Source organism: Bos grunniens, chromosome 17 (assembly GCF_055505025.1).
Source record: "Bos grunniens cultivar Pamir isolate PY7600 chromosome 17, Bosgru_T2T1.0, whole genome shotgun sequence".
Taxonomy (NCBI): Eukaryota; Metazoa; Chordata; class Mammalia; order Artiodactyla; family Bovidae; genus Bos; species Bos grunniens.
This window is the reverse complement of record NC_141181.1, coordinates 61,496,997-62,066,336: the sequence shown is the minus strand read 5'-3', so window position 1 is coordinate 62,066,336 and position 569,340 is coordinate 61,496,997. Positions and strand designations below refer to the sequence as shown.

The 569,340-nt window shown below is 47.9% G+C and overlaps 14 protein-coding genes and 1 long non-coding RNA gene across 82 annotated transcripts; 10 read left to right on the top strand and 5 right to left on the bottom strand.

The window, feature by feature from the left end:
• Nucleotides 1-124,031: 124,031 nt before the first annotated feature.
• LOC147355551 (uncharacterized) lies at nucleotides 124,032-126,430 on the bottom strand. The gene is made up of 2 exons (XR_015144610.1): nucleotides 125,727-126,430; nucleotides 124,032-125,126 (listed from the first exon to the last, which is right to left on the bottom strand). It is a non-coding gene; the product is annotated as an uncharacterized LOC147355551 (long non-coding RNA).
• Nucleotides 126,431-142,299: 15,869 nt separating this feature from the next.
• Nucleotides 142,300-244,094, top strand: RPH3A (rabphilin 3A). 3 transcript variants are annotated; one of them, XM_086348138.1, is made up of 21 exons: nucleotides 142,300-142,519; nucleotides 143,037-143,157; nucleotides 177,649-177,737; nucleotides 195,073-195,219; nucleotides 212,747-212,876; nucleotides 214,380-214,466; nucleotides 214,613-214,784; nucleotides 216,760-216,798; nucleotides 216,897-217,049; nucleotides 218,929-219,015; nucleotides 221,536-221,598; nucleotides 223,807-224,046; nucleotides 226,336-226,415; nucleotides 229,546-229,620; nucleotides 231,071-231,180; nucleotides 235,777-235,903; nucleotides 237,916-237,972; nucleotides 238,702-238,856; nucleotides 239,417-239,498; nucleotides 240,820-240,916; nucleotides 241,901-244,094. In XM_086348138.1, exons 3-21 carry the CDS (start codon nucleotides 177,667-177,669, stop codon nucleotides 242,029-242,031), a joined length of 2,103 nt encoding a protein of 700 aa, XP_086204264.1. In that variant the 5' UTR covers nucleotides 142,300-142,519; nucleotides 143,037-143,157; nucleotides 177,649-177,666; the 3' UTR covers nucleotides 242,032-244,094. The 3 variants fall into 3 exon arrangements, with proteins under 3 accessions (XP_086204264.1, XP_086204266.1, XP_086204267.1); XM_086348140.1 differs by having other exon boundaries at nucleotides 142,324-142,866; XM_086348141.1 differs by lacking the exons at nucleotides 142,300-142,519; nucleotides 143,037-143,157 and adding an exon at nucleotides 176,657-176,820.
• Nucleotides 244,095-248,472: 4,378 nt separating this feature from the next.
• LOC147355549 (2'-5'-oligoadenylate synthase 1-like) lies at nucleotides 248,473-259,617 on the top strand. 3 transcript variants are annotated; one of them, XR_015144609.1, is made up of 5 exons: nucleotides 248,473-248,927; nucleotides 249,720-250,029; nucleotides 252,608-252,745; nucleotides 254,837-255,069; nucleotides 255,886-259,617. XR_015144609.1 is itself a non-coding variant. In XM_086348122.1 (5 exons), exons 1-5 carry the CDS (start codon nucleotides 248,748-248,750, stop codon nucleotides 256,085-256,087), a joined length of 1,110 nt encoding a protein of 369 aa, XP_086204248.1. In that variant the 5' UTR covers nucleotides 248,473-248,747; the 3' UTR covers nucleotides 256,088-259,617. The 3 variants fall into 3 exon arrangements, 2 of the variants coding, with proteins under 2 accessions (XP_086204248.1, XP_086204249.1); XM_086348122.1 differs by having other exon boundaries at nucleotides 252,561-252,745; XM_086348123.1 differs by lacking the exons at nucleotides 248,473-248,927; nucleotides 249,720-250,029 and adding an exon at nucleotides 250,434-250,579.
• A 6,481-nt stretch (nucleotides 259,618-266,098) lies between these two features.
• On the top strand, nucleotides 266,099-278,980 carry LOC147355548 (2'-5'-oligoadenylate synthase 1-like). Of its 2 annotated transcripts, XM_086348125.1 has the most exons (6): nucleotides 266,099-266,402; nucleotides 267,214-267,502; nucleotides 268,888-269,072; nucleotides 271,466-271,698; nucleotides 272,499-272,652; nucleotides 278,476-278,980. In XM_086348125.1, exons 1-6 carry the CDS (start codon nucleotides 266,232-266,234, stop codon nucleotides 278,485-278,487), a joined length of 1,044 nt encoding a protein of 347 aa, XP_086204251.1. In that variant the 5' UTR covers nucleotides 266,099-266,231; the 3' UTR covers nucleotides 278,488-278,980. The 2 variants fall into 2 exon arrangements, with proteins under 2 accessions (XP_086204251.1, XP_086204250.1); XM_086348124.1 differs by lacking the exon at nucleotides 278,476-278,980 and having other exon boundaries at nucleotides 266,114-266,402; nucleotides 272,499-276,446.
• A 1,339-nt stretch (nucleotides 278,981-280,319) lies between these two features.
• On the top strand, nucleotides 280,320-288,179 carry LOC147355547 (2'-5'-oligoadenylate synthase 1-like). Of its 2 annotated transcripts, XM_086348120.1 has the most exons (6): nucleotides 280,320-280,570; nucleotides 281,382-281,670; nucleotides 283,337-283,521; nucleotides 285,133-285,365; nucleotides 286,229-286,382; nucleotides 287,714-288,179. In XM_086348120.1, the coding sequence occupies exons 1-6, from the start codon at nucleotides 280,394-280,396 to the stop codon at nucleotides 287,843-287,845; spliced, it is 1,170 nt and encodes a 389-aa protein (XP_086204246.1). In that variant the 5' UTR covers nucleotides 280,320-280,393; the 3' UTR covers nucleotides 287,846-288,179. The 2 variants fall into 2 exon arrangements, 1 of the variants encoding a protein (XP_086204246.1); XR_015144608.1 differs by lacking the exon at nucleotides 285,133-285,365.
• Nucleotides 288,180-293,365: 5,186 nt separating this feature from the next.
• On the top strand, nucleotides 293,366-314,323 carry OAS2 (2'-5'-oligoadenylate synthetase 2). Of its 4 annotated transcripts, XM_086348117.1 has the most exons (11): nucleotides 293,437-293,703; nucleotides 295,478-295,754; nucleotides 299,518-299,696; nucleotides 301,458-301,693; nucleotides 302,186-302,327; nucleotides 304,771-304,941; nucleotides 306,445-306,727; nucleotides 308,420-308,610; nucleotides 310,435-310,673; nucleotides 311,716-311,875; nucleotides 312,991-313,226. In XM_086348117.1, exons 1-11 carry the CDS (start codon nucleotides 293,527-293,529, stop codon nucleotides 313,078-313,080), a joined length of 2,145 nt encoding a protein of 714 aa, XP_086204243.1. In that variant the 5' UTR covers nucleotides 293,437-293,526; the 3' UTR covers nucleotides 313,081-313,226. The 4 variants fall into 4 exon arrangements, with proteins under 4 accessions (XP_086204241.1, XP_086204240.1, XP_086204243.1 ...); XM_086348115.1 differs by having other exon boundaries at nucleotides 293,366-293,703; nucleotides 311,716-314,323; XM_086348116.1 differs by lacking the exon at nucleotides 295,478-295,754 and having other exon boundaries at nucleotides 293,565-293,703; nucleotides 311,716-314,323.
• A 2,205-nt stretch (nucleotides 314,324-316,528) lies between these two features.
• SLC8B1 (solute carrier family 8 member B1) lies at nucleotides 316,529-364,485 on the top strand. Of its 12 annotated transcripts, none has more exons than XR_015144605.1 (17): nucleotides 334,474-334,669; nucleotides 334,854-335,224; nucleotides 335,853-336,094; nucleotides 346,342-346,494; nucleotides 346,599-346,651; nucleotides 346,813-346,871; nucleotides 347,004-347,108; nucleotides 347,203-347,370; nucleotides 348,369-348,476; nucleotides 350,619-350,678; nucleotides 350,976-351,106; nucleotides 352,829-352,970; nucleotides 355,697-355,818; nucleotides 356,074-357,805; nucleotides 358,878-358,958; nucleotides 360,349-360,413; nucleotides 363,313-364,485. XR_015144605.1 is itself a non-coding variant. In XM_086348106.1 (17 exons), exons 3-17 carry the CDS (start codon nucleotides 335,939-335,941, stop codon nucleotides 363,508-363,510), a joined length of 1,755 nt encoding a protein of 584 aa, XP_086204232.1. In that variant the 5' UTR covers nucleotides 334,474-334,669; nucleotides 334,854-335,224; nucleotides 335,853-335,938; the 3' UTR covers nucleotides 363,511-364,485. The 12 variants fall into 12 exon arrangements, 9 of the variants coding, with proteins under 9 accessions (XP_086204236.1, XP_086204232.1, XP_086204230.1 ...); XM_086348106.1 differs by having other exon boundaries at nucleotides 357,652-357,805; XM_086348104.1 differs by having other exon boundaries at nucleotides 355,628-355,818; nucleotides 357,652-357,805.
• Nucleotides 364,486-364,708: 223 nt separating this feature from the next.
• TPCN1 (two pore segment channel 1) lies at nucleotides 364,709-425,267 on the bottom strand. Of its 26 annotated transcripts, none has more exons than XM_086348090.1 (29): nucleotides 425,069-425,267; nucleotides 422,319-422,555; nucleotides 421,261-421,467; nucleotides 396,890-397,017; nucleotides 390,982-391,158; nucleotides 390,450-390,563; nucleotides 389,521-389,651; nucleotides 388,067-388,155; nucleotides 386,006-386,040; nucleotides 385,403-385,461; nucleotides 385,056-385,155; nucleotides 382,654-382,770; nucleotides 382,250-382,374; nucleotides 381,399-381,447; nucleotides 380,854-380,917; nucleotides 379,584-379,628; nucleotides 376,584-376,640; nucleotides 376,125-376,178; nucleotides 374,963-375,035; nucleotides 373,558-373,665; nucleotides 373,180-373,251; nucleotides 372,606-372,695; nucleotides 371,229-371,344; nucleotides 370,477-370,523; nucleotides 369,847-369,915; nucleotides 369,592-369,676; nucleotides 368,692-368,831; nucleotides 368,077-368,157; nucleotides 364,709-367,230 (listed from the first exon to the last, which is right to left on the bottom strand). In XM_086348090.1, exons 4-29 carry the CDS (start codon nucleotides 396,920-396,922, stop codon nucleotides 367,117-367,119), a joined length of 2,244 nt encoding a protein of 747 aa, XP_086204216.1. In that variant the 5' UTR covers nucleotides 396,923-397,017; nucleotides 421,261-421,467; nucleotides 422,319-422,555; nucleotides 425,069-425,267; the 3' UTR covers nucleotides 364,709-367,116. The 26 variants fall into 26 exon arrangements, 18 of the variants coding, with proteins under 18 accessions (XP_086204216.1, XP_086204208.1, XP_086204211.1 ...); XM_086348082.1 differs by lacking the exon at nucleotides 421,261-421,467 and adding an exon at nucleotides 419,307-419,453; XM_086348085.1 differs by lacking the exon at nucleotides 421,261-421,467 and adding an exon at nucleotides 419,307-419,453 and having other exon boundaries at nucleotides 422,319-422,552.
• A 436-nt stretch (nucleotides 425,268-425,703) lies between these two features.
• Nucleotides 425,704-448,503, top strand: DRC10 (dynein regulatory complex subunit 10). Of its 2 annotated transcripts, XM_086348118.1 has the most exons (5): nucleotides 425,704-425,735; nucleotides 438,968-439,782; nucleotides 442,597-442,830; nucleotides 446,433-446,504; nucleotides 448,075-448,503. In XM_086348118.1, the coding sequence occupies exons 2-5, from the start codon at nucleotides 439,054-439,056 to the stop codon at nucleotides 448,372-448,374; spliced, it is 1,335 nt and encodes a 444-aa protein (XP_086204244.1). In that variant the 5' UTR covers nucleotides 425,704-425,735; nucleotides 438,968-439,053; the 3' UTR covers nucleotides 448,375-448,503. The 2 variants fall into 2 exon arrangements, with proteins under 2 accessions (XP_086204244.1, XP_086204245.1); XM_086348119.1 differs by lacking the exon at nucleotides 442,597-442,830.
• A 2,820-nt stretch (nucleotides 448,504-451,323) lies between these two features.
• Nucleotides 451,324-456,869, bottom strand: RITA1 (RBPJ interacting and tubulin associated 1). Of its 3 annotated transcripts, none has more exons than XM_086348136.1 (4): nucleotides 456,584-456,869; nucleotides 456,266-456,404; nucleotides 455,254-455,619; nucleotides 451,324-452,400 (listed from the first exon to the last, which is right to left on the bottom strand). In XM_086348136.1, exons 3-4 carry the CDS (start codon nucleotides 455,607-455,609, stop codon nucleotides 451,893-451,895), a joined length of 864 nt encoding a protein of 287 aa, XP_086204262.1. In that variant the 5' UTR covers nucleotides 455,610-455,619; nucleotides 456,266-456,404; nucleotides 456,584-456,869; the 3' UTR covers nucleotides 451,324-451,892. The 3 variants fall into 3 exon arrangements, with proteins under 3 accessions (XP_086204262.1, XP_086204263.1, XP_086204261.1); XM_086348137.1 differs by having other exon boundaries at nucleotides 456,266-456,341; XM_086348135.1 differs by lacking the exon at nucleotides 456,266-456,404.
• Nucleotides 456,870-457,150: 281 nt separating this feature from the next.
• On the top strand, nucleotides 457,151-475,045 carry DDX54 (DEAD-box helicase 54). 2 transcript variants are annotated; one of them, XM_086348081.1, is made up of 20 exons: nucleotides 457,151-457,343; nucleotides 459,654-459,783; nucleotides 460,776-460,846; nucleotides 461,433-461,621; nucleotides 461,963-462,012; nucleotides 463,114-463,155; nucleotides 463,282-463,377; nucleotides 464,114-464,235; nucleotides 464,359-464,420; nucleotides 464,521-464,652; nucleotides 465,920-466,130; nucleotides 468,679-468,813; nucleotides 469,729-469,959; nucleotides 470,042-470,115; nucleotides 470,720-470,923; nucleotides 471,995-472,137; nucleotides 472,232-472,345; nucleotides 472,980-473,084; nucleotides 473,358-473,470; nucleotides 474,434-475,045. In XM_086348081.1, exons 1-20 carry the CDS (start codon nucleotides 457,170-457,172, stop codon nucleotides 474,664-474,666), a joined length of 2,631 nt encoding a protein of 876 aa, XP_086204207.1. In that variant the 5' UTR covers nucleotides 457,151-457,169; the 3' UTR covers nucleotides 474,667-475,045. The 2 variants fall into 2 exon arrangements, with proteins under 2 accessions (XP_086204207.1, XP_086204206.1); XM_086348080.1 differs by having other exon boundaries at nucleotides 474,431-475,045.
• Nucleotides 475,009-483,782, bottom strand: CFAP73 (cilia and flagella associated protein 73). Of its 8 annotated transcripts, none has more exons than XM_086348131.1 (8): nucleotides 483,589-483,782; nucleotides 480,904-481,009; nucleotides 480,020-480,124; nucleotides 478,982-479,182; nucleotides 477,993-478,214; nucleotides 477,615-477,773; nucleotides 475,920-476,007; nucleotides 475,009-475,177 (listed from the first exon to the last, which is right to left on the bottom strand). In XM_086348131.1, exons 1-7 carry the CDS (start codon nucleotides 483,642-483,644, stop codon nucleotides 475,930-475,932), a joined length of 927 nt encoding a protein of 308 aa, XP_086204257.1. In that variant the 5' UTR covers nucleotides 483,645-483,782; the 3' UTR covers nucleotides 475,009-475,177; nucleotides 475,920-475,929. The 8 variants fall into 8 exon arrangements, with proteins under 8 accessions (XP_086204257.1, XP_086204254.1, XP_086204253.1 ...); XM_086348128.1 differs by having other exon boundaries at nucleotides 475,009-475,348; nucleotides 477,975-478,214; nucleotides 483,589-483,771; XM_086348127.1 differs by having other exon boundaries at nucleotides 477,975-478,214; nucleotides 483,589-483,771.
• Nucleotides 483,783-493,676: 9,894 nt separating this feature from the next.
• On the top strand, nucleotides 493,677-526,430 carry RASAL1 (RAS protein activator like 1). 11 transcript variants are annotated; one of them, XM_086348066.1, is made up of 21 exons: nucleotides 493,677-494,045; nucleotides 498,983-499,039; nucleotides 501,916-502,029; nucleotides 502,187-502,248; nucleotides 507,869-507,998; nucleotides 509,970-510,051; nucleotides 510,200-510,331; nucleotides 512,950-513,038; nucleotides 513,595-513,712; nucleotides 513,820-513,973; nucleotides 514,361-514,425; nucleotides 514,721-514,833; nucleotides 516,616-516,808; nucleotides 519,067-519,204; nucleotides 519,956-520,100; nucleotides 521,547-521,719; nucleotides 523,144-523,281; nucleotides 523,367-523,502; nucleotides 524,222-524,342; nucleotides 525,286-525,362; nucleotides 525,643-526,430. In XM_086348066.1, exons 1-21 carry the CDS (start codon nucleotides 493,909-493,911, stop codon nucleotides 525,780-525,782), a joined length of 2,514 nt encoding a protein of 837 aa, XP_086204192.1. In that variant the 5' UTR covers nucleotides 493,677-493,908; the 3' UTR covers nucleotides 525,783-526,430. The 11 variants fall into 11 exon arrangements, 10 of the variants coding, with proteins under 10 accessions (XP_086204192.1, XP_086204194.1, XP_086204193.1 ...); XM_086348068.1 differs by lacking the exon at nucleotides 502,187-502,248; XM_086348067.1 differs by lacking the exons at nucleotides 512,950-513,038; nucleotides 513,595-513,712.
• A 942-nt stretch (nucleotides 526,431-527,372) lies between these two features.
• Nucleotides 527,373-566,278, bottom strand: DTX1 (deltex E3 ubiquitin ligase 1). 2 transcript variants are annotated; one of them, XM_086348077.1, is made up of 10 exons: nucleotides 566,140-566,278; nucleotides 564,624-565,632; nucleotides 546,693-547,371; nucleotides 531,223-531,284; nucleotides 530,698-530,859; nucleotides 530,401-530,462; nucleotides 529,730-529,888; nucleotides 529,476-529,637; nucleotides 529,299-529,388; nucleotides 527,373-528,653 (listed from the first exon to the last, which is right to left on the bottom strand). In XM_086348077.1, the coding sequence occupies exons 2-10, from the start codon at nucleotides 564,880-564,882 to the stop codon at nucleotides 528,429-528,431; spliced, it is 1,860 nt and encodes a 619-aa protein (XP_086204203.1). In that variant the 5' UTR covers nucleotides 564,883-565,632; nucleotides 566,140-566,278; the 3' UTR covers nucleotides 527,373-528,428. The 2 variants fall into 2 exon arrangements, with proteins under 2 accessions (XP_086204203.1, XP_086204204.1); XM_086348078.1 differs by lacking the exon at nucleotides 529,730-529,888.
• Nucleotides 565,641-568,937, top strand: LOC147355537 (uncharacterized). Its single transcript, XM_086348079.1, has 2 exons — nucleotides 565,641-566,063; nucleotides 566,176-568,937. The coding sequence occupies exons 1-2, from the start codon at nucleotides 565,739-565,741 to the stop codon at nucleotides 566,436-566,438; spliced, it is 588 nt and encodes a 195-aa protein (XP_086204205.1). The 5' UTR covers nucleotides 565,641-565,738; the 3' UTR covers nucleotides 566,439-568,937.
• The last annotated feature ends 403 nt before the right edge of the window (nucleotides 568,938-569,340 follow it).

Below are 569,340 nucleotides of genomic sequence, written 5' to 3'. Positions count from 1 at the left end.
CTGCAAGTTAAGATCCTGCATGCCACAACTAAGACCCAGCACAGCCAAATGTGTGTGTGTGTGTGTGTGTGTGTGTGTGTGTGTGTTTAAAGAGGGTATTCTCAGTGATGATGCCTGCAATGCAGGAGATCTGGGTTTGATTCTTGGGTCAGGAAGATCCACTGGAGAAGGGAATGACAACCCACTCCAATATCTTTCCTGGAGAATTCCATGGACAGAGGAGCCTGGCAGGGTACAGTCCATTGGGTTGCAAAGAGTTGGACACGGCTGAGCGACTAACACACAGTGATGATAATGCTTTAATTTGAAGGCAAAATCTTGAGAGGGTAAAAGTTGCCCGGCATCAGGCAGTGAGAGGTTTTAAAAATAAGAGAGAGATGATATCACTGAAGCTCAGAGAAGTCAATCAACTCGCTCCGGGCCACACAGCTGCTCAGTGGTGAAGCTGGGATTTGAACCTCTGTCTGCTTTTCAGTTGAGCTCATGCAGCACCCTCCTGTTTTTCCTCAGTTGGTTTCTTACTTGTTCACCCATAGAGATGCACAGAAGAGATGATCTGTCAGATGCTCTGAAACCAGAGGTAGAATGCTGATCCAGTAGCTGAAATTTGGAAGGTTGGCAGAGACAAACGTGGTAGCTTCCTTGCCTCTCAGCTCAGCTGGGAGAACAGATCTTATCAACAACTTCCCGGCTTCCCTGAGGGGGATTTGAGAGGCATTTGTAATGCAGATCTGACTCTGGGCAAGGACCCAGCTTCCCACCATCACCTCTGGCTGAGCCATTTCCTTAAATTACAGGAAGCTGTTTTTCCCCCTCTCAGGCCCTGAGGTCTGAAGCTGAAGTTGAGCTCCCGCAGCACGAGCCCTCTCTTCTCCCTCCCCGTTTGAAGAGCACCATCTCTTTTCCATCTTTGCCTCCCCTGCTCCCTACTTTCTCTAAGGAGCTGGAGGTGTCAGAAAAACGAGAGAGAAGGGACAAAGAAAAGCACTGAGTCTCTGGGCTCGAGTTATCAAATGAGCTGTTCCTGCTGGTCCCTGCATGCAATTAAGACTTGCAAATCCGTGTTGCTCAGGTGTTGGCAACATTAATCCCAGGCACCCAGCATCCCCAAATGGCTACTCTTGTCATTTAGCCAGTCTCCGTAGGGTGTGCCTAGGCATGGGCAGGTGGGATTCAGAGACGCTTGTGGCCATAGTGAACTCATTCATTTACTCACTCACTCTCTGTCCATTCATTCCCCAGACAGTTATTACTAAGTTCCCTTTATAGATCAGTATCAGACAGACAAAATGAACAACCTCTGCCCTCTAGAGCAAACTGCCCTTTTTCGAATGGGACTTGAACCCACAATCTTCTGACTGAAACTGTATAGCTCGTCTCAGGATTCAGTGAAACTCAGGTTCTTCATATCTCGGTGCAGAAGGAACTCAGTGAGAGGCAAAATAGGCAAGAAATAGATTTATTAACATCCTTTGGAAAGAGGTTGCAGGAAAATGAGGTGTGAGAAGGTCGCGTAGTAATGTCACAGGTCTTACGCAAGTTCTTGGGATGGGCAGCCTAGTGAAGTTTCTTGGCTTTGTGCAGGGAAGAATTCAAGAGCAAGCCACAGTAAAGTGAGAGCATGTTTGCTGGAACAGACACACCTTCCATAGACAGAATTTGGTCCCTCTCAAAAGGCGAGAGCACCCTGAAAAATGGGGTGGTTAGTTTTTCTGGGCTGGATAATTTCATTGACTAACCAATGATAGGAATATTTCAACTATTTTGGGGAAGGACAGAGATTTCCTGGAATTTGGGCTACTGCCCACTTTTTTACTTTTATGGTCAGTCTCAGTATTGTTGGGCTTCCCATGTGGCGCAGTGGGTAAAGAATCTGCCTGCCAATGCATGAGAAGCAAGGGATGCAGATTCCATCCCCGGGTGGGGAAGGTCCCCTAGAGTAGAAAATGGCAACCCACTCCAGTATTCTTGCCTGGAAAATTCCATGGACAGAGGAGTCTGGTGGGGTACAGTCCACTGGGTCACTAAGAGTCAGACAGACTGAGCACACACCGTCTCAGAACTGTCACGGTGCCTGTGGGAAGCAGCAGCAATGTATTACAATGAACAAATGATGAGGCTGGAAGTCCACTGGAAGTCGAATCATCTGCTGTCTTGGGTCTGGTAGGTTCTAGCCAGTTTTTGTCATATCCTCAATGGCTATGTCATTCTTTTGAAGGCTGTGCCTTGCCCACTTCCCTCCTATCTCACCAGAACGGTTAATTCTCCTCAAGTGGCAAGTGCTGAAGTAGCAGAAGGAACAACATTTACATGCAGTGTTAGGGAGAGGATCCTTCCTTACATCAGCCCCTGAGGCTTCCTGGAGGAGATAGCACTTGAGTTGGCTTTTTTTCCCTCACTTTTTCAGAATGACAAGATCGTTCATGCTTGTCAAGACAAATTCAAACAAACCAGAACTACGTAAAAGAAGCATACGGAAGTTTTCTTGTTCGTGGATCTCAATCCCATCTCCAGGGAACCACCGTTACTGGTGTGGCATTTATCCTTTTCAAGGTCTTCCTGTACTTGCATATGTGAATGTGAAAATCACTCAGTCATGTCCAACTCTTTGCGACCCCTGGGCTGTAGCCCACCAGGTTCCTCTGTCCAGGGAATTCTCCAGGCAAGAATACTGGAGTGGGTTGCCATTCTCTTCTTCAGGGGGTCTTCTCAACCCAAGGATCAAACTTGGGTCTCCTGCATTGCAGGCAGATTCTTCACCGTGTGAGCCACCAAGGAAGCCTGTATTGTGTACATATATCAATATTGATATCAGGTGTCACGGTTACTGAACCGAACTGGGGTCTGCTTGCTGGATGCACAGCAAAGCCACCCAGCTGACCACAGCTTGTGGTGATGGGAAGTACAGCGTTTATTGCAGGTGCCAAGGACGAGAATGGGAGACAAGTCTCAGCTCCACTGCCAAAGTGGTCTTTGAGGTAGGATTTTCTTTTTTTAAGGGGAAGAACACAGAGACTGGGGTTAATCATCATCTTCTGATGTTTCTGTTTCCTAGTTACAGCTTCAGGAGTCAGCTTGTCTCTGGTGTACGATTCTCTGGCCTTGACCTGGGATATGTTAGCCCATTTTATCCTGGGGAAACAACCTGAGTTGTTTGCTTTTTAAAAACAGCTTTATTGAGATATGTCACATACCACACATTTTACCCATTTAAAGTGTACAGTTCAATGTTTCTTGTGTATTCACAGAGTTGTACAATCTTAATCTAGATTATCACAGTTTAAATTTAGGATATTTTCATCCCTTAACCCCTAGCAGTAACTCCCCATTTCCCTCACCCTTCCTCAGCCCCTGGTAACCCCTAATTTATTTTCTGTTTTTATGGGTTTGCCCATCTCAGTTCATATAAATGGAATCATATATGGGGGAGGAAAAAGAATTTTCACTCTACACTTCTAGGTTCTTGACTGAGATACCTCCTGTAATAAAAAACAGATTAACAGGAGAAAAGCAAACAAAAGTTTAATAACATGAATACCTCCTGTATATGTGGGAGTTGTTGTTCAGTCATTAAGTCATTTCTGACTTTTTGTGACCCCATGGACTGCAGCATGCCAGGCTCCACTGGAGTTTGCTGAAAACTCCACCTAGGAGTTTGCTGAAACTCATGTCCACTGAGTTAGTGATGCTGTCCAACATCTCATCCTCTGTCACCCCCTTCTCCTGCCTTCAGTCTTTCCTAGTATCAGGATCTTTTCCATTGACTCAGCTTTTTGCATTGGGTGGCCAAAGTCTTGAAGCTTCAGCTTCAGCATCAGTCCTTCCAATGAATATTCAGGGTTAATTTCCCTTAGGACTGACTGGTTTGGTCTCCTTGCAGTCCAAGGGACTCTCAAAGGTCTTCTCCAGCATCACAGTTTGAAAGCATGGGTTCTTCGGCTCTCAGCCTTCTTTATGGTCCAACTCTCACATCTGTACATGACTCCTGGAAAAATCATAGCTTTGACTATATGTGGGAGAGACCCAGAAAAATTAAGAAATTTAAATTTCTCCACCTAACAACCAAAGAAGATGTTGGTGAGGAAAGCGGTGAGTCAGGGACATTACTAGGAAAAGCATGGTAAAGAAGAGTAAGGTTGTTATATGGCTGTAAGTCATTCCCTTCTCCAGCGATAAAGCTTTCTAGGGATTTAGAGCCATCCCCCTCAAATGCAGATTTCTCTTAAACAAGATAAATGTCTCTTAACGAAAGGGTAACTTCTACTCAGTTTTCAGAGCTTTCCGTATATCTGCTGGTTTTTTTTTTTTTTTTTTTTAATAATCAGCCTGAAATAATCCTTATGCCAAAGAGGCGGATTTTGAGATTTTATATTCTGCTCCCCTTCACAGACAAAATCTGTCCTTCTGTGTCTGGCTTCACTTACCGTAACATTTTTAGGGTTCATTTGTGTTGAAGCATGAATCAGTACTTATTCTTTTCTTTATGGTTGAATAATATTGTATTATATTGATAGACCACAATTTACTTATCCATTTGTCAGTTGGTGGCCATTCGGGGTTTTTATATCTTTAGGATATTATGAATAATACTGCTAGGAACATTTGTGTCCAAATTTTTGTGTGGGCATATATTTTCAACTCTCCTGGGAATAAACACACACACACACACACACACACACACACACACACACACACACACAGACACACACACTTGTGGTGGTGTTAGTGGTTTAGTCACTAAGTCGTGTCTGACCCTTTGTGACTCCATGGACTATATAGCCCGCCAGGCTCCTCTGTCCATAGGATTTCCCAGGCAAGAATACTGGCGTAGGTTGCCATTTCCTTCTCCAGGGGATCTTCCTGACACAGGGATCACACCATCTCCTGCTTGGCAGGAGGATTCTTTACCACTGAGCCGCCTAGGAAAGCCCCAAATATATATACATAAATAAATGTATACACATACCTAGGAGTGGAATAATTTTTTAATTGCTTGGTCTTATGGTAATCCTGTGTTTAACATTTTGAGGAACTGCTGAATTGTTTTTCAAAGTGGCTATACCATTTTACAATCCCACCCACCAGAAATGTATGATAGTTTCAGTTTCTCCACATCCTTGTCAATACTTACTGTCTTTTGGATTAAGCCATCTTAGTGGATATGAAGTACCGTATGCTTTTTTCCATTTATTAATGATTATGGACATGTTTCCAGGTCAACAGGTAGAGTTCTAACTTGCTTTTATCAATATAATGATATTCTACAGTATGGATACCCCCTAATGATTTTATCCATTTCCCATGATTTTTTCCAAGTTACAAAACAATCCAACCCAAAGTGGCATGCACAAAGACTCACATAACTGAAAAGGTGAGCACTTAAGACTTCAGGTGTGGCTTAATCCAGGTGACAAATGAAGTCACTAGGATCCACTTTCTCCACCACCATACTTTGTGGGCTTCTTTCACAGATAAACTGCCCTCAGGGTGGCTGCTTTCCTGCAAAGTTAAAAATCCTGCTGAAAATCATTTCCCAGTAGCTTTCTGCAGGAGTCCTGATATTCACTCTAATTGGCTTGGCTGAAGCCACATGTTCACCCCTAAGCTAACTGCCAGCCAGTGTTGTGAAGCACGGTTTTATTGATTAGCTCTGGGTCATGGTGCTCTATCATCCCCTTCTCCTCATGCCTTCAATCTCTCCCAGCATCAGGGTCTTTTTCAATGAGTTGACTCTTTGCATCAGGTAGGTGGTCAAAGTATTGGAGCTTCAGCTTCATCATCAGTCCTTCCTGTGAATATTCAGGGTTCATTTCCTTTAGGATTGACTGGTTTTGTCTCCTTGCTGTCTGTGGGACTCTCTAGAGTCTTCTCCAGCACCACAGAGGATGAGATGGTTGAATGGCAGTGCCAACTCAATGAACATGAGTTTAAACAAACTCTGAGAGATGGTGAAGGATAAGGAAGCCTGGCATGCTACAGTCCAATGGGTTCCAAAGGGTTGGATACAACTTAGCAACTGAACGACAGCAAGGTCATGATGCTCTATGCTTGGAGCTGGGAGTAAAGACCCACCCAGGTCATATGGTCTTAGAACAGAAGTATATTTCTCAGTGAAAATTGAGGGCAACCGCTAGAAGGGGGATGGATGGTGAGGAAGCAGATTACAAATCCCATTACATTTACTGAGTTGTCATTTCCAGGACCACATTCTCCTTGTTTTCCTTCTTCCTCCCTGGCTGCTTCTTATCAGTCTTCTTTGCTGGTTCCTCCACCTTTCAACAATACTAGTATTCCAGGGTTGGTCTTTATTTGGACATCTTCTATTCTCCATCTAAATTTGATTTTAAGTACCATCTCAGCGTGTATGACTTCTAAATTTATTGTCTTCAGCTCGGTGGTTCCCCTGATTATTAGACTTGCATGGCCAAATGCCTATGCAATGCTTCCTCTAGGATGTCTTAGGATGTCTCATAAGAACATCAAACTTAACATGTTCAAAATCAAACTCAGTCTCCAAACAAAACCGTACTCCTTCCATAATCTCCCCAGTGCCACTAATCGGCAACTCCACCCTTCCTCTGGCACAGGTCCCTAACCTGGCTTCTTCTTGGATTCCTCTCCTCCTCTCACTAGTCCTACAGCTGGTGCATCAACCAATCCTGTCTGCTCCACCTTCAAGCCATTTCCAGAATTGAGCACTTCTTATTCTTATACTTATTCTTGTACTTCACGGCTATCTCCTGGGGCCAGCCCACTGCCAGTCCTCTCTTGCCCTCCACCAGCCTGTTCTGATGGAGAAATTGAGTAGGGGAAGGGGGTGGGAGTCTCTTCCACTTGAGATAGGGAAGTCAGGGGACCTTCACTGACAAAGTGACATTTGAGAAGAGACCTGAAGGAAGTGGGAGGGTGAGGCCTGTTAATAACTGAGAAAGAGTATCCCAGGCAGAGAGGACAGCAAGTGCAGAAGTTCTGGGGTTGAAGCGTGCCTGGAATGTGTAGGCAAAACAAGGAGGCTGGTCTTGCTGGAGGTGGAACAATCAAGGGGGAGAGTCATAAGAAGCAAATCCAGTGAGGTAATGGAGGGGGGTGCGGATTTGGCAGAGCCTTGGGACCGCTGCAGGATGTTGACTATCATTCTGATTAACATGTGGCTTCCCTGGTGGCTTAGACAGTAAAGAATCTGCCTGCAATGCAGGAGACCTGGGTTCCATCCCTGGGTCGGGAAGATCTCCTAGAGAAGGGAATGGCAACCCACTCCAATATTCTTGCCTGGAAAACTCCATGGACAGAGGAGCCTGGTGGGCTACAGTCCATGGGGTCACACAACTGAGCAACTAACACTGATTAACATGGGGAACCCAAGAAGGCTTTAGAGCAGGCCTGACTTACATTTTAACAGGATTTCTGGAGATGCTGTGGGGGGAATCGACAGAAGTGGGGTGAGGAAGGAGACAGGGAGACCCAGGAGGATACTCCTGATGGTGCCTTGAACCAGGAATGTGTCAGTGCTGGGGTGGTGGCGGGGTGTTGAGGTCAAAGAGATAAACAGTATATTATTTATTCCTCCTTGACCCATCAGGCTTGGCCCAATGCCTCATACTTTCAGAACTTCCTATACTATTAATTCCTGGTGTTTAGGGATAATGTGAAAACATTTTCCCATCTGCATGTAGCCAAATATAAATAATGAAAACAACTAATCAAAAACTGGAGAGGGACCTGGAGATACTTACTGATTGGCTCTAGATGAGAAGGCCAGGCTGTTAAAATACTTATTGATAAATGCTTCTCTGGAGGACTCAGACTCACAGAACTCATGTAGGGCAGCTTCCTGTGTGAGGTCATTACTTTCTTTCCCTAAGAAATTAACCTGTTTTCTGTGTTGGGTTTAAAGTTTTATCGCAACAAGGAAAAGCTCACTTCCCTGAACCTAATCTCTCCCTTTTGAAAAATTAGCTCCTGGCAATTGCTTAAAAAAATGTTTTTAAACTAGCTTTACTTGTTTATCTATATTGTGACACAATAGGGGAATGCCCTTTGTACTTGCCTTTTAATTGGGTCAATAGTAATCATAAAAATCTTGATAATAATAATAGGTGTTGTTTATAAGCACTTATATGTCAGGCACTTTGCTAAGAGCTCTCTCTCTCTGAAATCCTGGGCACACATTTCAACAGCCCTGTGAAGTGGTTACCATGACTATCTGCCATGCTACAGATGAGCAAACTAAGGCTCAGAGATGTACTGTAGTTTGCCCAAGGTCACACAGCTAGCAAGAGGTAGAGAAAGATTCAGACTCAGGTCCATCTGGTGATCTTTTACCATTTCCTTGAGGTGTGATGTCAGTATGTTTTATTTTTTGCTCTTATAGGTTAATGGACCCTTCTGTCTGTCTATTCATCCATCCAATCATTTCATGAATATTTATTGAGTTCTATATATGCTAGAGTGTTAGTGATACCATGCTGCTTTGCCCAGATTTCATCTCCTCCCTAATGCTTTCAATGATTTAGTCCTATTTTATGATTCTCTGAGATGGGGATTCTTATTCAGGTGATTATTAAAGGAGAGTTCTCTGAAGAAGGGGTGTGAGAAAAACCAGAGAGGGCAGGGGAAAAGCTCAGCAGGGACATGGTCTTAAGGTGGAGACAACTTCAGCCTGATCCTGCAGGGAACTCTGGAACCTACATCACACCATGGAGTTGGTGCCATATTGAGACGAGGGTACTGGCTTTCTGTACTACAATGCTAGCCAGTTATTGGCTGTGGGCTGCCCAGGGGTGGGCTGGGGTGTAGCCTCCTGGGCAAGGTGGTCCCCATCTGGAGGACATTCTTTGGAGAAGGATACAGCTGTGAGCCCTAAGCAACCAACACCTGCAGGAGATGGGGAATGTGTGCCCCCACCTGGTAAAGAGCTTCTGGGCAAGGCACCAATAGCATTTTGTTTGTTGTTTAGTCATCAAGTTACGTCTGACTCTTCTTGACCCCGTGAACTGCAGCACACCAGGCTTCCCTGTCTCTCACCATCTCCCGGAGTTTGCCCAAGTTCGTGTTCAGTGCATCGGTGGTGTCATTCAACCATCTCATCCTTTGTTGCCCTCTTTTCCTTCTGCCTTCAATCTTTCCCAGCATCAGGGTCTTTTCCAGTGAGTTGGCTCTTCACATCAAGTGGCCAACAGCATCCACTGCCCTTTATCTCCTGCTGTGCAGGTCCGTTTTGCATGCATCTACTCTATAAACAATTGTTGGTGACTCCTTCTGGGCAGCCAGGCACTATTCCAGGCACCGGCTATGTTGGGGTAGGACAGATACAGTCCCTGCCATCATTAGTTCTCAGTTTGGGAGGTGGGTGGAAGAGACAGACATTCAGTAGGTGATTATAATATAGTGGGTTCAGTCCCTCCCTTGTGGCTCAGCTGGTAAAGAATCCGCCTGCAGTGCAGGAGACCAGGGTTTGATTCCTGGGTTGGGAAGATCTCCTGGAGAAGGGAAAGTATTCTTTCCCTTCAGAATATCCAGTATTCTGGCCTAGAGAAGTCCATAGACTGTATAGTCCATGGGGTCACAGAGAGTCGAACATGACTGAGCGACTTTCACTTTTCAGTCCCTGGGTGAGAGGTGATGGCTGAGCTGACACCAGACTAGCCTGATGAAGTGGCAGGTGAGCAGGTGTGAAGTAGGGGGAGGGTGGAGGAGATGGGGTGATGTGGGGGCTGCCGCATCCCCAGCCTGCCTCTGTTCAGTGTTTACAGGTGTTTTTAAAATCCCATGGATGGAGGAACCTGGTGGGCTGCAGTCCATGGGATCGCTAAGAGTCAGCCAGGACTGAGCGACTTCACTTTCACTTTTCACTTTCATGCATTGGAGAAGAAAATGGCAACCCACTCCAGTGTTCTTGCCTGGAGAGTCCCAGGGACGGGGGAGCCTGGTGGGCTGCCGTCTCTGGGGTTGCACAGAGTCGGACACGACTGAAGTGACTTAGCAGTAGCAGTGGGTAACTCAGATGACTGAGGCCCCTTGTAGTCTAACTTCTGCTTCCGCTCATGTTGTTAGTCTAACTTCTGCCTCCGCTCATGTTGTTTCTGTTTTAACCTTGTGGCAACCTGGATACAAAACTCCACACCTCTTCAGGGTCCCCCAGGGAAGCTCCAAAGTCACACGAAAGCATTGAGCACTGTGGGCTTTGCTGGAGATTTCATAGTGAAATGCAGATGGAGCTTGTATCATGCAACTCGAAAGATTGCCGCTGGATATTTCTGTTCTCCTCCTCAGAATGAGGAATGATGCCCTCCTTGGGACTAGCTGCGTTGATTTTCTTTTTTTTCAATGGGTTTAGGGATTCAGGCTTTTGACTCCTCCAGCTCTTTCTCAAAATCTCCTTATCCTTTTTTATGGCAAGCTCTTTCACTCTGCCTCAGCCCAGGCTCAAGCTTGCATGCCCAGAATCCATCACAGTGAATAAACCACATGGAATCCTCCAAGTGGTAGAGCCCACCCTCCTTGGACGGTAGGATGTGTTTAGAATTCCACTCCCAGTGTGGCTTAGAAACTTACGTGTATGTGCTAAGTTGCTTTAGTCATGACTGACTCTTTGCGACCCCATGGACTGTAGCCTGCCAGGGTGGAGTTCTCCAGGCAAGAATACTCCAGGGGATCTTCCCAACCCAGGGATCAAACCTCTTGTGTCTCCTGCGCTGGCGTGTGGGTTCTTTACTGCTAGTGCCGCTTACATATCCAAACCAAAAAACTATACAATGCTGGGTCTACTGGTGCTCCCTCTGCTCTGGGGGACATTTGGCAATATCTGGAGATTTTTTTAAGTTTTTTTCGTGTGGACCATTTTTAAAGTCTTTGTTGAATTTGGTATAGTATTGCTTCTGTTTTATGTTTTGGTTTTTTGGCTGCAGGACTTGTGGGATCTAAGTTCCCTGACCAGGTATCAAACCTGCATCCCTGGCATCGGAAGGTGAAGTCCTAACCACTGGACCACCAGGGAAGTCCCTGGGGACGTTTTTGAGTGTCATAACTGAGGAGGCTGGTGCTATTGGCATCTAGTAGGTAGAAGCTAGAGATGCTGCTAGGGACCCTACAATACACAGGACAGCCCCCTATAACTGTCAGCCAGTGTGGCTAGAACATTTGGACGAGGGGAGAGGGGAGAGCTGAAGTCTGAGAGGGAGGCAGGGCCAGATCATGTGGGGCCTTGTAGGCCATAGTAAGGAGCTGATGTTTAAAAAAATGTGATTTAGGGACTTCCTGGTGGTCCAGTGGTTAAGACTCCGCCCTTCCACGGCAGGTGGGGGCACAGGTTCCATCCCTGGCTGGGGATCTAGCTCCCACATGCCATGCAGAGCAGCCAAGCAAGTAAATAAATTAAAAAAAAAAGAAACAATCTATATGAATTACCTTCAAAATAGTGATTGTTAGTTGTGTTTACTGTTTCATAAGGAGTCATGTTTTTGTTGAAAGCACATCTTTCCTTATGATTTTGAGCTTGGAGACAGTATTTCTCAACGTTCAGAATTTATGAATATCTCAAATCCGGGGTGGGCACCTCGGGTCCACATCTTGGTTCAGCCAGGTGGCCCTCGGCAAGTTGTTTGAGATCTAATTGTCCTCTTCCTCAAGGCTCACGCTGCAGGTGTTCCTGTGCTCTCTGATTTTCTGTCTGTGAGATGGTGTTCAAGTCAAAACAGGAAGTAAGCGTGATTTGCCCAAAGCACATGCTTCTCAGAGTAGCAGTGATGTACATACTTGAGGCCAATTAAAAAAATAAACGGGTCACCAGTTTGAGTGGATGGCATCCATGTCAGTCACTGTTTGCTTTGGGATTCACATGATGAATTGGTTGAGTATCTCCCCATGTGTCATATATGCTCCCTGGTATATGAGATGATTTCTGATGGGGTGTGAGATGATCTGGGCCATCATGTTGCATAACTTCTTGATTCACATAGAGAAATGTATGCTCTCTTTCCAAATCACTTTTAGTACTCTGGTCATGGAGAAAATCTCAGTTGGGTGCCGTCGGCTCCCAACACTGTCTCTAATCCCTGTCTTTAGCAAACAGGCAGCGGGGCTCGGACTCGGAGCCTGGGCAATAACAGAGCTTGGCTAGAGCTTAATATCATGTTGCTTCCATTGTTTTTACATTTTTTTCTTCCTTGCCTTTTGGTGAGTGTTGATTTTCCACTTACGGTCATGATATACCATCTTTCTTTGTGGTGGAGGGGGTGATAGTGGAAATCCTTGCTTATGATAACTTTACTTGAGTGCAATGAGTTGGAGAAAAAATATATGACAGAGTAGATCAGGGATCAGCAGACATTTTCTATTAAGGGCCGTAGTTAATCTAGCCAGACCTCTTTCATTTTACATTAGTTTTTGCGTTTTCCTTTCTTTTTTAAAAATTAATTTTTTATTTAAGGATAATTGCTTTACAGAATTTTGCTGTTTTCTGTCAAACCTCAACATGAATCAGCCATAGGTATGCATATATCCCCTCCCTTTTGAAGCTCCCTCCTATTTCCCTGCCCATCCAACCCCTCTAGGTTGATCCAGAGCCCCTGTTTGAGTTTCCTGAGCCATACAGCAAATTCCCGTTGGCTATCTATTTTACATATGGTAATGTAAGTTTCCATGTTACTCTTTCCATACATCTCACCCTCTCCTCTCCTCTCCCCGTGTCCATAAGTCTGTTCTCTATGTTTCTCCATTATTGCCCTGTAAATAAATTCCATTTTCCTTTCTATTCAACCACCTCACCATTATCACACAACCATGATCAATAGCAAGGGTGGTGATGAAATGGGCCTGAAGATAGTTGTTGATGATCCTTTCCAGGGGTTTACTTGGTTCTCTTACAGCCTTTCAAATTCTTGGCATCTTATGATATAGACAGTAAGTACCTGCTAACTGGCACAGTGATAATCCTTGATGGATCTAGTTGGCATTGGCTGATTGGCACCATAAACCTATTCACATCTTATCCCAGTGGCCAGATCTACATATGCTGATTAATAGCCATCCACGTAATTGGAGAGACCGGGTTTCGATCCCTGGGTTGGGAAGATCCCTGGAGAAAGGAAAGGCTACACGCTCCAGTATTCTGGCCTGGAGAATTCCATGGACTGTATAGTCCATTGGGTCGCAAAGAGTTGGACACACTGAGTGACTTTCACTTTCACTTTTCACGCTAATTAGATCCTGCTTAACAAGCAAGATGAAGGCTTCTATATATCTATGATCAATCCCTAATCTACTATTTGCCAAAATATGTTCTGTGGAACACTAGTTTCTATAGGAATCTTTTAAAATTTTTGTTTTTATGTATTTATTTTTTCCTCTTATCTTTTTAAATTGAGGTATAGCTGGTAAACAATTTTGCATGTTATAAGTGTATATATAGTGATTCATAATTTTTAAAAGTTACACTCCATTTGCAATTATTATAAAATACTGAGTGTACAACCCCATGTTATACAGTATATCCTTGTAGCTTGTTTTATACCTAATAGCACTTCTTGCTCCCGTACCCTTATATTGCCCTTCCCCTCCTCCTCTCCCTACTGGAAACTACTTGTTTGTTCTCTGTAGCTGTGAATCTGCTTTTTTCTTCTTATATTCACTAGTTCGTTGTATTTTTCAGATTCCACATGTAAGTGATATCATACAATATTTGTCTTTCTCTATCTGACATATTTCACTGAGTATAATGCCTTCCAAGTCCATTCATGTTGCTGTGAATGGCAAAGTTCCCCTCTTTTTAATGGCTGAGTAGTACTCCAATATATGTTAATAGGCACTTAGGTTGCTTCCACATCTGGTAATTGCAAATAATGATGCTATGAACATTGGGGTGCATGTATCTTTTCAAATTAGTATTTTTTAAAATATACACCCAGGAGTGGAATTGCTGGGTCCTATGGTAGTTCTGTTTTCAGTCTTTTTTAGAAACCTCTGTACTGTTTTCCACAGTGGCTGCATCAATTTACGCTCACACCAGCAGTGTATGAGGGTTCTCTTCTCCACACCCTCACTAATATTTGCTACTTGTGTTCTTTTTGATGGTAGCCATTCTGATAGGTATGAGGTGATATCCCATTGTGGTTTTGATTTGCATTTCCCGGTGAATAGCAGGGTTGAGTATCTACACTTCCTCTTTGGAAAAATGTCTATTCAGTTCTTTCACCCATTTTTTAGTTGGGTTGTTTGGCTTTTGATGTTGAGTTGCATGAACAGTTTTTATATGTTGGATATTAATCCCTTATGGGTCATATTATTTGTAAATATCTTCTCCATTCAGTAGGTTGTTTTTTCATTTTGTCAATGGTTTCCTTTGCTGTGCAAAAGTTTTTAAGTTTAATTAGGTCCCATTTGTTTATTTTTGCTTTTATGTTCTTTGCTTCAGGAGATATATCAAAAAAATATTTCTATGAATTGTGTCAAAGAAAGTTCTGCCTATGTTTTCTTCTGGGAGTTTTATGGTATATGGTCTTATATTTAGCTCTTTAATCCATTTTCAATTTATTTTTGTATATGGTATTATAGAATGTTCTAAATTCATTGATTTATATGTTGCTGTCCAGTTTTCCGAGCACCACTTGTTGAAGAGACTCTACTGAGATCTTGATAATTGATAACCCAAAAGATTTCATAGTCAAAATAAGCCTGGAAAACAATGGGTTAAGCAAGGTGGTTTACTGCAGAATTTCTCATAGTGTTTAATACATTAATGGTGTTGTGAAGCTCCAGGAGGAGGTTAGCAAATCCAGAATTGCCCCACTGAATTTTATCCCCAGGACTCTTCTTTTAAACACCACATCTCAGTGTTTTGGGAATTGGGTGTCTGGAAATGCTCCCTGAATCCTCTATTCAAATATCCCAGAGAGAGAATGCCACACATTGCCATACTGCCTATGAAGCTGAAATGAGGAGACTTGCGATGTTAGAGAAAGTGCCATGTGTCATCAGTGGATCAAGGAGAATATGGGTGGGGCTGGCAGCCTTTTCTGTTCATTGCAGGAAAACTCCTCTTAATGGGTGCCACCATCCCTAAGCACTGGCATATTGTTAGTTTTAAGAAGACCAGATGGTAAATGATCACAGCCTTTAGGGAATGAGACTCTTCTAGTTTAACCACCCTCCCCTCCTCCCACCCCCACCCGTATTAATAGCTATGTGTCCTCAGGCAATTGCCCTAACCTCTCTGAGCCTCTGTTAAGAAACTGATCCCAAGGCAAGAATTTCTGTGCAAGTGGTGCCAGAAGAGTACAGGAGTGATACTGGGAAGGGAAGTTAGCCAATACGGGGGCAGCATTAAGCTGGTCTCCAGAAGGCTACCTTCTAGGTGGGGGTGGGACTGACACCCGGGTACATCCACTCTGCTTGCTGGCCAGAGAGGCTTCAGTGGTTCTGTCAAAAGCCCCCAAAGATGCAGACGTTGGCAGCTGGAAATGGCTGGAGCACACAGAAGAGCTAAGTCCTGAGGATCAGCTCCATAACCAGATCCACAACCAGATCCACACACATTGTGTTGACCCTGTGCTGCAGGGTTAGGTGAAGACAGAACCCAGAAGCACTCAGCATGACACCTGCTGACAGTGATAACATCTGCCGCTGGTTGGGTACTGACTTGTGAGTCCTCACAGTGGCTCAAACAACTCTGGGCAATTTCCTCCATTTTACATTTGAGGAAATGGAAGCTCAGAGAGGTTTGGTAATACATCAGGGGTCACACAGCTGGAGAACAGTGGAACAGGGGCTCAAAGTCAGACTCTGGCTGAAGGCTGTGACTTTAACCACTGCACCACACAGCCTCATCACACATGACACAGGACACAGATGCTCATTAACTGTCTCTCTTTCTTTCCCTTTTCTCTTTTTTCACCTTCTTCCCTCCTATCTCACCTCCCCTCCCTTTCACTCTTCCCTCTCTCTTCTCATGATAGTTATCATGGGACACTCAATGCCCAATACATATTATTTGAATTGAATAGCATCCTAGTTTGGAGTTATAGATGCTTAGTTCACTAAATTTTGATTGAATCAACTGTCACAGAAATCTGAATGCGTGCAAGTTTTGCGGAGATAGGGGATTGTGGCCATGGAATTTAATACCCTTTGCAAATCTCAATACCCTCCTAAAATATTCTAACAGGCATGGAGTGCGGGAGCATGAAGAATGATGAATAGGACAAGTGGGACCCCTTTAGTCGCTGATGTCTCCTTCTGAGTGCTCCAGATTTTCTCTGCTTTTCTTTGCCGGTTTCTCCTCTTTAGCATCCTCCCTCCCCCTAGCTTTCCAGCCGAGGTGGTGGAAAAAAGTAACTATGGCATAAATGCAGTCATTCTTAATGGGGTATTTGTGTGTCTGGGGCATGGAAAGTGGCTGACTCATATCGAACAGTCAAACGTTGAGAAGCTTGGTTAAGAAAGAGATCTGAGTACAGTTAAATTAGAGCACGTTTCTGTTTTCTGTACATTTAGAACTGTCTGATTATAAATCTACTAACCAGACATGATAAATGTCTGGTTGCAGCCATGGGCTAGCATTTGCATCAGAGAAAGCAAATTTTGAAAAGGTCACCATTTAATTTTTGCCTCTTGCAGCCAGCCTGCATCTCAGCTCTATTAAATTCAAAGCTACAAGTAAATTTACTGCTTGCTTGTTTACTCTGGTGAACCTCTTTCAGGATTCTAGCTGCTGCTTGAAACAGCAGGCTTTAAGTGACCTGGATCACAGAGGGGTGTGTTAGATGCATTAAGAATATGGAGTTTAGAACCTTAACGCCAGAGAAAGGCTAGAGATTGTGGAGCTCTGTGATTATATTGTTGAGACAGATAAGTGGATTTTTGTGTGGACTGAGATGTGATAAAGTACAGCTGCCTTCATTAATTCACTCATTCTTTCAACCAGGATTAGGTGAGCACATAACACAGCCAGGCACTAAGCAGTCTACTTTTATTATTAAGTCAGTTAACCTTTGCAATAACCCTACACATCAGTTCAGTTCACTCATTCAGTCGTATCTGACTCTTTGTGACCCCATGAACTGCAGCACACCAGGCTTCCCTGTCCATCACCAACCCCTGGAGTTTGCTCAAACTCATGACCATCGAGTCGGTGATGCTATCCAACCATCTCATTCTCTGGCGTCCCCTTCTCCTCCTGCCTTCAATCTTTCCCAGCATCAGGGTCTTTTCCAAAGAGTCAGTTCTTCGCATCGGGTGGCTAAAGTATTGGAGCTTCAGCTTCAGCACCAGTCCTTCCAATGAATATTAAGGGCTGATTTCCTTTAGGATTGACTGGTTGGATCTCCTTACAGACCAAGGGACTCTCAAGAGTCTTCTCCAGCACCACAGTTCAAAAGCATCAAGTTCTTTGACACTCAGCTTTCTTTATCGTCCAACTCTCACTTCATACATGATTACAGAACCTACACATAGGTTTGATATTATTACTATTTTCCAGGTGAGGAAATGGAGGCAAAGAGAGATTAAGTGCCTTGCTCAAGGTTGCACAGCCAGTAGATGATGGAGCTGAGTCTCAAACCCAGGGTATTTGGCTTGCATGCACACGCTCTTCCCTGCTGGTTGCTTAATGTAGGAGAGGAAGTAATGAATGAGACAGACAGCATTTGCTCTCAAGGATCTCACTTTCTTTTCATAAATCACAAACACAGCATTTAAATCCCTGAATATATAATTCCAGTAAATATTTATAATATATTTACATTTAGGCATATATTTATAATATATAGCTATCTATATAATATCATTTGTTTTGTGCCTACTGTATGATAGGTACTACATATTTACTGGGCTTCCCTGGTAGCTCAGCTGGTAAAGAATCCACCTGCAATGCAGGAGACCCTGGTTCGATCCCTGGGTTGAGAAGATCCCCTGGAGAAAGGGTATGGCAACCCACTACAGTATTCTTGCCTGGACAATCCCCATGGACAGAGGAGTCTCGTGGGCTACAGTCCATGGGATCACAAAGAGTCTGACATGACTGAGCGACTAAGCACAGCACAGCATACATTTAGTATGTTTTTCTATTTCTTATAATAACCTGATAAGGTCGGAATTTTTATCTCTATCCAGCAGATGAGGAAACTGAAGCTCAGAGAGGTTAAATTGTCCCAAGTCATACATTTAGAGATGTGCCAGCTTTAGCAAATAAAAACACAGGCTACTGGGTTCAACTTGAATTTCTTTTTTTAAAAGATATATTTATTAATTTATTGGCTGCACCAGGGTCTCAGTTGTGGCATGTGGGATCTAGTTCCCTGACCAGGGATTGAACCCAGGCCCCTGCACTGGGAGCCCAGAGTCTTAGCCACTGGACCACCAGGAAAGTCCCAAGACTTGAATTTCTAACAATAGATCATTTTTAAGTACTAGGTATTAGGTATATTGGTATTAGGTATTAGGTATTGGTATTGGTATTAGGTATAAGTATTAGGTATATTCCATGAAATATTTTGGGGTATATTTATACTAAGGAATTATTTGTTGTTTATCTAAAATCTAATTTAACTGGTGTCCTGTATTTTGTTTGACAGTCCTACTCATTCAGTATTAAACCTGATACCACTGTAGGTGATTTGAGCTTAGAGCTCAGTTCGGCTGGGAACTCTGGGAAACAGCGTGGAAAGCAAGCCTCAGAGTTGTTCCATCTGAGGGGACAAGGCAGTTGCGGTATTTACCCTCCAGCACAAGCTCTTGTTGACTGAGTGGGCTACTCTTGACACATTTAACTCCCTTTCACTTCTGACTTGTCCTGTAAGTGGGCCAGGAGAAAGCCTCTGGTGCAAAGTCACAAGGGCACACCATCTGATGAGTCTCTAGGGGATATGGATGAGCACTGCAGTCTCTGCTACAGTGGGCAACAGACACTGATTGAGCACTTACTGTTTGCAGTGGGGCAATAGACATTGATTGAGCACCTACTGTATGCAGTGGGCAACAGACATTGATTGAGCATCTCCTACATACCAGGGACTTTCCAACATTAGCTCAGTCTTCTAAAGTCCATCAAAGATCCTCAAACCACCATCTCCAACAGCTTTTTCTCAATCCTTACTCATCCTCAGCTTTAGTTGCTGTGTAGGTGAAGTGAATATCCACAAAAAACTTGCATGAGTGGGGAAGAGACTCACTCTTTAGAATAGATAGGTAAAAGTCTGATGCTACTCTAAGTAACTGGGGGGACTTACCTCAAAGAGGGACCCTGGTTGAAAAGAAAGTCAACACAGAGAAAAGCAGAATCATGATCTGGGGAGAGAGCAAGTCTTGACCATCTCATTTGAGTGCCTGAATCCAGCTTTACCTGAAGCAAAAGACTCCTGGTCATTTTATTTTCCAGAAACAATAAATTTCCATTGTTTTAGGCGGGGAGGGTGAGAGGTTTGTTCAGATTTAACCTAAAGTGTTCTGACCCGTAAGTCAAACATGGAGATATTGTGAGAGTTACAGAAGTGAGGCTTACAAGGCTCAGAGTTTGAAATGACTGTTACTGAATTAAACCACTAGGCATCACTAATTTTAATGTCACCCTTGATGGTGGCTCAGTGGTAAAAAAAATCCACCTGCAATGCAGGAGACCCAGATTTGATCCCTGGGTTGGGAAGATCCCCTGGAGAAGGAAGTGGCAACCCACTCAGTATTCTTGCTTGGGAAATCAGATGGACAGAGGAGCCTGGTGAGCTACAGTTCATGGGGGTGCAAAGAGTCAGACATGACTGGGCACACACACACAATTTGATTGTTTTGGTTCCATAACAAAGGGTCATATTGTCTAGTATTATTATGTATGTTTCTGCCTCGTTTGAAGTTAGTTCACTTGATTTCATTAAATGTCTGCAACTTTCTTTGGTTTTGCCAAATGACGTTCTTATCTATGCAGCTTTTCCTGATTCTCTGGATATAGATCATCCGAGCACATCATGGGTCTACTTGGTTTATTGCCAGAGAGCCTTATTGTTCTCTGAAAGGTGTGCTTTTAAACGCTTGAGCAAAGCACTTGAACTATGTTTTAAGACTGTTATCACAACTGAAAACAAATTCTGCAAGCAGTGCTGGAACTAAATTGGGATCTCACTTTTGACGAGGCAGGTGTAGGATGTTTCAAAGCAGAGAGAGCTCTGCTCCGCAAATTTCATCTTTCCCCTCCAGCTGGAGCTTGAATTGACATCCTTGGGGGTAAATCACATCTGGTTTAGATTTCGTAGTATGGCTCTTCAGTATCTTTGTGGAATTGTTCGAAGATTGCAATTGCTTCCAGTAGATCTGATTCATAAGTTTGTGGCTGCAACAGCTGCTCTCTCAATCAGTTTGTAAATAGGAGTGGGGTTTTGAATGGAAGAAGCAGACAGCCTGTGGACAGTTAAGGGAGGCAGTTTTATAGAAGACTGGTAAAATACAAGAGTACCCACCCTAAGTTTGAATTCTAGCTCTGCCGCTAGCTGGGAGACACTGGACAGTTTTCATATTGTCTCTGAGCTTCAGCTTCCTTTGTAAAATGAGGTTGATAACAGTGCCTGCCTCATGGGTTGCTGTGAAAATTAAATTTGATAACAAATGTACAATAGTTAGCCCAGTGGAAGAGATTATGGTTCTGTGTGCTGTGGGTTCATAGTAAATGCTCAATGAAAAGGTAGCTATTTTTATCATTCAGGATGCTTTTATTGGGACAAAAAAAAGTCCTGATTCAACTGACTTAAACAATAAGAAAAATTTTATTGTCTCAAGTAACAGTAACTCCAGGATTAATTCAGTACCTTGTTAACTTCACCGAGGACCGATGTTCTTTTCATATGTCTCCTCTGACATCTTAATGTCCTTATGGCAGCAGCTCTAATGGTCACCAGATGGCTCTTCCAGTTCTAGATGTCATTTTCAGATGCAGTTTAATATCCAGTCATGGAAGAAATTCCATTTTTCATTTGTGTGTCTCTTTTTAAAAGTAAAAAAACATACCCTTCTCTGAAGACCCCAGCAGGCTTCTCCCCACAACTCCCTGGCTAGAACCACATCACATGCCTAAGCCAGGCAAAGGGCATGGAACCAGAATGATGACCATGGGAGAGGGTCATCTTTACCCGAGAATCTTGTGGCAGATTGCGTTTTCCAAGTGTCACAACAGTATCTTCCATCTCACATCTTCTTTTTGGCTGCACTGAGTGTCATGTGGGATCTAGTTCCTTGACCAGGAATTGAACCCAGGCCCCCTGCACTGAGAGCCGGGAGTCTTAACTACTGGATTGCCAGGAAAGCCCACATATTCTTCTTATAGTGAGGCTTTGATGCCTTTTCCCTTGAGTGCCAATGTCTATGTTCTTTTCCTTTGAACCTGGGCAAGCTTGTGACTATGATAGAGTGAAACCATATGACTTTTGAGATGACTTGCCCAGGTTCCCACAGTTAATAAACAGGGGCAGAACTGAAATTTGATGCCAGGACTGTCTCATGACCTTGACATTGGAAGTATCAACAGATACATTCATTCTCTGGGGGCTGAACTGCTTCAAAGAACCCGAGGCAAAATAAATCATGAACGGTGTCATCCATCCTGCGGAGAGTATTTGTTAATCTGTCAGAAACAGATCGAATGCTTTAATCACAATATCATGTGTTTTGGTCAACAGCAAGACCATTGAAATATGGCCTCGTTAAAGATGCCTTAAGGATGCCAAAGCCTCGTGTGATCAAAAAGCTTGGGTTTAACATTTTGTTAATCCAGCTACTCCCTTGTACTTCATCACTGTATGACTTTCCTATGGCTGCAGTAACAAATGACCATGAGTTTAGTCACTTAAAACAACCCAAATTTGTTCTCCTAAATTCTGGAGGTCAGAAGGATGAAATCAAAGACTTCATGCTGAAGACTGAAATCAAGGTGTCAGCAGGGCCAGTTCTTTCTGTCGGATTCAGGGAAGAATCCTTTCCTTGCCTCTGCCTGCTGCTAGAGGCTGCTCCTGCCTCCTTCCCCCATCTTCAAAGCCAGCAATACAGCATCTTCTCTTCTGTGTGACTTCCTGCCTCCCTCTTTTTTAATTTGAGTTTTTATTTATTTACTTGTTTTTGGTTGTGCTGGGTCTTCACTGCTGCACGTGGGCTGTCTCTAGGTACAGTGAGCGGGGGCTACTCTATTGCAGTGCGCTGGCTTCTCATTGCAGTGACTTCTCTTGTTTCAGAACACAGGCCGTAGAGTGCCCAGGCTCCATTAGTTGCAGCGTGTGGGCTCAGTATTTGTGGTTTGCAGGCTCTAGAGCACAGGCTCGGTACTTGTGGTGCATGGGCTTATTTGCTCCATGGCATGTGGGATCTTCTGGGGCCAGGGATCAAACCTGCATCCTCTGCATTGGCAAGTCCCAACCACTGGGCCCCCAGGGGAGTCCTCCACCTCCCTCCTCCCTCTTATAAGGGCCTTCGTAATTACATTGTATTCACCTGAAAAGTCCAGATACTAATAGATTTTCTTTCCATCTCAAGATCCTTAACTTAATCATCTCTGCAAAGTCCTTTTGCCAAATAAGGTACCATATCCATGCTGCTGCTAAGTCACTTCAGTCATGTCCGACTCTATGTGACCCCATAGACGGCAGCCCACCAGGCTCCCCCGTCCCTGGAATTCTCCAGGCAAGAACACTAGAGTGGATTGCCATTTCCTTCTCCAATGCATGAAAGTGAAGTCGCTCAGTCGTGTCCGACTCCTAGCGACCCCATAGACTGCAGCCCACCAGGCTCTTCCGTCCATGGGATTTTCCAGGCAAGAGTACTGGAGTGGGGTGCCATTGCCTTCTCCAGGACCATAGGTTCCACAGATTAGGATGTGGACATCTTGGGGGGAGCAGTGTCATTATCTACCCCACTTCAATTACCCAGAATCCTTCAAAAGCCTGTTGGATGGATCAGGTTTCCATCTGTGCCTGTACAGGTCCTGCAGGAAGCAGATGTTAGGAGAGTTATGGGGGTGAGGGCCTGTGAAGGATGAAGAGGAGAGGGAGCAGGAATAGAGTGTGAGGTGGGTCTGCCACCTGTGAAAAGGGAGGGGCAGGAAGGAGGGTTGCCTTGGAAGAGCCTGAGACCCCAGTGCGGCCCTGAGAAGATCTCAGCCAGGCTTCTGGAGAGCCCCAGAATAGAGATGCACCCCCAAGAGCCCTGTGTCTATCCTGAGTGGCCCAGCTGTCCTGCCTTTGCCATTCTCAGTCAGAGGTTGGGAGCAACCCTGGGAAGATGGGTCTTCGGGTTCTCTGGAGGCAGTCAGCCAATCACACTCTGCAGCTTTGCTCTCTGAGATCTGAGCTCTGCTCTCTTGTGGCCACCACACGCTACCTCAGGTCTACCAAGAGATCTGGTTCACTCTGTATCAAAGACCCCTCCAGATAAACACTGTAGGTTTTAAACTTCTGTAAGTGAAGACACGTTAGGGGAGCTTCCCTCTTTTCTGCTTTAAAACTAGCAAGTGCACAGTGAGGTCTGACAGTTTCAATTATCCTTGTCCTGGTAGAAGAAATGATATTCCCTGGAGAACTGAAGAGTCAAATGAAACACCTGGCTACCAGTTGAGTGACTTTGAAAAGGTGGCGTCTCCTCTCTGAGCCTCCGTTTTCTCATTCCTAATATTCATTCCACTTTCGATATTCATTGTTTACTGATTGTCTGCCAGATGTCACTTGAGGGGCCTGGGACTTGGCAGAAACAAGACAGGCAAGGTCTCTGTCTTCACGTTGCTGATGGCTGGGGAGAGTCCCGACTTGCAGGGTTGTCCTGATGAGGGATGTGGAGATCATTTTGTAAATGGGCACGTCTTCACTGCATGATCCCTTTTGCTAACACTGGAGGGTTCACATCTTATCATTTGGGAAACTCCTACTTCTTTTGGGCCACAGGCCACTCTGAAGTATGCATTTAGCCACAGATTAGCTTTGGTTCTTTCAGAGCCCAGAATACACCAAAAATCAAGGAGTCTGAGTGTGTTACACTTGCACAAACTAATTTTTCTCCTCCTTCCCTGGCTCAAAGACCCACATTTCATCCTTAGTGAATGGAAGTTATGCTGTCCTTGACTTGTCTTTCCTGAAAATCTGTTCCATTTCACCAGTACCCTGTTATTACACCACTTCAGATCATTTTTTGGTCAAGAAAGTGAGTTCTGGTGCAAGACTGTTTATTTTGAACCCTTCCTCTGACACTTAATGACCATACAGCCTTGGGAACAAGTAGCTTAGTTCCTCTGTCCTTCAGTTTGTCATCTGTAAAATGTGGATATTGAAGGTAACTACTTCATAGGATTGTTGCATTTACTCACTTTGTATTGAACACCTACTATGTGATAGGTATGTCTTATTCTTGTCTTACTATGTCTTATTCTCTGTGCTGGAGACAGCAGTGGATAAAACAGGCAGATGCTCTAATGGGGGTAATAGGCAACAAACATAGTCAATGGCAAGAGACTTCTCTGGTGGTCCAGGGGCTAAGAATCAGTGCTCCCAATGCGGGGAGCCTGGGTTCTATCCCTGGTCAGGGAACTAGATCACACATGCTGCAACTGGTTCACATGCCACGGTTAAACGACTCCATGTGCTACAACGAAGATCAAAGATCCCACATGTTGCAACTAAGACCTGACATGGCGAAAAACAAAAAAAAAAAGCCATTAAAAAAAAAAGTAAACAACACAATATGTCAGGTGGGTAAGTACCACGAAGAAAAATAAGCAGAGTAATGGGACTAGGGAGGAAGGGTGTACACTGTCCTAGGTCATGCAGTCAGGGAAGGCCTCTCCAAGGAGGTGACTTTGGGTAGAGACCTGGACAAAATGACCCATGTGGATGTGCAGGAAGAGCAGGGGAAGAGCAGGTTTCAGGCAGAGGGAATGGCGAGTGCAAAGGCCCTGAGGCAGCACAGAGTTTGAGGAACAGCAAGGAGGGTAGTGCTCGGGGGATCAAGAATCTGCCTGCAATGTAGGAGAGCCGGGTTTGATCCCTGGGTGGGGAAGATCCCCTGGAGGGGGAATGGCAACCCACTCCAGTATTCTTGCCTGGGAAATCGCATGCACAGAGGAGCCTGGCGGGCTAGCGTCCATGGGGCCACCAAGGTCGGGCACCACTGAGTGCAGCACAAGGCAGCAAAAGGAGGGCAGTGCAGGCAGAACGGAGTGAGTGAGCAAACGCTCAGGTGAGTTAGCACAAGTCAGGTGCTTGGAGCAGCGCCTGGCATAATAGCAAATGCATTAATGTTCATTATTGTCACTATTATTATTATTCGGAGAAGGCATTGTCATTGAGTCTTCAGAAGAGAAAACTCATTTTCTGGGGGGAAAATCTAGGCTATATATTTTCCTGATGTTACAAAATATATTAAAAATGAATTTAGTTTTCTTCTGTGTTGAAAGGGATATATGTTCCTTTATGTGTTTTATATATTGTGTATATATATATATATATAAAATCATTGTAAGTAATTTGCAAAATACAGATGAGAGAACATATGGAAGCAATCACTGTTAATGTTTTAGTGTATTTTCCACTGGTATTTTTATATGCTTAGGTTTTCATCTATCACAATTACAAATCACTACATATACTGTATACTTTCTATATTTTAACTTGACTTGATGATGTAAATATTTTCCATGATGCAAATGTGCCACAAACATGAATTGTTAGGGCTGAACAATGTTCTGCTGACTAGCATGTTAACCCAAGTCACCAGTTAAAAGACATTTAGGCTGATTTTCATTTTTCTCTACATGCATAATGTGCATTACATTTTCCTCCTTTATATTTAGGGTTATTTCCTTAGTTGACATTTTCAAATATGAAATTGCTGATTCAAAATTCAAGATGGTTGATTCTTTACTTACAGAAATGGAAAACCTACAGGGTTTATTTGTGGGGGGAGGTTCGTTGATGTGAAGTGAAGCAGACCTCTTGGTAGACTTCAGATAGTGCTACATTGCATTTTATTCCCTTTTCAAGTTGGAAAAGTTCATGTCCATTCATCTCTGAGAGTAGTGAGATTTGCTGTTTAGTGCCCCTAGCACTTTTCATTTTAAATTACTTAAAAAAAGATCTCTATCCAGTGCCTTGTGGAGACTTTATGACTCTTGGTTATCCCAGAACTCAGTCAGTTAAAGCAGTCAGTTAAAGCAATGGGGTAAACGATGAAACTGCTAACCAAGATCTGTGACCCAAGGCAAGTCCTACCTTCTCTTTGGGTCACAGTGTACCCCCCTTTAGAAAAGACTGCGGGACTCCTGTGTTCTGAGCACTTGTGCTGTTTACATTAATTGACCCCATGTTCTCGGAGCAATTGGGTGCCTGCCTTTCAAGAATACTGCGTTAGACTATAATAAGCTCCTTAAGATCAGATGGGCTTCCCTTGTGGCTCAGCTGGTAAAGAATCCGCCTGCAATGTGGGAGACCTGGGTTTGATCCCTGGGTTGGGAAGATCCCCTGGAGAAGGGAAAGGCTACCCATTCCAGTATTCTGGCCTGGAGAACTCCATGGACTGCATAGTCCATGGGGTCGCAAAGAGTCAGACACAACTGAGTGGCTTTCACTTCACTAAGGTCAGATATCCTGTCTGCTTTATTTACAACTATATTAGTCTGCTCAGGCTATCATAACAAAGTACTGGAGACTGCGGTAACAAAAGGAATTAATTTTCTCACAGCTCCGGAGGCTGCAAGTTCAAGATCAGAGTGTCAGTAGATTGCTTTCTCAAGATCTCTGTCTCTTTGGCATGAATGGTCGTCTTCTCACTGTGTCCTCATGTGGCCCTTCCTCTGTGCTGGTGCATACCTGTCTCTCTTTGCTCATAAGGACACCTTCATATTGGGTTAGGGTCCCACATGTTGTCTTCATTTTAACTTGATCATCTCTTTAAAGGACTTCTCTCCAAATACAGTTACATTCTGACTGGGTGATGGGGCTTCAGCATAAGAATTTGACAGGGTCAGGGGAGGAGATACAAAATTCAGCCGTTGTATATGCAGCTTTTAGAATCAACATTGTCATCATATATTTAGCACTGAAAATAGATCCACACTGGGGCTTCCCTGGTGGATCAGATGGTAAAGAATCTGCCTGCAATGCAGGAGACCCGGGTTCGATCCCTGGGTTGGGAAGGTCCCCTGGAGAAGGGAATGGCTAATCCACTCCAATATTCTTGCTTGGAGAACTCCATGGAGAGAAGAGCCTGGTAGGCTACAGTCCATGGGATCACAAGGAGTCAGACATGACTAAGCAACCGACACACACACACACACACACAGAGATCCACATTACTTTAGTTCCTGGCACATACACTCTCAAGAAACTTCTGTTGAATGAATGAAGGGAGCATCTTAGAAGTTTGGGAAAGCTGACATCTCCAGTTTGGTCCAGGCAGCCAAGGCAGTCCCATTTGGTATAACCTCATCTCTAATATTACCCCTGTTCTAGAGTTGAGGATGTTGAACTAAAGCAGCTGAGACTCAAGTCCAGGTCTCCCTGATGTCAGAATCAGAACTTCTAACCTTCCTGCCACATTAACAAGCTTGGCTTGATCATTGCCAAGCTCCCTTACTTTATTTAAATATCTTTTGATATGGACCATTTTTAAAGGCTTTATTGAATTTGTTGCAACATTGCTTCTGTTTTATATTTTGGATTTCTGGCTGCGAGGCATGTGGGGTCTTAGCTCCCTGACCAGGGATCGAATCCGTGCCCCTTGTTTTGGAAGCGGAAGTCTTAACCACTGGACCGCCAGGGAAGTCCCTCCCTCACTTTTTCTAGAAATCTTCCCTTCTTCATTCAGTGAAGGCTTCCTTGTCAGACTGGCTCCTTGGAAGGAAAGCTATGACAAACCTAGACAGTGTATTAAAAAGCAGAGACATCAATTTGCTGACAACGTATAGTTAAAGCTATAAGTTTTCCAGTAGTCATGTACAGATATGAGAAGTCTGAGTGTTGATTGCTTTCGAACTGTGGTGCTGGAGAAGACTCTTGAGAGTCCCTGGGACTGCAAGGAGATCAAATCAGTCAATCCTAAAGGAAATCAATTCTGAACATTCATTGAAAGGACTGATGCTGAAGCTGAAGCTCCAATACTTTGGCCACCTGATGTGAAGAACTGACTCATTGGAAAAGACCCTGATGCTGGGAAAGATTGAAGGCAGGAGGAAAAGGGGACAGTAGAGGATGAGATGGTTAGATAGCATCCATGGACATGATTCAAGCAAACTCTGGGAGATAGTGAAGAACAGGAAAGTCTGGCATGCTGCAGTCCATGGGGTGACAAAGAGTTGGACAGATTTAGTGACTGAACAGCATCAAAGAGGAAGCCAGGAAGAGATTCTTGTATGATAAAGGAGTCCAAAAGTGGAATCTTTCTCATCCCCTTATATATATATATTTAATAAAAAGTAGCTTTTAGTAACACACACATGGTAAAATAATTCAAACAGTACAGAGAGGCAAAAAAGAAAAAAACCCCTCTCCCTGCTTATCTCCAGGCCCACTCTCAGAGGTACTATGGACAAGAACGCCAGCACTGTGACGGCTAGGAGCTTTGTTTTGGTTTCCCAGTTCTATATCCTAATGCCAGTAGCAAGATCAGGTACACATGAGGGCCCAATAATTATCTGGGTATTTTTTACAGTGGGTATTAGCTTCAGGTCTACAGCAAAATGATGCAGTTATATATATATGTATGTATGTATGTATGTATGTATGTATATACGTATTCTTTTTCAGATTCTTTTCCATTGTAGGTTATTACAAGATATTGAGTATAGTTCCCTGTGCTATACAGTAGGCCCTTGTCAATTATTTGTTTTATATATAGCAGTGTGTATATGTTAATCCCAAACTCCTAATTTTTAAAAATACAAATGAGTTCATGTTATCAATACCATCTGACTTTTTTTTAAACTTAATTATATCTTGGTGTTTTCTCATATCAGTACTATAGATCCATGTCACTCTAGATACCAGAGACATCCAGTGTAATGGAATCGTGAACTTTCATTTTTTATTATGGTAAGATATACATAAAATGAAATTTCCCATGCCAAACATTTTTCAGTGTATAATTGAGTTGTGTTATGTACATTCACAGCATTGTGCAGCCACCATCCCAGATAGAAAACTATGCCCTTATACGATAGCTCCCATTTCCTCCCCCACCCAACCTCTAGTAACCACTCTTCTGCTTTCTGCCTCTACGAACCTGCCTTTTCTAGGGACCTCATGGAAGCTGAGTCGCACAATATTTGTCCCTTTGTTTCTGGCTTGTTCTGTGTATTTCATTATTTATTCATTCTATTTCTGGCTGTGCTGGCCCCTCGTTGCTGTCCTCGGGCTTTCTCTAGGTGTGATGAGTTGGGGCTACTCTTTGCCATGGTGCTCGGGCTTCTCGGTGCGGAGGCTTTTCTTGTTTCAGAGCTCAGGCTCTACACAAGTGGGCTTAGTAGTTGTGGCACATGGGCTCAGTTGCTCCGGGGCATGGGGGATATTCCCCGAGGAGGGATAGAGAGATAGTCTGCCTGCATTGGACTTCCCTGGTGGTCTGCCTGCCAATGACTCTTAACCACTGGACCACCAGGGAAGTCCCTGGCTTATTTTATGTAAACAAACGTTTTTGAGGTTCATCCATGTTGTAGCATATATCAGAATTTATTCCTCTTTAAAAGCTGAATAGTATTTCATTGCATGGTTAGAACTTATTTTGTTTATCTGTTAACCTGTTGGTGAACATCTGGGTTGTTTCCACCATTTGGCTATTATGATTAATGATGCCATGAGCACGAGTGTACGAATATCTGTTTGAGTTCCTGCTTTCAATTTTCAGGATACGTACTGAGAAGTGGAATTAGTGGATCATATAGTGGCTTGTTTTGGGCAACCACCAATCTGGAATCTTCATTTGAAAAACCAGTCACTTCCTGTATTTGTGTATGTAACCACAGGGCCAGAGAGGGTGGGTAGCTGGTGAATGACCCAAGAGAAAACAAAACTCTGTCCTTGGAGAGCCCCTATCATCAGGTGTGGCTCCTGTGCACATTTGTTCTCCTTTCTTTCCTCTGCCCCATGAAAACACCCTTTCCTTCTTTCATTCATTCATATTTCAATACATGTATATTGATTGATTTGCCATGTTTCAGGCATAGGTTTAGGTGCTGGAATATTCTGGTGAAAATACTACTTCTGCCCTCAAGGAGCTAATATGATGATAATTATAAATAGTCCAATAAGCAGCATAAATAGATAACACCGGAAAATGTAGAGAGGTGAAGATACTTATGGAGGAAAAAAATATAGGGGAATGGGACAGGGAGTGCTGGGAAGAGGGATGTTGCTATTTTAAATAGGGGGTCAGAGAAAGACTCACTGAGAAGGTGGCCTTTGAGCAAAGACCTGAAGTGGGGAGGTGGGAGGTGGAGGTGTGGACAAAGGGAAGAGCATTTCAGACAGAGGGGACAGCTAGTGCAGAGGCCCTGAGGTGGGAGCCGCCACGCTCTGGAAGAGCGTGCCTGGGGACAGTGAGCAAGAGGGAGAACAGGAGGAGATGAGGGCAGAATGACCTCCTGGAGACTCCTGTAAGGCCACTGGCTTCCTTTCTGAGTGAAGGAGGGCATCTCTGGAAAATTTTGACTGGAGGAATAGTGAGATCTGGTTTCTTTCCTTTTTTTTTTTTTAAAGTATTTCCCATTTTATTATTATTATTATTTAGTGCTTATTTGTGTATTCATTTGGCTGCATTGAGTTGTAGCTGTCACACTCGGTATCTTTGTGGTGGCAGTGGGCGTCTCTAGTTTTGACACACCAACTCTAGAGCGCATGGACTCAGTAGTTGTAAAGCATGGGCTTAGTTGCCCTGTGGCATGTGGGATCTTAGTTCCCCACCAGGGGTCAAACCCGTGTCCCCTGCATTGGAAGGCGGATTCTTAACCACTGGACCACCAGGGAAGTCCCTCCTTTCCTTTCCTTTTTAAAGTGGGTTTATGCCACCTACTATGTTGAGAGTAGTCTGCAAGGGAAGATACTCTGGAGGAGGGCAAGGCACCTCAATCCAGTGTTCTTGCCTGCAGAATCCCATGGACAGAGGAGCCTGGTGGGCCACAGTTTATGGGTCGCAGAGTTGGACATGACTGAAGCAACTTAACACACACATATACACAGTTTGCAAGGGGGACCAGGGCAAAGGCTGGGAGACCGCTTAGAAAGCAGTTACGATGATCCAGCAGAGAGAAGATGAGGACATGTTCCAGACTGTTAGCTGTGGAGGTGATACGAAATGTTTGGATTCAGGAGATGTGTTGCAGGCTGAGCCAAAAGAACTTGTGGGTGGATTGTGTGACTTATTTGTCAATAAAATGCTCTAAAGAAACCAAATGTTTTGCTGCATCTGTGGGAATGGCTGCTAAGGGTTTGATATATTGGGGCAAGATCCATTTATTGATAGAAGATGGTTGCTTTTGGGGCTGGTGCCCAGATGTCAGATTAACTGACCTTCGCCGGCTGGTACCTTATGGTCTATCTTCTCAGGTTCAGAGGAGGAAGGAGAAGATGCTGATAATGATAATTGCTAATATTGATTGAAAACTTTCTTTATACCTGGGACTCTTTTTAACACTCAAATCTCATACAGTAGATAGATATTCTTTGATATATATTTAGAAAACTAATTTGAGATAATCACAAAGTTATAGAAAACTTGGGAGTACAGTACCAATTTTTTTTTCCTGCTGAATCATTTGACAGTAAGTTGCCTTTTGAAGCTTCCATTTCCTCTAGTGTAAAAAGCCTGAAGTGTGGGATTTTAAATCAGACAGGCCCCAGTTGAGATCTTGGATCTACCACCGAGTTTATGGGTGGCCTTGGGCAGGGCAGGGCAGCTCTCTAAGCCTCAATTTCTTTATCTGAAAGAGGAGATAATTCCAACACCTGCTTTCTCAGATGGGGGTGTGTGGATTCCATGGGACAATATATGTAAATTACCTAGGAGAGAGTCTGGCTTAATGGTAAGTGGTTGGTAAATGAGCTTCTGGGATTCTTGTTTAGGTCCCTGAAAATAGTGTTTCATTCAAAACAGGGCAAGAGTAATTAGAGGCACAGTTTGGTCTAGGCCCCTGGAAGATCTTCATGGAAGTGAAGTGCTGTCTTCCCATTTTACAGATGAGGCAACTGAGTCCAACAAAGAGTAAGAAGCTCTTGAAAGGAAGCAGATGTAGCACTGTAGCACTTACAGTTTTGTCTGTAAGTGCTGTTCAGTCTTTAATGTTCCATTAAAAAATGAGTGTGCTACCTTGTGTGAGCAATTAAGGAAGAGTTATTCTTGGAGCATTTCTTCTGATTAGAATGAAAACAGTTGTTTCCACAGCAGCTTTACACAAACACCCCTCTGCCTCCCCACCCTTCCCCATCAAAACAAGCAATCCAGTGCATTCTAGGTCAGCATCCACTTGCAGCTGTACCTCAACATTATGAGGTGTTCAAACATCAAGATAGGGACCATCCTCTCATCTCCAAACAATAGGGACAAAATTGATTTTCTCTTGATTGAGGCATAATGGTGTCATGATCTCAGCAGGGAGGAGGTAGGATGAAATGCCCTAAGCCATTCTGTGCTTTACAAAGTTATTAATGCCGCTTCACTTTCCTTGGGTTTCCACTAGCTTTTCTTTTTTTTGGTCTACCATATCTTGACTGCTTACTATGTGCATGACTCTACACTAAGCTCTTTACTTTTTGTACAGGAGCATTTCCCTGGCATGTCTCCCATTCAACTCATTCCAGATTAGCCATTTCCATAATGAAATCTAACTCTAAAGGATTGAAGTGTTAGACAAAGAAGTTTTAGTATGAGCTCCTCTGTGCATGCGTGGGTGCATCCATCCATCCATCCATCCATTCGCCCATCTACTCATTCATCCTGTGAAGAAAGTATTGTTTGGACTTTCCTGGTGGCCCAGCACCTAAGACTCCATGCTCCCAATGCAGGGGACCTGGGTTCCATCTCCAGTCAAGGAGCTCGATCCCGCGTGCTGCAATGAAGACTCAGAGAAGCCAAATTAAAAAAAAGAACAAAGCAAGAAAAGAAAAAAGAAAGTACTGTTATTTTTATCTTACAGATAAGAACCTAAAGGTCAGAGAGGTTGTGATATGCCTAAAGTTATACATCTAATAAGAAGAAGTACTGGGTTTTGCTGTAAGCATGAAGTGGGGCTCACTCCTGTCTTATTGTCTGTGGCAGGTCCTGATAGTAATTATTTTAGGCTTTGCAGCCCATACAGTTTCTCTCACAGCTACTGAACTCTGCCATGGCATGAAAGCAACCAAAGACAGTAAGCAAATGAATGCGTTGACTGTTCCAGTAAATGTTTGCTTAGAAAAACAGGAGACAGGCCACATTTGTCCCATGGGCTGTAGTTGACCAACTTCTGCTCTGTGGTCCTGAGGGTTGTGAATTATGGTGACCCATACTACCTGGACCCCCAGCTACAAGGATGGACATGTGACCAACCCGAACCCATCAAAGTCTTCTCTGGGACTGACAAATTGATGATGAGAGTTTCATCATCTGTAAAATGGGGACATTAATTTTTTCTATCTCAAAGGTAAAACTTTGCAAAGGTTAAAGTAAGTGAAAGTGAAGTTGCTCAGTCGTGTCCGACTCTTTACGACCGTAGCCTGTAGGTCTGTAGGACTGTAGCCTACCAGGTTCCTCTGTCCATGGGATTCTCCAGGCAAGAATACTGGAGTGGGTTGCCATTTCAAGGTTAAGTGAGTAAATATAGATAAAGGGCTTAGTGCCTGACACAAGGTTAGATATGCTATAAAGTTTTAGTTATTTTTATTTGAATTTGAATGTTTGCTTGATTTTGGCTATTAGCGGTCTTCAAAATTCTTTTATCCTCAGAGTTTATGGTCTATAAACAAAGCTTACTTGCACAAGGGGATTATAGTTATTTATTGGAACACAGTTGTGAATCCATTTGAAAAAGAAGAAACATTTTCTTGCAATGCAAATAATCACCCTTCGCTGTTTTTGTAAACTCAGATTTAAAAAATCTATTTCCTGAAAGCTTCTTCACTACTGCAAAGGCTTCCTGAGCCAAGTGTGGCTTTTCACTTGTAGGGGGCACAGTGACTGCAAAAGCACAGAAGCCACTGCCTGGTCAGGCGAATCTACGTGAATTGAGAGTCAGAAGCATGAGGTTCAAGACTGGCAGTGCAGCCCCCTTGCTACTCACTTGCAACAAGCACTGATGTAGCAGATGACTCCAATTTCTTGCATTTACCTGAGCTGGGAGTCAGGTTCTGCCGATTCAGCCGTGGCTGCCGTCACTCAGTGTAGGTCACTGATGGGAAATTATCTTGCTGCTGTTCAGATGGAAACAGAACTTAATAGCTTATGTCTTTTTTCTCTGCTGTGTGGTGCCAGGGGCATTTTAATGGCTTGGGGAAACGTGGAGTGTTGGGATTATGTCTGAAAGCCTTGCCTTTTAGGATCCTGTCCTGGCCGCTAGATCAGTGACCGTATTCTGAGTTTTCCTCCCTGGCCAGTCTTTAACCCTCACTGCCATCAATTCTCTCTCTGCCTTTGGAATAGCCTGAGCCTCCCAGTTCTGACATCTACAGTTGGTATGGGCCTCCTCTGAAACCTCTCCAGTTTTACTGCTACAGTCCAACTGGGCAGTCGAAAGTGTGAACATTGGGCTGCTCTAGTTCCCCGCCTTGGGACTTGGGAGAATAAGAGACAGGGGGGCTTTTTTTTACCCTCCAATGTAAAATCCTGTCTGGTCTAAGTGAACTGAGTGAGAGAACAGCGGGTAGAGTGGCAAAGAGATGTCTGAATCAAGGAGTTTTATGGGGCAAGAGATGATGCCGGCACCCACGTGGCAGGCTCCAGAAGGTACATTGGGAAGGGGAGGGGTCTCTGCTCCTAAATTTTCTAGTGCTGACCCCTCACGCATGTATTTTGATGCAAAGGTCCTGAGAAACTGTGTAAACCGCATTTCTGGAGCCCAAATCTTAGTGTCATTGTCATAGTATGTTTAGCTGAGTTTTATCTTTGTTTAGGGGCTTCCCTTGGACTGCAAGGAGATCAAACCAGTCAGTCCTAAAGGAAATCAGTCCTGAATGTTCTTTGGAAGGGCTGATGCTGAAGCTGAAGCTCCAATACTTTGGCCACCTGATGTGAAGAACTGACTCATTGGAAAAAGACCCTGATGCTGGGAAAGATTGAAGGCAGGAGGAGAAGGGGATGACAGAGGATGAGATGGTTGGATGGCATCACTGACTCAATGGACATGAGTTTGAGCAAGCTCCAGGGGTTGGTGATGGACAGGGAAGCCTGGCGTGCTGCTCTCCATGGGGTTGCAGAGTCGGACACGACTGAGCAACTGAACTGACTGAGGGGCTTCCCAGATGGTTCAGTGGTAAAGAATCCACCTGCTAAGCAGAAGATGTAGGTGCAATCCCTGGGTTGGGAAGATCCCCTAGAGAAGGAAATGGCAACCCACTCCAGTATTCTTGCCCGGGAAATCCCATGAGCAGAAGAGCCTGGTGGGTTGCAGTCCATGGGCTTGCAAAGAGTTGGACACAATTTAGCGACTAAACCATCACCAGAGACCATCAGCAGAGACTTAAGTTGAATCCATCCTCCACACCTTAATTGGCATCATCATTAAGAAATGCTGATTTGGGACTTCCCTGGCAGTCTAGTGGTCAAGACTTTGCCTTACAATGCAGGGTGTGCAGATTCGATTCCTGGTTGCTGAGTGAAGATCCCACATGCCTTGTGGCCAAAAAATCAAAACATAAAACAGAAGCAGGGACTTCCCTGGTGGTCCGGTGGCTAAGACTTCACGATTCTAACGCAGGGGGCCCAAGTCTGATCCCTGGTCATCAAACTAGATACCATATGCCACAACTAAGAGTTCACACGCTGCAACTAAAGATCCTGCATGATACAAGAAGATCAAAGGTCCTGCGTGCAGCAACTAAGGCCTGGTACAACCAGACAAATAAATAATATTTTAAAAACAGATGAAATATTGTAATGAATTTAATACAGACTTTAAAAATGGTCCACATCAAAAAAATCTTAAAAAAAAAAAAGAAATGCTGACCTGCTTCTGTCTACCTAAAACATTTTGATGACTTTCAAAGCTCTTAAGATGAAGACCTGAAACCTCTCCATGGACCCTTGCAGCCTCATCCCAAAGCCACTCTCTGGTTCTCTACTCCAGTCACATGAGCCATTTCCAAGTTCTTTGAAAGTAGAGTGCCTCACTCTCTTCTGCCTCAGGGCATTTGCACATGCTGTTTCAGCTCGCTTTATTGCTCTTCCCTTCTTGATTATCTCATTCAGTCTTAAGTTTTTAAATGCTGTTGATGTGTGCGACATTTTCCAGGTATGACTCTCTAGTCCCAACCTCTACCTTGCAATACAGACTTGTGTGTGTATATATATATACACACACACACACACATACCAAAGAACTGTATATAAGCCTAAATCTTCACTTGCATGTCTATTAGGAAGCTCATATAATATGTCAAAGATAGCTTTGGATTCCTTCTCCCACCTTGCACTCTCTCTTCTCCAAATCTTCGTCTCTGAAAAAGGATTTGCTCAGGCAGCAAATTCAAGTGTCATTTGTGATTTCTTTCCATGTCAGTCAAGGCTCCAGCAGAAAACATGGCATATTCAAATCAGGATAATTTAAGGAGGAGTTATTTATAAAGGGACCAGTTAGAAAGATGTGAATAAAAGAGCTTCTAGGCATAGTGCTGGAACCCAGGACTTGAAGCAGAAGATCTGTTAGTCTCTTAGCCTGAGGTGAATGAAAAGAAAGAAAGGCTATTCAAACTCAGAAGGAGGAACTGTGTGGAACAGGTCACCTTGGGTGACCACTGAGATCAGGGGACATAACTATCCTAAGGAAACTTTGCAAGGAAAAGGTGAGGAATAAATACTCCCTTGTTTCATCTGATCCCTTGCTCCCTATTGGGGCAGTGCTTGGCCTGAGTAGGAACTAAAACAATGTTGTTGAATGAATGGATGGCAAGTCCTCCCCTGCTCCTTTTGCCTAGTTAAGTCCTATACTTTCTTCAGACCTCAGCTCAAATGTCCCTTCCTCCAGGAAGCCTTCCCTGACTCCCCCAGAGTAGATCATTCACCTCAAATACTTCCTTGGTTTCCTTCATAGCCCCACCACATGTTATAATTATGTATCTGTGTGATTATGTTGTTAGTATCTCAATTCATAGACCAAGCTGTAAGATCTGGAATGGCAGTGGTGCTGTTTGTCTTACTCATAATCTATCCCCTGCACTCAGCACAATGCCTGGCACACAGGTGCTCCCCACCACCACAGACACAAAATCTTTGTGAAATGAATAAATAATAAATGAGCTTTCTCTAAGACTGGCCCTCTCTAACAGGTAGGTAATTTTCTATAAATATATCTTAGGGTGACCAATGATGCTTTTGGAAAAAGCACTTCCAAATTTGATTGCTCTGTAAACTTGAATTTCCCACTGGTTCCTTTTTTATTGTAGGTACACTTGGGTAGAGAATGAATTAGTAGAGCAACACTCTCAGTGCTGCCCTGATTTCACCCTCTCAGAACTCCTTATGGATTTTATTCTTTTGGGTTCAGAGCAGAATAACAATGTGGATATATGTGCAGACATTTGTCTTCCAAGTAGCTTCATGAACAATGAAAAATGAAGATTCTTTTTCCCTTTCTATTTCAAATCCAGACTCCATCTAAATCCACTAAAGACAGTGATATCTATCATTGATAACCAGAGTTGCTGGGTGTGGTTGTGCAAGTTGCTCACTGCTCAAGGGTGAGAAGTGAGTGGGAGTTGATGTCCAGCCCATAATCTGTTTATCACCTGAATGGACTTAGAAAGAGGGGCCCTTTTCTTAATTTGCCTCAAAGGCTATATGAACTAGCAGTTGCCCTGAAAAATAACAGTTAAGAACAAAGCAAGCTTGTGGTAAAAAAAAAAAAAAGTTGGCAAAAAATACTGTTAAATGCATTGCCACCACCTCATTGTAGACGTTGCTGCTTAAAAGTTTTCTCTGCGATTTTTTTTTTTTTGGTTGTGCTGTGTTGCATGTGGTATCTTAGTTCCCTGACTAGGGATCAAACTCATGCCCTTGGCATTGGGAGCAGAGTCTTAACCATTGGATCACCATGGTAGTTCCTCCCTGAGATTTTTTAAATTACAGAAATAAGACCCATTTTTATAAACAAATCCAAATCACAAAGTAGAGGAAAAAGTGAAGCTCCCAACTCCCCTTAAACTCTATAAAAGCAATTACTATTGTGTTAGTTTGTTCTACTTCCAGATTTTTAAAATGTTTCTGAACACATATTTTTCTAGAATGTACACACATAAATTTGACACCAATAATGTAAGTGAGATAATACTAAGCATATTCTTATTTTCTTTTAATATATCTTGTACACTTTTCTATGTCAGCACATACACACCTATCTCATCCTTTTCATGGCTGTATAGTATTCCATTGCATTCTATATCATAATTTATTTAATTTATCCAATTGACAGATGGTTGGATTGTTTCTAAAGTCTAGTTATTATAAATAATTCTGTTATGTTCATCTTTGACACAGTTGGCCTTCTGTATCTGCAAGTTATGATTCTACAGATTCAAGCATCTTTGGATCAAAAATATTCAGAAAAAAATTCCAGAAACTTGCAAAAAGCAACACTTGAATTTGCTGCATGCCAGCAACAATTTCCATAGCATTTACATTGTATTTACAACTATTTCCATAGCATTTACATTGTATTAGGTATTACAAGTAATTTAGAGATGATTTAAAGTATATGAGAGAATGTGTGTAGGTAATATGCAAATATTATGCCATTTTATATAAGCTACTTGAGCATCTGTGGATTTTGGTATCCTCAGGGTTCCTGGAACTCATCCCCTGTGAAAACGGAGGGATGACTGTATTTAGATTTCAGAATATGCACAACTATTTCCATAGATCTGTTTCCAGGAATGGGATTACTGGATCAGACGGTTCATGCTTTTAAAATGTTAGATATTGCCAAAAACCTTCTCAAGAGCCGCTATCTGTTTACTTATCCACCTGCAGGTAACCAAAAGCTTCCAGCTCTTTTAAAAACATTTAGTTATTATTTTTGGCTGTGCTGGGTCTTAGTTGCGGCACACGGGCTCTTCACTGTGGTGTGTGGGCTTCTCTTTAGTTGTGGTGTGCAGGCTCAGTTTTCCCGTCAGCACGTGGGATTTCAGTTCTCTCACCAAGGATGGAGGCCGAGTCCCCTTCATCGGAAGGCAGATTCTTAATCACTGGACCACCAGGGAAGTCTCTGTTTCTGAGCTCTTGAATGGCACGTGGAATAAGAAGGTATTGTTTGTTGTTGTTTAGTTATTAAGTCATGTCTAACTCTTTTGCGACTCCATGGACTATAGCCCACCAGGGTCCTCTGTCTATGGGATTTCCCAGGCAAGGATACTGGAGTGGGTTGCCATTTCCTTCTCCAATAAGAGGGTATACTGGTTAGCTATTACACTGTAGCAAGCCACCCCAAAATTTAGTGGCTTAAAACAACAGCTGTTTTTTTAGTAAGTGATTTTGTGTTGACAATTTAAAATAGACTGGATGGGTGGTTCTTCTGGTCTGGGCTCTGCTCAGCTGATCTAGGCTGGGTTCTCATCTGTCTGTGGTCACATAGGTGGTAGGTAATTTGGGACGGACTTGGCTGGGATGAATTATATCTGCTTTATCTAGTGTCTAACTCTACCTTGTTCTCAGGAAGACATGTCTCAAGGAAGAACAGAAGAATACAAAGCCTCTAGAGGCAAAGACTTGGAATTGGCATACCATCACTTCAGTTACATTTTATTGGCCAAAACAAATCATAAGGCCGGCCTCAATTTAAGAGCTGGGGAGGCAGATCCAACCTCTTGATGGGAGGATCTGAAAAGTCATGTGGCAAATACATGGATATTGGGAGGGTATTAACTGAGATCATGAAGCAATTAATCAACTATAGGGGAGATGTCCAAGTTTGACTGTTAAAAAAAGTTCTGGCATTAAGACACTGCTCTGATTTCTGAGCCACCAGCCATGAGTCATTTATTTTTATGATTAGTAGATTTAAAAGGAAGTGGGTGGCTGTGTCTGACTTTGAAAAGTAGACGTGGAAGCAATCGGCTGGAGTCAATTCCTACTCTGAGTCTTTATATCGATTAGAATGTAGATTTTGCTACTGTAACAAGGAGACCTGAAATGAGATAATAAATGTTCATTTCTTTCAAAGTCTGAGAATACAGTCTGAGATTGATGTGGTTGTTTCCCAGTCATAGAGTCCTCAGCAGGCACTTTCTGCTTTGTTGCTTTGCTATCCTCAAACTCATGGTTATCATTTCATATCCTCAAATGGCTGTTCCAGGTCCAGCCATTATGTCTACATTCCATCAATAAGCAAAGAACAGGAGCATGCCTCTTCTCTTTGAAGGAACTGCTCAGAAGTTGCACGAATCACTTCTGCTCATGTCTCATTGGCCAGGATTTATTCTCATGGCCACAGCTAGTTGCAAGGGTAGGATAGTCTTTGGTTTGGGTAACTATGTGCCCAGTTAAAATTCAAGGAATTTAGGGAATTCCAAGGCTATCCAGTGGTTAGAACTCTGCACTATAGTGATCAGGGTCCAACTGGATCCTTCAAGCCATGCAGTGCATCTCCCCCCTACCCCATTCAAGGAATCTATTACTAAAAGAAGAAGGGATGAATGGATATTAAGGGACATGGTTTGTGTTCTCTTTTGCATTTTCAAGAGGCAGAGCAGAGCTTTGTGAAGAACTATCAGTTGATGAACTAAAGACCAGAACCGGAGCATGGGAGTTAGAGGCACTTTACACTTCACAAATGATAGAGTGGCAAAGAGTATAAGAGCAGTCTTTGGAGGCTGACAGACATGAGTTTGAGCAAGCTCTGGAAGTTGGTGATGGATAGGGAAGCCTGGCATGCTGCAGTCCATGGGGTCGCAAAGGGTCAGACATAACTGAGCAACTGAACTGCACTAAACTTAGACTAGGCTTTGTCCTAGTCAAGGTTTTCCAAAAAAGCAGACCCAATATGAATCAATCTCTCTCTTTCTGTTTCTCTGTCTCTAGAGATTTTTTTTTATGTTAGGTTTTTAATATGAAAAATTAAAATATATTTAAGATTAAGTAAAACTCGGCACAAGTGTCTGAGACTATTAGGAACTGATATGGGGGATCAACCAAATGAATTAAGGTAGTCTTACTCATGGTTATGTAACATTTTCTTTTTAAAATTTCACATGGCAATAAGAAAAACCAAAGGTAGATAGGGTAGGAGGTTAATGGGAGCTGCCCATTGGGAAGGATTGGGGGAAAGAAATCACTCATTGAAAGACCCAGAATGGGAAATAGAGAGGCTGAGGGAGAGAAAACGAATCACAGTCTTGTTTTAACATCTTGTTAAAAGACTTTCAAGAAACAATTCAAACCAGGGATAGTACATAGCCTCATTCCAGGAATAAAGTCTGTTAGAAGCATGAATGCTTGAACACATATAGGATGGGAGGGATGAGCAACAGAAAGACTAAAGGGATGTCAGACCAGGTTAGAGATGAGAGAGACAGAGATTGAGGCAGGGACAGACTGAGACAAAGGGAGAGAGGGAGACTGGATGAGGTTCACCCACTATGGAGGGTAACTTGCTTTACCCAGAAATCTACTGATTTAAATGTTAACCACATTTAGGAACTTCCCTGGTCGTCCAGTGATTAAGACTCCATGCTTCCTCTACATGGGGTGTAGGTTCGATCCCTGGCTGGGAAATTAGAATCCCTTGTGCCCTGCGGTGTGGCCAAAATAAATAAAATTAAATTAAAAAATGTTAGTCACATCCAAAGAATACCTTCACAGCGATGTCCAGCCTGGAGTTTGATGACACAGATGGGGACAACAGCCTAGCCAAATGCACACAGAGATGAACCATCCCAGGTTTTGAGACCAGCTCTGCCGTTGCCTTACCGTGTGGTTCTCTGCACCTTGGCTCCTCCTATGCAAGCTCACAGGGCTGTGGTGAGATGCAGTGAGATGCCACGGGAGCTCAGTGCTGGGCTCAGCCCACGGGTCGTGGCTGGTGCTATTGCTCCCCTTGACATCCTGAAGTGGGCTTACTGCAAACATCCGGGACTCACCCTCTGGACTTTCATCTGACGCTGGGCTGTGCACGCCCATCCTCAGGGCAGGCTGGAAGTGCTAGAGAGTTAATATCCCTGGAGGTAGTTCTCAGGTGGATTAGCTCCAGGGTGACCAGCCCTCTCCAAGTTCAGGACTGTCCCTGTTTTAGGACTGAAAGTCCTGCATCCTAAGAAACCTTTCTGTCCCAAACATCCTCACTTGGGGGCACATTCTCCACAGGCCACCCAGATTTCCCCAAGTGGACTTTGCAGCTGGCCAGCCAGAAGTGTGATGAAACCAACATCCCCCAAATCAGCCTGCAGCAACGATGGGGAGTTAGTGAGGAAATACCCAGCTGATGTATCCCTCAGTTGGGATTTCTTTGAGGTGTATCCTATCCCATGTCCCAGATTTACCCAGCAGGAGTGCCCACAGCTCTTGACCTGCACCATTTCCTAGCTCCCTTCCTTCTCTGTTTCACTTCACCCCCTCTCCAGATAAAACTTCAGTCATGTCAGCTTCTGGGGAAAACAGTCTCAGACAATACATTTGAATGATTATTGTTATCGAACACTTTCCTCTTCATTCTCTCCTTAGATCCTCCCAGCAATGCCGTGAGGGCCACAGCTTATTATTGTTAGAAGTATTATCATTTTTGTATGGCAACTGAGAAAACAAAAGCTCAGAGACAGAGAGGCAGGTCGCTCGCTGATGACTGAAGCGTGAGGAAGAGGAGCAGCTGAGATGTCAGTCAAGGTCTCCCAGCATCCTGTGTCACTACCCCCTCCTCTCACTTCTTGCTTCTTGCACAGTTGCATGAGTTTTGTTCATGTGGGCCTTACTTGGCATACATAGGCAAGTGCCATATAGGCATGTGACACATATGTGACATAGGAAGTCTCTTCTGTTGGATTTGCAACAGACACCACTGAATGGCAGTGGTTTGGGCTCTGCCATCTATGATTTTATTTCTACCCAACAGGATCCCTGATACAGCTGAGCGAGGGAATGTTTCAAATCTCTTTGAGCTATGCCAACCCTCCTAGGCTACCTCCCCAGGAGCATCTGGAGGTAGAGAGTGTAGAGATTTGCTATTTCTGACCCCGTCCAGGAATCCATCAGGATACCAGAATTGGAGTTTTCATCTCACATTCCTGAGGATCAGCTATCTGAGCTTTTAGTTCAGATGCCCCTGCAAAAGAGATACAGAAACAGCAGGACAGCCCCTCATCTGATGGGCAATAGAAAGTTATAAGCTGGGGTTTATTTGAAACAAAAAAGCAAAAAAGACCCAATCGACATCCTTCCTCAGGGGCTTTCCTTCCTTGGTTTATTTTAAACATCACAAGTGAAAGTCAGAGCTGGCTTTTCAATTTTGTCACAGCAACCACAGACTAAAGAATTCTGAGCAGTAAGGTCCCACGGGGCAGCTTCCAAACCTGTAAAACAGTAGCAATCTCTCTCTGGCTCCAAAGAGATGGCATTTGCAGAAGTGTCTTAGCTGAATCTCTCTTTCTTTCATCTCTGTCAGAGCTAAAACTACATAAAACAAGTTTCATGTGTCAAAAGTTTTATTATTCCTCACCAGAACTTGCTACTTGCCTGTTAAAGGAAGTAACTTTTTTATTCCCTCTCCTGATGATTTATCTGTGGAATTTTCTCAAGAGACACTAGGGATTTTCCTGAAAGGCTGAGGGCATTTTTTCATGTTTCTTTAAGGTTCATAACAGACCAAAATGTTAGAGCAAGTGTCATAGGTAGATCTGTCACCTCCAGAGTATGTTTGTGGTGACTATAAATTTTTTTAGGTCCAGAGAACCAGTATTTACATAAGAGTTAACTCCATGCCAGGACCTATGCCCTCTTTATGTTCAAGACAACCATATAAAGTACAGGTACGGTTCTCCCCTTATTACAGATGAAAAATCTGAGGCTCAAGAAGCTTAAGTGACCTGTTCAGAGTCCTTCAGCTGGTAAAGGCAGAGCTAGGGTTCAAGCCCAGGTTGGCTTGATATGAAAACCCACTCATATTTGATTGGAAAGGTGTTTTTCTGTTTCTGTTTTCATATTCTAGTTTTTTAAAAAATCCTTGACCTCTGGGAGGCCTTGATTATCACCTCTGCCTATACCTGTAGGGTTGAACTCTTGTCTCAGGTATTCATTGCTTTCTGTGAAGAATTGCATTCCTATAAATCTTATATTTTCAGGGTTGTGTTAATCAGTATTGGTGGCTGTATCAGCCAGTGTCCTCTTAGGAGAACAGAAATGACTCTGAGTGTTTAAGTAAAAGAGAGAGAGCTCAGGAGTTGGCTAAACAGGTGGTGGTGAGGAAATCAGAGACCAGCAGTAGCTGGAGGACACTGCTACCCCAGGATGGGAAGGAAGAGAAAGAAGAGGGTGTGAGTAGAGTCAAGGAGCTGAGGTCTTCCTGGTGGAAGCCGCAGTCAGGGAGGTGTGCCCAGCTGGTGCTGGACTCACAGAGGAGATGCAGCTCCTTCCAGCGAAGCTGCTTGAGGCGAAGAGGGAAGCGGAGTCACCCCTGCTTTCCCGTTCCTCCTGCCCTTAGATTTCTACACGGGCTTCCCTTTGGCAGAACCTCCCTGACGCCCGTGAGCAGTGCTCGTGCTCACGCTCAGTCGCTCAGTCGTGTCCGACTCTTTGCGACCCCATGGACTGTAGCCCGCCAGGCTCCTCTGTCCATAGGATTTCCCAGGTAAGAATACTGGAGTGGGTTGCCATTTCCTCCTCCAGGGGATCTTCCTGACCCAGGGATCAAAGCTGCGTCTCCTGGTTCCTCTCATAGAAGCATTTAAATACATTTTAAAAAAATCCAGTTTCTAAAGCTACTGCCTTCCCTCTGACCAATTCTTCTCTTGTCTTTGAAATTCTCTCCTTCCTTGACTCTTAAAACTCCAAGACCTATTTCTCCTCCAACTTCTTTGTCAGTCTTTTTCTCATTTACTTCACCGGCTTCTAAATACCCGTGTTCCTCTAAGCACAATTCCTCAGGACTCTTCTCACTTGCTCATGGGCTCAATCTGCGATTCAACTATCATCTATATGCTCTTCCATATACCCACCCCATATGCCTGAGCTCTAGCCCGTGTAACCAACTACCTATTAAATATCTCCACTTGAATGTTTCAGGCGTTCCTCAAGTGAGCAATGGACCCTGGGAAATGTAGTGTGTGACACAGGGCAGAGATGGGGAGGATGGGTCTGAGGGCAGAGGGGCCCAAGGCTGGCACTGAATGTTCATAAACCAAACTCATTTTCCCTGACTTGCTTCATCCAGGTTGTGCATTGTTTCTGGTTTTTCCTTAATACCCACCAACACTGTAGCACAAGGGCTCTCGGCCACTGTCCACCCATCAAAACTGCTTTGAAACTCTCTCACCAAGCTGCTTCCTGGCTTCTCTCCCCAGCAGGGCTAAACTCACAAACTAAACCATAATTTTGGTGTGACTTCATTTGATTTCAAAATTGGATTCTGGGGCCCATAGTAACTTCAGATGCCAGTAAGAATGAGACTGGGTCTTCTTTTCAAACACCACTGTGTTCCCTCCTGTGGACTGACAGAAGCTCCTGGGGGAAATCTGAAGTTGTGGGAGGAAATTGTGCAGGGGAAGGGCCCCTTTCCTGGGAGCAGTGTTGAGGGGCTTGAATGGCTTGGAGAAGGTCAGGCATGGCTTCTTAGAACGCACCATCAAAGTATTAGTGATGGCTCGGATAAATGAACTTCTCTGTGTGAGAGTTGGGAGACACATTCTGATGTTGTCATGAGCTTTTCTCAGAGGCTGGGGTGGACAGAAAAGGGGCAGCTGGAAATAAGATGACAATATTACGGAAAGCTATGGTTTTTTCCAGTAGTCATGTACGGATGTGGGAGTTGGACCATAAAGAAGGCTGAGCACTGAAGAATTGATGCCTTGGAATTGTAGTGCTGGAGAAGACTCTTGAGAGTCCCTTGGACTGCAAGGAGATCCAACGAGTCAATCCTAAAGGAAATCAACCCTGCATATTCATTGGGAGGACTGATGCTGAAGTTGAAGCTCCAATACTTTGGCCACTTGATGCAAAGAGCCTACTCATTGGAAAAGACCCTGATGCTGGGAAAGATGGAGGGCAGGAGGAGAAGGAAATGACAGAAGATGAGATGGTTGGATGGCATCACTGACTCAATGGACATGGATTTGAGCAAACCTGGGAGATAGTGAAGGTCAGGGAAGCCTGGCGTGCTGCAGTCCACGGGGTCACAAAGAGTCAGACACAACTTAGCGACTGAACAACAGCAACAGTTAGGGAAAGAGTAAGAGAAGGAATGGGTGGGGAGGTGGCAGGAACCTCTCTGCCCCACTGAAAGTGGAGTGCATTCCAACCAGTCTGGGATTTGGGGATGCCCCCTGCGTATGCTGTGCTGCATCAGTCATGTCCAACTCTTTGTTACACCATGGACTATAGCCCGCCAGGTTCCTCTGCCCATGGAATTTCCCAGGCAAGAATACTGGAGTGGGTTGCCATTTCCTTCTTCAGGGGATCTTCCTTATCCAGGGACCAAACTCCTGAGTCTCCTGCATTGCATGTGGATTCTTTGTGGGGCTCTTCAATTCAGTAATTACAGCTGGCTGCAGTGAGATCTGGTTTTCTGTGATAGAACCTCTTCATGAGCTCATAAAAAGGCAGTTCCACTCTGATGAAGAGCTCATGAAGTCAGGCAACTGGAAAAAGAAGAATCACACCCAGGAAAGTAACTCTATGGTTTCTGGAGGTCTGACCTATCAGAGCCTCCTTGCTGGGATGAGCCTGGCTTACAAGAGAAGGGGGATAGGACCTGGCTCATGTCAAAGGAGAACAATGAAAACCAAAGCAAACCAAGAGCATGGGCTTCATCATTACACAGGCTGCGGGGCCTGCTGTTTTTCTCCCTGTGTGATCTTGCACAGGCTCTATACCTGCTACAAGACTCAGTTTTCTCTCCTGTAAAATGGGAGCAGGAATAGTCCCCACTTCAGGGAGTCCTGGCATCAATGGTATGTGATGCTTGCAAGGCACATATTACAATGCCTGGCACACAGCAAATGAGCCATACGTGGCAACCATTGATGCTGTTATTAATTAAAGAAATCCAAGGATGGGTTTTTCTCTCCAAGTGAAAAAGTCTATTCTTATTTTTTTTCCCTAAAATTCGGAAGCCAGAACCAGAAATTGGAAATACAAGTGCAGCTATGAAGGCAAGAGGAAAGGATATTTGAAACTTGATCTGCTTTGGCTATCTAAGATCTTTGCTCACTCAGCCTATAATGCAGAGATAACAAAATAAATGCAGTCATCATCAACACCAACAAAAATCAATGCCGTGGCGGATTTTCTATCAAGAAAAACACTTTTATGCCTTCCTGTTTGGATTCATCTCCTCTTCAAATCTATAAGGGTCTGGACATAGTTATTTTCACCTGTTTTGCAGAACAGGCTGCAAGAAGGGAAGAAACAAGATGAGGGACTTAACAGCTTTTCAAGAGAAAATAATTGGGTGCTGACTCTAAGTCAGGCATGTGTTCAGATGGAAGAGATGTGATGGGACTCAGTATCGCTATAACATCTTTGTGTCTCCATTTTGATAGCTGACAGTCTACTCGGAAGCAGACCAGAAAACACAGAATCTCTGTTCTGTGTGATAGATTAGATAGGACCCTGCAGCCCATGGGAATTGGTTTCCATTGGGGAGCCGCATGTGGGGTTGCCATGGACTCCAACATTCTTCTGTTGTTGCTTTTTGTGTTTTCTATATTCTTAGACTACAGGCTACTTCATGCCATTTCTTCTCTTCTTTCAAGCATCAGAATGCCAATTTAACTTCCACCAAGGAGCGTGGCTCTCCTTCAGGCTGTAACACTCTTGTCCTGGTGTGACAGGGCCCATTGTCTCTTGGAAGATAGAGCTTCATGGGGAAGCCACGAGGGGGTTAAGGCGAGAGGGTCCTTTAATGAGCCTGGCATCCCTTCGCTCATTAAATGGTTAATGAGGTCTTGCTGTGCCAGGTGCTTGGAATTCAAGGGCAGGGGCAAAGCGGGCATGATTGTGCCCTTGTGAAGCTCCACAGTCCAATGAGGGCAGAGGATGGAAAAAAACCCACGCAATAAACATATACATAGTGCTGAGTGTGCCAAGTGTTGGGAGGGAAACGAAAAGGGTGCTTGATAGAGACTGATGTTGGGTGGCTGGCTTTGGAGTGGGCCGTCAGGAAAGCCTGGGATGCCACATTTCAGTCAAGCTGTGCAGGGCAGGGGAAACCTGGTGCGAGGACAGCAGTGGGAAGTATGTTCCACGTGGAGGGCACAGCATGTGCAAAGACCTGAGGTGGGAAATCACAGAATGGGAAATAAGTGCCTCTGGGGCTCAGTGACATGAACTGGGGAGAGTTTTACAAGGTGAGGCTGGAGCGGTGGGCAGGGCCTCAAAGGCTGAGGTGGCAATTTTTGACATTATTATTTTTCTTTCGCCACACTGTGGCTTGTGGGATCTTAGTTACCAACCAAAGGTTGAACCCAGGCCCACGGCAGTGGAAGTGCTGAGTCCTAACCACGGGACCACAGGGGGATTTCCTGGACTTAATTGTTATTGGAGAGTTTTAGGTGGTTGAATAATATGGCTGGCTTTGATTCGCAAAATATCACTGCAGCTGTAGGGTGGAAATTTTCTTCCTGTAGTGTTTAGGTGATTGGAAAAAAGTGTTAATCTGTTATTAACAGCAGTGGCAGCCCCAGTTCATTCATTCACTCCTCCTTGAACACGTACTGTGTCCTGACTCCCTTGGAAGTAGGCACATTATCTCCCTTTCTTTCTTCCCTCTTTCCCTCGCCCTTTCATCCCTCCCTTCCTTCCTTCTAAATTTAACTGCTTTATTGAGGTATGATTGACATGCAAAAAGCTGTGGATATTTAATCTATACAACTTGATGTTAAAATTTTGATAAACATTCCAAACTGCTCTCTCAAAACATTGTTCTATTTTAAACTCCCACCAACAATATGAATGTCCATTTCTAATTACTCTCATCATTTATGCAAAAGATCAATCTTGTGCTAATCTGATAAAGAAACTGATTTTGATTCTTATTTATTTGGTTATTAAGGAGGCTGAGCATCTGTTCCTGAGTTTGTCAGTTCTATCTGTTGTGTTGCTCCTTTTTTCTTGCTGATTTTCACTTTATATTACAGATATGAACCTGTTTCCTATCATATACATTGCAAATATTTTCTCCTGATATGTCTCTAGTCTTCCACTTTTGTTTTCAGTGTCTAAGCTATACAGAAAAAAAAAGTGTTCAAGTCTGAAAATACTTTTCTTTCTAATTTCTGGTCTTAGTATCCTACTCCAGCACTCTTCTCATTGGCAAAAATACTCAGAAGAGCCCTCATTGGAACCTCATTTATCTATTCTCACAAAGCCACATTGCTCAGACAAATGAGAGCAATGACAGTGCTTTGGATGAGGAAGCAAGAAAGGACTTCTGGTTGGAAATAAAAGGGAAGAGATCTTCCCTATAAATGCAAAACTTATAAGAGGACCCTTTAGATGTCCTAGTGCAGACAAAGCTTCTAACCATGAGAAGGGCTATGAGAACCACCTGCCTCCACTGGGACAGGAGGATGCCCTCGCTGGGAGGGGAAGGATGGCAGGTTCCAATTGGCCTCAGGGCCAAGAGACTGGGCTTGCATCTGAGGATCTAAGGGATTTATCAGGTAGCCCTAAGGCCCAACTTTTTCATACTGTCCTCTCTCTCAGCAAGAATACTGGAGTGGGTTGACATTTCCTCCTCCAGTGGGCCATGTTTTGTCAGAACTCTTCACTATGACCCCTCTGTCTTGGGTGGCCCTGCACAGCATGGCTCATAGCTTTACTGAGTTATGCAAGCCCCTTCACCATGACAAGACTATGATCTATGAAGGGCAAGCAATGACAGATTTTATTTTCTTGAGCTCAAAAATTATTGCGGACAGTGACTGCAGCCATGAAACTAAAAGACACTTGCTTCTTGGAAGGAGAGTTATGACAAACCTAGAAAACATATTAAAAAGCAGAGATATCACTTTACTGACAAAGATCTGTATAGTCAAAGCTATGGTTTTTCCAGTGGTCATGTATGGATGTGAGAGTTGGACAAGAAGTCTGAATACTGAAGAATTGATGCTTTCAAGCTGTGGTGCTGGAGAAGACTCTTGAGAGTCCCTTGGACTGCAAAGAGCTCAAACCTGCCAGTCCTAAAGAAGATTAACCCTGAATATTCATTAGAAAGTCTCATGCTGAAGTTGAAGCTCTAATACTTCGGTCACCTGATTCGAAGAGATGACTTATTGGAAAAGACTCTGTTGCTGGGAAAGATTAAAGGCAAAAGGAGAAGAGAGTGGCAGAAGATGAAATGGTTAGATAACAACATCAATTCAGTGGACATGAATTTGAGCAAACTCTGGGAGATAATGGAGGACAGAGGAGCTCTGCGTGCTGCAGTCCATGGTGTCAAAAAGAGTTAGACACAACTTAGCAACTGAATAACAACAACGTGAGGCCCCAAGGTTAGGTCACGTCAGTCAACATGTGTTCAGTTTTTCACTCTGTCTCTAACTAACTGTGTGCCCTTGTGCCTGTGAGCCTCTGGGAGCAGACGTGGGCGTGAGAGTCTTACTTAGTAAACCCCAGTCCCTGCTGCTCTTGTCCTATTTTTCCACGGCTGGGAAGAAAGGAAGGTGGCATGTGGGAGTTCCCATCTCCTGCTTCTCTCAGGGGAAACGCTGTGAGGCTCACTGGCCCTTATGGTGATAAAACTTCTCTGGATAACCAGGTCCCCAATCAGTTCAGTTCAGTTCAGTTGCTCAGTTGTGTCTGACTCTTTGGGACCCCATGGACTGCAGCACACCAGGCTTTCTTGTCCATCACCAACTCCCGGAGCCTACTCAAACTCATGTCCATCGAGTCGATGATGCCATCCGACCATCTCATCCTCCATCGAGTCGGTGATGTCATCTAACCATCTCATCCTCTGTCATCCCCTTCTCCTCCCACCTTCAATCTTTCCCAGCATCAGAGTCTTTTCCAATGAGTCAGTTCTTCGCATCACATGGCCAAAGTATTGGAGCTTCAGCTTCAGCATCAATCCTTCCAATGAATATTCATGGCTGATTTCCTTTAGGATTAACTGGTTGGATCTCCTTGCAGTCCAAGGGACTCTCAAGAGTCTTCTCCAACACCACAGTTCAAAAGCGTCAGTTCTTTGGCACTCCGCTTTCTTTATAGTCCAACTCTCACATCCATACATGACTACTGGAAGAACCATAGCTTTGACTAGACGGACCTTTGTTGGCAAAGTAATGTCTCTGATTTTTAATATGCTGTCTAGGTTGGTCATAGCTTTTCTTCCAAGGAGCAAGTGTCTTTTAATTTCATGTTCGCAGTCACCATCTGCACTGATTTTTGAGCCCCCCAAAATAATGTCTTTCACTATTTCCATTGTTTCCCCATCTATTTGCCATGAAGTGATGGGACTGGATGCCATGAGCTTAGTTTTCTGAGTGTTGAATTTTAAGCCAACTTTTTCACTCTTGTCTTTCACTTTCATCAAGAGGCTCTTTAGTTCTTCTTTGCTTTCTGCCATAAGGGTGGTGTCATCTGAGGTTATTGATATTTCTCCCAGCAATCTTGATTCCAGCTTGTGCTTCATCCAGCCTGGCATTTCACATGATGTACTCTGCATATAAGTTAAATAAGCAGAGTGACAGTACACAACCTTAACGTACTCCTTTCCCAATTTGGAACCAGTCTGTTGTTCCATGTCTGGCTCCAACTGTTGTTTCCTGACCTGCATACAGATTTCTCAGGAGGCAGGTCAGGTGGTCTGGTATTCCCATCTCTTGAAGAATTTCCCACAGTTTGTTGTGATCCACACAGTCAAAGGCTTTGGCATAGTCAATAAAGCAGAAGTAGATGTTTTTCTGGAACTCTCTTGCTTTTTCTATGATCCAGCAGAGGTTGGCAATTTGATCTCTGGTTCCTCTGCCTTTTCTAAAACCAGCTTGAACATCTGGAAGTTCGCTGTTCACATACTGTTGAAGCCTGGCTTGGAGAATTTTGAGCATTCCTTTGCTAGCATGTGAGATAAGAGCAATTGTGTGGTAGTTTGAACTTTCTTTGGCATTGCCTTTCTTTGGGATTGGAATGAAAACTGACCTTTTCCAGTCCTGTGGCCATTGCTGAGTTTTCCAAATTTGCTGGCATATTGAGTGCAGCACTTTCACAGCATCATCTTTTAGGATTTGAAATAGCTCAGCTGGAATTCCATCACTCCCACCAGCTTTGTTTGTAGTGATGCTTCCTAAGGCCCACTTGACTTCACATTCCAGGATGTCTGGCTCTAGGTGAGTGATCACAGCATCGTGGTTATCTGGGTCATGAAGATCTTTTTTGTGTAGTTCTTCTGTGTATTCTTGTCACCTCTTCTTTTTTTTTTAATTTTATTTTATTTTTAAATTTTACAATATTGTATTGGTTCTGCCATATATCAAAATGAATCCACCACAGGCATACATGTGTTCCCCATCCTGAACCCTCCTCCCTCCTCCCTCCCCATACCATCCCTCTGGGTCGTCCCAGTGCACCAGCCCCAAGCATCCAGTATCGTGCATCGAACCTGGACTGGCGACTCGTTTCATATATGATATTATACATATTTCAATGCCATTCTCCCAAATCATCCCACCCTCTCCCTCTCCCACAGAGTCCAAAAGACTGTTCTATACATCAGTGTCTCTTTTGCTGTCTTGTATACAGGGTTGTCGTTACTATCTTTCTAAATTCCATATATATGCATTAGTATACTGTATTGGTGTTTTTCTTTCTGGCTTACTTCACTCTGTATAATAGGCTCCAGTTTCATCCACCTCATTAGAACTGATTCAAATGTATTTTTTTTAATGGCTGAGTAATACTCCATTGTGTATATGTACCACAGCTTTCTAATCCATTCATCTGCTGATGGGCATCTAGGTTGCTTCCATGTCCTGGCTATTATAAACAATGCTGCGATGAATATTGGGGTACACATGTCTCTTTCAATTCTGGTTTCCTCAGTGTGTATGCCTAGCAGTGGGATTGCTGGATCATAAGGCAGTTCTATTTCCAGTTTTTTAAGGAATCTCCACACTGTTCTCCATAGTGGCTGTACTAGTTTGCATTCCCACCAACAGTGTAAGAGGGTTCCCTTTTCTCCACATCCTCTCCAGCATTTATTACTTGTAGACTTTTGGATCACAGCCATTCTGACTGGCGTGAAATGATACCTCATAGTGGTTTTGATTTGCATTTCTCTGATAATGAGTGATGTTGAGCTTCTTTTCATGTGTTTGTTAGCCATCTGTATGTCTTCTTTGGAGAAATGTCTAGTTCTTTGGCCCATTTTTTGATTGGGTCATTTTTTTTTTCTGGAATTGAGCTGTAGGAGCTGCTTGTATATTTTTGAGATTAGTTATTTGTCAGTTGCTTCATTTGCTATTATTTTCTCCCATTCTGAAGGCTGTCTTTTCACCTTGCTTATAGTTTCCTTTGTTGTGCAGAAGCTTTTAAGTTTAATTAGGTCCCATTTGTTTATTTTTGCTTTTATTTCCAATATTCTGGGAGGTGGGTCATAGAGGATCCTGCTGTGATGTATGTCAGAGAGTGTTTTGCCTATGTTCTCCTCTAGGAGTTTTATAGTTTCTGGTCTTACATTTAGATCTTTAATCCATTTTGAGTTTATTTTTGTGTATGGTGTTAGAAAGTGTTCTAGTTTCATTCTTTTACAAGTGGTTGACCAGTTTTCCCAGCACCACTTGTTAAAGAGATTGTCTTTAATCCATTGTATATTCTTGCCTCCTTTGTCAAAGATAAGGTGTCCATATGTGCGTGGATTTATCTCTGGGCTTTCTGTTTTGTTCCATTGATCTATATTTCTGTCTTTGTGCCAGTACCATACTGTCTTGATGACTGTGGCTTTGTAGTAGAGCCTGAAGTCAGGTAGGTTGATTCCTCCAGTTCCATTCTTCTTTCTCAAGATAGCTTTGGCTATTTGAGGTCTTTTGTATTTCCATACAAATTGTGAAATTATTTGTTCTAGCTCTGTGAAGAATACTGTTGGTAGCTTGATAGGGATTGCATTGAATCTATATATTGCTTTGGGTAGTATACTCATTTTCACTATATTGATTCTTCCAATCCATGAACATGGTATATTTCTCCATCTATTAGTGTCCTCTTTGATTTCTTTCACCAGTGTTTTATAGTTTTCTATATATAGGTCTTTAGTTTCTTTATGTAGATATAGTCCTAAGTATTCTATTCTTTTTGTTGCAATGGTGAATGGAATTGTTTTCTTAATTTCTCTTTCTGTTTTCTCATTATTAGTGTATAGGAATGCAAGGGATTTCTGTGTGTTGATTTTATATCCTGTAACTTTACTATAATCATTGATTAGTTCTAGTAATTTTCTGGTGGAGTCTTTAGGGTTTTCTGTGTAGAGGATCATGTCATCTGCAAACAGTGAGAGTTTTACTTCTTCTTTTCCAATTTGGATTCCTTTTATTTCTTTTTCTGCTCTGATTGCTATGTCACCTCTTCTTAATATCTTCTGTTTCTGTTATGTCCATACCATTTCTATCCTTTATCGTGCTCAACTTTGCATGAAATGTTCCCTTGGTATCTCTCATTTTCTTGAAGAGATCTCTAGTCCTTCCCATTCTATGTTTTCCCTCTATTTCTTTGCATTGATCGCTGAGGAAGGCTTTCTTATCTCTCCTTGCTATTCTTTGGAACTTTGCAATCAAATGGGTATATCTTTCCTTTTCTCCTTTGCCTTTCACTTCTTTTCTTTTCTCAGCTATTTGTAAGGCCTCCTCAGACAACCATTTTGCCTTTTTGCATTTCTTTTTCTTGGGGATGGTCTTGATCACTGCCTCCTGTACAATGTCACAAACCTCCATCCATAGTTCTTCAGGCACTCTGTCTATCAGATCTAATCCTTTGAATCTATTTGTCACTTCCACTGTATAATGGTAAGGGATTTGTTTTAGGTCATACCTGAATGGTCTAGTGGTTTCCCCTACTTTCTTCAATTTAAGTCTGAATTTGGCAATAAGGAGTTCATGATCTGAGCCACAGTCAGCTCCCAGTCTAGTTTTTGCTGACTTTATAGTGCTTCTCCACCTTTGGCTGCAAAGAATATTATCAATGTGATTTCAGTATTGACCACCTGGTGATTTCTATGTGTAGAGTCTTCTCTTGTGTTGTCAGAAGAGGGTGTTTGCTATGACCAGTACATTCTCTTGGCAAAACTCTGTTAGCCTTTGACCTGCTTTGTTTTGTACTCCAAGGCCAAATTTTCCTGTCATTCCGGGTAGCTTTTGACTTCCTACTTCTGCATTCTAGTCCCCTATAATGAAGAGGACATCTTTTTTTTGGTGTTAGTTCTAGAAGGTCTTGTAGGTTTTCATAGAACTGTTCAACTTCAGCTTCTTTAGCAGTACTGGTTTGGGGCATGGACTGTCCCCAATACCAGTTGGAATCAAGGTTAGCTGCATGTACTAGAAAACCTTGCCCATCAGCAGCAAACATGGGCTCATCAGTGTCCTGGAATCAAACACAAGGAGATCAGCATCCTTCTTGGGTTCCTCACCTCTCACCTCTCAAGTCCTGGCTTCTCCAGGTTTGAAGTGACTTTCAGAAGTGTTCCTCTCTGCTGCCATCATTTATCATGTTAGCCAAAAACTCGTCCTTGCACTTGGGGCAAGTTCCCATTTCTTAACTTGGTCTGCAAGGCCCTGTGTCATTTGGCCTTTCCCCACCAATCCAACCTCAACCCCTTCCCCCTCTCTCTTCACTCACTCTGCTCCAGCCACATGGCTATCTGTTCTTGCTTCAATTTCTTTTGCTCGCTCTTTCCTCTGTCTGGAATGTTCTCTTCTCCAGATCTATGCACGGCTGCCTCCTTCTGATCTTTTAAGTCTCTACTGAAGCCAGAGATGCCTTCCCTTCCCCAACTCTCTTTTCCAATGATGCCCCCCTGCTCCCCACTATCCCATCAACTAGTTTTTTCAAAACACTTCCTGCCAGCTGAAAAATTGTGCTTATTTATTCCCTAGCTTACTTGTTAATTGTCTCCCCATCAGAATGTAAGTTCCAGGAGAGTAGGAACCAGCTCTTTATTGTTGGATGTTATTTCCGCAGCATCTAGAATAGATGCAGTGCTTGTCTTGCTTCTCTAGTTAGAAGATGCCTGATGCATATTTGCTGACTGAAGGTCAGGTGTCCTTCATGGCCTTCCTAACTGGTATCCAGTCTGCCCTGCACACTCTTAGTGGAAAATTCCTCTTGAGACTGAAGGTGTTTCATTAGCTGGTCAACAAGCTGTTGTTCGCACCTCGGCCCCTCTTAGCACGGCAGCTGCCTTGTTCAGACACCTCAAGTGGCTCTTCTTTGCCTGCAGTGCTCTTCCATGGCTCCTTGTCATTTTCCTTCCAAACTCCCCAACTCTCATCTCTGCGTAGACCAGACTTACTATTGCTGGGCCTTGAGCATTTGCTGGAATTTGGTGGGAGGACCCAGGGAGCGCTTGAATCCTGCTTGGCCCAGCCACTCCATCTCCTAGCTGCAGTTTTACACATACAAGGCACAGCGACAAATGGGAAGTAGAAGCTTCATTTGGTTATTAGCTGGCAAGTGCCCCACACCCATGTAGGTTTTTCAGGCCAGTGACTTAAGGTGAGGACTGAGTAGGACCTCTTCTTTCCTCCAAGTGACAGTGTTATTGTGGGGTGACCAGCAAGCTGAGATGGCCAGGCAGAAGAAGCAAGGGAAAGGAAGAGATGGGAGAGAGAGAGAGAGAGTATACCACACCATAAGTCAGTGATCTAGGGAAGCTCAGTGACGCAATTACTAGTAAAAGTGACCCAGGTGGTATCCTGGGCTGTGATGAGCTCTCAGGTTCATAGTCATTCCTGTGTGAGGTTCAGGGGAATGTCCTTTGTCCGACATTCAGTATCCCCATGACAAGCTGTTCTTATTCCTGAATCCTCTCCTTCTAAGCATTTTTTGCTTGAAATGGTCTCATCTGCCATGAAACTCTCCTAGATAATTACTTTAGATTTAAGATAAACCACTCAAACTTTCTCAGCCTCAATCCCCTCATTCATAAAACGGGAGAGACTGCCAACCCATATGCCTTTTGTTGAATGTGTGAGTGAAGATTAAATGAGGAAAAGTATCTAAAATACCTAGCACCGTCTTTGAAATTCCCTTTCGTTACTCCATGTCTGCTGTTTCCTTCTGAATTCTCACACCCTAACTTGTTGAAAGTTTGAGATGCAGTTTGGGGATGAAATCCATAATGGAGTTGTTTGATAAAACACAGGACTCCTTGTTACATTTGAATTTCAGATAAACAATGAATAATTTTTTAGTGTAAATTTTATATGGGTTATCCTTATAAAAAAAAAGAATCCCACCCTATTCACTGTTTATCTGAAGTCCACTTTTAACTAGGCATCTTGTGTTTTTATTCACTAAATTTAGCAATTCTAATCCATAGACAAGGATTGAGGATATGTGTTCTTAAGATAATTGGTGTTGTTTCTGATATATATTCTATCCAAACCTATAGGACTGGGAGGCTTGCCAGACACTCTTCTATTTTTGGCACTTCATTAGAAAGGGTAATAGTTCGGGAAGGAAAAAAAATGAAGTGTGCTCATTTCAGAGTAAACAAATTCATTCTTATTTAAAAATAGAGGCTACTGCCTACCCAGTATAATATTGGTCATCTAAGAAGTTGGTCAATAAAGGAGCAAGTGCTGGAGCTTTGCAAGGAAATCAATTTTGAGTGAAAAACATTAACACAGATCTTAAATCAAGTTTTGATTTTTACCTCCAGGCATTGATCAGACTTGGTTGTGTGGCTCTGTCTTTGATGTTCATCCTCTCATTTCATTTCCATGTAATCTTGGGAAGCAGATGGGCAGAGCCTCATTTGATGGAATCCTAGGGGTTAATAAATGGGCCCAAAGACACCCAGTGACTGCTCACATCCAGGGTGGATTTGTTATGTGCAGGCAAAGTGCTGAGCATATTACATCCATGTATTACATCTCACATTTTATATCACAACTCTGTAAGACCTGTGCTAATACCGTGGCTCTTTTTTTTTTTTAAACAGATGTGCAAAGAGAGGGTTAGGCTTACACATGAGTAAGAACTGCAATGAGGATAAAACCTTGGATCGGTCTGACTCGGAAGTTCAGGCTCTTAATTGCTAAGCTGTGCTTCTTCTCATCCCCACTCTTCTGATTCCAAGGAGCATGTTCCCTGTCCTCTGTATACAGAGAAGACAGTTGAATCAGAATGATCTGGGCTCAGGTAAAACTTAAGGGAAAGAGGAGAGTTCCCTCATGGAAAAGATTTGGTGCGCTCTAGATAACTGAAATTATTTTTCTTTTGTTAAAATTGATGTATTTTTGATTGGAGGATAATTGCTTTATAAGGTTCTGTTGGTTTCTGCCATACATCAACATGAATCAGCCATAGATATACACATGTCCTCTCCCTCTTGAATCTCCCTCCAACCTCCCACCCCAAGCCACACCTTCAGGTCATCACAGACCACCAGGCTGAGTTCCCTGTGCTATAGAGCAACTTACTCTTTTTCTTTTTAAATAAACATGTATCTCTTTTTGCCCCTTCCCCCTCCCAGTCTTCCTGTCTCTATCTCTTTCAGTATCCAAATAATTTTGATATTTACCTTTGGGGGAGATTGGTGGAACTGGGTCACAACATTTTATGTCATACCCTTCAGTTCTGTTTGCCTGTTTTAAATACACTTATCCTTTATAATATTAATAGTAACAGTGATATTATTTGATTTAAAAAAATGTTACATCTATGAAAAATCTATCATTAGCATCATAATTAATGAATGACTGAAAACTTTCCCCTTAATATAGGGAGGATGTAAGGATATCCCTTTTTACCACTTCTATTCAGCATCATATGAGGGCTTAGCCATGGCAGCAAGGCAAAGAAAAAGGCATATAGTTTGGAAAGGAAGATATAAAACTGTCTTTATTCTCAGGCAACATGCTCATGTATGTAGAAAATCCTAAGGAATCTATTTTAAAACTATTAGAATACATAAGAGAATTTAGCAAGGTTGCAGGATACAAGGTTAATATAAAAATGTAATTGTACTATTATATACTAACAATACATAATTATAAGATAAAAAATTTAAAACAACACTATGTATAATAACATCAAAACCATGAAATGCTTAAGGATAGACCTAATGAAATATGTATAAAACCTATACTGATGAGAAATCATTGCTGAGAGAAATGAAGGAAAACCTAAATAAATGCAGAATATTCGGTATCATGGATTTGAAGACTCAATATTGCTAAGATGTTAAATCTCCTCAAACTGATCTGTAGACTTAAAGTAATCTTGTTCAAAATCCAAGTAGGCTTCTATTTTTAGGAATTGACAACCTAATTCTAAAAATTATATGGAGTGTAAAGAATCCAGAACAACTAGAAGAATTTTGAAGAGAACAGATTCAGGGGACTCATACTACCTGATTTAAGACTTACTAAAATGCTAAAGTAATCGATACAATGTGATATTGGCAGAAGAATAGAAAGATACAAATGGAATAGAACAGAGAGCTGATTAATAGACCCATACATGTGCGGTCAATTTTTAATGAAGGTGCCAAGACAATTTGATACAGAAAGAATAATCTTTGCAACAAATTGTGCGAGGACAATTGGATATCCATATGAAAATAAATGAACCTCCACCTTTGCATCATACCATATACAAATATTGACTTGAAATGGATCACAGATCTAAATTTAAAATACTAAACTATAAAACATCTTACAAAACATGTAGGAGAAAAATCTTTGTGACCTTCAGTTGGGTAAAGATTTCTTAGGAAGGACAAAAAAAGCATGAACCATGAAACTTTGATAAATTTGTCTTCATAAAAATGCAGAACTTCTATACTTTGCAAGACACACACACACATAAATATGTATATACATTTATATAACCCCATTACACAATAATAGGTAACAAACCAATTAAAAGTGAACAAAATATTTCAGTGGATGCTTCTTCAAAGAAGGGATGTCACATAAACATATGAAAAGATGTTCAGCATCACTAATAATTAGAGAAATGCAAATCAAAACCACAATAAGATACTACTACACACTAATTAGAATGGCTTTTGTAAAACAAATGATTAATACTAAGTTGGTGATGATATGAAACTACTGGAGCACTCATATGTTACTGATAGGAATGGTACAACCCCTCAGAAAATGGCGTAGCAGTGTCTTATGAAGTAAATATAGTTTCCATGTTGTTGTTCAGTCATCCACTTGTGTCCAACTCTTTGCGACCCCATGGACTGCAGCACTCCAGGCCTCCCTGTCCCTCAGCATCTCCCGGAGTTTGCCCAAGTTGATGTTAATTGCATTGGAGATGCCATTCAGCTGTCTCTTCCTCTGATGCCCTCTTCTCCTTCTGCCCTTGATCTTTCCCAGCATCAGGGACTTTTCCAATGAGTCGTCTGTTCACATCAGATGACCAAAATACTGAAACTTCAGCTTCAGCTTCAGTCCTTCCAGTGAACATTCAGGGTTGATCTCCCTTAAGATTGTCTGGTTTGATCTCCTTGATCTCCACGGGATTTTCAGGAGTCTTCTCCAACACCATGGTTCGAAGGCATCAGTTCTTTGGCATTCTGCCTTCTTTACGGTCGAGCTCTCACAACTGTACATGACCACTGGGAAGACCACAGCCTTGACTATACGGACCTTTGTCAAAAGAGTAATGTCTCTGCTTTTCAACACACTGTCTAGGTTTGTCTTCGCTTTCTGGTCAAGAAGCAATTGTCTTCTGATTTCAAGGCTGCAAGTCACTGTCTGCAGTGATTTTGGAGTTACCACATGACCACAGACATCTAGGTTATTTATCCAAGAGAAACCCATCTAGTCAAAGCTATGGTTTTTCCAGTAGTCATGTACAGAGGAGAAGGCAATGGCAACCCACTCCAGTATTCTTGCCTGGAGAATCCCAAGGACGGAGGAGCCTGGTAGGCTGCCATCTATGGGGTCCCACAGAGTCGGACACGACTGAAACAACTTGGCAGCAGCAGCATGTATGGATGTGAGAATTGGACTATAAAGAAAGCTGAGTGCCAAAGAATTGATGCTTTTAAACTGTGGTGTTGGAGAAGACTCTTGAGAGTCTCTTGGACAGCAAGGAGATCAAACTAGTCAATCTTAAAGGAAATCAGTCCTGAATATTCATTGGAAGGACTGATGCTGAAACTCCAGTACTTTGGCCACCTGATGCGAAGAACTGACCCATTGGAAGAGACCCTGATGCTGGGAAAGATTGAAGGCAGGAGGAGAGGGGATGACAGAGGATGAGATGGTTGGATGGCATCACTGACTAAATGGGCATGAGTTTGAGCAAGCTCCAGGAGTTGGTGATGGACAGGGAATCCTGGCATGCTGCAGTCCATGGGGTCGCAAAGAGTCGGACATGACTGAGTGATTGAACTGAACTGAGTGATATGTGTGTGTGTGTGTGTGTGTATATATATATATTTAAATAACTAGCCCTATATAGGGCTTCCCTGGTGGCTCAGATGGTAAAGAATCCACCTGCAGTATAGAAGATCTGAGTTTGATCCCTAGGTTGGGAAGATCCCCTGGAGAAAGGGAATAGCCACTCACTCCAGTATTCTTGTCTGGAGAATTACACAGACAGAGGAGCCTGGTGGAATACAGTCGATGGGGTCACAAAGAGTAAGACGCCATAGAGTGACTAACACTTTTGCTTTCACTTTTTCACACATCAGCTTTATTCATAATTATCCCAAACTAGAAAGGAACTGAATGTCTGTCAGTAGGTAGATGGATAAACAAATTGGGGTACATTTATACAATGGAATACTACTGAGAGATAAAAAAGAATAAGCTACTTAGGCACACGACACCATGATAAATTTCAAAAACATTGTGTTCTGTAAAAGAAGCCATATAGAAAATAATACAATTCCATTTTTATGAAAAGGCAATGCTAATCTATAGTAACAGAAAGCAGACTAGTGACTGCCCAATGGATTTGACTATAAAGAGACACAAGAGTACTTATAGGGGGTAATGAAAATGTTCTCTATTTGATTGGGGGTGTGGTTGTAAGTGAAAGTGAAGTCGCCCAGTCGTGTCCGAGTCTTTGTGACCCTATGGACTGTAGCCTACCAGGCTTCTCAGTCCATAGGATTTTCCAGACAAGAGTACTGGAGTGGGCTGCCATTGCCTTCTCCAGGGGATCTTCCCGACCCAGGGATCTAACCGAGGTCTCCAGCATTGTAGGCAGATGCTTTACCCTCTGAGCCACCAGGGAAGCCCAGGGGTGTGGTTACACTTGTCAAAACTCATCAAACTGCTACAGGTAGAGTCTGTTCATTTTACTGTATGCAAATTATGTCTCAATAAAGTTGATAAAAAATAAAAATCATGTATCCATTAAAGAAAATCTATATACACTTTCCGGAGTTGATGGGTTTTCTGGCTTTTTGTTACAAAAATTCCAGAAATTAATTTAACAATGAGTTTTTACTTTTCTATCTGGTCTGCTTCATTATCCCCAGTGCCTAGCAATATGCTTTGGCACAAAAGAGTTCAATAAATCTTTGTTGAATGAATATTACCATTGCTTTTAAAATTTCCATTTACCTAAATGAATTCATCTTTATGAGATATTAATAAGATGATTTACTTTTTAGACATCATAGATTGGCGAGGGAGGAGAGAGTTTTTGTCAAAGCTTGTTTTCTATCTATACTTGGACCTTTGTGGTAGATTGAATATAATGTCTCCAAAAGATGTGTTCAAGCCCTGACTCCTCGTATCTGTGAATGTTAATTTATTTGTAAATAAGGTCTTTGCAGATGTGATTAAATTAAGGATCTTGAGATGAGATCACTCTGAATTTGATTGTTGAGTAACTAAGTCGTGTCCGACTCTCTGCAACCCCATGGACTGCAGCACACCAGGCTTCCCTGTCCTTTATTGTTTGCTGAAACTCATATCTATTGAGTCAGTGACGCCATCCAACCATCTCATTCTCTGCCACTCCCTTCTCCTTTTGCCTTAAATCTTTCCCAGCATCAGGGTCTTTTCCAGTGAGTCAGCTCTTCCTGTTAGGTAGCCAGAGTATTGGAGCTTAAGCTTCAGCACCAGTCCCTCCAGTAAATACTCAGGGTTGATTTCCTTTAGAACTGACTGATCCGATTTCCTTGCTGTCCAAGGGACAGTAAAGAGTCTTCTCCAGCACCACAGCTCAAAAGCATCATTTCTTAAGCAGTCAGCCTTCTCTCTCACATCTGTACATGACTATTGGAAAAACGATAGCTTTGACTAGACAGACATTTGTTGGCAAAGTAATGTCTCTATTTTGAATATGCTGTCTAGGTTTGTCATAGCTTTTCTTCCAAGGAGCAAGCATCTTTTAATTTCATGGCTACAGTCACCATCTGCATTGATTTTGGAGCCCAGAAAATGAAATCTGACACTGTTTCCACTTTTTCCCCATGTGTTTGCCATGAAGTGATAGGACTGGATGCCTTGATCTTTGTTTTTTGAATGTTAAGTTTTAAGCCAATTTTTTCACCTCTACTCTTTCACCTTCATCAAGAGGCTCTTTTGTTCCTCTTCACTTTCTGCCATTAAGGTGGTATCATCTGCATATCTGAGGTTGTTATTTCTCCCAGCAATCTTGATTCCAGTTTGTGAGTCATCCAACCTAGGATTTTGTATGATCTGGATTTGGGGTGGGTCCTTAATCCAAAAGGCTGGAATCACAAATCACAAACACAGAGACACAGAGGGGGATGACCATGGAAAGACAGAGGCTGGGGTTGGAGTGATGTGTCTACAAGCCAAGGAACATCAAGGATTACCTACAGTGAACAAAGCTAGGAGGGAGGCATGAGATGGATTCTTCCTCAGAGCCTCCAGAAGAAATCATTCTTGCCAACAGCTTGGTTTCAGAAGTCTGGCCTCCACAACTGTGAGGAATAAATTTCTGTTGATTAAGGTCTAGTCAAGGCTGTGATTTTTCCTGTGGTCATGTATGGATGTGAGAGTTGGACTGTGAAGAAGGCTGAGCACCAAAGAATTGATGCTTTTGAACTGTGGTGTTGGAGAAGACTCTTGAGAGTCCCTTGGACTGCAAGGACATCCAACCAGTCCATTCTAAAGGAGATCAGTCCTGGGTGTTCTTTGGAAGGAATGATGCTAAAGCTGAAACTCCAGTACTTTGGCCACCTCATGCAAAGAGTTGACTCATTGGAAAAGACTCTGATGCTGGGAGGGATTGGGGACAGGAGGAGAAGGGGACGACAGAGGATGAGATGGCTGGATGGCATCACCGATTTGATGGACGTGAGTTTGAGTGAACTCCGGGAGTTGGTGATGGACAGGGAGGCCTGGCATGCTGCAATTCATGGGGTCGCAAAGAGTCGGACACGACTGAGTGATTGAACTGAACTGAACTGAAGGCCACCAAGTTTGTGCTAATTCATACAGCAGTGCTAGGAAACTAATACAACTCTGAAATCAGAAACTCCTCTTATTCTCATGTAATTGTCTCAAAAGGCACATCTATGTTGGGATTCCTTTCAACATTTTCTCACCCACTGCAGTTTGGTTTCTGCCTCCATCTGTCTATAAGAATTGCATTCTCTGAGTTCACTCCTGATCTTTTAACACTCAAATTTGCTGGATATTTTCCATTAATTCCTTACCTGGACTGCATGACTCTTTTGACATGGCTGATCACCCCTCCTTCCCTTCTCTCTACTCCTTTGGCTCTCCTTTCACTAAATTCTCTTGATTTTCCCTGTGTCTTTTCCATCTCTGCATTATCCTCCTTCTCACCTCCTAAAAGTTGAAGTGAAAATAAAAGTGAAAGTTGTTCAGTTGTGTCCAACTCTTTGCGACCCCATGGGGGTCCATGGAATTCCATGGAATTCTCCAGGCCAGAATACTGAAGTGAGTAGCCTTTCCCTTCTCTAGGGGATCTTCCCAACCCAGGGATTGAACCCAGGTCTCCTGCATTGCAGGCGGATTATTTACCAACTGAGCCAGCAGGGAAGGCCCTTAAAAGTTGAGGTCCCCCCCAAATAGTGTACTTGTCTCCCTGGTATCCTCTTTGGGTAATCTTATCATTTCTCTTGTTCAACCACCTTCTTTATGCTGATGATTCCCTGATCTTTATCCCCATTCCAAGCCTCTTTCCCAAACTTCATTTTGTTTTTTAAATTAATTTTTATTTTAGTTATAGTAGCTTTTCAATGTTGTGTTTCTACTGTACCACAAAATGAATCAGGCAAACATATACATGTATCTCCTCTCTTTTGGACTTCCTTCACATTCAGGTCACCACTGTGCATTGAGCAGAGTTCCCTGTGTTATCCTGTGTATTCTCATTAGTTGTCTGTTTTATACACAGTATCAATAGTGTATATGTGTCAGTCCCAATCTCTCAATCCCTCCCACCTACCAAGCTTTAGAAACTTATGTCCAGCCACTTGCTAGACATTTCCACTTGGATGTCCCCAGACACCTCAAACTCGACCTGCCTCCGACCCCCAACCTTGTTATCTTCCTTCCACACCTGCTTCTCTCTTTTCCCTCTTGTAATTGATGGCTTCCCCATTCATTTAGCCATGCAAGCTATAAACTTGGGTATGGACCTTCCTTTTTGTTTTTTATTGATTCCCAAGTCCAGTTCAATCACCAAGGTGATGGAGAGGGCAGGAGGAGATGGAGCCAAGAATATAGGTGGAAAGGTTAGACTGAAAACAGAAAAAGAGGCAATCATACTCTTCAGGTGTTAAGGAATGGCATGATGATGGATGGGGATGAGGATGGGGACCAGGTACAGGGTAAGAAGCTGAAAAAGATTGAACCTAAAATTTCTTAGTGAGGAGATGTGACAGTTGCTTTCATATACCAAAGAACAACTATAGGAGAGAGAAGCCTCAGTGAATAGAATCAGGGCTGAAGGAGCTGTGAAAAGGTGAATTGTGGTTTAACCTAACTGTTAGTCACTCAGTCATGTCCAACTCTTTGCAACCCCATGGACATATCCCACCAGGCTCCTCTGACCATGGAATTCTCCAGGCAAGAATACTGGATTAGGTTGCCATTCCCTTCTTCAGAATATCTTTCTGACCCAGAGATTGAATTTGGGTCTCCTGCATTGCAGGCAGACTCTTTACCATCTGAGTCACCAGAGAGGCATAACTAAGCCTAACCTAATTAAGTCTAACCTAACTAAGGTACCCTCTGAGGGTCTCCTATAATGGATGCTGCTGCTTTAAGATTTAGTGAGCTCTCTGTTGTTGTTCATTTGCTCAGTCCTGTCCGACTCTTTGTGACCCCCATGGACTGCAGCATGCCAGGCTTCCTTGTCCTTCACCACGTCCCAGAGACTGCTCAAACTCTTGTCCATTGAGTCAATGATGCCATCCAACCATCTCATCCTCTGTCATGCCCTTCTCCTCCTGTCTTCAGTCTTTCCCAGCATCAGGGTCTTTTCCAGTGAGTTAGCTCTTTGCATCAGGTGGCCAAAGTGTTGGTGCTTCAACGTCAGCATCAGTCCTTCCAATGAATATTCAGGGTTGATTTCCTTTAAGACTGACTGATTTGATATCCTTGCTGTCCATGGGACTCTCAAGAGTCTTCTCCAACACCACAGTTGAAAAGCATCAATCCTTCAGTGCTCAACCTTTATGGTCCAACTCTCACTCTGTACATGACTACTGGAAAAACCATAGCTTTGACTAGATGGACCTTTGTCAGCAAAGTCTCTGCTTTTCAATATGTTGTCTAGGTTGGTCACAGCTTTTCTTCCAAGAAGCAAGTGAGTGTCTTTTAATTTCATGGCTTCAGTCACCATCTGCAGTGATTTTGGAGCCCAAGAAAATAAAATCTGACACTGTTTGCATTTTTTCCCCCATCTATTTGCCATGAAGTGATGGGACTGAATGCCTTGGTCTTTGTTTTTTAATGTTGAGTTTTAAGCCAGCTTCTTCACTCTCCTCTTTCACCTTCATCAAGAGGATATTTAGTTCCCCTTTGCTTTCTGCCATAAGGGTGGTATCATCTGCATATCTGAGGTTATTGATATTTCTCCCGGCCATCTTGATTCCAGCTGGTACTTCATCCAGCCCGGAATTTCCCATGATGTATTCTGCATATAAGTTAAATAAGCAGGGTGACAATGTATAGATTTAATGTACTCCTTTCCCAATAACCAGCCCATTGTTCCATGTCCGGTTCTAACTGTTGCTTCTTGACCTGCATACAAATTTCTCAGGAGGCAGGAGCTCTCTTTTACCAGAGGTATTTCAGCAGAGCTTGGGGAAAATCTAGTGGATTGTTTTCAACTTTGGACTGAGGAGTGAAAGAGAGGTTAATATGCTGTGGTTGAGCTGAGTGAGTTCTAATAAGGGTTCCAGTCCAAGGACTGACTGACCTGTGGCTTAAAGGCACAGGGCAAAGAGACAACAATGAAATACAGCAAAGAAGAGACAGAAGACAAGACAACCAGGATGCAAGAACCTGTCTTTACACTTATTTTGAGAGTGTCCACCCAGAAACTTAGGTCAGGTGCCTCATTCTTGCATTTGTGATGTCAACTAATCTGGGCTCTGAGTATTAATATGTTACCTGTAAAGAGTATATATGCTGTTCCTCAGAAGTGAGCTAACCCTCCCCTGCTATCCCCCAGTTTCAGGATTAAGAACAAAGCAGAAGGGAGTTAGGGGACTCCACTTGGGATAAATGCTGGATGGCTTGAACAAGCACAGCCATGACCTGAATATCAACTAAGCTGCCTGTGCGTCTGGAAAAGTTTGAAGGACAAAAGTTGCCATTGGATGCAGATGAATTGGCTCAGTTTCAGCATTTCTTGGGTTTGTTTCCCTTTTTACTTTATAGGCAGAAGCCACACCAAGGCTCAAATGGCAATCCACTCCAGTATTCTTGCCTAGGAAATCCTATGGGCAGAGGAGCCTAGTGGGCTACAGTCTATGGGGTTGGACACAACTTAGAGACTCAACAACAACACTAAGGCTCTCTTAGGTTTCAGAATATTCTAGGAAACCTCTCCCATTTTCCCACTTCCCACTTGCCTTTGGGCAAACAATGAGATAAACGGCTTCCCTTCCCGTCCTGTGTCAAGGTTAAAGGAATTGGCCAGATGCTTATACTTGCAGCAACTTCTCTTTGAGTTAGGTATGGGCAGAACCCAGTATTAGGAGCTGGGCTGAGAGAAACACCTCAAAAGATTTGCTCAGGAGTTTAGGAATCATTCCAGCATTCAGGAAACATTTTTTGCCTAGATAGTTTTTAATCATCCCCAAAGAGATGAAGGTCTCTGTTTCATAATGAAGATAATGAGGCTCAGGGAGGCTAAGTGTCTTGCCCAGGATCACACAGTTGGTAGGGAACAGGTCTCCAGGCTTTGAGCTATTTCCCTGGTGCTAGGGTTTATTAAAGAGCTAGCAATAACTGTTGAACAAAGAGGGTGACTGCAGAGAGGGGAGAAGACGTTAGCTAAGGAGGCTGTGTACTGCTCATGGGGGTCTTTGCCAAACTCTGCGAGGAGCTTCAACAACATTCTGGCATGTGTCATCCACTGGAGATTTGAATATGAAATGACTCAATGAGTTCCAAGGTACCACTCCCTCTCCATCTAATTGTGCAATATTTTTTTACTCTGACTCTGGACTTGGCTGTGTGACTCACTTAAGCAATAGAGCAAGGTACCAGTTCTGAGCCTGTGCTTCAAGAGACCTGTGTGTTTCCACATGTTCTCTTGTAAAGGCAAGAAAAATGGTAGATGGACTTGAGCCCGAACTTGACCAGCCAAATCACAGCTGACTGCAGGTGTGTGAGCAATAAACATTCATTATTTGTGGTGTTTTGTTACACCTGGCATTATTGCAGCAGTAGATAACAGATACATAGGAAGTGATATTGCATAAAATTAATTATTAATTAATTATTAAAAGCAGTATTTTTCCATTTTCAAATGGTGCTCCTCAGCACCCTAAGTGATCTTTTTAGCTTCCTTCAGAGGGTCGCTGGGAGTCGGATATGACTGAGCGATTGCACTTTCACTTTTCACTTTCGTGCATTGGAGAAGGAAATGGCAACCCACTCCAGAGTTCTTGCCTGGAGAATCCCAGGGACGGGGGAGCCTGGTGGGCTGCCATCTAGGGGGTTGCACAGGGTCGGACACGACTGAAGCGACATAGCAGCAGCAGCAGCAGAGTAGTGCTGAATAGAGGGTGGGACACAAATGCTCAGAGTTATAAGATTTTTAAAAAAGTTTATTGGGCTGTGTCGGGTCTTAGTTGCAGCGCGTGGGATCTTCACTGTGATATACAGGATCTTTTGTCATGGAACACAGACCCTAGTTGTGGCACACTGATTCAGTGGCTCTGCAGCATGTGGGATTTTAGTTCCCTGGCCAGGGATTGAACCTGCGTCCCCTGCATGGACAAAGCGGATTCTTAACCACTGGACCACCAGGAAAGTCCCAGTAAGGTGTTGGAAGAGTGTCTTCTGATGCTACAAGTCATTTGAAAATGAGCTAAACCTGGCTTTGAATTCCATATTTGTCACAGATTAGCTGTGAGACCTTAAGTAAGGTAACTAGCCTCTCTGAATTGGTTTATCTTCCTCTTCTTCTTTCTTCTTGATCATTATCAGCACTATTTACCTAAACATGGACTGTGAGAATTTATTTAGACACATTCCACCCTTGACTCCAACACCAGTCCTTTCAGGCAGTTATCTGTGCCTCCACTTTACAAGTATATTGGAATTGGGGCCTAGGAGGTTTGTGTCACTTGTCCAGTGCCACCCAATAAGGCCACAGAACTGGAAGTTAAACCAAGATCTGACGTCAGAGCTTGTGGTTTTAACCACTAATAGAGCGGTTGTCAGGATAAATGAGAATATATGTGTATTGCTTAGCTCTGTGCCAGGCATTTAATAAATTGTAGCAAGTATCATATTCATCTTGGTTACATGATTGGGTATGTGCAGTTTCAGAATGTGACTGAGTCTTTGGGGATCCTCACATAGCAGAGAGAGGTTTTATATACCCGAGCAGTAGAGCTCATCTTAATTTCATTTACTTTTTTCTCTCAGGGAGCAGTCAAGGTGTTAATCGTGAAGTTCTTCCAGGTCTACAAGGAGAAATGGGGCATATAACCTCATCAGGTTGTCCAGGTGGATGACTGCATCTGTAAGGCTGTTGAGAAAAGAAAAGGGGCCAGTACCGGAATTGAAGTCAAAGATGGCAGACGGTCATCAGTGAGATGCCAAAGCGGGGGTGAAAGGGACCTATCCCATCAGCAGATGTTTGCGGCGTGCGTGGTGTGCCCAGTGTTGTGTTAGGCCCAGTGGGCCGTGGGGAGGTGGAGGGAAGAAGAGCACTGGTAGTGATGAGTAAGGTCATTGCTTTGGAGCTTGGGGGCAACTGTGCATGAGTTCCACGTGTCTAGTCTTCAACTTCAAGGAGTTATCAAGCAGCACAGGGACCAAGATTGTGAAAACAGAACTACCTGAAAGTGAGCAGTGCCAGGAATAGTGAGGAAATCTCAGAAATAAGCTGGTTTCCCTTTGTTTCTTATTTTCTTTCCCTCCCAGACCTGGATCCTATGAAGAATCATACAGATATGAAAATAAACAAAAAGTCTACTACAGTGTTGATTTTCACTATCCTTTACATCCTTTGAAGGAATACCTGATACAGAGAATTAAAATGAAGAGTAGTTATATGAAGTTTCTGTGAAACAATTCCCTTTAATTTTATGGCTGCTGCTGTTATTGCTAAGTCGCTTCAGTCGTGTCTGACTCTGTGCGACCCCATAGACGGCAGCCCACCAGACTCCCCCGTCCCTGGGATTCCCCAGGCAAGAACACTGGAGTGGGTTGCCATTTCCTTCTCCAATGCATGAAGGTGAAAAGTGAAAGTGAATTCGCTCAGTCATGTCCGACCCTCAGTGACCCCATGGACTGCAGCCTACTAGGCTCCTCCATCCATGGGATTTTCCAGGCAAGAGTACTGGAGTGGAGTGCCATCGCCCTCTCCGAATTTTATGGCAACTGCCTTAAAAAAAGCCAAACCAAACAACAAAATAACCAAACCCTTAACTCTTTAAACTGCAACCCACCTGGATGGGTATGTATGGCAAAGGTGACATCAGAGATTTTATTTTGAGTTTTAAAAATGGACCCTGCAAGATGTCTGCTACATGGGGTGTTTAAGAAGTGTGTTGTGTAGGTCCTTAATCATTATTTTTTATTATTTAAGTTTTTTTTTTTAATGTGGACCATTTTAAAGTCTTTATTGAACTTGTTACAATACCGCTTCTATTGTTTACATTCTGATTTTTTGGCCATGAGACATGTGGGATCTTAACTCCCTGACCAGGGATTGAAATTTGCACCCCCTGCATTGGAAGGCAAAGTCCTAACCACTGGACTTCCAGGGAAGTCCCATATGCTTAATCATTGTTAGTTCTAATAATAAGAGTAAAAGTTGGTAGCTTTACTCTGTGTTGGGTCCCAGGATGTGTACCGTTCATTCGTTCCACAAACATTGATCGAGCACCTACTACGTCCCAGGCCCTGTGTTCATGGTTGGTTTTCTTTCTTGTTCTTTAGTTGATGCTTTGGGGGAAAGGAATAGGCAGGGTGGCCAACCTGTTTTGGTTTTCCTGGGACTCCCTTGGTTTTAGCTCTTTAAGTTTCAAGTCCCAGGAACCCTGTCATTCTTGGACAAACAGGGATGGTGGGTCATTCAGGGATGGAAGATTGGCTGAGAAAGCAAAGAGGACAGAAAGGGGGTGGTTCTACATTCATAGGAGAAGAGGAATGACGATTCTGCTTCTGTGCCCTGTGAGGTCCCCAGGCAGTCACGACACACTCCAAGACACCAGCCCTGGCCTCTGCTTTTCCCTTTCAGGCCCAGTCATGTTTGTGATGCTGTGACATATCCTTAAGGTCCCCAAAGCTAGAAGCAAGAATTCCCTAGTGTGCATGGTCTCTGGTGGTAGATAACAAAAGAGATGGTTTTGCCTAGAGCCTGTTGTCCAGAAGAGAAAATAAAAAGGACTTAGGTACATTCAGCAGCAAGATATGTGAAGTAGTTATGATAAATTATGTGCCATGTCTCCACAGTAAGCTGCCTGATGATTTTTTTCTTTAATTTCTTAAAGATTCTTCCTTTCCTTTTCTTTTCGCTGATCTGTATTTTTGTGTTTTTAAAATCTTATTTATTTTGACTGCACTGGGTCTTGGTTGCTGCTGCACGGGCATTCTCTAGTTGGGGAGAGCAGGGGCTACTCTTCGTTGCGTTGCACTGGCTTCGCACTGCGGCGGCTCCTCTTATTGTAGAGCACAGGCTCTAGGCGTGTGGGCTCCAGTAGTTGCAGCACTCAGGCTCAGCAGTTACGGCTCGAGGTTCAGTAGTTGCGACACACAGGCTCAGCTGCTCCATGGCACATGGGATCTTCCTGGACCTGGGACTGAACCCATTGCCCTCTGCATTGGCAGGCAGATTCTTATCCACTGCACCACCAAGGCGGTTCTGTATTTTTATTTTTAATGCATCCTTTTACCTACCTTCCTCCCTCCTTCTCTACCTCCTTCCTTTTATGAAGAGCATGAATCTCTTACTGTAACACAGGCACCTAGCATAATAAATATTTGTTGAACAAATTAAGTGAATGAACAATTCTGTAGGCCGGCAGCTAGAGTCAGTTATCTTAGAATGCTTTCTTTCGTTCAGAATGAACCCCAAACAGGGAGCAGCATTACCCTTTCTTTGATCAAGAACAGTGTTTGGCAGAATTCAGACCAGTTTTAGGGTGGCCAGATCCTCCCACCATGTTTATTTCCTGTTGTAAATGTCCTCCATCTGAATTGCCCTAGATGTTTGTTTAAACTGTATAATTCTTGGGTTCGTGGTTGGACCCAGTTGAATCAGAACCTGGGCAGGGGCAGGAATTTGCATTTCTAATAAGCTCCCTGTAATGTTTCTTGTGTGCACTCAAGCTTTAAAGCCCCAACTGCCCTATATAAGTATAGTTTGTTTGCTTTGATCATTAGTGCTATAATCTTGAGCCTCCCTCTTACTCTTTATTTTAAAAAATTATTATTATTTTTCCTTTAAAGCCTTGAGAGAAATAAAGGAGCACATCTCTTTGGGGACAACTCTCAGTTGAAAAGAATTGAGAAGTGAGTGAAACGATGACAGTGCAGTAGTTTTCTCATTATTCCTCTGTCTTGGAATGAGTTCCATTACTTGACATAAATAGATTTCTTTCTTTCTTTTTTTTTGGTTATAAGATAATGAAAATATACTCAACACCTTAGAAATGAGTGGCTTGTTTTATATATCTAATAAAGCTTTCCTCATGGTTTTAGTGGTCAAAAATTTGCCTCACTGGACTTCAGGTTGTTGAGAAAGGGCAGTTATTCCAGGCACTTCATTGGGTGGGCCCTATGGACCAATACAAACAAGAGGAGTGATAATCCACACTGATAGATGAGGCAAATGCTACATTTTCCCACTTTCTGCTGTAAGATCTCTTTTCCCATTCTCTGCACATCTTAGCTTTTAGATTAATTTTGGTTCTGTCCTCTGGAAACTGTAGTTAATTGCAGTTCAAGAACACACACACATAAATCACCCCAGATCACCATTTTCTATTCTTAATTATTCTTAACTGAGTTTTATTATAGAAAGGTTTATTTTAGGTGAATTGATACATTGCAGACCTGTATTCTATACTGAAATATGAAATTACCCTTTGTATGTCAAAAACAGTTGAATGGTGGTGATTTCTTGTAGTTTAATCTAATAGAAACCATGATAAACTAGTCTGGATGTCTAAAGTTATTTTAAGTGTATAAAACATTCAGACATTCAAAGAGGTATAAGGAATAATGCAATGGACACCCATGTACTCACTCTCCAGTTTAAGAAATAATACACTAACCAAAACAATTGGAGTCTCCTCCCCAATGTCCTTTCTCCATCAAAGGTAACCTACATACTGAATTTGGTCCCTATAATTCCCATACATGTGTTTTACATTTTTATCTCTTAAGTGCGTATCCAAAGCAAAACATGTTGTATTGTTTTACACCTTACTTTATTTAAATGATAACTAGGGACACAGGTCCTTTTTGTAACTTGCTTTCCTCACTCAAGTCATGGTTGAAATTCATTCATGTCTATCTGTGTAGCTCTAGCTTAATGTTATTTTCAAAAATCAAGTAGCTGAAAGGATTTGCAGTAAAATCAACAGTGCATGGAAAAAGAAACACATTTCATTTTTACAGTCTTTTCCCCAGCCTTCATCCCAAGCTTGTTTTAGTCTGTATTTTCTGAAAATATTTGTATTGAGAAAGATTCCATGAGATTTGCTGAAGAAAAAAACACAATTTAATACTAAACAACAGAAGTATGTCACCATCTTGGGAATCATGCTTTTGCAAGAGCAAAAGAATATTCCAGTACAAAGTCAGAAAAGAGTCTCACCAGCTGGCAGTGCCTAGCATATGGTAGATGTCCAATCAATATTTGTTGCAAGAACAAATTAAAGGAAAGAGGCACCCCAATTGAGAGAACTCAAGTGATGGCAGAAGGTAGCTCTGAGTTAAAATCAGTTTTGTCCTTTGCTTTGAATTAAACTGTATTACATGATGGAGTAGGAGGTGTGGGTGAGAAATAAGAGAGAAATTGAATTAGTGAAGCAGGGAAGCTGGGTTCAGTGCTGAGATCTGGATTCAGTTCCTGGCATTTATTAGTGACCTTGGGCAAGTTGCCTAGCTTCTCTGTGTGCCTCAGTTTCTTTATCTGCAAAATGGGGATAATAAGAGGGTCTTATGGGGTTAATAAGAGGATTAAGGGAGGTTGCTATGTGAAGTGTTTGACACAGGTTCTGGCCCCTATTAAATGTCATCAACATTATGATTCTGTCCCATTCTGCCCGCCCCTGAGGAGCCCAGATGGCTGGACAGGTCACAAGCTACCTCAGTGGAACCTCAGACTCCTGAGAGCAGTCATTCAGGAAGGCCTCTTCACCTGGAACGGGATCATGTAGTCACTGCAGTGCATCTTGATGCAGTGCCTTAAATGCCAAAGAAAGCTATTTAGAACATAATCTATGAGGCAAGGAGCTGATGCTTATAGGGAGATGTGAGAAGCCACTCCTGTTATGGGGAAGGATTTGGGAAGCAGAGCTGAAGTTCGCTGGAATTAGACAAATTCAGCTTGCACAGTCATCACCATCCGAGTGCCAACGCAAGAACAGGAGTGGCAAAACCTTGTCTTTGGGGTCCAGGTCTCTGTGTGGTGCAGGACTTAAGGGAGAGCTGTATTTGTGTATTGCTGAGTAAGAGGCTCTTGCCTCAGCAGTTGACAAGAAACTATAGAAATCTGTAATGTCATTTTCAACTATGGGGCTTTCTCCTTCTAACTTTCTTGAACTTTAAAGGGACCCTTTAAATTCATTCAGTGCTGGCTCAGAGATACTACTTGACTGGTTGGGATTGATGGCATGTGGGTGAAGATTTATGACCGTGCTCAGGCACTGTAGGAAAAGTGTTGTGGTTGATTAGCAATATCTGTCATGGGTGAAGAAATGGCAAATAAAGGAGTTTGTGCTGCATATCTTTCATCCATATATCCATTTAGAGTAAAGCAGGTCCATTTTACCTCTATAATTTGCCCACTTTTCTTTTTCTTTTTTCTAAAATGACTTCCCTTGCCTTTTCTGCTGATCCAAATCTCCTTCTTTCCTCTCTATCCAGCTTGAGTTTCATCTCCTCCAGGAAGCCTTCTCTGAGAAATCTAATTCACAGCGTTTCCTCCATACTCATATTCTTAGTGTTTGTATTTTTAATAAATACTTATTATTTTAATGCTGTCTCTCTCCCTTCTCAATATGTTTTTGGTTTTTGTTTGTTTGTTTTACCACGCTGATCTTTCTTCTGAATTTCAAAAGCATATCTGAATTGCTCTTCCTTAGGGCCTTTGAATTTTGTGTTCTTTTTACCTGGAACATCCTTTCCCAATCTTTACATGACTAGCTCCTTCTCATCAAGGTCTCAACTTAAAGGTCTTACTTCCTTGGGCAACCTTCCCTGACCTTGGGCAACCTTCCCTTCCCTTCATATAGATTAACCCCCAAGTTCCTCTCTATCACACTACATTGTTTTTATTTTCATCTAGGCACTTATTCTGAAGCGACTTAGCAGGCACTAATTGCTATTGTTGATTTATTTGCTTTTTTGTCTATTATTTTCTCTCCTGCCCCCTCCTCACTTGAATGTAAGCCCCCAGAGAGTAGGAATTCTGACTCTTCCTCCTTATTTTATTCCTGGTATTTAAAACAGTGACAGACATGTAGAAGGTAGTCAAAGGGATTTCCCTGGTGGTCCAGTGGTTAAGGCTCTGCGATCCCACTGCAGGGAGCATGGGTTTGATCCCTGGTCAGGGAACCAGGCAATGGCAACCCACTCCAGTACTCTTGCCTGAAAAATCCCAGGGACGGAGGAGCCTGATGGGCTGCCATCTATGGGGTCACACAGAGTCGGACACAACTGAAGTGACTTAGCAGTAGCAGTAGCAGCAGGGAACTAAGATCTCCCATGTTGCAGGGGATGGTCAAAAAAATGTGCTTAAACGACTGAATGAAGGAACAGTATTGTACAGTGGCATCCAGTTGTGTGGGTTAAAGTCTCATCAGCCTGCTTTAACAGAGGCTTTAGGCTTTAACAGAGGCTATAAGTTTATTTGTTGCTCACATAATAGTCTCTCGATGTAGGAAGTTGGATACCTCTGCCATCTTCATATGTCCCTTTGCCTCTGGGATCAAAGCAATGCCTCTAGTCTTGGCTCTCCAGCCAGCACCACAAATTGGAAGGATACACCTTACTTTTGCTGATATCCCATTGGCCATATCAAGTCACATGCCCCCTCCTTGCTGCAATGGAGTCTGGGAAATGTAGTCTCTAGCTAGGCAGTCACTTTCCAGCTAAAACTCATGAGTATTATTAAATAGAGAATGGATGTTGAGGGGCAATTAGCAGTTTCTGCCCACAACATTACAATTTGACAAAAATTTACTGTTTCCCCTGTGTGAAACTTGGGAATAGGCACTGTGGTTTGTGCAGATAAACACTATGTGTGTTCCCTGCCCAATAGAAGCCTACAACTTAATGTACAAGACAGGCAAGTAAATCTAATACTTGGAGCCTTGCCCAGGGTAAGGGTTGTTAAACGAATGATGAAAAAATCAATTATTGAAGATTTATTATGTGCAGGGCACTTTGCATTCTTGGTCCCATTTAATCCTTATAACAGCCTATGAAGTTGCCCTGTTTTCCAGATGAGGCTCAGAGAAGTGTTCTAAGATAGTCTGGGTTGGTGGATAATGTAATCAATTGAGAGGCTACTTTCAAATTGTTTTGTTTTTATTTTTAAATTTATACACAGTAACATTCACTCTTCTTAAAATAATTTTATTTATTTATTTTTGGCTCTGCTTGGTCTTGGTTCCTGCGAGGACTTTCTCTAGCTGCAGTGAGTGAGGGCTACTCTTCAGTTGTAGCATGCAGGTTTCCCATTGCGGTGGCTTCTCTTGCTGTGGAGCTCAGGCTCTAGGGTGTGTGGGCTTCAGTGGTTGTGACACACAGGCTCAGTAGTGCGACTCCCTGTCTCTAGAGTGTAGGCTCAGCAGTTGTGGTGCACAGGCTTAGTTGCTCCGTGGCACGTGGGATCTTCCCAGATCAGGGATGGAACCCATGTCTTCTGCATTGGCAGGTGGACTCTTTACCACTGAGCCACTAGGGAAGCCCTAAAATTCACTCTTTGTGGTACACAAGTCTATGAGTTTTGACAAACATACAGTAATGCAACCGCTATCTCAGTCAAAGTAGAGAACCACCACTCCGTCCCCAAATTCCCTCCTCCTGCCCCTGTGGAGTCAAACATTTCCCCCCACTCGTAACCCCTGACAGCCATATATCTGCTTTTTATCCCTGCTCTTTATACCTTTTCCTGAAAGTCATATAAATGGAATAATTATATATATATAATGAAATGTGCCAGATTCAAAAGCATATATCTCTCCCACAAGCAGAGACATTACTTTGCCAACAAAGGTTCATCTAGTCAGGGCTATGGTTTTTCCTGTGGTCATGTATGGATGTGAGAGTTGGACTGTGAAGAAGGCTGAGCGCTGAAGAATTGATGTTTTTGAACTGTGGTGTTGGAGAAGACTCTTGAGAGTCCCTTGGACTGCAAGGACATCCAACCAGTCCATTCTGAAGGAGATCAGCCCTGGGATTTCTTTGGAAGGAATGATGTTAAAGCTGAAACTCCAGTACTTTGGCCACCTCATGCGAAGAGTTGACTCATTGGAAAAGACTCTGATGCTGGGAGGCATTGGGGGCAAGAGGAGAAGGGGACGACAGAGGATGAGATGGCTGGATGGCATCATTGACTCGATGGACGTGAGTCTCAGTGAACTCTGGGAGTTGGTGATGGACAGGGAGGCCTGGCGTGCTGCGATTCATGGGGTCGCGAAGAGTCGGACACGACTGAGCGACTGATCTGATCTGATCTGATGTATATATGTATATATGTTTCCAGTCGGCACCTTTCATTGTAACAGTGCATTTCTGCTTCATCCACGGTATTGCATGTGCCAATAGCTCATTCCTTTCTATTGTTCAGTGGTACTCCTTTGTGTGGGTGTATCACGATTTCTTGATCCATTCTCCAGCTGACTGACATTTGGTTGCCTCCAGTTTTTGACAAATTGTGATTAAACTCTTTAAACATTTTTGTATGGCATTTTGGTGCAAATGTACAAAAACATTCATTTCATTTGGGTAGCTATCTAAAGGTGGGATCACTAGTTTGAATGGTAAATATTTGCTTAACTTTACAAGAAATTGCCAAACTGTTCTCTAGGATGACTGTAGCATTTTGCATCTTCCCCAGCCATGTACAAAGGTTCCAGTCCCTCTGTGTTTTTGCTGGCTCTTGACATTGAGTTCTTCTTGCTTTAAGTTACCTTAATAGGTAGATAGTATTGCTATCAGATTAAAACATATTTTGGTCTCACTTTTTGGAAAAAAAATTGTATTCGACTATAGTTGATTTATGGCTTCCCTGGTGGCTCAGAGGTGAAAGCATTGGCCTGCAAGACGGGAGACCCGGGTTCAATCCCTGGGTCGGGAAGATCCCCTGGAGAAGGAAATGGCAGTTGATTTATAGTTGATTTACAATATTGTGTCATTTTTTGTTGTACAGTGACGTTACTCAGTTTATACATATACATACATCCACTCTATTTCAGGGAGAAGGAAACGGCAACCCACTCCTGTATTCTTGCCTGGAGAATCCCATGGACAGAGGAGCCTGGCGGGCCACGGTCCATGGGGTTGCAGAGAGTTGGACACGACTGAAGCGACTAAGCACGCACGCACGCACTCTTTTTTAGATCCTTTTTCCGTATAGGTCGTTGCAGAGTTTTGAGTAGAGTTCCCTGTGCTATATAGTAGGCCTTTATTGGTTATCTGTTTTATGCTGTGTATATGTCAGTCCAGGTCTCCCAACTTATTCCTCTCTTCCTTTCCCCCAGTAACTATAAGATTGTTTCTACATCTGTAACGCTATTTCTGTTTTGTAAATAAGTTCATTTGTACCATTTTTTTTTAGATTCCACATAAAAGCGATATCATATTTGTCCTTCTCTGTATGACTTTTTTCTTTTTTTTCTAATTTTATTTTATTTTTAATCTTTACATAATTGTATTAGTTTTGCCAAATATCAAAATGAATCCGTATGACTTTTTCACTCAGTATAACAATCTCTAGATTCAACCATGTTACTGCAAATGGTATTATTTCATTCTTTTGGTTCTGCTTTTAAACATAAATTTCTCCTTCTGGCAAATTCATTCTGTTTAATTTTGTGCCAGCTTAGATTCTCAATATCAAATTGAGCCTGTCCTCTTCTGGTATCCACGCAGGTAACAGGGCGGTTGGGCGGGGGAGGGGGAATTTTTTTTCCCTTGTGCTTGGCTAATGCAGCTCTTAACTTTCCCAAGGAAGGAGTGCCATGAAAATTTATTCTAGCCCAGAGCTTGAGAAAGATTTACCTTCAATTAGCCAGCAGTGTACGTTGACCTATTCAAATTAAACAATCATAGTTCAGGTTACATTAAGTTAAAAATATACTTAAATACAAATTTGGATTTCAGTTTCAATTTCCGTGCTTGTGATGAGTCTGTTAAGATTTTCTGTTTCTTCCCGGTCCAGTTTTGGAATTATTAAAGAAGATCGAATATATCCAGGACTCCATGCATAAGTAACATTCTCATATTTTCTTAAAGGGCAAATGCTTCTGCATTTTCTCAGAAAGAACATTTTTTTCTTACTGAGGAAATACGTCTACAGTCTATAGAAATAATTCCCAACTGGGGGACAAAGTGGAGGGTGTCCAGGCTGTCAAGATTCCTGGCAGGTGGTTCATTACATATGCGCACATACTCTCCCCCAGGATTTGGATCTTTTTACAGGCGAATGTGTGTTCCCTCCTTCAGCTGAGAATTATTGCCATTGTGTATTCCTGAGGGGAGTACAGTGCACTGGCCATAATGGGGCAGAAAGAAATTGTCCAATAGAGTGATTCAGTACAGGGATGGCAAAGAGAGCACTAGGACACAGTGACTATTGTGTAGGATGTTATCACAGGAAAGATGGCATCAGCTGGCCAATCTAAGCTTTTTATTGTTTTATTAAGGAATTGTCCAGCTTGTACTAATAGGAGCCAAGTCAGATGCTGCTCCAGAACTTCAAGGAAACAGCAGACTCAACCTCTGTGTGACTTGAATTGGGTACTTTCCCCATGCCAGTGGAACTGGGAATGTATTGTCATCCTTTTTACTGAATCAGACCACTACCTTATTTTCCTTTCTTTATTCATTATTTTTCCCCTCATGTATCAGCTGCATTCTGCCCTGAAGCAGCTTCTCTTTGAACCTGTTGCTTTTCCCCTTTCCCCTTTCTCCTCATTGCACCAAAAGACCCTGAAGGAAAGAAATGTCAGAATGACTGTCCCCACAACAGAACGGCTTGTTCGGTACTTAGGTTGTTTCTTGAATCTCTTTGCAATAGCAGAGAGACAGATTGAAGTTTAATATTGACAACCATCTTCCTGAATGGTAGAGAGATGTGTGTGTATATGTTTAGAGATTTCTTTTAAAAAAATTTTGCCTTGTATTTATTTATTTTTACAGTGAAAATAGCAATGTCATTTTTTAAAAAACTGTTTTTGGAGTATAGTTAATTTACAGTGTTGTGCTAGTTCCTGCTATACAGCAAAGTGAATTCATTTTACATAAACATGTGTCAGCTTCACAGGTAACTCAGGGGTAAAGAACCCTCTTGCCAATGCAGGAGACGTGGGTTTGATTCCTGGGTCGGGAAGATCCCCTGGAGAAGGAAATGGCAACCCAATCCAGTATTCTTGCCTGGGAAATCCCAGGGACAGAGGAGCCTGGTGGGCTACAGTTTATGGGCACACACAGAGTCAGACTAGACTTACTGACTAAACAGCAACAACAACAACAAACACATATCACTCTTTCTTTAGGTTCATTCCCCATATAGGTCATTACAGATTGAGTAGAGTTCCTTGTGCTATACAGGAGGTCCTTATTACTTACCTATTTTATGTATAGTGTTGTGGATATGCCAGTCCCAATTTCCCAATTTATCCCTGCCCCCTTACCTCCTGATAACCATAAATTTATTTTCTACATCTGTACCTCTTCCTCTATTTCTATTTTGTAGATAAGTTCATTTGTACCCCATTTTTAGATTCCACATATGAACAATATCATATGATATTTGTCTTTCTCTGTATCTGACCTACTTCACTCAGTATAATAATTTCTAGGTCCATCCAGGTTGCTGCAAATGGCATTATTTCTTTTTTTTTTTTTTTTATAGCTGAGCAATATTCCATTATATATGTAATTTACCAACTCAGCTACAAGGAAAGCCCTCATATATAAGGGCTCATATATAAGGGCTTTCCTTGTAGCTCAGTTGGTAAAGAATCTGCCTGCAGTGCAGGGGACCTGAGTTTGCTTCCTGGGTTGGGAAGATCCCCTGGAGAAGGAAATGGCAACCCATTCCAGTATTCTTGCCTGGAGAATCCCATGAACAGAGGAGCCTGGCAGGCTATAGTCCATGGGGTTACAAGAGTCAGACCTGACTTAGCAACTAAACCACACACACACACACACACACACACACACATACACACATATATGGGCTTCCCTTGTGGCTCAGCTGGTAAAGAATCCACCTGCAATGCAGGATACCTGGGTTCAATCCCTGGGTTGGGAAGATCCCCTGAAGGAAAAGGCTACCCACTCCAGTATTCTGGCCTGGGGAATTCCATGGACTGTATAGTCCAAGGGGTGGCAAAGAGTTGGACATGACTGAATGACTTTCACTTTCATAAGTAATATTCCATTTTATACACACACACAACCCCCCCCCCCGCCGCCATCTTCTTTATTTATTCCTCTGTTGATAGACTATTTGAAGATTTTTGGAGGAAGTGCACAGTTAAACTTCAGACTCATAGGTTTCATATGACTTAATCAAGTCATTTATTTGAATATAATGATGAATGACATGGGGCCAATAGCTCTGAAGATATCGATTGTGGCAGGCAGGTGATATCTCCCACTTGTTGGTGGCTATATAATTTCTTTTTTCCATAACCGTTAGTGACTAACACTGAATTAAAAGAACATGATTTTCCTCCCAGCTGTGATAAAGTTCTATAATACACAAGACTGTAAACTATAGTTTTTGTATCAGTTAGCTAGTGCTGTGTAACAAACGGTCTCAAAAATCTCAGTGGGAGATGACAAACATTTAGTTTTTGCTCACAAATTTGCAGGTAGATTGGAATAGCTCCTCCCCCCAGGCCCAGCAAGCCAGCCAAGGCATGGTCTTTTCTTAGTAATGGTAGAATTTCAAGAGGGCAAGCCCAACTGTATGACATGTTCCAAGTATGTGATTCTGTCATATCTGCATGAATCAGGTTGACCAAATCAATTCACTTGGACAAGCCCAGAGTCAAGGGGCAGGGAAATACATTCTGTTTTTTGTAGGGGGACCTTTGCAGTGCATGGCAAAGGGCATGGATCCAGGAAATGGTGAAGAGTTTATTCAATCTCAGTGTGTAGAGCCAGTGTTACAGAATTAGACAGACAGACTTGGATTAAAGTCGATCTGTATTCCACCACTGACTGATTACAGTTTGAGCAAATGACTTAACCTCTTTAAATGTAGGTTTCTCATCCATCTGACAGACAATTATAATAAGATATCCACAACTTGATGTTTCAAGGATTAAATGAGATGATACACATAAGCCACTTATCAGAGTTTCTGGCATGTGACAAATGCTCAATAAGTTGTAGCTGGAAACAAAAGCTCTAAAAGATAGAATAAACTCCTCTAGGGGTGTGAATATGAACTAGACATCTACTTTTGTTATCTGCCAACATGAAAATGAATACTTCATTGCCCTTCCTGGAATTTCAGTGGCCTGGAGGAGTCTGTGAATCTCCAGCGATGCCTGGCTTGGGTCACAATGGATGATCTTAACAGATCTGACCCTTGGAAACAGGAAGAGTGTTAAGCTTTCAATTGATCAGCAGGAAAACAAACAACAGCAGTCACTTAGGATAGCAATATTTCAGGGAAGCAAACAGATGGAAGGCCAGATTGTGACTATACCACACTCCAGGAATATATTAGAAAACATTAATGTATTTGTTCAAGTTAAATATATTAAACTTGTTGGGCTAACAATTGTAAGCAAAATAATATCCTTTTAAAAAAATGCTAAAGTAGACTGCTGTGCTTTGATAGCTTTTGCAGTGAATAATAAGATTAGATAATGATTTTTTTTCTTGTGGTAGGCTACCTTATTTAGATTTTCCAGCTCATGGGCAAGAGCTGCCAATCTCAGTAATGCATACTTATGGAACCCACTATTGCCACAGTAATTGCATTTGCGATATGGCCGTTTTAGATGTTGTAATCCCAAGTTACACATGAACCAATGAAATGAAGATGATAAGGCAGCTGGGAAGTGGAGCTTTTAATACTTTTTATTCAAGTTTATGTCTCCAATTTTTATGCATTTCCCAGTTCCATTAACAAAAGAAAAAAAAAAAACCAAGAAACCTCTTTTTTCAATAAAGTTGAAATGGATTTTTAAAAATAGTGAAACTTCCTTCCTCCAAACTCTTCCAAGATAAAATCTATCAGCACCTGTGATGATTTGATGAATGGACTCTATAAAAGTGCTATAAAATGTCAGGGCTGGAAGAGCCCAGAGAAATTGTACATTCCCCAACTCCCTCATTTATAGGTGGGAAGACTCCTTGCCTTGGAAATGGATTAGAAGCTGATTTTGCCTATTAGACTTGGATTTTTCTGGAAAGCTCTTCTCCTTTCTCTTGTGTCTCACCCAGAAAACTTGAAAAGAGGTCACTGGAATCATCTCCTTTGGAAAGGAATGTGGAGTTCTTCAGAGATAGTGTCCTAACTGTTCTGTAGGTAGATATACAGAGTGGGCCAAAAATAAATTCTCATTCAGGAAAAAAAAAAGTTCAGCTTCACTTCTTAGGAAAGTGATGGAGAAGATGGGAGAAAGCTTTTATGATGCTGAGTGGAAAAAAGAGGCCTGCATCAGCTTTCTTCTGGCCATGACCATTGTTGATTGAGGCAGTGTGAGATGGAGACTCACATCTCCATGAGTTGAGTTGAGTTGGTTGTGCATCCTTCTACCCTTCCTTTAGTAATGACCCCTTGGTTTCCTCCCAGGGATGCTGCAGGTGACATTGGCTTCATCCACAGCTCAGGGGTGGGAAATTGCTTTCAGTGTGACCAGTTAGAGGTTTGCGTTCTTCTGGCCACAGCAATTGGCTTAGGAAGAGATGTGGGATAAAACCAGAGCCACTGAGATGTGATGACACTTGAAATACATCTTTATTATGAAAATTTGTAGACCAACCCACAGTAGAAATAGTAGCATGGAGGATCCTCACATGCCCGTAATTCAGAGTCAACAATTATACAAGTGTGGCCACACTGGCTTCACCTATCCCTTAATCCTCTATCTTTGCTGAGGTTTCTTAAAGCAAACTCACATATTTGCCATTTGCCCCTACATATTTTAGATCATATTTCTAAAATATAAAGGCATTTTCTTAGATGGCTACTTGATGTTGTTCAGTCTTTCAAGTTTTTTGACCCCATGGGCTGCAGCACACCAGGCTTCCCTGTCCTTCACTATCTCCCAGAGTTTGCTCAAACTCATGTCCATTGAGTCAAAGATGGTATCCAACCATCTCATCCTCTGTCATCTCCTTCTCCTCCTGTCCTCAATCTTTTCCAGCATCAGGGTCTTTTCCAGTGAGTTGGCTCTTTGCATCAGGTGGCCAAAGTATTGGAGCTTCAGCTTCATCATCAGATGACTACTGCAATTAGTTAAAACCAGTGACCGAGCCATAGGTGTTTCTTTCCCATGGACTTTGAACCTAGAGGGAGTGGAATCTTGATAATGTTGGAAATGATGCATGGAGTCAAGGAATAAAGCCAAGTAGCAAAGACAGATTCTAAAGATTAGAAAGAAATGTAAGAGTCCTGATTACTTGGTTTTGGTTCCTGGATCAAACCTTACCTGAACATGATACCAGTACATTAAATGAAAAAACAAAATTCTATTATTTTTCTTAAGCCAGTTTGAGTAGGGTTTTCTGTTGTTTACAAACCAAAGAAGGCTTCATTGATTCAGAAAGATAACTTCTCTCCTGGGATGATGGTTTCTTTCCCTACAATAGTTTGTTATGAAGCCAGACCGTAGCCCAATAATTCAATAAATGAAAACACATAGATACATAAAGCAGACCTGTTATGGAAGAGGAAAACCAAAGTACTCCCCTTTTCCTTTCAGTTCATCTTCAAAGGGGGGAGTCTTGATGTGACTTTACTTTCAACTGCAGGCAAGATCCTCTTGAAGGTTGGGTGCTGGGATCTTCCTTCTATTCCAAAAGCAGAATTTTCCTTCTCTGCTGGTAACATAAAATTGGAAGTGGCAAATTATGGGAGCAGGGAAATTTAGCACCAGCTTCCATCTGTTCCCAAGTCAACAGACTTGTGGAAGACCCTGCCCCCACGTCTGTGGGGCAAAATTGGCAGATCCCAACTTTTAACTTCATGTTTTCATAACTTTTTGAACTCCTTTTTAAGCTATTTTTTTCCCAATTTGTCCTTATGGCAGGAGTAATATATACTGATCGTCATGGATGAGCATTATGAATGCCCTGAACTTGTGTTCAAAATTTTGGGAGTGCAAAGTTCCATATAAGAATTTTTTCTAGGATTTCCCTGGCAGTCCCAGTGGTTAACACTCTGCCCTGTCTCTGCAGGGAGCACAGGTTCAATCCCTGGTCGGGGAACTAAGATCCTATATGCCACAAAAAATAATTTTTTTTCTAGCAGTCATAACTTTGATTAGGAAACCAAAGTGTTCTGAGACCCATAAAAGCTTAAGACCCAGTGCCTTCTAGGTGGTTATTAACTGTTAGACTGTTCCCAGGATTTAACCTTAAAAGAATTCCCCACCCACTTTCGGTGGAGCAGAGGAGCACACTGCGATCCCAAGTGTTGACTAGCTGCATTAACAGAGTCGGGGGTGGGGGCCAGTGAACTGCTCAGTTTATGATAACTTGTAATTCAGTTGGCTGTGGTCTCTTAAAAGTTGAAAGAATTCCCTTTCAACTGCAATTCTGCTGCTCACATCCTGTGTGAATGTGGGCGTGTTTTTTAGCCTTTCTGTGCATCATGGGTTGAATTGTGTCTCCCCTTGCCTCCCATACTCATATATTGAAGTCCTAACCCCTAATACCTCAGAATGGGACCTTATCTGGAAATAGGGTCATTGAAGACGTCATTAGTTAAGATTAGGTCACACTAGAGTAGGATGGGTCCCTTATTTAATTTGGTTAATGTCCTTATAGAAAGGTAAAATTTAGATCCACACACACACACATGTGAACACAAAGACAGACTGGAGTGATACAGCAGAAACTGAGAAACACCAAAGATAGCTGGCAAACCACTAGAAGTTAGGGGGAGGACACAGGACAGATTCTCCCTTCTGGCCCTTAGAAGGAACCAATCTTGCTGACCTTGATCTTGGATGTCTAGCCTCCAGGACTGTGAGACAATAAATCCCTGTTGTTGTAAGGCCCCCACCTGTGGTGCCTTAGTATGGCAGCCCTAGGAAGCTGATGCACAGGGTGAAGCAAACACGAAGATACATGATTGGATTTGCTGTCCAGCTGCAGAGAATGTGGCCGTAGATGGTCAGTCCTTCAGGGTTCACCTCAGCTGCAGAGCCGCCTTGCCTGAGGGCATGTCTTTCCTTGGGAAGTCAACATTCAGTGTCTGAGCCAGGTGTGGGCATAATGACCCAGCCATTTCAGCCCTATACAGGGTGACTCCCACGGATAGTATTTATCCCAGAACACCCCAGGGGGCTGGCCAAGGCTTTGTCCAGGCAGCATGGAAGCTGACAATTCTCTCTGTCCAGTCTTTCTTCCCTACTCCTTTGACAAGTTTGATCCCTAGTAAACATCTTGAACTCCAAACTCTACTTCAATGTGTGCTTTTGGGGACCTCGACTTGTGACATGGGGATTCAGTTTTCCCATCTGCAAGCCCTGAAAACCCCTGGCATGGCCCTTTGCCGATGTTGAGGAAGCTGAATCTCTGTGCATTCCCTTCCCTGTGTGCGTGCATGAGGTCAGTCACTCAGTTGTGTCCGACTCTTTGAGACCCCACTATAAGCCATCAGGCTCCTCTATCCATGGGATTTTCCAGACAAGAATACTGGAGTGGTTTGCCATTTCCTTCTCCAGGGAATCTTCCTGACCCAGGGATCAAACCCGTGTCTCCTGCATTGGCAGGTGAATTCTTTACCTCTGAGCCACCTGGGAAGCCCCATTTCCTTCCCTGTGCCACCTGAGAAGGAAGTGAGAACCATGAAAAGGTCCTCCAACCCCAGCTGAAGAATTTAGCAGAGAATGAAGCTGGCTGTTTGTTCTGGGGCTGGTTTAGTGGGCATCTGGGGTCTCCAATCAGTGCGTTTACCATGTCCTGTAGGCTGGTACCCCCACCCTATGCCCTCTGGTGATAGGCTGAACGAGGACGGCTTGGACTGCATTTCTATGAAATCCTCTGCGATTTCCTACAAGAAAATAGATGAGAGCTTTCCTGGTGGTCTCGTGGTTAAGAATCCACCTACCAATGCAGGGGACATGGGTTCAGTCCCTGGTCAGGGAAGATCTCACATGCCGAGGAGCAACTAAACCCATGTGCCACATCTATTGAGCCAGTGCTCTAGAGCCCCTGAGACACAACTACTGAAGCCCACATGCTTGCTTAGAGTCCATGCTTGGCAACAAGAGAAGTCAGCGCAATGAGAAGCCCATGCACTGTAGCAAAGCGTAGCCCCCAGTCACTGCAACTAGAGAAAGGCTACACATAGCGGTGAAGATGCTGCACAGCCAAAAATAAATAGATCAATCTTTAAAAAAAGAAAATAGATGGGCAGGGTTTGAGAGTGATCCTGGGCTGTCATTAATCATTTGTAAGAATTCTGTTGAAGCTGGCTGTATTTTGAGATGTTTAAATATTGAGGATGGGGAAGAGTGAGGTGTTCTTCACTTAGGGGGAAGGGAAGTCCTGAGTTCTCCAGGTTCATTTCATTTCATGGTGTACATGTATAGGAGACAGAGAGGGAGAGAAGAGGTGGTGGGGAGAGAATGACAGAGGAAGCGAGAGAGAGGGAGAAATTTCAAAGAGAGAGGAATATGTTAATACATACATGTGCATGTTTCCATCACTATCTTTTTGAAGATTCAAGGGAGAGACTTTCAGTTGTCAGAGTCAGGCACTTTATCCATCCCCCAATGCATGATGAAAACTGCCAGTCAAGTACAAAATACATGACCTATTATTTAGCATTTTAGCTTCAATAAATGTCCAGCTCTCTATTTCTATTAAATTTAAAGGAAATGCCTGTCTTCTAAAAGCTTAATTATCTGTGGATGCGTTTCAGAGACTTCACAGCAAACAGTGAATCAGGACAAGATTTCTTAATTTCCCCTCTTCACATCTCTGCTCTGTTGACAGCCTCCTGGCTTCTGCCTGTTGGTGTGGTTTGTGTGACCTCTCCCTCCTCATGTGTGCGTGAACATGCTCCCTCGCTCAGTTGTGTCTAACTCTTTGCGACCCCTTGGACTGTAGCCCACCAGGCTCCTCTGTCCATGGAATTTTCCAGGCAAGAATACTGGAGTGGGTTGCCATTTCCTACTCAAGGGGATCTTCCCAACCCAGCAATCGAACCCGCGTCTCCTGCATCTCCTGCATTGGCAGGTGGATTTTTTACAACTCCTCTTCCTCTTAATTTAACAGTTTCAGACAGAGGTATCATGTCATACCCTTTTGGGAGTTTTCTCCCTTGAAGGTTTTCTAATTAAGTCTTCTAGAAAAAAAAATGACATTTCGTTATGGAGAAAGGTTTTCTTTTGGTTCCAAAGACAGTAAATATTTCAGTCAAATTGGTGCATCCCTTGTACTTTTTTCTCTCTCATTCTCTTGCCCAGTGAGACAGTGGAAGAAAAAAAATCCATAAAGAAGGTACGTATTTTGTGTGTTTACTTGATTGCTTTGACAGGTTTCCAGTGGGCTGTGAAAAGTCTCAAGTTCATTTCTTGGGTTCAGGCTTGAATCAGATAAATAGGTTTGATTAAATATCCTTTAAAACTTGTTATCAGCTTGGCAGGGACTCCTTTAAAAATGACCTTTTGTGTTACCTGATTGGCATTCTTGGGTCAAGGTGGGTCCCTCTGAGCCTCCTCCGGGGACACTCAAGGGAAAACAGGGGTCTGGGGAGTCAGGCACTTGCCTGTGGTGCTTGCCTTGGCTTATTTGTGAGATTGGGGCTTGCCTTTGAGACTCAGCTTGGAGGTGGAGGATGGCAACCTTCATTTCCAAAAATGTAACACCTTGGGCTTTGAAGTCCCACACTCTGAGGCTTGCACCTCAGCTCTCTTTTTGCTGGAGGTGTGACCCTTGTGAGCCTTGGATTTCTTGTCTGCAGCATGGAGGGGGATGCATAATTCTTGCCCCTAGGGTGGCAGTGAGAATGCAGTGAGTTCATGCAGGTGCATGCTCTTAGCACCGTTAAGTGGAGTTGAGCTGGCAGGATGTTTATTAAGGAGACCTCTCAGGATCAACACCAGTGAAAACGAGGGGATGGGAGCAGGAAAGAGCAGAGGGAGAGGTTGGAGCTGCGAGGAGGGCCCAATGATTGCTCCAACTGAGCCCACAGTGTGCTCCAGAGCTAGAATGGCCGGTGGGTCTGTGTCCTGAACACCCATCAGTCACTGGTGTGGGCCAACCTGGGGTGCTGGTGACCTCAGGCGAGGTGGCTCTGCAGCTAGGGTGGCACATCCTTCCTTGTAGGGGAGCCAGGGGGTGCATCCCTTGTCCACCATAGCTCTCAGTACAGACTGGCTCCTCTTGTTATTACTGGGTCCGGACTAAAAACAATTCCTTTTGAATGTTTTTCACTTTTGTAAGATGCAGAGCACTGTCCTACAGTGTTCAGAGGAGTGTCCTGAACACCATGTTACAGTCAATTAGTCATTTATGGAACGAATAGGTATTGAGTGACTCCTGCCACGTGCCAGGCACCGTGCTGGGTGCTGGTCCCATCCACTGGCTTGCACAAGCATCTTACATTCGAAATGAAGGTCTTATGTTTTGCAGAGTTAATTCACATGATGGGTAGACCAGGATGACTCCATGCTACAAGGAAGGAAACATATACACTCTATATTTTAAAAAAATAATCATTTAGTTTGGCTGCTCCAGGTCTTAGTTGCAGCATTCAGGATCGCTGATCTTTACTGTGGCATGTGGGATCCAGTTCCCTGACCAGAGATCGAACCTGCATCCCCTGCATTGCAAGGTAGATTTTTAACCTCTGGACCACCAGGGAAGTCCTAAGGAAACACACTCTTAACACTTGCACACACACACACAGAGGCACACACACAGATACAGCATCTAGAGTTGTTTTGAGGTATTTCAGTAGGTCCTCCAAGAAGTAGACACTGAGACAGAGCTACGGGTGCAAGAGGTTTATTGGGAGGTTGATGCCAGTGAAAGACAAAGGGGGAAGGAAGCAGAATGGGCAAGGAGAGCCTTCAGGCCAACATGCAGATCTGCTCAAGTCTTGGCCAATCCAATGGGGGCCCCTGGAGTAAAGATCGCCTATTAGAAGAACCCTATGTTGGACAGAAATGGCTAGGCTGTGGCACCCCTGCCATGCTTGTTGTCTGGGGCTGCCTGAGAAGGCAGCCTCGCCTTGAATGCTGTAGTTGATCCTGAAGGTTCTCAGAGCTAAAGGAAATTCTTTCTTGGAGGAAAATCTCCAAGGCTGCCATGGGAAGTTTGCATGTGTGTGTACTCAGTCGCTTAGTCGTGTCTGACTCTTTGCAACCCCATGGACTGCAGCCCACCAGGCTCCTCTGTCCGTGGGATTTCCCTGGCAAGAATACTGGAGTGGGTTGCCATTTCCTCCTCCAGGGCATCTTCCTGATGCAGGGATTGAACCCATGTCTCAATGGGTTGAGACCCATGTCTCAATGCATTGGCAGGTAGATTCTTTTTACCACTGAGCCACCTGAGAAGCCCCATATGAGGCTTAGAGGAGGGCATGCATGCACATAGCAGGTATGGCAAACATGTAAATGGACATTGAGAATTTTTCCTCCCCTTCCGCCTTTTTCTTTTGTGGTTTTGGATCTTGTAGCAAGAAATAGGGGAGTATGAAAGGTCATGCAGCATTAGGTGACTCGGTAACCATGATGAACTCCGGGAGTTGGTGATGGACAGGGAGGCCTGGCGTGCTGTGGTTCATGGGGTCACAAAGAGTCGGACACGACTGAGCAACTGATCTGATCTGATCTGAACCATGATATTATTACTATACAATCTGTTAGGTGTTTCTTACATGCCAACCACTGTACTAAGCAATTTACGTGCATGATTTCCATGAATCCCTGCACAATCCTTTGATTAGAGAACTTACTATTCCCACTCTATAGATGAGGAACATGAGACCCACAGGAGAGGTCACTTGTCCAAGTCAAATGATGAATGAGTCCACCACACTCCTGAAATGGAGACTCTAGTGTTTGTGACCCTGACTGCCACAGAGCAGAGATAAAGTCCTTGGGAAGATCACTGAAGGAAAAAACAAGATCTGAGAGCATGGTATTGATTCTGCAGGCTCATGGCAAAGATGGGAAGATCACTGAAGGAAAAAACAAGATCTGAGAGCATGATATTGATTCTGCAGGCTCATGGCAAAGATGGCAAGTGGCTGATTTGCTGGGAGGTTAGGGGGTGTCTCTGTGTCCCCTGGCAGGAGGTAAGGCTTGGCCTTTCCACTGTGACCTTAAAACCATTTTGCAGACAAGGTCGATAGAAAGGAAGGGAGAAGACATGGAGAGCGTTGAGGACAGAGCCTTAGGAACTTCTTTGTGTCTCTGTGTGGGCCTCTAAGGAGAGCTCAAATTAGACTGCCTTCCCCCTCATTAAGGGAGCAGGAAACAAAGTCTCTTCCAAGTGAAAATGGCTGGAAATGCCAGAGGGCAGGGGTTGGAAAGCTGTTGTACTCTTTCCTGTTTGAGTCAGGATTTCCCAGGCAGGGCCAGCAGTGTCACTAAGGCCCATGGCTGTTTGAATGTGTGCCTGGCAGAGTCTGGGATGGAGAACACCACTTTCCAGTCAGGTCTGCCAGAGATTAGATGCCTAGATGTAGGATTAACTGGAGGCTGGGCAGAGAAGGTGTGGGGAACCAGACTGACTTCATGGCCTCTTACCCCTGGCTTTGCTCATCTTCCCTTAATTTTTCATATGAGATTATCATTCAGTAATGATATTGTCCACCCTGTTCAAGTACTGTAAATGGCTCCCCATTGCTAATAGGATGAAATTCAGACTACTTAGTTGGGTCCATTGGGATCCAGCCCTACTCTGCTTTATTGCTCATACTGAGCTGTCCCCTTTCTCTGAACAGGCCTTGCCCTTTAGTTTCCTTCTTGCTTTTGAATAGGCTGTTTTCTCTGCCTAGAAGGCCTTTTCCCCTCCTCTTCACTTCATAAACTTCTACACATCCTTCAAAACTCATCTTAAATTCACCTTGACTTTGACTCATTTAGCCTATTTAGCCTGGTTTTCCAACCTTAGCACATTTTAGGATGGACATTTCTTTGTTATGAGGGCTATCCTGGGCATTGTAGGGTGTTGAGCAGCTTCCCTGGCCTCTACCAAGATTCCCTGGCTTGTAGATGCATCACTTCCATCTCTGCCTCCATCATCACATGACTTTCCTCCTTGTGAGCATCACTGTGTGTGTTCTCTTCTTCCTGTAAGGACACCAGTCATTGGGCTTAGGGCCACTCTAAACCAATATGATGTCATCCTAACCCATTACATCTACCAAGACTCTGTTTCTAAATAAGGTTACATTCAGAAGCTCTAGGAGGACATTCATTTGGCAGAGGGGAGTGCTATTCAATATGGTATAGAGAGTAAGCATTTTTGAGATTGTGTTTTGAGTAGCCCTGTTTTACATGATTCCCCTCTTTTGCCTCCAGGGTGCAGGTGTGGAGGAAGTGAGGAGGGTCCCCCTGGAAGGTGAGTGGTGTTGACATTTGGGGAGCCACCATATCTCCAGCCCAAACAGAAACAGCAAGTGACTCACTGGATGGCCAGATGCAGAACAAATGAAGCCCATCCAGTCATTGCAGAGCAGCTCAGGCAACTTCATGCTAAATGTCCCCACCTTATACATTTCATTGTCTTAATGGTGACTTGCATTTCCCTGATCCCTTCTAAGGCAAAGGCTCACAACAGATCTACGGGGGTCTGGGAGTTGGGTTTGTTTGCTTTAGGTATTTGGCTTTCTCTTTACTTTCTAGCGGATAATTTTCTAAGGAAAGTAAAGGAAGGTCACAGCGTGAGGTAAATGCACTCATTAAGGAGAAGCCAGAATAAACAGTTTACAGCATCCCTAGATATTGTTTCCTGGAAGCAGGTCGTATAACTGTTATTCAGCTTGAGTAAGTTTACTTGATAGCAGAAGGGTCTCTGAGAGAATGCCCAGGACAGCTCTGTAGACATGACTGAGAAACTCATTTTTCTTCTCTCCTGATCTTGTCTCCTCATGAGAGCCCACCGCCTATAAATAAAATGATAATCCTGTGAATAGGTTACATACTACTGATGGTAGCAGTGGTGTAGTTTGGTCCATTTTTGGAATACCTGGTGCTTTGTAAATCAGTTTTGCGAGGGGTGTATTTCTATTACCCGTGTACCGGAGGAGGAGACTGAGGCTCCGAGAGGGTAAAAATATTTGTCTAAAGTCACACAAGGAGCTGTTCCCTGAGCCAGGCTTGGGACTCAGTCCTCTGGGCAACCCCCCTTTTGCCTACAGGGAGCATTGCCTAGAATCCAGAAGGGTTACCCGAGCCTCTTCAGGGTCTGTGGGCAACCGCAGGTGCTATCCGGAAGAAGTTGACATTTGGCCTCTGTGTTCTCCCGTGAAAGGACCTGTGATTTACTGGGATGGTGCAGACCTGTGTCATATTCTGGCTAAGGCCCTTCCTAGCTCTCCTGGGACTGGGAGCATATCCTGTTACCAAAAGGCATGTGGTGGGTCTGGCTGCTTGCTGCTCGAAAGTCAGTAAACAGGCCAGGTTGGTGGAAAGGAAAGTTTGCTTTATTTCACATGCTGGCAACTGCAGAGGAGAGGGTGGTGGATGTCTGTTCAAAGGCAGACTGCCTCACCACCACCCGCTGCCCCTAACCCAGCCCAAACAGGGAGGTGAGAGCTTTTATAGATAGAAGTGGGAGAGGGGCTACATGCAGAAACAGCACGGTTATCTCTAACAGTCGTCTTCAAATTGGTCATCAGTAGTCTGACCTGCATCATCTTGGTGGTTTTAGGCACAGTTGATCTTCAGTTCCAGGGTCCATTTGCTCCCATTTCTTCATGGCCAGTTCTCAGAGTCATGGCAGCTCATGTCTGGTCATCTGTAGTAAACTTCTTCACCCTGGTGTTTTAGTATCTATAAGACAGCTCACAGGATATGGCTCAGATTATTATCTACAGCCCTTGAGAAAGAACCAAAGGTCTTTGACTATGCTTTGTTGTGGTTCAGTTGCTCAGTTGCATCCCACTCTGCGACCCCATGGAGTGCAGCACGCCAAGCTTCCCTGTCCTTCACCATCTCCTGGAGCTTGCTCAAACTCATGTCCATTGAGTCGGTGATGCCATCCAGCCATCTCATCCTCTGTCGTCCCCTTCTCCTTCTGCCTTCAATCTTCCCCAACATCAGGGTCTTTTCCAATGAGTTGGCTCATTGCATCAGATGGCCAGAGTATTGGAGCTTCAGCTTGAGCATCAGTCCTTCCAATGAATTTTCAGGGTTGACTATGCTTGATAATATATTATTATTTAGTCTCTTGACTGTTTTCCTTTGCTTCTGCATTTCTTACTTCTCTGATTAAACTTATTCTTTGACTAAAGTTTTGCACAGACAGAAGGCAGGTAGAGGACATGGTGAGGCAAGGACCATAGAGTCCTGCTCTGTTTCAATCCCTGTGGGCTGCATAACTCAGACTTCTTTGTTGGCTGGCTTCTTGCCAGGTCTGGCCAGTGAGAGGCATTGGCCTTATACTAGAAAGTGGGAAGAGGGAGGGAACCAGGGTATTTCTGCTCTTTCTTCTCTGCTCCCTTCAAGGCTCCAGCTTCCACCAGGTGAACCTCTTCCTAGGGGCCCAGGTATATGACTCTTCCTCCATCCTGCAGCCTGAGTGCAGGTCTTCTTTCTGCTATTTCTAATCTCTGGGTGGCTTCACCATCTTTGGTCCCTCCTTGCCCATGTGATCAATTCCCTGCATTAAATTCTCTCTGTTGTAACTACTTCAATCCTTGGAAAATCCTGCCTTAGCTGCCTAAGTTACTTCACTTCTCTGAGCCTTGGTTTCCTGATCTGTAATAGGGAATAATAATAGTACCCATCACCTGATGTGTTTGTGAGGATTAAATGAGATAATTTTAGTTAAACCTTTGGTTCAGTTTCTGGCATATAATAATGGTTTTCCCAGGTTGGAGACTCTAGGCATGAGTTCCAGCAATTGAAGCACAATTAATTCTATAGTTAGCCACAAAGACTTACTCTGCTTTACTTTTCTGAAAAGCATTGATTCTGGGTATGCACGTTAATGAATGTCACCAGAGAAACACATTCCAGTGACAAAGACTTGGCGTTTAATCTGATGTCTTTGCCCCTCTCATTTTCTTCCCTTTTCAACGTCAAGGAGGGGGCAAGCCAGCAGCTTTTCTCACCATTATAGCCAGGTGCATGGAGAGAAAATGCTGAACTTTTAGAATTTCTTGGGGCTTCTGAAAGCCTGCATGTCATCATGAAACATAAGCTCATCTCATAAATATGTCTTTCATAGAAGCTTCAGTTACTGATGCCAAGTGTCAACGTATCAGATTGTTGGCTAATTTTAGCCTTCTCACCGACTGTCTCTGTCTCGCAGACATGTAATTAACACCCCGGTTCAGCAGAGATTCAGACACATCTCTACTCTGCATTATGATTGGGAGGCCTTGACCATTAGTGCTCAAGTTCAAAGTCTGAAAGTGCCACCTGCATATACCATTTGGATGTCACCTGTTCCTCCACACTTTCGGGATCGCTTGTCCCTTCAAAATCAGAATACAAATGGTCCAAACACTCATCCTATGTATTGTGAGGAGTCCAATGCCTTCTTGGATATATCTGAGGATTCTCAGAGGGCTTTTGTATTCTTTATCATTTCTTATTTGGAATTCTAGATGGGGGTTATTATCAGTGTGGTGGATAGGGAGGGGGTCATTATCCCTCCAGGTCTGAAGGAGAAAGTCTGGTTCTTTGTTGGGTAAATATTGCTCCTGATGTCACAGTGCTATGAGGAACAAGGGAGTTGTGAGATGACATGGTGCACAGGTATTAGTTTCTAATGGCTGCTGTAACAAATTATCATAAATTCAATGGCTTGAAACAATACGTATTTATTATCTTAGAGTCATGCAGGCTAGGAGTCCAAAATGGGTTTCCTGGGGCTAAAATCAAGGTGTTGGCAGTAAGCTCTAGGGAAGAATTCATTTCCTTGTCTTTTTCAGCTTCTACCCATATTCCTTGCATCATAGCCCGTGCCAGCAGTCATCTCTCTCCAGCCTCTTGCTTCTGTCATCTCCTCTCTGCCTTCTACTGGAGTCAAATCTCTCTCTGCCTCCCACTTGTAATTATGTTCAGAGCTCACCCAGACAATCCAGGAAGATGCAGGTTTGAGGACTGGTAAGATTTCATGGGGAGATGTGGGTGAGACTTTCTTCTGGTTTGCCTTCATCTCCACTTTCTAGTAATGGCACATACGTGCTTTCATGCTCAGTCTTTGATCCTGACTATCTTTGAAGCCTTGAACTATCAAGGTCAAGTGGCTTCACCAGGTTCAGTCAGACTCACCAAAATTTTAATGAACACCTATTATGGGCAAGACCAAAAATGTTAGCCGCTGTGGGAGATTCAAAGATTTTCCTCATTTGTAAAGCAAAAGGATTAGACTACGGCACTAACATCTCTGTCTTTTCCTCAGTATTTAGAATCATGCTTCTTTCCTTAGACAGCATTTCCTAATAGGCCCTCACTTGGGAGGAAAGCGAGACTGAAAGACTGAGGACCTCCTCCAACCCAGAGACGTGTAGCTTGAGAGCTGCCTGTAATGTCCTTATGCACCAGAGACTGTGCTCAGGACTTGCAGTTGGTTACCTCATCAAATCTTTGCAAAAATCCTGTGAAGACAGGCACCATCAGCAGCCTCATTTTGTTTCTGTTTTTGGCTGAGCCACTAGGCATGTGGGATCTTAGCTCCCCAACCAGGGATCGAACCTGTGACACGTACATTGGAAGTGTGGAGTCTTAACCATTTAGTCTCATTTTAGAGATGGGGAAACTGAAGCTCAGAGAGGCAGGTGGCTTGCCCAAGGTCACACAGTGAGGGTATAATAGACCTGGGATTTGAAAACAGTTCCTCCAACCCCTAAAACCAGCCCTTACCCTCTGCTTTGATATTCAGATTCTTCTAGTTGTTTTTTTTTTTTTTTTTAAACCACTAAATAACTCAGTGTGTATTCCAGGAAAAAGAATGCTTTTTATGTAACCACAATTCAGTTTTCAAAATCAGAAGTTTAACATCTCTGTAACATGGTGATCGAATCCACATCCACTTTCAAATTTTGTTAACTCTCTCAGTAATATATTTTCATTCTCTGTCCAGAATCCAATCTAAGTTTCTGCATTGAATTGAGTTCTCATGTCTTTTTAGCCTTCCCTGTCCTGGAACAACTGTTCAGCCCTTCTCCATTTCTTGACCTTGCCACCTTCGAACCATTCAAGCCTGTTCTTTTGTAGACTGTTTCTTAATTTGGGCTTCCCTGGTGCTTCACTGTGGTCAGAGTCAGGCTGTGTACTTTCAGCAGGGATAATGCAGATGTGATGCTGAATTCTCAGTACATCATATCAGGAAGTGCATGCTGTCGACTTGTCCTACTCCTGGTGAGGGTCACCTTGATCACTTGATTTATGTGGCCAACAGGTTTCTCCACTGAAGGCTGCTATCATCCTCTTTGTGATTAATAAGGAAGTTGTGGGGAGTTACTTTGGATTTTGTATATAAATCTCTCTTGCTACTCATCAGTGTTGGGCTTCCCTAGTAACTCAGCTGGTAAAGAATCTGCCTGCAATGTCAGAGACCTTGGTTCAATTCCTGGGTTGGAAAGACCCCCTGGAGGAGGGAACAGCTACCCACTCCAGTATTCTGGCCTGGAGAATTCCATAAACCATATAGTCCGTGGGGTCGCAAAGAGTCGGACACAGCTAAGCGACTTTCACTTCACTTCACCCATCAATGTTTAGCTTTTAGTTTTAGCATCCATTGAAGGTTTTCTGAAGGGTTTCCCTGCTGGCTCTGATGGTAAAGATTCTGCCTGCAAGGAGACCTCGGTTCAATCCCTGGGTTGGGAAGATCCCCTGAAGGAGGAAATGACAATCCACTCCAGTATTCTTGCCTGGAGAATTCCATGGACAGAAGAGCCTGGTGGGCTATAGTCCACGGGATCATTCAGAGTCAGACATGACTGAGTATTTCACTTTTCACTTCTAACTCCATCATTCCCTTTACATTTCTTTGCTGCATTCTCTGATCAGGAGGAGCTTCCTTTATCCACATTTATTCATTTGTTCACATTTGCTTTATTGTCAGGGGCTCATGGAGTCACCCGTCTTTATGTATTTGATCTCCTGAGCAGTTGTTTCCACAAACGTGCTGTCACTTCCTCATTTGTTCCTATTACCAACTCACTTCCTGTTTCATCCTTGGAAAATCCCAAGTCCTCCCACTGTCTAGAAATAGTCAGCTTTAGCTAGAAAGGAGCAAATTCACAGACTTCCACCCTAAGAAGGAGGAGGGAGAGGAACAAGCACCTGGGGATTTTATGGAACCACCATCAAGCCCCAGGGGAAGCCTGGGCTGGTTCCACAATGTCTAGGAGCCAGGCTGCTCACACAGGTTCTCCCCCAGCATGCCACTGTCACTCAACCTGCACTGTGGGGGCGAGGGCTGGTGAGGGGCTTGGCCACCCAACTTGCTGGTTTCCTGGTGGTGGCCACCTGTATATGCCAGTTTCTCCTTCCTCTGTGGTTGTGGAACGTGTGGGTGCCTCTACAAGAGGTATAAAAATGTATGAGCTTCCCTGGGGAAATTCAGCAAAGCCACTTTAGATCTGTCCTGCTGGGTTTCTCTTCCTAAAGATTTAATCCAGGTGAGGTTAAGTCCCCTTGTATCCTGTTCTTCCTTGCTTTCTTGCCATAGCACTCATTATGTCTTCAACATCATTCCCTTCCTTCCTCCTCCCTCCATTCTTCTTTGCTTCCTTCTATCCTTCTTCCTCCCACTCCTTTCCTTTTTTCTTTTTTTAAACAAGTCAGTGCTCTTGAACATGTATTACGTGCTCATCTGTGAATAAGACAGACACACACATCTCTCTCAAGCTTTCAAAGCATCCATTAAACAATTTCACAATTAAATATAGGATCACAAACCTCGGTAAGTGCTACCATGGAATGTCAGAGTAGGAAACTACTCATTTTACAGATGAAGAAACTGAGGCACAGGCCCCACTGCTGCGTGGAGTCAAGGAGGGTCTAGAACTCAAGTCTCGTGACGGGTCCTCAACCCAAGCCCCAGTGTGTGAATTACAAACCTCACCCCAGCTCTGTCCCAGCCCGTCATGGGCTTGCTCTCCGGCTAATTAACAATGCTTTTTTCACCTAGGAGAAATCTCTGGGAGTTGTAGGAGATCAAATATTTACCTACTCAGCAAAGCAAGGTAAACCTAAGTCAATGTGGACATCGTCTCCCTTGTCAAAGGAAGGCCTGAGAGGTGTGGGATCAGGAGGAGGTGGCTCTGTGGTGCCTGTCACATTGTCCCTGTCAGATGTCTCTCTGGTTCTGTCTTTCTGTCTCTGACAGTTTCTCTGCCTTGCTCTGTCTCCCTCTCTGTGTTTCTGCCAGTTTCTTTTTCTATCTGGACGTCTCTCGGTCTCAGTCTCTGTCTCTTGTCTTACCACTCATCACCCCCAGCTTCTTGCTCTGTGCTTTAGTCATGCCCAGTTACTGGCGTGCATGCGTGCTAAGTCACATCAGTTGTATCCGACTCTGTGCTACCTCATGGACTATAGCTCGCCAGGCTCGTCTGTCCGTGGAGTTCTCCAGGCAAGAATACTGGAGTGGGTTGCCATTCCTTTCTCCAGGGGATCTTCCCGACCCAGGGATTGAACCTGTGTCTCTCACGTCTCCTGCATTGGCAGGTGGGTTCTTTACCACTAGCGCCACCTGGGAAGCCCTGAAGCTCCTGCAAAGTGCCACATTCTCCCACTCTCATGGCTGTTGCATGACGTGTCTTTCTTCTTCCCAGGAGCACTGATATCTGTGTTCCCTTCCCAGATTTCTGCCTGCCTTTTTATCCTTCAGGTCTCAGTTTAAATGCCACCTTATACTTTGAAGAGCCTAAACTCCATGAGGACAGGGATTTTTGAATCTTTCCTTCATTGCTGTATCCCTCTTAAACAGGATTTTTATATAATAACTTATTAACTGATTTCATTAATTGCATCCAGAACAACGCCTGGTGCATAGCAAGCGCTCAGGAAATATTTGTTGGATGAACGAGCATGTGAATAAATGGGAGGCCCTCCCTGATTGCCTCCTCACATCTCCATCTGTGCTCCCCCAGCATCTGATGCTGTTGCTGTCATAGTCTTTATTATAATTGTTTAGTGCATTGGTTGGGCTGCTGTAACAAGATCTCAACAGCTGTTCAGAGGGGACATGTCTAGGTCAATAAATGGTCCTCACCATTGGTCACAGACCCATTGACCTGGGTGGACAGTGGCTCTGCCATCCTGAATAACCTGGCGGCAGGAATCAAATAGCAAAGAAACGCACACCTGCTATGTGTCATGAGTTACCCCTGGCAGTGGCACAAATGGCTTCTGCTCACGTGCTTATTGGTCAGCATTCCCATGTGTGGCTCCATCTATCTGCAGAAGACACCAGGAAAACTTCAGTCCGGCGTGTGCCCTGGAAGATGGTGGGGAGGAGAACAGGTTTGGTGGATAGCTGACAGCCATGGCTACATCTGGTTACCTGTTTGAATGCCTCACTGGGCTCTAAGCCCTGTGAAGACGGGGAATATGTTTGTCCTGGTCATCCTTGTGTCCCTAGTAGCTAACCCATAGCCTGGCTCATTGTAGACCAGCTGTTCCAAACTTTCCTGCACACTGGATGATTATCCAGGTGTATTTGAAACATCCTGATGCCCATCGCCCACTCCTGAATATGCTGGTGTGATTGGTATGATGTAAGACCTGGGATTTTTAAGCTTCCATGGTGATTCTAAAGTGTAGAAAGATTTAAGAATCACTCTTATCAACCCTGAACAAATGAACGCATGTTTGAATGAATGAATGACCAGCTCTGTCACCAGGTGTTATTACCCTGTGCCAGTAGTTACAAACTGATATTTTGGGAGATGATATATTTTGTTTGACTTGTATGGAGATTAAATCTTTTATTTAAGAAATTATGCCAATTACCAAGATTTAAAAGCTGGAAGATATCATGAAATACTTTTTCATATCACACTTTGGACTTTCGGTCTCTCTTTAAAAATGTAGATGATCTGTCAGTGCTGGGATGGTTGAGATGCTCAGGGGCTCTCATACTTGCCTCAGTCCCCACCACTTCCTGAGGTTCACCTCCCACCTTCTCTGCCCATGTTTTGCCTACATGGAGATTAAAGACATTTGCATTTGATACTGTTGGTCTAAGTAACTGTCTGTATGTTATCGCAAGAATTCTAGTTCATCCCAGAATTAGTCTCCTCTGAGGAGTGAGAGAGAGAGTGATGTGTTTTCAAGGTCATTCTAGGCCAGGCATTCTTTCTGCCTCTGCTTTCAATCCATTTGATGGAACAGCCTGCAGCCCTGCCTTCTGGGAACAGAAATATGTTTTGTCTGTTTCATCAGTGCTTGGAGGTGTGGGCAGAGGGCTTAATGGGACAAGCACTGAGCTGGGCGTTGGGATGTTTTAACCCTGCACTAACTCACTTAGTAATTTTAGAGATTTCTTTTTCCTGGCCTTCAGTTCTCTCGTCTGTAAAAGGAGGCAGTTGAATTCAGTCATCTTTTAATTCCTTTCCTACTCTCAGGCTGAGAAATTGGGCCCCATTTAAAAGAGTCTAGAGGTTTTTCCTCTTTGAAAAGCACCATTTCTGAGCTAGAAATCTGCTTAGTTTATGGCTCATTCCCTAAAAGGAAGCTGCGCACATATCTTTTTCTGATAGATATCAGCCATTTGCCAATGCTGCATGCAGCCATGCAAAGCTATATGGCAATTAATTATAGACAAATGATTGTTGTGCAAATCCCATTAACAGGTGCAAAAGAGGGGATTACATCTTTTGGGAGTGAACTTAAAAATTAATCTGTGGCATCTTTTGAAGAAGGGCTTCCTTTTTATCACTCAACCAGATTGATAGCTTGTTTATAGCAAGCACTCCCGGAAAGAGATATATTAAAAACTCCAATTTACCGTGGGAGAGAGTTCTCACTCTTTTTCCTAAAGGAATCTCGCCAAGGAGCCCAGATGTCTCTATCTGCAGGACAGTCTCCCAATGGGGGGCTTAGTAATACATTCTTGTCTGGTCACTGTTGAGGTAGCTGTGCATGCAAAGTGGTTTCTGATGGAAGGGGGCCTCTTTTCTCCTTCACACTGAAGGTGAAGGAGGTAGCTTAGGGCTAGGTACTGTTCTTTCATCAGCGTGGAGAGCTACCGCGTAAATGTCTGTCTTCCATCATAAGGCTGCAATTTTATCTTTGCAGAATGTGCTTAAATTAGACACAGACCAAAAGGAACAATGTAGTGGACTTTGCCGCTGCATTAACAGTCATTATTTGGATTCTCCATACACAGACCCCAAGTCAGGGAGTCCGGCGTTAAGTTGATTTGTAAGAAACCAAGAAACCCTGGGAGGTGAGTGGGGATATGAGAATGGAAGAGAAGGGACCGGAAAAGACCGAATCACCAGTCAGTTATTACTGTGGGCAGCTGGAGCTTAGTCCCATTGGAGAACTCTAGGGATTACTGTAGAACACGATGGCCCACCTAAAAGGGTGAGGGAGCTGGGCTATTTATACGCCTCCTCTACTGCTATTGGGTGCACGTTGCTCCCTGGGGATATTAATTCCCTGATACATCTCGCTGCCATGAGCAAGGAGAGACTAACATGTAGGGCGCACTACAGTGGAGAGCCCAGGAGGAGATGGTGGGGCGCAAAAGTGCATTCTACCACCCCCAAATCAGCCTTTCTCCTCTCGGTAGTGCCCTGATTGTCATTCCACGCATTTTCTCTATAGCCTTTTGTCTTTTTGTCTTTGTGTGTTAGTTGCTCAGTCGTGTCCAACTCTTTGCAACCCTGTGGACTGTAGCTCACCAGGCTACTCCACCCTTGGGATTTTCCAGGCAAGAATACTGGAGTGGGTTGCCATTTCCTTCTCCAGGGGATCTTCCCAACTTAGGGATTGAACCCAGGTCTCCTGCACCACAGGTAGACTCTTTACCATCTGAGCCACCAGGGAAGAAATCAGCCCCTACTCTGGGATCTAGGAATGCAAATATATAGCTCAGGCATAAACTCATCATCACAATCCTACTCCCTGGCCACAGTTACTGGTTCAAGATGAGCTTCTGGGGCAATTCAAGCCACGGAGAAGCTAAGCTGCTTCTGCATCACTTCAGTCATGTCTGACTCTGTGCAACCCCATAGATAGCAGCCCACCAGGCTCCCCCGTCCCTGGGATTCTCCAGGCAAGAACACTGAAGTGGGTTGCCATTTCCTTCTCCAGTGCATGCAAGTGAAAAGTGAAAGTGAAGTCACTCAGTCGTGTCCAACTCTCAGTGACCCCATGGACTGCAGCCCATCAGGCTCCTCCGTCCATGGGACTCTCCAGGCAAGAGTACTGGAGTGGGGTGCCATTGCCTTCTCCAGGAGAAGCTAAGGGATCTGGAAAATCTTTCCTACTCTTCTGAGAGGACTTCCAAAGTCAGCCTTCTCTTTCCTGTCGGGACTTGGGGAATTAAACACACAGCCTTGGGAGTTGTCTCAAGACCATGAAGGAGAGTCAAGTGGAAGATGAAGCCACCCTGGACACAGAGGGAAGGAAAAAGACCTGAACCTCTGTCTTATAATTGTGCTGCACAGTCAGGCTGTTCTTGACATTAGCTTTCCGTAGGACTTGTTGTTTTGAGCCAATGAATCACTTAATTATTTAAGGCAGTTTGAGTTGAGCTTTCTGTTGCTTGCGACTGCATTCTCCTTACATGATTCAAATGAAAATACTCAGTTTGGACGAAGCGGGAGAAAGCGAGGACATGGGCTTTCTCATGCGCTGTTGGCTGGATGATGAAATGATAGGACTATTCTGGGAGGCAAATTGATTAGTTCAGTCGCTCAATCGTGTCTGACGCTTTGTGACCCCAGGACTGCAGCACGCCAGGCTTCCCTATCCATCACCAACTCCTGGAGCTTGCTCAAATGCAGGCAGCAAAGCCTGCCCTTTGGAGACAGTTCTGTCTCTTATTTCTGGCTCTGCTAGTTTTCAGTTGTGTGATGTCAAGAGGTTATATACCTCTCGAACCTCAGTTTCCTATGAGAGATAATAAAAACACCAGTCTCATGGGATTGTTCAGAGGACCGAAAGACTTGGCAAGAAGTCCATGTTCAACATTTTATAATGCTAATGACGACTCCTGTTATGGAGAAGAAATATGGTCACAAGGATCAGAAGCCCTTAGAGTGTGCAACATTCTTTACTCAGCAAGTTAAACTTCTAGGAATTACTGAGGAGTAAATAATCAGATAAATGCTTAAAGATAAATGTATGAGATTTTTCTCTTTACCTTTATTTACATTGACAAAAAATTTGGAACAATGTAGATGTTCAACAACAGGGTCTCTTTTATACCAATTACAGTATAAAAATGTGATGGAATATATTTGGGATCATTGAAATGATACCGTGTATGTATGTATTATATAGTATTATGACATGCAAAGATGTTCTTTACATATTAAGAGGGATGGAATTGGTTTTAAAACAGTATGTATAGATTGGTGCTGCCTTTGAAAGTGGGGGTATGCACCCCAATGTTCAGGTTCGCTCTCTCTGAGGGGGTAGAGTGTGGGACGGTGGGTAACTTTCAGTGTCAATTTTCTGTGTTGTTTGGGTGTTTAATCATGCAATGAATACATATTACTTTTATAAGCAGAAAACAACAAAGTTCTTTCTATTTTAACAGCACAAATGAAGTTCAGTTCCCTTGGTTGTTAAATTGTCAAATGCCCCTTTGATGCCGCTGTGTGCTTAGTCGCTTAGTCGCTTAGTCGTGTCCGACTCTGTGACCCCATGGACTGTAGCCCGTCAGGCTCCTCTGTCCGTGGGATTTCCCAGGCAAAAATGCTGGAGTGGGTTGCCATTTCCTTCCCCAGGATTTGATGCCCCAGAGTTTCCTAAATACGAAGTGGGTTTTCACTCTTCCCCACAAAAGGTATAGGTCACAGAAAGGGTTTTTCCTTAACCTTAATTTATTTCTCATTACCAAAGGAATGTGTGTCCCTAGTGAAAAATTCAATTATAGAAAAATATTACTTAGTTCCCACACCTTCTACTCTCTGTTATTTCACTCCTAAATTCAAAATGTTTATATTTTTAGCTTTTCTACGTATATACTTATCTCTTGTTTACTGTCTATGTATATTCTAATGTATTTCCTTTGTATTTCTTCTTCTAAACCATCATCATCGGTAAGTTGCTCTTTTGACTTAACAGCCTTTCAACAAAACATAAAATGCTGCATCACATGAAAAGGCAAGTCTTCATTTCAAAGACAATGTGAAAAATTGCTTCTTAAAATCAAAGAACTAGAAGGCATCGAGTTATAATTTATGTACAGTAAAATGCACAGATCTTAAAGTACACAGTTCGATGAGTTTTGATATATATTGTTTTTTTAAACATAGGGCCATACTTTATACACTTTCCTGCAACTTACTGTTTTTATTTAGCAATATATCTTGGGCATTTTCCCCCATCTGTCTCATTCTTTTAATAGCTGCATAGCATTCCATCATTGTGACTGTATGGTCATTTATTTCCCCAAGTCCGTATTGATAGACATTTGGGTTGTGTCCAGTATTTTTGCTGCTACAAACAGTACAGTGAATATCCTTGTACATCTATCTTTGTGCCCTTGTGGGAGAATTTTTCATAGGTGGATTGTTATTGATGTCTAAGCACGATCGATTCAGAATGCTTCATGTAGAATGTTCAAGAGATGTAATCTCTGTTCTCAGAAGGGTACAGCTAAGCAAACATTATCTTGCTCACATTTCCCCATCATTATGATCCTGACCAGGGACCTCAGCTTTCACATCGACCCTTCCCAAAGGTAGGGGATTCTGGGCAGAGCCCACCTGATCCCCTCCCCCATCTTCAAATTTCATACCCAAGTGAAATTCTATCCATTGGGTCAGGGCAACTTTGGGGTTTGCATTTATCAATGAAATGACAACTCTGTTCTGGGCTCTTTGGGGCTCTAGGGCACTATGATGGGTATGATGGATATGTCCTCACTCTCCTGAGGCTGCCATTCAAGTGAAAGAGATAACAAACAAGGAAACAAATGAGTAGTGCAGAAAAGTCACATTGGCCACTTCTTGGAGCCTCACCTGGCAAACGGCAAGGGGTGGTGAGGATCACCTTTTGTTGCCCTACCTTATGAATTACGCTGCCCACTGCAGTTGGAAATGGGGGGACATTTCTCTTTGGTAGAATGTGTATTATTATTGTGTCTTGTCCAATCTGCAGAGAAATATGCTTCTTTCTCCTCATAGACCCACAAAAACCCTGGGATTAATGATTTCCCAGAAATAAACACCGGATTTCTTAGAGGCAGCAAGGAACAGTGAAAAGAGCACATGATTAGGGGACAGAGAGGCCTGGGTTTGAATCTCAGCTCTGGTTGGCTGAATAATGGCCCTCTAAAAATGTCCATGTCCTAATTCCCAGAACCTGTGAATATGTTATCTTGTGTGGCAAAAGGGACTTTTGCAGATACAATTAAGTTAAGGATTTTGAGGCGGGAAGATGATCCTGGATTTTCTAGAATTTGGCAGATCAGTGTAATCAGAGGATTTTCATACAAGGGAGGCAGGAATGTCAGACATCTTTACACAAAGATAAGTAAAATTAAATGTTATACGTGTGTGTTGATACAGTGTTAGATTCGGTTGTTGGTCGCATTCTTCACTCCCCTCTGGTGGTCCCACACATCCACACTCTAGCTGTTATCTCATGGTGGGTTTTCTTCATCCTTTGATTTTGGACTTGACCATGTGACTTGTTTTGGCCAATGGGGTGTGAGCTGACAAGATGTGAGAATCTTGAAATGTTTTTATGTGACTGGTCTTGCTCTCTTGTGTTCGATGATACACCAAGAGAGGAGCATGCCATGGTTAACTATTGCCCCTTCCCCCTGGCCCTTGAGTAAGGAATGTGGAATAGGTTCAGTCAGGACCTGAAGGGCAGCTCCAGGCAGAGCTACCCGGCTGAACCCAGTCAAGATGGACAGAACTTCAGCCAGCTCTTGGGTCCATGCGCATGAGAATGAATGATTACTCTTAAAGTCTTGGGGTGGTTTGTTAGGCAGTGTTATTGCGGAAATGCCATATCCATATGCCTCTATGTCTTGTTATTTGTCAGTGTATCATGGAAATCTTTCTCTAATCAGCGAATACAGAGATCTCATTCTTTAAAAAAATTATATAGAATGCATTGTTTGGATATATTCTTGTTTATTCAACTAGTCTGTTCAAAGGCATCTAGATTGTTCCCAGTATTTTGCTTTTACAATTCTGCAGTGAATAACCTTGTACATACATTATTTCGTACAAATCCAAATATTGCTGCAGGATAAATTCCCAGAAGGGAAACTGCTGTGTCAAAGAATATCTGCATTCATAATTTTGATAGATATTGCCCAATTATGCACCATAGGAACACTTCTACCAACAGTGCTTGAGAATACCTATATCCTCACACCCTTGCCAACAAAGTGTGTTATTAACCTTTTGAATTTTTGCCAATCTGATGGGGAAAATGGTATCGCAGTGTAGCTTTAATTTGCAATTCTCTCCCCTCCCCTCCTTTTTTTTTTAGTATGATTGAGCATCTTTTCAAACGCTCTAGAGTCATTTGTGTTTTCTATGAACTGCCTATTCATTACCTTTTAACAATTTTTCTATTAGACTGTCTTTTTCTTATTGATTCCCTCACTACATAATTGCTGAATAAACAAATGAATGGATTAAGATGAATTTAAATAGGGGGCACAAAATATCAGGGTTCAATGTCCCAATTAAAACTCTGCAGAAGCGAGAATAGATCTGCCATGGTTGTGGTTATATATCATGTCCTTTGATAAAAAGCCTAGGATTTCATGTTTAAGTGCCACTCCTGGTGGCATTTCAGTTCTACAAGAGGCTGAAGTAACAAGATCCGAGTAGGTAGCCTTCTGGAGAAAAGGGCTGAGAATATCCAGAGAGCTCTCTGTCCTTAGTGGTAGTTTCGGTGGGAGTGGAATAGAGTGGGATTGTATGCTTCCCAAGCCCAGAAGACCTAATTCATTCTCCGAGATGGGTGGTTGGGAGTGGATCTATGTGCTTTATACACTAGATGAACAGATGGCAGACTGGCATCACAGTGTGGATATTAAGGTGGCAAGTCTGGTCTCTCACCTGGATGGAAGGTGTATTAGGCCTAGTTTATGTACCTTTCATGAACCATGCATCAATCTTGCTTTCTGGCCAGAGTGAGCTTGGCTCATGCTATTCTCATGGGGTTAGAGATGATGGTTGTTGCCACCGTCCTTGCTATTGTCATTCTTCCTGTGGCAGCTGCTCTTGTCCCTTTTATCCGCTGAGGCATGAGGCATTGTGAAGTTCAGTTGATTACCCACCTACATGATCAGCTGGGCTTTTAACCTAGTTCTGCTCATGTGATTCACCAGAATGTGTGTGCACGTATCCTTTGAGATGTTGTACGAATATTCTGCAGTACCTGTCTATATAGGAAACCACTTAAAAACACTCAGATGGCAGCTCAGTGTTCTACACCCTACTTGGAGATGGTTTCATTTCAGCCCATGTCAATTACCACTCTCATCTGAGTAGCATTTGTTGCATGATATGGACAGACCATAAGTCATTTGGTCGATCCTCCATTGAGAACGATCAGGCTGTCATCTGCCTCCTGTTGTGCTTTTATAATTAGCATGTCACTTGATGGATGAGAGGATAGGAAAGTGAAGGACTTGCCCAAGGTCGTGTAGCTCTTTGGTGGCAAAGTTGGAATTGGAATGTAGGTCTCCTGATCCTGGCCCAACTTGTTTCTGGTTCCTCTCCAAAGCTGCAGGGGCTCTGGGGAGAAAAGGAGAGTGGCACTAAACCCCAAGAGGCCAGTCTGGGGGAGGGGTGTAGACAAACCCCCTGCTTCTGGGCGGTATCTCACTCGGCCATTGTCTTCATTCTCTGGCAGGGTCACAGCCACCAAACAACCTTGCTCCAGTGCCCTGTATGTCCCTCTGTTCCACAGCAGCTCAGCAAGCCCCAGGACACGTCCCTGCGATGACAGATAAGTCATTGATCACCACTGAGACCCAGCTGAGAGCAGGATCTATTTAAAGAAGCACATGTTTCCAGGTGCTGAGTCACATTGAGCTGGACCAGGCAGCCCGAGTCCAGGCAGTGTGGATGTTCACGGCACAGTGGCCACTGCAGCCTGCTTCAGACTCTGGCAACCACCCCAAAGAGGCTCTGAGCTGAAACACCACATTTAATAAGATGAAACATGGTGTCTCAAGTCCCACATCAGTCTCTAGATTTTAAATGTAGGTGTTCTCATTGCCTCCTCACTGACCATTGTTATTGTTGTTTAGTTGCTAAGTCATGTCTGACTCTTTGCAACCTCGTGGATTGTAGCCCTCCAGACTCTTTGTCTATCGGATTCCCCAAGCAAGAGTACTGCCGTGGGTTGCCATTTCCTTCTCCAGGGGATCTTCCTGACCCAGGGCTTGAACCTGCATCTTCTGGATTGGCAGGCAGATTCTTTCTGCTGAGCCACCAGGGAAGCCCATTAGTGACCGTTACTCTTTATTATAATGGTGATCAATCAGCCAAAACTGGTGTCACAGAACCTGGAGCCTTTCTTTTCTACCTCCCTTTCTTTTCTACCTTGGGAGGCTTCTTTGGCAATGCCTGTATCTCCTCTACAGCTCCAGCTTTTGTTTTGCGACCCTGACCCATGGGCTCTGGTAAATACCGTTTCTTCCCTCTGGCTATCCAGACCTAGGGACGAGTGGTGGCATTTTGCTGTGGCTAATCTCTGGTCATCTCACCATCCCATCGTGGCTTCTGATCTTTTCTGTCCCCCATACAATCATTTTCCAGCCTTAAGTTTCATTTGTTTGAAATACTTACAGAGGCACCCGTTTTCCTGGCTGGGATCTAATTGGTACCGACCCATTAGAGGGTTTCGTTTGGAACCCTCAAACCGTGGGGAATGCACCTGCTCTACACAGTCGTCTGATCCATGAGGGACTTTGGTTTGTTCTGAGAAGAATGTTTCACCTGCTGGTTTGAAAGAGACAAGTCATCCTTTTCTGAAGACCCTGTATTCATTTAAAGTTCTCCATTCATCAGACACCTTGCTGCTTGTCTGCATGGTCCCAGCTGGTCAGGGAGGAGCTCATCAGTGGGAGACCCAAAAGATGTTTATCACAGACACAGTAGAGAGGAGGGTGTGATGTTTCTACTGTATGTGTGTTATTACTGTTAGGTCCAAATTCCAGTTTTTTGGAAGGAAGGCCAGTTTCCCTAAATTGGACTCAGATGTTAGGGGTGGCTTGTGAGATTATTTCTGAGCAGCAAGCGCAGACGCAGTTAAGTGAAGATTCCACAGCTCCCTGATGTGCCTCACAGAAAAGAGAATGGACAAGCAATGCTTGTTTCCCAGAGGCAGACACTGAGATGAGGATTCATATGAAAAGGATTTTTGAAAAAGTGTTCCCAGGGGAAACTGTGAAGGGGGTAGGGAAATAGGGATCTCAAGGGAAGGAAAAGAGGCCATGCAGGAACGGGTTACCAAGGACAGTTCCAAGGGAGTTATTGTTCAGTCGCTGAGTCGTGTCCGACTCTTTGTGACCCCATGGACTGCAGCATTGTTTGTGTTCTGACTTTCACATGACTCCTGGGAAAAACTGTAGCTTTGACTATATGGACCTTTGTTGGCAAAGCAATGGCTCTGCTTTTTAATACACTGTCTAGGTTTGTCATAGCCTTTCTTCTAAGGAGCAAGCATCTTTTAATTTCATGGCTGCAGTCACCATCTACAGTGATTTTGGAGCCCAAGAAAATAAAATCTGTCACTATTTCAACTTTTCCCCCATCTACTTGTCATGAAGTGATGGGAGCGATCTTCACTTAATCCTGCAGGGGCAGCTCTGGAGACAGTGTGGTCAGACCTTGGGACTGTCCCTGTAAGTAGGTGAGGGAGCTGGAGTATTTACATCCCCACACCTCCACTCTAGTATTCTTGCCTGGGAAATCCCATGGACAGAGGACACTCGAGGGCTACAGTCCGTGGGGTCGAGAGAGAGTCAGACACAACTCAGCGACTAAACAAAAACAACCTGTTAGTCACTAGTTAAGGGAATTAATTCCCAGACTCTTGGGGTTCTCTGTGTCAGCTAAGAGGCAGTCAGTGTGCACGAAAATGGTAACGGGAGCTAAGGCAATCTGGACAGAGCCCTGACAGCAATGACCACTCCTTCCAAGAGCAAAATAGCTCACTCTTTATAGCCCCAATTGAAATCCTCAGCAACAGAGCTCTGATTGGTACTGTGGGAGTGAGGTGACCAGCCGTTTCCCAAACAGGTGTGGCTGGGGGATTGCATAGGGCATTAAACGGCCCATTTGAAGGAAGGCTGAAGGTGGAGCAGGGCAATAAGACAGAGCTAATGGGGACGGGTGACATCCCTAGTGCAGAGACATTCCCTAGCAGATGTCTCCTGGACAAACGCTGTGCACCCAGCATAGCAAAGACAAGACAAAGATACGAGTGCCACAACCTCTTCTTTGAGATAGTACCGAGATGGCCATTTTCCAAATTCCCATGTGAATTTTTCAAGGGCAGGGACCACATCTCATTGAGACTTTTATTCACAGGTATCTAGCACATAGTCAGTGCTTAGCAAATGTTGGTTGAGCTGAACTGATGTTTAGTTCAGCCATGGGAGAAGTAATGCTGTTGACACTTTGCTCCCACCTCCACTGCCCGTCTCCTTGATCTCACCCTGTATATTTCCCTTTCAGTCATCTCATCTGACTCCACCAGAATGAGAAGGACCCACCAGTGCCTAAAGGAGATGCTAGAGTGGAACCCAGATGGATAGAATGTCATGATGTTTGAGTTTCAGTCATAGCCTTGCTCGGCTCTGTATGAAATCAGGGTCCCCACTTCCCCAGCCCAACGAGGGGCCTTGCTAAGGCCCTTATTCATGCCACCATTAGGCAAGACAGTTAATGACATGGTCAAATGGTCAACACTGGAGTAAGACTGCCAAGGTCAATGCCAGCTCTTCCAATCTCTTGTTTGTCTTTGGGCTAGTTATCTGACCTTTCAATGCTGCAGTTTCTCACCAAAAAATTGGGCATGGTAATGATAGCTCTTCCTCATGGCCTTTTGTGGGGATTTGATAAGATATTAACAATATTCCTCAGCCATAAAAAAGAGCAAAATACTGATGCAGGCTGCAACATGGAGGAACTTTGAAAACAGGATGCTGAGTGAAAGAAATCTGAGTTGAAAGGTCACATAATGTGTGATCCCATTTATGTTCAGAATAGGCAAATCTGTAGAGACAGAAAGTAACTAGTGGTTGCCAGAGGCTGGGGGCAGGGAGAATGGGAAGTGACTGGGTATCTTTTGGAAATGATGAAAATGTGCAGAAATTAGATAATGTCAATCACTGCACAGCGTTGTGAACATTTACAAAAACAACTGAACTGTAAAATTTTATATTTTATTGTAGTATGATTGATTTACATGTTCTGTTAGTTTCGGGTATATTGCAAAGTGATTCAGATCTATCTATCTGTATCGTCATATATCCTTTTCAGATTATTTTCACTTATAGGTTATTTCAAAATATTGAGTATCCCTGGGCCTCGCTGGTGGCTCAGTGAGTAAAGAATCTGCCTGCAATGCAAGAGGCCTGGGGTCGATCCCTGGGTTGGGAAGATCCCCTAGAGAAGGGGATCATCGTTGACCATTTGACCATGTCATTAACTGGATTGCCTAATTGTGGCATGAACAAGGGCCTTAGTAAGGCCCCTCATTGGAGAAGGGAATGGCTCTCCACTCCAGTATTCTTGCCTAGAGAATTCCATGGACAGAGGAGCCTCGCAGGCTAGTCCATGGGTTGAAAGATTCGGACACAACTGAGCAACTATTACTTTCACTCTCCCTATACTATACAGCAGCTCCTTGTTTATCTGTTTTATATATAGTAATGTGTATATGTCAATCCCAAATTCCTGATTCATCCCTCCTCACCCCTGCTATTCCTGTTTGGTATGCATAAGTTTGTTTTCTATGTCTGTGTCTATGTCACTATTTACATTTTTAAATAGTGAATTTTATGGTGTGGGGATTACATCTCAATTCAAACAAGCAGACAGGAATATATGGCTTGTGAAGTCCCTAGCTCACAAGCCAGTACTCGATGAACCATCCTTCCCCTGGGTTATTGCAATTAGTAAGATGCCTGACTAGTCTTCCTACCCCTCCCATTGCTCCCCATCAGAGTACTCAGTGGTATGTGAGTTCATGTCACTCCTGCTCTCTAAATTATTTTATGGCTCCTATGGCTCTGAGTGAAAACCCATATCTTTACAGTGACCTACAGGAACCTACACCATTGGGTTCCTGGCTTCCTCTCTTATAGTATCTCCTGGGATTCTTCCTGTGGTCTCTCTGCTCTGATCATGTTAGCGTCTCACTGCTCCACAACACATCCTAGGTATGTCCCTACCTCGGGACCTTTGCACTTGCCATCCCTTTGCCTGGAAAAAAAAGTCCCTTAGATATCTGCAGGCTTGCTCTTTTGCCTCCTTCAGGTGATCACTCAAACATCACCTTCTCAATGGGACCTTCCCTGACCAGTCACTGTATTTAAAATAGAAACCCCTTAACTGAGTGCTCCCTGTTCACCTGCTCAGATTATTGTAGTACTTACATTTTTTGCCGGAATGTCAAGAGGGCAGGATTTTTGTGTCTTGTTCGCTGCTCTTTCCCCACACCTGGCACTGTCAGTACTCATCATTTTCTTGGCTGAATAAATGAATGTCAGTGCCTACTTTAATTGCTAACAAACTTTCTGAGACTTCTGCTCTTTTTTTATTTTCTTCTCATGGATGTCTCTTGCAGATTTCAACCTGCCACTGTTTTGAGGCTTCTTTCTTCCTCCCAGCATATTCCTACTGGGTGTTGGTTTTAGAGGTAAACACTGTCCTTGTGGTATAATTATGAAGTTGCTCTAGAAAATAGTTCCATCTCCCTTTGAAGTGAATCCTCTTCTTCTTTAAAAAGGCATCAAAACCCCCTACTGAATTCTTCACCGTAGCGAAATTAGTTTCCTAAAGCTGATGGGGAAGCTAATTTGTGTATTGCTGTCAGTTGGAAGGCTTTGAAATTAATTGTCTTAGCTAACCTTGTTTAAATCTAACCATGTTATGTTTAGTGCATAAAAACATTATCTCCTTGTTGGTGTCTGGGGGGATGTGGGTTCTGCCTTATTCTGTCTCCAGGAAGAGAGTGTAATTTTTGTTGGTTTTGAAACTAAGATGGAGAACTCAGTGCTTGTGGGAAGAACTCTCAAATTGGGATGCAGATTTTAGAATTTTAATTCTAGAAATATCCCTGAAGTAGACTGACTGTATGGCTTGAGGTCAGGCTATCTTTTCTGAACCTTTTGGAAGGGGTACATCCTGAAATAATTTAAAATTACATAAGTAATAGAGAAATGTATTTTAATAAAAAATTAAAATTTAAAACCAAAGCCCGAATCCTCTTTGATCATGACTCTCCCATGTTCTTGAAGAATCCTGTATGTTAAATGTTTATATTTCCAGATAATTTGCTATGCATCTGTGCACTAATGTGTGTGTAGGTACTCAGTCATGTCCGACTCTTTGTGACCCTATGGACAGTAGCCTGCCAGGCTCCTCTGTCCATGGAATTTTCCAGGCAACAATACTGGAATGTGTTGCTATTTCCTCCTCCTGGGTTCCTTCCTGACCCAGGGATCGAACTGACGTCCCTTGTGTCTCCTGCATTGGCAGACAGATTCTTTACTGTTACACCACCTGGGAATGCATTAATATGTATAGTATTGTTATATGAACATGTGTTATACATGTTCATATAAATCACATGTACATAAAAATACTCTAAGATTGTAACTTGTGCACAACTGGCTTATTCGACCCAATGGGTGTCTTAAAGTTCTTTTCATGTCAGTCATATATACATTTTATACTTCTGAATAATTTCATGGTATTTCTACCAGTCAGCTCAGGGTATACAACAAAATGTCACAGACTGGGTGGCTTAAATAACAGACATTCATTCCTCACAGTTCTGGGGGCTGGGAGTCCAAGATCAAAGTGCCAAGTGGTTTCGTTCCTGGTGAAACCCTCTTCTTGGCTCACAGCTAACCTTCTCTCTGTGTCGTCACATGGCAGAGACAGAGCAAACTCTGTTGTGTCTTCCTCATACATTAATCTCACCATGGGGTGCCCACCCTCATGTCCTCACCTAAACTCAGTTACCTCTCCAGGGACTCACCTCCTAATTCCACCACACTGGAAGTTAGGGGCCAACAATGCATGTCAGTAGGCGAGAGGGTGACAGACATTCACTCCATAACAGTATTGCATCCTGCGGATAGGTCACTACCTACTTAACATTTTCTTTTTAAAAAAATGTATTTATTTCTTTTATTTGGCTGACCCAGGTTTTAGTTGTGGCACCTAGGATCTTCGATCTTCCTTGCAGCATGAAAGATCTTTAGTTGCAGCATGTGAACACTTGGTTACAGCGTGTAGGATCTCGTTTGCCGACCAGGGATTGAACCCGGGCCCCCTGCATTGGAAGCCTAGTCTTAACCACTGGACCACCAGGGTATTCCCTTAGTTATTTTCTTATTGATGAATGTTTAGGCTGGTTTCAGTTTTTCCTTATTGTAAACCATGCTGTGATAAATATCCTGTTCAGACATCCTCTCTTAGGTGGATATTGAGAAATAGAATGCTGTATTGTAGTTCTGTTATTCTTAAAGTGAGGAAACTGAACAGGTTAAACTTGAAATCATTTCCAGTATAACTGGGTATAATTGGCATCCACGGGGCCCAGGATTTGTACTATGTCAATTCAAACAGATAACAATCTGACCTCAAAATATAATTAAACACTCTTCTGTTTTTACTAGGTTGCTCAGGAAATCTCCAAAGGTAGTGGTGTAGTGGGGAGTGGGCGAGAGTCAAAGTTAGGAGGACATTCTTTTAATGTCCTTTTAATGTCTGTTTGTTTTCAGGTATTATTTGGATTCTTTTGACTTCAGATAGAAATTGTGTTTATCCTTATGGAGGTTGGCAAACCAGTTTTATTTCCATTCGAATGATAAATTCACACATAGAGAAGAGGTATGCATAGTTACAAATTAAAAGACGGAAAAGGATATGAGATTAAAACCCTCCCTCCTGCATCTGTTCCCTAGTTCTCTTGCCAGAGACATGTATTGATTCCAGTCTTTTATATCCTCTTGTCTATGAAAGCAAATTGGCTTAAACATAAATGGTACCATACTGAACACAGTTCGGACGCTTGTCTTTTTCATTTTTTAACTATGGAAAAAATTCAAACATAAACAGAAGTAGGAAGAACAGTATGATAAATCCCTCTGTACTCATCTTTCAGCTGAACAATTACCAGCATATCGCCCGTGCTTTTTCAACTATATGATTGTGTCTTGGACCTGATTCCATTTCAGTTTGTGTAAACTTGCCTCATTTATTCTCATGGTTGCTTAGGATTCTATATAAAGGGGTGCTTCCCTGGTGGCTCAGATGGTAAAGAATCTACCTTCAATGTGGGAGACCTGGATTCAATCCCTGGGTTGGGTGGAGCCTGGTGGTTTACAGCCCATGGGGTCGCAAAGAGTCAGACACAACTCCCGTAATTCACTTTACCAGTGTCCTGTTGATGAACATTTGTATTGTTTCTAATCTTATGTCACTACAAACAATGCAACAGTGTGTATTCTTTTACATTCATCTTTGGGCACATACATGAATAAATAAGAAATTCCTGGAAGTGAAATTGCTGAGTCAAAGGCATATGCATTTAAAATATTGATATGGAATGCCAAATGGCTGACTAATGGAATTTCATTAATTCTTGCTCTCACTTATAGTTATGAGAGTGTTCATTTCCCCCCATGCTCATCAACATAATGTAGTATCACATCTTTTATGTTTAAAATACACTCTGGTTATGTCTTCAGCCATGTTTTTCAACCAAGTAGTGAGATCTGCTTCAGTTCAGTTCAGTTCAGTTGCTCAGTCATGTCTGACTCTTTGCAACCCCATGGACTGCAGCACACCAGGCTTCCCTGTCCATCACCAACTCCAGAGCTTGCTCAAACTCATGTCCATTGAGTCAGTATGCTATCCAACCATCTCACCCTCTGTCATCCCCTTCTCCTCTTTCCTTCAATCTTTCCCAGCGTCAGGGTCTTTTCCAATGAATCAGTTATTTGTATTAGGTGGCCAAAGTATTGGAGCTTCAACTTCAGCATCAGTCCTTCCAATGAATATTCAGGACTGATTTCCTTTAGGATGGACTGGTTTGATCTCCTTGCAGTTCAAGGGACTCTCAAGAGTCTTCTCCAACACTACAGTTCAAAAGCATCAATTCCTAGAAGCTCAGCTTTCTTTATAGTCCAACTCTCACATCCATATATGACTACTGGAAAAACCATAGCTTTGACTAGATGGACTTTTGTCGACAAAGTAATGTCTTGGAAAGTTAATTTAGTAGATAGAAATCAGCATAGGATAGAATAGAACATAACAGAAAACATTGTTAATGGTAACGTGAAGTGTTGTTTTGTCAAACTTCTGCTTTAGCCATGCATCTGGGTATTTGTGTGTGTATGTGAACTGGGTTGTGATGTAAAACATAGTTTTTACCATGGGTCTTGGTCTAAAGAGTTTGAAAAACATTACTACAGTGATGGCAGTTACTTTCTGGACCAAGCTTTTATTCTCAACTCTCACTCTAAAATTTAAAAGAAAAAAACACACAAAAATCCCCCAGATCGTCTCTTTCTTACAGCTCCCCTTTCCCTTTCATCTCTCGTCCTGTCCTTTGAGAAAAATGTACTGATGCAAATTCACTCTCCCTTCTGTCATCTGACCCTACCTAACCTCATGTCAGATGTGAGCTGGTTGGTTTCACCAAAGGGGAGCTATTTACATTCAGAACACATCAGTCTTCCTGGTGAGGAGCCGTCCTGCACAGCACAGGGCATTTAGAATAGTTGCCCCCAGACACTAAGTATCAGGAGCACCCTCTTGGTCACTGCAACTTAAAATAATGCCTCTTCTCCACTTTTCTTAGTTCCCCTTAGGAGCTCGTACCATCCCCAGTGGAAAGTCCTTCTGCTGGTTCTGGGGTGATGGAAACTGGCTAGAGTTCTACTTGAATAAATTAAGTCTCAATCACCTTTGCTTTAAAGTCCTTCCTGGGCTTTCCTGGTGGCTCAGTGGTAAAGAGTCCACCTGCCAATGCTGGAGACATGGGTTCAATCCCTAATCTGGGAAGATCCCACATACTGTGAGGAGCAACTAAGCTCCTGTGTGCCACAACTTTTGAGCTTGTGTGCCGTAGAGCCTGGGAGCCACAGCTAGTGGAGCCCAGGCACCTAGAGACCAAGCTCCGCCACAAGAGAAGCCACTGCAAGGAGAGGCTTCCTTTGGGGAGAAGCTCTTTGCTGTCTGTGAAGTGATAGTCTGAGGAAATTCTGATGAATTGTTCTGGGCATGTGTATCCACCAAGGCCATGTCAGGAACCAGCCAGGAACAGAGGCAGGAGGTCTGCAGGGTATGAAAGGCAAGATTTAGAGAACCTTCAAAAGGTTGTGCAACAACCAGGAGGCTTGAACCAGCAGGAGGTTAAAGTTCTCGGTATTAAGGGATGAGAGGAGGGAAGAGTTACCTGGATCTTGAGAGAGAAAGTTGTGGAGAGGGCCACCTGACATGGGCAGGCCCGGATGGCATTTGGCTAAGGTACTTGGCCAACCTGTGATGACCCCACTGGAAGGGCACAGGGAAATAAATACACCAGCTGTCTCTCCTCCCATCCTCTGACCTCCTACCAAGACCTCCCATTAGCCAACCCTAATGAGCAAGGGAGTCCAATGATGCAGTCTATATAGCTGAGCCTCCTGTATGCTTGGTCCTTACAGAGCAGGGTGGACAAGGGTGGAGAGTACTCTGAAGGAGAAACAGGTGACTGGACAGTAATCTATCTTAGGGGACAGCAGTGGTGTGGATTGAGAGGCCATGGAGTAGAGTGGTTAAGAACACGGTGCCAGAGGCAGCGTCCCCCTGGGCTTAGGTCTTTCCTCTTCCACTTCCTAGATAGTTGCCTCTCTGTGCCTCAGGTTTCCTGATCTATGAAGTAGGAATAATAATGGTGCTCGGTACATGGTGTTGTGTGAGCCATTGAATGTATTATACAGCACATCAAGTACTTAGACCAGTGATTTGTTGTTGTTAAGCTGCTAAGTCGTGTCTGACTCTTTGCAACCCCATGGACTGCAGCACTCCAGGCTTCCCTGTCCTTCCTGTCTCCCGGAGTTTCTTCAAACTCATATCCATCAAGTTGGTGATGCCATCCAACCATCTCATCCTCTGTCACCCTCTTCTCCTCTTGCCTCAGTCTTTCCCAGCATCAGGATCTTTTCCAATGAGTCAGCCCTTCACATCAGGTGGCTAAAGTAGTGATTGACACGTGATAAATGCTCAATAAATGTTAGCTCTTATTAGTATTGTCACTGGGACATTGTTCTTCATGGCTTGTACAGAAAGTTAATGGGTAGGAGAAAATAAATAAGACCTCACTTTGAAGGATGGGGCTTTGCAGAAGTGAAAAGAGGTACAATATAATGATGGTGGAATTGGTTCCCTGGTGTGGAAAAGATTTTTTGTTTCTTTTCCATTATGAGGCTTGACCCCAGCTTTGAAATGTTGATTGCTAGTACAAATTGAGTTTATTTTTCTCACTTTCAGCACTGTCATCTTTTTCTTTTTTAAGAAAAATAATCTATAGGCTGATGGAACATATTTGAATGGAGAGATTAAATTAGCTTTCATTTGCTACTTTCAAATGTTTTAATCCTCTGAAGAGAAAGATTAAAGCTCTTTACAGAGGGGAGGGGGTGTATCACCTTTTTAAAATTAATGTTGATATTCAGCATTCCAGAATCTTCCTTCATTTCTTGCTGTCAGTGGATAGAATTATTTTGTTGCCCCCATCACCACTGGCCATGGTGAAAGGAGAAGTAGGGATTGAGGGAGGGCTGAGGATGCTGGAAAGGAAAGTCAAGTAACAAGTCTGCTTTGTAAAGAAAGGCATGAGGCGGGAATTCCGTGGTGGTCCGGTGGTTGCGATTCCACCTGCCCATGCAGGGCACACGGATTCTATCCCTAGTCCGGGAAGATTCCACATGCCCAGGGGCAGCTGAGCCTGCGCACCACTAGTGGAGCCCAAGCGCTCTAGAGCCTGTGCTCTGTGGCAAGAGAAGCCACCGCAATGGGAAGCCTGTGCACCACAAAGAAGAGTAGCCCCCACTCAGCCCAACTAGAGACAGCCTGTCTGGCAATGAAGATCCAGCACAGCCAAAAGTTTAAAAATTAAGAAAAAAAATGAAGTCATTAGGGAAGGAAAGGGATACAAGGAAGATGTACAAAGCACATCTTAACAAGGGAACCAGCCATGTTGTGAAAATAAATCTTTAGATTGCTGTTATTATCATTTTAGATTGAGTGCCACAGGCATATTAAAAGTGGAAGGTAACCGCTGAAAGAATAGAAAGAAACTGTAACTTTCCTATTAGCAATGGGGAAAACAGTTGGCAGGAGGGGCAGGGGGAGGACCATGCAAAATGCAGGGTAAACAGAAAGCACAAAATAAGAGGGTAGAGCAAAATTCAAATATCTCAATGATTGAAACAGAACGGACTCACAGACTTCAAGAATGAATTTATGGTTACAGCGGGAAAGGCGAGGGGAAGGGACAGTGCGGGAGTTTGGGGTCTACCTGTATGCACTACCACATTTAAAATGGATAACCAGCAAGGACCTACTGTGTAGCACAGGGAACTCTGCTCAATGTCATGGGGCAGCCTGGATGGGAGGGGAATTTGGGGGAGATTGCATACATATATATGTATGGCTGGGTCCCTTTGCTGTGTACTTGAAACTATCATAATGTTGTTAATAGGCTGTATTCCAATATAACATAAAATTTTTAAATTAAAAAATCTCAGTAATCATAATAAATATAAATGGTCTAAACTTACTAGTTAAAAAATAGAGATCAGACAATTCCATGGTGGTCCAATAGTTAGCACTTGGTGCTTTCACAGCTGTGGCTCAGGTTCAGTCCTTGGTCAGGAAACCAAGATCCTGCAAGCCACTCAGCACAGCCAGAAAAAACAGATGAAAAAAATAGAGAGCTATCAAGATGGAGAGTATGGGGGCAGGGTAGTGGTAATCCAGTGTATCTAACACATAAAAACAGAGAAAAGTTGAAATATGTTTTTCCCGTCAGGGGTGGATTATAATCGTGTCTAACATCTTTTATCATTACTTGCATTTCCCACTTTCTCTAGAGACTTCATAAACAAGGGTTTGAATTAAATGGGCTAGGGAGAAATCAGGAGTGGCAGAGAATAGAAATGAGGGGATATCTATTGAGTCAGGTCTGTGCTGCATGGTTTTGAAAGGGAACAAACTCGTTTAGGATAGAAAGGTACATTCTTGCATAGCCTATTAGTCGAATGCTCAGACTATGGTGTCAGACAGACCCGGACTTGAATTCCAATTCATTTAGTCAGTCATTCATTCACTCATTTAACTAATATTTATTGAATATCTTCTATGTGCTAAGAAATTTGCTGGGAGATTGCTTTAATCTCTCCGTGACTTAGGTTCCTCGTTGTATCAGTTATCTGTTCCTACAATAATGTTATGTAAGAAACAATCACAAAACCCCAGGGGCACCTAACAGCAAGCATTTATTACTGCTCACTAGTCTATGGGTAGCCTGGGTGGAAATGCCAGTCGGAGCAGGGCTTGGCTAGTTTTTCTGTGCTATCTTAGGGGCTAAGGGTCTCAGGGAGCTGACTGGTCAAGACTAGCCTAAATGTCTCATCTTCCAGCGGGACACTTTGGGCTTCTTATTGGGCAGGTGTTCAAGAGAGGAAGCAGAAATTGCAAGGCCCTCTGAACTCTAGGCTCTTGACATTCTATTGGACAAAGCAAGACACAAGCCAACCTGATTCCAGGAGTAGAGAAATTGACTCCATCTGTTAATGGACAGAACTGCAAAATCTCACTGCATTGTGAAGTCACATTGCAAGGACTGTGGGTACAAGGAAGGAAGAATTAGGGTCATTTTTTTTGCAGCCAATCTGCTGCAACCATCTTGTTATACTAGGATAATATTAGCACCTACTTCTTAGAGTTACTGTGAGAATTCGGTGAGATCATTGCATACAAAGCAGTAATTCTGAGCCAGGCTTGCAGGAAGTGCTCAGCAAATAACAGCCGTTTCTGCTGCTGTTGTTGTGGGAATAATTAAGGTTATTATTATTATTGATCTGAGTCCTCCTCATCCCTGGGCATCTGTTCAGTGCAGTTCAGAGGTTCAGATCCCCTAGCTGAGCTTTACTCCTGCATGCCTGATTGCTTTTCCTCTTAATAAAGGAGCAAGTCAGTTGATGGAAAACTTCCTTGATTTCTCGAACACAGGTGCCACTGTACGTTAGCATCCTTTGGCCATTAGCTGTCAAGGCAGCCAGGGCAGAGATCTATTTAAAGAACAAGTAGGTGCATTTGCTTTTTGCCATCAAAGCTGTGCCAGGGAAAGAGACACATCTGAAACAGGGGCAGGAGGGTCCTGATATGAGACAGACCTTAGTTTGTCATCTGCATTTACTCAATAAAGTAGAATTAATTGCTTAGTGAGGTTTGGTCTCCTCATGTTAATTAATGATAATACAGCCAGATGTTAATGGTTTGTTATTTGTTTTTATTTGCAAAGGAGGGAGATTGAGCCCTGAGTTAGAAATGCCTCCCAGGTTGCATTTTTGCTAACTTCTATAGTCCTGCTCACAATGCCTCAGCAGGCTGGGTGCTCCTAGTTGAGCTATGAGAATAGGGATCACTGAGTCTTGGTTTTGTTGGGGCTCTTGTTTATTGCCAAAGAATGGCCAAGATGCTTTTCACCATGTGGGATAAACCTCAACGTGCTTGATATTATGGGCCTAACATCAGCCTCCTTTCCAAATGGGAGGCACCAGCATCTGCAAAAAAAAAAAAAAAAGCATCTACATTTACGAAGAAGAGCAGAACAAATTTATCGATAGGAATCTCCACAAATTTTAATTTTTTTATAAGAAGGGAAACACCTTCTTTTGAGTTCTACCCTAAGACTAAAGAGCCAGAGATGAAATGTGTTTGTGATTCATCAGAAAACAGACAGATTTTATTTCTCTTATTTTTAGAAGTAGCTGTCTAGGTACTGGGCTCTGTCGAACGAGAGAGAGATTATATTTGGAAATCCTAATTGTGGAGAGCTTTCTTTAAAAAGCAGCCTAATGCCAAACTGGCTCCCACTGATGCTGCTTTGGTTGTTTCTTTTTTCTCTTTAATCCTTCTGACACTCTGAAAGTAGTTCACACATAGAATTAAAAGAATCCATTTTGTCCATCCTTGATATTTGCTTGACTTTGTAGTCACTCTCTAGAAGCCCCAATCTCATCCTCTGGCCCTCACTTGGAAGAGTGGTGTCAGGAAAAATTATAAATTTAATATTTTAGTTGGAACACTCAACTCAAATAGGCTAAAGCAAAAACAAAACAAAACCCAAAAGCAGAAAGCAAGAAAGGAGAATATTGGCTTACATTATCGACAAATGTAGAAGCTTCAGACACTGCTGGTTCCAGGCGCTCAAATAATGGCACCAGTTTCTTACATCGCTCTCTCTTTTACGTAGACTTCAGTCTCAGGCTGGAGAGAAGCAAAAATGCCCCTCAGCAGCTCCGGACTTATATTCTACCAGTTTAGCAATCCAATGTAAAAGTATGCCTTCTTCCTAACAGCACTAGCAAAGTTTCAGATGGGGATCTCATTGGTTTGCATCGAGTCCCATGCCCTTCTCTGTACCAAACACTGGCTATTGTGGCCAATCCAGTAGATTGGTCAGGCTTATGCAGGAGCCAACCTCTGGAGTAGAGGGAGACATCAGTTTCACCCAGATCTCATGGACAGACTATAGGGCAGAAGTGATTTACTTGAAAGACAGTCAGGAGGAGGGAACTGTGTGCTGCTCGGGCAAAGGTAACAGGTGATTTCTGGGATAATGTGCTAGTCTGGGTCCTTCAGGAAGCAGACACTGAGATGGGATTAAATACTGCAGGATTTAATTAGGGGAAGCACCTGGGGGAGGAAATAGCAAGGGAGCTGGGAAGGCTTGTGGAGCCATCAGACTCTGAGTGAAGGGGAGAGAGAAGGAAGATTCAGTAGGAGTGTCCTGGACTCCCAGGCATTGCAAGAAAGTTTCAGCAAGGGTCAGGAGTCCTCTCCTGACAGTCTCTGGCAGAGAAGCCCCATCTCTCCCCGATTAGGCCTGTTTTAGCATTCCTGCTGCATTCAGTTACTGGCTGGGAACAGCCCATGGGAAGCGTGGCCTCGTTTGCACCAATGGATTTGAGAGTGCAGCAGCTGGGGCCCTCAGTCAATTAAGCTTCCTGTAGCCGGAGCTTCGTAAGGCACGTTCTCATGGCTGTCACAGATAATAACTCACATTTGTAAAGTATATCAGAGATTAAAAGGTGCTATAATAGGTCTTAGCTTAATTAATGCCCATGATACAGATAATGATCGTCATCACCTTTTCCCATTTTAGAGATGGGGAAGGTAAGACAGGAGAGGTCATGATTTGTCCAAACCTCTAGTCAGTGAAGAGCTGGACTCAGATCCTGACCTGCCTCCCTATCTATCATCCCCCCTCTGCACTCTTGTTGAACACCATACCCCAAACTCATGTCCACCTGGAACCTTATTTAGAAATACAGTCTTTGCAGATAGAATTAGCTAGGTTAAGACTGGCCATGCTGGAATGGGGTGGACTGTAAATCTGATGTGATTGGTATCCTGGTAAGAAGAAGAGATAAGGACATAGCCACAGAAGAGACAGAGAGGAGAAGCCCACGTGGTGACAGAGGTAGAAATCAGAGTGATATGGCCGCAAGCCAAGGATTGCCAAAGATTGTCAGCAGCCACTGGAAGGGAGGAGAGAGGCATGGACAGGTGCTTCTCTACAGCCTTCAAGAGACAGCATGGCCTTATTGGCACCTCGATTAGGACTTCTAGCCTCCAGAACTGTGAGAGAATAAATCTGCTGTTTTAGCCATCCAGTTGGTGGTAATTTGTTACAGTGACCCTAGGACACTGACATATCCTCTTTTTTTAAATTTTTTTATTATTATTAATTTTTTTTTTACTTTACAATATTGAATTAGTTTTGCCATACATCAACATGCATCTGCCAACGGGTGTACACGTGTTCCCCATCCTGAACCCCCCTCCCACCTCCCTCCCCATACCATCCCTCTGGGTTATCTCAGTGCACCAGCCCCAAGCTTCCTGTATCCTGCATCGAACCTGGACTGGCGATTCGTTTCTTATATGATATTATACATGTTTTAATGCCATTCTCCAAAATCATACCCCCGTCCCCACAGAGTCCAAAAGACTGTTCTATACATCTGTGTGTCTTTTGCTGTCTCGCATACAGGGTTGTCGTTACCATCTTTCTAAATTCCATATATATGCGTTAGTATACTGTATTGGTGTTTTTCTTTCTGGCTTACTTCACTCTGTATAATAGGCTCCAGTTTCATCCACCTCATTAGAACTGATTCAAATGTATTCTTTTTAATGGCTGAGTAATACTCCATTGTGTATATGTACCACAGCTTTCTTATCCATTCATCTGCTGATGGACATCTAGATTGCTTCCATGTCCTGGCTATTATAAACAGTGCTGCGATGAACATTGGGGTACACGTGTCTCTTTCCCTTCTGGTTTCCTCAGTGTGTATGCCCAGCAGTGGGATTGCTGGATCATAAGGCAGTTCTATTGCCAGTTTTTTAAGGAATCTCCACACTGTTCTCCATAGTGGCTGTACTAGTTTGCATTCCCACCAACAGTGTAAGAGGGTTCCCTTTTCTCTACATCCTCTCCAGCATTTATTGCTTTTAGAGTTGTGGATCGCAGCCATTCTGACTGGCGTGAAATGGTACCTCATTGTGGTTTTGATTTGCATTTCTCTGATAAGAGTTGACTCATTGGAAAAGACTCTGATGCTGGGAGGGATTGGGGGCAAGAGAAGAAGGGGACGACAGAGGATGAGATGGCTGGATGGCATTGCTGACCCAATGGACGTGAGTCTCAGTGAACTCCAGGAGTTGGTGATGGACAGGGAGGCCTGGCATGCTGCGATTCATGGGATCGCAAAGAGTTGGACACGACTGAGCGACTGATCTGATCTGATCTGATAATGAGTGATGTTGAGCATCTTTTCATGTGTTTGTTAGCCATCTGTACGTCTTCTTTGGAGAAATGTCTACTTAGTTCTTTGGCCCATTTTTTGATTGCGTCATTTATTTTCCTGGAATTGAGCTGCAGGAGTTGCTTGTATATTTTTGAGATTAGTTGTTTGTCAGTTGCTTCATTTGCTATTATTTTCTCCCATTTTGAAGGCTGTCTTTTCACCTTGCTTATAGTTTCTTTTGTTGTGCAGAAGCTTTTAATTTTAATTAGATCCCATTTGTTTATTTTTGCTTTTATTTCCAATATTCTTGGAGGTGGGTCATAGAGGATCCTGCTGTGACGTATGTTGGAGAGTGTTTTGCCTATGTTCTCCTCTAAGAGTTTTATAGTTTCTGGTCTTATGTTTAGATCTTTAATCCATTTTGAGTTTATTTTTGTGTATGGTGTTAGAAAGTGTTCCAGTTTCATTCTTTTACAAGTGGTTGACCAGTTTTCCCAGCACCACTTGTTAAAGAGATTGTATTTTCTCCATTGTATATTCTTGCCTCCTTTGTCAAAGATAAGGTGTCCATAGGTGCATGGGTTTATCTCTAGGCTTTCTATTTTGTTCCGTTGATCTATATTTCTGTCTTTGTGCCAGTACCATACTGTCTTGATGACATATCCTCTTAAAAGAAGCTGTCACCTCTCTGATTTTCCTCTCTGTTTGTGCTATGTGACTGCCCCCACCCAGCCCCATGGGCAGTGCTGATTAGATAAATCCAAAGCCACAGAGTCTGGTAAAGCAAATATACTCCAACTAAAAATCCAGTGATTAAGACTCCACAGTTCCACTGCAGAGAGCATGGGTTTGATCCCTGGTCAGAGAACAAAGATCCCATATGCCATGTGGTGCAGCCAAAAATAAATAAATAAAGAATCTTAATAATAAATAAATTGCACGTTAAATTCCACCCCCCAAAAAACAAGGAAACAAACAAACCCGAAGTCACAGAGTCTGTGGTTAGTTAGTGAAAGTTGCTCTGTCGTGTCCAACTCTTTGAGACCCTATGGACCATACATGGAATTCTCCAGGCCAGAATACTGGAGTGGGCAGCTATTCCCTTCTCCAGGGGATCTTCCCAACCCAGGGATCGAACCCAGGTTTCCCACATGGCAGGCAGATTCTTTACCAGCTGAACTACTGGGGAAGCCTGAAAACCACAGAGTCTGTGGTTAGTTAGTTAGAAATACTGGATCAAGAAGATTTGGGTTGTATGCAAGTCTAAGGATAGCGTCTGAAAAAGAAACATAGTCATGTTGATATCATGTGTCCCCTGATGGGAAGTGATGAGAAGGGATTCCTGCTCTAAGTTTATAACTCCAGTCTAATCATGAGAATCATCAAACAAACCCAGATTGGGGAGATGTTACACAAAACATCTGACCAGTACTCATCGGGTGTTTATGTCATGGAAGAAGGAAAGACTGAGAAATTCCCAGTTTGGACAAAGAGATTAAGAGATGAGATGTCTAAATGCAATGTTGGATCCTAAAACAACCAAAAAAAAGACATTGGTAAAATCCATAAAAAGTCAGTTAGTATTGTACCAATGTTAATTTCTTAGTTTTGACAAATGTACCATGTAATGTAAGATGTTAACATTAGGAAAAGATGCATGAAGGGTTTGTGGGGACTCACAGTTCTTCTGTAAATCTGAAATCATTGCAAAATAAAAAGACTTATTTACGAAAATAAATCTCCATACATTTGAAAGGGAATAACACTGATATTTTGCTTCCTAGGTGGCGCTAAGCGGTAAAGAATTCGCCTGCCAATGCAAGAGATTCAAAAGACATGGGTTTGATCCCTGGGTCAGGAAGATCCCCTGGAGTAGGAAATGGCAACCCACTCCAGTAGTCTTGCCTGGAGAATCCCATGGAGAGGGGAGCCTGGCGGGCTATAGTCCACGGGGCCACGGGGACGTGACTGAGTGACTAAGCACACAGCACACAACACGGACGTTTAGTGGTGATTTTTACCACCTTCAGACTGAACGGGCATTCTTTGAACACTTGCTGTTTGCTGAGCTTCTTAATGGGTTCTTTCATATGTTTCAATCCCCCTGTGGTCCTTATAAACAACTAGGAAGGTAGATAAGCTTGCCCCCATTTTACAGATGAGGATGGAGAGGTTCAGAATCACCTCTCCCTTTCCCTGCAATGAATTGTAGCAATATCAGGATGGGCTGATGAGGAGAAATGATTTTGTGCTTTGATGCCCCTCAAGGTTGACTTGAGAATGACACATAAATTCTTATGAAAAGTATCCTCTGGAAATTATGTGATTCCCCCTAAGAACCAGTAGGCATTTTCAAAATGCAGCCAGATTCATGTTCCCTGTGGCTCTCTCTCTCTCTCTCTCTCTCTCTCTCTTGGTTTCCTGTGCTAGAAAGGGCTGGTGTGAGGTTCCTGGGTTTGCTGCCTGAGTGAGCAGGAATGTCCCACGTGACTGCAGCTTCAGAAGCATCAGCTCTCGGGCAGGAGACTTGCAGCTGGCCTCCCCCACAATCATCACTCCCTTTCTTTCCTCCAAGCCTCCTCCTCCATGTGGGACCCTGGGTGGATGGGTGGCCTGTATTTCTTTCTGCTCAGTGTCTTTGCAGTTTTCTGAGTGTGGTGATGATGGTGGAAGACTCAGTGAGCTTTGGGCATCTAGCCCAGAGGAAGAAGCAACTTTTATCTAGGAAATAAATGGTTGGCAAAAATGATGCCCCCAATCATTCTTTCATTCAGCCATTTATTTAGTATTTATCCTGTTAGGTACATAAGACAGATGTAGTCCCCTGTCCTCAAGGAACAGATATCTGGATGCAGCCAGCAACTCTGGCCTTGGTCTTGCCAGGTGATGATAATCTAGTCTAGGTCCTTCTAAACTTGTCCACAGAGAACAGCATCTGGAAGACATGGGGCTTCTTGCAGAATCCCTTTCACCACTGACAAATTCTAGTTATGATAACTAAGCCTGAAACTTAGGCTGGTCAGATATCTGTCTCCCCCGTGTTTTGGATCACAATGGAAAGAGACAAGCTGTTATAGTGGCCAGATATGTGCAATGGGCACAGAGAAAAGGAGAGTCCAACCCTGTTGGGAGGAGTTGGGGAAGGCTCTTGGAGAGGGCAGTTCCAGGGTCTTCTGTGTTTGCTCAACACAAATATGATACTTAAGAGCATGGGCTCTGATGTCAGACAGAAATGAGCTGAGTCCCTGCTTGATTGCTTGCAAATTTGTGAGTTTGAACAAATATATTAGCTTCTCTGAGCCTCAGTCTTCTCATCCAAAAAAGGGAGATCAATCCTAGGACTTATTTTCCCGGGTTTCTATAATCTCTATCCGAAAGTAAAGAACTTAGCTAAAATCTTAGGAAATTGCTATTATCCTCCTTCATAAATTCTGGGGGGGAACTACCAGGGATCAGAAAAGAGGAACTATCAGAGAGGTCTCCCTGGAGGAAGTGACCTTTGAGTCTGTAAGCTTGGCAACAGCAAGGATAGTAACACTTTTGCATCCTTCTATATCCCTAGCACCTGGCAATCAAGTTGGCTCTCAGCATGTTTGTTGAGTGAGTAAATGAATGACTGGCCAGAACTTTGAAGGAGGGATGTAAGGTGCACATAGAAGGATCTTTCCAGCATTTCTGTCTTCCCAGGGACTGTAGTTATTCATGGGGTAGCTCAGTTGGTGAAGAATCTGTCTGCAATGCAGGAAATCCCAGTTTGGTTCCTGTCAGGAAGATCCACTGGAGAAGGGATAGGCTACCTACTCCAGTATTCTTCGGCTTCCCTGGTGGCTCAGCTGGTAAAGAATCTGCCTGCAATGTGGGAGACCTGGGTTCAATGCCTGGGTTGGGAAGATCCCCTAGAGAAGGCTACGGCTACCCACTCCAGTATTCTGGCCTGAAGAAGTCCATGAACTGTATAGTCCATGGGGTTGCAAAGAGTTGGACGTGACTGAGTGACTTTCACTTTTAAGCCATATATACCATTTTGTACATTTTAAAAATTAAAAAAAATTTTTTTTGGTCATGCTATGTGGCATGTGGGATCTACTTCCCTGACCAGGGGTTGAACCTGTGCCCCTTGCATTGGGAGCATGAAGTCTTAACCACTGTACTACTAGAGAAGTGCCTTGTATTTTTTTTTTAAATATAAAGATTATGTCTTTTGGGGGTTATACCAAGACTATCAGTGTGGGGCTGCTTCACCTTCCCTGGTATGAAATATTTTTGTTGCCATTGTTCAGTTGCTAAGTTGTGTCCAACTCTTTGTGACCCTATGGACTGCAAGCACTCCAGGCTCTTCTGTCCTCCACTACTTCCCAGAGTTTGCTCAGATTCATGTCCATTGTGTCAGTGATGCTGTCTAACCATCTTATCTTCTGCTACCCCCTTCTCCTTTTGCCTTCACTCTTTCCCAGCATCAGGGTCTTTCCCAATGAGTCAGCTCTTCTCCTGTATACCGCAGTTTATTTAAACGACCCCCCTGCTGTTGGATATTTAGGTTGTTGCCAATTTGTCATCATGATAAGCATTGTCATGATGATAGTCTCTGTTATTGTTCAGTCACTAAGTTGTGTCAAACTCTTTGCGACCCCATAGACTGCAGCACACCAGGTTTCTCTGTCCTTCATCTCCCAGAGTTTACTCAAACTCATGTCCATTGAGTCGATGATGCCATCCAACCATCTCATCCTCTGTCATCCCCTTCTCCTCCTGCCCTCAATCTTTCCCAGCATCGGGGTCTTTTCCAGTGAGTCAGCTCTTCGCATCAAGTGGCCAAAGTATCAGGGCTTCAGCATCTCTGTAATCTCTGTATATTCATCTATTTGTTTCTTTAGGTTAAATTCCTTAAGAGACTTTCAGGGGTCAAAATGGTAGGTGCATATAATTTTTAAGGTTTTGGACACTTTAGTGCTAGATCACCCTCCAGGAAGACTGTGTCATGTACATTGCTGGGTACCAGTTGGCTAATCTGATTGCCAGCCTGCTTCCCGGAAAAACGGCCTCTCACCATTTCCACAGCACTTTTCACTGCCTTGCCTGCTTGGCCAAATGGGATTGCTGGAGAGAACCAGCCTCTTCCTTTTTCAAGCCTTCCAGATATCTGTCGTGTCATGTTAGGATTACGTAAGTGTGATCTTGAGAAATTTCCTTGGAGGAGAGATGCTCCCAGATGTTGGCGCAAGTACTGGGGAGGGGAGGGAGGGACGCTTGGGGCACTGGGGGGTTAGTCACGTGGCATGCCCTCCTTCCCACCTGTCCGCTTCCCTTGACTCCCGTGGAGGTAACCTTGTTCAACCTCTTTCCACCGCACACACGAACAGAAACAAGTGTCCTCTCTGTAGTATGCATCTCGCAGCTCTTTTATAGGCTTGTCATATACTGTTTTGTAATTTGGGGGACATTTTTCTATCTCTCCAGCTGGCCTGTAGCATGGAAGGGTAGAATCTTACTCCTTTCAGTATCCCCAGTATCTGGCAGAAGGTAATGATAAAACAAAAAATAAGATGAGGGTAATAATAACAATAGCAACAACTAATGTGCTGAGCATTTGCTATGTGCCAGGGGCTTCCTTGGTGGCTCAGTGGTAAAGAATCTGTCTGCAATGCAGGAGACACAGGAGACCTGGGTTCGACCCCTGGGTCGGGAAGATCCCCTGGAGAAGGAAATGGAAACCCACTCCAGTAGTCTTGCCTGGGAGAATTCCCTGGGACAGAAAAGCCTGACAGGCTACAATCCATGGGGTCACAAAGAGTTGGACAAGACTGAATGACTATCATATCATATCAGGAGCTTCCCAGGTGGCTCAGCTGGTAAAGAATCTACCTGCAATACAGGAGAGCCGGGTTTGATCCCTGGGTCAGGAAGATCCCCTGGAGAAGGGCATGGCAACCCACTCCAGTACTCTTGCCTGGAGAATTCCATGGACAGAGGGGCCTGATGGGCTACAGTCCATGGCGTCGCAGAGTTGGATACAACTGAGCAACTAACACTTTCACTTTCAGGTACTTCACAGACTGTATCAAGCCACATATTTTATCTCATTGAATTGTTCCCTTAAACATATGCTGTAGGTATTAGTACTGTCCCATTTTACAGATAAGGATGCTAAGGCTCAGAGAGATGAAATGACTTGCTCAAGGTCACACAGCCAGTAAATGGAAAAGGTGGGACCCAAGACCAATTCCCTTTCAGTCATTCTTCTAGGTGCTTGGTGAGTATCTAAGTCACTTCCCGAGGAGCCAACTTTCCCTTTGAGTGTGTGTGTGCTCAGTCGTGTCTGACTCTTTGCAACCTCATGGACTGTAGCCTGCCAGGCTTCTCTGTCCATGGGGTTTTCCAGGCAAGAATATTGGAGTGGGTTGCCATTTCCTACTCCAAACTTTCCCTTTGCTTCCTCCCTGATACTGGCTGGTGAATGGAAGATACCGACAGATATCTGTTCTCAGCAGAAGCGAGGAATCTGGTTTATCTAAGAGGAAAGCCAGACCAGGGTTTGAGAGGGTCTTCTTGGATGTGTGCTTTGAAAGACCTCACAGGATGCAGTCCTGCCTCTCCTGCCCTCCCCACTTTCAGTCAGAGTGCCTGGGATCCCTCCATTATGGATTCACTCTTAAAAAAACAAAAAACAAAAAAACCCAGAGCTTAAAGCTCCTTGTGAAAATGTGGATTCTCCCAGCAAATGTCAGTCCCCTCCATCCTCCATGCCTTAGTGGGCGTCAGGACAGCTGAACTTCTTTCTCAAGCTGCTCTTCCTCACTCAACTCTTCTTTCCACTCGTCCAAATTTAACCAGCTTAAAATCTCACTCAGGCAAGTTTCCTGGCCTCTCCTAGCTTGTTCTGCTCTCTCCCTATAGCCAGCAACTCTGGTATTGATCATCTTGGAGGATAATCTAGCCCCAGTTCTTCTAAAATTGTTCAAAGCTAGCTGTATCTTGAAGTTACGGGGCCCCTTGCAGAATCCCATGAACCACTGCCATATCCCATTTACAACTATACATGCAATTTCAGGTGGTCAGACACCCTCTTTCTGAGATTTCAGTAAAATAAAAGATACAGATACTAAACATTCTGAGAATAACTCACTTATTCAGCACTGCATGTGTTCTAAGCCAGGCTCCTCTGTCCATGAGGATTCTCTAGGCAAGAATACTGTAATGGGTTGCCATTCCTTTCCCCAGGGGATCTTCCCAAGCCAGGGATCACACCTGCTCTCTTATGTCTTCTGCACTGGCAGGCGGGTTCTTTACCACTAGTGCCACCTGGGAAGTCCACGTGCAGAACTGACAAAGTATCAAAGTGCTCTGGGCCCGAGAACTTTGAGACACTCGAGACTGAACTGTGTTCTTGAAGCAGCCAGTCTGATGGGAGAATTGGTTGTAATGTATGCTGGACCCAGGGAGTAGGCTGTATTTCAGAAGCTCATATGACGGACTAACATATGGTTAGGCTTCACTAAGTGTTATTTATTTGTTATAGGCAGGAGAAGGGAACGACAGAAGATGAGATGGTTGGATGGCTTCACCAACTCAACGGCCATGAGCCTGAGCAGGCTCCAGGAGTTGATGATGGACAGGGAAGCCTGGAGTTCTGGGGTCCATGGGGTCCCAAAGAGTCGGATACAACTGAGCGACTGAACTGATTTGTTATAGACCAGGAGCATATTCTGGAGGGGGCCTGGGAGTGCAAAGATTCCGCCTTCTTTCTTTATTTTCTTGTCATTAGATCATGCTTCTGGATTTCCTGGAGTAACTGGGGCTCCCAACCCCCACCCACGAGAGATGCAGTTGCTAAAGGTAGTGGGGCAAGGCAGTTAGGTAAATCTAGCATGCCTAGAGGATGGATTCAGGGCAGATAATGCGATTGAAGTGCTGGAAATAAAAGAGAAAATCAAACCTATTTTTGCCTTACATTGCCTCAACTTAAGTGTACTTGCATAGAAGAAAACATTATGTCACTACTGGAAATGAAAATACAATTTTTTTTCTGATGCACTTTAAAATAAATATATAACATTTAAACCTTAAAAAAAATGTGTCTATAGGCCACCTAACATAACACGACCCTTTTCACCTCAGCACAGCATGTATCGCCCTTTGGAAAACGCCTCTCTTCAACAATAATCATCATCACTATAGTAACAATAATAAGCAAAGATGTTACACATGGGGTTTTCTATATGCCAGGCACGCTAAGGGATTTACATACATCAATTAATGACAGCCATATGAAGAGCTACTGTTACAATCTCCACCTGACTCACGGGAACACTGAGACACAGAGAGGCTGAGTAACTTCCTCCAGGCCACCCAGTGTGTGTGTGGTAAAGCCAGATTGGAGCCAAGCTAACTTTCCCCTAAAACCTGGCCTTTTACCCATTTCATTGTACTGTCTCTGCTGGCGTGCCGTCTTCCAGCACCAGTAGTAGTTTGAGGCTGGACGTTTAACTGCACTCCTTGAGGTAAAAATGAGCCTAGTTAAGCACCCAGCACATAGTAGGTGCTTAATAAACAGTAACTGCTATTGTTTTAGAGTATATAACACTCATCCACATTCATTAGCTCAATGAAATGTCCTAGCCACATTTGCAGGTAGGTGGGAAGGGTCTTGCAGTCCCATTTTACAGTTGGTGAAACAGGTTCAGAAAGTTCAAGTGACCTACCCAGGGTCGCACAGCTGCTGAGTGGGGGGAGCCCAGGATCAAGCTCATAGCACCAGAAGGCAAGTCCAAGTTTCTTTCCCCTAGAAGTGCCTTGCCTGATAACACCGAATCGACTGGTTAATAAGTAATACTTGTTGATTTGTTTTAAGTTTATCTTGTCAAGTCCTGCAGCATCTCCCCTGTACTTAGCCATATTTTCTCCAAAGGGCTAATGGGCTTTCCTAAGATTTGTCCCTTTCGTGGTGGGACAGGATCTCCCAGGGCACAAAGCAATTGTTGGAAGAACCCAGCAATTCTCTCTCCCTCTTCAGCTCTTTTTCTTTTTCTTGCTCACTTGTCTCTCTCCTCCATCTACTTGTTTTGTCTTTGACTTATCCCCTGTAGTGAGTTGTGCTCCTGGAAAGCTGCCCTGTGACATTTCTTCTCTTTTGTGGTCCCATTGATAGCATTTCCCTGGAAGCTCATAAAAAAAGAGAAGGAGGGAGTGAATAAAGCATGTTGTGCCCTGCCAGTGCCATCCAGCAACAGAGCTTGATGGTTGGGCTGTGGCTTTGAGCATGAATCTTCTCTCTTGTAGGATCTGCTTCTGTGTGCACTCATGTACAGTCATGTGTGCACATGCACACCTGTACACATATGTACACTGTATTGTTTGGAACAGGCAGTGATATGACTGAAGCCCTGGGTCCTCTGGCCAAGAGGGGGCTCAGGTGTGATTCCTGAGGCTGATTTGCCATGGGTTTCTTATTGTAGGGTCCTCCAGCAAACTTGCTGTATGGGTTTCCTATGGCTGCTGTAACAAATATCAACAAACTTGGTGGCTTAAAACAACAAGGATTTATTGTCTTACAGTTTTGGAGGTCAGAGTGCTAAAATCAAGGTGTTGGCAGGGCTGTGCTCCATCTGGAACCTCTCAAGGAGAATCTGTTTCCTTGCCTTTTCTAGCTTCTAGAGGCTTCCCTGATTCCTTGCTTTGTGGCCCCTTCCTCCATCATCTGGAGAAGGAAATGGCAACCCACTCCAGTATTCTTGCCTGGAGAATCCCATGGACAGAGGAGTCTGGTGGGCTGCTGTCCATGGGGTCACACAGAGTCAGACACGACTGAAGTGACTTAGCAGCAGCAGCCTCCATCTTCAAGACCAATAACACAGCTCTCTCTCTCTCTTCCTCCCTCCCTCCCTCTGTTTCTCTTTATTTCTGTCTCCCTCTCCTCCTTCCCTCTGCCTCCATCTCCCTCTGCTCTCCCCACCTCTCTCAACCCTCTACTCCATTATCACCTCTCCTCGCTATTCCTCCTGCTTCCCTTTCCCCTTATAACACCGTAGTGATTACACCGGGTCCACCCAGATAACTCAGGGTAATCTCTTTATCTCAAGATCCTTAATCATACCTACTAAGTGCCATTTGCCACATATGGTAACATGTTCACCACTTCTGAGGATTAGCACATGGACATTTTTGAAGGCTGTTATTCCGCCCCACTTGCCAAGTGAAATGGGAACATTTACTCTTTCTGGACAAACTCAGCACCATTTCTCTGGGAGACAGAAGAGCACATGGCCCCTGAGACTGACTGTTCAGATTCACATCCTGCCCTCCCCATCTCTTTCTAGCTGTCTTACCTCAGGCATATCACCTGGGCTCTCTGTGTGCAGTTTCTTCATCTCGAAGATGGGCATATAATGCAGCAGTACAACCTCATTTTGCTGTTACAAGTCATGAATGTTGCTGGGGTGATAAAACATGTCAGCTGGTGAATCATACGCACATAAAAAAATGGAAGCAGCGATTTTAACTAGGATGTCATATAGCATAATAGTTATAAACCTCGGTCCAAATCCCAGTGGTACCATTTATGAACTAAAGGGCTAGTTGTTTTAGGCCACTGAGTCTCAGTGTTCTCATTTTTTAAAATGGAAATAAAACAATTGCCATCTTAACACACAGGATTGTTGTGAGGATGACATAACAGCATGGTCATACAAGTCGCCCAGCACACAGTGGGCAGCTCTTGTTACAGACACCACCACCATCACGACTGTTTGTCTATTTTGGAGGTGAGGGAGAGTCTAATGGACTGCCTCTGGCCTCAGCAGCACAAGGACAGGCCAGGACAGCTTGCTGAATCCAGGGCCCTGAGAAATCCCTTTGCAGTACTCCATCCTCGAGAGGATCAGAGTCTGTCTGGGCTTAGTTAGCCTTGGGGTGTCTGGTGTCTAGGCATCTCCCTGCTGCAGAGTTGCCAGAGCTTACAGCCGCAGCTGGTTCTCTGAAGGAAGAGTTTTCTCCAGAAGCTCTCAGAATGGAAGAAGGGTTTGAAGATGGTGACCAAGGAGGTAGGGAGGCTGGAGGCAAAATCTGAGAAGGCAGAGCTGGTTCCTAGATGGCATGGTCACTGGGGAAGGTGCAGAGCTCTGGTTTCAACCATATTATTATTTTTTAATTTAGCTGCAAAGCTCTGTTCCAATGAAGGCTTGGGCAGATGCCCAGTATGCAAAACATTTAAAAGTGCAACTGCTCAGGTTGAAAGCAGGGGTAGAGGGGGGTGGTAGAACTCAGGCCAAACTTACACTCCAATAGGGGCCTCTTGAGAGGGGGCCAGTTTGAGAAAAAACTAGCAAGGTAGCAAAAACAGAGGCCCTGGAATCAGACAGACCCAAGATTTGCATTTCTGTCTGTGCCACTTCTTGGCTGTGTGAGCTTTGGGGCTTTACTTCACCTGAGTCTCAGTTTCATCAACTGAAAATGGGACAATAATAGCACCCACCTTGTAGTTATAAAGATTGGAGTTAGCAACCATAAAGTGCTTAATACAGGTGGCAGATGTCTAGACATTTAGCAGGTGGTAGCTATTTTTGTTCCATAAGGGTGATCTGAATTCATGACAGACCTTCCCAGAACATGTGCCTAATGCCAGGGAAGCTGTGACGTGGGGGGAGATGGGTAGACGTTCCTTGGAACTGGGAGCCAAAAGACCTGGGAATTAATTGGATTCTGATTCCACCATCAGCATCCTATGTGGGTTTCTTGAATCAGTCTTCAGATGTCTACTGAGACATGTACCTGGTACTGTTCTAGGCACTGGAACACAGGCCTTGGCATCTGAAAGGCCTAAGGTCCAGACTCAACTCTGCTACTTTCTATCTTTTTGGCTGTGGGCAAGCCACTGTCTCTCTCTGTTCCTCAGTTTCTCCATGTGCAAAATAAGGGCATTGAACCTGTGTCGTAGGATCTTTCTAGAAAAGATTCAATGAAGTTCTGCCAAAGAATTGTAGAGTGCATTTGAACTTGACTCTGAGAGAGGCATCCTGAAGCATGGGCTTTGGAATTATACAACCCTGGATTTCAATCCTCAGAGAAGACAATGGCACCCCACTCCAGTACTCTTGCCTGGCAAATCCTATGGACCGAGGAGCCTGATAGGCTGCAGTTCATTGGGTTGCTAAGAGTCGAACACGACTGAGCGACTTCCCTTTCACTTTTCACTTTCATGCATTGGAGAAGGAAATGGCAACCCACTCCAGTGTTCTTGCCTGGAGAATCCAGGGACAGCGGAGCCTGGTGGGCTGCCGTCTATAGGATTGCACAGAGTTGGACACGACTGAAGTGACTTAGCAGCAGGATATCAATCCTATGTCTGACATTTCTGGTGTAACTTTATGCAAGAGACTTAACTTCTTGAGTCTCAGTTTCCTCAACTGTAAAATGGGAGTAATAATAGTTCCCTCAAAAGGTCATGGTAAAGATTCAAGGAAATGACACATGTAAAGTCCTTAGCCAAAGGGCTTGTGTGTAGTTGGTTCTCAATAAAATGACAGCTGCCATCATCATCATCACCACCACCATCACCATCATCATGATCATCGATAAAGTGAAGCTCTAAATGGTCTCTAAGATCCTCATATTTTAAGCCCTACTTTTCAAGGAGGGGATTAGGTGACGAATGTGGTAGCTCACTCTGGGCCCTCTCAGTGGGACTGTCTAGAGGAAAGTCCCCAGTAAAGAGGGTTCTAATTCACTTTGCTGAGAAGTTCTAAACAGATCCTGGTCTATTTGAGATTTCCTGTCCTTTCCTCCCAACAAACAGGAATAAGACTCATTGAGATCTGGAATGTTGGAAACCATGGGAATCAACTTCTCTCTTTTTTAAGGAATTATATATTTTGTTTATTTACTTATTTATTTTTTGCTGTGCTTCTTTGCTCCATGCGGGCTTTCTGTAGTTGTAGAGAGTGGGGGCTATTCTTTAGTTGTGGTGTGCGGGCTTCTCATTGCAGTAGCTTCTCTTGTTGCATCACACAGGCTCCACACATGGGCTTCAGTAATTGTGATGCATGGGCTTAGTTGCCCCACAGCATGTGGAATCTTCCTGGACCAGGGATTGAACCCGTGTCCCCTACATTGACAGGCAGATTCTTATCCACTGTACTACCAGGAAAGTTCAGTCAATTTCTCTTTATGTATTTCTCCTTTTAATGATTTTATTTTCTTGTCTGTATAGTGATTTCACTTCAGAAGATGAATCTGGGTCTTTGGGGTTTAGGTCTTTGGCCATGGCTCAATTGTCTGATTTAGACCTTTTATAATCTCCCAACTTCATCCCACTCAAACCATGAACTGAAAGGTGAGGCTGGCATATACCATTCTGGATTGGCTGTCAATTCTTTTCTCCTTCTGTCAAGACATTTGAATCACAGGACAGATTATGGATCATGGGGTTATAGCAGCCCACAACTTGGATGTTCTTATTGTTGCCTTCTAACTTCTTGCATAGTCATATGCTCATTTTATGCAAGACTTGGAGATGTTAAGTGACTTTTCCAAGGTTGTATGGGGGCTCGACTTGGTTCCAGAAACCTGTCAAGCGCTTATTCAACTAAGCCATCCTGCCCCATAGAAATTTCCATTTCCTAAGCCTCATCTTCCTGCCCTGATTTTCAAGGCACCTGAGGTATAGGTCAGAAATCTGCAGTAGTGTGGGTGAGGACAGGTCAGCTAGGCTGATTTGGTGGGGAGGAGCCACTTGGAGACTCCCACACTGGGGTCAAACTCTTTTCTGAGCGAGCAGTGAAAGTCTGGGGGCGTATGTGGAAAAGGGGATGTAAAGTTACAGCTTCTTTGCTTCGAGAGTGAACGACAAGATTAGAACAAGTGTGTGGTAGGTAGGCTGTCACTGACTTCACTGTGTGATGTCAAGAGGTCCCGTTCCCCGCCCCTCCCCCCCCCCCCACCTCCCCTGGACTCTCCCCCTTTTCTGCTCTAACCATCCAATTACTTAACTTCGCAGCCTGAGGGTTCGCTTCCCGCCCATCCCTCCGCCGCCGCATTTTAGCGCTGTCCGCTGTGCTGATCGCCAATCTCCCGATTGCCATTTCCACCAGCTAGGATCTCTGGTGCGCCCAGTCTCACCTCCCGGGCTCCCACCCCTCTTTCTCCAGGTACCTCACACATAAATCACGGAGAGGGAAGGCAGACTTGGCTCCCCCTGCTCCGGGAAACTGCTGCCCCCTCCCTTGCTCACACCGGGTTTTGCAGCAGTGGTGGCAGCCGCCACTGATTCCCGCACCGGGGAAGCAATTGATTCGTCTACTGCCAGCAGCCCCGGAGTTGCCTACGCGGACGACAGAGAGAAAGAGAAAGAGACAGAAAGGGAGAGAGGACAGAGAGAGAAAGAGAGGGAGATTCACAGAGTGAAAACCTTCATCCATGTGGAGGGCAGGCTGAGGGAGCCACTGTCTTTACCTTGTCGACTGACTGGTCTGAGTTTTCTCCTCTTCCCGCAGTGGTATTTCTTTTCATCTTGGATCTTCGTGATTTAGGAATAGTTGCTCTGTGTGTGTGTGTGCGTGTATGCGTGTGCGTGTGTGTGTGTGTGTGTGTGTGTGTGTGTGTGTGCAGTTGCTTTGATTTTATTTTGGGAAGAGTAGGAAAGTCAAATGAACAATTTTCTTTCAGGCACCTCCGCTGAGCTTTCAAACCAAGTCATCCAGAGTTAGCATCTTCCCACCCGTCAGGGAAGAGAGGAGTTGGCAAGAATTTGGCTCGCCCATTCCCCCTGCAATCCTCTGGTGTCTTGGTAAGTGATATTCTTCTCAATTGTGTAAATGGGCTAGGGGTATTGGAGTCTCAGTTGCAACGAGGTGTGTACATGACCTGGTGGGATAGAGGTTAGGTGGGAGGGAAAGGGTGCTGAGGAATGACCACATTTATTTGCCCACATTCTGCAGTGTTTGATTGCCTAAGCAGCACCCCAAAGCCAAATGAGATTTCGGCTCACTGCCCGGGGTAGGGGTAAAATATGCTCATGTTTTAGGCAATGCAATCAAAATTGTGGCTTCTGCCCAATTTGTCCTCTCCCTTGCAACAGAAGCTTCTGAAAGTAGCCAGCAGTTCTCTGAGTGAATTAACCCTTTGTGGTACTGGCCAGCCTGGCATGGACAGTCTCTGGGTATTCTGATCTAGTGGGTGGGCACCCTGACTCTGGATGAGAGAGGATCACTTATGGCTGGATAGTTAACCCTTGCTTAGGGTAACGTAGGCATGCTAAGTGAAGCTTGCCTAGGAGCGGGTGCAGATTGTACCATCTTCCAGGGACAGCTGAGTAATTTAATTGTGGTGATTTTGTGCAAGCTTACCTGTTCACAGTTTCCTGAGACGAGAGATCTGGGAGACATGAAAGGATCACATTTTTCTTGGAATGAGTGGTCAGGCAGGTCAGAGGGGAGCAGCCAGCTGTCTGCTGAGCAGACAAGGTTTTATTTTCACAGGTGGTATAACCTGTAAGTGATTACACAGAGGGTGCACCAAGCCCAGGGGATTTCATCCTTGAGCCTGTCTCAGAGTAGGGAAAGGGGCGAATAAGGTTTGTTCGGCTTCTGGGGAAGGATTCCAGGCTCCAGCTTCAGATCTGTTCCAGGACAGACCATACCCTGCTCTAGTTTCTTTATTCTGATGGGATCAGCCTCACCAACCTGTTAGTGAGTGGGAGGGGGAGGTCCCTTGTAACTGAATCCAAAACTCACAGTTAATTTTAAATGCCTTTGCTGCTAATCTGTGACCCATCAAAAGGGGATTTGCTTTGCTTCCTGGTTTGATTATATCTTCCTTACTGGAAATGAATGTCTTTATTTTTAGCATCTTCACTATTATCTCAGGGGCCACCCCCTCCCCGAGGATTTCCTCTTCCAGTTCTTATTCTTGGAGGTGGGAGGAATAAAACATCAGCCCCCAAGACTGGCAAGCGTAAGCACGGCCCACTCAGTCACTTTCTCCAGCCCCAGAGCCAAGTGGGGACACCAAAATCCCAAGGCATATGACTGCTCAGGCAGGACATGACATGTGAGGCAGTGGGAAGGGATGCTTGGTGGTTAGTACCAAAGAGTTGGTCCTCAAAAATCCCAGGTTTTCCTTGCTGGGTGACCTTGGGGAGGAAGTTGCCTTTGTCTCCTTCTTGGGAAGCCTAAGTGTGAATGATGAATGTGGGGAAATTTGGAGCCACAGTCAAATAAGGAGCCACAGATCGGCCCATGGGTGATATTTAAATTTTGAACTTTGGCACTAACTGGTCAGACTGGACCACGGCTGGGGCCCTGGAGTAGGGGATCTCAAGGGTCTCCTGCTGCGCTGAGTGTTAACTCTTTAATTGCTGGATTACAGGGAAGTTTAGGGGGCTGGGGCAATATAACCAGCCAATGCAATATAACCATCCAGTGTAGGAGTATATATATATATATATATATATATATATATATATATATATACAAATAAAACCAGAGTTGACTTGCAATGTTGCATTAGTTTCAAGGGTGCAGCAAAGTGATTCAGTTACACATACACATGATAACCACTGGTTCAGCCATGTAGGGCAGGCCAGCCCACCTGAGGTAGCTGGAACTCGGCTGTCCACCCATGGGTGCTTTTTGAACATCTACTCACCACCTCCCATCCTTATTTCCTTGGGGGTGGTTAAGATCCAAGAGGCTGCCCTCCCTACCCCCTCATCACACTTGAATTGGTGCATTGTGGTGCACCAGCGTAAGGGAAACAGAAGCTTCTGGAAAAAGCTTTGGAGTTGGATCAGGAGACCTGGGTCCCAGCCCCAGCTCTGCCTCCCCTTTCTGGGCCTCAGTTTTCCCATCTGTGCTATGAAATAGCTGGTCTAGGTGACCCCAAGGCCACTTCCATCTCTGAGGCTCTATAACTGTGTGATGAGTATTGAGTATGTATATTTGTGTGTGTGTGCATTCATACTTCTAGGAAGGGTTAGCCCTGTGTTTGGGAATTTACCAGATGTGTTGAGCAGGTTTTGTTTGGGTGAATCAGGATGGAGACTGGCTCTTGTAAGAACTTTCCTAGGTTCCTAGAATCCTGTGCTCAGATGGAAAGGGGTCTTATTGGTTTGTGGCTTCAGTTGCATAGACATCCAGATCTGGCAGCACTTGAAAGCCCTCTAGAGACTTATCCCAGAAAGACACCAAGGATCTCTTTGAGAACCTCCACTCTGGAAAGATGCCTATGCCCTATAGCCCACTTGAGCACCTCGAGTTCAGAACCTCTGATCTAGTCATCAGGGGTACCAGCAAGGGCAAGCAGCTTGCCCAAGACCACACAGTGAGTCATGCATAGCAACATACAAAGATAAGATACCTGCCTTCATTCCTGGCTCCAGCAGCTGCCACTCCCCTGACCCAACCGGGGTGCAGGGGGAGGACCTTCAGCAGCTCCTTTCCAATTTTCTATCCTGTGAGGTGATCAGGAAGCATAGCTGTGGGGATAAGTGAGGACATCTCCTTTCTCAGTGGTGGGAGGGAGGCAGTGGCCAGAGATCTTGCAGTCCGAAATGGTGGCCTGGGAAGTCGGTCTCCCCGGCTTGCTGTGCCTTCTGTTTTCTTGCTGCCTGTACACATCCTGGCTGCCTATCTAAGGCTGTGGGTCTGGTCAGAGTGGCTGCTCTGGGGGTCTATTTGTAAGCTGAGATATTTACTCTTTATTTAACCCTCTCTCTCTGTTTCTCTGTGGGTCATAGAGAATCTGACACTTTCTAATAAAAATTGCCATGACATATGGGCTTATCTTCTGCTCTTTATCGCCTTCAAGTTGGGAGCTGGTCATGAATGCAGACAAATCAGGAGTTGATGTAAAGGCGATGAGAAGCAAACAGCATGGTTTATTTCTGTTAAGCACTGTGGCTGTAACCTGGGATAAAAATAAATCCGGGACCCAGTAGTGGTGGGCTGGAGTGATGAGCTTAAATTATTCAGCTGCCACCCAGGATGGAGATCCTTGATGTGCTAGAAGAGTGAAGGAGGCACCACAAAAATAGCCACCTCTCCTTCCTGTTCCCCACCCCTGTCTGTTTCTTTAAGCCAGCCTTTTTAGCCTCTAGGGGCTGCAGTATGAGATGCTGGGAGCAAACAGACCTGAGTTTGAATCCTGGCTCCAGTGCTTGGTTGCTGTGTGACTTCAGGAGAGACCCTAAACCTCTCTGAGCCTCATTTTCCTCAGGTGCACTAAGGGAGCACAGTGTGGTGGTAAAGAGCATAGGCTCTGGAGATAGATCTCCTGAGCTTAAATCCTGGTTCTAGCACTTTCTAGTTATGTCATGTCACCTCTCTGGGCTTCAGTTTCTCCATCTTTAAAATGAGGATAATAAAGGAACTGTGAGCATTTTGAGTTAATGTTTGCAAACTGCTTCTCACTGAGCCTGGCAAGGAGTAAGTGTCCAATAAATGTGAGTGATGGGGATGCTGTTGGTGATGGTAGCAGCAAAGTCACCCCTGACCTAAATAAGACTGAGTTAGGATAGAGAAAGGTGACTCCTCTGTTGTGTCAGGCACACATCTCTGGGACCCAGGATAAAGAGGACACGGTGTGGAGATAGGGGACTTCCAGTTCCACTTACTTAGTATGTGGTCTTTGTGTAGTTGCCGGGGGCGGGGGGGGGGTGGCAGACCTCAGTTTATTCACCCATGAAATGGGCATAATGACCACCTTTCTTTAAGTCTTTTGAGGCCCCAAGGAAAAAGGGCAGTCGTGAGTGTGGTGGGCAGGCCCTGGAGGAAGGCATTCGGGAGGAGAAGCCCTCTGTGTCTTTTGTTCCTCCAAATCCTTAGGAGGCTTTTGCTGAATCATCTCTACTCACCAGCTTGGAGCTCAAGGATTTTTCCTAGGAGACTTGAGCTTTCTCTCCCTTCCCTGCCTTGGTGCTTTCCCTGCCACAGTGGGTGTCTCTACATACAACTTCCAAAATGCTACAAGGCAAGATCCTTAGGGCCAAGGCTGTACCCTCTTCCTTTTTAGAGTCACAGTTAGCATGGCAGGTGCTCAGCAATGACTTGCATGAGTGAATGAATGAATGAAACCTTGATTAACTAGTGAACTGGTCAATTTGGAGAGATGCCTTTATGGTCCAGCCAGTGACCTGCATGCAGTAGGTCCTTAGTTAGCATTGGTTCATTATGATGAGTCATTGGTGAAGAGTTTAAAAAGGGTTGGCTTTCATCTCAGATCTGCTACAGGCAAAGAACTGGCCTTTCTCGCCTGTCAAAGAGTTAGCTGACATTTATCCATATGTCATACATTTATTGAGTACTTACCGTATGCCTGGCACTATGGTGGGCATTGGCCAAAAAAATAATGATAATAGTGACAAAGACACAGTCCCTTTGGGACTTAGATAAAGTAAGCGACTGCCTACAAAATGTGATCTTTTCAGGGAGAGGGCAGGTTTTAGTACAAAGAGGTCTTCCTTCATCACCCTAAAACACTCAGCTCACTGATATGTGAAAATCCATCATTAAAGTTTCATTCTTTGTCTTTAGGCTTTGCTCTTGGATGAAGAGCAGATGCTTTTGGGGTGGAATAATGCATCCTACCTTATTAGTCACTTACACTTTAGCGAGGCGGAGTTGTAAAATCCTTTCTGAAAAGTGAGGGGAGCTTTTTGAAAAGCTTTTTGCGAGTGAGAAGCGGCATTTGCACAAAGTAAGCTTGCGGCTTTACCTGGGAGGGCAAAAGGCAGAGAAAGAAAGACGTTGCTGGGTTCACATTCTGCTGTAAAAAGCTCTCAGTGCTCAAGAGACTGATTCACCTGAACTGGGTGGTTCATCTGACTCGGTGGTTCTCAGAGTACGGTCCTCGCCACCTCCCATCCCCACCCCCAGCGGTATCAGCATCATCTGAGAACTTGTTAGAAAAGGCAAATTCTTGGGTTAGATTCTGGACCTGTCCCACGAGAAACTCTGAGTTCAGGGCCCTGGGCTCTGTGTTTTCCTAAACCACCAATGCTATAGATTAAAGAGTTATTTGAAATGCTAAACACTTTTACAGGTGTCAGTTATAACAGTTTTAGGTGTGTTGTGAGCGTCAGACTTTTTGCCATGGTCCCCCACCCTCCACATCCCCCAGGGGGCTGAGAACTGGGTCCGTTGCCTCCCCAGGACACATCATTAACTTTCTGCTACTGGCTCCCTCTATTTCCCATGCTAGCAGGACCTAGCATCCCCTGCTAACCTGAGTGCTCTAGGAGGCTACTTCTTTCTCAGTCAGGATGCAAGGACTCAGGTTATAGGATGGTTCGTTGTCCAGGTGGTAAGAATCACCCCTCCAGCCTGGCCAGGGAACAGAATTGGTTCCTTTTAGTCCAACATAGCTTTCCATTTGGGCCAGGGAAAAGTGGGAGACCAGGGTGCAGTGCTGAGGCACCAGACTGCGTATGCAATGTCACTGTGGTTTCTTTGAAGTAATTGTCTTGCTGTCATTACTTTTAAAGACATAATGCACACTTAAATCTCATTGTAATGGAGCTGTGTCAGACTCTGGCTTAGGAATGCAGCTAGTGAGCAAGATAACTGGCCTCAGGAAGCTCGGGGCTTTGCCCATCCCTCTGCAATCAATCAACAAGAGGAAATTAATCTGACAGTGTCATAATGATGTTTGGTTTGTGAAAGATTTATTTGGAGAGCGGGAGGAAAAAAAAACTCTCCGCATCTCTTAATATAATCTTTTAAGTTCATTCAGCTGCCTTTTTCTTCTTTCTTCCTCTCTCTCTTTCTTTCTCTCCTTCCTTTCCTCTCGAATGCATCTACACCATGATAAGCAGCAGCTTGTGAATGGAAGCAGCTTTCAGTAGAGAACAGATTAGGCAAGCAAGTTTGGTGCCAGCCATTGATGGCGAGGTGGTGTCTAGGGCTCCTGAGAAGAGAGATGATTTCTCAAAGTTTGTCAGGATGCCAGAAGGCATCTCTGTGGTCCACTCTTCCCCCAAGCCCAGCCTGCCCCTGTCCCATCCCCTCTACCTGTGAGTTTCTTCTGTCACAGTAGCACTGGGTCTCTAAGTCTCTGTCTCTTCTCTCTCCCCTTCTCACACCCACACCGCATCCCCTTCTCCATCTTTTCCACCCTTTAAAAATTCCCTTTCTTTCTTCTCATAGTTCATCTTTCCTCCCCTTCTTTCTCCCTCATCTGATCTCTGCTCTCTCCCTCTGGCTGGCATTTTCTCCCAATCTCTTTCCATCTTCCTCTCCTAAATTCTGCCCTTCCCCATCCCATCTTTAGTCTCACCCAGGTAGATATACCAAAGTGACTTGGGAAGGGAATGCATTTACAAGTCCCGAGACCCCAAGTCGGGTCTCTGAGTAGCGTGAACCAACTCTCCCAGTTAGCCTGGGACTGAGGGGATTCTTGGCAGGCAGGACTTTGTGTGTTAAAACTGAGAGAAGCTCAAGCAAATCAGGACCAGTTGGTCATCTTACTGCTAAGGTCAAGTGCTTGGGATTTTGTGGAGCTTTCAAAAGGCCAGAGATGTAACTTCTTGGGCAAGTTGCCTGTCCTTCTGCTCTGGAGAGGAGCAGAGTGGTTTCTGAAGCCCTCCCCAGCCTCAGTGTGTTCAGCACAGCTCTGCATGGCTCTGAAGACTACCCGGGCATGCAAAGGCCAGTGGTCAGTCAAGGGCATGGGGCTGACTCCTTCCTCCTTTCTGACTTCCAACAAGACTGACCACCCAGCCAGTTAGCTCTGCACTCCTCAGTCACAAGAGGGATCTGGCAAGAGACTGCAGGTGGTCCCTATGACAGAGATTCCCAAACTTCAGCCTGGGTCAGAATTCCTCAGAGGGCTGTTAACACAGAGTTTCTGATTCAGTGGGACTAGGATGGGGCCCAAGAATTTGCATGTCTAACACATCATTCCCAGGGGACATGGATGCTGCTGCTCCAGGAATTCCGCTTTGAGATCCACTGCTTTCTGCAAACTCATTCCCTTTCATTTATTTATTCCCTCATTTATTCCTTCATTCATTCATTCTCAGATAGTTATTGTATCCTACCACGTGCCAGGCACTGGGGACTCAGCAGTGAATGAGACAGAGTTCCCTGCCTTTCTAGAGCTTACAGTCTAGTGAGAAACAAAAGAAAAGCACAAACAAGGTGGTTTTAGACTATGTCAAGTGCTATGAAGGAAACAGCATGACATGACAGATAGTGATAAATGGTGTGCAGGGAGAGAGATAACTTCGTAATCAAAATTTAGTTATATGCTGTCCACCTGGAATTATCACAAAGTTGATCAGCTATATTCCCATACAAAATAAAAAGTTTTTAAAATTAGTTACAAAAAGGATGGCCAGGGGAGATGGTAATGGTTGAATTGAGAGCTGAGTCTCTAGAAGGAGCCAGAAGGATCCAGGCTGGGGGAATGACAATCGCAAAAGCAGAGACAACTATGTTGTCTTGATGGAACAGCAAGAAGGTCAGTGCGGTGGGATGAGGGGAAAGTGAGGGAGCCTTCGGGCTGCAGGACCTGCCAGGGTAGGCGTGGAGTCTGGATTTCATTTCACTAGGGGGTGGGGGGAGGGTTTGAATCAGAAGTGAGATGACCTAGTTTACAATTTTGGTAATGATCACTTTGTTTTCTGAGCGGAGAGCAGACTGCAGGAGGCAGGGGTGGAAGCCAGGAGACCAGTGATGGGGAGCAGTGACACAGCCTGGGGGACTAGGGGGTGCAAAGAAGGTGGTCAGATTCGGGGTGGCTTCTGCAGTAGCTCGGCCACCTCTTACTGGTGGATTAGGTGTGGGGGTCCATTCTTGGCAGTGGTTCAGCGGTTGTGATTCGGGGCACCGAAAGTGGGGCCCGTGGGTTAAGACGCCAGGCCGGCTAACGTGTATCGTCCCCTCCGCCCCCCACCACCCCCAGAGGAAAAGGCAGCAGCTGGAGTTTTTCTTTCTCTCATGAGTAGTGGCTGGATTAACCTGTCAGCATTAAGGAGGACATCGGCGAACTTGGCGAAGCCGAGGAAGCCACTGGAAGTGGCCGCTGCCGCTGTGTCAGGCTGGGACGTGGGGTCAAGTCTCTCTCCCAAAGGTCTGGAGATCGGGGTGGGGGCTTGCGGGAAAGGTTGTTGGACAGGATGGTGAACCACTTCTGGCGCCTGCAGCTTCCCCTCTGATCGTTAGAGACCTACCTGTGGCTCACCTGAGCCGGGAACCTAGGCCAGAGGGCATCGTAGGCACTGAGCATGCTCCTGAGGAAGAGCGCTGGAGCACCTTCATCCCACCTCCGCTCCCCTCGCCACCCCTGCCCCGCCCTGGGCGGGGTGAAAAGCCAAGTGCAGACCGATGAGGTGCCTCCAAAGCCTTTCAGAAAGGCATCTGCTGCCGTTTCTTTTGGTTTGCTTTCTCTTCTCTCTCTCTCTTTTTTTAAACTTTGGAAGGGTTGATCTAGCCAGGGCCGACCTCCGTGTTATCTGTGTGTTTTTTAAAGACAGCCTGTATACCTGTGGCGGATTCATTTTGATATTTGGCAAAACTAATACAAGTATGTAAAGTTTAAAAATAAAATAAAATTAGAAAAAAAAAATAAAGACAGCCTGGTGTATTACATTGATTGATTTGCGGATATTGAAGAATCCTTGCATCCCTGGGATAAAGCCCACTTCGACATGGTGTATGATCTTTTTAATGTGTTGTTGGATTCTGATTGCTAGAATTTTGTTAAGGATTTTTGCATCTATGTTCATCAGCCAGTCCAGGTTCTATGCAGGATACTGGATGCTTGGGGCTGGTGCACTGAGATGACCCAGAGGGATGGTATGGGGAGGGAGGAGGGAGGAGGGTTCAGGATGGGGAACAAGTGTATACCTGTGGCGGATTCATGTTGATGTATGGTAAAACCAATACAATATTGTAAAGTTAAAAAATACAATAAAATAAATATATTAAAGCTAAAAAGAAATTAAAAATAAAAAAAATAAAGACGGGCCTGGGCGCATCAACAGCGCATAAGCCACTTTGGGGAGAAATCTCCGGGAAGAATAAATAGTGCTTATATGCTGGTTACCAAGTGGGGGGCTTTACTTGTGATTATAGTGGGAGGAGAGCTGTCCTCATTCACAGCCTCTCAATTTTCCGCGCAGAACTCATCTGCTGTACAGATTAGCATGAAATTTTCTTTCTGATATAAGGTGCCGAGGGTGAATTTATTCTTTCTCATATCCTAGTACACCACCATGACCATCACCTATCCTTGCAGGCTTCTTTCTCAGTTATTTATTCTTTATTATTTATTTCTAAAATTTATTTAATTAATTTTAATTAATGTATTTATTTTTAATTTATTATTTATTCTCTTTTATTCCCCTACCCCAAACCCCTCCCCTAATAGGCAACCCTTCTATTCTGTTCAGTGATCATCTCTTTTGTTGTTTATGCACCTGCAAAACGTGTATTTTTTTCCTAACTTCTTATTCTGTATTGGACTATAGCCGATTAACAATGTTGTGATATTTTCAGGTGAACAGCAAAGGGAGTCAGCCATACATACACATGTATCCATTCTCCCCCAGACTCCCCTCCCATCCAAGCTGCCGCATAACATTTAGCAGAGCTCCCTGTGCTGTACAGTAGGTCTTTGTTGGCTATCCATTTTAAATATAGCAGTGTGTACCTGCTATATATATGACCTTCCCAAACTCCCTAACTGTCCTTTCCACCAGCAACCATAAGTTCACAAAACATGTATTTTTAATTTACATAAATGGTATGGTGCTATAGATCTCATTGTTTCTCACCTTTCCCCCCCTACCCAGCACTGTTTTTTAAGAGATCGTGAGATGTGCATCTAATCCTTTGCTTTTAATTGTTGTTGTGCTCCAAAGTGTAAATCCCTTATATTTTACCCATTTTCTTATATTAGTTTCTCTCCAGTTACCCAGATCATTTCTGGAAATTTCCCTGCACTGGGCAGCTGGGATTCTTTCAAGACATAGAGATTCATTTTCAATAGAACTTTAATGTCATTTGGGGCTTCCTTGGTGGCTCAGATGGTAAAGAATCCACCTGCAATACAGGAGACCCGGGTTCAATCCCTAGGTCAGGAAGATCCCCTGGAGAAGGGAATGACTACCCACTCCAGTATTCTTATCTGGAGAATCGCCTGGTGGGCTGTAGTCCATAGCGTCGCAAAGAGTTGGACACGGCTGAAGCAACTTAGCATGTAGCAATGTCATTTGAGAGGTGCAGGTTGATGCTTTACTGTTTTGCTTTGGATGGTTTGCTCAGCAAACACTGAGGAATAGCTTCTAATATCAGACCCCATAGGTATGTCGAGGAAAGCAGAGGTCAAGTTGATGGGGTCTGGAGCCAGGGACATCTGGGTTTAAATTCTGTCTCAGATATTCATTGACTGTGTGACCTTTGGCAAAATGAGTTTCTCTCTCTGAGTCTCAGTGTCTTCTATAAAATGGGGATAGTCTTAATATTCTTATAAGATTGCTTGAGAGTGAAATGATATTATGCATGATGTGGTTTGTGTAAGGAAACTTTGTCTTAAATGATACTTGGGGGTGGGATGTGGATAAATGGGTGTTAATGGCCCCTCCATGTTCTGCTGAATTTACCCTGTGTGGAGGGGTGTATACGTGTGTGTTGGGGAGCAGTTTTCTGGCTGAGGTTGAGACAGTCATTTCCTTCAACAACCTGTTGAGTAGTCATTTCCCCAACTACGTAGAGAGACCTGGATCCTGTCCCAGACTCAGCCACACAAGCTTCTCTGTGTACCCCCCCAGAGCCTTGGTTTCCTCCTCTAACGTGGCCTCTGGAAAAACACTGGTGGCAGCAGAAAGGATCGCACTGCCCCTGAATATGCTCAGAGGGTAAAATGCTTCAGAGGCTGGTAGTTGGCCTCCTCAAGTGGCCGTAGAGGCTCCCCAGAGCCTCCCCAAGGCCCTGGGATTGAGCAGCTTTCAGCTCTGGAAAATCCTCCCTCTGGTTGTCATGGCAGCAGATCTGGAATGGGAACCTTTATCCTGATGGAGCAGCACAGGGGCATTTCTCACTGACACAGACTGTAACGGTGGCCTCAGGGCTCTACTACAGGGTGGTCTTTGATGCCCTGGGGAGCTCCCCACCTGCTCTTCATCCTCTTGCTAGAAAGGTCTCTGAGATAAAGTCTGTCCAATTGGGCTCAAGTCCCAGCTATGCAACATGGTAATTATATGCTGGAGCTGCAGTTTTGTACAGGAAGCAAATGAGTTGGGGGATAGACAGAGCAGTCCCAAGGACTAGCCCTGTGCTTTTCATTCACATGAGTGATTGCCTTTAACCCTCAGAAATCCTTGGGAAAGAGGCAGTAGTATTATGCCCATTTTGCATACAGAATTCTGAGGCAACAGAAAGCTGGAGAGGCAGCTTTCTCAGTCCCCTCCCCGCCCTGCCCCCAGTTCATTTAGTAAAGGGTGGATTCAACAACTCAAATCCAGATCTTTGGATATTACAGTCAAGTTTCCATAGCAAAGAAATAAACTTCCTAGGGCCTCATTCTTCTGCTCTGTAAAATGGGATAATAGTCAGTTACCACTTCCCTTACTATTCAGAATTGTTGCAAAGATCGAGCAATTTAGAAACACTTTTTAACAATGTAAAGCTCTACAGAAACAGATTGTCTAGTCTTCAACTCCTTCTGGTTTGTAGCCAAAGCAAGAACATCACTCTTGTAAAGGACTGGATCTCACTGACCAGTAGGATGCTGTATTCTCAGTGGTTAAAGCACAGCCGCTGCCTCTAGACTTCTTTGGAATTCAGCTGTGCTACTTTCTGGACTGTGAACTTGGGCAAGTTGTTTGGCCTCTCTGGCCTCAGTTTACTCATCTATAAGATGGGAATAATAATATCATCTCCCTTGTAGAGTTGCTATGAAAATTACATGAGTTAATATACAAATGAAGCACTCAGAACAGTGCCCAGTACATGGTCAACTATAGAAATGCTAGCTGTTTATTATTGCCTAGGACTTACATTTTAAAAATTACTTTCATTTTGATATTTGGCAAAACTAATACAGTATTGTAAAGTTTAAAAATAAAATAAAATTTAAAAAATTAAAAATTAAAAAAATAAATACATAAATAAAAATTGCTTTTAGAGTCAATGGTGTTTCACAATAACCTTCTGAAGGGGAGAGTTGGGATTTACTCCTTCCATTTACAGATGAAGGAACTAAACCCCATAGAGGTAAACCTTTTCCCTAAGATCACAAGGTAAGTTGGGGACCAGAAAAAAGTTCAATCTTTAGGGATGACAATGGCTACGCCACAGAACTTTAAAGCACAGCAGGTCCACCAGGCCAGTGACAAGGCATCAAGCCGACAAAATGTGACAATATGCTGGGAAAAGCAGGCAGTTAATGTCTGGGAACTTATTTTGCCCAGTCATTAACTTCAGGGGTTATTTAATTTTAGTGTATGCAAGAATCTCCTGGGGTATTTTTAAATTCTCAAGGCCCATCCCTGGAAATTCTGGCTCAGAAGGTTTGGGTTGTACCCTGGAACCTGCAAGGTAAAGGGTTTCCTGACTGATACGGTAGCAGCTGATCCATGGGTCATTCTGGGAGGAACAATGCTCTTTCCCATGGGTGAATTCTCTTCATCACTCCCAGGGCAGTGGGCTTGAATGCCTCTAGGATGGTTGGCTCAGCACCTACAAAGTCATTCTGTGCATTGCTGAACAGGTCTGATCAGCGTGGTTGTCCTTCTTGATGTTAACTTAGATCTGATTCCTGTCACTCCTGATCATTTCACCTTCCAGAGCCAAACTGAAGAAATGAAAATCCTAAGACAGAACATGGTCTGTAAGTGCACATTGGGAGGTAATTGTATGAAGCTATAAATCTGAGTTCATTTTTGTCAGGGGGTAATTAAAAACGAATGTCTGATCTGCTCTGCATTGAATTTAGAGGTCCTCTCAACCAACATACAATCATTTATTCATTCAACATATAGTTACCACTATTCAGTTGATAGATATTTATTGACTACCTACTACCGTGTCTGATTCTTTGCGACCCCATGGACTGTAGCCTCGGAGAAGGCAATGGCGCCCCACTCCAGTCCTCTTGCCTGGAAAATCCCATGGACGGAGGAGCCTGGTGGGCTGCAGTCCATGGGGTCTCGAAGAGTCGGACACGACTGCGCGACTTCGCTTTCACTTTCACTACCATGTAGGTCAGATGTCCCCAGATAACAAAGTGGACCTTCAATTCCCACATTTTCCCTGTGAAATCAATCCCTCCTGACTTGCACAAAATGGTTAGCCAGACTTTAAAAAATAACCTATTAGGAGCTGAAAGAAAGAAAACAAAACCTATTAAGGGATATAGATGAAATGGTCAAATGTCCCTTTATAGTGTTTGATTCATCAACTATATTATACAAAAATACTTATTATATAAAATAATCAAGTAATCCATAAAAACTGCTTTCTGCCACTGACATATTTTAAAAACAGTCAACAAACCAGAAAAGTAAGGCCAATTTTATAATTTTTAAAAAAAGTCATCTGCTACAAATACTTTTTGTTAAAGAATGGGAAAAGGAAGAGATATCATTTGGAGCATAATGCTTGAAAAGTTTAGAAAGAATTTCCTAACTATTTTGTTATTCAAAACAAGTAAATCGAGAGAGATAATGACAGTGTAAAACACTTTAAGGACCTGGATAGAAGGTAAATTTCCATTGTCTTAGGGATATTTGGTCGAGGGTGGGGGTCCTTATGTTCTATTTGGTCATTTTTAGTATTTATCGGGCACTGTGCTCACTGTGCGGATACAGTAGAAAACAATTTAGAGTTGGTACCTTCCCTTGAGGAGGTAGACATAAATCAATGATGATACAAATGAATGTATAATTAGAACCTGAGGCAAGGGTTCTAAAGAGAGGAACACAAGTTTATGAGCACATGTCACAAAGAAATCTGACCTCATCTTCCTGGAGGAAGTGGCATTTGACTTGGGAGCTGAGGGATGAACAGAAGGTAACCAAGTAAGAAGAGAAAACATTCATGGCAGGGAAAAAAGAGTGTGTCAAGGCCCTGAGGTGGTGATATCCAAGGGTCAAATAAGGCAGCATCACGCAAACATAGGGTTGTGGGGAGCTCAGTATGAGCTGAGGTTGGTAGTACCTGCAGGGCCATCATGAGGCAGTTCGTCTTCATTCTGAGAGCAGTGCAATTTTATAAGCAAAAGGATGACTTAGCCTAAACTGTTTTGAAAATGACTTCCTGGTTGCAGCACAGGATTCACAATAAGGGGAGGAAATACTCTATACTGACTGAGAAAGTTTCTTGTATTGGCCAATCTGCCCACACCCCTTCTCTTTATAGCACTGACTGCCTAGAAATCAGGAAGACAGTGGGACCCCAACGAGGGAGTGTTCTGCAATTAATCATGGTATAGGGTCCAATTCCTGAAAATGTGGGGGCTGAGAGTGGAGGGAGGAGGTAGGGATAGTTGCCAGTCTGCCTGGGTTTGAATCCCAGCTCTGCTGCTGTGCAGGCTTTCTGGGTAGTTCAAACAGTAAACGATCTGCCTGCAATGCTGGAGACCTGGATTCGATCCCTGGGTTGGGAAGATCTCCTGGAGAAGGGCATGGCAACCCATTCCAGTATTCTTGTCTGGAGAATTCCGTCGACAGAGGAGCCTAGTGGGCTACAGTCCTGCTGCTACTGCTAAGTTGCTTCAGTCGTGTCCGACTCTGTGTGACCCCATAGATGGCAGCCCATGAGGCTCCCCCGTCTCTGGGATTCTCCAGCCAAGAACACTGGAGTGGGTTGCCATTGCCTTCTCCGAGGCTACAGTGCATGGGGTCGCAAAGACTCGGACATGACTGAGTGACTAACACTTTCACTTTTCTGCTGCTGTGTGACTTTGAGCAAGTTACTAAACCTCCGTGTACCTCAGTTTCCTCATCTGGAAAGTGGGGATGACAATAACATCTACTTCTTGGGATTGTCTTGGGAATTTAAGAAGAATATATATATATATATTATATTATATTATATTATATATTATATATATTATATATATATATATATAAGAACAAATATATATATATTAGTCTTTGCTTGGAACAGGCATGGGGCTTCCCTTGTGGCTCAGCTGGTAAAGAATCCGCCTGTAGTGTGGGAGACCTGGGTTCAATCCCTGGGTTGGGAAGATCCCCTGGAGAAGGGAAAGGCTACCCACTCTAGGATTCTGGCCTGGAGAATTCCATGGACTGTATAGTCCATGGGATCACAAAGAGTCAGACACAACTGAGTGACTTTCACTGGAACAGGCATGAGAGATGCTTGATAAACACTAGTTACTGTTATTTTGATGATGGTGGTGAAATTACAGAGTTCGACATTCTAGAGGGGGTACTTGATGAAAGTGAAAGAGGAGAGTGAAAAAGTTGGCTTAAAGCTCAACATTCAGAAAACGAAGATCATGGCCTCTGGTCCCATCACTTCATGGGAAATAGATGGGGAAACAGTGAGAACAGTGGCTGACTTTATTTTTTGGGGCTCCAAAATCACTGCAGATGGTGATTGCATCCATGAAATTAAAAGACGCTTACTCCTTGGAAGGAAAGTTATGACCAACCTAGATAGCATATTCAAAAGCAGAGACATTACTTTGCCAACAAAGGTCCGTCTAGTCAAGGCCATGATTTTTCCAGTGGTCATGTATGGATGTGAGAGTTGGACTGTGAAGAAAGCTGAGCGCCGAAGAATTGATGCTTTTGAACTGTGGTGTTGGAGAAGACTCTTGAGAGTCCCATGGACTGCAAAGAGATGCAACCAGTCCATTCTGAAGGAGATCAGTCCTAGGTGTTCTTTGGAAGGTATGATGCTAAAGCTGAAACTCCAGTCCTTTGGCCACCTCATGCGAAGAGTTGACTCGTTGGAAAAGACCCTGATGCTGGGAGGGATTGGGGGCAGGAGGAGAAGGGGATGACAGAGGGTGAGATGGCTGGATGGCATCACCGACTGCATGGACGTGGGTTTGGGTGAACTCCGGGAGTTGGTGATGGACAGGGAGGCCTGGCGTGCTGCAATTCATGGGGTCGTAAAGAGTTGGACACGGCTAAGCGACTGAACTGAACTGACTGAACTCAGAGGGGGTACTCTTAATCCTTTCCACTCTGCCCACTGCCTCACTTCCTTTTGGACTTTACTTAAACATCAGCTTCTCAGTGAGGCCTTTCTTTTCTAATCATCTTATTTAAAATATCACCCCCCTCCAGAATTTTGCTTCTTCCTTCTTTATTTATTATTTATTATTATCCCCCTAGCACTTAGCACCATATGACACACAATTTTACTTGTTTATTTCATTTGTTGTCTATCTCCCCCCACTTGAATGTCAGCTCCACTGGTGCAGGAATATCTGACTATTTTATTTATGACTATAAGCTCACTACACTGTATCCCACAGCGTCTGGCAACACAGTAAGTGCTCAGTAAGTAGTATTTGTTAAACAATGGGCACTGACAGTGTCAATCTAATGCTCTTTGCTCTTGTTTGAAACCTGACCCACTCCCCAGGCTGCTCTGACTCGTCCTACGGTTCATTAAATGGCAAAAACAGTAAAAGACAAAGCAAACCTCATGCCTTAGAAGGGGTCAGGGACAGTCAGGGAAGGTGCGGAGGCACCAGAGATTTTGGTGATGGGAAGAAAGTGAAGGTCTTTTATAAAACCAGCTCAGTAGCCTGATCTTTGTAACCTGATTAATGATATTAATCCTTTGTCAATATCAACATTACCTCAGCTCTGGCTGTGGCAATTGGTGGAGCAGCAGACTTATTCAATATTTAAGAAGATCTGCATTGCAGGAGAAGGATTTGGACTGCGTGTGGAAGAACAAGCAGCAAATGCTCAGTGACAGTCTCTTAAGTGGTGGATTATTTTTAAAAGGAGAGAAACAAGAGAAGAAAAGGCCCTAAAGCCCTCAGCCTCCCCCTGGGCTTCCTTGGTTTCTGGTAACATTTGCTCTGACTCAGAGCGAAGAGAGTGCTGTCAGCAGAAGGGAAACTAGGGACCAGGAACTTTGGTCTCCTGGGTTCCATTTTTCTAGCATTACATGCAGAGGTGGTCCTTAGAGTGTGTGTGGTCTCTAGACCAGCAGCATAGCATCACTCTGGAACTTAGAAATGCAAATTGGTGGGCTCTGTCCCAGACTTCCTGAATCAGAATCTGCAGGCCTGGGAAGTGGGCATTGGTCTAGTTTCCTGAGCCCTCCTGACTCTGGTGTGCATTCAAGTTGAAGGTTCACTGGCTAGAGGAGAGAGAGCCTGGAAAGAGTGTGGCTCAGGGCACATGGTTCTAAGCTGGTGGTTCTCAGCCCCAGCTGCACAGTAACATCATCAGGAGGACTTTCAAAAAGTGTGATGTGGGTACCCACCATGAGCATCTTTAGTTGGTTTGGTTGGGATCCTGGAATTAGCATTGTTGAGTCCTCCCATCCCCCCTCAACAATTCTAGGGTGCAGCCAGGGATGTGACACTTTGTTCTAAGACAATCCTTCTGTTTACCACTGATGTGCCTTTGGTGAGTCATCTTACCTCTTGTGTCCTTATTTTGGGCATCTTTGAAGTGAGCCCTGAAACTCTAATCTTGTGTGACTTGCAAGGAAATGAAGATTAAGAAGGATGCTATTGCGATATCTTTGTAGGTGTTAAAATGCTGTGCATGTAGGAGAGTTGAAGAGGGTCTCCTGGGATGTGTTGATACCTTTCGATGGTTCTTGACATTTCCTTCTGGTTGCCTCATTGACCCCTCTCATCCTCTTGGGGATCTAGGGCCATAGAATGCTCACCTCAACCCCCAAGATTTTAAAAGATCTCCAAGGCTCCTCAGTTTGATTACTGCACTTGGGAGAGGAAAGCTCAACACCAGGTACAGAAGGCAGGGAAAACAAGAGGACCTGCGTGTAAGTTCAGATCGTACAGGCTGTGGTTGGCAATGAGGACTCTGTATGAGAGTTACTATTATTTTGAAATGAGAACTCCCAGTCTTTGAGTATTTAATGTGGGCCAGCACTGTGCTTGGGGTGCTGCATGTCTGATTTCATCCAATTCTTCCATCAGTCCTGAGTAGAAGGCACAGTGATAAGCCCCATTTTCTGGACAAGGAAGGGGAGGAGCCAAGGAACTTGCTTAAGGTTCCAGGCTAGCGGGGGATAGAGCCAGGACTAGCCTCAGTGACATGTCTGGATTTAGGTGCTTCAAATGCAGTGAGTCCCTAAACTAAAGACAGTTTGGCTTCCTGGGAAAGGTAATCCTTGAGGAGAGGGTCTGAAGATGTCCCAAGAAGCACCAGGTGAAATGAGTGTGGGAGGAGTTGAGCATCACCTCCTCATCATTTTGGTGAAGGAAATGGCAACCCACTCCAGTATTCTTGCCTGGAAAATCCCATGGACAGAGGAGCCTGGTGGGCTACAGTTCATAGGGTTGTGAAGAGTCAGACACGACTAAGTGACTTCATTTTTCACTTTCCTCTTCCTTTTGCTTCTAAATCCAGACCCTTAACCCAGTGCCTCCTGCTGGCTTCAGTTCTACATCACAAGTGCTTGGTTTTTCATTCAAGCCTTCTCTGTCGCCAGGTCCCATTGTTGGGGACATTTTAGTTTCCTTTCTTAATTTTCCTTGCAACTTGGTCAGGCAAAAACCAGATTAAAAACTCAGAATAACTGCAAAACTTCAACTCCTCTCTTACAGAGGAATGACCTTCAAGTTTTCCTTTCTTTCCTGAATAAGAAGCTGGGAATCAGGGACAAGGGAACTCAATCCACACTCGTTCTTGGCTTTGAAAGATGAGGACTATCCTACTCCCTCAAATCAGCCTTCATAAGTAACCCATTTTATTGTAGAAACTGAGCTGGCAGCTTGGCTGGAGAGGAACTACTTGCAACTACCCCTGGCTTACTGCAAACCTTCTGCCTTTGAGCATGCCCCATGGGTGTTAGAGATTAAAAATATACTTAAAAACCCATTTGCTCCCAGCAGTGGTTTGTTATCTGATTAGACTCCAGAAAGGCTGGGTACTAGATGATTCCTGCAAGCTTTCCATCCCCAGTTGAACCCCAAGTCAATATGTTCGCTCTTGGCTGGTTTCCATTCTTCTTCTTCACCTCATTCTGCCCCCAGCAAGGTGATGGTGTAGGAATGGGACTTGAAGTGCACCTTTGGTTTTGCATGGGAGAAATTGGCCAGGAAACTAACCACAATGACAGTCCTTTTAGGTCCTTGGCACTTTGCCTCCCAAATTGCCTCTTAGCATCAATTATCTTATTATCAGCCCTTTGCCTCTATCGCACTCTGAAAAATAAAATAGGAAACAGACCAAACTACTAAGCATTTGTCCCACTTAATAGTCCTCTTTGTAAGAGGAAAAGTGGAAAGGTAGGAGTGCTTGCTGATTAGTATTCTATATATATTTACATATGATACATATGTATATATGATATATAACATCTTTACATATTATGTATATATTATTTATCTTATATATACATATATGTATATATATGTGTTTGTGTGTGTGTGTGCTCAGTCGCTCAGTTGTGTCTGACTCTCTGCGACCCCATGGACTGACTGTAGCCTACCAGGTTCCTCTGCGTGGAAAATTCAGGCAAGAATACTGGAGTGGGCTGCCATGCTCTTCTCCAGGGGATCATCACCCTCCCACATACAAGGATCCAACCCTCATCTTCTGAGTCTCCTGCATTGCAGCAGATTCTTTACTGCTAAGCCACCTGGTAAGCCCTTTGTGTGTGTGTGTGTGTGTGTGTGTATGTGGAGAGAGAGAGAGGGAGGGAGCAGATTATCATTCTTTGCAGTTAGTTATGTTCTGTAAAGTCATCAGGTTATGTTCTGTAAAGTTCATCATCATGGTCACTGATGAACACATGACTAAATCATTGCTCCCAGAAGAAAATCAGGGTTACGTTCCTGCATGCTTCTGGTCACACTGCATCAACCAATCTGTATATATTCTTGCTTTCTGTGTTTCTGTTTAAAGACACATTATTTAATACACATCTTAGTCTGTTTGAGCTACATTGATGGAAAACCTAACTCAAACTAATTCAAGTGATGCTAAATGACATCTATTGGCCAACATAATCAAAGAGTCCATGACACAGCTGAGGAGTGACTGAATCCCGTAGCTTAACAGCTGTAGGAGTGAGAGCTGACTGTCTCTTCATTCTGCTTCCCTTTGGGTTACCCTCACACCCAGGCAGATTTTCTCTACCTGATCAAACCTCATCAAGTTAAGTTTTTCTTATCCCATCTTCAGTCCAGTAAAGAAAAGAGAGTAACTCCTTCCTAAGATATTCCAACAAAAGTTTCAGGACTGAGTCTAATTGGCTTGTATTGGGGAACCAATACAACTTTGAATCAAAGAGAAGAATATGTTGATTACCCAGACCAGAGTCATGTGACTGCCCCATGGCTGGTAGTTGAGGTCATTCCCATCAGAACCATGGGTAAGATAGGAAAAGGATGGTTCACTAAAATAAAATTGGAGTGCTGATACCAGGAGAAGGAGGGACAGTTGTCCACTTCCCATCCCCCCATGGAACATTCCATCTTGTGGAGGATGATTTCTGTGAACTATAGGAGGCTAAGCCCTAAGTTTCTGTATTCTAAGAACTTTAAATTTTCAGAGACGAAAGGGTTCAAGGGGCTATAGAAAGCATCATGGGACTGTGAGAATTGAACTGGGACTTGAGGTGTTAAGTGGAGGAGCAGGAACATTTCAGAGGATGAAAAAGGCTTCTCAGCATCTTACCATCCTGGTATCTTTTTTTGCATGAACCTCGGGGAGAAAAGTGTGAATTACATCATAAAATGAGGGTGGATCCCAACTTTTAGACAGTTCATCAATTACTAGTTTCACCCCTATGTACACACACACACACACTTTCATATAGTCACCAAAATGAGAGATAAAGTGAAAGTGAAGTTGCTCAGTCGTGTCTGACTCTTTGTGACCTCATCCATGGACTGTAGCCTATGAAGCTCCTCCATCCATGGAATTTTTCCAGGCAAGAGTACTGGAGTGGGTTGCCATTTCCTTCTCCAGGAGATCTTCCCAACCCAGGGATCGAACCCGGGTCTCCTGCATTGCAAGCAGTCGCTTTTTACCATCTGAGCCTCCAGGGAAGCTCCAGAATGATAGAAGTAAAGTATTAAACGTGTGCTGCTGTCTGGGGTCCTGAACTGTAGCTTGGGCCAAAGCTCTCTTCATGTCTCCCCAACTTTTCTAAGAAGTCCTACTTCTTATTGGTTCTGATTCAGTTTTGGGGAAGGCCAATTAACTTTATTAAACCTCAACTTTCCATCTGTAAAATAGATTCAATGATGTCTCTTTGCAAGCACAGTATGAGCCAATGTACGTAAATCATTTAGCATGGTCACTGCTGCTGCTGCTGCTGCTGCTAAGTCGCTTTAGTCGTGTCCGACTCTGTGCTACCCTAGAGACGGCAGCCCACCAGGCTCCCCCATCCCTGGGATTCTCCAGGCAAGAATACTGGAGTAGGTTGCCATTTCCTTCTCCAATGCATGAAAGTGAAAAGTGAAAGAGAAGTTGCTCAGTTGTGTCCGACTCCCAACGACCTCATGGACTGCAGCCTACCAGGCTCCTCCATCCATGGGATTCTCCAGGCAAGAGTACTGGAGTGGGGTGCCATTGCCTTCTCCGAGCATGGTCACTGGCACCCTGTAAATGGTAAATACCATTAGAGCTGTTATTCTCAGCCATTATATCCTGGAGATGTGACAGGATGTAATGGAGACTTCTCCTTATTTAATTCTAACCATGTGCCAGACACTATTCTAAACACTTTACAAGTATTAGCTCATTTAATCCTTCAACATCCCTACAAAATAATACTACTATCACTATTATTATGAAGTTTTTCATATGAGGAAACTAAGGCACTGAGAGGTTTAGTAACTATCCTAACATCATGCAGCTAGAAAGAGACAGAGTTGTAATTTGAACTGTGGCAACTCAGCACCTTTCAACCTCTGCACTCCTCTGCCTCCAGTGATGAAGGTCATAACACCCACCTGCCTAGGTCATTGTGAAGACCAAGGACTTTGTAAATTGCAGACTGCTCCATCCATTCTTGCTCTGATGGCTGTTTTCATGGGGACATAGGGAGAGGAACAGGAACTTTGGGGTTCATTTGGGTTCTCCAGCCAACACTGACTGAGATTCATATTTCTGTTGCCTTCCCCCATCTGGTGTCAGGAGAGCAGGAGAGAGGAGTGGATGAAGCCAAGTCTCCAAGATTTATTATTCATGGGAACCAAGAGAAGCTTTTTGTTCTTTCTGACCTGGTCTCAGATTTCTTAGAATCCACATCCCAGGGAGATAGCATGGCTGGACAATCTGAGGCAAAAACTGTCTTTCCCAGCCAGGGAACCTGTAACCTGTGTTCGTTTGGAGGGTGGGAATTCTGCAAGAGCCCCTGGATGACACCAAGTGAGGGTTTGCCCTGCCCAGAACTAGCCTCTGTGCTCTCTACTGCTATGTATTCCACTCCAGCGTCTCAACAATCCTATGAAGGAAGGGCTGTTACAGCCCCCATTTTACAGCCTCAAGAAAATTGAGGCTCTGAAATGTTCAGTAATTTTTTCCAGGCTCACCCAACTCAAGTTTAGCTGGGGGTTGAATCCAGGTCCATGTGACTGCAAAGCCTGAGCTCTTGGTGGAAGATTCTGTCATGGAATTTGTACCATGTGTGAAAATGACTGTTGTGTGTGTGTGTGGGGGGGGGGTTGTTGGAACTGAAGATGGTTGGTGTGTAGATGCAGTTGGGTATGGGCGTGACTGTCACAAATGTGGGTGTGTTGTGGGTGGAGAAGGTGCTGGGGGTGTGGGAGGAGGGGTGGTTAGGAGTGTGTGGAGTGTGTGTGGTAGAGGGTGTGTGGATGTATGGTCTGAGTATGAATGGGCATAAGTGCATCAGAATGTTGTCAATGGGGATGGGCAAGTCTAAGTATGTGGTGTGGGAAGGAAGGGGCTGTAGCAGGGGTGTTGCTAGGTATTGGTGAACTGAAGTAGAGGGTGTGGGTGACAGTGAATATGAGTGTGTGTTTGTGTGTGTTGAGGTGAAGAGGCAAGCAAAGCTCTTCCTGATCCCTGATTGCCTGTTCTTCCAAGGATGAAATGAAATATGCATTTTCCCATGGCAGGGCGCATCTGAGACCAGAGTACTGAATCTTTCTGTCGTTTAAACAGAAACTGGCCTTGCTTGCTTGATGAGAGTCAGACATGTGAAATGTGAGGAGTTTTGCTCGCACATAAGAGGAAAGTCTGTGAACTTGAACCATTCCTTTTCAAATGCAGAAAGAGGCCATTTCAGAAAAGCTCATAGCCCTCTTTACAACAGTCCCAACAAGTAGTTTTGCTGTGTGTGCTTGACCAGCTCCAGCGAATGGGAACTCATTACTTCTCAAAGTAGCACATCCTCCTTTTGATACCTCTGATGGTATCAGCTCTAACAAGAGCTGGATTTTGTTTGTTTGGGTTTGGGGGATTTGGGGCCACACTGTGTGGCTTGTGGGATCTTAGTTCCCTGACCAGGGTTCGAACCCATATCTCCTGCAGTAGAAGCACTGAGTCCTAACCACTGGCCTGCCAGGGAATACCCAAGAGCTATCCTTTACCTTATGCCAGACTTTCCCTCACTGTACCTTTCACTTGGTGCCAGATCTAGCTAGGCAGCTGTGTCATATGAGTGGTTGTCCAGAGTAATGGTTAGGAGGATTGATATCAAGGGAAGATACACCTGGATTTATACTTGGTTGGCTCCACCATCGCTGGAGAAGGGATAGGCTACTCACTCCAGTATGCTACGGCTTCCCTTGTGGCTCAGCGAGTAAAGAATCGCCTGCAATGCAGGAGACCTGGGTTTGATCCCTTGGTTGGGAAGATCCCCTGGAGAGGGAAACGGCTACACACTCCAATATTCTGGCTTGGAGAATTCCATGGACTGTATAGTCCATGGGGTCGCAAAGTGTCGGACATGACTGAGCGACTTGCACTTAAAAGAACAAATATTGTATTATTTGCAACAATAGTCAAGATAACAGAGTGGTCAGAAGGCTCATTTATACAAGACCCAGATCCAGGAATATCTTTGGATTTTCTACCTGCTACCATGTGACCTTGGCAAACCAGGGCCTCGGTTTCCTTATCTGTAAAATGGGAGTGCTATGTCTCCTATCTATGATTTGTGAAAGTGCCCCTCAGATGAGAGGATGCTGGTTTTTTCAAAGGAATAAATGCCCCTCTCTGCTCTGAGTATTTCATCCCTGAGGCAGAGGAGGGATTAGGGTGACACTTGTGGTCTCTGTGACGTGAGGAGAGTTAGTTTAGGGCTGCAAATAAGTCAGTTCCAACTGAGTTTTAATCAGAATGAATGGTATTGCAACTTGAGCCTGAGTGGCAGCCAGAGGCCATTAAGCTAAATTACTTGTTTTAATACGCAGACCTGTCTAATCACATTTTCCTGTTTGGGGCTGTGTGTGTCTGTGCAAGTGTGCGCAAGTGCAGAAATCAATCCTGAGCTTTTCCTCTTCTCCTTACTCACCACAATGGAGTTGGAGCAGAGATAAACTCGATTAACAACACAACAAAGGCAAGCTTCCACTATCAAGCAATCAGGTAATTGGCTGGGCTGTGCAGGGAGCCCTGAAGAGTGTTCTGTTAATAGTGTCTGCCTTTGCATTTTATTGTTCAGTATTTGGGTGTGTAGACTCAGGGTTCAGAGGGATTCATAACCTAGGGAAAGAGGGAAATGATGGGGGCACCTCCCTCTAGCAGGAGACATCTTCCCCCCCGGAAGATCGATTCTGGATGCTCTGCCTTGCTTTCAGTGTGTGTCCTGTGTTTTCTGCTGTGGACTCATATTCAGTGCATGCACTGTTATGGCTTATTGGCTGTGTGTCCTTGGACAAATGACCTTACCTCTCTGGGCTTCAGTTTTCTGATATGTAAAAGTGGGTAACAAAAGCTCCTTTTTTCTAGGATCTTTATGACAATACAACTAGATATGGCACATGAAACACTTAGTACAGTTACCCACTCACAGTGAGTCCAGAAAGGATGGGTTAGGTTGTGCTGTGGTAACAGCCATCCTCAATGTTGCAAGGACCGAGACAACAGAAATCTGTTTCTCACTCGTGAACCTGGATATAGTGGGTTAGCAGTGGGTGTCTGCTCTGCATTTGTCCTCACACAGGGACCCAGATTGAGGGGGGAGCTCCATCCTCATACATCTACGATTGTCAGGACAGGAAAAGGGGAAAGTGGTGATGTGAGCACTTGCTTTAGAGTTTCCACCTGGAAATTTTTTTTCTTTCTGGCCAAAACAGTTTGTGTTCCGGCTTTCCAGGGAGAGGGAAGAGCAATCCTATCGCATTGTGGGAAGTCAGAAATATTTAGTTATCAGCACTAATGACAACCATGATGATCTAGTCACTAAGTTGTATCCGACTCTTGCGACCCCATGGACTGTAGCCTGCCAGGCTCTTCTGTCCATGGGGTTCTCCAGGCAAGAATACTGGAGTGGGTTGCCATTTCCTTCTCCATAGCACTCTCAAATAATCCTTGCATTAGTACAATTATATTGTTCTTATCATAATAACAGAATGCATTTTGTTGTTGTTTTTATTTCTATCATTCATTATTATCATGCTTCACATACCTAATCTGGCTTCAAGAATCCTGAGACATTTCCTACTCGTGCCAAAGTTGGGTTCCCATTTCTTTAAGAAAACATAACTGATATTTTTATTAATAATAACATAAATAAATGATAGTTCCCACTTACAAGAGGATGACTTGTGTCAGGCCTCATCTCATTTAATCTTCACAATTCTATTTTGAGATGGGTCCTATTATTGTCTCCACTCTACAGAAGAGGAAACAGGTTCAGGAAGATGAATCCACTTATCAGGCTCATAAATGGCAGAATGGACTTGGCCCCCCCAACTCATACCCTAAGTCACCTTGCTGAACTGTCTGCTCAGAATATGTGGTCTTAGCCTCTGGATCTTTAACTGGAAGCAGGGGTTGTCTGGGTGGGGAGTGCTGGAGACGCTATTCACTGTCCTTGTTGACCCACAGAAACAGGGGTTCATCACTGGGACCTATTCACTCTTTTCTGTTTTCCCTTTTTCCCAGCCCTACCATCACCCCAGGCTCCATCCCCCTGAATTTCTCCATTCCTTAAATATTCCATGTCCATTGAAGCCTCTGAACATTTGCTCACTCTGTTCCCTCATCTTTTCCTCCAATCTTCATGTCTTGCTTACTCCAGCTCATCCTTCAGGGAGCAGTCCCAGTCTTCCCCCTTTTGGAAAGGACCCACCCCACCCCCAACCCCAGACAGAGATAATCCCATAACCTGTCTGCTTCCATGGCATTTTGTACATTAATAAATCTAAACATTTTCTAGACACACACACACACAATGCAGTCCATTTGGAGGAGGGAAGAAATTAGTCTTTGTTTTTAATTAATGCCAGTTCTCTCATCCTAGCTTTTAATACTGGCACCTCATTTGTCTTATTAAGTACTTAGTTTTGCTTTTAATTAGTGCTGTTTATTGTCACTGAATTTTAATTGTCAGTGCAGGGTCTCCGCAGGCCTTGGTAAGGATGCATTACAAATGTTTCTTGTTCTCTTGCATAACCTCAGCTTGGGTGGCAGTGTCTCTGAAGTAAACGGGGAGCATTTCTGGCTGGGGTGGGTGGATGAAGATGGTTTTTTTCTCCCAGACTTCAGCCAATTCTGGTTTTCTTTGAGATCCCCATTTGCTCCAAGGTAGCTGGTTTATAAAGACACATAGAGAGAGGTTAGGAGGGTCGTAATGACAGAAATTCAATTCAAATTGGACTTCAGGAGGAAAAAAAAAGGGGAACATATATGTTCATATGTTCAACATATGGTAGCCAAAACAGACCATGAGGGATTCAGGTGTGGCTGGATCCAGCATTCCAACAGCGTCATCAGGAACCAGTCACTCTCCATCTCTCAACTCCACTTTCATCCCTTGACAGACCTTTCCGATCTGGTGCGAAAAAGTGACCAATAGCAGCTCCAGGCTTCTGTTCTATCAGTTTAGCAATTACAATGGAAAAAGAATGCTTCTTTCCACATAGTTCCAGCAAGTCTTAGGGTATACCTTCACTGGTCCAGACTGGGACATGTGCCCATCCCTGAGTCCATGAGGCATATAATACACTGATTGGTTAGAGATGATCTTTGGTCCACCTTTAGGAACCAGGTTTGGGTAATCTCCATCTGAGCCACGCAGATTGATAGGAGAGAGGGATGGTTTCCCAAAGGAAAATTAGGGGTGCTATTACTTTAAAAAAAAAAAAAAAAAGAAGGGATAGGTGCTGGACAGGAAAAAGCAAGAAATCTCTACCCCAGGTATCCACTGCAGTGTCTCACTCAGGCCTAAAAAACACCTAGAAATTAGACACGTGTTCTTCTCCCCAGCCCCACCCTCAAATAACACTAACAATGACCTCTTTGCCTAATCCTTAAAAAGTATTTTGTATTACCAGGCCTCTGCATATGTATTAACCCTTTGGCTTTTCCCCAAAACTCTGTGAAGTTGGCATGACAAAGATGGGAATTTTTACATCCTCATTTTAACCAGATGCTGAAACTGAGGCCCAGAATGACTAAATGAGATGCCAGGAAATGAATAGAAGAGCTAAGGTCAGATCCCAGACTTTGGATCCAAGGCCAGGAATTGTTCCACAACATGGGCTGCTCCATCAGCCAGATCTTGCTGCATAACAAAGCAACCCACAAATGAGTGAATTAGAACAACAGCCATTTATTTATCTCAAGATTGTTTAGAGTCAGAACTGGGTTCAGTCCACCTGGGAGGTTGTTCTGGTCTAGGCCAGACTTGGATGATCTTGGCTGGGCTTGTTCACTTCTATGGTCAGCTGGTATGTTAGCTGGGACTGGCCAGTTTATGATGGAGCAGCTGCATAGGCTAGGACAACTGTGGCCCCTTACAACGTGGTCTCTGCAAATTGCCAGAGTTGTACAGCAGTGGGGGATGAGCTCTGTGCCTGCCTTAAAAACCCATAAAATCCTGTGGGATTTTTTTGAGGGCTTATGGAACCATCTGTTATTGCGATATGGTGATGGGAGAACCCTGGGGGAGATGACAGTGAATTTGCTGTGTTTCAAGGCTGGCAGCACAGAGATGCCTTCATCTGGAGCATTTCTCAGACTTGTTTCTGTCTTCATCTTGAACACCAACCAGCTCAGCATGGAAGGAGTCAAAGTCTTGTCATTCCAGATTTGGCCAGGTTCAGGGGAGGCTGGGGATGACCCAACTGGTTCTGGAAGCAAAGAGAAGCCATCAGCAGCCTGCACCCCCTGGGTGAAACTGGGGTAAAGGATGCTGGGGCTCTGAGAGCGTGAAATGGCAAGGCTTGCAGGCAGGTGGAGGCATGCTCAGCGCTGTCAAGTACAGTAGGCGGGACAAGAGACCGCCATCTTTCTCTCACTGGACCAAGTGTCCTTGCCATGGCAAAGGTATGTAGGAACCATGCTGCTGCTGCTACTGCTAAGTCGCTTCAGTCGTGTCCGACTCTGTGCGACCCCACAGACAGCAGCCCACCAGGCTCCTCCGTCCATGGGATTCTCCAGGCAAGCTGGAGTGGGTTGCCATTTCCTTCTCCAATGCATGAAAGTGAAAAGTGAAAGTGAAGTTGCTCAGTCCTGTCTGACTCTTCACGACCCCATGGACTGCAGCCCACCAGGCTCCTCTGTCCATGGGATTTTCCAGGCAAGAGTACTGGAGTGGGTTGCCATTGCCATCTCCCGTAGGAACCATGAGTGCCTGTCAAATAATCAAAGCTGGATACATGGTTGAGACAGAATAGGATATATTCAGTTCACTTCTCAAAGTCCTTCTGTGGCTTGTATGTCACTCAGAGTAGAAGCTTAAGTGGTCCTGATGATCTGACCTCCACTGCTTCACGACCTTCATGACCTCCACTGCTACTTCAGCTCCCACTCATCTCCCCCTTGCTCATTCCACTCCAGCCACTCTGCCCTCCTTATCATTTCTCCAACTAACCAGGTACATACCCACCCCGGGGCCTTGGTACTTGCTTTCCCCCTCCACTTAGAATGCTCTGCCATGAGACAGCCACATGGCTCAGTCCATTACCCACTTCAGGTCTTTGCTCAAATATAATTTCTCAGTGGGCCTCCACTTTTTTCTTTTAACCACATCACACAGCTTGTGGAATCTTAGTTCCCCAGCTAGGGATCGAACCCAGGCCCCTGGCAGTGAGAGCGCTAACCACTGGACCACCAGGGAATTCTCTAGACCACTTATTTAAAATCAAACTTCCCTCACATTCACCAGCCCTCCTTTGTTTTTCTCTAAAGCGCCCAATCACCAGCTGACACGCTTTCATTTGACTTACAGTTTCCCCACTAGAAGGGAAGCTCCATGAGGACAAAGATTTTTCTTTTTTATTTGTTTTAATGCCGTATCCATAGTACCTAGACCAGTGTCTGCCACAGAGTAATAGATGTTCTATAAATTTTTTTTAATTCTTCCTGTTTCTCAAGAGAAGCTGGCAATCTGTATTTTTAATTAAATCCTGTGCCTTTAAAATACTGGCTTACTCTTACTTTTAAAAACTATTGCACGGGCCAAACAAAACGTACTTGCAGCCTGGATGCTGTCTGTGAAGTCCCCCCAGCCCCACTTCACTCCTGTTTGGAGCCCTTGGTGTAAGTTGCATATCCCATCCCATCAGGCAGTCTGAGTGGTTGCTCCACCCCCGCCCCCCGGCCCCGCCCCGAGATTCCTAATTGAGTAGAGAGTTCCTCTCCTCTTGTGGGGAGAGGAACAGGGCAGGAAAAGAGACACAGAGATGGAACCGATTTGACACCATCCAAGCTGGTGGCTGCGGGTTCTGCTGCGAAGCATCTGGTTTAATTCCAACTCGGGGCTGGGAGACTGACGGTGGCACTGAACTCCACACAGACAGCTGCAGCCCATGCTGGGTCCCTGCGGTGCCCTGAAGTGCCACGTGCAGGGCCGCCACCGGCCCAGCCCAGCCCCGCCGCGTCATGCTTAGACACCTGGTGTGACTCTGAAGCTTAATGGATGTTCAGGGTTGTTGTTGTTGTTGTTTTTCAGTTCAACTAAACCCAGCAGAAGACCTTGGAGATTTTGGGGAATGGAGGCATCGTTCCTTAACAAACAGTGCTGATGGGAGCCAGGGGAGAAATAGGTAGAACAAAATGCAGAGGGAGAAAGGCAGGGTTCTGGAACCTTTTCTGGGCTTGGCACTGGGTCTTTGAGTCGTTTTAAAATGCAGGTGATTTAAAGGTTAGCACCAAGCTGTGGAGGTGGGCAGATCTGGAACAAGGCCTGGTTCTGTCACTTATACGCAGATTTACTGAGTGCCTGCTGCACTCACTGAGCTCTAGGACCTGTGTGGAGGTTCACTGAACATCTACTGTATACCATACTCCGCAAAGTGAAAACGTAGGGCCCCTTATTCAAATTCTATAAGACACTTTGAGATGATGACAGCAAAGCATTAAGCCAAGTGTGGGCTCATCTAAGTACAGGGTCATTCTAAGTTCAGGGTGCTTCCAGACATGGGTCCCTGTGCGACTGTACAGACCAAAGCTTCCTGAAGTTGGTTCCACATGCACTGAAGTCACTGCTGAACAAATGCAAACCCAGGCCCTGTTCTCATGGATCTTATGGAATAGGTGGGGAAACAAACAGTGGAGAAGTTAAAAAATAATAATAATTACATATCTTGATAAATATCATAGAGGAAACAAGCAGTGAGAAGTAAGCAGTGAGAGGAGTGACTTAGAGGGTGGAGTCTGTGAAGGCTTCTTGGAGGAGGTGACATTTGAGCAGAGACCAGCAGAGCATTAGTAAAACCAGCTATGCAAAAGTAAGAGGAAGAAGCTATCCAGGCAGAGAACACAGCAAAGGCAAACACTTGGCAGCTGGAAAAGCCAGCATGACTGGAGCATGGTCCAAGATCTAGGAACAGTAGCAGGCAGAAGGTCATGACAGTTCTTTGAGGTCACGGAGAGAGTCTTAATCTTACATGCATTGGACAGCCAATAAATTGAAGTAATTTATTATTTTGAAATTATCTTTTAAAAAATACATTTGTTTTTGAATAGCTAAAGTGTCCTCCTGGTTGCAAATACAAAGGGGTATCACGTGACAGTTCTTCCCATCTCAGGCCCACCCTCCCAGGCTCCCTCTACAGAGGCCAGCGGTATTGTCCATTTCTTGTGTGTTCTTTTCAGAGATGCTGTATGCATATACAACCTAAACATGCAATTATCCCACTTTCCTTTCTACACAATAGTGTTGTTCTCGAACAGTGTTCTATGTCTTGGCCTTGCCACTAGACAAGTAATCTTGTTGACCTATCCATATCCATCATAAATTCTCATTATTCTTTGCAGCTGTGAAGCCCTCTACCATACAGATGCACCAGCATCCTGCTAGCCCGTGCTTGTTATTAGGCATTTAGATTGCTTCCTTGAAGGGCTTCAAGAAGGTCCTTGGGAAGTCCACTTGAACTCTTTGTGACTCAGTTACTCATCTGTGAAATGGGATAAGGACATTTACCTCCTAAATCTATTTTGAGGATTTTCAGTCGCTATGTCATGTCCAACTCTTTGTGGCCCCATAAACTGCAGCACAGCAGGCTTCCCTTTCCTTCACTATTTCCCAGAGTTTGCCTGAACTCATGTCCATTGAGTCAGTGATACCATCCATCCATCTCTTCTCTGTCATTCCCTTCTCCTCCTACCTTCAATCTTTCCCAGCATCAGGGTCTTTTCCAATGAGTCGGCTCTTTGCACCAGGTGGCCAAAGTATTGGAGCTTCAGCATCAGTCCTTCCAGTGAATATTTAGGGTTGATTTCCTTTAAGATTGACTGGTTTGATCTTGCTGTCCAAGGGACTCTCAAGAGTCTTCTCCAGCACCACAATTCAAAAGCATCAATTTTTTGGCACTCAGCCCTCTTTGTGGTCCATCTCTCACGTCTATACATGACTACTGGAAAAACCGACTAAGTGGACCTTTTGAGGATTAAATGAGATAAAACCTGAAGGGCAGTTAGCAGGTACGAAACCCTTGATATTTGAACTAGTGATTGTTGCTGTTGTTTCTTTCATTCCTTGGCACTCACAACAGGGCTGTGGTGGACCCTTTGCTGTGGTGCCCAGCAGAGAGCTGAGCCTCTGGCTTCCAGGGAAGGTAATTATTTTATGCTTTCTGAACTTGCCGCTGCCTCACTAGATTTGGCTTTGGCTCTAACAGAGCATGTGATCTTCAGACAGGGGTCTGGGTGGGCAGGTGTCTGTTCCGAGCATCAGAATTTGGAGATCAGAGTTCCTGGGCGGGGACTGTGTATCACCTGTCCCATCCCCTCGTCCCTGCCTCCTGGGATCCTCCAAGGGCACTGTTGCATCTTGCTTCAGGAGGCGATGCATTCAAATGAGCGCTTGGCTGTTCCAGTCAAGGGCAGCCAAGGAAGCTCATTACTGAGGACTGAGGACTGGGGTCCCCAGCAGGGACCAGGGGACCCCGGGGGCCCGGGAAGCCTCATTCAGCTCTTGGCACAGGCAGTAATGAGAAGTTAAGGTTCTTTTCAACATATTTCCTTCGCAATAGGAGTCATCACTCCTTTTTCTATTTTCAGAGTGGAAACAATGAAACGGTCATATTATACTAGGAAGATTATGTTAACCACCTGGGAACAGATGAAATGGCTTTTCTGTAAGGGGTCTTTCCTCTCCTGTGTCCAAACATCAGAGCCCTCCACCCCAACCCCACCCACGTGAATATTTAATAATTGCACTGGTTGCAGAATAGGAAAGATAGTTCTCTCCCTTTTCCCCTCCCAACTGCTCATCTATTCGGCTTCCTGGGGAAAAGGACTGTGATGTAACAAGAACTTTAGCGAAATCAGGACCCACTGGACCCCATGACCTACCTTCCAAAACTTTTTAAAACAATAAATTAACTGTGATCTCCATGGTCTCTTTCCCCTTACTCTTTGGCTATACCTGGGGGAGCAGGGAGGAGTGGAGGTCCAGAAAGAACACAAGTTCGCCTAAGTTCAGCTGGACTTGCTTAGCATTGATGAAGACTCATTCACGCATTCAGTACTTACTTACTAAATGCCTTCTCCATGCCAGGAGCTATGCTGGGTGTTGGAGATTAAACAGAGAACAAAACAGGAAGAGTTCTGCAAGAAGCTTACATTTTAGCGGGAGATTCCATCTGTGGTGATGCGGTTTTCACAAGCTGTGGTTTATGTCTGTGACCATCTCCCTGGTCACTGTGTGGAGCATAGACTGAGGTAGGCCAAGAGCAGAATCAGGGAGACAGTGAAGCAGCTCCTGTAGTAAGGCGGGCTGGGGCAGCAGAGATTTGGATCAGCACAGAAGCAAATTGGGCAGAGAATATTGGGAAGATTCTGGCTCTATTTATGACAATCAAGCCATGACTTTCTGATGGCTTGGGTGTAGAGTATTAAAAAGAAAGCAAGCCAGGGATGACTCTAGCATTTGAGACCTCAAAACTCTGAGAGATGGGTTTTGCTTTTTTTTTTTTTTACCTACCCAAGGCCAAGATGACTAGTACATGAGCCAGATGACATCCTCTAGTAGAAATATCCTGGATTGGAGTTAAGAGCTCTTCCCAGGTGGCTCTAGTGTTAAAGAGCCCACCTGCAGGAGGCAAAAGAGATGCAGATTTGATCCCTGGGTGGGGAAGATCCCCTGGAGGAGGGCATGGCAACCCTCCAGTATTCTTGGCAATATTCCAGTATCCTTGCCTGGAGAATCCCCACAGAGGAGCCTGGCAGGCTACAGTCCATGGCGGGGGCAGAGAGTTGGACACAACCGAAGTGACTTAGCATGCACATACGCACCCTTCCTCTTGCATCAAAAATGAATGGGAGGAATACAGATTAAAGGGAAAGAGTTCTTCATTCTGATCCATTTCTGCCAAAAGGGGGATGTGACAATTTCCCTCTTGGTCCTGAAGGTCCCATCTGGAAAGTGGAGAAGCTGGATGAAGCTCTGTTTCTTCCCCATACCACTCAGACATAGACAAGGGACCTGAGAAATAAGGAGTGATTGAATGACCATTTGCATGATGACCTTTCTGGGCTGATGTTTTCCAGGAGTGCTGGGCTTCAGCCATGACTGACACCGTGTTCAGCAGCAGCTCAAGCCGTTGGATGTGTCCCAGTGACCGACCCCTGCAGTCAAAGTAAGTCACTGGGTATTCCTGGAAGTCATCTGCTTAGGGGCAATGAGGTCCTGATCTACACTTGAAGGAGGAGAGTAGTAGGGGAAAAAAGAGAACTTCCATCCCTGGGGAAAAAAGAAGCTGGTGGGAGTTCTGATGTGGAAACTCCTCCACTGATTTTACTACTTTGCAAAGTTGGAGTATCAAGATGAAACTCTGAGCTCCATGCCCTAAATGAGAGGTGGTCTCATGAAATGGAAAGAGCACTAACCTGTTGGTTAGAATCAGACTTGATTCTGGTCCTAAATCTGAACTAATTTACTGGGTGAGTCTCTTTTCCTTCTTTGGGCCTCAGTTTATCATCAATTAAATAAGGAAGTTGGACTCAATCAGAGGTTGCAAACTGACAGGCCACCAGCTGACTGTGACTTGCAGAAATGTATTTTTTAGTTTTGGCCTGATCATTTAAAAATTGGGAAATTCACATAAAAATAACTTCACATTCTGTATTAAGTAATTATTACACCTGAATCGGTGGTGTATTGGCTCTGTATCATGCTGGTCCTTAGAGCTGTTGTTAAATTGGCAGGAATTTTGCAAGTTGGTTGTTAAATATGACTGTTACTAGAAATTAAGTTGTATAGTTTTATAATTATATTAGACAAAGGTGGTGAATACTCAACATTAATCATTTCTTACTTATTTTTCTACATTTTGCTATTCCCTGTGTTACTTGTTGTCTGTGATACTTGTATAGTGAAACACTGTATCTTAGTATGGTACTGCATGTTTCCTCCCAGCTTTGAATTTAGTGATATCATATAGGTACTCGAAATCAGCCTCAGTGGGGTTTTGCTCTAGAAGTGCAACTGTTAAACATTCACCAGCGTACCACCGCCTAAAGACCTTGACAATCTACGTCTATTGTTTATCATCACTGAAGATTTTTCACTCAAAGGTCTTATTTTTTGAAAGCTTGGTAATTTTTAAAATTTATTTATTTTTAATTGAAGGATAATTGCTTTACAATACTGGTTTGATTTCTGCCATACATCAGTATGGATTCGCCATAGGTGTACATATGTCCCCTCCGTCTTGAACTTCCCTCCCACCTCCAACCCTCTCCCACCCCTCTAGATTGTTACAGAGCCCCAGTTTGAGTTCCCTGGGTCATACAGCAAATTCCCATTGGCTGTCTATTTTACATATGCTAGTGTATATGCTTCCGTGCTGCTCTCTCCATTATCTTACCCTCCCTACCACCCTTGCCCATTAGTCTCTTCTCTGTGTCTGTGTCTCCACTGCTGCTCTGCAAATAGGTTCATCAGTACCATCTTTCCAGATTCCATGTATGTGTTAATATATGACATTTGTTTTTCTCTTTCCGACTTACTTCACTCTGTATGATAGGCTCTAGGTTCATCCACCTCATTAGAACTGACTCAAATGTGTTCTTTTTTATGGCCAAATAGTATTCCATTGTGTATATGTACCACAGCTTCTTTATCATGATTGCTTGGTAATGTTTTATTGTGAGCTCAACCTGTAAGAATCCTGGGGATCTACCATGAGAATATTTTCTTCAGAGAGATTTGCATTTGCTTCTGCCAGGAAGTGTGTGCTACTCACCAAGGATGTGATCTGAGCTCCCTTAGGGGGTCCCAGATTCAGCTTCTTCATCTAGTTAGGAGCTCAGAGTCAGTCTCTGGGACACAATGTTGGTGTTTACATTGGTTTCCTGCTCAGAGCTCCCAGTTCTGGATTCAGTTTGCTGGGTTTTCTTTTTCTTTTTTTAAAAATTGCCTTTTAAAGGTATAATTAATGTACCTCCAACAGTACACATCTAAAGTACAATTTGATCATTTTTACACTTACATGCATACTCATTCCCCTTTGCTCCTGCCTGTCACCACCCATCCCTAAGTAATTATGTAAATGGAATCATCTCTTTGAGGGAAGATGTCTTCTTTCACTTGGCATAATTAAATCATGATCCATTCATATTGTTTTTCATATCAATATTTTATTCCTTTTATTGCTAAAAAAGTAATATTTCATTGTGTGGATGTACCACAGTTTGTTTATCCATTCATCTGTTGATGGACATTTGGGTTGTTTCTAGTTTTTTTGGCTAGTACAAGTAAAATTTGTATAGACATATACTTGTATTTCTCTTAAGGAAATACCTAGGAGGAAAATGTCTCAGTGGCTTCGTAGGTAAATGTTTAACTTCTAAAAAAACTTGCAAACTGTTTTCCAAATTGTTTGTACCACTTTAAATTTCCACCAGAAGTGTATGAGAGTTCTGTCTGTCTCCTTTCTCAACAACACTTGATACGATTTGTCTTTTCCATTTTAACCATTCTATGTGTGCATAGTGGTATTTGTTTTGTGATTTTAACTTGCACTCCCCTTAATGAATAATGATATTGAACATCTTTCTATGTAAGTTTGACATTCCTATAACCTCTTTGTTAAAGTGTCTGTTTAAACACTTTGTCCACTTAAAAATCAGGTCATTTATCTTCTTGTTATTAAGTTTTAACATTTTTTTTAATGTGCTGTAGATAAAAGTCGTTTGTTGGAGACACATTTTGCACATATTTTTCTCAGTCTATGACTCGCATTTTCTTTTTCATAACATAGTCTTTTGAAGAGGAAACATTTTTTATTTTGATGAAGTCTATTTTGTCTGTTTGTTTCAAAGGTAGAGGGGTTTTGGAGAATTCCTTTACTTTCTAGCAATCCTGCTGCTGCTACTGCTGCTGCTGCTAAGTTGTGTCAGTCGTGTCCGACTCTGTGCGACCCCATAGACAGCAGCCAACCAGGCTCCATCGTCCCTGGGATTCTCCAGGCAAGAACACTGGAGTGGGTTGCCATTTCCTTCTCCAGTGCATGAAAGTGAAAAGTGAAAGTGAAGTCGCTCAGTCATGTCTGACTCTTAGCGACCCCATGGACTGTAGCCAACCAGGGCTCCTCCGTCCATGGGATTTTCCAGGCAAGAGTACTGGAGTGGGGTGCCATTGCCTTCTCCGCTAGCAATCCTAGAACTGTGTTAATAAGATTTGCCCTTAATTACCAAGGTCCTAATTATATATTGATGAGGGTCTTTCAGAATATGTAGTCCACTTGTATTCTCTGAAGCAAAAGTCCCTGTTTACTGTTTCCACCTAAAACCTCCTCTAGTTCTACGAGTTTAACAGTTTTGAAGACATTATTGAACTCTGTTGGTTTCCGTTTTGAAAGGAAACTTCTGGTTTCCAAGCCCTTCCCATGAACGTTCTCTTGATACTAAACTCATTTGGCAAAGAATATCTTATCAGCCAAAAACTGTCTCTCTATAAACAGTTGCCTGAAGGTGGATGGGGTAAAGTATTTATTTTATTTAAGAAATGTCAGTTAATTAAAACCCCATCCATCACAGTTTACTTTAGTCAATATGAAGCCAAACAATTTGCCTTACAATTAAATTAGAATTATTCAAGCAGTCTGGATGCTATTTCCTTAAAGTGCTCCCGGGCTTCTGTGAAACATCTTGGCATTCCTAATGCATCTGGCTGGCTTGATTGCTACTGCATTTTCTTCAGATATTAAAATTATTTTCCAATAAATGTTAATGAGTGAATTATAGTCATCACACATGCTATCTAGTCTGCAGCAGTGATGATGTGCTAATGCAGATGATTCTCTAATGTCTTTCTCCAGTAAATTAAGAAATCTAGTCTTAATTAACTGCTGGCTAGCCAGATACACTTACTGCCTTTGTGATTTTCAAATGCCTTCCTCTCTCAGTCTCCTTGAATCCAACGATGGTGTTTGGAAGACAATTGTGATTGTGTTTGAAAGGAGAGAATGTATTTCTTTCTTGCATGGGTAGAGCAGGGATTCAGTTCTCTATGTTGGGGATACATGGGGAGAAATGCTGTCTCTGACAGTTGATTATTCGCTGTGGCTTTCAAGTCTGCAAGCCTGAGAGTGGCAGAGACCAGAGGTGGAAACCGAGGCACAAAGGGAAGATGTGACATGTCTGTGGTAGCATGACTAGTAAATGGAGAGGCTGGTCTTCTTTTTAGAATGGAAGGACTTGCTTCCCCAAAATGGGGCACTGTGAGTTCTGCTTTTGGATGATCCAACCACTGTTCAGGGCTCTTTGCCCTTTCTTAACGTGCTCCTTAGAACTTCCCTGGTAGATCAGTGGTAAAGAATCCACCTGCCAATGCAGGAGATGCAGGTTCGATTCCTGAGTTGGGAAGATCCCCTGGAGAAGGAAATGGCAACCCAGTCCAGTATTCTTGCTGGGAAATCCCATGAACAGGGAAGCCTGGCGGACTACAGTCCATGGGGTCACAAAGAGTCAGACACGACTTAGTTACTAAACAATAACAGTGTGCTCCTTAACCCTCAGTGTTTGAAACAACAGAAAACAAGAATGGTGGTGGCCTCGTTATCATTAAATGATTCCTCTTTAGTGCCAAAAAAATATTATTCAAATGCATAAATGATCAGATGGGTTAATTAATAAACTGAACTGATGGGTCATGTTCATCAAAGCTGTGAATATACAACCCTACAGCAACCGTGTTTTAGATGTGCTAAAATAAGATAATAATGATAACAATGGAAGTAGGTCATTGTCATTTAAGCTGAACTGTGTGGTTGTTGCATCTGGTGCTGATACTGTTACAAGGTGTTTTTTCTCCCTAACTTTATTCATTTTCTTTCTTTCTCTCCTTTCTTTGCCTACCTTCAGTGATAAAGAGCAGTGAGTATTTTATGATACTTTTATTTTTCTACAGACTGAATTTTATCTCTTTTCTGATGAAAGTGGCTTGCCCCTAAGGAGAGTTGGTTCAAAAAGGAACTAACATGTTTTATATATCTAAAAAAAAAATCCAAGTTGTTAAAAAAAAAAAAGCACACCCCTCTTGAGAAAAAAATATGAAATTTCAAGAAAAAAATTCTTGATAAAAGGATGGAAAACATTCCTTAGGGGAGCCCTCAATTTGGTTTTTGTTAGCAGCTTGTGGGATTCAGCAAGTTTATTAACCACCTTCTGTTTCTTTTGCATTTTTCCTGGGAACACTGTTCTTAGGTAAAGAAAATATTAACTCAAATGAGTGCTGTCATTAATCAAAGATGACGAAGAACAGAACAGAGCTTGTGGGAAGTTATATGCTAAACACATCGTCTCTGTCACCTCACGGGAGGTCAGCCTGATTTCCCAATGAAATGCCTTTGACTCCGAGGTCCCATCTTTGCTCATAACTTTTGTTTTAAATTAGATTCATTTCCTAAATATGCATGACGGATTGGATGCTGGATCCAATAAATGAACAGTTAGGCTGCAAAGCAGATGGGGTTTTGGTTGTGTGTACACATCGGGAGACTAAAGGAAGGTCATTTTACTCTCCCCACGGTAGGGGAGTTATCACAGATCCACAAGCAGAGCACTGAGCCTGGCCTCAGAACACCCAGGTCTAAGTTCTGCTCTGGGACTCAGTGTCACTTTCTTGAACCCTGGCCATCTCCTTTATAATATGGGTATGTTAAGCCAGGTGGCTCAGTGGTAAAGAATCTACCTGCCAATGCAGCAGGAGACACAGGTTCAATCCCTGGGCTGGGAAGACTCTCTGGAGGAAGAAACGGCTACCACTCCAGTATTCTTGCCTGAAAAATCCCATGGACAGAGTCTGGAGGGCTACAGACCATGGGGTTGCAAAGAGTCGGACATGACTTAGTGACTGAGCATGCACAAAGCTCCTAGCTATGTTAATCCTGCCCTTCCACCTTCACTGGGAGGTGGTGCGATCAAATGAGATGCATGGGAAAGGTTCAGTTCAGTTCAGTTCAGTCACTCAGTCATGTCTGACTCTTTGCAATCCCATGAACCGCAGCACGCCAGGCCTCCCTGTTCATCACCAACTCCTGGAGTCCACCAAAACCCATGTCCATTGAGACAGTGATGCCATCCAACCATCTCATCCTCTGTTATCACCTTCTCCTCCTGCCCTCAATCTTTTCCAGCATCAGGGTCTTTTCAAATGAGTCAGCTCTTCTCATCAGGTGGCCAAAGTATTGGAGTTTCAGCTTCAACATCAGTCCTTCCAATGAACACCCAGGACTGGTCTCCTTTAAGATGGATTGGTTGGATGTCCTTGCAGTCCAAGGGACTCTCAAGAGTCTTCTCCAACACCACAGTTCAAAAGCATCAATTCTTATGCACTCAGCTTTCTTTACAGTCCAACTCTCACATCCATACACGACCACTGGAAAAACCATAGCCTTGACTAGTAGACAGACCTTTGTTGACAAAGTAATGTCTCTGCTTTTTAATATGCTGTCTAGGTTGGTCATAACTTCTGTAAAGCACCAAACAAAGTCAGAGGAAGGGGTGGATTACAATCTAACCTTACCCTTGTGTGTGTGTGTGTGTGTGTGTATATATATATATATGTATATATATATATATATATATATATATATAGTGTGTGTTCTACATTTTCTGTTGTTGGTTGGTAAACTTATGGTCAGACAGTATCTTTTTATGAATATTGTGAGTATATCTGAAAGAGATGGGAATACCAGACCGCCTGACCTGCCTCTTGAGAAACCTGTATGCAGGTCAGGAAGCAACAGGAAAAGGAGTGTGTCAAGGCTGTATATTGTTACCCTGCTTATTTAACTTATGTGCAGGGTACATCATGAGAAGTGCTGGGTTGAAGGAAGCTCAAGCTGGAATCAAGACTGCTGGGAGAAATATCAATAACCTCAGATATGCAGATGACACCACCCTTATGGCAGAAAGTGAAGAAGAACTAAAAAGTCTCTTGATGATAGTGAAAGTGGAGAATGAAAAAGTTGGCTTAAAGCTCAAGATTCAGAAAACTAAGATCATGGCCCCTGGTCCCATCACTTCATGGCAGATAGATGGGGAAACAGTGGAAACAATGGCTGACTTTATTTTTTGGGGCTCCAAAATCACTGCAGATGGTGATTGCAGCCATGAAATTAAAAGACGATTACTCCTTGGAAGGAAAATCATGACCAACCTAGACAGCATATTAAAAAGCAGAGACATTACTTTGTCAACAAAGGTCCGTCTAGTCAAGGCTATGGTTTTTCCAGTGGTCATGTATGGATGTGAGAGTTGGACTGTAAAGAAAGCCGAGCACTGAAGAATTGATGCTTTTGAACTGTGGTATTGGAGAAGACCCTTGAGAGTCCCTTGGACTGCAAGGACATCCAACCAGTCCATCTTAAAGGAGATCAGTCCTGGGTGTTCATTGGAAGGACTGATGTTGAAGCTGAAACTCCAATACTTTGGCCACCTGATGAGAAGAGCTGACTCATTTGAAAAGACCCTGATGCTGGGAAAGATCAAGGACTGGAGGAGAAGGGGACAACAGAGGATGAGATGGTTGGATGGCATCACTGACTCAATGGACATGGGTTTTGGTGGACTCCGGGAGTTGGTGATGGACAGGGAGGCCTGGAGTGCTGCAGCTCATGGGGTTGCAAAGAGTCGGACATGACTGAGTACTGAACTGAACTGAATTGATATAATTCAGACATGCTAGTAGAGATGCTGAGATATCTGATTATAAATATGAACATTGCAAGAGAGAGGTTCATGACTTTAGAGGGTCCTAAGCACGTTAGGCTTCCTGAATGCTGAAAGTTGAAAGGTAGGATATATATTCATGCTCCTTCCCTCCCTCCTTTATGCTCTCCATCCTCTCCTTCTCCCTCTCCCTCCCTTCCCTTTTTCCTTTCATTAACAGATACCCAGTGCTTAGTATCGGAGAAGGCAATGGCACCCCACTCCAGTACTCTTGCCTGGAAAATCCCATGGACAGTGGAGCCTGGAAGGCTGCAGTCCAAGGGGTCACTGAGGGTTGGACACAACTGAGAGACTTCACTTTCACTTTTCACTTTCATGCATTGGAGAAGGAAATGGCAACCCACTCCAGTGTTCTTGCCTGGAGAATCCCAGGGACAGGGGAGCCTGGTGGGCTGCTGTCTATGGGGTCATACAGAGTCGGATACGACTGAAGTGACTTAGCAGCAGCAGCAGTGCTTAGTATGTATCATACTCTGTGCTAAGCATCAGGAATACAAGGTTAGTCAAAGTCTGAGTGGATGTCTAGAAGGGTTTCAGTTCAGTTCATTTCAGTTGCTCAGTAGAGTCCAACTCTCTGTGACCCCCATGGACTGCAGCACCCCAGGCTTCCCTGTCCATCACCAACTCTCAGAGCTTGTGAAACTCATGTCCATCAAGTTGGTGATGCCATTCAACCATCTCATCCTGTCGTCCCCATCTCCTCCTGCCTTCAATCTTTCCCAGCATCAGGGTCTTTTCAAATGAGTCTGTTCTTTGCATCATGTGGCCAAAGTATTGGAGCTTCAGCTTCAGTATCAGTCCTTCCAATGAATATTCAGGACTGATTTCCTTTAGGATTGACTTGTTTGATCTCCTTGCAGTCCAAGGGACTCTCAAGAGTCTTCTCCAACACCACAACTCAAAAGCATCAGTTCTTCGGCACTCAGTTTTCTTTATAGTCCAACTCTCACATCCATACATGACTACTGGAAAAACCATAGCTTTGACTATATGGACCTTTGTTGGCAAAGTAATGTCTCTGATTTTTAATATGCTGTTTAGGTTTGTCATAGGTTTTCTTCCAGGGAGCAAGTGACTTTTAGTTTCTTGGCTACAGTCACCATTTGCAGTGATTTTGGAGCCCAAGAAAATAAGGTCTGTCAGTGTTTCCATTGTTTCCCCATCTATTTGCCACAAAATGATGGGACCAGAGGCCATAATCTTAGCTTTTGAATGTTGAGTTTTAAGTCAGCTTTTTCACTCTCCTCTTTTGCCTTCATCAAGAGGCTCTTTAGTTCCTCTTTGCTTTCTGCCGTAAGAGTGGTGTCATCTGCATATCTGAGGTTATTGATATTTCTCCCTGCAATTTTGATTCCAGCCTGTGCTTCATCCAGCCCTACATTTCGCATGATGTACTCTGCATTAAGTTAAAATAAGCAGGGTGACAATATACAGCCTTGACATACTCCTTTCCCTATTTTGAACCAGTCCATTGTTCCATGTCCATTTCTAACTGCTTCTTGATCTACATACAGATTTCTCAGGACCAGGTCAGGTGGTCTGGTATTCCCATCTCTTTCAGAATTTTCCACAGTTTGTTGTGATCCACACAGTCAAAGGCTTTAGTGCAGTCAGTGAAACAGAAGTAGATGTTTTTCTGGAATTCTTTTGCTTTTTCTGTGATCTAGCAGAGGTTGGCAATTTGATCTCTGGTTCCTCTGCCTTTTCTAAATCCAGCTTGAACATCTGGAAGTTCCCAATTTATGTACTGTTGAAGCCTAACTTGGAGAATTTTGAGCATTCCTTTGCTAGCATGTGAGATGAGTGCAATTGTGCGGTAGTTTGAACAAACTTTGGCATTGCCTTTCTTTGGGATTGGAATGAAAACTGGCCTTTTCCAGTCCTGTGGCCACTGCTGAATTTTCCAAATTTGCTGGCATATTGAGTGCAGCACTTTCACAGCATCATCTTTTAGGATTTGAAATAGCTCAGCTGGAATTCCATCACCTCCACTAGCTTTGTTCATAATGATGCTTCCTAAGCCCCACTTGACTTCACATTCCAGGATGTCTGGCTCTAGGTGAGTGATCACACCATCATGGTTATCTGGGTTATTAAGGTCTTTTTTGTATAGTTCTTCTGTGTATCCTTGCCTCCTCCTCTTAATATCTTCTGCTTCTGGTAGGTCCACACCCCAAAAGGGTTTACAAACAAATAGTCACCAACAAATACACTTTATTGTGCAAGGAGCTATAATAGCAGATCAGTGTCCTGTGGGAGTACAATGATGGGGAAGTTTCCTGGAAGAAGTATTGTGTAAGCTGAGATTGTGTAAAGGAGGTACAAGATAGAAAAGAGACAGAGGAGTTCCAGGTAAGGGAACAGCATACACAAAGTCTAAATAGGAGAGAGAGCATGGGATTTTAGGAAAGCTGAATGGAACTCAGGCTGGTTTAAAAGATTACCAGGATCCCGAGATCCCCTTAGCTTTCTGAAGGGAGTTAGGGAACCACAGCATCCTTGTGGCACCCCCTTGAGTCTGGTAGGGGTAAATCTCATCCAAAAGGGCCTTTATACCAGCAGGACTTGGATGAAATGTTCTGTGTTGTGGATGTCCCTCCTTCCACACCCTCCCCTTCAGGATTCATTAAAATCTCATTCTCTGAGCTGTAAAGAGACTTCCTGCTGACACCTGCTTCTGTCGGCATCCTGGGGGAAGGGAGGGGATAAGAAGAAAGAAAAGAAAAAGGATTAATTTTCTGCACACCACCGCTGTTTAATGCTTCAGAGCCTTCATGCCCTGACAGCATTTCCATCATCCCACTCCTTTGGGGAGTTATAATATATTAATAGAGACATCTGGTGGGTATTTATTACGTGACTATTGTGTGTATGAAACGAAGAATCAAGGTAGGAGGCAGGAAGAAGCTGGGAGTCTGCGCTTTGCAGTGTTTCGGCGGGTGGGGAACACCTGTGAGGGGCTTCCACCTGGAGTCAGGACTAGTTTCCTTTTGTATTAGAGGCCACTGGTGCTGGTTTGTCGGGGAGGGTTCCTTCCAACAGTCTCTAGATGCACCTGAGCAGCTACATTCAGGTCACAGATGAAGCGCACCCAGAATGCTAGTTTCTTGAGCCTCTGACCATATCCTCCCCACACAGCTCTCTTGGCAATTCCCTTCCCTCCTTTGAGGGTTGGGCGTCTGGAAAATGAGCAGGTCAACTGCAGTGATCTTTAGACTTTTATTAGCAGCAAAATTCTTTCTGTGAATACAATTTTATTCAGAAGCTAAATATATAAGATAGATAAAGAGTGGAGCTGGATAAAGTTCTTTAGTGGCTAAAAGCATTAAATGTATCATGGTGCAACTGTAAGTTAAAATAATACCAAACTATAAAGTAAATGTAGCGAGTTTAGCAAGATTCACTTTGTTGTTGTCACCACAGTGAATAGTGTATCAGTTATCTTTTGCTGTGTAACAAATCTGATGCTCTGTGACAACCTAGAGGGGTGGGATGGAGTAGAAGGTGGGAAGAAGATTCAAGAGCGAGGAGACATACATAGACCTATGGCTGATTGATGTTGATATAGGGCAGAAACCAACACAATGTTGTAAATTAATTATCCTCCAATTAAAAATAAACAATTATAAAAAAAAAACTCAGTGGCATAGAACAATGATGACTTATTTTCTGGAATCTGGGCCTGGCTGGTGGCTCTGCTGATCTTGGCTGGGCTCTCTTGTGCATCAAACTGTAGGCTGATCTAAGATGCTGTGGCTGGAATGACTCAGCTCTGCATGCCTCTCATCCTGTCCTGAGCTTTTTGTTTCAGTGATGAAAGTAAATAGAAACGTACAAGGGTTTTTCAGGCTTAGCCCCAGGATGGCCCATCTCTCCCCTGTGTTTCATTGGCCAAAGTAAGCCACAATTCCATATGGATTCAAGGGTTGAGAAATAGACTCTGCCCTTTGGGTGAAAGCAATTTGAAATCCACATGGCAAAGGGCATGGATCCTTAGAAGGGTGAAGTATTGAGGTCCCCAATGCAATAAACTAGATCTCATGGTTTTATTAAATATTAAATTCTTAAAAATTGTTTTTGCTCACTCTATTTTTAACTGGTATCCTTACTTTGCTAGTGGGAACCCAGCATTGCCATCTGGGCTGAAGTGAGGATGGAGGGCTTGGTTCCCTGTCTACTCTGTCCCTGCACAGCCCACTCACCTGCAACCCTTTGAGATCCCTTCAGGGAACTACAACAGCTTAGACTATTTGGGGGAATAAGAGGCAGGTGCCCTTCATAATTCTCCAGGAAGCCTTGTCCTAAGTATGTGAATAAGAGTGGAGATGGGTCAGCCCTCTTCGCCCTGACCTGCCTGAGCCACTAAGCCAGGGGTGTTTCCACATGCAGCCACTGAGGGTCAGGGGTAGCCTCTGAGAGACTAAGTGGGTAAGACTTCTCACTCCCAATGCAGGGGGCCCAGGTCTGATCCCTGGTCAGGGAACTAGATCTCACATGCCACAACAGAGTTGGCAACTAAAGATCCCACATGCTGCAGTGAAGATAGAGGATCAAGGGTCCTGGATGCAGCTAAGACCTGGCACAGCCAAAGAAATAAATGATTTTTTTTTTTAAAAAGGAGTAGCCTCTGAGAGTCCTGGCAGTAAACAGACATGAAATCCTTCTCACTTAACAGATCTGAAACAGACATTCAGACTGGGGCCCCAGTGCACACTGCTAATAAGCAACAGACCCAGGATTTGGATCTTAAACCCCACTAGGTCAAAGAGGACTCAAGCTGGTGTGCAGTAGGCCCTCTAGGCATTTACTGGATTGAATACAATGCTCTGAGGAACTTGTCCAAGGAGGCAACACTTTGGTCTCCACTTTTGGCTTCCCTTGTGGCTCAGATGGTAAAGAATCTGCCTGCAGTGTGGGAGACCTGGGTTCGATCCCTGGGTCAGGACAATCCCCTGGAAAAGGGAATGGCTACCCACTCCAGTATTCTGGCCTGGAGAATTCCATGGACAGAGGAGCCTGGCAAGCTGCAGTCCATGGGGTTGCAAAGAGTCAGACACAACTGAGCAACTTTCACTTTCACTTTTGGTCTTTAATGAGATCCCAACACTGGACTTTGGTCTTAAGGACATGGAGCCCGAATCCTTAGTAAGGGTTCCACCTTCTTGTCACTAGAGTATTCTCAAGGTCCCCATGTTCACAATGCTCGCCAGTCCACAGGAGGCCCAGATACGGCCATTCTCTCCCTTCAGAGCAAAGGCTTTGGTTTGAAAAACCAGTTTGTTTCCCTCTGTTTGCTTTTGAAATTAAAACATGAAAATCCACAGGAGGCTTGCGAATCCCCACTGGGACCAATTGGTGACATTTTCAAACACTAGATGAGTTGTTTGTCAACTGTGTATTTTGGAGCAGAGGACGGGGAGTGGGTAAGGTCTGGAGGGATGCTGGGAGCTCCAGCAGGCCTTTTGCTCATCTGCAGAAGGAGGCAATTATCTTAGGTGGGCCTCTTGGGGACCCCTATTCCTGCTTGTGTTTCTGGAGTCATGTGTTTCCTGTGCGTGCTAATCCCAGCGAGTCATGTGTTGGGGTTAGAGGCATTGACTTCAGGTCTGACCATACCCATGACCAGACTGTGAGCTGTAGGAATGTGTCCATGAAAGGGTCTCTACTGGGTGTATGGCCCAGCATCTCATGTATGCTCTGTCTTGGTCCCTGAGCTGCTTTTTAAAGGCAGGAGATACATGGAGACTTCCCTGGTGGTTTGGACAGTAAAGAATCTGCCTGCAATGCAGAAGACCCAGGTTTGATCCCTGGGTCAGGAAGATGTCCCAGAGAAGGGAATGGCAACCTATTCCAATATTCTTGCTTGGAGAATTCCGTGGACAGAGGAGACTTGTGAGCTACAGTCCATGGGGTCACAAAGAGTCAGACACGACTGAGCAACTAACAATTTTGCTTCACTTTTAATATGCGGAGGGGGATCAGAAGAGAATGAAGAAAGAGAAGTGGGGATGAAGGAGGAAGAAGAGGGGTAGTTGAGACATCCATTTCCATGGAAAACCAGAGGGACCTGGGGAGGTGGCTGGATGAGGTTGTAACTAAGGCTCTTTGGGAAGGATGGGTGGTCTTCCTCATGCAGGAGTCCAATGTATGCTTTGCAATTGATGGGAAGAAACATCAGGCTGAGGGATATTAGCATACCTTGAGGAAGATCTTTCCAATAGAATGGCATAGGCTCCTTATGAGAGAGTGAGGTCTTCATCACAGGGAGCATTCAAGCAAGGCTGGAAGGACCCCTCTAGGGAGGCTGTGTAAGACAGGCTTTCGGGTGATCCCCCATGGCCCTCCTCTCCTGGTGTTCATGTCTTTGTGTAACCTCCTCACCTTGAGTGTGGGCAGGACCAGGGTTATGTTTCTAACCTATGGAATACTGCAAACAGGATGGGACCTCAGCTCTGTGATTACGTCATGTTATGTAAGACTCTGTCTCACTTGACTGGAGCTGCAGAGTCACCTTGCATACTTGATGAAGGAAGTGGCCCATGGGATGAAATTGAAGTCCGCTTGGTTAGGAATTGCAGCCTGCCTCCAGGACATGGAGGTGACCTCTTGCCAACAGCCAACAAGAAGTTGGGGTCCTAGGTCACATGGTTGCTGGGAAATGAACTAGATTTACCTGGAAGTTTATTCTTCCCCTAGAAAGCCTCCAGATGAAATGTGAGCCATCTGGAGCCATCTGGAATCTGACCCATCTGACATCTGATTGCAGCCTTGTAAGATGCTGCGCAGAGGACCCAAAGCTGTGCCTGGACTCCCAACATGAAAACTGTGACATATTAAATGTGTGTTGTGTAAAGCCCCTAAGTTTGTAATAACTGGTTATGCAACAATCGAAAATGAATATAGGCATTGTAGGTAGGGCTTTGTTCCACCCTGTCTATATCCTCTGCTAGGTTGATTTTTCCAATTATCTAATGGTGCTGAAGCTGAAGCTCCAGTATTTTGGCCACCTGATGTGAAGAGTCGACTCATTGGAAGAGACCCTGATGCTGGGAAAGATTGAGGGCAAGAGGAGAAGGGGACGACAGAGGACGTGATGGTTGGATGGATCACCAACTCAATGGACATGGATTTGAGCAAACTCAAGGAGACAGAGAAGGACAGGGAAGCCTGGCATACTGAAGTTCATGGGGTCACAAAGAGACACGACTTAGCAGCTAAACAACAATGCTATACAACAAATCACATCAAGCGCAGTGGCTTAAACAGCAGTTACTGCTTATTACCTCTTGCAGATTTTGTTGGTAGATATTTGAGAGTGGCTTGGCTAGGTGGTCCTGGCAGAGCTGCAGTCATATGGCAGCTGAGGCTGAGGCCATCTAAAGATTTGACAAGGGCTAGAGGGTCACTGGCAAGTTGGTGCTGGCTGTTGGGTGGTGGGGATGTGGGGGCGGGGGCTCAGTTCCTTTCCACAGGGATGTTTGAGTGTCCTCATGACATGGCATTTGACTTCCCCTAGACCGAATGACCCAAGAGACCAAGGCAGAAGTTGAAATGTCTTTCATGACCTAGCCTAGGAAGTCACCCACGGTCACACCCACACCAGCTGGGATTCAGTGTGAAAGAAGACAACACAGGGAGAGTGAATACCAGGAGGCAGATATCCCGGGGAACCATATGGTAGACTGGCTGCCATATTGATCTTTCTTCCATTGAGTATGTTTAGCATTTGTTCATCCCCAGAGGCCCCTGATCCAAAGCAAGGTATGTTTCCATCCGGGTTTCCCCCAGCCGCTCCATCCTCTTTCTCGCAAGACGTCTGCTTCCAGTTGCTTTCAAACTCTTCCTTCTCTGCTCTTCTGAACAAACCATCTTAGGTGGGAGGATGTGAGAGGAGGTGGGGAGGGAGGAAGGGGGAGACAGGGCTTTTAATTTTCAACTTTAAGTGTCAAAAGGCAATTTCATGCCTACTGATGTGATTAGAGCGGTGGAAGTAATAGAGGCTGGCAGCTAATGGGGTGCTGGCTCCAGGGGATTCGTAATTACTGATTTTTCCCCCGCAACAGGGACAAGAATTTCTAGTGGTGTTGAGCCCTGCATTCCACTTGGGTAATGCCCCTCAGCGCCTGGGGGGTGGAGGATATTATTAGTGGAGAGAATGATAATTTGCCATAGACTGTAGCATTAGCTCTCTACCCAGCTCTGATCCTCTGCACCATCCCTGGGGCTACACGGATAGGCATTCATTTCACCTCATATTGGGGAGGTTAAGTGTGCAGGCTGCCCAGGTCTGAATTCCACCTCTGCCACTTCCCAGCTGTGCGACCTCGGACAAGTTGTCTAATTTCTCCACAGCCGAGTCTCCTCACCAGAAAATAGACAGTAACCATCCCTGCCTTGTAGAAATGTTGTGAGGATTAAATGAAGTAATGTGGGCCTCCAGAAGGCACTATGTCAGTATTTGCTGCTACTATGTGGCTTCAGTCATGTCCAACTCTTTGCCACCCCATGGACTGTAGCCTGCCAGGCTCCTCTGTCCATGGGATTCTCCAGGCAAGAATAACTGAGTGGGTTGCCATGCCCTCCTCCAGGGGATCTTCCTAACCCAGGAAACAAACCCTCATCTCTTACATTTCCTTCGTGGGCAGGCAGGTTCTTTACCACTAGCGCCACCTGGGAAGTCCATGTCGGTATTTGCTTTTTTATTGAAACAAAAAAGCCAAGAAGAGCACAGGATGGAACTTGAAATGCTACAGGAGCTTTGGAGGCAGGAAATCTAGATGTTTGTGTGAAATGGAGAGATTTTTATAAAACTAGTTGGCAACTAGTTTAAATTTGAAAAAAAAAAAATTCTGTGGCCCACACTAAACATATTTGTGCCAGGTAGGGGTTGGATTCCACCTGGGATCCAGGGCTTCAGACCACTCTCCCAGAATCTTTTCCACTCCAGTTGCAGAAGTCTACTGTTTGGACTCTTTTACTGAGAACACCATTATCCTCCAGGTTTCCATGAAAAGTGAAAGTTGCTCAGTTGTGTCTGACTCTTTGCAACCCCATGGACTGTAGCCTGCCAGGCTTCTCTGTCCATGGAATTCTTCAGGCCAAAATACTGGAGTGGGTAGCCATTCCTTTCTCCAGGGGATCTTCCCAACCCAGGGATAGAAGCCAGGTCTCCCACGTTACAGGCAGATTCTTTATTGTCTGAGCCACAGGGGAAGCCCAGGTTTCCATGAACTTCCTGCAAATGTCAAGTCAAGAGTGTCTGCCACATGCTAAGCACTTAAGAAAAATAAACTCAGCAGAACCCTATGAAGGATGTATATGTTCCCCACTGTGTGTGTGTGTGTGTGTGTGTGTGTATGCTCAGTTGCTCAGTCACGTCCTACTCTTTGCGACCCCGTGGACTGCAGCCCACTGGTCTCCTCTGTCCATGGGATTTTCCTGGCAAGAATACTGGAGTGGGTTGCTATGTCCTCCTCCAAAGGAACATTCCTGACCCAGGATTTGAACCCCTATCTCCTGCGTCTCCTGCATTGACAGGTGGATTCTTTACCATTGTGCCACCTGCAAAGCCTCCACGGGTCCCACTGTAGAGATAAGCAAACTGAGGCTCTGAGAGGTTGGGATTCTTTTGCCTGAAGGGATTTGAACTGAGGTTTACCAGACTCCAGAGGCTAGAGCCTAACCACAACAGCCTACTTTCTCTCCAGCCTCACGCCTTCCCATATTACCTTTCAGGCTCCAGACAGGATGGTCTGTCCACCCCAGCGGTCAGCCGGACAGACAGAGGAAACAGGAAGAGCTGACAGATGAGGAGAAGGAAATCATCAACAGGGTGATCGCTCGCGCTGAGAAGATGGAAGAGATGGAACAGGAGCGAATTGGGTGAGGCCCTGCGCTTCCCTCCATTCTGGGAGGGCCGTGCTGCCCAGGGCGGGGTGCTTGGGGAGGGCACGGGGCAGGGCTGCCTTTGGGATTTGTCATCTGTGACGCGCTGAGACACCCACTCAGGCAGAGCCGGAATCCTTGGTGCAGGAGATGAGACAGCCAGGAGAGGAGAAAAGAACAGAGGAGAGAGCGGGCTGGGGGCTGGCTGGGGAAGGGGGCATCTGGGCTGGGGAGGTGTGTGTGTGTGTGAGCCCAGTTGTCTCACCATTTCGGCTGCACAGAAATGTGTTCTAGTGACATACGCCATGCAGGTTCTAGAATATACAGCTGAGGGTGAGGTAAGGGGGAGCAAGTCTACATCAAAGACACAGTACGGGAAAGAGAGCGCACGCCTGAAATGAACCATATGAGAGAACGGGAGAAATCCTTCCTAAAGGGGAGCCAGCGTGAGAGTGAGGCTTCAGAGATTAAGCTGGTGGGTCTGGATGCCAAGAACTCAGGGTTCCATCCCCACTCCCTGCTTACCAGCTGCAGCTCCCATGCATGTTGCTTCACCCGCTGAGCCTTGGTTTGCTCTCTCTAGAATGGGGAGAATAAAATCATTGTCCCATAGGACAGTCATAAGGAGTGAAGTGATGCTTGTATCATTCCTGGCCCAGGGCTGGGCATTCAGTTCAGTTCAGTCGCTCAGTCGTGTCCAACTCTTTGCGACACCATGTACTGCAGCACGTCAGGCCTCCCTGTCCATCACCAACCCCCGAAGTTTACTCAAACTCACGTCCATCACGTTGGTGATGCCATTCCAACCATCTCATCCTCTGTCATCCCCTTCTCTTCCCACCTTCAGTCTTTCCCAGTATCAGGTTCTTTTCCAATGAGTTGGTTCTTCGCATCAAGTGGCCTGGGCATACTTTGCATTTAACGAATGGTAGGGGGGGAGGAAAGTGGAGTTTGGAGGGCAGAGGTAACAAAAACACATAAGGGATGGAAGAAGGATGTGTGGCGTGTGTGTGTCAGGGAGTGACAGCGTCAGTGAGCCAGGGCAGTGTTAGAGAGAGAGGGAAGGCTAGCGGGTGGGCTTGGGAGGAATGGATGGGGAAGTGAGAGGGGAGTCGTGCCTGGGAGAAGAGAAGAGTGAGTATGTGTGTGTTGGGGGTTGGGGGGCGCAGTTCATGGGTAGAAGTTTCCACTGCTAGGACTCAGGGAGGCCACCAATCGGTCCTCCAAGACTGAACCTCAGATGGGAAATGGGAGGGGTCACCGAGATGTCACCTCCTTCCCAGACCTTTCTTCCCTGGGGCAGAGTGGGGAGCAGCCTTTGCTGACTGCTTGCAACTGGTTGGGCACTGGGGTGTCCTTTCATCTCCCCGCCCATCCACTCAGCAGGGGGTTAACAAGATTCCTGGGAGGAAAATGATGTTCTGAATACACAGGAAGTGGGTGCCTTTGATTTGAGCCTCTGCAGACCATTTTGTTCAGGGTGGGCTGGGGCGATCAGAGGTGATGTTGGCAAGTGGCAGATAACCTGGCACAGGCGGAGTCAGCTTGTGTTCAGCCCTCCATCAGCTTCCTGGGTAGGTTGTTAATGGGGAGAGGTCTTGAGGGGCTTGCTTACATGGCTGAGTTTTTATTTTGCTTTTAAAAAGATATATCAGGAGTGAGGAGTTGTCCAGGCTGGAGGTCTTGTGAGTGTGTGGGTGTGAGCTTGAGTGTGTGTTCACTTCAACCAACAAGGGGCCTCAGCCTTGCAGAAAGGATATCCTTGCAGAAGGATATGGATGTTAAATTCTTGCTTGGAGGCAAGAACTTCCAACCTTTTTCCTACATAGCACTTTCCCACCAGCTAACACGCTTTGTATTTTACACTGAGTTTGACTGTTGTGTGTCTCTCCCTATCAGATGATAAGATTCCTGAGTGTAGACATTGTTACCCGTTTTGTTCACCATGGAATCCCCAGACCTAGTACATAGTAGGTGTGCAGTAGAGTATTTGTTGAGTGAGTGAGTGAACATGGCAGACAGTGCTCCTCCCACCCACCCAAGTCAGTTTCTTTCTGCATCTTCTGTGGCCATGAGGCTGGAGAGCTTGGAATTTTGTAGTCCAGGGTCCAAATTTCCAGAGAAGACACTACGACTTGCTGATTTAGATTTATATCAGAATCTATCCCTGTTAACTGGGCTGCCTTTGGGTGTAAATTAAGGGGATCTCTGTGAATTAAGTGGATTCTAGCTTGAACATTCAAGAACAGGGTAGATGGGCTCCCTGCTTTGCCCCCATGTCCTGCTACATTGCCTGATCTGGTGACGTGGTGGAAGAGCACAGCAGTTAACCCCTGAGGCCCCAGAGTCAGAGAGACTTGGGTTCAAATTCCAGCCCTATTTCTAATCCCCTGTGTGACCTTACGCAAGCCACTTGAGCTCCTCCTTCCTCAATTTCCTCATCTGCAAAATGGGGAAGCTCTGCAGATCATTTTATTCCTGGATGGAAAATGATGTTATGAACACACAGGAAGTAGGTGCCTTTGATTTGAGCCTCTGCAGACCCTGATGCCGGGAAAGATTGAAGGCAGGAGAAGTGGGTGACAGAAGATGAGATGGTTGGATGGCATCATCGACCCAATGAACATGAGTTGGAGCAAACTCCAGGACATAGTGAAGGACAGGGAAGTTTGGTGTGCTGCATTCCAGGCAGTTGCAAAGAGTCAGACACGACTTAGTGACTGAAGGACAGCAAGAACAGGGATAACTTAGCACACACTTCTCTGGGAATGTTTAATTCACATGCAAAATATTATCATGGTGCCTGACACAGGGCACATGCTCAGTTAATGGTGATGATCATTTAACAACGCATTTGCTGAGGAAATGCGTTTCTTTACACCGACCAAGGCCTCCGTTCTAGAATTATGCCCAAGACTATGGTTTGGCAAGCCCCTGGCTTCCCCTGAAGGAGATCTGAGAGCCTTCCAGTGAAGCCGGGACCAAGCCCATGGTGACAGAGTGTCCCCTTGCTGAAACACTACATTTTCTCATCCTGCCAGGAGGCAGGACAGTCCTGGAGGATTCTGGCTGCCGCTGTTTCCCCGCACCCTTCCAGCTGCCAGCCCTCGATGGTAGCATCGCCAGAGGCAAAGCCATGCTATTTGTGTCTTATGAGCTCGAACCTGCCCTCATTCCTGTTCAACCCACGCTTCCCTGGGAGAGGATCAGAGTGGAGTCAGATGAAAGGAGAGCAACACATCAGGCACAGAGTGAGGCTGAAAACGGGGTGCCATCGGGGTTCCCCCTCCAGAACCTGAGGCTCAGTTAATGAGCCTTGGGGGCTTCAGTTCCCCACCCATCCAGTAAGGCAGGTCAGCCTGGGTCTCAGAATCCTTCCTGATCCAACTGTAAAGTATTGGGAGGGTCTGGTGGAGGACCCTGTACCATGTTATTGGCTGCCCCTCTCAGCAAATGAGCTCTTTCTATTAAACCTGTGGATATAACTGTGTCCCCTTCTGGGCCCAGATACCAGGTCTGTGATGCTGAACTTCCTTTTCGGTTACCTAACACCCATCTGAGAGATATGCCAAGTCATTGTTTACATAATAAGCAGTCATTATAATGGGTACCATTTATAGGCTGAGTATTTACTGAGTGCCAAACACTGAATCTAAAAACTTCATATAGGCTTAACTCATTAACTGCTCCTCTCAGCCCGATCAAGTAGGTTCTATTATTATCCTCATTTTGCAGCTGAGGAAACTGAGGCTTAGAAAATCTAGGTCACTTGTCCAAAGTCACGCAGAGCTAAGAGACATGTCCCTCTCTGGCTGACTCTCAGAATTATGCTCCTATTAGGTGTCTTTCCTGAAGGCCTGGCCTCAAAATTGTTAGACTCTGCAGAATATAGGAACGTTTAAAGCTTAGGTTTGGAGAGGACATTGGAGAAGGAAATGGCAACCCACTCCAGTACTTGTGCCTGGAAAATTCCACAACAGAGGAGCCTGGTAGGTTATAGTCCATGGGATCAAAAAGAGTTGGACATGACTGACCAACTTCACTCACTTTTTGGGGAGTTAGAAGCTAGAATCCCTTCTATACTGGCCCAGTGATTCCTTCCCAGTGATCTTACTAACCTGTTTCTACCTCCACAGCTGTCAGAACTTGTCTCCATGGTCCTAAGGCTGTGGAGAATTCCAAGTGAGAATCAGCCTCAGGTGTCCCAGGAAGCACTGCCTCCCTGGGGCGGTTTAGCTAGAGTTAGATGCCCCAGGGAGTCCCAGGCAATGCAGCTGAGTAGAGCTGGTTCTCGTCTTGGAGCCTCTTTGCTTTTGACCAAGAGGGTGTCTAAAACTTCACTCACTACTCAGCCCACAATCAAGCTCTGCTCTCTTCAGCATCCCTAGAGGGAAGGATGATAGCCAGAAGGGAAACTCATTAAAGAGCCTCATTTTTCCCCACATTCCTTATTCAAGGCTAAATGGGATCTCAGAATTTATTTTGCATGGCCTGACTGCTGTAAACTTTCTATACTAGTTAGAACATTTGGCTTGCAAGAAAGGAAATTAATTCCAGGTAGACTGTTTGAGTTATCTGTGACCGCATCACATACCACCCGACACTTACTGACTGCCAACAACCACAATTTACTATTTTTCATGATTCTGTGGGTTAAGAATTTAGGCAGGACTCTGACAGATTGATTTTCTGCTCCGTGTAGCATGGGCAAGGGGTCACTCTTTCAACTGCATTCAATGAGTGACTGGGTTGGACTGGAAGGGCCAGGAAAGCTCCAATCCTTGCACACAGTGTGCTCTGCATGGCCCCTCTCTTTCCAAGAAATCTTTCCTTACTCAATCGTCTGACCTGAGTTCCTTTACCTGGCAAAGAAAGCAAAGATGGAAGTCATCGGGATTCTTAACAGCTGGGTCTGGGACTGGTAGAGCATTACTCCACTGGGTTCTACTGGAGAGGAGAAAGAGATCCACCTCTTCCTGGAAGAATGACTTACACATCCAGGGAAAGAAGCTGTAAATGGGAGTTTTCTTTGGAGATTCTACTCCATTAGGCAAAAAGGGGAATTGAATACAAGGTTTCAGAGGTATCTCAAGGGTTGCAAGGACAGGGACACAGCCTAGACTCACGAAAGTTCTGCTTCTCATACACATCTTAGAAAATATAGTCACATACTATACCTCTTCAATTGCTATAATTCTTCTTAGCCCTAATTCCAAATTCCCAAGAAAGGAACTCTGGTCCAGGTCACCCTAAGTGCCTGCCTCTCATCCAATCAGCCATGACCAGAGGTGCCAGGCTACACAAACAAGGATGCTGAGTGCTTCTCAAGAGAGTGCCAAGGTCCTTTGTGAATTGAACAGACACCCAGAGGGTGCCCACAGGACTTTTAAAGCATATTAAATCTGGAATTAAACATTTGCCTGGGGAAACTTGTATGTGCAGGTTTTGTTTTTGTTTTGTTTCCCTGGTAGGTTCCTCCATGTCTTTATCATATTTCTTTCTTTCAGAGCCTCTCAAAGGCATTTGCTCATATATTCTGTCTGCAAGGGGACAGGCAGCCTGGTGGTTTCCATTCGAGGTTGATGTCCCTCAACAGATGGATCCGAAGAAGTAATTAGGATTTGTCATTAACCTTGGTGTCCAAACACTGTGATGGAGGAGGAAGTCAAAGAGACACTGGGAGACTGTTGTTGACAAAATCTGTTGGATTTCTGTCACCTCCCCATCTCAGTTCCACCATCCCCTATAGTCTTAGCCTAGAATTTTTCTCAAAGTGTGGACAGAGGGAGAAGTGAGTAATACTGCTTGGGATTTGCTGCATCTAATTAGCTCGGCATCTTTCCTATGGCTTGACAAGCTGACAGCAAGCCACCCTGCTACATTTTTTTTTTTTTTAACTTGGAGTCCTAGACATTCTGTGGATAGAACTCAGGGGTTCTGGGGCATCCTGATATTATAAACATAGTTATCTGTGTGTATGTGTTCATTTTTAAGAAGAAATATTCATAGATGTCATCAGGTTTGGGGGGATTCTGAACCCCCAAATGTTGAGAAACACTGAGTAGTACCTCAGTTTTTCAAGGGATCAGATCAACACTTTGTTATGTCCATGTATCCTTAATAATATATGGAATCTGTTTGCACAAGATGAAAACAGTGAGTGAATGAGTGAAAGTCGCTCAGTCGTGTCTGACTATTTGCGACCCCATGGACTGTACAGTCCATGGAATTCTCTGGGCCAGAATACTGAAGTGGATAGCTGTTCCCTTCTCCAGGGGATCTTCCCAACCCAGGGATCAAACACAGGTCTGCTGCATTGCAGGTGGATTCTTTACCAGCTGAGCCACCAGGGAAGCCCAAGAATACTGGAGTGGGTCGAACCAGGGTCTCCTGCATTGCAGGCATATTCTTTACCAGCTGAGCTATATGGGAAGCCCCCAGTGAAAACAGATGTCTTCCTAATTCGTTAAGCAGTCCAGTGCCTGGCATAAAAAGGAGAGAGCAAATGAATACATGTTGGATAATTCTAAACCCAACTGACTAAGTCTCTCATTGAATAATTTTAACTTTGAGGTTTACCAGACCTCATCTATAAAGTGGGGAGTTGGAGTTGGACTATGTCCATCTCCAAGTCCATCTAACCCAAGGTTCTTGAACCTTGGCACTATTTACATCTGGAGACAGATAATTCTTTCTGGTGGGTGTGGTTCTGTGCCCTGAATTTTTTAGCAGCTCCCTCTGGCTCCCTCCAACTGGATGCCTGTAGTAACTGGGACTGTTACCAAGCTGTGACAATCCAAAATGTCTCCCGACATTGCCAAATGCCCCCTTGATGGGCACAATCACGCCCTGTTGAGAATCACTGCTCTAGCCTTCTTGCTGAGTGACTCAAAAAAGGAAGAAGAAACAAATGAGAATTTTTCTGCAACCATAACTCAACTTCTAGGGAAATAATAATAGTTCACCCTTACAAACACCATATGTTGGCAGGGTACTCAAAGCTTTAAGCAGATTCATCTATGTAACCCTCACAACAGCTTTATGCATTAAGCCATATTATTATCATTCCCATTTTACAGATGAGGCAACTGAGGGACAGAGAGGTTAAGCAACTTCCCAGGGTTGCACAGCTAATAAGCAAACTGGGATTGCAAACCCAGACTGGCTGGCTTCAGAGTTAGATGCCTATTCTGCTATTCTATAGAGAGATTTAAGCTATGGTTTTTGCAGTAGTCATGTATGGATTTGAGAGTTGGACCATAAAGAAAACTGAGTGCCCAAGAATTGATGCTTTTGAACTGTGGTGTTGGAGAAGACTCTTGAGAGTCCCTTGGACTGCAAGGAGATCAAACCAGTCAATCCTAAAGAAAATCAGTCCTGAATATTCATTGGAAGGACTGATGCTGAAGCTGAAGCTCCAGTACTTTGGCCGCATGATGTGAAGAACTTACTCATTGGAAAAGACCCTGATGCTGGGAAAGATTGAAGGCAGGAGGAGAAGGGGACGACAGAGGATGAGATGGTTGGATGGCATCACTGACTCGATGGCCATGAGTTTGAGCAAGCTCTGGGAGTTGGTGATGGACAGGGAAGCCTGGCATGCTGCAGTCCATAACATTGCAAAGAGCTGGACACAACTAAGTGACTGAACTGTACTGACTGATAGAGAGATAATCATTTATAGCCAAGCATTCTATTAGGAACTTTCAAATATATTGCATTACCTTTAATCCCTACTATGTCCTCTCAGAGTGACAGACTACTGTCTTTACTTCACAGATGAGATGACTGAAGTTCAGAGAGGTTAAGGCAGTTGCCCAGGGGTACACAGTCTTTTCATGGCCAAACCAAACTCTGAACTTGAATCTGTCTTTCCACATTATCTTACTGCCTTTCAGAGGTGCAGGTAGGGAAGGCAATTGACAAATAACTTCAGAGCTTCAGGGAAGTGAATAATTTACAGGGTGTCTTATATATTCACTCGGGTTAAAAGATTGAGTGTCGCACACTTCTTCCTACAGTGGGGCAGTTCACCCTTCACTGTCCCTTGTGGGCCTCAGCAGCGTATTCTCTCAACCCTACTTTCCATGACAAGAAAGGGCAGGTGCAGGAGTTAGGAGGAGCCCCAACTGTAAGCACTGAAAAGAAACAAAGGCTTCATTCTTCCAAAGCGGGTAACAGCATCCAAGTAGCTAGACCCAGCCTCCAGTCGCATCTCGGCCACCTGCTGGCTGTGTACCCTTGGTAAGTGACTTTCTGTCTGTGTGCCTCCTTCCCTGCCCCCCAAAATAGGAGTGAATAATGGAACTGACCTCACAGGTTGTATGGCTTAAGGAAAACAATGCACAAGGAATGCTTAGCACAGCACCAGATAACTGTTGCTATTATTGGGTTTAAATGACCCAGTTCCTTGCCTGGCTGACTACATTAGCCCAGCGGAGCCCTCGGGCTTTCTCTCTTGGCTCCAACCCTGACCCGGGGTGACCCCCTTCCCCAAAGTGCTGGGGTCCAGACAGGAATCCCACTGACCAATCCATCAAGGAGACAGAGTAGGATCAACAGCTCCCCAGCTAGTGACGGTAATAAACAGCAGTAGAAATTAATGAGTCTGAACTGCATGCACTCTGCATGCCAGCAGCATGGCTTCATGATGGAAGGACTTAGTCATTTAAGGACAGGTTCCCGAGAGACCTTGGCGTTGGAATCTTAGACCAGCCCCCTTCAGAGCAGCCATGTTCACAGTCTAGATGACCCAGACTAGACTTCAGGAAATGCCAAGTCTAATAAACCTAGTGGTAGCATCTCCCCACTTGGCAATTAGGGTGATGGGGAAAGCAGCATGACTCTGGAATTAATGGAGTGTGCACGTGAGGGAGAGAGAGAGAGAAACAACATGATGCACTCTCACTCCGCTGCATCTTCCGAACCATCGTGCAGTCGCGCTCCATCATGGCTCTAAAGGCAGCTCTCTGTCTCCACACCATCAGTGATGGAGGCCCAGCTTTTCACCATTTTCCTCACCAGTTCAGGGACCAGCACATACAGCCAACACACCTTCACAGGCAGGGTGTTCTTCTCAGCTCTGCAGCTCACCCCATTAAACTACTTTCTGGAGCAATTGTACATCTATTAGGCTTCTCTTCAACATTCATCAAGATGTTGCAGCAATGCTGGTTTGAAAGCGCTAAAGCAGTTGCCTGAACATTTCTGGGGCCAATTTGGATTTTTTGGAGGAAGCCTGAGCTCAACCAAAAAGCAGTATCAGATCTGCAGTTGGCTGGTATCCTTGTCTGCAGAAGGCAGCCAACTAGAGCTAGGCTCCTTGCAAAAGCAGAGTGTGTACAGCTGTGTGTGTGTGAAAGCATGCTCTGTATGCGGGTGACAATCACACCCATGTTCCTGTGTGGTTGTAGGTTCCATCTGTGTGTGTGGTTAGAGACAGGCACATGAGTTCTGTCAGTTTCTAGTCACGGCAGCCTCTTTAAAAGCTTTAGAAAGATGGATTTCATGTGCAGATTTTAGCACTCTGGTTACACAGAAAAAAAAAATGTGAGCATAGGGAGCTATTAAAGCTACAAATTTCCAGAAGAAATAATTAGCAGCAGCCACAACTGAGTAGTTACCGTGTTCCAGGCATTTTACAAACACTCTTGTTTTATCTTTGCAACAATTCCAGGTGGCAAGGACTTTGTTTTCATTAAATTTACAGATGGAAAACAGAAGCTCAGAAAGGTTATGTAACTTTCTTAAAGTCTCAGAGCCAGGAAATCGCAAAGTCCAAAGTCCAAAGCCCAAAGTCCACTGTGCACCCAAGCAAGGTCACTGCAGAATGGACACCCCAACTCCTGCATCATAAGTGCCTCACATTTCTTAATTTTCAAAGAGTGTGTGTGTGTGTGTGCAAGTGTTCATGTGCGTGTGCATGTGTGGAGAGACTCTATGTTTTCCTGGGGTTGAGTACCCAGAGAAGGTGATCAGAAACTCACAGGGTCCAAAAACTTGATTTTTCTGACATCCACAACCAGGCAGGGAGGAACCGCCCAAACATTGCTGCAGAGAAGAGGACTTGAATCTGATTCTGACCTGAACCAGGTGGAAACAGAACTTGCATGTCAGATGGGGCAGGAATATAGGTGTAGTGGGTAGAATAATGCTGCCCTGCAAAGATGTTCACATCCTAACCCCTGGGACCTGCGGCTATGTTCCTCCCATGGCCAAAGAGACTTTGCAGGTATGATTAAGAATCTGGAGATACAGAGATTACCCTGGAATAGCCAATATAATCACATGGGTCCTTATAAGAGAGAGGTGGAAGGGTAACAGCAAGATTGGCAAATGCTACACTGCTGGCTTTGAAGATGGAGGGAGAAGCCACAAGCCAAGGAATGTGGGCAGCTTCTAGAAATTAGAAAAGGCAAAGAACAGATGTTCTAGAGCTTGCAGAAAGAACGCAGACCTGCCTGCCAGTGCCTTGACTAAGTGAAACCTATGTCAGGTATATAATCTCTAGGACTTTTGTGCTGTCATAAGCCACTAGGCTGTAATTTGTGACAGCAGCACTAAGAAGCTAACACAGAGGGGCTCCTTAAGCCAGCTAGCATGCAATGGCATCTCAGAGGCTTCCTAGTATACACTGTCACCACTGAATTAGAGCCACTGGGGACAATCTTATAGTTTCAAGAGACCTGGTCCCTCCCATGTGTAGACAAAGTCTGGTGACCTGCCTGCCTCATTCCACCTAGAACCACTTTGGCATTTGAAACTCACTGTTTCAAGACTCCAGGGGCTCCATTCATATGTCCATACATTGTCTCAAAATGGGGGAAGTTGGGTTTCCTCTACCGAAAGCCCTTTCATGCTTTCCCATCACTGTTAGACTCAAGACTTTGCAGGGAATGGCCCCTGGCCACCCCTCCAGACTCATCTTCTGCCGTTCCGCCCAAGCCCTGTTAAGCAACTCTCAACTCCCTTGCACTTGCTGTTCCTTCTTCTTCCAGTGCTTTTCCTCACCCTCTTTACTGGTCCAGCTCCTCTTTATCCTCAGGTCTCATTTCAGCAGTCACTTTCTCTGAGGCCCCATCCTACTTAATGTCCCTCCCTCTGAGTTCTCACAGCTTGTTCTGCAGAGTACTTTCTCTGAGCTTAATTATGATGATCGATGTGATCATGTAAAAATGTCCGAGTCTCTAGAATGCCAGCTCCATGACGCCAGGCCCCTCATCTGTTCTGCTCCCCGTTGTGTCCTCGCTGTCTACTGTCACGTAGTTTCTCCATAAATTTTCGTCACATGAATGAATAGCCCATCTGCGTCTATTTGGACAGCAAGGTCAGAGCACCCTGGGAATCCACTTCCCACCACCTCCAGGGGTTGTCTGTTGGTGCCCAGAGGAGGAGACCATTAACCTTTCTGGTGCCTCCAGAAACATCCTGGGAAACGGGAGATGCCCACCCAACTTCACTGAATAACCATCAGCTCCCCTTAAGCACCCAGCCTGGTGATGGATGGGTTTCCTGGATCTGAGGCACGAGTAGGAATCATAAAGTTAATCGGGCATGTAAAGACATAACTAGAGAGTGACAGCCACGTACAGTGTCCAGCTAATTGGGCGCTTAATGTGGAGACATTAGACAGGCAAACAAAGCTAGCCTGCCGATGCAGATGGATCTTCTCTGTCAGTGAAGGTCCTTCAGTTTCAAAACACAAGAAGAAATCTTGATGCTTTAGCCTCAGCATCTGAGAATCCCTGAGTGTTGCCCAGGGGAGGAAGCTTGAGGTGCATCTCATCTAACTGCTCACATTTTGTTTGGGTGAAAGCACGCAGAGCACAAAGCTTTTTCTAGGTCATTGCCTGGATGAGGGGTAGGATTTAAGGCCATGGCTTTTAACCCTTGGCTTACATGTTCTCTATCTCCAAAAATGCTAATTTTATTGTCTAACATAAAGTAGCTCATGTTTATCATAGAAAGTTAAGAAAGTATAGAGGAGTCCAGCTAACTGGGTGCTTAAGGGAAGAGGGTAGCACAGGTATTAAAGACGGAAGTAAAAGTTACTCATAATCCCACCACCTGGAAATGATCATTGTGAATATTTCAGTGTGTTTCTTTTCTAATTTTTTTTTTTTGGCCTGATGCACACTAGGCACATGTGTTCAGATGAGCATGTTCCAAACCCAGCCTTGTATCACGATCACAGTTCTGCATGGATTTGGGGGGTTTTCCTCCACTTAACATAACGAGAAGAGCATTTTCTTGTGTGATTTGTCCCACTGCTTCCTTCCCTACCGAAGCATTTCTCAAAATGTGGCCAAAAATTCACCAGCACCAGGATCCCATAGGGAGCTACTCCAAACTACAGACACTTGGAACCCATCCCAGTCCCATAGAATCTGAATGTTGAACACTCTTCTAGGGTAATCTAGATGAACCATCCATTTGCAGAACATACCCGCACGCGGTGGCTGTCAACAGGACCATAGGCTGAAATACTGGTTTCCGAGTGTAATCAAATCCATAACTGAGAAGTTTTAGAGCTGGGACTCCAGGCGTTGGTTGTTGTTGTTTTTTAATTCTTCTGGGTCATTAACATGCATTGAGGGTTACAGGCATCTTTCATAGTGCATATAGGACTTTCCTGCCAAGACTGGTAACAAGAAACATTCCTTATGGGGTGAAGAAACTGAAATATTTTATCACCAGGATAGACTCATCTATGACTCATGGTCTTCATGACATAATTTGGACTTAGTTCCCTGCAAAGTTTTATTTCCAAATTTATGCTCCTTGGCTATTCAGGCCCTCCCTGTTGAGGCCCTAGCATCTGGGGCTGCAGAGAGATTGTCCGAATGGTCAGGCTACAGGAAACACCCCCACACCTGCCACCCTGTTCATCCCTGTCTTTGAGCAGAGAAGGAAGGTCTGCCCAACCTACTCCACTACCTCTCTCTTTATTGGTCTGTACTGAATTCACAAATAACAAGGGTCGCTATGCTGAGAGATCTGGATAATGATCTTCAATCTGTTTTTCCATGCCGTTTGCTGCCACTGATATAAGCTAATGAGACACTGCCAGTACAATGCGTGTTAATGGGGCCTTTTGGAGTTGAGGACTGAATGATGGAAGGAGCAAGCATCTTGAGAGGGATGCAAGAGTGTGGGTTTGCAAGTGGCGGCAGCTGAGCCTTGTAGGTTTCCTGAGTAAAGTATGCTGCAGTTTAGAATTGGGTCATCTAGCCCATGCTCTCTTCCTGAGCTGGGTTGACCAAGCTTGACTCGAGGCAGAAGGCCACGAGGGGAACTCATGGAAAGCAAAGATGGTTTACTGGCGCAGAGAACTAGATTCTAGCCCAGGCTTAGTGCTCTCTGTGCTTGGGGACTACCCCTCACCGCCATCACCACCACCGATAGAGCGAGAAGAGCAAAATGTAACTACTTTCTGGCTGGATTAATCACTTCATCTGGCTGTGGATGAGGGGAAATGTGAAAACAAACATGTGTCCCCAAAAAAGAAAAATGCATATATGACACTGTGCAATTACCATCCCCTGCCTCCATTAGCTTACCATTGTCGCGTAACATTTGGTAATTCTATGGCATTGAAAAGCATCTTCAAATCTGTCTGCTCCAGACAACTTCAAACTGTTTCTTTAAATAGTGGAACCAACTTTCTGAAGGAAATCTAATCCAAAAGCTCAAACAAATGAAAGAGATAAACACAGATATACTCTGAATGAAATGTCTCTCAGCATTACTCCCGCTATACCACTCCAGTGAGTGGCCCCAAGATGGTCTCTGAGGAACCTCTGGGGTGCCATAAAACACAATCTGACAATGACCAACTTAGCCCAACACCTTCTCCTTTACAGATGAGGAAATTGCATCCCAGAGAGGCAAAATTCAAAGCTAACATCCAGATTTCTCCATCCTACATCGGGGACTCTTTAGGGGAACAAGATGGCAGCTCAGTTGTTGGGTGTCTTATCCCAACTTCTGAGAAGTCAGAGGCAAAAGAGACAGAATCATGTGTGCAACTTGGTACCTACCAGTGATTGAGGCCCCACTGATGTGAGAAAGGCAACGGAACAGAGCAGGGGGAGACTGGACTGTTCAAGAAGGTCCCCATGGCTCTGCTCGGCAGCAGCAGCAGCAAGGTCTGAATAAGAACAGGACTTGAAGGACTTCCCTAGTGGTCCAGTGGTTAAGATGCTATGATTCCACTGCAGGTGTGCACAGGCCCACACCTGGTCAGGGAACTAAGATTTTTTATTTACTTAAATGTAGAAAAAAAAAAAAAGAACAGGGACTCAAAAACCACACTGCCAGACTGCCTGAATCTGAGTTCAGGCTTTCCCTACCCACCTCCCTGCTGTGTGACTTGAGTACCTCAATTCACCTCTCTGTGCTTCACTTTTCTCATTTGGAAAATGAGGAAAAGAATAGTCTTCAGCTTGCAGTGCTGCTGGAAGGATTTGTTGAGGAAATCCATGTGGAGTGCTCACCTCTGTGCCTGGCACATTGTAAGTGCTCAGTAGACACTGGCTACTGGTGTACTGAGACAGCACCGGGAGCCCCTGGATTTGGTTACCTCGCATCATTGCATCATCCTATAAAAACCATTTCTAGGGAAAATGTGGGAAGGGTTGGGGCAGAGGCAGAGGAAGAGAGCGTGCTGTCTTTGCTTTTTCACATGCTGCCTCCCTAAACAGCTCTGTCTGATCAGGGTCACAGCAGGCTCTAGCGCCCACAAGCTGCTTTTGGCTCCTCTGTGGGCTCCCCTGTTGAATGGAACACAGAGAAGCTGCTATTTATAACACAGCGACTAGAGCGCTTTGAGCGGATGGCGGGACCGAGGAGAGATGGCTGTGGGGAGAATCAGCATCAGGTAGCTGCCAGCAGGGCTGGCCAGGGACCTCCTGGACCCTGTGATGCCCAAGTGCCATCCCAGTGGTTCTCATGCCTCTGGTGTCCACAGCTGACAGCCAGCACGTGGAGGGGTGCACAGGGTCCACCTTCATCTGAGTCCACTGGCAGTGGCTGGAACGGAAACAATAAGGTTTTGTTTGAGGGAAAAAGCAGGAGATGACTTCAGGCTGATGTGTGCATACTAAGTTGCTTCAGTTATGCTCAACTCTTTGCCACCCCATGGACTATAGCCCTCCAGGCTCCTCTGTCCATGGGGATTCTCCAGGCAAGAATACTGGAGGTTGCCATTTCCTTCTCCAGGGGATTTTCCCGACCCAGGGATCAAATCTGTGTCTCTTACATCTCCTGCAGGGATGGCAGGTGGGTTACCACTAACGCCACCTGGGAAGCCCCTCAGGCTGGTGGGAAGTGTCAAAAACAACCCACTTGAGATTGAAGCAGGATGCCCCCACAGATAGAGTCATTATGTGCAGCCTTGTGCTATTCAGAGTGTGTTCTGGGACCAGTAGCATAGTGTGGAATCACTTGGGAGTTTTCTAGAAACACACACCTCAGGCCTCACCCCAGACCTGATGCCTTGGAATCTGCATTTTAACAAGATACCAGTGTGACTTGTATGCACATTAAGTTTGAGAAGGGTTAGCATAACACATGGGCTTCCCTGGTGATTCAAAAGGTAAAGAATCTGCCTGCAATGCAGGAGACCTGGGTTCAGTCCCTGGCACAGGAAGATTCCCCTGGAGAAAGGAACGGCAACCCACTCCAATATTCTTGCCTGGAGAATTTCATAGACAGAGGAGCCTGGCGGGCTACAGTCCGTGGGGTTGCAAAGAGTCAGACATGACGGAATGACTAACAGACACACACTCACGCACACACAGTGTAGCACATAAGATACATGGGTTTCAGTTTTAGCTTTGCTACTTCCTAGCTGTGTGACCTTGGGCAAGTAATTTAATTTTAAAGAAAGTGACTCACTTTCTTCTGCAAAATGGCTTATTAATAGTACCTCCTAGGGTTGGATGGCAAAGCACTTCATACCATGCCAAGCGTATAATAAGCACTATGTATTCAGTAAGTATAAGCTGCTATTATATGTCACTTGACATTCAATTCAGCTTGCTTTTGCTGATTACATATTTAGGAGGCGGGCTGCATTCATTCATTCATTCATTCATTTGACCATCATGTGTGAACACTCACTGTGGACCAGGCACTGTTCTGGCCCTGAGGACAAGATCCCTGACCCAGGGGAGTTCATAGTCTAGAGATGGACTCACAGTTAATTAATTACTTAGTGTAGACAATCCCACAATTACTTATACATGTGGCAAGTGCTATGCAGAAGGGTTGCAATTAGAGTAAATAAAATGGGTAGTCAGAGAAGTTTTCTAAGGGGAGGGGATATTGGAATATGAAATATATATGGAATATGAAGGATAAGGGGGATCTAGACAGGAAAATTGTGTGTGTGTGCAAGAGAGAGAAAGATCACAAAGATGTGCAATGGGCAAAGGCATGTTTCAGGCACAAGGAACAGAATGTACAGAAGCACTGAGGCAGTTAGGAAAACTATAACTCAAAGAAGACCAGGGTAACCAGAGCAGTGGTTCTGAAACTTTTGCCAGAATCCCCTGGAGGCGTTGCTAAAGCAGATTGCCAGGCCCTGCCCTCCAGACTCTCTGACTAGATTATTCTGGAGTGGGGCCCAAGAATTTTCATTTCTGACAAATTTCCAGGAGACACTGGTGCTAATGGTCTGGTCATCAGACTTAAAAAACCACTGAACTATAACACTGAAGTAAAACTAAGAGGGAGAAGAAGTTTAGGGTTTTATCCAGGGCCAGACCACATAGGATCACGGAAACCTTGTGGAATGGGAACCAGCTAAAGGTTTTAGGGGGAAGAGGGAGTGCCATGATCAGATTTATGTTTTAGGAATTTCTCCATGGCTGTGGTGGGGAGAACAGACAATAGAAGGAGATGAATGAAGACACAGAGACCGAGAGGTTCCTGCAGTCATCTGGAGGGGACATGTCTGTGGCTTGGCTGCGGTGAAGACAGGGAAGTGGGTGGATTCTGGAAACATTATGGAGTTAGATACAATAAGATTTGGTAGGGTCATTGAAGGTCTGGAGAGTAGGGGCTCAGGAAGACCCTCTAGGTTTCTGGTTGGAGCAAGTTAGTGGATAGTCCTACTGCTTCCTGAGAATGGGAGCAGATTCCCTGGGGATGGAATGAAGAGCAGCCAAGATGAAGAGTTGAGATGAAAGTGCAAGTTTGAGACCCAAGTGAAGACATCGTGTAGACAATCTGGAGTTCAGAAGACAATGTCCCTGGAGGAGGTGACAGGAGAAAAGATGAAAGTTCCTAATCTGAAGTTAGTAGAATAGATAGACTTTTGGGTACAGGAAAGGGGTTCCATGATGTTCTGAAATATATCAGAATGTATGTACCTTTTTTCTGGGGAGTGGCCCAATTAGTCATCATCAGATACTCAAGAATATGTGCCCCAGAGAAGGTTAAAGCCATCAGCCAGGTATTGAGGGAGATGCTGGTGGTCCCTGGTCCTGTAAGGTCCATATAACCCTGACTCTGCTTCCAGGCGCCTGGTGGACCGCCTAGAGAACATGAGGAAGAACGTGGCCGGGGACGGGGTAAACCGCTGCATCCTGTGTGGAGAACAGCTGGGGATGCTGGGCTCCGCCTGTGTCGTGTGTGAGGACTGTAAGAAGGTACCGTCTCCCTCCCCTTCCCTGCTTCCCTGCACATCCCATGCAGAGGGCCTAAGCCTAGGGTCCAGCCTTTTGGGGGCCTTTGCTCTTAGGGATGGAGCTTGGGTTGATTCCTTCTAGCATGCTCTTGTGCCTGTTCATGGTTCCTCCCCTAGATGTCATGCTGACCCTTCTGTACCCTTGGAGCTCTGCTTCATACAGTATGACCTTGGGAGAATGAGGCAGAACATGAACTATGGTTGAACCTACAGGTATTCTGGCTCAGCAAGATATTGGTCATCCTAAAGAGCATACTGGGGGACTTCCTGGTAGTCTAGTGGTTAAGACTCAGTGATTCCGCCATGGGAGGGTGCAGGTTCAATCCCTGATTGGGGAACTAAGATCCCATGTGGCCAAAAAAAACAAAAAACAAAAAACTGCTGGGCTTATGCCTATACATGTGTACATGGACAGCATACACAGCAAGCTCTACCCTGGGTTACAGTAGAAGCCATTTTAGAAAGCCCCTCTCTAGCCAAGTTAGGCCAAGTTAGACTTTGGTCTTCTTAAGCATTCACTTTTTTTTTTTTTTTCCAGATTTCTTGACATGTACTATTTTTAAAGTCTTTATTAAATTTGTTACAATATTGCTTCTGTTTTATGTTTTGGTTTTTTGGCCATGAGACATGTGGGATCTTAGCTTCCCAACCAGGGATCAAACCCGCACCTCCTGCATTGGAAGATGAGGTCCTAGCCACTGGACTGGCAGGAAAGCCTCAAGCATTCACTCTTGGGGCTTGTATGCTCTCCACCTTGTACCCTCTGCTCAGGTTGTCTGCACTTGACCATTCCAGGACAGAAACACAACTGTCCTTGGGTCTGTCTGATTCCCAGGAAAGGAATTCAAGGGAACAATCCAGCTGGAGAGATCCATAATATCACCTGACTTCTCCTACTTGGGGTCCCAATTAGCATTTAGAATGGAATATTGGGGGAAGGTTATCTACTCCAAAAAACCTGCCTTCTGTAGCCAACTAGATAGTGAGAATTTTGTGACCTGTTTTGATTGGCAGGAAACTCAGCCAAAAGTATAATGTTCCATCACATAGTCATAACATGTACTCAGATAACTTCCTTCTTTGTAAGGAGTTGAATCTGTAGTCATAGTCTAGGTTGTCTCCAGTTCATTTGGGAAAGAAAGAAGAAATAAAGTAAGAAACAGATAAATAGTCGCTCTTTAAAGAATTATGTCAATGATCTCCCTGGTGTGGATGCTGAAAACTCAGGCCCCACAGAGACTCTTGGAGAATCCCTGCATTGAGGGCTTGGGAATGACTCCAGTTCTTGTTATCAGAAATCAAGACTCAAATTAGAACTTTATTCTAACTGGCCTTGGTCATGGGAGGCAGGTGAGGAACAAGGGAGAATGGGGCTTCATTGCCACCCTTCCCAGCCATTTCTGATTGCCAGCAGTTCCGAGCCTGACATATCTTAAGTGTGCACTGGGCTGTGTTTTGTCTCCAGAATGTCTGCACCAAGTGTGGGGTGGAGACCTCCAACAACCGCCCACACCCTGTGTGGCTCTGCAAAATCTGCATCGAGCAGAGAGAGGTGAGTGGACGGGTCCCATTTGGCTCCTGGAGCCTACTGTGTCGGTGCTCTGAGGACAGGGAGCAGAGTGGAAAATTAGCACTCATCAAGACAGGAGCAATAGTGCTCAGCTGCCATGCCTTCATCTTCTACCTCTCCTCCTCCAGGTGTGGAAGCGCTCTGGAGCATGGTTCTTCAAGGGCTTCCCCAAACAGGTCCTCCCACAGCCTATGCCCATAAAGAAGAACAAGCCCCAGCAGCCAGTCAGTGAGCCTGTGCCCGCTGCCCCTGAGCAGCCCACTCCTGAGCCCAAGCACCCTGCCCGGGCTCCAACTCGAGGTAGGAAAATACAGCTGCTTCTTTCAGGACCAAGGGCAGATCTTGGCTAACTGGTCTACTTGAAAGGTGTCCTGACATCATGTCTGTGTTTCTGCCCAACTGGTGGATAGCCAGCCAGCCTCTGGGCTTCGGTCTAGAACTCCTATGTCCCTTTCACAACTCACTATGAACCCTTATCAAGAGAGTAGCACAGGGACCTCTCCAGCAATGCCAGGCTCCCAAAAGGCTTTGTTGTCATCCCTGATGGAGTATTTAGAGGCACAGCAGAGATGGAAGTCAAAATTAGGAACTAAGAAAGGCTCCCAGCACCAAAATACACACTGGAGTCCGGAGGACAGGGGATCGGAGGCTTGCTGAAAAGGCCTTATTTTCTCCTGATATTTCTTATATCAATCACCAGCAAATCCAAAACTGGACTAATTAAAAGTGAAAGATGAATAAAAAGGAAATTAGCAAAAAGAAAATTACTGCTACTATGGATATTATCACTATTATCTATTTTTATTAATTATTAAAATGATAATAAAAAGAGTGACAAAACAGTAAAAAAAAAGTAACCTCAATAGAACACATTTTAATTTAATAAGGCCACCAAGACTGACCACATAAAGCTCTTGCAATACTTTTGATGAAGTGATAAAAACTGGTCTGAAGGACAATTCCAGAGCTGAGAGCAGGCAGTACTTCTGAAAGGAATGTTATAGTTGAAGGTCGCCAAAATTGAAGTGCCCAATCATAGGTTCTCAAGGCACCCAGTAACATGTCTGACACTCAAAAGGCACTCAACAAATACTTTTATCCTGGCAAGACATGAGCAATTTCTGCTCTTTGCAGAGACTCACCAAACTGTCAACATACTCTGTAGCCCTGGGTTTCCATCACTAGAGCATCTTTCTCCCTGGTTAAGCATTACTCCCTCTAAGATGAGAAGACTGCATAGCGTAACTGTCAACATCTTGAGTAGCTGAGCCCAGGAATACCTGAATTTGAATTCCAGCTTTGCAGCCTACAAGTTGTGTTAGCTTGGATGAGTAATCTAACTTCTCTGAAACTCTTTCCTCATCTATAAAATGAGGTTAATAATTCAAGGGGTTATTTTGAAGATTAAATGAGATGCTACAGGCACACCTTGTTTTATTGCACCTGCTTTATTGCACTTCACAGTAATTGCAGTTTTTCACACACACAAAAATGATTTGTGATCATTTTTTGGTCTTTGATGTTACCATGGCAATTGTTTTGGCATTTTTTAAGCAATGAAATATTTTTAAATTAAGGCATGTACATTTTTTAAGACATAATGATATTTCATACATAATAGATTTAGAATTATGCCCATGATATGAGCTTTCAGTATTCTTTTAACAAGCAATTACTGAACACCTAGTGAGTTCCAGGCTCTGTTCTAAGCCCTAGGGAGTCAGTGAATGAAGCAGATAAAATCCGTGCTTTTATGCAATTAAAGTTTAGTGGGACAAACAGATGCTCAACAAACAGCTAATGCAAATACAATAAATATCAGGTAGTTATAGGTGCCTGGAAGAGAAGTGAAACAGGTAGAGGGGATAGAAGCTTCATGTTGGGCAGAATGGTCAGAGAAGGGCTGTCTGAAGAGATGATACTTGGGAGAAACTGACCAAGGTGGTTAAAAGTGCCCATAAAAATCTTTGGGAATATCACTTGCAAAGGGCTTGAGGTTGGAGCATGCCTGATGAATCCTGGGGAAAATCAAAGTAAGTGAACAAAGCACATTCTAGAAAGAATACAGAACTGATGATCCCAACTCATTTGCAAAGGAAATAATGTGATATTGTAGGCAGTCTCTACATTAGAGGGGAAGTTGGGAGAGGAAATTTTTAATTTTTTTTTTTTTAGCTCTGAGGAATGGTGGACAGACCCTTTTGTGAGCTCCTAAATGATGCCTCTTCAAAAACATCAAATACATACCCCTGGTCAGTTTTTTCTCTCTCTGCAGGTGACACTGAAGACAGGAGGGGCCCAGGTCAGAAGACAGGTGGGTTCTGCCGACTCTGTCTTCTACTCTGGGGACAGGAGTCCTTTCCCCCATTTCTCAGGTGCCCTTTCTGCATTCAATTAATGCTTTCCTTCCAGGCCCTGACGTGACTTCTGCTCCTGGGCGAGGAAGCTACGGGCCTCCTGTGCGCAGGGCCTCTGAGGCACGAATGAGCTCCTCTGGCCGGGACTCAGACAGCTGGGACCAGGGCCACGGCATGGCTGCTGGGGACCCCAGCCAGAGCCCAGCAGGTGAGAGAGTTGGGCAAAGCCGGACAGGCTTCCTGGAGGAAGAGAATCAAAAGGAATGGGGAGGACAGTGTTTTATCCGTTTATTCATTGGCCATTGGTAGACATTCAGTGAACACTTGTTGAATGATTGGGTGAGTCGATGGATGGATGAACAAAGACCAAAATGAACAACTAAACAAGCTGTGCTAATGCAGGACCCTGAGATAAGACCTGGGGATTAGTTAGTTCCAGCCAAAGGTGGCCAAGTACTTTCTGTTCTGAGCATTCAAGCATCTCTCCTGTGAAAAAGGTTTCAATTCAGGACTTACCTGGTGGTCCAGAGGTTAGGACTCAACACTTTCCATTGCAGGGAGCATGAGTTTGATCCCTGGTCAGGGAACTAAGATCCCACAAGCCACTCAGCATGGGCAAAAATAATAATAATAATAATAATCAGGATTTCCCTGGTGGTCCAGTGTTTAAGACTCCATGCTTTCAATGCAGGAGACACGGGTTTCATCCTGGGTTGGAGAACAAGGATCCCACATGCCACAGGGAAGTCGCTCAGTCGTGTCTGACTCTTTGCGACCCCATGGACTGTAGCCCATCAGGCTCCTCCATCCATGGGATTCTCCAGGCAAGAGTACTGGAGTGGGTTGCCATTTCCTTCTCCACCACATGCCACAGGCTGCAGCCAAAAAAAAAAAAAAAAAGAGGATTTACTATAAAGCCTACACATTTTTACTTCTGGAAATAAAAGTTATACATTTTTTTTAAAGATGTAAATTCAGGAAAGGTAGGATCCAGCTCAGTGAGGTGAGCGAGGACAAGGCATTCTTCCGGGAATGTCTTAGCTTCTGGGTACCAGGAGCTGCTATGTGTATCATCCACATTTGATCCCCCAGCAGCTCAGCAAGAGGCAGTAGCACATAAAAGTCTCAGGTAGACTCCAGAGATCAAACACCTGACTTCAAACCCTGGCTCTGCTGCTAACTAATCAGGAGACATTAGGTGGGCTCCTTAACCCTTCTGTGCCTCAGTTTACCCATTTGTAAAATGGAGCTCATAAAGCACCTACCTCACAGGGTGTGAAATTAAATAAGTTATTATAAATAAGCCATCAGCCCATTGTTATCAAGTGGGTAGAGTTATTGCCTGCATGAAGCATCTGAGGTTCAGTGAGGGTGAGTGACCAGCCCAAAGACACATAGCTTATAAAAGAAAAATCTGGGATACAAAACTAAGTCCTCATGAAGGTAAGAACAGTCTTTCAGGACTTACTTAGCCATCCAGGGGTTAAGACTCAACGCTTTCACTGTAGGAGGGGCACGGGTTTGATCCCTGGTTTGGGAACTAAGATCCCATACGCCACAAGGTGCGACAAGAAAACAAAAAAAGAAATCTGCTTGACACAAGTACCAAAATAAATTCCGAATTGATTTTTAAAATCTACCAGATTTTGAGTGTTTACTACATGCCAGGCACTGTTCTGAGCACTTTGCGTGTATTGTATCATTATGTGTCTCCACCACAGCCTTGTGAGCTAGGTACTGTTATCCCATTTGACAGATGAGGAGACTGAGGCCCAGAGAGGACAAGTCATTTGTGCAAAGTCATAGATGTTGGGAGCAACATCACAGAACCTGGGCTTTTCAATACCCATGTTGCTGCTGTGACTTGCTCAGGGTGATCTAAGTATTGAAAAGATAGAACACACTGAGAGGAGGAGTAGAAGGTCTGAAAGAGCCGAGAATATCAGGGAGCTTCCTCCAGTTCATACCCAGAGGACCGTACCTTATGCCAGCTCACCAGTCCCAAGCTTCTTCCTGCTTTGACTGCATGTGTGTGCACGTGTCTGTGTGTGTGTGTAACATGACAGGCTCTTTTCTTTCCCCTTCAGGTTTGAGACGGGCCAACTCAGTCCAGGCTTCTAGACCTGCCCCAGCCTCAATGCAGAGCCCGGCACCTCCCCAGCCTGGGCAACCAGGTACCTGCCACCCACTTGCCCACCCAGGTCGTCACTCAGCTGTGACCACAATACCTCCCACCTTTGCTTGCAGAATCCGCTGGGCTTTTTGCAAAGCTACAGCCACTGCCAAACTCTAAACTCTTTCAAGACCCTTAGAATGAGTACTACTAGAATAGAATGAGGCTGGGAGCCCAGCATGGGTGGGAGGGGGTGTGTAGCATCATATCCACCTAAACGCAAAAAGTGACAGTATTTCACCCCCCAGGGTGTCCCACCTTCCAGTACTGTCACTCTGCTCTCAATTCTCACCACATACGTCTACCATCTGCCCTCTTATTTCCTTAACATTTTCTTCAAATTGACCTCCTTTAAAAACATAACTGAGAGAAGTTGTTATCATAAACTCTCTCTCAAGGAAAATTTAAGGACCTTGGACTTTAACAAAAAGGCAAATGTTCTCAGACAGGTATGTGAGATTCAGCAAGAAATAGTGGCAAGAGATTAGTAACATGAGAAAATTTGAGCACATACGGCTTGTGTAAAAGAATGGAAATAATTCCTAATAGGTGCATTTAAAAAGCTGTTATTTTAGGTACTTCCCTGGTGGTCCAATGGCTAAGACTCCATGCTCCCAAAGCAGGGGAGCTGGGTTCAATCCCTGGTCAGGGAACTAGATCCCACACGCTGCAACCAAGACCTGGTGCAACCAAATAAATAAAATATTTTTAAAATTTTGTTATTTTAAAAGAAACCTATAATAATGGGAAACCAGCATTCCATACCAGAAAAAAAGAGAGTGTATTATTAATAGTTTGCTAGGGCAGTCATGAATATTCATTGGAAGGACTCCAGCTGCAGCTGGAGCTCCAATACTTTGGCCACCAGATGTGAGGAGCCAACTCATTGGAAAAGACCTTGATGCTGGGAAAAATTGAAGGCAGGAGGAGAAGGGGACGACAGAGGATGAGATGGCTGGATGGCATCACCACTCAATGGACGTGGGTTTGGGTGACCTCCGGGGGATAGTGAAGTACAGGGAGGCCTGCGGTGCTGCAGTCCATGGAGTCTCAAAGAATAGGACACAACTTAGTGACTAAACAGCACAAAGGGCAGTCATAGCAAATATCTCAAGCTGGGTGGCTTAGAATAAAAGAAATGTATTGTGGCCCAGTTCTAGAAGCCAAAAGTCCAAAATCAAGGTGTTGCCAGGGTTGGTTCCTTTCATGAGCTGTGAGAGAGAATGTGTCCCATCCTCTCCCCTCGCTTCTGGGAGCCTCAGGCATTCCTTGGCTTGTAGAGGGATCTTCACATCATCCTCCTTCCATGCTTGGGTCCTGTGTGTCCAAATTTCCCCTCGTTATAAGGGAATAGTCATATTGGATTAGGGCCCAGCCTAATGACTGCATCTTAACTTGGTCATCTGCAAAGACCCTTTTCCTAAATATTCACATTCACAGGGACTGGGAGTTTGGACTTGAACATCTTTGGGGGAATGCAATTCAACCTATTGTGGAAGCTATTATAAAAATTAGTATACTGGGTCTTCTCTGGTGGTCTAGTGCTTAGGAGTCTGCCTGCCAATGCAGGGGGACATGGGTTTGATCCTTGTTCTGGGAAGATCCCACATGCCATGGGGCAAATAAATCGATGTAGCACAACTACTGAGCCTGTGTGCCTAGAGCCCGTGCTCTGCAACGAGAGACACCCAGCAATAAAAAGCCTGTGTACAGCAATGAAGTAGACCCCACTCACCACAACTAGAGAAAGCTCACACACAGCAACAAGGACCTAGCACAGCCTATATTAACTTATAATTTAATTTATAAATTAAATAAATCTTTAAAAGATTAATGTACTGAAGATAAAAGAGTGCAGTGATATTCTCAGTACACTGGCCTACTGAAGGTTTGGAGCCTGAGGCCTGTCCTCTTTTGCTTTTTCAAAAGGGACACTTATAAAGACGTGCTAAAGACACTTATAGAGACGTGTTAAAGAAAAGTAGCACCGCAGTAAGACTTTTCCCATGATGGGATCAGTATCAAACCAATGGAGCCCAGAATGGCTTTCTCACTGTGTCATTGAATGTTATTTTTATTTCATGCCCCAAACCTGTGGCGAGACCACATCCCAAGCTTTGGAAATGTAGAGAATCCTCTGGACTGGTAATGACCCTGTAATAATGGTGGACACAAAGCATGGACTCGCCTGTTACCTTGCAAGTGATTCTTATTCCATTAGCTCGTTGACCTCATAACAGCCAGCAAAACGTGAAGAGCAGGTATCACCAGCCCCACTGGTGATGGGAGGAAGTGGGGAGGAAGCTGAGATTCAGGAGGGAAGGACTGGGGATTGAAGCTAGGCCTGTCCAGCCCCAGGATCCCCGCAGTGGGACTGTTCCTGCACCCCTGGATACCTCTGCACATCATCCACCACCCCTGGGCCTGCGTCTGCACCGTGAAATGAGGAGGGCTTGGAGCAAACCCTCAAATGATGTCGCCTTCTCTGTTCCAAGCTTCTTTCTGTCTTTGCCCCACTCAGGACCCCCAGGAGGCAGCAGACCCAGTCCAGGGCCAACAGGACGCTTTCCAGATCAGAGACCAGGCAAGTGTTCACTTCTTTTTGTGCCTGTGCACAAAAAGTATTGTCATATATTAGATGACATATACTCTGTGCATATATTAGGAAAATGTTTAAATAATAGCTATTACTTTGTCAACAAAGGTCCATCTAGTCAAGGCTATAGTTTTTCCAGTAGTCATGTATGGATATGAGAGTTGGACTATAAAGAAAGCTGAGCACTGAAGAATTGATGCTTTTGAACTGTGGTGTTGGAGAAGACTCTTGAGAGTCCCTTGGACTGCAAGGAGATCCAACCAGTCCATCCTAAAGGATATCAGTCCTGAATATTCATCAGAAGGACTGATGCTGAAGCTGAAGCTCCAATACTTTGGCCACCTGATGCACAAAAAATACTTTGGCCACCTCTCTTTCACTAATTGAGAGAGAGAGAGAATGACAGAGACGGAGGCAGAGAGAGAGAGAGCAGGGGCTACCAGACATTGGCCCATTCTGCATCCTGAGACCTAGCTGATGATCTCTAAGGGATCCCCCGAATTCTAAAACTCTAGAGAGTCCGTACTAACATTTGATGGACAGAAAATGACAATACATTCAGTGGTTAAGAGCACAGGCTGCCTGGATTCAAATCACTGCTTCTTCACTTCCCAACTGTGTGACCCTAGGTAAGTCACTTAACTTCCCTGAGCCTCACTTTCCTCATCTCTAAAATGAGAATAACACAAAGACCTACCTCATAGAGTTGTTGTGAGGATTAAGTAAACTGAGACATAGAAAACCTTAGCACGTGGCCTCTGCCCATCACCTGCTGCCCCTGGGCCTGTGTCTACACCTGTGAAGTGGAGGCAGGGCGGCGCTTGGGGCAAACACTCAAGTGATGTCGCCTTCTCTGTTCCAAACTTCTTTCTTTCTTTGCCAAGATCACTCTAAGTGACAGTGATTATTACATGATATATATGTAACAGCCCCAATCAATACAACGTGTTCACTGCTTGCTAATGCACCAGGTGCTGTGCGATGGGCTCAGTTCCTCAGTCGTGTCTGACTCTTTGTGACCCCGTGGACTGTAGCCCACCAGGCCCCTGTGTCCTTGGGTTTCTCAGGCAAGAATCCTGGAATGGGTTGCCGTTTCCTCCTCCAGGGGATCTTCCTGACCCAGGGATCGAACCCGTGTCTCCTGCATCTCCTGCATTGGCAGGTGGATTCTTTACCACTGAGCCTCCTGTGCATATAGTAGAGAAAAAAATGTTTAAATGATAGCTATTACTTTGTCAACAAAGGTCCATCTAGTCAAGGCTATGGTTTTTCCAGTAGTCATGTATGGATGTGAGAGTTGGACTATAAAGAAAGTTGAGCACCAAAGAATTGATGCTTTTGAACTGTGGTGTTGGAGAAGACTCTTGAGAGTCCCTTGGACTGCAAGGAGATCCAACCAGTCCATCCTAAAGGATATCAGTCCTGAATATTCATCAGAAGGACTGATGCTGAAGCTGAAGCTCCAATACTTTGGCCACCTGATGCAAAGAACTGACTCATTGGAAAAGACCCTGATGCTGGGAAAGATTGAAGGCGGGAGGAGAAGGGGATGACAGAGGATGAGATGGTTGGGTGGCATCACTGACTCATTGGACATGAGTTTGAGCAAGCTCCAGGGGTTGGTGATGGACAGGGAAGTCTGGCGTGCTGCGGTTCATGAGTGACTGAACTGAACTACTATTTGAGCATGTTCACGTCTTAAAATTCCACATTTTGGGGATGAGGAAACTAAGGCTCAGAGACAAGTCACTTGCTCCAGGACACACAGCTGAGATTCAAACCCAGGCTGCCTGGCTTCAGAGCCCACACCAGTGAGCGCTCTCAGTGAGGTCTGTTTTGCCTCCATCTGAATCAGCCCACGGGTCTTGTTATAAAACAGATTCCAAGGCCCCAGCACAGGGCCTTTAGAGTCCAGCTGGGGCCCAGGAACCTGCATTTTTGCAAACCTTCCTTGGGTGGCTTTGACAAAGGCGGCATTCTGAGATCTGGGGAGCAGCGCAGTGTGTGCCCCGCCCACCGTCCAAGGGAAGTGACAGTCCCCCCATTGCAGAGCAGTGGGTGATTCTGATGCAAAGCTTGACAAGCACCTGGTTGGTGCTCATCACTCGCAGCAGCACTGCAGCAGTTGTCATTGCTAGAGTTCCAACACAGGGACTCAGCTGCCTCTTTCTCACCCTCTCCCCATCTCCCCTGCAGAGGTGGCTCCCAGTGACCCCGACTATACAGGGGCCGCCGCCCAACCCCGGGAGGAGAGAACCGGGGGAATCGGAGGCTACTCGGCAGCTGGAACCAGGGAGGACCGAGCGGGCCACCCCCCGGGCTCCTATACCCAAGCCTCTGCGGCTGCTCCCCAGCCGGTGGTGGCCCCGGCCCGTCAGCCCCCACCCCCTGAGGAGGACGAGGAGGAAGCCAACAGCTACGATTCGGATGAAGCAAGTAGGTGACTCGTAACAGAGGGGTGGCTGAAAAAGTCGCTTCAGTGCTCACCCCCTGGGAAACAGGAATGGGTCTGGGGACAGCCCTGTATACCCCAGCCCCCCATAAACATATTAGCCAAGTTATAAAAATACAAATTTGTGTTACTAAATTCACAAAATGACATCAGCTTTCTAAAGTATAGGTGCTTTATGGTTTTTTCATCATTGTAAAACATACATAACATCAATGTTACCTTTTACATGGTTTTTTATGAGTATAATTCAACTACATTCACAGTGTTCTACTGGGTGATTTCATAGAATTATCATATGACCCAGCAATTCCACTCCTAGGTGTATACAAAGAGGCACGTGTTTTAATAGTTTCCCACTCTTTAGTGTGTCTTCTAAAAGTCATTTTTTTAACCATGATTTAAAATTTTCTGGTATTTCCTCTTGCATCCATCCACACGGTGATTTATAAAGTGTCGACTCTGTGCTTCTCTCACTCAGACCTTGAGTCCCAAGGGGACACACACACACACACACACACACACACACACACACACCCCCTAGTGGCACTTCTCTTGGGTGTGGCTGAGCACTGCAGGGGAGAGCTGGGGTGGCCCTTGTGAGCTGGAAGGAAGCACAGATGGGTCGTGTCTGGACCTGATTCACGTTGTGGGGTTGGAGGGACATTCCAAGAGCTGCTGGTCAGATGGGGAGACTGGACCTGCTCCAAAGAAATGACCAATGGCTGTAATCGGTGGAATGGCTTTGGCCCTTCAGGTTATCTCTCCTCATTGTAAAAAGGGGAGTAAATACTGCCTCCCACGCGGGGCTGAGGGAAGGGTAAACTTAGTTACCTCCTGAGAAAGGGCATCGAAAACCAGAAATCATTTTATGTAGTACAAAACACACAAAAAACATTTTATATAGTACAAAGTACAAGTACAGGGTAAACTGAGGTACCTCCTGAGAAAGGGCATCAAAACCCAAAAATCATTTTATATAGTACAGAACACCCATGAGGAAGTATTATTATGCAACATGCGCATCAGAAGTAATAATAGTAATAGTCAGGCACTTTTCTAAATGTGCTACGTGCAGTGCTCACTTTAACCATCCCAGTGAGTCCAGGAATAGTCGCTTTTCTTCTTCCAATTTCACAGATAGGGAGATGGAGTCTCGGAGAGGCTCAAGGGCTTGTCCTAGTTCACATGGACAGTGAGTGGAGGGGCCGACGGTCAGTCTCAATGCTGCAGCAGATCGGAGGCCAGACCTGGAGGAAATATCAGCTGTCCTGTCTCCCCCAGGGGCCGCGGGGCTGCAGGCTTGGGGGAAAGGAGTCTCAGCTGTCGGCCACAGGCTGCTTCTGCTCTGGAAAGGCGCCATGTCTATCCCACCTTTTGGCTCTCGGAATCCTGGCCCCTCTGCCCAGAGCAGTGACCACTGCTCCTTCTATCCACCTGAAGTGTCTCTTCCTGACCCGCCAAGCCTAGACTATCCCTCTCAGCCTATGTATGTCCCTAATAGGAGATGTCCTTGATGATTTATAACAAGCCTGTCTCTGTATTTGGCTCCCTCCCTCACTCATCTCTGTATTGACAAGTATTTATTGAGCACCGACTAGGTGCCCCTAAACTATTATAAGTGCTAAGGATACCATGGCCAAAAAAAAAAAGACAGACAAGATGGCTGATCTAATGGAAATAGCATTCTAGTGGAAAGACACATAATGTACCAATGAGTTTATTTCAAACAGAAACAGAGCATGGTGAAGGAAGTAAAATAGGGTGAAATGACCAAGAAGGTAGCTGCTTTAGATGGAGCAATCAGAGAGGGCTTCTCTAAGGAGGTAGCATTTAATTTAAACTGAGAAGTGGATAATGAGAAGTCATCAGCCACAGGAGGATCTAGAGGAAGTGCATTCTAGACACAGGCAACAGCAAACGCTAAGACTCATTTATTCCTTCAGCAAGTAAGTGAGTGCCAACTGTGTGCCCTGCGCTGTGCCCAGTGGGGACATAGCAGTGAACAAGACAGTCACAGCCTTACCCTCATGGGGTTCTCAGCCTAGCGGATAGAAGTCATTAACTAGGCAATTGCACAAATGATTAACTGATCATAGGTGTGCTGAGGGCTCCAAGGAAGAGGAGGGTCTATGAGGATGAGAAGTCCAAATAAGTCTTCCTCTGCCCTGTAGGCTCAATGCCTATCCCAGACTGGGCACATGGTAAGTGGTCAGGAAATGTTTGTTGAATGACGGAATGAGTGTCTTATTGGTACCTGCCTCTGTCCTCTTCAGCCACCCTGGGTGCCCTGGAGTTCAGCCTTCTCTATGACCAGGACAACAGCTCCCTGCACTGCACCATCATAAAGGCCAAGGTGGGTGAGGGGCCAAGCTGGGGACTGCTCAGTCTGCTCTGGCATTTCTAGGGGACTTGGGGAGGGCATGGGTTATTAGGCCTGTCTCCTGTCACGGCCTTGTCTGTCTGTGACAGTGACAGGAATGAGAAAAGCGCAGGAACTGGCCACGGCTAATTCCTTTCGGGGAGGACTTGCTGTGGGGATGGCCCGGGAGGGGTTTTACTTAACTGTATCTGCCTCCTGGGAATGAAGGCAACCAAGCTTCAAGGGCAGAGCTGAGACCTGCCCCATCCACAGCCGCTGGAGGGCACTGCAGAGGTGTCACCCGGGAGGCAGTGACAGCCGATCTTGACAGCTGACAAGTCACTGAACAGCTCCTTCTACAGATGTGGCTGTCAAGCTGGAGTAGCAGACAGTCAGGGGCCTATTGTTGCAGATCGGGTGCGCTAAATTACCTCAATAGTGTCTGACTCTTTGCAGCCCTATGAACTATAGCCCACCAGGCTCCTCTGTCCATGGGATTTCCCAGGCAACAATACTGGAGTAGGTTCCCATTTCCTACTCCAGGGGATCTTCCCAACCCAGAGATGGAACCCACATGTCCTGTGGCTCCTGCATTGGCAGGTAGATACTTTACCACTGAGCCACCTGGGAAGCCCTGTTGTTGCAGATACAAGGACAGTCATCTGGCCTTCTGAGGGGGCGGGAAGGGCAGACCAGGTTGGAAGAGCATCTCTACACTGCAGGTTTCAGGGGCACTGAGCCGACTCCACTCTAGGCCCCGAGGAAAGCTGGATGATGCCAGTGCCAACCCAAGGAAGTATTAAAAACTAACCAGGGTCTCCCCTGCCCCAAGTCTGGTCTATAGAGTACAAGCAAGGCTCAGGAACCAGACTTCCTGAGTTCTAACACCAGCTCTCCTGCTCCTAGCTGTGGGACTTGGGGGGAGTTACTTAACCTCTCTGTGCCTCGGGGATAATAGTAGAGCCTCTCCCATAAGGGCAATGGTGAGTATTACACAGAAGGTAGCTGGGTATCCCAGTTTGCACAGATGGTCCCCATTATGCCTGTTGCCTTGCTAAAATAATTAAGAACTCTCCTTCCCACTCACAAAATGTCCCAGTTTGGATGATCAGTGATGTGTGAGATGCTTAACACAACTTCTAGATCAACACACCCAGGTCACTTTTCAGCAGGTGTTTAGATGCATTTACACCCCACCCCCAATAACACAGTGAGGTAAGGCCCTACATTATCTTTTTTAATTTTCACAGGAACCTCTGAGGAAGAGATTATTATTAGCCCCATTGTACAGATGGGAAAACTGAGGCTTAGAAAGTTAAAGCCTAAGGCCACTCAACTGGTAAGGGATAGAGCTGGATTTGAATCCAGATTTAATGGCCTCCAGCTTCAGAAATGGGAGAAAGCCACACCATCACAGCCCCCTTGAGACAGGGGCTTAATGACTTACGGGCTAGGTTGGTAATAGAGACAAGAAAAGCATGTGGAAAGTGTTAGGGAATGGTAGTAATTTTGGTAAACTGGTATGTTTACCAAACCAACATGTTCCCGTTTCAACTTGAAAACCACAACATCTGCTGATTTGCAAACTCACAATCCAAGCAGACATTCCAGAAATGTTTATTAAATAGCTACTGTGTACCAGGAACTACCCTAATGCTGGAGAATGTTAGAATGAGCCAGAATAGGCTGTGCTCTCATGAACTTTGTTCTAGAAATGGATAAGAAACCATCACCTGAGTATTATTCGGGCTTCCTTGTTGACTCAGCAGTAAAGAATCCAGCTGCAGTGCAGGAGACACAGGAAACCCAGGTTCCATCCCTGGGTCAGGAAGATCCCGTGGAGAAGGAAATGACAACCCACTCAAGTATTTTTGCTGGGAAATCCCATAGACAGAGGAGTCTGGTGGGCTACAGTCCACGTTGCAAAAAGTTGGACATAACTGAGTTGCTGAGCACTCCTGCACACACGAGTATTATTCACCCTCTGGGGCTTTCTACAGATTATTTTGTCCCATTTAATCTTCACAACAAACCTATGAGGAAGGTTCCATCATCATTCCCATTCTATAGATGGGGAAATTGAGACACAGGGAAATTAAGGGACTTGCTCAGGTCACAGAGCCAGGAAGAAGTGGAGCTGGGATTTGAACCAATGTTGTCCAACTCAAAAGCCTGTGCTCTTACCCTCTAGGCTTCCTGGCCAGATTTACCCCTTGCACCCTACTTTGTGGCCTCCTGTCCCCATATAGTACTAACAAACACTGATCATACTTAACTTAAGCCAGGACCAGAGCTCAGCCTTCACAAGTGAGAGCTCCTTTACTCCTCCAAGAATCCCATGAAGCATTGGCTGTGATCAGCCCCATTAAACAGATGGGGAAACTGAGGTTCCCAGAGATCACAGGACGAAACACATGGGATTAGAGATTAGTGCTCTAAAAGGAGACCGTGGGAGCCCAGAAATAAGACACCTGCCCAGCCAGGGCCTAGGGAGTGGACAAAATGTACCTGAGCCCCAGGAATTTTGGAATTGCTCATACTAACAAGCCCAACTTAACTCCTATCCCAGACAGACTCCTTTCCCTATGGTTGATTTGAGCCCCATGTCAGCTCTAAGAGGGACCAGACAGAGACTGTGATCTCCATCACATGGATGGAGAGACTGAGGTCTCAGAAGCGAGTGAAGAGGCCAGGGCCCGAACACAAGCCTCCTCTCCCTAGCCTTTCCTCCTCTCCCACCCATTCTGGGACATGTCCTTCCATCTCAGCAATAACAATCCAACCTTGATGGAGCACTTCCAGTGTGCCAGCCACTGCCAAACACTTTACAAGTGGGAATGCATTTAGATCTTACCAGCCCATGACACATCCCATTTGACAGGTGAGGAAAATGAGACTCAGAGAGGTTAAGACACTTGCCTGAGGTCACACAGCCAGTAAGTGACATGACCAGGCTTTAAACCTCATCTGCCTGATTCCAGTGCTCATTCTGAGGTGCTGTATTTCCTTTCTCTTTCTTCAGAGGAGGAAGCACACAGGGTGGATCGATAACTGTACATTGCCTTTGATAGCTGAGTGCCCAAGCCCTCCCCAGGCCCTCACACCATTGCTTTCTTTCTTACAGGGACTGAAGCCCATGGATTCGAATGGCTTGGCCGATCCCTACGTTAAGCTGCACCTCCTGCCGGGAGCCAGCAAGGTACCATATGGCCTGGGCCTCTCGGCAAGCCGGGCACATGGGCTCTGGAAAGCACCCAAGGTTCCCAGCTCAGAGCCTAAAATAGCCCTATCTGCCCCCAAGCCCCCACTTCCCTGATTGGCAAAGTCCTTGCACGGGGTAAGGCATGGGCCAGAGCCATCCTCCTTCAAGAGGCAGGGGCTCTGCTCATTTTTCCAACTCAGAAACCAGGGATCCAGTAGACAAGCAGATGCCATGATTATGCCCTGACCTGCTCAAACAGCTATAGTGGCTCCCCAGTGCTGACCATGGTCACCTCCCCCTCCCATTTTGTGCCTCAGCCAAACATCTCTCAACAGGGATGAACAACTCTCTCCAGATAACTTGAGAAAATATTCTATCATTAAGAGAAAATGGGCCCCCGTCCCTCCTACCTTTCTCTCCCATTCCACCTCACCTGCTGATCATTATTTTGCTCTGGGGAGGAAAAGTGGGATTAATTCTCCTTTCTTTGGATTGACCCCCTCAGAACACAAGGCTGGAAATGAAAGTGTGCCTTCTTGAGTTTTATTTTTTGCTTTGTGTTCACTTGACATGAATGTCCTAAAAACAAAGCTGACTATATACTTGGTATATACTATACACGTGATCTTAGGAAAACGCCTTTTCAAAAATTTTTGTAAGTATCAAATGCCCCATAAGACAAAAAAGGATACACATACATGTGTGCAGGCATACACACACACCCCCACACACACTTTTTCTCACTTTTTTGTGTGTTTAGATCAAAAAAAGACAGTCCCATTGCTTCTCAGCCTTTAGGCTAAGATCAAGTGAAGAAAAGACAGTCCCATCTGGCCATGGCCAAACTAGCTGGCCACTACTCCTTCTATTCCGAGTGACATTTGCTTCTCCTTGACACTCTCTCCTTTGCCCGCTCCTAAATCCAAACCTGCTTTGCTAGAGAATCCAGTCAGTTATACATGTTAGTATGAATTGGGTTTGTCACCAGGTGTATTTCTAGCCTTCACTCCTAGAGTAAAATAAAAAATTTTGTCCCCTCCAAGGAATTTCCAGCATGGAGGATTCTATTTGGGGAAGTTGAGAGAATTGCCCCAATATCCCCAGAAATTATGTCTTCACTGCCTAGGAGTGAGTGACTCTCATTTCTGCCTCCCTGTCCTGGAAATAATCATTTTTCTCAAAGACATTGTAGCTTTCTAACCTTTATGCAAAGGTCAATGAGAGGGCCTGGAGGGAGGGGTAGCCCACCGTCCAGTGTTGGCGATGCATCCTAGAGCCTGACCCCGACTCCCCCGAGAACACGCACTTGGGAGAACAGAGCCCTGGACACTCCTAAGGGGAGTGGCCTCCTAAGTCACCCAGCCACTAAACGGGCCCAGGGGATGTGGCTGCAGGGCTGGCTCCCCACTGAGGCAGGTGTCTGTCTGTCCATCTCTCTGGGTTCTAGTCCAACAAGCTTCGTACAAAAACCCTGCGGAACACCAGAAACCCCATCTGGAATGAAACTCTGGTCTACCATGGCATCACAGACGAGGACATGCAAAGGAAGACCCTCAGGTGCCTGCTGGGTGGGAGGGCAGAGACGGGCCACGGCTGGGCAGACAAGCACGCGTGATCCCCAGGAGCTATGCCTTAAAACATCTCAGGGTAGTTTTACTTCTAAAAGATGTTCCTATTTCAAGTAGACATTTTTGAAAGTACAGGTAAGTGAAACTGTTAACATCTTGGTGTCTTGACATCTGGGTTTAGCGTGTGTATTTGTGTGTGTGTGCGTGCAAAAGTATTTTTTTAAATAAAGTTTAAGTATTTTTTAAAATGTTTATAAGAATGGACCATCCTATCGAATAATCAGCCAGCTTCACTTACTGATGCCACTTCGTATTCTTCTATAATGTATTAAAATGCGTTAATGAGGAGGGCATGGCAACCCATTCCAGTATTCTTGCCTGGAAAATCCCGTGGACAGAGGAGCCTGGCAGGCTACAGTCCATGGGGATGCAAAGAGTGGGACATGACTGAAGCCACTTAGCACTCAATAAATGAGTATATTCTTCTTGTGAAGAATTACTGAGAAAACAAAGCTGCCTTTAAATGTTCATCCCTTCCTTTGCCTGGGTCTCTTTTCTCCTTCTGTGAGTGTGTATATATTCATTATATACATACATGGTGGTGGTGGTTTAGTTGCTTCAGTCGTGTCCAACTCTTTGCAACCCCATGGACAGTAGCCTGCCAGGCTCCTCTGTCCATGGGATTCTCCAGGCCAGAGTACTGGAGTGGGTTGCCATGCCCTCCTCCAGGGGATCTTTCTGACCCAGAGATCGAACCCACATCTCTTAGTCTCCTGCACTGGCAGACAGGGTCTTTACCTGGCGCCACCTGGGAAGCCCCGTATACATACATTTAGTGTACATATATATGCAAACACCATCATTTACAGTACAAGAAATATCTTTTCGAATATATCTGGAACTCGCCTTTTTCCTTAAAATATATCTTAGGTTTGTGGCCATGAGAAGACATTTAGAGCCACCTAATTTTTTTCAGGATATTTATTTTACTTTTTAATTAGAGTATATTTGCTTTGCAATGTTGTGTTGGTCTCTGCTGTACAACAGTGTGAATCAGCTGTATGTATACATATATCCCCTCTCTCTTGAGTCTCCCTCCCACTCTCCCATCCCAGCCCTCTAGGTCATCACAGAGCACAAAGCTGAGTTCCCTGTGCTGGACAGCAGCTTCCCATTAGCTACTTATTTTACACATTTTACACATTAGATCTACCTAATTTTTAACTGTTTCAGAGTATTCCACGGCATAGATTTATCACATATTTTTAAATGCTTTATTAGTAAATATCATGAATATATATACAGGCTTCCCTGGTGGCTCAGATGGTAAAGAATCCACCCGCAACGCGGGAGACCTGGGTTTGATCCCTGAGTTGGGAAGATCCTCTGGAGGAGGGAATGCCACCCACTCCAGTATCTTACCTGGAGAATTCCATGGACAGAGGAGCCTGGCGGACTACAGTCCATGGGGTCGGAAAGAGTCGGACATGACTGAGCAAGTAACACTTTTACAGAATATAAAAAAAAACAGTCTTTCAAAAACCTTAATATTTTTTGTATTTGCTTCTGTTCTTTTTTTTGTAAAGAATTAAGCACTACAGATGCAAACTGAAGCTCCTCTTGTATACTCCATCCCCCGCCTCTTTTCTTCTTCCTTCCCCAGGGCTAACCACTATTCTGAATTCTATGGGTATGATTCCCAAGCGTATCCTATGCTTCAGCTGCATAATTATGTGTCTGTAAACAGTATATGATATTGTTTGGCATGTCTTAAAGTTTTATGTGACTGTTTACCACTTTATTTATCCAGTTCCCTGTGGACAGACGTTTAGACAGCTTCCAGCTTTTCTCTATTATAAACGAATTTTCAATGAGCATCCTTCATGCTTCCTTGGGTTCATATGAGTATTTCCTTAGGATAGAAATCAAGGAGGAATATTTGCTGGATCATAGGATATAGGGTGTGGGTCTTTTTAATTTTACAAGACATACAAACTCCTCTTCAAAGGGGCTGTTCCAAGTACATTCCTGTCAGCTACAAAATTTTCTTAAGCACACATTTGTATAGCAGTGTAACATCCATTTAGAAAAGTGCACATGAAAAAGTGTACAGATAGACGCATTTTCACAGAGTGAACACACTGAGTTAAGAAAACAGAACAGCGCTGGACCACGGAAGCACCACCCCCCCCCCACGCCCCGCCCCGCCCCGCCCCCCTCAGTGAGGACCTTTCCCCGCAGGGCGTTCACCGCCCCCATTGCTAACAGGACAGCTTCGCTCAGTCTAGTTCTGTACTTTATACAATGAAACCACACCACATCATTCTTTTATGTCTGTCTTCTTTCATTTAATATCCGTTTGTGACAGTCACCCGAGTTGTGTGTAGTTGTAAGTTGTTCTCATTGCTATTTAGTATTCCGTTGTGTGGATATAACAGTTTCACTTATTCATTCTACTGTTAATGAGCATTTGGTGGACTTTCTGTTCGGGGCTATTACAAATAGTGCTGCTGGGAACATGGTAGTAGCTGTTTTCTTGCGTGCATTTCTGTCGTATATACACCTGGGAGTGTATGACTGAACCGCAGTATATGTATATGTTTAGGTCTAGTAGAGACTGCCAGTTTTCCATAGTTTTATTGTTTTTACACTCCAACAAGCAGTGTCTGGGGGTTCCAGTTGCGTCCTCATCAACACTTTTCCATGTTGGCCATTCTGGTGAGTGTGTAGGGATGTCACATTGTGGCTTTTGCATTTCCCTGGTGAGTGAGGACAGCATTATTTTCAATGTGTACTGTTAACGTTTCCAGGGTTATTTCATAATTTTCTTAAGATCTCTCCCCATTATAGAATACTTACATTATTTCTGCTTTTTCACAATTACAAACAAAACTATAGGAAGGATCTTTAGGTATTTATTTTTGCACTTATGTCTTCAAGATAAATTCTTAGAAGTGGCATTGCTAGGTCAAATATGGTGACTATTTTTAAGTCTTTGGAGACATATTGTCCTGTAGAAAGGATGGTGTTGTTCACACCCCTATTGGCTGCATGGTGTGTACACATGGGGCTCAGAAGGAGGGTGTTCTGACCCTCTAGAGCTATGAATCTTGTTCAGCAATTTTTTGTTTTACTGGAGTATACTCGTTCAACAAATGTTGATGGCCGAGAGCAAGGTGCTGTTAGTTCCTATCAGCCTCCCATGCCTTGGTGAGGGGGAGATTCCTTCGTTCCTCTTAGTATATGTCAGGAAGAATTATCATGCCTCAACTTGTCCTTTGGGCCTCCTGAGGTACCTTTCTCATGACCACCAATTTTGTGTCTCTAGTGTACTTACTGCTGTACAGAATGGGTAGCAAAAGACAATACAGTGTTCTGGGATTCAGGAGCTTCAAATTCTGGTGCTGCGCCTTGTGTGATGTTTAGTTGCTCAGTTGTGTCTGACTCTTTGCGACCCCATGGACTGTAGCCTGCCAGACTGCTCCATCCGTGGGACTCTCCAGGCAAGGATACTGGAGTGGGTTGCCGTCTCTGCCCCTTACTACGGAAAAATTATTCAACCTTTCTGGGCCCCAGTTTCCTCTACAAAGTGGGAAACTCAGAGGTTTGGGAGAAGGGAAAGAATTAAATGAGAAGAGGTCCTAGCCTAACTTTGCAAAACATGCTGCCGAAATGGCCATTAAGCAGATGAAAAGGGGGCTGAGCTTCATTACTCATCAGGGAAATGTAAATTAATACTACAAGGAGATAGATACTATGGCCTACTCAGAAATGCAACAGTTAAAACTGACAAAATCGAAATTAGAATGAAGAACAACCAGGACCTGCATAAACTACTGGGAGGAATATAATTGAAGGAACCTCTTTGGAAAACTGTTTAGACATTTCTACTGAGGTTAAATTTGTGTGTTAACCTCAGGAGAAGCTTGGCTCAGCAATACCCAATAGAAACACATACATGTGCATACAAAAAGACATGAATGTGAATATTCCCTCGCAGCTTCATTCATAACAACTAGAAATAGCTCGAAACCAAATGCCCATATGTAGCAACATTATTAGAGTATATTTACATGATGGAATACTATACACCCAAAACAAGGACAAATTACTATAGACGTGGATGAATCTCACAGACATAATGCTGAACAAAAGAAGCCAAATGTAAAATAATCTATACATCTGATTTTATTTATATGCAGGTCAAAAACAAGACACGGAATCTTGCCAAGGGGACAAAATGGTTATCTTTGAGGAAGTTAGTGACTAGGAGGAATCATGAGGGTCTTCTGGCAGCTGAAATGTTTTACATCTTGATCTGAGTGGTGGTTACATGGTTGTATGCATATTCAAAAATCAGCAGCTAGAAATTTAAGTTTTGTGCATGTTACTGCTCATTAAGTTATACTGTGATCAAGAAGAAATTTAAAATACCTGGCCTAGTGTTCAATAAATAGGATGTTGTATTATTCCTGTGCACCTACCTTCCCTACCATCATCAATCACACACAGCTCTTGGTACACAGTAGGTGCTCGGTATATGCTCTTTTTTTTTTTTCATCCCCATCCTTTATATTGACCACAGAATCTCTGTCTGTGATGAGGACAAATTCGGCCATAATGAGTTTATTGGTGAGACCAGATTCTCCCTCAAGAAACTGAAGCCCAATCAGAGGAAGAACTTCAATATCTGTCTGGAGCGGGTGATCCCGGTGAGTGCCTATGCCCTGAGGGTTCAGTGAGGGAGAGGATGGGATAGATCTGTCAGGTGCCAGACAGGAGAGGGGCTGCGGCAGCTTTGGGGAGGAGGGTGAAGATTTCAGCTCAGAACATCAGGGTTGCCTGCTGGCTATGCCTTCTTCCAACCCTGGTTAGCATCACTTCTGAAGGGCAGTGTGGTGTAGCAGAGCAGTCTGCCTGAGTTCAAAGCCCTGCCATGTTCAAAGCCCTGCCATGTCCCTGCTCCCTGGCCCTCGCCAAGGGTCTGAACTATTCTGGGCCTCAGTTTTTCTTGTCTATAAAATGGACATTACAATAGCACCTGCCTCGTAGGAGGGTTGTGTGAAAGACATAACTAAAACAACCCTGCACATAATGAGCACGCATAAATTAACTGTTGTTCTTATAGAAAATAATGCTGCCTTACCCACCTGTCAGTCAAGAAGTTCATAAAGCATCGCAGAGATACACAGAAGGCAGGATAGCGTGGTGCTTAAGAGCATGGGCTCTGGAGCCAGACTGGGTTTGAGTCCCAGTTTCTGCCACCTGCAGTATAGCTTGAATCCCTTGACTTAACCCCTCTCTTCTTCAGTTTTCTTATCTGCAAAATGGGAAAATATGGTACCAACTTCATAGGGTCTTTTAAGGATTGAGGTGAGAGTACATATAAAGCATTACAACTGCTATTTCTCACCTTTTAAGAAAGAACGAGAACCACACCGAGGCTGTTCAATTGGGCTGCACCTCAGAATCAACTGGAGATTTTAAAACCAGAGCTTTACACAATAGATTTCATGGGACATCTCCCTGGATATTCTGACTTAGTGAGGAAGGGTGAGACCTAGCAATCTGTATTTTTACAGATAATCCAACCCACCCAGTTTTTTTTTTTTAACCTCTGAGCTACCTGGGGCCCAGAAAGAGGAGGGAGTTGCTAAGATATGAGTTGATGACTCTGCTCTCAGACACCGGCCATAGCCCAGCTTTCCTGCAATGACCAGTGTGCCTCCTCACTGGGCAGTGAGCCAGTGCCCCCATGGAGATGCCTGCAGCATCCTCCCACCAGATGGCCAGCCTCAGGAGGGACTCTCATGTGTGCCACACCATGTTCTATAGCACCGACAAAGCAACAAGGAAAACTTTACACCGGATGCCAGGCTCCAATAAATCGCCAGATGTGCTAGGAGGAAGCCTTTCCTCTGGGTCTTTGCCTGGTAACAGCTGGCTCTTCAGGCTTCATCTCCTTCCCCTCAGTGAGTCCAGTCGGTCGGGACAGGGCCAGGCCCCCATCTGGGTCTTCAGTTACTGAGTCTGCTCATCTTGCTCTGATGGACACAGCCAGTCCCGGAGGCACAGAGGTGGCAGGACAGGCCTGCGCTGGCCCCAGCACCCTGCTGATCTTTGCTCTTAACCCTCTCACCGTTGACTCCCTTCACGTGTCCCACCAAGGACAGGGGTCTTCTAGGCACTGTGCCCTTTCCTCTGGACCTCAGTTTCCTCATCTCTAAAGGCGAGAGGGTGGATTTAACCAGTGCTTTTCACATCCTGTTCCCCAAAGGAGCCATGGGGGAAGAAGCATCTGGTGGACCAGATCTCAAGGCCCCTGTGCTGCTTCAACCAGAGCAGACAACACCTTATCTGTTTTGTGGATCCGGTAGTCTGCCACTTACTGACTGGGGCAAGTGGTTTGACCACTCTGACCCTCAGTGTCATCATCTGCGAAATGGGGACATTAATACAATCTACATCATAGGCTGTTGTGCATTAACATGGTCTCTCAAATGGTTAGCATTTTATATATATATATATATATATATATATATATATATATATATTAGCTGAAAAGGGGAGTGTTGGAGGGCTACTGAAGCTTGGAGGACCTCTCATCATGGCTCTGGATGCTAGTGGAGGGGAGAAGGGGGTCTCTGGTCTTTCTTGAGTAGGGTGATGAGCCCCATTGACAGTGCTATTTTTCTTTTCTATCTTTTTTATCTCCCTCCTCAAGATGAAGCGTGCCGGAACCACTGGGTCAGCCCGAGGCATGGCCCTCTATGAGGAGGAGGTGAGTGCTGAGTGAAATGGAAAAATATAGTTGAAGCCACAAACAGGGTTTGACATCTCCCTTTTCTCTCCCTCACTGGCCCGTTTCCCACTCTTTCTCCCCAAACCACCCGCCTGTTGGTTCATAATGAGAGGTGCCTTTGCCCAGGGCATTAGAACATGAGACCAGGAGCATGCTCTTCACACCTGGAGCCCCCAAGGTGGGGGAAGCCCATCCTCTTGCCCGCAGAAGACACCCTCGTGTTCCTTGGCCTTGTTTGCAGAAGCTCTTCTAGTAATTCCACTGCACTAGGGCAATGCCACACACCCCTTGGGAAGGCAGGGCAGGTTCTTTAAGCTGTGCGTCTGGCAGAGGCTCGAGTTGGGCTTCACAGCCATGCCCTTGGCCCCAGGCACTCTGCTTTTGAGAAGACTGGTTGGATGGGGGGTTCTGAGCTCAGAGTCGGGCTGGCATCAGGGTCAGGCTCAGTCTATGACCAGTGTCAGACTTAACCTGTGACTAAGTCAGAATAAAGCCACCAGCCCCCGTGTGCCAAGGACTGGGCCTGTTGGCTTTCATCATTTGCTCCTCCCTGGAGGTTGGAGGGGAGTGTCTGCTGTTTGTGGTGCTGAACTGCACTTGAGCTGGCCCAAGTCCTCCTACTTTCCACAGACTGTCTCTTAATGATCACCATCCATGTTCCCAGAACCCGTCCGTCCTAGACCCACACACCCTCTTCTCCTACTGCAGCAGGTGGAGCGTATTGGTGACATAGAGGAACGTGGCAAGATCCTGGTGTCCCTCATGTACAGCACACAGCAGGGAGGCCTCATCGTGGGCATCATACGCTGCGTGCACCTGGCGGCCATGGATGCCAATGGCTACTCAGATCCATTTGTCAAGCTGTGAGTCAATGCCAGGGCCTGTCAGTGGGCCCGAGAGGGGGTCCATTGAAAATGGAGAACTAGAGAGCTTCCCCAAGATCATTTTACACTGAGGCCCCGAGAGGGCAAAGAACCTGCCCAAGGTCACACAGTGAGACAGATGCCCAGCTTAAGAGGTAATCAGTAGTGAAGCCCCAGACACCGTCATCCAGGTTCTTAGTGATCCACTGGGAGAAAGTCCTGGCTAAGAGCACAGACTCCAGAGGCAACAGCTGGATTGAGCCCCCAGCTGTGTGACTGGAGGCACATGTTTCAACTTCTCTGGTCCCTCAGTTTCCTTATATGTAAATGGGTGGTTGTACCATCTAGGGTTTGTTGAGGATTAAATGTGCATAAGGTGCTTAGGTAATGTCTGGCACCAGGTAAATGCTCTAATGCACACTGGTCATTATTAATGTTGATTCACTTTCTGATCTGTTAATTAATTATTCTCCTGATACTAGTTGGACATTTAGGGTCATCAGGAGGCTATTCCTATTCATTAAACTTAATTCATAATAGCCTCTTATGTCTCCTCTCAGCTGGCTGAAACCAGACATGGGAAAGAAAGCCAAACACAAGACTCAAATTAAGAAGAAAACCTTGAATCCTGAATTTAATGAGGTATGGTTGTCCCATTTTTTGTCATATGCTGTAATAGTTCGTATATGTGAAGGTGGAACAAATTCCCTGCTAGAAAGTTGTAAAGCACATTTTTTTTAGAAAAAGCTTTCTTTCATAGATCACCTTGAATTATCTAAAGAAGAAAGAATGAGTTCTTCATCACTGGAGGGAATCAAGCCTAAGACAAAGCCTATAGATTTGGAATGTCAAAGGGAAGATGCTGTGTTTGGAGAGAGAATGTCTTTACCAACTCTAATTGTGTATAATACTGATATTTGAGGAAATAAATAGGAGCAGTTGTCCCCCTTACCAGCCACCCGGTTGGCACTGCCCTCTCCCTCTCCCTCTCCCTCAACTCCCAGACCCATCCAATGCATCCAGCCCCAGCTAAAGCCACTCTCCAGATGCCCATTTAAGGCATTCCTTCCTCTGTATTTGCACCGCGACTTGTCAGGGACCTAAATCCTCAACTCGTGGGCACTAGGTTACAGGCCAGCCACGTAGCTGGTAGACGAAGCCATTAAAGTGGTGATTTAGAAAAAAAAAAGAATTATTAATAAATAAAGAATAAAGTAGTGATGTAGAAAAAACTGCTAACATGCAAAATTGGTTTTTACCATCCCTTATAAAATGGAAAAGGGAAACCACAGTACAGTATATTCATATGGTATTTCTATAATTTAATATTTGAATATTTCATATGATACAAAATTCAAATTAATATTCACATTGTTTTTTTAAGTCATATACCAATATGGTCACACATGGGGAATGTTGACTGTGGTCATTCTTGGGTAGATAGATTACAAGTTTGGTTTTGGGTTTTTGTAGGGGGGCCAGGGTTGCTTCCATGTTTGTTTTAAAAGTGAACATGAGTGAATTTTATGATTGGGCAGAAGAGTTATTGAAAAAATCAGGTTATCTGAAAACATAAACACCTAAACCTCAACTACCTTTAATCTCTGAATGATGAAGAAGAAGGAAAACCACTTCAGAAGCTATCAGAATGTAAGGACTGAGTTCATGTCTGTCTACCTTCAAGGAAATGTGACCAGAATCAGCCTTCTTAGAAAAACCCCACCAGTCTTCCCAACTTCAAGCAGAGTCATTGAAAAGAGAATTATAGGGCCTGGGGGCTTTGTTATACAGAGTGTTTGTTGAAAGGGGATTATCAGGCCTAGGGTAAAGACCCCCTTGATTCCAAATAACCAATACAAGGGCCTCCCCTTGGTCCATGCACCCTTGGACTCAGCCTCTTAGCTCCTGATGCTGAAGGCTCAGAGAACCCTGTCACTCACATACCTTCCTCTGCTGCGTCTAGGAATTTTTCTATGACATCAAACACAGTGACCTGGCGAAGAAGTCACTGGACATCTCAGTCTGGGACTATGACATCGGCAAGTCTAATGATTACATTGGTGAGTGCTCCCAGCTCCCAGGCAAAATGCTATCCTCTATCCTCCCAGGAGAAGAGAGCCTTACCCAGGGATGCAGAGTTTTGAGGACCCTGCTTTACTCTGGCAATTACTTTGTCCAAATGCAAAGTCAGGACCCAGGGTCCTCATTTGGGTCCAGTTTGGGTTACAAAGCTGGGAAGATTGGATCATGATTTGTTTTTTTGCTGAACAAATCACCTCCAGTGGAATAAACAATTGCAGAGGAGAGGAGTATGTGGCCTCCGCAGAAAATAGGGTGCAGAGGACGTCTCCTTAGGCTATTGGCAAGTCCAGGATGAAGGTTCTATTGTTCCCAGTCCCCCTCCAAATAATGAGGAAGCACCATCATTACCTGTGGAGCAGGGAGGGAATTCCAGACAATGGATACAGCTCCAGCAAAGGAGTGCAGGTGGGATTGAGCAGGGTGATGAAACAGACTCCTTGGAAATGCATGATGAGTCCCCAGAAGTAGTGAGAGAGAATTTCAGTGAGCAGAGTGGTGATTTTAAAAAGGTCTTTAGGGACTTTCCTGGTGGTCCAGAGATTAAGAATTCTCTGGATTCACCTCCCAATGCAGAGAATGTGGGTTTGATCCCTGGTCAGGGAGCTAGGATCCCACATGCTAAAAACATTAAACAGGAGCAATATTATAACATAGTCAATGAAGACTTTAAAAAAATAAAGAAGGTCTTGAAAAATAGACAGTGTAGTTATGACTTGATGCCACAGTAGGGAGCCATTGCAGGTTCTTAAGCAGGGAGTCTGTAGACAAAGAAAACCAGTGGTAATAATAACATCACAACCACAACTTCCAGGAGAAAGGGTGGATCCCAAGTGGCTGGCTGGGTGGGTGGTCACTGCTTGGTGGCAGGTTTTCCCCCAACTAGACACTTGGGTCTAGAATGAGATTCCTGTGCATTCCTCCACTCTGACCACCTGCCCCTGTCTTCCCCTCTTGTCCTCCAGGAGGCTGCCAGCTGGGGATCTCGGCCAAGGGAGAGCGCTTAAAACACTGGTACGAGTGTCTGAAAAACAAGGACAAGAAGATTGAACGCTGGCACCAGCTACAGAACGAGAACCACGTGTCGAGCGATTAGGGTGGTGCCCAGGTCCCCAGGTCCATGCCCCGATCTTGTGCCCCTCACCCCCACCCCTAGCCTGCCCCAGCTGCCCGTTACATTCTTGTCTCTCTTCTCGACACCTTCCCCACCCATCCTTCCTGGAGCCTGCCTTTGAGGTCTCCCCTGCACCACGGACATTGCCACCAATAACTTCAACTCTCCGCGATGCTGCAATGAGGGCTCTGAATCCAGCCTGTCTCAGATCCCTCCAGGATGGAGCCGTAGGGATGAGGAGAGTTTCACAAGGAGGTTGTTCGTTTAACAACCTCTCAGCCCGGGTGAATTACAGAGGCTCTTCATCATTTAGGACTGTTTTTAGACCCTCCTGGCCTTGGACACACCTAACATCCAACTGCCTATACCTTCAGCTGTCAGCAGAGCCAGACAAGGTCATGAGGATGAGCTCTGGGACAGAAATGGAGCATCCCAGCTCCCCCCCACCACCTCTTCACATCATGCACTCAATTGCCACAAAACAGACCCCCGTGTTTAAACTCTCCGGTGACTAGGAACACACTTCCCGGTTCTAGATGCATCTAGAAATGACCTTGCAGAATACTCCAAGGGACTGGGTAGTCCCCTCTTTCAAGATGTTCCCTATTTGCTTCCTAGCAGACACTAGCCCCCATTCTGTACCACCCCTCTCCCACTTCTCCTCCTTCCTTTCGCCCGATGCCACATTCATCTTTTTCTTCTCACCCCCTTATCTCTTCTCTCCGCCCCCACCTCTCGCCCCTTCTTCTTTCCCCTTCTCTGAGGGGATAGAATAGCAAAAGCAAAAACGTGTATCTTAACACAGGCTCACCTCCTCACCTCCTCTCACCAGCCTAACGAGCAAATGCTGAGAAACTGGCAAAATCCTGAACTACCACTTAGGTCCCTGCTTCTGTAACCACTTCTCCCCTTGGCAGAGCCGGGTGTACTTGGACCTTGGGCCGCTCGCTAGCACTGCCCCGGGTGCATGGCAGCATCCAGCAAGCTGTGTAGATGCTCCGCTCAGATGGCCTTTCTCAGCCCCTGACCTCCCCAAGTGGGTGCAGAAGGTGTTCAAACCAGAGCCCTGGTTTCCAGGGGGCCTCTCTATAGAAGCCACCAGTCTCCTTCCTTGGCTCTTAGTTAAATGAACACATGACCCGTTCCCCTCACTCTCTCTCTCTCTCTGACTGTATCCTGTCTCTAACTCAGAATCGTCTCTGGTCTCTCTGTCTCTCTCTTGTCTCTTTATCTCTTGCACCCTGTTCATTGTGTTGGGAGAATAAAACACCATCGTGCACATAAAGCGTTTGAAAGTGACAGATCCTGACACCAAAGGCTTTTGTTCCATCCTGGATTGTTCAGTCTTTCTAAAAATTTTTTTAATTGTTTTAAAGGAGGAAAAGGCAACGAGGTCAAACTTTATAAGATTTGAGTCCAGGTCATCTCCAGTGCCCTGCGAGAAAGGCTGGATTTTTACCCCCCATTTCCAGTAAGTCTTCCTCCATGAAAATCACCCCATTCTCTCCCAAACCCCACCATTATCTACAGAAGTAGCCAGATGGACACTACACTCTCGCTGTCTCCAAACGCACACCTGTTAACCTTCCCTTTCAGGGCCTTCCACCCCCAGCTCCCTTGACAAGTCATTGGAAGGCATTGATTTCTTGCCTTGAATAACCATTTTCTAGATGCCAGGCAGCTCGCCTTCTCTACAATGGCCAGCAGCTTCCTGGCTGCCATCTTCCCTGCTGACCCTCTCTCTCCCCAGGGGCTCCCTTGGTGCCCATTCTCAGCCCACCTCCTTCTCACGGTTCACCCTTAGGAGAAAGCATGCTGGCTGTGTCGCCCAGGCCTAACGCTGGTATTGGCGCTGGACTCAGCATGCGGCTAGCTCACAGTGCCTCAGTCCAGGCGCGCCCCTTCCCTGACAGATGTAAGCACCTCCCTGCCTCAAACACACACACACACACACACACACACACGCCCTCTGGTGCATGCAGAACTACCCATCGCCTTTCTTTGTGATGATGTAGCCAAAAATAAAGTAGGAATATCCAGGAAAACCGGTGGCCTGGGTTTTTGTCCTCTCTGGTTTCTGGAAGCTTTCTCTTCCTGCCGACATGCATGATGCCTACTCAGATAGTCAGTATTTAATGAGCATCTACTGTGTTGCAGCCACTGGGGTTACAACAGTGAACAAGGCAGATGTGGTCCCCGAGCCCATGAAGTGTGCTTTCTGGTGGATTTCATCTTGGAAAGGTAGGCTCCAGCCAACTTGGCTGAGCTCACACCCTCCTGGAAGAATGCTTTTTGCTGGTGTCCACTCAATAAGAAGGGGACATCCTCCTCTTCTCCTACCTAGCCCAGCCTTGGGGAAAAACCCCTAGTGGTTGTAGAATCAGATAATGTCAAGGCTGAAAGAGACCATAGAGTTGAGCCAGAGTCTAGTTCAGTGAACTCACGTATCTGACAGATGAATAACCCAAAGTCCAGAGAAGGGAATGGCACACCCAGGGTCTCATGGCTGCAATGCCAGGAAAGGAGCTAGATCAGTAGACTCCGCGTGCACTGCTCTTAACGCACCAATCCAAAAAGGCAACTCACCAAATACCTCCTTTGTATTCTAGCACTTTCCATCCTGTGGTGAGCCTTTTCAGAGAGGATCCCTCAGTTGAGATTCTCAATGGTCCTGAATGTGAGCTAGTAAGTAAACTAACTTTTCAGAAGGATTTGGAAACTCCCTGCAAGTGCAATTTTTCCGCTTACACCAAGAGTGCTTAAGCAACTCATCAGGAAGGTTGGTTACCTCTCAGAAGGAGCTGACAATTCCATCCAAGGGAAACTTCTCTTCATGCCAAGTTTGAGGCAGTTTCCTTTTCTCATCCCCAAAAGGGTGGTTTTCGAGGTTGGGGACAGAAGCTGGCATATTAGAATCACCTGGGGAGATTCTTTTTTTTTTTTTTTTTTCAAACTACTGTGTTTGCCCTGCCACCTTCTCTGCTCCCTTCACATTCTGCTACACCCTGGGGACGGGAGGTATATTTGAAAACATTTCCTGGTTGATGGCTTGGTCTTCCCACCTCCATCATGACTTTGCAAACCTCTGCCCTAAAAGTCCATCATTTTGCCTCCAATCCCGTCAGCTGCCACCAGGTGGAGAGAGGTGCCCTTTAGGGCCACAGAGCTCTCTCAGGAATGGCAGGAGACCCGAGTTACCACTCTCTTTCCTGTGCTCATGGTGCACCACTAGACACTACTGCTGAGCAAGACTGAAGGCAGGAGGAGAAGGGTCGACAGAGGATGAGATGGTTGGATGGCATCACCGACTTGATGGACGTGAGTTTGAGCAAGCTCCACTTTCCTGATGGACAGGGAAGCCTGGCATGCTGCAGTCCATGGGGTCGCGAAGAGTCAGACATGACTGAGTGACTGAACTGACTCACTTCCCACAGAACCTACGAGCAGCATCTATGTCCTGCAACACAGCACTCTACACCCAGCATCTACTATCGGTCAGTCCTGAGCAGCTGAAAAGAAGAAGCCTAATTTCCACCTCTAAAATGGTTCATCTCCTTACCTGGGCATGAGGACACCCTTAATGGGCTGAGATGAATACATATGAGGAAAGTTTTCATATATATCAGTACACCTAACTTGGCTAATTTTCTTTTTCCCCACTGAAACCAAATATATCAAAGAGGGGATGCTGTGTCCTGAAAATCACCTGACCAGGAAAGCACACCAGCTATTTAATCTTCTCAGTGTAACATTCAGATCCTGACTGTCACTTCCTAGCTGTGGAACCTAAACTTTCTGAGTCTCAGTTTCCTCATCTGGAAAATGGGGGCAATAATAAAGACCTCAAATGGGTGAGACCAAGTTGTCAAGGTCTGGTCTCCCCTCTGGGTTGACAAAGGTGAAGGCCAAGGGGCTGGTGGCCCCTGGTGAAAGCTGGGCACAAGCCAAGTGGGTTAAACACCCAGGGTCTGAAACCCACTGGGCTGGCCCCACCTCAGCTCAATCAGACTTGCCAGGGGCCTTTCCTGATAAGGTTAATTAATAATAATAATCCAAGCACCATGGAAACAGAAATGGTTGTCCACGCTCGTAACAGGTGTAATATTTTGCTTGGCTCTGGCCCAAATTTGTTTCTTGAGCTTGAGCAAGTCTCTTCCTCCTATGGGTCTTCAATTCTGTAGGCAGGACATCAGAGTGTCCTGATTCTCTCACTGGGTTCCCCAGGCCCACAAATGTGCCTTCATTTCCCAGTCATTCAAAGAAGACCTAGACCATACCATTGAAGGCAGACCCCCTGACTAAAATCCCGTATAATCTGTCTCACATAAAACACATGAGAATGAGCCATCTATGATTTCCTGTGCCTGTTTCTTTAAAGGAAACAAGAACATAAAGCCACTTGCAAAGGCATAAGGGCCTAATTCCGGATTTTTCCAATTAGGCCCTCAGTTCTTTCACAATTGTCTCACTCATACTTAACTCTATGCGATGTTTTATGGAACTCGGCTTTATTACATCTTGCCAAAGAATTCAGTGCTGGTTTTCTAAGGACAGATCTCTTTTGCACTAGGGGCATCACCAACTCAATGGATATGAGTTTGAGCAAACTCCAGGAGATAGTGAAGGACAGGGAAGCCTGGCGGGCTGCAGTCCCTGGGGTTGCAAAGAGTCAGACATGACTTAGCGACTGAACAACAACAAGGATTTGTTTACATATACTTTTTCAAAAGTATATATTTCATTAATATGTATGATTGCCCCAAAGTCATTTGGGAGCAAACAGAATCTCTGATAAACATTTATTCCAAATGGATGTATAGAGTGTCACATAGTTGAATACCCGTCCCTTTTATGGTTCCAAATATCTTAGGCATGTCGATATGTTACACAGAAGAAGTGGGGAGTGTCAATTAATTGATGAGCTGGTTAAGTCAAGGGTGATTCAGAAAGTAGCTAATTGTCACTTACAGACCACTTCACCCAACAGCCAAATACACATGTTTCTCAAGCTCACGTGGGACATTCACCAAGAAAGACCACTGTTGAGCCCACAGGATGCACCTAAACAGATTCAAAAGAAGAGACAGCATAAAGTATAGAATTAAACAAGAAATGAGGAAAAGAAAGATACTTGGAGAATTCCAGCGTCTTTGGAGATTAACACATGGGTCCAAAACTCTGAGAGATGGAAAAATTATTTTGCACTCAAGGAAAGGAAAAAAAAATCACCAATTAAGATCTTGAGATGCAATAAAAGCAGCACTTAGAGGAAAACTTTTAGTGCTGAATGTATATATTAGAAGAGGAGAAACATCTAAACTCAGAGATGAGCTGGTGGAGCAAGAGGTGAAAACATTCTGGGGTGATTTCGTAATCGGTGGAGATAAGACATGATTTTGGCAAAGTCATAAAATGTACAACATAGAGTGAACCATAGAGTAAACTTTGAGCTTTGTTTAATAATAACATGTCAATATCAGTTCATCTTACCACACCAAAGTCAAAAATAGGGGAAATGATGGGGACATAAGTGAACTCTGTCCAGTTCAGTTCAGTCGCTCAGTTGTGTCCGACTCTTTGCAACCCCATGAACCTCAGCACGCCAGGCCTCCCTGTCCATCACCAACTCCTGGAATTTACCCAAACTCATGTCCATTGAGTTGGTGATGCCATCCAACCATCTCATCCTCTGTCGTCCCCTTCTCTTCCTGCCTTCAATCTTTCCCAACATCAGGGTCTTTTCAAATGAGTCAGCTCTTCACATCAGGTGGCCAAAATATTGGAGTTTCAGCTTCAAGTGAACTCTGTACTTATACTCAATTTTTCTGTAAACCTGAAGCCTCTTTAGGAAATAAAGTCTATTAATCAAAAAGGGGGGAAAGTACAGGACAACGTCATTTAGAAAAAAAAAGACACTTTGTCCGTTAACCTGTGGCGGGGGGGAATATATATATATATATCTGAAAAGATCTACACCAGAATGCTTATAGATGTAGTTCTTGAGGTTTGGGATCCTAGATGGTCTTTACACTCTCTTATTTTCCTGGCATTTTTCTTTTTGAAATATGCAGGTAGTGCTGTAAAGATTACAGGAGACTATAAAACAGTTTGGTAGGCAACCAAAAAAGACAAAGGAAATCTCCCAAAATGTTTTTACTTATAATTTCTCTTGGGTGAGGTACTAACCTGGGTTTAAAAAGCAACATTTTCAGAATAGTGTCAAGAAAGGCCTAATGCTCTAGGGCAGGGGTCCCAACCAGGCCACACAGCAGGAAGCAATTGGCTGGCGAGCAAGCAAAGCTTCATTGGGGCTCCCCATTGCTCACATTGCTGCCTGAACCCCCTGCAAGAATTCATATATCTTCTTCCAAGAAACCAGTCCCTGGTGCCAAAAAGGTTGGGGACTGCTGTCTAGGGGGCTGGTTAAAAACAAAAAGTCTCAGAAAACAAGAGAAAGAGGTGGGAGACAAAGGTCAGGATCAAAGAGACGCTTAATTTCTTCAATGCAAAGAACAAGGGTATGGCTCCTCCCTTCTGACGAGATGATAGCCCAGATTCTGACAAGGCTCCGCCTTTTCAAGGAAATGAAACTCACGGCAGCCTAGTTCCAGGCAGCAGAAAAGACAGAAGCTAATAGGTTTAGGCTACCAGTTCTGCCTCCCTCCAATGGTTCTTCTGCCCCTTCCTGCCTGAACATCATGAAGAAACTCAGAAAAACCCAAGCCAACAAACTGGATGAGTTCATCGAAGACCACCTCCTGCCACACAGGGAGTTCCGAAGGCAGGTTAATGAAGCCATTGACATCATCTGCACTTTCCTGAAGGAGACGTGCTTCCAAGAGGCCGCCCACCCTTTTCGGGTGTCCAAAGTTGTGAAGGTGAGTCTAGAACTGCCTGGCTGGGGAGAAGCGGGGCTGGTGAGCAAGCGTTTCCACAGAGACAGACAGAGAGCAAGAGGTCGAGGTCTCTAGGGCTGGTGGTTTCTGATTTATCCATGCCAAAACTATAACCACACTTGTGAAAATAGCTTCTGGGGAGAGGGCATCCAACTATAAGTTTTATACAAATGTCCTGGGGAAGTGTATAAACTACCTAGGTCACGAATCTAGGCAATCTGAATCCTGGCAGTATCTACAGTTCACTAATCTTTGACCAGGCTGGGGTCTCACCATTTCTGCAGAGTCATGAGCTGGTTAAGAGTATAGGTTTTGAAAGCAAATAGCGCCTGCTGGCTGTGAGGTCTTGGGCAAGTCACTTAACCTCTCTGTGCCTTGGTTTCCTTATCCAGAATTTTCAGCAAATCAAGTAAAGTCAGCCATGGGCCAGTTTACAGTATTAATCACATAAGGTCATAAATTATAAGACATAAAGAACACAAACTTTAGAAAAAGACAACCAGGGTGTGAACAGCATCTCTGTCACCTACTATCTGTGTGACTTGACTGATACATGATCTCTCTCAGCATCTGTTTCGCCATCCGGAAGATGACAACAGATAGTAACAGTAGCTAGATCCCAGAGTTCTTGTGAGCATTCTAGGAGTTACAGCCTCTGATGCCTTCAGAGCAGTGGCTAGCGCTCAAAATGTTAGTGATTGTCCTCAGCATTTTATTTAGGGAGGCTCTTCTCAAACGATAAATGTCAGTTCTCATTCTCATCACCTGTTTTAGGGCGGCTCCTCAGGCAAAGGCACGACCCTCAAGGACCTCTCAGATGCTGACCTTGTCGTCTTCCTCACCAATCTCACAAGTTTTCAGGAAAACTTTGAGCACCGAGTAAGATTCATCAAGGAAATTAGGAGACAGTTGGAAGCCTATCAAAGAGAGAAAACATTTGAAGTGGAGTTTGAGGTCCTGAAGCAGCGAAAGAGGAAGCAGCGTGCTCTCAGCTTCGTGCTCAGGTCCCCCTGGTTCTGCCAGGGGGTAAAGTTTGATGTCCTGCCCGCCTTTGATGCCCTGGCTAAGTACTCCCAGTCACAAGGTATTTCAGCCTTTGTCCTATGTCAGGGATTCTTTCTTTCTTTTTTTTCATGGTTTTGAGCAGAAATCTCCCTCAGTTCAAGAGCCTTTTAAAACATCCCATCAACACGGGGAGGAGATCTTAGTATCTCTCTCAGAGCAAGATAATTAGGGTCATACTCAGCCACCATGACAATATTAAACAGCAAATTGGTACAAATTCGGGGTAAGATGTTTCTTTTTTTCATCTTATTTATTTATTTATATTGAAATATAGCTGATTGACAAGGTTGATTCCTGTTGTACATCAAAGTGATTTGGTTTTATGTATATACACACACACACATACATACACACACAATTCTTTTTAAAACATTTTTTCCCATTATGTTTTATCGTAGGATTTCTGTTAACTGGAGGGTAGTTGCTTTACACTGTGTGTTAGTGTCTGCTGTGCAACAACGTGAATCAGCTATAAGCATACACGTATCGCCAAACTTTGAACTGTGTCTGTGAGCATCTGTGCTTCATCTCAGTTTCTTTTGTGCATCCCTAATAAGATGTGTCCTAAGGTAATTACTTTGTTTTACACCATTTTGACTTAACAAAACTTTCACAGGAACACTCTACTTTTGGATAGTGGGGATAAGTATGTAAACTCTTACCATCCATAACCTCCTTGTGACAGGTTTATAGCCTGTTGGACTCACTTGGTACCTCTCACTTACCTTCCTCTTGATCCCTTACAGAGCTTTATCTGTTGTGCATCTCAGGATCAAAAGAATATATCAAAAATTGAGCTCATGGGGGATGGTACTGACAACACCCTGTTTTCTCTAAGGCACAATAGATGCTAGGCTGCCTTCTGCAGGAACAGGAAGTATTTTAAGAGAGGTTGAAATCTGGTCTACTTGTGGTTACTCAGTCTACACTAGCCCCACATATATTAAGAAATGTGAATACTTTCCTTGGGAGAGAGGACCATGTCTTGATTTATCTGTCTTTTCTAACTACTGGCTTTCTGGTCCAGATTTTCTATAGTGACATCCTCCATTACTCCCAGTTGGCTCATTTTTTTTTCCCTTAACTCTTTGTGCTCCCTCACATTTTGTATGTTTGTTTATTATAGCCAGGCTTACTAGTTCTACTTATGCCAAAGTGTGTGAACCTTACCTTACTAAAAATGAGGAAGTTACACATAAAACAGATCACCAACAAGGATATACTGAATAGCATAGGGAACTATTGGAAAAGCACATGGCAACCCACTTCAGTATTCTTGCCTAGAAAATCCCATGGATGGAGTTGCCTGGTAGGCTAGTCTATGGGGTCACAGAGAGTCGAACACGACTGAGTGACTTCACTTTCAATAGGGAACTATGTTCAGTATCTTATAGTATATCTTATCTATTTATAACTGAATCACATTGCTGGACACCTGAAACCAACACAATATTGTAAATAAATTAACTTCAAGTCGCTCAGCTGTGTCCAACTCTTTGTGACCCCATGGACTGTAGCCTGCCAGGCTCCTCTGTCCTTGGGATTCTCCAGGCAAGGATACTGGACTGGATTGCCGTTCCCTTCTCCAGGGGATCTTCCTCACCCAGGGATCAAACCTGGGTCTCCTGCATTGCAGGCAGATTCTTTATCATCTGAGCCACCAGGGAAGCCCAAGAATAGATAAATCCCATCCCCCAAAATTAGACAGCATAGATCTGATGTAAACTCAGAATGTTAATTTCATCTATTTTTCAAAGCATGAGGAACCTCAGCAAACTTATCCTGAGCATTAGCATCTATAGACAATCTGCAAGATCACTAGGACAGGGAGCAATACATCTCTGAGGTTCAATTTCCGCTGTGTACCTTGAAGGCACAAGGCATATTCCATGGCCTAAATGAGACAGACAGAGAACCTCTTTCCTGGAGCTTGACCATATGAACACCAGGAATGAGATGATGACTCGCTCTGACAAAAACCGAATATGGGGATCCAAAAGAGAGAGGTGGGGATCAGAGGACTTTCACAGACAGGGCAACAAGGGAGGTGACCTCTGACCTGAGGCCTAAGGGATGAGAAGAGGCCAAGCACGCAAAGATCTGGGGGTTCCAGAGGAGGAAACAGCAGGTGCAAAGACAGGAATGAACATGGCATATTTGAAGAAGTGAAGCATCCAGGGGAGTCAGTGGCAAAGGGATTGAGGCAGGAGGTAAGACAAAGGAGGAGATAGGTCTCACCATCCGTGTGGGCCACTTTGCGGACTTGGAATTTTATCCAGAGGTCCTAGGAAGCAAGAAGTGGACGAATCAGGTTTAAAGGGCTCTGTGTGGGCTGTGGAGGATCCAGGGAGGAGGGTGCCGCTACCTCTGCTGAGTCCAGGTGAGAGACGATGGGTGACGGCAGTAGAGGCGGGAGAAGGGAGGACGGGGATGGACCTCAGGCCCCCTGGCTCTGGGCCTGCTGACCTCCCCACTGGCCCCTATGGCCAGTGAGCTTGTCTAGAGAAGAGAAGAGCTGATGCCTTAAAGTTCTGGATGCCTCCTCCTTAGCTCAGGTGACTGAAGATTACAAACCTAACCCTCAAATCTACGTCCAGCTCATCCAAGAGTGCGAGAACCTGAGAAGAGAGGGCGAGTTCTCCCCCTGCTTCACGGAGCTGCAGAGAGCCTTCCTGAAGGAGCGTCCGGCCAAGCTGAAGAGCCTCATCCGCCTGGTGAAGCACTGGTACCAACAGGTATGGCCGGTCCCATCTGGGCAGACAGCCGAGGAGGAGGAAGAGGGGAAGGGAGAGAGTGAGGACGGGAGAGGAGGGAGGGAGGCGTGGAGGGAGGGAAGGAGCAGGGAGAGGTGTGGGGAGGAGAAGAAAGAGGAGAGGGAGGAGGGGAGGAATCAGAAAGGATGCGGGAGGCAGGAGGGAGCCGGATGGAGCCGGATGGAGAGGAGGGAAGGGCATGGAGGAGGGGAGAGGGCAGGAAACAAGAAGGAAAGGCTGAAAGGAAGAAGGTGGAGGTGTAGAGGTTGTAGGGAGGGGGAAAGGTTAGGGAGAAAAAAAAGTAGGGCCTGGGATGGGTGCCAGTGGACATCTCATTCTTCCTAGTCTTCCCACATCACGAAACGAGAGCTCCATCCTTCCAGCTACGCTGTGCAGAACCATGGGTCCTTCTTATCTTTTTCACACACATACCCACTCACACACCCATCCAACCAGTCTGCAAGTGGCTTGGACCTGTATCTAAAATAAACCCATTATCATCGATTGCTACCGTATCAGTCACTTCCACTGACCCCCATACCCTCTCCCCCCACCATAATCTCGGGAGGCTCACAGGATCTGCCCTCAAGCTCTCTGAACCCCTCTCTCTGCCCTCTCACCCCCACTCCCAGGCTGGTCTCTCCTCTTCATTAGTTCTCCAAGGAGGAAACTCTACTCCAGCCTCAGGGCCTTTGCATGAGCTTGTTTGTTTGTTTATTGTCTATCTTCCCACTAAAAATGTCCACAAAAGAAGGGATTTGTATATTTTATTTATATATATTGTATAAATATACATTATAATATTGTATATTTTATTCATTGCTGTTGCCACAGAACCTACAATAGTGCCTGGCACATAATACGTGCTCACTGGGTAATTATTCAATAAATTAATGAGTGCTAACCCCCTACTCCCTGCCTCCCAACCCACACTCTTTTATTCACTTCCTGACTGTCTGAATTTGGGCAAATGAAGTAACCTCTTGTTTTGTCACTTGTGAAGAGTAACATGGCCCAGCAACACTAAATCATATGCCATGACGATGCGCATATGGTTTGTTTGGGTAATTTGCACATTTTAATATTAATTCCTCAAATCCATCATCACTATATCTTTCCATTTATTTTTGTCATCTTCAGTTTCTCTCATCAAAGTCTTATACACTACAGGGTACAGGTCTTTCACCTCTATGGTTAAATTTATTCCTACTTTTTAAATCCTTTTTGATGCAATTATAAATGGGATTGTTTTTAAATTTCTCATTCCAATACTCTGTTATTCATGTATAGAGGTACAACAGATTTCCATGTGTTATTTTTGTATCCTACAGTATTCCTGCATTCAGTCTTTGATTGTCTTAAGTTTTTTGGTGGTGTCTTTTGGGTTTTCTATGTATAATATCATGTCATCTGCAAATAGCAATAGTATAACGTCCTCCTTTTTACTCTGGATGTATTTTGTTTCTTTTTCCTGCCTGATTGCTATGGACAGACTTCTAATACTATATTGGATAAATGTGGGGAGAGAGGGCATATATGTCTTGTTCCCGATCTTAAAAGCTTCCAGCCTTCACCACTGAGTGTGATATTAGCTGTGTATTGGTCATATACGGCTTATATTGAGTTATGTTCTCTCCATACCCACCTTGGAAAGAGTCTGTATCACATACGACTGTTGAATTTTCTCAAATGTTTTTTCTGTATCTGGGGAAATGGTCACATGCTTTTTATCCTTTATTTTCTTAATACAACTGTATCAATTGATTGATATGTGATACTGAAGCATCCTTGCATCCCTGGAATATATCTAACTTGATCATACTGTATGACCTTATAATATATTGGAGAATTTACTTTGCTAGTATTTTGTGGAGGATTTTCACATCTATGATAAATCAGGCCTATCGTTTTCTTTTTTGTGCTGTATTTGTCTGGTTTTGGTATAAAAGGAGTTTGAAATCATCTCTTGATCCTCACTTTTCTGGAATAGTTTGAGAAGTATTGGCATTAACTCATTAACTGTTCATACAAAAGCTGAAAAATTCATGTTTCTAATTTTTTTCCTCTTCTCAGTGTAAGAAGAGACATGGGAAAAAACTGCCCTCACAGTATGCCCTGGAGTTGCTGACTATCTATGCCTGGGAGCGGGAAGGCTCAAAAACAAAATTCAGGACAGCTGAAGGATTTCGGACTGTTTTGGAGTTAGTCCTGAAGCATCAGGACCTCTGCATCTACTGGAAAAAGTATTATGACTTTGAAAACCCTATTATTACACAATGCCTGAAAAGACAACTTGAAAAACCCAGGTACTCTATCCTCACATGGCTTAGATCCCCATAAAATGAAGCGCTGATTACAGCTGTGGAACCCTGGAAATTCAGGAAAAAATAGAGTTCCACATTTATTGATCATCAGCTATTGTCAATCATGCTGAGTGCTTTACTCTTACCATGCAATTTAAATAATAAATTTAAATAATAACCTGCAACCCTGTGAGGCAGGCACTGTGCTAACCATTACACAGATTAACTGAGGTTTGGAGAAAGAAGGGCTTGTTCAAACCTTTACAGAAAATGAGTGAAATAACTGAAATTTTACTGACGTAACAATAGCTACAGCAATAATAAAAATTGCTTCCAGGAAGTAAGAGCTTGCTATAAGACAAAAACACTCTGATAGAATAGGGGAATGGTGGTTATTAAACCTGTCATGTATAGACCCCTCATTATGTTTCAGTTACTGTTGGGAGCATGTCAAGTGCTTCTCTAGATCCTCATACAGCATCCTTTGAGGCAGGGATTTTTAAATCTGCCCATTTCACAGATGAGGATACTGAGGACTAGAGATTCAGGTGACCTGCCCAGAGAGACACCACTACTAAAGAGCAGAGGTGAGATTGAAACCGGGTCTCTCCAGGCCCAAATGCAAGCCTCCTTCACCTCGTGTTCAATGCCCACTGTAGGGCAAGGCACCCAGGTCACAACCCAGGGAGAGGTGTCCATGGGCCCTCCAACTGCCCCCAGAAACAGTCTACCCAGGCTGGTATTTTGCCCTGTCGGGAGCTCTGAACACCCCAGACACAGCCCATGTACTCACCTGTCCTCTCTGACTGTTGTTTCCAGGCCTGTGATTCTGGACCCGGCTGACCCGACTGGAAATGTGGCTGGTAGAGAGCCACAGAGGTGGCAGCTGCTGGCACAGGAGGTTACAGTCTGGCTGAGGTATTCGTGCTGTAAGAATCGGAATGGGTCTCCAGTGAGCCCCTGGAACGTGCCAGTGACACCTCCTCATTATTTATCTGACCTGATATTGATGGCATGTTGAGATAACAACTTCTAGAAATGCTACTTAGTCAAATGGAGTTTCATCTCGGTCTTTGTATTCTTTCATTGTGGTTACTAGAATATGTAGAATTATACCTGTGTGTGCCCCAGAATGAATCACTGGGTTAGACAGCAGGCTTACCAACTTCCATTGTCACCCTGCCTTGGTACCAAAACCAACGTGTCATTGACAAAAGTCCATTCCAGAAAAACTCCCATAAGGACACACAAAAGATCATGATGTTCTTATTGCCTGAGTCACTGGTCACCTAAGTGGTTGGAAGACAGTCTTTGGCTTCTCCATATTGCTGTTCCTCCTTTGAGGCCTCCAGCATCCCCATGAGATGGGTTTTACTTTGATTCTCATTGTAATACATTGAGACATGGCCACTCACTCAGAGTCCCCTGATGAGTGAGAGACGAGAGTGTGAAGTTAGGGTTAGGGTCCTTCTTGCTATGAAGCTCCTGCTCTTTGTTGCTGCTCTCAATGTGTCTTCATACACTGAATTTTTCTGTTTCTCATTTGGGGACCATGACAAGGGATATAGCAGAGCCCCAGTGGAGGGAACATACTCGGCTGAGGGTCCCAGCTACTGCCCTCTGTGATCCATCTCCACGTTGACACCAAGCCACGCTGCCTACCTGCAGCTCCCAGACAATGACCATGGGTGCCAGAGACACTCAGGCAGCCCCATTCCTGAGAGTCAGGGGAAGCTCTGACATGGGACACTGGTGAAAGGACTCTCCACGACCTTGCTGGACTTCGTCTTGACTGCAGAGCCAACTGTCCTTCCTTCTTGCCTTCACCCAGAGTCAGATTAGATCAGGGTTGTCAGCTTTCGCAGCTTCCATAAGATCCCTGATCACTGTCTCTCACCTGGGTGTTTCCCCAAAGAACAATCTCCCACATTTAATGTCACATTGGCATCTGCTCCTTAGAGTGACCCAGACCCACACAAGCACCTCTGCCACCACCCTCAAGGTAGGTGTGGGCTCTTCAGCAAATCCTAGCTGTGATGATGACCCGAGGTACCATCCTGGTCATCCTCAGCCATCACCTCTTCTCTTGTCACTGCCTACGAGGTGGCTCCTAGATGAAGCCACCGTCTCACCCTCTCCCCACCCCATCTCAACCTTCATTCCTGCTCCTTGGCTGGGGCTTCTGTGTTTATCCTTTGTATATTTGTGTTCTCAGAGGCTTTGACATCTGGGCCCTGCTGATCCTGGAGAGACTGCCCTCCTGGGGTTGGCTGTTTCCTAGACACAGCCAGCAGCTCACCTGTTGGCCTTTCCCATGCAAACCTGTCGAGCCTTTCCTCTCTGCTCCACTGCCCAGACTCAGAGCCAGTCTGAGCCACAACCCACCCTGCCCCACTCATGCTGGGACCAGGTACCAGATGACTCAGGAAACCCCTTCCTCTCCACAGCCCTCTTACTTTATTCATACTTGCCATCCAAAGACTGCTTTCCCTGCCTCGCCTGCCTTTCCCAGAGAAATGACCATCAAGGTCTTGGCCTTGTTTTCCTCTAACTCGGTCTGCCTCACGGAAGACCCTGGCGGTTCCCGTGTGGCCTGGACACAGGATGACAGGCTGTGTCTCCTGTTTCTAGGGACCTGGGAGGACCATACTTGGTCACTGATTTAAACATGAGAGTGAGAAATATGGTTGTTTTTAAACAAGAGGAAGAATCCCAAAGTGTCTTCAAAACTTGGATCCTTACTCTCTAGTCTCTTCTATCTCGATTTCCATGTCCATGTCAAGTCTTTCTGAAAATGGGATTCTACTCGCCATGGGGTTTTGTTACCACTGTGTTATCTTTAGCACATGTATCTCTTCATGCGGAGAGGATACTTTGGAATCACACGTAATTACCATGTGGGTGGTCCACTTGTATTGTTTTCTGAGAGTGTTTCAGAATTACATATAAAGCTACAGTCAGTAGTAGATTAACTGAATTGGTAAATAGTTGCTCAATTGAAGAGCCACATGGATCATATGGTAGCTGCTACTGCTGCTGCTAAGTCGCTTCAGTCGTGTCCAACTCTGTGCAACCCCATCGACGGCAGCCCATCAGGCTCCACCGTCCCTGGGACTCTCCAGGCAAGAACACTGGAGTGGGTTGCCATTTCCTTCTCCAGGGGATCTCCCAACCCAGGGATTGAACCCAGGTCTCCCGCATTGCAAGCAGGTTCTTTACCAGCTGAGCCACCAGGGAAGCCCAAGGCCCTCGTTATTTTGTCATTAACCCCTTATCAGATAGTGGATTATAATCATTTTCTCTATTTCCATTCCCTTTTCTCCCTTTTATTTTATGCCTGTTTTTCATTTTTATTTTATATTGGAGTATAGTTGATTTACATTGTTAGTTTGAATGTACAGCAAAGTGATTCAGCTATACATATATCTATTCTTTTTCATCAATTACCTTTTCACTTCATTGTGTTTTTTTCATTTGCTGGGCAGAAGCTTTTTAGTTGGATTAGTTCCCCTTTGTCTATTTTTGTTTTATTGTCAGTGTTTTGTTTACACAGTCAATTACTCTTTGGCAAAGTTGTCAAGAATATACAATGAGGAAAGGACAGTCTCTTCAATAGATCAAGCTGGGAAAATTGGATATCCACATGCAAAAGGATAAAATCACAACTTTTCTTCCAGCTTGCACAAATATCAACTCAGAATAGATAAAGGCCTAAACATAAGAGCTGAAACTGTAAAACTCCTAGAAGAAAACACAGGGAGAAAGCTTCAAGACGTAAAGTTGGCAAGACTTTATGACTATCATATCAAAACACAGACAAATGGGTGTGAGTTGGTGGTCTGTACTAGTTCTGCTGTGTGGATGCCAAGTATTCCGGCAGCATTTGCTGAAGGGACCATCCATCCCCACTGTTCTGCAGAACCACTTCAGACATATGTCCAGAGTCATCTGTGTGTGAACCTGTGTTATATCATTGATCAATTTTTGTGTCCTTGGTTTAATATTACCTTTACTAATTATGATAGCCTGATATTAATTCTCAGTGTCTTGTAGAAAACTCTGTTCTATCCAAACTAATGTCTTCTCTTGGCTCTGTCTATTTCTATGTTAATATTATACTCAGTTTGTGAATTTTCACCCAAAATACAGGGAGGCATTTGATTAGAATTCCATAAATTAGTTCAGGGAAAATGACATCCATGTAATATTGACAATTCCAGTCCACAAACTTGGAACTTCTTTCCATTAATTTTCTTCTTTAATTACTCTGTAACTACAGTTTATAGTTTTTCCCTGCATTGCTATTACATATGCTTTCTCATATTATTCCTAGATATCCATATTTATATTAGTGTACTTAGCAAGTGTTCCTAAATTTCCTTTGTAATGTTGGTTTCATGAAGACCTCAGTGTTTTCAGTGGCTATGTGGATTATAGTATGATGAGTGAGCTTTATACTTTTCTTAATTTTGTGGTTTTGTTGTATTCTGCTGTAAATCTATATAGCTTATATGACCACAAGAAACAATAAAGCATTTTCTTTCAAAAGTTTTTTGGATAAGTGTTTGTCAGCTGAACTCTGATGATTTGGTCAAAGCTGGTAGATGCAGGTGACACAAAGCTCGAGGGTGGTGCACTTCAGAACTGCTGGTTCAACCTCAAATTCATGAGACTCAGAACAGAGAAGAGAGCATGTAAGGGATGATGGTCATGCTCGTAAGAAATCTGAGACACCCGAGTCATAAATGCCTCATTGCCCAGAGCTGAGTCCTCATTCTGGGCCACTTCCTGCTGAGGAAACAAAACTGGGGAGAATTGAGATTAAAGCAGAAGAGATGAGGGTGGAGTTCTCTGAGCTACCTGCCTTCCGGGCTCCCAGCTCCATGGGAGCTGTCCTGTCTCAGGGCTTCTTTCTCTCTCTGTCATGTTTCTGAGCAGAAGTCTCCCACAGTTCGAGAGCCTTACCAAAATGAGGTGTCTCTAAAAAGTGGAGCAGAGATCATCATATCTCTCCTGGGGCAGTCGTGCCTAAACCAAGCAGGCAACAGGAAACAGTAAATTGGCACAATTTGGGGACAAGACATTCTTTATGGAACCCCCACCAGGCTTACTTGTTTGAATTATGGCAAAGTGTATGAACTTAATTTTTCTAACAATGGGGCAGCATAGATTGATCCTCTGCAGTTGGGGACCTGAGAGGTATGCTTTTTCTTTTTTTTTAGAGGTGTACTTTTGTGGGATTTGATACATAGGAAGTTTTTAATTAATACCTGCCATTATGATTATAAATAATTACCATCACTATCTTACTCACAGCAAAGAGTGTTTAGTAATGATCTCTCCAGCCTGGTTCAAATTGTGGTGCCGGAGAAGACTCTTGAGAGTCCCTTGGACTGCCTGCATGGAGATCAAACCAGTCAATCCTTAAGGAAATCAACTCTGAATATTCACTGGAAGGACTGATACTGAAGCTGAAACTCCCATACTTTGGCCACCTGATGGGAAGAGTCGACTCATTGGAAAAGACCCTGATTCTGGGAAAGATTGAGGGCAGGAGGAGAAGGAGACGACAAAGGATGAGATGGCTGGATGGCATCTCCGACTCAATGGACTTGAGTTTGAGTGAACTCTGGGAGTTGGCAATGGACAGGGAGGGCTGGTTTGATGCAGGCCATGGGGTTGCAAAGAGTCGGACATGACTGAGTGACTGAACTGAGACCATTAGCCAATTTAAGATCCAATAAAAACTTTTTTGAGGGGCTTCTCAGGTAGGTAAAGAATCTACCTGCCAATCCCTGGGTCAGGAGATCCCCTAGAGAAGGAAATGGCAACCCACTCCAGTGGGATTCTTGCCTGGAGAATCCCATGGACAGAGAAGCCTGGTGGGCTGCAGTCCATGGGGTCACAAAGAGTCAGACATGACTTAGTGACTAAACTACCAAAAAGATTTTTAAAGTCAGAATCGCCCTTTATTTTGGTTCAGTATTTGATACCTTTCAAATTCCCTTTTGTGTCTCCTCTTTCAGTTTATCCTGTGAAATAGTTCCCAGAGTGATAAAAAAAAGTTTCTCCCAAGAAATGGAATATTTCCTGCCATATCAGTAGAGACCTATGAGACCTTCAAGAACTAACACCCGAAAAAGATGTCCTTTTCATTATAGGGGACTGAAATGCAAAAGTAGGAAGTCAAGAGATACCTGGAGAAACAGGAAAATTTGGCCTTGGAGTACAAAATGAAGCAGGTCAAAGGCTAACAGAATTTTGCCAGGAGAACTCACTGGTCATGGCAAACACCCTCTTCCAACACCACAAGAGAAGACTCTACACATGGACATCACCAGGTGGTCAATACCAAAATCAGATTGATTATTTTCTTTGCAGCCAAAGGTGGAGAAGCTCTGTACAGTCAGCAAAAACAAGGCTGGGAGCTGACTATGGCTCAGATCATGAACTCCTTATGGCCAAATTCAGACTTAAATTGAAGAAAGTAGGGAAAACCACTAGACCATTCAGGTATGACCTAAATCAAATCCCTTATGATTATACAGGGGAAGTGACAAATAGATTCAGGGATTCGATCTGATAGAGTGCCTGAAGAACTATGGATGGAGGTTTGTGACACTGTACAGGAGGCAGGAATCAAGACCATCCCTAAGAAAAATAAATACAAAAAGGAAAAATGGTTGTCTGAGGAGGCCTTACAAATAGCTGAGAAAAGAAGAGAAGCTAAAGGCAAAGGAGAAAAGGAAAGATATACCCATTTGAATGCAGAGTTCCAAAGAATAACAAAGAGAGATAAGAAAGCCTTTTTCAGTGATCAGTGCAAATAAATAGAGGAAAACAATGGACTGGGAAAGGCTAGAGATCTCTTCAAGAAAATGAGAGATACCAAGGGAACATTTCATACAAAGATGGGCTCAATAAAGGACAGAAATGGTATGGACCTAACAGAAGCAGAAGATACTAAGAAGAGGTGACAAGAATACACAGAAGAACTATACAAAAAAGATCTTCATGACCCAGATAACCACCATGGTGTGATCACTCACCTAGATCCGGACATCCTGAAATGAGAAGTCAAGCGCACCCTAAGAAGCATCACTACAAACAAAGCTAGTGGAGGTGATGGAGTTCCAGTTGAGCTATTTCAAATCCTAAAAGATGATATGCCAGCTCAATATGCCAGCAAATTTGGAAAACTCAGCAGTGGTCACAGGACTGGAAAAGGTCTGTTTTCATTCCAGTCCCAAACAAAGGCGATGCCAAAGAATGTTCAAACTACCACACAATTGCACTCGTCTCACACGCTAGCAAAGTAATGCTCAAAATTCTCCAAGCCAGTCTTCAACAGTACGTGAACCATGAACTTCCAGATGTTCAAGCTGGATTTAAAAAAGGCAGAGGAACCAGAGGTCAAATTGCCAACATCTGTTGGATCATAGAAAAAGCTAGAGAGTTCCAGAAAAACATCTTCTTCTGCTTTATTGAGTATGCCAAAGCCTTTGACTGTGTGGATCACAACAGACTCTGGAAAATTCTTAAAGATATGGGAATATCAGACCACCTGACCTGCCTCTTGAGAATGTATGCAGGTCAAGAAGCAACAGTAAGAACTGGACATGGAACAACAGGTTTGTTCCAAATAGGGACAGGAGTATGTCAAGGCTGTATATTGTCAGCCTGCTTATTTAACTTATATGCAGAGTACATCATGAGAAATGCTGGGCTGGATGAAGCACAAGCTGGAATCAAGATCGCTGGGAGAAATATCAATAAACTCAGATATGCAGATGACACCACCCTTATGGCAGAAAGTGAGGAAGAACTAAAGGGCCTCTTGATAAAAGTGAAAGAGGAGAGTGGAAAAGTTGGCTTAAAATTCAACATTCAGAAAACTAAGATCATGGCATCTGGTCTCATCACTTCATGGCAAATAGGTAGGGAAACAATGGAAACAGTGAGAGACTTCATTTTTGGGGGCTCCAAAATCACTGCAGATGGTGACTGCAGATGGTGACTGCAGACATGAAATTAAAAGACACTTGCTCCTTGGGAGAAAAGTTATGACCAACCTAGACAGCATATTAAAAAGCAGAGACATTACTTTGCCAACAAAAGTCCGTCTAGTCAAAGCTATGGTTTTTCCAATAGTTATGTATGGAGGTGGGAGTTGGACTATAAAGAAAGCTGAGCATGGCAGAATTGATGCTTTTGAACTGTGGTGTTGGAGAAAACTCTTGAGAGTCTCTTGAACTGCAAGGAGATCCAACCAGTCCATCCTAAAGGAAATCAGTCCTGAATATTCATTGGAAGGACTGATGTTGAAGCTGAAACTCCAGTATTTTGGCCACCTGATGCGAAGAACTGACTTGTTGGAAAAGACCCTGATGCTGGGAAAGATTGAAGGCAGGAGGAGAAGGGGATACCAGAGGATGAGATGATTGCATGGCATCATCAACTTGATGGACTTGAGTTTGAGTAAGCTCTGGGAATTGGTGATGGACAGGGAAGCCTGGTGTGTTGAGTCCATGGGGTTGCAAAGAGTCGGACTCGACTGACTGACTGAACTCAACTGAACTGATGTCAGTAAACAAGGTTGTCACAGTCATCAGCAATTGCAGCCCTTCATGTGAGCTGATGAGCCCTAAGGAAACTCAGGAAGAAAGGTGAGCCCTGAGGAAAGGAAGCGCAGAATGTGAAAGCAGGAAGTGTGTGCTTGTCACTCAGCTGGGTCTGACTCTTTGTGATCCCACAGACCTGGGCTTCCCTGGTGGCTCAGTCGGTAAAGAATCCACCTGAAATTTTGGAGACCTGGGTTCGATCCTTGAGTTGGGAAGATTCCCCTGGAGGAGGGCTTGGCAACCCACTCCAGTATTCTTACCTGGAGAATGCCCATGGACAGAGGAGCCTGGTGGGCTATAGTCCATGGGGTCGCACAGAATTGGACATGACTGAGCAACTAAGCACAGCACAGACTGCAGCCCGCCAGGCTACTCTGCCCATGGGATCCTCCAGGCAAGAACACTGGAGTGGGTTGCCATTTCCTTCTCCAGGGGATCTTCCTAACATTACCCCCAGATAGCTGAGGTGCATATCAAAGGAATGATTTCAGTGAGCCCCGACTCTGACATCTTCCCATACATAGAAAAGCACTCTATTCCTTAACTTGAGATTGTTGCTGGCCAAAATCTTGGCTTTCTCAGCCCCGCAAAGCCAAATAAAAAATACAGAGATAGAGTTTGGAAAAAACAGAAAGGTGGCTTTAATTCTCAGCCAGCAGAGAGGGGAGCTCCATAAACTCATGCCTTAAGAACTGCACCCCCCGCCCCCCAGGGACTTTTATAAGATAAGGGCTTCCAGTCAGGAATCAGTGATGAGGAACAAAGGTGTTAGGATCTTGACTTGTTCTTCTTGCACTGTTTTAAACACAGTCATAGGCTGGCATCAGTAATCCAGTAATTGAATCTGGCAGTTTGGCGGCTCTGCGGCTATCTTTCCGATATATAAAAAGAAGAACTTTAAGGGGAAGAATGTTGCAAGCGTAAACACCAGATACAGGATGTATTTAGCCCAGCAGGCCTCAAAGAACTGGCATTGACTAAGCACTCTCGAGCACACACACAGAAAGGAAAATAGGGGTGAGCTGTAGCTCCTGCAGAGTTAGGAGGCAGAAAAGCAAATTTACAGACATACAGAGTTAGGAGCAGTTAAAGTTAAAAAAAAAAAAGACCCTGACGCTGGGAAAGACTGAAGGCAGGAGGAGAAGGGGACAACAGAGGCTGAGACGGTTGGACAGCATCATCGACTCGATGGCCATGAGTTTGAGCAAGCTCTGGGAGTTGGTGATAGACAGGGAAGCCTGGCGTGCCGCACTGAACTGATAAAGTAAAAAACCTAAGAATGTTCAGGCCTGCTCACTCTTCTCTTTATCTTCTTTGTTCTCCGGAAAGGGAAAGAAAAAAGCTCATTCCTCTATTTTTTTTTTTTCCCCTTTTTGCCTCAGTGGGATATCTGGTTTTCTTTAATTTACCCAAAAACTTTTGATGTTCAGACTACCTGACCTATGTTGCAAAACTTCTAGACAACCTGGGTCCTCCCCTCACCTCCTTGGAGCAGTCTTCTCAGGGTCACTTGAGAGGCTGTCTCCCTGGCTTAAAGTGCTAAAAATTCCCATCGAATAAAACATAACTCTCAACTTTTATGTTGTGAATACTTTTCAGGTCGAAAGTCCTCTTTACAAATTAGGACAGAGAGGCATGCCCGGTTACATTCGTGTTCAAAGCTGCACAGCTAGGGACAGCTCACAATTTTTCTGTCAACCTAAAGAACTAAAGTTTATGAAAAAGTAAAACATATAGATTCATGCCATAAAAAAAAGAGAGAGAGAGAGAGAAATTATGTTTGTGCATATGTGTGCGTAAACCTAGAAAAATATCTCACAAGACTAACCAAAGTAGTTATAGTTGTAGTCTTTGAGGTTTAGGATCAGGGGTGGACTAAACAGTGCTTCCGGATTTTTCTGACTGTTTCTGTTTGCAATATACATGTACTGCTGCAAGGATCATGCTGCTGCTACTGCTGCTAAGTCACTTCAGTCGTGTCCAACTCTGTGTAACCCCATGGACTACAGCCTACCAGGCTCCTCCACCCATGGGATTTTCCAGGCAAGAGTACTGGAGTGGGGCGCCATTGTCTTCTCCGGCAAGGATCATAGGAGACTATAAAACAATTTCGTCCACAATGAAAAGAGGAAAAGGAAACCAGAAATCTATCTGTAATTGTGATTAGTCTTGGGTGAAGTATTAACAGTTTAAAAGCATCTTTTCAGAGTACAGTCTGAAGACAGACCAGACATGCTAGTCTGCCTGGTAAAGGCAGGGAGTAACTCTGGGGTTCTGGAGGAAAAAGCTGAGAGACCTCACAGGTTTGTGGGATCACAGGAGCCTTTGGCAGGAGTGTTCCATTTGCAGAGAGACAAACTAGAAACAAAGATTCAGGACAAAACTTCTCCCTTTCAAGGAACCGAAACCAGCAGCAGCATAGCTCCTCCCTGCCAGTGAAATGAAACTTAACAGCCCCCTAGATGCAGGCAGCAGAGGAGACAGAAGCTCACAGTTTCAAGCAGCAGCTCTGCCGCCTCTGGCTCTCCAGTCCCCAGCACCGTGATGGAGCTCAGAAATACCCCGGCCGGGTCTCTAGATAAGTTCATCGAAGTCTACCTCCTGCCAAACGAGGAGTTCCGCACGCAGGTCAAAGAAGCCATTGACATCATCTGCAGTTTCCTGAAGGAGAGGTGTTTCCGATGTGCCCCTCACAGAGTGTCCAAAGTTGTGAAGGTGAGTCCAGAACGGCCTGGCTGGGGAGAAGAGGGGCTGGTGAGCAAGCGTTTGCACAGGGACAGGCAGAGAGCAGAAGGCTGAGGTCTCTGGGGCTGGTGCTTTCTGATTTATCCATGCCAGAACTATAACCACATTTGTGAAAATAGCTTCTGGGGTGAGGGCATCCATCTGTAAGTTTTTAACAAATTCCCTGGAGAAGTGTATAAACCACCTGGGTCACGACTGCTATAGAGATAAGCAATCTGAATCCTGGCGGCATCTACAGTTCACTAATCTTGACCAGGCTGGGATCTCACTATTTCTGCAAAGTCACGAGCTGGTTAAGAGTATACGTTTTAAAAGCAGATAGCACCTGCTGGCGGTGAAGGCTTGGGCAAGTCACTTAACCTCTCTGTGCCTCAGTTTCCTTATCTATAAATTTCAGTACCTTTAGGACTTGCAGATCAAGTAAAGTCAGCCATGGGCCAGTTTACAGTATTAATCACATAAGGTCATAAATTACAGGGAGTAAAGAATACGGACCCTGGAAAAAGACAACCAGGATATAAACTGTATCTCTGCCATCCACTAGCTGTATGACTGAACTGATACATGATCTCTCAGCATCTGTTTCCCCATCCGGAAGATGACAACAGATAATAACAGTAGCTAGATCCCAGAGTTCTTGTGAGCATTCTAGGAGTTACAGCCGCTGATGCCTTCAGAGCAGTGGCTAGCACTCAAAATGTTAGTGATTGTTCTCAGCATTTTATTTAGAGAGGCTCTTCTCAATGAAATGTGTCAATACTCATTCTTATCACCTTTTTAGGGCGGCTCCTCAGGCAAAGGCACGACCCTCAGGGGACGATCAGATGCTGACCTCGTCGTCTTCCTCACCAATCTCACAAGTTTTCGGGTACAGCTTGAGCGCCGAGGAGAATTCATCGAAGAAATCAGGAGACAGCTGGAAGCCTGTCAAAGAGAGAAAATATTTGAAGTGAAGTTTGAGGTCCAGAAACAGCAATGGGATAATCCCCGCGCTCTCAGCTTTGTGCTGAAGTCCCCCAAGTTCGACCAGGAGGTGGAGTTCGATGTCCTCCCCGCCTTTGATGCCCTGGGTGAGTGCTCCCAGCCACAGGTTCTTACAGTCTTTGTCCTATGTCAGGGCTTTTGCCGCTCTCTTTTCTTGTCTCTGAGCAGAAATGTCTCTCACTTTGAGACTCTTATTAATCAAGGTATCCCTTCAAGTGGGAGGAGACCCCAGCATCTTTCCTGGGACAAGAATGCCTAGGGTCACACTCAGCCACTGAAGTGACGTTAAACAACAAACTGGTACAGTTAGGGGTCAAGATATTTTTATAGAACAACTGCCACGCTTACTAGTTTGACTTTTGGCAAACTGTGTGATCTCTTTCTAAAAACTAGGTCTAGGCTAAACTCAATATGTTAATTTCATTTTCTATGCAAAAATGAGGCAACCATTCAAACTTACACTGAGGGTTGGAATTTTGAGATAATGTGCAGGAACATTGGGATAGGAAGCAATATATTTTTTGAGGCTCAATTTCTACTGTGTACCTTAGATGCAGGGCTTCCTTGGTGGCTCAGTGGTTAAGAATCCACCTGCCAAGCAGGAGATGCAGGTTCGATTCCTGGGTCGGGAAGATTCCCTAGAGAAGGAAATGGCAACCCACTCCAGTATTCCTGCCTGGGAAATCCCATGGACAGAGGAGCCTGGCAGACTACAGCCCATAGGGTCGCAGTGGGTCGGACAGGCTTTAGCGACTGAGCAGGAGCACAGACTTGGAGGCACACGGCATATTCTGTGGCCTAAATGAGACAGACAGAGAACCTCTCTCCTGGAGCCGGACCATATGAAAACCAGGAATGAGATGATAACTTCCTGCGACACAAATTAAATAGGATGATCCAAAAGAGAGCAATGGGGAATCAGAGGACTTTGGAGACAGGGTGACAAGGGAGGTGACCTCTGACCTGAGACCTGAGGGATGAGAAGAGGCCAAGCACTCAAAGATTTGGGGGTTCCAGCGGAGGACACAGCAGGTGCAAAGACAGGAATGAACGTGGCATATTTGAAGAAGTGAAGCAACCAGGGGAGTCAGTGGCAAAGGGATTGAGGCAGGAGGTAAGATGAAGGAGGAGACAGGTCTCACCATCCTCGTGGGCCACTGTGAGGACTTGGGATTTTATCCAGAGGTCCTGGGAAGCAAGAAGTGGAAGGATCAGGTTTAAAGGGCTCTGTGTGGGCTGTGGAGGATCCAGGGAGGAGGGTGCCGCCACCTCTGCTGAGTCCAGGTGAGAGATGATGGGTGATGGCGGTAGAGGCGGGAGAAGGGAGGACCGGGGATGGACCTCAGGCCCCCTGGCTCTGGGCCTGCTGACCTCCCCACTGCCCCCCACGGCCAGTGAGTCTGTGTCCCCAGGGTGACAGAAAGAAACTCAGAAAAGAGCTGACATTTAAACTTGAATTCATTCCCAACAGGTCAGTTGACCAAAGGTTACAGACCTGACCCTCAAATCTACGTCCAGCTCATCCAAGAGTGCAAGAACCAGAGGAGAGAGGGCGAGTTCTCCCCCTGCTTCACGGAGCTGCAGCGAGACTTCCTGAAGGAGCGTCCACCCAAGCTGAAGAGCCTCATCCGCCTGGTGAAGCACTGGTACCAACTGGTATGGCCGGTCCCATCTGGGCAGAGAGCTGAGGAGGAGGAGGAGGAGGGGAAGGGAGAGAGTGAGGACGAGAGAGGAGGGAGGGAGGCGTGGAGGGAGGGAAGGAGCAGAGAGAGGTGTGGGGAGGAGAAGAGAGAGGAGAGGGAGGAGGGGAGGAATCAGAAAGGATGCGGGAGGCAGGAGGGAGCCGGATGGAGACGAATGGAGAGGAGGGAAAGGGAGCCTGGAGGGAGACGATGAGAAGAAGAACATGGAGGAGTAGACATTGGTCAGAAGGGGAAAAAACAGGGGGCAGAAGGGTAGGGTCTGGGACATTGCCAGTGGACTTGGGTGTCTTACCCTTCCTGGTTCTCCCATATCAGCAAATGAATGCTCCATCCTTTCAGTTGCTCCGGACCAAACCATGGGTCTTTCTTATCTTTTTCATACACACACACACACACACACACCACCAATCTACGAACGGCTTGGTCCTATATTAAATATCATCATCAACTACCCGCTCACCCCTACTCCCAGGCTGCTCTCTCCTCTTCATTGGTCCACCAAGAAGGAAACTCTACTTCAGCCTCAGGGCCTTTGCATGAGCTTATTTGTTTGTTTATTGTCTGTCTTCCCTCTGGGAATGCACATAAAAGAAGGCATTTGTATAATTTATATGTGTGTATTGTATAAATATATAATATGATACTGCATGTTTTATTCACTGCTGTTGCCCTAGAACCTAGAACAGTGCCTGGAATATAATAGGTTCTCAGTAAGTAAGTATTCAATGAATTAATGAGTGCTCCCCCCCACTCCCCTTTGCTCACTTCCTAGCTGTCTGAATCTGGGCAAATGAATTAACCTCTTGTCCTTCCCATTTTCTCCCTTGAAGAGTGGCATGGCGCAGCAACACTAAATCATATACCATGAGGCCATGCAAACAGATTGCTTCAGGTGTATGCATATTTGAAGAATATTAACCCCTCAAATCCATGAGCATGGTACCTCTTTCCATTATTTTTGTCATCTTCAGTTGCTCTCCTCAAAGTCAGTTATAGGTCTTTCAAGTGGTTGAGTTTATTCCTAGTTTTTAAAATCTTTTAAATGTAATTGCAAATGGGATGGCTTTTAGATTTCTCTAATGACGTGGATAAAACTGGAGCCTATTATACAGAATGAAGTAAGCCAGAAAGAAAAACACCAATACACTATACTAACACATATATATGGAATTTAGAAAGATGGTAATGATAACCCTGTATGCGAGACAGCAAAAGAGACACAGATGTCTAGAACAGTCTTCTGGACTCTGTGGGAGAGGGCGAGGGTGGGATGATTTGGGAGAATGGCATTGAAACATGTAAATTATCACATGTGAAACGAATTGCCAGTCCAGGTTCGATGCATGAGACAGGGTGCCCAGGGCTGGTGCACTGGGATGACCCAGAGAGATGGGATGGGGAGGGAGGTGGGAGGGGGGTTCAGGATGGGGAGCACATGTACACCCATGGCGGATGCATATCAATTCATGGCAAAACCAATACAATATTGTAGAGTAAATAAATAAATAAAACTGAGATTAGATTAAAAAATGAATAAATGAATTTCTCATTGTGATAGTTTGTTACTCATATATAGAAATACAGCATATTTCTATGTATTATTACTGTAGCCTGCACTCTTCTTAAATTCAGTTTTTATTTCTAATAGCTTTTTGGAGGTGCCTCGCATTTTCTATGCATAGTGCCATGTCATCTGCAAATAGCAATAGGTTTAAACTTCCTTTTTAATTTGCATGGATATTGTTTCTTTTTCTCGCCTGATTGCCATGGATGGACTTCCAATACTATGTTGAATAAGTGTGAGGAGAGTGGGCATATGTGTCTTGTTCTTGATTTTAAAGAAAAAGCTTTCAGCCTTCACCACTGAGTGTGATGTCAGCTGTGGGTTGGTCATATGTGGCCTTTATTGAGTTATGTTCTCTCCATACCCACCTTGTTAAGAGTTTGTATGACAGTGGTTGTTGAATTTTCTCAATTTTTTTTCTGTATATGGGAAACAATCATGGTTTTATCCTTTATTTTGTTAATAGAAATGTATCTCTTTGATTGATTTGTGGATTCTGACATCCTCGCGTCACTGGACTATATCCAACTTGATCATGCTGTGTGACCTAGTAATACGTTGGCGAATTTGCTTTGCTAATATTTTGTAGAGAATTTTCCCGTCTATCATCAGGCCTGCTGTTTTCTTTTTTGTGCTGCATTTTTCTGCTTTTGGTGTAAAATGAGTTTGGAATCATCTCCTAATCCTCACTTTTTTGAAATAGTTTGAGAAGGATAGGCATTAACTCTTCTCCACACAAAAGCTGAACAAACTCATGTTTCTAATTTGTTCCCTCTTCTCAGTGTAAGATGAAGCATAAGAATAACCTGCCCCCACAGTATGCCCTGGAGCTGCTGACCATCTATGCCTGGGAACAAGGAAGCGCAAAACCAGAATTCAGCACAGCTCAGGGATTTCGGACTGTTTTGGAGTTAATCCTGAAGCATCAGGACCTCTGCATCTATTGGAAAAAGTATTATGACACTGAAAACTCTATTATTAGACAATACCTGAAGAAACAACTTGCAAAACCCAGGTACTCTATCCTCACATGGCTTAGATCCCCACATAAATGCAGCTCTGATTACAGCTGTGGCACCTTGGACATGTAGGAAGAGGGAGGTTTCCACAGTTATTGATCATCATCTATTCTCAGTCACTGTGCAGGGCACTTTACTCCTACCATCTGATTGAAATAATAACCTGCAACCCTGTGAGGCAGGCACTGTGCTAACCACAGATCGCTGAAGTATGGAAAAAGAAGAGCTTGTGCAAACTTTACAGAGAGTGAGTGAAAGAGCTAAAATTTGACTCAAATACCAATAGCTATAGCAGTAATAAAAATTGCTTCCAGGAAGCAAGAGCTTGCTGTAAGACAAAAACACTCTGATAGAATAGGGGAATGTTGGTTATTAAACCTGTCATGTATAGACCCCTCATTATGTATCAGTTACTGTTGGGAGCATGTCATGTGCTTCTCTAGATCCTCATACAGCATCCTTTGAGGCAGGGATTTTCAAATCTGCCCATTTCACAGATGAGGATACTGAAGACTAGAGATTCAGGTGACCTGCCCAAAGAGATACCACTACTAAAGAGCAGAGGTGAGATTGAAACCAGGTCTCTCCAGGCCCAAATGCAAGCCTCCTTCACCTCGTGTTCAATGCCCACTGTAGGGCAAGGCACCTAGGTCACAACCCAGGGAGAGGTGTCCATGGGCCCTCCAGCTGCCCCCAGAAACAGTCTACCCAGGCTGGTATTTTGCCCTGCTGGGAGCTCTGAACACCCCAGACACAGCCCATGTACTCACCTGTCCTCTCTGACTGTTGTTTCCAGGCCTGTGATTCTGGACCCAGCTGACCCGACTGGAAATGTGGCTGGTAGAGAGCCACAGAGGTGGCACTGGCTGGCACACGAGGTTAGATACTGGCTGAGCTATTCATGCTGTACGAACTTGAATGGGATGCCAGTGAGCACCTGGAATGTGCCGGTGAGAACTCCTGATTTCATGTGACCTGATATTGATGGCATGTTGAGATAACAACTTCTAGAAATGCTACTTAAATCAAATGGAGTTTCATCTCGGTCTTTGTATTCTTTCATTGTGGTTACTAGAATATGTAGAATTATACCTGTGTGTGCCCCAGAATGAATCACTGGGTTAGACAGCAGGCTTACCAACTTACACTGTCACCCTGCCTTGGTACCAAAACCAACGTGTCATTGACAAAAGTCCATTCCAGAAAAACTCCCATAAGGACACACAAAAGATCAAGATGTTCTTACCACCTGAGTCACTGGTCACCTAAGTGGTTGGAAGACAGCCTTTGGCTTCTCCATATTGCTGTTCCTCCTTTGAGGCCTCCAGCATCCCCATGAGATGGGTTTTACTTTGATTCTCATTGTAATACATTGAGACATGGCCACTCACTCAGAGTCCCCTGATGAGTGAGAGACGAGAGTGTGAAGTTAGGGTTAGGGTCCTTCTTGCTATGAAGCTCCTGCTCTTTGTTGCTGCTCTCAATGTGTCTTCATACACTGAATTTTTCTGTTTCCCATCTGGGGACCATGACAAGGGATATAGCAGAGCCCCAGTGGAGGGAACATACTCGGCTGAGGGTCCCAGCTACTGCCCTCTGTGATCCATCTCCACGTTGACACCAAGCCACGCTGCCTACCTGCAGCTCCCAGACAATGACCATGGGTGCCAGAGACACTCAGGCAGCCCCATTCCTGAGAGTCAGGGGAAGCTCCGACATGGGACACTGGCGAAAGGACTCTCCACGACCTTGCTGGACTTTGTCTTCACTGCAGAGCCAACTGTCCTTCCTTCTTGCCTTTACCCAGAGTCAGATTAGATCAGGGTTGTCAGCTTTCGCAGCTTCTATAAGATCCCTGATCATTGTCTCTCACCTGGGTGTATCCCCAAAGAACAATCTCCCACATTTAATGTCACATTGGCATCTGCTCCTTAGAGTGACCCAGACCCACACAAGCACCTCTGCCACCACCCTCAAGGTAGGTGTGGGCTCTTCAGCAAATCCTAGCTGTGATGACCCAAGGTACCATCCTGGTCATCCTCAGCCATCACCTCTTCTCTTGTCATTGCCTACGAGGTGGCTCCTAGATGAAGCCACCATCTCACCCTCTCCCCACCCCATCTCAACGCTCATTCCTGCTCCTTGGCCGGGGCTTCTGTGTTTATCCTTTGTATATTTGTGTTCTCAGAGGCTTTGACATCTGGGCCCTGCTGATCCTGGAGAGACTGCCCTCCTGGGGTTGGCTGTTTGCTAGACACAGCCAGCAGCTCACCTGTTGGCCTTTCCCATGCAAACCTGTCGAGCCTTTCCTCTCTGCTCCACTGCCCAGACTCAGAGCCAGTCTGAGCCACAACCCACCCTGCCCCACTCATGCTGAGACCAGGTACCAGATGATTCAGGAAACCCCTTCCTCTCCACAGCCCTCTTACATTATTCATACTTGCCATCCAAAGACTGCTTTCCCTGCCTCGCCTGCCTTTCCCAGAGAAATGACCATCAAGGTCTTGGCCTTGTTTTCCTCTAACTTGGTCTGCCTCACGGAAGACCCTGGGGGTTCTCGTGTGGCCTGGACACAGAATGACAGGCTGTGTCTCCTGTTTCTAGGGACCTGGGAGGACCATACTTGGTCACTGATTTAAACATGAGAGTGAGAAATATTTTTGTTTTTTAAAAAAGAGGAAGAAGTCCAAAGTATCTCCAAAATTTGGGACCTTTTCTTTTCTGTCTCAATTTCCATGTCTATGTCGAGTCTTTCTGAAAATGGGATTTTACCCCAGATGGGGTTTTGGTACCACGGTGTTATCTTTAGCACAGGTATCTCTTCATGCGGACAGGACACTGGAATCACATGTAATTACCATGTGGGTGGTCCACTTGTATTGTTTTCCGAGAGTGTTTCAGAATTGTACATAAAGATACAGTCACTAGTAGATGAATTGAACTGGTAAATAGTTGCTCAGTTGAAGAGCCACATGGATCCTCTGGTGGAGCTATTGTTAATTCTTGAGGAACTCTCCTACTGTTTCCACAGTGATTGCACCAAATTGCATTCTTAGCAAGAGTGGTCAAGAGTTCCAGGCCCTCCACACGCTCACCAACACGAGTGTCCTTTAGCACATGTAACAGCTATGCTAACAGGTCAAAGCGATGTCTTATGATTTTGATTTCCATTTCCCAGTTGATTCATAATATTGAGTATGGGAATTCCCTGAGGGTCCAGTGGTGAGGACTGGGCGCTCTCACTGTTGGGGTCAGGGTTCAATCCCTGGTTGGGCAACCAAGATCAGGCAAGCTACACAGTGTGGCCAAAATAATAATAACGATGAGCATCTTTTCATATACCTGCTGGCCATTTGTATAGCTTCTTTAGAGAAATAAAAATTCAATCTGTAGCCCATTATATAGTTAGTATATTTGTCCTTTAGCCATTGAGTTGTCCAAAGCCCTCATTATTTTGCTAATTAACCCCTTATGAGATTTGTGCTTTGCAATCATTTCCTCCCTTTCCCTTACCTTTGCTCCCTTTCATTTATACATCTGTTTCCATTTTTAATTTTGGAGTGTAGTTCATTCACATTGCGTGTTGCTTTGAACGCACAGCAAAGTGATTCAGCTACACATGTATCTATTCTTTTCCATCAGTTACCTTCTGACTTCACTGGGTTTGTTTTTGTGTTTTTTTTTTAAATTTGCTGGGCAGAAGCTTTTTAGTTGGATTAGTTCCCCTTTGTCTATTTTTGTTTTATTGTCAGTGCTTTGCTTACACAGTCAACTACTCTTGGGCAAGGTTGTCAAGAATATACAATGAGGAAAGGATGGTCTCTTCAATAAATCAAGCTGGGAACATTGGATATCCACATGCAAAAGAATAAAATCACACCTTTTCTTCCAGCACAAACATCAACTCAGAACATATAAAGACCTGAACACAGGAGCTGAAACTGTAAAACTCCTAGAAGAAAACACAGGGGGAAAACTTCATGACATAGATTTGGCAATGACTTTATGAACGTCCTATCAAAACACAGACAGACGGGTGTGAGTTGGGGGTCCCGCACTAGTTAGTCTATGTGGGTGCCAAATATTCCAGCAGCTCTTGCTGAAGGGACCGTCCTTCCCACTGTTCTGTAGAAGCACCTCAGACATATGTCCCGAGTCCTCTGTGTGTGAGCCTGTGTTGTTCCATTGGTCAGGTTTTGTGTCCTTGAGTTAATACTACCTTGACTAATTATGATATCCCGATATTCTCAGTGTCTTGTAGAAAACTGTGTTCTATCCAAACGAATGTTTTCTCTTGGCTTTTTCTATGATAATATTATACTCAGTTTGTGAATTTTCACCCAAAATACAGGGAGGCATTTGATTAGAATTCCATAAATTAGTTGAGGGAAAATGACATCCATGTAATATTGACAATTCCAGTCCACAAACTTGGAACTTCTTTCCATTAATTTTCTTCTTTAATTACTCTGTAACTACATTTTATAGTTTTTCCCTGCATTGTTAGTACATATATTTTGTCATATTATTCCTAGATATCCATTTTTATACTATTGTACTTTCTTTAATTTCCTTTGCAATGTTGGTTTCATGAAGACCTCAATGTTTTCAGTGGCTATGTGGATTACAGTATGATGAGTGAGCTTTATACTTTTCTTAATTTTGTGGTTTTGTTGTATTCTGCTGTAAATCTATATTGCTTGTATGGCCACAAGAAACAATAAAGCATTTGCTTTCAAAAGTTTTTTGGATAAGTGTTTGTCAGATGAACTCTGATGATTTCGTCAAAGCTGGTAGACGCAGGTGACCAAAAAAGCTCGAGGGTGGTGCACTTCAGAACTGCTGGTTCAACCACAAATTCATGAGACTCAGCAACAGAGAAGAGAGCGTGTAAGGGATGATGGACATGCTCGTATGAAATCTGAGACACCCGAGTCATAAATGCCTCATTGCCCAGAGCTGAGTCCTCATTCTGGGCCACTTCCTGCCGAGGAAACAAAACTGGGAAGAACTGAGATTAAAGCAGGAGAGATGAGGGTGGAGTTCTCTGAGCCTCCCTGGAGGCTCAGCATCTTGTCGGGGGCCCCAGCCCTACCAGGGGTGCAGTCTGCTGCACTACCTGCCTTCCGGGCTCCCAGCTCCATGGGAGCTGTCCTGTCTCAGGGCTTCTTTCTCTCTCTGTCATGTTTCTGAGCAGAAGTCTCCCACAGTTCGAGAGCCTTACCAAAATGAGGTGTCTCTAAAAAGTGGAGCAGAGATCATCGTATATCTCCTGGGGCAGTCGTGCCTAAACCAAGCAGGCAACAGGAAACGGCAAATTGGCTCAATTTGGGGGCAAAACCCCACCAGGCTTATTTGTTTGAATCATGGCAAAGTGTGTGAACTTAATTTTTCTAACAATGGGGCAGCATAGATCTGTCCTCTGCAGTTAGAGATCTGAGACGTGGTGCATCTTTATTTATTTATTTATTTTTAGAGGTGTACTTTTCTGTGATCTGCTACATGGGAAGTGCTCAATAGTATCTGCCATTAAGGCTCTAATTACCGTCACTGTCCTACCCACAGGAAAGAGTGTTTATTACCAACCTCTCCAACCTGGTAGGCCCTCCCTCCCATGCCCTGGCCCACAGTGTTTCTGATAATAGACAGCAATGCTTCCCTTGGGAACCTGGCTGAGAATCAGACCAGTGTGGATGTGGCTACAGACTTTCTTCAAGTAAAAAAGTCTTCACAAAAGAATATGCATGTCAGCGATGAGTCTGGGTTTTCACGTGCAAAGTCTCTTCAGTTGTGTCCAACTCTGTGTGACCCCGTGGACTGTAGCCCGCCAGGCTCCTCTGTCCATGGGGATTTTCCAGGCAAGAATACTGGAGTGGGTTGCCATGCCCTCCTCCGGGGGATCTTCCCAACCCAGGGATCAAACCTGCGTCTCTTGCGTCTCCTGCACCGGCAGGCAAGCTCTTTATCACTAGTGCCACCTGGGAAGCCCTGGTCTTTCACAACTTGGTGTAATGTCTCATACAGTGCCACAGAGAACATTAGCTCCTGGGCTCCTCTACTGTACTCCCTGAAATCCCAGCCACACGCAAATTGCTTTCTTCACCAGCTCCCCCAGCACCCTGTCTACCCAACCCTCCAGAAAAAGGAGGGTTACAGTGGCCAGCAGTGAAAGAGCTGCCCTGGGGACCATTGGGCAAAGGGGACAGGAGGCCTGATGATCTTAAATTAGCCACTTTAAGGTCGAAGGTGGTGCCGAAAGGTGAAAGTGAAAGGTAGCCGCTCAGTCGTGTCTGACTCTTTGTGAGCCCAGGGACTGTAGCCCACCAGGCTCCTTTGTCCATTTGGATTCTCCAGGAAACAATACTGGAGTGGGTTGCCATTCCCTTCTCCAGGGTATCTTCCCAACCCAGGGATCAAACCTGAGTGTCGTGCATTGCAGGCAGATTCTTCACGGTCTGAGCCACCAGGGAAGTCCTAAAGGTGGTGCTAGTGGTAAAGAACTCGCCTGCCAGCACAGCAGACACAGGACACATGGGTGCGATCCCTGGGTTAGAAAGCTCCCCTGGAGGAGGGTGTGGCAACCCACTCCAGTATTCTTGCCTGGAGAATCCCATGGACAGAGGAGCCTGGCGGGCTACAGTCCATAGGGTTACAAAGATTCCAGCACAACTGAAGCGAAGCAAGCAGGCCAAAGAATTTTAAAGTCAGAATCGCCCTTTAATTTTGCTCAGCTTTGATATCTTTCATCTCTCCTTTTGTGTTTCTCCTTTCAGATTATCCTCTGAGTAGTTCCATGAGTGAGAGAGAAAAGTTTTTCTGAGAAATGGAATATTGCCTGCCCTATTAGTAAACAAGGATGGCACAGTCAACAGGGATGGTGAGCTGGTGAGCCCTGAGGGAACTCGGGAAGGAATACTAGCTGCCATCTAACAGCCACTCGCTGCTGTGGGCCTTGAGGAAGGAAAGATCGGAACGTGAAAACAGAACCCCGGCCCCAGAGAGCTGAGATGCTTTAGAAAGGAACGACTACGCTGAGCCCAGACTCTTAGATACACGGAAAGTGCTAAATTCCTTAGCTTAGACTATCTGGTTTTCTTTCATTTACATAAAAAAAGCTTTTAAGGTCCAGACTACCTGACTTATGTTGAGAAACTTCCATACAACCTGGCTCCTCCCCTCGCCACCCTTGGAGCAGTTCTCTCGGGGTCCCTTGAGAGGCTGTCTCCCCGGCTTCAAGTCCTAAAAATTCCCACCAAATAAAACATAACCCTCAACTTTTATGTTATGAATACTTTTTAATCGGCCGCCCTCTTTACAGATTGGGGCACTGAGACATGCCAGGTTACATTCGTGTTCACACTGCACAGTTAGAGACAGTTTACAATTTTTCTGCCATCCTAAAAGTGCCTTAGGAAATGTTAGGTAGTTAGAATAGGAAACAGGTGTCCAGAATGGCAGTGGCTAAAAGACAAGGAAGGAAAAAGCCCGCAAAAATAGAACAAAGGAAGGTGCGAGGACTGGAGTGAGGACCTCAGGTGGGACAAACAGCACCCCTGGCTAGCCCAGTTTACATACGGCAGGCCCCGGGGGAGGAAAACATACAAAGAGGAGCCAAAGGGCTGGGCTCTCTCTTCTCTTCATGTCTTTTGGGTTGGCATGCCCTCACGCCTCGAGGATGTATTTTCCTTTTATTTTCTAAATAAAACTGAGCTGTAACTCAGAGCCGTAACACTGATCCGTCCGAGAGCTATAACACGGTCTGTCTGAGAGCTGTGGCACGCCAAGGGCTTTAACGTCCATCGCTTCAAATTTTTGTTGTGATGAGACAGAACCAAGGAGATTATACTCCCCTGACAGGAAATAACGTCTATTAATCAAAAAGTGAAATGTATGGAGTTAGGCCATTAAATGAGAGAAAGAGAAATTATATGTGTATGTATGTGTTCATTAACCTAGAAAAATATCTCCCAAGACTACACCAAAGTAGTTACACTTCTAGGCTTAGGATCAGGACGGAATTTATGCTTCCAGATTTTTTGACTATTTCTGTTTGCAATATTCATGTACTGCTGCAAGGACCATAGGAGACTATAGAACAATGTTGTCTGCAACAAAAGAGAGAGGAAAAAGAAACCAAAAATCTGTTTCTACTTGTGATTACTCTTGGGTGCAATGCCAACCTGGGTTAAAAATACCTTTTCAGAGTACATTCTGAAGAAAGACCAGATGTTCTAGGCTGTGAGAGTGTTAGTTGCTCAGTCCTGTCTGACTCTTTGCAGCCCTCTGTATAGCAGCCTGCCAGGCTCCTCTGTCCATGGGCTTTCCAGCAAAAATACTGGAGTGGTTAGCCATTCCCTTCCCCAGGGGATCTCCTGATCCAGAGATTGAACATGGGTCTCCTGCATCAAGGCAGGAGTAAATCTGGGATTCTAGAGGAATGTGCTGGGAGACCTGACAGGATGAAAGGAGAGTTTGATTTACTCAGAGCAAAGGAGAGATTAAAGACTCCAGCCAAAGCTCCTCCCTTCTAAGGAAACGAAACCAGCAGCAGCCCAGACTATGGACATAGCTCCTCCCTGCCAGTGAAATGAAACTTAACAGCCTCCTAGACCCAGGCAGCAGAAGAAACAGAAGCTGACAGATTCAGGCAGCAGCTCTGCCGCCTCTGGCTCTCCAGTCCCCAGCACCGTGATGGAGCTCAGAAATACCCCGGCCGGGTCTCTAGATAAGTTCATCGAAGTCTACCTCCTGCCAAACGAGGAGTTCCGCACGCAGGTCAAAGAAGCCATTGACATCATCTGCAGTTTCCTGAAGGAGAGGTGTTTCCGATGTGCCCCTCACAGAGTTCGGGTGTCCAAAGTTGTGAAGGTGAGTCCAGAACGGCCTGGCTGGGGAGAAGAGGGGCTGGTGAGCAAGCGTTTGCACAGGGACAGGCAGAGAGCAGAAGGCTGAGGTCTCTGGGGCTGGTGCTTTCTGATTTATCCATGCCAGAACTATAACCACATTTGTGAAAATAGCTTCTGGGGTGAGGGCATCCATCTGTAAGTTTTTAACAAATTCCCTGGAGAAGTGTATAAACCACCTGGGTCACGACTGCTATAGAGATAAGCAATCTGAATCCTGGCAGCATCTACAGTTCACTAATCTTGACCAGGCTGGGATCTCACTATTTCTGCAAAGTCACGAGCTGGTTAAGAGTGTACGTTTTAAAAGCAGATAGCACCTGCTGGCGGTGAAGTCTTGGGCAAGTCACTTAACCTCTCTGTGCCTCAGTTTCCTTATCTATAAATTTCAGTACCTTATAGGGCTTGCAGATCAAGTAAAGTCAGCATGGGCCAGTTTACAGTATTAATCACATAAGGTCATAAATTACAGGGGGTAAAGAATACAGACCCTGGAAAAAGACAACCAGGATGTAAACTGTATCTCTGCCACCCACTAGCTGTATGACTGAACTGATACATGATCTCTCAGCATCTGTTTCCCCATCCAGAAGATGACAACAGATAGTAACAGTAGCTAGATCTCAGAGTTTTTGTGAGCATTCTAGGAGTTACAGCCGCTGATGCCTTCAGAGCAGTGGCTAGCATTCAAAATGTTAGTGATTGTTCTCAGCATTTTATTTAGGGAGGCTCTTCTCAATGAAATGTGTCAATACTCATTCTTATCACCTTTTTAGGGCGGCTCCTCAGGCAAAGGCACGACCCTCAGGGGACGATCAGATGCTGACCTCGTCGTCTTCCTCACCAATCTCACAAGTTTTCAGGAACAGCTTGAGCGCCGAGGAGAATTCATCGAAGAAATCAGGAGACAGCTGGAAGCCTGTCAAAGAGAGGAAACATTTGAAGTGAAGTTTGAGGTCCAGAAACGGCAATGGGAGAATCCCCGTGCTCTCAGCTTTGTGCTGAGGTCCCCCAAGCTCAACCAGGCGGTGGAGTTCGATGTCCTGCCCGCCTTTGATGCCCTAGGTGAGTGCTCCTAGCCACAAGTTCTTATAGTCTTTGTCCTATGTCAGGGCTTCTTCTGCTCTCTTGTCTCTGAGCAGAAATAAAATGTCTTATTAACCAAGGTATCCCTTCAAGTGAGAGGAGACACCAGCATCTCTCCTGGGACAAGAATGCCTAGGGTCACACTCAGCCACTGAAGTGACGTTAAACAACAAACTGGTACAGTTGGGGGGTCAAGATGTTTTTATAGAACACCTGCCAGGCTTACTAGTTTGACTTTTGGCAAACTGTGTGATCTTCTTTCTAAAAACTGCTGCTGCTGCTGCTGCTTCTGCTAAGTCGCTTCAGTCGTGTCCGACTCTGTGCGACCCCATAGACGGCAGCCCACCAGGCTCCCCCGTCCCTGGGATTCTCCAGGCAAGAACACTGGAGTGGATTGCCATTTCCTTCTCCAGTGCATAAAAGTGAAAAGTGAAAGTGAAGTCACTCAGTTGTGTCTGACTGTTCGCAACCCCATGGACTGTAGCCTACCAGGCTTCTCCGTCTATGGGAGTTTCCAGGCAAGAGTACTGGAGTGGGGTGCCATTGCCTTCTCCATTCTAAAAACTAGGTCTAGGGTAAATTCAATATGTTAATTTCATTTTTTTATGCAAAATGTGAGGCAACCATATCAAACTTATACTGAGGGTTGGAGTACAGAGATAATGTGCAGGAACATTGGGACAGGAAGCAATTCATTCTTTGAGGCTCAGTTTCCACTGTGTACCTTAGATGCGGGGCTTCCCTGGTGGCTCAGTGGTTAAGAATGCACCTGCCAAGCAGGAGATGCATGTTCGATCTCTGGGTCAGGAAGATCCCCTGGAGAAGGAAATGGCAACCCACTCCAGTAGTCTTGCCTGGAAAATCCCATGGACAGAGGAGCCTGGCAGACTAGAGTCCATGGGGTCACAAAGAGGCAGACAGGACTGAGCAACTGAGCAGGAACACAGACCTGGAGGTGCAAGGCGTGTTCCATGGCCCTAAATGAGACAGACAGAGAACCTCTCTCCTGGAGCCTGACCATATGAACACCAGGAAGGAAATGATAACTCGCTGTGACCAAAACTAAATATGTTGACTCAAAAGAGAGCAAAGGGGATCAGAGGACTTTGGTAGATAGGGTAACAAGAGAGGTAACCTCTGACCTGAGGCCCAAAGAATGAGAAAGAGTCAAGCATGGGAAGACCTCCCAGGAAGAGGAAACAGCAGGTGCAAAGACAGGAATGAACATGACATATTTGAAGAGGTGAAGTAACCAGGGGAGTCAGTGGCAAAGGGATTGAGGCAGGAGGAAAGACGAGGGAGGAGACAGGCCTCACCATCCGCGTGGACCACTGTGAGGACTTGGGATTTTATCCAGAGGTCCTGGGAAGCAAGAAGTGGAAGGATCAGGTTTAAAGGGCTCTGTGTGGGCTGTGGAGGATCCAGGGAGGAGGGTGCCGCCACCTCTGCTGAGTCCAGGTGAGAGACGATGGGTGATGGCGGTAGAGGCGGGAGAAGGGAGGACGGGGGATGGACCTCAGGCCCCCTGGCTCTGGGCCTGCTGACCTCCCCACTGCCCTCCACGGTCAGTGAGCTTGTTGTCTCAGAGGGAATGGAAGAACCTCAGAGAAGAGCTGACGTCGAAACATGGATTCATTCCCAACAGGTCAGTTGACCAAAGGTTACAGACCTGACTCTAGAGTCTATGTCCGGCTCATCCAAGAGTGCGAGAACCTGAGGAAAGAGGGCGAGTTCTCCCCCTGCTTCACGGAGCTGCAGCGAGACTTCCTGAAGAATCGTCCAACCAAGCTGAAGAGCCTCATCCGCCTGGTGAAGCACTGGTACCAACTGGTATGGCCGGTCCCATCTGGGCAGAGAGCCGAGGAGGAGGAGGAGGGGAAGGGAGAGAGTGGGGAAGGGAGAGAGTGAGGACAGGAGAGGAGGGAGGGAGGCGTGGAGGGAGGGAAGGAGCAGGGAGAGGTGTGGGGAGGAGCCAGGATGAGGCAGTGGGAAGAGGGAGAGGTGACAGAGGCGGGGGGAGAGCAGAGGGGAGGGAAGGGAAATCACAAATCCATCCTTCTAGTTACTGCGGCCAAACCAAGGGTCATCCTTGGCTTCTTCACAGACACCCACATCCAACTAGTCAGCAAATGTTGTTGGTCCTATGTTAAAATATATTTATGATTCATCCATGGTCACCACCTCTGTTACCCCTCAGTCCAGATCATCTTGGGAGGCTCAAAGGATCTGCCCTTGACCTCTCTGAACCCCCATCTCTGTCCGCGCACCACCACCCTCAGGCCACGCTCTTCTCTTTGTTAGTCCTCCTGGAGAGAAACTCTACACTCCAGCCTCCAGGCCTTTGCATGTGCCTATTTGTTTGTTTATTGTGTTGTTGTTCAGTTACTAGGTCATGTCTGACTTTTTGTGACCCCAGGGACTGCAGCACGCCAGACTCCCCTGTCCTCTACTCTCTCCCAGGAGAGAGATTCAGATTCCTGTCCATTGAGTCGGTGATGCTTTCTACCCATCTCACCCTCTGCCACCCCCTTCTCCTCCTGCCCTCAATCTTTCCCCAAATCAGGCTCTTTTCCAATGAGTTGGCTCTTCCCATCAGGTGGCCAAACTATTGGAGCTTCAGCTTCAGCATCAGAACTTCCAATGAATATTCAGGGTTGTTTTCCTTGAGGATTGACTGGTTTGATCTCCTTTTAGCCCAAGGGACCCTCAAAGAGTCTTGTCCAGCACCACAGTTCAAAAGCATCAGTTCTTTGGTGGTCGGCTGTCTTTATGGTGCAAGTCTCACATCTGTTCAGAACTAATCAAAGCTAAGGTTTTTCCAGTAGTCATATTTATTGTCTGTCTCCCCACTATTCCCTGGTGCCTCAGATGGTAAAGCATCTGCCTGCAATTGCAGGAGACCCAGATTCGATCCCTGGATCAGGAAGATCCCCTGGAGAAAGAAATGGCAACCCACTCCAATACTCTTGCCTGGAAAATTCCATGGACAGAGAAGCCTGGTGGGCTACAGTCCATGGGGTTGCAAAGAGTCGGACAGGACTTCACTATCACTTTCCCCTCTATAAATGTACAAGAACAGAAGGATTTATATGTTTGATTCCCTGCTGTGTCCCAGGAACCTAGAACAGTGCCTGGCACATGAGAGAAGTTCAAAAAATGATTGTTAGGTGAATTAATGAGTACTATATCCCCTACCAACATCACACACACACACACACATACACACACACTTCTGTTAACTTCCTAGCCATCTGGCTTTGAACAGGTGAGTTAATAGCTCTGTGAATGCCACCATAGACCATACCTAAATGGATAGGTGTGGATTTGCTCTGAGAAAACTTTACACCCTAAAATAAGTGGCAGGCTGAATCTGACCCATGAGAATGTGCTTTACACAAATGCTACACAAGCCCATGTTTCTGGTTGTTTCTCTCTACTCAGTGTAAGGAGCAGCTTGGAAAGCCATTGCCCCCACAATATGCTCTGGAGCTTCTGACGGTCTATGCCTGGGAGCAAGGGTGCAATAAAACAGGATTCATCACAGCTCAGGGATTTCAGACTGTCTTGAAATTAGTCCTAAAGTATCAGAAGCTTTGCATCTACTGGGAAAAGAACTATAACTCTGAAAACCCTATTATTGAAGAATATCTGACGAAGCAACTTGCAAAACCCAGGTACTCTATCCGCTCAAGGCTTAGCTCCCCACATAAATGAACCCCTGCTTACAGCTGTAGCACCCTGGAAATGAAGGAATTGGGAGGGTTCCACATTAACGGATCATCTTCTGATACCATGCTGCTGGGCACTTTACTAGTACCGTCTAATTTTAAAAACAGTGTGCAAAAAACCATGTGAGTCAGGCACTATGCTAACTGCTTCACAGATGAGTAAACCGAGATTCTGAGCAGTAAAGAGTTTGTCCAAACCCTAACCCAAACCCTATAGAGTTTGTCCAAACCCTAACCCTAAGAAAATGAGCGAAACAACTGAAATTTCAACTAAAATAACAACAGCTACAGCAACAATAATAATTGCTCCCAGGAAGTAAGAGCTTGCTATAAGACTAACACACTCTAATAGTATAGTAAAAATTATGATTATTGTAACTGTCATGCACTAACCCCTTACGATGGCCCAATTACTGTGCTGAGTATTCCATGTTGCTTATCTAGATCCTCATAGAACATCCTTTGAAGTAGGGATGTTCAAATCTGCCCATTTCACAGATGAGCATACTGAGAATTAGAGAGACCAAGACATCTACCCAAGGTCACACTCCTACAGAAGAGCAGAGGTGATATTCAAGCCCAGGTCTATCAAAGCCCAAATGCAAGGCTCCCCCTTCCGTTCACTGTCCTCCATGGAGCAGGGCACCCAGGACACACCCAGGGAGTGATGCTCTGCTGGAGCCCTGATGCTGCCTGAGTCTGAGCCTGGGCCAGGCTGGTTGCTTTGCCCTTCCTGGAGCATCTAGGCCACCCGCCAGACAGAACCCAGCTTCTCATCTCTCTCTCTCTCTCTAAATATTACCCTTCAGGCCTGTGATTCTGGACCCGGCGGACCCTACAGGAAATGTTGCTGGTAAAGACGCATATAGCTGGGAGCGGCTTGCACGAGCGGCTTTGGTCTGGCTGGATTACCCGTGCTTTAAGAAATGGGATGGGTCTCCCGTGGGCTCCTGGGATGTGTCGGTGAGACCTTCTGCTTCTTTACCGCTGCCCTGCCCCTACCCCTTCCACACAACATGGGGTGTGTAGCTAGAGACCATTCCTTCCAAAGAAATTGCCTCTTGCTAGAGGTCACTAGGGCTTCCCTGGTGGCTCAGACAGTAAAGAATCTGCCTACCTATGCAGGAGACCTGGGTTCAATATCTGGGTCAGGAAGATCCCCTGGAGAAGGAAATGGAAACCCCCTCCAGTATTCTTGCCTGGAGAATCCCCATGGACAGATGAGCCTTGGTGGGCTACAGTCCGCGGGGTTGCAAAGAGTTAGACACGACTGAGCAACTTTCAGTTTCACAGAGGTCACTCCCATTCATATCATGCCAGGCTGTGCTCCCTGTTTTACAGTCATCTTGACCCCAATCAGAGGGTTCCTAGACTTCTCACATCCCTATCCAGAGCTTATTCTTTAATTAATGCCTTCTTGGCCAGAAGTAACTTTTTTAACAGCGCCAATTGGCTCATTCCACTAAGAAGAAAAAGAATAACCACCACCACTTATGAATACCTACTTTGGGGTCAGGCTCTGTTCTTAGCCCCTTAAATTTCATTGTTTCATTAAATCCTCATGACACCCCATGAGCCCTGATTTCTACTCCCATCTTACAGATGAGAAAAGGAGGCTCAGAGAGGTGAAGTCACCTGCTCAAGCCCACTCAGCTAGGGAGCCGCAGAGCTGGGAATCCCACTCAGCAGACTCCAATGCCAGGACTTACTCCGCTGAGCTAAACAGCCTGCCTTGTATCCCCTTCCCCCTCCATATCACACAACAAACGGGTGACTCAGAGTAGGTGAGGACGTGGGTGTGTCACACAACTAAGTCGGGGCTGAGGGCCTCATCTTTCCACTCCAAGAGTAGGGATCTTTCTCAAGCTGGAGTGGAGAGGGCTGATGATGCCAGAGATGGGTTTCCCAGGAAACAGGCTCTGGGATGAAGTTCACGTGCAGGATGTTTCTGGGGAGGACCATTGGAACGACATCTGTGTAAAGGAGGGGAGGGAGGTGGGTACCAACACAAGGAGAGGGACATCTGGGATGCTGGCCATCTCAGACCATCTCCCCGGGGAGCCCTGGGGGCCCCAACAGCCTCCAGAGTTGTCCTACGGAAGACCAAGGTGGCCAGGCCTTTATAGCCCCAACACGGGTCAGCCGCTGAATGCGGACAACCCAGGAGTGGGTGTGGCCTTCCTTGAAGGGCATCCAGGCGGCAGGTCACAGCGTCCACGGTGAATGCTCACTGAGACCCGTGCCAAGCGGGGAGGCCCAGCTCTCCAGTGTGACAATGTGCTTCTCCCTTTCAGCCCCAAGAACACAGCGACCTGATGTTCCAGGCCTATGATTTTAGACAGCACTATAGATCCTCTCCAGGAATCCATTTCCACGAAGGAGCCTCTCCCCAGGTGGAAGAGAACTGGACATGTACCATCCTCTGAACGCCAGAGTATCTTGGAGGCAAGGTCTCCAGAGCCGTCTGGGCCAGCCCTCTTCACTTCTAGGGCTAGGGGGCTTGGATCCAAAGACAGCTGTGAATTGATGTCAGACCTGGGACCAGAATCCAGGTCTCCTGACCCCCAGCCTTCCTGCTATTCTGTGCTGTCTTTTCTTTCATAGACAATGCTCCCCATTGGAGCCTGACAATAGCCTCTCCGAGCCACCAGGAGAGACTCAGGCAAAAGAGTGGAATCCCAGCCTTGACTTTCTTCTGTGAACCTGAGGGGAAAGGTGATGGTCCAATTTATTGTCAATAATAACAAAAATAGTAGCAAATGCCATTTGTTGGGTGTTAATTAGCTTCAAGGTACAGCGCCAAGAAGTATACCTGCATATTATGTGTGTGTGTGCATATTCATTGATTCAACTAAAGATATTAATTGGGCACCTGCTCTGTGCCAAGCATTGTTCTGGCCACTGGCTCACTGTTGTTGCTCAGTTGCTGAGTTGTGTCTGACTCTTTGCGACCCCATGGACTGCAGCACACCAGGCTTCCATGTCCTTCACTGTCTCTCAAAGTTTGCTCAGATTCTTGTCCATTAAGTTGGTGATACCATCCAACCATCTCATCCTCTGCCTCCTTTTGCTTTTAATATTTCCCAGCATCAGGGTCTTTTCCAATGACTCGGCTCTTCTCATCAGGTGGCCAAAGTATTGGAGCATAGCAATGAGTAAAGCAGACAAAAATCCCTGCCTCATGGAGCTGACATTTTGTGGAATACTCTACTATTGGAGAGATGAGGGTCCTTTCAATTCTCAACTACAGATAATCCTGAGACAAGCATCTTTGGTTCATCCTTTGTCCACATCTCTGATTATTTACCCAGGAAAAATTTTAGAACTGCCCTGTGTAATTCAGTAGTCATTAGTCACGGATGGCTATTGAGTACTCGAGATGTAGCTGAACCCAACTGAGAGGTGCTCATCTTTATACTTTCCTGAGTTTTCAGATTATTACTAATTTGGAGCTGTAATTTGTACTGCTTATATGACCACAAGAAACAGTAAAGCAAGGTTTCTGGTTCAGAACTATCCCATCCACCCCTGCTATTAAAAGCTAGCATCTGCCCCCTTGCAAGGAGACTCTTGCAGAGGCTTCTCATCCATAAGACACCCCCCAGCTCCGAGGACCAGTATCCACCTCCCCTCCTGCCCACTAGGACTGTAAGTATGGTCAAGTCCCAACACAGCCCACCTGGGGACACTCTGGGCCTGCTGAGGGAGGAATAGACTTGTATCCATATCGGCCGGAAGACCCGGCAGCGTGTACCAGCACAAGTCAGGTGGGTGTGGGGGAGGGACCCCAAGGGCACTTCATCAAGGGGCTGCGGAGTCAGGTCAGATGACCTAGAGCTTATTGATTTGGAAGTCCCCTCCTGGACTTCAGGACTTCACACCCTGGCAAGGACCCCAGGAGAAGGTGCAGACTCGCTCTTAGCCAGGCTCTTAGAACGGATAAAGTACGAGCATATGCCAGGTGATATTCCCGCGAGAGACGGTGGGCTGCTGCTGCTGCTGCTAAGTCGCTTCAGTCGTGTCCGACTCTGTGCTACCCCATAGACGGCAGCCCACCAGGCTCCCCTGTCCCTGGGATTCTCCAGGCAAGAACACTGGAGTGGGTTGCCATTTCCTTCTCCAAAACATGAAAGTGAAAAGTGAAAGTGAAAAGTGAAAGTGAAGTCGCTCAGTTGTGTCTGACTCTTAGCGACCCCATGGACTGCAGCCTACCAGGCTCCTCTGTCCATGGGATTTTCCAGGCAAGAGTACTGGAGTGGGGTGCCATTGCCTTCTCCGAGAGATGGTGGGAGATGGGATTAAAAGGTCAGGGAAGTGGATGTGCTAGGGGCCGATGTGCTGTATAAATCCAGAAAGAAAAAAGAAAAACCCCACCAAATTATCTCCCGTGGAAAAGCAGAGAATACAGCTCTACTGAGGCCATAAAGGATATGCTAGCGAGGGACCTCCCTGGTGGTCCAGTGGTTCAGAATCCATCTTCCAAGGCAGGAGACACGGGTTCGATCCCTGGTCCCAGAAGATCTCACATGCCTCGGGTCAGCCAGGCCCCGGTGCACCACAACTATTGAGACTGCTGTCTAGCGCCCACGGGCCGCAACTGCTGAAGTCCGCACGCACCCTAGAGCCTGTGCTCTGCAACAAGAGAAGCCATCTCAACCAGAAGCCCGCACTCCACAGCACCACCGCAGCTAGAGAGCAGCCCCGGCTCGCCGCGACCAGAGGGAAGCCTGCACAGCAACAAAGACCCAGCACGACCAAACACAAATAAACAGATAAAATTATTTTAAAAAAAAAGAGTAAAGGAGCCTGGGTGGTTATGATGTGTCTGTATGGGCTACTCAGTTGTAACAAGTGTCCCACCCTGCTAGGGGATACTGATGTGAAACTGAAAATGAACTGGGAAACGGGAAACCCCATCTTAAGTGAAGCCAGGAGACCAGAAAGGGGTGCTCTCACTTCTCAAATCAGTTCAGTTCAGTCGCTCAGTCGTGTCCGATTCTTCGTGACCCCATGGACTGCAGCAAGCCAGGCTTCCCTGTCCTTCATCAACTCCTAGAGCTTGCTCAAACTCATGTCCATCGAGTTGGTGATGCCATCCAATCACCTCATCCTCTGTCATCCCCTTCTCCTCCCGCCTTCAATCTTTCCCAGCATCAGGGTCTTTTCCAGTGAGTCAGTTCTTCACATCAGGTGGCCAGAGTATTGGAGCTTCAGCTTTAGCATCAGTCCTTCCAATGAATATTCAGGACTGTTTTCCTTTAGGATGGACTGGTTTGATCTCCTTGGGAATCCAAGGGACTCTCAAGAGTCTTCTCTAGCACCACAGTTCAAAAGCATCAGTTCTTCGGGGCTCAGCTCAAATACCACTGCAGAATGTTGTTGGGGTGGGAGGAGGCTGGCGTGATGGTGGTTGTGGTGGGGTGGTGGCAGTGGGGTATATAGGAAATCTCTTGGCTTCTGCACAGTTTTTCTGGGAACCTAAAACTACTCTGGTAAACTAAGTTTATATATATATATTTTTTTTTTTTAAAGAGTAAAGAGACATAATACCTGCAACATACAACTCACATGACTCAGTAATAATAATACTGATAATACAATGTACACAGAGAACGAGGAGCAAATATGGTGAAATATTCAGGATCAAGAATATGAGAGAGTTCTTTGTGTTTCAGATGATTTCAAAATAAAATATTTAAAAAAATAAAAAAGCACAGACTTTAGAAAGCAGGTAGTTAGAAGCTAGCCAGATAAGTTACAAGCTGTATGACCTCGGACAAATATTTTTCAGCTCTCTGAGCCTCTATATTTTCAGAATATAGAAAAGAAGGCTTATGACCTAAGCCCAGCCTACCTCTAGGTGTTTTAAAAGTCAGAAAAGGGCAGGGAAGGGCCCTTTATGGACAGGAGCAATCATCAAGTTTCTCCGGAGAAACCAAACTGTGAAAATGAACTCACAAACAGAAACCTCATGGAGTCAGAAGACCAGAAGAGGGAGCTCTCACACCTCAAATGCCTCTGGAGGCCAATCCCAGGAAAGACAAGTCAGTTAACACACCCCCAACAGGAAGATTATCAACAGGGAAAAATCGTCAATGACGGGCCAGGACAGTAAAGATGCACATTGCACGTCTCCTGGAGGAAGCCAACTCCCCTGGCAACTGAGCCAATGAGAACCCATCATCACCCTGAATTCTTGCTTTCCTCCAACAGACACGTGTTCAAACAACCCCTCCTAACTTCCTCCTTTTTCTCTATAAAGTAATATTCCTCTTCTTTGTTGGCCGGACTTGCCTATGGCTTTTTGCTATTGCCTGCTTGTCCTAAGTTGAAATTCTTTGCTGTTCCCAAATAAACCCATTTTGCTGGTAAAACAATGGTTGCTTTACTTTTGAGGTTAATAGAACCAATTGATTTTATAAATCTAGATTTAGAGAAAAATTTGTTTTAAGGAATTGGCTGTGCCATTGCAGGGGCCAGTGAGTCCAAATTCTGCAGGGTGGGGTAGCCAGGGTAGCTGGAAACCCAAAGAAGTATCTGCTTGTGGAATTGCCTCCTCCTCAGGGAGAGATCAGACCTTTTTCATCTCTTCGCCTGATTGGATGAGGCCCATCCACATTATAGTGAATAATCTGCTTTCCCCAACGTTTACAAATGTTGATCTCATCTTAAAAATATATTCCAAAAAAAAAAAAAAAATTCTGGAAGAATGTTTGACCAAATATCTGAGTACTATGGTCATAGTCAAGTTGACATACAAAACTAATCATCACAGGACTCTCCTGGTGGTCCAGTGGTTAAGAATCTGCCTGCCAATGCAGAGGACAGAAGTTCAATCCCTGGTCTGTGAAGATCCCACATGCCACAGAACAACTAAGCCCTAGGTGCCACAAGTACTGAGCCTGCATACCCTGGAGCCCAAACTCTGCAACAAGAGAAGTCACGGTAATAAGCAGCCCGTGTACCACAGCTGGAGAGTAGCCTCCACTCGCTGCAACTAGGAAAGGCCTGCTGATAGCAATGAAGACACAACGCAGCCAAAAGCTACAAACAAATAATCACCATTTAAAAGAGAATAATAACAAAATCAATCATCACAGCAGAGAAAGGGGTCTGTTCCTGTCCCACCTTGGAGATGTTTGCCTTCTGTGTTACAGAGGGAGCCCAGGAGTTTCGTTCTCATGGTTCTGGACACAAGGGTTGACGTCTGTCTCCTCTCTGGCCTATGTGCTACTGGGCGTGTTTTCCTTCCTTGCTGGGGGTGGTTAAATGCCCGAGGAAACCTGGCAGGTGTTCATGTGCGCTGAGGGACTGGGCCCACAGAAGCAGGCCTCTGGGGACCTGTGTTTGCTCAGGGGCAGAACTAAAACCCAAGTGGCTGAACGCTTGCCTTGCTGTGTGCCCTGAAACAAGTCAGGGCCCTCTCTGGTCTCTTCTCCTCACTGTTCTCATCAACTCTGAATTCCCAAAAACATTGGAAACAGGGAAAAGGGGAAAGAGCCTCAAAAGATGACCTCTGGGAAAATAATTTTTTACAGTATATATATATATATATATATATATATATATATATTTAGATGTAAATATAACTGAATCAGTTTGCTAAACTCCTGAAAACTAACACAATATTTTAAATCAGCTATACTTCAATTATTAAAAAAAAAGAAAACCTCTGGCCCCCTATGAAATTATTTGCTTTACAAACACTTTACAGCACTAGCCATATTTCAGGTCCTGTTCAAAGCACTTTGCAAGTATTTTAATCTTTGTATTAAGCCTGTGAGATAGGTACCACTGTTAACCCCATTTTACAGATGGAAATCGAGGCACAAAAAGGGCTGGCAGTGTGCTCAAAGACACAGACATAACCCATATCAAGCCCTCATAATCTGTCTCAAGGGGTCATGTTTTAAACTACAAGCCTCCCTTGAGAGCAGCGGAGAGGCTGGGGGCGAGGCCTGGGTTGGGCCAGAAGACTCTGAGTTTCCTTTTCCCCTGGTGTGAGTTTCGGTTTTCTCCCCTCTCCTCCCCCTGCACACAGAAGTTCCTTATTCTCCTCAGCCTCCCGCTCTGCCACCAGCTGTCATCTCAGCAGCCAGTCAGAGCCATGGGCAGCAGGGAGTCCCACCTCTATGAAAAGCCTTCTGAGAAATTGGAGGAGTTTATCCAGAACCACCTGAGGCCTTCTGAAGACGGTCAGAAAGACATCGACCAGTCAGTGGACACCATCTGTGAAGTCCTGCAGGAACCCTGCCCGTCCCTCACCGTGACAGGGGTGGCCAGAGTGAGTAGACGGCTGGGGTCAGTGCTTCTGGGACCCAAGGGGCAGAAGGACTTGGTGCTGGGCACGTGCTGTGTTCTGGGCCCTGGGTATGCAAGACATCACCTTGTCTAAACCCACACTCGAGTGACACGATGGACCAGGGTGTAGAGTTTAGGGGTACAGGTTGGGAGAGCGTGGATTCTGCTCCTTACTGCTGTGTGACCCCGGGTAGGTTGCTTAACCTCTCTGTGCCTCGGTGTCCAAATGTGTAAAATGGGAGGGCAATAATACTCAGTGCCAAGTGTTAAGAGGCTTAAACACATAATGTTCTGGCAAGGACTTGGCACAAAGCCACAGCAGTAAATCAGCTGTGGTTACCTGTGGCATTTTTATCCTCCCCATTTTACAGACGAGTAACTGAGCCTACCAGAGTTCAATAATACTATTCAAGAATGTTCTATGATTTCTTAACTCCAAGGACGTGGGAAGCCTCATCGGGTGCTCTGGCACAAACCCTAGGGTGGAGGCTGAAGATTCTGGAATTTTGAGGAAGAAATGATACTGGGAAGCTGCCAGGACCCTAGGGTGGGGAGGGGATTACGTGTGCCCAGCCCCACCCCTGTGCTCTCCAGCACCACACTCCTCTGCAGTCACGTGCTTTCTGGCCTCTGCCCTTACACACACCCACTGGCCCTAGGAGGAAAGACACCTGGACACATGATGGCTCCTGTCTTGGCCCAGATAAGGAAAATGAAGCTTGGGGAAGTTATTATTAGTTGGCATTCGACCTGGGATTTTAAGCTCAGGTAATCTATTTGGGAGGGCTTCCCTGGTGGCTCCGTGGTAAAGAATCCACACTAAGGTACAGGAAGCGTGGGTTCGATCCCTGGGTCAGGAAGATCCCCTGGAGAAGGAAATGACAGCCCACTCCAGTATTCTTGCCTGGGAAATCCCAGGGACAGAGGAGCCTGGTGGGCACCAGTGCGTGGGGTCGCAGAATTGGACACGACTGAACAACTGAACAATGGCAACAGTTTGTTTGGGAGCATGCACCCTTAACCACCGTGCAGTCCTACCTCTCAAAATTGTTAACTTTTTTCTCATTAAAAAAATATGTACAAGTGCACAGATTTGTGTACAGCTTGATGGATTGCCACAGACAACATACCAATGTGACCTATACCCAGATCAAGAAATAAAATTTTCCCAGCCTCCACCCAAGAGTCCCTGGGCCCCTTATCCACTCATTACCCTCAACCCCAGCCCACCACTCTCCTGACTTCTAACAACATAGATTAGTTTTGCCTGTTTTTAAACTTCGCATAGAGTGACCAAGCTTCCAGGTTTGTCTGCGACTGAAGGGTTTTCTGGGACATGGACGTCTCGGGGCTAAAACTGAGCAGGTTGGTCTCCCTGTCTAAAGACACCGTGCGCTGTGTGGCTGTAACGTGTGGGCTCTGTTCTCAACCCACCGGTTGACGAGGCGTGCGTTGCCGCGTGCAGCTGTTATCATTTTGTTGTTGCCATGCATCCCGCTGTGTGGGCGCACCACATTTGTCTGCTCTGCTGCTGATGGCCATCCAAGCTGCCTTCTGTTTGGGGCTTGTAGGGGAAATGCTGCTGTGGGTGCCCTGATTCAGCTATTTGGGTGGACCGATGAACACCGGCCACTCAACTCTTAGACTATGGTGACGTGTGGAACTTCTGCTCAAGTTGAGAAATACTTCTGCCTGTTGGGGTGCCCAGTGACCCCAGAGGGTTCAGACTTTCACATCTGCTTCTCTGTTGCTGGTAGGGTGGCTCCTATGGCCGGAGAACGGTCTTGAGAGGCAACTCCGATGGTATCCTTGTCGTCTTCTTTGGGGACCTTGAGCAATTCCAGGACCAGGAAAAAAGACAATATGAACTCCTCAGCAAAATCTGGGCACAGATGAAGCACTGTGAGTCCACGTGGAAACTGGCAGCCAAGATGGAGCTCCAGAACACCAATAGGAGCTCCAGGGTCACTATCCAGCTTTCCACAAAACAGCAGAGCATCACTTTCAACGTGCTGCCTGCCTTCAATGCTCTGGGTGAGCCCTCCTGGGCGTGCAGGGTGGTGGGGAGGGTTGGAGGTATGGGTCTGGAAGGGCTTGTCAAGAGAACAAAGCCAATGAAAGGGGTGGTGGGCAGCATGGGGATGGAATAAATACCACTAAAACTGAAAAGAAAGTGAAAGTGTTAATCACTCAGGTGTGTCCTACTCTTTGTGGCCCCATGGACTGTAACCTGCCAGGCTCCTCTGTCCATGGAATTCTCCAGGCAAGAATACTGGAGTGGGTTGCCATTCTCTTCTCCAAGGGAACTTCCCCAGCCAGGGATCAAACCCTCTTCTCCTGCAGTGCAGGCAGATTCTTTACTGTTTGAGCCACCAGGGAAGACTTTCAAGAGAGAAGACTTCTTCTACCTTGAGCTTACTCTGTTCTTTAGAACCTCTCCTTTAACTCCTAATTGACTTTGGAGGAAATGTTCTAGATTCTAGAACCTAGAGTAGAATTCCTCAAACTGTGATATGCACACAAATCCCCTGAGAAACCTGTTAAAATGATGGCTCTGATTCAAGAGATTGGGGTCCAGAATTCTGTATTTTCAACCAGCCTCATGGTGGTTGCTGCTCTTCTGCGGACCATAGTGAAGATGTAAACTAGAATAAACGTTGGTTAGAGGTAGAGGACGGGGAAAACATCTGAGAAAAGTTCAGCTAGAGCAGGTTTGGAGTTGCTCTCTAATCAGGTCAACATCAAGGCAAGGATCTTCCATGGGCAACTGTTTAAAAGGATCAATGGTTGGATGGAAGGATGGTTGACTGGATGGATGGATGGATGGTTGGAGGATGGATGGATGGATGGTTGACTGGATGGATGGATGGATGGATGGTTGGAGGATGGATGGATGGATGGTTGACTGGATGGATGGATGGATGGTTGGAGGATGGATGGATGGATGGTTGACTGGATAGACGGATGGATGGTTGGATGGATGGATGGATGGTTGACTGGATAGATGAATGGATGGTTGACTGGGTGGATGGATGAAAGGATGGTTGACTGGGTGGATGGATGGTTGGTTTATTGAGTGGATAAGACTTACCATAGTCACAGCTTAGTCTCAAGCATTAGGTACATATATTATCACAAACTTAATTATCAGAGTTGACATCCAACCCCTCATTAAACAAATGGAATCAGAAAGAAATGACTGTATCCAGGGTCACACCCAGTTACTGACAGAACTAGAATAAAAGCCTGAGTCTTTTAAGAGTCAGGCATGGTGCCTTCAAGGTGGACACACACACACACACACACACACACACAAAACCTGATGACTCACATTCACAGAAAGGTGACCTAGTTCAGAGGAAATAATGCAGCAGTTTGTGAGTTAGGCAACTCTGAATTCTCACCCTGATCCTACTACTAACCCACCTTTGTCTAACTGTAAGATCAAAGCTAGAAAAAGCTAACTTCCAGGGCCTTTCGGACAGTAAGGATTGAGAATACATGCCTGACTCAAAGTGTTACTGAAAGGTGTGTGGGTCCAGCTGCTCACCGTCCAAAAGTCAACAAATAGGCCAACCTGATGGAAAGGAAAATTAGCTTTATTTCAGATGCCAGTAACTTTAGGGGAGGGCAGACATCTGTCCAAAGGTCAACTCGTCCCGCTGATCGTCAGTGGAGACGAGCTTTTTTAGACCGAGGGAGGGGGCTACATGAAGAAAAAGTACAGTCAGCTCCGACAGGCATCTTCAAACTGGTCATCAGTGATCTGACCAGCATCATCTCAATTGTTTTAGATGCAGTTTATCTTCTGCAGTTTATCTTCAGTTCCAGGGTCGGTTTGTTCCCATTTTCTTTGGGGTCCAGTCTCAGAACTGCGGCAGCTCATGTCATGGGTACAGTCTGGTCATCGCGTAGCTAACTTCTTCCACCTGGAGTTTCAGTATCTATATGACAGCTCGTGGATATGGCTCAGAATGTTATCTATAATCCTTGAGAAGGAAACTCTCAGAGGTCCTCGACTAAGCTTAATGTTGAGTTAGTCATTTAGTGGAGTCTGTATCTTTGCAACCCCATAGACTGTAGCTCAATTATGTTTAATGACTATATTACTATTATTTGGTCTCCTTTGACTCTTTTCCTTTGTTTATGCATGTTCTCATCTCTCTGGTTAAACTTATCCTTTGACTGAAGTTTTCCCCAGGCAAAAAGCAGACAGAGAGCATGGTAAGGGTGGGAGGAGGCAAGGACATAGAGTCCAGCTCCATTTCAGCAGGAGGGGCTGGAGACAAGGTGAAGTGACAGTGTGACTCAGAATTCGTAGGATGTCCTATGTTCTCTCCTCTGGTTCATGGCAAACAGATGGGGAAACAGTGGAAACAGTGGCTGACTTTATTTTGGGAGGCTCCAGAATCACTGCAGATGGTGACTGAAGCCATGAAAATAAAAGATGCTTACTCCTTGGAAGGAAAGTTATGACCAACTTAGACAGCATATTAAAAAGCAGAGACATTACTTTGTCAACAAAGGTCCGTCCAGTCAAGGCTCTGGTTTTTCCAGTATCATGTACGGATGTGAGAGTTGGACTATAAAGAAAGCTGAGCGACGAAGAATTGATGCTTTTGAACTGTGGTGTTGGAGAAGACTCTTGAGAGTCCCTTGGACTGCAAGGAGATCCAACCAGTCCATCCTAAAGGAGATCAGTCCAGGGTGTTCATTGGAGGGACTGATGTTGAAGCTGAAACTCCAATACTTTGGCCACCTGATTCTGAGAGCTGACTCATTTAAAAAGACCCTGATGCTGGGAAAGATTGAAGGCAGGAGAAGGGGACGACAGAGGATGAGATGGTTGGATGCCATCACCGACACAATGGACATGGGTTTGGGTGGACTCCGGGAGTTTGGTGATGGACAGGGAGGCCTGGCGTGCTGCGGTTCATGGGGTCGCAGAGTCGGACACGACTGAGCGACTGAACTGAACGGAACTTCTCTGGGTCACAGCAGGGTGGTTGGAGATAAGGCCAGAGCGCCCTCTGCTGGCTCTCCCAGTCGTGCAAGGATGACGTAAGAACGGAAAGACCAGGTCTTCCTCACATGTAGTATCCAGGAGCTGCCACGAGATGGCGGCAGAGTTCCACATTTCAAATTTGAATCTCTCTTTTTTTTTTTTTTTTTTCCCCCTAAACCAAACAATAACTGTGACTCAGAATTCGTAGGAAATCCTGTGTTCTCTCCTCTGGTTCAGAGCACAGTGGTTGGAGATAAGGCCAGAGCGCTGTCTGTTGGGTCACTGCAGGGTGGTTGGAGATAAGGCCAGAGCGCCCTCTGCTGGCTCTCCCAGTCGTGCAAGGATGATGTGAGAACGAAAGACCAGGTCTTCCTCACATGAAGTATCCAGAAGCTTCCACGAGATGACGGCAGAGTGACACATTCCAAACTTGAATTTTTTTTTTTTTCCCCCCTAGACGAAACAATAATGGTTGCTTTCTGAGAAAAGCAGGGCTTCCCTGGGTAGCTCAGATGGTTGGTCACGACTGAGCGACTGGCATTTCATTTCATTTCATTTCTGAGAAAAGTAAACTACAGGGGAATTTTAAAATTACATTCTTTACTAAATATTAGCCTAACTACATTTTATTATCTAGCAGGACAGACCACCCCTCACCTTTTATGTAAATAACCCCATTCTCTTATACATGAAGCAGTGAGCGTGTGCTATCTAGCTGCATCCAGCCTCTTTGTGGGCTCACCGAGGCTAGGGTCCCTGAAAATCAGAAGTTCTGCTTCTCTTTCACACCAGGCTTAAGTGAGAAGTCTAGCCTCTGGAGCTATCGAGAACTCAAAAGATCCTTGGATATGGTGAAAGCCAGGCCTGGTGAGTTCTCAGTCTGCTTCACTGAACTCCAGGAGAAGTTTTTTAGCAACTATCCCAGCAAACTGAAGGATTTGATCCTCTTGGTAAAGCACTGGTTTCAAAAGGTAAATTTCAAATTGTGTGTCTATTGCTATCTATCATCTGTTTCCCTTTGACTGAGATGATTCATCTTGGGTTAAGTGTCAATACAACAACGTTAAGAATGATGGCACAGGCAGTAAAGAAGCTGCCTGCAATGCAAGAGACCCTGGAGTCAGGAAGACCCCCTGGAGGAGGAAACCCAGTCTGGTATTTTGGGTTGGAGAATCCCATGGACAGAGGAGCCTGGTGGGCTACAGTCCACAGGGTCGCAAAGAGTCGGACACGACTGAGTGACTGAACTGAACTGAACTGAACATGTTCGCACTCAAGAATACAGCTCAGGACTTTACTGGTCGTCCAGGGGTTAAGATACCACCGTTCCAATACAGGGGTTCAGGTTCGAACCCTGGTAGGGGAAGTAAGATCCCACATGCCACAAACACACACACACACACAAAGGAATATGGCTCAGTGCATTATTGGGGGAGCCTGGTGGGCTGCCGTCTATGGGGTCGCACAGTTGGACACAGCTGAAGCAACTTAGCAGCAGCAGCAGCAGCAGCAGGCAATCCTCAGATCCAAATAGGGCACACTGCCTGCACCCCAGCAGGCTGCCCACTCCCAGTCCATACTGCTCCCAAACAAACCTCTGTCCTAACATCTGTCACCGCAGATTAGTTTTGTTTGTTTTTAAACTCGATGTCAACGGAATCTTACTAAATGTACTTTAAGTTTGCCGCCTCTCGCTCAGTGTTAGGCCTGAGAGGTTTTTCCATGTTGTGGCAGGGAGTCGAGGCTCTTCATTGTTTGATACTACTCCATTGCGTTACCACACTGTACCTGGATGCGTTCCACTGCGAAGAGAATGGGTCACTCCCAAATTGGGGCTATCAGGAGTTAGGCTACAATGGATATTCCCCTACATGTCTTTTTTTTTTTGGTGACTTGAAGCAGTCAATTCCTCTTGGGTAAAAATGCAGGAGTGAAACTGCTGTGCTATAAGGTATACTATGTGTGTGTGTGTGTGTGTGTGTGTGTGTGTCACACACGCATGCATGCATACCCAGTTGCTCAGTTGTGTCTTTGCGACCCCATGGGCTGTAGCACACCTGGCTCCTCTGTCCATGGGATTTCCCAGGCAAGAATACTGGAGTGGGGTACCATTTCTTCCTCCAGGGGATCTTCCTGACTCAGGGATCAAACCCATGTCTCCTGCATCTCCTGCATTGTCTGGTGGGGTGGAATCTTTTACTGCTGCTCCACCTGGGAAGTCCATATACCTTATATATGCAATATATATTCATATATTATATATATATACATGAATGAGGAGGGCATGGCAACCCACTCCAGTATGCTTGCCTGGAGAATCCCCATGGACAGAGGAGCCTGGCAGGCTACAGTCCATGGGGTCACAAAGAGTCAGACATGACTGACGCGACTTAGCTACATATATGAATATGTATGTATATGTGTATACATATACACATGGCACATATGAATGAATTTGTGAACTATATAGATATAAATTTAACTTTAGTAAATACAGCTGAATAGCGTTCCCAAATGGTTGCACCAGTTCACACTCCCATCAGCTGTGGATGATAGTTTCAGGTGCTCCACATTCTTGCCAACACTTGCTATTGTCAGTCTATGGGATTTTAGCCACGATATCATTTCTGTCACTAGCAGGGGATGGTGACTTCCTATAGACTTCTAGTTTCTTGCTTTCAGACCCCTGGCACGGGTCCCAAGTTATCTGCCAGGCTTCTCTCCTCTCGCAGTGCCAGGAAAAGCTGATCAATTCCTCCCTGCTCCCTCCATATGCACTGGAGCTGCTTACAATCTACGCCTGGGAACAGGGGTGTGGAGCGGAGGACTTTGATATGGCTGAAGGTGTCAGGACTGTTCTGAGGCTCATTGAGAAGCAGGAGCAGCTGTGTGTCTATTGGACAGTCAACTACAACTTTGGAGATGAGACCGTCCGCAACATCCTGCTGAGCCAGCTCCAAGCCCCAAGGTACCAAGCTTCCCATTCCATCTCTCCTTCCCTCTTTATCTGCATGCCAGGCTGTGCCCCCTTAGAATGAGGGTCCATCCCCCTTTCCGCAGCCAGGGGATCTGTCAAAAGAACACGAGCTGCAGTGGTTAAGGAGGCAAAGAGAGGTCTGTCTGCAAGAGGAATGCTTCAACATTTCTCACATTCTAAACCATTGTCATCTTTTGTCCACAAAGCAAGCACTTCCCCTCATAGAAAGAGGGGCTAAGGAGACAGGTCAGCAAAAAGAGGAGACCGTTTTATTAGCTTATGAATGGAACATGTCCGTGAAGCAGAGTAAACAGGACCAGAGAGGCTAGACATCTTAGACAAAGCACTTCAGCAATTGGGAGGAACTGCAGGAGGTAAAATACAGATTCCTGGGTGCCCAGTCCAGCCCTCTCCCTTAAACTGATTTCTTCTCCCACAAGCAACCCAACTGATTATTATTTTTTAACCTAATGGAATTTATAGGCCAGTAATCTTGGATCCAACTGACCCAACCAATAATGTGAGCATGGATAACACCTGCTGGCTGCAACTAAAACACGAAGCTCAAAACTGGTTGCGTTCTCTCAGGCAGAACGAGTCACCTGGACCATCTTGGAATGTTCTGGTGAGAGAGCTTTCCAGCACAGCTGGTGTGCTGCTACAGACAGGGCCCGCCTGACACTTGGACGACAGTCTATCTGAGATTACCCTAAGTTGGTTGCCCAGAGCTGCTGTGACAGAGTACCACTCACTGGTGGCTTAAAGCAACAGAAATATATTCTGTCTCAGTTCTGGGGACTAGAAGTCCAAGATCAAGGCATCAGCAGGACTGTGCTCCCTCTGAAGGCTCCACGGGAGAGTGCTTCCATGCCTCTTCCAGCTTCTGATGGTTGCAAGAAATCCTTGGCGTGTGGCAGCGTCACCCCAGTCCCTGCCTCTGTTGTCGCGTGAGCCTCTCTTGTGTCATCACAACGTCTTCCCTGCATGCTTGTCTGTCTCTGCGTCTCTCTGCTCTTTTTTTTTTTTTTCTCTGCTCTTCTTATAAGGACCCCAATCATACAGAATAAGGGACTTACAGTAACAACCTCATCTTAACTCGATTCTTTTCACTGTTTGCTCACTGTCCGACTCTTTTTGTGACCCCATGGACTAGCCCCCCAGGCTCCTCTGTCCACAGGATTTCCTGGGCAAGAATACTGGAGTGGGTTGCCATTTCCGGCTCCAAGGGATCTTCCTCACCCAAGGATCAAGCCTGCACCTCCTGTATTAACAGGTGGATTCTTTACCACTGAACGACCAGGGGTGGCCCCTTAACTTGATTACCTCTTTTCAAAGACTCTGTTTCCAAATAAGCTCACATGAATAGGGCCTAGAGGTCGGGACTTCAATGCAGTTTTTAGGAGGACACAGTTCAATCTGTACACACACCCTTAGGGGCCTTCCCTTCCATTAAAATGATGGTAAAGTGTAAAGTTGAACAAAGAAGAATGGGGGCATCTGCAAACGAGAGTTTGCAAGAGAGTTAGTTTCTGCAAGAGAGGAAGCAGGTGAGAAGGTGGTGACAGGTGAAATGGAGCAGAGCCCAGGAGACGTGGGTGGTGGCCCCCCAGCAAATGCTGGATCAGGCCCTGAGCTCCTTTCACACACTATGGGGGTGGGGCGTGAGAGTGAGAAGTGAGGCGGGAGATGGGAACTAATGACGCGGCCAGATGCATTGACTTCCCCCTCCCCTCCCCAAAGGAGAAGCACATCGATCCACACAAGTCTGATCATATCTGCTAGGTCCCATCTTTGCAAAAGGTAGGCAGAGTCAGAGAGCAGGATGCGGACATTGAGGAGGGGTACCGCTGTTTTCCTTGCCCAGAGCAAGAAGCAAACTGCCTCTGCAGGCTGAGGCCTGAGCAAAACAGCAAAGAGAAGAGGCTCGGGTGAGGTGTCTTGAGCTGTGGTCTACAGGGCATGTGCCATCTGACGTTTTCTACTGAAGAGGAGAGAACCACACTTCTGGGCGGGTGTCAGATCCCCTTTACTCATCAGAATGTGGTTTCCTTCCAGAAGCAACCAGAGGTGCGAGGGAGTGAGCAGGTCCCACCCTCCACGACCCCATTTGATTCGAGAGCAGGGAACTGCCCCCTTCAGAATGAGCACACAGCCCCTCCGACCCCAGGACATCCCTCTCTTCAACACACTTAGAGGGAACAACATCCCCTGCTGTGAAGGGTCGAATAGTGTCCCGGAAAATTCACATCCCCCCAGATCCTCAGCGTGTGACCTTCTTTGGAAGCAGTGTCTTTGCAGGTATCATCAGTTAAGGGGTCACCCTGGATCAGCATGGGCTCTGGATCCTATGACTGGGTCATAAAGGAAGACACTCAGGGACAGACATAGAGTGGACGAGGTCACGTGACAACGGAGGCAGGGGCAGGCGTGATGCCGCCACGAGACAAGGAAGATTACAGGACTGCCAGAAGCTGGAAGATGCGAGGAAGGATTCTCCCCGGAGTCTTGAGAGAGAGCCCGGCCCTGCCCATGCTCTGATTTCAGGAGTTTAGTCTCCAGAACCGTGGTTTGTTACAGCAGCGCCTGGAAACCCAGTCCACCTGGGCACAGGGTGTCTGACAGAGGCTGACAGAACCTCGAAAAAAGGAATGAGTGTGATCATCAGGAGTCAACAATACCCACAATCAATGGGAAAATAAGGAAGGAATATGAGAAGCTATTCATAGGAGGTACTGGCAACTGGCAGACGAAGCCAGAACAGGAAGTGGAAATGAGAGAGTGATTCAGAGCCCAGGGCATCACAAACCTGTTTGGGAGGAGCCAGATCTCTCCTAGGGGGTAAGGAGGAGCAAGGAGGGGAGCTTTTGTTTCAGGCGGATCTTGGGCACTACCTGGAACTCTCAGGCATGCTCTTAGGGTATGTTGATGTGAGAACTCATGATGACAAAGGTACCAGCAGGAGGGTTGGAGAGCAGGAGGGAGGGGTTGGTGGAACAGAGAAGGCAGGGGAGGAAGGGATGGGGGGTGGTGGCTGCCAGGGGGCATCTCACAGCTGGCTCCTTCCACAGCCTGCCCCACTCTACATAACCCCAGGCCATCTGCTAGATAAGTTCGTCAAGGACTTTCTCCAGCCCAACCAGACTTTCCAAGACCAGATCAAGAAAGCTCTTAAAATCATCTGTTCATTCCTTGAAGAAAATTGCTTTCGACATTCAACTACAAAGATTCAAGTTATCCAGGTGAGCCCTGGCTTTTTTCTTTGTTCTTTGCGGGGAACTAAGTAGTCCCTGGATCTCGGCAAGAGTTGTGACCACCAGAAATGTGAGGGCAAAGGATGTGGGAGGGAAGCTGGGGAGAGCAGCGCCTGGGACCCCAGTTCTCAGCGGAGGGTGCTGAGGCACTGCTGAAGTCATTCGTGATAGGCTCTGGGGCGGGGCACGTTGTGTGTCTCGCAGGGTCTTTATTCCCACACCAGGTATCCAACCCACGGCATTGAGAGCACGGAGTTCTAACCGCTGGACCACCAGGGGGTTCCCGTTCCCGACAGACTTCCGATTCTGCGTTAGCCTCCAAGGTTGACCCAGAGGTGAAGGATCACTGCTTGGCCCTCCTTGCCCACCCTTGGCTTGTAGTGATCGCTTGTAGTGGGAAAATTTTAGATTTTTACTATTAGTTGAGGATATTTTTTCCTCACTATGGTCTCTTTTTAAAATGATTGACTTCAAGTATAGTTGCTGTACAGTATCATACAAGGTACAGTAAGGTATACATACGGTTGGGCTTCCCTGGTGGCACAGTGGTGAAGAATCCACCTGCCAATGCAAGAGATGCAAGAGGCTCGGGTTTGATCCCTGTGTCCGGGAAGATCCCCTGGAGTAGGAGATGGCACCCCACTCCAGTATTCTTGCCTGGAGAATCCCATGGAAAGAGGAGCCTGGTGGGCTATAGTCCATGGGGTCGCAAAGAGTCAGACACAACTGAGCGACTGAGCACGCACACGCAAGGTGTATGATATAGTGATTCACGATTTTGTAAGACAATGTAATTTAAATGGTGGCTCAGTGGTAAAGAATCCACCTGCAACCCAGGAGATATATTTTCGATTCCTGGGTTGGGAAGATCTCCTGGAGGAGAAGACGACAACCCACTCCAATATTCTTGCCTGGAGAATTCCACAGACAGAGGAGCCTGGCGGGCTACAGTCCATGGAGTCGCAAAGAGGCAGACAAGACTGAGCGACTGAGCGCCCTCCACTTGTAGTTATTATAAAATAGTGGCTTTATTCCCCATGGCGTACAGTATGTCGCTGTAGCTTATTTATCCCTAATAGTTTGCACCTCTTACACCCCACCTCTGTGGGCCCTGCCCCCGCCCTTCCCCGCACTGTAACCACTAGTCTGCTCTCTGTGTCCCTGAGTCTGTAAAGCTATGAAGTCTTTACCAGAAGTATTTAGGACGTTGACTTGAGAAGTAGGTAATTTAAAACTAACCTATCTGTTGTTTGTGGGTAAATTCACACATCAAAAAGTGTGAGACAAACCACCTTTGGAATCAGAGGATTCTATTGGGAAAATGAAACACTCCGCTTAGGACTCAGCCCTAATTGGAGACATAAACTTGGGACTACCCCTGGCAGCCTCATCAATTAGCCCAACAGGTGCCAGCCCACAGGGGCGAGGGGCGAGGGGCGAGGGGCTCAAGCTCCAGAAAACGCTGTATCTCAATTTGCCTTTCTTCCCTAGGGGGGGTCGACTGTGAAAGGCACGGCTCTGAAGACTGGCTCTGATGCCAGCCTCGTAGTGTTCGCAAACTCGCTGAAAAGCTACACCTCCCCGAAAAATGAGAGATACAACATCATCAAGGAAATCCATGAGCAGCTGGAAGCCTGTCGGCAGGAGAAGGATTTTGAAGTGAAGTTTGAGATTTCAAAATGGAAGCCTCCCTGGGTGCTAAGCTTCACTCTGAAATCCAAAGTCCTCAATGAAAGTGTTGACTTTGATGTGCTGCCTGCGTTTAATGCCCTAGGTAAGACTCCCGAGACTTGAGCCTCTGGAAGAGGCTTCTGGCGTGATGGAAGAAGGAAGAAGGATTCTGGTGTGATGGAGGCAGGGGCAGTGTAGAGGGAAAGTCATGCGACTTACTAATCAGCCTTGGGTCCAGTGCCCCAACAGGTGACATGATGACACCAGCATCTTACACCTGTGTGCATTTTTATTCTCATTTAAGTATCCTGATGAAGGCCAGAGAGCTTCCCTGGTGGTTCAGTGGTAAAGAATCCGCCTGCCAATGCAGGAGATGCAGGTTCGATCCCACTCCAGTACTCTTGCCTGGAGAACCCCATGGACAGAGGAGCCTGGAAGGCTGCAGTCCATGGGGTCTCAGAGTCAGACACGACTTAGTGACTCAACAACAGCAACAGCCAGAACCTGCATTGTATATTCCCAGGGTATCACTCGCTGCTGCTGCTGCTGCTAAGTCACTTCAGTCATGTCTGACTCTGTGTGACCCCATAGACAGCAGCCCATCAGGCTCCCCCGTTCCTGGGATTCTCCAGGCAAGAACACTGGAGTGGGTTGCCATTTCCTTCTCCAGTGCATGAAAGTGAAAAGTGAAAGCAAAGGCGCTCAGTCGTGTCCGACTCACAGCAACCCCAGGGACTACAGCACCAGGGTCCTCTGTCCATGGGATTTTCCAGGCAAGAGTACTGGAGTGGGGTGCCATTGTCTTCTCAGATCAAAGAATGAGGTACACAGGAATTCAGTACACATTTATAGATAAAATGCCTCAAGTACTAGGGAAGGAAATTTTTAAAATAGACTTTGGGAGAAATTCTGAGACAAAAACAGGAAATCTGGGTGTTCACTTTCAATCATAGGCAAAAATTTCCTTTAGAAATTCAATTTGTAAGTGACAGATACACAATGATGTATTAAAAGAAACCAAGGCTATGTCAGGCATTTTCCAAATCAAAATCAAGAAGACTCTGGTACTTTCCTTCTGAATGGTTCTTAGTGTTTTTAGAGAAGAAATGAGAGTATATAGATTGAGGGTCAGCTAACTTTTTCAAGCCTGGGTCTCCTGCATTGCAGGCAGGTTCCTTACCATCTGAGCCACCAGGGAAGCCCTATAAAAGATAAGAGCAAATATTTTCAGCTTTAAGGACCATAATGTATCCATCACAACTACTCAACTCTGCTTTTGTTGCTTGAAAGCAGTCATAGGCAATACATTAATAAGTGAGCATGACTGTGTTCAAATAAAGCTTTATTTATAAAAATAAGAAAGGGGCCAGGTGTCATCTGGGGGCCATAGTTTCCAAAGTTCAGGTTAGTGCTGTCCAGAAAGCCTTTCTGCAATAACAAAAATGTCCTATATTATGTTCTGTATTATGGAGAGCTTGAAATATGGCTAGTGCTACTGAGGAACTAAATTTTTCAATTTTCCTTTAATGAGTTTGAATGCAAATAGCCATCCTGGCTGATGACTACCCTATAGGACAGTGCAGATCTAGATAACACTTTAATAATGCCATCTATAGTCATATAAACCATATAATTTTTAATAACTCACTACTCCAGAGATATTAGACATCAGTAGTTTACATACACCAATAGAGTTCAAAGTAATTTCCCAGGATTAAATTACATTAACAGTGTTTTGAGATCTGTTACTGTCTAGAGAGACTATAGCATAATGTAAATTTCTCGCCCATGCTAGGTGAACTGAAGTCTGGCTCCACACCCAGCCCCAGGACCTATACTGAACTCATCCATTTGTACAAACCTTCTGATGTCTTCCTGGAGGGAGAATTTTCTGTGTGTTTCACGAAGCTACAGCGCAATTTTGTTCGCTCCCTGCCCCTGAAACTGAAGGATTTAATCCGCCTGCTGAAGCACTGGTACAAAGGGGTACGACGGCTCTTTTCCTAGAGCCACCTCATTATTGTTATTTTTAATGATCTATTTATTGTATTTTTTGAAATGCTTTTACTTATTTTTGGCTTTACCGGGTCTTGGTTGCTGCTTGGGCTTTTCTCTAGTTGCGGCACGTGGGGGCTACTCTCCAGTGCGGTGCACGGGCTTCTCATTGTGGTGGCTTCTCTTGTCGCGGAGCGCGGGCTCTCGGTGCGCAGGCTTCAGCAGTTGCAGCTCCCGGGCTTTAGAGTGCAAGCTCGGTAGTTGTGGTGTATGGGCTCAGTTGCGCCGCCACATGCGGGATCTTCCCAGAACAGGGATCAAACTTGTGTCTTCTACATTGGCAGGCAGATTCTTTACCACTGAGCCACCAGGGAAGCCCTTATTGTGTTGATTTCTGATTGCGCTGGGCGTGGGCTGCATGTGGGCTGCATTGTTGCTGCACGTGGGCTTTCTCCAGTTGCAGCGAGCAGGTGCTACTCTCGAGTTGCGGTGTGCGGGCTTCTCTTGTGCTGGAGCACAAGCTCTAGGCATGCAGGCCTCAGTAGCACTTGGGGCTCAGTTGCCCCGCTGCATGTGAGGTCTTCCCAGACCGGGGATTGAATGCGAGTCCTCTGCATTGGCAGGCAGATTCTTAGCCACCGGACCGTCCTGGTCTTTATTTTTATCAGTACTCTGTGACCACGAAACCAGTCCTTACCTGGTGCTCACACTTGCCCAAGCTGGGTGGAGACTGAACCACATGAAGGAATCTTCCCGCTCTTAACCTGAGTGTCTTTGTGGCGTTTACACCACTAACCCCATTGAGTTGGGTCAGATATAAGCCCCTCATACCCCTAAAGCTGCTACATGTGGCTTATTTTGCCTTTGCTCTGGCACCCAAATAATTCTGGAGCCGAAGGGAGGATGAAGTTGGGATGTGCAAGCCTACAAGTCATGGCTTACCTACTGATGGGTGCCCATGACACACACAGATGCTACTCTTGGAAGGCAGGTTGGAATGACAGGCGGCACCAGGGGCTGCATTTTCTATACTGGTTTACCTCCCTTCACTTCCATCAGCTCATGGGGCACTTTCTGAGCCCCACACAATAGCTGCTCTTTCGGGAGATGTTCCCTTTCTGTGTCCAGATTCCTGAAGCTGGAAAAGACCGAATCTGTGGTTTCCAGCTCTATGCCAAGCCCCGGGGAGCTCAGAGTGCTCAGGGCTCCTAGGTGACTTTGGGCAAGTCACTTCGCTTCCCCATGACTTCATCATGGTGACCTCTGCCTGCTGGGTAGGGACATTGGAGGATCAGGAATGAATGATGGAGGTGGAATGTCTGGCCACATAATTAGCAGAGCGGGGCTTTAGGAAGTGGTGAAAGTGTTAGTGGCTAAGTTGTGTCCAACTCTTTGCGGCCCCATGGACTGTAGCCCGCCAGGCTCCTTTGTCCATGGGATTCCCCAGGCAAGAATACTGGAGTGGGTTGCCATGCCCTTCTCCAGGGAATCTTCCCGACCCAAAGATGGAACTCAGGTCTCCCTCATTGCAGGCAGATTCTCTACCATCCCAGCCACTGAAATCCAGGACAAGATTGTGTTATAACTCTGGGAGGGCACATAAAGGCAAAGTTCAACAAAGAAGCCTGAGTGGCTGCCTTTGAGCTGCAGGGCGGCCCTTCTCAGGCCCCCAGCAGACCGATCCCCCCAGGGCTGTGTCTCATGACTCGGTTGTCCTGCTGTGGCCGCAGCATCCTTCGTGTGTACCTTCTTGCTACACTCATGTCACCTCCCTGCTTTAACCAGTATCGTCTGATGTTTCCACTCTCCCCTCAGTGTGAAAAAAAACTGAAGCAAAAGGGGTCTCTGCCCCCTAAGTACGCATTGGAGCTGCTCACCATCTACGCCTGGGAGAAGGGGAGCGGGGCACAGGATTTTGACATGGCTGAAGGTTTCCGGACGGTCCTGGAGTTGGTCATGCAATATCAGCATCTCTGTGTCTTCTGGACGGTCAACTACAGTTTTGATGATGAGATTCTGCGGAACTTCCTCCTGGGCCAGATCCAGAGAACCAGGTGCCCCAGACCCCTCCGTTTCTTACCCTTATTCCCTCCAACACTATTTTGGTGACCGGAATTCACCTCCCAGGGACCCTGATTCATTATTCCTCATATGAAACTGAGAAGGGAACTGTGCTGACCGTCAGAACCTCCCACGGTCTCCAGGGAGGCAGGGGAAATGTCATCCAGGAGGAACAGAGAGGGAAGGACCAGGGTACCAGGTCCTGAGTTGCTTTCATCTTTCTAGGTCAGAAGGAAAAGCAGGGATTCGTTAGCAGGTCTAAAAGGTGTGGGAGTTGGAAGAGTGTCCCTGAGAACTAATGCTATTATTCACTGCTGAAGGATCCTACAGGTTATTTATTAGATCAGGTTCCCATCTCCATCCTACAAAACGGTTATCCTCAAGAATAGGAAGGAATCTTAGTGCATCCACTCAGCGCCAGCAGCGGGGAACCAAAACAAGGGAAGCGAGAGGAAAGAAAGGAACATTGAGAAAGAATGGAGGAAGGAGGGTGAAAAAAGAGAAAAAGATACTGTGGCTTGCCAGCCATGGGTGTGACCAACTTGACAGTCTGTGCTCGGTCACTCAGTCATGTCCGACTCTTCACAACCCCATGGACTGTAGCCCACCAGGTTCCTCTGTCCATGAGATTTCTCAGGCAAGAATACTGGAGTAGGTTGCCATTTCCCTCCTCCAGGGGATCTTCCCAACCCAAGGATCAAACTTGTATCTCCTGTGTTGGCAGACAAGTTCTTTAATCACTGAGCCATCTGGGAAATAGAGTTGATTAAATAAATCATATTTCAGTTGCACCAGCATGGGGAGATGTTTATATCATGCCTTCACGTGCGTAATAACGAATAGCTTTCAAAACTTTTCTGACAAATATGATTTAATTCTAGGAAATCCTTTCGAACTGTTTCGGTACATTGGAATGACTGACATCTAAGCTAGAAAGACACATTGTTTTATCATGGAAAAGAGAATGGGCCCCTAATTCTGAGGCCACCAGTTCTGAAAAAGCATGCCTCTAATGACTCCTAACCTCTCGTTTAGGCCTGTGATCTTGGACCCAGCCGATCCTACTGGCGACGTGGGTGGAGGGCACCGTTGGTGCTGGCATCTTCTAGCGAAAGAAGCGACTGAATGGTTGTCTTCTCTCTGCTTCAAAGATAAGTCGGGATGTCCCATACAACCGTGGAACGTGCCAAAAAAAGTCATCTAAAGGAAGTGTCGTCTGGAGATTACCCTGGGATGGGCTTCCATCCAAGAGCTTCCTCTGCTCTAGGAACTTGAGATTCACTCAGCCACACATTACAGATAGCCCGAGTCAGGTGCTTAAACAATTGGGTTTTTTTGGTCCCATTTGATGAAATCCTAAGGCGGGCAATACAGGACTCACTCAACAGCTCCATCAGGCTTCCCCGGGAGCAGATTGTCTCCACCGTGACAGTTGGTATTCGGGCCTGGATAGTTCTTCACGGTGTAAGCCGTGTAAGACGTTGAGCAGCAGCCCCTGGTTCCCTACCCAGGAGATGCGTGCGCACCACGCCCGAGGGCAATAGTCAAAAACGTCTCCAGGGATTTCCCTGTTGAGAATCCGCCTTGCAGTGCAGGGCATGTGGGTTCGATCCCTGGTCAGGGAACTAAGATCCCACGTTCTGCGAGACAACTAGGCTCACACCCTCTGGAGCCCATACAACACAACTGGAGAGCCCGTGTGCCACGAAGAGAAAGACCCGTCACAGCCAAATAAGTAAATCAGTTCTTTTAAAAAGATGTTTCCAGAGATGGCCGAGTGTCACCTGGGGCACGCTCATCCCTAGCTCCTTCTGGCTCCGCCCTCTTGAGTTGTCTAGCTGAGTCTTCCTGCCACTGAGAGTAGCTGTTGCACCTCTGCATGGCGGGCTCATCATCAGGCTGGAGGGACAGAAAAGTGGAGGACACCTACCCACAGGGCGTCTTATTCGAAGCCTCATCCAGCAACGTCTTATGTTTCGTTACCTGGAACCGTTGTCATGCATTGCTTGCAGCTTAAAAGTGACTCCATAAAGGGGGGCGGTGAAGACAGCCGTGGGTGGGGTTGGGTCAGTCAACCCAGAGTGCCTGCCACACCTGTCCAAAGCTCCACCTGCTTCCAAGATACCTGCCCCAGGTACACTTGGTTCTCCCATCAGTTTCTCTGTCAGCAAGTACCCCCAGATTGTCCCTGGTTATCATCACCTCCTCAGATACACTTCCTTCTTTCTTTTTCCTGTGTCTTTTCACCAGTGGTTCTGACTGCTTGGATATGTTTTATTCCTGCACATATATTTCCTTCTTTCTTTCAAGAGAGTGCAGACACCAGGAAGTTGTGGAGCAGGGATATATTCTATGGTCAATGAGATGCACTTACTCAGAAGTCATAGATTCCTGGACTAGTAATGCTGGGAGAAACTTCTAGAGGCCATCACACAATAACTTTTTAAAGAATCAGTTCATGGTATAAAAGAGTAACACATGCCTCCCTTGACGGGCCCCATTACCTCTTCCCAAGCATCTTCAACTCCTCTTGAAATCATCACCTCCATGTCCTCTGAAACGTCTCGCCTCACCTCGCTGAAATCGCATTCCATGTGTGACCTCTGTTATTAACATATCTGCTCTCATCCAGCTTTACGTGCGCCATATTTGTGAACCCTTCTGTATTTTTCCGATTAACTCCTTCCTTCTCCTTTAAGTCTTAGAGGAGGGGTCTCTTCCCAGGATGAAACCCTTTTCCTGGCCCTCGGTTCCTGTGATTCTGTCATCTCGCTCTCAGACTCCTCCACCTCACTCACCTCTTGTCTCTTCCCGTGGGGCCCTGCCAAATCAAGATCCTAAGCCAGTAGTGAGCCGGGCTCTGCTTACAACTGCATACTCTCCACAGGCTTGGATTGTGACTGTTGAGATAGACAGATATTTAGATGGACATCAGCAGTTGTTTAAAGTAGATAGGCATGTACATGTATTATGTATGTATGAGTGTTGTCATTTCCTTCTGAGCCTACCATTTCCCCTACATCCGTGAGCTTCTTCTTGCCAAATCTAAAGGCTTTCTCCTCTGGCTTTGGCTTTCAAGACACTTGGAAGTCTAAATGTGTTAACTTCATATATCCACTTAATGTTTGAGTACTACCACATATACCAACTGTCAGATAAACAAGAATAGATCTGGTCTTTGTCGCCAGTTCCTGGCAAAGAGCTTCAGAAACCCTTGGAACTCCCTGATTTGGGCTGTCTTTTGTATTCTGAGGAGCCCCTTCCAACTCTCCCTGTGTTATGCTAACGAGGTGTGGGTCCTTAGTTTCAAAGGATGGATTGGCCATGCCTGAAATGCCAAGCATGTGATGAGTGTTGAAACGGTCAGTCCCACCCACTACCAACCTTCCAAGAGGACAGGAGGGCTGGAGATCGAAGCCAAGCAACGGCCAGTGATTTAATCAACTGTACCTTTGTAATGAAACCCTAAAGAAAACTCTGGACAACAAGGCTTCCTGGTTGGCTGGTGAGCATATGAATGTATCACAAAAATGGGGGGATGGCAGCTTCTGCGCTCATGAGCCTGCCAGCCCTCCTCCCCTATGTATCTCTTCATCTGGCTGTTCATTTGTATCTTTTATATAGAACAGTGATTGTAAAAGTAGCCCTTTCCTGAGTTCTATGAGTCATTCTATGAATTATTGAACCTGAAAGGGGGATCATGGAAATCCTTGAATTTGCAGCCAAGTCAGAGTTGTCTGAGGACCCCACTTGCAGCTGGGATGTGGAAGTTCATTTGTTCAGTCGTGTCCGACTCTTTGAGACTGCATGGACTGTAGCCTACCAGGGTCCTCTGTCCATGGGATTTTCCAGGCAAGAATACTGGAGTGGGTTGCCATTTCCTTCTTCAGGGGATCTTCGAAACCCAGGGATTGAACCCAGGTCTCCCTCATTGCGGACGCTTTACCATCTGAGCCACCAGGGAATGGAAACAATCCTGTTTGGACTTTGCCCTTTAACCTGTAGGGTCTGCACCATCTCCAGGCAGTGTCAGAACTGAATTGAATTGTTGTAGGACCCGTGGTTACTATCAGCGAGCTGATGTTGGAATGCACCCCTATTCTGGCCCAGAACAAGGTCTAAGGGAAGTGCTGTGGCCTGAGGTTGAGACATGGAAGAAGGACCAGCCAAGTTCATATCTGCTCAGTCCGCCAGTGACCAGACCCCTCTAGACACCTGAACTTGCCCTAGACCCATAGGTAGGAAACTGTGAGACATTCTTACAGGGTTTGTGATGTACTTAAAGGGACCAGAACAGATTCCTTATAGAAGAACGAAGGGCAGTTTATCACCACGCGCTAAGTGATATGTGTACAGTGGATGAAGACCAGCAAGGATGAAGTGAGCAACTCAGAGCCCTTCAGAGAGGCACAACGGGACCATTTTAGTCTTCTCAGCACTCAGTAGACATTTAAGGTTGTTAAGAGCAAAGAAAAGGAAACGTTTCAGTGATCAAGAAACATGCAGTCATCGCATGCACTCCGGTGTTCATTGCAGCACTATGTGCAGTAGCCAAGATAGGGAAGCAACCTAGATGTCCATTGCCAGATGAATGGATAAAGATGTGGTACATTATATATATATATATATATAATGGAGTATTACTCAGCCATAAAAAGGAATGAATCAATTGTAGTGAGGTGGATGAATCCAGAGCCTCTTACGCAGAATGAAGTAAGTTAGAGAAAAATATCGTGTATTAATGCATATATACAGAATCTAGAAAAATGGTATTGACGAACCTATTTGCAGGACAGGAATGGAGACACAGGTGTAGAGAACAGGCCTGTGGATTCAGCGGGGGAAGGAGAGAGCGGGACAAATGTAGCATTAACATATATAATCTACCATGTGTAAAACAGACAATAAGACGTTGCTTTATGACATAGCGAGCTCAGCTTGGTGCTCTGTGATGACCTAGAGGCGGGGATGGAAGGGGGGAAGGGAGGCTCAAGAGGGAGGGGATATATATATATATATATAAAATTACCACTGACTTGGCTTACTGTCCAGCAGAAACCAATACAACATTGTAAAGCAATTTTCCTACAATTAAAAATTTTTTTAATTAAAAAAAAAAAGAAACGTAGTCACAGATCATCATTGAAAGTACCTAGGGTACCTTCTGGAGAAGGCAATGGCACCCCACTCCAGTACTCTTGCCTGGAAAATCCCATGGACAGAGGAGCCTGGTGGGCTGCAATCCATGGGGTCGCTAAGAGTCAGGCACGACTGAGTGACTTCACTTTCACTTTTCACTTTCATGCATTGGAGAAGGAAATGGCAACCCACTCCAGTGTTCTTGCCTGGAGAATCCCAGGGACAGGGGAGCCTGGTGGGCTGCTGTCTCTGGGGTCCCACAGAGTCGGACACGATTGAAGTGACTCAGTAGCAGCAGCAGCAGCAGGGTACCTTCTCCCCCTCCTTTTTTTTTCTCAGAGAACAATGAATAAGAAATAAACCCAGCCTTTCTCGTACAAACTTTATTTTGGGATAAACAAACGGCCATGACTGATAAAGAAACAAAATTTTAAGTGGAAAATCCTGTTTGTTGAAAGTACAACCGCCCTTTTGCAACCTCTGATGAAACAGATGGTTTAAACAGAGACTGTCAGTGGATAAAACCATTAGATGACTCTCTGGAATCTGTGACTATGTTGCCTGACATGGCAAAAGAGACACTGAAGATGTGAGTGAAGATCTTGAGGTAGGGACGGGATCCAGGTGAGTCCAATTGAATCCCACGCGAGCCTTTAAAGGCAGAGAAGTGGTTCCACCTGAGGTCAGAGAGGGTCAGCTACAGAGGAGGCAGGCGAGGCGTCTGAGCTGCTCTCGGGGAATGTGAGGCCTCTGGGGGCTCACCGCCTGCCAAGAGGCAGGCACCTCCATCCTAACAGCACGTGGAACCAGGTTCACCCACAGGCGGAGCGACCCCAGCACCTCCAGGTAGGAATGCCGCCTGGCCAACACCTAGATTTCAGCCTTGTGGGGCCTAGAATGGGGGAACCAGCCAGGCCTGCTGGGCCTCTGACCACAAAACGTGAGATAACACACTTGCAAGGTTCTGAGCCGCTGGATGCGTGCTAATCTGTTCAGGCAGCAGCTGCTTCAACGGGGCAGGGGCTGGTAAGCAGCTCGGGGCCTGGGCCTGTAGGAAAATCGGCCTCCCGACTCCAGGCCCTGTTAGTCCATCCTGCCCAGCCTGCGTCCAGGGGAAGCAACTCCCACGCAAGAGGGAAAGCTGTTTTCTTCCTCTGCCCTCAGTATTCCTGATGCCAGTCGCCTTGCTTTCTGGTTGGTTGGTTGGTTGGTTGGGGTTTGGGGGCTATGCTTCGCGTCTTGTAGAATCCCAGTTCCCAGACCAGGGATGAGACCCTGACTCTTGGCAGTGAGAGCATAGAGCTGCAACCTCTGGGCCACCAGGCAGCTCCCAGTAAGTTTCACACCAGACTGGGGCCAAGGGGGACTTTCTCTCACTGAGCAACTCCCCGACACCAGCTGTGTCCCACAGTTCAATTCAGTTCTACCCTCTCTGCTGGAGTCCACATCAGAACCCCTGGGTTGAGGGCTCAGTCCCCCCAAGGCTGCCCCCACCTCCACTTCAGAGTCCCCACCTCCAGTGTGAAAGTGTCAGTCATTCAGTCACGTCTGACGCTTTGTGACCCCGTGGACTGTAGCCCGCCAGGCTCCTCTGTCCATGGGATTCTCCAGGCAAGGGTACTAGAGTGGGTTGCCATTTCTTTCTCCAAGGGATCTTCCCCACCCCGGGGTCAAACCCGGGTCTCCTGCACTGCAGGCAGATTCCTTACCCTCTGAGCCACCAGGGAAGCCCCCAGGGCTCCGGTGCTTCTAACCAACCAGTTATAAACCGGGGGTTCCCAGGACTCCCTCCTCAGGCTCAGTAATTTTCTAGAATGGCTCACAGAACCAGGAGAACAGCTTATTTACTGATTACCAGTTTATTATAAAAGCCTACAACTCCGAACAGCTGACGAAGGCCCTCTTCCTGGCTTGAGGGTGGCTGCCTTCTTGATGTGTCTTCGCATGAGGGGAAGAGAGATCTTTACTATCCCTAAGTTTCCCCTCACTTCCTCCATCCCCAGTATTAAAGGAAAATGCTGGTTTTCTGATGTGTGTGTAATATGCGTGTATCTATGTGCGTGTGTATATGTATTTTTTTCAGATTATGCATTTAATTCAGGCATATTAGAGAATTCTGAAAAAATGAAACCACGTTTTGAACTGATATTTTTCCATTTAAAAAAAACTTTGTTTTTTTTTTAAATTTGGCTGCACCACGTCTTAGTTGCAGCGTGAAGAATCTTTTAGTTGCTGCATTCAAACTCCTAGTCTTGGCATCTGGGACCTAGGTCCTAGTCCAGGAATCAAACCGGGGCCCCCTGCATTGGGAAGGAGGAGTCTGAGCCCCTGGACCACCAGGGAAGTCCCTGAAATCTGCTTCTAAAAGTCACCCCTAACCCCTACCACCCAGGAATGATCTCAGTTAACCTTCCATCTGTTCTGCTATGCATCCATACAAACGCATGTATATTTACAAAGATGGAGTCCTCTTGCATATATTATAGTGTGCCTTGCTTTCGCCCCTTAGTATGGAATCATGGATATTTTCTCATGTCGTCCAATGTTCTTTGAAAACACCGTAATATTCCCTCACTCAGATGTCACTGTGTCCCATCATATGGGTGTGCCATCATAGGGATGTAAGTTAGTCATTTTCTTTTGGGTTTATTTATTTACTTTTGCTTGTTTACCCTATCAATTAAGGCGTAATTTTAGATAAGTGAATATTATTAGAAGTATCAAGTGTGGATATCTAACAACTTATAATGGCCAGAGCAAGGATATTTTTTTTCCTTTTGTGATTTTTAAAAATATTCTATTGGTGTATAGTTGATTTGATGGTTAAGATGGTTGGATAGCATCACCGACTCAATGGACATGAGTTTGAGTAAGCTCCGGGAGTGGGTGATGGACAGGGAAGCCTGGAGTGCTGCAGTCCAAGGGGTCTCAAAGAGTCAGACACGACTGAGCAATTTCGTATCTATTTTAACTTTGAACTGAAAACTCAGCAGTGGCCACAGGCCTGGAAAAGGTCAGTTTTCATTCGAATCCCAAAGAAAGGCAATACCAAAGAATGCTCAAACTGTCGCACAATTGCACTCATCTCACACACTAGTAAAGTAATGCTCACAATTCTCCAAGCCAGGCTTCAGCAATACATGAACCATGAATTTCCTGATGTTCAAGCTGGTTTTAGAAAAGGCAGAGGAACCAGAGATCAAATTGCCAGCATCCGCTGGATCATGGAAAAAGCAAGAGAGTTCCAGAAAAACATATATTTCTGCTTTATTGACTATGCCAAAGCCTTTGACTGTGTGGATCACAATAAACTGTGGAAAATTCTGAAAAAGATGGGAATACCAGACCACCTGATCTGCCTCTTGAGAAATTTGTATGCAGGTCAGGAAGCAACAGTTAGAACTGGATATGGAACAACAGACTGGTTCCAAATAGGGAAAGGAATATGTCAAGGCTGTATATTGTCACCCTGCTTATTTAACATATGCAGAGTACATCATGAGAAACGCTGGGCTGGAAGAAGCACAAGCTGGAATCAAGATTGCTGGGAGAAATACCAATAACCTCAGATATGCAGATGACACCACCCTTATGGCAGAAAGTGAAGAGGAACTAAAAAGCCTCTTGATGAAAGTGAAAGAGGAGAGTGAAAAAGTTGGCTTAAAGCTCAACATTCAGAAAACGAAGATCATGGCATCCGGTCCCATCACTTCATGGGAAATAGATGGGGAAACAGTATCAGACTTTATTTTTGGGGGCTCTAAAATCACTGCAGATGGTGACTGCAGCCATGAAATTAAAAGACGCTTACTCCTTGGAAGGAAAGTTATGACCAACCTAGATAGCATATTCAAAACCAGAGACATTACTTTGCCAACAAAGGTTCGTCTAGTCAAGGCTATGGTTTTTCCTGTGGTCATGTATGGATGTGAGAGTTGGACTGTGAAGAAGGCTGAGAGCTGAAGAATTGATGCTTTTGAACTGTGGTGTTGGAGAAGACTCTTGAGAGTCCCTTGGACTGCAAGGAGATCCAACCAGTCCATTCTGAAGGAGGCCAACCCTGGGATTTCTTTGGAAAGAATGATGCTAAAGCTGAAACTCCAGTCCTTTGGCCACCTCATGCGAAGAGTTGACTCATTGGAAAAGACCCTGATGCTGGGAGGGATTGGGGGCAGGAGGAGAAGGGGACGACAGAGGATGAGATGGCTGGATGGCATCACTGACTCAATGGACGTGAGTCTGAGTGAACTCCGGGAGTTGGTGATGGACAGGGAGGCCTGGCGTGCTGCGATTCATGGGGTCGCAAAGAGTCGGACACGACTGAGCAACTGAACTGAACTGTAGTCAATTTACAACGTGTGTTAATTTCAGGTGTACAGCAAAGTGAATAAGTTCTACGTATATTCACTCTTTTCTTTTTTTCATTTTTAGATTCTTTCCCCATATAGCTCATTACAGAGTATTGAATAGAGTTTTCTATGCTATATAGCAAGTTCTTATTAGTTACCTATTGTATATATGGCAGTGTGTTTATGTCAATCTAAATCTCCCAATTTAGCCCTAGCCACCCACTTAACCCCTGGTTACCATAAGTTTGTTTTCTCCATCCGCGACTCTACTTCTGTTTTGTAAATAAGTTCATTGGTACACTTTTTTTTTTTAGATTCCACATATAAGTGATACAATATGATATTTGCCTTGTTTATGGTTTCCTTTGCTGTACAAAAGCTTTTAAGTTTAATTAGATCCCATTTTTAAATTTTCATTTTCATTTCTTTAGAAAGTGGATCAAAAAAGATATTGCTGCAATTCATGTCCTAGTCTTTCATTTTTGTTGAACATTTTTGAAAAAGATCTTTGCTTTTGAAAAATTTGCCACAACACATCTTTCCATACATAAACTTCTGTTTCTTTGTATAAATGGAAGCATAGTTGATGTACAATCTTATATCAGTTACAGATGTATAATATGAAAATGCTGGTGTGCTAACAATTTCGTATCTATTTTGACTTTGAGCATGTCCACCCATGGGCATCGGGCAGCTTCCCGCTCACAGCCAGTATCCATGTGTGTGACTGGTGGAGGGGGCGCCCTCCGTGGCACTCCCCCCGTGCTGCTCACACCTTCACCCTGGCATCGCTCCCTTTTCTTTCCCTAATCTTTGCCTCTACTCCCGAACTCTTGGCAGCTCCACTCTTGCTGCCATCTTGTGGTCTTCGAGAGAATTAAATTAGCCTGTGCAGAAGGCAGGCCAGTCCTGGAAGGTTTGGAGTGCTCCAGTCAGGGCAGGAAGGTTCGTTGCGGGTGGTGGTGGCGGTGGTTTGGCTCCACCAGGTCTTAGCTGAGGCATGCTGGATCTTTCTTTATTTTTTTTAGTTGCAGCGTGTGGGTCTAGCTCCCTGACTGGTGATCAGTCCTGAGCTCCCTGCATTGGCAGCGTGGCGTCTTAACCACTGGACCACCAGGTAAGTTCATGAACCTCCACCTGGGGAGGTTCATTTTGAGTTATGATCCAGACAGTAAAGCGTGTCTCAGCAAGCTGGCATTCTCACATACTGCTGGTTGACATACAGGAGGAATCGTGGACCAGAGGCTCCGAAACAACCTTTGTCTTTCTATTCGGCTTCCCCCAAGCTAGGGACACTGAATAGATCCTACTGAATTGACCTGTGGTATTTCTGAAAGCATTCTACATTGTGTCAGAGAAACGAGTCTTTCCCATCGGCCTCAAATTTAACCACTAGGGATTCAAGTCTTTGAGTTCTGTAGGCATTACCACTTTTAAGAATCCCCTATTAAAATGGTAATCAAAGGATTCTAAAAAAATAAATGGAGTCATGTTCACAGATTTGGAGACTTAATGTTGTTAAGATAACAATTCTACCCAATGGCATATACAGATTCAATGCAATTCCTATCAAAATCCCAATAGTATTTCTTTTACAGAAATGGAAAAACTCATCCTGAAATCCATATGGGGTTTCAAGGAATCCAGATTTCAAAGCTTGGTTCAAAGTGAAAGTAATTAAAACAGGGTGGTATTTTCAGAAGAACAGACATGTAGACCAATAGAATAGAGTTGAAATCCCAGGAATAAAGCCTTACCTCTATGGTCAGTTGGTTTTCAACAAGGGTGCCAAGATTATTCAATGAAGAAAAAAATGTTCTCTTCAACAAATGGTGCTGATAAGCACCTCTTCCTTATGTCATATACAAAAATTAACTCAAAGTGGATAAATTTTAAGAGCTAAAACTATAAAGCTGTTAGAAGGAAGCCTAGAGGGAAATCTGCCTGTCCTTAGATTTGGCAATGGTTTCTTACATGTGACACCAAAAGCTTAGACAACAGAAGAAATAGATAATTAGACTTCATTAAGATTAAAAACCTTTGTGCCTCAAAGGATACCATTAAGAGAGTAAAAAGACAACCCACAGGATGGGAGAAAATATTTGCAAATACTACATCTAATAAGGGTTTAAAATCCAGAACATATAAAGAACTTCTACAATTCAACCACAAAAATACAAAAACCCAATTAAAAGGTGGGCAGGGGACTTGAATGGACATTTCTCCAAAGAAGATATACAAATGCCCAATAAGTACATGATAAGATGCTCAACATCCTCCATGCATGGAATTCTCCAGGCAAGAATACTGGAGTGGGTAGCTGTTTCCTTCTCCAGGGGATCTCCCCCACCCAGGGATCGATCCCAGGTCTTGAGCATTGCAGGTGGATTCTTCACTGTCTGAGCCGTCAGGGAAGCCCCATTAGTCATTACAGAAATGCAAATCAAAATCACAATGAAATACCACTTCACGTTAGTGAGGGTAGCTATAATTTTAAAAAGAAAAAAGACAATAACACGTTGGAAAGGATGTGAAGACATTCTTGCAGACTGCTGGTGGGATCATAATAGGTGTGTGCCTATTTATATGTCTACAACTGTGTCCATTTGTCTATCCTTATGCCTTTCTATATCTATGTGTCTATACCCAACGTCTATGCACATCTCAAAGTCTGCATCCACATCTTTAAGCAGTGGTAGGTTATATTGATCACGCTCTGGTTTCTTGCAGCTGGTTTCTGCTGTTTCTAACTTCAGATAGTGACATTAGAATCAAAGAGAAAAGACGGCTTTCTCAGCGGTGGGTACAGCCTGAACAAGGCTGGGGCAGAGAGTAAAGCAGCTTGGCTGGATCTGACGACAAGCCCTATCTTCAGCTTTCTCCCTGCCCCCAGCCTGGCTCAGAGCTCAGCACTTCTGAGACCGTGTGCCTTATGGATTTGCTGTGAGCGGAGGGTGAGAACAAGAGGTAGTTCAAAAGGGTAGGTTGACGGTAGATGGTGGGCAGTGAATTTGGGGAGTTATGGGGAGCCGTGTATGGTTTTTGAGCTGGGAAGTGAAGGGCATGAGAAAGGCAGGGTTTGGGGGAGATTAACCAAGACGTGGTATGTGGTCACAGCCAGATGGGGGAGGCTGACTTGTCAGGCTGCTCTGACACGTCCTGGCTGTTATGGTCTTGGAAAAATAGAAAGGTGGCCCGTGAAGGAGGGGAGAGGGTGACTGGAGGTAATGGGATGGTCCTTGTATCCAAGCCGGGGATAAATACTGGAGTGGGTTGCCATGCCCTCCTCCTGGGGATCTTTCCAACCCAGGGATCAAAACCAGGTTTCCCACATTGCAAGCGGATATGGCAACCCACTCCAGTACCCTGGAAAATCCCATGGACCGAGGAGCCTGGTAGGCTACAGCCCATGGGGTCGCAAAGAGTTGGACACGACAGAGCAACTTCACTTCACTTCTTCACTTTCTGTGTGAGCCACTAGGGACGCCCCAGGTCACGTGAGGAAATGTCCAAATAGGGATTTGAGTTCAGTTCCACGGCTCTGTTGGAGAAGGAAATGGCAATCCACTCCAGTACTATTGCTTGGAAAATCCCATGGACAGAGGAGCCTAGTAGGCTACAGTCTATGGGGTCGCAAAGAGTCGGACACGACTGAGCGACTTCACTTTCACTTTCCACAGCTCTATAGACGCTGCCCATCGAGGCTGCCACCAGAGGGCGCAATCCACCAATTCCCAACTTTTTCCGATTAATACCATTTCCTGCTGTCCTCAGAAAAGTGATACAAAGGCAGACTTCGACCTGGGTCCCCACGCCAACCCTTATTCCCTGGGGATCCTTGTCCAAAGCGATGGCTCCATTCCGTGCCTCAGTTTGTTAATCTCTATAAAGGGGCCAAGAATAGGACCTACCACTTCGTAGCGCTGCAGGGGATTAAATAAGACCCTTGCACAGCACCTGAGACTGTCACTCAGTAAAGGTTACCTCTCAGCATTAATGCCTTCTAAGCACACTGCTTGTCCATGGAGAATTCTGGGTGACACTTCCCATTGGCATGTGGTCTGTGTGCTCTCTGTGGACTGACCCTCTGAAAGCAAGGGCAGTTCCCTCTCTCATTAGCCAGACACTGAGGGGTAATGGGTAGGAAGGAGCATGGCGTTGTGGGTTCAGACAGACTTGGGTTCAAATCCCAACTCCATCATTTGCTGGCTGTGTGATCTTGGGGAAGTGACCTCACCTCTCTGAGCTCCAGTAAAGAGGGTATCATAATCATTTTGCACCATATGGGCTTGTTGAGAGGGCTGTGTGCAGTTCCAGGCACTATAGAAGCCCAGAAGACATGGAAGCCTCTCCCATCCCACCCTCCAAGGCCACTCCCTGCATCCCTCAGCTGACTTGGGGCCCCAGGCAAAGGGGCAGACCTTAACGTCCTCAGGATCTTGGCCTGTGCGCTTCCCTTCCCCCCACCCTACCAGGGCCCCTATCTAAAGGCTACCCTGTTCCAGCCAGTTTTTGAAGTTCACATCATTTAAGAGAACAGAGCTCCTGGGCAGAGAGCACCCAGGGATGACCCAGTGAACATGAAGCAGGCCCTTCTGCTGTGACAGCATTGTCCCAGGACATGGCCTTTGATCCTCCCAATGGGCCATGTGACCGCCTGTGGCCACTGCTGACCAGGCACCGCAGGTGTCTGCATGTGACCACCGAGCAAGTCGTGTTCCCTAGACTTAACTCCTGGTAACAACACCTGACATCCACTTGCCAGGCACATGACACACCTTTTCTCCTTAAATCTTCACAATAACACTAAGAGATCCAGGAAACCCTTAGAACCCCGTTTTAAAGACAAAAAATAAATAAAACGGAGTCCAAGAAGAGAGGTAACGTCCCCCAGGAACAAACTCAAGTGAGCAGAGTCCCAGATCTCGCTGATACAAAGACCTAATTCTTACCCACTGCATACAGGGGCCCCCAGATGGGAACTGCTTTAGTGTTCAGAGTACAACCAACACTGATCTAACAATTTTGTTAATGACACAGTGGCGACCCCATGGACTATATGGTCCATGGAATTCTCCAGGCCAGAATACTGGAGTGGGTAGCTGTTCCCTTCTCCAGGTGACCCAACCCAGGGATCGAACCCAGGTCTCCCGTATTGCAGGCGGATTTTTTTTTTACCAGCTGAACCACAAGGGAAGCCCAAGAATACTGGAGTGGGTAGCCTATCCATTCTCCAGGGGATCTTCCTGACCCAGGAATTGAACCAGGGTCTCCTGCATTGCAGGTGGATTCTTTACCAATTGAGCTATCAGGGAAGCCCATAGTGGCCTAGGCACCATAGAAAAATACTCAAAGAATATGAGCAAACAGTTCACGGAAAAGAAAATGCAGATAGTTACTAAGCCGATGATAACTTGTCAACTTTGCCAACAGGGAAAAGTACAAATCACACCAATGATGAGAAAGTTTTTTTTTTTTTTTTTCACTCAAGAGTTAACCCAGTTGTTAAAAATCAGCACTGGTGAGAAAGCAGGAAAATGGGTACTCCCTGATGGGACCTTGCTGTGGGAGTGTGACTTGCTACCGCTCTTTATAGAAGGGAGTCACTGTAGCTGTTGACGTTTAAGATCTGCACACCTGCTAATCTGCCTTCCACTTCGGGATTCTGTCCCACAGAAACGAAAGCACCTGCGCCTTAAAGTACGTCTTCAAGGATGTGGACAGAGCACTGTTTGCCAGGAGCAAAACCCAGAAGCAAAGCAAGTACCCACCTGTGTGGGAAAGTTTGCAAAGTTATGGCAACTTCCCTTATCCCACAGAATATCAAGCATCTATTATAACAAATGATTATATTTTTTTGGCCACACTGCAAGACTTGCAGGATCCTAGCTCCCCAACCAAGGACTGAACTCAGGCCCCGGCATTGAGAGCACTGAGTCCTAGCCAGCCACTGGACCTTCAGAGAATTCCCCACAGTGACTGATTTGAGACTTAAATGCACCAGCATGAGGGGTTCCCACGAAGTAGTAGTAGTTTTTTTAAAAAACACAAGTTGCAAAACAACATCAATAATATGAGCTACTTTTTACAAAAGTGGAATGAAATCCAAGTTAGAATTCCTCTATGAGTGTATTTGCATAGAGTCTGCAGTGGGTCCTTAGAAGGAGATAGAGAACAGTGTTCATTATTTTATTGATTTTCAGACTTTAACAAGCTTTTCTGTCCTTCCAATAAGAAAGGGAAGACACTTGTAACAAATGACAGGATATTGTGTATAAAGATGCACACTTACTACTCTTCCTTATAAATGTGTTAGGTGTCAACCTGGCTGGGCTACAGTCCCCTGTTATTGAATAAGCACTAAGCTGGGTGTTGCTGTGAAAGGACTTTATAGATGTGATTAAAGTTGTAATCAGTTGACTATATGTAAGGGAGGCTATTCTGGATTTTCTGGGTGGGTCTGATCCAACTGTTTGGTTGGTGGTTTCGTCACTAAGTTGTGTCTGACTCGTGTGACCCCATGGACTGCAGCCTGCCAGGCTCCTCTGTCCATGGGATTCTCCAGGCAAGAATACTGGAGTGGGTGATCATTCCCTTCTCCAGGGAATCTTCCTGACCCAGGGATCAAACCGGTGCTGCCTGCATTGGCAGGTGGATTCTTTACCACTAGTGCCACCTGGGAAGCCCAGCCCAATTGGTTGGAAGGCCTTAAATGCAGAGCTGAGGCTTCCGGGAAGAAGCAGTTGCCACTGTGGTTGGCTGGTGCCCCAGAATTTCCAGCCAGGCACCCTGTGAATTTTGAGCTTGCCTAGCCACCCCCAGTCGTGGAAATTCATTTCTTGATACAAAAAAATATATTTTAAACTAGTGATGATCAACTCTTACATTTCTGTGATAAATCTCTTAAACTTGTATCTCCTACTGGTTGTTTCTCTGATTGAACACTGACCAAAACAATACCCTAGAAAAACTATTTTATAAATGCACCAGAAGAAATGTAATAAAGATGCCATTGGTAGCAAAAACCTGGCAACAACACATATATTTATCAACAGAAAAAAGTGGAGAGATCAACGTCCGTGCAGTCATGCCATGAACTAATTATTACACAGCACAGAAAAGGCACAAACCGCCACCAGCACAGAGACAACAGGGATGAAGCTCACAAACAGGATGATGAAAGAAAGAAGCAAGTCACAGAGGAACACATAAAGTACTCTTTGATTTACATAAAATTCAGAAACAGGCAAAACTAAACAAGTCATTGCTTCTGCCGCTCCGCGCTCAGTCATGTCCGACTGCAACACCATGGACTATAGCCCACCAGGCTCCTCTGTCTGTGGGATTCTCCGGGCAAGAATACTGAAGTGGGTTGTGTTCCCTTCTCTAGGGGATCTTTCAGACCCAGGGATTCAACCAGGGTCTCCTGCATTGCAGGCAGATTCTTTGCCATCTGAGCCACCAGGGAAGCCCAAGTCATTGCTTAGGAATACTTACCTGTGAAAGTCACTCAGCCATGTCTGACTCTTTGAGACCCCATGGACTATACAGTCCATGGAATTCTCCAGGCCAGAATACTGGAGTTGGTAGCCTTTCCCTTCTCCAGGGGATTGTCCCAACCCACGATCGAACCTGGGTCTCCCACATTGCAGGCAGATTCTTTACCAGCTGAGCTACAAGGGAAGCCTACTTAGGAATACTTACACAGTGGTAAAGCTATATGTATAGGTATATAAAATAGATAAATAGATATATAATACAATAGGTATATAAATCTATTAATAGATATGATATATAAAGTATATAAAATAATTTTATACATCAATTCTATATAGCTATATAGTATATATAATATATACCATACATTATAACATTTTATATATTATATAATATAATGTATATATTATATGTATTATATATAGATACTATCTTATAGAGGATACATATATACATAATATATGTGAATATATATGTTTATAGAACAAAAGAAAGTTTTACACATATAGTGATGGAATGATTTACAATCAGCAGTTTGATGGTGATTTCAGGGACTCCTAGGGCTTCCCTGGCAGCTTTTCAGGGAAGAGGCTTCCCTGGTGGTAAAGAATCTGCCTGCAAATGCAGGAGACCTACGTTCAATCCTGCTTCGGGAAGATCCCCTGGAAAAGGAGATGGACCCCGGAAAAGGAAATGACAATCCATTCCAGTATTCTTGCCTGGGAAAGCCCATGGACAGAGAAGCCTGGCAAGCTACAGTTCATGGGTCACAAAGAGTTGGACACAACCGAACTACTAACACTTCCATGTCACTTTCAAGGTTACTGATAGTTCTGTTTTTTTAACTTGAATGGAGGGCATTGTTCATTTCATTATTTTTAAACTTGTTAAGAAAGAATGGTGCCGCCATTCCGGTTCTACAAGGATCCCGTCCTCAGCCTCTGCAGTGGCCACCTTCAGTGCGCCCTGAGGGAAATTCAGGATGCAGACAGACAGGAGGGAGCGCTCTGTGCTTCTGGATAGATGGCCCCTACAAGGTCGAGATGGATGCGTATCTAGGGAAGAATTTCGATGACCTCAGATTCTTGTGTCTTCTCACCCATAGAAAAGCACTAAAATCATTAACTTGAGATGTCTGCTTTTAGTGATTCTCAGTAATCTTTTATCAAGATGAATGCTTGACTACTTGTATTTCTCAGCCCCCACCTTCCTTGTCTCCTGAGAAACCTGTGTGCAGGTCAAGAAGCAACATTTAGAACCCAACAAGGAACAATAGACTGGTTCAAAATTAGGAAAAGAGTATGTCAAGGCTTATATTGTCACCCTGCTTATTTAGCTGATACAAAGAATGCATCATGTGAAATGCCACGCTGGATGAATCACAAGTTGGAATCAAGACTGCCGGGAGAAATATCAACAACCTCAAATAGGCAGATGATACCACTCTAATGGCAGAAAGTGAAGAGGGACTAAAGAGCTTGTTGATGGGGGTGAGAGTGAAAAAAAAAAAAAAAAACTGGCTTAAAACCCAACATTCAAAAAACTAAGATCATGGCATCTGGTCCCATCACTTCATGGTGAATAGATGGGAAAAAAGTAGAAACAGTGACAGATTTTTACTTTCTTGGGCTCCAAAAATCATCATCTCTGAGGATGGTGATTGTTTGTCATGAAATTAAAAGACGCTTGCTCCTTAGAAGAAAACTATGACAAACCTAAGCAGCATATTAAAAAGCAGAGATATCACTTGGTCAACAAAGATCCATTTGGTCGAAGCTATGGTTTCTCCAGTAGTCATGTGTGGATGTGAGAATTGGACCATAAAGAAAGCTGAGTGCTGAAGAATTGATTCTTTCAAACTATGGTATTGGAGAAGACTCTTGAGAGTTCCTTGGACAGCAAAGAGATCAAACCAGTCAATCCTAAAGGAAATTAACCCTGAATATTCTTTGGAAGGACTGATGCTGAAGCTCTAGTACTTTGGCCACCTGATATGAAGAGCCGACTCATTGGAAAAGACCCTGATGCTAGGAAAGATTAAGGGCAGGAAGAGAAGGGGGTGGTAGAGGATAAGATGGTTGGATGGCATCACTGACTTGGACATGAGTTTGAGCAAACCCCGGGAGATAGTAAAGGATAGGGAACCCTGGCCTGCTGCAGTCCATGAGGTCGCAAAGAGTCAGACACGACTTAGCCACTGAACAACAACAGAGTTTATATATATTCTGAGTCCTTCCAATTCTTTGGAGCAGTTCCTCAGAGCTATCTGAGAGGCTCTCTCTCTGGCTACAGTCCTCAGTGAGGACTTAACCCTATAAAACCTAACACAGCATTTATGTTGTGCATTTTTATTTCAGACAACAAACTGTAAACAAGTTTTGCCTCATTTTGCAAGTATAACACGGTCCACAATAAAACATTTTTAAAAACTAAGCAAGCATACAGGATGCTCGGGGCTGGTGCACTGGGATGACCCAGAGGCATGGTATGGGGAGGGAGGTGGGAGGGGGGTTCAGGATTGGGAACACGTGTACACCCGTGGTGGATTCATGTTGATGTATGGCAAAACCAATACAATATTGTAAAGTAATTAGCCTCCAATTAAAATAAATATATTAAAAAAAAAACTGAGCAAGCAAGCAAAAATGTTATAAGCCTCCATAGAGAGATGAAGCAGAATATATCTGGGATATCTTGGTGGCGATTAACTGGATGTTCTCCAGGAACAGGAGGGAGTTCTGTAGTACGATGCTGGGGAGGAGCCAAGGAGAAATCAAGGAGCTAGGGGTGGCTTGATCTCTGGCCTCATCCCTTCTCCCCTCAATTAGTTCAGAGTTCTCCTGACTTCCAGATACCACATAGCGATCTAAACTGCTTCCACGAGTTTAAAAGACACTCTCCTTAGAAGAAAAACTTCTAAGATATGCATGATCTAGAAAAGCAGATTTCATCTCTCTGAAGGAAGCAGAGGAGGAAAAGGAGAAAAACCACCTCAGGGACTACCCTGGGGGGTACAGTGGATAAGAATCCACTTGCCAATGCAGAGAACATGGGTTCCATCCCTTGGCCGGGAAGATTCCACACGCCTCGGAGCAGGTAAGCCCGTGCACCACAACCACTGAGCCAGTGGGTTGCAGGGCCCACAAGCCACAGCTGACGAGCCCCTGTGCTGCAGCTGCTGAAGCCCACGTGCCTAAAGCCCGCGCTCCGAAACGAAAAGCCACCCCAGCGAGAAGTCTGTGCACTGCAGCTAGAGAAAGCCCTGGTGCAGCGTGAAGACTCAGAGAGACCTAAATAAATGAATAAAAATAATAAAATAAATCCCTCTGTTCTTTAAAAAAAGAAGGAACTGGGTATTAAATGGCCGCACAACAGTATTTCACAGGAGATACATCAACTGTTTCCTTAGTCCACCACGGATGGAGATTTAGGGTATTTTCAATGTTTGCACAAACATGAAGATGACACAGCAAACACGCCCAGGCTTAGAGCGCTGGTCTCTTCAGAAAAGCTCCAGGAGCAACGGAGGCACAAAAGCACATATGTTTTCAAGGCTCTCAAGATTAAATTTATCAATGGGCAAGTCCGCTTCTAGAAGGGTTATGCCCATGCCAACTCCTGGCAATGGCAATGAAAACACTTCCTCGAAGTTGGTACTGTTTGCCGATTACTGGGCTGCCATGGGAGGTAATGAGCACCCTGTCCCTGGGGGAGTTCAAGTAGGTGTCGTACAACTCTGCCCAGGGCTGCTAGGATCAAGAGGGAACTTGTATTGGTTGCAGATGAGACTCCGGTATGCTTAAGGCACCTTCTAAGTCTTTGGGCCTCTTCAGTAAAGACTGGAAGCTCTAATTCTCTCTCTCTTTCCTCTTTTAAGTTCCCCTTTGAGCCTATTCTGCTCACACTTTCCCCAAACATTTGCTTTGTTCCTGACACTGCCACTGTCGATAAAAAGAACAGACTCTGGCTCATCTTCCAGTTCTGCAAAGGGTTCAATCACGACCCACTGCAGTGTACCCTACGGAGCATTTAGGGTTGAAAGAGCATTCTGGGGTTTGGATATATGGCCCCCAGAAAGCTAAGATGCATAACTAAGGGAAGATTTCAATGACCCCAGATTTTTGCATCTTTGCATCCATAGAAAAGCACTAAAATCATTAACTTGAGATGTCTATATTTCTGTCATTAACAATAAACTTTCACCAAGATGTATGCTTGACTACCACCTCTTTGGAGCAGTTCCTCAGAACTATGTGAGGGGCTATCTGTCTGGCTATCGTCCTCAGTAAGGTCCCAATAAAACCGAGATGCCAAGGTTGTGTTTTTTTTCAGTTGACACCACACAGGCCCTGGGCCTTCTGAATACAGCTGCTGAATGTCAGATAGATCTACCCTTACTGCAGAGTGATACAGGACATTTAGTTTGTAGTGGTGAAGGGGACTCACCTGGGGTCACTCAGACCTAGGTGCAAAGCTTGGCCACTTCCTGTTGGGTGCCTTGGGGACGGGTTGCTTCATCTCCTTGAACCTCGATTTCCCTCATCTGCGAGATGGGGATCTCTGTAGCCCTCACCCCACAGTAAAACCACTAGGTGGAATTTCCAGGGGGCTCCCTTATGTCTCAGCATAGAAAGAATTCAGCGAGAGGCAAAGTGATAGGTAAGAGGTGATTTTTTCAGGCAGCTGAGAGGGTGCTGCACCCCCAAGAACTTAGGGCTACAGTTTTATAATCAAAAGTGGGAAGGGGGGAAAAGACCACCACCTTCTTCATTCTTGAGTAGACGTGATGTTTCCATCATCAGCTCCTCCTCCAGGTTGGGCAGGAGAGTTTTCTCGCCCTACCTGGAGGACTCTTACCGCACTATGGAAAAATTATTTTAGGTCTCAATACAATGATGGCCTTTCACTTTGAAATGTCACCTTTCCATAAATTACTGTTTGTTTTAGGTGTGCAGAGAGCATGTCCTAGGGGTCATTAACTTTCTGAGCTCACCTGGCAGGATATGGGGCTCAGGCCACCATTGTTTTATTGTTTGGGGCCATGACTCATGGTTCTGTTGCTAAACAAACTGTTGGGTTTTGTGGCTAAGCAAGCCTGCATTCTTGAGTGATTGTTAATTTCCAGGGGTCTCCCATACTTTTTTCTTTACTTACAATCCCCTAGTGGAGTAACTATTTAGTCACCTACTTTGCCCCTTACTCTGTCCCTATCCACAGGGCTATTAAATGGGACAAGCATAAGGACACTGTCACCTAGGCAACTGTACTCTGTAAATCACTATTATCTACGGGCCGAGATTCCAAAGATATGCTCTAGACCGCAATGTCATCCTCTCTAGGGTGGGGAGCTAGAGTGCTCTGAAGGCAGGGAACGCGAGGGTGGTGGGAGGGGTGGGCAGGGAGGAGAGTGGAAGACCACCCAGAGGTGGTGGCCCTTGAGCAGGGTTTAGCATCTAAGGAGGAGTCTGTCAGGGAGACAAGGGAAGGGCTGGCAACCCAGGCAGGCGGCTCTGAAGGAGCAGAGGTGTGGCCAACTGTTAAGTCCCCTACTTCCCTGGCTAGAGCAGGAGAGGGTGGAGGTGGGGATAAAAGATGAAATCAGCAAGGGGAGCTCGGGCTAGATGGTAAAGGGCTTCGATCGATCGCTGGGCTCAGTGGTGGGCCTCGGTCCTCAAGGTGGTGAGGAGACAGGACAGACTTGGAGAGAGGGAGGTGGTGAGATGAGATGTGTGCAACCTGTGGTGGTGGAGGCTGTTGGAGGAGGAAACCCCCAGATCCCTCTTTCGGTGCCCTACCCTACTCCAGGGGCTTCCCTGGTGACCCAGATGGTAAAGAATCTGTCTGCAGTGCAGGAGAAGAGGGTTGCATCCCTGGATCAGGAGGATCCCCTGGAGAAGGGAATGACAACCCACTCCAGTGTTCTTGCCTGGAGAATCCCAGGGACCGGGGAGCCTGGTGGGCTGCCGTCTGTGGGGTCACACAGACTTAGCAGCTTAGCAGCAGCAACAAAAGGAAAGGAGGCTGGGAAACTGGGGAGGAGGAACTAGATCCTCCAGGGCGAGCAGACCGGTCACCTGTTTTGACCTATTTGCCATATTCGTCGTCGTCGTCGTCTTTTTTGGCCCCACTGCGAGGATCTTAGTTTACCACCCAGGAATGGAACCGGTGACCCCTGCAGTGGAAGGGCAAAGTCTTAACCGCTGGACCACAGGGGAATTCCCTGCCATGTTCTTCTTTTAAAGACCAGCCTACTAGATGGAAACGCTGAACCCAATTAGGAGATCTCACAAACAGGCATTTCAAGCAGGGCAGCCAGAGTGTGTGTGTGTGTGCAAGGCAGAGCGTTCACGAAGTGAAAGTGTCAGGTGCTCAGTTGTGTCCGACTCTGCGATCCCATGGACTCTAGCCCACTAGGGTCCTCTGTCCATGGGAGTCTCCAGGCAAGAATACTGGAGTGGGTTGCCATTCCCTTCTCCAGGGAATCTTACCAACCTGGTACCTTCTCAGATACTTATCACCATTGATTACCAGAATAATTTTGACGCCGACTCGACCACCCCTCCCTTGGGAAGAAAACCCCCTAGTTTCACCGTATAAAAGTTCCTCTCCTCTCCTATGGTTTATATGCACGAGGTTTCATCTCAGCTTCTGTTTTAGCAGCGAAAGCAGAACCGACCTGCAGGTGACTGAGAACAGGAAGGCGAGTGGGGAAGACCCTCGGGACCGCGCAGGGCGCCTGTGCCTTTAAGGGAAGGGGCGAGCCCTTGGGGGCGTTTCCTCTGGGCGGGGTTGTATGAGGGGCGTGGCCGGCGCGGGGAGAGCCGGGGCCGAGCCTGGGGCAACCCCAGGGACCAGACCCGGATGCGGCTGGCGGAGGGGAGAGAGAGTCCTAGAAGTCTGGGGCAGAAGGTCGGGCGGCGCGGGCTGGCGGGCGGAGGCTGGAAAGGCCGCGAAGCCCGGCGGGGTCGAGGTGCGGAGTTTGCGGGTCCGAGGCCCGGCCGGAGGTAAGAGGAGCCTCCCCGCCCGCCTGGGCGCGGCGGGAGGATCACGCACCCGGAGTTCATCTGCTCAGCATCCGCCAGGATTGGGAAACGGAGCACTTGGACGTTCCCGGGGTCTCGCACCTAGAAAGTGCAGCCGCAGAAGTGATCGTAACCCCAATTTCCTGCCTCTGCTCCTCCTTATCAGGTCTGCAGATCTTCCGAGCATCTGAAAGTCTAGCCTCGGAGAAGCGCACAGCCGCGCTCAATAAATGCTCCCTTGTGAGCGAGCACCAGAAATCGGCTGCCAATAGAGTGGAGACTCGTGTTGATCCTTAAGTTGGGAACACCTGAGGGCGTGAGCCCTTGTTAAATGAACCCTTATCGTTTGCTCTGACGCTCCCGCGTTTGTCTTCATTTTACGGATGAAGACTCAGAGGCTCAGAGACGTGGAGTGACCGCCCTAAGGCCGCATAGCGCCCCAGTGGCTAAGCCTGTATTGCAGACCTGGAGTGTCGGCTCCAAGTCAGTGCCAAGTGCGGTTACAGAGAACTGCGGAAGGGAAGAGCCTGTCAACAGGTGAGGAAAGAGTGCTGAGACAGGCCCTTCTGCTCCCTTTTCCTTCCCACAGGCACCCCCTCCCCCGCCAGAACTTTGAGCAAAGATTTACAAAAAAAAAAAAAAAAGAAAGAAACGTTGTTTTCTGGGCTTTGTTTTTCTTGAAGGCAAAACAGTCTCATTAGCAACACGTGGAAGAACCAAAAGAAGAAAACTAGTGTGCCAGGGACTTTCTTTTTTTCTTTTTCCCCTTTCCAGTTTAATTTCTTTGGAAGAAAAATTAAGCTGGTTTTTCCCTAGTGTTGAGGGAAAAGACAGATGCTGAAGTCCAGCCAAGCTCTGCTGCTAACGGGCTGTGTGACTTTGAGCAATTCATTTGCCCCTGGGCCTTGATTTCCCCATCAGAGGCAGTTATTGCCCTGGGTTTCCATGGAAACACTACTGGGGGCTCAGGAGGAAGGGCTATGTACTCTGCCTGCTAGATGAGTCAGGCCCATCCAGAATGTGGCTTCTGCACACATTCCCTCCCCCGCCCCCCGCCCCGCCCCCGGCCTTTGGAGGGGGATGGGAGAGGCAGTCTTCAGGCCCCTCCTGTGGGGTCCTATGGTCTGGTCTTCCGTGACACTGCCCCTTTCTCACTCCTACCCAGCAGGCCTCTGGAGGTGCCAGCTGTTTGGAACTGAAACACTTACGGAAGGGGAAGCATCCGGTGAGGGCCGGGCCCCTTGGGGGCTGATGGCCGGAGGACTGCTGAATGTATCCTGGGTCCTGAGTTTGCTCTGTGTGCTGCAAATGGTGGAGACAGTGTCCGGGGCCAGGGCCCCATCTGTAGGGGCCCACATTAGCTCCCAGTTTCCAGCCGCAGGTGTGAGCCAGACCAGCGTGGTAGACGTGAGTATCCACGCAGGGAACTGGTATCAGGTGGGGATGTATTCAGATGATTTGGTATTTACTGAACACCTACTGTGTACCAGGCACTGAGGTGAACCCTGGAATATGCCAGGGAACGTATACTATAGACAAAAATCCCTGCCCTGATGGAGTGAATAATCTCCTAGGAGGATGGCTAAGTAAACATGTAGATTTCAGGCAGTTGCTCTGCAGATGAAGAGGATGAAGTGGTATTGTGGAGGCTGTGTAGAGGCTGTGAGGTACAGGGAGTATTTACAGCTGTTTCAGATTGGGTGATCACACATGGCTTCTGGGAGGAAGTGACTTTAAGCCAAGCCCTGAGTGGAGAAAGGAAACCACTTGTAACGGACACCAGAAGGAAGAACATTCCATGTGGAAAAAAAAAAAGCATATGCAAAGGCCCTTAGGCAGGAACAAGCTTAGTGGATTTCTAGAACTGTGAGGAGGCCAGAATGGCTGGAACAGGGTGAGTCAGTGGGGAGAATGTTAAGAATGGAGATGGAGATGTAGTGGTGGTCAGATTACGAAAGGCCTTAGGAGCTGAAGCTAGGAGGTGGGATTTGTTTTATGACAGTGGGGGGCCCATGGAAGGTTTTCAGCAGGGAATTCTCATAAATCTGATTTATTTCTTCAAAGAATGTCTCTGGCTTCTCTGGAGAACATGGACTGAGAGGATTTAGGGTAGCAGCAGGGAGACCAGTGGGAAAGCTCTGGCAGCTTCCCAGGTAATGGTTGTGCAGAGAGGAAAGAAGTGGCGGGATTTGGAGTAAATGTCGGAAGCGCAACAAGCATACTGATGGTTTGGATGGAGGGCAAAGTGGTGGAAGAAGGGAGTCACAGATGGCTCCAGATTGCTGGCCTTGGTGTCTTGGCGGGTGGGGGATGGTAGTGCCTTTGACTTGGATGCGCCAAAGGAGAAACGGTGATGAGAGCAAGGTGGCTTCCTCCTGAGGCAGGGAGGGATGCAGACGGTGGAGACAGGCTGCAGGGAACTCGCATCATTCTGTTCTGATGTCTGTAAGGGGAGGGGAGGTCACAGTGGATCCAGAGTGAAAATCTGAAGGCAGGGGGCTGGGTTCTCGCTTCGTATTTTCTTCGGTGGGAGGACAGAGTAACAAACTCCTCCCCACCTGAATGAACAGCTGAGAGGGTGTTTAGCGCCCACACCGACTTTATGGGGCCACGGGGTACCTTCATGCCCTTTGTTTGAACCAGGCAAACAGGTAATTATGCCCAGTTTACAGATGGGAAAGTGATTTGCGGTTACTCTAGGTTATAAAATTGACTGCTGCCTCTTGGAGGCAGGAAAACAGGGGTTATCTGTGGCTTGGGTCAGATAATCTCTCTGAGTTATTGAGCTCTTCAGCCAGCCAGCGCTGTGCAGAACTCACCAAATCCTGGCCTAAACCCCCCAAGATGAGCCTGATGATTTCTGTGCTGCCCATGAGGATGCTGAGATTCAGGGAGGGGAAGTTGGCCGTGAGGGAAGTTGCAGAGCCAGGACATGAACTCATTGCTGCCTCCTGCTGAATCCAGATCCTCCCTCTCTGGCTTACCGTCTCCCAGGACTACACAGGTGGCTGTCCTTTTGAAAGTCCTGCCAGCCTCTGGCCCGGGAGCCTGCAGGCTGGGAAAGGCCACCCTCTCCTCACCTAGGTCCTTTTATGTAGTCACTCATTCAACAAATACTTCTTGAGCACCTATTATGTGCCAGGAACTGTGCTACACGTGAGGAGTAAACCACTCAGTTCCTGCCCTCATGGAGCTTGTGTTTCTAGTTGGGGACGCACATGAGAAACAGGCTTACAGTTCTGGTAAATGCACAGGATTTCACTGAACGATGAGGATCACAAAACAGGGTAGGGATGTGATGGAGTGAGATGGAGAGAGGTGACCACTTTGCCTTGGGCTGTTAGGGCAGGCCTCTCTGTGGACAGAGGCCTGAAGCTTTGCAAAGATATAGCAGAACAGCACGTGCAAAGCCCCCGAGGCAGGAGCAGAAGGCCATGTCATGTCACAAACTTTGGGAGGCTGGAGTGGCTGGAACAGTGAGCTAGTGGGTGAAGGATGAGGGAGGAGACAGGAGAGGGAAGCCAGATTGCCTGGGGCTTTGTGGACCACTGCAGAAGGCAATGGCAACCCACTCCAATATTCTTGCCTGGAAAATCCCCTGGACAGAGGAGCCTGGTAGGCTACAGTCCACGGGGTCACAAAGAGTTGGACACGACTGAGTGACTTCACTTTCACTTTGTGGACCACTGTACAAGGTGGGTCCGTTCCCAGGCATACGATGGGAGCCATGCTAGCATTTAGAACACAAGAGGGACATGATCTGGGGTTTTTGTTGTTGTTGTCGCTGGACTGCCAGGGAAGTCCCCAGGAGGGACATGATCTGATTCCAGTTTTTACAAGGATCCCACTGGCTGCAGTGGGAGAATCAACTGGAATGGGTGGAGGCAGGGAGCAGGCTGGCAAAGCCACTGGGGGAGATGGTGGTAGTAGCTTTGGGAAGGGGTCCAAATTAAGATTTTTTGGTGGGGGGTGGGGGGAATAGTACTGGGCCAGCCAGTGCCCAGTGCCCTCATCCTTCCAAGTGTGACCTCAGAGGGCCAGGGACTTGTTTGGCATCAGACTACCAGGGCCCAGTAATTCCAGGACACTCCTTTTGGGAAGAAGGAAATCTGAAAAAAAAAATCTCCACAGATCTGACAGAGAGACTGGACATTTAGAGCTGACCCTCGCAGTCCCGAGGGGAACAAGCTAACAGGTACAAAGAGCTCTTTATCTCTACTCTCAATTTTCACCTCTGGCAAAAATAGTAATCAGCGCTTGTTGTACTGAACACTGAGTGTGAACCAGGCAATGTTCAAAGCACATGAGTGAGCTCGTTTAGCCCTTCATTTCAGGAGCTGGCAAAGTTCAGCCTGCAGGTCAAATCAGGTCCACTGCTGGGTTTTGTACAGTCCAGGAGCTGGGGATGTTTTTTACTTATTTTAATGAAATAATTAATTTTTGGCTGAGCTGGGTCTTCGTTGCCGTACACAGGCTTTCTCTCATTATGCTGAGGGGGGCTGCTCTCTACTTCTGGTGCGCGGGCTTCTCACTACGGTGGCTGCTCTTCTCGCAGAGCGCAGATCTAGAGCTCGCGAGCTCAGGAGTGTGGCTCACGGGCTTAGTTGCTCATGGGGAATCATCCCAGACCAGGGATTGAAGCCATGTCCCCTGTGTTAGCAGGCAGGTTCTTAACCACTGGGCCATCAGAGAAGTTCTTGAGAATTGTTTTTATTTTATTTTATTTTATTTTATTTTCAAATGATCGAAAAAAATTTTTGAAAGAACAGTATTTCGGGATGCATGAAAACTCAATTCACACCTCAGTGTCTGTTAAGTACACCTTTACTGGAATGCAGTCATGCCTGTTTGTTATTACGGCTGATGCTTTCACATGATCAACCAGGGTTGAATGGCTTCAGTAGAGAACACTTGGCCCACAGAGGGGGAAACATTTAGCCCTTTACAGTTTGCTGACCCCTGCCTCGTTTTATAAAGGCGGGAACCGAGGCACAGAGAAGTTGAGTTGCCCAAAGTCGCACAGCTCTGAGTGGGGAAGCAGGATTTGAAGCCAGGCTGCATGGCTCCAGAGCCTTGTCCTCAGAAGCAGGGTTCCACCTGGCCTGCTGAGCGGTTTCACAAGGCCAAGGGGCCTCTGGAAAATGGCAGTGTTTTCTGCTCCTTGGTTGGGGTCCTGGTGGGAGACCTGTGATTTTCCACTCCTCAGAGGACTTGCCCTGTTGGGGTCCAGCTGTGGGGTTGGGAGAATAGAAGGGCGTGTACTGACAGGAGCTGGGAGAGGGGAGTTTAGATGTCATCACCCCAGCTCACACCTTCCGCTCCTCTCGTGGGAGCTGGTCAGTGAGGTTAAGAACGTGAGATGTCTTTGAGAGTATTTTAATGTCTGCAGGTAACTGACTCTAGATGAGTGTTTTCATTTCCACTTGCTGCTGTAACAAATTAGTGTAACTTAGTGGCTTAAAATGAGCACACATTTGTTATCTGGGGGGTTAGAAGCCCAAAATGGGTTTCACTGGCTTAAAATCAAGGTGTCAGTACCATGTTCGTTCCAGAGGTTCTGGGGAAGGTCCATTCCCTTGCCTTTTCCAGCTTCTAGAAACTTCCTGCATTACTTCCTTGGCTTTTGGCCTCTTCCATCTTCAAAGTCACCAGCCTAGCATCTTTCTCTTTCTCCACCCCCACTTCCTCCCTCTCCCCCCCACCACTTCCCCCCTCCACCCCTCTCCCCCTCACACTCACTGTCTCTCACTGTCTGGACCTCTGCTTCCTTCGCATCTCTGTCACTCTGACCCTCCCACCTCCCTCTTATAAAAATCCTGTGATGACATCTAAAGCCCTCCAGATAATTCTGGACAATCCCCCCATCCCAAGAGCCTCAATTTAATCACCTCTGCAAAGCCCCTTTTGTCACGTAAGGTCACACTTCACAGGCTCTAGGGATTAGGACTGGACATCTTTGGGGATCATTCCTCAGCCAGGGAGGATGAACCAGAAGCTTGTGACTCCACGCTGTCCTCTCCCAGCCCCTCATCCCTCCCCCTGTGAGCAACGAAGCACACAGCACATTCCTGTCCTGCTCATGCACAAGGATGTGCCTTTGGCTGCAGGTAACAACATTTAGAGAGAGCATTCAGGTAATGAAAACCCGAGCCTTTCTTGATGGGCCCCGACCAAAAAATGGAAACAATCAGAATTGTCCCCTTGATACTGGAGTTGTGGACTTGTTTGGCTTCTTAATGGAGGCAGCGTGGACTTTGATAGTCTACAGTCTGCGTGCGCACTTGCGTGCTCAGTCGCTCAGTTGTGTCCGACTCTTTGTGACGCCCTGGACTGTAGCCCACCAGGCTTCTTCGTCCATGGGATTCTCCAGGCAAGAATACTGGAGTGGGTTGCCATTTCCTCCTCCAGGGGATCTTCGTGACCCAGGTCTCCTGCATTTCCTGCATTGGCAGGTGGATTCTTTACCACTGAGTCACCTGGGAAGCCCCCGTCTACAGTTTGATAGTTATAAAGGGTGTGTGCAGAAGCACTTAACAAAACATGTGGCACCAAGATCTGATGGCCAGGCTGGGTTTGATGAAGACTGCCCTGTAGGTGAGGAAGGCAAGGTCCAGACACCTTAAAGGGGCCATTTCCCTGGTGCTCAGATGGTAAAGGATCTGCCTGCAAAGTGGGAGACTGGGGTTTGATCCCTGGCTTGGGAAGATCCCCTGGAGAAGGGGATGATCTCCAGCATTCTTGCCTGGAGAATCCCCATGGACAGAGGAGCCTGGCCGGCTATAGTCCATGGGTCGCAAAGAGTCAGACACGACTGAGCGACTAAGCACAGCACAGCAAGGGTCACCCAGTGAGCTGGCAGCACAACGGGCGCAGACTCAAGGCTGCCTTTCCTCTCAGCTACCCTGTCTTCCACACCAGTCTTACTGGGATAGGATTGAAAACTGACAGCCTGTGGGCTAGTCTAGCTGCCGTGGTTTTGGTTTTGGCTTTGTTTTTTGGTAGTGTGGGGTTGTTGTTGTTGTTCAGTCACTAAGTCGTGTCCGACTCCGTGATCCCATGACTGCAGCGTGCCAGGCTTCCCTGCCCTGCACTGTCTCCCGCAGTTTGCTCAAACTCATGTCCGTTGAGTCGGTGATGCCATCCAATCATCTCATCCTCTGTCGCCCCCTTCTCCTTTGGCCTTCAGTGTTTCTCAGCATCAGAGTCTTTTTCCAATGAACCGGCTCTTCGCCTCAGGTGGCCAAAGTATTGAAGCTTCAGCATCACACCTTGCAGTGAATATTGAGGGTTGATTTCCTTTCGGATTGACTGGTTTGATCTCCTTGCAGTCTTTCCTTTTATAACTTGGATGCCTTCCAGCAGGGCACGCCCCCTCCAGCTCATCACCACCGTTGCCGGCAGCCCTGGTGGTTTTAGACATTTAGACAGGGCATTCATTGCATTTGCAACCCTCTCCTGTCCATCCTGACCCTTAAAACTTACCCACAGAGGGGAAAATATTTGACCTTCTCTGGATTCCCTGGGGATCCTTACTGACTCAGGGAAGAGGATGAGAGGGGAAGGAGACGGACTGAGAATTCACCACCCCAGACTCAGAGCAGCGCCACATTAGCTCTGCGCCCCTTGGGGAGAGCTGAGTTCGGCTCCTGATGAGTTTCAGGGGAGGGGATGGCCAGCTCAGGGCGCGGGGGCAGGCAGGAATGTGATTCTGGAGGCCAGATTTGGGGGGACCTGCCTTGCTGACTCACTCTGCTGTCAGGAAGATGGAGAGGAGCTGGGCTGGGAGAGTCTCCTGCTTTCTCCCTGGCTGACTCAGCACTGGAAGGAGCCTGGGGCAGGAGGTGGGGAAGGGGCTCTGCCCCTGGTGGGCTGTTTCCTCCGGAGCTTCAGCTAGTAACTTTCAGGCAGAGCTGAGTTTGAAACCAGCTAGCAGTGACAGGCTGTGTGCCCTGAGGTGAGTCCCTTTGCCTCTCTGTACCTCAGTTTTCTCATCTGTGAAGCGGAAACAATTGTACCAACCTCCTAGGTCTGTTTTGAAGACTAGGCGAGTTGGGATCCAGCACAGTGTGTGGCAGTGGCACCCACTCCAGTACTCTTGCCTGGAAAATCCCATGGACAGAGGAACCTGCTAGGCTAGAGTCTATGGGGTCGCGAAGAGTCAGACACGACTGAGCGACTTCACTTTCACAGTGTGTGGCAAAAAATTATGAGTCCCGGCTGTGTGCGACACTTTGATGGGGGAGGCGGACGTTAAGTCAGTCTGTGATCCTACAAATAGCAAGAGAAGTGCTTTGAAAAGGAAGACCAGGGGTGAAGAGAGTTTATAACTGGAGGATCTGCCCTGTTCTGGGTAGGGTAGTCAAGGAAGACTTCCTGGAAGAAGCATCTGAGGATTGGAGGATGAATGAGTGGTGTTTTTTTGAGGAAGGTGCCCCAGGCAGAAGGAACAGTGCATGAAATAGGCATGGCGGGCTCAGTGCGGCGTCTAGAGAGAGCCAGTAAGCAGGGGATAGAGGTTACCAGAAATTGCACCTCCAGCATTGCATTGCTAGAAGTTCAGAGAGGGCTTGTGGAGGGGTTAGAACTGTTACGTGAACAGTTCAGTGGCATTTAAGACGTTCTCATTGTGCAACCATCACCACCATCCACCTCCAGGACTTTCTCATCTTGCAAAACTGAAACTGTTCTCACTAAATAACTCTCCACTTCCCTTCCCCCAGCTGGCAGTCACCATTCAGCTTTCTGTTTCTGTTAAGTCTGACTGCCCCTAAGTACCTTGTATAAATAATGATGGAGAAGGGAATGGCTACCCACTCCGGTATTTTTGCCTGGAGAATCCCATGGACAGAGGAGCCTGGTGGACTACAGTCCATGAGTCACAGAGAGTCAGACACAACTGAGCATTAAACACTATCCTATTTCACTTCGCACGATGTCTTCAGGGTTCGTCCATGTAGCAGCTTGTGCCAGAATTTTCTTGCCCCTTTTAAGGCTGAATGGCATTCCGTCATAGGATAGGCCACGTTTTGCTCAGCCTATTCCTCCACTGATGGACACTTGGGTTGTTTCTAAACCTTTCGGCTGTTGTGAATCAGGCTGCTATGAATATGGGTGTGCAAATGTCTCTTTGAGACCTGACTTTCAATTCTTATTCATGTATACCCAGAAGTAGATTTGCTAGATTGTATGGTAATTCTATTTTTTTTTCCAGTTTTTGTTAAGATACAATTGACCTACAGTACCATGTAAGTTTAAGATGTACAGCATAATGCTTTGACTTACTTGTATTATGAAATGATGACGACAATAAGTTTAGAGAACATCCATCATCATCTACAGATACAAAAGTTTTTTCCTTGTGATGAGAACTCTTGGGATCTACTGCCTTAACATCTTTAATATATACCATCCAGCAGTGTTAACTATAGTCATCACTTTGTACATTACATACCTAGAACTGGTTATTGTATTTTTAATTTGGGGAGGGGGGACCTGCCATGCTCTTTTCCACAACATCTGTACCATTTTTACATCCCCAAGAGGAGTTGCACAGGTGTTCCATTTCTCCCCAGCCTCTCTAACACTTGTCAGCATGAATCTTTCTAATGAATATTCAGGGTTGATTTCCTTTAGAATTGACTGGCTTGATCTCTTTGCCGTCCAAGGGACTCTCAAGTCTTCTCCAGCACCACAATTCAAAAGCATCAATTCTTCGGCACTCAGCCTTCTTTATGGTCCAACTCTCATATCCGTATGTGACTACTGGAAAAACCATAACTTCGACTACACAGACCTGACCCGGGAATTGAACCTGCGTCTCTCGTGTCTCCTGCATTGTCAGGCAGGTTCTTTACCGTTAGTGCCACCTGGGAAGCCCCAGGTAGAGCTGTGGGGAGGGTATTTTAGCAGAATCCCTCAGAGGTTTAAGCTATTTCTCCCTCTGCAATACTGTTAGGGCTCTGCCCATATCCTTTGGACCCTTTTTTTTCTGGCTGTGCTGTATAGTATGGGATGTTAGTTTTCCAGGCTCTCGGCAGTGAAAGCGCAGAGTCCCAACCACTGGACCATCAGGCGGTTTCTGACCCTGCCATTTTGGTGGGCTTCTGTTGACTTCAGGTCACCAGTATCTTCTTCCAGAACCACCTGCAAGCATGGCAGGCCAGAAGCGCTGGGGACCTAGCACCTCCCTCCCTGGCTCTGCTCACCTGATGACTGATAGGAGTTGGTGTATAAATACCCTGGCTCCCTTGCCCCTGGGGCTACCATCCCGTGGCGGGCACCGTCTCAGCCCAGCCTTCACTGGTTGCTTCTCCTGTCCCTGGCTCCCTTCCCTGTCTTGGTGCTGGTGCTCTCCACACCTCCCCACTGTGCTGCTTGCTTAGAAATCCTTGTCTCTAGGGCGCTTCTGGAGGAACTCAGACTGTGAGACTGTCTGACTCAGCACTTTCACTTCTGGAAATCTCTCTGACCAAACATTCTCACATGTGCCCAGAGAGTCATGTGCAAGGAAGTTGACGGTTGGCGCTAATGGAAAGGTAGACACTCTCAACTGCTTGTCATTAGGGAAATGTTCCCTGTATTGCAAGTCATCCATGGCATGAACTCCTGAGGCTACAGTGAGCCAGGAATGGGGCAGTAATGGTCAAGGATAGAAAATTTAGGAGAACCTCAAATTGCCTGGATTCCAGTGCTTTCTCTACCACTGGGTGTGAAATACTGTCTTTTAAGACTCCTTTTCTGTATAATGGGCAGGATAATCTTATCTTCCTTGTAAGATCATTGTGTAGATTAACTGAGGTAACCTTTTAAGCTCAGCACTGTGCCTGGCATATAGAAATCACTCAGAATGTTTTTACTTTCTTCATTGTGTCTGTCAAGATGTTAATAAATGGCATGTCTGTGAAGTGGTAAAACTCAAGTTGCAGAAATAAGAACTTTAGGACAGACCCATTTCTATAAAACAAAACAAACTCTGTACTAAGATATATCTACAAATGTCATTAAACTGAGAAATGTCTGTAAGGGTCTGCTTCAAGCTGATCATGGCAGGAGAGAAGTGGGGTTATGGAGGGCAGGGATGAGAAAGGAGAATTTAGAACTCGTTACATATTGTTTCTTTTTCTTTTTTTGCCATGCTGCATGACTTGCTGGATCTTAGTTCCCCAGCCAGAGATTGAACCCAAGCCCTGGCAGTGAAAGCTCTGAGTCCGAACCACTAGACCACCAGGAAATTTCCTGTTTTGTTTTAAATGTGTGTATTCATGACTTGCTTCCCAGGTGGCTCAGTGGTAAAGGATCTGCCTGCCAATGCAGGAGACACGGGTTCGATCCCTGGGTTGGGAAGATCCCTTGGAGGAGGAAATGGCAACCCACTCCAGTAATCTTGCCTGGAAAATCACATGGACAGAAGAGCCTGGCGAGCTACAGTCCTTGGGGTTGCAAAGAGTCGGACGCAACTTAGTGACTAAACAACAAATTCATGACTGACTTGTGTTCAAGTACAGGTTTATTTTTAAAAATGAAAGCGTGCAGCTGGAGCCCGGGAAGTTTAGGGACCAGGCTGAAGGAGGTTGTCTTCGCTGCTTAGGTGGGGCTGGTCCAGTGGACCACGGGGTGGTGGGTTCTGACATCCGCCCCCGCCTCCCTTTCCACAGTGTCGAGAAGTGTGTGGCCTGAACGCCTCTGACCGCTGCGCCTTCGTCCGCACCAACCCCGACTGCCGCAGTGACGGGGGCTACCTGGACTACCTCGAGGGCATCTTCTGCCACTTCCCAGCCCGCCTCCTCCCTCTGGCCATCACCCTCTACGTGAGGCCCCGCGCTGGGTGGGGGGCCGGTGAGAGGGGCCCGTGGCCCCAGCAGGACTTAATGCTCTTTCCCCCTCTCTGGCCTCCCCCTCTACCCTCACCCAGGCTTTCTGGCTGCTTTATCTGTTTCTGATTCTGGGAGTCACCGCAGCGAAGTTGTGAGTTCGGCCCTGGCCTGATGTCCAGCTTGTAGACAGGAGAGGGGGTCCCGGGGTGGGGAGGTTGACCTGGGGAGGACCCACCCTGGGCTTGGGGGGGAAGGACTGGGGGCAGGAGCCACTCGCCGTGGAAATACTCACCCCTGGCCTCTCCTCTGTAGCTTCTGCCCTAACCTGTCGGCCATTTCCACCACACTCAAGCTTTCCCACAACGTGGCAGTATCCTTTTGGTCCAGTTCTGGTACCCTGGAGGGAGGGCCGGAGGGTGTGAGGGGCTGGGAGACGGGGGACGCCTCGTGGCCTGGGCAGCCTGGAGCGCCTGCACTGAGGCCCCTTGACACGTCCCCCCATGGCGTCACCTTCCTGGCGTTTGGGAACGGGGCCCCGGATATCTTCAGCGCCCTGGTGGCCTTCTCAGACCCGCGCACAGCTGGCCTGGCCTTTGGGGCCCTGTTTGGTACGAGCGAGCAGCCCCGGCTGCGGGTGAGGGGGCTGGGAGGGCAGCGGGAGGTGGGCGCGGGGCGGACCGAGCCTGGCCTCCTCTCCCGCAGGCGCGGGCGTGCTGGTCACCACCGTGGTGGCCGGTGGGATCGCCATCCTGCGTCCCTTCACGGCGGCCTCCAGGCCCTTCCTCAGAGACATCATCTTCTACATGGCAGCCGTGCTGCTGATCTTCACCGCGCTCTACTGCGGCAGGGTCACGCTGGCGTGGGCGCTGGGTGAGCCACTGCGGGACCAGGGCGGGATCCCCCCAGGGCTGACGGCTGGGAGGCACAGGGCCAGGGAGGCGGGGGCGTTGGGGGGGGGAGTGGAGATGGGAGCGGGTGGTCTGCAGGGCACAGAGTCCCCTTTGGTTCCGAGTGATGGAAGCACTGCTTGGGACCCTGGTGGCCTGGGCATGAAAGGGAACTTGTGGTTCCGATCACCGAAGAGGGCAGGGGGAAGTCGGGGTGACGTTCTGGGTTTTCACAATTTCCAGTTTTCATGAGCGGTACAGCTGAAATGCTGACTGTGACCCACAGGGTCACTCCATCCAGATGGTTCCAATGACATGATGGAGGGGCGACTTACAGAGGATTGAGAAAAACCAGGGAGGGTGACTGTGGTGCAGAGACGCTAGGGGTCAGCAGCAGTGGGAGCTCCTGAAGTAGGCAGAGAATGGGGTGGCTGGAGCCTGCTGAGGGCTCCAGGCCCAGACCCGGGGTCACCCAGCCTGAGCGAGAGTTGCGGAAGGTCACGGGTCCTGCCAGAGACAGGGCCCCACAGCAGGAAGGGGGTGCCCCAGACCCTCCCCTGCTGCCTTCTGATTCATTCTTGGGGCTCCATGCGCAGGCCCAGGGCAGCCAGAGACTGGGGGATACAGTCCGCAGGGGCTCAGCCTCCCAGGGCACAGAGCAGCACACTAGCCCTTCGCACCTGAACTGTGTTCCGGAGGCCACTGTTAGTGCCAGGCGTTACACCCACTGTTGATGGATGGATGGGTTGGGTGGGGGGAAGGCAGGGGTGGCGTTGGTAGGGAGAAAATATGGGCCAGGGAGAGGAGGGGGTGGCGCTCCAGGAAATGGCCCTTTGCGGGCTGGGCTGGGCTGGGCTGGGCTGGGCTAGGCTGGGCTAGCACAGCCACTGCCACCAGGTGCCAGCGACAGAACTGGGCGCCCTTGTTCTCTGGGCCCTGCGGCCAGGACACCACTTGGTGACTGCGTGCCCTTGTCCGCAGGTTACCTGGGCTTCTATGCGTTCTACGTGGTCACCGTGGTTCTCTGCACCTGGATCTACCAAAGGCAGCGGAGGAGATCCTTGGTCTGCTCCATGCCGGCCACCCCAGGTAAGGTCTGAGTGGAGGCCCCCTGGGTTTGGAGCCCTCTGTGCCCAGAAACTGCTGCCTCTGCTTCCTGAGGCCTGTGCCAGTGCCCATCTCCTCTTCCTACTGTTTCTACTTGTTCTACCAAGGTCCCCCCTCCGTGCCTTCGCTTGTGCTGCTAAAGCCTCATCATCACCTCCTTGTCCAAGTTCATTAGTTCTTCATGCTCCTGCCTGTTGCTGGGGCAGATCTTCTAAGAGCTGTCACCTCCTGCATCCCAGAATGCGCCCCCTGCCAGGTGCTTCCACATGCACAAATACACACACACACATCCAGAACTATGCAACACACACATTCACAAATGCATAAACAGTATGAACATACATAACACACAACACATACAAATACACATTCACAAATACATACACACATACAACCCACAGGCTTCCCAGGTGGCGCAGTGGTGAAGAATCCACCTGCCAATGCAGGAGACCCCAGAGATGTGGGTTTGATCCCTGGGTCAGGAAGATCCCCTGGAGAAGGAAATGGCTACCCACTGCAGCATTCTTGCCTGGGAAATCCCATGGACAGACGAACGAGCCTGGTGGGCTACAGTCCATGGGGTTGCAAAGAATTGGACACAAATGAGCGCATGCACACACACACACACACACACCCCACACACATATATAGATACATGTCTCGAGCTGAATGGGGCTTCTGCCTTAGGAAAAGACATGGTTCCCCCATTTACCCCAGTCCCCAGTGCTCTCTGTCGTCAGCCCTGACATGTACAGATCTGATTATGTTGGGAAACCAGAATTCTTCCCTCAAGCCTCTTTCGCGTGGTCCCACGACGTGCTTGGCCCTCTTCGGCATGTGAGCCTGAGAACCTTGCCCGTGATCTGTTGCCATTTGTGCTGGGCCTCAGCTTTCTTCTCCAAACTCATTCACACCCCAGACTCCACTCCCCAGCTGTGCAGGGCCACCCCCACCTCCCTGAACAGGTCACGCTCCCTCTGGCTATCTCCAGGCTTTGTGTGTGCTGTCCCTTTTCCATGGTGTGTCCTTCTGAAAAGACTTAAGGACTCAGCCTGGAGGGAGCTCTGCAGAGACCCCCAGGTGTCTCTTCTGGGCTTGCACAAGCTTTCAGACTCACCCCAGTACGGCCTTTATCTCTCCATTCTGTTATTAATTTGCTTATGTTTCTGTCCATTGGACTGTGAGCTTCCAGAGGGCCGGACTGTATCATCTCCTGAGGTGGTGGCACACGTGTTGGTGACTCCTCCTACAGGAAGTCTACCATGATTTTTCTCTCTTCTCTTTATCCACTGGGCCTTCAGAGTTTAGCACATAGTACCCTGTGCTCTCTTTTAAACCCATCCTAGCCCACTGGGCGGGAGAAGGCAATGGCACCCCACTCCAGTACTGTTGCCTGGAAAATCCCATGGATGGAGGAGCCTGGTGGAGTGCAGTCCGTGGAGTCGCTAAGAGTTGGACACGACTGAGCGACTTCACTTTCACTTTCCACTTTCATGCATTGGAGAAGGAAATGGCAACCCACTCCAGTGTTCTTGCCTGGAGAATCCCAGGGACGGAGAAGCCTGATAGGCTGCAGTCCATGGGGTCGCAGAGAGTCAGACACGACTGAAGTGACTTGGCAGCAGCAGCAGCCCACTGGGCTGGAACAGAAGGGGAAAATGAGGCCTGGAGAGTCACACAGAGGCAGAATCAGGGCTAGCGCTCTTCACTTGAGAATAGCCATTTTCCTTTTGGGAACCCTTTCTCTTAAGGGCTCGGTCCTCTAATCCCGAGGACTCCTGAGAAAAGTTTCAGACTGGAGAAGAAAAATATGTCGGGTTCCAAGTTCTGAAAGGTGCAACGTGGGAGTCAGTAAATGTTTGAGTTTTGTCTTCAGATGGCCATATTAAATTTGACCTTACTGCTGCATCACTATATTTGAAAATGTTTTGTGAGTTAGACTTCCTGAGTCTGTAAGAATTCCTGAGCATACAGGGTGATTGCTGAGAAGTCCACGATACAGAGAGGGCCTGGACACTTGCACCCTGAATACTGAGCGGTCCCAGAGGTGCCCTACCCTAGAATAATGGTGGGAGGGGCTGGGCGCCCCACCTGGCTCGTGGGAAACGCCTCTCTCTCCTACAGAGATACTGTCAGATTCCGAAGAGGAACGGATGTCTTCTAACACCAATAGCTATGACTATGGTGAGTCCAGGGGCTCTGTGTCCAGCTGGGGTGGGGGTGCCAGCTGGACTGGGCTGGAGAGGTGGGCAATGGAACCATCCAGCAACCCCCCCACCCCACCCCACCCCCCTCTCAGGAAGGAGGCAATGAACACCTTTCACAGCAGGCTGAGCTGGGTTTGCCTTCCCCGCCCCCCACCAGACTCTGGGCTTTTTCCTTCTTCTCAGGGGTTGAGGGCACTGGTGGGAGGGAAGGGAGAGGGTTTCCCAGAGGCTGAGCCAGCCACAGACACCTGCCTCTCCCCGCTTGCACCCCCAGGTGAGGAGTACCGGCCGCTGCTCCTGTACCCGGAGACCACGGCCCAGATCCTGGTGCAGGCCCTCAACCCCCTGGATTACAGGAAGTGGCGGACCAAGCCCATGTACTGGAGGGTCCTCAAGGTGTTCAAGGTCAGGGGGGGACCCTGGGGCCAGGCTCCTGACTTGGTGACAGCACAGGACAGTGGCCCCTCTGCCTTCTCCAGAGCAGTGAAGTCAGGGGCGGAGTGGGGGACTCTGCTGAGGACTTGATGGGGAAATACATGAGACTGGGGCTCCGTGGGGAATGTGAGTCATGGAGCATGGCTCAGACTTCTCCCCGCAAAGAAGGAAGGGGAGCATCTTCCCAAGGACAGAGAGGAGGTTGGGGACTCCCTGCTGAGAGCCAGGAACTGGGGCAGGCGAGAGTGTGGGTCACAGTGAGTCTAAATGAGATTAAAATAGCACTTTTCTGACCCCTCACTGCTTCCCTGGGCTACCTGTCTCCTGAGGTCTGGATGTGAGCAGGCTGGTTTCCATGAGGCAGGACTGCAGTGCTTTCCACCACCCAGACCCAAAAAGCCAGAGGCCTCACCTCCTAGCCCTCCACCATGGATACCTTTCAGGCCTCCTCAGACCCAGGGGGCAGATAATGAACAACTAATACTTATACCCCAGGACAGCTCTGGCTATATCATGATCTCAGGCAAGTCCCTTCATTGCTCTGAGCTTCAGCTTCCTCCACTGTGAAATGGGGTAATGATAGCGCCTTTCTTCTGGAATCCTTGTGTCAGTAAGTTAGTGCTGCAGCAGTGCTGTGTAAAAAACAGCCCCCAACATCTCACTGACATATGATGACAATATTTATTCTCATCCAGTCATCTGAGATGACTCTGGTTGGTGCTTCAGGTCTGCCCCATATCTCCTTCTGGAGCCAGTGGGAGTATGCTGTTTTCTTGGCAGAAGAGACCAAGGCAGACTCCCCAGGCACAATTTATGCCTCGTTCACATCACATTCACCAACCGCCCATTGGCCAAAGCAAGCGGCATGGCCAAGTTCGACATCAGTGGGACAGGGACATATATTCGGCAGACTCTAGTCATTTGACAAAAGTGTGGGGGTGATCAGTTCTGTTACGGGTGGAGGGGGATTGAAGAGTTGGGAACCAAATCCAGCCTATCGCAGTGGTTGTGACAATTTGATGAACACCCTATGTGAAGGACTGACTCTGGTGCTTAGCATGTGGTAAGCACTCCATACGTGTTGTTGTTAGTTTAGTTGCTGGCTAAAAACACAAGGTGTCGAGTCCGTCAGAGCTGGCCCTGTAGCCCGGTTTCACAGCCTGTGTGGCTTTGGAGAAGTTTCTTAGCCTCTCTGAGCCTCAGTTTCTTTATCCAAAAGGTAGGAAAACTAAGAGTTCCTCTTCAGAGTGTTGGCAGTGGCCAGCACTGGGTTGTTGGCGGTGTGTTCAGCAGCAGTCGGAAGCGCCTGGGGGCCTGCTCCAGGTGGGCGCTTCAGTGGTAGCACCTTGTTCTTTTGTTAATTGATTGATTCATTGTTGCACCGGGTCTTCATTGCTGTGGGCGCCTTTCTCTAGTTTCCTGAGCGGGGGCTACTCCCTAGTCACGGTGTGCGGGCTGCTCATGCAGTGGCTTCTCTTGTTGCGGAGCGTGGACTTCAGGGCGCACGGGCTTAGTTGCCCCGTGGCCTGTGGGATCTTCTCGGACCCAGGATCGAACCCGTGTCCCCTGCATTGGCAGGCGGATTCTTAGCCACCAGGGAAGTCCAGCCTGGTTCTTGAATGACTGAGCTCAGGGCGGAGGCCAAGCCCAGGCCTCCCTGCCTTCACCCTCCTGCCTTCCTGCACTTGACAGCTGCCCGTGGAGTTCCTGCTGCTCCTCACCGTCCCCGTCATGGACCCCGACAAGGAGGACAGGAACTGGAAGCGGCCCCTCAACTGCCTGCACCTGGTCATCAGCCCCCTGTTCCTGACCCTGACCCTGCAGTCGGGGGCCTGTGAGTATCCCTGCCCCCGGGCGGGCCCAACCCCCCTCCTCCCCACATTCCCGAAGTTTTCTTCTCAGCCACCCCAGGGGACCCTGGACCAGCGGGGCAGTCCTGGACATACAGTAGACGCTTAATATGTGCTTGTGCCACGAGCCTCCGGTGGTCCACCGGTCACACTGGCTCCAGAGAGGAGCGACACGCTGGTGGCCCTTGGACCAAATCCAGCCCTCTGGCACATTTGCTTGCGTTACCAAATTTACAGAGTTGATGTCAAAATCCAGAGCTGGATTTCTCAAGATAATCTGAGCCACATTCCTAACAGCAAAACTGGCAGAAGCTGAGAAGAAGCAGGTCCCCACCGCCCCCAGTGCTGGTGCCCACTGACTAGCTCCTCACAAACCCCTCCACTGCCTACTGAGTGACCTGGGTGGTCCCCGCTGGCCTTGAGCCTTCCCCCGTCTGCCCCAGGCTTTCCTTTTCTGACCTGTTTTGGCTAGAGCACTGCCCAGTCTTGTCAGGTATCTTCTCACTCCTTCTGCTCAGGTTCTTCCTGTTGTCTGACTTGAGTATCTCATGCTGCCCAGTCCTCTCTCTCTCATCTGGGCTCCTGCCCCTCAACCCAGGGGCATCTCCTGGAGGTGGCGGTATGGTTTTGGTAGCAAATACAGGGCTGAGTGTGGCTTTTTTTTTGTTTTTTTTTTGCTAATGAGCGTCAGGATGAAAAGGCTGCCAAATTCTGTTTCTCTTCCAATTTATGGGAAGACGTGGTCGCTGAGAAAGGAGTCAGTGTGAACCCAGAGATGGGAAGGGCTCCCCCTAGTGGTGCCAGCGGGCTGGTTCATGACAGCCCTGCCTCTCCAGTCCCCCGGGGACTTGGTTCATCATTCTTGTGGCTTCTTAAGAGAAGGGTTCCCAAGCATTCAACATTCAAGAACATCTTGATTTTTCTCCCATTCTAAACTGTTGTATTTGATATTTTTCTTTAATCAGTTCTTTTTTTTTTTTTTTTTTTAACTTCAGTGTACTGGAAAGGAATCTGTTTCACCGGCATCAATGGGAAACCAGCCTTGTTTCCAGTACACTTAAGATAGTTAAATCTGTTACTGTGAGAGTGCTGAAGATGGAATCCATTTACGGAGATGTGATTCTATGATATTTAGTGCCTTGTCCACCTGCCCCAACACCGTCTAGTGGTAGCAGGTCCATGCTGGGGAAAGACTGGTTCGGGCTAACGCGTTTGTGACCCCTTCCAGGTTGATCCCTGCATAGAGAGAACCCCCAGACTTGGCACCCTGCCCAAGGTCTGGGGGTTCTCTCCATCCAGGGGTCAGCCCAGCAGGGGGTCACCTGCCCAAGGAGGTGACATGTCTGCCAGTCACACCTCCTAATCTCACTGCCAACTTCCATCTTCCTTCTCAAGGCCACCCTCAGAGCCCTCTTTCTTCTTTTTTTCCACACCACCCAGCATGCAGGATCTTAGTTCTCCAATCAGGGATCAAACCCATGCCCCCAGCAGTGGAAGCAGTCTCACCACTGGATCACCGGGGAAGTCCCCACAGCCATCTTTCTAAAGTGCCACTCGTCACATGTTGTGATCACTCCCCCACTCTAAGACCTCCAGGGCTCCCCAGTGCCTCTTGGAAAAAGGCCACGTCCCCCAGCCGTCATTCGAGATCTCCGAGATCCTGAGCCAGCCACCTTCCCCGGCCCTTTATCTGCTTTTGGTGACACAAATCTGCTCAACTCCTTCCCTTCCATCGCTTCCCTCTGCCCGTGGAACCCTTGTGCCATCCTCTGTTTACAACTCAGCTCACATCCTCAGCCACCAACCCGTGCCCCTGTCTCCTCCTGAAATTCCTCCGGCACAGGACTGAGAAATACAGAGAAAGGACCTCTCACCCAGGTGTCAAGTTCCAAAGCCAGCTCTGCAAGTGAAAGTCACATCCGTCAAAATTGCCCCCCAAAAATCTCCTGCCGTGTATTATGTGCACGATTTTATATATTCAGCCCCTTATGTTATCCTTAGTGCACTGATGTTTATGAGCCCATGAGCTGGACTAAAGAAAGAAGAAAAAGTCTTGTTACATGTGTCTGGCCAATTGAATCATCCATTGCCTTTAAGACTGGTGATGTAAGGATGGTATATGGGAATTTCTAGAATGTTCTGCCTGCCTGCAGGGTTTCCTCCCTTAGGTGTTTTAACATGAAACCTCTAAAACCTTTGTAACTTTGTAGTGGGTTGGTTCATAGAGTAGACTTCTCAAGAGAGCCAGAATTAGTAAGGTTGAGTTCGACTGTACAGGTCATCTCATGGAGCCATGCCTATCCATTGGTAATGCCTGGCTGGAGGGTGCTCCCTTTAAGCTCGGGTGGACCGAAGCAGCATGGTTGATCAGTGATGTCTGCCTTGGGCATGAGAAAGGATAGAAGGAGTGAGTGGTCTTAGCCATTCCTATCTTAGCTTCAGGCTGGAGAGTCTGTTTTTCATGTCTGTCTTCCCAGTGTGAGTAGCTCAAGGGCAGGGGGCTATGTCTTCAATTTATCTGTCTCTCTGAAGTTCCTAGGACAGGGCTGGGCACACAGGTGGTCTCTACCTTATATCCAAACAGTTGTTTGAGTTTTATCTGTGGGTTTTATCCCCTCCACACCCTCTCCATCATGCCAAGGGGCTTCCAGGAGGAGCTGCCAAGTTGAAGCCGTGGAGAGGACCAGCTCCCTTTCTCATCCCTCTGCAGATGGCGTCTATGAGATAGGTGGCCTCTTTCCCGTCTGGGCCGTGGTGGTGATTGCGGGCACGGCCTTGGCTGCAGTGACCTTTTTTGCCACGTCCAACAGCGAGCCCCCCAGGTTTCACTGGGTAAGAAACCTCGGCTCTCCAAACTGGGAGGGGGGATGCTGAGGTCTCCTAGGCAGATATCCTGGGACTGTTAGGCCACTAATCACTTTCCATGATAACAGGTCTTTAAGGCCACTTTTAAGAGATTTTGTGCCTGTTCAAGTTCCTCTTTTTTTTTTTTTTTGGTAACAACTTCATTTTATTGAATTGCAATTCATACACACATACAAGTCACCCACCTGAGGTGTACAATAACTGTATTTATTATATTTATAGGACTTCCCCGATGGCTCAGATGGTAGAGAGTCTGCCTGCAATGCAGGAGACCTGGGTTCACTCTCTGGATCGGGAAGATCTCCCGGAGAAGGAAGTGGCAACTCCATTATATTCATGGAGTTGTACAACCATCACAGTTTGGGATTCACCACCACAAAAAGAAGCCCTGAACCTGTTGACAGTCACTCTCCGTCCTCCCCCATCACCCTCTGGCCAGCACAGCTGCTTTCAGTCCCTCCAGATTTTTCTGTTCTGTATATTTCACATACATGGAATCACACAATACGTACTTTTTGTGGCCTGCCCTCCTTCATTTAACAATGTTTTCAAGTGTGTCCGTGTTGTAGCCTGTGTCAGGACTTCATTCCTTTTCATGGCGGACGACTATTCCATTGTGCAGGCATAGCATATGTTGTTTATCCATTCATCCATGAATGAATCCTGGGAGGGAGTTTCCCCCACTTCTTAGCTATTATGAATAATGCTGCCATGGTTTAGAATTGGTTTAGGATTTTTTGTGTAGAAATGATTCATTTCTCTTAGGTGTCATCCTAGGAGTGAAACTAGTAGGTCAAATGTAAACTGTTTGTTCACTTTTTGGAAGATCTACCAGACTTTTCCACCACTGTAACTGGAAAGCACCTGAGTTTGTAATGATCACATCCCAATGGTGGAATTGTTTTGTCTTTGGGGGTGTTTCCCCTACCACCATGCTCTCCATTCTGCAGGATGCTAAATAATTTTTTAGGCAGTTTGTCCAGAGAATTTTTTCCTAAAGTTTAAACTAATTATTGCTTTTAAAAATTCTAGTCTTTATTTTTAGAAACTCTGAATTTGAACCCAAAGGAATTTGAATTTTCAGCAAATTGATTATTTAGAGAAGTGTTGCTGTTTTTTAGTCACTCAGTCATGTCCAACTCTTAGCAACCCATGGACAGGAGTAGCCCACCAGGCTCCTCCTGTCCATGGGTTTCTCCAGGCAAGAATACTGGAGTGGGTTGCTATTTCCTCCTCCAGGGTATCTTCTCATCCCAGGGATTGAATCTGTGTCTCCTGGGTTAGCAGGCAGATTCTTTACCACTGAGCCACCAGGGAAGCCAGAGAAACGTTAGCCAGTGTTTCTTACTAGTCTTTGAAGTACTCACACATGCTCCAAGGTGGATGCACCTTGAACCCATGATGCTGAGTGAAACAGGCCAGTCACAAAGGCCCACATACTGTATGAAGCCGTTTTTATGATGTGTCTAGAATAAACCATCCAGAGAGACAGAAAGCAGAGTGGTTTCCAGGGGCTGGGAGGAAGGTTGGGTGGGCTGGGGAGCACAGTATGGAGTTCCTTTTTGTGGTGACGGGGTGGCATTTGGTCCATTGACTAGAAGCCTGATGAGAGCTGTAATGTGCCCCTTTTTGACAAAATGGTAATGCTGAGCTAGCATTTTATTGAGTGCTTACTGTATGCCAGGCTCTAACTGCTTTGCGTCAACTAACTCATGCTCATGACTCCCTCACAAGGTAGGTACTGTGATCGTCCCATTTTATAGCTGAGGCGCTGAGGCTGTGTCCCGTTTCCTCCCCCAGCTCTTTGCTTTCCTGGGCTTCCTGACCAGCGCCCTGTGGATCAACGCGGCTGCCACAGAGGTGGTGAACATCCTGCGGTCCCTGGGCGTGGTATTCCGGCTGAGCAACACCGTCCTGGGGCTCACGCTGCTGGCCTGGGGGAACAGCATTGGAGGTGACACGGGGCCGGGTGGGCTTCTGGAAGGAGCACGGCTACCTCACTGCTCGTTGCTCCCCCAGCCAGAATGACATATGGGCAGGGCTTCCAGGACATGCACCCTCAGCAGCGCTCAATGCCTACTGTCTTTGGAGTGACCATCCCTGGGCTTCAGGTGGGATGGTCTGGACTGTACCTGAGACTGTAGAAGCTCCAGTCTCTTCTCTTCTCGCTGATGCACAGATACTTGATGGCTCCCCAGAGTTCAGGAGGGACATGGAGCTCATTGCAGTCAACCAGCAGAATATATCCATAGGTGTGGCATGGGTAGGCATTCATGCATACATATTGAGTTAGCCAAAGAATTCATTTGGAGTTTTCCATTTGACAGTAAGAAAAAGCAGAATGAACTTTTTGGCCAATCCAATACATAGTTAGAGCTGCCAAGTACGGTTAGTCAGGTTGTACAAGGCCCAAGGGCATGCTGACAAGGAGTCAAAGGCCCCAAAACTAGCTCTCCTTCCACTCACCTTTTTGGGCCCCTTTTCCTAATTTGCACAGAGGTACTGTATATGCTGGGGCTTCCCAGGTGGTACTAGTGGTAAAGAACACATCTGCTAATGCAGGAGACACAAGAGGTACAGGTTTGACTCCTGAGTCGGGAAGATGCCCTGGAGGAGGAAATGGCAATGCACTCCAGTATTCTTGCCTGGAGAATTCCACGGACAGAGGAGCCTGGCAAGCCACATACAGTCCACGGGGTTGCAGAGTCGGACACGACTGAAGTGACGTATCCTACGCGCACTGTGCCAGCAGGGTCAGGACCTGGGTGAAAGACTGGCGCTGGCTTGTCACACCCACGAGGTTGCCCCTGGTGGGAAAGAAGCAGGTGAAAAGAATTAAGGAGGGAATTGTGTCTCACGGGGCAATGTGGCTGCCCACAGCACCCAGACAAGCCAGTGTCAGAGTCAGGCAGATGTCCGTCAGTGTTTGTTGACTGAATGACTGTGGGTAAGAATGAAGGAACTGGTGACCAACAAGGGCCAGGGAAGTCTCGCACTGCTCAGGGCCTTCTCTTGTTTCCACACAGATGTCTTCTCAGATTTCACGCTGGCCCGTCAGGGCTACCCGAGGATGGCGTTCTCGGCCTGCTTCGGTGGCATCATCTTCAGTATCCTTTCTGTGGTGGCCCTTCCCTCAGTGCTGGGAGCCACGGGTGGGCTCTATTCCTCCCCCTCTGGACGGGCTTTCACGGGAACGCCTGGGGCAGGTGCCTCGGCTGCTTGGGCCTCAGCTTTTTCATCTATAAAATGGGGGTGTTGAGAGGACTGACCTCATAGGTTGTTGTAAAGATCGAATGAAGTGACAGAAGTGCTTGGTAAACAGCAGTGACGGCAGCTGTTCATCTTGTTAGGGCAGAAGTCTTATCAGTAGGTACCCACACACTAAGCTTGTGGAAGACCTCTCTCCCTCTCATAGATGTCATGGCTTGTAGATGTCAGGGTTGGCACATTTTTTCTTTTTTCCCCTAATTATTTACTTGTTTTTGACTGTGCTGGGTCTTTGCTGCTGCACAGGCTTTCTCTAGTTGCAGCGCGTGAGAGCTACTCTAGCTGTGGTACACAGGCTTCTTACTGCAGTGGCTTCTCGTGTTGCAGAGCATGGCCCCTAGGGTGCATGGGCTTCGGTAGTTGCAGCATGCAGGCTTGGTAGCTGTGGCACGCTGGCTTAGTTGCCCTGCAGCGTGTGGAATCTTCCTGGACCAGAGATCGAACCCACGTCCTCTGCATTAGCAAGCAGACTCTAAACTATTGAACCGCCAGGGAATTCTGGCAAACTTTTTCTTAAAGGGTCAGAGAGTACATATTTTAGATTTTGTGGGCCATAGCACTCTTTTGCCACTCCTCAACTCTTCTACTGAAGTGTGAAAACAGTCATGGGCAATACATGAACGAATGGGCCTGACTGTCCCAATAAAACTTTATTAATAAAAGCAGACAGTGGGCCGGATTGTCCTGTAGTCTTTCATTTGCCTGGTCTGTATAGAAAAGAGAAGGTCAGGCAGCCTAGGGCTGTGAAAAAGGCAAGGCTTGGAATCCAAGCAGTCTTGGGTCCCAGTTCCAGCACTGCCACGTGCCAGCTATGTGACCCGTGTGCAGATGCCTCCTGCCATTTGTCACGGCCTGCTGCCTGCCGTGACCTGCTCCTGGCTGTAGGGCTGTGGCCTGTCCTGACCTCTCAGGTTGGGGTGGGAAGGATTGAGCCTTGGCTGGAGCAGTGTCCCCCGTGCCATGCTCCATCACCAGTCCTCCCAGTCACTTCACATGAACTCTCTTTCTCCATCTCACCAGGCCCCAGGTGTTTGTCCCTTCCTGCGATCCTTACAGATTGAGGCAGAATGTACAGTGGACACTCTTAGGCGCTAAGGATAGGGTTTCCTCAGAGAGGGCTTTTGAGGGAACGGAGTGGGTTGCAGCCAGAGATCAGAAAGATCAGTGGGCTGTGTTCAGTCAGGGTTATGGGGTGTTATATTCCAACAGACTTCCTGAACTGGACTGCAGATATGCTGGTGGGAGTGGGGCTGGGCTGCCTGCTCCAGATCTCCAGGAGCCACGTGGAGGTGAAGGTAAGTACCAGATGATTCAACAAGGAGCTGCTTCATAAGGGTCTCTTCTCTTCCCCTCCCCGCTCTGGACCAGAGACCATTCACATCTCAGTAGGTTACACTTATTGGGGAGAGGACTTGTCTAAATGTGTGATGTCTGATTTGTATCATATCTTTAAAATATTTTGTATATAGGGTTAAAAGTCTTCCTTGCAAGGTCATGGAGTAATTATTAATAAGATGTAGCTTTGAGGGAAGGGGGCAGGAAGGCTCTGGACTCCTGTCTTGGTCTCATCACTGAAGTGTCTTGTTATAGGACTTTCACTGAAGTAGAACTCTGAGGGTCTCTAAGTCTCAGCTTCTTCACCTGTGAAATGGGTTGATCCCACCTCCCAACTTCCTGGATAAGCACACACGAGATAAGGGCCAGGCTGAACACCTTATCCCAACCCTGTTGGGAGAGGACAGGCCAGGATGAGAGTGTTGACAACAGCCCCAGAAGGGAGGAACCTCCATAGATTTGAAATGCACTGAGCAGAAGAGGCTCTGTGGATTCAAGGGGCTCTGCAAATTCTCTGGGGGCACATGAGACCTCTTGACCCCGGCATTCCAGGGGGTGGTGGGCTGGAAATCTGCACTTGTAAATACACTACCTGGAGACATATGAAGGTTAGGACCCTTGAGGGACAGTTCACCAGCAAGAAAACACTACTTGGGGGCAGGTAACCCAATTGTGTAGGTGACTTGGATGGGCCTCCTATGGCCAGATCTTCCAGCTTTTTTTGAGGAGAAGAAATTGGGATTCCTAGGTGAGCTTTCAGAGAAGGCAGTGACACCCCACTCCAGTACTCTTGCCTGACAAATCCCATGGATGGAGGAGCCTGGTGGGCTGCAGTCCATGGGGTCGCTAGGAGTCGGACACGACTGAGTGACTTCACTTTCACTTTTCACTTTCCTGCATTGGAGAAGGAAATGGCAACCCACTCCAGTGTTCTTGCCTGGAGAATCCCAGGGACGGGAAAGCCTGGTGGGCTGCCGTCTATGGGGTCGCACAGAGTCGGACGCGACTGAAGCGACTTAGCAGCAGCAGCAGGTGAACTTTTCTCTTTGAAAATATTGCATAGTGCCCCATGCAAGGCAGATGTGACCCAGATTTGCCCAGAGTGTACATTCCCAGGGACTCGAATTCCAAGGCCAGACCAGAAAAGGATGAAGATGGGGTGGGGCATGTGGCCCAGGGGACAGTTTTAAGGCGAATCGTGTGGAAGCACTTGGGTGTGCAGCTGAATGATGGAGTCATTCATGGGAACAAAGTCGCCCAGCTCTTTTTGCAGGAGGCAGCTAGTTCTTGAATAGCCGTGTGGATGATGTGTAATGAACTGGCTGTGGGCCGGCCTTTCACAGTGGCCACACCCATAAGCCAAATAGCTACTGCTTGAAAAGTTCACTTTTCTAAGGGGTAAACACCCTCTGTCTGCAGATTTTGTTTATACTTCTCTTGGGTTTAATAGGTTCCTTTCATTCCTGACTCTCAGACAGCTCCAGATAATGAGGCTTCAGGGTTGGCCCCCTGGGGGCCCTGTTTCTTTCCTTTGGCTCCTTGTGGAGTGTGTGTCGGCATTTCCTCTGCCTTTGTGCTGAGTTTTGGAAATGCTTGTGCAGTTGATTGCGTAAGACACAGGGCATCACAAGAGGTCATCACAGAAGGAAGTCCGCGCTGTACTGTTGGCTGAAAAACAGGTTGCTCTTAAACATGTACCTACTGTCTGGTCCCACGTCTGGTTGCAGAATACACGGGGCTTTTGGTGCACACGTGTACCCACACATTTGTGTGGACATATGTTGCTGTATGGAAGGCAGGGGAGGGTAAGAGCTTGGACTTCGGATTTGGGCTCTGTCACGTACTACAGTTGATCCTTGAACAATGCAGGAATTAGGGGTGCTGACTGCCCCACGTCACAAATCTGCATAGTGCTGTCTCTGCCTCAAAAGCAAGTGAGTGAGTGACAGTGAGTATCCGACTCTTTTCGACCCCATGGACTGCAGCCCGCCAGGCTACTCTGTCCATGGGATTTCCCCAGCAAGAATACTGGAGTGGGTTGCCATTTCCTTCTCCAGCCTCAAAAGCAAAGGAATTGATAAATGAATGGCCCAGGGGCAGGATACTGAAAGAGTTAGGATAGAATCAGGACTCAAACCCTAGCTGTTTTTCTTTTTTAATATTTGTCTATACCAGCTCTTCATTGCGGTATATGGGATCTAGTTCCCTGACCAGGGATCAAACCTGGGCCCCCTGCATTGGAAGCGCGGCGTCTTAGCCACTGGACCAGCAGGAAGTCTCAAACCCTAGCTCTTTGGATTCCACATGTTGTGATCTCTAATCCAGCATGGACTTTTCCCCCTGGCTTAAAGATTGTGAAATGAAAGTACAGATACTAGGGTTGAAAGAAACCCACCCACGTGGACTCAGGCAGTTCAAACCAGTGCTGTTCAAGGGCCAGCCATACTCGGTTTCCTCGACTGCGGATTGTGATCATCATGAAGGCCCCCTTACACGATGGGGGCTGAAAGGGCATGGTGGGTGTGAAATACCTAGCGTAGTGCCTAGGGTTAAGCCTTGCATATGTGTTAGATAGGTGCTAAGTCTGGAGGGGAAAGAAGCGGGAAGGGGACTGACTATTCCCCATGGACAGCGGAGCCTGGGGGGCTACAGTCCCTGGGGGGTCACAGAAGAGTTGGACACAACTGAGCATGCGCACGTTCACGTTCAGGTGGTTTAAAAACAGTGAACTTCAAGTTGGGGCAGCCGTCTCACAGGGAGGCCAAAAGTCCCTCCCTGGTCCCTAACGAGGGGCCCTCAAACCTCAGTTTGACTGTCGGCTGCCGTAACCCAGCCTCTCTCCCCTGTTCCCCCCTGCAGCTGGAGCCGGACGGACTGTTGGTGTGGATCTTGGCGGGCACCCTGGGCCTCAGCCTCGTCTGTTCCCTGGTCTTGGTCCCACTGCAGTGCTTCCAGCTGAGCCGAGTTTATGGCTGCTGCCTGCTCCTCCTCTACCTGACCTTCCTCGTGGTGGCCCTGCTCACTGAATTTGGAGTGATTCACTTGAAAACTGTGTGAGTGACACTGCGTCAGGGTCCGCCTGGCGGTCGGGAGGTGTCACTGCAGGCGGTGAGACGGAGGACGAAGTGCCTTCTGCAGAACCCGCGTGGCCCCAGCTGTGAATGGGGTGTGGGTTTGTGGGGGCCGTGCTATCTGCCAAAGATTCCAGGTCACTGCTGTGCGCAGTGAGGACAGTCAAACGTTGTTTCTGGGACTATGGTGACGGGGCTTCCCTGTGGACAGAGTCCCAGCAGCAGGCGGAAGACTTCCTTGCATTACCTCCAGAGCCTCTTTTGAAGGTCGGGGTCTGGGTCGAAGGGGGAAGCCTGGATGCCTTCCAGGCTGGTTCGGGAAGACCCCAAAGACTTCAGGGCTGGAGGCGGTTAGTCACCCCTTGCTGCCTTCTTGCAACGTTTCTCAGGGCTCAGAGGGCTGCCAAACCAGGGTTTAGGGAATCGGGGTGACTCAGACCTGGCAGATAGCCTGTGTCGGGTCAGCATACAAAGTGTTCTGAGTTTTGGAGCTACACCGTCCAGCAGAAATAGGAGACGTGACCCTAATTGTGAATTTCTGAGTCGCCATGCTGATAAAGCCAAAAGGAAAAGGTGGAAGTAATCACAATACGTATTGCTCCACAATGGCAGCCAGTGGCAATGGCCCATCAGCGGCTCCAAATTAGACGGTGCAGCTTCAGGCTCTGCCTCTAGAACTGTCTGCTGACTTCAGAGGTTTCCCTAGCTGCAAAACAGGAGTCAGTTTGACGGTGCCTGGTGCCTACCTCAGGGGGAGCCCTGGGCTGGGGTTCCCCTGCCTGCAAGCTCTGGGAGGGTGGTGAGCACTCCCGGGTGCCTTCCTGCTGGCAGCCAGTGACCCCCTTTTTAATAAGCCTTTTTCCATTTGCTTGATGCCTTAGGCCAGCAGTAAAGGGATTCAACTGTCTTTTCTTCCAATGAACATAATTATTAAAATTTCAAGGACACAGAAAATAACATACACCCAGCTGTTACTAGTTCTTCTTAACCCGGGCCAGGGTGACAGGCAGTTGGATCCAGGGCCGAAGGTTCTTGGGCCTGACGGATCTGGACTTTGTGGCGCGTCTAGGGGTGGGGCTGAGGTGGTGCCATGGACTGGCACGGCTGGGTCCTGTTCCTGCTTCCCACGATCATGGAAGCCACTGCGTGGTGCCTGCTGGAAGTCACGAGGCGGCAGCCACACGTACAAAGCGGAGGCTCTTTATTAATATGCCAGAAATCCGCAGCACGGTGGGTTTTCTAGGTAACAAATCGCCGACGTACAAAACCTTACAGCGTTGTTCCCGCTACCGATACAAAATGATTGTCACGTGGTGTGGAGTAAGGCTGGGTTAGGGGAGGGAAGCAAGGAGGAGGGGCCGGATGGCGTCCCCCTCCCAAAGCTGGGTCACGGCACAGGGCCATCAGACGCTGACTGATAGGTGGTAGGGACCCAGAGCAGGCTGGCGCGTCTCACGTCGGTGTCACCAAGCTGAGGTGAGAGTGTCTGAGCTGGGTGAGCTCACAGCCCTGAGTGACACTCGCTCCCTGCTCGGTGGCCTGTGTGTGAGTGGGAGGGTCCGCCTGAGGAGCCCCCGTGACCCCACGGGCAGCTGTCCTTAGCCTCAGTGACGAGGGCGCCCACGGGGGGCTGGGGTCGGGCCATCCGCACTGCTGCCCCTTGGCCTCCAGCCCGTTCCTGACTGAAACAGGGCCTTTCGCAGGATGGCTGGGGAGCCTGGACTCAACTCCACTCTTCCTGGTAGCAGCCATCACCCTGAGGGTGGGCGTGGGGTACACTCAGCCTCCCTGGGACCCCCTTCTGAGGGCAGATGCTGAAATCGGAGGACTCATGCCCTCCTTTCAAGGCTGCCCCTTGCCTCCTGCTTCCAGAATGCCCATTTCAGTACATAAAAGCTAAAAGGCACCCGGTTGTGCAAATAAAGTTCCTTCTCTGGAGCGGGGAAGGGGTCCAGGCCTGGGCCTGGTGCCAAGCTGCCCACAGCAGCCTGTCGCTCTCCAGAGATGAGGAAGACAATGTCCGTCTCCTGATTCCTGGTGGAAACCTCAGTGGTTCTCAGTGATTGGTTTGTTTTCCTAAAGGGCTGTGCTTAAAAAAAAAAAACAAAACCACCACCACTCCTCCCCTGATGAGGGGCAGAGCTATGGGATGCTGGCTCTGGCGATCAACCCTCCGAGGCCACAGTCAAGACTTGGCCATGGAGATGGGTAGGGGAGCCGGGTCCTGCCCTGCTGGAAAGAGAATGCGGGGAGGGCGGAGTCTCTGCACTCCACCCCACCCCTGCCCCCTACCGCCTTTCTAGCTCACGGAGGCAGCTGGAGAGCTGCGGTTGGAGCAGGACGCCCAGCGGGGGCTCCTCCCCCTGCCCCGTCCTCCCTGCATGCTGCCTCCTGCACCGGGTGTGCAGCCCGGGAGCCACCACTGCCACCACTGCTAACCCCGCCTGCCGTGCATTCACGCCCCGAAGGCACTCCAATCTCAGGATTCGCCCAAGGTCCCCGGGAAACCGAGGGGCTATCTGAACCTACTCCTGGGATGGGGAAACCTTGGAGCCAGCCGAGTCCCTGCTCCCACCTCAGTCAAGTCCACGGGGAGTGACTTGCTCAAGGTGAGGGCAGAGCTGGCCAAGGGGACCAACGAGTTGGGCGGCCGTGGATGGCCCGAGGTGAGCCTCTGTGCTTTTTGTTCCCTTTCCTCAGCACGCACACATGTGAAGGACCTGCTGCGGTCTTTGGCAGAATCCTGAATTAACCAAAATATGTTTTTGCTTGAACAGGACAATCCCAAGGCAAAAGGATTTAAGGAGAAAGCCCGTTCACTTTAGGACTTGGTCTGGGGTGGTAGCCACTGGCCTGGCCTCTGGCCTGTTCTCCTCCTATGGACCATCTTAGAAGCATTTTCAGCAACAAGGGTTAAAACTTACGGTAGGTGAGAAGGCTCATGGAGCCAGGATACAGAATCTCTGACCGCCCGGCGCTGGCTGAGATCTGACCACATGGAGTACCCATGGCCCCGGATCACTCGTTCCGGCAGGTGCTTGCTGGGTACTGGTTTCCCAAGGGAACACCCATTCCATGATCATCACATCTGGAGAAATACCATCCTGAGGATGTGGGCTCTTTCCTTCCTAAGTGGTTTTGTCCCCAAAGCAGGACACAGGAGCCCTGGGCCGTAGGGCAGGTCAGCGGGGAGGCTGCCGGGCAGGGAAGGATTCTGAGAGCAGCGTCAGGAAGACGGTGCGACAGGCACGCGGGCCCACTGTGAAGGCCAGCCCTGCAGAGATTGGCAGGTCTATTCACGTGCTCTTGTGAAGGGGCCTTCTGGAGCCTTCCACGTTAAGAGCCGCTCTTGGTGGCCTGACCGCCCCCGAGACGAAGCCGACTTCCAGGGTTAAACAGGGTAAGGCGATTATAAACCAAACCCCATCTTGTCAGCCTTTTTCTCCTTTCTGTATATAAATATGTGCATCTATATATGGATGTGTATACATATATATAACATACATATATACACATACATTACTTTGATACATTGTAGTAAAATAATACTATTGTGTTATTGCATAGAAGAGATGGCTTTTGCAGGCTGGGCTTAGGTGATGGTCTGGGAGCGCTGGCGGCTGCCTGGAGGCTGCTGGGTGGCAGGGACCACGCAGCTGCTGAGCTGTCGTTCCTCCTGCTTGCGGGCATGTTCCTCATACCACTCCTAAGGCAAGAGAGCAGACAGGGTGCTGAGTGGGTCCTGCCCCAGTCCTGCCAGCTAACCCCAGCCTGATGGGGGTCACCCAGGCCGGGCAGCACTGGGCCCTCCGCCTGCTGTGGGCAGCAGCAGAGAGTCTGCTGCCCGTGCCACCCAACTGGGACTGAATACCACTCATACCCCAGACCTGCTGGAAAGGCTGACTGTGCCCCTAAGTGGAAAAATTACTGTGCAGTCTTTCCCTTTCTAATTAGAGGTGTGCAAACCTCCTTGTCCAATGTGCTTTGCACAATCCTCTTTGTAAATGAGGCCCAGGTAATAATTACCGTTTACTTGTGAACGCAATCTGTGTGGTTCACAAAGAGACGTGGCCCCCCCAACATTCCATGGTATATCCCCTTTGAGCTGGGTGTCCTTATCTTACACCCGAAAACCTGGAGCTCACAAGTTGTGTAAAGTTCCATGAAGTTTCATGCACCTCCTAACTCCCCTCTTCGAAGAGGCTGGTCCTGGCAAGCCGGCCAGGAACCACCCCACCCCGCTCCCTCTGCCCTGTGTGTCTCCTGCTGTGCATGTTTCCTTCTCGGTTCTGGCTCAGAGGATGAGAAGGAGATGAGGTCAGATGCGGAAGAGCAGATAGGGGGCTACCTGTGTTGGGGAACTAATGCTTCAAGGGTTCAAGGCTGAGCCCTGAAGCACCACTGGTGGTGGTTCCAACAGATAATCCCAGAACTCCCCACCAAGCACGCCCCACAACTCAAGACGGGGACTGGAGATCAGCCCCTGCCCAGCAGTGGGGAGGACCACTCCCAGGCAGGAGGAGCTTGCAGCGCGGTCGGGGGGTGCTCCTACCTGAATCTCCTCTTGGTACATCTTTAGGCTCAGGTCGCTTTTGGTCCTTGATCTCCGTCCCAGAAACACCAAGGTATTTTGCTGGGGAAGAATGGAGAGGTTACAGGGACCCACCCGAGTCTGGGCCCTGGTGCCCGGCTTCAGCAGGACTCACCTGCTCCTCTGGCTTCTGCAAAGGTGCCCCCCTCTCCCCCCAAAAATCACTAAAACCTGTGGGGACAGGGGACTTCCCTGGTGGTCCAGTGATTAAGCTGGAGAAGGAAATGGCAACCCACTCCAGTATTCTTTCTGGGAGAATCCCATGGACAGGGGAGCCTAGCGGGCTATAGTCCATGGGGCTGCAAAGAGTTGGACACGACTGAGCAACTAAACACCAACCAGTGGCTAAGAATCCATCTTCCAATGCAGGGGCTGTGGGTTTGATCCTTGGTTGGGGAACTGAGATCTCACATGCCTCGGGGCAACTAAGTCTGTGCCGCAACTAAGGCCCAGCACAGACAGACAGACAGACAGACAAACCAGACAGACACAAACTCTCTCTCTCTCTCTCAGGGGATGGACAGTGGGGGAGGGTTTGCACTGAGCTCCTTCGGACGAGGCCCTGGGGCTCCCCACCTCGTATCTCTCCAGCTGGGAGAGGATCTTGAGCAGCTGGGCAATGTCTGAGTTGGCTCCGCCTGCCTCCCTGTAGAGCTTCAGAACTGCGACCAGCTCGTCTTTGGAGAGCTCCTTCTCCAGGGTGATGCCGTCGTCCACTGCGGGAGGGCAGAGCGGTGGGAAGGCGCCTGGCTTGGTATGGTTTAGCCAGCCTCCCTGCTGCCCCTGTGGGGGGCTTAAGGTTCCCTGGATCTGCAGGATCCAATCCCCCATGTCGCCCCTACCACCTAGCACTCCATCCCTCCCGGTTCCTGCCCTTCAGTTGCTGTGAGGAGCGCTGCTCAGGCCAGCAGCATTCAGGGGACACAGGGTTGCAGGAGGCCATCCCCGAGCCAGAAAGAAATGATCAGGTGGCCTGAGAGGACAGAGATTTGGAAACAAGCAGCCATAGGGATGTGGTGGTTTTGATGGAGAATCTGGAAAGAATAGAGGATCAGTACACAGAAAGCCATGCAACCCAGGAAAAGGGAGGCAAGTCACTGAAGCCAGGCTTGTCAAGCTGCTATGGACTCTGCGGCCCGCAGTATTTACATCGTTTAAATCAAGAACCAGAGGACAAACATGTTTAGGAACACAGGGATGGTAACTAAAAGGAAGAGCTAAGGGGTGAGCAGTCTGGGAGATGCGAAAGGTGGGACACAGGGCTGCTGGGGTCTTAATCTCTGACCTGTATTGTTCTGGTTTTTAAGATGAGATCCTGAGCTTTTTTTTGGTCATTAAGTATTTGAAAATAATGCAAATAAGAGGTCAAGAAAGATAAGCCAGACTGATAAGCTGAACTGCCAGAAGACTGGACATCCAGACAGCTGAAAAGCTGACAGCTGGACAGAAAGACAAGTGGCAGACACCTGCACCAACCTTCCGAGTCCTGGTTCTTGCGGCTGTAGTTCATTCGGAAGACAAAGGCTTCGAGGATGAAGGCCACAATGATGGTCATCACCACCTGGCCAGGCACAGGGAGAGGAGGCGAGAGGAATGGGGGGATGTGAGTTGCGATGGGGCCCCAGAGCCCGGCCAGATGTATCCCCGGCCCCCTTCTCCCCGAACTGCACCGGGTGAGGAGGCGGCTTGTGAAGGCAGAGGACGGCGGGCACTCTGCGGCCCCCGACCTACCATGGTCACGATGTAGAAGGTCATGAAGTAGAGGCGGCTCCAGTGCGAGGTCTGGGAGGTGACACCTTCCTGCAGACGGAGGGGAGCAGGCGGTGAGCGAGCGGGGGCGGGGATGCGCTGTCTACCAGCTTTCTTCATGGCCCCCGCTCTTTACAGACCCTTCCTGATTTGCCTTCAGTTGCGGAGACAAAGGAGGCCAATGGCTTCTTGGGTGCAAAAACTCCTCTGTGCTCCTTAGGCCTGGACGCCTCCCCACCCACAGCTAATGGCTTGGGACTAAGGCGGGCAGCCTTTGGAAGAATTTAAAGGATGGGAAAAACCAACCAAGCACCTTGGCCACACTGTTCCTTGATTGGCAAGTTTCCCCCACAGCGGTGGTAGCAGGACAGAGACCACAGGCTGCCTGGCCTCTCCTGGCTGGTGAGGGATGTGCAGAGAGGGTGGGGAACAAGGCCACGTTCAGCTAATGGTGGGGTGGCCCCGGGATTCAGCCTATATCCTGGTCTCCCCACAGAACCCCGCCCCCTGTGGGGGACAGGAGAGCAATGCACCCCACGCGGGGCTGGGTGAGGGAGACCTAGCCTCAGAATGGTGGGCAGACCCCCCAAGAGCTGACGGGGAGGTCCTTACCATGATGATGTACCAGTTGTTGACAACCGTGAGCTCGAACAAGGTCACTGCCAAACAGAAGGGAGAGACAGAAGCGTCTTGATCAGACCCGCTTTTGCAAAGTGGGGTCAGTGGCCTCTCTCCACCTATCCTGGGTACCAGGCACTTGTCTGCCAGCCTGGGCTGTGAGCTCGAGAGAGAGCGGCCAAGACCCTTCCAGAGCGCCTCCCCCATAGGAAGTGGTCCCGTCTCGGCCTGGCCCCCAAAGCGTGCGTCTTTTGCCTCAGCAGCTCGAGATGCTGCAGTGGGGATCCTGAGGAAGAGCCCCCCAGACCTTCCTCAGTCTAGGATGTCATGAGGGGATGTTCTGAGAAAGCTGTGTCTGGCAAGGCCCCATCCCTCCGTGGCCCCCTGCCCTCCCAGCTTTTCCGTGGAAGCCAGGAGCAGAGCTGCGTGGGCCTGGCCTGGGTGGCACAGGGTACTGTGGCTGGGCACCCCCGTGACACGGGGGGTGGCTCCCCAGCATCAGGCTGTACCCCTCCCAGCCAAGCGAGGAGCTCTGCTGCTCCCCAATGCTGGGAAAGGGACAGCAGATGCAGGAAAACCTGGCGACCAAGTGAGCCCTGGGGTGGCAAACCAGACGCTCCGTGGGGGCCAGAGAGGACTTGAGCAAGCGTGGCACATGCCCTGGGGAGGGGGAGGCCTCGGCCAGCTGCACTCCCCGGCACCTGGGACCTGTGGGTGCCACCCCCGCCTGGGCTTCCTGTACTCACCAAAGCTGTTCAGGATGTTGTCAAAATTATTGAGATAGTAATAGCCCTCCTCCACGACGGTCCTGTTGCCCACGGAGTGGTTCAGCCAGCGGTAGGCGTCTGCCACTGTGCTTGTACTGGCCGGGGAGACGGGTAGGGGGAAGGTTACAAGACAGTCGGTCACCTTGACAGAGGACAGAAAATTTAAAGAAACCAAGGTCTGACCGAGGAGCATCTGGCCTGGACCAGCCTGGTTTCCTGCCCAGCACCCACCACCCCCAACCCCTAGCTCTCTTGCCTGTCTTCCTGTCTCAAGGGGAGTCCCCAGGGTGCTGGTGGGAACCCCCGGACTCGCCCCCCACATCCTCCTCCACTTGGCATTTCTCTGCTGCTGGCTAAGACCTTCTCCCTCTCAGCAGCTGCAGGAGGGGAGAGAAAGACAGTACCTCCTCTAGGCAACTCCTCCACCCCGTCCCCACCCACCAGTCTGCGGTGTGGTCTGGAGGCCGGGTGCCAGCAGAGCCTGGAGAGAGGCCCACTCCTCACGGGGCTCCCCCGCACCTGGCCGGAGCACTGTATTCTCTTCTGTTCTAAGCAGTCGCCCCTGTTCTGAGAGCTTACTTGCTACTTCCCTTCCAGCCTTTTTATGGCTCATCTGCTATACCTCACGCTGATGTTTTGACACGTTTGGTCCTTGGGCCCCCAAGGAGCTTGTTCAGAGGGCAGCGCCTGACAGGGTGGGGTCTAGAGTTTGCACTTTTAAGCAGCTGCCCTGGGGGTTCTGGTGTGCCCTAAGATCTGTGACCCACTACTATGGGCTCTGATTCCTAGCCCAGCATGCTGCCAGCGGCTCTGGGACCTTTATCTATCAGTGCTTGAAGCTACAAGGACGGATTCTGAAGAGAATACTGGATGCGTCATGGGGGCCTGGGAGGAAGGAAGGGATCACGGGAGGTTGTGTTACCCACTCTCTGTCCTTCCTGCGTGTATCTGTCTCATCCTGTCAGGACCCTAGCTGACCTGTCTGCCTGTGGCCCCAGCCACCCCAGGGACAAGGAGGAGGAAGCCACGGGCCCCTGGCCTGCACTCCAGCAGCGGAGCAGCCTCCAGTGTTCAGCATGAAGGGAAAGCTGACGGAGGCCTGTTGGGGGAGAGGCTCCCTGAGCCTGCCTGGGGGACGGGGTGACGGGCTCAATGTCCTCGCTTCAGAGAGGCCCCTCCCCTAGCTGCTGCACTGGACTGACAAGCCCTGGAAGCTCAGCACAGCGATCCCAGGGCTGTAATGGGTGCGGTGGCTTCGGGAGTCGGGTCCTGGGGGAATCAGATGGCTGTGCCAGTCCCATCTGGGACCCTCCAGGAACGCAGGCTGCCCCCAGGGGGCCCCGGCCGTGAACTCACTTGCAGCAGTTGGGGTAGAGGATTCCATAGAAGAATTCCATGCCCACGATGGCGAAGGAGTAGTAGAAGATGAGCAGAGTCAGGCCCAGGCTGGGGAGGAGGGTCAGAAGGCACAGGGTGATCGAGGGCCCGGCAGGAGAGCCCAGCTCGCCCAGCGGCCCCAGCACTGCAGACCCCCGAGCTGACTGAGGGGAGACGCGTGCCCCTAGCCAGGTGCGCCAGCCGGAGAGTGCCTGCAGGGGAGGGGCCTCGGATTCAGGTCGGCGGGTGGAAGAATGGCCGGGGTGAGGACTCTCGCACCAGACACCCCTCAACCAGCAAGTCACCCCTTACCTGTGAAGGCAGACACAGGTGGTAAGTGAAGCTGACAGCTCCCCGCCCTCCCTATCTCAGACGGCTCAGTGAAGACAAGTGGAGCCAGGGAGACCGGTGGTGGTCAACCTAGATGTCTGTCCTTTCCAGGACTCCTCCTCGCCCCTCCACCACCCCCCACAACAATCCACCCAGCTGCCCGCCCCGAGAGGGCACAAGCCTCAGGGCACCTGGCCCTAGGGGCTCAGAGTCAGGGCGCTACCTGGCCATCCGGGGCAGCAGCTCAAACATGGTGTCCAGCACGTTGCGGTAACGCTTCTTCAGCTTAAACAACCTGAGTGAGGGAAGAGGGAGGCCGGCCAGGTCACTTGCAGATGCCAGGCGTGGCTGCAGCCTGGCCAGTACACTGCACCGGGGGGTGGGGTCAGGGCAGGCCCCGGGCCTCTCTGCCCCCTGAGTGCCTCCTCTCCCCCAGTCACCAGCTGGCCACTTGGCTTAGGTGACTGGCACCCTGGGAAGGGCGGTGGCAGTGCCAGGACGTTGGGGGCAGGACGGGACGGGCCACCTCTGACACCCAGCCGGTGAGCCTTCGGGCTCCGTCTGGTCACTGCCCGCCCACCAGACCCAGCCCTGCTGTCACCTCAGCAGCTGGAGGGGACGCAGGACCACTATGAAGTAGAAGGGCTCCATGTTGAAGGCCAGAGCCAGCAGTCCCAGGAAGGCAAAGGCTGTGACGGAGAAGTCGAACCTGGGGATGGGGAAGGAAGGAGGAAGAGAAGTGGAGGTCCGCTCAGCCCACCCCCCCAGGCTCCCCCACTCTAGGGGGACCCCCCAGCTGGTAAGGGACAACGTCCCCAGGTTCCTACAAACGTGTACCATTTCCTACGGTGGTGGCCAGGGGAAAGTTGAGAGCAAGGGAGGGTTTTCTTGACAAGAGACTCAAAAAATCAGTGCTGAGGTGCAGTAGGGGCTCAGAGGGTCCCCATGGACCCTCAGAGGTTGTGGCGCTCTGGTTATGACTCTGAGCACACGTGATGATTGGAGCCCACACACCAAACCACCGCAAAGGCAGGTGCAGGCCCCGCAGCCGGCCAGCTTCCTGCTGCCGTCGGGTGTCTCTGAGGCTGGCGTCACTGGGCCTCTCAGTCAACAGTACGCCCCTCGGGGGTTGGAAAGCCTTTCCTGAAGGTCTCACGGCAGACACGGGATACACCAGTGACCCTGGTGAAGGGACTGTGGGTGGGGCAGGACCACAGTGGAGGCCCCCTGAGGCCAGCTCCCCCCCACGCAGGATAGAGGACCGCCCCCCCCCCCCAGATACATATTAAGGCCCTGCACCTGCCAACCACAACCTGCTGCTCTGCCCAGCTCCTCCCTACTTATTAACCTATTTCACTCTCATGACCGGAGACCACATGAGCGTGGCCTGACTTTGCAGGTGAGTTAACTTTCGTGGGCAGTGAGCGACCTCTTGGGGCCTCTGGAACAGGGAGAGGGGCCTCCAGCTCAATGGTGACCATGCATCAGGCTGCGTGCCACCTCCTCTGTGAGTGCTTTGGTTTTCATGGAGGATGAGAGAGCTTAGTTGTCAGGGAGGGGTGTGGGGTTCGGTGACTCAGAAAGAGCCAGCCGGCCTAAGGACCCCCCAAGAGGCCTCATCCAGGAGGGACAGGTGGGGTGGTCCCAGGGAAGAAGATGAGGGCCTGACCCCAGCAGTGCCCAGAGCCACAGGCAGAACCCCTCCAGGAGACAGAGACCCAAGCTGGCCTCGGACCTTCTGGTGGTGGGTGAGGAGGGAGAGGGCCAGTGGCTTTCATCAGAGTTTCTGACGTGGTTGAGAAACATGCTCTGGGGACTTCCTTGGTGGTCCAGGGGCTAGAACTCCTTGCTCCCGAGGCAGGGGGCCTGTGTTCAATCCCTGGTCAGGGAACTAGATCCCACATGCTGCAAAGACTGAAGACGCTGGGCGCCACAACTAAGACCCTCCACAGTCAAATAAATAAATATTAAAAAAAAAAAAGGAGCGACACATGCTCTGTACTCACAGGTTCCATCCTGAGGACAGGTACTCAATGGGGCCCAGGCCGGCAACTTTCAGGAACAGCTCTACCGCGTAGACTGTGAGCAGGAGGAGGCAGTGAGCAGGGGCCCTACTGTGGCCTCCCCCACACCTGGCCTGTCTCTTCTCAGGACTCTCCTAAGGTCTGGTCGTGTGTCCTGCAGACACCCACATCCCACCTGCGCCCGCAGTGAAAGTGTGGGCCCTGGAGCAGGGCCAGGCCCAGATGCTGCCCACCCAGGGCCGCCTGCTAACAAGACCAGCATGTGCTCCCGCTGTCTGGGGGCGGGGGGTGCCAGGCACTGTCTGTCCATCTGACAGATATTTCCTGAGCATGACTTCCGTGCCAGGCATTGCACTGGGTGCTTAGAGTTTAGAGGAAGACAGGGAATGAGTATGTTACACTGGGGGAGGTGTTACATTTGAAACAATCAGGGGCCAGCCTAGATGTGGTCTTGGCCTGCTTAAGAGGCAGAAGGAAGGTGGGAGTCCCTGGAACATGATGAAAGGAGGAGGTGAAGGGGGAGCTGGGGAGGGGACTTCGGGTCACACGAGAGGCACAGCCGGGAATGGACCCCCAGGGCCCTCTGACCCGAGTGTGTGTGCTGAGTCCCTATGCTACTCTGAACTCCGCAGAGGACGCCAGAGGGTACTGATCAAGGCAGTTGAAGTCCCACTTTTTAAGAAGAATGAAAACAATTTGGGACACGGCATTACTAGTCATGTCTAATGTTTAGACATGATGGGGGGAGAGGAGTGTCAGGCAGAGGGGTGTGGTAAGGGGATGAGTGCACTGGCAGAGGAGACACCCAGGCAGAGGCCCAGGGGTAAGAGAGGGCAGGGGGTCCTGGGGAGTAGGATGTGTTCTGGGGGACAAGGCGGGGTGGTGCTGGTGACAGATGAGGCCTCAAATGAAGGCTGAAGGGGCCCCCGTGGCCCTGTGAGTCACGCCCAGCACAGGGACTTGGTCCAAAGGGCAGTGGGCAACCACCAAAGAGTTTAGAACAGGGACGGGGGAGAATCAGACTCAATTTTTGCTTCCCTGCTGCTGACACTTCCCTGCTTTAGAGAAGAGCCAGGAGACCCTAACCCAGAAGGAGGTTCCAGCCAGTGGCGAGGACAAGACCAAGGCCATGTCAGAAACTTACTAGTCAGAAAGACGAGGTGACTCCACGGCACGTGCCTGGAGACAAAGTTCCCACCTGTAAGAAGAGGGGCAGCAGTTGAAGAGGTGGGCGAGGGGCTTCCCTGGTCCAGTGGTTAAGAATCTGCCTGCCAGTGCAGGGGACATGGGTTCGATCCCTGGTTGGGAGAGATCCCATATGCAGGGCAGCAACTAAGCCCATGCTCGAAGAGCCTGGGAGCCGCAACCACCGAGCCCACATGCAGCAACTACTGAAGCCCACGTGCCTAAAGCCCGTGCTCCATGGCAAGAGAAGCCACTGCAGTGAGAAGCCTGTGCGCCGCAACGGAGACAAGCCCCTACTCTCCACAACCAGAGAAAACCCACACCCAGCAACAAAGACCCAGCACAGTTGCAAATAAATAAAAAAAACAGGTGGGCCAGGTGTACCCACAGGACAGGACAGTCCCCTTGCCGGGCTCACCTTTCAGCATGAAAGTCTCCACGAGGATCCAGACCCCGTTGACCGCTACCACCAAATCTGCAACAGACAGGCTCATGAGAGAGCGAGCACAGGTGGGTGCGGAAATCCACAGGTCACAGCTGCAGCCCCTGGTTAGTTTATAGGCAACTCTGAGAGAATGCAGGGCGGCTCCCTACACCCAGATAACAGGTGCCTTCCTGCTGACTGCTTTTACCATGAGCTACATCGACCGGTGGTTTCACTTAGAAAACAGCTACAGATTTCTAAAGACATGCTCTCTGTCACTGTAGGGATACCCGTTAAGATGTTCCAGTACAGTAGAAACTATTTTAATTGATAAAAATTTTAAAAACTGTTTCCATAAAACCTGCAGCTTATTCCAAGCTGATGTATAAGATGGACCACATACAAAGGGTTTGAGTACTGACATGTTTCTCCCTAGAGACATCTGCTCTTTCAGTGACTCCAGGAACTAATCAGCAAACTTGCACATGCACTTGGCCTTTCGTCTAGCAATCCCACTTATGGGATCCACCCCAATGAGACACTGGCAAAAACAGAATGACATATGCTGAAAGCTGTTTACTGAAGAGCTATTTGTGGTTGCAAAGAAACTGGAAACAGCCTAAATGATGGACAGGAGGCTGGGTGAGTAAACTATGAGTACATCCATGAAGTGGTATACTGTCAACCATAAATCTTAATTATGTTGAACTGGTTCATAGGGCTTTTCAGGTCCACTATATCCTTCTACTTTTCTATCTATATCACTAAATTTTTGAAGAGTTTGATATTGAAACTCCAACTAAAAATCTTAATGTATCTACTTAATTGTAATATATAATATATAATGTAATATATAATTGTAACATATAATGGAACCATATGTAATTTTGTTCTATATTTTCCAAGTCTCCTGTAAATGTGTTATCACACTTTCACAATTAAAAAAAATAAAACAAGTTAAAAAAAAATTCATGAAGTAAATGTATCATATCCATAGAAAAGAAAGAAAAAACTATCATCAGCAATTAAACACTTAAATATTTAAAAAAATGAAGAACATCTCTATGTATTAATATGGTGTGGTCGTTAGGACATATTGTTAACTGAAAAAAAGCAAAGCTGAAAAAAGTGTATAAACTGTGCTAGTTTATTTAAGACAGGAAAATGTGCATATATGCACCTACTTTAGTTTTTAAAAATGGAAGCATAAAGTATAACACAAGTTACCCACTGGGGGAGGTGACAGGATTAAATGAGACTTCCTTGAATATATTTTGTCTGGTAGATCTGACTTGTAATCATATATATATGTATTTACATAATTATACAGCAAAATTAAATGTAAAAAGCAATCTCTAAAATAATGTTTAAATGCTCCATCACTTCATTTTATTTTGGCCGTGCCACACAGCGTGTGGGCTCCCAGTTCCCCCAACCGCGGATCAAACCCCCGCCCCCTGCAGTGGGAGCACAGTCTTAACTCCTGGGCCACCAGGGAAGTCCCCTAAACATTGTTTTAAAAAAAGAAATAAACAGCACTGATGAACCTATCTGCGGGAAGGAATGGAGATGCACATGTAGAGAATGGACTTGTGCACACAGTGGGGGAGGCAGACGGTGGGACCATGGAGAGAAAACAAGAGCACAGACACATTATCGTGTAAAGTGGACCCTGGTGAGAAGCTGCCGTTAACACAGAGAGCCCAGGCTGGTGCTCTAGGGTGACCTAAAGGGGTGGTATGGGAGGAGAGGGAAGTTCAAGTGGGAGGGGATATATGTATAATTATGGCTGATTCGTGTTATTGAAAGGCAGAAACCAACACAACATTGGAAACATTAAAAAGCAAAATTTTTTTGAAATAAATCTAAACATGCATCTAGATGGTGACGTACCCACGTGGAGAAAAACTATTCCGGCTGACCTTAAGACGTAGTCATCTAAATGTTTGTCCCTGCAGTGGTGTTTCTAACAATTTCAATGGTTAGGGTTGTGTTGGTATTGTTCTTTGGAGACTCCATGTGGACTGGGTCGAGTCCACAGAGTGGACTATGTGTGGAGACACAGTGTGGACTGTGAGATATAGCCAGTGAGTGGTTGTGTCAGTATTGCTGGGAACTAGGATTTTAAGCCTGGGAATTTAGATATGAAAGGATGATGGAGTTAGGTAAAAATCCTATAGTCCAAAATTATATCAAGAAAAATTCACAAGCTAGTTTATCTTTATAAAAAAAAAAAAACCTACCATGGAAACAATAACCAACTCCAAGCAACACGTACTGTTAGCATCTCTGACTGTGATCTCTAAACACCATTTCCCATTAAATGGAACCAGACCTCCTCAGAAAGGGTGAATCCCACCAAACCCCTGGATGAGTAGAACAGTCTGCATCTGTGCAGTCCCACTGGTCATCATTAACCAGATGTGGTTACTGAGTGCTCAGACTTCGGCTACTGTGATGGGAACTGAATTTGTAATTTTAGTTGGCTTAAGTTCAAATAGCCATGTGTGGCTAATGGCTGCCATGTTGGACAACACAGCTGTAGTTCTAACTACCAAACTACAGGACATAAGCAACAGAGGAACATGCGAAAACAAGGCTGAAGGACAAACAATCCTGCTTCTTCAACTAAATACTGCAAGAGGGAAAAAATGGATGGGGGAGAAACCTACAGATTAAAACAGGTCAAAGTGACGTGTCAACCAACCACAATCTGTGGTTCTGGAATTTGATTCCCAAAACCCCAGGTCTGGAGAAGGGGTGATGAACTGGACGAGGGGATTAGATGGACGAGAAAGACTGGCCAGGAGATGATCACTGTTGAAGCTGGGGGATGGGTACATGGCTGCTCATCACAGCCCCTCCACCATCACACGTGCTTGGAATTTTCTATGATGAAAAGCCAATGGCATGACTTAGCCCTCGCCCCTCCACCTTCTGGAGCAGTAAGACTCAGGAAGACAGAGACCTAGAGCTGTGGCACTTCACACTTACACATGAAATACTGGAAGGCCTTGGACTTCACAAGGATATTAATTCCTGTTTGAAGAGAAGAAATGGTAACAGTGAAATTTTCACGTGTAAGTACATAATCACCAACCACATATGTCATGCATGGAAGCAAATGGGGTGTTTATGTCCAGGGGATGAAAAAGGAAGGGCCTGCTCTCAGAGGAACGCCCATTCTTATGCCCCTGGACAACACTGCCATTGGCAACAACTGCTCTGGGAAGAGCCTGGGCAACCTGGAGCTGTGACAGAACAGAACAGGGTTTTGCTGGCTGCTCCTGAAACTTCAAGTTTGCTCCTGGCCTAGACCTGGCGCTGTTTACTCATCCACTTGAATAACGTATCTTCCCAATGGAATGGAAAACTTGCTAAAGAACATGGAATAGTAACAGCTGTGCTCAAAGTTCTATCCTATCTTGGGAGAAATCCCAAAATAGGATATACCATTTTAACTGGTTTTTTTTTTTTGGCCACACTGAGCAGCACGGGGAACGTCCCCAACCAGGGACAGAACCTGAGCCCCCTGCATTGGAAGCACGGCATCTTAACCACTCGACCGCCAGGGGAGTCTGGCCATTTTAACTCTTGTTCAAAACAGCTGAACTGTAACCCCTGTGAGCTAAGCATATCCTGTGTGGAACTTCAAAACTGGCATGAAATTCAGAGAAAACTACTAGGTAAATGATACGGTGGACTCAGATGTTAAAAATTTTAATTTTATATGATACAAGCATTGATCAGATACACTAACTATATATCCTGATACAAGAGGAAGGTAAAAACTCTATTGTAAAAGGCATGTTTCACAAGAGAATGTATAATGTAATCCCCTCTACTGTTTTTAAAAGGCATAGAAAATAACCCGTAACAAAAGAAAACACATCAGAAAATTAATACTGATTATCTCTGTGTGGGAGACGTTCCTTTTCTTCTAATTATCTAACTTTGTATACATTTCCTTCAACGAATAATAGTTCAATATTGATTGAACTATTCAATAGTAGTCGAAAAAATAACCCACAATTCTTTTTTGTTTGGTTTTTACGTTACTGATTTCCCTCCCTAGTCCAATACTAATTCTCTGCTGGGGTCATCACACTCTCTTTTACACACACAGACAGTTCATATGCATGTGCGCGTGTACACACACACCCACCCACCCACTCTGGTCATGTTCTTTAAATCTTCATCAGTGGCCTCTGGAAACCTCCATTCGTCCCCAGCAGTCAGGACGCAACGTTCAGGTCAGCCTTACCTTTGAAGATGAGGAATGCTGTCCTGGGAAGCTCATCAAACCAGTGTTCTCTATTTCTCTTTGCCTGACCGAGGAACAGGGCCATGGGGGAGAGAGTTAGGACCAGGGACTGGATCCCAGCCCTGGGGACCAGGGTGCCGCTTTCCTTTCCTGCTCTCTGACTAACTCGGGAAACCATGAAAACACTCAGGGATCTACAGAACAACCAAGCCAGCCGAGGCCTGCCGGCCTTTGCAGTGTGCTGTGCACTGGCATTATTTTACATGATCCTGAAACTAACGCAGCAGGGTAGGGCTCTCATGGCCCCACTTCCCAGGCGAGACAAGCCTCGGAAAGGTTCCATAACCTGCCGGACGCCACACAGCGACTAATGGGGTCTGAGACTCAGGGCTCTTAACCGGGACGGCATATTGCAGGGGGATGGGCAGATTTGGCCGGGGGCCACCTGTTCTCTCTACAATGCATGGCGCCCAGCCGAGAGCTGGACCGGCCTCATCCCCCTCCCATGGAACCGTCGGCCTGGTCCCTCCCTGGAGAGCACCCACCTTCCACTTTAAGGCGGCAACTTCATAAATATCATGAAAGTCCTTCAGGCTGTCATAAGCAACAAGAAAGGGCAAAAGAAAAAAAAAATCAGGGTACGTTCCCACAGAGCTTCAGTGTTTCTCACACCCACCTGCCTACGGTCACCTTCGAGAGGTGGAGGGGGTGACATCTGAGAGTCCCAGCCCATTGGGGCCCAGGGGACGGGTACCTGCTGGCTTTTCATCTCCTCCTTCCCCCAGACTATTGATACTTCATCCTCTCAGTCTACACTGACTACCACTGGCTTGCGTTCCCCAGAGAGCCAGCCCCCGAATGACTACCACTGTCAGACAAGGATGGAGCATCCTTTGGCAGAGGACTAACTAGAACAACGGGAGCTGAGAGGTCAGCCCAGACCGAACTCTCTCACCCTCATCTCTACAGCAGGCCTGCTGCTTCTCAAATCGAAAAGAAAAGGGTTTTGGTCATCAGCAGCCAGAAGACCAAGACTGACCATGGACAGCTCGGGGCCCGTTCTGAGGCTGTGCCAGGGCTGTGTGTGTGTGTGTGTTGTTCACGGTGCTCTGTGGATCTGTTCACATGCAACTACCCAGCTTGCTCATGGCTCGAGGGTGAGCAGCTGGGCCAGTCCATTCTACTAGCCAATACATTCCTTTCTTGTTGTGAATTTAAACTGGACGTGGGTTGGACTCTGTCATTTGTAAGAAGAATCCTGAGCAATAGGGTCTATGTGCAGAAAACGCTCTGCAAAGAAAACTAAGTGTCTAAGGGCCTCTCTGCCCGCCAGGCACCCCAGAGCCTCTTGTCAAGGCCTCCTTCGGCTGTACTGCACCCACTTGGGATCCCTCACCTGAGCAGTGGCGTGTTGCTCTGATTCAGGGCCTTGAAGGTGAGATAGCGCTCCCCCGCACTCATCCGGGGCTTGTAGAAACGCATTAGGCCTTCGAACTGCCTGTAGGAGATGCCGGCAGGCCTCTGGGGAGAGAGGGAAGATGGCCACGTGGAACACAGGTAAACGCAGAGTCCAGCTGCCCCTTCCCCTGGGGGGAGCCATGCCCGATGTCCTGCATCACGTGGGATCCCAGGGCACCCTGTTCTCTCTCTGTTCTCCCAAGGGTAGGACCCCTGGTTTCTGAAGCTGCTGTCCCTTCTACGCTTAGCAGATATTGGGAGGTGGGGTGGAGGTAGGGGGAGGAAGGGCAGGAGAACAAGGACCAACCGCCCTCCCTGGCTCAGCCCCTGGAACCCCCCTACCCGCTGGCTGACAAGCAGGCGGTAGGCGTGCTGGATGGCAGTTCGCTTGTGTAGCAGCAAAGACTTGAACTTGCGTTTCTCGATGTCATTGAAGGTGTCAAATACCACGGCCAGGAGCTGAGAGGGAAGAGCAGAGACCTGGTACCCATGCCGACTGGGCCTCAGGGAGCTAGGGAACAGTTCCCCAGCCTCCAGAGGGCGCTCCTCCAGCCACCCTAGGAAGGCAGGTTGAGAAGAGCCTCTCCCCTGGCCAGGTGTAGGAAGTTCATCTCCAAGTCTTAGGAGAAGGTCATTCATTGCCGCTTGTAAATTTCCCCTCTACAGATTTGTGAAAACACTATTACATTTTCCCCCGGTTTTTCTTCTCTGCCTGTATAGCTCATCCCTGCCTGGGCAGTTTTATAAGGGGAGAGAAGCTGTGAGGGGAACACGCTGGGGCCTTTGCCCCATTTAGCTCTGTGTGACGGCCGGGGAGGCTGTGTGCCCATCCTGTGCCCTCCCAACCTCAGAGCAGGGAGGGACATCGCTGTCCCTTCCTCCCCTGTCCCCATGTTCCTTCTCCTGCTGAGTCTGTGTGGCCCTAGAAATGAGGGGCAAGAGGTGGCCTGCACCCAAGGGCACAAGGTTCTGGAAGTGCCCAGTTCCAAAGTCAGCATGTAGACAACACAGCCTGCGTTATCAGAGGGTGATGGGAGGGCGGGAGCAGAATTTGAAAGAAGCCTTTTTGAGGCTTCTTTCAAAATATTTCAAAAATATTTTGAAATATATTTGCCTTTCCATCCCCTCAAACTGGCCCCCTACATTTCCCTTTCCATCCCTTCAAACTGGCCCCCTACATTTCCCTTTAGATCAAAGGAGTCAGCAAACTTTTTCTGTAAAGGGCCAGAGAGCAAATATGTGAGGCTCTGCAGGCAAGATGGTCTCTGTAGAAATCACTCAACCCTGTGGGTGTAGCATGAAAGCATTCATAGGCTATATGCAAATGAATGGGCATGGCCATGTGCCAATAAAACTTTATTGACAAAAACAGGTGGTAGGCCAGGTTTGGGCCCCCAATGGCTGACTCATACCCTGTATTTTCACAGTTCAAAATACCTGTTAAAGCAAATAATTACACATAACGCTATTTTTAGGATTCTAAACTAACAACGGTACAAAAGAACTCTAAGATATACAAACAGATATCCAACATACTTATTTTGGGTCTTGAGAAATTAAAAAAAGAAAATATTTTCCTGCTTAAGACATCACATTTTAAGGCAGGGACGGGAGCCTGGTGGGCTGCCGTCTATGGGGTTGCAAGGAGTCAGACACGACTGATGTGACTTAGCAGCAAAAGCACAAGTCTACCCCCAGAGAAAGTGTTTTCCATTTCTATACCGGGCCTGACTGTGGTGACTGGTTTGGGGATGCTCATCAGAAGTATAAAAATAAATGCAAGACATGGTAAGTCCTCTTCCTTATAATTCTGGTCTCAGCACCAGCCTGATGGCCTGGTCTGGGAGAAGGTGATCTGCTGATGGCAGGAACACTCCTGGTGGCCAGTCGAGCCTCCAAAAACACCTCCAAAGTTCCCAGTGTGCATAGGGACTACACACTGTCCTTAAAGGAACGTGTTCTGTATTGGGTTTCCCAGGGGTTCATAATAAACAGGGTAGAAATACACAGGACATTCCTGGCATGTGCGTGCAGTGGGATGGGGTGGTTAAGAGCAGGGCTCTGGAATCAGACCAGCTCACCTGGCCACCCGAGCTGTGCAGGCAAGGCTGACTCACCCTATCGGTCTGATCCTCAGTTTCCTCAGCTATAAACTGAGAATCATAATCAGACATCTAGGGTTTAAGTGTTAAATTATTTAACCTCTATCCATAAAGCACTCGGCATAGTACCTGACTAAGGCTTCATAAGTGTCAGCTTTTCCAGTTATTATATGTTCGCCCTGAGAAGGAAAAGGTTCCAGGGTAGTTTTGGTTTCAACTCCAGCTCTGGGACTTCCTTGGTGGTCCAGTGGTTAAGACTCTGTGCTCCTAACGCGGGGCGCCCGGGTTCAATCCCTTGGTCAGGAAACTAGATCCCGCATGCCACAACTAAAGATCCCACAGGCCGAAATGAAGACCCACCCAGTGCAGTCAAATAAATGAAAAAGTGAGCGAACGAATGACAAGCTCTAGCACTGTCAGCAGCAGCAGCACTAACCCAGAGAGGCTAGTTACTGCTGGTAACCGGCTGAACTCAAGTCCTGACAGGGCATTCCTAGTCACACCACACCTGACTAGGGTCCAGGACTTCCTTCCCCTGTGTTCCGCCCTCGGAGGTGGATGGCCACCCCTACTTTATCCCCACGATGCCCAGCACGGCGATGGCTGGGGCTGGTCCACAGAACAGAAGCCAAGGCCACTCACCAGGTTCATGATAAAGTACAGCTCAATGGAGAGGTACACGATGAAGAAGACGCAGGACCAGGGGTTCCGGGAGTAGGAGGGCATCATCACGTCTGGGAAGCTGTATTTGCAGAGCATTACCCGCAAGGCCCCTGTCTGCCAGTCTCTGCTTTCTCTAAGGACATCCCTCTTTCTGCCTGCTCCTCCCCCGCCCCTCCCCTACTCTCAGCTCACCAGGCCACTCCCATCCCTCATGGTGGCCCTGAGCACCCGTCTGAGCCAAGACGTGGAATACCCTTGGCTGAAAAGGAGACAACCCTGGGCACTACCAGAGGGCAGGCAGAAGCCAAAGCAGAGCCCAAACTTACTTGGCGGTGGTCAGAAGGACAAACAGACTGATGATGCTGTTCTCCAGGGTGCTGAAGTACTGTGGGGACAGGAGGGCCAGAGGACACATGGGTGACAGCCAACGGCACACACCACCGGAACGGGGTGTGTGCAGGGGGTCATCTCCAGAGCCCTGCCCTCCCCCACCCCATCCCACCCACCCCTTCCTCCTCCCGCGGGATCCCTGAAGGATGGCAGAGGAACAAGCAAACTCGGAGTCCAAGGCCGCCTCCTTTCTGAGCTCAATGCTTCTGGCAGAAGCAGACACTTGGCCTTGGGACTTGTCTCCCAGAGAATCACATGTTCTGCACAATGAGCTGGGCTCTCCTCCACCACTCCTCTGCCAAAATGTTTCAGTGTTCCAGATTTGATCCTGGAAACATCCCTCTCAACGACAGGACAGGGGATGCACTTGGCGCTCAAAGAAGGAACTGAACGTTCAGGTGCCATAAGCGATGATGAGAAACCAAGCAGGGCATCCCTTCCTAACACGGCTGGCGGCGGGGAGGTCAGTCCAGCCGCCTGGCCTGAAGTGAAAAGGCCCCACATACAGCAAGACACAGACAAACGCACTGATTACTTACGGGGTCTGAAGGATTAGGGGAGAATAAGTAGAAACCTAGAAGAAGGTGGTGGGAAACATAGGTTAGAGCGGAAGTCCCAAACCCAGATGTCAATACAAATAAATGTAAATGAGAGCAGTGGGCAGAGGGAAAGCATAGGGTGTGGTGGGGACCGAGGCAGAGCACAACGCATGCTCTGACTGAAGGCACCAGGTACCTGCTGCCATTCGGGAATGTGATCCAAGCACCACTGTAGCTATTATTAAAAAAGGCTAGTTGGGGACCTTTCTGGTGGTCCAGCGTTTAGGACCCTGTGCTTCCACTGCAGGGGGCTGGGGATCCCTGGTCAGGGAACTAAGATCCTATGTGCTGTACCGTGCAGCCAAAAAACACAAAGGCTGGATGTGCAAAGCAGTGACTCTAGTTAATGATACCATTATTGTGTGTTTCAAAGTTGCTGGGAGAGTAGATCTTAAAGTTCTCATCAGAAGGGAAAAAAAACTATAAGTATGTATAAAGATGATGTTGTTAACCAGATCATTCTGCAGTTATGTTCATAATAAACCATTATGCTGTACACCTGGAACTAATACAGTGTTATGTCGATTACATGTCAATTTTTTTTAAAAAAATAGAAGTTTAAAAAAAAATTTAAGATTTTAAGGCTGGAAATCTGTATTTTCATGTTAAAAAATCTAGTTTTTAAAAATGCTGGCTCAAAGGACTTCCCCAGTGGTCCAGAGACTAAGACTGAGCTCCCAGTGCAGGGGACCAGGTTGGATCCCTGGTCGGGGAACTAGATCACAAACGCTGCAACTAAGACTTGGAGCAGCCAAATAAATAAACATTTTAAAATATATATTAAATAAAAATAAAAATTAATTTTTTTAAGACTTCACCTGCCAGTGGACGGGGTGCAGGTTCAATCCCGTCAGGCAGCTAAGATCCCACATATCTCGTGCCCCAAAAACCAAAAAAATGTAAACAGAAGCAATGTTGTAACACATTCAATAAAGACTTTAAAAAATGGTCCACATCAAAAAAAAAAAAAAAACTTAATAAAACAAAACATAAAATGCTGGCTCAACACTTTCAGACCAAAAAAACTCATCCATAGGCTGGGTCTGGAACCCAGACTGCTGGTTTGCAATCTTTGGTTTTGAACATGACAGCCAAGTAACAACTTCAAAGGGACCCCACTGTTCTGCAGCTGAGGGTCCAAGGTGGGGGCACCATTAATTTCCTCCCTCTTGCAATGGGCTATTCCCCTGAGTCCTTGAAATCCTGAAACTCTGCCCCTAAGGGAAGTCAGCCCCTCGGAACACCAAGGAAATTCTATCCAGAGTGGGGTGGGGTAGGTGGGAGTCAATGGCTCAGGGAACAGAGTGTCACGAGAGTCTGGGGGTTTCAGCACTGGCGGGGGCCTTAGAGTCACGGCCCTCTGGTTCCACTGTCTCTGCCATCTGAGCACCAGGGAAGGGACCTTGGGCTCCCCTGCCGTGTTCTGAGACTGCCACTGTCTAAAGCCCATGTCTGAATGTGGGAGTTGCATCAATACTTGATCTTATCTGAAGAGGCAAGGCCTCCTCGGTGTTAGAAAGGGCATGACCTTGCTTTAACACCTAGTGAAGCTGAACTATGTCGACCCTAAGGTCCCAGGCATATGCTGTAGAGAAACTCCCCTGTGTGCGCACCGGGAAAGGCAGGAGAATGTTCGCAGCAATGTGATCTGCAATAGAGGAAAATGCCCACCAACGGAGGAAGTGATAAATAAGCGTGGGTATATTCACGTATTGGATCACGACACTGTAGTGAAAATGAATGGCTTACATCTCCACGCATCAGCGTGAATAAAGGCCGGGGGCACCCCTGGGAGCAAAAGGGAACTGAGATCAAGAAAGGTTACAAAGGTGGCTTCTATTTTTTTCTTCCCCCCAATACCGCATTTCCTAAGCGGGAGTCCACAAGTGTTTCTATCGTTCTGAAAACCTTCCAGAATTTCTAAAACCATCAAAGTGCCTTTTTTCTCAACGATGAGTTTGCTTTTAGAGACCGCGTACTGGGGCTCAGGAAAAAACTCACCGAGGATGGCGAAAATGATCATGAAGAAGAGGAGAAGCAGGAGGATGTCCATGAAGGGCGGCAGGGACTGAAACATCTGACGCAGGTTGCTGTGGGGAGACAGGGCCAGGAGGCTGAGGGCCGGTGGGCGGTGGGCTAGGGCCCAGGGGCATGGTCTGGGACTGCTCAGTGAGGGGTGCCCTGTTGAGATGGGGGCCTGGTGCTCCCAACCCCTGGAACGCTAAATCCCACCGCACCCTGGCTTGTGACGGCATGCTTAGTGATCTCCTAGGACTTCCACTCAGGCAGTGATGGGCAAAGAACCAGGGCAGGCGTGGCGCTTACTGAGCCCAAGCAGGCAAGTGCCTGCAAGGGATGGAACAGGCAGGCCAGGGCCGGGTACATGGCCTCAGGTGCCAAGGTCAGTCTGCACGGTATGCAGGAAGACATTTCAGGGCCATTCAGTCCGAGGACATGTGTCTCCGGTTTTGCAGACAGGGAACCAAGAGTGACCCCATGGGCTTCCCCAGTGGCTCAGACGGTGAAGTGTCTGCCTGCAATGAGGGGGACCTGGGTTCGATCCCTGGGTCCGGAAGATCCCCTGGAGAAGGAAATGGCAACCCACTCTAGGACTCTTGCCTGGAAAATTCCATGGATGGAGGAACCTGGTAGACCATAGTCCATGGGATCTCAAAGAGTTGGACACGACTGAGCAGCTTCACCAAGAGTGAATGGCTAGCCCGCTCTCATTCACAGGACCCCAGCCAACAGGTTTTCTAGATGGATTCTCAAAACTCAGTCAGGGGCTTCCCTGGTGGCTCAGTGGTGAAGAATCCACCTGCCAATGCAGGGGACATGGGTTCGATCCCTGGTCTGGGAAGATCCTATATGCCTCAGAGCAACTAAGCCCATGAACCACAACTACTGAGCCTGTGCTCTAGAGCTGGAGAGCCACAACTATTGAAGCCTGAGCGCCTAGAGCCCATGCTCTGCAACAAGAGAAGCCACGGCAATGAGAAGCCCTCGCACTGCCACTAGAGAAAAGCCCGTGCAGCAACGAAGACCCAGCACTGACAAAAAATAAACAAAATCATTTAAAAAAAAAAACTCAGCTTGAACTTAGGTTAATGGCCTGTTTTGAGTTCAGTCCCCCAGTCCCAGGGAAGGTGTCAGGACTGCCTGCTGAGTCGCGCAGACTTCACTGAGCTCCTGCTGCAGGCTGTGTTTGGGCAGATACTGTGCCAGGAGCCCCAGAGAAGCACAGGTAATGATGGGAGAGCGCCCTGCAGTGGGAGGCCCACCCTCCTCTCTGTGAGGGTCGAATGGCAGAGGGAAGTGATCAGGACTGTGACCTAGCCAAGTGCAGGAGGGACCTATTCACTAAGTGACTCACTGGCTCCTGCGCCACCACGGACCCAGGGGGCCAGGTTGGGCCGTGAGAGCACCTGAGTGAGCAGCTCCTCCCCAGGCCTTACCGCCGGACGCCGCCGCAGTACCGACAGTCCACCAGGAAGATGCAGCGCAGCGCCCGGGTCACCCGCATGTGTGACGTCTGCCGTACCAACACCACGATGGCCTCCACGAACTGCACCACCAGCACGGAGGTCTGGGGGAGGCCGGGCACAGCGCACTGTCAGCCCCTGCGCCCCAGGCCCAAACAGAGGGCCGGCTAGATACTGGCCCCCGCCAGTCCTCCCCATCCCGGAGGGGAGTCCAGAGAAGCCCTTCCCTCGCCCTCTCTCACCTCCCCCAACATCAGGCAGGCCCCCAACATCAGGCAGAGAAGTCCACTGCTGCTGGCCCAGGAGAACAAGCTTCAGGGTGATCGATGCTCCCAGCAGCTCATTAGAGGGTACCCGCTGAACAAAACCACCACTCCGCAGGCCGCAGCCACCCACCCCCTGGTTCTAGCTACCCCCTGAGGGCCCCTGGGGTCTTCGGCACATCCTGATCTCCAATTCCTTGGGCACATCCTCCCCGTCAAGTGTGTGCGCTTCTGACACTGCTAAATACCACTCTGACATATCCCAACCTATGTCTCTCTCTGCTACAGAGAAAGTGGACAATATGGCATTGACTGGCACGGCTGTGGAGGCCACACCAGGCTGCTTTGGAATCCCAGCTCTCCGGGATCCAGATCCCATTCTCTTGCAACTGGCTGGATGTAAACTAGGAATAGTAATACATTTCCCACAAAGGTCACCACGCTGGTGCTTGGCCTGAACTAAATACCGGATCATGTTAGCTACTGTTAGCACCACCGTGACACCCAGAGCAAAGCTGGAAGCATGGTGAGCTCCGGGACCCAGAGTTACGCTTCGCAGCGCATGGGGGATTTGCAGTTGAACTGAGGATACAGGCTTGAAGTTGACAAGGAAATGCTGGAAAGAGATGAACACATCACCTTGACCATGGTCCTTCTGTGCCGGATGAAGGTGTGAAGGCCCAGCCACCGCAACTTCATGCAGAGTTCAAACACGACCACCACCAGGGCGAACAGCTCCAGGGTTGCGTGGACCTGCAGCCACAGGGCGTGAAGGAGACGCAGCGTCATCAGCCACTCCCCAGTAGGAGAAGTGAGCGCACCTGCTGGCTTTTCTTTGGAGACAGCGGGCGGGACTGCTGATCAGGTATGCTGTTCACCTGGAGCCAAAGCATGGCCACGGGTCCTAAGTGAGGCAGTCCGAGGGCGGCCCCTGCCCCTCCTTGGAAGTTACAAGGGAAGGGAATCCCAGGGAGACTGGGGGTGGTGCATTCCCTCGGGCGGGGACCCCAGGCAAGACTGGTGAGCCAGCTACTCCCAGGGCCTCCCCGTTTGAAATCCGTGGGGTGTCTCCCCTTCCAGAATGTTCCCTTTCAGGCTTGAGTTACTCTGCCCGCCTTCCCACCCCCGAAACCCCCAAAGAGCCGCGGCTCGCGGCCACCGGGACACTCACGTAAATGCCCAGCCGGAGCGCGGGGACGGCGGGAGCCTCGCACAGGGAGAGCAGCAGCAGGAGCAAGGCCGCGGACAGCTCCATCAGGTAGAAGAGGTGGTTGTGTGCGAAGAGGTAGGCCGCCAGAGCTTTGGCGTTCTTGGGGTGGGTGAAGAACTTGTCGTTATTCTCGCCTTCCTGAAAGAGCGAGAGTCGCGTGAGCCCGCACGAAGCAGTGCGCCTGGGATGCAGAAGTGGCTGGGGATGTGGGACGTGTGGTGGGCGGGGGAAAGGGGCGGGCCCTTGGCAGGTGGGTGGAGCTTCAGGCCAGAGAGGACGGAAAATTAAGTATTCTCTTCACAGCTTAGCACACCCCTCAGGTCTCGCCCTTGCCACTGATGCGGCTTCAAAGACTTGCTTCTTTCCAAAACTAGTCGGAGGACTCAAAGGATAAAACGCGCAAGAGATCAAAGGGAAGCGGGCGCATCTGGTCCCTTCTGAGACCGAAGTCTCACTCTCAGGTGTGGGATGTTAAGTGCCCGGGGTCTGGGGTAAACTAGTCATGACTGTGTCCTGGCTCCGCCCCCTTCTCCCTGGGCAACATGGAAACTGTTCTTTCACCTTTACAACCATCCATGGGTTAACGATCGACCGTACTTACTCCCAGGGCTCTTAGGACAGTGTCTGGCACACGGAAAGCTCCCTGAAGAGGTGACCTGTTATTATTTACTTTAAGCTAGTAACATTGAGGGGAAAGCTTGAGGGTCCCTTTATCAAAATCCTGGTTTATTCAGCTTTCCCCATCCCATTTATCTTTTTAAAGAGTTTTTGGATGTGGGACCATTTTTAAAGTTTTTGTTGAATTTGTTACAATATTGCTTCTGTTTTATGTGGGTTTTGTTTTTTTTTTTTTTTTTGCTTTTTGACCATGAGGCATATGGGATCTTGGCTCCCCAGCTAGGGATGGAATCTGCACCCCCTGCATTGGAAGGCAAAGTCTTCTCAACTACTGAACCAACAGGGAAGTCCCCTTACTTCTTAACTGACTCTATTTCCACCTTATTTCCTAAGCCCTTGATGCTTTCATCCCAACAGTAACGAGACAGCGGCTGACCCCCACTGAGTGCCCTCCACTGAGCCCCGACATTCCTTTCAGTCCTGACAATTTGCCTTCCAGGCAAGTGCTTCTATTTCTTCTCATTTGACAGCAGTGACAGGGAACTTCCGTAGCACCCAAGCCCATACAGCCAGGCAGCCTGGTTCCAGCAGCCCTGTTCTGTCTATTCTTGGCCTCCTGCTGATGATGCAGAAAACAAATGATGGAGCCTGGGGAATGGTCCACTTGAGAATACAAGCCGATGACCCTCCCTGTTAGGATCGGTCTTCTGGGGGAGGTAGGGGATCTTCACTGCCTCCCTGAGGTTGGTGGGCACAGGTCTAAGTAAAAGAGGTCCCACCTCATCAACTTCATCACCTCAGTACCCCATCCAGCAGCGTACACATAGACAGCATTTACTTTTCATGCATTGCCTTGCTTCAGTGCTTCTCAATTGGGGGCAGTGTTGACCACCTGCCCTCCCCTGACTCCACCCCAGGGCTGGAGACACGTGTAGTTGTCACACCTGGGGGGTGTTGCTGGCATCCAGAGGGTCAGTTCCAGGGATGCTGTTAAAATGCACAGGGCAGCCCCTCACAACAAAGAATTATCCCGTCCTAAACACCAATGATGCTGAGTCAGGAGAACCTATCTCGTTCACTCTCAGCACACTCAGAACAGAGGCTCTTGCCCTTGGCTCCAATCTCTAGAGGAGAAAAGGGTCAGAGCCCCAGAAGGGACACCCAGAGCCTTTCCAAAAGCATTCTGGGTGTTCTTGAATGCAGGCAGACCTTCAACTATTCCAATATTTGGCTCTTGTGGGATGAGGCCACATGCAACCATCCTCATAAACCCTTGTTCTGGCAAAAGTGAAACTAACACATGCGTGCCCGGTGATTCCTCCAGAAGTTACAAAGCCAGGTTAACAGGAAGAAGTGTCTCTGGGCCAGGTGGCACATGGTGCCATGGAAGGAGCTCTGGCCAGTGGGCTCCTGTGCTAGCTGGAGGTGGCTTCAGCTCGCCAAGCTTGTTACAGAGAACTGGGAGAGCAAGAGATATAGTCAAGACCTCAGTTGGCAGTGTCTGGTGCACACAGTGGGCGTTTAATAGATGTTTGGTAAGATGAAGCATTTCTGCAAGAGATCATTCTCCAGGCGCCTGTTAGGCCGAGGACTGTCCAGTAGCTGGGAGTCGGCTGGGAGCTCTGACCTTGGCTGTGGTTTGCAGCGGAACTTCAAGCGAGTCACTTCCCTGAAGCCGGATACATCACTATCCTCATGATCAAAAAAAAATAAAAGGCAAACCACAGACTCGACAGGGCAGGGAACAAACATCCTGGAGTCACACGGTGGGTGAGCTGGGCAAGCCTCGCTCCCCGTCCTGTGATCTGTGCCGGCTGTGGTTTTCACCACCACCGCCCTGGCCACAGGGGTCGCACATGGTTGCCTGGGGAGCTTCTGGCTTGGACTTCTAGAAAATGCAATTCTCGGGTAATTTCTTCCAACAGGTAGCCAGGGATGAAGGTCTGGCAAGAGGAAACCACTGACATGGAGCTCTCAAATCTGACCTCGGGGACTTGGAATTGCCTCAGGGCAGATGGACGGAGAAGGCAATGGCAACCCACTCCAGTACTCTTGCCTGGAAAATCCCATGGACCGAGCCTGGTAGGCTGCAGTCCACGGGGTCACTAAGAGTTGGACACGACTGAGCGACTTCACTTTTACTTTTCCCTTTCATGCATTAGAGAAGGAAATGGCAACCCACTCCAGTGTTCTTGCCTGGAGAATCCCAGGGATGGGGGAGCCTGGTGGGCTGCCATCTATGGGGTCACACAGAGTCGGACACGACTGAAGCGACTTAGCAGCAGCAGCAGCAGGGCAGATGGAAGATGAGGCCTTCCCCAGCAAGGACCAAGTGAAATAGGATCTGGGTCCCTATCCTGACTCCGATGCTAAGGCTTCCCAGGTGGTGCGGTGGTAAAGAATCACCTGCCAATGTTGAAGACGCAAAAAACCTGGGTTCGATCCCTGGGTTGGGAAGGTCCTCTGGAGGAGGAAATGGCAACCCACTCCAGTACTCTTGCCTGAAAAATCCCAAGGACAGAGGAGCCTAGTGGGCTACAGTCCATGGGGTCGCAAAGAGTCGGACATGACTGAGCACGTGTGCACTAAGAACACTTGCCTTATTTCCTAGAGGCTGATCACGAACTAGGAAATTTTATGATTAGGAAAAATAAGAAGCCAGGCCAGCGGTATGTGACTTCCAGGCCTTTAATCTCTGCTCCCTGGGGCAGAAGTCCACAAAGAAAACTAGGAGGGTCTTGGAGGCAACAGGAGCTCCGAACACACGGCTCCTGTGGGTGAGTGAGTTAACAGGTAAATTTAGGAAGAGAGGAAACCACAGGCACCAGATAGCCGCAGAACAGCGAGGGGCCAGTCACCCAAGCACACTAACAAGCTGGCTCAGGGGCTGTGCTGCAGCCCCTCCGCAAGCACGGAAACAGCTATCGGACGCCTGCTAACACCGTCCTCCAAGCCAGAAACCGCTGTCCATGGGGATCCAAGCTCTGCTTTTAGTTTTAATTTTACAAGAGGATGCATCTTTTTGTAAAAAAGAAAAAAAATTCAAGTAATACACAAAATTATAAGGTAGTAAAAATTCCATCAGCCAAAAATAATCACCTTTAATATTCTGACAAATAAGTTTCCAGATGTGAATGGGTATCTGTGCATACATAGACACACATTACATAAAGTTATATATAACTTATATATTAGAAGTCACCATATGATACCTTCTGTTCTGTAACCTCTTTTCCCCTAAAGACATGGCCCATTTTTGAGTGACTACATGAGGTCAGGTACAGAAATGTGGCTACCACGTAGAGAAGAAAGAACATCATTCGGAGGCTGGATGGACACGGTTTAAATCCAAGCTTGGCAGTTTACCAGCTGGCTGGCTTTGGACTCACTAGCCCCCGGGAGTCTCAGGTGTATGAACTGGGAGATGACCAAACTGCTGGTAAGATTGTTAGAGAGATCAGCAAGTACATACTTAACTTAGTCTTTTTTTTGGTATATAGATCCATTTGTATTATTTTTTAGATTCCACTTAGAAGTTATATAATATTTCTCTTTCTCTAGCTGACTTTCTTCACTTAGTAATATTCTCTAGGTCTATCCACACTATGGCACATGGCAACATTTCGTTCTTTATTATGGCTGAGTAATATTCCACTGCTCATATATGTGTGTGTATGTATTATATACCACATCTTCTCAAATCAATTGTCTGTTGAGGGGCACTTGGTTGTTGGGTTGTCTCCATGCCTTGGCTATTGTAAATAGTGCTACTATAAACACTGAGGTACACACACCTTTTTGAATTAGAGGGTTTTTTTTCCTCCAAATATATGTCCTGGAGTGGGATTGCTGGATCATATAGTAGCTCTATTTTTAGTTTTTTTAAGACACTTACATACTGTTTTCCTTAATGTCTGTACCAATTTACATTCCCACCAAAAGTGTAGGAGAGTTCCCTTTCCCCCACATCTTCTCCAGCATTTATTATTTGATGATAGCCATTTTTATTACTAATGTTCTCACCTGCTTAAGGAAAGAGGCAATTACCAAGCAGTGATTCTAATTCTGTATTCTGATCCATCCTGGCCTCTTATCTAGCACCTGTTCAACCTTAGAGAGGGTGACAGTGTATAGAGTGATCCTGCAACATCAACAGGCATGCCCAAGCTTGCTAAAATCTCCCAAAAACATTTCTACCTAACCTGAATAATTTCTGCCTTAACCTGAATCAAAACCCATTCCTTGAGAAGTACAGCCATAAAACGTGAGAAACACACAGACACCTGAACAGCTATCAAATAAGTATCTGAATTTCATTAAATTTTCTTTGAAAATAGAAAAGCAAATACTTAAAAGGGAGAGCTGCTTCAAAGGAAAAAAAGATTAGGGGAAAGTGATCATTCAAATGAACTTAAGAAAAATCCCATTTCCTCACCCAAATCCTTATTCAATGTTGAAATTTCAGCAGAAGCTGAAATCTTATAGTGACAAAAATGACAAGATTAAGGTGAAAATGCCATAGACAGTGAGATTAGCAGTTAACAGGCAATATTCCCTTTTGAGAGTATTCAATACTGTATACCAAAGGCCCTAAAAAATGTCGATTCCTTCGACCCACTGATTCTACTTCTTGGAGTGTTTCCTAATAAAATAATCCTCGATATTAAAGAGAAAAAGAGAGAAATAGCTGAAGACATAGATTGTCCTCATATTATAATTTATAACAGGGAAATGCATAATATACAGTAAGGGAAATATAAAAAGAGAAAATATCCAACCTTATCAGGATAGTTAAATAAATTAAGATACACTTACCAGACAGAATTATAAAGAATTTAAAATTTGTTTAAAAACAAAAACCAAGCATGGAATAGCAAATATGAAAGCAGCAGCAGGAGAAACAGGAAGAATAAACATCTCCAGACCCTGCACACTGAGTCAGCTGGACTCAGCAGATAGACGAGTTCCCTCCTGAGAACCAGCCTCTCCAGAAGAGGGAGCAGGGCAGGGGGCAGCCAAATGGACAGACTAGAGAACCTGGGGGCAGGCAGGGCCACACACCGGGTCCTGGGAACAAGCCCACGGGCACAGCCAGCTTGGCTCTCCCGGTGTGATCTTATGAAATGAGAAGCTCACACATGGAGCACCAAAGCCAGAAGTGGATTTCTGGGCATGCATCCAACAGAGCCTGGCTCCCCGTCTCCACCAACACGTGGCAAGAAGGGCCAGGTGCTGCCCGGGAGATACTCACCTGGAGGTAGATTGCTGCCTCTTGATAATTCATCTCCCAGTCATGTCCAGTGGGGCTGGAGGGGGAGTTCTCACCCTCTAAGCTCAGACTGGGGGCCTGGGAGTCGTGGACGGTATATTTGCCTCCATCTGCAAGAGGAGATTCACTTACAACCCAGGTTTGAGAGAATAAAAAGACACCATTCACCAGAGAGAAGGCTGGCAGTTATTCACCTGCTCTCACTCATATCCTATTATATAAGTCAACACCCCCTTATATATACTTGGGCTTCCTGGTGGCTCAGGCGGTAAAAAATCCGCCTGCAATGCAAGAGACCTGGGGTCGATCCCTGGGTTGTGAAGATCCCCTGGAGGAGGGCATGGCAACCCACTCCAGTATTCTTGCCTGGAGAATCCCCATGGTCAGAGGAGCCTGGCAGGCTACAGTCCATGGGGTCACAAACAGTCAGACACAATGGAGTGACTAAGCACACATAAGTCTACACATGCCCGTGTATTAGGTTGGCTGAAAAGGCCGTTCGGGTAACGTATTTTGGCAAAAACCAAATGACCTTTTTGGCCAACCCAATACTAACGACAGCAAGAATAGTATGTCTAGCAAAAATGTTCTTCCGACATGGATGGACCTGGAGGGTATTACGCTGAGTGAGATAAATCAGAAAGACAAATACTGTTATGAGATCACTTATGTGTGGAACCTTAAAACTAAAACAAACTAGTGAATACAACAACACAGACAGACTCATAGATACAGAGAACGAACTAGTGGTTTCTATGGGGAGAGGGAAGGGGGAGGGGCAAGATGGGGGAGGGGATTAAGAGGTACAAATGACTATGGATAAAATAAATAAACTACAAGGACATATTGTGCAGCAAAGGAATATTTTATAAATTAAAAGGAGCATAACCTTTAAAAATTGTGAATCACTATATTATACACCTGAAACATACAATGTTGTGTATCAACCATACCTCAATTAAATTTTTCTTTCTCCTGTTAAGAAAGCAAGTATAAAAAAAGCACACAGCCAATGCTATCATTTGCGTAAATAAGGGAAAAAAACAAGAAAGCACAGAGATATCTACTTATCTTAACGGAAGAAATAGGAAGAATAAATTAGAACTTGATGAAACTGATTACCCACAATGGATGGAGAGAACGGGGTGGAAGTCGCTCAGAGGGAGTGATCTTTTTGATGACTTTTGACTTGTAGAAGCATGTTAATATACTGCCTTGTCAGAAAAATAAAAATAACTGGATTTGTTGCCTGGTGCAGGGTCATCCGTGGCTCTTCCCTGCTGAGACCCATGCCCTTTCCTTCTGGTAACTCAGTCCTGTCTGTCTGAGTGTCCGCTCCCTACTTTTTGTCCTTATTCTTCGGCTCTGGCCACCTCCACCCCTGGCAGCTGATCCAGTGCAATGAGATCCCCTCAACACCCGCCCCAGCCTGCCCCTGTCTTACCCCAGACAGGTATTGGTTCAGCCAATGGTGCTGACCGAAGTCTAGCCAACGAACCTAGAACTTCTCCAGGACCAGTTTAGAAAGGTGTGTGTGTGTGTGTGTGTGGAGGGATTGGGGAGCTCTTTCCCTATTGCTGCTGGAGGCTGCTTCTGCCACCAAGTGGGGAAGACCTGCCTGAGTTACACCCCTGGGATCGAGCTATGCCTGAAATTTACCTCAGAGCATTTCCAAAATCTGAGCCCACAAAGATCCTTTTATACCTAAGCCTCTTTGAGTTGGGCTTGTCACAGCACTCAAGTATGTCCACTGATATATGCCATGGCATGGAGAAACAAGTCTTAGCTTTTTTTTTTTTTTTCCCACTGTTTATTTATTTTGCTGCAATGGGTCTCAGTTGTGGCACTTGGGATTTTTAGCTGTGCCATGCGGGATCTAGTTCCCCAAGCAGGGATGGAACCTGGGCCCCCTGCATTGGGAGCTAGGAGTCTTAGCCACTGCACCTCCAGGGAAGTCCCATGGATGGACACTTAGACCATTGCCAATGCTTGGCTATTTCAAATGAAGCTGTTATGAACATTCATGTACAGGACTTGTAGGTGTAGGTGGATGTAGGTGTTCATTTCTTGGGGGTAAATACCAAGGGGTGAAATAGCTAGATCACCCATTTAACTTTTTACGAAACTACCAAACTGTTTTCCAAAGTGGTTGTACCGTTCTACACTCCCATTCGCAGTAAATGAGAGTTCTAGGTCTTCCACTTCCCCACCACCAACTGATACACTCACTGCTTTAAGTCTTGAAGGTGAAGGTGAAGTCACTCAGTCGTGTCCAACTCTTTGTGACCCCGTGGACTGTAGCCTATCGGGCTTCTCCGTCCATGGGATTCTCCAGGCAAGAATACTGGAGTGGGTTACCATTTCCTTCTCCAGGGGATCTTCCCTACCCAGGGATAGAACCCAGGTCTCCGCATTGGAGGTAGATGCTTTAACCTCTGAGCCACCAGGGAAGTAACCGCTTTAAGTCTTAATTATCCTAAAATATTGTGATGTTACTGCATTGTTTTAATTCCAATGCTTTTAATTTGGATTTCCTCAGAGACTAATAAGGTTGAGCATCTTTCCATATGCTTAGTTGCCATTTGTACAACTTAATTGAAGTGTCTCCAACTCTTACCTGTTTATTACATTATTTTCTTTTTTAAAATTTTGAGTCACATATATGCATATATATAATGCAGTCTATAAATATACAAATGTTTGTCTCTGATTATAATATCCATTCCAGTTTTGATTATTTCCTTGGATTAGTGATTATTATAGCTTTATCCATTCTTTTAATCTCTTTGTGTCTTTTTATTTAAACTTTGTTTCCTATAGGCAGCATATAGTTTGGTCTTGCTTCTTTCCTCCAGTTTGAAAAACTCTGCCTTTTAATTGGAGTATTTAGATTATTTACATTTAATGTAATTACTAATATGGTTAGGCTTAAATATATCATCTTGCAATTTACAGCATGTTTATCCCACCTGTTCTTTGTTCTCTTGCCTTTCTCCTCCAAGACACTTCAATTAAGTACCTTCCTGAGGTCATGCAGTCAGTGAGAAGCAGGGCTTGGATACCAAATTAGGCTGGTTAGCTCCTAATTGGTAGGTTGCATGCCTCTCAAGGGGCTTCCCAGGTGGCGCTAGCAGTAAAAAACCCGCCTGCCAATGCAGGAGATATAAGAGATGCGCGTTCGATCCCTGGGTTGGGAAGATCCCCTGGAGGAGGGCACAGCAACCCACTCCAGTGCTCTTGCCTGGAGAAACCCCGTGGTCAGAGGAGCCTGGCAGGCTACAGTCCACAGGGTCACCAAGAATCAGACAAGACTGAAGTGCCTTTGCACGCATGCAAGCATGCCTCTCAAGAACTGGAGGCCCAGAAAGGAGGATAAGCCATGGCTGAAAGGATTAAAAATACGGCAGCTATTCCATCACATCTGACTGCAGCCAGCCCTTCTCATTCTGGTCTTGCTCTCCCAACGCCAGGATCTCCTAACTCTGATCCCTGTGCCCATTTCTGAAAGAACTGAGCCCCAGGTGGAGCCTGGGGAAGGTCAAAACCACCTTCTTCCACCCGCTTTCATGGATCAGGGAAGCGTGAGCCCAAACGTGACTCCTGAGCAGGAGAAACACAGGCAGGCAGCTGGCTGGCGCTGGGATCTCGGGTGCCTGTGCTGAATCCTCCATGCCCTCCACACAGCAGGAGCCGGCGCCTGGGACACAGCAGTCCTACGTAAAGAGTGGTGCTGGTGCGGGGTGGGTGGCAATGGCTGGCACAGATGGCAGGGGACATTAGTGCCACTTTCCCAGCCTGAGCTAGACAGAAACATCTGCGTGAGCCCCTGCCTCGGAGATCCCCCAGTGTGAGCCTTCCCAGCACTTCCTCTCATGTGTGTGTGTTGGGGCGAGGAGGCGGGGGGGCGGTTATCAAAGCAAGTTGAGCTACCCGTGGGCCAGCCCTGCTACAACTGGTGCAGACCCCAGCCGCCTGGATCCTGCTGACTACCAGAAGCCTTCTACCAAGGCTGCCGTGGTGCAAGGAGAGGGTGACAAGGGTCTTTCTTAGCACACGTGTCTCACCCCCACCCTAACGAACCTCAGCCCTACAAATCTATGTAGCCCAGACCTCATCAATTCGGCTTCTGCTGAAATAACAAACACACTTCCAGGGCATATTCTGTGTGCCAGGCTACTCTCAGCATGATGTATGTATCACTGTAAATTTCATCCTCATAATAACATCCATTACTGTGTCCATTTTACAGGTGAGATACAGGAAGCCCAGAGAGACCTGTGAACTCACCCAGGCTTCACACATTTAGAAGGTCAGCAGGGTCTATGCTGAGAATCCCCTGCTTAACCAAAGTGCAGGGACTGCAAAGAGACCAAACCAGTCCATCCTAAAGGAAATCAACCCTGAGTGTTCATTGGAAGGACAGATGCTGAAGCTGAAGCCGACTCACTGGAAAAGACCCTGATGCTGGGAAAGATTGAAGGCAGGGGGAGAAGGGGGCAGCAAAAGATGAAATGGTTGAAGAGACAGCATCACAGACTCACTGGACGTGAATCTGAGCAAACTCCAGGACATAGTAGAGGACAGGGAAGCCTGCAATGCTATAGTCCACCAGGTCGCAAAGAGTCGGATACGGCTTTGTGACTGAACAAATGGACTATGGGGTTTCCCTCCATGGACTCTGGAGGACTTTCTGCTGTCCATCATAGAAGGATGAGTGTCAGGTCCAGGGTCTTAGAAAGGATGATGCTTAGGTCTGCAATGGGTTGGAGAGACCATTTAATTGAATGCCCATCTCTTAGAGATGGAGGTCACGGCAGAGAGTGTACCTGTGTACCAGGGCTGATCCATCAGAGAGCCAGCTCTAGCACCCGGGCCTCCTGGCCGCCTGTCTAGAGGTCTCCCCACCACAGACTCTGGTCACTCAGCCCTCACTAGAGTAATGTGGATGGTGGTCTGCCACAGGGTGACCACTGCTGTGTGCAGCCCTGAGTGACACAAACCAAAGAGAAAAGTGACTGGGCCTCCACAGATCATCATTCCCATGGGCCAGAGCCCTTGGGATGTGCCGGTGAGGGCCACGAGTGACTGGCGGACAGGCGGAAGGTCTTGGCCAGCTGGGAGTGTCTTTCTTGACCTACAAGTGCTGAACAGAACGACTGTACCTTGGCTTCCCACGTGGTACTAGTAAAGAACCCGCCTGCCAATGCAGGAGATGCAAGAGATGCAGGTTCAAGCTCTGGGTCAGGAAGATCCCCTGGAGGAGGAAAAGGCAACCCACTCCAGTACGCCTGCCTGGGAAATCCCATGGGCAGAGGAACCTGGCGGGCTACAGTCCATGGGGGTCACAAAGAGTCAGACGCGACTGAGCACAGTACAGGCAGAGAACCCCAGGGCAGGAGAGGCCCCAGGGATTCAGGAGGCTCATCCCCTCACGTCCCCCCTCATTCATCATGTGGAGTGACCCTCCCAGATACTGTCTGCACTTTCCCAGCCCCTCACCCCACCGGGCACCACCCCTATTGCTGGTCTGGCTCCCCGTCCTGGCCCTCTCTGCCCATCTCTTCTCTACACCGGTCAGAGCATGTGTTTTAAGTAAACTTTTTAGCTCAGTATAACAGTAATCCTTTAAAAACCTAAGCCAGGTGGTAGCGCTCCTCTGCCCCAAACATGCCACTGCCTCCAGCTCCTGAGAAAACTCGGAAGTCCTCCTCTGGGGGGAGCAGGTCCTAGGAAACCCGGTCTGAGGTCTCATCCCAGTCACCCCTCACGCCGGCCACGCCGGCCTCCTTGTCCTCCTGGGACAGGCCTGGAACGTTCTGCTAACGGCCTCTGCACTTGCTGTCCCCTCAGCCCTGCCCCCGGATCTTTGAACGGCTGGCCTGGTCACGTCTCCCAGGTGTCCACCTGAAGGTCATCTTACAGAGGCTGCCTCCGGCCTCCCCGGGCACACCGCCATGCCCCGGCCTCCTCACATGGCCTCCCGCTTCCTCCTGGGCTTCTATCGCCGTCTGGGAGAGGGGCACAGACTTAACTTGTGGGCCTGCCTGATGCCTGCTTCCCTGCCTAGAGTATCAGCTCCATGAACTCAGGGGCTTTTGTCTTGGTCACTGTGGTGTCCCCAGAGCCCAGAACAGGGCCAGGCGTGATGTGCAAAAGCTCCACACATATATCTGAACAGAAATGAAGTGAAAGATGCCCCAAAGATGACAGAAGCACACCCACCGTGGTGTGCAGACTTCGTCCAGAGCACAGTGGGGAGCACCCTCAGGTGGTAAGAAGGGGTATGACATGACCTCTCTGCCCTTTCCAAAAATCCTTCTTAGGAGGATTTGTGCAAGAGGGACGATTTTACACAAGAGTAATTCAGGCAGAACCTTCCAAAAGGGAAACAGGACTCAAAGAGCTGAAGAGACAGAACAGAGAGTCCTACCCTCCAGCGGGGAGGACTTTGTTCATTGCTTTTGATCAGTCAACCTTCCTCTTACTCAGAACACAGAACTTGGCTGGCTTTCCAGATGTAAAGCCTGAGTGCCTGTTGCTGACTGTGATTCGAGGACAGGGTTGAAAGGCCCTCGGTGACAAGGGCCACAGCAGGGAGTTTCAAGAAAGCCACAGGTGACTTCCAAGAGCCCCCCCTACCCCGCCACGTTCCAAGCAGGAGCAGCTGGGGAGCCACATTTAGGGATCACGTAAAGGGTGACATGGAAGGCAGGAGCCACGGTCTAGCCCACTCCTTGCACATGCAGTCTTCATTCAGAGGCGGTGGGCAGCCCAGCGGCCAAGACCGGAAGCATTTTCCCTGCGCTGCCAAGAGGAGGAGCTTGGGGACTGCGGGGTCTAATTCTTTTTTTTTTTTTAATATATTTATTTGGCTGCACGGGTTCTTAGTTCGTGGCGTGTGGGATCTAGTTCCCTGACCAGGGATGGAAGCCGGGGCTCCTGCAATGGGAGTCCAGAGCCACTGGACACCAGGGAAGTCACCTCTTTTGGAGGAGGGAAGGGGGGTTAACTACAGATTCCCTGCCCCGTTCTCCCACTTTCCAGGTTGGAGAAGTGGCCAAAGAAGCAATGGAAACCCTCCAGCCCCTAAGTGCTTTCTTGTTGAGGATGAGGGATGCTCAGAGGGTCGGCGGCCTCCCAAAAGGAAACATGGCTAGGGTAAAAGAGAGAAGAGGGGAGGGGGCTGGTGCAGGGGGCAGGTCAGAGGTCAGACTGTGGGCCTGTAGTTCAGATGGGGGGCACGCATCCAGCAGGCTTCCTCGGAGTGAACTCCACTGAAGCAGAAGGTGAGGCTGTACGGGAATCCCAGGGTCCCCTGACTGGTCACTACTGAGCATGATGCCCAGGGAATGGTCTGTCCCCGTGTCGCTGTGGAGGTCCCTGCATTACGCCCACTGAATCTGCTCCAGGTCACACCTGGGGAGCCTCAGACCCCGCTGACTGTGAGCACCCACTGCCCTGGCGACCTGGAGCCCAGCCCTGCTCTATTCCTATCCACCTGGGCTGAATCTGCACTTCCTGGGAGAAACAACGCCCTGCCCCCCCCACCAGGTCTCCACGTAAAAAGTGGGTGATGCAACTTTCAGGGCATCTCCTGCACAGGGAGAGACTGGACAAGGCCGTCTGGAGGGCTCTCATACAGCGCCCCGGGTCCACCCCGGCCTGCGATCAGGGACCCGCCCTCACACCAGTGATTAGAGACCCCGTAAGGATCAACATGTCCAATCTCTGATCCTGGTATCACCTTTGATGCCACACTCACCCACGGCCAGGTCAAGGCATACCACAAGGGCCCAGCTGGAGGAGACGGGATGACCTCTCATGGGGCTGTCAGGGAGCTGGCCCTCCGCTGCCTCCTCCAGGAAGATGATGGCTGGCCCTCGCCTCTGCATTTCCGCCTTTCCTGGGAGGCAGCTGGAAATGGGAGGAAAGAAGTGGGGGAACAAGATACACAGCAGCACAGGAGGGTGGGAGCGGCAGTCTTCTTGGCTAGCTCCTTGGCTCCTAGAAGCCAACCAGCTTCTCCGCTCCGGGGAGGTTTGAAAAGGGCCAGAGAAAGCTGAACACTCTTGGCAACCTGGAAGTTCCCACTCTGTGCCTCTGGGAAAAGTCACCCCCACCCCAGTCCCTGAAGAGAAAAACACTTTGTTCTGTACTCCGGGTGTCCTGGGCAAAGAGCTCTCCTGTAAAGCTGGTCTGCAGCCTTTTCAGGCCCCGCTGACCTTCGCCACTAAACATTTATGCAACACCTACTCCCAAACTCCCCTCCCTACATCCTGGCAATCAGCCTGGGGAGCCGAACGTGGAGAATAAGGAACAGAAAGAAAACGGCTGAACTGGCAGGCGGTGGAATACAAAACAGCGTAACTACAACCACAACAACAAAAGCTGCCTCCAAGTAGGAGAGGCGTTCCCCACACAGAGGACAGGCAGATAAACCAGGATGACCTGTTTGCACAGATGGTAACGCTTCCACCACGCTGATGTAACAGGGCCCAGACACTCCCTGCAAAACAGCTGGCGGCTTTGCATGCAGCCTCTCAAACGACCCTGCGGGGAATCCAAGGTTTCCGTTCGCTGGAGCACAGCGTGCAGCAGCATCGGGGTGGCTCTGGGTAAACAGAAACAGTTTCCATATGCCGGCTATAAAGCAGCACCAGGGTGGATGGGGAAAGGACGGGCGGGAACACAGGGCTTTTGTGACCCACCCCCAACATCCAGCAAGCGCAGGGTCCGCTAGGGCTGGGTAGGTCACTGGGGCCTTCCTTGGGGGCCTGGGCAAGAGGGTGCTTTGGATAAAAGGCATATGAGCTCCTCGTGGGAGGCAGCTCTGAGCAGAAAGGATGTGAGGCGGTGCCAGTTCTTTTGCAGGTTTACACTGAGGTCCCTCTCTCCTTTCAATCCTGTTCCTTTCATTCTCCTTCTCTTACATGTACATAACCTCATGCATTTCTGCCCACCCCCCACCCTTCTCTCTCTCTCTCACACACACACAGGCACGCATATACCATGCACATCCTCTTCAAGACAGAACGTAGCCCTGAGACTTCCCTGGTGGTTCAGGGGTTAAGACCCGTGCTCCCAAAGCAGGGGGGTCTGGATTCAACCCCTGGTCAGGGAACTAGATCCCACATGCCTCAACTAAGTATCCTGCATGGCACAACTCTAAGACCCAGCAGGGCCAAATTAAAAAAAAAAAAATTACATAACCCTGAACCCCCAAGTTCTCTCCCATTTGTGCCCCTCCCCACCCCTGGTTCACGATCTTAATCCCCAGAGGCTCAGCTTCTTCATCCATTAACCGGGACCTGTGCCAACTGTGCTCTCGGCATCTCAGAGAGAAATGCAAAAACCCACAAAGTGCCCAGAGCCCTCCAAACACTGGCGCCCACCAGAATGACAACGACCCATAGCCCAACCATCTGCCAGTGATCGCTGAGAGCCCCACTCCATGGGGAAAAAAAAAAAAGCTTAAAGAGGAGAGGAAAATCAACCCGAGTGGCACTGATGAATTTTCCAGGCACGCCGTTGCCACCCCGCTTCCGTGCAGACTCTTTAAAGGACCCCTGGATAAAAATCAGGCAAAAGACACCGTGCCAAAAGACAGCAGAGTGTGTATTTCCTTCTGCTCAGGCTTTCTTTGCTGGTGACTGACTGCACAATGGTGTGGGAGGTAGACCTGTGTCATCCAGGCATGTTAGGAAAGGCTGTGAACCTTGGCAGAACCCCGGGCTAATAGACCGACCTCCAGAAAGGCAAGAGCTGGCGCACGGCCCTCCCAGTTGAATCGCTGGCCTCAGGCCCAAACCTTGTCCTGCCAAAGGCTTTAGCCAGAGGAGGAAAGGAAAGATGAAAGGCTCACCCAGGCCGGTACTCGGTCAGGCACTGTTCTAGAAGGAGGAAGCCCTGGTTTGGAAGCAGCCAGGATTACACTCTGTGCCACCTCCAACTTTGTTTCCGGCCAGCTCACAGGGGCCTAAGTGGCCAAATCCAGGGGGATTCCCTGTAGATACACAAGGCCTGCCATGGAAGGGCGTGGAGCTGGTGAGAAAGTTGAGAGCAGCGGCTGTAAACAGAGGAGGTGAAAAGGCAGGAGGGGTGAAGATTAGAAATGGCAGACTCTTGGCAGGGGCCAGGAAAATAAGCACCCCTTGGTAATTTAGGGTAGCAGTGGCAGCCCCAAGGGCCCACCCCCAAACTGGCCACACAGGGCACTCGCAGACTGAGGCTGCAAACGAAACCTTGAGAGCAAGTCTCTGGTCTTAACAAATCATGCGGTTATTTGGGAGAGAAAAAGGGAGGGGGGAAAACGTTTTTAAAAGGCTGACCTAGATGCAGATAAATGTGGTTTCATGTGAAGAGACATTTATTCCTCACCTACTGTATACCAGGCACTAGATTAGGTGTTGGATCTGAAAAAGTAAAACCGTGGGCTTTGTCTTCAAGGAGCTCACAGTCAGGAGGCAAAAGAAGGGATGATTCTGGGGCATTAAAGGCATTTGTTACAGCAGCCTAGAAAATGATGTGACCGCAACTACCGTCCATGAGGGCTGGAGGGAAGAGGCAGACAGAGAGAGATTCAGGGGCCTTATCCGTGCCGGTTTTAAAGGATGAAGGATGAAAAGGTGTTCCAAAAAGGGCTGGGGATGGGGTGAGGGCTACCTTCCAGAAACAGGAAAGTCATGCATAAAGCACAGAAAAGCAGATAGCAGGACACGTTTGGGAAGCGTGGTGGTGGTGGCTGAGTCGCCAAACTGTGTCCTCTCTTGCGATCCCATGGATTGTAGCCCACCAGGCTCTTCCGTTCATGGGAAACTGCACAGGTTTCAGTAATTCTGAAGCTTAAAGGACCAGAGATATAAGGCTGATATGTACAAATGAGGGCAAGAATAACAGCTCACACTCAGTGCTTTACCCTTGTTAATTCCCCTAAGTATAAAAAAGCCCCATGAATCAGAGACTATTATGATCTCCAGTTTCCAGAAGGGAGGAAACTACGGCCCAGAGAGGCTAAGTGATTTTCCCAAGGTCACAGAGCAAAAAGTGGCCAGGCTGGGTTGGAGCCCAGCGGCCTGGCTCCTTTGTAAAGCAGAGCAGCAGGCAGGCTGTAAGCCACGACAAGGAGACTGGACTTGAGCCGCTGGGTTTTAATAGAGAGCAGCTGGACCAGTTGTGACGAGCGGAGATATGCAGGCCAGTCAGGCTGTCTTGGTTTCACAGTAACTCCATCTACATCCTGCACAGGCAAAAAGGCAGGGTCCTTTCTCCAGGGGAGCCATGGTGAGCTCACATTTACAGAGCAGTTAACTCGCCAGGAGCCCCCTGGGGTCACTTCCATTGTCTGATGGTCCTCACCACCTGCCAGTGGAGAAAACCTCCTCTGGCCACCGCTACACAACCCACCACCACCCTCTGCTGAGGCAGAGACAGAGGGAGGGGTTTACCAGATGCCAGCAGATAGTCTCTTGGTGGGGCTGGAAATGATTTCCATCTCCTTCAATCTGTGCATTTCAAGGCTTCACTTGAAACTGTACTTCCAAGTACAACTGTACTACCTACGCGTGGGCCGCTGGGTTTATTATGAAACAGAAGGCTTTGACTCCTGCTGAAAACTCATCACAAAGCATTTATTGAGCACCTAACTGACTGACCATGTGCAAAGTGTATGGGATGCTTTGAGAAAACATCTGTAAAGGCTCCATCCATCTCAAAGACCTATGCTTCTCTCTCTCTCACACACACACATACACTCACTCACACACATACACACACAGAAAAGCATGCAAACTCCACTGTGTTTATTCAAGGAAGAGTGTAGCACCTGTGTGAACATCTGTCCTGCATTCACTTGGAAGCACTGGGAACGCTAATTGTGAAATGCACACGGTGGGGCCGGGAGCAGTACAAGGGCAAATGGAGACGAGGCATACTTCCCTGGCAGTCCAGAGGTTAAAACTCCGCACTTCCAATGCAGGGGTGCAGGTTTGATCCCTGGTCAAGGAACTAAAATCCCACAAGCTGTGTGGCGTGGCCAAAAAAATATTAACAATAAATAAAAGTAAAATAAAACGAGGCTTCTATTCTAAAAAAAAGTGTGTGCTTACCCACTGAAAAATTTTTTACTTTTGTAACTTTTTGTTTTCACCGGTCTCAACAAATTACTAGGTTGGAGGAAGTTTTGACAGACAGCTATGAAATTGTAATCTGTGGTTGCTGTTTAGTTGCTCAGTCATGTCCAACAACCCTTTCTGAGCCCATGGACTGTAGCCTGCCAGGCTCCTCTGTCCATGGAATTTTCCAGGAAAGAATACCAGAGTGGGTTGCCATTTTCTTCTCCAGGAGATCTTCCCAACCCAGGGATCAAACCTGCATCTCCTGCATTGGCAGGTGGATTCTTTACCACTGAGTTACCTGGGAAGCCTCACTGAAAAAAATTTTTTTTAAATGGAGACAAAGGCATTGTCCACTGCAAGCTGGAGCTCCCTGGGCCTATGCAGGGGGTCAGTGGATGAGCAGTGCTCAGAGGAACAAGCCTGGCTGTGAGACCCCTTCTCTACTCGGGGTACTGATCAGAGGTCTGCTCTAGCCCCTGCCTAGGAACACTTGGGGGACTGGCTAGACCTGGATCCCATGACCACTGGCCACACCCCAGCATCTGGATCTGCTGTGAGCAGGAGGCTATGCTCAGAAGAGCAGCAGCAAGGGGCAAAGTGGTCAGCCGGGAGACACAGAGCTCCTTGGCAGAATGACAGCTGGGAGGAAGTCTGCATCCTGCAGAGTTTGATGGCCTGGGCACGCCACTTCTCCAGGGACCTGGGTTGGGCTGGCTGGCGTGCTCCCAGGGAAGCCGGCAGGGCCTCAGAGTCTGAGTGGTCAGTGGTCAAGTCCTGGGCTCAGCCTTCTCTTCCTCTTCTTCAGTTTCCCTTTCCACCGAGTGGGGAACACAGCTCAAAAGAGGCATCGTGGGAACTTCCCTGGTGGTCCAGTGGTTAAGACTCCACCTTGCAATGCAGGGGATGTGGGTTTGATCCCTGGTTGGTGAACTAGGATCCTGCAGGAGCAACTAAGCCTGTGGCTGCAACAACTGAACCCATGGACCACAATTAGAGAGTCCGTGTGCCTCAAAGAAAGATCCTGCAAGATGCAAGGAAGATCCCGTGTGCCGTAACCGAGGCCCAGCTAGACAAGTAAATAAATAAATAATTTTTTTAAAAAAACGGGGCAGCGTGAATAAAGAAAAATACAATAAAGGCCAAAAATCCATCCTAAAGAGCAGGCAGGAGGTGGAGTTACTTGAGGTAAATTGCCCCTGCAGTGCACCTGGACAGTCGAGGAAGTTAACATCCAGTTCCCCATCTGCCACAACAGAATCCCTAAGAAAATCCAAACCCCAGCTACCAGTCCTTAGAGGAATGTAATAAAAGGAAGGGTGAGCTCAAGTCATTGACTCGGATAGACCTGAAATTATCTACTCGTAGGCTCAAGGAGGGGCGTCATTGCTACTTTGTTGAAAATGAAACCCTGATACTTTACTGTTAAGAGTTTTTCTACTTACTGAGTTGGTACCTGGAATGTTGCCTGAAATTTTCTATGTCAACCCTGAATGGAGACGTTTTTATCCCCATTTTACTGACGAAGAAACTGAAACTCAGGAAGAAGCCGAAGCTTAGCTCCTCATTCAAGGCTGCACACTTGCTAAGATAGGGCACTGGAAATTCAACCCCATCCTTTGCTGTAGACCAAGAGACTCTGAAGAAACGTTAGAATGCACTAAATTATCAGTCCACATTATCACTCCACCAATGCATACACATTTCTAACCACCTGAGGATTCTCCCAAACCCCTTCCCCGTCTCCAGACTGGGGAGCTCCTGGCCACCCCAGGACAGTGTCTGAGCTCCAAAAGGAAATAGGCAGAAAAAGCAAACAGGTCAACTGGCCTCGAGGCTGAGCAAGCTCTGTGACTGAGAAAGTCTGAGACCCGTGGAGGCAACCAGACGGGCTCCGGGGTGCGCAGTACAAGCTGCCGTTCGCATCAAGGCAGGCCAGCCAAGTGCAAACAGCAGAGCTGGCAAGAGGGGACCCTGGGGTGTCACAGAGAGAAGGCATCACGCTTGTCAACGACCACCCACGAGTGAAAGCCAACGCATCCGGCAGCTTGGAGCGGCTCCAGGCCATTAGCCGGTGCTGAGCACAATAGCTCTCCCTGAGCTGGTTTCCAGCAAGAGCTAAAAGGATAGGAAAAATAAATAAATAAAAACCCAGTCTAACAAAAAGAGAGATTAGCAAGAGGGAAAGGCAGTCTACGAGTGGTGGAGTGGTAGTGGCTGAGTTCAGAGGTGGGGGAAGGTGGGACCTGGGCTGAAATTGTGGGCCATGTGAGGGTCCTTGAGAATTTCAAAAGCAGAGACCAAAGACATACCCTAGGCTGGTTGCTCCTAGGAGAAGCAGAGGGCAGGGTCCACCTGAGCTATTTCTGACCTGATCATGTGGGGATGAGTCTTCTGGTCAACCCAGTGGTTTCCACAGGCTGGTTAAGATGTAACAAACAGAGTCTCTTGGGTGTTTGGAGAACCTCATGACTCACTCCCAGATCCCTTACTTCACATGTGTCTGTTTATTAGGTGTCTGGGTGTGTGCAGGAAAGATGTGGTCTGTGCTTTTGCAAAAACATGTGCTCCCAAAAGAGGCACAACACATCAGGACCCAAAACAACAGCACCTACTTACACCTTCCTGTCTTGTCCAACCAGCCCACCCAAACGGGCATCATGGAGACAGGAGAAAGAAATCCACCAACAGGTTAAACCCTGATTAAAAGGAACATGGTTGGGGACTTCCCTGGTGGTCCAGTGGCTAAGACTCCTAATACAGGGGGCCTGGGTTCGATCCCTGGTCAGGGAACTAGACCTCACATGCTGCAACTGAGATACGGAGCAGCCAAATAAGTTAAAAAAAAAAAAAGGAACATGGTTTACAAAACCCAGCTCGATACTAGATGAACCAAGGGGTATTAATCATACTATGAAAGGATGCTTTGCCAAACTCAACCCTTCTGCTCATATTTTAAATCATCTACTTCACCAAAATTTCCTTTTCTCTTAAGCTTTAGGAATCCATCATGGCACAAAGCAAACTGATTCAGTGCACGAGACATTAATCAAATCTATCACATGCAGGTGCTGGGGAGGGAGTGGGCCTCCGCGAAGCTATTCAGAGGATTCAAAGGTGCAGAAATCGGTTAGGGAGGGTTAGGGAAGGCTCCATGGAAACAGAGGACCAGATCTTCAGCTGGAGAAAGCTGAAGGGGGATGGATCAGGAGCAAGAGACAGCAGCCGATGGGAAGTTTTGGTAGTGAAAGTGGTTGAAGTAAAATTTAAAAAAGCGAGATTGTGTGATTGTTAAACAAATGAGATGACAGTGGAACTTACCTGGCAGTCCAGGGGTTAATACTCCATGCTCCCAATGCCGGGGGCAGGGGTTCAATCCCTGGTCAGGTAACTAAGATCTTGCATGATGTGTGGTTAGGCCAAAAAGTAAACAAATAAATGAGATGGTTTGAGCAGCCCCACAGTTAAGACTTTTGCTTGTTTGTTCTGATTACCGAGGGGGTGGAGTGAAGGAACAGAGGCCAGTCAGGCAGAGCTGTAACTGAGGGGGATGTTCTCCTGGCCTGGAAGGTGCTGGGGCCACTGCCGGGTGGGTGGGGTGAGGCTGGGAAGGTGGATCAGAGGGCTTGGCCTTCAAGCGCTTCATTTTCATTTGATCCAAGAATTGGGCCTAACTCTTACCAAGTGATGAAAGTGAAAGAGGAGAGTGAAAAGGTTGGCTTAAAACTCAACATTCAGAAAACTCAGATCATGGCATCCGGTCCCATCACTTCATGGCAAACAGATGAAGAAACAATGCAAACAGTGACAGACTATTTTGGGAGCTCCAAAATCATTGCACATGGTGACTGCAGCCATGATATTAAAAGACGCTTCCTCCTTGAAAGAAAAGCTATGACCAACCTAGACAGCATATTAAAAAGCAGAGAACATTACTTTGTCAACAAAGGTCTGTCTAGTCAAGGCTATGGTTTTTCCAGTAGTCATATATGGATGTGAGAGTTGGACTGTGAAAGAAAGCTGAGCACCAAAGAATTGATGCTTTTGAACTGTGGTGTTGGAGAAGACTCTTGAGAGTCCCTCGGACTTCAGGGAGATCAAACCAGTCCATCCTAAAGGAAATCAGTCCTGAATATTCATTGGAAGGACTGATGCTAAAGCTGAAACTCCCAATACTTTGGCTACCTGATGCAAAGAACTGACTCCTTGGAAAAGACCCTGATGCTGGGAAAGATTGAAGGCAGAAGGGGACAACAGAGGATGAGATGGTTGGATGGCATCACCGACTCAATAGACATGAGTTTGAGCAAGCTCTGGGAGTTGGTGATGGACAGGGAAGCCTGGCATGCTGCAGTCCATGGGGTCGCAAAGAGCTGGACATGACTAAGCGACTGAACTAAGAGCTTGGAGGGAGAAACATTCCCTCTGGGCAAGGCCTGAAAACAGAAACAGCAGGTCTGTAACCCGAGACAGACAAGAGGGCAGTGCGGGCCTGCCTGTGTGGACATGCACTGGGCATGCAGCAGCCGAGCAACACTGACGATGAATGAGGCCCACTGCCCCACTATCTGCCCCTGTGGGTCACTTCCCGCCCCACCCCTCCAATTATACATCTGAAAAACGGGGATACTCTTACTTCGCAAGGGCTCTTAGGAGCCACCATCTATGTGAACATTACTGCACACACAGTCACCAACTGCAACCAACTGTAATAGGGCTTAGGACTTCCCTGTTGATCCAGCGGCTAAGACTCCACGCTCCCAATACAGGGGGCCTGGGTTTGGTCCCTGGTCAGGGAACTAGATCCCACATACAGCAACTGAGACCTGGCACAATCAAATGAATAAATAAAAATATTTTTTTTAAACTGTAATAGGTTTACAGTGTTGCTGCCTCCAACAAGAGAGAAACAAGACTGGCTCTGGGGAAGACTTCTACTTTGAGGTGGTATAATGGATGCCCTGATTTGCAGCTTCTGGATTCATCTTGAGCCAGGATGCAGGGGTGGTGCCCATGGAGCACTCAAGGGAGATACTTGCATGAGTTGTTCCAAATGCAGGCTGAGCCACCATACGTTCACCTGGGAGACTCCCCAAACATAACTGATTCTTCTAGGGAAAAACAAAGCCCCTAAATCTTGCCTTAAAAAAAAGATGTGAGGGCTTCCCTGGCAGTCCAGTGGTTAAGAATTCGCCTGCCAACGCAGGAAGACAGACACAGAAAGACAGAAAAATGCCCAATCTGGCTTGATTGCAAAGCTGAATGAAATCTGGTCTTTCTTTCTGTGAAGCACCAAGAGGCAGGGACAAGTGCCCCCAGCCAGCTCTGAATCTCTCGGCACCCAGAACCTGAGTTTCCCCGATCAGAAGAGCGCGGGTTTCCAGAGCTGCAGCCAACACTTCCCAGCTACGTGGCCCTGGGTAAGTTTCAGCCTCTCAGGGTGTCTGTTTCCTCTGCTGTCAGAGACAGATGCTGAACCAACAGCACAGCTCTGCTCGGAGGACCCAGTGACAGAGACAGCACAAAGTGCTTTCAGACGCTGCCCGGCAGTTGATAGGGGTTCAATACCTGTGAGCCGCTGTTTTTATTGTGAACGACCTTGCGCGGCTTGGACTGAGAGGGAGAGAAGGGAGAGTCAGGAAACAATCAGAGAAGTCACCCAGGAAAGGGAGTCCAGCGGGCTTCCCATAGGTGGCATGGGGGCGGTCTGAGGACCAACTTTCCTCCAGGGGCCTGGGGGGTTTGAGGTTGCGGGGGCAGGGGGTGATCCCTTGGTGCTTCATCTGGGTTTCCTTCCAGGTCCACCATTCTGTGATCTGTGAGGCAGCCCCGGGCAGGACACTGGGCCAGGAGCCATCAGAGCCCCACCTCCCCAGCTCCCTCCCTGACTCAGAAGCTGAGAAGCTGACTGTTCTGCCTCACGAAGCGCTCCTGGAGTAAATGTGAACACAGAGCCCCGCTAAGGGGATGGGGAAAGAGCAACGGAGCCATGGCTCCAGCCCGCGCCCAGCTGCCACTGCTGCCATTCCAAAGTAGCAGCTTCTCTGCATGTCATCTCATGGCAGGGGGGCCCGAGGCAACAGACAGGATCCCCTACAAAGACTCGGAGCGGGGAGGAAGTGAAAAGCTTCAAGTGTCGCTTACGAGGCTGGAACCCAGCGTGCCGGGTGTGTGTGCATTTTAATTGGTGCCTCTGCCAGCCTGGTGACACGACCATCCTATCTCGGCGAGGCCCTGGGAAAGCCAGGGGGCCGACTCCAGCGGAGCCAAATGCCCGAGCTCCCTGGGAGGCTGGGAAAGCCTGACTGCTGTTCAGTCTCCAGCTGCCATGCTGCCTCCCCTTCTCCACTTGGTGGTGGCCACCTGTCGGGCCAGCAGCAAGGCAAAGGACTCAGTTCTTGGCCTGGGTTCAGCACCCCAGGAAGCCCTGTCTCTGGGCATGACAATAACGCCTGCAACTAGCCGAGCACCCACCACGGGCATCACACGTGTGACCTCACTAAGTCCCCACAACAACTCTCGGAAGATGCTATCATGATGCCACCCTACAGATGAGGAGGCTGAGGCTTGGAGACACTAGGTCCCGTACTTGCCTAGAACAGGAAGTCTGCAGCTCGACTCCAGAGCCTGAATGTTTAACCACTCCTCCACCCAGTGCATCACAGGTGACAAAAGCTACCTGGGTCCTTGGGCTTTACTTTCTCTCTGGCGAGTGTGCTGGGGAAGCTCGGTCAGAGAAAGAACCGCAGACACTGATTTCTGTGATGGAGAGCCTGCCATGGGGTTAGGTCTCCCCTGGGTATACAGCCCCACCGCTCTCTCCCAGCTCAGGTTGGCCATGTCTGCCCTGGGGCCAACATGATGGAGATGGGTGCCAGCTGGTTCTGGCTGCCATGAAAACTCTGGAAAGGGAGCCAGGGCGCCCGCTGTATGTCGGCCCCTGCAAGGGAGCAGTGCCCCACCTTGATGGAGATGGCCCACCTTGACGGAGATGGGTGCCAGCTGGTTCTGGCTGCATGAAAACTCTGGAAAGGGAGCCAGGGCACCCGCTGTATATCGGCCCCTGCAAGGGAGCAGTGGTTCTCCACCTTATACTGGGTCCCGGGTAAGTGCCGAAGAAGTCTTAGGAATCAGGGTGAAGGAGGTAAGGGGTCCTGTTACTCTACCACCTTAGGTCTTATCCCCACATGACTTGTCACCGGGAAACCAGGAACCACCAGCACCAAGGTACCACGTGAGACAAAGTGCCCTGCTCCAGCCTCAGCCCCGGCCTTGCCCACAATCCCTTCATCACCCGATAGTACAGGCGCATCTTAGGCAGCGGCTGGGCTTAAAGGCAATAAGAAGGTGAAAGCTGAGAGTGAACAGAATTCCCCAAGAAGATACTTTGTATAGCCCACCACATTCACACTCTACAGTCCAGGGACAGTCCAGATCACTGACTGCTGCGCAGTGCAGACAGCAGGCTATCTCTAAACCACACTGTCGAACGCCAACCCCACTGACTATTTTCAAGGTTACTCCTAATTTCTAGGCTTTAAATACCTCTGCTCAGACCTTCCTCCTTTATCAACCTGACATCTCCTGCCTATGAGTCATTCATTAGCATTTCAGCTGCCACGTTTATAGCCCAGAAATGTTTTAAGTCTTGGATACAATCCATCCTTGCCCAAATAAGGGGGAAAAAAAAAAATCCAAGCCCTCTGGTTTCCTGTAGGGACAATTCCCCAGCTTCCAGCATCCCTAGCACAGGGTCAAAGGTCACAGGCAGCACAGCCAGATTCCTGGGGACCTCATCTAAGGAAAGGGCAGGAGTGCTACAGACTGAATTACGTCTCCCTAAAATTTCTGTGTTGAAAGCCTCACCCCCAGGGCCTCAGAATGTGATGGTATTCAAAGAGCAGAGCCTCTAAAGCGGTAATTGAGGCAAAATGAGGTCATAGGGGTGGGCCCTAATCCAACAGGAGAGGTAGCCTGATGCGAAGAGATCAGCACACAGAGGACACAGCGAGAAGGCAGCTGCCCGAAAGAGGCCTCAGGCACACCAACCCTGCTGACACCTTGCTCTTGGGCTTGCAGCCTGCAGAACTCTGAGACTATGCACTTCTGCCGCCGTGGAGTTCTGTCATGGCAGCCCGAGCACACGGAGACGGGAGGGTGTGGGACACGGCCCTAGTGACAGCTGTGGGGTCGGGGTGGAGGCCCAGGCTCAGTCAGGGCTCCTTCCCTCAGAGAGCTGGCTTAGCTCTCATCGGCTGTTGTGCCCACGTAGCTGCCAACTCTGCTGAAGGCGTCGGGCTGCGGAAAACTCCTTAACCCCTCAAGGGTTTAGATTGGCCACAGGCTGGGGGAGCGAGGATGGCAGCCTCCCCAGGGCAATCAGCTGTGCTGGGAGTGATGAGACTCCAACCACTGGTGAGCAGAGGCAGGAGGGGATGCCACTCATCTCTGATGGGACCCTCAGACGGCCCCTCCGCTCCTGGGACCTGAGACAACTATTGTGTTTAGTTGCTCAGTCAGGTCCGATTCTTTGCGGCCCCATGGAATGTAACCCACCAGGCTTCTCTGTCCGTGGCATTATCCCAGCAAGAATACTGGAGTGGGTGGCTATTTCCTCCTCCAGGGGATCTTCCTGACTCAAGGACTGAACCCGCATCTCCCATGGCTCCTGCATTGGCAAGCAGATTCTTTACCTCTGAGTCACCTGGGAAGCCCCTCCCATGAGCTCTGAGGTTCCAGAAACCCAACTAGGTTTATCTGGACCATGACTTTTTTTTTTCTTCTTACCAGATTACAGCAGGCTTAATAGTGGCCCCCATAGGTATGCCCAAGTTGTTACTGCCAGAACCTGCAAAGGTGACCTTGTTTGGAGAAATGATCTTTGCACATGTGATCACGGATTTTGAGCTGAGATCACCCTGGATTTATGGTGGGCCTTTGTTTGTGCTTAGTTATATCTGACTCTGTAACTCCGCAGACTGTAGCCTCAGGCTCCTCGGTCCATAGAATTTTCCAGGCAAGAATACTGGAGTAGGTTGCCATTTCCTACTCCATGGACCATGCTTGTTGAATGCCCACCTACAGTAGGCATTGAGCTATGTGATATGTGGATGAATGAATACTTGGGGCCTAGGAGGTGATCAGATGGTTAAACGGTTGCTTCTGCACAGTAAGCTGATGTAATAATGGAGGCCTAGATCAGATACCACAGCAGAAAAGGATGGTAAGTAGTCAGCCCCATCAGGAAATAGTGGTTCAGTGAAGGCTTCAAAGAGATGGGATTATCAGCAGGATTATCAAGACAGAAGTGAAGCTCATGAGTAAACAAGCACCTGGAAAAGCATGCCAGGCAGTTACCAGCAAGGCAGAGAGGTCTGAGAATGTACTGGGGATTCAGAGAACTAGAAGTGTGGGGTAAGGCAGGAAATGGAACTGGTCAGGCAAGAAGACGCCAGAACATGCATATGCTGGCTAAGGAGCTGCATCCTGCCAGGCACAGGAAGGTCTTGAGAACCTGGGCAAGCCGGGGAAATCACAGGCAGACTTCAGAAATATTGTGGGTCCAATTTCAGACCACTATGATCAAGTGAAGACCACAATAAAGCAAGTCACGTGACTTTTTTGGTTTCCTAATGGAGAAGGAAATGGCAACCCACTCCAGTGTTCTTGCCTGGAGAATCCCAGGGACCGAGGAGCCTGGTGGGCTGCCGTCTGTGGGGTCGCACAGAGTTGGACACAACTGATGTGACTCAGCAGCAGCAGCAGCAGTGCATCAAAAACTTATTTCTACAGACTTCCCTGGTGGTCCAGTGGCTGAGACTCCATGCTCCCAATGCAGGGGGGCCGGGTTCGATCCCTGGTCAGGGAACTAGATCCCACATGCCACAACTAAGAGTTTACACGCTGCAACTAAGACCTGACACAGCCAAATAAATCAGTTTGAAAAATATATGTGTGTGTGTACATATATATGCTATAAAGCATTATATAGCATTATGCTATAAAAACAATGTACATAAGTTAATTTAAAAAAATACTTGATTGTTAAAAAATGCTAACCATCATCTGAGCCTTCAGGGAACCACCAATTTTTTTTGCTGGTGGAGGATTTGAAATAATGCAAGAATGACCAAAATGTGACACAGAGACAGGAAGTGAGCAAATGCTGTTGGGAAAACGGTGCTGAGAGACTAGTTCGATGCAAGGTTGCCAAAAACCTTCAATTTGGGGGTGGGGGCGGGGAAGAGTATGCACAAAGTACAGTAAAACAAGGTATGCCCACACCATACCTGCTCGGATTTGTGTTTTAGATGGACCATTCAGACAGGTGGGAGGCGGGCCTTGAGAAGAAAGTCCATGCAAGATCCAAGCACAAGAAAAGAAAGGCCCAGATGGGGACGTCCCTGGCGGTCCAGCGGTTGAGGATTCACCTTCCGCTGCAGAGGACACAGGTTCGATCCTCAGTCAGGAAGCTGGGATCCCACGTGCCATGCAGCAACAAAGCCCATGCACCTCAATTATTGAGCCTGCATGACACAACTAGGGAGAAGCCCTCGTGTCACCGTGAAAGCTCCTGCGTACCACGACCCCGTTCAGCCAAAAATAAAACATGTTTTTAAAAAAGAAAGATACCCCAATACAAAATAAAAAGTTTAAAGCTGGAGAAAAAAAAATGTTAAAAGATTAAGAGGAATTGATGTTTGATAAGGTTAAAAAAAAAGAGAGAGAGAGAGAAAGAAAAGCCCACGCAGAGGAGGTGGAACACGCAGGCCTCCTCTGAAATCTTTCCTTTTCTCCAAGAGGCGCTGTTGTTTTTCTCAGCCAAGCTGGGTGGGTTACACCCATTTAGTTTTTAGCAAATATCTCAGGAAGAGGGTGAGAGAGTAAACTGATGCACCAACGCACTTCCCAGAAAGCATAATTTCCCTGGACCCTGTCAGTTTATTCTGTTTTTCTTAAACAAACTAAAACAAGCCACCAACTTTGCCAAGAAAGGGACAGCCTCACTAGAGGCCGACCCAACATTAGTTTTATTGTCTACTTGGCCTATTTCCTGGTCATCAAGCACCGCCATCACTTCAAAACCTGATCTTGATGTAGAACTAGGCTGCTGTTCCCACTTTGATCCTTCAGGAGAGCTAGACACTCTGCCATCAGCTCTGACACTTGGGAGGACTTAAAAGTGGCCCCCACGACAATGATCAAGAGTCCAATTCAGAACCTTGAGCCTGGCTATTTTCAGAACGATCCATACCCTCGGATGTCAACCACCTTCCCTCCAGCCCAGTCCCTCACTGGCCATGGATGTAACCACTTCTCTGTCTAGTGGGCAGCGCACTCTGAAGCTGAGACTATGTCACATTCATTTACATCCCGTTCCCCAAAGCACTTTACACAGGGTAATGGGGGAAGATCAGCGAGGCATTGCTGCTTGCTGGCTATGTGACCCTGGACAAGTTACCTAACCTCTCTGAAGCTTTTCTTCCCCTGAGGTTATATGATGAAATGCTGAGGGCCAGCACTTCCATTTATTAAGGGCTTGTGGAGGAAAAAGGAGGAGGAAAAGAAGAGGGAAGAGGGGAGAAGAAGGAAAAAGGGAAAGAGAGAAAGGGAAGAACTTTGGGGTCAAACAGTCAGGGCCAAATCTCTGCAAAACTGCTTACTTGGCTATGCAATGTCAGGCAAGTTCCTTAACCTCTCTGACTCACAGTTTTCTCCTCTGTCAACTAGGGATAATACTGTCTACTTTGCCAAAAGGATCTTAGTTAAGATAACAGGTAAGAAGGAGCCTAACACTTAGCTTGCTGCCGCTACTGCTGCTGCTAAGTCACTTCAGTCGTGTCCGACTCTGTGCGACCCCATAGATGGCAGCCCACCAGACTTCCCCGCCCCTGGGATTCTCTAGGCAAGAACACTGGAGTGGGTTGACTCTGGGGTATTTAAGAAGTGGGCCTGAAATCACAGCCACTGATATTTTTGGTCCTGAATGGCACTTAGGGAAAAATCTGGTCTCTATTCTAAGCTTCCTGGATCACCCAGCTCTGCCACTCCAGATGGGTGAACTGGCTAAAGCGGAGAGAGGCCAGTTTAGAGGAGCTAGGCAATGGCACCCCACTCCAGTACTCTTGCTTGGAAAATCCCTGGTAGGCTGCAGTCCATGGGGTCGCTAAGAGTCAGACATGACTGAGCGACTTCACTTTCACTTTTCACTTTCATGCATTGGAGAAGGAAATGGCAACTCACTCTGGTGTTCTTGCCTGGAGAATCCCAGGGATGGCTGAGCCTGGCGGGCTGCCGTCTATGGGGTCGCACAGAGTCGGACAGGACTGAAGCGACTTAGCAGCAGCAGCAACAAGCCTCCCACTGCACTCCCATCCGTGGGAACAATGCTGTCCTTTACCACTTTCAAATGCAGGCTGTTAAGCTCCCTGTCAGCCAACTGCATTCTCTCTGGACAAAGGAGATGAGAGAGCCAGGCTTGCCTTTCCCTGGACCCAAGCAGTAGCCCTCTGTCCTAGCTCAGGAGCATGCCTGGTGGGTAGAACTCCCATCTGCTAAGGAGACCCTAAAGCACCAGTCCCTGACATCTTAGGACCTTCCAGGAGGCAAGTTATTTTAAGCTCTCCTGGACCTGAGGCCTGAGCAAATGAAATAAATAGCTTTGGGACAATAAAGGTTTTTTTAAAACTGCTCATTCTGCCAGAAACACACTTAAAATCTAAAAAATTTAAAGCTCATCACCTCTCTTGGGTTCACTTTGTGCTTCTGGGCTTTGGTTTAGAGGAAGACAAAGTGAAACAAATCCCAAACCCTCTGATCATTAGATTATGACAAATGCTTGCCCTCTTCCACTCCACCCTGTCCTGGGTGGTGCAGGGACTGAATGCCAGCGGGGAGAAGCAGTCAACGCCACTTTCCTGCCAAAGATCAGGCAGACGGAGGCTGATGTTGAAATCTGTTTCTTTTTTTAACAAGGAATGGGACAGGGATGCTAGCCAAGGAGCAGGTTTGCCTGAGGTCTCCACGAAGCATCCACGAACAGAACCAGGGTACCACCACAGGTGCAAGGGAGGGGTTGGGCTGTGGGAAGCCGGGCAGGCTAGTCTTGGGGAACATCCCTAAATTGGGGGTGCAGGATTAGGACCGCACAGAATTAATCTCCCACTAGCATATGTGTCAGAACTTGGGGGTCAAACGTGGAGTCAGGCATTCGGGTACATGAATCTACCATCAGACCACCTAGCCCACAGCAAAACAAAAGCTGCACTCTCCCCCTCCCCAAGCCCACCCTACCATCTTACTTCTGCTGGGCAGATCATCTGGGCCCAGGCCGTTGGAGGGAGCCAGTGGGGCGCTGCCACCCTCATCCAAGGTCAGGATGAGGGGAACGTCATCATCTAAACTCACAGCCATGCTCTTCACTCCTGCAGGCCTCAGGAGGTGATGTCCAAGGCTTTAAATAGTCTCTGCTTTGAGCTCCCGGTCAAAGCCACTGGCCCCGTGGTGCTTCTCAGAAACTCCTCCATCAGCAGCATCTTCTGGAGTTTGGGGAATTCAAAAAAAAAGAAATAGACAATGATCATAATACAACCATTGATGAAAATGTTCTGGAATCAGACAATGGTGATGGTTATATAACTTTACAAGTATACTAAAAATGGTACCCTTTAAGATGGTGGGTCTTACAGTAATGTGAATTATATCTTAATTAAAAAAAAAAAAGTATCTCAGGATGTGCCACTGTGCTGTGCTTAGTTGCTCAGTCATGTCCAACTCTTTGCGACCCCGTAGACTGTGGTCTGCCAGGCTCCTCTGTTCATGGGGATTCTCTAGGCAAGAATACTGGAGTGGGGTGCCATGCCCTCCTCCAGGGGATTGTCCCAACCCAGGAATTAAACCCAGGTCTCTCTCATTGCAGGCGGGTTCTTTATGGTCTGAGCCAATAATATCACTGAAATATGGGGGGTGGGGCGGGAACTCTACAAGAATAAATACTAAAAAGTTAAACGTAAATATGTCTGAAGATTGAGATTATGGCTAGTATGTTCCATCTCCACCCCTCTTAACCCTTGTTTGTGTGTTTCATAAAGATTTTAAATACTTTATATATATATATATATGACCGTTCATATAATAGTAATTAGTACTCAGTGAGGGTTTACTATGTACTGGGGCTCTTCTAGCAAGTTTTAAGTAAAGTTGACTGAAACACAATAATAGTAAGTAGGATTACTGTCCTGCTTTACAGAAGGGGAGACTTAAGGCTCAGAGAGGTTAAGTGACTTGTCCAAGATCCCACAGCAGGAAAGTCAAGCTTTGAACTACACAGTCTGACTCCAGACCTGTGCTCCCAGCCACCATGCTACAATTCTTCCAAGTCTGGCCCTGGTATTTAGGCAGCACTTAGCTCCAATGACCTATAAACAGTGTGCCAGGTCATCTAAACTTACCCATATCATTCTTACAAAGGCACTATTCTCCTAGATTTAGGTATCTGGGGAGGAAAGGGAAAAGACTAGAATATTTTTTTAAGTGAAATGCTTATTTGAAACTTTCAATTCAAAACCGTCAGAACTAGCCTTCTACAGTTCCTATTTATACACATTCCTGTTTCCACTGAGGAGGACCAAAGAAATGCCAGCACTCAGCAGATCTAACAGCAGACCTTTGAACTTGAAAACAGCAGCAGGTTCCTTCCTCAAACAGCAGAGTTCTGGTCTCAATCAAGTTTGCCTCCAAACCAACCCACTGAATGGCAACCCAGCAATTTACCTCCTTCAGAAACCTCCACGACCATTCGAGGCAGGCGCCTGTGCACCAACAGCTTCTTAAAAAGTAGGCAGTTTAAAAGTGAGCACTATTCTTTGCTGCTAAGCCTGTAGCGTTCTACCCAGCCAACTTCCTGTGAGATTTTTTTTTTAAGTTTCCTCCAGATCTGGGGATTCATTTTACTTTTAAATCTCAGTAGTGGGAAAACAGAAAAGGAAATTCCAAATGAGATGCTACCATTTGGCTGTCTTAAAGCATTTTATGCCTTTTTCTTTTTTCTTCTTTTTGGCTTTTCACCACAGATACTTTCAAATATACTCAAATGTAGAGAGAATATGTAAATGAACTTCCTTGTATTGATCATTCAGCTCTGACAATTATTAACATCTTGTCCCGGCCAGCATTTATTTTGAAGGCTGGACAGGTTATTAACTTTTTCAACTCATCAAGAAGAGCTTTCTTAATTGTACCATTGTTATTATAGTAGCTACTGGCTTTTATTTTAACTGTATAATATATGACTGTTTGCTTGTAATGCATGCACTAGTTTTGTGGCTCTCAAAGGGGGTTATCACAACAGAGACATATGTGGTTCAAAATGTGAATAGTGTTGCTGTTAGGACATTTTACTTAGCTGATGTCCCCACTTCACAATGAGAAAAGTGAGGTTTAGAGGGGTTAAATTAACCTACCTCTTGTAAGTAGACCGCAGGGAAGTAATAGAGCCCAGATTTCAACCCAGGCAGTCTGACCCTCCCTGCTTAACCATTACCCTTCCTCTCTTCCCAGACCAGTCCCCTTATCTGAATTCAAACCCATAAATTTAGAGAGGGAAAACTGAGGCTCAGCGAAGAGAAGGGACTTGCTTAAGGTCACAGTGCTTCTCCCTCTAGAGAGGACCCAGAATGGAAGGGTCACCCCTAGGGAAAGGTCCCAGGGAAAGCCGGCAGGCCGTCCCGCTGTCCACTCGGGCAGACGGACGGGGCAAGAGTCTCTTGCAGGGTGGGTGGCCTGAGGGCGCCAGGGAGATGAGCCTTTGAGAGAGAAGGGGGAGCGAAGAGGCGTGCGGGATCCTACTCCACGTGTTCGACTTTGAGCCCCCTCTCCCGCCCCGGGCTTCCTCGGGCGGTCCCCACTCTGGGACCCCCTCCCCCAGACAAGGACTGGAGGGAAAGAAGCGCAGCAATGAACTTCTCCGCAACCCCTCTTGGCCCGACCTGCCCGCCTCCCACACCCAAATGCCCAGCCGCAACCTTTCACTCCGAACCCCCTGCCCCTTTACCTCTGCCCTCTCCTCTGACCATCCCTCACACGCCTCGAATTCTTACACGCGCCGCCCCAGCAACCCGGACCGACCGCCGGGGTCCGCACAGCACAGTACAGCCCGCCGGTGCAGCCGCCAAAGCCCCGAGCCCGGAGCTGTTGCAGCTGCAGCAGCCGCCGCAGAAACCGCCACCTCAGCCGCTGCCACCACGGCAGCTGCGCCAGCTCTCCCATCCGCCGCCTACGGTCCCCTCCGCCTGGCCGGCACCGCCCCATTCCCCCCTTCGCCGCGTCCTATTGGCTACCTCGGACGTCATGATGATCTCTGACTGGCCAACCTTTACGTCCTTCCCCAGTTAATGCAAGCCTCCTTACCCGCCTCCTTGGGGGGAGAGAGGCGGGACAAAGAAGCTCCGCCCCTTTCCCGCCCATTCTCCCCGCCTTACTCTTTCAGCTTTATCCTGAGGGACGCCCGGCTCTTCCAATTGGTGGAGAGTTAGACACACCGTGTTTCTGATTGGTCAGTCCTCAGGAGGTGGACCAAACCGAGGGGAATAAAGAATCGAATGGTGAAAAGGAAAGTTAATCAGACACCGAGTCCCGCCTTCTGAGATTGATGGGTAACCTAGCAACGCAGGAACAGCTGTGGTAACCAAGGACAGAAAAACCTAAAGACCACCGAGCAGGTGAGTGATCATGTGGGGAAGGGCTGGAGATGATGGGGAGATGTTGAATGGGATGTAGTCCTCTATCTTTTGACTCTCTGAGGAATCAGCATCCCGTCCCCCCCTCCTCCCACCGCGAGCCCGTCCCCATCTCAGGACCCTGATCTCCAGCCCCTGCCTCAGTCTGGACCTCCCTCTCGACCTTCTGCAAAGACGACTGGGCATCCTCTTTGGTGTCTCTGCCTCTACTCTGCCCCTCCTCTTGTCCACTTCATGGTTCCACTTCCTCATCCGTAAAACGTGGATGATACTAGTCAAGTGGAATCACACCAAAGTTAAACTACTTTCAAGTCACACATAGGTGACTTGGGGGTGAGAGAGTAATTTTATAAGTCCCCTACCATTCCATCAACAGCTTATACATCCCAAAGTGAGCGTGCAATGAAAGTGAGTGTTTGAATTATGTACCTTTGTACCAATGTTGGCCTTTTGTGCTATAGTAACTTTAGACCTTAACTTCCATCGCTGTCCTTAAAATATAATTTCATTTACATACTCAAGAGAAAGGGTTTGTTGCAAGGATTAACTAAAACAAAGTAGAATAGTGGTCATCAGGGGCTGGGGGAGTGGGAAGCGGGCAGTTATTACTTAATAGGTACAGAGTTTCAATTTGGGATGATGAAAAAGTTCTGGAAGGCAGATGGTGGTGATGGTTGCATATAGATATGAATGTAACAATTTAATGCCACTGGATTTAAAATGGTAACAGTGGTAAACTTTATGTTGCCTGCATGCTTGCTCAGTTGCTTCAATTGAACTCAGTCTCTTCAGTTATGTCTTGACTCTGCAAACCCTTGGACGGTAGCCCACCAGGCTCCTCTATCCATAAGATTTTCCAGGCAAGAATACCTGAGTGGATTGGCCTTCCCTCCTCTAGGGAATCTTCCCAACCCAGGACTCCAACCTGGTCTTCTGCACTGAAGGTGGATTCTTTACCTCTGAGCTTATGTATATTTTAACACAATAATAATTTTTCAAAGCAACTATAAAGCTAGACAAAACCATCTATTGCTAAATTAGCACTCTGAAAATCAGCCAAAGGCATACAACAACCTGAGAGCTTTTATTCATAAAACCACCAAACTTCAAGTTTGTTCTGCACTTACCTGGGACTTCTCTGATTTCCCCACACTCAGTTCTATCTGGCATAATAGTTCAACCAGGGCGGGTAGCCCCCTGAAAGACAAGAGCTTCACTGTCGCTGTCTGATGGGGCTCACTTGATGTGGAGGACTTTTGGCTAAAGTAGCAATCTTGGTGGGACGAGAACGGGGAATGCCAGCGGGTGTAGCAGTCCAAGGTTGTAGTTCTATTCGGTGCCAACAGTGGACTGAAAACTTGGAGTTCTGGGGAATGGGGCATCCATGCGGAACCTGATGAGCTCTGTGTCTTACCTTGACTGACTAGAGGTTATGTGCATGTGCAGCAGAGACCTGCTTCAGGCCCAAGCGACTTAGAAATGCTTGGCTGTTGGAGCCTGTGTAGACAGGTGTACTGAATGCACAGGATACTTGCCATCCAAGAATAGGAGCCTTACTGGTTCAAAGTTTGAGCACAGCCCCTGACTGATATTTGGCTGAATATTAAACTATGTGGATACACAGGTGACCCCTAGGAAGCCAAGTTTTAAAATAAAAATATGCAAAAAAAAATTAAGCAGAAGTATCAGTAGCTGCACACCGTGAAGGAGACTGACTTGACAGATTTAGTCCGGGAAGTAAATTACCAAACGCCCAAGCAAAACAAAAACAGCAATCATTGGGGAAAAAAATACTGTGTTGCTACCAAAAAAAAAAAAATTCTTACAAGATTTCCAGTGTTCAGTAAAAATTGTGGGATGTGTGTAAACATACTCAGAGAAAAAAAGCAGTCAACAGAAACAGTCTCTATGTGTCCCCAGATGTTGGTTTCAGCAGACAAAGACTTCAAACAAGCTATTGTAAATACGATCAAAAAACTAAAGGAAACCATGTTTAAATAATTGAAAGAAGACAAGATAACAATGACTCATCAAATAGAAAATATTTAGTATCCCAGAATGCTGCTGCTACTGCTGCTAAGTCACTTCAGTCATGTCCGACTCTGTGCGACCCCATAGACGGCAGCCCACCAGGCTCCCCCGCCCCTGGGATTCTCCAGGCAAGAACACTGAAGTGGGTTGCCATTTCCTTCTCCAATGCATGAAAGTGAAGTCGCTCAGTCGTGTCCGACTCTTAGCGACTCCATGGACCGCAGAGTACCAGGCTGCTCCATCCATGGGATTTTCCAAGCAAGAGTACTGGAGTGGGGTGCCATTGCCTTCTCCGACAGATTATGATAAATTAAGATGTACATAAATCGACCACTAAAAAAAATTTTTTTTAAATCAATGGAATAATCAAAAGAATGGACTAAAAACATTTAACACAATAAAAAGCATTCGGTCTTTGGCAAAACTAATACAATATTGTAAAGTTTTAAAAATAAAATAAAATTTAAAAAAATAAAATAAAATAAAAAGCATTTGGTCAATAGCATGGGGACAAAAAAGAAAAGGCATGAGATGAAATAAATAAAAAATAGTAAAACAGCAGATGTAAATCCAACTATATGAATCAGTTCAGTTCAGTTCAGTCGCTCAGTCGTGTCTGACTCTTTGCGACCCCGTGAATCGCAGCACTCCAGGCCTCCCTGTCCATCACCAACTCCTAGAGTTCACTCAGACTCATGTCCATCAAGCCAGTGATGCCATCCAGCCATCTCACCCTGTGTCATCCCCTTCTCCTCCTGCCCCCAATCCCTCCCAGCATCAGGGTCTTTTCCAATGAGTCAACTCTTCGCATGAGGTGGCCAAAGTACTGGAGTTTCAGCTTTAGCATTATTCCTTCCAAAGAAATCCCAGGGCTGATCTCCTTCAGAATGGACTGGTTGGATTTCCTTGCAGTCCAAGGGACTCTCAAGAGTCTTCTCCAACACCACAGTTCAAAAGCATCAATGCTTCGGCGCTCAGCCTTCCTCACAGTCCAACTCTCACATCCATACATGACTACAGGAAAAACCATAGCCTTGACTAGATGAACCTTTGTTGGCAAAGTAATGTCTCTGCTTTTGAATATGCTATCTAGGTTGGTCATAACTTTCCTTCCAGGGAGTAAGCGTCTTTTAATTTCATGGCTGCAGTCACCATCTGCAGTGATTTTGGACCCCAAAAAAATAAAGTCAGTCACTGTTTCCATCATTTCCCCATCTATTTGCCATGAAGTGATAGGACCAGATGCCATGATCTTTGTTTTCTGAGTGTTGAGCATTAAGCCAACTTTTTCACTCTCCACTTTCACTTTCATCAAGAGGCTTTTTAGTTCCTCTTCACTTTCTGCCATAAGGGTGGTGTCATCTGCATATCTGAGGTTATTGATATTTCTCCCAGCAATCTTGATTCCAGCTTGTGTTTCTTCCAGTCCAGCGTTTGTCATGATGTACTTTGCATATGAGTTAAATAAGCAGGGTGACAATATACAGCCTTGACGTACTCCTTTTCCTGTTTGGAACCAGTCTGTTGTTCCATGTCCAGTTCTAACTGTTGCTTCCTGACCTGCATACAGATTTCTCAAGAGGCAGGTCAGGTGGTCTGGTATTCCCATATCTTTAAGAATTTTCCAGAGTCTGTTGTGATCCACACAGTCAAAGGCTTTGGTATAGTCAATAAAGCAGAAATATATGTTTTTCTGGAACTCTCTTGCTTTTTCCATGATCCAACCGATGTTGGCAATTTGATCTCTGGAATAATTTAATGTAAATTATTAAATGGAAAAAAACACTCCAATCAAAACAGAGGTTGCCAGACTAAATTTAAAAAATGAGACTGGGGAACTCCTTGGCAGTCCTGTGATTAGGACTCAGTGTTTTCACTGCCAAAGGTGCAGGTTCAATCCCCAGTCAGGGAACTATGCTGTGCGGCACAGTCAAAAAAAAGAGAAAGAAATGTTTCAAAATAAATAAATACATAAGTGAGACTGAAATATATTCTGCCTACAAGAAATTCATCTTAGATTAAAAGACACAGAAAATAAAAAAAAGTTGGACTCCATGCAAACAGTAACCATAAGAAAGCTGGAAAGGCTAAACTGCTATCAGACAAAATTGACTTTAAGACAAAAAGGAAATATTACTAGAACAAAGAGGGACCATTTGATATTGATAGGAAGGCTAATATACCGGGAAGATATAGCTGGACTGACCAAGAAAATAAAAGGCACAAATTGCCAAAACGAGAACTATAGAAAGTTAAAGAATTATAAGGAATATGATGAAAAACTTCATGCCAAAAAAATAAGACAACTTAGATAAAATGAATGAATTCCTCAGTTTAGTTCAGTTGCTCAATTGTGTCTCTTTTCAACCCCATGGACTGCAGCATGCCAGGCCTCCCTGTCCATCACCAACTCCCAGAGTTTACCCAAACTCATCTCCATTGAGTTGGTTATGCCATCCAACCATCTCATCCTCTGTTGTCCCCTTCTCCTCCCACCTTCAATCTTTCCCAGCATCAGGGTCTTTTCAAATGAGTCAGCTCTTCTAATCAGGTGGCCAAAATATTGGAGTTTCAGCTTCAACATCAGTTCTTCCAAGGAACACTCAGAACTAGAAAGACAAATTGTTAAAATTGACCCAAGAAGAAAGAGAAAATTTGAATAGACCTGTAACGAGTAAACAGATTGAATTAGAAATAGTCTTCCAGAATTCCCTGGCAGTCCAGTGGTTAAGACTTGGCGCTTTCACTGCTGTGGGCTCAGGTTTGATCCCTGGTTGGGAAACTAAGATCCCACCAGCTAGACGGTGCAGCCACCAAAAAAAAAAAAAAAAGAATTAAGAACTGAGTCTTTTCTCCCTACTCAATTGCTAAATTCCCCGCATGTACATACTTCCCTTTTTCCCTGGGAGAAAACAGCTCTGGGCAGTGAGGCCAATGTATAGCCTAGTTCCTCCCTCAACATATAATCATAATCACTCCACTTGAGAGAGAGCTTTTAACCCTCCAAAGGGCCTTCCCATTTGTTAAACCATCCTTCCTCAACCCAGTTCCCATGTGCTTGCTGTGACAGGTGTGTGTTCCCACGTGCAAAAGAGATAAGGGACTTGCCCAGACTTATTCCAAGAGCCCCTGGCAGGGGAGGATGCTGCACCCAGGGCTCCTAAGACCCAGCTGGTGAATCTGATCTTGATTCTGTAACTGATGGTGGTTTGAGATGGCACCAAGATCAGCTCATCAGACAGAGTGGGCAAGGCATGAGCAAGCCTTCCTTTGAATCTGGACAGAGCACTGGACGTAGCATATGGGAGGGCAAGAGTTTTTTGGGGGAGGCAGGCCACTGTGGTCCAAACCAGTGGTTCTCAACGAGGAGCACTCCGCACCCACCCCACAGGAACATTGGGCAATGTCTGGAGATATTGCATCTCCAACTGATGGGCGCTAAGGGCGAAAGAAGGATGCTACTGGCATCAAGTGGGTAGAGGCCAGGAATGATGCTAAACATCCTGCAACACACAGGACAGCCTCCACAACAATTATCTGACCCCAAATGACAATAGTGTGGAGACTGAAAAACTCTGTTCTACACTGGTATTTTCACACAAGTGCTACACACACACACACACACACACACACACACACACACCCCCCTACCTTTTCCCTTTAAGCCCTAGTTAGTGGAACTGAAAGCAAAAGGGATTAAAAATCAAGATCATTTGAAATACAGAACATCAGAGGAAATTATCTCTTTGGCCTTAGCTTTCAAATAATGGCACACATTATTTGTCCCGTCTGACTCTTTTTTGATCCCCTGGACTGTAGCCCACCAGGCTTCTCTGTCTATGGAACTTTCCAGGCAAGAATACTGGAGTGGGTTGCCATTTCTTCCAAGAAATACTTCCAACCCAGGAACTGAACCTGCAACTCTGGCGTCTCCTGCATTCGCAGGCAGATTCTTTACCACTGAGCCACCTGGGAAGACCCTAGCAGCAGGTTATATCCGATGGCCAATCAAATGCCTTTAACATAAAAGCTTTTGGATGCAGGTTGTTTTCTTTTAACCACAAGCCAGACAAAGAAATAGATTTTCCTCCTCAACCTGGCACACAGCACAAGCCTGTTTAAATACAAAAGGATCCTTACTACATGCAGTGTGCTCTGATATTTTCTATTTCATTTATTTTTAATGCTAGTGTCAACAACCAAACTGATTCCACCATTCACTAAAGGGTCACAGTTTTAAAAAGACTCTTCTGCAACATCTATCAGTCAGGAAAAGCCAGTGTTTTGCATCTGATAAGATTATGATTTAAATGTATACATATATTTAAGTGGGGGAAGTCTATTTTAGAAAAATCCAAATTCACTGCTAAGAAATTCTTCCTTCTGTCTGAAACAACCCAAGTGATACTATCCACAGTTGCAGAGAACCAGAAATAAACACTTTGACAGCTACATTGCCAAAAGAGGAATTAAAAATTGTGATGAATTAATTTGTAAGGGGGAAGAGCCTGGAAAATGGTGAGTGGTTTAAGCGGTCTCTATCTTCCTCCATTACTTACAGAAAGTCGTGAATAATGCAGAAGCCTGCATAATTAAACAGAAATAGTAAAAAGGAGTAGAAAAATGGATCCATGTTAGCTATTTATAAAACTTCCTGTGCAAAAACAAATATATATTATTTTGAGAAAAAACACACATTCTGTTTTAAGAAGTATTCAAATGTCAATATTAAATCATACTATTTTGGAAGTCCACCTAAAAGCCCACCATGATTGAGTCCGGACTTCATGTCATGCTCACAACAGTTTTATCAAGCGTGGTGTCTGTTACTGTCCCCATGTCACAGGTGAAAGTGAAACTCTAGCTCAGTCATGTTTGACTCTTTGTCACCCCATGGACCATAAACCTGCCAGGCTCCTCTGTCCATGGAATTCTCCAGGCAAGAATACTGGAGTGGGTTGCCATTTCCTTCTCCAGAGGATCTTCCCAACCCAGGAATTGAACCCAGATCGCCTACATTGCAGGTGGACTCTTTACCATCTGAGCCACCAGGGAATGTCACAGGTGAGGAAGCCAAAGATGCTCAGAGACATTAATAGACTTACCTAAAGCCACGGAGCAAGGAAGTGGTGATCCCCTAGGACTGAACTTCAAATTCGTCTAACATGGGAACCCCCAAACTTAATCACCATGCAGTGGGCTCCTGTTTTCCTGTTCAGATTCAGAGATAAGGGCCCAGAAGGTTAAGTGAATTTGCTCAGGGCTATAGCCATGGCCAGTAGCCATAGAGAGTTATTCATTATAAACCTAACCAGCAGCTTGGAAATCTGCCCCGCGGAGTGCATTCCGTCCCAACCTCAGACGCTATTCAGAGCCCTCTGTCTCCAAAGCCCAGGGTAACACAGGAGCCTGCGGTCACAGAGCCATCTCCACCGATGAGATTCAGTCTGTTACTACCGCCAATGTTCACGGCTCCACCTCCAGCCCAGGAATCTTCTGCAAGCCAGAAGCCATCCAGGGAACACAGGTTCTCAAAAAGGACAAGAGAGGACTGAGTAATCCTTCAAAAGTGGCCACAGGGGGACTTTCCCATGGCTGAGTGACTAAACAACAATAGCATTCTGGTTTCAGACTCATCTTGCCTGGGTCCCACTATCTAGCTGGAGTGAAATAACATCAGGAGGTAGACATTGTTATCTTCTGTTTAATGAGTTGAAACAGATTTTCCAGTTACAGCAGAGATATAAAGTTTCCTTTTTAATGAGAAGTACTTAAAAATGAAAGTGTACTTAAAGAAAATACCTGAGTTGATAATAGCACAGCCTGGTCTAGAGATCTGGTAGAAGTCATAAGGCTGACATTCCAGTGAGAGGGATTTGGGCGACACTGAGTTGGAACCAGCCGTCATGAAGGTATCTCTTGTTACCCATCACTGTGGCATCAAGCTGACCTGTGGGCCCCGTGTCATCATCAGTTACATGGTGCGTCTTTGTAATTCGCCCATAATACCTGTCTCTTGAGAAACCTGTATGCGGGTCAGGAAGCAACAGTCAGAACCCTCTATGGAACAACTGACTGGTTCAGAATTGAGAAAGGAATACCACAAGGCTGTTGTCACCCTGTTTATTTAACTTATACGCAGAGCACATGCGAAATGCCAGGCTGGATGAATCACAAGCTAGAATCAAGATTGCCAGGAGAAATATCAATAACCTCAGACATGCAGATGATACCACTCTAATGGCAGAAAGTGTTGATATCTGGCAGAAAACAACAAAATTCTGTAAAGCAATTATCCTTCAATTAAAAATAAATTAATTTTTTAAAACTTAAAAAAAAAAAGAAAATGAAGAGGAACTAAAGTGCCTCTTGATCCGGGTGAAGGAAGAGAGTGAAAAAGCCAGCTTAAAACTCAATATTAAAAAAACTAAGATCGTGGCATCTGGTCCCATCACTTCATGGCGGATAGAAGGGGAAAAGGTGGAAGCAGTGACAGATATCCTCTTCTTGGGCTCTAAAATCACTGCAGATGGTACTCCAGCCGTGAAATTAGAAGACCATTGCTTCTTGGCAGGAAAGCTTTGACAAATCTAGATAATGTGTTAAAAAGCAAAGATATCACTTTGCCAACAGAAGTCTGTATAGTCAAGGCTATGGTTTTTCCAGCAGTCATGTATGGATATGAGAGCTAGACAGTAAAGAAGGCAGAGCACCAAGGAATTGATGTTTTTGAATTATAGTGCTGCAGAAGACTCTTGAGAGTCCCTTGAACTACATGGAGATCAAACAAGTCAATCCTAAAGGAAATCAACTCTGAATATTCATTGAAAGGACTGATGCTGAAGTTCCAATACTTTGACCACCTGATGTGAAGAGTTGACTCATTGGAAAAGACCCTGATGCTGAGTAAGGTTGAAGGCAGGAGGAGAAGGGGACGACAGAGGATGAGATGGTTGGATGGCTTCACTGAGTCAATGGACATGAACTTTGGCAACCTCCGGGAGATGGTGAGGGACAGGGAAGCCTGGCATACTGCAGCCCGTGGGGGTCTCGAACAGTCGAACATGACTTGGCAACTGAATAACAGCAGCAGCAACAAAAATTTCCAAAGTGTGTGAATACTTGACTCCAAAATATAAAAACCAATGAGAGGTGATTCAAAGCTTGCCCTAAAATGATTTAGTCCGTCTCCTTCACCTGCTTTTTTTTTTTTTTTTGGCACTCGGCTTGTGGGATCTTAGTTCCCTGACCACTTATCAAACCCAGGCCCCTCAACACTGGACTGCCAAGGAGTTCCTAAGAGTGAGTTAGTATTTAAATGGCATTCCTTAAAATGAGATGCCCCTCATACCCACCCACACCCACACCCAGACACACACAAACACCCTGTCTCTCTCTCTCAAGTTTGTTTTTTCACATCCTTTGACTTCTCCATGGACTAGCGCTGGATTTGAGGGTACTTGTAGGTGCTGGACTTTCTTCTCCTTTTTCTCCCCAGGGGGAAACATACATAATTTACCTCAAACCTTTTTTTTTTTTAAACTCCAAAATGTTCCGAGAGGGAATGTAATACAACATCCAACAAGCCCATTTGAATGAAAAAGAGGTATAATTTGCATGATAAAGATATATTTCCATTTATAAAGTTCAGCAACAGAATTAATGACAAATAAAGGGATGATCCAATTAAAGTCCCCCCTCCATTAATAGCAGTGCTTCACTCTCGGGGCAGGAATCTTAAAAGGAGAGGCTTGCGTTGGAAGAGATTTAAATATTAAGGTTGGTGGCATTAAAAAGGACATGAAGTGATCACATTAGAATTCAAGGAAAAGAGATTCTCCAGTGATTTTTGTCATCAGAAGTCAGATGCATTTCCCCCAGTCCCAGTTCCACTGGCTTTTTCTTGTTCACCCAAATGAGCTGTCAGGAACTGATGGGCGTCATCATAATCAAAGAAAACAAGTTTGCCCTTTAAAGCAAAAGAGGTAATTTGGCTGAAAGAAAATGGGAACATTTTCTTCAACACTGCATTCAATGTCGCACTCTTAAAAACTTCGAGCATTCTGATTTATGCATGAGAGCTTTGGGGGACACTGGGGAGACGTGCCTTCGTGAAACATTTTGTTCACATCCATCCTGTGGCTGGGCAGATTTCCTTCATCCCCAGAGAGGCTGAGGAAGCTCCACGGCCATCCCTAAAATGTTATTTTCAGGAGAAGCCTGAAGCAACTCACAAGATTTATTAAGGTGCAGGAAGCAGGTGGGAATCAAAGAGATGCAAGATAGAGCACCTCCCTCTCGGTCCAGTGCAGGGGACATGGGTTCAAAACCAGGTCGGATCCCACATGCTGCATGGAATGCAGCCAAAAAAAAAAAAAAAAAAACAGTGAGAGAGAGAGGATTGAAGGTCTAGATACCTCCTTTTCAGCAAAGCAAAGAGTAAACAGAAAGAAGTGGAGGGAATCCAAGAAACGAGAAACACCTAAAGGGCCAAATAGGAAGAAAGGCAGCCAGATCAGGCGCTAAGCAACTGACAACACAACTTCATTCCCTCCTTCCATAGTTGCTGAACTTTCACGTGTGCCTGTTCCATATCCCAAACTAGGTTATAAACTCTGGGAGGACAAGAAATACCTTGCATCTTTTTTTTAATATCCCTGGGGCCTCAATAAATACCCAAATGGGTGACTGCTCGGACTATCTTGCTGGGAACAGCAGCAGATGTAAGCAGACCAGTTAAAGAACTCTTTAATCATCAAGCGAGCACCATCAAGGGCCCTGCTCAGTGGCAGAGAGGCTGCTGAGAAGGAAACAGACTGGGAGCTCTCAGGGGTGAACACAGATAACTGGGTGGTATGTTGGATATGGGAGAGGAGGCAGAGTTCAGGTGGCATTCAGGTGTCTGGCTTGAACAATTCAGGTGGCAGAATTGTTGACCATCCAGACAAGGGGTACTGGATGGACAAGGCAAGGAGTGGAGACGTGGTGGGGTCCATCTTCGACACGGTATGTTGGGAGGTCCAGCCGATCCCGGCCATCTGGATCTCCAGGGAGGGGCGGGGTGGTGGGAGATGCAGACTGGGAAACCACTGAAGTCCTAAACTTTGGATTTTGTTTTCCCCCAGATAATAATACTTGTTATTTATCGAGCACTCACAATGCCAGGATCTGTGCCAGAAACTTCCCCTGTGATGATCCCTGTCCAATGACTGAGGAAGCCCAGGCTTAGTGGGATTAAATAGCCAGCCCAGGGTCCCGCAGCGAGGATCTGAAACTCACACGGGGTTGCTGCAAAGCTTAATACTTTTAGCCACCCGGCCATATAGGCCAACACTGATGACTGATTTCTGACTGCCACCATAGGTATTTTTTTTTTCCCCTGAAAGTCTTTTAAACTTTTAATTTTGTAGTAATTATAGATTTACAGAAAAGTAGCAAAGATAGTACAGAGAATTCCCCTGTCACCTTCGTTCAGCTCCCCCAGATGTTAATAACTTACATAACCATGGTTTGTCAAAACTAAGAAATTAAAATTGATACAATGCTAGGAACTAAACTATCAACTTTATTTGGCTATCCGGTTTTCCTACTAATGTCCTTCTTGTGATTCGGGAGCCACTTCAGTATACACTGTTGCATCTAGCAAAACAGTTTTTCTTTTTTTTTTTTAAAGTATTTATTTATTTGGCTGTATCAGGTCTCGGTTGTGACACACAGGATCTTCATCACGACACTCTGGCTTCTCTCTAGCTGTGACATGGGCTGAGTTGCCCCCTTGGCATGTGGGATCTTAATTCCCCGACCAGGGATTAAACCTGAGTCCCCTGCATTGGAATGCAGATTTTTAACCACTGGACCCCCAGGGAAGTCCTAAAACAGTATTTTTTTTTAAATATATAGTTTTAAAGATTGAAGTATACTTGACTTACAATATTTGTCAGTTTTCAGGCATACAGGACAGTGGTTCAGCTTTATATATATACATATATGTACAACTTTTAAGATTTTTTTCCATTATGTTATTACAAGATATTGAATATAGTTCCCTGTGCTGTACAGTAAATCTTTGTTGTTTATCTATTTTATATACAGTAGTGTGGATCTGTAAATCCCATACTCCTAATTTATCCCCATCTCCTTCCCCCGTGATAAACGGAAGTTTGTTTTCTATGTCTATGAGTCTGTTTCTGTAGCAAAACAGTTTTCTAAGTAGTGCTTTGAAGTCTTTGGTCATCCCCACCCTGATTTTTAAAGTACATTTTTAAAAGCCAATGCAGATACACTGTGCTTGTCCTGGTGCTGTTTGCTCTCAGCACTATTATTTGCTTGTCTCTCTTCTGCTCTGTCTCTGGCTGTCCACCCCTGCTGGCTGCATTGCCCAGGCTCCCTTGTCAGCTGGTTTCCCCCTGAATTCGGTCAAGGGGAGCTGCTGGTGTTAGATTGGAAGGCTGGACGAAGGGAGGAACCAGATTTCCGCCCCTTCTCTCTGCTTTGGGCTGCATTTCCAGCAGAGGCTACAGCTCCACTGGGGCTACAGTGACTCCTGGACAGGAAATGGCTGTGGCTCCAGCTTCCCCCAGGGAACCCTGATCCCCAGACCCACCCCTCCTCCTCCTCCTGTGTGGCTTCCGGCCACTGACAATCGCTGGGTGGCTTCCCCTTCCCCTGGTTGGCCACTCAGCTCTTCCATCACCCATGTCACTGGTGTGCGTGCACAGTCATGTCTGACTCTTTCCAACCCCACGGACTGTAGCCCACCAGGCTCTTCTGTCTGTGGGGTTCTCCAGGCAAGAATACTGGAATAGGCTGCCATGCCCTTCTCCAGGGGATCTTCCTGACCCAGGGATCTGACCCACGTCTCCTGCTTTGGTAGGCGAATTCTTCACCACTGAGCCACCTGGGAAGCCCAGGATGTGTTTAAATACTTAGAATGATGTCTGCATTCCTGGTTGGCCCCTGCCTGACACACGTGCCTGAGACCCACCTCCTTATTTGGTCCCCTTACCCTTGGGGCCCTGACACTGTCACGGAGTTAAAAACTGTTTTCCGTGAGAGGTTCTGGGTCAAAGATGCAGAACGTCTAAGGTGAACTCTCCACATCAATAGTTTACAGCTGCTGTGGCCATGCCAGCCGTCCCGATGTCAGCGTGACCCTGATGACTGCCTTCTCCTTCCTTTTTCAGGGTGGCCAGACATAATCAAAGCAGGAGGCCCAGGGAGCCTACCCAAGTCTCAATCTCTCAGAGTGTGCAGAGGAGAAGCTCATAAAATGGCTCTGGACGTCCTAACCGTGGCCCCCCTCTATCAAGGTCCTGACATCAACAAAATAAGGCTGATAGCCCAGACAACCAAAAAGTCCACCATCCCGCCAAAAGCCCTAACCCCCGCCAGGAGCAAACTCACGACCATCGAGACCAAGAGGATCATGTCCGTCCTGGACGAGACTATCCACAAGGTGGAGCTGGTGAGCCTGCTGTCCCACGCGGCGTCAGAGTCCAAGACTTCGGAGGGGATGCTGGGGCCGGACATCGCGAAGGCAGTGAGGGAGCACGAGGACCTCTGCCAGGCCCTCCTGGACCGAGTCAGTTACCTGCAGGAGGAAGAAAGGAAACTGCAGGAGGCGGAAGAGTTCGAGGACGAAGCGTGGTTCCGAGAGCGCCTCTTCGCCATGGACTTGCAGAAATCCCAGCTCCCGCCGCTGATGCAGGAGATCAAAGAATCCACCAAGAACGTCGTGAGACTCCTGCTCAGTAACCCCCAGGCCGCCAGCCTGTTGCAGGCTCAGACCCTGGGCAGGAGCAAGGAAGCCCAGTGTTTTATCGATAGCCTGGTAGAACTCCGAGGTTTCCTGTTTGAGAAGTTACTCACCAGTCCTATGGAAGCCAGAGACAAGATCCAGTTCATCCAGGACATCACCCGACGGAATCGGAGGCACCAAGAGATCATCGACACCTTGGAAAATGAACTGGCGGCCTGTGTGAGGAACAGGAATGCGGAGGTATGAATACACGGTACTGGTCAGATTAGAGTCGGAGCCCCCAGGGAGAGGCCCCACGTCTTTTGGCAATTGGGGTTTCTTCCTTCCACGGTTTAAATAGTTGTTTTCATTCATTTGCTCCACAAATATTGTTTTGAGCACTCACCAGGTGCCAGGTCTTACAAATGATGAGTCCACATAGTCCCAGCCTCATGGAGTTCATGAGAGAGAAGGCAGGTCTTAAAGATCTGATTTAATCACGTCTTGAGAAGTACAAGAAAGGGTTAAGTACAAAGTGCTATAAGGGAGTGTTATAGGAAGCCTGAACTTGGAACTCAGAGACATGGAAGCCATGACTTGAAGAATGAGACGGTGTAAACCAGGTGGGTGAAATAGAGAGGGACTTTCCAGTCTAGGGCTGGATAATAAACATTTAAGACTTTGCTGAGAGATCACCTTTGAGGCCTATTCAAGGAATGTGATCTTTGTCCTGAGGGCAGGTGAGAGGGGTGGAAGTTCTAGAAGAATTTTTAAGAGGGGAAAAGATAACATGATCCCAACCTAATAACCATCTGGGGACACCTACTGTGTTATTTTATTTTAAAAATTATTTTTGTTCATTTATTTTTGGTGGCCTGAGCTTGGTCTTCGTTGCTGCCTGCGGGCTTTCTCTGATTGCAGTGAGCCAGGGCTCTCCTCTATTTGCGGTGAGCCAGCTTCTCATTGTGGTGGCTTCTCTTGTGAAGAACAAACTCCAGAGCCTAGGCTGGGAAGCTGTGGCGCTCGGGCTCAGCTGCCCCACAGCATGTGGGATCTTCCCAGATCAGGGATCAAACACATGTCCCCTGACTTGGCAGGCTGGTTCTTCACCACTGGACCACCAGGGAAGTCCTGTGTGTGATTTTTTTACATACATTTTCTCACCAACATCTTACGAAGTCCCTGGAGGTGATGTATAAGTATAGGTTTAGCTGCTAAAACAAAGAGACCCCGAATAATAGGGGCTTAGTCAAGCTGGAGACCGATTTCTGTTTAACAGAGAGCTGGCACGGAAGTTCTGCTTCGTAAACTTGTCAGGGGCCCAGGTTCCTTCTGGCTGGCTTCTCTGACATCCTTCACACTAGACTTCAAACCATGGACCCAAGAGGATGTTCCAGCTTCCCCTAGTCGTGTTGTTATTGGTCCAGCCAGCAGGAAAGAGGAAAGCAGAGAAGGGGGTTTGACCTGCTCTTTTGGGCCACCAACTGGAAGCAGTTCTTAGCCAGTGCTAGAGATGCGGCCATGGGGTCGCTAAGAGTTGGACACGACTGAGCGACTTCACTTTCACTTTTCACTTTCATGCACTGGAGAAGGAAATGGCAACCCACTCCAGTGTTCTTGCCTGGAGAATCCCAGGGACGGGGAAGCCGTCTATGGGGTCGCACAGAGTCGGACACGACTGAAATGACTTAGCAACAGCAGAGATGCTGGGAAAGTGGTCTGTAGCCGGGGCCATGCTCCCAGCAAAACATTTTGGTCTATAGCCTTGCCAGGGAGAGCAGGTCCTGGGGGACAGCTGCCACCTTTTCATCGCCCTGTGATAGATGAGAGACCAAGGCCATTCTCCCTCCCTGGCGCACTGGTTTCCTGACTTGGTCCTGTTCGGCATTCACTAGGGCTTGTTGATGACTACTTGTGTGATGATTTGATTTCGGTCTGGGTCCCTCACAGGAGGACAGAGACCTCATCTCTCTCAGCCCCCCGCTGTGTCCCCAGCAGACCTGGCATGAAAAGCAGACATGCTAATTATTTGGTGAGTGGAGAGATGACAGGCTCCCAGGAGTTCAGTCAGAGGAGGTCACTCAGAGGTTGGAGGGGTGTGACTTAGGGACAGGGACAGGACCCCACCCTGCCAAGTGTCTTTGCTGATCTCATTCAGGTGGTGGAAAACAACTTGGGGCTGCCAAGTTGGACAGATCTGGGTGGGCAAATTTCATTTCTGCCAGGTGGGCAAATTTCATCAGGTCATCAGATCTCAGTGTAAAATGAGGGGGTGACACCAGTTAGGCAGGTTTCAGGGGTCCACACGAGAAGCTCTGACTCCTCATAGCACTGCCTGCCTTCAAACCCAGCACCTGAAGATTGAAGACTTGCCCACAGGATTGGCTTGCCTCAAACCCCCTCCCTAAGCCCACCTGCCACTCCCTGAGTCCAGGAAGTGAGCTCAGACCCACTGTGGGCCCCCTGCCAGCCGCCCCCAAGCCCAAAGCTGCTGGCCTGAGCCAGCCACAGCACCAGTGTGTTCAGAGGGAAACTCTAGCGCTTATGATCAGCCTCTGGAGCTTGTTTACGGAACAGCCCCAACTCCCCCAACCCAACACTAATTCCTGTTTCAGAACCCACTGAGGGCAGGAGCCAAGCCAGGCCCTCAAGGGGAGAACTGGGTGGCATTCCCCGCGCTGGGCGTTTATCTCACACCTTCATGCATCATGCCAGGTATCTCTACCAACTGGGTACTTCCCATTGCGCCTCAGGCAGGAGCATGGAGCTGTCTCAGGCACGCTGAGCCCTTGGCTCACTCCAGGAAACAGAGGGTGGTGGTCACAGATGTGGGCTCCAGATGGGACAGACCGGGCCTCAAATTCTAGGGAAGCTGCGCAACCCCAGACAGACTCAACCCCTCTATTTTCCCGTCTCTAGGCAGGCGGTCCCGTCTTCATCCTGGGCCGGGGGTAGGATGGGGAGACATAATAATGCCCCCCACCTCCGAGAGCTGCAGGCACGCCAGCCTCTCCTGCCTTGGCGACCCACCATGGCGGGCGGTATCCTCGAGAGTCTCTCCTCTTTCTGGTCCAGGTGGAGAAGGAGAACTTTGTGATCCAAGAGCTGAAAAACCACCTGCACCAGGTGCTCAGGTTCTCGGAGAACAGCCTCCTGCGCACCAAGCAGGAGGCAGAGAAGCAGCAGAAGGCGGACTTCCGGGCCTCGCAGGCCAGGGTGGCCACGGTCCAGCAGGAGATCCTGGTGCTGCAGTCGCAGTTCCACAACCTGGTCATGGAGAACCGGGACACAGAGCAGGCGCTGAGGAAGGTGCCCTGGGGAGGCGGGACAGCATGGGCAGTGGGGCCACCATGGTGGGGTTGGGGGTGGGCAGAGGAGCCGGGGGGCACTGGGGGCAGAGACATGGGGTCCCACTACATGCCAGCTCTGTGACCTTGAGCAAGCTCCCAAGCTCCTCTGGGCCCCGCAAGGAGGAGGACACCCACCCACCCATCCTGCAAAGGAAATGAAGGCACACAGAAACCTCTGGCAAATCCCTCAGCTCCCTCCAAGCCTTAGTTTCCACATCTTGAAGACGATCACGATTGAATAGGCCTCAATGAGTTATTATGAGAACTAGATGAGATGGGGGATGGAGAGCTGGTGCCTAGTAGGTGCTCATTAAGTATCCTTTCTTCATCCACCTTCTCCCTCATCTCAGCCAGGCCCCAGGGCCCGCAGGCCCCGCAGGCCCCGCAGGCCCCGCAGGCCCCGCAGGCCCCAGTTTGCTGTGGACTCCCTTTCTGCACAAAGGGCACCCTTGCTATCAGTTGTCCTCACTTTGTTTTCATTTCACAAATCTTTGGAGAATCTGCTGGAAGCCCTGGGCCTCTCCCCCATGAAAAGGCACAGGTGCCCCTGCACACAGGGGTGGGCAATTTTTGGGTCACAGGCCCCCTGGAGCCAGCCTGTGCATGGTGCGCAAGTTAAGAACTTTTGCACTGTAAGGGCTGTGTGTTTAATCGTTCAGTCATGTCAGACTCTTTGCAAGCCCATGGACTGTAGCCCGCTAGGCTCCTCTGTCCATGGGATTCTCCAGGCAAGAATATTGGAGAATACTGTCCATTTCCTTCTCCAGGAGATCTTCCCAACCCAGGGTTCAAACCTGGGTCTCCTACATTACAGGCAGATTCTTTACCATCTGAGCTACCAGGGAAGCCCGTAAGAACTAAGGAGCCAATTTTTAAACATTGAGGTGAAATTCACATAACAAAAAAAATAACCATTTTATTCAGTGGCACTTAGTATTCACAGCGTTGTACAACCACAACCTCTCTCTAGTTCCAAAATACTTTCATCACCTCCAAACAAACCTTGTACTCATTAAGCAGTTTCTCACCCACTTCCCTTCCCCCAGCCCCTGGAAACCACTAAATCTTCTTTCTGTCTCCTTGGATTTGCCTATTCTGGACTCTTCATGTAAATGGAGTCATAAAATATGTAGTCTTTCTAGCATCTCCTTTTCAAGGTCTGCCCACATAGCATCTGCCAACACTTCACTCCTTTTTATGGGCAGAATAATATTGCAGAATTCCAAAGAATAGCAAGGAGAGAAAAGAAAGCCTTCCTCAATGATCAGTGCAAAGAAATAGAGGAAAACAATAGAATGGGAAAGACTAGAGATCTCTTCAAGAAAATTAGAGATACCAAGGGAACATTTCATGCAAAGATGAGCTCGATAAAGGACAGAAATGGTATGGACCTAACAGAAGCAGAAGATATTAAGATGTGGCAAGAATACACAGAAGAACTGTACAAAAAAGATCTTCATGACCCAGATGATCGCAATGGTGTGATCACTTACCTAGAGCCAGACTTCCTGGAATGTGAAGTCAAGTGGGCCTTAGGAAGCATCACTAGGAACAAAGCTAGTGGAGGTGATGGAATTCCAGTTGAGCTATTTAAAATCCTGAAAGATGATGCTGTGAAAGTGCTACACTCAATATGTCAGCAAATCTGGAAAACTTAGCAGTGGCCACAGGACTGGAAAAGGTCAGTTTTCATTCCAATCCCAAAGAAAGGCAATGCCAAAGAATGTTCAAACTACTGCACAATTGTACTCATCTCACATGATAGTAAATTAATGCTCAAAATTCTCCAAGCCAGGCTTCAACAGTATGTGAACTGTGAACTTCCAGATGTTCAAGCTGGTTTTAGAAAAGGCAGAGGAACCAGAGATCAAATTGCCAACATCCACTGGATCATGAAAAAAGCAAGAGAGTTCCAGAAAAACATATATTTCTGCTTTATTGACTATGCCAAAGCCTTTGACTGTGTGGATCACAACAAACTGTGGAAAATTCTTCAAGAGATGGCAATACCAGACCACCTGACCTGCCTCTTGAGAAACCTGTATGCAGGTCAGGAAGCAACAGTTAGAACTGGATATGGAACAACAGACTAGTTCCAAATAGGGAAAGAAGTACATCAAGGCTGTATATTGTCACCCTGCTTGTTTAACTTATATGCAGAGTACATCATGAGAAACACTGGGTTGGATGAAGCACAAGCTAGAATTAAGATTGCTGGGAGAAATATCAATAACCTCAGATATGCAGATGACACCACCCTTATGGCAGAAAGTGAAGAGGAACTAAAGAGCCTCTTGATGAAAGTGAAGGAATAGAGTGAAAAAGTTGGCTTAAAGCTCAACATTCAGAAAACAAAGATCATGGCATCTGGTCCCATCACTTCATGGCAAATAGATGGGGAAATGATGGAAACAGTGACTGACTTTATTTTTTGGGGTCCAAAATCACTGCAGATGGTGACTGCAGCCATGAAATTAAAAGACGCTTACTCCTTGGAAGGAAAGTTATGACCAACTTAGACAGCATATTCAAAAGCAGAGACATTACTTTGCCAACAAAGGTCTGTCTAGTCAAGGCTATGGTTTTTCCAGTAGTCATGAATGGATGTGAGAGTTGGACTATAAAGAAAGCTGAGGTTAAAAACTGATGCTTTTGAACCATGGTGTTGGAGAAGACTGTTGAGAGTCCCTTGGACTGCAAGGAGATCCAACCAGTCTATCCTAAAGGAGATCAATCCTGATTGTTCAGGAAGGACTGATGTTGAAGCTGAAACTCTAATACTTTGGGCACCTGATGTGAAGAACTGACTCATTGGAAAAGACTCTGATGCTGGGAAAGTTTGAAGGTGGGAGAAGGGGATGACAAAGGATGAGATGGTTGGATGGCATCACAGACTCAATGGAGATGAGTTTGAGTAAACTCTGGGAGTTGGTGATGGAGATGGAGGCTTGGAGTGCTGCAATCCATGGGGTCGCAAAGAGTTGGACACGACTGAGTGAACTGAACTGAACATTCCATTGTACGTACAGGAGCTGATCTTTTAAAGACAAAATTAGAGCACATGTCTCTGCTGTGTCTAAATCCATGCAACAGAGAGCGTCCCCTCCCCCTTACACTAGAAACCAAACTCCTCCCACTGCAGACCCTCCCTCTGCAGCACAGCTTCTCACTCTGAACTCACTGGGACCATGCTCCCCTGCGGCCATGCCATCCCAGCCACACAGGCTCAGGTGCCTATTCTTTAAACATCACGAGCTTGTTCCCAGCTCAGGGCCTTTGCACTGGCTGCTCCATCTGCCTAGAATGTTCCGGAGCCAGACAGCTGGCTTCAAATCCGAGCTCTAACCACCCATCAGCTCTGTGATCTTGGGTCCAGTGAGTCAGTACTCCTGATTCCGTGCCCTCATCTGTGAAATGGAGAACCTACCTTGTGGTGTGGATTCAAGCAGGCAAGTAGGCAAGGCATGACATACCGCCTGCTGACACAGAGCAGGCTTGCTGCCATTCATTGTTACTATCAGTCCATCACACAATGACTAATTGAATTTTTTTTTTTTTCAGAAAAAATATAAAGTGGAAACGGAAATTGAGAACTGGATCCAGAAATACGATTCGGAGATGAGTGAAAAGCAGGTATTTGTCTGCCTAATTCTGTCTCAAGTGTGTTTCCCAAGATCCTCTAGGAATCAGGTGAGGGGGCAGGGGAAGAGAAGCCCTCGATGGTCCATGGTCTGTGCCCAGTTCTGGGCCTCCCCAGAGTGACTTCCCTGTCGCTTCCTTAGGCTCAAGGGTTTGTCTAGTGTGGGGCAGTGAGGGGAGCAGTGGCAAAGGAAGAAAACGGAAGCTGCCAGCCACTAAGTGGCGCTTGACACCAGATCCAAAGATCTCAGCTCCATCTAGGGTCAACATCGCAGGCTCCCTGTCCCCTCCTGTTCGGCTCCCTCCAGCAGCCCCACCAGCCAGGACTCATCCATGCTGGATTCAAGTACGAGTTCACCTCCACCACTTCACTCAGTTACCCAGGAACTTTCTACCAAGTGCTTGAGATGGGCTGGGTGCCAGCCTCCAGCAGTGGAGAAAGTCCCCACTGTCATCTGGAGGTTCTACTCTAGTGGCACTGATGTCGCTGTGTGACCTTAAGCAAGGGACTTGACCTTGGATTCTGCATGTGATCAACATAAGCAGTAACACCCAGGCCGGGACCATGGTGCGGATTCAGTGAGGCTCGGACAACACAGGATCTGGCCTGGAGCAGGTGCTCAGGGGACAGCAGCCTATAAAACAGGGGTGCCCTGAGGCCTCCACGCAGCTCTGTGCTGACATCAGTGGCCCAGAGCCCCAACTTTGGGGCCAGGAAGGCCTGGTGAGCACTGGAGAGGACCTCAGCCTCTGAGTGGCCCAATGTCAGGCGTGATGTCAAGAGTAGGGCAACTCGGGGTCTGTCTGATCCCCAGTGCTCTAGGAAGGGGGAGACTGGAGGCTGTGCTCATATCTCTGTTCCCAGTGAGGGTGGTGGGTTAATGATGGCAAAGACAGAGTCCACTTACCTCTGCCTTCTCTGGAAGTACTTTGCTTCTAATAGATGCTTGGTGGGAAGGAGGGAGGGAGGGAGATAGGTGTGAATTACAGCAGCAGAGGCTGTGGTTAGTTAGAGGTAGGGAAGAACTGTGGGGTTCCGTCACCCGAGGAAGGTCCTCTCTGGGTATCTTTGTGACATGGGCCACATTGATGGCAGCGGCTGGCATTTTTTTAAACGTCCCCACTGTGTGCCTGGCACCACCATTTAGGACGTTGCATCCAGCCCAACATTTAATCAGGGAAATAGTTCCCACCCCTGCTCCTGGGTTTGGAATCGTCCCCACGTTTTAGATGAGGAAAAAGGGAAGGCTTGGAACAAGGTGAAGCCCCTCAAGACGCGGCCAAGCTGAGATTAGAAGCCCAGTCGGCCCAGCTCACAATGGGTGTTTTCCTCATTCCTGAAATTATTTAAGCTGGGCCTCACACCGCAAGCTGGGGATGGACTGCCATCACGTCTCCCCTTCCCATCTGGGCCTGGGATGCAGACAAGCTTAGTACTGGCAGCCATGGCTGGGGGTGGCAGCACCTGCAGGGAGGTGGGGAGCATGCAGCAGCACCCACAAGAGGGTGGAGACGGAGCTCTGAGCCTGGCGATGGCCCACCCGCCCCCTGCCTCTTGCCCCAGGACGAGTACGAGGAGCTGGACATCATCCACAAAGAGGAGCAGCTCCAGCTGGAGGAGCTGAAGAAACGGCACGACGTGCTGGTGGAAGAGTTCTCCCAGATCCAGGCCGAGCGCGAGATCTTGACCAAGAAGAGGCTAGAGGACGAGCAGGAGATGGTGCGCATGGTGCGGGCCGCCACGCTCATCCAGGCCCTGTGGAAGGGCTACCTGGTCCGCTCCATGCTCAAGTCCAAGAAGAAGAAGCGGGGCAAGGGCAAAGGAGAGAAGAAGGGCAAGGGCAAAGGAAAAGGCAAGAAGTAAGTCCTCCCTTCGCGCTCACCATAATCTAACCTCTCACTAGAGAGCCGGCCTGGGAAGCCCCTGGGATGGGGAGCCCCGTGGTTTATGACTTTAACGCTTTTTCAAAATTAAAAACCATTGTCAAGCATAGCCTACAGATAAACTTCATTTTCCCTGGGGTTCCTGGGTGGTGAGTCCATGCTGCAGATGCTTTGTCCATTGTAGGGGGTGGGGCGGAGAGGCGGTGGGGAACACCCCAGGCGCACCCCTCTTTCCTGCCTGCCCCAGTCCCAGACCAGAAGTTGCCATGACTGCAACAGACGTATCACTGGCCAGGACAGACAGGCGGGGCGAGCAGAGAATTCTTAGAGGGACAGGGAGGGTTTTGGGCTGCCCTCAGTCCCTGCTCTGGGAATTACTTTGTTTACAACTTCACCCCCATTTAAAACTGTGAAAGCGCAGGGTCAAAGCCCAGCAACCTCACATTGGCCTTAATTGGTATCCAGGGGGGTCGAACAATGAATTTTTTAATTCACTTCTGGCATTAAAAAAAAAAAAAAAACACCCAGAGGCTATTGCTTAGAAATGGCTTTTCTGGGATTAAAAAAAAAATCTCAGCATCCAGATAGCTTGGGCCTCCGTCTTCAAAAGATGGGCAGCAGCACCCCCTATAGATGCCCATAGATGGCAGAGACAGGTTGCCCCAGTCCCCAGCACTCCTAAAGGTCTTCCAGCCCTCACCGCCTCAGTGTCAGCTGCCTCTTTTCATCATACTTGGGAAGTCGCTTCCTTTTTTTTAGATAGTTTGGAGGAAAGAGGTACTTGTGGCCAATGTCTGTTAAAACGTAGGGGGAGGGGATGAAGGCAAATGAGAGTTTCAAGTAAAACTGAGGAGGGTTCTAATTCTGTTAAGAGTTCTAGGAAATTTAAACATCCACGTGTAAAATGCTGTGTTTGTGCTGAGAGCGCAGCTTGCTGGCTTCCTTCATGGCCCACCGACTTGCGTAGGCATCTGTACATGCGCCCCTGCTCCGTGTCACCGTTGGCTCCTCCCACAGTTCCCCCAGGAGTGTTTGCGCATCTTTTCCCCCAGCGTAGTGGTATAGAACCCAAGATGTGGCCTCAGCTGGCCTGTCTGGAATATCTGTGCTTCCTGGAGGTGCATCATGGGAAAATGGGGACAAGGAGAGGCCCAAAGCCTGGCTTCCACCCTACCCACTGGGATGCTGCGATTCTGGGTGCAACTCCATTAGGGCAAAGGCTTTGCTGTTCTTCCTAAGGGGCCTGACCCAGGACAGTGCAGAGCAGGGAAAAGGTGGGCCCTGACCAGTTAGGGCTCCATCTTGAATGCTCTCCAGGTGCCATGTGTAACTTTGTGTTCTTACTGGACCCCTCAATTTGGCAAAGTCCAATAATTGTGGATTTTGCTTTTTGTTTTTAAGAGCTTTGGTGCTGTAGTTCAGTCGCTAAGTCGTGTCCAACTCTTTGTGACCCCATGGACTGCAGCACGCCAGGCTTCCCTGTCCATCACCAACTCCTGAAGCTTGCTCAAACTCATGTCCATTGAGTAGGTGATGCCACCCAACCAACTCACCCTCCATTGCTCCCTTCTCCTGCCTTCAGTCTTTCCCAGCATCAGGGTCTTTTCCAATGAGTCAGCTCTTCGTATCAGGTGGACAAAGCATTGGAGTTCCAACTTCAACATTAGTCCTTCCAATGAATAGTCAGGATTGATTTCCTTTAGGATTGACTGGTTGGATCTCCTTGCAGTCCAAGGGACTCTAGAGAGTCTTCTCCAACACCACAATTCAAAAGCATCAGTTTTTCGGTGCTCAGCTTTCTTTATAGTCCAACTCTCACATCCATACATGACTGCTGGAAAAACCATAGCTTTGACTAGATGGACCTTTGTTGGCAAAGTGATGTCTCTGCTTTTTAATATGCTGTCTAGGTTTGTCATGGAGAAGGTAATGGCACCCCATTCCAGTACTCTTGCCTGGAAAATCCCATGGACGGAGGAGCCTGGTGGGCTACAGTCCATGGGGTTGCGAAGAGTTAGCATGACTGAGCAACTTCACTTTCAACTTTTCACTTTCATGCATTGGAGAGGAAATGGCAACCCACTCCAGTGTTCTTGCCTGGAGAATCCCAGGGACGGGGGAGCCTGGTGGGCTGCCGTCTATGGGGTTGCACAGAGTCGGACACGACTCATGTGACTTAGCAGCAGCAGCAGGTTTGTCGTAACTTTTCTTCCAAGGAGCAGCTTGTTTCTTCCAATCCTTTAATTTCATGGCTGCAGTCACTGTCCAAAGTGATCCTGAAGCCCAAGAAAATAAAATCTGTCACTGCTTCCAATTTTCCCCCCTCTAAGTGCCATGAAGTGATGGGACTGGATGCCATGATCTTAGCTTTTTTGAATGCTGAGTTTAAGCCAGCTTTTTCAGTCTCCTCTTTTACCCTTCTCAAGAAGCTCTTTAGTTCCTCTTCCCTTTCTGCCAGTGGTATCATCTGCATATCTGAGGTTATTGATATCTCCCCTGGCAATCTTGATTCCAACTTGTGGTTTATCCAGCCTGGCATTTCGCATGATGTACTCTGTATATAAGTTAAATAAGCAAGGTGACAGTATACAGCCTTGTCATACTCTTCCCAATTTTGAACTAGTCAGTTGTTCCATGTCCAGTCTTAGCTATTGCTTCTTGACCTGCATTTTTAAAGGTAGGAAATGTACATCAGATATATGTTTATATATCTGATTTCAAAACAACTGTAACCCATATTCTGAACTCAGGAAGAACCAGCCAACCCACCAATTAGTGGCATTACCTAGAAGCCCATGATGGGAGGAGGATAGTTGCCCCACTGCCACGCTTGCAATTGCAACATTATTAATTTTGTTACTTAAATCAATTCAGGCCTAACATTGGTCTTTACCTTATGGGGAAAAAAGAAATTAATAAAACTCATGGCTTCGATGAGCTACTGGTATATTTAATACATGAAAATAAATACATGACTATTAACATTTTTAAATGTCCACTCACAAACCACCCAGATCCTCGTGTTCCCCGCTGGTCCACACATGGTGCCTGGGAAAATCCCTGAGGCCTCCAGACTCAGCTGGAATCTCATCCTAAGCAGGAGCTTGGCTTGAAGGGAGGGAGGAAGAGCCCTCCAGGTTGGCAATCACACCATTTATTCACACTTGGCGGTGAGACAATGTTGTGGGTGCGATGGAGGAGGTGGGGGGACCCTCCCAGGGGACACCCCCTGAGTTGGCACTGATACGCCATGTGGCCATGACAGGACTGAACACAGGTATGTCAAGGGTTGACCCTCCAATCCATATCAGTGGGGAAAGCAGGGAGCAACCAGAGGTGGTCAGAGGGGGGGCACTGCCCACCGTTGCTCTGTCTGTCCCCAGGAATGCTCCACCAAAGCCTATGGTCTCCCCAGAGGCCTGCCCACCAGCACCATTCTCTGAAACTCTGCCCCTCCCTGTGACCCCATGGGCACACCTGCAGAAAGGACCAAGAAACTCATTTCCAAGGGGGCTTTGTTTTCTGGGTGGCCCCACCTTTTCGGGGGGTAGTTGGCACTGAAACACTGACTGAACCAGCCCTGGGAGTCACCAGGGGGCTCCGGAAGGTCACCCCTGATGGGGCAGGCCTGGGATCTTGGGGCCCACTTGTGCAGGGGCTACTGGCGGGTGTGTGACCTGTGCTGGGGACATTAAGGTGGGTGAGGGAGTGGGAACGTTCCCGCCTCAGAGGGCGTGGGGTGTCTAACCCATCCACGGACAGCCTCCGGGAGCTGGCCATGACCCTGTGCTCTGTTTTTGAGAGGTCAGCTGGGTGAACGGCCCGCACTGGAGTCTCCCTGGGGCGGGGAGAATGGCTGCCCCTAGGGGTAGCTGGGGGTGTCCAGAAGAGGGCGTGGAGCTTTGCAGCATCACCTCTTGCCATCCACTTGGCCTCCCAGCCGGCGCCCTCCTGTCGGGAGCCAAAGAGAGACTCGTCGCAGTAAGAAGGAGTGTGGCTGATCAGTCTGGGAAGGGAAGAGAAACAATGAGCTGGGGAAATAAGCCTTGTAAACTTTTCTCACCGCCCCCAGCCCCGGCCAGGCCCCTGCAGCAGCAGATGATTGCCTGTAGATCCAGAGCCCTCATGTACTACTAGCCCCAACTCTTACTATTTTTTCCCTGCGGAGCATCCCCAGTCCCCCTGCATCCTCCCCACCGCATCCGGGGCATGTACCCAATTGGCCTAGGCCAGGCCAATTTGCATACCCCATCCTCCTGACCACACTGATTGGCTCAGGGCTAACCACATGACCCATTCTGCCCAATGGGAGTCTCCCTCAGAATCTTTGCGGAAACTACTAGGCGGGAAAGGTCTTTCTTCCACTGAGTGCTGAAGAAGGGGCTCAGGAAGGGCAAAAGAGTTGGTGGCCATCTCACCTGGAATGTGTGTGGGAAAGAATCCCAACAACATTTTGAGCCCCTGTTATATAAGCCCCAAATGCCCTTTGTCTGCTGAGGCCCGTTCAGCTTGTTTGCAAGCCCAATTCTTATGTTATTTGCAACCAAAGGTAACATAACCTTACTCTTCAGAGCCTTTACTTTTTCTTTTAACTCACCACTTCACCCTTTTCCTAGTGGCCCTGTCAGCTGAACCCTCTGCAGTCATGAGGCCCTTCTAACTGTATTTGAAATTGCACAGCCAAGCACTTGGCATGTAGAGGATACTGTGACCTGGCCACACCACCAGAGTAGCTTTTAAAATTTTTGAATATTTACTCAAGGCTTTTCATGTATAGGCCCAGGACTCAGCTTGTCATTTGCGTTATCTCATTATTTCTCACAAAACCCACAGGATGGCAATATGATAATCCCATTTTATAGACAAGAAAACTGAGGCACAGGGAGGATAACAAGGAAGGTACAGATAAGATTCAAATCCAGCCCCCCACTCAAGGGCCCAAGCTCTTGATCACTAAGCCAGACTTAAATGCCTTCAAGGCCTCTCACCTTTAACTAGATTCATTCAGTGTTTTTTGTTTTTTTTTTTTAATTAATCCCACAAATATTCATGGCATATCTATGAGGTGTGAGGTCCATGACTTTCGGCCAGAACTAAAAGTGCTCCTCATTCCCAAACTGCAAGTCTTTGAAAAGTCAACATTTTGGCCACTTGATTTAGCTGTTCAAACCCAGATTTGGTTACCTATGTCTGTCTGGTACCAAAGTTTCTGCTTAATAGCATCTCTACCTCTTATGCACCTTCTAACTTGACACCCTCTACCTGTCAGCATCCAGCACAAAGTTCCAACCTCTAGGAGAGCATGAGGTTGACTGTTGCCTTCCTGTCATAGACTTCTGTTAATGCAGCCTACAGTGAACTCAGCACTTTCAGCCACGTTGTAGATGTCAGTGCTGCTAATGTCAACCTGAGCCTGCCCTGTGCTCCATGGAACTGTCAAGCAGACGTGACAATAATGGGGCCTTGCTTTTATCTCTGTTGAATTTTATCTCCTTAAATAGGCACTATTCCCACTCTCAATTAGTGTATGTGCCTTTTGGCTCAGAATAGATCCCAAATAGGACTGGCTAGTTATTAAGGACTGAATTGCCTCCTCCCAAGATTTGTGTTGAATTAAATTAAGGTTAAATGAGGCCATGGGCTTCCCTGGTGACTCAGTGGTAAAGAATCTGCCTGCAACGCAGGAGACTTGGGTTTGATCCCTGGGTCAGGAAGATCCCCTGGAGGAGGGAATAGCAACCCACTCCAGTCCTCATGCCTGGAGAATTCCATGGACAGAGGAGCCTGGCAGGCTACAGTCCATGGGGTTGCAAAGAGCTGGACACGACTGAATGACTAACACACACACAAATGAGGCCACAAAGGTGAGGCTCTAATCCAATAGGATTTGTGTCCTTATAAGAAGAGGAAGAGGCACCAAGAGTGTACACACTCAGAGAAAAGTGCATGTGAGGACCCAGGGAATAGCTGGCCATCTGCAACCCAAGGACAGGCTTCAGGAGAAACCAACCCTGCTGGCATCTTGACCTTGGACTTTAAGCCTCCATAACTGTGAAAAATCAAACTCACGCTGTTTAAGTCTATAGTATTTTGTTATATATAACAAACCTGATTGACTAATATACTAGTCTTCCATATCTCCGTTCAAGACACTGATGACAATCAATAAGATAGAGTCCTGTGGCTTCCCTCCAGGCTGAAATTCATTGAAATAATCTAAATAATCCCTACAAAAATAACCACTGGCATTAGATTCCGTTTTTCTAACTTGTTGGTGAAAATGCAGCAAGAAACATTTTCAAATGACTTGCTTCAGTCTGGAATCACCATATCTATGTCATTTGATGGATCAACCACACTAATAATCTTATGCAAATTGCTCTGTGATTTTGGATAAATCAAGGGCTTCCCTGGTGGCTCAGAAGGTAAAGAATCCTCCTGCAGTACAGCAGACCCAGGTTCAATCCCAGGGTTGGAAAGACCTCCTGGAGAAGGAAATGGCAACCCATTCCACTATTCTTGCCTGGAGAATTCCATGGACAGAGGAGCCTGGCAGGCTGCAGTGTATGGGGTCGCAAAGAGTTGGACACAACTGAGCGACTAATACTCTCTCTCTCTGTTGGACAAATCACCTCACCCCTCTGGGCCTCAGAAGTCCAGTCTAATGCCATTACCATTTATTTATTCCTGAGTGTCAGGTAACTGTGCCAACCACTGTACACGTCTCACCCCCTTAAGTCTTCTCAATAATCCCACTAGGTCCCACCTTCCACTGTGAGGAAACGGGCTCAGAGAGGTCAAATTGCTTGCCCAAGGTCACACAGCAGGTGAACAGCAGGCAATCTCCCTATCCTATTACCTGTATTTGTTCTTCTTCCTTGGTGTGAGGGTTGGGGTGCTGCCACTGGAAGAGGTGGACTCACAGCTCCCATTGGCCCCCAAGGCCTGAGACACCCCTGTCCCCACTCCTCTGCTTCTGTTGGCCTTCTTCATCCATGGTGGGTCAAAGTCTGGTGGTACGGGCCGGGTACCTGCAGGGCTGCCAAACAAAGTCTCATCCACGTATGACGGCCTAACCTTGACCCGGTAGCCACTCCGGCCACGGTGCTGAACGTGGAGGGTCTGCATTCCGCTGATGGCCAGCTCCACTGGGGTCTTCATGCTCTCCGTAGTCCTGAGTGACAACAGGGGTGCTCTGCTTGCCAGGCCCTGCATCCAGGGCTCCCTGTGAAAAGGGGTAAGGATGGCAACCATCTGTCATCAGAAAAGACTGGCAATCGCTTAAGGGCCCGTCCCCAGGGCAAAAAGGTCACATTCTCCCGCAACTAGTCTTCCTCAACAGGAGCTGCCAATCCCAGGGAACATTTCAGAAATTTGACATTTTTTGAGTTGTTGTAATGAAGAAGTGGGCGTCCCTAGTGGCTCAGATGGTAAAGAATCCACCTGCAATGTGGGAGACCTGGGTTTGATCCCTGGGTTGGGAAGATCCCCTGGAGGAGGACATGGCAACCCACTCCAGTATTCTTGCCTGGAGAATCACCATGGACAGAGGAGCCTGACGGGCTACAGTCCATGGATTTACAGAGTTATGCACGACTGAGTGACTGAGCACAGAGAAATGACGGGGACAGGGGTGCTACAGATGAATATTTAATGAGTAAATACGCATTCCTAGCATACTGGTGCGTGCTCAGTCAATATTTACAGAACACTAGGGGGATGAACAAGAGATTTGGGCCTGTGCCTATTCTGGCACCACACAGAAAACCAACTATGCTGGTGGGGGATGGGGGAAACAGGGCAGGTTTCTATATCTTGTACATATTTATGGGGCAGAAATAATAACCAGCACCGATCGATCCCAAGCCTACCTCCTGAAAAGAGAGGTAGCATTGTCTCATTTCATCCTCTCAACACTCCTGTGAGGTAGCTTCCATTATGTTCATTCTACAGATGACAAAACTGAGGCTTCAAAAGGTGAAGTCACAAGTGTCAGTCACACCTATAAAGCTAAAACAGTGGAAACTGAATTTGAACCTGATTAAGGGTCTAAAGCTCCTGCACTTAACCATTCCACTACTAGGGGATCACACCCAGTCCTCCAGCTGCCCCACATTCACCGATCCCGATCCCCAAGTTCACGTCCCGTAGATGTCCGATGTGCCCGCATTATCGAGTTATTTTCCTACCTGAGCATCTTGGTTCGCTGACGTCGGTCGTTAGCTTCAGCGTCCCCTGTTCCCAGGCCTGGACTCCTCTGCCGGGGCGCTCCGGCACCGGAGGCGCGCGCCGGACATCCGAATCGGCAGCTCTGAATCCCGGGAGCCCGCGACTCCAGGAAGTTCCAAGGCAGCCCTCAGCCCCAGCCCCAGCCCCAGCCCCAGCCCCAGCCCCAGTCCGGGACACCGCGCGGAACGACCGAGAGCCGGCAGACCGGCCCTAGCGACGTGTGTTCCACTCGCGCACGCGCGCTTCAAACAGCAACCCGTGAGTGACAGGATGGGGCGGGGCGGCCGGAACCATTTACTCCTCGGAGGTGAGTTAAGGCCCCCAAATCCGGACGCCCCCCCCCGGAGCTCCCCAAATCTTTCGGAAGGGGGACCCTCCGCGCCAGCGAGGGGAATCTGTGCGTGCATGTGGATCAAGCCTCCAGAGGCAGCAGAAGGAGCGGGAACGCAGCTGGGGCAGCGTGGAGGCGTCCCCGGTGCCCCCGCCGCGCTGTTGGTATGTCCCTACGGGCTCCGCCCCCTCCCGTTTCCCGGCGCCGGGGCCCGCATGGCTGCCGGCACGCGCCCGGCGGCCGCACCGCGGTCCAGAGCTACCATGGCCCAGTGGAAGAAGAAGAAGGGGCTCCGGAAGCGCCGGGGTGCGGCGTCCCAGTCCCACAGCAGCGACTCGGAGGACGGCGAGTTTGAGATCCAGGCAGAAGATGACGCCCGGGCCCAGAAGGTAGGGAGAGCAGGGCTTTGATACACGTCGGAACCCGAGCCCCTGCTCCGCCCGGTGCATGGCAGTTCCCCTAGCTGGGGAGCGGGCACGGCTGAGGATGGGGACAGATCGGCTGGCCGGGCGGTCAGGGCAGGACCTCCGGCCTGAGCACGTGTGCCAGGACCCTCCACACCCGGGGTCCGGACTCCCGAAGCCTCTGTATTGGGTAAGCTGGGGGCCTGCGGGCCTTCCTGGCTGACGCTTGGTCTGGCGCTTCTCATTGGCTTATTCCTGGCCAGCGGGGGCGGATCCTGGTTTCCATTCGTCCAATGAAAAGTGCGGGTGCTGAACATTGGACTTTTGAGAGTTTGGGGGTTCTTCGGAGGACGAATTAGGAGAAGGCTGCACCTCGTGGCTTTGAGACAGCGATGCCCCCAAACCTCTGGGAAATTAATAATAAACTCGCGTCTGTTGATCACTTACTGTGTGCAGGCTCCGTGCTAAAAGCCTTTATAAGCCTTATCATTTAATCCCCACATCAACCCTGCGAGCTAAGTATTTATCCTCCTTTTCCGGAGAAGGAAACAGAAGCTTGGAGGGGTGAAGTAACTTGACCAAGACCTCATAGCTTGTGAGTGGAGAGCCAGGATTCAAATCCAGGACTGTATGGCTCCAGGCCCTGTGCTATGTCCGTTACTGAGTGCTAAGTGTATGCAAATGGTGGCGGGGGGGGGGGGGGGGGGCGGCGGTGCAGGTGTGAGCCCCAAGGGAGCAAAAGAGCTGTACAGGCCTGTTGTTTCTCACAGCCTTGTGCTTAGCGGATGTCTGGCATAGAAGACTCTGGGTATAATAGATGAATGAGTGGGCGTTTATATGAAGAGAGCCCTCTCTGCTCTTCAGAAGTAGGGACCAGATGGGGACCTTATTCCATCTCAACCGAGCCTCATACAGCAGGTACTCTATAACTAGGGACCAAGGCACAGCCATGTGTTCGACCCCTTGTACCGGCTGTGGGAGTACACATGGGAGAAATTGCTTAATCTCTCTGTGTGTGCCTCAACTTCTGCACGGGTAGAAAGTAGTCGATTCTATGTGCCTCAAACACTGTGGAAAGGAGGAATGACAGTGTGCAGACATTCTGCTCTTCAGTAAATATTGCTGGGGCACCAGTGTGTTGCAGGCACTCTGTTATCACGTGTCTAGAGCAGGGGTAGGTTGGCAAACTTGCCCTGTAAAGGACCAAATGGTAAATAGTTTAGGCTTTGCAGGGTCATAGACGGTCATGCAACTGTCTACTTTGATTTTGCTATGATCTTTTAAGATTTAAAAATTATTCTTATCTCAGGGACTGTACAAGACAGGTGCAGCTCTGACCTAGAGGGTTGTATTGGACCACAGAGGAGCACATAGGGAGGAATATAGACTCTGAAGCCAGCGTTCATATCCCTTACTGGCTGTAACTTTGCCAGATCACTTCACCTCTCTGCGTGTCAGTTTCCTTCTCTGTAAAAGACACTAAGTAATAATAGCTGCTTGACAGTGTTGTTGTGAGGAGTGAATTAATTTATACGAACGCTCAGCACAGCACCTGGCTTATAGTAAGTGCCATATAAGTTTCAGCCATTATTATGAATTAGTGTTTTTATAAATGTTATTTCTGAGAGGAAGAAGGCAGTGCTGTAGTCCAAGAAGGCTCCCCAGAGGAGGTGTCTGGGTATGATTTAATTGTGCTAGAACAAGTGGGTGGCAGAGACAGGAAGCCAGGAATGAGAGAGACCAGATCTGGGGAGGAGTGATGATCAGAAAGGGTGTGAGGGAGACAGGTGCAGGACAGACTGGAAAAGTCTGGTACCTCATTCATAATAGATGATTCGATTGGCTTCCCAAAGTTTTGAGGGCTCTGAATAACTAGTCTGGATGATAATGATGATGGTACCACCATCTGGGCACTGTCCTAAGCTTTACACACACCCATTTAGTCTTCCCAACACCCTATAAGGCATATGCTCTTTTCATCCCCATTTTTGTGATTGGGGAACACAGGCTCTGGGCGAGGAAGTCCCTGGCCTGAGGTTTCACAGCTGCAAGTGACAAAGTTGAGACTGAAACACAGGCAGTCTGTCTGTAGAGCCTACTCTCAGACCCGCTGCCCTGTCTTTGTTCAGTCAAAGGAGAGCCCTTTAGCAGAGAAGTCACGTGATCTCACAGGAGCATCAACACCTTGAATGAGGGCTAGTTGGAGGGGCCTGGCAGCAGGACAGCCCCCTTCCCTAGTCCCCAGTGGTCTGACTGTACCTGGAGTGATGCTGCTTCTCTGTTGCTCCCTCCCAGCTGGGACCTGGCAGACCCTTACCCACTTTCCCCACCTCGGAATGCACCTCGGACGTGGAGCCAGACACGCGGGAGATGGTGCGAGCTCAGAACAAGAAGAAGAAGAAATCAGGAGGCTTCCAGTCCATGGGTGGGTGAGCCAGGCATCTGGGAACTTGGGTCAGGGGAGCCACAGGGGTCATCATGGCCTCCGTGATCTGTTCCAGACTCTGCACTGTGGTAGGCTTGGGTGGATGGAGGCAGCAGATAATCTCCAAGCCAGTCACGGCCTTCTTATGGGGGCAGCGGGCCTGACAGAATGAGAGAACAGTTAGGGCAAGACTCGGGGTGATGCTGTTGCAGGAACAGGCAAAGATATCTGGGGGTTGAATGGTAATTAGACATGTGTAAAAGCCAAAAAACACTGTAGGCTAAGTTAAAGTAAATGCTGTATTGGAATGTATTTGCAACTGTGTGACAAAGAGCTAATAACCTTAATATATAAAGAGCTTTTATAAATCAATAAGAAAAAGACAGTCACCCAGATAGAGAACTGGGCAAAGAAACAAGTCATCTCCTGTCCCTAAATACTTCCCACCAGCCTCCAAGAGATGCAGGACCTCCTCTGCCTAAAACAAACCCAGTTCCTCAGTGTCATCCCAGGCCCCGTCAGTGTTCAGACCCCCATTGTCTCACGGCATTATGTATGTACATATATATGTATTAGTTGCTTAGTCATGTCTGACTCTATGATCCCATGGACTGTAGCCCACCAGGCTCCTCTGTCCATGGGAATCTCCAGGTGAGAATACTGGAGTGGGTAGCCATGCCCTCCTCCAGGGCATCTTCCAGACCCAGGGATCAAACCCAGATCTCCTTCATTGCAGGCAGATTCTTTACTGTCTGAGCCACCAGGGAAGCCCACGGCATTGAGTGTTCATGTCAGAATCCAAATGCAGTTCATACCCCACAATCAGTAAACTTGTCCTCTCAGTCTCTATTAATCCATCAGCTTTGTTCTATTGCTTTTCTTTTTTTCTTGCTGTTTATTTGTTTATGCGACAGTCATTTGTCCTATGTAGTTTTCAGCCATGTGTCATAGGGGCTTCTCCAGCCCCCTGGCCATTCCTGTGTCTTTCCCAGGCCTGAGCTACCCAGTCTTCAAAGGCATCATGAAGAAGGGCTACAAAGTGCCGACACCCATCCAGAGGAAGGTACGGGGCGGGGATGCTGTTGCGGGTCACAAGGAGGGGATGCCAACTCGACCTGTCCATCTGGCCTCTTGACATTCTCCCCTTGTCCCAGCCATCACATCTGTTGTCCCCTCTTACTCTGGCCGAAGCCCCACGAGCTTCCCCATTCACAAGTGGAGAAAAGTCAGGGCCAGCAGGGCAGATGCTCGACTCGGGGCATCTTTGCCACTTAAGCTTCTCCCTGCTCAGTCCCTGCCCCGACAGCTCACAGACACTCCATCATCACCCACTGTCATCTCATGATAGTTGTCCTCAGACATTTAGCCAAGAGGGAGACAGCGTTTCTCTGGGATCCTGAGGAGGAGGACCAGACGGGGAGGTAGAACCTGGCTTAACCGGAAGAGAGGTGTCCCAAAGGTTGAAAGGGTTGGGGGTAACGGCCGCTCATCCCTGGAGCTGTGCACACCGGCTTTAACAAGAGTGGGAGCAGAGCTGGGAGACAGGCCCCGCCCCTTCCGCTGAGATGCCCCAGGACTTGACGCTCCGGATCACGTGGTTCATGGGTGCAGGAACTGACCCCTCCCCTGCCCCGCTCATTCCCCTGCAGACCATCCCAATGATCCTGGACGGCAAGGATGTGGTGGCAATGGCCCGGACGGGCAGCGGCAAGACCGCCTGCTTCCTCATCCCCATGTTCGAGAGGCTCAAGACCCACAGCGCCCAGACTGGGGCCCGTGCCCTCATCCTCTCACCCACCCGAGAGCTGGCCCTGCAGACCATGAAGTTCACCAAGGAGGTGTGTCCGGGCGGGGGACAGGGTGGCTAGACTGAGCTGGGACCAGTCAGCGAGGCCTCAGTGGGCGGGGTCAACTCCCATCCTTACTCATGTCAGTTGCTCAGTCCTATCCGACTCTTTGCGACCCCATGGACTGTAGCCCACCAGGCTCCTCTGTGCATGGAATGTCCCAGGCAAAAATACTGGAGCGGGTAGCCATCTCCTTCTCCAGGGTATCTCCCCCGATCAGGGATCAAACCCTTGTCTCCTGCACTGGCAGGGGATTCTTTACCACCAAGCCAACAGGGAAGCCTCAGCTCCCATCACCAGCTCTCAGTCTCTCTCTCTCTGTCTCTCCACAGCTTGGCAAGTTCACTGGCCTCAAGACTGCCCTGATCCTGGGTGGGGACAAGTAAGAGCCCCCTAGGTGCCCTGCATGGTGGCCCCCAAAGCAAGCCTGCCTGGGCCTCCCCATCAGATGGACAGAGCCTGTGCTGCTTGTTAATAACAGCAACGTCTCTGCACGTTCCTGAAATACCAGCAAGGGGAAACATACAGTAAAATACCGAAAGAAATTTCCCACACAACTCAGACGCAGGTTCTGGTGTTCCTAAAGGAGAGCTGGAAGCACCAGGGTCACCCGTGTCTTAATATGCTTGATTTGGGGCTGTTTCAGGTGGAATGCGCACAAATCAAGGGGGCGTTTGTGATAGCTCAAATTTTCAAAACACTATGTTTTCCCTGATGTGCTTATACCGTCCTTTTGAGGTAACAGGCACCACACCTGTTTTACAGATGAGCCAACTGAGGAAGTGATGGGCCCAGAGAGCCACACGGTGGTCTGGAAGTAGAGCTAAGATTAGCGTCCCTGCCCCGTCCCACATTTTCTCCCTCACAGGGCGGCCCCTTCTTTATTCTCTCAGGATGTCACTGTCACCAGTCACTCTTGATTCTTACTGAGAAAGTGTTTTTCTTTTCAGTGCTCTTTTGCCTACATTATAATTTATTATCTCTATTGCTGTGGTTGTCAGAAATAACCTCCATAAGCTGGACCTGGCCCAGAATTCTGCCTCCAGGCTCCTACAGGTGTCCCAAGGTGTTTTCAGAGGAGAACTAAAGTTAGGGATGTGTGCTTAAACAGTTTGAGAACAAGGACATAGAGATCCAGGACACCTGCTTCCAGGTGGAGCTGAGAGTTCCAGGGTTAGTTGCTAGGTGGTGCTGTGGGTCAAAGGCAGTTTTGTTTCGATCTGAACATTTCGAGTGGAAGAGATGGATTCTATGGTTGAGTCCTTCTCGTTGGAGAACTTTGTTGTTAGCAGTCCTTTTGTATGTTTGAACTTATAGCCCTTGTCCCGGCAGTGGTTTTGCCTAGCATCTCAGCAATAGCTTTCCCCCAGTTCCAACCCTGGGATCAGGGTGTGGGACTCATCTAGGCATTTGGAGATGGGAAGGGAGAGAGACAAAAGAAACCTATTCAATCAAGCTGACAGACATCCTCTCTTTTTCCTAGGATGGAAGACCAGTTTGCAGCCTTGCACGAAAATCCCGACATGTGAGTTTGTGGGCTGGGGATGAGGCTCTGGGGTCCCTTCCCCAATGGCCAGGGCTTGGGGAGTGAGAGGAGGGCTATGCTGGTGACCCTGGACCCGGGTGACCTGGCCGGCACAACTACTTCCAGAATCATCGCTACCCCTGGGCGCTTGGTGCATGTGGCTGTGGAGATGAACCTGAAGCTGCAGAGTGTGGAGTACGTGGTATTCGATGAGGCCGACAGGTAAGGCTGCAGGAGCATTCCCAGGCACTTGTGTCAGGGTTGGCCAGGAGGGAGGGCTCTGCCAGGAGAGACCTACGCAGCCCAGATTAAAGCAGTGTTTCTCCAAAGTGGGCCATAGACTGCAGGTCATGTGAGAGTAACAGTTCTCCTTTTGTATTAGGAATATTGAAAAGAATAGTAAAACAACAAACACATGATTTCAGAGATAAAAAGTAGCACAAGGCTGAGCACAGACTGGAGCCAGACAGGGGTGGGAGCTGATCCCAGCTCTGTGAACTTGGGCAGATCCCTGAGGGTCCGTGGGCCTTGGTGGCCTGCCTCAGCTACAAAGTGGGGATAAAATAGTGCGCACAGGGGAAGTTTTATTCATATAGAACCATGCCTGAGCCAGAGTGAGGGCTGGTATCATTTATTTGAACAATGACCTCCCTGGTGGTCCAGTGGTTAAGACTCTGCACTCCTAATTCAGGGAGCATGAGTTTGGTCCCTGGTCAGGGAACCAAGATCTTGGATGCTGCACAACGCAGCCAAAACAAAATAAAGCATAACTGAGACCAGGCCCAATGTACTGAGGTCATGACTGCTTAGGATAAGGTTGTCAAATAGAGAAAAAGGGATCTGAGTTCCAGAAGCATCTGTCCAGGTGACAGAGAGCAATGAGGGCAGGATGACAGGTTTGGAACTCACTGGAATGGAAGCCCCTCTCCTGACCCTGCCCTGCCCTCTGCCCTCCCAGGCTCTTTGAAATGGGCTTCGCAGAGCAGCTCCAGGAAATCATCGGCCGCCTCCCTGGGGGCCACCAGACTGTCCTGTTCTCTGCCACACTGCCCAAGCTGCTGGTGGAGTTCGCCCGAGCTGGTGAGGGGGCCGCAGGAGCGGGGCTGGGGGCTGGGAAACTCATCAGTACCTGGGGGGTGGTGGGGGTGGGCAGTCTTGACTCTCAGCAACTCCCCGCCCATCCTCCTCCATTGCCCACCGCAGGCCTGACTGAGCCCGTGCTCATCCGGTTAGATGTGGACTCTAAACTCAACGAGCAGCTCAAGGTGAGGCTCTGCCCGTGCCCCTCCCCCAGCCCGCGGGGTCAGGAACCCCCCCCCCCCCACCCCGACCCCGCGAGCCAACCCGAGTAACCTCTCTCCACAGACCTCCTTCTTCCTGGTGCGGGAGGATGCCAAGGCCGCGGTGCTGCTCCACCTGCTGCGCAACGTGGTGCGGCCCCAGGACCAGACGGTCGTGTTTGTGGCCACCAAACACCACGCGGAGTATCTCAGCGAGGTGAGCAGGGACGCCCCCATCCCCTCCTTCTTGTCCTGGGGACCAACACCTACTCCAGCGCCAGCTCGGAGCTGCAGTTCCGGATTCGGCCACCAGAGAGCAGCACCAGAGCGGCACTTGGGCCTGGCCAGAGCTCTGTCCATTTTTTTTAATTCTTTGAAGATGTTATGAAAAATTTCTGGAAATGGAAAAGTCAACCCACTCCCAATATTCTTGCCTGGAGAATTCCATGGACTGAAGAGCCTGGTGGGCTACAGTCCGTGGGGTTGCAGAGTCAGACACGACTGAAGTGACTGAACACACACACAGACACATGCAGATACACACACAGAGACAGACACACACATGAAAAGTTTCAGACACATACCAAAGTCAGAAAATAGCATAATGAACTTTCAGGTACTCAGTTATCACTCACACCCAGTCTTGATTCATCTCTAATAGTCGTCGCTGCATCCCGGGTGTTTTGCAGTGTGTCTCAGCTGTCGCATCATTTTTCTGCAGGTTTTTGGTATCCCGTGTTTCTCTTTTTTAAATTGAAAGATAGCCTGCATGCTGTAAGCTGTATGAAGAGCGCTAATCTTACGTGAGCAGCTTTTCTGCACGTGTACACCTGTCACCCTCCTGGGGAGCGAGTCCTCCAGCCCCCAAGGCTGCCCGGGCCCAAGTCAATGCAGCCACCTCGGGTCAGCCACACCTGGAGTGCGTTATCTGAGGACACAGGTCACTGGGTTTCACTCACGTGACACCGTTTCACGGGGCTTCCTCTGTATGGCTGCTGGAGTCACTGATGAATAAAACCAAAATCATCATTTTTAAAGAGCAGTTACCACTTTCACAGTGCCTCCTGTGTTGTGGGCCCTGTTCTCAGCACTGTGTGTATTAGCTCGTTTAATCCTCTTAACAAAATTTCAGAGAGGAAACGTACTCTCCCCATTCCATAGAAGAAAGTGAAGGCGCAGAGAGGTTAGGAAAGTTGGGCGAGGCCACACAGCCTGTTAGTGACTCAGGAGGAGACGTGTGTTTCTTACAGTAGCACTTGCAGCCTCCCTGAGGGAGACCTCTCTGCACGTGTCATGTTTTTTTGACACTCAAACCACCTTGCAGAGGTGAGAGGTGATACGAGTCCCATTTATACTGATGAAGATACCAAACCGAGGTCACCCAGCGGAACCGGGGTTCAAACTGAGGGCACCCGACTCCAGAGCCCGTGGTCTTGCCACTGTGTCTAACCCCTCTCCCTGTCTCCGGTCTTCACCCCGAGCAGCTGCTAGCAACCCAGGGGGTGAGCTGTGCCCACATCTACAGCGCGCTGGACCAGACGGCCCGCAAGATTAACCTGGCCAGGTTCACGCATGGCAAGTGCTCGGCCCTCATCGTGACTGACCTGGCCGCCCGGGGCCTGGACATCCCACTGCTGGACAACGTCATCAACTACAGCTTCCCCGCCAAGGGCAAGCTCTTCCTGCACCGCGTGGGTAAGGAGCCCACGGCTGGACCGGACCCCAGCGGGGGCACCAAGTCCCGGCAAGGACTGAGGGTGCAGGAGTTGAGTCCTGCCACTCCTGGTGGGGAACCAAGGCCCAAGGAGGGGACCAATCAATCAGATTCTCTGGGGAGCGGATCTGTCAGGCAGCCTCAGACTCTTAAGGAGGTGATGCTCCCGAGTTTTCTGGGCTCCCCAGTCCTCTGCTTCTCTTTGCCTTCAGGGTCCTTGATGATGCGACCCCTCTTCCCTACAGTCTTCTTCCTAAAACTCCTGGGGACCTTTGTAACCTTTGCACAGCAGCCTGACCCATCTGCCTCCTGCTCCATCAACTGCAGACAGGGTCTCCTGACTCTCCACTTTATCCAGGCAGCCTGTCAGGCCTGGCCAGCCCACCCAGGGCAGCCCACACCCACATGTTGAAGCAAAATTTGAAAATGGAGCAGAACACCTAGAAGGCAGGACATTCCCCTCCTGGAAGTCCCCCACCCCCACTGTGATGTGGCGGCCACAGGTGCTCGTCATGTGAGGTGCTGGTCCAGGTGTTCTGCTTGCTTTTGTCTTCACAACAACCCTGTGCAGTGGGTACCAGCCACACTGGCCCCACTTTACAGATGAGGAAACCGAGGTAGGGAGGTTCAGAACTAGCCAGGTGTCACACAGGTAGCAAAGCGGGGTGTCTGGGATTCTTTTTTTCAAATTTTGGTGAAATATACATAAACATAGAGGGATCACGTTAACCACTTTCAGCTGTAAGTTCAGTGGCATCAAGTACCATCACGTTGTGTAACCGTCACGCACCTTCTTTATCTAGAGCATCTTTGTCTTAACAAACTGAAACCCTCTACCCATTAATCTAACTTCCTCTTCCCCCTCTCCAGCCCCTGGCAACCATCAGCCTACTTCCTTTTTTCTTCTTTTAACTCATAAATATGTTTGTTATATTTATAAATACAAGTAAATTAAGTAAGTTAGTGTGAGAGAAGCTTCTGGTGGGCTGGTTTCTTTCAGTTGTCTTGCATGTAATTGAACATTGTCGAATGGGTAAATTCCAGCCACCCATGGTGGGCGGACCTTTGGGGTGCAAGGGAGCCTCCACCTGGGTCTCCAGCCTCGTCTCCCCGTTGGCGGCTGCGTACTGTACCCTTGATTCTGTTGCTTTGGGAGGGCTGGCCCTGCACATCCCTTGAGGCATCTCAGAACCCCAAAGGGAATTTCTCGTGTGCTACATGACCAGCAGTGTGAATCAGACCACCACAAACAAAATCTTCCAAACATGGTGACATGGTTTTTGCAAGATGCAGAAACAAGCCAAAGTGTCATGTTCTCCGTGGACTTACTTAACACAAAAATAGACTTACACTGAATGTTCCTTTAAAAAACAAACAAACAAACTTATTTTTATTTACTTACTTATTTGGCTGCACTGGGTCTTGAGTTGTGGCATGTGGGATCTTGAGTTGTGGTACATCAACTTTGAGCCGTGGTGCGTGGGATCTAGTTCCCTGGCCAGGGATTGAACCCAGGCCCCCTGCATTGGGAGTGCAGAGTCTTAGCCACCGGACCACCAGGGAAGTCCCCACACTGGCTGTTCTCGCCTGTAACCTTCTTCTTACCTCTGTGTACATCAGGCATGTTTTCCATTCATCATCTAACACCATTCTGTGACCGGGGTCGGCAAACTGTTTCTGTAAAGAGCCAGATGGTAAATATTTTAGGCTCTGGAGCTATGTAGTCTGTTCCAGATCTCAGCCCTGGTAGCCTGAAAGCAGCCTCAGACAATTTGTAAATGAAGGAACACAGCTGTGTGCTGATAAAACTTTATTTACACAGTTAGGCTGGGGCTGGGTTTGGCCACAGACTGCAGTGTGCAGCCCCTTTCCTCAGCTGTGCAGTACACATCCCAGGTGATAATCAGCTAATTAACTGACTGTCCTTACGTCTTTTAAGTGATTTCTGGTTTGCGGCTCTTCCGACAGAGGGAATGGGGTCCCTGCAGTTGAATCTTTGCACCCTGGGTTATTTCTCTGGGAAAAATCACCCATAGTGGGAATGCCTGAAGACCTCTGATACGGATGAAAAGCAGTGTCTTGCGTCTATTTGTTTTAAATTTTATTGATTATTTATTTGACCGCGTTGGATCTCAGCTGTGGCACCCAGGGTCTTCACGGCATCACGCGGGATCTTTTGTTGCGGCTCACAGGCTCAGTTAGTTACTTTGTGGCGTGTGGGATTTTAGTTCCCCCACCAGGGATCGCACCTATGTCCTCTGCATCTCAAGACGGATTCTTAACCATTGGACCGCCAGGGCAGTCTCTCTTGCATCTTTTTCTGCTGACGTCCCAGGGCACCGTGTGGGCTCACAACCTCTCGGGCAGGTAGCCCCAGTGACTCTCACTGCCCTGCCCCCTTCATAGGTGGGACATTGTTCAGTCAGGTGGGGCCATGGCGTGGCTCTACTCTTAGGGCTGGGCACGTGGGACTAGTGCTGGCTCTGGGGTCCTTTGCCTTTGTCTCCGTCTGACCACCTTCCCCTGCAGGTCGCGTGGCCCGGGCCGGCCGAAGTGGCACGGCCTACTCCTTGGTGGCCCCCGACGAGGTCCCCTACCTGCTGGACCTACACCTGTTCCTGGGTCGTGCTCTGACCCTCGCCCGTCCCCCTGAGGAGCCCTCAGGTGAGTAGAAGCTGGAGCAGGACTGGGTCCCCCTGGAGTTCATGATGTGGACAGAGGGTGGAGGTGGGCCACACTGTCCTGCTTGGGATTTGACCCCAGGGAAAGATGTCTGTATTTGAAAGACAGATAAAGAGCCAGATAAGGGCTTCCCCAGAGAAGGCAATGGCACCCCACTCCAGTACTCTTGCCTGGAGAATCCCATGGACAGAGGAGCCTGGTAGGCTGCAGTCCATGGGGTCGCTAAGAGTCGGACACGACTGAGCGACTTCACTCTCACTTTTCACTTTCATGCATTGGAGAAGGCAATGGCAACCCACTCCAGTGTTCTTTCCTGGAGAATCCCAGGGACGAGGGAGCCTGGTGGGCTGCTGTCTATGGGGTCGCACAGAGTCGGACACGACTGAAGTGACTTAGCAGCAGCAAGGGCTTCCCTGGTGGCTCAGGCAGTGAAGAATCTGCCTGCAATGCAAGAGACCTGGGTTCCATCCCTGGGTCAAGAAGATTCTCTGGAGAAAAGAATGGCAACCCACTCCAGTAGTCTTGCTTGGAGAATCCCATGGACAGAGGAGCCTGGTGGGCTACAGTCCATGGGGTCACAAAGAGTCAGACACAACTGAGCGACTCACACTTTCACTTGAAGAGTCAGATAGTAAACATCTTGGGCCCTGCAGGTCACCTGATGCCCAGAAGCTCCTCGTCTGTGGCCTTGTAGTGTGAAATTAGCCACAGATAATACAGACATGAGTAGAGGCGGGTGTGATCCATAAACCTGTATTTATAAAAACAGGCGGAGCCACTTGATAAGTGATGGTTTCCCTTGTGGGGCTGATTTTAGTGACTCAGGACCCAGAGCAGGGCTGGGAAGGGGCCTCGGGCAGAGGACGGCCTCTGACTGGGGCTCCTGGCGGGCGGCAGGCACGGAAGGTGGGGATGGCGTACTGGGCCGGGTGCCGCAGGGCGTGGTGGACGACGAGGACTGCGGCCTGCGGACCAGCCTGGAGGCGTCGCTGGAGCTGCGGGGCCTGAACCGCGTGGCCAACAATGCCCAGCAGCAGTATGTGCGCTCACGGCCGGCGCCCTCGCCCGAGTCCATCAAGAGGGCCAAGGAGCTGGACCTCGCCGGGCTGGGCCTACACCCGCTCTTCAGTGAGTCCCTGTGTCAGGCGGGTGTGAGGTGGACTCCGCAGAACCTACTGGACCTCATGCCTCTCTCCTTCCCTCCTGCCAGGCTCTCGCTTCCAGCAGGAGGAGCTGCAGCGGCTCAGGCTGGTGGACAGCATCAGGAACTACCGCTCCCGGGCGGTGAGTGCAGGCCCCGGGTCTGGCTGAGCGCCTGACCCCACAGCAGGACCCGAGCAGGGAATCCTCTCAATCTGCGGCTCTAGCTGTGTCAGCATCCCTAGAGCCAAGGTTCTGCTTGTTTTGAAGCCATCCCTGCTGGTACACAGCACGTTTTCCAGGCCTTCCATACAGATGGGTAGACTGGGGCTCATAGAGGTCAGTGAGACGTCCTAGGCCTGTTAGAGGAGGTGGCTATAGCTCTTATCTCCTGACTCCCATTGGGATGCCTCCTGTGTCTTTTGTCTATGGGAGATGCCCACAAAAGCAGGAAAGGCCTGCCAGCTGGAGGAGAAAAGGAGAAAAGGAGCTGGAAACCTGCATGGTTAAAAGCACTGGTTTGGGATCCAGTGAACTTAGGTTGAAATCCCAGATCTAGCGTGTCCCAGCTGTGTGACCTTAGACCTGTTACTCACCTTCTCTGGGCCTCCCTCCGTAATTGTGAAAAGCCAGGAATGAGTGGAAGGGAACTGGGAGGAATACCAGAGAGAGTACAACAAGTGGGGGAGGCTGGAGTTGGGGAGGAAGCGGCCAGTGGGTGAAGGCCTTGGGTGTCCCCCCGCTACAGACCATCTTTGAGATCAATGCCTCCAGCCGCGACCTGAGCAGCCAGGTGATGCGCGCCAAGCGGGAGAAGGACCGCAAAGCCATCGCCAGCTTCCAGCAGGGACGGCAGGAGCGGCAGGAGGGCCTGGTGGGCCCAACCCCGAGCCTCCCAGCACCGCAGGAGGAGCAGCCTGAGAAGGAGGAGGTGGCAGGAGAGAGTGTAGAGGTGCAGGCCCCACCCTGGGGACCCTGGAGTCTGGCCTGGGGGTGGGGAAAGGAGGGTCAAATCCCAGCAGCCCGTGGGGCTGACCTCAGGGCTTTGAGCCATTGCTAGGGGTGGAGGCAGTGATCCCAGTCTCACCTCTGACATTTGAGGAAACCAGTGACCCAGACCCAGCCTCCCTATCTACAGGATGAGGTTGTGGTCTTGTCCACCATCCCTTGCCTGAAGCCCAGGGGGCCAGGTGTGTTTTAGGACTCAGAGTCTTTACGGTGGGTCCCTTGTGGATGACATCACACCCTCAGCAGGGTCTGGGGTGTCACCGCCATGAAATGCTTCAGTTTCCACAGTGCGCTGGGCTGGTCCCCACTCCGAGGGGACAGACACAGCCTCTTGTCGGCTCAGGTCCGCTTTTGCTGCCAAGTGAATCTCAGGAAAGTTCATTTCTGGAATCTGGTAGACGAGGGCACTGCAGCCACGTGACCGCGGTACACAGTCCTGGGTCCACTGGGCAGATTGAAGACGGCACATGGAGGGTTCCCACAGGCCCAGGTGGCCGTGGCGTTGTCATCATCGCCTGTCTCGGCCTGGGGTCTGGGCAGGTGGGAAGGGGCCGAGTTGGCAGCAGCGGAGGCTTGACTCGGGCAGGGTCAGGCACTGGGCCTTCGTGACCAAAGGCAAGGCTGGGGAACCAGGGTGTCCCATTCACCTGGTGGGTAGGGCCCTGGGCCTGCTCTTCTAATGCTTGATGTGGAGAGAGGGTCCAGTAGGCAAAAAATACACTTGAAGACCCCCGGACTAGTCCATGTCATAGAGAGCAAGGCCACCCACAGAGGGATGGGGGACTTAGTCATGTGACTGGGGGCCTGAGCTGGGCCTGGCACATGGTGGGGCTCACCCTGGTCGGCATCCTGCCCGCCCCCACCCTGCCAGTCCTGCCTCTGCTGGTGCTTGGGTCCTGATGAGGACATGGAGGGTCCCGGAAGCTCCTGGCCCTAGACCCCAGCTGGGCTGGCAGGTGGGGAGGCCAGTTTGCTCCCTGGGGGCTGCAGGTGACGCTGGGCCTCTGTCCGCCAGGACGTCTTCACGGAAGTTGTCGGCCGGAAGCGGCAGCAGCCAGGACCCCACCGAGGAGCCAAGAGGCGGAGGGAGGAGGCTCGCCAGCGGGACCAGGCGTTCTACATCCCCTACCGGCCCAAGGATTTTGACAGCGAGCGGGGGTGAGTGGCTGCTGGTCCTGGCGGGGGTGGAGTGGGGTGGGTGTTTGGGCCGCCCTCCCAACCTCAGGGTGTCTCTCCACCCCCCCCTCTGCAGCCTGAGCATCGGCGGGGACGGGGGCGCCTTCGAGCAGCAGGTGGCTGGTGCAGCGCTGGACCTAATGGGAGACGAAGCCCAGAGCCTGACCAGGGGCCGGCAGCAGCTCAGGTGGTGAGTGAGCCAGCCGGCACACCCCTCCCATGCCCACCTGCCCTCCACTTGGTCCCCACAACAGGCGTGTGACCCCCTGACTGTCCTGACTCCCGTTTGATCCCCTAGAGCAGGAATTATGTCACCTCCCACCCCTCACTGGATCCTGTGGAGCACAGATCATGACCCCCCACCCGCCAGTCCCCATGTGGTCATGCCCTACAGGGGTCTTGACCCCATCTGCCGTTCTGGGGGGCTAGTCTTTCTAGACAGGGGCTCATGACCCAGTTTGCCCACTAGAAATCTGGTTTGGAGAAGTGATGTGACTTAGTCCAGGGTCACAGAGCCAGGAGGTGGTAAAGTGGGGGGTTGGGAACCCCCCAGGGGGCCCATGCCCCTGACCCAGACTCCTAGGTTGGACTAATCCCCAGACATCCCCCCCCCAACACACACTATTTTTGGAGGCCTGGGATGCCAGGGAATGGTGAGGAAGGGCAAGGAACGGGCCTTAACGGAGCACCTGCTGCATGCCAGACGCGGGCATGCCGCTTTCCTTGAATCCTCCCAACAACCCGATGAGGGGTCAGAGGGACACAGGCCTGGAGGGGAAGCGGGCCACCTCCTTCTGCGGCACACCTCCCAACTCCTCCCACAGGGATCGGAAGAAGAAGCGGTTTGTGGGACAGTCAGGACAAGAGGACAAGAAAAAGATCAAGACCGAGAGTGGCCGCTACATCAGCAGCTCCTACAAGCGGGACCTGTATCCTGGAGGGCGGGACTAGAGGGGGCGGGGCCAAGCTCTTTCAGCACAGCCACTGTAGGTGGGGGGCGGGGTCAGGAAGGGCGTGGTCTAGCTCAACCACCCCAGCTTCCTATAGGTGGGGGCTAGGGAGGGGGCGGAGTCGAGCGGATTCAACCACCAAACCCTTTTAGGTAAGGGCTGTGTCCTGGTTGGGGAGGGGAGCATGGTCAACCCTAGGAGTGCCAGGGGCATCTCCATGCCGCAAGCAGCCTCCTTAATGCAGCCCCCCAGCTACCAAAAGTGGAAACAGAAACAGAAAATCGATGATCGTGACTCAGAAGAAGAAGGAACTTTTGACCGCCGTGGCCCAGAGCGAAGAGGTGGGAAGCGTGGCCGAGGGCAAGGTGAGAGCCCTGGGAGGGTCGTCCTTAAAATACAGGCTGCCAAGTAGTACATTTGGTCAACTCGGGTACTTGGTCCTCTTGGCGTGGCCTGGGTCCTTCAGCAGGTGACAGACTAAAGTGGGCAAGGGGTAAAGAAAAAGTGAAAGTGAAGTCGCTCAGTCGTGTCCGACTCTGCGATCCCAAGGGCTGTAGCCTACCAGGCTTCTCCGTCCATGGGATTTTCCAGGCATGAGTACTGGAGTGGGTTGCCTTTTCCTTCTGGAGGGGATCTTCCCTACCCAGGGATTGAACCCGGGTGTCCTGCGTTGTAGGCAGACGCTTTACCCTCTGAGCCACCAGGGAAGCCCTGGGCAAGGGGTAAAGTGCCCTCCCAGAGACCTGGGAGAGTGGGCTGGGGCTGAGTGACCATGGACAAGTCCCTTCTCCTCACTGACCTCTGATTTCTCTCCTGCCAGAAGAAGATTAAGCTACAGCCTAGACGTTACAGTCCATAGAGTCAGGGATTGGAGCCTGCCTGGGTCCCCAGTGCCCAGCCTAGAGGAGGTGCTGAAAAGCCTTTGTTGAGTGATTTCTGATTGTGATAGTTACACTTAGGAAGTCTTACTGTGGACAGGCCTTGTTCTGAACACTGCACACATAATAACTCATTTACGTCTCTCTGGGACCTTGGAGGTAGATGCTATTCATAATTCACAGGCGGGGAAACTGAGGCACAGAGAAGTTATGTCATTGTCCGTCAGATCACAGCTGGGATTTGCACCCAGCAGTTTGCGCTAGAGGGTCCATGCTGTTGCCCATTACAGTAGACTACTTAAGCCTTATTCAGCAGTTACCACCTGCCAGATGCTGGGGCTTGAACACAGAATGGGAGTGGGGACAGGGGAACACCTGGGAGGCTTCTGGGAGGAGAAGACATTGGGAGTCGACCCAAAAGCTGAGCTCCTGGCATCTCTGTCCCAGCAGGTGCACCCCAGCCCTGCACCCCTGGCACCCCCGCAGGCCGCGTGCTCTCAGAGCTCAAGACCAAGCAGCAGATCCTGAAGCAGCGGCGCCGAGCCCAGAAGATGCGCTTCCTGCAGCGTGGGGGCCTGAAGCAGCTCTCTGCCCGCAACCGGCGCCGAGCCCAGGAGCTGCAGCAGGGCGCCTTTGGCCGGGGTGCCCCTTCCAAGAAGGGCAAGATGAGGAAGAGGATGTAAGAAGGTGACACAGCCCCGCGATTCCTCCGTTGGTCCAGGCGTGGGCATCAGCAGCGTTCCCCATGTACCGCTGTGTGCCTGGCCCTGAGTTGGGTGCTGGGGGACCTCCCTTGGTCCATGCAAAGGAGTGCCGCACAGCCACAGAGGGACAGCAGCTGCCTCTGCCTAAGACGGCACATTTGAGTAGGGTGTTGAAGGGTTCATAGGAGTTTGCCAGGTAGGCCACAACCTGAGCTGGCACCTCAGCTGCTGCTGCTTTTCGTGCTGCTGTTTTTCAGTTTCTCAGATTCAGAGGTGGTGGCCCCATGGGTTTGAGCCCTGAGTGCTTGAGGCCCAGTGATGTATTTTTAATGTAATAAACCTTTATTGAGCACCTCCAGTGGACCAGGAGCACAGTCTGCTTGAGGAGTTGGAAGGGACAGACCAGGGTGCTGGAATTCCAGCTGGAGTGCCGACGAGATGAGAGCGTGTGGGTGGGTCCTGTGTGGGTTCTGCTGATGTCTCCACTTTGCTGATGAAAAAAGTTAGGCTCAGAGGATGGGTAGGTTGCCGGGGTTTGAGGACCTTGAAATTGGCCCTTGGGTCCCTTCCTCCCACCAGAACAGGCTTGCAGCTGGGACTGGATGGTGAGAGGCAGATGCGATGTGGGGTCAAGGATCTGAGCATACAGTGCTCCTCTTGGCTGCGAAGAGTCCACCGCATACCCAGAGGTCAAAACCTGTCCTGACCTCTGCCTTCCTCCAAGCCCTATGCTCCTCAAGCCCCTCCTGGGGGCCCTGTGAAGGTCATGGGCTGCATCTTGCAGCTGGGTTCTCAGACTGGCCATCCCTTAGCGCCAGTCCATAGTGGAGGAGCCTTTGTGAGCAGACGCCCTGGGAATGGTGTCCACATGTGACCCTCTTGCTGGTCCTTTATTTTACTTTACTTACCAAACGCTCATCTAGAATTTCCCTGAATTTTTGTGCTAGGCCCCGTTCCAGCCTGACAAACATCAGCTGGCTTAAATGCCCCCACTGCCCTGGGAGGGAGGACCAGGTACCAGGCCACATGCTGGATGTGGTTTGGGGGCCCCATGTAGCTCACATTTACTTAGTACTTGCTCTGTGCCTCTTGTGTACACCCCACTGCCATCTGAGCGGGCACAGCCCTCCCATCTTTCTGGTGAGAGCCACTCAGCCCACACCCCACAGGAAATGTGCGGCTCCCCTGTCCTCCGGCTGGGTCCCTCGAGGGGTCCCTCTCCCACTGCTCACCTGGGTCGGGTTAGGAGGTGGGGGCGGCGGACTCAGCCTCACGGAGTCCGGCCAGCATGGCGGAGAGGTCCAGAATGGACAGCTTCACCTGGGGTTGCAACACAGCCAGAGTCAGATCCCAGCTCCTGAGTGTCCAGTCCCCACCTCTTAAAACACCGGAGGATGCAAAGCAGGGGTGGGAGATAGAGACTTCTATTAGATAGCAGTGATGTTGGCTCCCCAGGGGCAGTGAACCTGGTCTAAACCCTTCTGGGTTTTTTAAGCCTCAGTCCAACATCTCAATCAAAGCCTCCCAAGCAATTCGTTCACAGGTACTTTTCGGTTTTCTAGCTGGCTATCACCTGTATTATAGTTGAGTTCGTATTTTCACTTACATCAGTTCTTTTTTTTTTCTTTTTAGTTCGATCAGTCATGTTCATTAGTGTATGATCTACTCTCATCTTCTCCTTTATTTTGTTTACATTAAGCTGTTTATTGATACGAGTTTAATGAACACCCATTGATCCAGTGCCAAGACCTAGAACGTGATGGTACTCTTACCTTGGGCTCTTCCTTCACCTTTGTCACTGAAATAAACATCTGACAAGGAAACTATGTCTCCACCAAAAGTGGAAAGAGATTAAATTACTCCTTGTCATAAGTGGGGGTAACTGGAAGAATAACAATGCAAATGAAACCAGGTTACTGAATTCTGGCAGCTACAGTTGCCCGCAATAGATGCGAGTCCCAGGCCCTGGAGACCAGGGGTCATTACGGGCATTAAAGGCATAATTGTCACCACCCCCACCCCCCCAACACCACTGAACCTTTCTCCTTGGAAAGATCAGAGGTTGGTTGAAAAGGGACTGGCTTTTGCCTGTTACTTCATACCGAGCCTCTGTCCCTCCTAGAGTCTTCTTTTGTCCCTTGGGGTACCTGAGCCGCACTTAAGAGAACAGTGGTGTACACATGAATCTGCCTGACTCAGGATGTGGCACTAAGGTAGGCTCTGGGGATCCAGTTCTTGGCATTTGGTTGGAATTCTGGCCTCTGAGTACAGGACAGGAGTGAGATGGGCTGGGGCAAGGGTGGGGTGCCTTGCTTTGCTTCCTCCACTTCTCACAGGGGCTGTGCTTTGAGGACCCACTAGAATCCTAACAGAAGGGTCAAACGTTAGAAACGCCCTCCCTCCAGTGTAAACCAGGTCACGTGTTCTACCACCTTACAAACCTGAGTGAATACAAAAACCGGGCATCTTGGACACAGTGACCTTTGTGATGCCATTGTGCAGAAAGAAAAACCACTGTACAGCCCTGTCTTCACACTCCCCAGGGGAAGCTAAGGCTTGTCCATGCAGGAGCCAGAGGGTCAGGAACTAATTTAAAAAACTCCTGGTTTTATCAATGTTGTCGCTTGCGCTGTTTGATCCTAAAATGAACTCTTGGTATAAACGTACTGTATCCATCAGTATATACCCTGGCTGAGTGCACCATGAGGCCGCTGAGAGCCAGAGATGGTCCAGCTTCCTTCTGTCCTTGCAGCAGAGTCGAGACCAATCCAAGGCTCCCAGGCAGGGGCCTAGGCAGCCATACAGCTAGGAGACTTGGCTCTGATCACAGAGACAGGGTCATGCTCAACCCAGAGAAGGTGTGATCACAGGCACCGTATGTTCCCAAAGGTTGGGGACCTGGAGGTGAGCTGCAGAGGGGTCCGCACCTGCTCCAGCTGCCCCTCGGTGTCCTCGACGTCTAGGGCGGGTGGCCGTCTCTGATGCTGACACACCAGGTGGTACATATTGAGTACTGCCATCCTGGTGCGCCCCAGAAGCAAGGTCTTCTCAGCCGCCGTGTTCTGGATCTGAATCCACTTGGATTCCTGGAGAACACCCCGCCCCTTGCCCCATTAAGGTGTGAGCCGTTCTGAGACGGCCTGGAGCCCCATTCCCCTCTGCTTCCCACAAGTGAGATCCCGATAGGCTCTCTCAAGGAAAACCGCCCATGAAAGTAGTGTTGCCGCATCTCTTATTAACCCCGGCTCTCCTCGCGGCGGTGGGAGCCTGGGGTCCCGGACGCCCACCTCCTCCGGCCTCGGTACCCAGTGCAGCGTGCGCTCCCGCGCCGACTCCAGTCGCTCCAGGAGATGCGCTCGCCGCTGGCCTTGCAGAAGCAGCTCGTCCTGCCAGGAGTCCCGCAGCCGCTGCAGCCGCGCGCGCGCCTCCTCCAGCTCTGCGAGCCGCTGGCGCTCCGTGAGCCTCAGCGCCGCCTGCATGTCCGCCAGCCCGTCGAAGCGCGCCACCAGTTCGGGGACCTCTTGGAACTGGGATGAGGTCGGGAGTGGGTACTCACAGCGCCTGCGGCCCCCTCCCCTCCCCTCCCCACGCTCAAACCCCGCTGCTCCTTGCCCAGCTGTGAAATGAGGGCATCACACATCCCTGCGCCCTAAGAGTTAAGTTACTCCCGCCCCTCCCCACCCCGTTTCGATTCCTGGGTTGGGAAGATCTGCTGGAAAAGGGATAGGCTACCCACTCCAGTATTCTTGGGTTTCCCTTGTGGCTCAGCTGGTAAAGAATCCGCCTGCAATGCGGGAGACCTGGATTCGATCCCTGGGTTGGGAAGATCCCCTGGAGAAGGGAAAGGCTATCCATTCCAGTATTCTGGCTTAGAGAATTCCTTGGACTGTCCATGGGGTCGCAAAGAGTCAGATACGACTGAACCGACTTTCACTACCCACCTCTACCGCTAAACCCAGCTAAGTTTCACTGCCTGTGATTAATGTTAATTCATTGTTTCATTGAACTAATACCGAGTTCCTGGATTCCCCCTCCCCCACCTGCATATGTGTCTTTCAGTAGGTTATCTTTCTGAGTCTCAGTTGCACCGTCTGTAAAATGGGGTAGACAGTAAGATTCACTTCACTAGACCTTAGGGAGAATTCAAGAACAAAGCGTGTTCCTGGCATACAGTTAGTGCTCAGTAAGTGGTGACTCCCGACATACAGTCAGCGCTTCAGTTTCCAAAGGCGTCCTTGAGGCCGTCGGGGCTGCACGTGACACTGAACCCCAAAACCTCCCGCAGGGCGCTCACCTCGGGCAACAGCTCCAACATTTGCCCCAGCAGGCGTGCGCAGGGTTCCAGACGCTGCAGCCCGCGCTGCAGCCGCGCGCGCTCCCGCTGCAGTTCGGCCAGTTGAGCCCGGAGCCTCAGCGCCTCTGCCTCCCGGCGGCCCGCCAGGTGCCGCTCCTCCTCGGCTCTCCGCAGTGCGCGGCTGCGCCGGGCCTCGGCGTCCTGGGATAGGGGGATGGAGAGAAGACAACGACCTCAAGACTTGGGAGCCTGCAGAGCTCGCCGCAGCCACTCCGTCCCAATATTCACACGTAGAGTCACGGGTTGCAAACAGATGGCCCGCGGGCCAAATTCAACTAGAATCTTTTGGGTCCCTCACTCCTCTCCCACGCTTTCTAAAATGCTTCAGGCAGTGCGTATTTCCCACCGGTCCCTTTTATATTGGTAAGCCAACTTGAAAAACAAAACTTTTTATTTTGTATTGGAGTATAGCGGATTAACAATGTTGTGATAGTTTCAGATGAACAGCGAAAAAACTCAGCCATAAAATATGCATGTATCCATTCTCCCACAAACTCTCCTCCCATCCAGGCTGCCACATAACACTGAGCAAATTTCCCTGTGCTATACAGTAGGTCCTTGTTGGTTATCCGTTGTAAATATAGCACTGTGTACATGTCCATCCCAAGCTCCCTAACTATCCGTTCCCCACCCATTTCCACCTGCCCGCCAGCCCCCCTGTCCTGCCTCCCCAGAAACCATAAGTTCCTTCTCTAAGTCTGTGAGTCTCTTTCTGTTTGGCAAGTAATTTAATTTGTATGATTTCTTTTTAGATTCCACATATAAGGGATGTCATACAATATTCCTTTTCTGCCTGATTAACTTCAGTACGTATGACAATCTCTAGGTATGACAACCATCCATGCTGCTGCAGATGGTCTTATTTTATTCTTTTGAATTGGGTAAACCCACTTTTTAAGTTTCTGTGACCTGTCTGGCTCCTATAGGATTGTGACTTTGTGACCTCTGCCTTGCCTCCCCCCACCAGTCTCCACATACCTGCAAAAACTTTTCAAAGCGGATGAATGACCCCTTTAGCTCCTGCTCTTTCTGTTCCAACTGTTCCCATCGCTGTTTCAGGGAGGCCTTTGTGGTCTCGAACACCTGGCCGGTAAGCAGTGGGTATCTGTGTGTGTTTGGGGTTTCAAGTCATCCAGCGTTTTCAGGTTCATATTTAACTCTGCTCATCTTTTGCCCTTGATCTTGCTGCTGCACCCTGGCTCATATCTACCTGTGGCCCCCCAGTACCCATGATGAAGCCCAAATTCTCTCCAGTAGCCCCTGCATGTCAGCATCCCTGCTCTTCCTTCAGGCCTCAGCTCACCCTGTCTCCTTCGACACTGTTTTCCAGACCCTTACCCACCTGTGTTTTGTCCTCACCTTCCTGTCTTTGTATATGCTGTCCCCTCTGTGTGTTTCTCCCTTTTCACCCTATCCCTCTTTGCTGGAGAAGCTGACTTGCCCTTCAGCCATCCTTAAGACATCACTTCCTCCAGGAAGTCCTCTGTGACCACCCCTGTGTAGAGACAGGGGCTTTCTCTGGGCTCCCGCCATCCCTGCTCAGTGCTTCCTCCCTCACAGCAGTCACTACCCAGACACTTGTCTGTTCTCTTCTCTAGGCTGTGAGCCCATGAGGACAGGGACTGTGGTGAGACGTCTAGATCCCAGGGCATACCCTGCACACAGTAGCTGCTCAGTGCACATTGATTTGCACCAACCACTGATCTCATTTGACCCCCATTTGACAGATGAGGAAAGCAAGGCTCAGCACAGTGGCTTGTCTCAGACCTTGTAGTAATAAGTAGGCTCCATCACTTTCTCATCTTTTTTTGGAGGGGTCTGGAGTCCCCCAAAAGTTTCAGGGACTACATTGAGTGGCTCACCTCCTTCTGGGCCTGAAGGCCCCGATCTGCATCCATCAGCTCCTGCCTCTTCTCCAAGAGACGCAGGACTGGGGGAACGTGGTCCGTGTTCTGCTCTGGGATCTTCCTGGAGGGGCAAAAGGAAGTGGGGGTAAAGGAGGCAAGAGGTAGGGCCCCCAAATTCTCCAATGGTGCCTAACATGCCTCTATTAGCCACCTCCTGGCTGTGGAACTTTTTACTCATTCAGCAAATTGTCCTGAGAATTTACTCTGTGCCAAGCACTGTTCTTGGCACTGGGGGGTGCAGCCTTGGTCAAGACAGGCAGATCCCTGGTCTCCAGGAGCTGGCATCCCACTGGGGAACACAGAAAAGAAAGCTAACAAATAACAAACAATGCTAGGGACTTCCCTGGATTTCCTGGTGGTTCAGATGGTAAAGAATCTGCCTGAGATGTGGAAGACCCAGGTTCGAACCCTGGGTCTGGAAGATCCCCTGGAGAACATGGCAACCCACTCCAGTATTCTTGCCTGGAGAATCCCCGTGAACAGAGAAGCCTGGTTGGCTACAGTCCGTGGGGTCACAAAGAGTTGGACACAACTGAGCAACTAACACTTTCACTTGCACACTTTCAGAGACTTTGCTGGCAGTTCAGTGGTTAAGACTCCAGGCTTCCAAAGCATGGGGTGCAGGTTTGACTAATGATCAGAAAACTAAGGTCTGACATGCTGTGTGGTGCAGCCAAAAAAAAATAATAATAAAAATAAACTATGCTGGGACATGGTAGGGACTTAGATGAAAAAGTCAGCAGACTAAAGGAAATCTCTCAATAGGGATATAGACAAGTCTCTGAGAAAGGGATATTTGAGCAGAGACTTGAAGGGGAAGAGGGAGGGAGCCATGTGGATGTTGCAGGGAACAGATTCTAGGCTGAGGGAAGAGTCAGTGCCAGACCCCAAGAGAAGGACCTTGGTATGTAGAAGGAGCTGCCAGGAGGCCAGTGTGGTGGGAAGGAAGGGAGGAGCAGAGTGATGGGAATTGAGATCAGAGAAGTTATGAGGGTCAGACTGCTGTGGGCTGCGATGAAGGGGGTCTCTGGCTTTGACTCTGAGTGAGATGGGAAGCATGGGAGGGTTTGGAGCAGAGGAGGTGCCCCTCTGGCTGCTCTGGGGAGCAAGGCCAATAAGAGGGGCGGGGCAGCTTCAGGGGGCGCGGGACAGATCACAGGATAATGTGGAGAGGATGTGATTCTGGTCTGGGTGGCTCCGTAGAGAGCTAAGGAGCGGTGGTTTCTGGATACCACTGGAGAGCAGAACAGATGGGGTGACGAGGCGGTGAGAGAGGAGTTCAACGGGGAACCTCGATGCTGGAAGGATGTTGTTGCTGATGCCAGGCTGAGTGGGGAGCAGGGAGGTCAGCTCTTCCGTAAGGCCAAGTTGAGACTGAGTTGCAGGTTGATCTCTGTGGGGTAGGGTCTAGGAGACTGAGATCTGGAGCCAGGCTCCCAGGAGAGAGGAGAGGCTAGACCCAGCCCCGCAGGGTCAGCTGTGTTGGAAGCAGGAGGGATGTGCTATCATTCCCCTTGGCTTGTCCAGCTCTGGTCCAGGGGAAACCCTCCCGTTTTACTGACTCTGAGACTAAAGTTGGGGGACTCCCCTAAGTTAAGAGTCCACACTCGGGCTTCCCTGGTGATCGAGTGGTTAAGAATATGCCTTGCAATGCAAGGGACACTGGTTTGATCCCTGGTTTGGGAAGATCCCACATGCCCTGGAGCAGATAAGCCCACGCACCACAACTATTGAGCCTGCAAGCCGCAACTACTGAAGCCTGCACTCCTAAAGCCTGTGCTCTGCAACAAGAGAAGCCAGCCACCACCATCAGAAGACCATGCACAGCAATGAAGAGCAGCCCCCACTCACCTCAACTACAGAAAGCCCACGTGCAGCAACAAAGACCCACCACAGCCAAAAAAAATCAGAATAACTAAATAAATACATCTTAAAAAAGAGTCCACACTCCCGCTGCAGAAAGCGCAGGTTTGACTCCTGGTGAACGTGAAAGCAGTAGTCACTCAGTCGTGTCTGACTCTTTACGACCCCAAGGACGGGAGCCCACCAGGCCCCTCCATCCATGGAATTCTCCAGGCAAGAATACTGGAGTGGGTAGACATGCCCTTCTCTAGGGGATCTTCCAGACCCGGGGATTGAACCCAGGTCTCCTGCATTGCAGGCAGATTCCTGGTAGAGGAACTAAGATCTCACATGCCGCACAGCCAAAATATATATATATAATGATATATGAAATGATACTGAAGTTGGGACCCCCTCCAGCCACAGTGCTGAACAAGGAGGACAAGCTTCCTCCAATCTTCCTCTAAAATGTAGTTTGCAGGGACAGGGTACGAGAATAATTCCTTCCCACCTTGGGTCAAATGATTTCATCTCAACTGGGTATCAGCTAGGGGTGGGGCTCAGGCACAGATCAGAGCCCTGGATTATTGACCCAGCTCTGCCCTAACTACCCCTGAGACCTTGGGAAAATTGCCATTTCCTTCAAGCCTCAATGTCTTTCTCTGGGAAGTGGGGCCATAAACGCCCACCAAGAACTGCCCAAAGAAGCCAGGATACAGGGGGGTAGGAAGGGGCCAATCCACCCACTCCTGCCCACCCGTCCTGCCTGCCTCTCAGTGCACCCCGCACACCACTCACGTAGACAGTTTCTCTTCCAAAACCAGTTGGAAATATTCCTCCCAGGGCACTGCCATTCTCCTGCGGTTGCCCCGGGCTTGCTTGCTTTCTGGAATTTTGCACAAGTCTAGGAGACCCTGGGGGCTTCTGAAGGACGGTTTGCACGCTCAGTACTCCCGGAAGGCAGCCACCCAGCAGGCCTTGGTTGCCTGGGCAACCAACGACACAACATTCCATTGCCAGCCCGGGACTGGAGAATCCGCTCCCCTCCCCACCAGAGGGAGGGGGCTGCAAGGAGGGGGCAGTTTCTGCCTTTTCTGGAGGAGCCTTGAACTCCCAATCTAAATTGGGGTGAAGTGAACAGGACGTGGGTCTCTTGCCAAGAATTTGCTACTGTTGGTGCCCCATGGCTAGTCAAACCTCCTCCCGAATGGGTGCGACAGGACTTCATTAACACGGCTGTGTGATCAGCTGTGTTGCGTGCATGCTCAGTCGTGTCCAACTCTTTGAGACCCTTTGGCCTGTAGCCCACCAGGCTCCTCCGTCCATGGGATTTTTTAGGCAAGAATACTGGAGTGGCTTGCCATGCCCTCCTCCAGGGTGTCTTCCCAACCCAGAGATTGAACCCGGAGTCTCTTATGTCTCCTGCATTGGCAGGTGATGGCACGTGAGTTCTTTACCACTAACACCATATATATGAAGCATACAGTTCTATGGGTTTTAGCAAATGCATAAAGTTGTGTAGCCACCACAGTCAAGATACAAAATATTTTCGTCACCCCCCCGAAGTCCTCATGTCCATTTATAATCCACTTTGTCCTCACTCAGCCCCTGGCAACCACTGACCTGTTCCCTTTCCCTGTAGATTTCCCTTTTCCAGAATATCCTCAGTGGACTTGTATGCATGATCAGCCTTTCAAGTCTGGCTTCTTCCACAGAGCCGTATTCATCTGCGATTCATTCATACTGACGTGTGCATATTGACATGCATTTTTTACTACTGAGTGGTATTTGATAACATACTATAGTTTGTTTATTTGTCCTCCACTTGGATTATTTCTAATTCTGGGCAATTATAAATATAGCCTGTGTTCACGTGCAGGGCTTATGTGCAAACAGAACCTTTCCTTTCACTTGCACAAATACGTAGGTGTATGATAGATGGGCCATATAGTAAGTGCATGTTTAACTGTACAAAAAACTGCAAACCTGGTTTTCAAAGCGGCTGCACTGTTTTATATGCACACTAGCAATGCATGTGAATTTGGATTGCTCCATCTCCTCGCCAGCAGTTGGGACTGTCAGTTTTACATTTGTAAAAGTCATTCTAAAAGATGGATAGCTGTATGGATACAGCTTTTTTATTTACTGGCAATTGTAGATTCCTGTGCCTTTAAGAAATAAAAAGAGAGAGGCCATACTGCTTCACCTAGTTTTCCCCAGTGGTGACATCTCGCTCAACTACAGCCCGGATCACAATCAGATACGGACACTGATTAAAATCCTCCCACCTTATTTAGACTGCCCCGTGTTATATGCACTTGTTTGTGTGCATGTGTGTGCGCGTGTATTTAGTTCTATGCAATTTTTAAAAATTACTTATTTACTTGGCCAAATAGCGAGGCTTATAGGATCTTAGTACCCTGAGCAGAGATCAAACCTGGGCCCCTAGTAGTGGGAGGTCAGAGCTGTAACCACTGAACCACCAGGGAATTCCTTCATTCTGTGCTGTTTTATCACATGTCGATTCCTGTGACTGCCACAGTCCAGATACAGAACATTCATCACAAGGGTGCTTCAATCCAACCTTTTATAGCTGCACCCATCCTCTCCCTCCTGCCTCCCTAACCACTACCTCCATTCATCTGTTCTCTAGCTGTATTATTTTGTCATGTCAGGGGTGTTATACAGCAATTGGAATCATATGCTATGTAACCGCTTGAGATTGGCTTTTTTCACTCAACATCATTCTCTTGAGATCCATGCTGCTTGTTACAGATGTTTATTCTTTTTGATTGCTGAGTAGCATTCCATGGGACGGATGTACCTCACGTTATGGGACTTCCTCGGGGGCCTAGTGGTTAGGAATGGGCCCCGAGCTTCCATTTCAGGTACTACAGGTTCCATCTCTACTTGGGGAACTAAGATCCTGCGAGGCAGGGCCAAAAAAGAAATCACTCATGTTGGAGGATTTTTGGGTTGATTCCTGTCTTTGGCTACTATGAATAAGGCCTCAGGGAAGATTCCTCTCCTGGTTTTTGTATGAACATGAGTTTTCATGTCTCCAGTATAGATGCCGAAGAGTACAATTGCTAGGTCATATGGCCAGTGCCTGTTTGGTTTTGTTTGTTTTCGCGTTAAGAGTCTGCCATATTCTTTTCCAGAATGGCAGCACTATTTTGTATTCCCAGGAGCAACGTATGTGATCCAGTTTTTTCCTGCATCCTCATGGCCATCACTATTTTTTGTTTTAGCCATTCTGATTGGTGTGTAGCAATATCTCACTGTGGTTTTACGTTGCATCTCTCTACTGGCTAATGATGGTGACCATCTTTTCATGTGCTTCTTTGCCATCTGTATATCCTCTTCAGCAAAATATCTGTTCCTGTCTGCCGCCTGTGTCCTAATTGGATTTTTTTAACTGAGTTTTGAGACTTCTCTGAATATTCTAGATATATATCGAGATGTTCCAGAGAGTCCTCTGTTGGATATCTTCTCCCAGTCTGTAGCTCCTCTTTTCATTCTCTTCAGATGGTCTTTTGTAAAGTTTTAAATTGGGATGAGGTCCGATTTGTCACATTTTCTTTTATGGAGTATGCTTGTGGTATCAAGTCAAAGCTGGGTTTTGAACTCGGGCCATCTGGAAGTGGAGTCCATCCTCTTTAACCTCAACACTCCAGAGAGAGTTGAGCCCTTTTTACTTAAATATTTATGTATTTTATTTGCTGTGTTGGGTCTTAGTTGCGGCATGGGGGACTTTCAGCTTCAGCGTGAGGAATCTTTAGCTGGGATCTTTAGCAAGTGGGATCTCAGTTCCCTGATCAGAGGTTGAACCCTGGCCCTCTGCATTGGGAGCAAGGAGTCTTAGCCACTGGACCATCAGGGAAGTCCCAAGTTGAGCCCCTTTTTGGATCTTTCCTTCCATAGGCCTATTCCCTTCCTTCCCTCCCCAGAGGATACCATCATCCTGAAGCTGGTGTGCCTCCTTCCCTTCTTAATTTCTCTTCTTTTACAGGTTTTTTTTTGTTTTTGTTTTTTTTAACCAATGTTTATGGAGTACCTTTTATGTGCCAGGCACTGTGTGAGGATACAGCAGTGGATAAGAGAAAACCTGTCCTCATGGGGCTTGCTTCCCTGGTGGCTCAGATGGTAAAGAATCCACTTGCAATGCCAGAGACTCGGGTTCAATTGGGGCGGGAAGATCCCCTAGAGAAGGGCAGCCCACTCCATTATTCTTGCCTGGAGAATCCCATAGATAGAGGAGCCTGGCGGGCTACAGTCCATGAGGTCACAAAGAGTCAGACAGGACTGAGTGACTAACGCTTTCACTTTCATGGGGCTTAGAGGCTAATGGGGAGTCCAGCTAAATCACTCTGTAAATACATCATTACACTCTGATAGGATTGCCAGGAGAGGTGCAGAGTGCAAGGAGGAGGCCAGGGAGGCCTCCTTGAGGAAGTGACACATGAACCCAGGCCTGAAGGGTAAGAAGGGGTGAGTAGAGGAGAAGAAAGGTATTCCAAGTTTTCAGAACAGCACATGCAAAAGTTCTGAGGCAGGAGGATATGGCCCTGCCTAGAAGAGAACAAAAGTCTGTATTGTAAAATTTGATTGGGGTCTTCCCTGGTGGTCCAATGGTTAAGAATCCACCTTCCAATGTAGGGGACACGGGTTCAATCCCTGCTTGGGGAACTAAGATCCCCCATGCTGCAGGCAACTGAGCCCACGCCCCACAGTTAGAGAGCCCGTGTGTCACAGCTAAGACCCAACGCAGCAAAAAAAAAAAAAACAGCCTCTCTCAGGAGGACTGCATAGGGCCACGGAAAGGCAGTGTCTGGACTAGAAATGACAGACAAGGGACGGAGGTTCAGAGGAGGTAAGTGACCCCTCCAAGGACACACAGGTTGAGAGGTGCAGGGCCCTGGGGTTTGCTTATAGAGACATAACCCATCTCTGGTTTGGAACTTTCTGGCTTGGAGGCGGGGAGACAGCCCCTACACAAACACTAGTCCTCAGAAGGCTGGAGCTGTGGCTTTAGCTCTGTGGCTGGTGGATCCACCCCCAGCCAAGGCCTCAGCATTCCTCTCTGTTAAATGGGGGCATTGCTCCCACCTCCTTTTGGAGTTTTTGGCTTTGCTCCCTCTTTGGGTTTTTCCCCTGTCACAGTGCTGAGGTAGAACCCCCCCCCTCCCTGTCTCTGTCCCCACGTCCTAGGGGACAGAGTGGGGCTGCTGAGCGACAGAGGACAAGACACAGCTTCTCAGCTGGCCTTGCTCTTGGCCACAAACCCACAGGCTCTGGAAATATCCACTCCCCCTACCCCCAGTCTCACGCTTGGTCAGCCTCCCCCTTCCTACTTCTCCATTCCAAGGCAGGGGGCCAGGGGAGGGGCACTTTGGAGTAGGTCTGAGGAAGAAGGAAGCCGCAGTGTGGCCTGACAGACGGACACCTTGTCTTCTGGCCGTGGGAGGAGGGGACTTGGTGGCCTGCTTCCTCGGCAGCCAGCCCGCAAATGGGGGTTTGGAAATCCAGCCCACTCCGCCTAGTGTCGCCTCCTGTCCCACGTGGCTCCCTGCCCAGAATCGTGCCGTGCACTCACAAACGGGACTTTGTGTTCCTGAGACAAAGAACACGCTCCTCACCCGCAACCTGGCCCGGGGCTGGTCCGCCTTGCCCTGATCTTGGCCTCAGAGGAGATGGAGCCACTTCCCAGCGGGAAAACTGAGATCTAGAGACACACAGGTCTGCAGAGCCAGAGCAGGAATCTGCCTCCCGCTCGGAGGTTGGGGGTGCAGCAGCGAGGTGGTGCACTGGCAAGGCGAAGGCACTGTGGGGAGAAAGGAAGTAAATAATAATATGACCAATATCACAGGAGAGAGGCCAGGTTCCAGCCCTCCAGGAGAATCAAGTTCTACTTAATCCAGAGAGTGTGTTTTGAGTTTTTCTTATGTGCCAAGTAGTGTGGGAGGTACCGCATGAATCAGACATTGTCCCTGACATTTAGGAGATAAGACAGTAAGTAAATCACCACAGAACAAGAGAACAGGAGACCAAGGTCACAGAGAAGTGCCAACCGGCAGGGAGTGGGGAGGGGGGCTGGTCTTTGCTGCCTTCTGCGCCACCGGCCAGGCTCCCCGGGGACTGCAAGCAGAGCTACAACACACACAGCGGGGCAGCGGGGCTTTCAGAGATCAGAAGTGGGAATCATTTTCTGATTATAATTCCTGATTAAAAAGAAGCACATGTCATTATGCCGAAGAAAGCCCTCCAGTTCCATGCATGCTTTATCGGCTATGTGACACTTCGTGCTTTCTACTGAAGGTCTGTTCCTGGCTGCCTCTTACTTATCACCCTCCTAGGGGCCCAAGAGAACAGGGGCTGGGTTGTCTGTACCTCACTGTATTTCCACTGCCTAGTATATAGTAGGTGCCCAATGCACATTTGTTAAGTAAGAAAAGAATTTTATATATATATATATATATAAATATATATATATATACATAAAAAATATCTAAACATCTTATATATATGAAAAGAATTTTATGCATATAAAACACTTCATGGGGACTTCCCTGGTGGTCCAGTGATTAAGACTCCATGCTCCCAATACAGGGTGCATGGGTTTGATCCCTGATTGGGGAACTAAGATCCTGCATGCCACGTGCTGCTGCCAAAAACCAAAAGATAAAATACTTTATGGCATCAATACTATAAGCATCATGCTTATGCTTATATATGGTTGTATATACTGTGTATTCTTCATGAGTTGATTTTTTTGTTTACTTGTTTTTGGTCATGCTGCACAGCTGGTGGGATCTCAGATCCCAGACCAGGGATTGAACCTGGGCCCTCGACAGAGAAAGCATGGTGTCCTAACTTCTGGACTGGCAGGGAATTCTCTATGATTTGCTTTTTTTTTTTTTAAAGTACTTTTTCTGTCATTTAAGTCTTCGAGAACATTCTTTTAAACAGCTGTTGTAGTGTTTCATGACATTGCTCTAACATTGTTTGCACTTTATTTCACCCCACCCCTCCTAATATTTATTTAATAGAATCTGTGGGACTTAAGCCAGGAAGTAGATCATAAAAGGAATGTAAAGACTTTCCTGGTGGAAAGACGGGGCAAAGACAGTGTGGGGTGAGGGGGAATATGAGTAAAATCTAATAAGTGTTGAATTCAGGAGCAGTTTTTAGAGAGCCATGCGGACAGCCTGGGCCCGGGAGTGTGCTGTTAAACTGACTTTCAAATTGAAAAAAAAATCAGGGTTTATTTGCTGATTTCCACGGTGCAAATTCTCCTACCATGGTTGATTTAAGTTCCAAATATGGCATCGTTGAACACAGGGTTGGAAAGGCATGGGCATGGCCGGCTCTGAAGGAGCCAGTAGAAGCAGCCTCCAGCACCCCCCTGCTCGAGTTGAAGCCTGATCCCCACTCTAAGATGAGGGGGGCGGGTGTCTGTGAGCCTCCCTGGGCCCCAGGTCCAGCATCTCAGATGCAAGGGTGGGACTCAGCCAGTCCTGGGCAGTGGGGCCCACCGGGGGTGCAGGAGCCCAGCCTTGGGATCTCACTATCAGATTTCTCAGCTGGGATGCAAACCCTCAGATTCCCCCAGCTCAGCAACCCAGAGCCGAATCTACACTTCAGTGGATTGTGTAGATTGCGTGACCACAATCCACTGAAGGGTGGCCGTTCCATCCATCCCCGGAATTCAGGGCTGGGCCTGGCACTCTGCCCCAGCCATGTCCTTAGGACCCAGCCTCAGAGCTCAGTCACCCAGGGGAGCTCAATGTCAGGCACAGTGGTGGGATCGGGAGGTTCCATGATGGTCATAATAATTATGAGTACTTGTTGTATGCCAGGCTGAGCTGAATGTTTGATGTTTAATCATCCTGTCCTCACACCCAGCCTATGAGGTGGGCTCTAGTATTAGTCCCAATTTACAGGTGAGGAAATTGAGGCAGTGAGAGGGTAACTCACTTGCTTAAGAGGATCCAGCTCATAAGTGTAGATGCCAGGATTCAGTCCCAAGTTGGCTGGATGTTAAAACCTCTGCTCTTAAATCCTAAGCTCAGGGCACTTCCCTGGTGGCCCAGTGGTTAAGAATCTGTCTTCCATTGCAGGGGACCCGGGTTCCGTCCCTGGTCCAGGAACTAAGATCTTACCTGCCTCAGGGCAGTTAAGCTAATGGTTCATAACTACTGAGTATGTACTCTGGAGCCTACGGGCTGAAACAAAAGATCCTGCGTGGGGCAACTAAGACCCAACACATCAAAAATAAACAAATATTAAAAAATATCCTGAGCTCAGTATCTCCTCCTGCTTGGCTTCATGAAGCACATGCATCCCAGGGGCGCTAGACTATATAGGGAGTTGGCAAGAATGATGATTGGTTTGTCTTGAAAATGGTCAGAGGAAGGGGAAGTGGCTAATCTTTCCTTGAGCACCTGCTGTGTACCAGGAATGATACCAAGTGCCTTACACAGACAACTTGATTAACTGTACAACAATCTCGTGAGAAAGGTGAGACCCTTCCCACATGACAGCCCAGGCCTGGGCACTCAGGAGCCTGCCCTCTTCTCTCTTAAGTAGCCTCTAGCAGGTCACATTTCTTCTCTGGGCCATTGTTCCCCCTCTGGTTCCTTGACAGGAGCTGTCCTAGGAGACTTCAAACCCTCTGCCAGTTTCAGATCAAATTTCTCAGAACAGGAAGTGGCCAGTCCATTTGGAAAGTACAGGGATTGTGGCCACAGCTCCAGGTAAGTGGCAGGGTCAGATGCCGGATACTGGAAAGGTGACAGAGTTTCCTCCCCAGAGGCCTGGCTGGCACAGTCCATAGCCTTTGTAACCACCCCCAACCCCAGGATCCTGGAGATGAGGGGAATTTGAGAATTTGTGGGGAGCAGAATGTGACTCCCTGCTTAGTTCTGGAAAATGGGTTGAGATGGCTGGTGGTGGGTTGGCTGGCATCTCAGGTGGCCCCTAGGGCCACCCTTATGTTCCATCAAGAGTCCCTGGGGGCTGGATACCCTGAGATCTCTTTTTCAGAAGAAAAAGTTTCCTCTGTAAGCTCCCACCTACGTGAGGAAGGTGGGGAGAGGCAGGACATCTGTCTTGAAGTAGCAGTCATATAACAAGTACCATTTTCCCCTAGTAAGGATCTGGGGTGACTGATAAAAATGACAGGAGGGCTTAAACTACTCCCTTGGGGATACTACTGCTCTGAATTCAACCCTGCATCACCCTTCAGACCCTGTTGAAGGGTGCTGCAATACTTTTAAGCTTTGGGGTCAGCTCTGCTGGGCCCATTTCACAGATAGGATAACTGAGGCTCAGTCTTTGGAAGCTGGAGGACTCACCAGACAGTGGCCAGCCAGGGATAGAATTCCAAGGATATGAATTCCTCGTCAGCCTGGCTGGGGTGCTGGGTGGGAAGTCAGGGAGGGAAGTCAGAGAGGGAGATAGGGAAGCAGGTCATGGACTGCTCCTGTGGCTGGGTGGGGCCCTCCCAGAATTGCCGGTCTGGGTGTTCCTTCCGGAACATCATAAATAGAGCCAACCCATTGGTGCCCAGCCCTGGGCTGAACTGATCAGAGTGAGTTAGGCTCATAGCCAGCCCTTCCGAGAACTCTTAGGCAGCTAAACAAACTCATGGGGAGAGACAGTGTGTGTATTAGGACAGGCCCTTCTGGTCACATTATCTCACTTAATGGGATGTACAAAAAATGGACAAACCTGGAGCTGTAGGAGCAGAGAAAAAGGAAAGAAAACCTCTGCCTGGCAGGAGAGGCCATCCTGGAAGACTTCCTAGAGGAGGTGATATTTGAGCTCTGCCTTGAAGGACAATAATAGCAAACACTTTCTGAAAAGCTTCTTATGTGCCTGTTGGTGTTCTGACACCTGTACCTGCTTCCTTCCTACTTGCTTTATCTCATCTAATTCTCTCAAAATCCTGTGAACAAGATACTATAATCACATAGGAACGGATGAGAAAGCCAAGCCAAGGTTCAGAGAGGTTAAGTGACTGGCCCAAGACCACACAGTTACCGAGTGGCAGAGTCAGCATTCAAATTCAGAAAGGCAAATCAGTTACTGACTGTAAGATCTTCCACATGCTATTTAATCCCTCTGAACTCAGTTTGTGTATCCGTACGATGGGGGTACCGGTACAACAGTAAGTAGCACATACAATGAGGAGGAGGAGGAAGATGAGATAATCCGTGTAAAACGCTTAGAACAGTGCCTGGCACACAGTAAGTGTTCAAACACTTGGAGATGGTTTTTTATCGTCGCTGTGGTGGTTGTTATCTTCAAGCCCTCCCCTCCCCCTCCGGCCGCAGCTTCCTCCCCCGCAATGCCAGCCCGTGACGTGAAGTCTGCCGCACGCACAGTCTGGATTTAATTGGGATCTAAAAGAGATGGAAGGGGATGTTGGAGGCCCCTCCCTCTCTGGACTCTGAAAGGACCCCCAGGGAGGGTGTGACTTTCTCTAGCGACGCCTCCCGACGATCTCAGATACTGCTCCGGGACGGCGCAAGGAGGTCGGACCGAGGAGGCGGTGCGGGGATGGCAGGCAGGGGAGAGCCGGAGAGGTGTGATCGTGCTGGAAGCAGGGCAGGCAGGCGACACACTGTGTCTTCTGTGCCCAGTGCCAACTCAGCAGGACCCTGCCGCCACGCCCATCATGGCCGTGGGCCGCTCCCCACCTGGCAGTCCCAGCCTCCACGCGCCCGGGGCTCCGCGGCGGGTGCGCTCTGGCACGCTTGGCTGGGGTGCCGGCAGAGGGCGCGCGAGGGTGGCCCGGGAACGGGCGGGAGGGGGACCCCGCGGGAGGCGGGATTGCGGGGAGGGCCCTGGGCCGCCCCCACCACCCCCCGCCCGCCCCGCCTGCCCACCAAGAGCGCCAGACTAGAAGGCAAGGGCTGGCGGTGTGTCCCCCGCGCGCTCTGCCAGCTCGGCGCCCGGCTCCTACCTGTAGAGTCCGGGGAGGGAGGCGCCCCCTCCCCGGTCACTATCCTCTCTCCTCCTTCGGAAACCTCCCGTCCAGCTACCCGCGCGTTTCGGGTAGGTGGCCCGGGGACTCCGAGAGAGGGTGCCAGGCTCTCTGCGGGTGACATGTAGATGCCCTCCCTGCCGCGGTCCAGCCTCGGAACCCGGGCGCCCTCCTGGTCGGAAAGTTTGGGGCAGGGCGCCATGGCCAAGAGCAGCTCCCTGAACGTCCGCGTCGTGGAGGGCCGGGCGCTGCCCGCCAAGGATGTGTGAGTACCCCCGGGGCCAGTCGGGGATGAGGGGCGTGCCGAGCATGGATGGGGCAGGGGTCGCCCATTCAGCATGCCAGGGCAAGTAGGTGAAATGGGAGAGGGGTTCTTGTCTGAGAACAACACTGGGGCTGATCCACAGTCACGGGGCGAAAGGCCCCCTGCCCATCGCTCTCCTGGTGGAGGGGGCACTCAGACTCAGCAGATGCCCCGCCCAGTGGCCAGGAAGGGGGTGTCTTTGTTCCTGGGATGTACTAAAGGGGGTCTTCCAGGGCTTCAGCCCTGGGGCTTATAGGATCAGATTCTGTCAGAGCTGGGGAGGGGGTTTAGGGGTGGAGGGCTCCTTTCCTTAGTCCAGGCAGGTGTTGGAGGTGGGGTTTCTCCAGGCCTGGGTGGGCACCGGTTCAGAGAACCCTGGAAGGGGCCCCAGAGGGCCTGGGATCCAGGCGGCCCAGCATTCCTCTGCGAGCATCTGGCGTTTAGGTTTGCAGAGTGTCACCAGGTGGCCCACTGGCCAGGCCTGGGGGAAACGTTCCTCTGGACCCAGAGCCCTTAGCTCCTCAGCCAGCAGCGACCAGCCCGGGGTGGGGGGCCTTCCCTGATGCTAAGCTGCTTGAAGAGCCAACTTCCCCCTGCAGCCCCCTCCCCAGCCAGGTGGTGGGGTCCCCGCAGTACCAGTCCTTGACTGTGCTTCCCTCCGGGCTGAGTCAGCAGTTGCTGAATCAGCAGAATGGAGGGAGGGGGTCCCCCTCCTGCTTTGGCCTGGAGCCCAGAAGGGGCTCTGAGGGTGTGGGTACCTGGAACAGGTGTGGGATCCTTGACAGCACATTGACTCTATGACCTTGAACCTGATCCTCTCCAGGTCTGAATTTCCTATCTGAGCAAGGGGAACCCTGGACAGGGAGTCTGCAAGCCTCGTGCAGTTGTGAGGGTAGAAAAACCACTTAGGATTTACCCCGGGGCCAGGGGGAGCAGGAATGTGGATTCTGAGCCTCTGCACAGGCTGGGACTCAGCTCTGCCCTAACACCTCCGGCTGGGGGTCCCAATGAGGAGGGTATCCTGCCTTTGACTTCATGAACCTTCCGCTTCCCCAGTCCTGGAGCTGTGCCAACAGGGAAGCTCCTTAGAGCAGTTCCAGCTGCCCCCATCCTCATCAGTGACCCTTAAAACAAGCATCTGGGGAAAGCAGAGAGCTCGCTGGCTGTGCCAATGCAGCATCTGGACAAGCCCCCTGTCTCCCCTCTTCTGAGATGCTCTTTCAGAGCCCCTGAGCATTAGCAGTTCTGGGACTGTTGAGGCAATGACGTGGCCTGGCAGCTGCTGGGGAGTTGATAATGGGAGACCTTTCAGAAATGGGTTTCCCTCTCTCGGTGCTCCAGTCTCTCCCAGTCCTTAGTGAGGGCCATGAGGGAGCAGTGGGTGTTTTCCTCAGACCCAGACACGGCTCATGGGGCTCCCTCTGCTTCTCTTGGGGAGGGAGTTGGCTCATACTTGATCCCTGAGTCTCTTGGTTGCCCCTCCTCCCCTCAATTCCTGGGCCAAGGTGAGCTCTAGGTGGGCCTCACCCCAGTACCAGGGTAGGGGGAAGTGACTAGGCCCCAGTTGGGGATCCCGCCAGCCTGCCTCAGTTTCCCTAGCTGTTGGTGCCCTTCTCAGAGGGGCTCCCTCATAGCATGCTGGGATCTCCATGCCCATGGGGACTCCTAGAGGGGGTATGTCCTCTTTCCCCTCTCCTAAGGGAGAGGGCCCAGAATCTTTCTGAAGCCTCCCCAGGTTTGAGAGGGCTCCAACCCTGGCTTGGAGGAGGCCTCAGCTGATAATTTGAGTTATTTCTGTCATTCATAATAGCAGCTATATGTGGTCAAAGGCTTCCTACAGGCCAGGTCCTGTGCTTAACACTTCTTAGAGTCCTATTCGGAGAAGGCAGTGGCAACCCACTCCAGTAGTCTTGCCTGGAAAATCCCATGGGCAGAGGAGCCTGGTAGGCTGCAGTCCGTGGGGTCGCTAAGAGTCGGACGCGACTGAGCGAATTGACTTTCACTTTTCACTTGCATGCATTGGAGAAGGAAATGGCAACCTACTCCAGTGTTCTTGCCTGGAGAATCCCAGGGACGGGAGAGCCTGGTGGGCTGCGGTCTATGGGGTTGCACAGAGTCGGACACAACTGAAGCAACTTAGCAGCAGCAGCAGCAGCAGAGTCCTGTTGGCACTGCCATTTTATGAATGGGCAAACTCAGGCTCAGAGAGGCATAGTCACTTGCCCAAAGTCACACAGCTGGAATTTGAATACTGACTGCTTCCAGGCACCCACCTGCCAATGCAGATGATATAAGAGATGTGGGTTTGATCCCTGGGTTGGGAAGATTCCCCTGGAGAAGGAAATGGCAGCCCACTCCAGTATTCTTGCCTAGAGAATCCTATGGACAGAGGAGCCTGGAGAGGGCTACAGTCCATAGAGTCACAAAGATTCAGACACGACTGAAGTGACTTAGCATGCACACACCAGGCACCAAGCAGACTGGGTAGGCGATGGTCCAGGGGCCGGCTTTCCCACACTTGAGGAGGGGCAGGGACCGTGGGAGAGGCCAAAGGTCTGGAGAGATCCAGGATCTGGAGGGGGCATCCCCCTTCCGCCACCATAGCCCTTACCTGATAGAAGTCTGATAAGGCCTTCATGCGTCAGAGTCCCGGAGCTGACGTGCTCCGCTCCCAGAGGGGCCCAGGGGTCAGGCTGGGTGAACAGGAGGGGGCGTGGCTCCCAGCCCTTTTCTAGTGGATTCCAGCCTGTCTGTCCTACATCTGCTGTTGGGGAAACCAAGGGATGGGAGCCTGCCTAAAAGAGGCTCAGGGATAGAGGACGTGAAGAGAGACACGAGATGGAGGGGGTGACACCCAGCCATGGGCATCCGGAGGGTAAAACTGAGGCTCCCAGTGTTACTCAGCCCAGTGGGTTTGGAATAGATCCAGATGGGAAAACTGAGGTCTGGGGCATTATGCTGAAGGGAGGCCAGAGAGGAATGTGGAGGCACAGGTTGGCGACTAGACTGAGATGTTCAGGGATGGAGAGCAGATGGGGAAATGAAGGCACACTCGGCAGAGGGAGCTGAGGGAAAGCAACCAAAGAGGAAACTGCGGCCCGCGGAAGGCTCAGCCAGCAGATGAGGTTGGAGCAGCTCCTGGTGCCATGTCCCTCTTTCCCGGAATCCCCGAGGCATTTGTGGATCAGTGACAGACTGAACCGAGACAGGATGGAAGAGAGAGGGCGGGGGCTGGAGTACTGGGGAAGGGGGCCATGTGGGAAAGGGATCTTGAGTTTTGGAGTGCGGGTGGCATTGGTTGGGAACATGTATGCTGAGCCCCACAGACCCGAGTTCAAATCCCGACTGCCAGGCTGTGGAGGGAGGGGGACGGAGGCACAGCTCCTCCCCCAAGGGTCTCAGTGTTCAGAAGTGGCAGGGAGCTGTGGAGACAGACACGAAGCACAGAGAAACAAGGGAGCAAGATGACTTCACGTGCTCAGAGGGATCAGAGGGCAGTTTTACACTGTCCACTGTCGGAGGATGGTGGTCATCAAGGACCACCTCTCTGAGGCAGTGACTTTGGGGCTGAGGTTTGAATGAAAAGATGGAGTCATTCAAGAACAGAGTAGGTGTCTTAGAATGGTGGAACAACAAGTGCAAAAGCCCTGAGGCTGGACTGAGCTTGGTGGAAGACAAGGGAAGCCTGTGTGATGGGATGCAGGCAGGGGTGGGGGAAGTCATGAGGAACCCTGGTCAGCTTGGGATGGGCAAGTAACTCTTATTATGAATTGGGGGATGGCTTTGGTTGGTCAATGACTCTTTGCTATTCACAGGGTTGCAGCCCATCTTGAGATGAACTAACATCTCTTATAATGAAGAGGGGATGGAACTGGCTTTGGTTGGCTAATGGCTCATGGCTACTCAAGGGGTTGCATCCCATCTTGGGATGGACTAGTAACCCTTATTATGAAGAAGGGATGGAACTGGCTTTGGTTGTCCCAGTGGCTCATGGCTACTCAAGGGGTTGCAGCCCATCTTGAGATGGACTAATAACTCTTGTAATGAAGGAGGAATGGAACTGGCTTTGTTTGGCTAATAGCTCATGGCTACTTGAGGGGTTGCAGCCCATCTTGGGATGGACTAGTAACCCTTATTATGAATGGGGGGACAGAACTGGCTTTGGTTGGTCAATGTCTCGTGGCTGCTTGAGGGGATGCAGCCTATGTCTCCTACTGGCTGAGTTTTGAGGTCTGGCTGCCCTGGTCTGTGCTTGCAGTGAGAGCATCCACTGAGGTCCATCCCCACTGAAGGCTGATCTATGCAGCGTCCCCTCCCAGGGAAATTCCCAATGGAGGGGGCAGCACATACCCTGAGGGTGGGGTTCAGGTGTCTGTGGGAAGAGCTCTGGGGTCAGCTGTGATGCATCACACCATGCGTTAGCTTCTTTAGCTCCTTCACCTGCCCTAAGAGGTGTGTGGAAATATTATACCCAACTTACAGAGCAGAGAAACTGAGGCCCACAGAGGGGCGAGGACTTGCTGGGGTTCCACAGTGAGCAAGCTTGAGGCCAGGGATGACTCACCAGATGAGCACAGGCTCTGGACCAGCGCTTTGGGCTTCCTGGGCCCAGGACTCCACATGTTCTGGTTTCAGGTCTCAGTGTTCTGTTTCTCTGGGTGGAAGCCCTGGGCCCATTCAAGGAGGTCAGGCACGCAGTGGGTGGCTGCTGGGCAGCCATGACATGGTCTGCTGGTCCCCAGAGGTCCTGCCTCTACTGGACTTGCTGTGTGACCCTGGGCAAATCCCCTATCCTCTCTGGGCTGTAGTTGCCCCCCATCTATAAAACGAAGGTGGACTGGGATCCCCACTCCGGTCTACCCTCTCAAGCCTGCTCCCCAAACCTTCTCCTTCTGCAGGTCGGGGAGCAGTGACCCCTACTGTATCGTGAAAGTGGATGACGAAGTTGTGGCCAGGTGAGGCGGGGAGAAGCCAGGCACGGGGCGAAGGAGACGGGGGAGTCCAGGTGTAAGGATCCACGTTGAAAAGAGAGCCTTGGGGGGCACGCTTACCCCACGGATGGACTCGCTGGCCTGTTGCTGGGTGTTCTGTGCCCCAGCCACAGGCCTGGATGGTGGGGCCTGCTGGCTCCTCTGTCCATCTAGTCCCACCAACTGGCCGCCACCTTCCCCCTTGCCCTGACGATGTCCCTGCCCGCGTCCTGGGGCTGACTCAGCGGCTGCCAGCTTGCGCCTTCCTGGGGGCGGGCATCTCACGCTTGGCTGGGCTGGCTAGTTCTGGGCCTGCTGGGTGCTGCGGGCACTGGTGTGTGTGTGCATGTGTGCCCAGTTGGACCCGCATGTGAGTGTGTATGGTATGTGGGGATGTGTTGGAGGGCTGGTGTGAATGCCCGTGACCACCGGTGTGTGTCCCTGTGGGTGTGCAGACTCAGAGGCTCACATTGTGTACCAGCGTGTGGGGTGTGTATGTGTGTGTGCACACGTGGGCTGCCATGTACATGCATGTGTGCACCGATGCCTGCTTATTTGGGTACACAGACATCACTGTGAACACGTGAGGATGTGAAGATGTCTGGTTGCGTGAGCCAGTCTCGGCTGGGCTGGGCTTGGTTGCCGCCCCCGCAGGCCGAGGGACAGCTCTCACCCCCGCAGGCCTGAGGGGCGTGGGTGGGCGGGCGGCTGAAGCCTCGGTTCCTATGGAGACGGAGGATTCAGGATCCTCCTGGCGCCAGTTCTGGTCCAGATGGGCTGGGAGCTGGGGGCAGGGAGCCCATGTGGGGGAGGGTCAACCTGCAGCACCCCAGCCGATCTGTGTGTTTATCCCCCATCACTCTCTCTGTGTTTACCCTGCCCCCTTACCACACTCTGTGACACCACCCCCAAGCCCACAGACTGATTTTCTGTGTGACCCCAGGCCGCTGTCTCCCCGTCTCTGGGTTCTGAGGACCCTCCAAGTTCAGGGGCTGGGGAGCCTGGGGGGACTTCCATTGGGGAGAGGGTTGGGTAGGACGGAAGCGTTTGGAAAGAAGGGTCGGTCTGATGGAGTGGCCCTGGTCTGTGTGTGTGCGTGTCCATGTTCACACTCTACTGGGGAAGAGTGTGGCAGAAGCTAGGTGGGGCTTGAGTTCCCAGCCAGAGATTGAGGCCAGGTTGTGATGGTGAGAGCACCAGATGCTCATCTACTAGACCACTGGTCAGTGACAAGGGCCCTGGCCCTTGGGCTTTGCAGAAAAGAATTCCCACAAAGATGGAAAGTCGTGAAGCAAGTCAAGTATTAAGAGGGCAGAGCGTACAGTATGTGTGGTGGATAGGCATAAGGGCAGGTTCAGAGGGCGAGTCCCTGAGTTGTGCCCTTGTGATAGTTTGAATTACTTTTATGGGCATTTCTTCAGGTTTTCTGTGACCAGTCATTTTGATTTACCTGGCTCACAGTGCGCATTTAGCGTATCTCAGGATCCTTCCATGTGTGGACGCATCTCTTAGCCAGGATGGACTCTACTGAAGAGGCCTGTGGGTAGCCCAGCCTTAGTTAACATCACTCCCCTTTGACCTCCAAGGAGCGTTCCTGCGCATGAGCGGTCAGAGAGGTCTCCTGACTTCCAGAATGAGGAGTATGTGGTCTGGGCAGGGCCCGGACTTTCCCTTAATAGTCCTGCTATTGTCTTGGAGTTTTGGTCCATAGGGAATGAGTCTCCAATCGCTTTACCCTGAAGGGGGCCCATCTGCCTTCTGCCTCAGAAGGAAGAAGGCAGAGGCAGGTGTGTTTGCCAAATTTTGCAGCTGTCAACTTGAGTGTGTGTTGACTGGGCAAAGTGAGTTCTCTTTTTGCTGTTGGGTAAAGGGCAGTGCATCTGCAGAGGTGTTGGGGTGAAGAGGTGTGTATCTGTTTCTGGGTCTGTCTTGGTCCCTGACCCTTCTGGGCTTCCCTCTTGCTGATTAAGTGCTCCGGCCCCTGCTGACTTCATGGTCCCCTGGCCCCTCACACTTTCCTGCCTCCCAGCCACCATCTTCTTGTTCCTCAAATTCCTGCCTCAGTGCCTTGGCACACGCTCTTCCAGCCATCTGGACTGTCTTTATCCTCTCTCTGCTTTGCCTGACTGGCTCCTAGGGAAAGCCTTTCCTGACCCCTCCCATCCTCAGCCCAGTGGGCACCGCTGGCCTAACCAATCACAGGACTTCTCTCACTGTGTCATAGGGCTCAGGAGGGAGCCCCTTTCTGCTGGGGGAGTTCTGTGGGGGTGGCTCCTTGGCACCTCTTCCTCTAATTTCCCATAGCCCCAAGACTTGGCACATAGTCAGGGTGAGTGTTTATGGAGTGAATGAATGGATGAATCGAATTGTGGGTCTTGTCTGTTAGTGAGGGTTTTGTGATCCTCTGTGTGTATCTCTGCCGGGTATCACTCTGTGTATGTGAATGTGTGTCTGTGTGTGTCTCCATGTTCTGGGCATTTTTTTGTCTGTGTTATCCGTGTGAATGTTTTCTCTGTGTGGGTCTGCCCTTGTCTGTATGTAGAAACACATAGTTGTATGTTTCTAGAGATTTTTGAAGATGCATATTGGTATCTGTATGTGTGTGCATGTGTCTCTTTGTGTCTCTGGTTTCCTTGGTGTACCTGTGAATGTGTGTGTGTATGTGTGTGTCAAGGTCTCTGGGTGTGTGTTATGGTTTGTGTGTGTACTCGTGTGTATCTTATATCTGGGTTCTTGGGTCTATGTGAGTGTGTATGTGTAGCTGTATTTGTGTTTGAGTAGCTCTGGGTGTATGTGTGTGTGTGTGTCCCCAGGTATCTGCTGCCTGTGTGGCCCAAAGGCCCCCTGTGCCCCTTTTGCAGGACAGCAACCATCTGGCGGAGCCTGAGCCCCTTCTGGGGGGAGGAGTACACCGTGCACTTGCCCCTGGATTTCCACCATCTGTCCTTCTACGTGCTGGACGAGGACACAGTGGGGTGTGTGTGCTGGGGACCCAAACCTGGGCATCTGAGGGAAGGCGGGACACCCCAAAGCACAGTGCCTGTCCACGCAGCCGTTGACATCTGTGCCCACCTCCCCACGGGCGGGGCAGGGGTCCCTGACTTGGACCCTCACATGCCTGCCTTTCTGCAGGCAAGATGACATCATAGGCAAGATCTCGCTGAGCAGGGAGGCCATTACAGCGGACCCCCGAGGTGGGTGAGGGTGCCAGGCAGAGGGAGGGGGGGGTGGCGCTTGCCAGGGCATAGCAAGCAGCATGGGCAACACAGAGCCTTCGGGGGAAATTATTTTGGTTGTTGCTTCTGTTTTGAATTTTATTATTTTTTAATTTGTATTATTTATTTTTTTGCATGTGCTGGCTCTTCGTTGCTGCATGGGCTTTGCTCTCGTTGCCGCGAGCGGGGGCTACTCTCTAGTTGCCGTGCACAGGCTTCTCATTGCAGTGGCTTCTCTTGTGGTGGGGCAGGGGCTTCAGGAGTTGTGGCTCCTGGGCTCTGGGGTGCAGGGTTAGTAGTTGTGGCTCATGGACTTAGTTGCTCCATGGCACATGGGATCCTCCCGGATCAGGGATCAAACCCGTATTTACTGCATTGGCAGGCGGATTTTTTTTTTTTTACCACTGAGCCACCAGGGAAGCCTGGATTTTAATTTAATTCATTTATTGAGCAGTTAACTTATTTCTGTTCAATATTCAAAAGATACAGTTAGCGGTGGGACTGTCGCTCCTGTCCCAGCTTCTCCGTTCTCATCCCCCATGTTGTCAGTTTCTTGTATGTCCTTCTAGGGACATTTTAAACCTACGCAAGCAAGGGACTTCCCTGGTGGTCCAGTGGCTAAGACTTCACACTCCCGCGCAGGGGCCCCGGGTTTGATCCCTGCTCAGGGAGCTAGATTCCACGTGCCACAACTAAGACTTTTCGTGCTGTAACTAAAGGTCCCGCATGCCGCAACTAAGATCCAGCACAGACAGATAAAGAAAATAAATATTTTTTAAAAACATATGCAAGCAAGTAGCAACAGTAATAGCAGCAAACATTCATGTAGTACTTACTGTGTGCTGGTCACGTTTTAAGTGCTTTCAGTCGGTTCAGTTCAGTTGCTCAGTCATGTCCGACTCTTTGCGACCCCATGAATCGCAGCACGCCAGGCCTCCCTGTCCATCACCATCTCCCGGAGTTCACCCAGACTCACGTCCATCGAGTCAGTGATGCCATCCAGCCATCTCATCCTCTGTCGTCCCCTTCTCCTCCTGCCCCCAATCCCTCCCAGCATCAGAGTCTTTTCCAATGAGTCAACTCTTCGCATAAGGTGGCCAAAGTATTGGAGTTTCAGCTTTAGCATCAGTCCTTCCAAAGAACACCCAGGACTGATCTCCTTTAGAATGGACTGGTTGGATCTCTTTGCAGTCCAAGGGACTCTCAAGAGTCTTCTCCAACACCACAGTTCAAAAGCATCAATTCTTTGGCGCTCAGCCTTCTTCACAGTCCAACTCTCGCATCCATACCTGACCACTGGAAAAACCATAGCCTTGACTAAATGGATCTTTGTTGGCAAAGTAATGTCTCTGCTTTTCAATATGCTATCTAGGTTGGTCATAACTTTTCTTCCAAGGAGTAAGCGTCTTTTAATTTCATGGCTGCAGTCTCCATCTGCAGTAGTTTTGGAGCCCAAAAAGATAAAGTCTGACACTGTTTCCACTGTTTCCCCATCTGTTTCCCATGAAGTGCTTTACACATATCAATTCATTTAATTATTCTAATAACCCTAAGAGATGAGCACTCTTGTTATGCCCATTCTTTGTGCGCATGCTCAGTTGCTTCAGTCATCTCCAATTGTTTGCGACCCCATGGACTGTAGCCCGTCAGGCTCCTCTGTCTGTGGGATTTCCCAGGCAAGAATACTGGAGTGGGTTGCCATGCCCTCCTCCGGGGGATCTTCCTGACTCAGGGATCGAACCCACATCTCTTATGTCTCCTGCATAAGCAGGCAGGTTCTTTACCACCAGTGCTACCTGGGAAGCCCTATGCCCACTCTTTAGGTGAACAAACTGAGGCACAGGGGGTTAAATAACTTGTCCAAGATCACAAAATGACTAAGTGGGACAGCTGGGATTTGAACCAAGTTGTCTAGTTCCAAAGTCTGTGCTCTTTCTACTATATGTGTTTTGTTCTCTGCTTATAGAAACAGGGCTTCCCTGGTGGCTCAGACGGTAAAGCGTCTGCCTACAATGCTGGAGACCCGGGTTCAATCCCTGGGATGGGAAGATCTCCTGGAGAAGGAAATGGCAATCCACTCCAGTATTCTTGCCTGGAAAATCCCGTGGACGGAAAGGCCTGGTAGGCTATAGTCTGTGGATTTGCAAAGAGTCGAACACGACTGAGCTACTTCACTTTTTTAGTTTTTATAGTAATAGGACTCCATTAAACGCACTGTTCTATATCCTGTCTTTTCACTTCGCCGTGTATCTTGGAGATCTTTCCATACTAATGTCTCAAGAGCTTCTGCATTCTTTGCTTTTAGTATGACTTCATGGCACTCTGTTTTGTGGATGTACCATCATTTATTTGGCCAAGTGCCTTCTTGATGTGCACTTGGGTTACTGACAATGTTTTCCTGGTTCGAACAATGCTGCAATGAATAGCCTTGTACAAATGCAATTGCACACATCACACAAGTTTATATTAATGCAAGTTTATATTAATTAAAAAACAATTTTGGCTGTGCAGTGCTCTATGTTGGATCTTAGCTCCCCAACCAAGGATCAAACCCATGCTCCCTGCATTGGAAGCAAGGAGTCTTAACCACTGGAATGCCAGGGAAGTCCCCATGTATGCCAGTTATATCAATCAGCATAATGAATTCCTAGAGGTGGATTTGCTGGATCAAAGAGTATCCACATTAGCATGTTTTATTATAGTTATTGATTATAGTTATTGTTAAGTTACTCTCCAGTTACTTAACAGTTAACAGATTAATCTACCCTATAACCTTGTCAACAAATGCCAAACTTTTGGATCTTGAATCTGATAGGTTAAAAAATTGGCTCATTGTGTGCGCTGTTTTGCATTTCAGTATAAGTAAGTTTGAAGACCTTTTTATATACTCAAGAGTCTCTTTATTTCCTCTTTTTTGTGTCTATTGTCTATTCACATTGTATGTGTATTTTTCACCCCCTGGGTTGTTTGCCTTTTCTTCCTTTTTTTGTGGGAGATCTGTATATATGAGGAAAATAAACTTTGTCACATTAGCTGCATTTTTTTTTCTCCTTGTGGCTTATATTTTGACTTTGCTTATCATTTTTTCCAGTAGAAAATTTGCTTCTTGTTCTGTAATCAAAATTTGTGTGTGTGGGGGTGCACTTTTATGTAATGCCTAGAAAGTCCTTCTTAGTCCTGATATTAGGACAGATTGTTTTATATGATTCTTTCTAGCAACAGTTTGTTCCCATTTTATTTTAACAGTCAAGTCTTTGATCTATTTGGAACTTACCCAGATACAAGGCATCCAATAGGGATTGAACTTTACTGCTTTGGTCTAGATGATTCTTAGTTATCTTGACACCATTTATTAATAAAATAATAATATATTTTTGCATCAGTGAGCATTAGTTGACAGCACACTATGTGCCAATCATTATAATCATCACTTCTGTTTAGTGAAGGCTTATTATGTGCCAGGCACAATGCTAAGCACTTTACATTTAGTCCACACAATACCAAGTGAAGTGAAGTGAGATGGAACTTCACTTTTCTAACTTGGTTATTGCAACAGATACCTAATCAAGTTAGAAAAAGCTGATGGCATCCTGGACTTGGGAATAACAAAAGAGATAGAGAGGTAAAGTAGAACTTATACTTCCGGCAGCATGGGAGACTAGATCCACAGAATGGCTCTCTGGCCACATAACAGTGAGATCCTGAATTAGATGCAATTCCTAACACATTGTTGGAAGGATGTGAAGAGGATTCAGTATTCCTCCATTTGCATGCAAGCATGTGTATTAAGTCTCTTCAGTCGTGTCTGACTCTTTGCGACCCCATGGACTGTAGCCCGCCAGGCTCCTCTGTCATGGAGGAGCCATCCCACATCATGGGATTCTCCAGGAAAGAATATTGGAGCAGGTTGCCATGCCCTCTTCTATTCCTCCTTCTACTCCCGGTGAATCATGAGCTAAAACCTAACATGGAGTGGTGAGCAAGAGGCAAGGCAGTAAGGAAGGATTTCCCTGAAAGTTAATGTCAATATCAGATTCACAGTCAACAGGCTAAATCTTAGGCCAGGGGCAAGGTGGCTATTACTGAACCTGAGAATTCCCCTTCAGAGTTCCTAAGCAACTGCTACTCCTCTCCAGGGATAAGCATCCTCATGTTAAATTTCCCACAGAGTGAGCTCAAACAAGTGTGACTTCACAATCGAAGATCATCACACACACACAAGGAAGTGAGCCACCAAGAGCAAGAGTCAGCAGAAATAATGACCATCAGATTTAGACCCATAAAGACTTTAGACTTTGTATTTATGATATATAAGAATTTAAAAATTCAATAAATAAAATTTAATCACCTGGAAGGGCCAGCAATAACCATGATAAATTAAAGCAATGCATTAAAAAAAAAAAAATAGACTGACTTGGAAGAGAACCAGATCAAATGCTTAGAGATAAAAGGTACAATTGTTGACCTTAAAAACCAAGTGGATGAGTGGCACATCGTTCTTTCAGAGCTGAAGTCAGAGTTAGTGAACTGGGAGAGAGATCTAAATAAGTTATTTAAACTTCAGCTCAGAGAAATGAGAAGCATATAAGAGAAGTTCAAGACATGGAAAATACTGAGAAAGTCTCTAACATCCATTTAATTGGAGTCCTAGAAGCAGAATATAGAAAAATCTGGGGAGAGGAAATGATTCTAAAAAATTGATGACCTGGAATTTTCCAGAACTCAAGAGCATGATTTCATAAGTAGAAGGAGCACAGCCTTTACTAAGCTGGGTTTTGTTTTGTTTTTTTAATATCCTTACCTAGATATACTGTGGGGAGACTGCAAAAAACATCAAAGACTTAGTCCTTAAACTTGGAAAAGATAGACCATTCATGCAAGATCAATTATTAGGCTGAAATGACTTCCCAGTAACTACAACTGAAGCTGGAAGTCAGTGGAACAGTATCTTTAAAATTTTTTATTAATTTAATTTAATTTTAATTTAAAAATTTTTTTGGCTATATCCACTTGCTGTGTGGGATCTTAGTTCCCTGACCAGGGATGGAACCCATGCCCCACACCTGCATTGGGAGTGCAGAATCTTGACCACTGGACTTCCAGGGAAGTCCCTGGAACAGTATCTTTAATGTGTTGAGAGAAATGAGAGACAGAGAGAGAGAGAGAGAAAGAAGGAGAGGTTAAGATTGAGAAGACCAAGACTGACTTGACTGATTCAGGCCGAGAGCCTATAAGAAGGCTCAGAGATAGGAATGCCAAGCGTTTTTTTTTTTTTCCTGAGGGGAGAGTAAATGATGGACGGATGAAGAGTGTGATAGTACATGGTTAGGGGCACTGGCCCTAGAACTATACTGCCTGCATTTGAATCCTAGTTCTGCGGTTTACTAGCTCCCTCCTTGCTGTGCCTTTTTTTCCTCATCTGGAAGCGGGGATAATTACAGTAACTATAGCAGAAGGCTACCGAGAGGTCCATGACTCGATATCTTTTTAACGTTAATTGAATTTTATTTATTTATTTATTTATTTAGAATTTTAAAAGACAATGCAATGCCTAGACGGTGGTAGGTGCTTAATGAATGCTGGTGCCTGTGCCCTCCAGGAATCGACAGCTGGATCAACCTGAGCCGCGTGGACCCGGACTCGGAGGTGCAGGGTGAGATCTGCCTGTCCGTGCAGACGCTGGAGGACGTGCGGGGCCGTTGTCTTCACTGTCACGTGCTCCAGGCTAGGTATGGTCATGATGGGGGTGAGGGTGGGGTGGGGGGTGGTCTGAGAATGAGCAGGAATCCACTGGATTCCTCCCAGCTGCCTTGAGACCACCTCACTCCTGAGATATGTCTTGGCTCAAAACCGACATCCTTTGTAAGGCAAACAGTCCGAGCTCACCAGGTGGCAAGTTTCTTGGGTTAAAGCTTGAGCAAAATCTTTGTTGGGTCCCCAGTGACCAGCAACCAAAGGCCAGATACTCAGAATGACCAGGCAGATGGGTGTGGACATGTATTAATCAAATCATAAGTGATAGACACCCAATTTATACTGGCTTAAGCAGATTGGCTCATGTGAATGACATGCAGCTTCAGGCATGGCTGGATCCAGGTGCTCCAACAGAGACATCAGGAATCTGTAGACATAGATTCCTTGGGTGTCTTTTGTATTAACTTTATTCTCAGACAGTTTCTCCCCAGGTAGGGGCAAAGCTGACCCTAACAGCCCCAGACTGGCATCCTACCAATTTGGCAGCTCCAATGGAAAAAACTATCTTCCACCATTTCCAACCAGTATCCTAGGACTAACTCTTATTGACCCAGTTTGGAGTACCTGCCTATCATTGAACCAATTACACTGACTCTGATTGGTCAGACCTGAGTAGCAAGTCCCTTCCTGGCAGAGAGGGAGGAATCAAGCCACTCAAGTCATGTGGGCTGGGAGAAAGGGAGGGGCAGGTCCTGTCCCAAGGAAACATCAGAAAAAAGATGGATACAACTCCTGGGATACCCATCTTCCCTCTTGTCTGTTTATCACTCCCCTCTTTCTCAGCTGCCCCATCACTCTATTTCCTTGACTATTTCCACACCTTTCACGCTCCCATGTCTTATTTTGTTTTTTGCCATGTTTTTCCCCACACCTTACTCCATTTATTCTTACCTTTAGGCCAGTCCGCACCCAAGTTGGACTAGGTCTCTATTTCTAGTTTGCTCTGTGACCTTAAAGTCCTTTCTTGCCCTCTCTGTGCCTCTCCCACCACTTCCAGATTCTATCCTCAGCTGGAGCTCCCTGGAGATTGAATGGAGTAGCAGGCAGGCATAGGACAGGCAAAAGGACTTTTTAGGGGTAGGGACTCCTCACTTACTCTGTGCCCATGGCCTCCTCCCCAACTACAAAGCTATGCAGGATCCTTGCAAGTAGGAGAGGGACCGATTGCTGTCGCTTAGCAACTAGGCTGGCTCCTAGGAAACCAAAGAAGGCTTTGGATGCCAAGCAGGGTGGCAGAGAAACAGCGGGAGGAAACAAGCAGCCCCTGGGTGTGTGGGGGAAAGGGTCTCTGGATTTGGGGGACCTTGAAAAGGAGGGGTGGGAGAGGCTGAAACTTGGGTTGTCATGGCAACCAGAGGTAGGGGGTCCCTTCCTCATGCCTTTTCTTGGTCCTAGTGTGGGTAGGAGTGTTTGTTGAGTGAATGAGTGAGCTAAGCACTCTCCACATGTCATCTCATCCCTTGGCCCTGTAAGGTCAGTCTGTTATTACTCTGATTTTTCAGATGAGGAAATTGAGGCTCAGGGAGGGACAGTGACTTCTCCTAGTGTCACTCAGCCAGTGAATGGGAGAATCCAGGCTATGAACCCTGGCATCTGGTCTCCCATCCACGGGCTCCAGGGAAACAAAGGCTCCCTTTCCCTTCCTCACTGCACCTTTACCTGCTGCTTTGTGATGTTCAACTTGATCTTGCTGTGCTTCAGTTTCCTTACCTAGAAAATGTGGGCATAGTAATGTGTCCTCGAAGGGTAGCGTTAATCAAAAGGAAGATACCAGGTTTGGACGGACCTGGTGAAGGATGCTCTTTGCTAGATCCCTACAATGTACTATTTTGTTGTCTTGGAAATCAGCAGCATTTGAATTGTCTACCTTGAACCCTTTCCCCAAGGCTTGGGTCTTGGTCCTTAAGGGTTCTGTGACCCCTACTCCTTACCTCATCTGTCCTCAGGGACCTGGCCCCCCGAGACATCTCCGGCACGTCTGACCCATTTGCGCGTGTGTTTTGGGGCAGCCAGAGCTTGGAGACTTCGGTAAGTGGTGGAGCAGAGCTGGGAGACTGGGGCATTAAATGACCTTGGGAAAGCCACTTACCATTCTGAACCTCAGCCTTCCCATCTGTAAAATGGAGACAAGAATGGTCCCATTAGCTCTGTCTTCTCTCACTCCCTCCTCTCCCAGACCATCAAGAAGACTCGCTTCCCACACTGGGATGAGGTGCTGGAGCTGCGGGAGATGCCAGGTTCCCCATCCCCTCTGCGAGTGGAACTCTGGGACTGGGACATGGTTGGCAAGAATGACTTTTTGGGAATGGTGAGCACCCCCCAGACACCCTACATGGCTCACCACTGCCTCCAAGGGGGACTGGGGAGAAGAGCTGGGCATCCTGGAGCTCACTTGGAAGGGTAGATGTGACATTTGCCTTATCAGGTACCTTGGCCAGGCCTGAGTGACAGAGTCCCATGATCCCATTGGTGCAGGAACCTACCTAAGGTCATAGGGTGGGCCCAGATTCTTATTCCGGGATGAGAGTACCCAGGTTGACTGTGTGCTTCACTGTGCTAAGTGCTTCTCCAGCATCACTTCATTTATATAACCTTGATGGCCACTGTTAAGAGGCTGGGACCATTGCTGTCTCTATTTTACAGATGGGAAGACTAAGGTTTGGAGAGGTGAAGTGGCTTTCCCAAGGTCATATGATTAAGAAATGGCAGAGTCAGTATTTGAGTTCAGGTCTCTCTGAATCCAGAATCTAACTCTTACTCCTGGATGCACTGGGCTCAAGGTCTTTCTCTTGGAACTTCAGTCTCCCTATCTGTAAAGTGGGTATGATTTTTCTTGCCTCTCAGGAGTTTTGAGTGGATGTATACTCAGCATTTTTGTTTTGACAGTTTTTTTGTTTTTTTTGGCTGGGTCGCATGACCAGGGATTGAACCTGGGCCGCAGCAGTGAAAGCCGAGTCCTAACCACTAAGCCACCAGGGAAATGCTGAAGCTGCCAGTTTTTAAAAGGAGGCAAGATTAGAGTAAATAAGAGGGAGACTTGGTCATGGACCTCCCTTGAAATGACCACATGCTTCACCAAAGTCATCAAGCTGTGTAAAATGGTGCCGCTGCTTTGGAAAAATCTGGCAGTTCCTCAGTAGTTAGAGTTACCACGTGACCCAGCACTTGCACTCCTGGGTGTGTGCCAAAGAGAAAGGGAAACATAGCCACACACGACTCTACGTTAATGCAAATAGCAGCATCATTCATGAATAGCCAAAAGTAGAAACAGCTCAGACGTCTATCAACAGATGGGTGAAGAAACAAAATACAGTATATTTACTCAGCGGAATATTATGTGGCCATAAAAAGCAATGACATCCTGACACATGGATCCTGTGACATTCATCCTGACACATTCATCCACACAACATGGATGAATTTTGAAAACACAATGCTAAGTGAAGGAAGCCTGTCCCAAACTCCCCACATATTCCATAATTTCATTTATCAGTTCAGTTCAGTTCAGTCGCTCAGTCGTGTCCGACTCTTCATGACCCCATGGACTGCAGCACACCAGGTCTTGCTGTCCATCACCAACTCCTGGAGCTTACTCAAACTCATGTCCATTGAGTCGGTGATGCCATCCAACTATCTCATCTCTGTCGTCCCCTTCTCTTCCTGCCCCCAATCCCTCGCAGCATCAGAGTCTTTTCCAATGAGTCAGCTCTTCCCATCAGGTGGCCAACATCAGCCCTTCCAATGAACGCTCAGGACTGATCTCCTTTAGGATGGACTGATTGGATCTCCTTGCAGTCCAAGGGACTCTCACAGTTCAAAAGCATCAATTCTTCAGCGCTCAGCTCTCTTCATAGTCCAACTCTCACATCCATACGTGACTACTGGAAAAACCATAGCCTTGACTAGACAGCCCTTTGTTGGCAAAGTAATGTCTCTGCTTTTTAATAACTTTCCTTCCAAGGAGTAAGCGTCTTTTAATTTCATGTCTGCAGTCACCATCTGCAGTGATTTTGGAACCCCAAAAAATAAAGTCAGTCACTGTTTCCCCATCTATTTCCCATGAAGTGATGGGACTGGATGCCTTGATCTTAGTTTTCTGAATGTTGAGTTTCAAGCTTCAAGCCAACTTTTTCACTCTCCTCTTCCACTTTCACCAAGAGGCTGTTTAGTTCTTCACTTTCTGCCAAAAGGGTGGTGTCATCTGCACATCTGAGGTTATTGATATTTCTCCCTACAATCTTGATTCCAGCTTGTGCTTCATCCAGCCCAGCATTTCTCATGATGTACTCTGCATATAAGTTAAATACAAGAGAATCTATAAGGACAGAAAAATTAGTGGTTGCCAGGGACTGGAGGATGGGGAGTGTTTGCTAATGGATATAGGCTTTCTTTGGCCAGAGGAGCTGATAGAAAATGGTCTGAAATTAGTGGTGGTAGTTGCATAACCTGTGAATATACTAAAGCCACTGAATTACTTTAAATTGGTGAATTATATGGGCTATAAATTATATCTGTATAAAGTTGTTATTTAAAAAGAGAGGGAGGGTGGGACTTGACCTTCTGGACTATCTTTAAGCCTTTTGATAGATGCAAGTTTGTCCCTCAATGGAGCTGAAAATACACTCACTCCAGACATGCTGTGTCTAGCCGCTGTGTGACCTTGGGCAAGTCACTCCACCTCTCTGAGCCTCAGTTTCCTCAATTGTAGATTAAGAGCTCCCTGGAGGCCTTTGGTACCCTGGCAGGAGCTAATAATCGGGGACTGGGGGACGGACTGTTGCCATCATTGTGTTGATAGAACATGGTGGAGGAGGAGGAGCTGACCCTAGGTGGGCTTTGCCACCCCTCCTTGGGTGGGCAGCCTAACTCTTCTTCCAGGGCCCAGCGGGGCAGAGCTCTGCTGAGGGCCTGTGTGTTGCCCCACAGGTGGAGTTCCCCCCACAGGTCCTGCAACACAACCCGCCCAATGGCTGGTTCCGCCTCCTGCCCTTTCCCAGAGCAGAGGAGGATTCTGGGTAAATGTGGGTACACTGGGAGGAGGCTGGGCTGGAACCATGTTGGGTTCCGTCTTCTGCTCGCAGGCCAGTCCTTATGGGTGCCCACGTCAACCCACACGCTGTCACCAGGTCCCTTCATTCATTTAACAGACGCTTGCTGAATGTCTCACCATGTACGTCTACATGTGTCCAAATGAGTTCACCTTATCCCCATCCACCTGCAAACACATCAGTTCAGTCTGGTGTGTGTGCAGAATTTCTGGTCCCTCCACACCTGTCCACACACCTGTTCACACCATCCGTTCCTGTATCCATGTGTATACTGTATAACTGCCTCATCTTTCTACCTTGGCTGGATCTGTTTACACTGCCTGCCTGCGTCCATTCCCGTTTATACCCGTCAATACCTGCTCACCCCCTGTTTATACTGCCCACGCCTGTTCACACCTGCCCATACCTGTCTTGTCTGACAATTATCCATGCTCTTTACCGGCGCTCACACCTGCCTCTCTTGGCTCTCCGCCCCTGCCCGTACATACTTACGTTCCTTTTCCTGTGTTCTGGCCCCGGCCAGCGGGAGCTTGGGTGCTCTGAGGCTGAAGGTGCGCCTGACCGAGGACTCTGTCCTGCCCTCACGGTACTACCAGCCACTTAGGGAGCTGCTCATGGAGTCGGTGCTGGGGCCAGCAGAGGTGTGTGCGTCACTGAGGGGGTGTGTGGGGAATCTGGATCATGGCCACACCCTGCTTTGGGGTCCCAGGGCCCCAGGCCACCTCTCCTGCCTCCTGTCCTTGTGCAGGAGGATGCCGCCAGCCCCTTGGCTGTCCTGGAGGAGTTGACCTCGGGTGACTGCCGCCAGGAGCTGGCCACCAAGCTGGTGAAGCTCTTTCTGGGCCAGGGCCTGACTGGGCCCTTTCTGGACTATCTCACCCGGCGCGAGGTGGCTCGGACCAGTGAGTTGCCTGCATGACCACCCCCAGGCATCACTCCCCAAGGATGGGTCTGCAGAGGGTCTCAGAGAGAGATTTGGGGAGCTCAGGGAGAAGAGGGGCTGCTGTGTCTTTGTGTGTTGGGGTGACAGGGCCTAGGAACCCCCAGCCAGCTGGGAGCATGGTCTTGGGTTCAGGACCTGGTTTTACTACTCATGTGCTGTGTGACCTTAGGCAGCTCACTTAACCATTCTGGGCCTTTGTACCGTGAAAGGAGTTGATGTGGCAGATCTCCTCGATTCCTGAGGCTGAAAAGATCATGACCACTGCCCCCGCCCCCACCTTGGGTGGGTAGGGTGAGATGGATCCAGCCCCCTACATCCCAGCAAACGCTTCTCTCTGTCCTCTCAGCTGACCCCAACACCCTCTTCCGTTCTAACTCCCTGGCGTCCAAGTCAGTGGAGCAGTTTATGAAGGTGAGTAGGTGAAGGCCTGGGGGGCTGGTGGGCAGTCCGGCGGCTGCTTCCTCATGGGGACTCCCTTCCCAGTGCTTACTTGGAGCCCAGAGCTTGGCCGGCCTCAGGTGGCCCTGGGCAGCCGAGCTGGGGGGCTGCTGGCTGGCCTCACGCTGAGTTGCACCCCAACCCCAGCCCAGAGGCAGGTCTCCACCTCTCTCTGAACCTCTCCCTGCATGGTCCCCCCGCCCCCAGCTCATGGGCACACCACGGCCTCACCCTCAGCCCCACCCTGTGTGGTGCCCCCTGCCCCCAGCTCGTGGGCATGCCCTATCTGCATGAGGTCCTAAGGCCAGTGATCAACCGCGTCTTCGAGGAGAGGAAGTACATGGAGCTGGATCCCTGCAAGATGGACCTGGGCCGCACCCGGTGAGCCACACCTGAGGGATGAACCTGCCACAGCCCCCTCGTCTGCCTGTCAGACCTGTCAGGCTGGGTCTGTGCCTTCTGCCACCCCACCCCTCCTTCCTGCTTGGGAACCCTTATGTTCTACAGTCTTACAGCCTCCCCTGAGAGCAGCCAACCCCTTAGACCGTGTGGTGCGGTGGTTCTAGGCGGGACTCTGAGACATGAGTGCCTGGGTTCAAACCTCAGATCTGCCATTACTGCTGGGCAGGTTATTTCAAGCCTCGTGAATATCTACCTGATGGACTGTCGGGAGAGTGAACTGAGTCATATACACGAAGCCCAGCACTAACCAGTACTCCAGAAGTACTATTATTTCTATTATGGTGGTAGTGGTGGCTGAGGCCCCTGGGGGAGGGTCTGTGGCAGAGGTTGGCTTGCTGCAGTGCTTGATGACATGGGTTAGGGAGCAGGGCAATGCCAGGGTTGGGGGGTCATTCCATTTCTCCTGGGCTCCTCTTTTCTTTCCAGGACTTTTTCCCTCCAGCTCAAGCAGGTGGGCTTGTTCCTACCAAGCCATCAGAGCTGGCTGCTGGGCAGTCCACAGGGGACCATGGTGGAGGCAGGAAATGATCTTTCCTTCTCTTTGGGCCTTGCCCAGCAAGTGCTACCCACCCCTTCTGAACACCCGGGAGCAGGCATTAGGACCCCTTTTTACAGATGAGAAACAGCCTCAGAGAGGGGAGGTCACCTGCCTAAGGCTGCACAGCTGGGAAGTTGCCAAGTGGGGATTTGAACGCAGCCCCTGAGTAGAAGGGCAGAGTCCATCTGTGAAACCCCAAGGCCAGGGCTTTTCCCAGAATACCTGGCAAAGACAGTAGGACTCAGTGGGTGCCCGCAGGGAGCAGGGGCATCTGGGAACTGGCCAGGGCAGGGTGCAGACAGACTCTGAAACTGGCAATCCTGAGTTCTAATCTATGTTCTGCCACCTATTGGCAAGGGGACTTCTCTGAGCCTCAGTTTCCTCATCTGTTAAATGGGAACAATCAGGCTACTTAAAGTGACCTTGGTGGCTCAGAAGGTAAAGAACACACTTGCGATTCAGGAGACTTGGGTTCAATCCCTGTGTCAGGAAGATCCCCTGGAGAAGGAAATGGTTATCCACTCCAGTATTCTTGCCTGGAGAATTCCATGGACAGAGGAGCCTGGGGGGCTACAGTCCACGGGGTCACAAAAAGTTGGACACAGTTGAGTGACTGAGCACACCCCCCCCACACACACACGTGTATGTGCCAAGCAGTAGGCTGAGTGCTGAGTTTGTAGCAGGAAACAAATGGACACAAATCTGTCTTACTGGGGAAGACAAGTAATATTAATAAACAAAAGAAGACTCTTGCAGGTGATTAGTGAAATGGAGGGAAGTAAAGTGAGGGAGGGTCGTGGGAAGAGCCAGGGAGGTCACAGGGACAGCCTCACAGAGAAGGGGGTGTGGAATCTAAGGCTTGGAGGAGGTGAGGGAGGGAGTCGTGTGCAGGTCTGCTGGAAGATGTTCCAGGCAGGGGAAACAGAAAGTGCAAAGGTCCTGGGGCAGCAGTGCGTGTCTGGCAGGTCTGCACTGGAAATGCAGGGAACCCGGGTCCATGCTGGTGAGCAGTGGGACAGAGATGGCCTCTTTGAAGAGGACTTCCCACAGGGGGAACGGACCAGTAGGAGGGGGAGGCCATGGAGAAGGGATGAGAAGGTGGGTGCTCTCTGAGCTTAGTAGGGGCTGGCTTCTGAGGCACAACCCTCCGCTTGCTTCTCCAGGAGAATCTCCTTCAAGGGTGCACCCTCCGAGGAACACGTGCGTGAGGTCAGCCTGGGGCTGCTGACGGGCTACCTGGGGCCTATCGTGGACGCCATTGTGGGCTCCGTGGGGCGCTGCCCATCCGCCATGCGCCTCGCCTTCAAGCAGCTGCGCCAGCGTGTGGAGGAGCGTTTTCCCCAGGCGGAGCATGAGGTGGGTCAGGCGGTCTCATTGGGTAGATGGGGACACTGAGGCTGGGGAGGGGCAGTGGCTTGTCCAGGGCCACAGGGAGAGGCAGGGGAGGAGTGGGACAGAACCTGGGCCACCCACCCTGAGGTGCTGTGTGTCTTGGCAGAAGTGGGGACAGTGTTCTGGCAGGATCTGGGGCCCAGGGGTGATGATAGTGGTGATGATGAGGATGATAATAATAACAGCAGCTAACACTACATATATTGGGACTTCCCTGGTGGCTTAGTGGTAAAGAATCCACCTGCCAATGCAGGAGATGCAGGACACGCGGGTTTGATCCCTGGGTCGGGAAGATCCCCTGGAGAACATAGCAACCCGATCCAGTATTCTTGCCTGGAGAATCCCACAGATAGAGGAGCCTGGCGGGCTATAGTCCATGAGGTCTCAGAGTCAGATATGACTGAGCGACCAAACAACCACCACAACACTATATACTGCCCTGTCTAGGGGTCAGACTTTGTTTTACATATTTATTACCTCATCTAGTCTTCACATCCACCCTGTGAGGTGGATGCCAGTATTATCCCATTTTACAGAGGAGGAAACTGAGGCCCAGAGAGGTGAGGTGCTTTGGCTAAGAGTCGTGGACTCAAGGCTCAGCCTCCAGACTTGCAGAGGGAATCTCTCCCTCCCCCCATCCTCCTCCTCCTCAGACCTGAGCCGGGGCCTCCAACTGGGACGAGGCTGATTTACACTCCACACTGTGGGGCTCTTGCCTCGGCCGCTGGTGGAGGTGCTAAGTGGGACACATCCGCAGCTGGGGGCGGGGGAAGCGGGAGACCAGCTCCCCAGACAGCCTGGCCCTTGCGGGAGGAGCCCTGATCAGTGACACCCAAGTGTCCCCCAGGTCTCAGCCCCCATGGTGAGCGGTGGCCACGGGCAGGGAACAGAGACTTCCTCATGCCCACGAAGATGGAGGGGGCCAGAGAAACCCAAGCAGCCCCTCTCTCTGCCGCTCTGACACCTGGTTCCTCCTCAAGAAAGGAGGAAGTTAATGAGCTGACGTCAAAGGCTAAAGTTACCCAGGAACGTGGCGGGCTGGGGTGGGGGGCAGCCTAGGGGCAGTTTGGGGTTCCAGATCTGTGGGACCTCCTCCCCCATCTCTGAGCAGCCCCAGGGACCCAGCTCCTGGCAAGGCTCAGCGTCAATGCAGAGGTGCCCTGGAAACTTGGCACATACCCAGAGAGGGTATTGTCTTATGTGTGAATACAACCCCTAAATAAACACAGCAACATATTCTCGGGGGCTAAATATAGCTTGTGAATGTGATGGGTAGGTGAGGAGCCGTTTGGAGGGGGTCAGCGCCCAGGAGAGAGACACGCCTCTTCCCAAGTCCCCTCTGGAGCTAGGGGAACCAGCCTTATGCGCAGGTGGCCCAGGCCTGGGTCTCACACGAAGGGCCACCATGTTTTACAATTTGTGGAGGGCAGAGGCTGGGACTGGGGGTTGTGCAAGAAGCCAGCTGAACTGGGTTTGCTACCAAGCCTCAGTTTCTTCATCTGGAAAATGGGGATAGTAGTACTACCCCATGAGATTGCTTGAGGAATTGTGCAGGCTTGTGCAGGCTTAGTTTTTGACACCCAGTAGCTAGTGTTGAATGCAGGACAGTGTGATGAAGGGCAGAGTTCAAATTCTGCCTGGGTTCAAATTCCTGGCTCTGCCACTTATTGCTGTGTGACCTTGGGCAAGTGACCTTCCCTCTCTGGGTCTCAGTTGCTTCCTCTGCAAAATGGAGACACAGAACCTCCAAGGGTGAGTATTAAATAAGCAAATACATGGAGAAATATTTGGCCTGTTGCTATTCATGATCAGAAATCACAGATCTGGGTTTCAATCCTGCTTCCTCTACTCATCAGCTGCGTGACCTGGGGCAAGTCAGTTGACATCTCTGAGCTTCTGCTTCCTCAGCTGTGAAATGGGAATAATGATGATGCCTCTTTCACAGGGCTGTGCCCTTTGCACAGTGCTTGGCACAAAGCAGACTCTGAGGATGTTTGGCTAAGTCTGATGGTGCAGAATTGGTATTATTACTCCATTTTCCAGGTGGGGAAACTGAGGCCCAGAGAAGAAAAGCCTCCTTGACAGACCAGGATGGCCTCCTGAGCCATGTCCCCTTCTACTTCTTCTCCCTGTACCACCGATCCTTTGTCCTTGCTGTCCCAGTTTCCCCAACTGGGAAGTGGGTTTGGAGGACCCCTCTCACCTGCTGCTCCTCTCCGCAGGACGTGAAGTACCTGGCCATAAGCGGCTTTCTCTTCCTGCGATTCTTCGCACCTGCCATCCTCTCTCCAAAGCTGTTTGACCTCCGGGACCAGCACGCGGATCCCCAGACCAGCCGCTCACTGCTGCTGCTTGCCAAGGTGCAGGCAGTGGAGGGCTCCCCGCCAAATCCTGGGTGTTCTTAGCCAGGGAGGAGCATGGGAGGACCAAACTGGGAGGCCAGACCAACGGAAGACCCAAGTGAGGCCCAGAGAAATCTGTTTGACATGGCACCCTCAGCTTTTTAAAGATTAATTAGACTGCACCAGGCCTTAGATGTGCCATGTGGGATCCTTAGTTGCAACATGTAAACTCTTAGTTGTGACATGTGGGATCTAGTTCCCTGACCAGGGATTGAACCTGGGGCCCCCTGCACTTAAAAGCAAGGAGTCTTAGCCACGGGACCATGAGGGGGAATTCCCAGCTTTTCATCCAGAGTGTGAAGGCTTTCATTTTGCTCTCAATTCCCTCTTTGGAACAAAACCCCTCCCCTTCTGGGGGAAGGTGGGAAGCAGGCTAGCAGTCATTTACACTTTAGTATGAATCAGACCATCATTCACCAAGGGGCCACATTTGGAGGTTCTGATGGGCTCAGGTATGTATGATGAGATCAAGCAGTCCTGAATGAGGTTATTTGGGTTCTAGATGGGGGACAGAATAAAAGCACTGGGGATACACATCTGTGCGCAGAGAGGGACAGATATCTTTTCAAGCAGGTGTTTATATCACTTTCTCCTTTCATTGCACACTGATTTGGGAGCCAGGACTCTGGGGCTGTTCTGGGTCCACAGAGGCCCTTCCGCGCTGGCAGTGACCTTGGCCCTGGCAGCGCCCCCTGCTTCTTTGCTCCAGGCTGTGCAGAGCATTGGAAATCTGGGCCAGCAGCTGGGCCAGGGCAAGGAGCTGTGGATGGCCCCCCTACACCCCTTCCTGCTGCAGAGTATTTCCAGGGTGAGAGACTTCCTGGACCAGCTGGTGGAGGTGGATGGGAAGGAGGGTGAGTTCCCATGGCCCTGCTACAGCCAACTTGTCACTCTACGGGACCCTCAGGACCTACCCGTCCACCACCCCTCCCCAACCCCAGCACTCACCGAGACTGTGCACCTGTGGGTCAGCTAGTCAGTCAACGAACGCTTCCTGGTATATACTGTGTTAGGGCCCAGGGATGAACAGATGCAGGCCCTCCAGACTATTTCAGCCCCTATGGAGATATGAGAGGGGATCGTGGCATGGTACTTACTCCATCGATAGATATCTATTAAGTGCCTGCTATGTCCTAGACACCGGTCCAGGGTCTGGGGACACAGCAGTGGGTGGGTGAGACAGAAGAAGCTCCTGCTCATGTGGAAGTTTTATTCTAGTGGAGACAGCAGGCAGTAAACAAGATGAGTTAGCAAATCATATGGTGTGTTAGGAAGAGATAAGTGCTAAGGAGAAAAAATAAAGGAAGGAAGGGAATATTGGGCTGGGGGTGGCAGATCAGCCTTTTAGAGAGGGTGGCCAGGAATGGCCTCCCCAGGGTGATATTAGAGCAAAGACCTGAAAGAGAACAGAGAGGAAGCAGTGAGGATCCTGGGCAAGTGTTTCAGGCTGGGGACAGTGTGTGCAAAGGCCCTGGGGTGGACAGTGAGGGGGCGCCAGTGAAGAAGAATGAACGAGAGGGAGTGGAGGAGAGGTGAGGGGGCAGGTCGTGTGGGGTTGCTGGAAGGATTTAGGCTTTTACTTGGAGTAAGTGGAACCACAGGGTAGATTCATTTTATTAATATTTAAGTATTTATTTATTTGGCTGCGTCAGGTCTTAGTTGTGGCATGTGGGCTCAGTAGTTGTGCAGGCTTAGTTGTCCCGAAGCATGTGGGATCTTAGTTCGCTGACCAGGAATCGAACCTGTGTCCCCTGCATTGGCAGGTAGATTCTTAACCTCTGGACCCCCAGGGAACTCCCCATGGGATAGTTTTAAGCAGAGGAGTTAGGGATGAGTCTATATCATAATGTGGGGCCCAGGTCATGAAATACTTGGGTCCAAATCACCTAGGAGCACCCTGTGGAAATGTGGAGGCCTGGTTGTGACCTGGTGGGGTCCCTGTATGCTGGGGGTGGGGGGGCCTGTGTCTGGATCCCCTAAGGGTAGCTAGATCCAGGGCATAGTGACTAGCATCCAGTCACTCCCTGGACTGACTCCGTAAAGCGTGGCTCCTCCTGCTGGTGCCTGTACATCCCTCAAGTTGGAAAGGGATCACCAAGGCCAACTTTGGGGCCCCCACTCCCTGCCACCCCCATTCCCTTCCCCAGCCCTCAATAATACCATTCTCTTTGGAGAAAGTAGAGTCCATCTTATTCATCCTTCCGCCTCTCGGGGGGCCAAGAATCCCACTCCTCCATGAGACCCTCGGAAGGTGGAGCCTGGGTGGGAAGGGTTCCCAGTCCCCTCTTCCCATTTTCCAGAGGCTGGGGGCCCAGCCAGGGCCCTGGTCCCGCCCTCAATGACTGTCCGAGAAGGCTACCTACTCAAGCGCAAGGAGGAGCCTGCCGGCCTGGCCACACGCTTTGCCTTCAAGAAGCGCTACTTCCGGCTCAGCGGGGAGATGCTGTCCTACTCCAAGAGTCCTGAGTGGCAGGTGGGGCTCCAGCCCGAAGTGGAGGGACTTCCACGGTGGCCTCCCTCACAGTGCTGCCTCTTTGTACCCAGGGGGATACTGAGGCCCAGGAGGGGACAAGGACTTGCCCAAGGTCCCAAAGCAGCTTAGCAAACTCAAATTCCAAGGCCAGGCTCTGCTAATACCTGTGAGTCCAGGTGGGCACAGAACAGGTACAGGCAAACGCTTACACATACCATCAGATGATCTTCAGCATGTGCACCTGTGGTGGCTGGGACGTACCCACCCAGATGTGGACACTCCCAGGGCGTGGACAATGCTTAGCCCTCCTCAGCTGTTTCCATGCAGGTCTCTGCCCGCACACCATGCATGCTAAGTCACTTTGGTCATGTCTGATTCTTTTGTGAGCCTATGGACTGTAGCCTGCCAGGCTCTTCTGTCCATGGGATGCTCCAGGTGAGAATACTGGAGTGGGTTGCCATGCCCTCCTCCAAGGGATCTTCCTGACCCAGGGATCAAATCTGAGTCCCTCTTGTCTCTTGCATTGGCAGGCAGGTTCTTTACTACTAACCCCACCTGGGAACCCCAAAGGGGATGCTGTGGCTGCATGGGCTGGGAATTGAACCTGGGCCTCCCGTGTGGCAGGCGAGAATTCTACCACTGAACTACCCATGCACCCAAGTGCTATAGAGACTCACAGAAAATTGGATCTCACCCAAAGGTACATGCACTCATATCCAGGCTTTCGTTCACCCATCCATTCACCCATCAAGCACTTATCAAGTACCTACTATGTACCATGCAGTGTTCTAGGTGCTGGAGATACTGCAGTAAACAAAACACAAACTCCCTGCTCTCCTGGGGCTGCCATTCAAGTCTAGCTCAAACTGAGACACCCACGGGGATCTACCCATTTCTGTGTCTGCACACCCACAAATCATAACAGCTACCACTGGAGACGGTGTCCACACTTATTCTTTCTACTTTATCAGCAGAGTGTAGATTCTAGAGTTCAACTCCCTGTCCAGTTCTGGCTCCACCAGCTGAGAGGCCTCTGGAGGGTCCTTTATTCTCTTATGGCTCAGTTTTCTCATCTGTAAATTGGGAGGAATGATGGACCCAGCCTCAGAAATCTGTTGTCATGATGAAATAAGTCGGTGGGTGTAGAGTGCTTAGAACCACATCCCAAGTGCAGTAGCAGGGATTGCCATGGTGTTGGTGATGATGATGGAAACTGATGCCCAGAGAAGTGATCACTGCGAGAGTGATTGCGGGACTCACAGGGCCGACAAGTGGACACGCACATAGCACAGATGCACCAGGCTGACTGTCCCCATGCCGGAACACACCGCCCGCTGCACACACCCACAGGAAAGCTGTCCCCAGGCCCGGTCTCCCTGGCCCCTGGCCCTAGCCTGCCCTGCAGCGAGAGTCCTCTCTCCCAGATGCGCTCGTCCATCCCCGTGTCGCACATCCGAGCCGTGGAGCGCGTGGACGAGGGCGCCTTCCAACTGCCGCACGTGATGCAGGTGGTGACGCAGGACGGCGCGGGGGCGCCGCACACCACCTACCTCCAGTGCAAGGTGAGGCGCCGCCACCATGAGGGAGGAGCAGAGGGCGCCTCTGGGGTCCCAACCCATCTCTGACTGCCCCTCCATCTCCCCGCAGAACGTGAACGAGCTCAACCAATGGCTGTCGGCCCTGCGCAAGGCCAGCGCCCCCAACCCGGACAAGCTGGCCTCCTGCCACCCCGGTGCCTTCCGCAGCGGGCACTGGACCTGCTGCCTCCAGGCCGAGCGCTCAGGTGAGGGGGCAGGGCGGGCTCAGGCTCCGCCCTCCACACCTGTCAATCGCAGGGTGTCCCACCTCCGCCTGGGCTGCCCTGCAACCTTGAGCAAGTAACTTAACCTCTCTCTGCCTTAGTCTCCTCAAGTGTAAAATGGGCCGGATGATAATGTCCACCTTGTAGGGCTGCTGTGAGGATTAAATAAGTTGATATATGCAAAGCGATTAGAACGCTGCCTGTCACACAGATACTTTTTTTCAAGTGCCTACCAAATGCCAGGCTTGTTCTCAGGAAAATAAATGAATAACCAGACAATTGTAATACAGTGTTACAAATGCCAAGATGAGGCTTTTGAGATGCCAGTGAACCCTTCTGGCCCAGCCCCAGGGTAGGACAGCAAGAAGGGCTTCCTGGAGGAGGTGTGGCTCAAGTGTGACCTGTGAGAAGAGTAAGAGTTAAGTAGTGAAGTTGGAGAACGGGACAGAGGAAGAATGTTTCAGGCAGAGCAAAGACAGGCTGAAGGATCGAGAAAGGTCTGTGTGGCTGAGCCTAGAGTGTGGGAGGGGCATGGAGAGAAGGGAGGCTATTGCTCTGTTGGGTGAAGGCAGGGGCAGTGTAGCTGGAAGGAAGCAGTAGGTTTGAAGAGTGGTTTTAGAAGTCTAAGAGGCGGGGCTTGGCCATGGAGGCTCTGGATGGGGAATGCGAAGCTACAGATGATAGCGCTGTGTCGCCCCCAGCTTCCGGTTGCAGCCGCACGCACTCGGCCGTCACCCTGGGGGACTGGAGTGACCCGCTGGATCCCGATGCTGAGACCCAGATGGTGTATCGGCAGCTGCTTCTGGGGCGGGACCGGCTCAGGTGGGTCCCACCCCATGATCACCGGTTCATTCTTCCCGTGTACCTCTGATGAGCTTCTGGGTGGGGACAGGCTCTAGGGGAGGACTGTTGCCATCCTCAGGTGGGCTCTGATACAGAACTAGATCTTGGGACCTTTTTTTTTTTTCACTTTGGCCATGCCACACGGCATGTAGGGTCTTAGTTCCCCCACCAGGGATTGAACCCTTGCCCCGGGACATTGGAAGCTCAGAGTCTTAACCACTGGGCTGCCAGGGAAGTCCCATGGATCTTGAGATCCTCTGATACCCAGGACTCCCGAGACACAAGTGGATGTGTGTTCCCACCCCCTCTTGGTTGATCTCAGGGTCACTGTAACTCAGTGATGGAGATTTGTTCCAGCTTACAGTGTGAGTCCTGAAGCTGGCCTGCCTGGGTTCAAATCCTGGACAGGCTGTGTGAAACTTGGGCGAGTTGCTTACCTTCTCTGTACCTCAGTTTTCTCAGTCTGGAAAATTAGGGTACCAACAGTCCTTACCTCATGGGGTTGTCCTGAGGACCGAAAGAACTCATACAGGTAAAGCACTTTGTAGGTGCCTGGACACATCGTTAGCTTTCTATATAATAAAAATATGAAATATAATACCCTTTCTAATAATAAAGGGTAACAATTATTATTATGCTGTGCAACCTTAGGCAAGTTGCTTTAGTTCTCTCTGTCTCAGTGGTCATCTGTGTAATGGAGCTCCTAGTAAGTATCCACCTGTGTTTTGTGCTAATTAAATGAGTTTATACATGGAAAGGGCTTGGAATAGCATCAGACACTCTATGTTTGCTGTGATGATGATGGCAATGGTGATGATTTAGTGGGAACCTGTAATGTTTCCTTCAACCAGCAGAATTTCTGGGTTCGAGAGCAGGATTGGGATTCAGGGACCAGCCTGGTTTTCTCCCTCTTAACTTTCAGGATGAAATTCCTTGAGGATTCCAACATGGATACAACTCTGGAGGCAGCCACAGAGCAGGGCTCCAGTGCCATGGAAGGTAAGGGGATAAGGAAATCCCTTTTCTTTCTCTTCTCTGGTACCTCCCACAACTTGCCAAGAACCTCCCACCCTGGTCTCTGAGCCCCTTCTCCCTCACCCCCACTCTCCTGTTTGCAATCCACCAGCAGGTCGGGGAGCTGCATGTGCCCGGCTCTGGCACATTTTAGGATTCTTGGGGCACCAGGCACATCCAGAGTCTGAGGAAGCCACTGAACCTGAATTAGAGCAGCCTGCTGCGGCCTGGCTGAAACGCTATGGCCTCCTCTTCTCTCTCCCAGGGGCCTGTACTGATGCCCTGGCTCGGCAGAGGGAGGCCGCTGCCCGCCTGCTGAAGGTGCTCACAGACCTGGACCAAGCCCACGAGGAGTTCCAGCAGCAGGAACAGGGGAAGGTGGTTTCGGGCCCCCTGAGGCCCTAAGGAGATGCCAGAGTCAGCCTGGAAGGAGGAGGGAGGAGCCAGTGGGCCCTTCTCAACATCCCCCGGCCCAGGAATCCCCTCGTGGCTGCCCTGCACCTCACTGATGCTGTGACTTGCAGGCTCCTAGAGATATCCTAGTCCCATGTGTCCTAAGCCCGGAACCCAGGCGTGGAAGTCCTTTGGCTGGGGACCAGCCTTGCACTGAATGAATCTCTCCCTCTGGGTTGAGGCAGACTGGAGTGGATGGAATAAGGAATCTGACTTCCTTGGCTCACCTTGAGGTCTCTGCTTCACTGGACTGGCCTCTACCCACACTGACTAGGGCAGCCTGGTCCTGAGCCGCTAGATACAGCTGTACCTGAAGCCCTGACGCCCATGTGGCCTTGTTGCCCCAGACAGGCACTAAAATGGGCTCAACCCCTTCCTATTTTCATGTCTGCCAATCCCTGTAACCTCACTGATCCTCCTGAACCCTGTCCTTGGCCAAGAATCCTAACCACAAGCTTCTACAATCAGGGGCCCCCAGGAATAACTGAGGCTGAGAGCCCAGTGCCTGACCCAGACCCCTGAAGCCTGAGAGACCTCAGGCCAGGCTCTTTCCCTCTCTTTGAGCCTCAGTTTACCGTGTATAAAATAAGTGAGAGAGTTGATATGTGTGATTTTCAAAATGGGTTCCATGGCAATAGCGTAGGAAACAGGCAGAGATTTCTCAGTCGTGGTTCACAGATACCCTGTGGGAGAAGTATCAACTGGATACCCTATTCTCAGAGTATCTGCTGGAAATGCAGCTTCCTGGATCAACTGAATCAGAATCTGAGGAGCATGAGGGCAGGCATCAGGGCTTTCAGGTGATGTGGATTGCACGTGAGATTTGAGGATCACGGGGCTGGGCGATTTTATATTGAGGTGAGCTTTTGTTTGAGAATGAATCGCAGAAGTTAAAATGTTGGGGAATACCCAACTGGCAGGATTGGAAGGGTCTCCAAATATTCATTTCCCGTTTTGTATTAACTAGAGGGTAGGACAGAAACCTTAAGAACCAGGAAAGATGCGGTGCTATCCCAAAGGTGCCCAGCAGGGGTCGCCTGGAGCCGCAGCATTCACTACAGCCTCCCAGCCTCCTGGGATGTGAGAGGTTGATAGGAGACTTGCTGCAGATCCTGGGACAGGTCCTTGTCTCTTCCTAGACAGAACCTGGTCCTCCTCCCTGAGGGCAAAGACTGGGATTCTGAGGTTCTAGAAAGCCATCACGGCGTCTCCCAGCTCCCCCTTGTTTCCTGGAGGTTCCCAGCCTGAGTTCCTCATTCCTAGTCATTGAACCCGGGAGCTGCGTGCATTGCCTTGCACCTGTGCTTGAGTACTGAACTTCACCTTGTACCCTCTTGGGGACTAGGATTGGGAGGGTCTGCCTCTGCCACCATCACACCCCCAGGACAAGAGAAGCGTGGGGACCCTCCATCTCCAGCTGCCCTAGCCTGACAGGGACAGTGGTCTTGAGTCACCATTTTGTTGCAAGCTCCCCCATGGGATGGACTGAAGTCCCCCAGAAACAGAGCCACCCACGCCCCTTCTTGACAGGAAAAGACCCAGTTGAGGAGGAGAAAGACCATTTATTTCTCCACCCACAGTGGGACTGGTAGATTTTCAAAAGAGCAATCGCTGGCGTCCCTTTAAATCTTGGCTGACTTCCACCATGGCAGCCAATCAACAGAGGCGGAGCTGGTGAGTTGCCTGGGCAACAGGCCCCTGGTTGGCCGAGACTATCAGCCACCCCACTGCCCACTCCCGAGGAAAGGGAAATGGACTCTTTGCTGTCTGGTCTGCTTTTTAAACCTGCTGGCCTAAGCCAGGCCTGACTCGTCTCGCTCCTGAAGCCAGAAGCTCCAGCCTTTGGATCTTGATGTTAGGAGTGATTTGGTGGAGAGAATGGGGTGGGGAAGGAAGGAAAACAGTGCCTTTATCAGGGACAGACATAAGGCTCGGGGATGGGAGGGGAGGAGGTCAGGGTCCCAGAAGGATGAAGAGACATAAGCACAAAATAAGATTCTCCTAGTCTGTCTCCCTGTCCTGCCCTTTTGCAAAACTGCTGAATATCTGGGGGCTTCCACCCCGTGGGCCATCAGTGGGTGGCAGAGATGGGAGGATACTGAGCTTCCCAAATGCCCCCTTTTCTCCTGGAGCCCTATTGGGCCCCCAGGTGCTAGCCCTGAGTCCCCTGCTTGCAGACAAGCCTGTACAGATGCGATAGAGACACAGATGGGAATCCATATGCGGTATCACAGGGGTCTTTCTGTCTCTTCCCCCCCAGTCTGGGGGTAAGTAGAGGCACGTGGGTGTGCGTGCATGTGTTCAACAGGACACGTGTGTTTGTGTGAGGGGGTGGGGCTCTGTCTTTTTAGCAGGGAGGTTGCTATGGTTTCCGGTACACCCTTGCGACCCTCTCAGGGGAGCTAGGGTCAAGCCGGCTGGCCTGCCATCCTCCCATCATCCCAACTGCTACCAGCCAAATTCCCGGAACGCTCCTGGCTCCTCCTGCAGGCTCCTCCCCAGCCCTGAACCTGGGCCGCCAGGACACACCCGGCGGGCGGAGGGAGGCATGTGCCGGATCAGGGGCAAAGCAGGAGGGAAGGTGGGCAGCCTCGGATCTCAGGCCTTGGCCACAGCCTCAGACACACCCTGAGCTGTGAGCTCCGCCAGCACGTTGTCTAGGTAGCTAGCGTCCGGGTAGCCATGGCCCGTCAGGTTGGATCCAAACTCGGTCTTGTGGTGGATCTCATTCCACACCACGGTGTCCGACTCGCCTGTGGTGTTGGACGTCCCGATGGTGAAGATGAGTCTCCGCTCCCAGGCGGTGATGAGCAGCCGCAGCACCTGGAGGGCGGGGCAAGGGGCGGGGCAAATGGGGGCGAAGCGAGGAAGGGTCACAGGCAACACGGCCCACGGCTAGAGTCCCTCCCCGCCCACCCTGAGGTTACCCTGCAAGATTCCCCAAGGCCACCCGGTGTGCTCACTTCCTTCCCTAGACTGACTCCCACTCTGAGCTCCCCCAGTAAAACCCCTTTCCATGTTATCAGCCTATTTCTTTGAGGTGAAGAGTCTCAAACTGATGACCCTCAGCTGTATTTGGCTTGAACCTCACGCTGTGTTAAATAGCCGCTTCGTTCCTTCGTTGGCAGTATTCAAAAACCTGAAGGTTTCACGTGAAAATCAGAATTTCTGGCTTCTTTTGAAAAACAAAAAGTAAAAGCCGACACTCTTCTGGTATGGCGGTGAAGAGTCTAAACTGCTTGGGTTCAAATCCAGACTCCTGTGTGACCTCACTGTGTGACCTCGGACAAATGACTTGCCCTCTCTGAGGCTTTGTTTATCTCTAAAAAGACCTTGACCTCAGCGGGCTGGTCAATGAAATGAGGTTTTGAGGTCGCTGGCAGGGCTAGACACACGCACACTAGATGGCTATGGTCAGTGGTGGGGCCCCGGCCTGCTCCCACACACCCTTGCCCTTGCGGCACCCACCTTCCGGCCCTTCTCGTTGTTGGGCAGATAGCAGTGGCGTGGGAAGCCTCTTGCAGTGAACTTCTTGCCTGGGTTGGGGTGCTCAGGGCCCTGTGGGGAGGGGCAGCAGGGGGCTTGAACCACAGACGGCAGTGGGGAACCGCTGGCGAGTTCAAAGTCAGGGGCCTGAGGGCTCACCTGGATGCCAGTGGGGATGTCATAGACGATACGGATGGTCTGGGTGTCAGCGAAACCGGGCAGTGAGTGAGGGATGAGGTGAAACTCCATCTTCCCGGGCGGCTGAGTGCCCGTCTTCTCCCCGTAGATGGCCTTGCAGGTGGGGCACTGCAGGCTGCCATCCTGGGGCGGGGAGTGGGGGGTGGCTGTGAGGTTCCCAGGTGTCTGGGCCCCTCCCCAGCCCTCCTGTCTGCTCCCCCTGCCCGCCAGCCCACCTTGTTGCCATTGGAGTACATGGCCACGAGGCACAGCAGGTGGTACATGTGGCCACAGCGGCCCAGGCGGCCCACAAGCTCAGGTCGCACACCCTTGTGCCGAAGCACACCCTCGTAGCCAGAGGCCGTGACCAGCCGCTCCATGCAGATGGTGCAGTCCTGGGGTCGGGGGGAGCACAGAGAGGAGACTGAGGACTGGGGAGGGCAGGACACCCCCATGTCAGCACTGCCCCTCAGCAGGGGCCAGACCCTCAACCCCCCCAAGGCAGCAGACCGCCCCCTCTCTGGCCTCCATCTGTCAAAGGGAGGGGACACCCCCAGGTACTGAATTCAGGTGCATGGCAGGGGAAGAGATGGCTCCCTCACACTCCCTCCAGACATAGTCAAGGCTTAACTATCGAAAACAAAGCTTAAATACGTTTGGTGGAAAAAGATGGGTAAAAATAAGATGCAAAAACTGTTGATCATCAAAAGGTTGATAAATGTGATTCTGTTAAACATAGCATTGCTGTTTATCAAAAGATGCTGTAAAGACAGTGAGAAGGCAAACCCACAAACTGGAAGAAGAGGCTGAAACACACAGAACCTCACAAGGAGGGGGGTGCTGGGGTCTCCATCTCTGGAGGGGAGGCTGCCTGCCCTCCGCCCCTCCTCCTTGCCCAGGGGCTCACCTCATCAGGTGGGTTCTTCACCTTCTGCATGTACCTTCGAACCACATCTTCAGGGTTCTTACCTGCAAGGACAGAATTGGACTGGGCTTGACTGTACCCAGAGTCTAGCCCTGAGGGCAAGGCTCAAGACAGGGGTCTTGAGGGGTAGGGTCAGAAGCTGTAAGGGCTGGTGGGAGTCACATGTCAGGGGTTGCTTGAGGTTTTATGTAATCAGAGTTGGTGGTGGATGGGGCCAGAAGAGCTCAGATGGGTTAGCAGGGTTAGTTCAGGGGTCAGGGTCTAGCTTAGGAGGCCTACTCTTCTTCAGGTGCTTCTTCTTGGTCTTGCGGCACACCCCGGGCACGCCAGGCACGGGCTTGACGTCGCTCTTGCTCACCGGCGGTGGGTGCAGGATGGGCTTGGGGGCCCGGGTCAGGCAGACGGGCAGCCCCGCGGCGCAGAGCAGGATCCCAGTCATCCCTGCGAGACACCGAGCAGCGATAGTCAGGGGGCGGGGTGCTCATCCAGGCCCTGTCCACCCTGCTGTCCCATCGTCGAGAGGACCCTTGGGGTCTCTCCCCAGACTCGCCCACCTGGTGCACCCAGGAATCCTCGGATGGGTGGATGGGGTGTGTCCCACGGACCGTGCCCACTCAGCCCCACCCGAAGTTGAAGCCAAGTTGAGAGCCTTCTGCCGGCCCCGCCCACCCCAGAGTTGTAGCCCAATGGTAGGGGATGTGCCCTCTTGGCCACGCCTACCAAGGGGCGGAGTCAATGGGCAGACAGGTGGCGCCGCCACCTTGTGGGCCCCGCCCTTCTTTTCCGTCCTTGACTGGACCTCACCTGCCAGGGCCGGGTGGACTGGCCCTGTACCATTCAAGTTCTTCACCGGGAGCGCGGGGACCCTGAGAGGAGAAGAGAAGAGACTGTAGCCTCCCCAGACCAGATCAGGGGCCCCTGCTTTGCCTTCTGTCTCTGGCTCGTGGGCATGCCCTGACTCCTTTGTGACTGCCCCAGTCATCTAGAATGACCACTAGAGAATTCCATTCCTACTGACAGCCTTCTGTCAGTATTATCGGGTGGAGTGCGGCAAGGACCTCTGCCCAACACCCCGTGATAATGGAATGAACCCTTAGACTTAGTACTGACCCTCTCTCACTCCACAGCTGACCTCCTCCCAGGTGAGAGAAGTTGGCTCCCAACTGTTCCTTTTCATTGACTATTGTGTCTGAAACCCAACTATTCGTGACGTTAGCCAAACTTCTCTCAAAGTTTGCTGATACCCATAAAAGTTCTGGGAAAGAAGGATTTAGGGATCACCAAGGAGCCACTTCACTGTCTCCCACCAGGACATTCACAATGTATGTGAATGTATTAAAGGCTCTGATAAGTCCTGCATAAGGAAACAGGTTAGCTGTGGCTAATCCAGGTTTTCCAAAGACACTGGATGACGAACGTTTTCCCCCTCTGGAGTATTTATTGATGTCAGTTCTGGTGACTAAGGCATTATCCCCTCTTCACATGAAAAGGTCTCAGGAAAATGTAGCTTGCCTCCCCTCTTTGCTCTTCCTTCTGAAGAGATCTGGCTTTTGGCATCATTCAGAGCTGCTTTCATATTTCAGCTCAACCATTAAGCAGCTGGATGGAGAAGGAAATGGCAACCCACTCCAGTACTCTGGCCTAGAAAATCTCATGGACGGAGAAGCCTGGTAGGCTACAGTCCATGAGGTCACAAAGAGTTGGACACCACTGAGCGACTTCACTTCAACACAACAGCACATCACCACATCTCTCGTAAATGTGTTTCCTCATCAGTTAAATGGGGATAATATGGCACCTCCCTTTCAAGAAGATCCCTTGGAGAAAGGAATGGCTACCCACTCCAGTATTCTTGCCTTGAGGATTCCATGGGCAGAAGAGCCTGGTGGGCTACAGTCTATGGGGTCACAAAGAGTCAGACACAACTAAGCAACTAACATCTTCACTTTTTTTTTTTTTTATGGCACCTCCCTTACATATGCTGTGAAGAGTCAGTGAAAGTCTACACGTAAAAGGCTGAGCACATTTCCTAGTACCTACTACAGACTCATAGTTTTAACCATCATCACTACCATCATTGGGCTTCCCAGGTGGCACTAGTGGTTAAAGAACCTGCCTGCCAATGCAGGAGACATAAGAGAAATGGGTTCAATCTCTGGGTTGGGAAGATCCCCTGGAGCAGGGCATGACAACCCACTCGAGTATTCTTGCCTGAACTGAAAAGAGGTCAAACCAGGCAATCCTAAAGGGAAACAATCCTGAATATTCATTGGAAGGACTGATGCTGAAGCTCCAATACTTTGGCTACCTGATGCGAAGAGTCGACTCATTAGAAAAGACCCTGATGCTAGGAAAGATTGAAGGCAGGAGGATAAGGGGACAACAGAGAATGAGATGGTTGGATGGCATCACCAACTCCGTGGACATGAGCTTGAGCAAGCTTTGGGAGATGGTGAAGGTCAGGGAAGCCTGGCATGGGGTCGCAAAGAGTCAGACATGACTGAGCGACTGAACATCAACAGGCACCATCATATCACCATCACTGTGTAATCCTGGTTAATTTCACCTCTTTTGCACCTCAGCCCACTAAGTCATGGTATAACTTCTCACCATCTTGGAGAAGAAACCACTAAGGCATTGCAGTGATAAGCTTGGGAGAGTCACTTAACCTCTGTGCTCCTCAGTCTCCTTATCTGTAAAATGGGGATGATAATACATGTCAGGAGGGTTGAAGGAGGAGGCCTGCTGTGATCTGTGCAATACACCCATCTGAGTCCAGACTTCAGAGTTTAGCTTTGTGGGTGAACTGGTATCTTTCTGTGGATGGGCATGAAATCAGATGGGGAAGTTTTGATAAGGAGAAGGCGTGTAATGAAAGCCAGGGACAAGGGACTTCCCTGGTGGTCCAGTGGTTAAGATTCCATGCTCTCAATTCAGGAGTCCTGGGTTTGATCCCTGGTCAGGGAAGTAGAAGGAAGATTCCGCATGCCACAAGTAAGACCTGGCACAGCACCCCCCCCAAAAAAAGCCAGGGGCAGCCTAAAGGGTGAGGGCAGTGACAGCTGGGGAAGGTGCTGCTGCAGCCCACTTGGCATGCCTGCTCAGGTCTGAGCACGGTCAGTGCTGTTTGGACACCTGCCCTGGCAGGCGCAGTCGGCACCAGCGAGCTGAGGGGAAGGTGTCTTTAAGCCAGTGGTACACTTGGCAGGTTTGTGTGCTGCTTCAGTGGGTCCAGAAACACACACACACACACACACCCTTGGAACGTGGGCTATATATGCATGCACATGTATAGGGAACATGCCAAGTGCAATAGAACACAGCTTCATGCACACATGGAAAACACTGCACAGACCGGCACACACCCCTGCAAACATGCCGCCCCCTCCATGTACACACACACTCCAGGGATCACATGACAGTTACACGCACACACAAGTGTACCCACAACCCAGGAGGCCCACTTCCTATAGAGATACAGACACAGATACACGAATACTTGGGGAACGTGCCACACACTCTTGCACACAAACACACAGACACACACCAGGGAATACACACCATGCACACATACAGACACACCTCAGGGAACACACTCCATGAACGCACACAGGTCTAGACATAGACACACACTTCTACACAGAGAACACCACAGAAATATGTACTCACACACTCCAGGGAACACAGCACCCAGAAAAATACCCACGTGCAGATACCACAAAGACATTCAACTGGACAGGAGAAGCCGGGTGGGACAGACTGGTCCACACACTCTGACCTACACTCCCCCACAATGACATGCAGACACTTGGCTGGGAGGATCCCACTTTACACACACAGTAACACACACATGCACAGCACACAGCCGTCATTTTGTGCCTGCCCAGCGTCACAGGCTTACACCCAGTCAGCTGGGATACCCCTCCCAGACCCCACCCCTGAGGGGGTTGGCAGCGTCTGGAGCAGACATCGGGGTCTCCAAACACTCTGGTGACCTGGAGTCACTGAACATAGCTCCTGAGGGAAGTGGAACAGAGGAGAGGTACCATGGGGCCCCCAGGCTTGGGCAGCTGAGGTGTGACAGGGGAAAGATGCTGTGCCTCAGTTTCCCCGTGTGTAATGGGAATAGAGTCTTGCAAAGGTTCAATGGGATAAAGCATGCAAAGCTCATAGTCTGTTGCAGGGATGAGAGTGGGAATGTCTTGAGTTTCTCCTCCTTGCAGTCTTCCAGGACCCAAGGGATGGGGGGTCCATCCCCTCCTTCCTGGGATCTGTCATACTCCTCCAGGACATTCCTGAAGGGAGACCACCACTCTAATCTCATCCCCCTCCCCCATCCTCTTTTTTTGTTGTTCTTGGCCACACTACACAGCATGTGGAATCTTAGTTCCCTGACCAGGGATTGAACCCACACCCCCTGCTCAGTGGGACCACAGAGTCTTAACCACTGCACCAACAGGGAAGTCCCCCAGTCCTCTTATAAGATAGCATGGAGGCACATCTGGCTTCTCCTCTTTCTGCTGTCCTTTGAAACACTTCCATTGTATTATTGTTGTTAATATTATTGGCATGCAGATCTTAGTTCCCTGACCTGGGATTGAACCGATGTCCCTTGAAGTAGAAGTGTGGAGTCCTAAGCACTGGAGAGCCAGGGAATTCCTTAGAACACTTCCAATATAGACAGACTGTTAAGGTCCTCTACATATCCAGGGCTTCCCCATCCCCTCCGTTCCTTCCTTCCTTCCCTCCTATCTCATGAGAAAACAATCCTTCCCTCTCTCCAGGGCTATCTGTAAAATGGGTGGAAAGAAAAATATTTAGCATGAGGACCACCACTTCTTGTCTCCCACCTGTGGCAGACATCACTAATCCATCACAGCACTCTCTCGAGCCAAGCAGAATCATCAGCACAGATTTCCAGGGAGCCTCTACCAACCAGCAAGGACAGTTGGCTACCTCAGGTCTATATGAAGCACAAAGTCTGGTCTGGCTCATGACACTGGTCATGCTGAGCCTTTGGCCAGGGAGTTAGAAAGTGGGGTGAGGGGACCCCAGAAAGGGACTGTTTTAGATCTTAGCAGTCCTCCAATCTCTGGCACCCTTTAAAAACCACAGAGCTCTGGGTTACAAAAATCAGTCTTGCTCCTGGGAGGAGGGCTGTGAGTAAGGTGTGATGGTGGAGCTGTTTTGTATTTACCCATCGGCAAGCTGGGGGACAGTCCCCAGGTGGCCCCCAGCTCTCTCAATCTGCAGGCCCCTGCGAGAACCCAGGGTAGCAAGGTTCCCACGATGCCGGAGCGTGGGAACCACCCAGGCCCCCTTTTGATGTGGGATGCACTGTTTCCTCCCCGTCAGTCAGTGAGAACATCCTCCTGCCCTGGACAGGAGACCGCTGCCCGCAGGCCTCCGGGAAGGAGGGGCGGGCTTTCGCCCCTGGCTCCGCCCTCTTCGCCCCCCGCCCCCCTCCGCCTCCCCCCCCCGCCCCCCCCCCCTCCCCGCCAACGCCCCGGCATGGCAAAGGGTCAGAGGAGCCCTGCAGGCCTGAAACCTGTTCTGACCAGAAGCCAGGCCTGGCTGACCCAGGGCAGGGATGGGTCCAATGCCTTGCCCATCTCTGCTTCAGATTCTGTTCCTCCTGTACTCTCAGTCCCTGCTGGCTCTTACCTTGCTTAGAGTAAATTCCAGCCTCTCTACTGTATGGGCTTCCAGGGTGGCACTAGTGGTAAAGAACCCACCTGCCAATGCAGGAGACATAAGAGATGTGTTTTTGATCCCTGGGTCAGGAAGATCCCCTGGAGGAGGGCACGGCAACCCAGTCCAGTATTCTTGCCTGGAGAATCCCCATGGACAGAGGAACCTGGCAGGCTATGATCCATAGGGTCACATAGAGTGGGTCGTGACTGAGCGACTTAGCACGCACACATTACCATATGCAACACAGCCAGTACCGATCCCTTGAACTCTTTTTTCCTGTGCTCCCTGCTCTATCCACTCCACCTCAGCCTCCTGGTTTCCCTGCGGTTCTGCAAACAGGTCAGGCACATCCTCACCCCAGGGCCTTTGCACTTGCTGACTGCTCTTCCAGAATGCCCAATTATCCTCATGTTCTGCTCCCGCACTCAACACAGGTTTCTGCTCAAATGTTACCCTACCAGAGACCTTCCTTGCCACTTTAGAGAGGCCTCTGCTTTTGCTCTTATCTTACTTAATTTTATAATATGATATATAACTGATATAACATTAATTATATTATCATAATATAATTATACATAACTAATATTATATATATGTATAAAATATCACAGTCTGATATAAAAGTCTATAAAAGACTTTATAAAAGTCTTCCATATGACCAGACCCTCCCTGGCACTGTAACCTCATCTCTTACCCTCTCCATCTCTCTACTCTACATGCTTCTGCTGTTGCTCTAAAATGCTGAGCCCTGCAACTTCCCCGGTGGTCCAGTGGTTAGGAGTTCATGCATGGGGCGTGGGTTCGATCCCTGGTTGAGGAACTAAGGTCCCAAATGAATATATATATTCATTGTATATATTCAATGTATATATATACACACACATACACACACACACATATATATAATAGATGAGACATTGTTATATATATATAATAGATGAGACGTTATTCTATATATATGTAAAATAACAGTGTCTCATCGATTAAAATAATAATAAAATGAACTGCTGAGCCCTTTTGAGGCTTGTGCACTTGCTGCACCCTCCGCCTGAAGGCTTTTCCCACAGAGGCTGCTGTAGCGCTGCCTCGGGCAGGAAGACCTTCCTCACCACCCACTGTCACCGCTAGTACATGGCATGCAGTAGATTTTCAAGAAAGACTTGTTGCATGAAAGAAGGAAGGAAGACTGGATTTTGCAGGGATGTTCTGAGGTGATGCTCAGGCACAATCTCCCCGTGAATTTTTTTTTTTTGCACACTTTGGAAGTGAGCCTTGAAGCAGATGCCCAGAGAAGCCTCTCTGCAGCCTCTGGTCCCCTCAGAGACTCTCTGCCAATGTTCATTCTAAAATGAGCACACTGGACTCCCTGGTGGTCCAGTGGTTAAGACTCTGCCCTTCCAAGGCAGGGAGTGTGGATTTGATCCCTGGTCAGGCCACTAAGACCCCACAATCTGTGCAGTGTGGCCAAACAATTTTTTTTTAAAATGCTATGAAGTGAGCATGCTTTGTGGGCATCCGTGGGAACAGCCCGAGTAAGCTTTCTCTAAGAAATTTCCAGAAATGCTTCGCATCTTTCTCAAGGCAGAGATTCCATGGCCAGGCTTTGAGGAACCCTGACCTTTCCTGGAAACTGTCTCAGGGAACACGCCTCACACAGATGGGCTGGGCACGGGCAGGGGGCAATAATTTCAAGAGCTAGCTATGTTTCAGACTCAGCTGTATACCCTCCCTCCGTCATCTGATCGTCCCATTTTATAGAGGGGGAAACTGAGGCACAAAGAGGTGAAGTCACTGGCCAGCAAGTGGTAGAGCTCAAATGTGAGCCCAGAATGTCAGATTCTAGTCTGTGTTCTTCTCCACACACACAAAACCAAGTTCTCTCACCCTGGTTCAGAGACTAAGGCAGGAGGCTGTATTTGAGAAAAAAATCTCCCCAGGATGAGTCTGGAAAAGGGCATTTGGCTCCTCTCTCCTTCTTTTGTCAAAAGACAAGCAAAGAGAGATGCCTCGTGCCTGCTCTGGCTGGGGGGCCGCATTCAAAGGCAGGATGAGATACCGTGGGGAGGGCTTCCTAGATAACTGTTCCTCACACCGTTCCCTGCCCTTTCCTGTCTGGCTACCTTTGCCACACGGTACTCACTGCCTGTCCATACGGTCTATTCTCAATTCATCTCTTCCCTTTAAAGACAGATTTCAAGGTCACCATCTTCAGGAGGGTTTTCTAATCTACCCCCAGTGAATACATAGCCACTTTTTTTTTTTGACATGCCATGTTGCATGATGGATCTTATTTTCCCAACCAGAGATTGAACCTCCTGCCTCCTGCATTGGAAGCCCAGAGTCTTAACCACTGGACCACCAGGGAAGTCCCTAAGCGATTTTAATCCCCAGGGGACTGCGTTTATCTTTTCTTTGAGGACACAGATGTTTCCTGACTCCCTTTCTAGCTGTGGAGTTTCACCCCATCTCTTCCACCAGATTGCAAGCTTCTGGAAACTTGTCTAAGCCAGCTCTATGACCCCAGGATTGAAGATGAAACTGGGCATAAATGGGTTCTCAGTAAGTATTGAGTGGAGGAGTTCAACCAACTATGGAATCGATCTGCTTCTTCTGGGGTATCTTCAGAGGGGGGCCTGGTGTCCTTAGAAGCAGTAGTTCTCATACCAAATGTGCTCCCAGAGACAAGGTTGGAGCAGGGATGGCAAACGCATGACATGTGTATTAATACTAGTACTGCACCTGTGGCAGACATCACCAATCCATCCCAGCACTCCTTTCCACTAAGCTAAAGGACTCCAGAAGGTCATTCCCATTCAAGCAGAGATGGCACATGAACTGAAATCTGTTTGTCATTTATCCTGCAGATGACGGAACTGAGGCCCAGAGAGGGGAAGTGACTTCATGAAGGTCACCCAGCTGTTTAGCGGCCCTGGAGTTTCTGAGTCAGAGGCCAGAGCTGAGCCCATCAGGCTGATACGTGGGGCTATCTGTAGGTGAGCCAGCCTTCTGAGCCCTCTGTGCCTAGAAGTGGGGCAAAGCTTTTGACCTGGGCCCTGGAGCTGGCTCAGGCCTGGGAGAGCTCACTGGGGGCTGCATGAGTGGGTACATTTGCCTGATCTGGTTGCTCCTTTCTTTCCCAGGCAACGAGGGGGTCCAAGACCCCAGGGACACAGGAAACCACACTGACACTCCCTATAGTTTCCATCCACCTATCTAGGCTGGCCTCCCTGTCCTCTCCCTCCCCTCCATGTCCCCGGCAGGCTCCAGGCACGTCACAGTCTCTGATGGTGGTTTCAGGTCCCCCAGTGGGCCTCCCTGGACACCTGGCGCTTACCCCATGACCCCTTGGGAAGCCCCTGGAGGTTCAGACCTCAGCTATTTGGGTCCAGGTGGGTGAGGACGGGGCAGAAGTGGGAACACCACATCGTGGGGAGAAGGAAGTTAAATAACACATGGCACCTACCTCCCTGGACCTGCTCCTGTGACCTGCACCCCCTTCAGTGCCCACTCCTTCTGTACCTGAACTCTTGTCCCCCACAGTCCGGGGTCAACCAAGTCCCCACCCCCACGCCCCACAGAGCCAGAGGGCTGAGAACATCACAGTAAGCTCCAGGGAGGTGCCCCACGGGGCCAGCCAAAGCCACAGACCATCAACGGCTGCTGTGGCCTGGTTCACTTCCCCTTTCCTCGATCGAGCACCCCTCAGGCTGCCTGAACAAGCCGCTGACCTTCTACGGGCCTCAATTTCCCGCTCTGTTAAATGGGTCCCCTCATCCCTGACCCTGTCCACTCCTAAGGATTCAACAGTACCAAAATCCCCTGGAGCGATATTCTGAGGGGTGGTAGTCAGTTAGGGCCCAGGTTTATCTAGAGGCCTGGGGGCTCTAGGTCACCTTCCCCCACCCTCCTGGTCTCTAGCCCGCTTTGCTTGCTTGCTCTGGTGGTTGGGGGGGCGGTGTGGGGAGCCCAGGCAGGGGAAGGGAGGGGAGGGGAGGGCTGGCGGTTCCCACGGCCTGGGGCAGCCACGTACTGACAGGAGTGTGGTTTGGCCTCCCAGGGAGCAGGGCAGGAAGTGCTTCAGGTCTGGGGGGCGGGGTGGGAGGGTGGGGGGATGGGGGCGTTTGGTTTGACCTCGCGGTGAGGCGCAGGGAGAGCCCAGCAGCCACGAGGGAAAAAGCAGGGTTACAGCCACTGTCCTCCAGCAAGGCCAGGAAAAGGGGGAGAGTGGGCAGCCCAGAGGCCCCACAGGGACACGGTGCAGGAGAGACTTTTCATGGTGTGCCTTTGGGACTGTTGTTTTTTGAAGCATTAAAATGTAATACCTAGTGAAGAGCCGGAGAAACAAAATGTGAATGCTTTCAAACCTAAACGTAAAATCACTGCAAGAAATGAAAAGAAGAAGGAAAACACCCAAACACACCAGCCACATCAAAGCCCCCACCCCCCACCCCCCACCTATCCTCCATGTCCGGAGTGAGCTTGCGACAGCAAAGTCATCCCGGCCTGTCTCCAGCTCACAACACCAGCTGGCTCCCATTTCCCGCAGAGGAAAAGCCAAAGTCCTCAACACAGCCTTCAGGGCCCTACGGGACTGGCCCCATTTCATCTCTGACCTCCTCTCCCACCACACACCCCCGTTGCCTCTGGAGCCACAATGGTCTCCTCGCACAAACCAGGCCTGCTCCTGCCTCAGGGCCTTTGCACAAGCTGTTCCCTCTGTCTGCAGTGCTCTCCCCCACCCCAGTTCTCTGCATAGCTTGCTTCTTAACCTCCTTCAATCCTTGCTCAAACGTTATATTCTCAGTGAGGCCTTTTCTGACCTCTTCATTTCCATTTATGCCCCTCCCACTACTCCCTACACCCCTTCCTTTCTTTATTTTTCCTCGGTAGTCACTACTACTCTCTATCACATACTAGAATTTATTTTGTTTCTTGTTTGTCTCTCTCTAGAAATATGAGCTTCGGGAGGGCAGGGATTGTCTGTTTTGTTCATGGCTGGATCTCCAGGGCCCCCAAAGAGTCCTTGGCACACAGAAACTGCTCAATATATTAATAAAAGGATTAACTAGTTAAAAAGACAAGCATAAGCTATAGAGAAGGTAAAAAGAGGGACTTCCCTGGTTGGTCCAGTGGTTAAGAAATCGCCTTTCAATGCAGGGGATGTGGGTTCGATCCCTGGCTGGGCACTAAGATCCCACATGCCATGGGACAACCAAGCCTGCAATGGTGTCACTACTGAGCCCAAGCCCTCTTGCTCTGGAGCCCACGCACTGCGACTAGAGAGAAGCCTGTGGGATACAAGGAAAGAGCCCCCCTGCTGCAGCTAAGACCCAACCCGATGCAGCCAAAAATGAATAAATAAAGAAGAAGGTACAAAGAAATAGCGAACTGGGGAAAGGTAATAAAGAGCTCAGACCCTTAAAATGCAGAAGGAGCATCTGCAAATCAATTTTAAGAAAAGCCGGAAAGAGCCCTAGAGAAGGAGAAACAAGGAAATAAACAAGTGATTGGTAAAAGAAGGAATCACAGGTGGCCAGTAAACAGGAAGAAGTTCTCAGGCTAAGAATCAGAGGTTTGAAAACTCAAACAGCATCTCAATGACAACATCGTGCTGGTCTGATAGGGATGTGCTCGAGGGGGCGGGGCCAAGCCCCGCTCCCACTGCTAGGGATGGATTTGAATGCAGGCAGCTTGGTATCTGCCCCCTCATTGGCCTTTGTCGCCAGCCCCACTGCACGGGCTGCAAAAACTGAGGACCAGAGAGGGCAACGGGGCCCACTGGGGTCACACAGTGAGAGGAGACAGGGAAGCCGGCCCCAAGCTCAGCTGCTGCGGGCCCCCCGACTCCTTGGGCCTCCAAACGCCTTGTGGCACCAGGACCAGGCCTCTCGGACCCTGGCTTGAAACCCGGAGCGGGCAGCCAGGGGCCACCCCAATACCATGGCCGACTGCGATTGTTGAGTCAGAGTCCTAATCGCGTGACCTGGAGCCAAGGGCCAGGCTTTCAGAGCCTCAGTTTCCTCATCTGAGAAGTGGGGACAATAGGGCCTACCACCGTTTCTGTGCACAGCAAGAGAGGCGATGCATGTAAAAGCCGTGAGACAGAGCCTGGGACGTTGTGAGCGCTCAGTAAATGGAAACAGGCCTGCAGCTGTTCCCCCTCCCTCTCCCTTCCACCACGTGGGCTGGAAACTCTTAGTCTGCCCCACAGCTGTGTTCCAAAGTGCTGGATGCTGCCCTCTCAGGAGACAGGGCGGATCTTCCCCACCCCTGTGTCTCCGTCCCCCAGGCATCAGCTGCCAGCTGGCTTCCCGCCTCATCACAGGGGGGAGTGGAAACAAACCCCAGCCAGGGGGACACTGTAGTCCTGCTGGCTGTGTGACCTGGGGACAAGTCAGTGCTGCTCTCTGGACCTCCGTCCTGAGCTGAGGATGGGAGGCAAGAAGGATGACAAAGAATGATGTCTGAGTTCACCCCTCCTCTGCGCACTGATCATGTGTGGTGATTTTAAATACATTTGCACACCCATCAGTTCTGATGAGCCAGCACACGTGGACTGGGGTGATTTTAGCTCCATTTGACAGATGGGGAAACTGAGGCCAGGGAGGAGAAGCTATGCAGCTCTCTCTGCAGGAGAGAAGAAGAGTGGAGAAAAGGGAACAGAGAAGGAGAGAGCTGCTGAGAAGGAAAGAAAAAGGCAGGAGAGAAGGAGCAAGAGACAGAGACAGGGAGACACAGTCACAGAGACGAGAGAGACTGAAAGAGAGGCTGAGCCTCAGAAAGCTGTAATAGGAGAGTCCCAGACACACTGCTGTGTCTTCAGTTGTGTCTGGACCTGAAACTCACGCATTGGAGTCCTGTTGTTCTTGTTATTCAGTTGCTAAGTGATATCCGATTCTTGTGACCCCGTGGACTGTAACCCCCCAGGCTCCTCGGTCCCTGAGATCTGCCAGGCAAGAATACTGGAGTGGGTTGCCATTTCCTCCTCCAGGGGATCTTCCCAACCCAGGGATCGAACCTGCGTCTCCTGCGTTGGCAGGCAGATTCTTTACCACTGAGCCACCAGGGAAGTCCCCGCTGGAGTCCTAACCCCTCTCCAAACTCCCGGACACTTGGAGACAGGGTCTTTGCAGAGGTGATCAAGTTATGAACGAGGTCATTGGAGTGGGCTCTAATCAATAAGCCTGGTGTTCTCATAAAGAGGAAATCTGGACACAGGGATACAGAGGGTAGATGATATGAAGACAGGGGGAAGGTGCCTGTCTGTAAGCCAAGGCCTCACAAGAAACCCACCCTGCCAACACCTAGATCTCTGGCTTCCAGCCTCCAGAACTGAGACAATACATTTCTGTTGTTTGGGCCTCTCCAGTCTGTGGCACTTTGCTGTGGCAGCCCAGGCACACCGACGGACTTAAACACAGAAGCAGACAGACTGCGGGAAGGGCCATGAGGGGCTCTGGGTGTTCTGGAGACCAGGGCGAAGGTGGGGGACCTGATTCCTCAGAGACACCGTCCCTTTCCCCTCATGGGCTGCACCGAGCCTCAGTTGCCTGGGAAACGGGAAGCTTCACTCTGCAGGCACTAGGGTCTGCCATCTCCATGCCTCCTTCCTCCCATCCCCTCCCTCAGCAGCAGACTCCATGTGTCCTGGGCCCACCCCCCTACTCTGAACCAGGGCTATTTAAAAAAATTTTTTTTGGTCACATGCAGGACCCTAGTTCCCCTGCCAGGGATCAAACCTGCGTCCCCTGCATTGGAAGACACAGTCCAAACCATTGGACTGCTAGGGAAGCCCCTGAGCCAGGGGTATTTTTAGTTCCTGTTCCTTGGCTATGCACCTCCTCAGCAGGGTCAGCCCTGACTACTCCATCCCTCCCAACCACACCACCCTGTCCCATCACCTCCCTAGTGCTTCCCTCTCTCTCCAGCAACTGTGTTCATTTACTCATTTGCAGGCTGTATGTTCAGCAGTTTGGACCCCATTTGTCTTGTCAGGCTCTGTGAACATGCACCCACAGTACATATTTAGAGAATTGATACCGAGCAATAAAAACTGAGCAACCCCCAGCTTGCCCTGAAAGAGCCGTTTTCAAAAATTTCATCAGTGACTGAGAAATTCATTTCACCTGGCGACCTATGAAACGCATGTAGAAATCATGCAAAAGGTTCCTGGAGCAATTCTTACTAAGTATGACACATGCCAATGTTTTCTATTTTGTTCACTTTCTTTGATTCTATTCAGTTCCATCCCATCCCGTTTTCAGAAAATTTTGGTTACAACCTTCTGACTTCATAATTCACTAGTGGGTTTCAGTGATACAGCCCTGGAGAGAAGATTCTCGAATTCTTGCTGCAAAGGCACCTGGGACTTTTCTGCTTCTGTCCCCTCCCACATCTACTCCAACTTGTTTTCTACTCTTGTCATCCTAGGGCCCTCCAGCCCGGCCAGAGCCAGGTTGTGATCTGCAAGGAGCCACATGAATACCCGTCTGTGATTCCCAGATGGGTGAGTCCCTTCTGCAGTGTTTCCCCAAAATGCTCTCCCAAACCTCCTCTGGTCTCCTCCCTGTGGGCACTGGGATGCTGGAGAGGAATGATCTGGAGGGGAAGGGGGAGAGGAAGGGAGGGCTAGGGGGGCAGGTGGCAGCTGCTGTAGTCCTTCCGGTGGAAAATCACACTCCCCGGCCCCCCATACCAACCCTCCTCCGGATAACATTAGTAGTCCTGGCTGCCACTGAAGGACTATCTCAATATAAGCGCTATGTATGATCAGGCACACAGCTCCCACTTGACAGATGATAAAACTGAGGCTCAGTGAAGGAGAGGCACTTGCCCCAGATCTCATAGCTCAGAAGTAGCTGCCAAGAGGGGATCGGAACCCAAGCAGCCAGATTCTCAAAAGTTCAGAAGCCAGAGAGATTCAGAAAGTGAAAGAAAGTGTTAATCATTCAGTTGTGTCTGACTCTTTGCGACCCCTGATTGTAGCCTGCCAGGCTCCACTGTCCGTGGGATTCTCCAGGCAAGAATACTGGAGTGGATAACCATTCCCTTCTCCAAGGGATCTTCCCGACCCAGGGATCGAAACTGGCTCTTCCTCATTGCAGGCAGACTCTTCACCGTCTGAGCCACCAGGGAAGCCCAGAAAGATTTTGAAGGGTAGCCTAATTCAGGGCCCCTTCCCTTCCGAATGCCTCAGTTTCTTGGTGAAAGGAAGACCTGGATATGGTGACCTCAGAGGTTGTCTCCACATCTGATCTGTGCATGACCACTCTCCTGGGTCACGCCAGAGGGATGCAAGCAGAGCTGCCTTTTGGTGCTCGTTCCTGGTTTTGGGCACCATAGCCCACACCCCACCTGCCCTTTTCCCTTCTGGTCTATCTCAAGGTCAAGGTCTCTGCTCTGGCCTCCCATTCCAACTCTTTCAGGATCCAGTCCTCCGCTGAGATCAAGTGAATCTGGACTCCTGGGTGGGAAGCTGACAGACTCACTGGGTCCATATTCTGGGGCATAGGTGTCTTAACCCAGGCATTTCCAAAGCTGGTATGATCCGGGTTCCCTTCCTCAGTGAAATCCTATGAAAACCAGTTCTCAAAAGAGAGTCCAGAAAGGGCTGATCTGGTTAAAATGAAAGCAGAGGCTGGCTTCTTGGCCAGCCCCCTCTCCTGCCACTATGCCGTGCTGTCCCAGGGGTCCCTAAAGCTCAACTTGAAAACCATAGTATTAGTCCCATGTAATGGTGATATTTCAGGTGTGGCCTTTAGGGCCACAAATATTTGGACAATATTGGCTTGCTTGAGCTTCCACATGAGATGGGTATGGCCTGGGGCAGGGTATGGAAACCCTCTAGAACTTCAAAGACAACACAGTGCAGACTCCAAAATCCTACAGGTCTGAATTTCAATCCCTGCCCTCCACCTGGGTGGCCCTCGGAAAGTATCATACCTCTCCCAGCCTCTGCCTCTCCATCTGTAATAGGGACATGATGAAATGGAGGGGGTAGGTAATAAATGAGATGGTGCAGAAAAAGAATTTAGTAAATAGCAGACATGGACCTTACACCATTACGGCTTCCCAGGTGGCTCAGTGGTAAAGAAGCCACCTCCCAGTGCAAGAGATGCACGTTTGATCCCTGGGACAGGAAGATCCCCTGGAAGAAGAAATGGCAACCCACTCCAGCATTCTTGCCTGGAAAATCCCATGGACAGAGGAGCTTGACGGGCTGCAGTCCATTGGGTCGCAAAGAGTCCGACACGAATGAGCGACTGAGCACGTGCTTACACACACACCAGAGTAGCTGCTGCTATGGCTCCAGCACTTGTGAACTACACGATCTGGGATGTGTTACTAACCCTCCCCATGCTGCAGATTGTTCGTTATCTGTAAATTGGGGCTGATGACGCTCCCTCCCTTATAGGGTCCTCGTTACTGGAGATAAACGAGCGTTAAGGTGCTTAGTTAACTCTTGGCACAAAGTGAATACTTAATAGACGCTAGGTAGTACTTATGATTTTTGTAATTACTGTAATTCTTTGTTCCTAGCCCCGGTGGGCCGCCACCCCTGCGCCCAGGGCCCGGCTTACCCCGGCGGGATGGAGGCACGTGCGCTCACGCTGGTGGCGCGCTGGGGCCCGGGCCGGTTGAGGTTGTTTTGCCCCGGGGTGGGCGCGCCGCCGGGGGCGCTCGGGCTCCGCGGGGGCGCGCCGGGGGGCTGCGCGGGCTCGGCGGGGCCGGCGGCGGGCGCGGCCCAGAGCGCGGCGCCGGCGAAGGTGGCGCTCGGGCGCACGGCGAGCGTGCCCGCTGGTCCTCCGGGCGGCGGCTGGGGCGGCGGGGGCGCCGGGGGCGCCTTGCGGCGCTGCGAGGCCAGGATGGCGTTGGAAGCGGCGCGCGTGCTGTTGACCAGCAGGCACTGCTGGCACGAGCAGGGCTGGCCCGAGCTGGCGCCCACGGGCCACGATTGCGACTTGGGGATGGAGCCGACGGTGAGCGGGTAGGCGAGGTCCAGGCGGCGGCGCAGGCGGCGGCGCCGGCGCGTCTGGCGGTTCATCTGCGACATGCTGTTGAAGTAGATGAGGTAGCAGAAGCCGAGCGACGAGAGGTCGAGCCACGGGTGCTGCTTCTCGTAGGCGTTCTGGATGGTGATGCAGATGTCCATGTCGTAGGCCGTCCACGCGCCGCCGTCGTTCTCCCATTCCCACACGATGCCCTTGCCCGGCGCCGACGACGGGTCGTAGAAGTTGCGCCGCACTGGCCGCATGGTGCCTGTGTTCACAAGGGCAACGGGAGTCAGGACCCGAGGACGGTGAACCTCCGCGGCCGGGCGGGGGCGGGGTCGAGGTCGGGGTGGGGGGTGGTCAGGGCAGGCCAGAGGGGCGGGAGACGACCCCGGGGGGTCAGTATATGCGCAGGAGCGAGCTTGAAGGTCAGCGCAATATGGGTTGGAGCGGAAGGCAAGGAAGTGGGGTGTCCAGACAGCACGAGGATGCCAATCAGCAAGGGGAGTAGGGGAGGCAAGCGGCCCCACCTCTCAAGAGTCGACACAGGCAGTGAAACAGTGGCCATCACAGGCTGGGGGGTGGGAGAGGGGGCGGGGAAGAAGCCAGTGTGGGATCTGTTTAGACCAGGAGGGGCTGGGAAGCAGAGTCAGCGCCTGGGGTGAGGGCAGGGATCAACAGAGGCCACCACCCTGCAGACACCAATGACCCTTCTTTCCTTCATCCGTCCACTCATTCAGTCGTTCGTTCATCCATTCGTTGATTACTTCAAGCACAAGTTCACTTATACATTCGTTCATTCCTTTCTTCATGTCTTGGTTCACACATTCATGTATTCCTCAGTTCATTCGTTCAATAACTCCTTCATCAGCCCAGTCACCCATGCCTGCCGCCATTTCATACCTGCATTTATTCTCCCCCGTCTAGTCATCCATGATTTCAGTCATTCCTTCGCTTACCACCATCCTATGTAAAATGTGCACCACCTCTATATACCATCTTTCCCCTCCACATACCTTCTTTCCCCTCTCCTTCCCTGCTCGGGTTTTCTCCGTCTGGTATACTTTATATTTCACACATTTATCTTGTTTTCTGTCTCTCTTTCCACTAGAATGTCATTGCCACAAGGCAAGGACTTTGCTTTATTCACTGCCGTATCCCCAGTGCCTGCTCACAGTAGGTGCTCACTAGGTCGTTGCTGAATATATGAATGAATTCATTTAGTTCAGACAATGATTCATTTGGGATCCGCTTATTTTATTCAGTCATGCCTTTTGCTATCCTTGCATTGATCCATTCCTTCATCCACTTATTTATCCTCTTTTCCATACATCTGTTTATTTGTTCCTTCTTTTAACAAACACACTACCTGTCTGCCCTGAGCTCTGTGCTGGGAGGTCATTCAAAATGAACATAACCACATGATAACCTCAGCCAGGTGGGTATTCACACACCCATTATAAAAAACAGAGGCCCTGAAGTTTGGCTCCCAACTTTTGCTCCATGTTTCCCAGTTCTGGATGCTTCCTCAGAGCAAGACTCCATGGACACTGGGTTAAGCAGAGATGACGGACATCCAGGCTGCAGGACTTCTCAGTGCCTTCAGCCCGCCCTGTGCCTTGGGGCCAGTGTGGAGAGATTCTTTTGCATGGTTCACGTGACACACTGTCGGGAAGGCTGCACCCTTGACTGCTCCTCAATTGTAGGCAAGTCCCTTCAGTCTCACTACGTCTTGGTGGCCCCATCTCAAAAATAAAGGTGATACTAATCCATAAGCTACCCCTCCCCTCTCAAACCAGGCTGTTGGGAGGATTCAGTGAGGATAGCCACAGAGCACAGGGTCTGAGAAGGGCACCAGGGCTGGGAGGCAGACAGACCTCATTTCAAATCCCAGCTGCCTAACTTTCCAGCTCTGTGTCTGTGGTCAGGTGATGCAATCACTCTGAACCTCAGTTTTCTCATCTCTAAAATGGGCACAAGCAGACCTTCCTTATGAGGGTCTTAAAAGAATCCTTGAAGACAAATACTGTCTGTACGCTGATGATTCCAATATCCTCTCTCCTGAAAGCCAGGCTTGTGTATCCAGCAGCTCCCTCAGCAGCTTCCCATACAGGTTCAACAGGTTTCTCAAACTCAGCTCTGCCATAGCACAGCTGTGATCTTCCTTCCTAACCCTAACCCCAAACCTGTTCCTCCTGAAATCTTCCTCATTGCAGTTAAGCAACTCCATCTTTCCAGCTGCTCAAGCCCCAAACCCCCAATTCTTGGACCCACCCCAGACTTCTCATGTCACACCCCATGTCCAACCTATTAGTAAAATCCTGTCATCTCTGTCTTCAAATACATCCCACACCTGACCACTTGCCCCTCTCCCCAGCACACCAAATCTGTCTGGTCTAAGTCACTATGTCCCTCCTGTCTGGACCATGGCAGTAGACTCATGACTGTTCTCCACCTCTGTCCTTGCTTTCTGTAGGGTCTGTTCCCTACACTGCAGCCAGAGGCATCTCATTCAAATCAGATCACATTCTTCTTTGGCTCAAAACTCTCCCATGGTTCCCTGCTTACTTGGAGTCAAAGTCAAAGTCCTGGCTGTGATTTACAAAGCACCGCATGGTCTATAAAGCTCCTACAAGGTCCCACGGGTCTACAAAGTGCCCCCTCACTCACTACCTGGTCCCTGTGCTGCTCCTTAATGACCCAAAGCAATGTCCAACCTCAGGGCCTTTGCACATACTGTCCCCTCCACCTGGAATATGACCTCACCACTTCCACACATTCTTACAGTTTCCTCCCTCCTTTCTTTCAGGTCTCTGGTTGAACATCACCTCTTTGGAAAGACCACCCTTCCATTGCCCGCCCACTGCCATCCTTTTCGCTTTCTCAGTTTCTCTTCCTGGCACTCAGTGCTACCTGCACAATACATTGATCTACAGACTTGCTTTACTGTCTGTCTCACCCCCGAGATCAGGGATCCTGCCTGCTTTACTCCCTGCCTAGCGCAGTGTTGGCATGCAGTGGGTCCTTCCTACCTTGAGGGTGTTTCTACTGTTAACTGGCACAACGCCAGGGTGCCTGGCCCTGGAATCTGCAGCCAGATGGATGAGGGCCCATCATGGTCCATCCTGAGGACGCCTTCCTGCCCTTGCCTTTCTCAGGCTTCTCTCTTCTGGTACAGACTGTACCCGACCTTCAGTGGGTCCCTACTGGGCTGAAAAGGCTTCTCTGCTCTCTCCTCTGTTTGCATCCCAAGGGCTATGGATGACCCCTGGCCCTTGCCAAGTGCCCAGAGAGCTGGGGAAGTCGAGGCAAATGAGAGGGGTGTGGTGGGCATGGGGTCCCCGGGCTCCTATAACATCCAGTCAATTACATGACAATTTCCCCCCTGGGCCTCCAGGGCAGCCTCTTTCTCCTATCTGCTTTATCATTTTAATTGAGTGTTCGAAAATTGATTTTTTTTTTTCTTTGACAATGGGCAGGCCTGTGAGGGGATTAGTTAGAGGGAAAATCCGGGATCCTGCTCTGGCTCTGCTCCTGAGGCCTGGTCTTCCCCTCTCAGAGCCTCAGTTTCCCCATCTATAAAATGAGGGTTCATGACAGATGATCTTCAGGTCTGATGGGCCTCCTTGGTAAGGGTTAAGGCACTGTGTTACTTGGAAGGTATAACCCCTGGATGGGAAGGGAAAGGAATGGGTGGAAACTTGCCATATTTAAGCACCTGTGTGTGCCAGGTCTTGAGCTGGGTAGGGCAGGATCAGGGGCAGAAGATGCAGAGTGAAGTGGTTGAGAGAAACAACTCAGAAGTCTCACAAGCCATGTGCAAATTCTGGCTCCACATTTAGCCTCAGTGTCCTCATCTGTCAAATGGGGGTATTAATACCTACCCCCCAAGGAATTACTGTGGGACAAAATAAGATAATGCATACCATAGATGCTTGGCAGAGAGCTTGGCTACAGTAAGTACTTGATGAATGTTAGCTAAGATGCCGCTATTATTGTTTACATTACCACATTCGCCCTTTCCCACCCCTCAGTCCCTTGGTAAACTCCTATTCACCCAACAAAACCCTCTACACGCCCACCTGCTCCAGGAAGTGCTTTTCCATTCTGCTGTTACAGCTAGCACATGCTACTTTTTATTGTGTGTCTATTCTTGCACTGTCAATAAGCTATTTGTTTTTGTTCTTAATCTCTCTCATTGGTTGATGACTTTCAGGAGGACAAGGATTTGGTCACATCTATATTTTTGTTCCCAGCACTAGGCACAAGGCATGTCAAAGGACGCATCTGCAACTGAAACAAGCAACCTACTTGGCACAGGTCAGGGCTCAGAGGGAGTGGGAAAGGGGAGGGGCTGGTCTTGATGGAGAGGGAGTGCAGACGTGGAGGGCAGAAGCCAAAGTGCACACGGGGTCCCGGGAAAGGCGGGGGACAGGGTTCCAAAGGTCGGCGTTGGCCAGCTCTGCAACAGAGGACTCTGGGAGCTTCTCCCAGCCAGGTCAGGACCAGCCAGCCCAGGCATCCCTCTCTCCAGGGCTCTATTTACCAGGTATCGATTTTCCTGCCTGTTTACTGGTAGTTATTAAAGGCTGCGTCCCTGGAGTCCTTTTCAAACGAGATCGGAACCTGGCGAGCTGGAGTAATTAGGGCAGCTGCCGTTCACCCCGCCCGGCCCCGCACCCCGCAGCGCCCAGTGCTGCCTGCCCGTCCATCTACCTGCCCAGCTCCCACTGGCCTTGGACCAGGCCGAGGGGCAGGGGGCGCCAGCTGGTTCCCTGGGGACCTGCCTCGGCTGCGATCTTGAGATGTGCAAGGGAGCAACCGCGGAAACACTCTTTCTCCTCCCCAGTGGCCTTGGCCTAGATTTTAGACCAGAACAATGGGTCTAAGATGAGAGGCTGGAGGTTCTTCAGCCTGGGAGATGGGAAGGGCCTCAGACTAGTGGGCTGGATGCACAGCTGATCTTTCTAACACCCAGCAGCTCTGCTGGGTCCACTCCCCCTTCTCCAGCCTCCTGGGCACCCAGCTGTGCCGGTCACCAGGGTCTGTGTCCCCACGGCGGTGAGGAACCTGTGTCAAGCATGTACTATTTCTGGGCCGGTTTCTGTGTCTGCTTTTGTTCCCTGTCCCCCCACACCCCCTCCTTCGTTTCTCAGGAATGTTTGGTTGAAAAATTCCAATCTTGTTCCAGCTGAACTGAGAGGAAAGGGGCTTTGGCCAAATGTCAGCTGGAGGATTGTAGGAGCTGGGCCCCCGGAGACGGGGTGTGGGGGCGGCTGCGGTCACTGCAGCCAGTGACCAGTTCGTGCCTGGGACACAGACAACCAAAGAGAGATGGAGACATGGGAGGAAGCAAGAGAGAGGGTGAGAGAGGGTGAGAGAGGCTGGGAGAGACATACATGCGCCGAGGGCCGAGATCAAAATGGGATGTGCTAAGGTAGATAAAGGAGAGTCGGGGGCAAACAGACATAAAGGAACAGGATCCTGAAGCCTAGAGACAAAGGCAGTCATGGACAGTCAGGGAGAACCAGAGAGCCAAGCCAAGAGACAGGGAGGAGCAGAGAGGGGAGGCTGTGGGGTAGCCAGCAGCTACGGCCATAACAATAAAGCTAATGTTGACTGAGGCCCCACTGTGTGCCAGAGGCTGAGTTCAACACCTTCCTTGCACTAACTCATTTTATCCCCATATGGTTCCTTCCAGGGAAGAACTAAAATTGTTCCTGTTTTACAGAACACAACTGAGATCCCAGAGAAGTGAAATCTTGGGAGACTTGGGGAATGATGCCTTATTCATGGAGTAAAGGAAAAGCCAGGTTAGACTGGTTCTAAGACTGGTTTAACTCGGCCAAGGGATAGTCCAGCTTAGGATGGCTCCAGCGACGGGAACTCACTACCTCAGTTTGCGCTCAGTTGTTTCGCCATCGTGAGAGGTTTCTGCCTGGAGAATGTGGTCCCAATCTGAACCCCCTGCCTGAAGGTGGGGTATGGGTGTCTCAGCCCCCAGATTTTTGCTTTAAGAAAAAGCTGACTCTGTAGAGAGCTGGGGGGAAGGTTCTGAGCCCTCCTGTCTGCCTCTCTAGCCTCCAAAGGGTTCTACCCTGGGCTGGGCCAGTCCCAAGGCCCAGCAATGAACCCCTCCCTCTGGGGGTGGCTTCCCGGAGGGAAGTGACCTCAGTTTAGGGGCACCCAGACCCTGACGGGAAGAGGGGCCCTGTGGGAGGCAGTCATGGGACATCCTGTCAGGTGGGGGGGGGGAAGTCCCACTCCCGCCTGAGGTCTGTGATGGAGCGGGAGGGGGTGGGGGGCAGCGGGTTAAGCATGAGTTCAATACCCAGTGGATGCTGGGCCTGATGAGATAGTTCACTGAATCCTCCACCAACCCAGAAGTCACACCATAGTAACAGTCATGCTCAGAGAACATGCTTTTGTGGCCAGGCTCATAACTCATTTAATCCTCACAGTGGCCCTATGAGGTAGGGATATTACCATCCCAGTTAAATTTATTTATTTACAAAAAAATTTTGTTTTGGCTGCGCCCCACGGCTTGCAGGATCTTAGTTCCCTGATCAGGGATTGAACCCGGGCTAATGAAAGTCGCAAGTCCTAACCACTGGACCACCAGGAAATTCAACATCCTGTTTTAGAGGTGAGGAAACAGAGGTACAGAGAGGGTTAGGAACCCCTGAGGTCATCTGCAAGGAAGTGATCCAATCAGAACCCATCCCGGGTTACTTGACTCCAGCTGTCCTCTTCACTGCCCTACTCTTCCCGGCCTGTGTTCCAGGGGAGGAGACTGAGGCATGGAGGTTTACACAGCAAGTAAGGGACACAGCTGACGTTCCGACCCAAGCTGTTATATGGCCTTCTGGAATAGCAGCCGTCTCCCTGATGCCTCGACTGATTATCTGAGTGGCTGGCCAACTCCCTGACATCGACAGCAAGAGCCATCCTGCTTTATTGAATGCCAGCTACTATGCTAAGCGCTGATGCGTACCGATCAGCCCTTGAAAGAGCCTGAGAGGTTTTGTGCACTGTAGTTAGCCCCATTTGGCAGATGGGGAAACTGAGGCTCCTTGGGAAGATTTGGAGGTCCACCCAGGAATGGCGGCCAGGCTGGGATTCGAACTGCAGTCTGTGGACCCAGGGCAACTCCCCCTCCCGCCCTGTGATCAATAATCCCGCTGTGTTCTGTTTCCCTCCAAACTCTCCCAGGGGACTTGTCAACTGAGCCGCAGCCCATTAGCGGTTTCTGCATGTTTGAAGCTGGCCCAGTCTCCCTAAGCTCTGTGGCAGGGGAAGGGAGGGGGTCTCCAGCCCTGCCTGGAGGAGGCTAAAGGGTTGTGGAGCATTTGGAGAGGCTACCACCCTTAAAATGGTTTCAAAAACCCCTCCCTCTGGAGTCTGCCGGCAGCTGCAAGCTGGCTGTGCCCACTTTATGAGCTGTGTGTGTGGCTTCCTGGTCACATGGCTTCCAACACACTCGGGTTCAGGACCCCCTGGCATAGCAGCAGCAGCTGAGAGAGGGAAATGAGGGGGCAGGAAAAAGAAGGAGCAGAAAGTCTTCTATCTCCTGGAGCGCTCAGTGCTGTTGGGCCACTGCCCCGACCCTTCCAAGCCTCTACTTTCTCATCTGTGAAATTGAACATCTTCCTCCCCATCCTGATGGTAAACACTCACAGAAGACCTACTATGTGTCAGGTACTGTGCTAAGTGTTTTACATGTTACTGCTTAATCCACATAACACTCTACAGAACAGTTACCACTATTATCATTGCCTTGCACAAATCCAAACAGAGAGGTGAAGTGATTCACCCCACATAACACATGTAAGCTATTAGCTAGGATTCCACCCAGCCAGACTTGAACTTCTCCCCACTTCCAGCGCCACCACCCTGGTCCAGGCCACCGTGACTGCTTGCCTAGCCGGCTGCAGCAGCCTCTGTCCTGGTCCCAGCCGGTACCCTTCACACCCTGTAAGGCACACTGTCCCCCGAGGCAGGAGAGGGTCTTTCATAAACTCGAGTCCGCCCACATCACTCCTCTGACCTACGCGCATCAGTAGCTCCCTAGTGCCCTGCAGAACGAATCGCTCTAAGTGCGTCAGCTCATCTTCAAAGCCCAGCTGGCTACACAGCTCACACCCTAATAGCACCAAACATCTAGTTATTCCCTAAACGCAACATACACGGCTCTGCCCCTGTGTATTTGCCCATGCTGTTACCTCTGTCTGGAATGTCCTTCCACTCAAACCACCCCATGTCCCTCTCTCCTGGGTTCCTGCACGCTTGTCAGGGTTCAGCTCAACCACCATCCTCTTAAAAATCTCTGCCACCCTCAGGGAGAATCACTACCTCCTTGGGACTCACACAGCACCTTGTACCTGTAGAACCGCCGTTAAAACACCGAGCACAAGCTCTAACTGTTGAGGCGTCTGTTCTCTCCAGCCTGGAAGCCTCTCAAAGGTTGGGTGATTTTCAGCCACCCTAGCATCCTTCCATAGCCAGGAGCACAGGGAGGTGGGCACTTGGAAAATGCTAGCTAAATGAATCAATGAATGACCAAATACACACATGTGAACCCACCTGAGTACTACAGATGACTAGCCTGGAGATTGCAAAGTGGAGGGTGACTGTGACTTTGTTTGGTCACCACACTATTTGCATCTTCTAAGTATAATGACCAGGCATTTAAAAATTGGCCAAGACTCCACTCTCCCAATGAAGGGGCCTGGGTTTGATCCCTGATCAGGGAACTGGATCCTACCTGCCGTGGCTGGGAGTTCAAATGCCACAGCTAAAAGGTCCCACATGCCACAAGCAAGACCCAGCACAGCCAAATAAATAACCATTTAAAAAAAAATGAGGTGGACTCACTCAAGTCTGGATTTCAAAAATGTCCCCAAATATCCAAAGAGGCAGTGACAAAGATTGGCTTTCTTGGCAAAGCTTAGCAGAAGCTGAGTCACAGTCACCCTATTCATGTTTTCAAGTATTTATTGAGCACCTACTGTGCTCTAGAGAACGACAGTTAAACATCCTTGCCTTCCTAACCACCGCACACACTTCTGCTGGCTGCCCCAACCCTGGAAGCATCCAAATTCTCAGCCTCTTTTCTAGATGGGAAAATTGGGCCCCCAAAGAGAAAGGGACTTGGTTCAAATCACCTACAGTGTAGAGGCAGATCTGGACCCCTGGCTCCTTGACTCGTGTTTTCACGGTCCCAGGTGACTAACACCTTGGCATAAATGAACCTTTGTTCCCTAGAAGAGAGGAACCTGGGGAGGGCTCCATGTTGGTGCCATTTCGGGTGAACCCTACGCGTTCCCCCGGTGTGTTCTGCTTGCAGTCAGTCGGAGGGAGAGGTGACAAAGGCTCTGTGGCGGTGGGGCTCAGCTTGTCATCAGCAGAAGAGGTGGCTATGCTGAGGCTGCTGGCAGGACTGTCCTGGCCGCCAGCGCCGCCTCCTTCGATTGCCTCCTCCTTTGTTCTGCATTTCAGGGCATTCAGCTCTAGGGCCCGGTGCCAGACTTCCTCCCATAGCCCATCACCCGCCTGCCACTACTGTCCGGGCAGGTGGAAGCGGCAGCCTGGAGCAACTCCAGAGGGATAACGGGAGGAGCCCAGAGAGAGGCACTTGGCTAGAGTGGCAGAGCCAGGAGGCAGCTACACAGGACCTGGGGGAGACTCAGCCTCCAGCCTGGCTGCTCCTGCGGCCCCCAAATCAAGGACACCCCCACATCCCGACCTCCTCAGTGTCTGGCCTCCTGTACCAGGCCCATCACTCCTACCAAAATAGAAGGGCTCTGAGGGCAGTGATTTGTATGTGTCCTGCTCACTGCTGCCTCCTTAGTGCCAAGGACAGTGTCTGGCCCGTAGTAGGTGCTCATTAAGTTCCTGTTGAATGAACAAACTAATACTGATCAGAATCTTACGAGATGGGGACTGTTGTTGGGCCCATATTACAGAGGAGGAAACCGAGACTCATGCAGATGGTGTGGTTTACTCAAAGTCACAAGTCAGCGCCCATTCCCATCCTTACCCCATCCCCACAATTACCAGAAAGCTGCGAAGAAGGGAACTTAGAGCCTGGACCTCACCAACAAGGCTCCCCGAGGCAGCCACTTCCAGATTGGGGGCCCCATGCCCTCAGCTGGTATCAGTCAAGGGTAGATGGGGGTTGGTAGGGCACCTGCCTCGACTGGGAGCCTGAGCGGGTTCATTGCCGGGGGTTGGGGGGTGACAACTCTCTTGGGACCTGGAGGTTGTCCTGGAGTGGCTACTGCTGGGTGTGATGGAGGAGTGAGAGGGAGGCCCAGGGAGACACAGATATGGGGGCGGGGTGCCTCGGAGGGCCCCAGGCACCCTCCATACCCTGGGGAGGAAGCTAAGGATCCCCCTGCCCGCAGCCTGAATGGGCAGCTCCCGTGTGACCAGTCATCACCTCCCCATCCTAGCCCCTCCTCACTACCCTCCCATCACGTCTTCCATCACCCCCTCTTTAGAACCCTTATGCCTCCCCCTTCACTCCTTATCACCTTCTTCACCACCCTCCATCACAATCTGCACAGCACTCCTATTGCTGTCCTGCCATGACCCTCCCCATCACAGTCCCCTTTATCACACCCTCCCCACCTCACCCCACCCTACCATTAATAGCTCTAGTCATAGCCCCATCACCTCCCTGTCCCCTCCCCACCCCCATGGCTCTCATCACCTTCCCTATCACCTCTCCTATTCCAGCCCCCACATTTCCCCATCACAGCTTCCACCACCTCCTCATCTCTAGGTCAGACTCTACAGCTCCCTTGGACTGATGAGGATGCGGGGTGCGGGGAGGTTGGGAAAGAGCAGGAAAGGACAGAGAGGGGAGCAGCAGGGGTAGGGTACATGAAAGGAGAGAGAAGATGCTACCAGGAGGACGTGACCCAGCATCTCTCACCCCCACTCCCCACAGGAGTGGTCCAGCCACGGGTGGCGCTGTCCAAGGTGCTAGGGCAATCAGGCCTGATGCAGGGCGGGTGCTGCAGGCCACCGGGATCTGAATCTCTGATCCATGTCTTCCTAGCTTGGGCAGGTGGCTCTCCACCCTCTGAGCCTCACCTTGGCTATGTATAAAGTGGGCTGATGCCTGCTGGCTGGGAGGAGGGAGCCCAGACAGATTGTTGGGAAGAGCCTGCGTCAGCCCCTGCCCAGCCGCCTTCACCTCTGGCCTCTGAGGGCCCATGATTAATGAGGCTGGTCTTGCGGTGTGGCTCTGGGTCCCCTGGGGCCTGGCTGCTAAAGGGTGACAGCTGGAGGCCCAGTCATGCCTGGTGAGACTCAAGAGGCCTCCCTTCCCCTCCCTACCTCTCCCCAGCTTCTATCACTGCCTCCCTCTTCCACTCAGGCCTGCCTGGGTTGCCTCCAGCCAGAAGTGTTCCTCAAACCATACAGACTCTTGGAGAACTCCTCCAGGAAGTCCTCCTGCTCAGAGGCCCCTGGCACACACTGTCCATATCATCTGGTCAGGAAACTTGTACCTCTCCTATGAGGTATTTAAATCTTTTTCCTACTTGAACATGAGTACTATGTGCAAAGTAATATTCTCTGTGATTTTACCTACATTATCTCATTCAGTCCTCACGATAACCCTCTCAGGTAGGGACTATTCTTATTCCCACTTTGCAGAATAGGAATCTGAGGCTCAGAGAGGTTAAGGGGCTAGCCCATGGTCACACAGCCAGCAAAGGGCCAAGCTGGAATCCAGATCTATATCTGAATCTGAGAGTTTGGCTGCTATTCCCATGATATGTACTTGCCTTTGCCTTAACTAGACTCTGAAACCCGTTTGGCAGGGGTCTTGTCCATCTTTCTGAGTTCCAGGGAACTGGTCCAGGGCCTGGTACTGAGTAGGCGCCAGTGATTATCAAATAAAAGTGATGATGAATGTATGGTACCAGAGGAGACTCCAGGAGCCAGACAAGCAGCCGGAGGCAAAAGGATGGATCTGTCAGGGTGGAGATGCAGGCAGTGCAACAGGTGGTGGTGGGAGACACCCTTGTATGACTCAGCTGGAGCTGCAGCCACCAGGGGACAGACCCCCTCCCAGTCCAAACACATATCATCCTTCCTGCCCCTGGTGTCAGGCCCAGCCCCCTGGGGGCCCTCCAGGTTGTCTGGGAGAAGGTCCCAAGGGGTTGTGTAACCAGGGAGCTGGGCCCGGAGGCCTCTGGGGTTGCACAAGGCTGTTCCTACTTTGGTACAGAATCTGGCAACAAGCCCCAGCAGAGCGCTCAAGGGAGGGGGGGAGGTGACTCTCTTGGCAGGCTTGTTGAATGTACCCTTAGTCTCCATCCTTGAAACCTGTGTGAGAAGCCCGGTTCCAGAGGAGTGATTGACTGTGTGACCTTGGGCAAGTCATGCACCCTCTCTGGGCCCCTCTCTCTTGGAGGATACAACGACTTGCCTAGGGGTCTAAATTCTGGTGGTGCTTTCCCTGGTGACGGCTGCTCCTCTCTCTGGGTGGCCCTACCAGATCTCTGACAGCCTCAGTGTGGCTTCAGACAGGATGTTCCATCAGGGCTCCCGGGCTGAGTGGAGCGCTGGCTACCCAGAGAAGGGATTGGTGTTGGCTTGGGAGATGCTGAAAACAGGCACCACCTGTCACTCCAGCCTGACAGCTTGGGAGTGCCAGGCACAGACGTGCTCTGAGCTGTGGGGACAGCAGTTGTGGATGGTCCCCAGGCTGGCGTCCCCCAGCCTCAGCTGTCCCATCTACAGAATGGGCAGAAGGCGGCCAGGGGTGCCCCCAGCAGTAGAGGGAGTAGAGAACAGGTGTCACCCATCAGTGCATCACTCCCCCTGCCCCTACTCCCAGCCACGTGAGCTCAGAGAGAAATCTGGAAACAGCCTGGGGAGTGGTTAGCTCAGATCTCTGTCCGAAGCGGGGACCAAGAGGAGGATCCAGGGTCCAGATGAAGCCCTCTGTGGCGGCCACCTGCCTCCACAGCAGCGGGGAAGTGGCTCTCAGCAGGTGACCTCACGGGGGACAGGAGGCGGTTCCCACATCTTTCTCCCACTGCTGGTGGGAGCCAACACCTTCCTCCAAGAACCCCTCTGGCTCCTGGACCCAGCTTCACCACCAGAGGCTCTGCCCACCTGGGCCAACCCCTCCGCCTTGGTTTTCCCATTTGTGAAATCCTGGTTTGGTCGGCTCAAGGCAAAGGAAAACCAGGAAAGCTATGGGGGACCAGTACCACCTGGCCCATTATCACCCACATCGCAGCAGATGTGCCTGTGAAAGGAACACCAGGGTCATGGCATCCCTGCCACGTGGGTTCCAGACCTTCGGGGCTTCAAAGGGAAACTCACCCCCCGTGGCAAGTGATGAAAACAGCCCAGCAGGGGAGAGGTGACGGGCCACAGGCTGAACAAACAGCAGCCCCCATGGGACCAGGGCTGGCCCTTCCCCTGTGGTCCAAGCCTGACACCTGGGCTTGCTTTCCGCTGGCAGCACGACAGGGTTAGAGACAGGGCATTTGGGTGTCAGTGATGTACAGGTGGGGCAGCGCTGTGTGTATGCACACACACGTACACCTCAGCACACACCAGGAGGCAAGTATTTCATACAGGCCACACTGAGAGTGCCATGGCATCTGCACTGTCCTACTCTGTGGGCAGGCTAAGAATATATTAGGAGTAGGTGAACTGCAGCTCCCTGGTCCAATTCACTGGCTGCCTGCTTTTGCACAGCTTATGAGCTGAGCGGTTCTTAAACTTGCAAATGGTTGGTGGATGGGGGTCGGAGTGGGGAGAAAAAGGAGAAGAATATGTCATGACCCGTGAAAATGATATGAAATTCAAATTTCAGTGGCTGCAACTAGTTTTATTAAGACACAGACCCATTCATTCATTTGCATACTGTCTGGCTGCTTTCAAACTACAGCAGCAGAGTCAGGCTACAGCAGCAGTTACAACGGAGACTGTAGAATCCACAGAGGCTAACCTATTTCTATCTGACCTTATCAGAGAGTCTGTGGTGCCAATGTCAGGGTCACTGGGGCATGCTGCTACCTCCCACAAAAACGTAAAGTTCTGCTGCAATGAACTTGTCAAGAATCTTACAATTAGAAAATCTAGGGGACTTCCCTCGTGGTTTAGCGGCTAAGTCTCTGCGTTCCCAATGCAGAGGACCTGGGCTCGATCCCTGGTCAGGGAACTAGATCCCACATGCCATAAGGAAAAGACCCCAAATGACTCAACAACGAAGATCAAAGATGCCGTGTGCCGCAACTAAGACCCAGAGCAGCCAAGTAAATAAATAAAAATAGATATTAAAAAGAGAAAAATCTAAAGAGAGGCTGTATTCATTTCAATATATACATGCGAGCTTTGGGTTTTACAACTTTATATTGTTTTTTTTGTGTGTGTGTGCCACAATCTTCAAGATTTAGGATCTCCTACTCATCTCTCAGGCATCTGTAGTGTTCAATACAGGCTGGATACATGGTGGGTAATCAGTTAGTTAAGGTCTGTGGGATAAAATAAGATATGTGATTCTCTCCACCAACTCAACAACCATGCTAGCAAAGTAATACTCTTGCGCATCTCATGGATGTGGAAACTGAGGTCTGGGGAGGTGATAACGGCCACTCGAGGCTCTCCCCTGAGTCATGGAGGGTGAGGACCAGATATCCTCCCTTGGTTTTGTATTGCTCCTGGGAGAAGTGGGCAAGCACATTATAACACTCCTGGTGGGAGACATCTTGCCCCTCCCTCTAGCAGTCATCCAGGCTTCCTAGGTCTCCTGCTGGCCCCAGAGGTTTCCAGGCTTTCCTCCCTCCCTGGGGGGTCTTGGCAGGCTCCCAGGAGCCTGTGGAGGGTTGAGTGGTTTTTTTTTTTTTTTTCTCTTTTCCGGCCAACAGGGAGCAGGTGTGGAGTGAGCAGCTCCTGGAGGGGGCAGTGGGAACATGACTGACGCTGAACTTCTAGGGGATCCAGCAAGGCTGACCCATAAAAGGAATGTCATTGAGAATAAGGGGTCCCCTGAAAGGGGGAATGGAGGGAGTCTGGGGAGTTGGGAGCCCAAGTGAGGGTGTGGGAAGAGAAAAGGAGCCTAGAACAGGGGTGTGGGAATCACAGACCAACTGGCCAACTTGGCAGCCTCAAATGGGGCAATTCCTGCTCCTGAGGACCACCTGTCAGGCCCTGGAAAACTGTCTCCACGCCCAGCACTAGCTCTGAACCTATAGAATGCTTTGTCAGATCCCTGCCCTCCACCAGAGATGGTTCCGGAATAAGCCAGGGAGAATGGGGCAGGGGATGCCCAGCAATTCTTCATCAGGGACTCTGCCTCTCTGGAAGGATCGGCCCAAGAGCTTGATGGTGACTTCTTCTACCCTCAGGATAAAATCCAGAGCCCCTTTCACGGCTTTATGTCCAGCCCCTGCTTGAAATTCATCTTTTTTTTTTTTTTTAAAGGGTTTTTATTTTATATTGGGATATAGCCAATTAACAACACTGTGATGGTTTCAGCAAAGGGACTTAGCCATATGTACACATGTGTTCATTCTCCCCCAGTCCAACCTTATCTCATGCCACCTCCCTTCATCCACTGCACTCCAAACGCAATGGGTTTGAACGTACGCTGCTCCTTCCTGCCACAGGGCCTTTGCACTAGCTGTTCCCTCTGTTGGGAAGCTGTCTCCCTCAAACATTCTTTAGATTTCTAGTCAAACCTGACTTCCTCAGATGAGCCTTCTGTGACCACTACTCGACCAAGGTTATTCCATGTTCCATAATCTGCAACTGATTATCTGTGTGGTTAATGTGTTGCTTGCTGACTACACAGGGATCTCCTGCATAGGTCCTCCACAAATAGACCTCTGCTAAGGACCCCGGCTGTCTTTCTTTTTGGTTGTGCCACGCAACTTTCAGGAATTGAATCCAGGACATGGCAGTGAAAGCTTGGAGTCCTAACCATTGGATTTCCCTGACCCTGGCGGTCTTGCTCCTTACAGTATTCTAGCGCTCAGCATGGGGGTCTGACACACAGATTGGTAAGTCGATGATGGTATGAATGAACAAATGGTACCACCAGTGACTGCTGCCAATTCCCAGAGTTTGGGGACACAGATATACGGAAAAGTCACAACAAACCATCTGTCAAGAATTCACCTGCTTCCACACGTGGGGACCACCCAGTAGGCACCAAGCGATGTTCTAGAGTGGAGCTAGCCACTAGAACTCTCTTCGATGGTGGTAGTGTTCTGGACTTATGCTGTCTAGTATAGTCACCACGAGACACCTGTGGCCACTGAGCAAGAGGATGTGGCTAGCGGGAGCGAGGAACTAAATTTTAAATTTGATTTAATTTTAATTAACGTAAATTTCAATAGCCACAAGGGCTTAGTGGCTACCATATTGGACAGTATAGCTCTAGAGAGATGGAATGTGTTCTATTATCCCCAAGGCTGTTACATGCAGTTCTATCATCTAGGGAGTCATTGTAACTCCTTCAAACCTCCATCAGCAGATTCCTGGGGGTGATCATGTCAAGGATTCTTGGCAGCTTCTAAGAGGCAGGACCTTGCCATTCCTCACTGCCCACAAAGCTTTTCATACAGACCACCAGGCAACAATGACTCAGGCAGGTCTCCACAGTGATCGCGAACAGAAATGCTGTTTTTAATCACATCCTCGTTTTTATCATCATCATCACCTATCACACGACACCAAGACTGCCATCAGCCTCATTCTCTCCACCATGACCACCGCATCACGCTGCTCCCAAGACCACCACCCACACAACCATCACCACCACCACCAATTCCACAATCAGTATGACCACTGACATTGCCACCAACACTATTTCCTCCATCATTACCGCCCTTCTACCATCAACACCACCAATCCCCCTCAACTGCCCCCATCATTGCAACCACCACTACATCACTCCAACAACACCGGCTCTCAGAGCCGAAATGAGATTCTGGTTAAGAGCTTCAGCTCTGGAAGCCCCTTGTCTGGGCTTAGATCTCAGCTCTGAGTTTAAATCGCTCAGCTTCTGTGAGACTCAGTTTCTTCATCTGTAAAATGGGACAGCTACCAGGACTACCACGAACATGATAGGAAGACTGGCTGTAGTGGTTGAAAAAATATCAACTGAGGAAGTGCAGGGAAAGCCCTTTCATTCTGATGATCGAACACTAATGATCTTCTAGGCTCTGGGCTCAGTGAGCAGTTTTATCTAATCCTCACACAGCTGTTAGGGACACTGACCCATCCATTTTGCAGAGGGGGAACCTGAGGCTCACAGAAGCGATATAGCTCATCTGCAGCCCTACATAAGAGGCTGGATTGGAACCCAGTTCTTCAACTGGACTAGGCTAGACTGACCTAGTTTAGGGGGAGGGGGTTGGAGCAGCAGGTGGGCCTTCCACAATTCTGCTTCCCTCCTCAGGGATGCTGGGGTATTTCCGCATCCCGCCATGATGGTGATGGTGGTGGCGGTGGGGAGGGGAGGGGCGCGAGCCCACTCACCTGTGTCCTGGCGGAACTGGTGCATGGACTGAAGGTCGATGATGTAGGGCACCAGCTGGGCATCCACTTGTCCCAGGACCACAGAGCCCCGGGCATCCTCCTTGAGCACGTTCTCAATGTGGTGGCACACAGTGGCCGTGTAGGGCCGCCAGCGGCTGTGTTCATTCAGCCACTCCCACACCACCACCCGGGCCACGTTCTGAGGTGGGAAGCCCAGCCCGTTCACCGGCATCATCACTCCCTGGCCTGGCCGTGACATGGCTGCTGCCGCCCGAGGGGCCAGGACCCCCTTCTTCCCCACGCAGCTCCTCCTGGGCCTGGGAGCTGGAGGGGGTGGAGGGGAGCTTCCTCTCGCCCCAGGGAGGGCAGCAAGGACTGTCCGGCCTCCTTTGTGTCCTCCCGGCCCCTCTCAGGCCCGCAGGCCTCAGTTAAAGGAGTGTTGGGGGCTGGGGGGGAATGTTCCAGGCTCCAAGATCCCTTCCCCTCAGAGCTGTCTCAGGTTAGGTGTGTTCTGGCAAGTGTCTTTCTTAGGAAGGGGAAAGGTGCTCTCAATCCCCGGGTTCCCTCCAGGCTCAGACGAGGGGGTGAGGCAGCTGCCTCTACTCTAGGTCCGGGCTCTTTCCTGCTGGTCCCCCGTTCCTTCTGGCCGCGGCAGGGCCTGTCACCCCCGGAGGAGGCCCGGCCCCAGCCGGCCTTCTCTGCAGCGCCCCGGCCGGCCCTCTGCGCTCGCAGACCCTGCGCCTGGCTCCAGGGGGGCTGCTGGCCTTGTCTCAGGTCCGCCACCCCCGCCCCCCGACGGCTCCCGCTGAAGGGGGCGTCCCTGTCCCGGTTGTCCCCCCACCCCAGGTCCACGCCGTCCTGGAAGGCCCGGGTGGCTCGAAGAACGCACGGGGGAGGGGTGCGGCGGCTACTCCCAGCCCCCTGATCCGGGCTGCGGCTCCCGAGCTGGGCTGGGGGACGAGGGGGGCGGGGGCCCGTGGGCACGCCCCACCCCACTCGCGCTCGCCACCTGCCAGGAGACAAGAAGGGGAGGGAGAGGGCCCTTTAAGACCAGAGCGCGGCACCCCCTCCCCCCTTCCCCGGGAGAGCGATGGGCTGAGAACAATGGGGAACCGATGGGGGGGAGCGGGCAGCGAGGGGGGCTAAAGGGGGTCGCCCGGTCGCGCTCCCTTGGGGCAGGCCTCAAGGGAGGGCTGGAGCTGGGGGCGCGATTTTCCAAGACCCCTCGCCTGCGGCGCCCCCTCCTCAGCAACCTGAGCTCTCCCCTCCCTCGGGGCCCGCTCCCGGCCGAGGGATGCGGGATGCGCCGGGAGGTGCCAGGATGCGCGGCGCTGCAGGCGCGGCCCAGGGCCCCTCAGGGGTCGCGTCACCACGCAGGCGAAGCCAGGAGCTGGATCGCCTATGCCTCCCGCCTTGCGGGTAACAACCCTCCGTCCCCAGGCCAGACCTCCCCAAAGCGCGCGCGGGCCTCCCGAAGGAGCCGGGGGTGGGGTCCCTGGGCACCCCGCGCTCTCACCGCCTCTCCCCGGTTCTGCCTCCTTCTCCGGCTCAGGCTTCAGCACCGCCGCCTCCTGGGCTCCCCCCGGAGTGGGAGGGAGCCGCGGTCCCGCCTCCGCGCCCTTTCCCTCCCAGGCCGCGCGGCGGGGCTCTGGGCTCTACGCGCGCGGACAGACTACCCAGCCGACCGACGGACGCGTGAGCCGGCGGCCGGACGCCGGGATCCCGCGGGTGGGAGGCGGCCGTCGCCGCGCTCAGGGGAGGGAAGGAGGAGGGGGCGGAGAAGGAGGAAGGGGAGGAGACAGATCGCGGCCCTAAGCACCGCTGGCGCTGACACGCGAGTCCCCGGGCGCCCCATATCCTGGGCTAGGCCCACCTGGGACCCCACGGGGCCTCCTAACCCCAGCAGGATTCAGGCCATGGAATGGGGTGTCCATTTGGTCACCTGCTTGAATCTGAATCATTTTTACGTTCCAGTTGCCCAGTCCAGGGCCTGGTACACAATAGATGCTCAATAAATGCTCGAACGAATGGATTAGGATCCAGGGGTTGTTTAAAGAAAGATCTTAAAGCGTTCTAGGGTAGGCTTCTTTTCTCCTTCCACTCTTCTGGGGGAGGGGAGTGAAGAGGGGCTGGCAGAGGGAATCATGAAATCTGAAGTGTACATATGGGCCCACTGAGGCACAGAGAGGGTAAGAAATAAGCCCAGGATCACACAGCAGCTTAGAGCAATGCTCAGACACCACTCAGAGCTGATTCTCCTCCCAGTACCCAATTAGCCAGCCCAGAGCCAGCTTCCCCCAAGACAACTAACCTGCTCCAGGTAAGTGGGGGTAGCAAGAACATCTTGCCTTCAGGAGAATGGGGGGACCTAGGCCAGGAGGCAGAGACCTCGAAGGAAGGTAAGCGTGGGCCCTCTGTCGTCTCATTCAAGGATGCCTGCCAACAACAGGTGCTCAGTAAATGCTAGGCAAGGGCAGGCTGGATGGACAGGGAGGCAGGTGGTGGCAGCAGCTCAAGTGTTAATGGGAGGGCCAGCTCGCTCTTGTCCAGCAAGCTGGATGCAACTGAGAACACATCATCTGGGTGGTGGGGGGAGGGGGCCAGGGATGGACCACTTGGGGCCTGCGGGTGTTTAGATTAGGAAAGATGAAGGATGCGTCCGGGAACTCTAGCCTGGGTGGCAGACGGGGGTCAGCGGCCTGTTTGGGAGCCTGCCCAGAGCAGCCCACGCTCCTCTTCCTCTCCAGGGCAGATGGTGATAAACTAGGCAAGGTCAAGGGCAGACGGCTCAGGGGAGCTTTCCCAGAACGGAACTCTGGCTCCCCAGCCAGCCAGAGTGACCTACCCCCCACCCCCGCCAGTTCCCCAGGGCCCTGCTGTCTCCTGCTGTCCAGTGCTTGAGGGGCTTTTCCAGATTGGATCCTGATTCTGTTTGCTTGTGCCTCCACAGACTAAAGACAGAGGCTGTGTTTGAGGGCAGGGCCAGCTCTGAGATGCTACCGTGCCAACGGGATGGCTGAACTCTGGAGTTTTAGCCTAGGGTCCGCTGATGGCTCTCCTGTCCTCCCATTACTGACTTACATGTCTGTGCAATTCTTCTTTTTAGAAGGGCTCTGGCTTTGTGCAGATTCTTCTCAAGGGAGGCTGTGACCCAAAAGATTTGGAGCTGATGCTGAACAACCTTATGTTACAGGAGGGGGTCTGGGGACCTCAGAGTGGAGAAGAAGCTGGTTCAAAGTCACCTGGAAATTTAACAGCAAGTTGGAAAGAAGAACTCAAGACTCCAGACTGTACAATGCTATTTAATGTCTGACTAAAGGTCACCTCTTCCGAGAAGCCTTCCTTGAACTCATCCCATCTTCTGCGTTACATCGCATGTACCTTGACTGCTGCAAAGTCACTTCAGTCATGTCTGACTCTGTGCGACCCCATAGACGGCAGCCCACCAGTCTCCCCTGTCCCTGGGATTCTCCAGGCAAGAACACTGGAGTGGGTTGCCATTTCCTTCTCCAATGCATGAAAGTGAAAAGTGAAAGTGAAGTCGCTCAGTCGTGTCCAACTCTTAGCAACCCCATGGACTGCAGCATACCAGGCTCCTCCGTCCATGGGATTTTCCAGGCAAGAGTACTGGAGTGCGGTGCCATTGCCTTCTCCGGTATACCTCAACAGGACACCCTTTATCACAACAAGCCACTTTAGTGGAATCTGTCCCTGCTGGAGTGAGACATCCTTGAGATAAGGGACTGCGTCTTATTCACCTCGTGTGGTATGGCTGGTGTTTCTTACGTAAGCATAGTTGTTTATTGAGTGTCTATTATGTGCCAAGGCGCTTATGTAATGCTCACTCCCCTTCACGATTGTCCTACAAGGTAGGTAATATTGTCTTCATTTTACAGATGGAAAAAAAAAAATCTCCTGGAGCTCAAAGCAGCTTGTCCAAGTCCCCCAGGGAGTGAGTGGCAGAGCTGGGGTTTGAGTCCAAGATGCTTTTGCACCTCCTACACCACCAGCGCTGCCGTGGTGTTTGTTCAGCATCCAGCTGAGGGCAGCATGGCCCTCACGGCGGGCCCTCTCAACTGGGCTGTGGAGCAGCTGGAAGTACAGAGCCCAGCTCCCCCACCATCCTGGGAGAAAGAAATTGCAAAGAGGGGAAAAGAATTTGACCTTCATGGAGCTCACAATCCACTGGAGAGATGGCTCAGACACCAGTGGAGGAGCCAACAGAACAAATGCAGTCCATCACGAAAACTCTTTTTAAAATGTATTGTGTGTAGGAATGACAACCCTCATAGAAAATCCCAGGATTTTCTCTTCTGTGTGTTTCTGTCTCGCTTTCTTGCAGCCATGAGACTAGCTGAGGTCATTGGTGCAATGAGATGAAAGAAGATGATTCTGTCACTTTTCTAGATCTTTGAGTGATACATCAAGTTCAAGGCTAATCACATTTACTTGACCTGTGTGTGAGTTTCGCAATGATGTTCTTGCTCTGTGATCATCAGTGATTTCCAGTTCGCCGATGTAGCCATGCTTCATCATCACAATAGAAATCATGTGAACCTTTCAAGGAAAGTCTTCCACTACAACAAACAACAATTAAAAGCCAGATGATGACTTAGGAGCATGGCCTAAATGAACTTGGAGTTTGTCTTTCTTCTCAGCATTATCAGTGTTCTTAAGGACATTCATGTGCACTATTATAGCAGCATGGAAAGATGGC

Coding starts and splice junctions, on each gene's coding strand:
- CFAP73 (XM_086348126.1), bottom strand. CDS start 483,644: ATGGCAGTGCCCTGGGAGGAATATTTCCAACTGGTTTTGGAAGAGAAA. Junction 478,215..478,981: donor TGTTGGAGCTGTTGCCCGAG/GTGAGCGCCCTG, acceptor ACCTCATCCCAG/TTCCAAGAGGTCCCCGAACT. Junction 476,008..477,614: donor CCGAGGGGCAGCTGGAGCAG/GTGCGGACCCCT, acceptor TTGCAACCCCAG/GTGAAGCTGTCCATTCTGGA.
- OAS2 (XM_086348117.1), top strand. CDS start 293,527: ATGGGCAGCAGGGAGTCCCACCTCTATGAAAAGCCTTCTGAGAAATTG. Junction 293,704..295,477: donor CCGTGACAGGGGTGGCCAGA/GTGAGTAGACGG, acceptor TGTTGCTGGTAG/GGTGGCTCCTATGGCCGGAG. Junction 302,328..304,770: donor GACCATCTTGGAATGTTCTG/GTGAGAGAGCTT, acceptor CTCCTTCCACAG/CCTGCCCCACTCTACATAAC.
- DTX1 (XM_086348077.1), bottom strand. CDS start 564,882: ATGTCACGGCCAGGCCAGGGAGTGATGATGCCGGTGAACGGGCTGGGC. Junction 530,860..531,222: donor AGTCCACCCGGCCCTGGCAG/GTGAGGTCCAGT, acceptor GGTGTCTCGCAG/GGATGACTGGGATCCTGCTC. Junction 529,638..529,729: donor TGTACTCCAATGGCAACAAG/GTGGGCTGGCGG, acceptor TCCCCGCCCCAG/GATGGCAGCCTGCAGTGCCC.
- RITA1 (XM_086348135.1), bottom strand. Junction 452,401..455,253: donor AGGAAGAAGAACAAATACAG/GTAATAGGATAG, acceptor TTCCCTTCCCAG/ACTGATCAGCCACACTCCTT.
- TPCN1 (XM_086348082.1), bottom strand. CDS start 422,430: ATGGCTGTGAGTTTAGATGATGACGTTCCCCTCATCCTGACCTTGGAT. Junction 385,156..385,402: donor GTCCTTCTGACCACCGCCAA/GTAAGTTTGGGC, acceptor CTGCAAATACAG/CTTCCCAGACGTGATGATGC. Junction 369,677..369,846: donor CCTTCTACATCGTGACCATG/GTAGGTCGGGGG, acceptor GTGCCTGGCCAG/GTGGTGATGACCATCATTGT.
- DRC10 (XM_086348118.1), top strand. CDS start 439,054: ATGGCTCTGGACGTCCTAACCGTGGCCCCCCTCTATCAAGGTCCTGAC. Junction 439,783..442,596: donor TGAGGAACAGGAATGCGGAG/GTATGAATACAC, acceptor TTTCTGGTCCAG/GTGGAGAAGGAGAACTTTGT. Junction 442,831..446,432: donor CAGAGCAGGCGCTGAGGAAG/GTGCCCTGGGGA, acceptor TTTTTTTTTCAG/AAAAAATATAAAGTGGAAAC.
- DDX54 (XM_086348080.1), top strand. CDS start 457,170: ATGGCTGCCGGCACGCGCCCGGCGGCCGCACCGCGGTCCAGAGCTACC. Junction 457,344..459,653: donor ATGACGCCCGGGCCCAGAAG/GTAGGGAGAGCA, acceptor GCTCCCTCCCAG/CTGGGACCTGGCAGACCCTT. Junction 464,236..464,358: donor GGTGGAGTTCGCCCGAGCTG/GTGAGGGGGCCG, acceptor TGCCCACCGCAG/GCCTGACTGAGCCCGTGCTC.
- SLC8B1 (XM_086348104.1), top strand. CDS start 335,939: ATGGCCGGAGGACTGCTGAATGTATCCTGGGTCCTGAGTTTGCTCTGT. Junction 348,477..350,618: donor CTCCATGCCGGCCACCCCAG/GTAAGGTCTGAG, acceptor TCTCTCCTACAG/AGATACTGTCAGATTCCGAA. Junction 355,819..357,651: donor AGCCCCCCAGGTTTCACTGG/GTAAGAAACCTC, acceptor TTCCTCCCCCAG/CTCTTTGCTTTCCTGGGCTT.
- LOC147355537 (XM_086348079.1), top strand. CDS start 565,739: ATGGGGGGGAGCGGGCAGCGAGGGGGGCTAAAGGGGGTCGCCCGGTCG. Junction 566,064..566,175: donor TAACAACCCTCCGTCCCCAG/GCCAGACCTCCC, acceptor TCTCCGGCTCAG/GCTTCAGCACCGCCGCCTCC.
- RASAL1 (XM_086348066.1), top strand. CDS start 493,909: ATGCCCTCCCTGCCGCGGTCCAGCCTCGGAACCCGGGCGCCCTCCTGG. Junction 514,834..516,615: donor ATGGACCTGGGCCGCACCCG/GTGAGCCACACC, acceptor TTGCTTCTCCAG/GAGAATCTCCTTCAAGGGTG. Junction 519,205..519,955: donor CACTGCTGCTGCTTGCCAAG/GTGCAGGCAGTG, acceptor TCTTTGCTCCAG/GCTGTGCAGAGCATTGGAAA.
- LOC147355547 (XM_086348120.1), top strand. CDS start 280,394: ATGGAGCTCAGAAATACCCCGGCCGGGTCTCTAGATAAGTTCATCGAA. Junction 281,671..283,336: donor GCCCGCCTTTGATGCCCTAG/GTGAGTGCTCCT, acceptor CATTCCCAACAG/GTCAGTTGACCAAAGGTTAC. Junction 285,366..286,228: donor AAGCAACTTGCAAAACCCAG/GTACTCTATCCG, acceptor ATTACCCTTCAG/GCCTGTGATTCTGGACCCGG.
- RPH3A (XM_086348138.1), top strand. CDS start 177,667: ATGACTGACACCGTGTTCAGCAGCAGCTCAAGCCGTTGGATGTGTCCC. Junction 177,738..195,072: donor GACCGACCCCTGCAGTCAAA/GTAAGTCACTGG, acceptor ATTACCTTTCAG/GCTCCAGACAGGATGGTCTG. Junction 195,220..212,746: donor ATGGAACAGGAGCGAATTGG/GTGAGGCCCTGC, acceptor CTCTGCTTCCAG/GCGCCTGGTGGACCGCCTAG.
- LOC147355549 (XM_086348122.1), top strand. CDS start 248,748: ATGAAGAAACTCAGAAAAACCCAAGCCAACAAACTGGATGAGTTCATC. Junction 250,030..252,560: donor TAAGTACTCCCAGTCACAAG/GTATTTCAGCCT, acceptor CCTCCTCCTTAG/CTCAGGTGACTGAAGATTAC. Junction 255,070..255,885: donor AGACAACTTGAAAAACCCAG/GTACTCTATCCT, acceptor TGTTGTTTCCAG/GCCTGTGATTCTGGACCCGG.
- LOC147355548 (XM_086348124.1), top strand. CDS start 266,232: ATGGAGCTCAGAAATACCCCGGCCGGGTCTCTAGATAAGTTCATCGAA. Junction 267,503..268,887: donor CCCCGCCTTTGATGCCCTGG/GTGAGTGCTCCC, acceptor CATTCCCAACAG/GTCAGTTGACCAAAGGTTAC. Junction 269,073..271,465: donor TGAAGCACTGGTACCAACTG/GTATGGCCGGTC, acceptor CCCTCTTCTCAG/TGTAAGATGAAGCATAAGAA.